Below are 552,079 nucleotides of genomic sequence, written 5' to 3' on the forward strand. Positions count from 1 at the left end.
TTCAGCTTCATCGGCGGTGCAAACCACTGCAGTTCCTTCATCCACAGCAAAGCACGAATCGCTTTAATTCACAGCAGAAGTGAACCTAAGAAGAGGATCAGTGTTACCTGCTGCTGCCAACGCAGCACAGACACCGACGTTCCCTAATGACAGCCCCAGTGCGTTGACTGCGACGCGATGCACGACCCCGCGAGGATGAAACGGGCTGCGTACTGCGGAGCTTAACGCAAAAGGCAAACGTGAGGCTGGAGACTTTTCAACAGAAGCCAGGATCAGGAGAGCGTTTGTACCTCAGCATGGCCAACACGTTGTAGGCATGCTCACAGGTAGACAAACAGGTTGCTTCAAGACCACCAGGCTAAAAGTAAAGAGCCTTCTTGGGCTAACTGGTTCTTCCATTGGGAAGTTGCACACTCCTGAGACTGAGCAGGACCTCGGTCCCCTCCTCACCCTTCCTCTCATCACCCGCACAGTCACTCGGTACTTCTATTTTATTTCGGTTTTCTCTCCGCAGAGTCATTAATCTTCCCCTAGATGCACAGCTCTGACAGCTAGGGTCCCGACTCCTCCAGCACCAGTGAAGGACATTCTCATCCTCTTTCTTTTTCTTTCTTTCTTTCTCTCTTTAAAGAAACTCTTCATAGCTCACCAGCCACAGGGGTTTCATTGGAAGGCCCCGGAGACAGAGGTCGTGTGAACTGGAGAAGAGGAGGGTGTGGGGGAGGAAGGGACGGGAAGAGGATGCAACTCCAACAAGGAACTCCCCGAATCCCACTGAAAAGGTCAATGTGCTTTTGAGTCATCTGCACTGCTCCCCTGCACAAAAAAATTGACTCAGCCCAGTGCAGAGATACTTGATAAAGAGACTAATGAAGTGGAAAGAGTGTGCTGTAGGAAAAGAATAGGCCTCTCATCCTGACGTCCCATGATGCTCCATCTTGTTGCTATGGAGACTTTAAAAAGAAGGGGGTTTTGTTGTCTTGGAGGGCCTTCTCCCTTCCCACCAACCTTGACCTTTTCCAGGTTTGTGTGCACGTGGATGTGTTTAGAAATGAAGAGATAAGGAATTCCATTTCTTCTTATCTGGTCACAGCTCAGTGGCCAGAGCTGATGCACATGGGGGGCCGTCAGCTCGTCTCGCTGGGTAGATGCAGAGAAGATAAGAGCAAGACAAGACGGGGGGACAGTTAATTAAAGCTGATATTGCAGAGGACATTGTTGCCAAATAATGAATTGCACATGCTTCAGAAATACAAGTGCAATGAAAGGTGTGAGAGATGAAGGCCAGGAAAAAGGTGATGCCTCACATGCTACCACACAAAGGGGACCACTGGCTCTCCAAAGCTAAGGTTTTGAGCGGGGAGAGGGGGAATCAGCACACTGTGTATTACAACCACAGATTATTTCTCCTGAAGAAGGCAGAGGTGATGCCACAGGTGAGGAAGGATCGCTGGTGATCAGCAGCCATTACAGAGTGAAGCGAGAGTCATTTAGGCAGGTTGAAAGTCATTCACTTTAGGCAACGTCCAAAGCAAGGTGAATATGGAGTTCTCAGACAGGCTAATGCTGAATAATGCCACACTCTAGGAGTTCACATTCATTCCCTACGTTTTCTGAACATGCTACCTACTTTGCACATCAATTCATCCAGACTTAGAGCCAAAAGAGAGACGCCTGGAGATGGGGCTGCCTCCAGGAGCTCATTTGCCTCATGTCTCGATATCTGTGGCCTCATCCACAACCCACAGCACAGCTGCCACCAGGGACACCCTCCACCCTCGTCTCCCTTTCCTTCTCAAAGGGAGATTGGGGACTTGCTACTGGAGTTCATGCTTTCTGCCTGGATCCCCTCCTGGCTCAGAGATCCACAAGAGATCCCAGACGTATCTGAGGGCAAAAGCTTCTGTGCCCTAGAGCATTACAGGCTATGGGGGCAAGCAAGAAGATGACAGGGAAACATACGAGAAGGATAAAAGCCCTCTGTTTGGCTTAGGGAACTTCTATATGCAGATGAGAACGAAGACACAGTGCGCCCTACCGTGAGCTCTCCAGCAGGAGAGAACACCAGTGAGCAGACCCTATCCACACACATAACCGCCCCCAGGATGAGACCTAGCCCTGGACACAGAGCTGCAGAGCTCCTTCTTTAACAAGCAAGACCAAGCCAGGTCAGAGAAGGATGTCAGAATTTGACACCATTTTGCACCTAGTTCACTGAAATTGTAGAGTGACGAGAATCTGATCTCTAGGCCATCTCAGCAGCAGTAATGGAAGTGTCCTAGGGCCAGATTTCTGTCCTTGTGGATTTGGCTGCTCCATCACTAAGGAAATCTGGGATATGGTTTGTGCTTACTAGCCCCCAACTTAGGCACACTAGGTATTAACACAGCACTGACCCAGGCTCCCACAAGATAACAAGTTAACCTAAATAAACCCCCCAAGTAAGTGATTGGGTTGCTGCCTGTTCGCCAGCTTCCAATCCTGGGCTAGGCTTTCACAGTGTTGGATTTCCCTGATGAAAATCAGCTCCCCTTGCTGGTCCCAATAGCTCGCTACAGCTCTGCACAGAAGAGCACAGGAGAGCACAGAAGAAAAATCATAAAAAGAAATTATTGGAAAAGAATGCTCTCTGAGCCGAGTGGTGCTGAGGCCTTTTCATTTGCTGCAAGTTTATGTGCGTGTGTATGTGTGTCTCTCCCCACTACATCTCTCAAGGTTATGAGCTGAACCGTCACCTGGGCCTGTTTGGCCATTCCCAGCCTGCCAAACCACCCTCAATAATAAGATCTATCTCCTTCTGCTCAAGGCTGCGTTGTCTTCATATCCTTGAAGATCAGATGTCTGTTCTCCCTTTTATCACTCGAGCTGCACGTGTTTTGATTGTAAACACCCTGATAACACTCTTGTTAGCCCCTCGCAAGTGAAATAATAAAGGATAGATAACATTTCTAGCAGTGATACTTATACTGTCATCCTACACTGAGATAACAAGGAGCAGACAGCCTGCGAGTCTGTCTTATGCTGGTGAGGATCTTGTCACCATAGATACTAAAGAGATAAACTTACTAAAATAATATCCTTGTTCGTGTCACTTTGCTCAAGTTGGATAATAAATAGTGTGATTCCTCTTCCTCACCCCTCACTAAGTGTATTTATGGTTTCTTCCATGCATATCGCTAGTGAAATAGTGAGGCAAAGATGACAACAGTGTCCTGCCCCTTTCGCAGAGTTCTCTCCTTTCGCCTTTATTTGACACGAGGAAGGCATCATCCTGCCCAGGGAATGGGGTGTTGAAGCAGGTGCCAACGTTCAGAGCCTGCCTTTATCCAGAGGAACTACAAGAGATGCTTGACATTTCTGTGTTGAAGCGTTTAAATGAAAAATGGCTTTGCAATCAAAATGAATACGTGTGCAGAAAATCTCCGCTTTGGTTTAAAGTTGCCAGACTTATGAATTGGAAGCTGAATGCCTCTCTAATAGAGCAAAATCAAATAAAACACAATAAATTTATAACAGTGATTCAGGAAACGTGTCTAGCAATTCAAAACCATGGTAAGACTCAGATTTTGGAGTTTAGCTCCCCCTATGCACACCTTTTTTTTTCCCCCCTAAGAAAAGTACTCTTAAACATTTAAGAAAGTATTTAAGAAAAATGTCAAAAAAAGTTTTTTAATCGACATTTTCCATGGAAATATGAGGTGAAGTTCCCAGCAGTAGACTACCATATTTAACTGTCTCGTTGCAAATGGCAAGGGCCATCACCAAAGCAGCTGACATTTTAGTGGTGACTGTTCATTATAGTCTCCCCACTGCAGAAAATACAAGAATTTATTCTCCTCGTGGTAAGTATTGACCTTGGTTTTGCTTCACTGAATATTTACCTCTTGGGTCAATAAATCATCATGTTCATCTCAATAGAAGTCAGTATCTGCTTATTATTATATTAACCTTTACGAGGCAGAAAACAGTTGTTTTTCCTTATAATAAGACATTGCATAAATTGGATAACTAAGAAAGATTTCTTGGCCATAGTACTTTTTTGATGACCAACATTCTTGCTCAATGTAGGGCTCATGAAAACACATTTTATAGAATACTTTGAGCTACCTTTTCTCTAACAAATGTCCTAGGATATCAGACATGTATCTGCAGTGTGTCCCTTTGGTCAGGGCTGTAAAACTGCTATATCATTTGATTCATGTCATTGGCAATATGTGGTCAAGCTTCTGTGGAAGATGGAAGGAAGTCTGATGCGTTATTATTATTACTATTGTGATCTTATTATGGAGAGAAGAGGCCATTGGACTATGCTGAGAGTCTTGCTTGGCCTAAGTTCACCAATGCTCATGAACAGCACGACTTGCAAGGACACATGTGGGGTACAGCTGCACGTATGGGCTGCCTCCTTCTACCCAGGGCCTGAATCACCACGACCTACCTCCGTGCTCTGTAAAGCACTTCAAGATACAGCTCCTCAACTATTCAAGCTGCAATATAAAATACAATCCTCCTTTGTAGTGTAAGCTCAAAAACTCCTTTAAATATGATATACATACCTCCCGGAGAATCTAGATTTCAACTGTCTCTCTTTCACATGAAAGTGCTGCCTGCGGATACTATCCAGACTTCTAAATACTACCCATATGTTTGCCATAAGTTTCATTCATCTGGTACTCGGAGTATGGCTGCCTGCAAAGGGCTGCCTGGCCTTGGGTAGCTGCTGTGAGCTGGACAGGAGAGAGCTGGAGGAGACCAGGACAGTTGCTGTGATAAAAAAGACTGGAGCAGAACAATGTTGAGATAGAGGGCAGAAGAAAGAGTACAAATTCAGATCCATAACTGGCACAAAACATCACTGCATTTTGCTGATTTATGATGGAGCAAAATCTGCTCCCCTCTGTTTATAAACACACATTTCCAAAGGCTTCTGGGCTCCAGAACAAAACCAAACCAAGTCACACTATGTGATGCACAGGAGGCATGCCAGAGTAAGCGCTGCAGGGGGAACAAGCCTGAGAGAGCATGCATGGAGCTACGAGGAGCGAGAGCATGAGCCACGAGGAAAGCGGGCTCTTGTGCAGGGGATGGGCTCTGCTGGGAAGCAAAGGGGGAAGACGCCCTCGGTGACAGCCCCGAGGCCGGAGCTACCCAGTTTTCTGCCAGCTTGGAGAACCAAGCCAAGCTTTACAGCAACCTCCTTAACGGCCTCTTCAAGATTGGTCTTCCCACAGGAGGCTGCCACCTTTCAAAGACACAAGAAGGTCAACACAAGCACTTGGGTTAAAGGGCTGCTGCCTGCCAAAAAGTCCAGGTCAACCTTGGCTACCCCAGAGAAAAGCCAGCCAAGAGGTAACTGTTCCTCTCCTGTGCCAGGCAAAAAGCTGGGTTTCAAGAAACCCCTCTGTACCTGAGGAACTTGACTTTTTTTTTTAGTCAGGAATAGCAGAAAACCTCTCCCCCAGACAGGAGGCTTCCTTTCACAACGTGAAGGCCACAGTCCTGCAGCACATGCTCCAGGGTGCAAACACTGCATGCAATGCGCTTACATCCAGACCAAAAACTTTTGGCCTTTCTTCTCGGTCTTATTTTTAAGATGATGGAATTGAAGGCTTTCCTGCCGTGCTTTAGAGAGGGCAGGAACAATAACCTTTGCAATTAGCACTTGGCAGAACAAGCTCCTGTCCACAATAAATTAACAGAATCAATTAGGGAGGAGGGAAAAATAACGAGATGCCATAAGGTAAATCCAGGCCAGCGTGAGAGCAAAGGACCTTTCGGGGCCCAGGCACTTTGGGATATCCTGCTGGGTCTGAGGAGGGCCATGCAAAGACTTCCTTGCAGTGCCCAGGCCTAGACCCCACCAAGGCAGGGAAGGAAAGTCAAAGGACACTTTTTGGAACACTTCCAACTTGCCAGATATTTATTGCCTTTCTCTACCCACTTCAGCAGCAACCACACCCTGAAGGTGCCTGTCAAGGAATGTGGTGTCACAGAGCGGGTCCCTCAACAAACGAAGCTCTTAGTTGGGATAGGATGGGTGGACAGCTCTGTCTTACGGCCTTTTCTCTTAGCTTTGTTTTCTCAGAAGCCCTCAAATACTCCACACTGCTTCTCGTGTCCAGAGGTCATGGAAGGTCCACTGTGCCCTCACTCAACATTACATTTAGAGCCTGTTCCCCATGGTCAGAGATATCGGGGAGAAGTACCGCTCCGCCCGTCAAGCCTTACCTGCTGGTTACTGCAGGTCTACCTCAAAGCTCATCACCTGTTCAGGGGACACAGCTGTAGTCAACTCCACAGAGACCACCAGAATGGGGACAGATACCACAAAAGTTCCCCAAGCTTCAGCTATTTACTGCAGGTTACGCAAAAGCAAAGGCAGCCTGAAAAGAATAAGGATGTGGATTCTCTAGCCCTTTCCCAGCCAACATCCTCCAGCCAGCTCAGCCCAGCACCAGCTGGAGCAGAAAAGGATATTTCAGGTTTAGGAGGAGATGTGACCCAGCGTCCCATGAAAGCTCCCTCTGAGCCTCCATTCAAATTGGTCCGGACATGAAAGATGCCGGGTGCTTCAGAAAGTAACTGAGGAACCATAAACCAAGCAAAATGAGAAACAGCACCTTGTCAGAGGGGAGATGTGCCTGGTGGAGCTCTGCAGAGATCGCTGTTGGACCTATCTTTCATCACCTCTTCATTAACGACCTGGAAAAAGACGTAAAGAGCAAATAATGGAATTGGCAGACCACACTATATTAGGAGGTGTTGCCATCACCAGGCAAGGACAGGAACATAAAATAAATTAGGAGACAGGTTAGAAATCAGAGTGTAAATTAAAGAACAGCAGAGAGGAACGTCTATCCAGACATATTTACAGATGGACTGAAAAGCACCCTTGCAGCTGGAAATTTGGCTCTGCAAAGGATTCTGACCCATCTGCTGTGTGCGCCCAGTAGCTCACCCAGGTATCTCCTGCAATTCATGCAGACTCAGATGCAACAGAGAGAACAAGGTTTAAACAAGACAGACAGACATACACGGCCAGTGTGGTTAGGATGGCTGAAGAAATGTAAAACTCCAGGATTTTAGCATTTTTAGATTTTTTTAAGCATGCAGAGACTCTCAGATGGAGATGCTGTTATATCTTTGAAGGTGGCATGATGAGCTCTCAGTGTGACAGAGTACTCAGCTCAGAAGTTTTCCCCATCCTGCTTGCTTTCTCCTAGTGAATTAAGGAGACAGCACTTCGAACCACGCACAAGTACCCAGACAGTGCTGGCCTTCTCCCAAGCCTTAAATTGTTTATAGACCATTCAATCTCCACTTGCAGCCTTGGTTCTGCTAATCGAATTGCATCTTCTTCCAATAGTCAGATATTTTTTCTCCCCGCTTTAAATACCATCTTATCTAATCTGCACAATTTGCACTCTGCGAGGTCTGCGTGTGCTACAAGAACACAGTAAATCAGATTGAGCAAAGAGCCCTTATCTAAGCTCAGCAATTTTAATTGCACATGAGCGCAAAGTAGAGATTTGCGAAAACACTTTGGCACTATGTTCTTCTCAAGATCCGAGGGAAAACGTGATGATATTCCCAGCAGGTCACGTTCTCCTCTTGTTGAAACCAGACTAACAGCAAGCGGCAGGACACGACTCTTAGGAGCAGGAAGCTACTCCTACCTTCTCTAAGGCTCCGGGTGAATTCAGATGCTTGGATTTCCTAAAAGACTAAGGACTGAAACACTGGCCATGTCATCGAAAAAGATGAACTTTCGCAAGCTACTGCAGCTCTTTGTTTTCCACTTCAGAATTGTCCTTCTCCTAATGTTTATTCACACACATCAGAGAACTCCTTTTTTACCCATCTATGCGACTACAGAGCACAGACGTTGGCTGATTTTTCTTTGCAAAATCATACCAAAAAAAAAAAAAAAAACCCAGATTTTTGCTCCCTGTATTATCTCTTGGAGGATCATCTTGGAGAGGACCTCAGCCTACAGGGCATATGAGCTTATGAGCTGTAGCACCACAACTTGTGTCTCACAGGCCTACACCGAACAGAGACACTCAACCACTCTTTGCCATCTCTCTCTGCAGTTGGCAAATTAGAGTCAGGATGAGGCCAAACTCCAGCTGTGCCCTCAAACACACACAAAAAGAAAGGAAAAGCGTCAAACATGGAATACGCCGATGACTTACACGTGGACTAATTAACTCCTCTCAAATCACTGCTAAAATTATCACACCCAAGGGAAGCCATGCCCCTCTCCTGCTAAACCAGCTGAGTCTCATGATGGCAGCTGACAGGTGGAAAGATGATTCTGTCCTTCAATTAAAACACATTTCAATAGACATGAGGCCACCAGACTTCACAGTTGCGCCCTTTCTATTCCTTTGTGTTTGGTCACAGAAGAGAAGCCCTTGTCCCTCGCTGCTCAATAAACCTGCTTGCTTATTTAAAACTCAGCCTCCACCCGCTCCCATTTGGCCACCTGAGACCCAAAACCCGGAGTCCTTGAGTCATTAAAAGGAAGATGCAATTAGTGCCCACACTGCTGTCTCCCTCCCTGCTATTCAGTGCCCGTGTCTGAAGCTCCTGCCTTCGGGAGCTCTAATGCGTGTTTAATGCGCAACTTAATTATTTGATTACAATGGCGTAATTATGTAATTGTAACGTATTGTGCAAGTTGGCTGCAAGGAGACAGGAGACGTTTGCCGAGTGACGAGGAATAAACAGAACAACAACATCAAGGAAAGAGAATAAATCTAACGAGATGAAAATTTGGAGGAACAGTTAAGAAAATGGGCACTTTGGAAAATGGAAAGTAGCTACACTTTTTTTTTTTTTATCTCTGTAATTAATTTATTCTTCCCTTTCTGCCCCTTGGTGATCAGCAACAAGATTCCTTCTTGTTGCTGCAGCGCAAGAGGGAAGTTCATTCCAAGGAAACTCCAAAGCCACATCTCGGAGCCTGGCTTTGCAAAAGCTTTCTGAGCGCTGTGGTTTCTCATATTCTCCTTCAAAGGAGAGCCAAAAGCTCGTATGTGCTCTTGGCTTAGGGGAAGAAAAAAAAAAAAAAGAATAATCAGATCTGGCATATGGTACCCCTTCTATCACGTTATTTTTAAAATAAAATCAACAAGAGAAGTTTCTATACCAAAGACTTCTCCACTGCTTGGCTGATTACGAGGCAAGAGAATCTGCCTGGCAGATGAGCTTGTATCAAAGGCCTCCAAACCATCTCTCTCCAAAGCCACCAGCACTACCTAAGCTCTCTAAGAACCTACCTCTGATGTCTCGGCCCTTTTGGAAAACGGCCCAAAGTTAACCCCACGGTGCTTCAGCCAAGGCTTGGCTGGGGATCCTGATCTTCCCTTTCAGCAGGATTAGTAGAGCTGCCTTCTGGTCCCCGTCTCTGCTCCCTTCCCAGGGCTGCAGGAGCTGCTGCTTGGCCTCCTCTGCCCAACCCACAGGCGAATGACAATAATGATAATAATAACAATACAGTCTATATTTTTTATTATTAATAGCACTGTGTTTTTTATAGACAGCTTTCCACAAAAGCCCTGAGTATCAATTATATGAGAAGCCATGCAGTGTTTTAATTACAGACAGGAAAAATCATCCTATTCATCAAGTTTCTAACCAGTTCATTTTTTGTAATAAGGTGGTGACTGGTCTTGTATTGATTAACCCTTAATGAACCACTACAGGAAATCAATTCTATTTTTATATATATTTTTTATATATATATTTTTACATATCATATTTTGCAACAGGAAAACTCTCCCTGGATGGGGCCTGTCAGGATTGCAAAGCCAGGACTTAGGAGGCTACATCTGTTTCAGACCAGAAAGACTTGCAAAAAAAGGGCGACAGGAGAGAGAGGCTGCATTCCATTTTGCGAGTTAGCTACCGCATATCCCTAAATGACATTTGGATGGCTGCGACCTCCCCACCTGTAACGCAGGGTTAAACTAGCAAGGGCAGCCCTGCAGAGAAAGAACAACCGAGAAGCCCAAGGACACAAAGAGCAATTAGATAAAACAGCTCACCGCCACAGAGATCAATCCCATCGAATGATCCCTTTTCAGGCCAGGCCCTTTAGATCTTGGCCTGAAAAAGCCAGGGAGAATTTGGGCAGGCTTTGGGTATTGATGAACCCAAGCGTTGAGCACTGCGGCCTCCCAGCCCGCAAGGCCTCGCTACCGAGCTGAGGCAGGAAGCTCTGGGGAGAGGGCATTTGCCTGCTGGCTTTTTCAGTGCAGAGACCGTATTTTTCAGCCTGTCAACAGGGCCAGGAGGACTAGAAATGTTTATTTGCTTGCGGTGACAGCTGAGCTACACAAAACCTGGCTCTGTGGCTCTAGGAGAACTCAGCAAATACCTTAAGACTTGTAATAAAACCCGTTCTCTTGGCACCTGAAGGCTTTACCTTACGCACTCTCTCCCTTGGGCTCCTTCACCTCTTTTCACTCATGCCTGGCAGCTCTACCTCGGCTACCATGAGCCAGGACTGTGCCCACGCTTTGCCCCAAGCATCAGCTATGCGGGAAAACCACCTTCTTTCCCTGGGATACAGGTTCAAATAGTCCCAGGAGCCTGGCAGGAGCTCTCAAGCACAGCATGGGCCAGACAAGCTCCTTTGCAAGGTCCCTCAGACCTGCTGGAGCTGCACAAACCAGGGCAGCCAGAAGGACACTTCATCTCAAAGCAAAATGAACCCCCTTCTGCATTAGCCTGGTTCCACAGTGCTGTACAAATGTGTCAGTCAGGAATAAATCCATTCTGCCTTCCCAGAAGGAGTAAGAAATGAAAAGGTGGGAGAGAGCACCTGGGCCAGCCACCTCAAGCCCAAGGCCCTCAACACTTCTAGGGCTTTGCTGGAACAAAGCCCACATAACAGCGAGCAGCACAGACTCTTGCACATCGCAGCAGCAAGGAAGAGGTCAATGCACCCCAGAAGCTACGCAGGGCAGTTAAACCCATCTCCCAACTTGCTCTCACACACCCTTCTAGCCATGTTGGTGTTTTCTCTACGTTGTCTTTTCCTGGCTTTCCTAGTTCCTGTCGTTACCAGCTCTGCGATTTGAAGATTGAGCACACATAAATATTTAAAAGGGTGGAATAAATAATAAATAAATTGAAAAATATTATTTATCGCTAAGTGGAGGCATCACTCACAGGAAGAAAAGTGGTGAAGGAAGCCTGTCCTCGGGGCTGTATGAAGCCACAGCAAAGTAGACACCGGCCTCTCCTTTGCTCCTCAGAGCACATGCAGATACCACTGCTGGGAGATGCTGGTGGCAGCGGGTTAGACACAGCCTCACATCTGGATGGGGAGCAGCAGTCACTGCTTGCAGGAACCAGAACAGTTTTGACTGCACTCCCTTGTTTGTCTCCTTCAGTGGAATCACAGAGCTGGCAGAGAGGTAAAGACATTACTGAGCACTGGTGAGCCACCACGGGCACTGCCCTCAGCCTCCCCACTCCAGAGCGGCAGCACTGCAGGCCTCGGGCCTTCTGCCCCTCGGGACCCACTGCTCAGAGTGCCCCACCAAACCCCTCAGCGACTCGAAACAAGCAACGTTCCCAAGGCGCCATCGGCAACCTTCAGGTCACAGAGTTCGTGACTTCTAGGAGACCTAGGAACATTCCTGAAGGATGACCCAGGCAGCATCAAGAGCAGCGGCTCTTCTGGAACCATTCCTGTGTCTCCACACAGTCACTATTCCCAGCCCATTCGGAAGCACAGGCGAGAGGAGGAGATGGGAGGGTGCAGCCGCTCAGTGCCTAGAAGGATCTCTCTCAAAAGCTTCTGTAAATGGTTCCACAAACTTCAGTGACAGCGTAATTGCACATTATCTCCTACAGCTTCACTTTGACAACTTAGAGGACAATACCAAGAGCAAAGAGGCTGTTATATTCGTATTGACATTTCCCCAAAATGCCTACTTGCCTGGTAATGCCGTCGCCTTATGAATATGGATAGTCTGCCTGAAGGCTTTGCTTAAATGCTGTGTATTAGTATTTAATCAGAAGAGATGGAGCAGTTGCAACCTCTCTACAACACCGACCCAGAGCTTTTCAGGATGTGTGAGACATATTCCATTTTCACGGGCAGTTCTGTATACAATCCCTCCGCTAAAGGGGGTTATAAAAGATTCTCTTTGCCTGGATACTTGAAGAAAGAGTTAGTCAGACAACAGGATTTGCCACCTCTTCTTTTCCCAAGAGAATTTCTAACAAAAAAGAATTATTTTTTGTCTAAACGTCTCCATGAGGGAAGGTGGAAGAGAGGGGGTGGGAGAGGAGAAAGATTTGTTTCTTCTTCAGTAAAAAAGGTGAAAACAAATATTTCAGCTGCAACACGGCACACCTTGCTTTCAAATGACTGACAGTGCCCGAGAACCGCAATGGAGGAGGAAGAGGAGGGAAGCACCCCCTTCCCTGGATAAGGACGCAGCGCTACCAAGAGCTCTGCCGATCAAAGAGGCCGCCTGGGAAACCAGTTCCTGGGGGTTCCTTCAAGGTCAGTGATTTCAAAAGCTCTCAGGGCCTTTGGGTGCCCATCTCCTAGGGCCAAGAAGCTGAATTTTCAAGAGGTGAGTACAAGGCATCATCTGAAGATCAGGGCTGTGCCGTCTACCAACTGCAGCTGGAAGAGTAAAATGAGTAAGTGCTTGCTACAATCCTGAGGCCCAATTCTGAGAAGAAGAACGTCTCCTTTTTTCTTTTCTGGGGGAAAGCCATGAAAACTTGTCAAAGTCCTGCCACATATTCTTGCAGAGCCAGGAACTTCATTTGTGCAGTTCTTATTTGCAGTACATTGACCTGGCTTCATGACAGATACCGGGCATCACTGCTGCCAGGTCCAGCATCGACCAACCCAAGGAGGATATTCCCCCGGCTCCCTTGCTCAGCTCATGGACACGGATACCAGCAATCAATTGGTTTCCTTTAACGTTGCTGCAGAGAAGATCGGATTTTGACAGATTTATATTTAGCCTTACCTTTTTTTTTTCTCTCTCTTTTTTTAAAAAAAAGTATTTCTGTTTACTTTTTGGGCAGAGTTCCAGGTTCACCTACAGAGGCAACCACTGAACCATATACAACAACAAGAGTAAAGGATTTGCTAAAAATAATCCCTAGTAGCTGTAATACCTCAATTAAGGAGGAATAAATATCGAAGCCTGAAATATCTGGAGAATCTCAATTCTGACAGCAGAAGGTGGCACCGGTAGAGCTTGGAGAAAAATACTTGCTCTTCAGCTCCCAGCTGGGGAATACTGACTCCCTAAAAAAACCCAAAAACATAGCAGGGCAGGGGAAGGCACAAAGCACCAGCAGTGCTATTTTAAGGTCTGTGGAAATCCACAATTTTGTTTTTCCCTCCTGCCCTTCAGAGTGATAGGTTCTCATGGCAAAGCCAATTTTCATTGATCCCAGAAATATTCTGGAATAGAAAGGTTTTTTTTAAAAAAAAAAAAAAAAAAAAAAAGTTGGCCAGCTGCTCGACAGGGATTCAAGCCTCTTGACTCTAGATGGGATAAGCAAAACTTCTGGTTATGGTCCAAATTTCAGAAAGCAGGGCAAGGAAACCTGCTCAAGGATGACACCAGTGAACGAGAAAATGCCTATCTTTAGAGCTGGTCAACCCCTCACTCGAGCAGCCTGGGAATGGGATTGGGTGAAATAGCTGCAGTTCAGGGAACATTTTGCTGTTACAGGGTTTTTCAGTCCACTTTCCTTCTCTGAGAGGCGGCAGAAAAGCTGGCATTCAAACGAAGCTCCGCTTCTCCACGCGAGGTGCTTGCTCAGCAGCCAGATTCCTGCCCTGGCCACGCGCATCCCCGGGAAGCTGCCGGTCTGGACAGAGGGGCAGAGCACAGGGAGAGGCCAGTGTTGCCCCAGGGAAGCCTCCCCCACCACCCTCCCTCAACAGCCGGTGTCCCGGCCTGGGGGGATGAGCTCACCTGGATCCTGAGGATGACTAACACATCCCTCGGCCAAGAGACCTCCCGCTGCCTGAGTGCGGCAGGGAGATCCTGGCCCCCAGCCACACAGGTTGGCACTCCGTGATGGAGGATGAACTCTGGAGCCCTCAGCGCAGCTTCATTTTATTGCAATAAAACAGAACTGAGCACTGACTAACCGAGGGGTGAGCGATGGGGTAATGAGCTAAAGCTCATTACTGCCGCAGAGCCAAGGGAAAGAAGCCCCTCTCCTCCTGCTTCTTATCTTCTCCCTCTCCCCAGCACTTTGCAATTGCAGGCTCAGCTCTGGCGACATCCCAGGTGAGCCCAATTGATCATTAATCCTAAATCAGAGCCACCTGCTTCCCCTCCCCAGGGCAGGGCCCTTTCCAAGGCTACGGACACCGTGACCCCCTCCAAGTTAGGTAGCTTAGCACAACCACAGGAGCATTAGGAGAACACAGGTAAACACACAATTCCGCTCCGATGGTGGCTGCTTTCACTGTAACGCTCCATCCTGAAACCACAGAAATAATTTGCCGGTGAAAATGTCAGATGTTAAGAGTGTCCCTCCTAGCCCCATTTTCGTAGAAAAGCAAAGTATTTCTAGACAGTCAGAAAAGCAAGATGCAGACACCACTGGACACCTTGCAACACGTCCAGCTCCAGAGCGACAAATGAATGGAACCTCCTAAATCAACTGAGCTTTTGGCAGAGGAAGCTATAGGCCCTCTCAACAATACAGAGATTAATAAATTCCCAAACTGCTCCCAGAGCAGCACATTAAATATAAAAGCGAAGTCACCATGCACACTAATATATAGCATCAGGATTTTTCTCCCCCCATCCTGTTCTCAGTATCATGTGATGACATTAATTAAATGTGTTTCTGACCCTGCTGGGCTTCTTTAAATATTTGCCGTTCTCCACAAGTACTGTTTGGTTAATGAAATGAAATTAATGAGCTCATTAGATTGTGCCGTAATCTCTGAGACGCGAGCCTGGCACTCTGAATCGCTGCTCCCTCTCTCTGCTCGTGCGGTTTAACTCAACACATTCAGCTCCAGAAGCGATGGCAGGAGTAATGAATTAACAGGCAGCCAGACAAGGAGGAGAATGAGCAAGGATCAAGAGCAACAAGATGCAGCTTGCTAACTTTCCCACGGGAGCTGATCTTTGGGAGACTCAAATGCAGGCTCCGGCACATGGCTCTGTTCTGAAAAAGCTCCACCGAGGTGAGGATAAGCTTGAGACTAACATAACAGGACCTGAATCCGTGATTAGATCCATCCTCGCGTGCATGGGGAAAGCCAAGAGCCCTTCAGCGTCATCGTGAACTGTGTCCTTGCACACAGAACTCAGAGCTGCCAGACATGCCTCTAAATAGTAACCCCGGGGACAGGCTGAAAGAGCAGGGGGCTCTCTCAAAAGCAGCAGAGACCACAGGGTTGTCCACTCACCTCGGACTGCTGGGATCGCCCCAAGAATTCCTCGAGCATCTTGGAAGGGAAGCACACGAGGCTCCTCTTCCTCACCCCAGAAGGCTCCATCCACTGCCCCGCTGCTGCTCACCGAATCACAAAACAGTTGAGGTTGGACAGGACCTCTGCATGTCACCTAGTCCAACCACCTTGCTCAAACAGGGCCACCCGCAGCGTGTTCCCAGGACTGTGTCCAGACAGCTTTGGAATCTTTCCAAGGATAATCATTTCCCCCCACGCTGATACGGGCACCCAGCCTTTCCCACATCTTCTGTCCCCCCCAAGACAGTGCTCACAACGCGGTGCCCGCCAGGGAAGCAGCACCACGCACGGGCAGCGACGGCAGGAAGGCTCTTTGCCTTCAGGCTCCACCACGCTGCCATCTCCCTGCTGTGATTTCCACTTCTCAGGAGATGGATACGTTCTCCCAAGAGCTGCTCCATTGTAATGCTGTCTTGTGAAGCCTCATCCAAGAATTAAGTCAGATCAATGAGACTCTCCAGCAGCGCAGAGATCTCATGAGGAAGAAGAGGGGCAGGACACTAGCATGAGAATCTTTTCAGTAAAGCTCATCCCAGAAAGCAAGCCAGTGTCCTTGTGCACGCAGCCGAGCCCACAGCCCGGCGATGCTGTGAGCTACGGGGACACCAAGAGGACTCCAGGACGCAGCAGCGGACCAGGGCTGCTGGGGAAAAACACAGAAAAGCCCACTGGAATGCAGAGGAAGCTTAAGCCTGTGTCCCCTCTGTGTCCTAGAGAACCACTACACATCAGCTTGAAAAAAATGCACCGCTTTATCCGCTTCCCTCAGCGCTGGAAGCTCGTATCAGAACAGTCAAAATACCAGCGCTGAATTCAAATATTTCAGGGTTTTCAGGGCTATCTAAGCCTTCCACATCCCTGCCATGTATGTGACTTCCACACCTAACAACCAATTCTTCTCATTTATAGGATTGCAATGTCATTCCGTTTGGTGACCAGTGACTAAAGACGATGGGAAAAGTGGGGCTCTTGTTTACCCACGACCCCCAAGGGTCTTGGAAAAACATTGCTAATATTGGTCATTGATGGCAGAGCTCTGTATGCGAGCAGATGCTTAGCGCACATCCCAGCAGCAGGAATTCACCCGGATCACGGTGTCCTTGGGGCTGTTAAACTGCCAGGGCACCAGCTCACACCATACATGTCCCTGGGCATTTCTCCTGGCCCTGCCAGGCCATCCCTCGGTCTCTCCTGCTGCAGATGGGCACGTGTCTAAGTGCAGGGAGAGCAGCCGCGGGGCAGCCCATGCACAAGACGTCTTTTTGCAGCGGCGAACGCCGCGGGCCGAGCTAGCATCCAGCCTTACAAATGCAGCCGCGCTTCGGAGGCGTATTTACACCTTATCTATGCTGTTTACCCCTATGTTCAATAAATCATTATTCATTATCTGATAAGGTGCTGCACTGGATTTCTAAGGCAGCCTTACAGTGAGCAGAGCGCAGGACATGCTGGGAATACAAATGGAACAAGGAAGAGAGCAGCTCTCTCCAGCAAGGCTGCTGCTACTGAGGCACTGTGGTGACAGCCAAGGGAGCAGAGCTGGGGTCACCGAGCCTGCTGAACCACCTGCAAGAGCCCTGGCTTATGGAGAGCAGCCTCCTTTCCAGCTGAGGAGGAGCACTGAGAGCAGGGGACAACCCCCAGGGCTGCTGGAGATTCTTCAGTCTCCGTCGCCTGTGTCAAAGCCAAGATCTGCAGAAGCCACAGGACCTGCATCTGGAGCCCCTGCACTCCCATCACCAGCCAGCACTGAAGTCAGATGCAAGTGTAGACCATGGCAGGCAGCAATCCCATCTCCTTCCACTAGCCAGGGCACAACCGGGCCCAACCTGAGAGGTCTCAGGCTAAGGCATGTGGAGCATCAACAGCTACACACCCAACTTCACCTCACCACAAAAGACGAAGGTCACGCAGGGACGAGGGCCCACAGTGCGAGAAAACCTAACCCATCTTCTCTCACCTTCAACAGTCATTACAACGCCAAGGATGAAGCTCTGGCTCTATTTAGTCCTGGTGGAGTTTTACCTTCAGCCAGTTCATGGTCTCCCTCTTGTCCCAGTTACGAGTAATGCTGGATGGATATTTCCCTGGGGAACAGAGGGAGAAGGGTGGAGGGAAAGGGAAAAGGCCGATCCGAGTCATGTGAAAACCACCCCTAGCACTTCTTAAAAACAGGCGACAAGGAAGTGTGACATCCAATTTCTTGGGAAGGGGCGGCAGAACAGTAATTAAATTTTCTGATCTTGTTAGCCAATTTCTCCAATCACTGCCCCTGAACCAGAGAACGGGAAGGGAGAGGGGAGACGCTTGCGTCAGTGACGCTTGTGAGGGAAATTAGGTTTTCACGGATTATTGGGTTAGTTCCACTTCTCCCACTTTTTAATTTATTTGTCTGCATGTGCTGCCGAGCTGAAAGGCCGAGAATATTTCCCCCCGTTTTTTTTTTTTTTTAATTAAAATCTGTAGTTTTGAAGATGAAAACTTAAGAAGGGGGGAAAAACTGCAACAATTCAACAGTGTCAGCCAAAATCTGCTTCCCACCCATACTCCTTTGTTAATTACTCTCCCAAACAAGAGGCCGATACACCCGCTCATTACAACTCTAAATAGCCTTTGGATACTTTTATAGGGAAAAAATGTTCTGTACTAAAAAAGGAATAAAGTTTTCTTATTTATTACTGTCTTACAGAGTTTGGGGTTTTTTCCTCTCGTGCTACAAAAGAAATTTAAGAACTGATGTCTGTCTGCCTCTTTCTCCAAGAGAGTAACAGTGCCCCTCTTTCCCGTTTCTTTTGACATAAAAAGACTAAAATGTGCATATCAGCAGTGTTCAAGTAAATTATCGGTGTGATTATTTCCGACTGCCTGGTGAGTGGTTTCCTAGGAACAATGTCAAGGGGCTCTTTTGTATAAGCTCTCTGAACCTGGGGGAGAAGAGAAACCGAGTTTAGTTCTCACAGTCCCTGGACTTCCCCTTCCATGAAAGCTATAACTGACTTCATGTTTCTTCGTTAGCTTCCCCATTACCTGTAACTGCTTCCTTAGAGATATTCCTTGGAGAATGGGGTCCTGGGCAACCTGCGCCAGGTCGAGCTGTTTGAGCAGGTTGTGATGTCCAGAGGTCCTTTCCAGTTTGAACCATTCTGCAGGTTGCTTGCAAAGGTGCCTGGGAAGCTAATGAAAAACTGGAAACATGAGTTTATGGGGAAAAAAAAAATAGCCTGGAGCTTGAAGATGGTTTCTGCAGGGGAAAGTGCAGGTCATTGCATCCAAAGGCATCTTGAAATAGGATTTCCTATTCCAGAGCTCCGTATTAACAACACTGGCTTGGGATGATCCTCAATGATCAGACATGAGGGCATTTGGACCAATGACCAAGTTCTCTGACCTGCTCAGTCTTGCAGCCAGATGCTCAGTTGGGGCTGATGCATTTTCCAGGTGCATTTTCCAGCTTCTGGTGAACTCCCAAGTCTAGGCCAGACATCTTTCTTAAAGCTCTGCTCTGGCTCCCCGCAAAGCTGCTGGGAGCAGCGCAGGAAGCCTTGTGATGAGCAGAGCTGCCTGGGTTGGCCACATGGGGTTTATCAACATCCGTAGGGCCTATCAAAGCTCCGTACGGGAAGACCCACACCTCGTCTCCGAGGCCACGGAGCCGAGGGCCCCGTGCACCAGGCACTCGGGCTCAGCAGACGGGAGCAGCTTCACGGCACCGCAGCGTCCGCTCTTGCGCCAAGCGCATGGAGAGGACAAACCCATACGGGAACAACGTGGGGAAGCGACAGGGACCATGGCCAAGTTCACCTTGGCAGGAGCTTTGCCAACGTTTAACACGACGAGTCACTTCTCTCAGGCGGTCTGTGATCTATAACTAACAGCAGGTTGTTGCACACCCTGACCCTGCCACCTCGCCTGCCTCTCTAGAGAGGGACCTTGCCCAAGGCATGTGGAAGGCAGAGCCTTCCAGATGATTCCTCTCCCCTGCACTCAACTCAGAGAGCCCCAGGCACCACGTCCATCCATCACACTGTCCCTGCAGGACCCCAACACTCGCCTCCCATTTACTGCTTTACAGGCAAATCACATTCACACCTGTGACCTTTTATAGGGAGCGCACATGGCTGACAGGCCCGACTGGGGCTAATAAAGGAGACCTGGCCAAGATCACACAAAGCTGCTAACCACCTCTCCAAGCACAGAGGCCCCAGTTTATCCCACGGATAACGTGGTCCATTTTCCATAGTGCCCTCCCTCACTGGAACACCCAGTGGCTGGAGGGACGCTTCTCCAGCACATGTCCTCGGACACAGGACGTGCTCCTTGGACGCACCAGGTCACACAGCAGCATGACCGCGGAACGGAGCAGGGCTTCATGAGGAGGTCCAGCAAGCAGAACCTCTGGCAAGGACCCACCAGAGCAGGGAAAGGTTTTGCTCATGGGACTTGGTGCTGGCTCCAGGGGAGCACGAGCAGGTCGTGGGTGTGTATGCAGGGACGGCACTCGGCCACCTCTGCGCAGTGCCACAGGAGCATTCAACCCGCGGAAGCAGCCCCACGTCATGCCTTGGGAATGTCCAACCAAACCAGAACAGTGTCAAACCATCCCCTTCCTCCTTCTCAAGCAGGGCTGCAACAACTGCCCGAGCCCTGAGCTCCTCCAGTCGGAATTGCCCGGGCGGCGCTTTGCAGGGCCAGTCCTGCCGCAGCGAGGAGCAGGGAGGCTGCTCCGGCGCGCGACGCCCCGGCCGTCACGGCCGCTCCGCAGCAGCAGCAACGGCCGTTAACAACTCCCCTTGCCGTGCCGGGGAGGCGCATAAAGAGAGCGGGAATTCACAGAGCGCGGGCTCACAAAACCTACTCCCTGCGTGTCCTGCAGAGCGCTAGTGCCTGAGCTACGGAATAAAAGGGGGATTCATTTTACTTCACACTTACTTCGCTCTTCCTTGTTTTCTCTGTGGACTAACTAAAGAGGAAATGATTTATAAGGGGAAAACAAGGGGAAGCAGCTCTAATTAATTGGCCGTAACCATTACAGCTGTACTGGCATCCAACAAAACATAGGGCAACAATTCTTAGACAGAGATGCAGCGTCACTGAAAATTTCTCTAACAATCCTGGTTGAAATCAGGATAAAGAGAACTTCTTGCCCCTGCAATACTTAGAGATGCACAAGCACATCCATTCCCGTGCTTACTGGTTCCTAAAGACTTACTGTTTCCTAAAGAAAGGCCTCTGCTGACTCCCACTACTTTAATTTTTTCGGTTGTGGGGTGCTTTCAAGAGAGTGTGATGAGGAAAATGTCCTGCAGTTGAACCAATAAATGAATCCATAGGAAACCAGTGTCATTAACTCATAAAGTACATTTTAAAGGGAAAAAATAAAAAAAAAAAAAGAAAGAGAGAGAGAGAGAAATGCATGAGACACAGTATGGCCGCTGGCCGAGAGGCACTTGGCTGCTCCCATTGCTGCTACGTGGTCAGTCAACACCACAAGCCACGGCGTCCTCAGGACGCTCCAGAGATTTCCTTCCATCTGCACCTTCTTTCCGTACTTTGCCAGCCCTTGGCTTTAACTCCCCATGGAGAGGTGGGGAGGTGACACTGGTCACACTCCCCCAGGTGGTCACCGGCCTGGTGACCATCTTGTCACCTTCAGGAGCTGCCAGCCTCCTGCTGGGAGAACAACGCTGCTCCCCAGCCCAAGCCCCGGGAGAGCTCAGAGAACATTCCCAAGGCCAGGAGCAGCAAGAGCTTGAGCTAACTCCAGGCTGAGGTCTCCTGCTTCAGAAAACCCTGCAATCCCACAGCTGCGAGGAGAACATGGAGCTCCTGGTGGGCTGCACAGCCAGGGAAAAAAAGAAAAGCTCTTTCGTGACCAGAAATAAATGTGTTTGTTCTGCTTTCAGCAACATTAGAGCCAGGAGAACGGGCCTCCAGGGAGCAATAGATCATGCAGTGCAGGTGTCTCGTTTTAGGAGGGGAAAACTCTCAGTTTTCCTAACCATATGTGCCAGCAGTTCCGTAACTCAAGTTCATCTTGACCTCTGAGGGCCGGCTTGCTCCATGGGAGGAAACAGAAAGCCTGGGCATAATCGGAACAAGCTCATAATTAAAAGCGCTTTAGCATTTATGAGCTCCCAGCTCGCTTAGCTGCAGCAAGAGAAGTTGTTTTCATCGTCACTCGTTACGTACGGAGCAGAGCAGTGGTAAGAACAGCCTGGCACTTGTAGGGAGAGGGCAGGTGAGGCCAGACTAGATACACCAGCCTTGCACCCGTGGCACCGAGCTGCTCCGGGGGCTCCTGCTTCCTCCTCACTGGGGACCCTGGCAAGTCTCGCCCTTCCCAAGGGAGCCTGTCTGAGCAGCTGCTCAGCTTTGGCCCGCGATGGCCTCAGAGCTTTTTGTTTCAAGCTCCCAGCACAGCTTGAAATACCGGGGAGGTGGAGGACTATCCCGCAAGGTACCTGACCTGCTGCCAGCCGAGATGCTCCTGAGACGAGGCAGTGCCAGAGGTCACTGGTTCCCAGCTACAGCGAAGGCAAGGCCATCAGGGGCCTTCTTGGCAGAGCCTATCGTGCAGTAGGAAAATAAAGAGTCATCCAAAGGAAACAAGGACACTGAATCCAAGTGATGGGGAGGCAGGGGGAAAGAGAGGGACGCTCAAATGCAGGGCCTCGCTGACCACTCTGGGGAAGAGCAGCTGGACTGTGGGCAAGCCCAGGGCATCCAAGTCACACAGCAAGTCCCCCAAAGCCACCCGGAACGATGAGGCCGCAGTGGAAGTCAAGCACAGCGCGCGTGGCCGCTCCTCGCCCCGCCGTGGCCACGAGGAACAGCCCAAGGGCCGGCTGCGCTCCGCGCTGTTTACACAGCTGCTTCCAACGTGCCGCTGCACCGCGGCAGCGCGGGAAGGAGGGACTTGTTCTTCGCATGGGATATTCATTCCTTGTCTGTCTAGTTTCAAGCGGAGGTTTCGAGCACTAAGTGCCCACTTGAGACGGCACCTGGGGAGCCCTCATCCCATTCGCAAAGGAAGGAAGGAAGGAATTCTGCCAAGATCTGACTCTCGCTCCTCATAAAGAACAATGCAATCAAGTCACATCGTGACAACTGCTAGTAAAGAGGGATCAGTGGGCTCTGACCGGCAGCCGAGCCAAGGGCAACAAGCTACGTTCCCCCACACTGACTAGGCTTTGGAGCGAACACCATCATAGTGACTTTCACCCCAAAAGCTCCCACCCTTCAGGGGCTTAAGCCTGCAGTGATGCTAGAGCTTGACACTAGATCTCTACTAGTGTCGCTGATACTAGGCTCTGAATTTCAACGCCCACATTCAAGGCACCACCACGATCCGCTCCAAGGTGCTCCCCTCGCATGCGCCGGCGCAGGGATGCGCACGCCGCCTCCTTCCCAAAGCCGTTCTGCAGGGACTGCGAAACCTGCTGTCCTGCTGGACAACAGCCTCAAGCTGTGAGATGTGAGGGATGATGTTTCAAGGAGCAAAGAAACGGTGGCTTTCTGCTCCAAAGCCACCGCCTGAGGTCACGCCATGGCCTGTCTGACCCTCCAGCTCCGTGCCCACAACAGGCTGCTCTCACCGAGCCCTGCACCTCAGGAAGCCACACGGCCTTGGTCACACGTGCACACACTCTTAGAAGTCACACAGGGCTCATTCAGTCCAAAAATAAGTTCTTGTGGCTCAGATTCCCACCAAGGGCCCAAGCACATGCCCTCAGGAGCTAAGCCCTTGAAATGCATGGTAGGTGGCAGCCCCTTGAAATGCAGAGTCACCACTGAATGTCATGAGAACATCTCTGATTACTTACATGGTCCAAGCACCCACCAAAAACTGCACCCTCTTTGTGTGGGAAGAGCTGGCTCCTGTGACAGAAGCAAGGGAAAAGTGGCACCAAGCTCTGAAAGCACAAGAGGCACCATCAACTGCTCACCTGCCGCACCCCAAACCCAGAGGCCTTGTGTCCTTTTGAGCTCTCTGTCCTAGGCTCTTTTCCACTCTGGGCGCTTCAAGAGGACATGAGGTAGGCGAAAGAGCTCCAGGACTTAGTGGCGAAAGGAAAGACCCTTCGCAGCTCTTCGTTAGCTACCGCTTACTGCCCCTGCTGATTGGGCTGCCCAGAGAGCCCTGCAAGGGTCGCACAATCAAATCTCACCCAAAATCACTTCTTGTAGAGAACAGTTTGGACGTATAATCATTTTTTGAGCATTTCCCCGGATTCCTGGAGGCTTTCACTTCAGAGTAGCTACTTTAGCAGGAGGGTGAATTCTCAGCTCCCCCACCCCAATCACAGCCCCGAGTGGTCCTTCATATGGCATTTCATACGTGGCAAGCATGAGGAGGAGGGGAGGGGAATCGCCACATCTGATGCACATTTATAACTTCCTAAAAGGCTTTTCAAGAGCTACTTGTATCAGTTCAACTGTGGATATCAAATATACGAAGCACAGGGCCATACCAAGGAGAAAAGCAACTACGCAGCTAGGAAACCAACAGAGGCACGACAGGCTCACACACTGCAGCCTGGTTAGCTGAATCACATTATACGCTATAGACATGAGATACTCAAAGCACGAGTGCCAGATCCAATTTATTCCAAGCCTATAAAGGTCCAACATGAACGTTGATCTTTGGGAAAACTCGCTGGGCTTCAGTGGTCCCAGTACAGCCAGAGGTGGCAGACCCCATCTGCCTGCTGTGGAAGGCCAGGCCTCAACTCCACAAGGTGTCCTTGGAGCCCTATTATCGGTGATTAATAAGGCACGATGCAAACACTTAGTTAAATCTGATTAGATCGATAGCACTCCATGAATCACATCTAGAGGTTTTCCGTAATATTTATATACACCACAGTTACCAGCAACGTTCTACGTTCTGCCCTGAGATTCTGAGAAAATGTATTTCTACTCTATGAAAAAGAAAGAAAAATTTTATTCCCTCCTAAATCTCACCTGATGGTGCAAAATCTCGGGGAACAGCATGCGGTTTGGCCACATAAGCACCTCGTCTCCCATTACTGCAATGTCACCTCGGTCTCTGTCCCCGCCAGCCTCCCAGCCACGCGCACAGGGCAGAAGCGTCGCCGCTCCCTGAGGCTGTTGGTGGGACAGGAATGCGACAGCGTGGCTGCATTGTAAGGGGTGGCAAAGCCATCACACGTGTACGCTGATACCACAGGGACAAAAAGAACATCACAGCAAAGATTTGCATGGGGTTTCAGTAACTCCTCCTGCACTAAATCAAGGCAGAGAATTTACAGTAAATTAATGAAACTAATTTTCTGACGGGAATCATCATCTGTGAATTATCATGTCTTTACTCATTAAATAAATTATCTGTGTCTTCCAAGACATTACGAACGCATCATAAATTACAGCCCTTCATAAATAATTTGTTTCTGCCTGTGTTTAAGCAGAGAGAGAGAAGTAGAGAGAGAAAATAAAGGAAATGGGAGGAAATAAGAAAGATACAAGAGAGGAGGAAAGCAGAGAGGTAAGAAAGTACAAAGGGACACAAAGAGTGCAATGGAGAAAGAAATAAGGACAGAAAGAAAAAAAAAAGACTGAGAAAAAAATGGAGACACATGATATGGCCAGTTCAGTGGGGAAGGAAATGAGGAAGGAGGAAGGAAGGGATGAAAGAGGAGAGATGGGACCAGCAGCACCGTGTCATCTCTCAGGCCAGTGTTAATTACAGCTGGGTAAATGCAGCAGGAAATGAACCACTAACATCCAAATCCTTTCATGACTTTTACAAGTGATTTCATTTCACTTCAGTTTGTTCCATGTCAATGAGCAGAGGCTGTCCAACGGCCATCCCAAAGGGATGCCAATGAGGGAACTAACCGCGCTTTGCTAGGGAACAGCGACCGGATTTGCTGAAAGGGGGCCTGGAATTTGCAAAGAGCAACAGCAAGTTAACAGCAGAGAGCGAAGGGCAAGAGAGCCGGCTCCCCCGGGGCTTACCTGTCAGCAGGGAGCACCCGCGGCCTCTCTGATCTCTGCTGGGAAATCTCTGCATGGGAAGGGCCCCTGAGCCCATGCAGAAGCAGCCGGGGAACAGAGCGTCCTGCAAGGAGAACCAGCAACCAGCATCAGCGTTTCCATTCACAGGAGCAACGTGAAAGCACGTTGGCTTCCTGTGACCCACGCTCTGCTTCGTCTCTAGTGCATCTCTGCAAAGACACATTGCAGAGAAACTGAGCACCGTTTGCATGGAAATGAGCCAAACTGTTGTAGGAAGAAGGTGCTGTGTCTGTGGGCCCAGACGCAGCGGGAGCCCCTCTGCACGGAGGGCCTTCTCCTTGAGCAGGACCACGCTGCACGGTGATGCTGAGGCGAGCCCTGTCTTTTGCCAGGGCACAGGAGAGCCACATGGCTTTTTACAGGCAGACAGGAGCCCACTTGGGGACAGCCAGAAGCCTCGCGGTCAGATAGAGCAGTGCTGATCCCAGCTGAGGTCTCTCGCCACGCGGGCACTCGTCAGCTCCGGCTGAGCAGCACGGAACTGCAGCGCCAGGGTTTGTCTGCTCCAACACCGGCCTCCCTCTTCCTTCTAAATCTTAGTGGCCATTCCCACTGCAAACCGCCTCAACCCAGACGTGGCATATGCCCTTGTCCCCAGCCTTGGGATCTGGTCCTTGGCACTGCCGCCATCCCAGGATTTACTGTTTCAGTGCCTACATCCAGGCTCCAAGAGACACGGCAGCCTCGCAGCTCCCGGCTGGTGGATGGGCTTCTCTGAGGGAGCTGGACGATGGCCAGCCCTGGAAGCTCGTGGGGAAAAGTGCATCATGGCAGCTGTTTCCTATTTGGATGCAGAAGGGCTCTGATCTCAACCTGTGGGAGTCACCAGGCAGAGGAGGGAAGGAATGTTCTCCCTGTTCTTCCAAGTCAAAACCCAACCTAGGGGTGTGACTGGCAGAACACGCAGGCCTAGAAAGTCTGCGCTGTTGCAATCAAAACCATTGCTTAACAGGCAACAAGACATACAAAGCCACAGCAGGGTAGATCCTAGAAAATATACCGCTAATCCAAGCAAAATGCATAGACTTTGCAAGAAACCCCAGGCCAGCTGGTAGCATGCACGCTTTTATCACCGGACTCATCTAACGAATGTATCTGAGAGATTTTGAGAGCTCGGCAGTTGTATTTGAGACTGGCTGTGAAGGGAAATGGCAGGTCTTTGGTCCATCCGTTCGTCTCAAATTTGCTATGGAAGAGGGAGAGAGGAGAGCTGCAAGCAGGCCCCGCTGTTCAGCAGCGAGACAGACTAACGTCCCAGCACAAAACGCCACCCTCGCTGCAAGCACGGGAGCCCATCTCCCTTCCTACAACCTCTGTGGCTCTAACAAGCCGCCTGCTGACTCCAGCGTGCTTTTGTGCTAGTCCTGCAGGCTCCGAAACCTGCTCGTCACACACAGCACATGCCATGAGCCCGAAGCGCTCGAGCCCTGCTCTTCCTGCGCCCCGTTCAGCAGCTCGAGGCTGAGCAGGCTCCCCAGCCCCTTTCCCCGCAAGCACCCCGGCCTGCCGACGCTCAAGCTGCAGCCGCAGGGCTTGGAGCCAGGTTCCCCGCCTCGAGTCCCTGTTCGGAGGCCTCAGAACATTAAATCAAACTGTCTGGATGTTCAGCTATTCCTCAAGTCCCAGCAATGCATCCAGCAAGCCAGAGGCAGGAAAGGGGAAAAAAGGAATAACAGAAACATCCTCTAGCAGGAAAAAAGGAGAAAACTGGGCTTCACCTCATCTCGGGGAGAGCTTAGCTGGGCAAAGGGACTTCCACTGCAGTTATGTCTCTCCAGCTTTTCACACCTCTTTGAAACCACACAATCACCTCCTGCTTCCGCCTTGGCCGCTTCCAAGAGGAACATCCCCAAAGCCCCGGCAAGCTGCAGCGTAACCCGGGCCTGCCCTTTGCTCCCTTCCATGCAGCGCTCTCGCCCGATGCCACCGCAAAGGGCTGCTCTTCCCCTGGGGGTCCAGCTCCATCCCCAGGCTGTCCTGAAGCTCCTGCAGCCCTCTCGGATGCTCAGGCTCCGCGAGGACGAGGCCAGCAGGGATGAGTCTCTCCCAGAAGAGGCTCCAGCTCAGCACAGAACAGGGCAGAGCAGCCACTTGGGATGCTTCCACCTCCATACAGACGGCATCACCCCTGGGAAGAGCCACCGCCCTTTTCCTTAGATGAACAGCTCCAAGGATTCTGCCGACGCCTCCGCTTCCACCACCATCCCAGGCCTTTTCGCTGCTGCCTCCAGAAAGGGAATTTCCAGCAGTCCCCAGGCACTGTGGAGCAGGTGGCTCTTTCTCTGGCCACGTGTTTCGCGTCAGGGCCGGCCGAGACGCGGCCTCGGGGCCGGCACTCGGAGGCGGCCTCGCCGCGCACATCTGCCCCGCAGCAGGCGCCCGCTGCCGCCCGCACGAGCCACGAGATTGATGTACTCCGGCGTCCTTACGTGCTCCCACGAAGGCTGCCGAGGGAAAACGTCGCCGCTCACAAAAGCCTCCATCTGCGAGTTTATTTATCCATGCTGGGAAGGCTGTTTATTCTGTTGCGGGGTGGAAGCTACACTGGGATCGCGGCTTAGGTGCGTTGTTTGGCGAATTAATTGCGCTGTTTGATCAGCCTCTTTCCCACAACGCTTAGGGAATGAGGCGCTTTGGCTGAAAGGTGGGGAGGGAGATGGTTTAAGCCGTTTTCTCTTGGAAAGCGGCAGGGTTTTTGCAAAAAAAGAAAAAAAGAAAAAAAAAAAAAAGGAGGGTTATGGGAGCAGCACATGAGCTGCCCACTGCAAACATTGTCGCGTTGGGCGAGACTGAGCATCCTGGGCATGGGCCAAGGAGAGAAAAGCAAAGGAATCAGCAGGATCCTGGCCTGGGTTTTGGTGTATTTTTCCAGTTGATAAACACATTTGAGAAGTCCCCTGGGCGCTCCGGTGGCCTCTGGGTGGCCTGTAACCCGTGCTTCAGCGCCGCCAACGGCAAACAGGGATTTTCCAGGTCACCTGACGATCATGGGATCCAGCACAGATGAGAGCTCAGCAGTATTTTTGTACTAGAACATTTTTCCCCTTTTCCCCTTGTGTTCATTCCCAGCCTTTTTTTTTCCTGCTTTTTACATTTTGACAGCAAATACCCAGCTCAAATGAACTCCTGCTGCGTTTCACTTTTTTCTTTTTTTTTTTTCCCCTCCACTTTCACAGTCACGACATTCAACGTTTCAGGCTTTGTTCCTGCCTCTCCCACTTCCCATACACGCTTCCTTCTGCCCGGTGGCCTTTGGACGCAACACAATAACTGGTGGCCGCGTCTGACATGGCATTTCCCCCACACACACGTTGTCATTTCCCCTCTTCCTCTCCATAAAAATGTAACCGCCATTGAGGCTCCTGCTGCTCTGGGGTCACTGCCCTTCAGCAGCGCTCTCCCCGGGGACAGGACGTGTCTCCACCAGCCACTGCGGGCAGCAGAGCCCAATGCAAGACACCGTGGGCAATGGTGTGGCCAAACGTGGGACATGCCACCCCTGCCAGGGCCAGGCCAGAGCACAGCCTGACTCCCCCTGCTAACCGCACATGGTTGGGCACAGCTCAGCTAAGAAGGGGAGATTCTCCACAGCTGATCCTGCCCCTTCCCATCCGCTCTACGGATGGGGAGTCTCCCTTCCGGGGGCGAGCGTGAGCTGCTGGAGACGGCAAGATGTTTCCCTCGGCAGATCTCCCGTGCCTGCGTCAGGCCCGTTCCTCGCTGATAAGGAACAAATACTGTCTGTGTCTGTCCGGGCGCACGGCGCGCTCGCAATTTCTCTTTTCTCCCTCATAAAGCTGTCAGGCCAAAAATAACATATTAGTGGAAGCAAGGAATGTCAGGTGTAATATAATAACGTGATCAGGAGGCAGGGGGAGTGCGCGTGCCGGCCTGGCTGCCACGCCGGAGCACCGCTGCGATGCTGATGAATAGTTTTGCCTCCGAAATGCCTTTCACTCCTTCGTCACACCCTTTTCTGCCTGCTCCTTGTGTCGCCCTCAGACACAGAAAACCAGATGACAAATAGGAGGGAGGGTTTGTTCAGCACCTTGCTGCTCCCAGATGCTGCCTGGGTTTGGTGGCGCAGCCAATGCAGCCGCTCTCCAAGCCAGCGAGGGCAGACACGGGGCCCTGGGAACAGCCCGGCCCCAGCGGCCTGCAGGGCGGGCTACCCCGGGCCCCGTTTCTCTCAGCAGATGACAAAGCACGTGGATGAGGCAAGTACAAACGACCCTTCCCGCGGCGCATGCTCCAATGGGCCACGTTTTAGGGATTTGCAAGGATGGAAGAGCCTCGCGCAGCCCCTTAAGCGAGGGAGTGTTAGCTGAGTTTCGCTGGCATCGCGGCAGGGCACCAGGGACCGAGGAACTGCACAAGGGGGAGTCCAGCACAGCCAGGCCAGAGAGGTGGTTGAGCTGCTGCGACCCCTCTGCACACACACACTGCCCAGGTGGCGGCTTGGCCGGGCCACAGACACATGCCCCTGGTCCTTGCATGTCCCCAAACAACTAGAGGGGAGCGCACACAACAGAGACGTCCCCCCCACTGGAAGGCATGAAATGGCCACAGCTTTGCCCCCCACAACTCGCCCCTGAAGCTCCTTCCTGATGGGCTGAGCAGCGTCACTGCAGCCAGCCACAGCCACCACGGTGCCCCGACCCAGCCCAAGGGCCCTGTGAGGTCCACAGGGCTGCGGCCGTCGGGCCCAGCCACGGCACAGGGCTCCCTGCCACTGCAGTCCCTCCTCCTGAACGGCTGCCAGCACGTACAAGGGCAGAGGGAGCGGTTAGTGCCCTGCAGCAGGATCCTTCCTTCCTCCCATGGCTTCACCAACCATTTTCTTACCTTCACTATTTTATTCTCCAGCCCAAAGAAACAGCTCCTCTTTTCTAAGCCTTCAGCTGCTTTGAAGGCCAGGAGGGCCTGGTGTTACTCTTTGACCGAAGCCACCTGCACAATGTCCTCCATGAAAACCCATGTTCTGCATTGGAGCTACAGCCTCTCTTTCAGGTAGGTATCCACCACTGCCTCAATGGAGTCCCATGAAGGATAAACCAATCCCTGCCCTTGGAAACCTGTTCCAGCATTTAAGCACTTTTCTGCAAAGGGGAAGAAAAAGAAAGAGATGAAGAAAAGCAACATCCTGCTCCCCCAGAGGCACCTGCTCTCTTCAGCTTCAACCAGTGAGTCGCATTTAGGCACCACCTACCAAAGAGCCCTCAGGTACCAGGTGCCTCCCACACACCTGCCAGACTTCAGGAAACGGCACTGCCTATTTCAGCATTTTCCAAGGAAGAACCCCAGGGCACAACGCTATCGCATTGCACAGGAGCGCAGGTTTTTCCATCCCCAAGCCCTGCCTGGAGCGTTGACATTAACTGTGAGCGCTGCAGGAGCGCCAGGGCTGAGATCCAGCTCCGCGAGCCGCTCGGAGCGCAGACCTGGGCATGGCTGGTGCAGACCCGCTGGCTCTCAGCCTGCTGCCGAGATGCTCCTCTTTGCTACTGAATATTCTCTCTGCTGCCCATTCCCTTCCACTTCCTCCATCCCATCACCACCAATCCAGGACCAGGGGACCAGACAGGCAGCAGACCTAGGGCCCCCTTGTCCGGCATCCAATTTGGCCGAGTGCCAGTCTGATAGAGAAGATTCCTACAGACAGCACATATGCAAATCACATCTCCTCCTGCAGCCTCTAATAGCCCAAAACTGACTTAACTCTTCAAACACATATTAAAAAAACCCTTTCAAAACGTGTGTTACTGCTCCAAAAATTCCGGCTACTTCTGGTGTGCAAATATAGACCCAGCCTCCTTAAAAACTTGCTAAGTTGGGATTTTAATAGACCCCAGTAACACTGCATGGCACAGCCTACATGGAAAGATGCAAAGCACTTCCTTTAGCGATTGCTAATGAATCCAACGAGCAGTCCCTTCCGCTCCTTGTTTCCTATACTGCTCGTTTTCAGGCTGGTCAGTTGTTGCAGGTGCCTACGGTACCCACCAAGAGTACTGGAGCAATGAAGTCGCTGTGATGACTCTAATTAGCGCTACGAGGCTGCGCAGCGCTGCCGGAAAACGTTTCATTGCCTAATGAGAACTAATGATCCCGTACCTGGGGAACTCGGCTTCCTGATCAAAAGGATCCAATCAAAACCTCTGCAAATTTCGGATTAAGCCAGACAAAGGAGGGGAGGAAGGGACCAAGCTGGATGCTGAACAGATAATAAAATGCGCTTCCACTTTTCTGTCCTAGGAAATGGTGAACGTAATAGGCATGACTGAGCAGCTGCGAGGGAAGGCATGGGCAAATTTGTAAAGCAAAGGGGAGTTTAAAGTTCATCTCATTTTCCCCCTCTGCAACATCAGCCGCAATCACAGGATGATTTAAAGGCCACCTTTTTCCCCGTGCGAAGGGGAGCGAGTCAGTTTTGCATAGCAAACACATCAGGAGGAGATGAAAGGCCAGGGGGGACTGGCTGAACTGCCGCAGCCTTTGGTGCTCTTCAATCTGTATTGCATTTCCCGGGTCTTCGGGGTACTGGAAAAAAATAACGGCACGGTGGAACTTTCCCTCTAAGCTTATATAGAGCAAGTCTGCACCTTGCCCTCCTGGGGGCCCAGCCAAAATAAATCCAGCTTCAGCATGAGATCCTGCTGTGCAGCAAACCCCCCATGGTAACAAAAAGACAGCCCTGTGGTTTGCCAGAAGCTGCCACTCATTCCTGCGGCATGTCCAGTTCACTGGGAAATGGCCATGCTGCTCTTGGCTCGCGCCTTTCCCAAAGGATTAACCCCATCCCTGTGCTACAGCATTCCGAGGTGGTATCTGGACTACGCTGTCCCCTTCCCCTGCCCTTTCCATTCCTCAACAGGCAACTCCATCCAACGCCCACAACTCCAAAACATCACCTCAGAGAGCAGCCGTGGGGGGAGTCACCCACAAGCAGGGAGCTGCGTAAAGAAGACGGGGATGGAGAGTTGCCTGCAGCAGCAGGAAGGTCTGGAGAGCTGTTTTCCAGACAGGTATGGGGACAAAAGTGCAAATGAAAGCACTTGGCTCCACTTCATCCCCTTACATGACGGTAGGCACCACCGCAGGCAGGGCACCGCTCGTCACTGAGCGCAGCCCTGCGTCCTGCTGGGACCTTCCAGCCCTGGTTGCGCAGCGCGGCCGGGGCCACCCGAGTCCCCCGGCCGGCTGCCCTTTGTGCCACGCAGGACGCCCCGGGGAGGCGCTGCGGCCCCCGGGCAGGGCCAGGGGCACGGTGTGGGACCAACAACCCGCGCGCCCCGGCACTCTCCGGTTCAATAAAATGTCATAAACACCAAGCCATTTCACGATAAACACAAATAGATCAATAGCATTAGAGCTCCTCTTAATAGCTGCCTCAGGCTTTTCATACTACACCTTCGAAAATGTCCAGTAGTGAGTAATTAATGACCGAACCAAGTAATTACTTTCTTGATTTTTTCTCAAAACTAGAATTCACCAGAAGAACTTGGCGCTTTACTGGTGCTACACAGCAAATTAATTCAGTAAATGCTGATATTACAAGTCTGGGCTGCCCATTAAAAAACAGCCCTGCTGTAGCCTGTCTTTCCCTGCTGTCTTGTGTAACCCTTTCCCTGCTCTCCCCTGCGGGGAAGCCAATGAACCCTCCATCGCTCTGCACCACAAGCCTGAAGGATTCTCCTCGCGGCGATTTTGGGCCAGGCACGAGCAGGCTCGTTTGTCTTAGAGGAGAGCCCGGGAGTTCAGCCCTCCCGCGCACAGGCGGCGAGTGAGGGGAGTCGTCACCCATGCACTTACCACACAAGAGGTAGGAGAGGAAACAGGAGCGTGGGGACCTCTCTGAGACGCTCCTGGTGGAGTCACAGTGGGTAAAGCAGCTCGGGCTCAGTCTGCTGGAGACAAGCAGGGGATGTGCTGGGAGAGCAGCCCTCGCAGGAGGTACCTCCCGAGGAGCTCCGTGCAGAACTAACGGCAGGACTTCGGCTGTACCCAGACATCTCCATCGACTCTCCCCACCATGAGACCTGCGAGTGAAAGTGGAGAAACAGCCTAGCACACCCGAACTCCTCCACCACCTTCCTCTCCGGTGAGCACGGCACACTTGCAATGCAACCATAGACCTAGCTTCACCAGGGGCTTTAGCCTTTCAGGGGGCGTAGGAAAGAAACCAAAGATGATAACCAAGCAAAGAGCAGTGAATCCACAAGGGCAAAGTAGAAAGAGAAAATAGAGGTTAGAGAGAGATCCTGCCTGTGAAGGCAAGGCCCTCCCGACTCCCTCTCTCCTGGACCAGGAGGATGGATGCACCTCATTTCTTTACCCTGCTCTTTCCCCTGGGCTTATTTTTTGCTACAAGTGACATCTCTGAAAGCAGCCCAAGCTCTCGTGTCAGTTCATGTCACCAACACCACAGGAGGAGTTGCTAGTAGGGCCCTTCCAAGGACAGAAACCAAGGCAGCCACGGCAGGGCTGCCAGACCTGCGTCCTTTCTCATAACCTGCACAGAAACATGTGCACAAGCAAAGGAACTCCCTGAGGTCATCCAAATTTGGCCAAAAGGATCACATCTCCCCCAAAACCTTACATGGGAGGAGGCATGTGAATTCAGTCTTTGAAGATCTTTGTCCTTCACCATTTGGCCCTTTATTAATAAATATTGATCATTATTATTATTATTCACCCTGAACACTGTATCTGAGGCCAAGCTGTTTAAATTACCCTAGATTTCAATCACCTGCAGTGCGAGCTGCTAATAAAACACGCGCTGTAACCGTGAGTGCTTGTGCATACATGTGTATGTGTCGGCATGAGCAGGCGCACAAGTCAAGCAAATTACTCAAGTAATCCTTCCATCCCTACCAGTAATGAATTATTGTTTCCCTGCTCCCGAGAGCACAGGCTCTAGCTTGGGAGCTTAACATTCAATCTGACACGGACCTCCACTACGCTCTTTTAATCCCTTTAGCACAGTGACAACTCACAACAACCCCTCCGGCAGAGGAAGCGCTGCATTTCTTCCCCATCTTTCCATTATCATATTTTTAATTGGCTGCGAATATCTTTCCCTCTTGTCAAAACAAATTCTGCTAAATCACCGCTGTAGCTCAGGCTGCAAGAGCTGGGAGAGAGAGAAGCCGAGAAAATCCCCCTACAAAGGAAGATTCCTTGGGGTGGCCGTGGAGCACGGACGGGTGGGAGCAATGCCAGCTCGCGCCCGGTCTGCAGTGCTCTCCAGAAGAGCTGCCTTGAGGACGGCAACGGTGTCTCGGGCTTTAGTGCAGAGCAGCTGATTAAAACGTGCAAACGGAGATGGATCTGCTGGCTGGATCGGAGGGACTGCAAGAGGGAAACAGAAATGATTACAGTAAGAGGGGCATAAAAGGAAAATACGACGGCAAGAGTCCACGGAGAAGCGCAGAGGCCAATGGTGGAGGGAGATAGCGCATGGAGGATGAAGATCAAATAACCAGCACTATAGAGAAATCAATTTTAAGAGCGTGAGAAGCAGCAGCTCTGCAACGGAGCCCCTGTCAGAGGGAAATACCGTGCGCGCTCTGCTAATGCTTGCAAGCACCTGCACGCGCTACGTGCTTGCTTCTGGCCTTGTCCCCTCTCTCCTCCCAGAGGAAAACAGCATTCTGACAAAGCCTAAACTTTATGCAAATAAGCCCAGCTCTCCGTCATTTGCTTTTCGTATGCAAGAAAATGTTTTCCTTTTTGACCATGAGGAAAGAGAAGGCAAAGCGCTCCCTTCCTAAATAAAACATTTCTCAGAAAAACGTGCTTGAAAACGAACCGAGCTGATGCCGCTGGAGGGGGGCGGGCAGCAGGTTTCGAGCCAGCGCTCCCTTCCCCACATCATCTCAAGGTAAATGCTCAGCACGAGCAGCAGAAAATGCAATACAGCCCTCAGCCATTTCTTTTCATCCATCTTCACAGCTGAGGTCAAGATGGAAAACCCTACTCGCTTTTGCAAGCTGGGAAGCTAGGCCAGGGGGAAAAACGATTTAAATATATTCCAACCTTTAAGCACACAGGGAATCGCACTGCAGTCAACGAGACAAGTGACATATGGAAATCTATCCCGTGCCGAAGCGGTCTGCTGAGCAGAGCCGAGATGGGGTGACAAGGAAGAGATGACACCAATCTAAATAGGACTCTCTGAGTGCTGGGAAGAGCCGAGATGGAGACCTCTGGGCTCCCTGTGCGCGTCGCAGCTTCGAGGGACAGTGTCGGGCCACCTCCTGCCTTGGTTTCTTCCTTCAACACGTCAAGCGAGGCAGAGAGGAGGTCATTTTTTTCGCAATGAAAGGCCTAGCTTTGTCCCCACGGAATAAGAAGGGTTGCGGAGGGTCAAGATGTGGCAGTTACTTGTCTGCTCTGCTAGGCCTCCTTGCAGTCGAGGCTTTCCTGCTAGACCAGGGCACAGTCACCACTTCTTAGCGAGCTGCAAAGGAAAAGCAAAATCCTGATTTCATTCTCACAGTTAAATAGGGAAAAGCAAATACAGAGAGAACCTGGCAGCACAGCCAGGAGGATTATCTTTAAGCACCGAGGCTCCGGCATTTTGGGCACTTAAAGTCCAGAGAGGGTTGGGTTGGAGGTGCCTTCCTTCATGCCAGGGTTGTTTAGTATAAAATGAGATCTAAATAAATCAACCACGCACAGGATTGCTGTGAAAGCAGGTGACAAACCCCGCTCTGTAAAGCCCCTGAATGGCTCCGTCTCCCAGGGGAGACTGTGTGCACGTTGCTGCCACCAGCCTTTTCCATCAAGTTAATTTCTCTGCCCTTTTATTATGCCGGGCAGCCCAAATGCTCGTTTGCAGCCTCGTACAACATGGGCTCCACACAATAACTCGGGCCAGGGGAATACTCGGGATCCCTCCTCTGGAGCGAGGTAACATTAGGCAGCAATACGGGAAGGAATTCAGGATGGGACCCCTGGTGAAGCAGAGTGTCCCCACTCCATGAGCCACGTCTGCCCTGGAGCATCTGCGCCGCACTCCAACATTCACGTGAGAGCTATAAAATATAGATAATTCTCCTAGTGTCCCCAGCATTTAGAGGCTGCTTAGCGCTGTGCTGTGCAGGGACTCGGCCAGCACAAAGCAGCTGGCCCAGCAGCTAAAGCTCGTTTGTCAGAGGAGCTGCTGCTATACCCAGGGCAGGGGACAGAGCGCCTTCCCGGGCAGGATTCAGGCTCTCATGTTTGCTGCTACTCACCTCTAAATGCAGCGAGTAGTCACAATCAGAGCTGCTTTAGAGCCTAGAAAGCCAGAGAGATGCCCCAGAGATGCAACACGAGCAGGCTCAGCCATGCAAAGCGCTGCAGAGCCACACAGCTCACCTCCAGCCAAACAAGAAAACGCCCTGATGCAGCACAGAGAATATTTGCCACCAGCTGACACATAACCTAGACATGCTCCTCATGCGGGTTGCCAAACCCCAGAGTGAACACGGCCCAAAAAAAGAAAAAAATGCCAGATCTGCTTCTTTGCCGAATTTCCTGGAATAAGGACATGACTTCATCAACAGCTGCATCCCGAAGTGGCCAGTGCGTGCTCTGCAGCAACAAAGTCGCTAGGGCAGCCCTGGGACTGCAGACCTACCTCTGGAGGGTCTCCCCAGCATCCTTCATCGCTTCAGGGGCAAAGAAACCTGGGGGCCAAGTCCCGAGATGGTGTCTGAGCACCGCTCCGGACTTTGCAAGGGAGGCCAGAGATGGAAGAGATGGTCCTTTTTTCCCCCATAAAAGCTCCAGTGAACTTGGAGGTTTCTGCTGGCTCAAAATGGCAGGAGAGCAGCTGGTGCTGCACTATTTCATATGCCTGGCTCCTTGACCCAGGCCAAATTGGATATGTAATAGTGTGCAGGCTTTCTTAATATGCATTTTTATTCTTTCCTTAACCTTTTCTTATACTCCCCAAGGATTCACGTTCAGTTCCATGTTTCAGGCAAAAGTTTGGGTTTCTTATCACTGCTAGTGCCAGCCCCGGGTTTTATAACCAGAAGACGTCCTGTCTCAGCACTCCTCCTGCACAAGAGCCAAGGAGCAGCTGCGGGAATGGGAGCAAACGGTAAAAACGAAGCTAAGGACACTGAGATGAAGCCCATCACGAAGGTAATGGAGATGAAGAGCCAGGGAGACCAGCGACTAGAAGGAAACCCAGCCCTCTGATGGCACTGCTCCTCTCTAGCTCTAGATAATGGGAACATGCACCTGACTCCTCTAGGTACAACAACATCAAAAACACACCAAAAGGCCCCAAGACAGAAAGGTCCAAAAGAGAGGGCAGACTCATTTTCTAACCCCCAAGTTTTCTCTTTGGATTTCACTCAGTATTTCTATGCCTTTCTACTTTCTACTCTGAGATATGATTCCTACTGAGAGCCTTCAGAAAGGGATTTTTTCCTTGCGTTTTACAAAACCGCAGGCTGCCAGCCCTGCAGAGAGGGCCTCTGCGGAGGGAAGAGCTGCCAGCCCAACACACAGGTACCGGCTCCCGCACAGCGCTGCTGGGCTCAGGACACGGCAGCTGAGGATCACGGCTAAGCACAGCTGCTCTGCACCTCACCTCTTCCCTTCCCTCGACTCTGCTGCGGGCAAAGCAGGTGAGCTCTGCCCAGCCTCGCTGGCACTTGCTCTTCCAGGACTTCTCCATCTCCCTTTTGCTCTCTAAGCTACAGTTTCTGCTTTCGGCAGTTCTGATGTTTGACTCCTGCCCTCACAACTCGCATTTCCAAACAACAGCCATCTCCTGCCTTGATCCCAGCTTCCCAAGCCGTGTGGGAGCTAGTCCGTGCTCTGCCTGCAGTAACGGTGCTGTGACCAGCTTTCCTCCCCACTAAAGAGGCAGGGCAGGCTAAGGCGCCGGGGTGCACTCCCGGCCTGTCTACAAACCGAGCGGACGCGGTGCCCCTGCTCAACCCCCAGGGACCCGGCCCTCCTCCACAAAGCCAACCTTCTATCCAAGCCGCAGTGCTTCCTACCTTGAGCCCAAGGTCAGCGTGGTGCGGATCAAACCAAGGTGGCACCTGTCACCAGCGGCTGCAGCCACCTACAATGAAATATTCCTTCTGATGGGGATGTGAGGCTAAAATTCCTAACTCTGGAGCCCGAGAGAGCTCCCCTCCTTTCCCAACCTGCTCCATGCTCCATATCTGCCATGCCCATCACTCAGGCTGCAAGCTCCAGCTGCTAGAGATCTGCTTCCTATAAATTTTTTTGCACGGTGCCTACACAGCGTGTAGGCCCTCAAAAATAATGACTGGAGGTTGGATAGAGGAGAACAAACTGTTCAGATGAATAGTTTATCTGATGAATTTAGCCTCTTTTCCTGTTCCTGCAATATCAGGTGGACAAATCCAATTTCCTCAAATGCATTTGTTGTTTGAGTTTATTTGACAAATACTTCCCCAAACAATCCTCCTACATTCACTTAGCAAATATTTAAAATATGAACTGCACTGTTTAGTAAATCCCCTGGCACTGCACTATTCCCCACTCAAGTGGAAAAGTTAGGGGGTTTTTTCTCCAATATAATTATTTCTGCATTTCAAATGCAATTTTTGCCAGATTCCCTCTTTTATTGGTAGCACTAAGTGATTTGGTGGTACTTATTAGGACAGGAGCCAGTCGGTTGTCTTCCGATGAAATCGAGTTTTGCTGGAAAGCAATAACCTACCGAAGCAGACACATTTCATCAGAAACACCTCACAGCCAAATGACTTTCAGCAGCTCAAAGAGGATGCCTGGAAGGTCCTGCCTGGATTTGTGCTCTGGGAATTCCCTGCCTGCCGTTTTCTGGGCACACGTTAGCATCGGCTGGCTGTCGGCTCCGCACCTTCGGCAGGAAGCAGGGATGGTTCTGTAGAGCCAACCTTCCTTGAGCTGGGCATGTCCTACCACACGCACAGGGTCACCAGAGCCATGGAAGGGCACAGGAAAGCATAGGGAATCAAGAACAGGGGTGTTTTGGGTATTTTTCTGGCTATTTATCCCCATCCTGCTCAGGAAGGTGTATCCAGAAAGAAGAGGCTGCAACATCCACATGAAGGACATGAGTTATCCAGGCTGGTGATTTTTCCCCGTAGGGCTTTACTGCAGAGCTCGACGCAGAGTCTAGGCTCACACATATGGGCATCCTTTGGCCCTGCATCAAGGGACCTTCCCAATTGCCCTGAGCACTTGGCCAACCAAAGCACCTTGTGTGATGGAACGACTGGATTCGTGGGAGCAGAAAGAGGACTAGATGCTCTTCACCATGGGCTTAGCAAGGTTTTCAGCACTGTCTCCCCACGCTATTCTTGTCCTTGGGGCCCTGCTCTGATCTCACAGCCAGCCTGCTGTGAGCAAAGTCACACCAGATGCTTCTCTGAGCCCTTTCCACGATCCTAGGAAGCCCCTTATCAGTACAAGCGGAGCTAAGAACGATGGTTACACGGAGCAGCAACAGAGCTCCAGTGTGTCTTTTAAAGTCTTCCTTCTAGAGTTTCCTGTTTGTAATGAACTTCGGGGAGGAAAAAAAAAAAAACACATTCCAAACTGGCCCAAAATCAACTTTAAAAAAGTGAAATGCAAAATCCTACATTTCAGCCAGCTCAGCTACTAAGACACATCATTTCTGACTGAGAGTAAATCAACTTCTAGGCCCCATGACTACAAAGTAAAACTCAAGAGGAGGGTCCTAAAGAGTTCAACCAGATGGAAAAAAAAAAAATCACAATTCATTATTCATCAAAATCTTATCCAATGTGTTTTAAGGTTATCTCAGGATATTTTAGTGCCACAGGTATCAAGAGGAAGAAAAATTCTGCAAATATGACTTTTAAATTTACTTTTCATTACTCTGTTCTGCCAGTAAAGGTCTCAAGGCTTGAATGTTCTTGGGAAGGCACCAGAGAAAGGTTTTGCCCACGCGAATTCACTTCAGAATTCAAACAAATGGCAACAGGACCCAATTTTGCTTTTGTCACCCAGTTTTGAAAAACAGCTGAGCAGTTACAAAGAGGGCAGTAAAAGAACGAATGCTTCATTAAACCTGTTTTTCAGATGTAAGAACAACAGCCATTATAAACCTATCACTGGAAAGAGAGTCTTTTCCGCTCTTTACTCACACGAGAGCCCTTGAACGCAACACTGTGCTGGGCAGCAGCTCCTCACACCCGTTATTTATTTGTGCCGCAGTGCGACTCCGAGGGATGCGAGGAGGACAGGCCATTGCTCTAAGGTGGGGACCAGCACAGGAGGGGGAGGCTCCGTGCCCTCGCTCCAATCGCCCGTCCGCTGCAAGAGAGACAGGAAGGCACCAGGCAGGCGTCACACAACAAACACGCGGGTTTTTCTCCGAGTCAGTGAATTCCTTCCCCACAGAATAGATTTTATTCAGGAAAAGATAAAAAGGCCGGGACCTAGGGCTCAGTCCAGATGCAAGTCCGCATCCCTGTCTCGCCTTAACGGGAAGTAAAAGCAGCCCTGCTCCTGGGCGCTGGATTGCCGGCCCCGCAAGCACCAGCTCTTCAGCTCCAAGCTGCTGCCGACATACCCGAACTTCCAGGGAGACGTTTACTGGAAAAGAGCTCCCCACAGCTCTTCTCCGGGGCTCAGAGATGAAAGCAACAGGACTCAGGAGCTCCGAGGAGGGTCCTTTCCTGCCCGCTCTCCCCAGGCAAGGCAGGTTTTGAGAGATGCCTTGGAGAAGCCGGGCTTTGTTCAAAGACGGCGATTGCTCCTGCGCATCCTTTAATCCGCGGCTCCCGCTCACGCTCAGCCTGCTTTGCGGAACGCTCCTTAATGGACTGACTCACTCCAGCTACATGCTTTATATCTCTTTAGTGCCACGAGCAGACGGAGTCCAGGGACAGCAGGATTTATATTTCTTGCTTGATCTGCAGCTTGCCTAGGTGGAAATAAAAAACAAGAGCGAGCTAGGAAATGGCATCGTAAGAGCAGCTCTCTCACGGGCTTCAGAGGTGCTGCGTGCTACCCGGGTAGCATTCACCAGGGTTAATCCTGTGCCTTCCTCCCCGCACGAGCAGGAGGCCCAGAGGGATGGTCCTCCTCCCTGCACTGCCTCATGGATAGAAGGAGTTTCCAGAAGTGCAGGGAGATACTGAGCTAGTGAACTTTGTACACGAGGGCTGATTTATCCCAGACCATTTCCTTCAGGGGACACAAAAGGAAATCAGGAAATGCTTCTGACCTCCGAGGGCTTTAAAGAGAAAACGACACAGAGGTACGAAAGGAAGCAGCAGGGCTGACACGGGCTGAGGAAGGAGGAGCACAAGAGGCTCCTAAGCTCCCTGCTCTGTGTTTAATGGAAGCAAAGGGGAAAAGGAAAAGCGGGAGCGGAAAGGAATTATGACAAATGCAAAGCCCTTCCCTCTTAATTAATTACACCTTCCATTTTGCCTCCAAAGCAGTTCACAAGCTCCGTCTGCTGAGCTCAGAGTGCAGCCCTGGCACTTGCTGCCGCCGCTCGGGCCCCTCCTCGCCTGCGCGCGTGGATAATTAATCCATTATGGGGTGGAACATTTGCCGCTCGGCCGTAAAAATATAAAAAAAGAGAGAGATCTATTTCTCCTCTGCTTTTCCCCTCCTCCCCAAAGAGACATCTGAAACATATCATGTAATAAATGGTTCTTGGATGGAAGGAGCGGTATTGTTCTCTTGCCGTGGAAACAATTCCATCGGTGGGGCCAGCCAGCGCCGAGCACGGCCGGATACTTCACTCAGCAGCTCTTACGATATCCTGTATGACAGGGTGGCCTCCAAAGGCCACATTTGAGGCTGTTCCCTTTGAAAAGCAGCACTCGGAAGAGGGCAGGACGGAGGGGCTCAGCAGCAGGAGAGGAGCTCACACTGCTCTCCCAGCTCAGAGCTGCCCTTGCTGCAAGGGCTGTTCCCAGGGCTCAGCCGCCAACGTGGCTGGCCCAAGGCGGTGACTCCAAGTGCATCTCTTGTCCGTGCATAGTGCCAGTCCCAGGTTGTTCCAACACATCTCGGCAGCAGGTCGGGAGCAGCTGCTTTGCACAATCCAGGGCAAGGATCACACCTTTTCACAGGCGCTTCCCTTCCAGCTCAACACTCTCCCCTTGGAGCCTCTGATCCAGAGCACCCAGCGAGGCCCTGCAGTGCATCTGCAGCTTCCAGCTATAATTGGCCTGACCTCCCTCCAGCGAGTGCTGTGATTTTTACACTGCTTGCCAGCCCACCACTGACTGTGGATAAGATATTTCACCTTTAACGTACCTTTTTCACCTTTCTTGCAAGCCTGCTGCCCTGTCAGAGGAGCTGGAGCTCTCTGCTGGGCTCAAATCACAGCGGCTCAGCTTCGTTGCGCTGTGGATTTCTGAGCTCTTTAACTTAAAAGAAACAAGTATAACGTGCTCTTGTGCCCCTTTGTGATGCATACAGGGAACAAAACAAGCTATCGCATTAGAAGCTTCTCCAGAAGGATAAGGTGGGTTGTTACCTGCATAAATCCCTTTTTCCCTGTGGTACCTTGGCACATTCCAAGCCCAGTAAGTCCAGGAGGGTGATGAAAAGCACCCAGTGCCACCCTCACCCACTCCCCAGAATCCCCTCGTCAGAGAGGGCTCGGATCCCGCTGACATCCGACCGCTCTCGGCGCAAAGCGGAGACTGACGCTTAATCTGGAGCTGCCGGGCTTAGGGCGCGCTGGCCACGCTGCCACTCCGCAGGGAGAGCCGAGGGGCCGCCTGCTGCGCTCAGGGCACTTCCTCTCTTCCCATCCCCAGCCGATTTTTGGGGGCTCACTTGAGCTCAGCTCAGGACAGTGCTCTTGATTGCAATCAGGACTGGCTGAAAAACAGTGAACAGATTGGGAAAAATTTTTCTGCTTCATTCTCAAAACATTTCCAGGGTTTTGGGTCAGGACTTGTGACTTGGAAAAACCCTGAGGCTCCGCTGCATAAGGGCAAAAGCTTTTTCCACCAAGTCAGCAGCATTTCAGAGGTTTGCAAGTCGTGCTTTTGGCCGCAGAACAGCTTTTGTGTCCAACACAGGGAGCTCTGCTCTGTTCTCACCAAGACATCCCTCACACCAGTGCTCTCGCCTCGGAGAGCAGCCTGTCTCTGTCTTACCATGTCCCACGAGTGGGGCCCAAAGCTCTTCACAAGCGCAGCCAGTAATGTGAAGCCTATTTTCCCCATGGGGAAACCGAGGCACCGGGTGGCACCGACTACTGCCGGGTCCCTCGCAGAAGAGCGGAGAAGGCAGGTGGGGACCCACCAGCAAGGCCAGCCAGGTCCAGCTCTGCGCTCCATACCCGTCTCCGAGCACCGGACACGCCGGAGAAGCAGCGTCTCCCGTGCTGCGGAGCTCGCCCATCTTCCCTCCACCACATCACCTGCGTGTGAGGATCTCACTGGCCTATTTCCGCTTGTGAGTGCCTTATTCTCCCAGGAAAACTGCCTATTCCATTTGAAAACAACAAGCCGAATAAGCACCCACCCAAAACGCCCCGTCTGGTTGGCAGGGGGAAAGGTTTTCACATTGCTCCTTTTCGTCCGTGTCGAATTAACACCAGCTAAACAATTTCCTTTCCTGCCCTGTACACTTCTCCTGCAGGCTTTTCTCTCCTCCCCTCCCTTTTCCATTTCAGCTACCTCCAGCAGAAGGGCCCTCCGAGGCACGAGCGACTTCAAAGACACCAGGTCCAATGTGCAGCAAGTGATAAAAACCTGCACAGCTTGTGTTGGGCAAATTAATATCCCCTCCAGAGCCGCGGGCTGCTCGGTCCCAGCAGCACCGTAATGAGATGTTGGAGCGCAGGGGAGGGGGCGCAGTGCAGAAAGGGAGATGTATTTAATGTATGCAAATTGACTAGCATGCAAATTGCCACCAAATTAAAAATAACACGTGGCACAAGAAGCCCATTTTTTTTAAGCATTTGTTTATTCATTAGGATAATATCTATTATCAGCCTCCTCGATTCTTCCTGCACTAAGGGCTCACTTTTGGGAAGTTAGCTTTTTGCCGACTTTGTGTGTAACGGAGATTTCCCACTGATCTCGGTCACCGCACAACGGCGCCGGGTCCCTGTTCTTTCCTTTCCTTCCTCTGTGCTCATATGTTGTAGGAATTAAAGTCACCTTTGCTCATACCAGAGAGATGCTCGGAGAAAAACTGACGAACTTCAAGGACAAAAGCTAACTTGGCCATCCAGAAGCAGCAGAGCCAGGTTCCCTGATCAAAAGGCAACATTCGATGTCCATTGCCCACTGGGAACAGGTTGCTGATTCTCTTCCCTGCCCAGAAACTGGGCACAACCATGTGGAGACAGGGAAGGAAACCCAGTTGGTGTTGGGAGCAAGCAAGGTGTAAAGTGATTGGGTTAAGCTGCGTTAACCTCTATGTAGACACGGTCACTCCGGATTTGAGCAGCCATTGCTCAGTGGAACACAAGTCACTTCACTTCAACCTAATTCACTACCCAAGTACGTAAGCTGAACCAAATAAAGGTTAATGACTGCAAACGAGTGCCTCCCCAGAGGACAGTGATCCATTCTGAGCTTATATTTGAACTCAACACAGATTAGCACCCCGCTGGCAGACACACCACCTCTCATCCCTCCACCTGCACCCAGCACCAGCAGAGCCCAGCTAAATGCACACTGCCAAGGGTCAGGCGGTGACCCTGACCTACAGCAGCAAAGACGGCAAGTTGGGCCACCCAAAACACGTACCTTCCAGGCCCCCCATCTCGGGTCAGCCAAAACACGTAGCCCCTGTCCTCCAGAATCTCCTCGGTAAGCCAGGGAGTTCAGGCACGCCGTTCCACAGCACCCATCTCCTCCACTGAGGACGTCCAGGAAAGATGGGCTCCTCACCCACCGTGCAGACTCGATGCTAGAGCAGCGAGATGTGCAAGCTCTGCGGGGACCTGGATGATGGTAAACCAGAGACAAAACATGGGGCTTGCACAAATCCATAGGTGTCAGCTTAATTAATAAAGGGACAAGGCTGATATGCACCTTCTAATACCCCTCTTGCAATGACCATCCTGCCCACTACTCCCACTTCTGCCAATCAGACATATGCTTATACATTTCCCAGGCAATTCCTCTCCTCCATCCCCAGTTCGTCACTGCCGGTGACCTGGCCCCAGAGGTGACCGAGTGCTGGTGGCTGCCTCTTTCTGGCACTGGGTGCCATGCTGCACTTTCCCAAGGATGAACAGCGACCGGGCACAGTGAGGACCACATCTCAGTGGGCTGCCACTGGGCCACAACTGTTCACTGATGTTTTCCCAGCGTTGGCTGCTCCCGGGTAAGGGTTTTGGTTTGTCCAGCAGTGCCAGGGACTGCAGCAGGCACTGCAGCCTGGAGACTTGCAGTTTATAGAGGAAGGTCTGCTGCACACGAGCTCATCTCGCATAATCCAGCAGTACTAGGAATTCTGACAGCCTCTGCAAGGTTTCAGCGAGTTCACTGGAGGGGCCTGGAAATGTTGCTCCAGACAGCACAAATGGGAAGGGGGTTGTAATTAACTATATGGGAGAAGACAAATTCCCTGCAAATAACATCAAGAAAAGGGCAGTGCATAAGCATGAGAGCAGAGGAGATGGAGCAGTTGCCATGAAACACGTGCTGAGCAGTGCTTTGAGTTCACCTTCGGCATCCAGGGGCTCTCCGGCCGCTCTTTTCCTATGGAGGAGCACGCCCAGAGGACCAAGTAGCAGGGCCTGAAAATTAAGAGCCTTCACAGCTCAAAGCACAGGAATACACTCTATGAACCTCTCCTTTTCCTCCGCAGCAGCAGCAGCAGGCAGGGCTGTCAAACAGCTGGCAGAGCAAATCCAGGCACCTCCGGGCCTGTTGTTACCTGACCCGGGCATTTTAACTACGGCAGGCGTGTCCAGATGCAGCAATTCCTGCCAAACGCAGCAGCTCGGAAAAAGGGCTGGGAGGAAAGGACACAGTTTGCCGATGCCCGTCACATACCGCAGCCCACACCGTCCTCTCTGCAGGCCTTGAGCCCAAATCCCAGCTCCTGGATTCGAAGATGATCTTTTTTCTTTTTTGAGAGGATCTGCTCAGCCTGCAGCCTCTTGCTCTGGATTATTAAGGTCACAGCTAAAAGGAGAACCCAGAAACATCCCAGGTGTCATTTTTGCAGCTATCGAAGCTGTTTCATTGCCGCTGCTCCGGTTCAGGAGTCGCTGCTCAGCCCGAATCCAGTCCTCCCACAAGGACAGGGAAGTGGAGGTACCGCAGCAGCAGTGACTTATTCCTCACAAGAAGCGAGTTGTGCCCTGAAGACCTAGGGAAAGAGAGCTCCACAAAGATGTTACCCACCCTTCCTTGGAGGGTGCTGCCTCTAAGCACCAGGGTTACACAGTAAACCAGATTATAATGCAGAGCAGGCCAGAATACTAAGCAGAACAGTGGCTACCTTGTCACATCATCCACCTCTTTTCCATGCATTTTAGGAAGAGCTCCTTTCCCAGTCTCAGCTTCCAAGTCCGACTGTTCAAACACAGGGGTGTTGAGGGCTTATATTGGGAACTACCTTCACCACCCTTTGCAAAAGACAACTAGCATTCCTGGAGAATCAAGTGCCAGGCAGAGTTTCCAGAGAGCCCAACTCCTTCCCTCATTCTGTTGGAGCAGGTCTGGCCAGGCAGAGTCACCTGGGAATCCCTTCCCAGGCTCCAGCTGCTGGAGAAGTGGATACCTGTGAATCCCTGTTCTCTGCAGCTCCGGCTGTGCAACATATGGCGGCAATACTTCAACTCCCTGGAGCTTTGGCTCCTAGGATTGTTCTTTCCCAGGCAGGTCGGAGCTAGAAGCCCTTGGAACAGACACCGAATTCCTGTAATGGTGCTCATTTTCCTCTGAAATCCCTGGGCTTAACTCGGATGTCAACCCCACTAAAAAACCTGCTCCCCCGGAGCTGTGCTGGGGCCCAAAGCCAAGCCTTAACACCCACCCTTTCCAGCAGGAGTGCAGCAGCCACGTCTACCAGCACCAGTAGCTCAGCAAACTAGTCCATGCTCTGACCCCACACAGGCATCAGGGAGGGCAGCTGGGGTTTGGAAACACTGTCCCATCCTCCTTGAAGACACAACTTCAGCACGAGATGCAGAGCCACGAGAAAGGAACCAGCATTGCTTCAGGGGGTTTTGCATTCTGTCTTAGCAGAAGGCAATTTATATAAGCCCTTCTCAGCATATCATCCTCAGCACTCCACTCTGGTCTTCAAAGTGTTTTCTAAGCAAAGGCAGATGCTAGAGAATATTGTTCTCCTTTCAGAGCATTTCCAAGGTCTCCCCATTGCACCCCCACAGCAGAGAAGCATCTCCCAGAAACTCCTAGTAGGTATTCACATTTTTCCCCCCAAAATAGGGGAAAAAAGGCACAAGCAACACTGGATACAATGTGGAAAAGAGAAGATCAACAGAATTGTCTCCCAGGTATGGGCAAGAAGGTTCCATGAGTAGGTGACACTCACTGCAGGGGAGCAGCAGGAGGATTTTTGACTGGCAGAAAGGTTTGGGACAGCAGTTGGCTAGAACGCAGGTTAAGCAGCTAGGCAATAAGCCAGGAATAAGGCAAAAAACATGAATGTCCTTGTATTTTTTTTTTTTTTAATAGCAACAGGTAGAAAGTACTCTTATGAATTTTGATCTCAAAGGAGCTTGTATTTGTGGTGGCTGCTTCTGACCTGCTGACATTTCAGCACATCCATGATTTGTATGTGGGGGCTGTCACTTTAAATTTGAATTTCCTGATTTTTTTTTTCCTATCTCAGCAGCGCGATTCTTTTTGTTCATGCCTTATAATATTTACAAACCTTAACTCTAGCCAACAAAGGCAGTCTGTTCCAGAACCTTCTTTGTTTGTTTGTTTAAAAACAGTTTTACAAATCGTTGCCTAACGCTCTAATTTCTGCTATTAAAAAGCAACACAGTAAAAAGATACAGGAAGTGGAGAACAGACCACAGTGTTGACAATTAGCATTGAAGAGGTTTTCAGCAATATGTTGGGAGACAGCTGATAACAGCTAGAGGAAAAACAAAGGATAATAGCAGAAACTTCACACAAGGACAGGTCGCCAATGCGTAGGAAATCCGTTTTCTCCGTGAAAGGATGCTCAATGCTTCCACACAAGTGAATGCGAGATTGTAAATAGACAATAAGGATTCAAGCCTAACGCCCACTTAGGGCCCTGGCACCTCTTCTGCAGCCAGAGGAGCTGATTCTGCCCTCCCCAAGCATCTAGGGAGCTGCAAGGGAAACGCGAACGCTCCCCCTGAACGCGCATCCGCCGTGCTCGGTACCTGGAGCCCACGCGCGCAGCGCTGGCTCCGAGCGCACGGCACTGCCAGGGCTTCTCTGCCTGGTGAGGACGCAGGGAGATCTATTTTACATCGCTGGCCGGGGCTGCCAAGGCTGTTACTTTGAAGCGAGAACACAAAACCAGGGCACAAAGAAGTGTCAAAATTGAAAGTTCAAACAATAGCTCTAGTAGTAATTTAGGGTGTGAAAATCCAGCCTTAATGGGAGCTCCTTAAGGAGTTCAGTCAATTTAGTTTGCTAACAAGAAGGCAATTTGGTTCACATACACACACATTCCTATACAAAATGGGTTCTGATATTAGTAGCTCTTTAACCTTGCTAACTGCAGTACAGCAGCTGCAGGCTGCAGTCTGAACCACCCCAAAAGTGCCTATCTTCGGTGGAAATGGCCATAAGGGTCTACGACATTTACCTGTCCTGCCAGGGGACATTATATTGAGTATAGATGACTTCCAAGAGGTGATGTTTCCATTCAATTCCAAGTGGTGAGCCTTGTGCCCAGAATTCAGCAAGAGCATCCTGCAGACTGAAACATGCTGGAGTCAAAGTGGTACCAGACCAAACTGGACCTCTTACATTCATCCCAAATAGGAACCCACAGCCTCAGAAACCTCAGAAAGCAGGAACCGAGGGACATGGACACCTGTCCCCTCGTTCCAGCAGAGGTAAAGGGCCACACCTTACAAAGGTCTTACAAACCAAAGAGGGTTCCCTAGAGCACACAGGGGCACAAGTATTTGCTTTGCGCTCTGGTTGCTTGTTCAAGGAACCCAAATACCCAGCAGGGACAGGGCAAGAGCTACACTGGCGTGGGACAGCCAAGAGGAATGCAGGAAGAGGAGGAAACTCCCACACATGGCACTCCTGGCACCCCAAAAAGGGAGAACCTGGCAGAATGGGCAACCTGGCAGCTCCAGTGGGCAGAGAGATGGAGAGACAGGGCTCCGAGCAGAGAGATAAATACTGCAACAGATGATGCATCGCATACACCCCACACAATATATAGCTGCTTGACTCTATTAAGTAGATGGATGGCAGAGAATTTAAGAAGAGAAATAGATTTTTTTGCTAAGCTAATTAGCTAAAAAGGCTTGTCTGGAAACACGGGCCCCATTGTGTCTGAAGTCTGCTGACACACGGTTCAGAGAAACATTTTTCTTCTCTGTTATTATTCTGCCGCCCAGAGCATCCTTCACAGGCACGGAAGGGAGGGCAATAAGGTGCTGGTCCCCAAGCCACCCAGCTAGATGCTTAACGATGATACTCCACCTGTACATAAACGTATTTGAGCATCTATACATACACAGATAAATTGATACAGATCAGTCTTCCAAAGATATGCAAACCCTCTCTGTCAGGTTATGGTCTGGATCTGAGGGGGGAAAAAAAAAAAAAAAAAAGGGTTTGATTTGAGCATGACAGAGCAAAGTTTGCACCAATTTAACAGAAACAAAACAAAGGGTACTTGGCAAAACGGAAAGGCTGCACTTCTGAGACCAATGAAAGAAACAGGCCTTTGCCATGCACAGTCACTTCTGGAATCCAGGAAATCGGGGAGACATGCACCACTGGAATGGACATTTTAAGGAACTGGATAATTTTATGAGCATTAATAACATTTGCAGCTATGCAAGCTAATAAAATGTTACAAGGGTAATCAAACTTCATGCTTCGACGTGTAAGGCGATCACCTGCAAGCGCTGGGAAGGCATTTCCTCTGTGGTGCTGCCGAGCTGAGCCCAGCCAGCTGCACCGGGGGGTTAGGCAGGGTCACTGCTGCTGCTAGGACTTTGATTTGTTTCTTCCTCCTGCAGCAGCATGTGCTGGCACCCACCAAACACACCAAGCCCACAACACCGGTGAGAATTTGGCTGTCAGCTTTAGTTTCCTATGAGGTCGTGAGACAACGTGTCTGCTGCAATCTGGAAGTGCGTCGGCTTCAGCTGGCACCGCAGCTCCTAGGCAGGCCTGTCCCCGCAAGCAGGCTTACCCCGAGACTAACCTGGAGCTTCCAGGACTACAGATCCCATATTTACTTCTTCCTAGATGCATGGGTTACAGTGAAGCACTGGCTCTTCAGTTAACATTGCTCCATATTACAAAAGAGCCCCAAGGAACTAACTGCAAGATACGTTGGGCAGCCTTGGACAGAACTATCTGAACGGTTATTTATAACATACAAGAAGCAACCTCGCTATTTCCAGTGTTTGCTAGTCCTAAAGTTAATGCACTGGTAATTAATGAACTGACAGAAAACGCAGCAATCTGCTTCCTCAAGCTTTGTAGAAATGACAGACTTTGCTCCTGTGTCTACCCTTATGTTAAAGGGAATCCAGATACAATTCAACCAGCTGGAGAAGAGGCTGAGAGGATGATGGAACAGAGCAGAAGTGTCAAAATAATCCTACATTTAAAAATAACCAGTACACAGGTTTGCAGACAGAAGTCCAAAGGGCTGGAAAGGGGCTGCTGGGTGCTGACAGGCACTTGGCGGGTGAACAAAAAGGCACCAAGAGGCTGGAAATCAAGGAGACGACACCTGTTCCAGAGCCTTCGCTGTCCAAAAGGGAAGAGAGGGGCTGGATGAGCGGAATGTCTGCTCCAGGCCGGCTGGTGGGTTCTCGTGCAAAGCACCAGTTTGGGGAACCCAGCACTGCAGCCCCCTGCACGGTTACAAACTGCTTGTCTCCATGGAAACCAGATACCAAAGCCAATAGGCCACTAAATAGTCCACACTGGCCAGCGCGACACCCGGCATGGCTGCTGTGCTTCAGCTCCAGAATCCCCGGTCTGCCCTTTCTTCAGCCCTCCTTCGAGAAGCAAGATCTGCTTCTTCGGGACAGCAGAGCTCTGGAATAAAGCAGCACATTGCTTGTGCTCTTTCGTATTCCCAGATTTCCCACATGAGCTAGCATGCTCCAATGGCATCTCGGGAATCGGACCATTAGTGTGGCTACGCATCCATCCTGAAGCATCAACTCAGTTCCCAGGGGATCCTCAGTCTCGTTCCTACTTGTTCTTAGGGAACAGCAGTATTTTTCTTTCAGGAAAGGACCCAGGGATTAAATGTGCAGCGTGCTTCCCACGGCAGCCCTCTGAAAAACAGCTGTGTATTAAGCAGTGTCAGTTGCTACTTCATCCCCTGACAACCATCCGAGCCCAAAGGGTACCTGCAGGCCACCAAAGTCTTGTTTTTTTGAGTAAACTGCACCTGAGAACAACACACATTGCCCTCCAAAGACCTACCAAATTCCACTCCCTCCTCACACGTACCGGCAGACGGCCTGGAATACGATACGTGCCGAGGTCCCACCTCGGAGAGGAGCGCACTTTAAATCACAGCCGTACGGGAAGAGGGATGAGGCAAAATGCGCCCCCAAGGACTAAGCGCTGCCACCAGACAAGCGCTGACAGTACAGCGTGCGACGTCCAGCACGGGACCCTCGGCACGGTGACAACACCTATGGGCCCAGAGAGATTTTAAATTATAGCCAATAAGGTATGACATCATAGTGACATCATGGAGAAATTTAATTTCTAGCTCAGAGCTATCAGTTACTGTTTTATTTTAGTATCCATCATTTCTTGCAGGAACGTTGAGCAGAATCAATCATTTCCACAGATCTTTATACCCGCTATAAATTTTGAACGCTTATGTCTCATAACCATTTCCTCGTAGCCATACGAGTCCATCTGTCGGCTCCTATGATTTTTCCCTCAATGTCCCGATTCTACAAAACCCATAAGCACAATTCAGGCATAATCACAGCAAATAAATGAAATTCACGGCCATTCGGAGTTCACAGGCACTGGGCTTTGGGGCTTTCAGATCCCCATCAGCTCGGCATTTAGTTTCGCTCACCGTCACGCTGACAGAGCCCTACACTACGGACCAGCCTTCTGACACTCACCTCGCCTCTTAAAGTCATTTCACAATCGGTTTTGAGAAGCACTCCGAGACAGCTGCTTCGAGAAGATCGCCCATCGCAGGCTGCCCATCTTCACCCCTCTCCCTCCTACATGGGCAGCAGACTATGTAGGAATATTTTACATCTGTGTAAAACACCAAGCAGAGCAGGTTACCTCTGAAGTTGAAGTGAACATGCTTTGCCAGGGAAGTTCAAGCAGATGGAGCATTTTGAGGATGCTCCATTTTTATGAGTAGATGATAATAACGCAGCTACTCTCACAAATAAGATAACAGCTTATGTGGTCTCGGATAAGGACAGTTAACTATCTTCATAAGGCCTCCAGCAGCGATAAGGGATGGATTTTTCATTAGATTTTCTGATAGACCAAAGATATTCTTTGTCTCTGTCTCCTTTTTTGATTATACCTGTTCCTGCAAAAAACAAAACACTGACACAACCTCATAGATAACTCACAGAATTATCAGAATATATCAGACCTCTTGACTGTGTCATTTCCAGTCATAAGGTAGGAAACTTCTCCATCATGCTGAACTGCTCTTTCCAATTTCCTGCCTGCCATAATATTAGACTAGTCTTCACAAACGATCAGGTCTTCACCTGTCCGTACCTTGGAAGTACAGACACATCCTTGAATTTGCGCCCAACTCAGCTGCAGAATGAGATTCCCCACACGTATTAGGATAGCAGAACTGGCTCATTTTCATCAATTCCAGCTACACTTGTCTTGCTAATAGCTTATGGTTCCCGTATAGAAAATTCATTATATACCAAAGTGATCATTCTATCTTATCAGTCTGATGGAGAAATGATTGCCAGTCACTTGGGACCTTCTAGATATCCTTGACTCATTTTGAAAATCCCTGGCCAAGATTCTTACGGCAGGGACTTTAGGGGAGTTCTACTGATAGCATCAAACACTGTACCAGGTTTTGTCACATCTCTGTTTGCTGATGTACGGAATAACCTTGTTGATGCTTAACTCCTGATAATCACATCAACATTTTGTCAGAAAGCAGTGGAATTTCTGCTAGGGGAAAACACACTAACAACATCCACTGGATCACAACTCAGCATGGAGTTCACTTCGTTTTCAAGATATTTCATAAGATTGTGGTGTAAAGACTACCTCAATTCATTACTTCTGCAGAAAGATCAAGGATAACACCGGGTGTTGGAGATGGAAGAACTTTGCAAGTCACCTTCTCCATTCTGACAGACATTGTATAACCCTGAGAATAAAGCAAACACGTTGTTTAAGAAGGGTTGTTGGACAAGTCCCTTTTGATAGAGTTTTGGCGAGGCTGTTGGTATTCAGAGAGGGCAAAGAGCTGCTAAAACTTGCCAGATAATAGCCCAATTCAATTCTCAAGTCCTGCAGTCACAAAAATCACTGTATCATTTCAGATCTGCACCTTTGATTACTTGCAGGTTTTCTGGAAGTGTGACTTCGCACTAATATCCAGTGTTGAGAAGGATAAAAAGAAGAACAAGTGAAATTAACCCAGCTGCTACATTCTTCAGCAATATGGGTAACAATTTTAGGCCGCTTCTGAGACAGCAACACTGCTTGCAACACTGCTCACACTCAAATTGTGACTATCCCTCTGAAACACTGCTTCCCAAGGGCAGCTGCATTGAACACTACCTGTTGTCAACATAAATTACACTGCACATGCTATAGCTGTACACGTGCCAAGCAGGAGATTCCCACTCCAGACAGAATGGCAGGCAATGCATTGCCTGTATTATAGATGAATATTGCTGTAGCTAGATATATAAACCTAACTTTGAGACCAAAGTGTTCAGAGCTTACACGGCCATAGGATTAGCAATTATTGTTGCTTCAACTATCATGACAGGCATGAAAATAAGCTTCATTTACATGGCACGCACTCATCTAAAAATCTATTTTTTTTATAGAAACTCCTCTAGAATGTTATTGTGCCATACGTGGCTTTGCTTAGAGACCTCTCCAGAGAGCAGTCAGGCAAAACATGCAAGTGCCCCAGCTTGCCAAGTTTCCCACTTGTTACTATTTAGCCTGAATTGTGAACATTTTCTATATGGTAACTCTGTGAATGGGACGGAGGCTCCTTGCAGCTAAACGCTGTCCAAGCATCAGCTCCGTTGCTGCCACAACCTTTGAAAGCGAGGCCAGCGGCTCTCTGCTTTGTGCAGAAACCAAGTGAGCCGCCCCGTGCTGGAAGCAGTCAGACAAGTTCAGTTTCCTCGCCTGGCTGCAGGGATCCAAAATTACTTCTTACGTTACCCTATAGCATTCCCTAAACACTGAAATTCTCATTGCTCCAGACACTATATCCTTATTTACCTCTGCACCTTTGATTCAGCTTCTTCCTTTGAACCCAGGAATCTCCCCCTTGCTCCTGCTCTCCCAATATCCCAGTCATTATGCACTGACTGGCACCCCCCAGTACCTAAGGGGACCCGGAATCCCTATCCTCTTAGCTCAGCAGCAAAGCCACACCAGAAAATGAGCTGAAGAGTCATTCACTTACTCTAGTCCAGTGACCCAAGACCCCCATCAACAGGTTTCACTGCTCCAACATCAAAAACCACAGGCATCTCCCACAAGAGCTCCTGAGTCCAAGCTCAGACCGGTTGCATTCCCCAAAGACAGGCTCCCAAGAGAGCAGCCTCACCTCATCACACCCAATATCTAACGAGGGGATGCTGTAGCAGACTTTTTAATTGGGAGTCATCACGTCTAGCCATAGAGCAGTGAGGAAAACAACTTAGGATGTCGCTCCATTTCAGTGTTGGGCTGCTGCAAATTACAGCTTGATTAATCTTTCCTGGAATCCATCACACATTTCCATAAGAATGTGATCGTAGCTACTGTGCTATCCAGGCAACTGGAGCCCATAAATAAAAAACCTAATTGGGGAAGGGGGGTATTGCTATTTCTTCATGTTAAAACTATCTGACATTTCCAGGAAATAATGGTATAAATAGAAAATGAAACCAGTCTTCCTCCAAAAATATTTCATAATTACATGTCATAAAAATAATTAGGTTATGGTGAATTAGTACAAATGTTTACAACAAAATTGCCATGCAAAACATTATGGGTAATAACATGCTAATTGCTGTAGAAGCAAAAGCTGATTATGTTTTAGCAATATTAAAAAGTTGCCAACTCGGCGCTTTCACCCAAGCCTCGGTATCTCCCCGTAGCATCAAGGAGGTAGCGATGAGCAAAGGAGGCGGTAGGTAGACAGACCTGAGCCCTGCCCTGCCTTGTTGGGTGGCCATTCCTAGAAAGCTTAAGGCAGGGAGCACTCACACAGTGTGGAAGGAGGCTGTCTGAATCGGTGTGTGCTCCCTGCATGGAGCTCATGGAGGGCTCTGCAAAAGCTGCAGCGCAGCCACCTCTCCATGAGCTACAAGAAAATTAACCATTCCGGGGGCTCATTTGGCAGGCACAAAGGTGCATGGCTTGTTTGGGAGCAGAGCCCTGGCCTCACATACGTGCCCTGCTTTTCTTTCTCAGAGAAGGTCACCGCACAAGTCTCACTCTGCATGAAAACAACCTCCTAACCTGCACCCATGCAGGAAGAGCAGCTCCTTGCTGGCCAAGGAAGTTTCTGCATTCAGGCATCAGACGCCAGGGAACACGCCAATATTGGAAGCAAATTAGCAGTCTGGGTAACCCTCAGTCACTCCGATTTATACCAGAGGCCAATGTATATCCCAAAGCCCTCTGACTCCAGGCTTAGGAATGGAGTCATTGACAAGCAAGCCACATATAGGTGGTCTATAAGCATTATAATCCTCCCACGTCACCTAGGCATTCCACTAAGCTAATGAGTTAAATCCCAGCTGGCATAAATCAGCCAAGCCCCACAGAAACCAAAAAGGAGAAGTGTATAGCCTGGTGAATAGCCAATTTGCTGAACAAGGTTATTTTGCAGAGCTTGAAGCCCCTTGCAGATTTAGGCTGAATTTAATGAACAGTTCCCTCCCACTCCATCATGACCCACAAAGAAGTGGGAAGGCAAATCATTTATTCAAAAAAAATGCTCCTGCTTACTCGCCCTCTTTAATTTAGCTTTCCTCCACTATCTTCACAGCAGCCAGACCCTGCAAGGGACACCAAACACCTATGGAAAGTGAAAACCAGGCACAGCTTGTCTCTAGCTGCATGAAGGACTTGAGATGGAATAGCGCCCCAAGGTGTCCAAACGCTCTAGTCACCTGCTCACTCATCGGGATTCTTAACAAGCAGCCACAACGAACACAGAGGTGACTAGAATGGGGCCTCCCACAAAGTCCAAGCAGAGTCTCCCCTTCTCATAGGATAGTTTTTTTTTTTTTTGCCACCATGGGGACAGATCAGTCCCTCAGTTTGGAGACCAGAGGACCTCAAGAGGCAACAGACATTCCTGGTACAAGCAACCAAGGGAGAGCACAAAATAAAGATGAAAATGCAGTATTTGCTTAACACCTTGACAAGTCATGAATCAAAATGAATAAAATCAGGCCAGGGCTGCCAGCTGATCCTGCTCACGTAGTGACTGCGCAGCCAGGGCAGCACAGCGCTCCACAACGTGCTGCACAAGGCAATGTGCCCCCAACCAGCACGGCTTCATTCACTCACGTGGCGGTTGAGCTATTCCCCTTGCTCCTGGCACCAGCACAGAGCTCTCCCCAGCATCTCTGCTCTCCATGGAGCTGTCATGATTGTGTTGCCTCCATCCCATTTACTACCACGCACTCCCCATACAAACACTCCCTTCCCAAGAAAAGATCAATTCTCCTCCTCGGAGATGCAATTCATTCTCATTAAGGAAGCAGCAACACTGACATAACCTAGCTCAGGCCACCCTTCACACCAGCTTTTTCCCAGAAGAGCAGCTCTGGGTCCTCTTTTACTTTGTTTTCAGAATCACAGCTGCTTGGTATTGGGCAAGCTGTTGGAGATCCAGTATTGACACTGAGCATGCGAGGACACAACCTAGAAGCAGGTCTTGGGACCTACTTTGGCTCCATGGCATCAGAGCTCCACATGCCACCAAGCACTGGGGACACGATGGGCTTATCCAGGTTCTAGCCCTGAAGACTGGGCAGGCGGGATCTGCATGAAGCTCTGTAGACAGGCCCAACGCCTGCCCAACACCACAGTTGTTTCCATGGACTTCAGCAGCACCTTCTGCCTATCCACTGCCGAGCCTCCTCATCAGGGCCTCCCGAGTTTGCAAATATTGGATGAAAGCAGCTGGGGAAGTTAATTTTTTTAAACAAAGCACCGCTCCTGACGTTAATTCTAATGCTAGCTGCTCCACGGCTAATGAGGCGCTTTGCTGGGAAAAGGAAGCAGTTCAAAGCCAGCCTCTCCCGTTAGAAGTTGTGCAGCGTAGTGCCGGAGCATTCCCATCTGCTGTGCCCGCTCCTCACGCGCCGAGCCGCAGCGGTCAGCTCCCGGCAGAAAGCTGAGACGGGGTAAACTACTACTGGAAAACAAAAGAGCGCTCTCTCCATCCTAATTAGCGGCAGGTTGCCGAGCGCGGCGGCGGAAGGCGAAGGTCACTTCCCACAAGGCTCCGCTCAGGATTCCAAAACACCCACTTAATTCAAGCAGCTCAGCGGGCACAGTCAGCCTAGAGCAATTACGCTCCCCGGATTTCCCCAAGGAGGGCTTTAACAATGCGGCGCCTGGAGAAAGGATTCCTGCAGGAGCTCTTTATTCTGCCACCTTGGAGCAGGAGGAAGCGCAGGCCGCCCCACTACTGCCTCTCTTTGTGCCTCTGCACTGGGAGGCAAGCTGGGTGATTTTTTAAAAAGAAATGAAGAGCAGCAAATTTTAACATTTAAAAAACAAAGCCAAAAACTGCAAACGTTAAGACCCTTTGTACTGAGTCTAATTCCCTCTCAACACCCCAGGTTCCCTTGCAGATGTGACCAGAGAGAATTAACCTTTAAAGGAAGCATCTAAGCATGAACTCGAAGCATTCCTGGGAGAGGCAGCTCTTCCACTGCACTACTGCTCGCCTGGCTCAGCCCGAACTCAGCTTGCTCTGCATGCTGCTGTACTGCACCCCAGTCACCTCAGCCAGGCAGCTCCTCCAAAAGCTCCAATGTCATTTTTAACCTCGACTGAAATTCCCTATGTTTTTCTTGAAGGGTGCCCAAGATTTCTGGGTGGTGTCTGCATAGATTCCCCTTTCTACTCCCACAGCTCTGAGAGGTAACGACCGTCTCTTCAACAGGAGCCCCTCAGCTGCTGATGCCTCCTGCCAACAGCAAGAGGATTTTCCACGGCCTCTTCACTGGCCCAGCCAGTGGTCACCATCATTAACTACATCAAGTTCACCCAAATCTGCTCTTGGAGAGGGAAACAGGTTACCAGAGAATTGGTTACAAATTGGCACAGAGATAAGGGCCACAGATTAACATGCACAAAACACGGGGCTCAACTGTGCGCCGCTCCTTTCTGGTCACACACTCCAAAACCTTCATCTACCTTGGCACAACTCTCAGCCTCATATTGAATTTGCAGTCTGGGTGACTGGAGCTGAAAAGAGATTTTCCTCTTGCTCAGGACACATTTGCTGGGTCCCTTCTGGCAGAGACGTAGTTTGAAAGGCAGGTTCAGCCAGGCCTGTCAGAAACAAAGGAGTTATTCTCTACGTTTGTTTTTTACAGCTACTAACAGAGGCCACCAGCTCTGCTCTTGTTAATACCCAGCAAAAATGCCAATCTCGAGTAGATTTGATTACAGAGTGGGGAGAAAAAAAAAAAAACACACACACACACACACACAGCATCGCCACATCCCTGGAAAAGTCCAGGGACAGCTCAGATACATCCACCCAGGAATCAAAGCCAAGATGCAAATGCACTAGCTGCTTGCACGGAGGCTCCCAACACAACTGCCTGTAAATCCCTCTCTACTACTATGCTTCCCACTGCGTCCGTTGCAGCAGCACAGTTTCAGCAGGGGTACTTCATCCTGAGAAGCTTTGAACTCCACCCCTCCTTTCTGAGCTGATGTTACAGGCTACATCTGAACTGTAGTCTGAAAGCAGCGGAGCCTCAGCTGCCTGCAAGGCACTGGGGATGTGCAGCTCTTTACCTAAGTGGAAACCTCTTCATGTCTCCACCATCTGTATCAAAGTGATGAAGCCTCCCACTTGCTCTCAGGCTGCACTTCCAGTCTCTGACACAGTCCCAGAGTTGGTGCAATGTCCAACCTCCAGAAGCTTCGGCCTGGGGTACACTTCTTTGCCCCAGCACTCACTGCTAGCAGAGGCAGAGTGAAGAGCTGCCTACCTTCTTGCTACTCCTCCACCTTTCTAGAGCCTCAGAGGTGAACAAGTTGCAAGTGCTTCTACGTGGGACAGGTTTCTTCACCCGTTGTACTCCTGGTCCTGCACGCTGTTCAGCAATCACTCATGAGCCTGGAAACTGCTCTGATACAGCTCTGTCCATCACATGGCATCACCTGCCTTACACAACAGGCGGGGTCAATGCCGCTCACACTTGTGTTAAGAACAGCCCCTCACACCTACCAGGCTTAGGAGAGTGGGAAAAAGGGAATAATGAAGTTCACCTCCTTCCCATCCCACATGGCTAGGGCTGTGGAAGCTCTCCAGGGAACCTCAAGGATAGTGCGGGGTTGGAATAGATGAGACAGCTGCTCTGAACACCAGCAAGGAGAAGGGGGCACGTGGGGCATCCCCGCACTGCATCATTCAGGCACAGAGCCAACCAAGCCATTCCAAGGGATGCCTCGGCCACTCCCGGCAGGCGCTCCACAAGCTCTCCGCAATCATAAACAGGCGCTCAAATAGCTCAGAAAGCAACACGGGAGCCTGCAGGACGCTCCGCCTGCCTCCTCCCGAGCCACACGTGGGAGGGGATCCCCTACGCCTGCTGCTCGCATGGCCGAGGGACCGGACCCTGCGCAATCGTCCACTCTTGTGGGCTTTCCTGCAATAGCCCTTCCCACTCCCGCCATGCAGCAATTAAACCTGCATTGCTGCAGCTGGGCAAGATAAGTGGAGCTTATTGGGATCACTCCCCTGCACATCAGGCATAAAACAAAATACCAGTCGATACAGCTGCCTCTCCTGATGATTTTAGTTCTTTTATTTCCCCCCCTCCCTGCTTGTAATTTTCTTTGGAGCTAGAGCTATGGTGGGGCTTGCACTGTGGTGAAAAACCAACAGATTCCCCTTAACCTGAAGCCCACGGACAGGAGCAAGAATTTGCCTTTTTGCATTTTTTTTTCCTTCCCTCCCTCCCCTTTATTTTTAAATTCTCCCTCTATCAATATTTGATGAGGGTAATTTCAAAGACTTGTTTAGTATGATCTCCACATAAGGAGTCCTTCAGAGTGTTTATCACGTTTGAGGTATAATTACATTCAAATCCTGAGACACTGTTGCTAGGGTTACAGCTGCTTGTGGTTGCTCCAGCTTTTGTGTATCTGGAGTTTCTCGCCACCCCCTGTACACACACACACCCCCACGCTCTCTGCTCCTTTTGCTGGCAGGGGACTAAAGAGAAGGTGACTTGAAGGGTTGGGCAGGTTACACACAGCAGTGGCCAGGGGGAATCACATCCAAGCAGGAGAAATAGTGGCAAATACAGGGGGTGAAATTCTGCCAGTGTCCTGTCAGAGACAGGCAGAGGCTGCGTATTTCTGACAAAATTAACAAGAACCTCAATGGCTACGAAAGCCCCTCTTTCCCTTTAAATCTCAAGTCATGATGAAGCCTGAACAGCACAGATGCAGACACCAAGCATAGCACAGGTGAAGTTCTCCAAAGGATAGGGGCAACAGAGGCCTGTTGGGCCACTGTGTCACCCCATCATCCCACATGCACCTTCTGCTTCCCTTCTGTGAAGCAAGGGCCAACCGCAGCAGCACCTCCTGCCACAAGCTGAGCCAGCCTAAAGAACACAGAGGCAGAGCTGAGGAGCACGTGAAGCTCAGGGACACCAGCTCCACAGGCACCACAAGGCAAGAAGACAGCTTTGTCTAACACGCTTTGGCACTGCTTCTGGTACTGAAGCAGAGATGCATTAGGAAGAGATGAAGCTGGGTTAGCAGCTGAAGACCTGGGCTTGCACTGCTGGCAACACAGCCGGGCAGACAGGCTGCCAGTCCAGGCACCCTCCCTGTCGTGGGCGAGGGGCTCGGAAGCCCAGATCCCACAGGAGCCTGTGTAAGATGCCACCGCTGCAGCCAGAAGCAGAGCTGGCCCTGCTCTTAGCCGGCGGGACAGTCCCGAGGGTCGACCTCAGTGCCGGTCCTCCCGTTTGAACGCCCCCAGGCCCCATTGTACTTGAAGTTTTTAACAAGCCAAAGAGACACAAATCAGATTATTCCCACTGCAGGACCATGCCTTCTTCCTGCTGTGCCAGCTGCTAGGAGATCTGCAGGTCAAACGGCACTCCTTAAGGGGACATTAATAACTACCACCATGGAAGTGGCAATCAAAAAAAAGTGTCAAGCTCCTCTAGTGCCCAGGTTACACTGCTCTAACGCTGGACAAAGGCTGCCCTGCCTCATTTAGCTCCTTTCCTCAGGCTCCATAAAGGCAGAACAGGCAGAAACACACTTCTGTCTTTGCATTTCCTGGACAGTGGCAGTAAATGCCATTTTTTCCACATACAGCAAGGGATTGGAATTGAATTGCCTTTGTTCTATTTCCCATTTTAAATAATATGAACCTCCATACAATAGGCAGTGTTATCACTAATCCCCACAGTTGAGCCTGAAATAAGCTTACAAACCATGCAGCAGTCACTGTAGCAAGAACAATTATTATAACAAAAGGGGGGGAAAACCAACCATGAGCTCCTTGGGTTATACAGAGGGCGAACACGGCTGTTGTTTCCTTTTATTTTTCTCCCCCTTTATTGTGAATTGACAACCGCAGTGCGAAGGCCTGGTAAAATATTTACAAATATTTCAATAATAGAAAAAGCTACCTGCCTACAGTCAATGTGCTGTAAAACAAACCGAGATGGAAGCTACTGTTTACTGCTAAATCAGTCCTAATGCACGAGCAAATGTGATTATCAGCATTCGGCAGGGAACCAAAGCATCAGCATTCATTACAGGTGTGTTCAGTAAAGACTCTTTTGGCCACAGGTTTGGATGTAATTATTAAAATGCACCTCGTTAGCCTGCACAGCACATGCAGCCAGTTCCAAATGTCTGAGCCCCAGCATGCTGTATTTGCTTTAATTTATCATATGCATGTTATTTATTAGTTTGCTGTGTGTCGGTGCCACCGTGCAGATGAGAAATCCCATCTCAAAGGCACCACACATAATAGTGTAGCATTTTGTGCCACTGGTGCACTTGAAGCTGGTGCACACCTTTTTCCTTGGGGAAAGCCAGACATCATGGGCGAGCAACGAGGAACTGAGCTGCACTGGGGGCTATTCCATGTAGTGTGGAAAGGGACGAAGGGGGAGACACAACAGCCTAGGAAAGGGGACACCGCGGTACCTCCCTAAGGGCACAAACCAGCCCATTGCTGGATCAGCCAGGGCAGCTGTGGCAAAGTAACAGCACAGACAAAATACATAAAGAATTACATTAGGAAAAAAAAAAAAAAGAAAGAAAGAAAGAAAAGCTGTGCTTTAGAGCAGAGAATCAATGGGAAAAAAAAAACAAAGTAGAGAGTGGAATCTAAATCTAGTGGGATCTAAATGCCTCACCAAAGTGCATGTCCCAATTTCCAAGGAAGGGAACCAGCCAGAGGTCTGATCCTGGGAGTTCTCAAGTATCTGGGATGGAGGATGGAGACATGAGGGTGAACATCAGCAGCACAGAGCACTGCTCTGTAGACCTGCCTCAAAACGCAGTGCTGCAAAGGACACGGCTTATCAGAGGAAGGAAATGGGAACGCAATGACCACAGAGCATGTCTGAGCACCGAGAGTACAAGGAGGGCTTGCAGGGACAGGCGCTGACATTTAATGCCTCTGTTTGTAAAGTGCTTGACATTCATGATAACAGAAGCACAGATAGGCAGTGAGGCCTGCTGTCTCTCTGGGAAAGCATGTGCACACTGCTAAAAACAGCCTTGTTTTGCCAATTTGCTCCCTGCATCCTTGGGAGCCACAAACACAGGGAACTGCACGTGTCTGACCAGCACCTGAGGCATCTCTGGCACAGATTGAATTCAGACTCCGAGGAAAGACAGTATTTCCTCATGCCTCAGCTTTCCTTCTTGGAGGCTGAATTATTTATGCAACTTGCAGGTATTACCTACAAATAACAAGTGGCATTGCGTGCAACACTCGTGCAGCACCCAGACCAAAAGAGCCACGTCTTGAGCTTGTTTGGGGCTCCGAGCCAAACATTGTAAGAAAATAAGAAAAAATAAGAAAAATCCAGTGCAGTGTTCATCCCTCTCTTTGAAAGCTGTGCATTAGAGAAGACTTGATTAAAAAAAGGTATCTCACCCAAGTCTACCTCAGGAATTTAATAGGAGGGAAAAACAGCATCTTAGGCAGCCCTATGCCAGGCAGAAGCTAAAGCCCAAGAACAAGGTTTAACAGAGGCCTCAGCTAAGAGCACATGGAGAAGCACATAGAGTTGGCTATTTCCTTATGCTCAGGCCAGCCTTCCAAAGCCTGCCTGCTCTCTGCTACTGCCTTAACACATCCTTGGAGCACCCTGTGCTATTGCTTTGGAAGCCCCAAATATTTCCTAACTTTTTGACTGCATCCTGCTAAGCACAGTCTAGCTCTTGGGAGACGCCCTGCCAGGGGACACAGGCTACCAGTAGCCTGAAGTGTCTTCCTAGAAAGGTCCCAACAGCAAATCTGGCTGCTCACCCATTGCCCAGGCCAGGACAACACTGCTCTGGTCTGCAAGGACTCACACTCCCCATTAGCAAGTCTTGTGATTCCAGCTGCCGCAGATTCCAAGCCACTTTCTCCAGGCTCTTCTCTCCCACTCTGCTGGATAAGGGACATACCCTGCAGCTGCAGTCCCACTCTCCCGCATCCATTGCACCTCACAGATGCTCCTCAGAGGCCTGATACCTATTTGATTTCAGTGGGCATCTGTCACTTGGATCCATCTTCCAGGTCTGATCCTCAAGCTCTTTTCGTACCAGAGGGCTCAGGTACAGCACAGATCCTTGCCCTCTAGCCCAACCACCCACCTACATCTTCCCTAAATTGCATTAAAATTGTATTCTCCCATCTCATTTATTATTAGAAATAAAAAAAATTAAAACTTTTCCCCTCAAATTATGGTTCACCTGAGTAGATAATTAAAAGACTATAAAGGAGGTACATTTTTATGTGCAATTACGCCTACTTCTACCGCTGTAATAGGGTTTCAAAAATATTTGCAAAACAACTCAAAACTTTTATTTTGTCAGTGCTGTAATTGCCACTTGTCACGGCTACCCGTACGGGCGCCTCTTACCTAATGAGCGCGCTGCCTCCTGCACAGCTCGGCAAGAGCGGGAGCTACAAGGCAGCAGCAGCCAGTTTGACACGAAAGCCACATGCTACACACAGACAGAACAGCCACAAGCTGCCCCAGAGCTTGCCAGGTGCCTGCAGGACCTCTCCGAAATATCAGGGAGGAGGATGAAAAGGGGCCCATGAGGCTCCCCACATGGAACAGCAGGGTCCAGTCTCCACCCGTCTCGGCAACACCTGGCTGGATTTCTTTTGGACAAAGCGGGATTTGTCTGCTTTTGTCTGGTGCGTTGCAGACTTGCCTGAGAGGAGCCGGAGCAGGTGCAGGACACAGCTGCCACCTCCCTGCACAGGCTCCCTTCCCGGGGCATGAGGCCAAGAGGGTAGAGTCACCTGCCACCTTCTGCCACATCAAGGGTTGCAGCAGGAGGCTCCTGCAGTGGGGCTGGAGGGCAAGAACTCGATCCCACAGGAGCAAGCACCATCCCCTACCCCAACCCCAGCCTGGGAAGAAGCTGCTGGGGAACTCAGCATGGAAAAGGGCTGAACAGTACTCTGGTGCTAAACACCTCAGCTTTTCCAGGGGGTCAGAGTCACCAGGAAATTCAGCCTCCACCAATTCTCCTTAAGGAGAACCCATCTCTGCCTCCTGTACACAAAGTTTAGGCCAAAGCTGAGGAGTTTTAGGGTCCTGCACCTGGCTACTGAAATTGCAAAGTAGGTACCATGCCACTACTATCACCAAGATGATGACATTCCAGGGTTTCTACTGATCCACAGGAAGCTATTCCAAGGAGACTTTACAAATATCCCGCTTTTCCTCCCAACCCTCTAGCAGTGCCAGCCACCCCCTCCTGTTTTTAATGTCAGTTGAAGCATTCCAGCATTTTCCCATTTTAACTGGGCCCAAAATAGCATGAGAACAAGCTCTCTCGTGTCATTCCTACACTCCCAGTGATAGAACAAGGATACAACAGAAAAGGAGTTCAAGAGAAAGCTCCCAGACCATCCCAAAGCTCTCACTCCACCACACCTGGCTTGGGGGAAGCCTCACAACTCCAATGAGGAGCCATACAGCGCCTGCAAAGCTTCCTCAGCCCAACGCACAGGCTGTGCTTCGGTGCCCCGTGGGGCATCCTTTGATACTGCTCCACATCCATAGGGCTCTCCCAGGGAGAGGGAAGCTGGAATTACATGCCCTCCAGCAGCAGGAGCACACAGCACCTGCAGCACACCATCCAGTTTCTTATGTCACCATAAGCAGGCCTGTCCATCGCAAACCACAGCTGGAAACACACCACACCAGCCTTCCCTTTAGCAATCTCTACCATCCTCAGTAGCTCATATTAGAGCTTTGGAGAACACCCTGAGGCTGTCAAGTTTCTCAGTTTCTCCTAAGGGGGTGTTATAGCAAGATGAAGCATCTGGAGAGCCATGAGTAGCTACATGCTACTCCACACACCTTCTCCAGCCTCCTGCACACCCCACTCCTCCCCACAATCCCATGCAAGCCAGCAGAGACTCAGCAGGAGACAAAGACTAAAAGGGGCTCAGTATAAACAGGAATGTCAGGGCACACACAACAACACAAACAACATCTGAGCAAAAGCAACTCACCAGCGCGCAGGGCCACCAGGAACCGAGCAGATGGAGGAGCCAAGAGGTGCGAGGGCAGGATGAAGGCAGCTGCACAGGGCGCCGCGGGAGCCCATTGCAAAGGGCAGAGCAGAGAGAAACGCACCGAAAAGCGCCGCGACCGCCGCCGCGACCGCCACGTGCCGCGCCACGACCCCTACCGCCTCGGGCGCCTCACTGATCACGTGGCCCGGCCGTTACTGCCACGGGCCGTTACTGATCACGTGGCCTGGCCGTTACCGCCACGCGAACGACCGTTACTGATCACGTGGTCCAACTGTTACCCGCCACCAGGGGCGCCCTGGGTCCCCGCGCACTCCTCGCACACGGAGGGGCTGGAAACGGGAGCCGGGAGGGTCGGGGGTGGAGCGAATTCCTCCCGTTGTCCCCGTTTTGTCCCAAGAGCATCCAGGAGTGAGTGCGGTGCAGCGGGCAGGGCTGGGAACGCGCCTGCAGGCAGCGGGCTGGGTAGCCACAGAACTGCCGAGAACCCGCCCGGAGAAGCCTGTGCTCAGGGAAAAAGAATACTTGTATTTGCCAAATCAAGCATTCAAAAGCTAGGGAGCCTTAGGGGTGCTAAATACTGGAAGGAAAACGGGCCCCGGATGAGGAGAACCGTCTTGTCCTAGGATCCTGGGACAAGATCTGGGATAGGGGGGATCCCTGGGATCTTGTCCCCTGGCCCTGCTGCTCCGGGAAGGCCAACCTGGGACCCACATGGCCACCTGGTGAAGCCTGGGGCTTTGAAGGCCCCTCATCTGTGCCTGAGCTTGGGGTGTATAAAGGGGGATCGAATACCCCACCTCCCTCACTAGGGCGCCGGGAAATAAATTCCCTAGTGTTCATAAAGAGCTAAGAAACTCTGATGAGAGCATTAGGGGAAAAAGTCCATGAGGGCTGTGAATAATTCGGCATTTCAGCACAGCGTGGGGAGGGTGCTGGATAAATAATGCACAGGCTACGCGTGGAGCAAGGAGATAAAAGGAAGCAGCCGGGAGTTGTTCCACTCCACAGGCGGTGGGAGGGCGTAAAGTCCCCTCGGACAGGGAAAAATACCAGGCAGGACCATGGAAAACCACAAGGCAGGCGGGTGCTGTTGCCCTGGAGCTGGGCGCAGTGTGTGGGGGTAAACAAGCGGGGCTGGAGCTCGGCCTCGCTGGGGGCAGCGGGCGGCTCTCCTGGCAGTGCGGCCCTTGGAAGCACACAGAGATTTGCGGGATGTTTTGGACGCAGCAGCCAAGCCCTCCTGGCTCTCGAGAACCGCTGCGGTCTGTTGGGCTTGTGCTCAAGGAAATAACAAAAAGCGCTTTTAATAGGTGATGAGGCACCTCCAACAATTCCAGCAGATGATGCCATTTAATGCGGGTTGGCACATCGTGTTCTAATTCGGACCATATTGTCCTGGTTCCGATTTCGAGGATTGTCCTTCTGCACTTGTCACGTTCCCAAGCATGGAAGGGAGGGCAGGAGGGAGAAGAGGAGATTGCACCTGCCCCCAGCCTCTGCAAAACAGGAATCATGAGTAAACTATAGATTGTTACTAGCAAAACACCTTCCTCCCTGCAAGAAGATGAAAATTAAGCCAAGCAGCGGCTCCACCTGAGGCAGGCACCAAACCTAAGCAGGTGCCGGGGGCGAATCCCCCTCGGCAGAAATCTCCGTGTGTCCCCAGGGACGGGAGCCGCGCGGCGCCTCCTCCCCGCGGTGTCTGCGGGAGCCCCGGCGCAGTTTCCTGCTCGCATTGGGGTAACGCAGGAGCCGGCCTGCTGATGGCAGCCCCGTTAGGCTGGCATCAAACTAGCGCGGCGGCTATATTGAAATTTCTCTGAGCTGCTGCGGAGTAATTGGAACCAACATGCTGCTTCTATTTCTCAAACCCAAGAGCCATGAAGGAAGGATTTTTCATTTTGAGAGTTGGTCTCTGTTCAGGCGGTGACAGCTGCCTATATCTATATTCAAAGCTCAGGAAAAGTTTTTTTTGGACGCTGCATGGCCTTCAGAAATGACATTTCCTTCGAGGCGAGGAGCAGAAGTTAATGACCGGCCATCTCACAGGAAAGCAGAAATCAGGGAGCTGGAGCCCGCAGCTGCATAAGCCCCTAACCAAACGCTGATGTCCCTGGAGGCAAGGACCGGCCCGGGGAGCACGAGGACCAGCCCGGGCAGCGTGAGGACCAGCCCAGGGAACGCAGGGACCAGCCCGGGCAGCGCGAGGACTGGACAGAGGCCGCCCAGAGAGCCCGAGGACTGGCTTGAATCCATGGCCCAGGCGCTGTGCCGAGCGGCCCTGCTCCCACTGCTGTGCAGATGCCCGGCCTTCCACCCCCATCCCTGGCAATCCCATTAAGCCGTCAGCCTGTCAGCCGCACACCCCGTTGAAGGGATATTCCCGGACAAGCCGCTTTGTGAACTTTAAGCACTGGCTGTAATGTCTGTTGGTTACTTGCGGGGAAAACCTCCAGTGACCCGAGTAAGGGATAGGCCCTCTCTGTGCCCCAAACCCCAGGGGACACAGGAAACACAAAGGTCCCTTCGAACCGCAGCGGCAGTCCATTAACTCCAGCGGCTGGGCAATCAAGGCCGCGCAAACGACGTTAACTCTGCCCTCACTCACCCTCCGCTCCTTCACTCCTGTGCATTTGCATCTTGTACAGCCACAGGCGCCCCGGCTTCGCCCATTATTGCTCGAAACATCCCACAGCAATACCAAAATCCACTCTAAACGATCCAGAAATGCAGCAGGAGCCTGGATATGCTGACACCAGGTGTGCAACCCTTGCCGTGGGAGCTCAGCTCGTGTCCTTGCTGGTGGCACCACGCACAGCATTTCAGGGAAGCAGAGCTCTGTGGCACACAAGCCCAACGCACAGCACAGAAGCAACGTGACCTGGAGAACAATTCCTGATGAGGAGCACCCACCTTCATTTTTAGAATCCACAGGGATGCAAAGTCCTTACCTGCAGCCTCAGAAGGCATTCCAAGGGCAAATGCTCCTGAATCCCGAATACTTTTGCTGATTGCTCCCTCGCTTCAAGCCTCAGCCCGGGCTGGAGCGTGGTCCACCGTGGAGCGTGCATGCTCGCTGCTGGCAGCTCCAACCACTGCTGGACATCACCAGGTGGGTGCTTTGTGCAGTTCCCCCTCTGGATTCGCCCTGGATAAGTGCCCCAGCCCATGCAAAAGCAGCGAAGACTTTCCCTGCTCCCATCCATATTAATCACTGCAGCAAGTGGGTCCCAGCTGAGCACAGCTCCAGCGCCTGGGACTTCCATCCACGGCAGCGCTCACAGCGCGATTTCCCTTAGTGATTGCACACGAGTGTTTTGAAAGCACTTGGTGTAAAAAAAAACAGGCCAAAAATAGCCCTTCTTGCGGCTTTTTTGCAGCAAGCAACCTCTGATAGGATCACCGAGAATAAAGTCGGTTCACTTGCAAACCCGAGAGCCAAATCTGATAGACAGGAACCAAATCTGAGGTAAGTCAGGGAGTGATGGAGTGCTGCCAGATCCCTAAATGAATATTCATGGCAAATATTCACCCAGCACGAAGCTGAAGATAAAACAGGAGCAGAGAAACCGCCTCCGGGAAGGGGAAGAAAAGCAAACGGGCTTATTTCATCCTTTTTATTGAGTGCAATTTCTCTCTGTAGTACAATGTTCTCTGAAAGTTACTGTTACAAACTCCGACAATTTCAACACAATCAACAAATTGGCCAGGGTGGGGATGGGGCGAGGGGCAAAAAATAATAATAATAATAAAAAAAAATATTACAATGGGCGGAATCTTTTACAGACACCTCACTGGTTATGTACAGGACAGGGTTCGGCGGCCGCACGGCGCATGCTGCAGCGGCGGAGGCTCCTCGGCGCGGGATCCCGGCAGGACGTGGCCGCAGGGAACAGGGTGCCCCATCGCTGCCGGGCTGGATCGCTGGGCTCGTACCCTGCAAGGCAAGAAGGGGGAGAGAAGAGGCTGAGGATGAGCCAAGGGACACGCGGAGCTCCCCTGCCCCACGTTCCAAGAGGCTCCTGAAATCAGCAGCCCTGCGGCCGGTCAGGAACATCGCACACCAAACCCGAGGATTTGCTACAGCAAACTCAGTGACTTGAAAAAGAGGTTATTAATTACCGTGCTGTAGGGGAGGTGACAATTTGAAAAGCTTCAGGTTTTCCACTGGAGGGAAAAAATTAAACGAAACCTAAGTGACGTGTTTCACAAAGAAGTCGAGCTGATGAGGAGCCAAAGGTTCCCAGCTGGAGAGTAGAGCCTGGTGCTGGCTTTCTGTGACCAGTGACCTGGAGGGGGTCACTGCAGTACCCCGGTGTCCCCAAGGAGTGAAAAGACAGGGAGGAGGCGCAGCAGGAGCCACGCCACCACTGGAGGGGACACTGGAAGAAGACGCCACATCCAAACCGCCAAAACTGGCTGCTCCCTCTGCTGCCGGCCGAGAGGGAGCCAGGAGGTTTCCAAACAGACAGAGCCGCCCAGGAGCATCCCCTTCCCCTGGGTAGCCAAGCAGTGTGGCAGCAAAATCCCATCATGTTGCCACTCCAGAGGGGCAAAGATGCTTTTAATACCCAAGTGCACCTTGGCAACATAAAGCCACTGCGTTAAATAACAAAGCACTTGACCACTGCGTAGCCTTGCTCGGCTCCCAGCAGCTGTGGAGCGCAGACATAGTGTTTCCAGGGTGTCTCTGCGGCTCTCCCAACATACTGATGCTTTAAGGAAAACCTCCAGCTGCGCCTGACATTTTGCTCCTATTAAAATTCATCATTGCGCTGAATGAAAATCATTTTTAGCAAACCTGGGTGGTAATGAAACTTTTATTTAGTAATTTAGCAGGAGGGGGAAAAAAAAAAAAAAGAAAAAAGTGTATGGAAGAAAGGGTGTGAGAAATGGAGATTATCTTGGAAAGAGAGCTTTGGATGTGGGAAAAGAGAGAGCTGGGTGTTTCTTATGCGCCAGGGTCCCCTCGCTCGGAGCCGAGGCCTCACGGCTCACATTAACATTAATGTGAGCAGAACAGCTCAACAGCAGGAAAAGAAGGAAAATAGGAAAACGCTCTGTGATGGGAACACGTCCGTGTTCTGTTTCACAAAACACAACTCCCGCAGGACGGAGCAGCTGATGTTTCACGCGCTGTTGACGCGGCCGGGGCCCCGCAGCAGCTGCTCAGGCAGTGGAGCCCCCAGAGATGAAGCTGCTGGGACACGGGCTCGGGTCCCGCTCGGCAGCCACCGGCGCCGCCCACGCGAGGACCTGCGACACGTCCTGCCCTCGCCCACGGCGTGGACGTGCGGGCGTCAGCCCCGGCTAAGGAGTCTGAAGAGCAGAGCCCGGATGAGGGCCCAACGGCCGTGCTCGGGCTGCCGCGAGGCAAAGGGAAGCGCCGGAGGCAGCGAGTGCCTGGTGATCAAGTCTTGTCCTAGCTGCACGGGGCATCTGCCCATTACAGCAGCGCTTGACGCCCTTCCAGCAGGCTGGGCCATCACATAGACACCCAAAGTGTAACAGGCAGACATTTCTCTACAATATTTAAGCTGGAATCTATAAGGCCTATGAAAGCAGCTTAGCAAAAGCACAGAGAAAACCGAGTCGCACGCGCGCTCCGAGCTGCTTCCCCGCGGAGGTCCCCACAGGCACTAGGCTGCATCTCCAAGGCGAGACTCCCGGGCAACTTGCTCCTTCCACATATGAATCCTTGGCATGGCCTGTGTTTCATGCTGTCAGTCCCGCTCAGTACTAATTAGCATTGATAATTGCGCTGATGTTGACCGTAATTTTCCTGCCCTCCTTCCCCACCTTCAAACCAGGGTTCAATTGCCTAATGAGACCCCTGAGGATAATCAAGACAAAGGAGCAAATTCTCCCCCGGGGTAACCGCAGGTTTCGGCGAAGCAGCTCCCGAGCAGAAAGTGCCCCGAAAAAGTCAGATCAGGAGCAGCACAGACGCAAGACAGAACAGGATGAGACAGAGAAGATGGAAACATACAGTCTGGGGTAGGCAATGAGAGACTTATTTACATGGGGCACCAGGGTAAGTTAAATTGAAGACTCAAATTAATCTTCAAGTGACAGCATGACCCGCATTAATCCCCTTAGGACCCACCTTGAAGGAACGCAGCCTTCAGCAGGTTTTGCCTAATGCACTTTCACGTTGGCCCTGAAAGGGTGCGTGCATTTGGGGAAGGGGAGCAGTCCAGCTAGCCCACGTACAACCCACATCACCGGTGCCTTCCCAGTGCCAGTTCGTTCAGCCTGACCTCACACACCTCAGATTGACCATCTCTGTGCAAAGAGGATGCCGGACACCTCGGGCCCCGCGTGCACCCTGTCCCAATGGGGACCCCCTCAGCGCTCAGCACCCCGGTGCTGCCCAAGCACTGCATGTCCACAAACAGGCACCGGCCTCGCTCCTGAGCTGTGGCCTGAGAAAGAGGAGCCCCTCAGAGATGGAACAAGCAGGAAGAAGATGAAAATAAGGAAGAGAAATCTATGCGGAATACGAAGGCATCCTTGGTGGAGGGTTTCTGGACTAGGCTCTGCAGTGAGCTCTCCTGGGATGCAAGCAGACACTCTAACCACAACAGGCAGACTGTGCTCAAAGCTGCGCTCCCTCCGCAGCGGCCAGCCCTGCTCGCGGCCCTGCGCGTGCCCAGCCTGGCTCCGAGCAGGCAGCGGGATGGGAACGGAGCCCGAACCCAGGCGGGTCCAACAGAGGAGGCAGGACTCTCTGTGCAGACACGAACGGGCAGACATCTGCCAAGACACAGATGCAGAGCCAAAACCCGAGGGCATTAAAAATGGGAAAGTGCAACAAGACATAAAATTAAAAGCCCCATCACGCTCTCCAAACCCACAGATCACTTTCCAGGCCCTCTTCCAGGTCGGTTTTGCCACTGAAATAACGTCTTTCCCAACACTGTTTTGGCCCAACGCTCACAAATGCTCCAGGCTAACAGCAGTCACTGCACCAAAACTCAGACGACCGGGAGGCAGCAGTAGGAGCACAAGGAGAGACACGCGGCCTCAGCCACCTCCTCACACCCTCCCCAGACCCCAACCATGAACCTTCACGTCTGCTCCTCAGCGGCAGATCTCAAAGCACTTGGCTGAGCGGGACCATCGCTGCGGAGACGATGCCAGCGAGGAAAGCAAAGTGGAGGGGCAGGAAGGGCTCACATCACCTCCCACCACCGACCCAGCGGCAGCAGAAACCAGCCCGGCGCAGCCCGGGCAGCTCCCAGGTCCATGTCCCACGGCAGAGCCGGCCCCGCACACAGACAGGTTGTGACAGGCCTGGAACGCGGCCCTGGGCAGCGGGCGCAGACAGTGCCTGTTCCCTGCGGAGCCTCGGGAATTTTCTAGCGTTGGTCTCCCTCAAAATCGCAAGGAGCTTCACGGCGAGGTGCCTGACAAGGTCTCCTTCAGTCTCTTTGAAAATAATTTGGAAGGCAACCAAGTTATAATTAGATCAGCATCCATCTTGGCAGGATCTTTCATAAAAGAAGCACCAAATCAGATTATGACATGTACATTAAATAACCTCCCATGGTCTCCTGCCACGGCGAGGACTTCAGAGGAGAACCGGATACGTAAGTCCTGGATGAAGGCAGGAGTCAGGCTGAATTCCAGGCTTTCTCTTTGCCATTTAACTGGATGCAACGTCAACAACAGAGACAGGGTAGGGAGAGGATGGGTGGTCTTGGAGCCGAGATGCATTTGAGAGAGCTTGAAAATCCACCGCAGGGCCCACGGATCCATTCCCCTGTTGGAAACCAATTGATTTCCTTTTAAAGGTAAATTCGATGTTTGGGAATAATGACTTCCAAATGAACAGAGTGGCTCAGATAGACTGGTGGGTTTGATGGACTGGAGATAAAAGGCCTAAACGCAGACCCTAGGAAACACAAATGCGCGTGTCCTCGGCCGGAGCCAACGTCGCTACCCAAAAACACGACTCGTCTCCCTGGCCCCGAGAGGGCAGCGAAGGAGGGGAGGGCAACGGGCCCGGCGAAGGGGAGCGCGGGGAGCGGAGCCTCCTTCCCCGGGGGAAGAGCGGGGACGCCAAGCGCACCGCGCGCTGCAGGCTCGCCACGAGCCGGCCGAGTTTGCTTTTATTTAAAAACTGGCTGCCTGCTGGTTTCATTGCAACTCTGCCACTCTGACTTGCAGCAACATTTAAAATTAAATATACATAAGTGCTTTCAAAGAACCGTTAATTTGAAGGTCATTAAATGGCACAGAGTATATACATATATATATATTTTATAAGAAGGCACATAATAATGCTGTTAAAACGTGCTCTTCTTCCACATTGAACAGCTCGCTCATGCCTCAGCCGTGCGTGGCTGCTTCACCTCCGCTTCCAGCGGCACCACAGCTCATTTTAATTACTGCTATTGAGAAAGCTGCCTCCTCCCTGCAGCGGGTATATAAAAAGGCAAATTCCAGAGTGGGGGGAAAAACACCCAAATTGCCCCGGGATTTTTGGAGAGGGGCAGGGGGGCTCCAGCTCCCCCCACGCCTGCCTCCCTTTAGCAGATAAATGACGGGGAGTACGGGCAGCCTCCAAGCAAATCTGCTGCGTGCAAGAAAAGAGGAAAAAGCAAACACATGCACACAAAAAAGACCCCACACCCTAAACAAGATGCCAGAAGACTGAGGTTTTGCAGTTGCCATAGAAATGTAGGAAAGAAGCTGACAACTGGAGAGCCTTTTGTGGCAGAAGAGGCCGTGATGGGCGGCGGGCGGGCGCAAGATGCACCCAAAAGCTTGGCTTGAAGAGCAGCAAGCGCCACATGGCAGCTTCTGGTTTTAATCCACATTTAACTGTTTCATTTTCATTCCTCTTTTTCCAAGGACCTGCATTTGTCCTCGGCCCAAAAAAACACACAGCTCTAACCCAAGATGCTCACCCAAGGTCCCAAGCTCACAGCTCCTGCCCCATCTCCATGGAAGGCAGAAGTTGGAGCTCCTCAATGCTCTGTTGCATTTTCATGAAAAAAATCTTCTGGAGCAATTTATCCAACTGGAAGGACCCTCCATCCTTGCACCGGGAAGATAAACACGCAGGCAAGAATCAAGTGAACCTGCTGGGAAAATAGCCGGGAAGGAGCCGCGTTGCCAGATGTGAGGTTTCCTCCTCGCTGCTCCACAAAGGAGGAAAAGGGCCAGCCCGAGGAAGGAGAAATAACCCATCGCGCACCGTGAAAGCTGCGAGGCAGAGCTAACGCTTCAGCACTTCAGTCCCTGCCGCACGGAAACGCCTCCTGCGCTGGAAAATATATTTTCATGGAAAGAAAGAGTCCTAAAAGGAGAAGATGCTCCAGTGGAAAGTCTCCTGAATTTTGCAAGCTCTTTTTTCAATGAAAGCAAAGACCAACTGAGATCATTTTGCATTTTTCTCTTTGTTCTCCCTTATCAAATCAGAAAAAAAGTAAATCAAAGAGGCCTAAACAAAAACAAATAAATAAATGAGACTCTGCTTGTTTTCTGTAAAAAAAAAAAAAATCTTTGGGGAAAAAGAAAGCTCCTATCCCAGACTAAGTGCAGTTTCAGAGCTGTTGCCCATGGGCTGTCCCGCCACACCCCAGGTTGTGCTGCCGGTTGTGATTTTGCTTTCCCAGGCTCCGGGAACACCGAGGAGCCGGTGGCAGCAGGCTGAGGAGGGCAGAGCTGGAGCGTGAGGGACGTCCAGCCAAGGGTCCCTGCGCGCCGCCGGTGCTGACGGGGCTGCCGCAGGCACCATCGAGGGCGAGAGATCGTCACAACCCGCGCGCAGTGGCCCAAGGGAGATCCATATTAAGGGTTCATTCGTTTTATAAACCCTGTGTGCAGGTCCGTGGAGGGAAGTTAGACTGCCCAGTCTTACAATACTCTGTGCAAACATGGACATGCTTCTGGTAACTTTAACTAGATCCATTTGCAAGGGGACCAGCAGTGGAATAAAAAAAAAAATCAAATCAAATCAAATGCAGGGAAACATGCACTGGAGGAGGCTATCGAGAAGTGAGCGGAAAATACAGACGGGAAGGATGGGTGGACAGAGAGGTATGTGAAACAAATGGACCTACCTCTGAAGCCGTGAAACCTAAGTCTGTAATTTAATATCAAAATCCTTGGGTCCACAAGACGGGAAAAGTTCGCCATCTCCTGTGGGTCCCCGAGGCTCTGGAGGGCTTCTCAGTCTGCTTCCCAGAGCATCTCTCCTTCCTCCCCGCGGCCTCCGCAGTCAGCAGCCCAGCGCCAGCCGCCTGCGCCTGCTCGAGTCCCAGCCCGCGCGCGGCCGCGCCGAGCCGTCCTCTGCTTCTCCTCCCGTCTGCAAATGCTGAGCGCTCGCTTTGCTTGCTTGCTTGGCTTCGCCCTGTTATTTCCCACTAGCTCCGGTGCAGTGGATCCGGACAGAAATCCAAGCCATCCACTTCTCCCTCCCCACCACCCCAGATCCCCCCGAGGGTTTGGAACTGACTGTTCAGTCACGTCAGGGTCGGTTGTGATTTTCTGTTATGGACAAGCAGCGAGTCCACAGGAAGTCGACAACGTACACACGCGCACAAGCGCACACACACACACGGGAACACCTCTTTCTGTTTTCCATGATGGATTTTTTTTTCCTTTTTGCAAAAAAATGCAAGCAAAAGAAAAACAAGGTTTTCTATTGAAGGTACATCTCTTCTTCAATATGAAGACATTAACTGGATTGATTCGGATCCCCCATGCAGTGGTCAGTGAAGTCCTTTGGTAGTTGACAGAACGACATCAGGATATGACGGCAGTAGCTGTGGAGACTTCTGAAGACACTTCCACACAGTTCATGAGCAGAGAAAAGGACCAGGGGGAGGCAGGAAGGGCCGGGGCGGGGGGAAGGAGAGCAAAAGAAGAAAAGAAAAGGAACATCGTTGCTGAAGGCGCTTGCTCTGGACCCGAAACTCAATTCTTGTGCCTCTCCCTTCCCCAACAGCCCCTTCTTCCATATCGGCTTTGACTACTGCTCACTGGCGGTGGGATTGGAGTCTGGTTTCTAGGGACTGGGGTTTTCTCCCCAACACATAGTGGTTTGTCTTCATTGCATGTTTGTTTTTTTAAATATATGATTTGTACATATTTATATGTATTTATATGCTGCTCCCCATGACATCGGTAAGTGTGCTTCTGTGGGTGAGACATGGAAGTCACCAGTTAGCCACGAGTCCCAGGCATCTCCTCTGTCTGCAGTTCCAGTTCTCAGGCGACGCTTCAACCTCTCCAAACGCTTCCCTGCTGCTTCCGTCAGTTCCTGCCCTCCCACCTCCGCCCTCCGGTGCTGCCCTCCCCGTGCCCTCCCCGTCGCAGCGGAGGCGGCAGTCATGCCATCGAGGTCGGAGACTGGCTCATCTGCACTCTCATAGACTGCACGCTGTTCAGAATCTTCTTCTGGTGGCCAGCTAAAGTTACCCCTATTCTCAGGAGATCTCTGGAGGGAAATAAAGAAAGAAGCAAACAGAAAGTCAAGGGACAGTTTGGTTTGGGGGTGTTTATCTTGCTGTCTCTAAGAAATGCACATGATGCAAACTCTGCAGTGCTGGCTTCTTCCTCTCAGCAGCCTGAGCAACTCCCATCCGAGAGCAAGGAGCCCAAAGCAGAGTCTCCAGGAAGAGCCCGTGAGTACTGGGGTGTGTGAGGAGGGCGCAGAGAACAACCTGACCGTCCACCCCAGGCCACAAGGACCCCTACACCCAGCCCGCCGTGCTCCCACTACCCTGGGCTCTCTGCAGCCTTCCTGTCCCCTTCTTGCCCTTGAAGCAGGAGGGACATTTGCCTTCCCCCATCCCGCCTCAGCCCCAAGGCACTGAACCATCTCATGGCAGAAGGTGGCTTTTGGTGGCCTGTCCCATCCCCGAGTACAGCCAGCAGTGCTAGGGACGTCGGGGGGATCCGCGTGAGCACGTCAAACTTACTCTGATGTCATCTGGGCAACAAGCTGCAGGGAGGTGAAACCGGCCGTCAAGAAGTTATCTCTGTACTGGCTCATTTTAACGGCGCTTAGCCAATCTTCGACTGAGGTAAAGGCAGTGAAATCGGGGATGGAGCGGTCCAAGAGTGGCTGAGAAGGCCTGAAAGGCAACACAGAGGCAGTGGCGTTAGGCTGCCGAGACAGGGACCGCACATAACACCAGCCCCGGCCCCGAGCACCCGCTGCTGCGAGAGGCGGCTCCGTGGGGCGGCCGCACGGGACAGCGGCCCCGAGCACGGCGGGAGCTGTACAGCATGTGTGGGGTGCAGGGTACCTGCACCCAGAGCGTCTCCACCTCCAACGCTCCTGGAATTCACCCTCTTCTGACCTCTCTCTCGGTCCTCGCACCCAGACCCCAGGCAGACAGCGAGACGAGCGCCCCAAGGGGCATCTACGCTAGAGGGCAGCTGCCTCCTGCAGAGGGAGGCACTGGGGATGACCAACCAGCAGGACAGCCAGCAGGACAGGTCCTTGGAAAAGGCACGGCAGCACCGCCGCGGTCCAAGACGCTTCCTAGACACGCACTGGGCAATGCCATGACGGCAAGAGACTTCCTAAGGAATTGAAATTGGCCACGGAGATGCTCACGCGTGACATAGACGGGTTTATTTACACTTCTATCCATTTGCCAAAGTTAGAAGGAAATGGCGGCTCTCTAGCCCCAAGGAGGGCCATCCCGTTGGGAATACCGCATTCCTGCATTTCGCAACCCCAAATATCACAGCTCGTCACCTCTGACATTTGTGCAGCGCCCGCATTGCGCCCCGCTGACACAAAAAGGGTGGCGCTTCTGCTCGGGAGCGTCCGCACGGACAGCCCTCGCAGCAGAGAGCGGCAGCAGCGGCGCTCGGGGCCGCTCACACGGCTCTGGGGACGGCGATGCCAGCAGAGCAGACACTGCGCCATGTGCCTCTCCGGTCACACGCCGTAAAGAATCAATAGCAAAGAATTATTGCTGTTGCTAGACTGCAAACTACATGTTCTTTGTCTGCCTGTCAGGTAGAGCAAAGACAGAAATCCCACGCGACGGGGAGCAATTTATGAATTTATGCTCTTCCCACCAGCGACACGAGCAGCTCAGTGAGCCTGAGCCGCGGCGCAGGAGCCCATGGGAGCTCCCAGATCCCTCGGGACAGGGGCCTTAGCCACGCGGCTGCCAGGGGGGACTCACACAGCGGTGATGGTGGCCACAGTTTTGAGGCTCGCCGGGTTGCGGATCATCTTGTCGAGGGTGTTGACGATCTCGGCGAAGCGAGGCCGGGTGTTGCGGTCTTTCTGCCAGCAGTCCAGCATGAGCTGGTGCAGGGCGGCCGGGCAGTCCATGGGGGGCGGTAGCCGGTAGTCCTGCTCGATGGCGTTGATGACCTGCGGCGGGGCCGGCAGAGCGTGGCTGAGCGGCACGGTGTGACACCGTCCCACCGCCTCGCCGCCACCGCCCTGAGGCGGCTGCGCACTGCCGGGCCCCCGTGTCCCGCTTGGCGCAGGGGAACGGGCTCTCCGCGGAGCGGCCGCGGTAGCGGCGCGCGGGGAGGCACGAGGGAGGAGCGGCGGCGGCACCGGGTGAGCGGCGGCTCTGATGCTCGCGCGCAGCACGGCCCCGCGCTCGTTAGCCCAGCCGAGCTCCGCCGAGCGCGGCAGTGCCGCGACCAAAGCTCCTTCCCTGCTCCGAAACCCTCTGAACGTTTTCAAAGGCTTTCGAGGCTCCTGGAGTCCAATTACCAACCCACCAGCTTTTCTTTCCCCTCTGCCTGTGTCTCTCCTTTCACTCGACAGCCTTTTTCATCTCAGAAACTGCCGAGCGCCGCGGCAGGGAGTAGCCTGGAGAACTGACACCCGCGGTGCCGCAAGCCCGTCTGAAACCGCCCGCGCCAGGAGGCCTCCGGCTTTGCCCCCCATCAGCGACTCACGTCTTGGTTGGACATGTCCCAGTAGGGCCTCTCGCCGAAGGACATCACCTCCCACATGACGATGCCGTAGCTCCAGACGTCGCTGGCCGAGGTGAACTTGCGGTACGCGATGGCCTCCGGCGCTGTCCACCTCACGGGGATCTTGCCGCCCTGCAGAAGGAGGACACGCAGGTCAGGCCCCGGTGTCCAAGCCCCGCCGGGAGCCGTTGGGATTTTCCTCCCTTTGCTCGGCCCACCAGCCCCACTGCCCGCCCCTCTCCGTGATGTGGCTGCATGGAGCCAAGCAAGCAATCAGTTTGAGGAGGAACAAGTGAATAAATGGTTCCTTTGGCAGAGCATCCCCAGCCAAGCCAGGGCCACCAGGAGCCACCCCATTTTCCTTCAGCTCCTATGGGTGCCTCTGTCTCCCCTCCCATCACACTGCTCAGGGAGGTCCTTTCAGCACCGGTTCCACAACCCTCCACGCACGTGGCGAGCTCAGCGTGTTGGTGCCTCCACAGAGCAGCATCAAGAGCAGCCCAGCTCCTCCTCAGCAAAGCCCAGTCCCGTCCCCTTGGTGCCATCGAGGTGACAGCAAAATCAGCAAGGGATGAAGGAGGGAAACAACGAAACGGGCAAGATGGACTCAGGGCAGAATTGCACTGTGACTCGTAGAGCACCATGGCTCTCCACAGCCTTCCCAATGACGCGTCAGCTGCTCTTTAAGGATGAATGGCAAAAATCTGATTTGAATAACTACAAATGGAGAAATTAACTGCTAGGTTGTTTTTCCTGCCTTTCCCCTAGAGCTAAAAACCTGCTGTGGGAGGCAGAGTGATGTAATCGCAGGCAGAGCATCATTTCCCAGCTGCTGAGAAGATCTATTATGGCCTACATTAAATATAAACACAGATGAGATAATCTCTTTTATATCTAAAGGTGGGGAAAAGCCTTTTCGTGCCTTTTCCCAGCTGGGCACTTTGAACAGAAGTGTTGTTCTTCTCGAGGAGGAGCTGCTGCCGGCGGGACGGGCTTGGGCACGGAGCGCTGCCGGCCCCACGGAGCAGGAGAGGACCCGACCGGGCCAGGAGCCCACGCGCTGGGGCTGCACCAGCTCCAGCCTGCACAGCTCTCCCTGGCTCTGGGACTTACCTTGCTGAAAGCCAAGGGAAGGAGGGCAGGAGAAACTGCTTTGGCAGGAGCTGGTCCAGGAGGCCTCTCCTTGCCCCCTCATCCAACTTGCACCTTTCCCCACCATCCCCAGGTGCCCAGTAACAAGAAACCAGCCCCTATGGCCACTGCTTGGGACACACCATCTCGCTTCGTTCATCGCCAAGAAACCCCAGATCCAGAACGTCCAGATTTTGCACCGCTCTCCTCCACCAGGAAGCTGTGACCTGCTCAGCTGGAACCAGCCACCCTCTTTCTTTAGCACTGCCAATAAAAAACGTGGTCCCTTCACCGTCCTTCTCCAAAGCATGGCCCAGCCATGCTATTCACCGCCATGTTATGAATTGTTTCTAAAGAGTTAAGAAGGTTATTAACTCTTTTAATAAATGATTAATCAATTACGGAGCCCACCAGGTCGACAGCTTCCCTATGAACCGCTCCTGTGCTCAAGCATAACGCCAGCTGCAGCCTCTGGGACCTGCGTGCACGGGCTGCAAGGTGCTCACGCTGCCTGCCAATCAACTCGTGACCCCCAAGCTACTCATGCAGGAAGAGTTTGGAAAAACTGGGATGCATCTGTGGGAGCGCTACCGAGGAGCACAGCTGCCCCAAGGCGTTTCACTGCCTCCGTGCGGAAGCGAGCGGCTCCCCGTGCTCGGCTCTGGAGGGATCCCGCCGGAGCGGGAGCAGGTCGCGCCCTCCCCGAGGGCTGCATGGAAGGCTCCAACTGCCCGGGGCTGCGGAAGAGGAAGCAGGGAGGGGCCGGGAGTATCGGGAAGGAGTTAATTAAAGAGCGGCTGGGGAGTAGCAGCACTTCCATTAGACTCGTCTCTTTAATTAATGCCTGGAACAAATTTCCAGTAAGGAAAAGTAGCCCAGAACAGGAGTGCTGCAGCACTGGCAGTCAAAGCAGCCTAGCTCTGTGGTCAAGCAAGTTGCTTACTGCCCCCTCCTCCAGGTGAGCCCCTGTGTCAGCCCTTCCCTCTGGGGAGCAGAGAGGAGAGGCGCCCTCGGAAACTCGCCAAGGGCACAAGGGAGCTGTGGGCAGGAGGGAGACGGAAAGCTCGGGAAGAGAGGAGGGGAAAGGAAAGGGAAGAGGATGATGGCAAGGAAAAGGGGAGCACCAGCCTTCGCAAGCAGAGCGTGGCGCAGGCCTGCGAGACCCTGCACAGGTCGAATCTCTGTCTTTTTTAGAGACCTCTCAGATTTTGTGCCCGGGGGCACGGCCAGTACATACCAACGAGCTGGTGTAGGTGGGGTCGGACGTGTCGTCTTGCAGGTAGCGCGAGAGGCCGAAGTCTGACACTTTGCACACCAGGTTGCTGTTAACCAGGATGTTCCTGGCCGCCAGGTCACGGTGAACGTAGTTCATCTCCGCCAGGTACTTCATCCCAGCAGCAATTCCCCTGAGCATCCCCACCAGCTGGATCACCGTGAACTGCCCATCGTTTTGCTGGGAGCAGAAAGAACAGGCGTGGGGTCAGCAAGAGTCGTCTGAAACCAGCAAGGACCGTCTGGCGGGTACCTGGGAGCCTCTTATATTTTTCTGGCCAAATTTACTCTTTTTCCAAATCCCTCCCTGCCTTTTCCATTCGCTTGAGGGAAAATGAGCACCCTGAGACCCCACATTCCCCCCGGACGGAGGGATCCCTACCCCGAGGAGCCTCCACACAGCAGAACTGATGACCTACTTTTCTACCTTGCTGAGCAGCCCATGTGCTAATTAATGCTGCTATTTTTACATCAAGGCTGAAATTAGGCTTATAAATTACCCGGCTTCTGAGCTAAGGAAACTGAGCGGATTTACAGGACTGGATACCACATTCTTAACTGCTTTGCAGTTTCCTTTGAAGTTCCCAACCTACGTGGTTTACTCCATTTTTTTCCCTCTGTATCTCCTCTCCCCACCCCTCCTTCTCTCTTCCTCTCCCTTCTTTTCCCTTGCCACTTTTTTCACACGTTTCTACCTTCTTTGCAGGCAGGTGCTGGCAACTTGGCTCTCCTTTCTGGAGATGCCCCAAACCCCGCTGTCACAGCGGGCTGGCTTCAGGCACTGCCCCGCTCCTTGCCCGGGAATCAGTTCCCATCCGTGCTGGGAATGCTGCTGAACAGCAACAGAGACCACATCCCACTGACAGAGACCACCCAACAGGTACCAAACCCCTCCTCACCCGCAGGAAGGAGTCCAGGGCCCCGTTTTCCATGAACTCCGTGATGATCATGACGGGCCGGCTCTTGGTCACCACCCCCTCCAGCCGAATGATGTTCGGGTGGTCGAACTGCCCCATGATGCTGGCCTCGCTCAGGAAATCCCTCCGCTGCTTCTCCGAGTAACCTGCCTTCAACGTCTTGATGGCCACGTAGATCTCCCGCTTGCCGGGCAGCTTCAGCCGCCCTTTATAGACTTCTCCGAACTCCCCTGCAAGTGCAAGACCACCAGCTACCACCTCCTCCTCCACATAAAACACCGCAACAAACAGCAATATACGGAGCTACCTGCTCTGCAAATCAACCGGCTAATAGGCATGAGCCAATTAACGGGGAATTAGTGCTCTCCTGAGGGACAACGTTGCTGTTGAGGACATATTTGGGGCCAGTGCTTAGTCTTCTTTCAGTTGACAGAAGTCATCCACCAACAGAGGTGGGCTTGGGTGCAGCTCTTGCAGATCCCTGCAGAAAGGTTGGCAGAGCTAGAGCTGGAGGGAGAGCTACTGCTTAGGACCTGCCTCAAATATCAAGAGGTTGTGTTGCTAATCTTTCTTTCTTTCTTTTTGCACATCGCTTATTCTGGAAGGGAAAATAACTGGGTTATTTTCATTTCAGCACTCTGATTTAAAATACAGAGAAAGCCTCCTGTCATGTCACTCGGAGAGCTTTTCCATTGCCGAGTCAAAGCCTGCCCGTGGCCGGATTATGTTTGTGCCAGGTTTTGCCTTGATGAGCAGCAAAAGGCAACCGCTACGCAGCTGAACTTGATCCCCACTGAAACAGCTTGGGTTTTCTCTGGAGCTTCCCTGCTGCTTTTCTTCTACTATTTGAAAAACTGAAATAAAAGCAGCCCACATGATGGACATGTATGTGTAAACGTGTACGTATCCCTACAGATGTCAGTGTGGCACCGGGTTGTGACAGATCGAGGGGTGAGGCAGGGGATGGGCCAAACCAACCCATGCCTCCCCAGGCATCGCAAACCCGGGTCTCTCTGGGGGTTGGCTTGGAGCACACGCCATGCGCACGCGCAGGGAAGCCCTGCGGGCCGGGAGGGGAGGGCAGGATGGCAGAGCGACCCCCACCTGCTCCAATGACTTCCTCGATCTTCACGAAGGACACGTCAATCTCCTTGGCAAACTCGCGGACGGCCTCGTTGGGGTCCTCGTAAGTGAAGGGGTCAATGTAGATCTTCATCCCCGGGGAGCCTGGTCACGGGAAGGAGAGATGACAAGGGGAACACAGCAGCGATTCCCCCCGCTGCAGCTCTGCAGACCCCTGCGTCCTTAGGCCTCCTCTCCCCACGCCAGTTAATGCACCACTACTCCCCATGCTCTCCTACGTCACAGCTGATCATCTCCCTCTCCCACCCTACCCTCCATTATATCTTCTCCTCTTACTGCTGCGACCTCTGCCTCCCCTCCATCATCTTTCCTCCTGCTCCTCTTATGGAAAATATGGAGCATATTACTTAGAAGCTGACAGATTGAGACCCGTCCACCGAGTGCACGAGGGAAGCTGGAATGGGCCATTACTTATGGATGGCAGCCAAGCAGGGAGAGCTGCAGGTGGGTATCAATATTTATCACCGTGACACCTTCGGGAGCAGAGGCTGCTGCTAAGGGCAGGGAAGGCAGCTGGGGCTCAGCACTTCAAAGGGATGAGAAAAGAGATGAGAGAAGAGGGGTGGAATACCTAAGTGGGGAAGGGACGGCTGAAGGAAAGGAGCGAGACTTTGCATCAGACCTGCTGGGTTAAAAAATCATTGTGAGGAAAACAGGATCGTAACCAGGGGGGACAAATCACCAGGTGCATGGGAAGAGGGTGGGCAAATGCATCTCACCCGTCCCAGCTCTCCCTGCTCCTCCTCTGCACTGAGCTGGGTGAAACGGGGCCCTGCTCCGGCCCGGCAAACAGGAGCAGGAGGCAGCTCTAGGGCGAGAGCCGGCCAGGGCGCAGGCAGGACCTCGACAAGGAAGGAGCACCAGGAAGGAGAGCTGAGACCGTCACCGCCACTGCAAGGCACGAGGCTTCCACACCAGCACGAGCTGAGCCTCCAGCCCAGTGTAAACAACCCAGAGCTTAAAAGCCCTCCTAAAAAATGACTTTTGGGGGAATCCTCTGCTCAGTTTTGAGCTTCTCGGGTACAGATCATGTACCCAAGTTTCTTCTCTCCACAGGCATGGAAGTTGGACTTTTACTTCCAGCAGAAGCTTCAAGCATCCCAAAACACCATGACTCCAGACGTGGGGCTTTAAAGGAAGACGGAAGAGCCAAGCCATAAAACCAGGAGGGCTGAGAGCCGGGCACAGAGGGAGAGCGCTCTGGCCCCAGGACTCGGCAGGGATGAAGCAAGAGCCTCCTCATCCCTCAAAGGGGCGTTTTGGGCAAAGGCCTCTCAGCCTCCAAGTCCAGTGATGAAGAGCGTGATGAAGCCATCTGGGCATCTCCCACTTCGTAAATCCCTTTACGGCTCTGTCTCATACGCCTTAACTGCCCCATAAATTTTTTTACAAGAGCAGCTGATGCTCCGGCCAGGATTACAAAGGGATTTACAGGACCGTAACCGCGACTGACTTGCTGATCCCAAAACGGAATAAATAAAGGAGGAAATGGCGCAGAAGTTTCCTGCCCCCTGCCAACGCCAGCTGGTTTTTAGACACCCTCTGGTACTTCTTGCAAGGTGCCCGTGGGCTTTCCTGCTCTACGGAAGGAAATCACCCTGTATCCGCATGGAGAATCCCTCCAGCAGCTATCTGGAGGTGACAAAAACATCCAGATTCACGTTCAGCCGGCCTTCCTCCTCAAAGACACTGCCGGCAGTGGCACCCAAGGCATCGGAATTTCTGATTCCCGTCGGCGCAGAGGGCACCTGCCTAAAGCTATTTTGATACGTCTGGAAATTTCAGCCACTCGCTGGCCATCTCCAGGCAGACAAAACCTGGGATGCTCAGAGGGGAACACACGGGAATTTGAGCATAGCAGCGAAAGAAACCAGTGCTGAGCTTTCCTGCAAAGAGATCCTTAAAATAGCCTGGATGCTGTTATGGCATCGGGCCGTTTACTGCTGCCTTGGACAAGAGCAAGTTATTTATCACTTTTAGAAAGTCGACGTGCTCGCTGCGGTGACCCCGACTTGTTGGGGTGTTAGATCCCACCTGACATATTTTTTTTTCTTTTTCTTTCCTTTCAGTGAGTAAAGGAGGCCAGAGGAGAGACCGCCAGGAGCCTTTACAGCATCCTCCTCCTCCTCCCCTACATCCCTGTCCTTCCTGTATGCACCTCCTAGGCTCCCTGCTTCGCCTTTGGTGGCTGCGGAGGGACAAGAAGGTCCCCGCGGGCGGCACGAGGGACACGCACAGACCCACGGCACCCGCCACTCACCTCGGCCCGTGCTGTAGTGCTGCAGCTTGTCGCTGTAAACCGCCTCCTTGCTGTACGCACGTTTCCTGGGGGGCAACGGGGAGAAAGGGCCTCGTCTGAGTGTCGCGGCAGCTCGTCCCAGCCCAGGGCCGCTCAGCCCAGCTCGACACCCCTCGGGGACTGAGCGCGTCCCCGAGCGCATCCCGGGGAGCCCCTTCCCTTCCCTCCCTGCCTCCTGCCCACAGCGCAGAGCTCGGCCACGCAGACCTGCTGCACACGATGGAAATGGCCACCAAGGAGACGACGAAGACGACGCCGGCGGCTGCGGAGCCCGCGATCAGGGGCAGCTGCTCCCGCAGCTCCGACTTGTAGTCATCTGCAAGGCAAAAAACGCAGAGTAATAAGTTCCCTTGTCCACCCCACCTGGTTCCTCAGCTAACTTACACCTATTGGACCTCTTGGCTATTTCAACAGTATTCAGCTACATGAAATTCCCACAAGTTCCATTAAAACAGGCAGAGGAGAGATTCTGTTGACGACCAACAGAGCTGGGACAGGCTGCACAACACACTTGCTCATATTAGACACTGGAGAACCCACACAGCGCAGACACTGGAGAACCCACACAGCGCTCAAAAGCGAGCCCCAGACCCTGAAGAAGCAGGAACTGCACCAACCTCTTGAGCCCTGTTCCTGCCTCGGCACCCACCACATCCCTGGGAAGCCCACAGCAGAAAAAAAGCCATTTTATTTTCATCGTGCATCTAACTCAGGGCTCAGATTTGATGAGATTCGCATCACATTTTGCTGTAGACTGCATCTAATGAAAGATGCTGCTATCTATCTTAAGGCCATTTGAAAGCTAAGGTATAAAAGGGTAGCAGAGTAAACAAGAACTGGGCTTCTCCATCCCCTGCAGAAGCCACAAGCAAGAGTTAAACCAAAATTAATTCCCCCCCAAAAAACCCACATTTAGCACCCTTTCATCAGCATTTTCCCATTCTGCAGTTAATTACTAGCAACCAGATTTATCTCCTGCACGCCGCCTAAGTCCTGAGAAACCCTCATCTAAGAATCAATTATTATTTAATAATCCGCGATATCCATTCTTATTAAATTTCAATTAATTGCTCATTCGAGGCAGGATTTCCCGGTCGCTTCGCTCGCGGGGCGCGCTCACCGTCGCTCAGCGTCTGGAAGCACATCTTGCCGCTGTACTTGCCGTAGCCGGCCACGGTGCGCGCGCGCACCTGCACCACGTAGACCATGCCGGGCCGCAGGCCCTCGATGCGCGCCGTGTTGGTCTGGCTCCGCGCCACGGACGAGTTGTACTCGTTGTGCTCCTGCGGGACACAGCGAGAGGCGTCAGCGGCTCCGGACACGGACGAGGCTCCCTACGGCCGCCCCGGCGCAGGGCCACCCTCCCCACGGGAAACGAGGGCCCAAAGTTTGTACCCAGATGGGTTTTGCAGAGGCTTTTGGGTGTGCAGGGATATTGGACAGCATCTTTCCTTAGGGAAAAGGGGACCAGGCTCTCCAAGGAGGCTCCTTCAGGAAGATCTGGAGTGGCTGGGCTGCCAAATGCGCCTCCCAGGGCCACCTGGAAGGAGCCAGAGGAGTTTTCCTTCTGGAGGTTCCGTGCGTGGCGCACATGAGGAGGAGGCGGAGCAGCGGCGTAGGCCGGCCCGCGGGGAATAACTCGGAGCAACGGGAGAAGCAATGCACTAAAAGAGCATTCGGAGGCAGCAGGAAGAGACGCTGCGGAGGAGAGTGACCCCACGGGCCAAGCCCAGGGGGATCCCTCGCTGCGCAGCCGTCTCCGCTCTGGCACGGCTCAGGAAGAGCAGGCAACCGCGGAGGTGCCATGAGCCACCCCACAGGACCGTGCTTGAATCACGTCAAGGGGAACCGGCTGCTGCCGAGCGCCACCAGTCCTTATGCTAAAGATATGGGGAAGTTTCATGCGTCTCCAGTCTCATTTTTGCCCATCCCTGGTGATTATTGTAATTATTCACGTGCAAGTCAAGCCCTTCGCGGCGGTAGGAGGCAGGAGAGGCCGCGGCGCTCACCGTAGCGGGTCGGGAGCCCACGGCGCCGCCGAGGTCGGGCGTGCAGATGCGGCTCACCTTCTCGTAGTAGCGCAGCTCGTAGTCCAGGATGATGCCGTTGGGCTGCTCGGGCTGGGGCCACGACAGCGTGATGCTCCGCATGGTGGCACTCACCTGGTGCACGATGGGCACAGTGGAAGGCGCTGCGGGGACATGCAAGGCACAGAATTAATGGCGGGGGGAAAGGGAAGTAAAGCACCCAGAGACAGAGCGGGAGAAATCGCTGGAGAACTTGCGTGGGAGAGGAGAAGGGTGGGAAGGGGGATGTCTGAGAGGAAGGACAAGATGGGACATGGGGTGATCCGAGTCCTGCAGCAAACGCTCCCCAAAACAGCCTTTGTGAAAGCGTTTGGGACTGACAAGGGCACGAAGATGACAGGGGATACCACGGCATCCTTACAGGGACATCCCCCACGCACCCCGGAGACACCACCTGCCCGGAGGAGCATCTCGAGGAGCGCTGGCCACCAGGACCCGGCCTCGGCAGGGCTCGAGGCTCCGCGTTTCCCCTGCAGCATCACCGCTCGCTGCCATCCCACCAGCCCGCTGCACAGCGAGGTCGCGTGGCGAGGTGCGCGCCAGGCTCCGGAAGCCACGCGGACCGCGCTGCCGGCACCTCCTCTCCCAAGACAGGGAGCCCGAACGCCCCCAGCTCCACCTCGCGTGGGGAGTTGACACCGTGCAACACTGCCTCTGCCGCCTGGCCTCTTTAACGCTCCGTTTCCTACCTCACTAAGACGCCCATCTTTGGGAATTAAACCCGCAGCTTGATTGCTGCTTTGCTAATTGCTACATCGGCTGTTCCCTCCCATCCCACTGCACAGAGCGCGCGGCGTGGGCGCCAGGCACCTCCAGCCCTGCCGGGCGCTGCACGACACCCAGAGGAGGCACCTCCTGGGCACGGAGCCGCCTCGCCCGGCACTCACCGGCCTGGTTGGTGGTGATGTTCACGGAGACGTGCTGCGGCGGGAAGGGGCTCTTGCTGGAGACGCCGTTCACGGCCTGGATCTCGAAGGTGTACGGCGTGTGCGCCCAGAGGCTGCTAATGGACACGCGCGTCTCCGTGAGGCCCAGCTGCCGCGGCACGAAGTCCACGTTGTCGTCGCAGCGGGAGCAGGCGCGCCGGTCGGAGCGGCACTTCTTGCACACGATGTTGTAGGTGACGTCGTCCCTGCCGCCCGTCTCGCGCGGCGGGTGCCACTCCAGGGTGATGGACGTCTCGTTGACGATGGAGATGACGTTGCGGGGCCCCGACGGGACGCCTGGCGGGAAGCAGAACGGGCCATGCGGGCCCTCGCGTCACGCTCGGAGGCAGTCCCAGGCTGCACGGTGGCCACGCCAATACAGAGCCCTGCTCTACCAAAAACCCTCCCAACGTCCCCATTTCTCAGTCTGAAACCGCGCTGCGATGCTGGATCCACCTTCACGCCTGGGAGATACCGGATTGCAGAGCGTGGGCAGTCTGCATGGGAGGACCCCAAACGGGCGAGCACAGCAGGGGGACCGTCCCCAGGCCAGAGCCGCATGAAAGCAGCATGGGAGGTGGCGGGCAAGAAGCTCCTCAGAGATGGCAGCGAGGGCTCGATGTCCCCAGCTGAGGGCGAGGGTGGTTAGTGGCACTGGGGACGGCTCTCCTTCACTGCTTTATTAGAGGCTCGGATGCTGAACTGGAGAGCCCATTGATCAAACCCGTGAGTAACGCGAAGCTGGGAGCGATCCCGCTAAACGGAAATTAACTACAGCCCCAATGCCGACTGCTGGCAAAACAGCCCTCGAGGCGATAGAGAGATTCTGGAGGAGCGACCCGGCAGGAACGGGCCAAGGAGCCCGCTGAAACCCGAGGGGCGCCAGGGCAGAGCCGGGATCCCGCCCTGCTCTGAATGCCCTTCCCATCTCCCTTCCTCCCGTCGAGACCGGCGCCTCGGGAGCCTTGTTGCCACGGTTACCGCAGAGGAAAGCGGTGCGTCAAAACGGCTGGAAAAACGGCAAAAACGAAAAAAAAAAATCGCATTCCTGCAGTTCTGCAGCGGCAAAGCCGTCGCCGGCAAAGGCGACCTGGCCGGAGCTGCAGTGTGTCCCTTCCAGCAGCCCACGCGGAACCGCTCCCGCGTCCGGACGTGGGGCCCGGCCACGCATCCGCACGAAGAGCCGCTCCGGCAACGCGCGGCCGCGTGTGCGTTGCGCCTGTAAGGAGACGCGCCTGCAGCTACCTGCGATTATTCGACTCTGCAAGCGAACAGCTGGCCCCTTGGACTAGAGTGTTTTAAAATTAAGTTTTAAGGAGAAGAAATAAAAATCGTAGAAGAAATAAAAGACGGACTCATTTTGGACAGCATCCCGTGAGTGCTACGTACTGTAAACCGGCTACGTAACAAGAAACAGCGCAGATGTGGGTTTGTTTCCAACTCTTCCCGCCTGCCTGTCCCTCCCTTCTGTCTGCAACAGCTCCAGCAGAATAAACCAATTAATTTCCTATTCCAGGTGCTCCCTGGTATCTTGTGCATCTCTACAGATCCGAGCACAAATGCCTAAATCCACAATTCCCTCATTTTTAAGCTCCTCGATGGACTGCTTCAATGGCCCGGAACACCGTACGCTTCCTTGATGTGGTTTGGCCAGAGGTCAAGCCTGGGACTCCCCATCCTGCCAGCAGCCCAGAGCTTCCAGCCGCTTCCCAAGCTCCTTCCCAGTGGGAAGCCGGGCTCAGGACGGCTGCACCACCCGTGGCCCGAGGCTTAATGCCCCCTCCACGCTATAAAACCCCCTCCCTCCGCAAGGCAGCGGAGGCGCCAGTGGATAACCGTCAACCCCAGTGTATCCCTCGGGACCGCCCCGTGCTGTTAGCATGGATCCAAGCGGCGCTCGGGGACGCGGGCCAGGCCCGTTTCTCACGGGAGGCAGACGAGCAGCTCCGTGAAGGCTGACCCAGCATCGCCCCGCGCTGCGTTCCCGTGCTGCCGCCCCATACTCACTGGTGCAGGCGGCCGCCGGCGCGTCGAGGTCGCCGCGGTAGTAGCCGTTGCGGCAGGCGCAGAGCGGCGCCGCCTCGGCCGGGGAGCGGCTGTTGGCGGGGCAGGGCGCGCACGTCCCCGCGCCCTGGCTGGCCTTGAACGTCCCCGGCGCGCAGGCTGCAAGAGAGCACAGGAGAAGGGCGCGAGGGTGAGCGCGGCCGCCCCACGCGGGGGACCAGCCGCCCGGCATGACGCATGTCCAGCCCCGCGGCTCGGGGGCTCCTCCGGTGCCGAAAGGGCCCCACGCCGCCATCGCCTCGTCAACACGGCCGCGATGGAGATAGGGGAAAGTGCCTCTTGGCCCCTGCCTGCCGCGCCAGGAGACAAGGCGGCCCCGAAGAGGAAATTAATAGGAGCAGGCAGGAGTAACCACTTGGATGCAATTTCCTCGGCAGATAGTGGACCATCTAATCTTTATTGGAGCCCTTTAACCTGTCATTCAAAGCTCATGAAGGCCCCTTGCTCACACAGTATTTCCAGATATTAAAAGCTGATAAAAAAACATGAATCAAAACATTATTTTACAATTTTATTATTCAGTTTTTTTTTTTTTCTCCCCACACCCGCCTCATGCAGCCAGTGCTCCCCGAAGGGCTGACACGAGCGGGCTCCTGGCAGTGCCACAAGTGCCGCAGAGGGGCCAGCGGCTGCCCCAGCTCATCCTGGGCAACTCACACCGAGAGCTGGGGCTGCCTTCCAGCTGATCCACGGATTTATCACCCAGTCTCAGCCAAGCCCGCCCTCCCTGCCCCACGCTCTCGTGTTCTCAGTAAAATTCAGAAAAATGCAGGACGCCCAGGATCCACCTGCATCCACGGGTCCATCTTCGACTTTTGACCCGACTCCTGCTTTGAATGCAAAATTATCAAATCTAGCAGCCCCGAGAGGCGAGGCATCGAGCAAAGCCACTTGCCAAACAAATAGCAAATTCCGCAAAGCGCTTCCCCCTCGCAGGCCGTTCCCCACGGCTACCGGCCCTCTCCTCACCAGTGCAGCTGCAAGGACCTCAGGCCGCTCTTCCTCCCACGCAAGCCCTGCACGAGGACCGTCGTGGCATGCAAGGGCCACCACGCGGCACTGGGGAGGCTGGGCCGAAGACCTCCCCCCACACGGACCTGAAGCCTTCCAAGGCGGAACCGCATTTATCCCCAGTCCTCCCAACGATGCACGGGGCGACCTCCCCTTCCAGGCCTCAGCACCAGGGCCCTCAAGCACGCGGGTGCTCGCGGTCACAGACACGTTCTGCAGCTCCCCAGACACTCGTGTTTCAGTGCTGCCACCACGTAGAAGCTGCGGAGCCGGGAGAACCTCTGCAAACCACGTGGAGCTCCTGCGAGAAACCCAACGAGAGGGCTCCCGCGCCGGCTCCCGCGCCCCCTCGTTCGGGTGGGAGGGCGCGCGGGAGGCGGACGGGCGCGCAGGGTCACGCCAACACGAGCGCGCGGCGCCTTGCAGCATATGGGCCTGTTGGCGGCGCGGCGAAAGGGCTTTGTTTATCTCTAATTACAATTAAACTAAACGGCACTTGTCAAAATAAAGCACCAAAGCACATTCTGCAGCACGGCGGCCGCGGGCTTCTTTTATCACTTCGCTGCAAATTCCTGTAATCGGCACGCGCGCCTCTCTTAATTGTTATTATTACAAATTAGCATTTCGCTCCCGTAATTATATTACGGCTGCCTCAGTTCGCCCGCGGCTCCAGCCGGGGCTGATGCCGTCTTCGTCCTGCCGCGATCGCTCCCTCTGCAATCTCGATCGCTCCTCGTTCCGAGGGGCTGAACGCGACACTCGTCATCCATCAGCTTTAGCCCTTGTCCCCCCAGCCCCGCGGGCTTCTCGCCACCCGGTGAGCTCCAATTTTGCCTGCTTTGCACCCAAGGGCCTTTCTGAAAGCCCCAGCTCTGCTCCGGGCTGCCAAGCGAGCGCGGCGCTCTCCAGCAAGAGCACGGGGGCAGCCAGGCGCCACGCATTCCACACCAAACCCACTCACCTAACGCCCGGAACTTTCACTTTTTAATTACTCTCTTTAGTCAAAAGCTTCAGTCAAAAAAGAAAGGGAAAAAAAGCAAGGAAGGAGACACCTCCGCTACGTTAACGGCTCCGAGGCTCTTTGGGGACACCGAGCAGCGTTTTCCTGAGGAGCTTTTCGAAGAGGAGCCTCGGCGAGGAGTTACAGACCTCGCTTCAGAGGTGGCTGCCCGGGAGGCCCCCTTAGCTCCTTCAGGATGCAAAGGCCGGGAAAGGAGAACGACCACCCCGCAAAAGAAGGAAGGGGAGGATATCCAGCACCAGCATCCCTGGCCTGACCGAGACAAAGAGCGTGGTGACCAGCGCGGTGACAGCACCTGCCCGCGGCCTGGCCATGTGCCGAGCTCTTCTTCTGGGCCGCGCCGAGGTGTCGGTGGCCTCCTCCACAATCCGGGAGGACGGGGAGCCCCCGGGGTCGCTCCTGCTGCCTGCACTCGCTGGCTGCCTTTGAGACCAGCCCCTGCAACGCGCCATGGGGACCGTGACCAGCTCCGATTTTCCAGAATAAATTGACATCTTTACTGCTACTGTACGTCTTGCCATGCCTCGTTAGCTCAACGAGGCCTCGGGTTGGAAGAAAAAGCCACCAAATCTCCTCACGTGTTTCTAATGCTGCAGCTGTACCAGCTGGAGCATGAGAGGGAAAGGCCACCTGAGGAAGGGGAGCTTCTGCATTCAGAGCATCCCGGCCTCCTAGGTCAGGAATCCTGCTAGAATGGGGCTCAGAACGGACCTCTGGAGATCATCCAGTGCAACCCCCTGCCCAAGCAGGGTCACCTACAGCACACTGCCCAGACAGCTCCTGAGTATCAGCATGAACGGAGACTCCACAGTCTCCAGAGTAGGCGGGAGACAAGAGAGAACTGGGCTCGACACAACGTGGTCATGGCCAACTGGCAGGAACCAGCATGTTAGTGTCCAACGACACCCAAAAAGCACAACCACCAAGGGACATCTCGGCTCTCCTTGAGACACTGGAGGCCCTTACAGCACCTATAGCAGCAAGCTGGTCCCACCAAGCGTGCAGCTTCACCCCGCAGCCATGTACTAGATGCTTCTCACTCCCATTGCTTTGATTGCCCCCAATGACTCGGGGCCGAGAGCTATTCCAACTTAACTACCAACGCTGCTGGTCTCACCACGTTCTGCTGCCATCTTCCAGCGCTGCACACACAGGAGCCTCATAAGACAAACAGGAGCTTCCAAGCATCTGGGCCAGCATGGTGCAGGCAACCGTTTCTGTCCCTTGCAGAGGCAGGAAGAGGGGAGGCCCCCACTTCTTGTGATGAAGGGACTTAATTAAACCAGCCCTTCACCTCGAGGGGGAACAAATCACTTCAGATCTGCCCCAGGACACACGTAAATTAAGATCAGTGGCTTCTGAGCCTGGTCCACGGTGCTTTATTCACATAGAATAAAGCAACATTCCACGTGGCTTCCCTGCTTATTTCTGCTCTTATTCTAAGGGGTGGGGGGAAGAGCTTTGGGCAAGAGGGACGTGGGGCAGGACTTCAAAAGCACTTCCAGGGCAGTAGCTGAGGCCACGGGGCTTGGCCTGTCCTGGGAAGGAGCAGAAATGGGAAAGAGCCAGAGAAAAACCTGACCTTGGCAGGTGGCCGACCGCCTCCCCACACAAGGGGCCGGCGTGAGGCCCATTCTGCACGGACAGTTGTGCCGACCTTCCCGACGGGTCCGATTCCACCCATGTAAACCCCGCTCAGGGCTTGGCTTTCTCTGTTTTCTTACGCTTGGGAGGATTTTGGAGTAGCAGCTGTGAAATCTGCCCCAGGCGGGTTGGTTAGATGAGGAAGAGGGTGAGAACGTGGGGAAGAGGATTTAACCTGGGCTCCCAGCTCGGACAGCGAGGGGCTGCTCCTGTGTCTGCCCACCTTGCTGGAAAGGGGGAATGACATTCCCAAGGCACCAGAAAACAAAACAAAAGAAAAGCAAATGAAAACCAAACCCTGAGGGCTGAGGAGCAGTGGCAGGAGGTCAAGCAGCCAACGCTGCACCTGGGATTTAATCCCAGGAGGCAGGTGGCAGGGGCAAGACGGCCCGGTGTGCCGCTGGGAAGCACCTGGACGGGACGGACGTGGGGAGCGGAGGTCCTAGGAGAAGCTTTGGGACCCCAACTAGGGGTCTTCAACCTCCCCAGACCCCTTTTTTGAGCAGTAAGTGGCCAGTCTAGGACAGCGCAGCAGCACACGGAGGTGGTGACCGCTCTCACCCTCCAGGAGCAACTCCAGGAATGACGGGGGGAAATTTCTGATGCTCCACGAGCCGCAGGGAGCCTCGAGCCCAGCTCCTGCAGGGATGCAGCTGCTCCAGCAAAATCCCAAGCTGTGCTCACCTGTGGGATCCACAGGACCCCTCATATCCCCGCCTGCTCGCACAGCCCAGCCTCGCTGTGACTAAAGATGCGGCTGTGAACTGGATTTTGCTAAACCGTTGCAAATTTGGGCGCGCTTTGTCTTAATAAGGGCAGTTTACCCAAGGCTTAGCTTAAGCCGCTTTGCACCGCTAACGTAAGCTCTGCTGATGTGCCTATTAACCGGGGGCTATAAAGCACCCACTAAATCAGCTCTGCTGAAATGAGCATAGAAACAGCTCCTGTACAAGGTTACTCGTGGTCCTCGCTTTCTCTCTGCCTGCTCATGTCCTTCTCCACCAGCCTGCCACTCGTGGGACACCCCCATTGCCCTTTCTCCCCTACCTGGGACTCTCTCCTTGGACCTGGAGGTCCCTTGCTGTCCCTTCCTGCTGGATGCACAGAGGTCCTAACACAGGACCCCAGGGTATTTGCTAATGACCACCACAGCAAGGTAGAGCCAAACCAGGGGGGCTCCATGCTGTGATGCCTTCACACCAGGACTAGACACAGACGTAGAAGACACTCTACTCAACTCTTAGCTATTGGCTTCAATACGAGAGTCACTGGAGTGAAATATTTTCCCCACACTGTAAAAATGTGAGACTTCTATAGCCTTTTCGTGTCTCCAGAAGTCAATAGATAAGGACTGCAGTCTGCACAGAAGAGCTGATACTTTAATGTCCCACTTAACTCGGCACATCATGTTCACCCCTCAACACCTCCACGAGCTATTGAGCCATTTAATGAGCAGAAAAGTGAGTTGATACACAAAAATAAACCAAGGTAGAGCTTGGAGAGCAGCTCTTCCCCTGGCTAAAAACATTATGAGGTGCTACTAGGGAATGGGGGATTATATCAGACATGGCCACATGGCGCTGGGGAGGGCAAGAAAAGGGTGCAGAAGCTCTGCGGCCAGGGAGAAGGCAACCAGAGCAGCTGGAAACCCCTCAGAAGGACACACTCGCTCTTCACTTTGCATCTGGAACAACTCCCCTGAGGCTTTCGGACACCACAAGCCCAACTTCTATGTTTTTTAGCCTGTTTTTTTAATCTCCAGCCCTCTCTTGAGGCAGGAAACCACGAGTGGGTGAAGGATGCTCCCCATTCCCAGCACCGCAAAGCTCAACCCCAGCACCCTGACCCGCTTTGGGGGAAGCACACACAGCCCCCTGCTAATAGGGATTAATTGAGCACCTCCTTTGCGAGCTCACGCCAGGCAGTATCCCCTCCGCCCAGGAAACATCAAGTGCTTATTAATTAGTCTGAAGTGGCTCCTCGTTAGCGCTGATGCCAGGGAGGATGAGTCACTCCGGGGCGCTGCTGCGGGAACAGACCCGTTCACGGGCGGGTTCGCGCGCTCGTGGTGACCACGCTGCCGCACGGGATCGGGATCGGAGCAAATCCCTTCTCGCCGAGACGCAGGCGCCAGCGCAACGCTGCGATTCTGGGAAGCACCTAGGAACGACCAAGGAGGAGAAAAACCCAGCAGCTCCTGGGCGCTGGGCTGCCCACAAGCATTGGCACCAAACAGAGCGGCGCCTCACACGAGCAATTTGCTCTCTCATATTTCTATAGATGGACATCACTTATATGCATTTTGTATAAGTTGCCTCTTTTAATAACACTTCCTGGCCCACCCTAAGCAGCGCGAGTGCACTGCCCACCTCTTTCCATGCTGCTCGTTCCCACAGAGAAACTATTATCAGCCCTAATCTTGTGAGCTAGCGGGAGCCAGAAACAATTTCTCAAAGTTTTGCCCGTCTTCGCTTTTTGCTTTTTTCTTTTCCTTCCTATCTGCGCTCTCCCTCTCTGCCTTTTTTTTTTTTTTTTTTTTTTCCAGAAATACAATTTCATTTCCACGCCAGGGCTGTTTTATTGCACTCTGGAGAAATTTTCTCCTCCTGCTGCTTTCTTACCAGGGCAGACGGTGCTTTTTGCCCACCCGTAACACCTTATTAGTACAAAGGAGCATCCAGGAGAACTTCCCAGCTCCCCATCACCCCTCAGCAAGCAGAGCTGGGCCTAGAGGTGCTTTCTGGGGCAGTTTTAGAGGTGTCCACATTGCAGGGCAATTGCTAGATGCTTGACCAAACCAAGGCTTAGGAGACATTTCTGCCAAAATGGTGCCCAAACAACCTGCTAAGCTCTGTCAGATGTCACCACCATGTTCGCCACCCCGGCTGCAGAAGCAGAACTGCCTCCATCCCAGGAAACTGCTCTAGGTTGAGTATCTTGCTTTTTATGGGAATAACTCATCTCCTCAGCCTTTTTGCCTCCTCTCCCCATCCTTCAAAGGTTGCAGTTTGATGGCCCTGATGGAGAACCAAGCTATTGCACCAGGATTTCCAGCCAGTTGGGAGAAAAACCCCTGTCAAAATTACTCACTTTTGGGCACCTTTCCCCAGTGAGCTGTTGGCCAAGCCTCCGCCTTGCTGAGTTCATTTTATAAAGAGGAAAATGCAGAAGTTGCACAAAGCCACCAGGAAGCTCTTCCATTAGCTCTCAGAGAATCTTTGGAAGGAGGCAGCTGGATCCAGCCAACTCCCCTTCCTCCTACTAACGTGTCTAGCCCATTCCAGCCAGGAACAGTCGCGCTGGGCTACATCTCCTCCCGCCAGCCTTGCCTCCTCCTCCTCTTGGACAGCACTGAGCGCACAAGGGCCGCTTTGATTCAATCGTTGTGTTCGTGCTCTTGGTGCCTCATCCTCCAAGAAACAAAAAACACCGGGAGTGAAAAATGGCCACTTTAAGTGGCTCTTTTCACCATGTGAATCCAGGGACCTGGATCATTGTGGCGCCAAATACAGCTCTGTGCAAAGGAATCCGAGCTTCAAAAATTGCTGAGCCTTAATAGCACCACGCTGCTAATTAGAGAAGCTGCACATACTGAAAAAATGTATTAAGATACCACTATTGAAATACCAAGTCCGAGTACAAGCAACACCCACATACACAAGTCGCAGAAGGACATTTTACTCGCAGGACAGATCCCTCCTGGTCACCAGCAACAGAAATTACCCATTTGCCCAAACACTTAAGCTACTGCACAAAGTTTCTTAGATTGACCATTAACAGGGTAGAACAAAGTCAACAGTTTTGAAGAGATTTATTCCCCCATTTGTAAATAAGCTCATAAAAAAAAAAAAAAAAGAAAAAGAAAAACTTGGAAAAAAAAATCAATGTGGGCTTTTTCTTCTTCTTTTAAGGCTAGAATCAATAAAACATTCAAGAGCTCTCATTATAAAGGGGGGATAAATAAATGGCCCATGGTGCTCTTGGAAGAGATAAAACACGGGCAGGAAAACAAAGCCGTATCTCACGGCTCGACGGCCGCCTCGCAATCCCTCTGACGGCATCAAAATGGCACTCTGGCATGGGTAGTTGCTATTCCATGGAGCTGGCCCTGCGAGGAGATGGACCAGGGCAGCAAGCAGTCCTTGGGTAAGGCACCCAAGGCGTCCATTTGCCAGATCTCGGCTTCTCCAAGTCGTGCAGCAGCTCTGATGAACACTGGTTTCTTCCTTTCTCAGCCAGCCCCACCCTGAAGAGGTCCCAAGTGCTTCTTCACAAGCAGGAGGTCCCAACCCTCCTCACCACCTTCCCTGCGTCTCCTGTGGGCACCTCGAAGGCTTGCCCAGGCTTTTAAGTGCAACGGTCAAGACCATAGTAACTCAGGTTGGGTTTTCCAGCCGGAGAACCCGTCACCCCCACATCTCTGCCTGACTTGACTTGTTTTTTCTTCCCTTCTCCTTCAAAGGGGGCTCAAACACGATGGTGCCGCTCTGCTTCGTCACCCAATTGGCCTCGTGAAGGCCACCAGGGACCTCAGCGGGGCAGAGCCTGGGCAGGAGGTGCTGCAAGGAGGTGACCCTCGCCAGGAGGTGATCACAGCCAGGAGCGACCCTCGCCAGCAAGGGGCGTGCAGAGTTTCCGAGGTTTGAGTATGGACAGAAAGGGCTCGAATCCGCTAGAGGAACATTTTAGCTAATAATGTCTAATTAAGACTTCCATTAAAACCCATCACACTCACTAAAAAAAATATTTAACAAGGTTTTCCTGGACATTTTCCCTGTGAAATTACTATGGGTGTTAATGGACGTCTTCATTAAGGCATAATTTAAGAAAAATTACACCTTTTTAAAAAAAAAAAAAAAAAAGTGCAGGGATTCAAATGCACCGCCACCACAGTGGCACGGAAACAAGGCCGCCGGGAAAACTGGGCTGCCTGTTCCACCCAGTGGCGGGAATAGGAAGGATCACGAGAAGCCGCTCCGAGCCCCAGCACAAAGGCGAGCGCAGCGACAGGGACGGACGCAATCCGCTCCAGAGCGGCGCGGAGGAGGTCGTGTGGAGAGCCGCCATCTTCCAGCGCCAACAAGTGACCCGCCGGCAGTCACACTGGCGCCACAAGAGGCCTGGAAGCGTGTGGAGAACCACAGTGACAAGGACTCCTCCTTCCCCACCCAGGGTCACAAGGGTATCCGGCCTGTCCGCGTGGCCCTGGCACAATATTCCCCACACGGCACCGCCAAACCACCACAGCGCCATTTTGGGGGCGCAAGGGTTGGCTCCAACATCACGGCACGTGGTGAAGGGGCAGCAACGCGGCTCCGATCGGCCCCTGCACCTCACAGAGCCCCATTTCAGGCCAGGATCAATTCCTGCTTTCAAGGGGCTGCTTTGGCCCCAGGAAAAAGCACGAGGCAGCGGCCAGGCTGCCCCAAAGGGCTCCTGGGAGACACCACTACGCCCAGGAGCGTACGGGACCACATTGGGAATGCCCCGGGATGCACGGAGCAGCTGGGAAGGCCGACGCAGCAAAGCGCTCATCATCGGCCACGGTTTGGGGGGAAACCACAATGTTTCCCTCTTTTTCAAAAAAAAAAAAAAAAAAGTCAGCAAATTAGGCAACTGATAATTACAGAACGTTCCTAATTATTTAAAACAAGAAGAAGGAAAAAGGCGCTTTATAAATCTTCCGCTATTGTTTTCTATTGTTTTCAGCCCTCGGGGGTTTATAAATAGAGGAAATCAATAATTAGCAGCAGGGCTGCGGTGCGGAAGGGGAAGGACAACTCACAGGCGTAGGCAGGAAAGCGCCGTCCCTCTGTCCCCTCACACCAATGCGGCCCACGGTGCTGGGCAGAGCGGGGAACATGGACGGAGAAAAATCACCACGAAACCCGTCCCAAACCTGGAAATCTCTGCAGGATTTACATGCTCGCCTCAAAGCCTGTCGTCACTGCCCTGTCCTCACGCTGAGCCTGCCTCCCGCGAGCTCCTGGGCCTGGAATCTGCCCCCTGCCCCAAGACGTGCACATTCCTACGTGGCTTTACCTCTTCAGGAGGCAATAAAAGAGTTTGCAAGCTGCTCAGAGTCAGAAAGGACAGAGCTCAGAGCCCTGCACACTGCCTTTTTGTTCCAGTGAGGCACTAGCTTGTCATCAGTAGGTTTCAGAGTCGAACGCCAGGAGAATCACAGAAGGCTTAGCCTGGAAGGGACCTCTAGAGATCATCTAGTCCACACAGCATTCAATTGTTTTGCTCAAGGGGGAAGGAGGATCCAGCCCGCCCATCGCCCCCAGGTGCCTGGCCGTTCACCCTGCCTGTCCCCACATCTCCTCCCGTCGGCTCAGTGCCCTGCTGCACCTTGCACACACCAAAAGCCGTAACGCCAGGCCCCGAGGCAGGGCACAAGATGAATGGATTTAATATCAACCTGAACGCAGCGCAGGCTGTTGCACCCCATGAATTATTCATTTCGCCTGCAATAACAACTGCCGGCACAAACTGACCCCCAAGCCCCTTTGCTCAGGGTCACAGCGCCAGCATCTCCACCTCTCCTGCCTGGGCATACGACTGAGGAGCCCCAGCAGCGCCCTCCTCTCCCAGGGCATCAGCCCAGACCCTCCCGGGGCTCTCCGAGCTCTCAAGGCGGCTTTGCTGTCTTCTCAGCTCTGCTCTGGCAAGGTTGGACCCAAGTCCACGGTCAGTGGATGCACTCAAGCTACAGAGATGCCCGAGCCCAACCCAACGTCCAGCTTTCACTCATAGTTAATTCCCCACCCATCCAAATACAAATCCCGACACTTGCTCTCCTGCAAAGAACACAGATGCTCAAAACACCTTCCACAACCCCAGAGGATGATAGAAGGCAGCTTTACCTTGTTATTGTTATTATTACAAACTTCTTGGCACAACAGGATTATTTTTTCAATTCTAATTTCTAGCGAAAATTAGTATTTATTTTTGCACAAAGGAGAAAAAAATAAAAACATGTGGGTTTCCTGTTGAGTCAATAGAGGGAAAATGCCGTGCAGAAACGTTCTGGTTTGTTAAAGAATCTTCCTCAAAAAGGAGCACTTCAATTCCTCACAAAGGGATAACACATTCTGAGCAAGATTTTGGTTTGGGCCAAATGTGCAGCTTGAAGAGAAAAAAAAAAAAAAAAAAAAAAAGAGGAGGAAAAATTCAAGGGTTCTGGAAAATTCTGCTATACAGCATCCGTAAGGAGTTACAACCACGGGTCCCATCCTCAGATTTATCCTCCCATTTCACGGTGCAGGAGAAGGTGAGGCACAAATCCACATCCCCTGCAGTATCCCATCGTTATTTCCAATGGCAGGACACTACCCTTTTTCCAAGCACGTAGGTGGCAGCTAGTGGAACTCTCCTCCTCCCCAGCCCTTCCTTGGCTCTGCCCTGCATGCCCAGTATTTACACCGCCCAAAACAGCTTGGAGAAGAGCCAGAGGTGCCCAGTTTCCAAGGCTCTGCTCAGGAACGACCAACAGGATACAAGCGGCTCGGCCAGCGAACACCTCCCAGACAAATCCCTCACAGCCCCGTCCATTTAGCAAGAGACCGCGCTGGACTGTCCCAGGCCACGGATCGCAGCATGGGGACAAGCACCTCCACGCACCCCAGCGCCCACAGAGCAACGCTAGTCCATGCCCTTCCACGAGGAGAAAGGCACGGACTGTCTGCACTCATCAGCCACTTAACACCCCCGAAGAAGCACCGAGCATTGGCTTCAGCCCTTTAGGGCTTGTGTTCACGACAGCTCTATTTACACACACATACAAGCTCCTTTTACTGAATGTCCCTACACGCCGCTTCCCGTCAATGCCTTCCCTCCAAGGCCTCCTTGCTCACCGAGGTCTTCCAGGCAAGCATTCCCAATGCCAACACGTAGCCTACACACACGTGCTCCATAAAGACCTCCCAAAGCTCCATGGTTCCTTAGACGCCAGCGGAAGCGACCACCTTACCTTTGCAAGCCACGTTGTTCTCCGGCTCGTAACCAGCCTTACAAGTGCAGCGGCCGATGGGAACCATCCATTCCCCATCACCATTACAGTACAGTTTAATGGGCACATCCACTTCCTCGGCATTGGGGATGCAGGTGCCCCGGGCAGTCACCAGCGAGGTGCTTTCTGCGCCCGTCATAGTCTCTGGGAAGATGGCAAAGTTCTGCACCACGCTAGGGCACTTCTTGAAGAAGACCCTGACTGACAAGAGAGACATACAAGCCCCGTAGTCCTGGAAAGCCAGGTAAAAGCCATTGCGGGTCAAGGGCCCAAAACTTCTCACTTCTGTGTTCACCTTCATCAACCGGCCCCCAAAGTCCACCTGGGAGAAGCTCTCGTCGGCAGCAATAGTGTCCACTTTGAGGTAGGGTGCCTCCGTCCAGAAGGCCGACTTCTTGGTGGCAATGACCGAGTCCGTCTCGTAGTAGTAGAGGTTGAAGGTCTCCTTGCAGGAGCCGGGGACGTTGGGGAGGCTGCTGCAGTCCCGCACGGTGAAGCGCATCTCCGTGTAGATGCGGTGCGCGCCGCGCCGGTTGATGAACGTGGTGAGGAGCCAGTTGTTCTGGTTCGGCTCGAAGACATTGCACACCTGGTACGTGCGGATGGTGTTCAGGTTCTCGTCGTAGCCACTGACTTCTTCCCACTGCAGAAAGGAGCAGAAAGAGGCTGTGAGCGGGAGGCAGAGGGAACGCGCGTGGCCCACGAGCCCACGGAGGCCCGAGATGCTGTGAGGTTGCGACAGGAGACCGTGTCTCTATGAAGACCAAGCCAACACCAGGGCTGCAGGGCCTGAGGGACCCCAGGTGCGAGGAGGGGCAGTCTCACTTCCATGAGCAAAAAAATAAAATAAAATAAAATCAACCAAAACTAAAGCCACACTGCAGCTGCAAGCTAGAGAATATAGATTTGCAATTCGATTTATAGAAGGGCATTAATATAATCTTGGCTACAATTTCAATTAAGGGACAGCAGCAAACTGTGAATAGCCTACGATGACATTAGAGTCCCACCGACAGATTTACAACCTCATAATCCATTCATTTCGACTAATCCATGTTTACAGTCTCCTCATAACAGCATTATTCATATGGCAAGTCTTTAAGCAGCGCTGTGAATATCCTGCATAATTCTAGGCGTGACACTACAGAAACGCTGGCGCGCGTCGGCACCCCGGCGCTGGGGGCACAGCCGGCCCCGGTTGCGCGGCCTACGCTGCAACCTCAGTCCTCCTCCTTCCCCTCCAAAAACCGCCTGCTCCCCAAGCTTTCGTCTTGTGAACTGCAGCACTGGTGTAAATAAAACCAAAACCGTTTTTTTTTTTTTCCCCCCTCCAAAAGGCGACGCTCTCGCAGTACACGCTGCCAGCAAATGAGTCACAATATTTGCTTCTGGGTCTAGCTGTTGAGCTCTCGTAAGCTTAAGCAAAGATCACAGCTCAAGGTTGGCCTTGCTGTTACGCGATGTTTACCAAAGCAGCGATGAGGACGGGCGAGCTTGTCCCCACGGCCAAGCTCGCCCTCTCGCCATCCTGGGCCGCGAGGGACTAATTCAGCATCCTCGCACAATCAGGTAGTCGTGATCCCCTTTGCCCACGCACTAGCTGCTCTTCTCCCTCCTTTCTTTGACTCTGTTTCCCCTTTTTACGCGTTTCTTATCGCTAAGGCATCTAGCAGCGCACCCATCCGCTGGCTCCTTATCTGCTGTCTCCTGCCTCTGCGGCCTCCCTGGCCTCACCTCCCACCTCCCCGTGGCTGGGGGCCGCACAGCATCTCGCGGTGGCCAGCCAGGTCTTCCCCTCGTCACCCGCTGATGGCGGCAAGGCCGTATCAGTCATTACCCGTCACTATCTGCCCTTCTCTGAAGCATCCTGGGCCAGGCCTGGCCTGGCGACCTCGGCAGCCCCTGCTCCCTGTAACACCACTCGTGAGAGCTTCCTAAAGATACATTTTTGTTTTGATAAAACAGAAGTTTGTCTCGGTGCAGGGACGGAGGAAGCAATACGTATTTTATTTTAATTCCGTATATACACACATATCACCAATAAACACAAACCAGCAAGCTCCAAGCTGGAGCAGGAGCTTCTCCTAAGTGCTAGACTATCCCATGACTATCCCAGCTTGGGTAACTCCCTGGAAGCTGTTAACTCAAGAAAACCTGCCAAGCCAACCGAGCCCCAAGGAGGGCTCTGTCTCCTACCCTTTCACAGCTGGTACCACGTACTTCAGGCCACGGGGCTGAACCCTCCGCGCTGAAAGAGCCTACCAAGATAATACACCTAACTAAATAAACTAGACTAGATTTTCCTCCGCGGCATTTATCCACCTCTTTATTTCTGCTGATTTAACAGAGCCATCCATCTCTGGAACCCACCGCTGGCCCACCTGAGCGTCACCCCTACTGCTGCATCCATCGCTACCCAACCCACTACCCATCAAGCTGTTAGGCCCATCTATTAAGCTCACACCCGCCTTTCCAACTGATCTTCTCCCCCGTCTGCTACTGTCTTTGTCTATCACTTTCTCTGTCAGGGGAATGTGAGTCAGGTTATTTTATGCTTCCATTCCTCAAAGACTCGTATTATATAAAAAAGATGTTTTAAGTGCCTCAGGGTGTTTTGTTCCTCATTACTTCATAAAAGTGACATTAATAGCCAGGGAAGAGCACTGCTGAGTGCAATTATGGATGATGTTCCAGGTATGAAAGCTGTTTTGAGCCTGCTAATGTCTCCTAATTACAAGCCTTTTGGTACAGAAAGGGAGCGAACGCACGAGCGGGAGGATGGAGAACAGTGACTTAGCTGAACGTCTACCTGGAAGGCAAAGCGCGAGGGGAGGAGCGCGTGCAGGGACCCGGCTGCGCAGAAGGAAGCTCCGTCTTCCCCAGGCACCGGGGCCAGATCACAGGAGTCTGAAGATGCACAGTCCTGCGCGGTGCGTCGCACAGAGCAGAGACCGCAGCGCCCAAGAGCCCGGGGACGGAGCGCGCAGGCAGCTGCCACGAGGGTGTCCCTGCCTGCACAGGATAACTGTCACCACCCAAGAAGCAGGACGCGAGGAGCAGCTAGCACCACATCTGGCCTCATCAACATTTGGCCTGAGAGGGGTTGGTCAAGAGTTTCCCAAGCGGTTTTGGTGCCTCCAGCTTCAAGCCCCAAGGTGTTGGAAGGCTTCACTGCCTCACGCCTTTGGAAGCACCAAATCAAGGGTTCAGAGCAGGAGGTGATTCCTAACTGGCCCTGGCCTGGACTTCTTCCACGCGCTCTCAGGAAGCGGTGGCTTTCCACGTCTCTGCTCTAATGATCTACACAGCATCAAAAAAAACCATGCAGATGTGCCTTAGGAGAAGGGCTTCCTTGGCATTTTTTCCTGTCATGCTGCGCTGTAGGCTGGGATTGGACCCCTGGGGAGGTGGGCAGGGAGCAGCTACGCTTCATATTCCCCGTTTGGATCTCATTCATTGACTCTTCAAAGGTTCCTTGTGAGGCAAGGGAAAACGGAAGGGACAACCTTGCTCTCCCCTGTCCCCATTAAGAACCTTTTTTCTCTGCTACCATATGCGACTTGTTAAACTACATCCCTTGAAGGACAGAGATATCCCAAAAGACCTGAACAGCCTAGGAGGAAACAGCATCATCTTTGCTCTTTCTCCTCCCAGAATAAGTCAAAGTTGCTCCCATTAGCGTCATTGCTGGGCACCAAAGGGGCAACCGATTAAGGTTTTCCTGGGGCCGAGGACTCCCGGAACAGTATCCGCACCGTTATTCCAGAGGGAGGGCTGCTTGGGGCAGCACCTCCTTCCTGCGCCGGCTGGCCCTGCCTGCATGGAGGAGGCTACCAGCATTGCCCACCGCTTTGCTTCCAACAAGCCCCCTGAATCAACCCTTCAAGGAGCACAACCTGTCATGGTCTTGCAAATGTCAAGGCAGGCTGCAGCTTCGCAGGCCCCACTTACCCCCGAAGGCGGGTTCGCTGTCCAGCCCAGCTCCGCCGTCGCCGTCCGGGTATCCATCAAGGTTTCTGGGGACACACAAGAGAGCAGAAACACATGAGCGACGCCAGGGGCTGTCAACGAAGTTCCAAGCGTGCGAGCATGGCAGGAACAAACTAACGCCACAGCAAGAAGAACCGTGAGGGTGATGACACAGAACAGCAGATGAGAAAAACCTTCCCAGTTCATTTGTCTGCAGCAGATTCATCCGCCCCCTGCGTCCAGCCCAGACGCGGGAGCAAAGCGGGCATGAGGATGGGCAGCAGCTCCTCCTTTTCCCAGGAACATTTCCAGCAAGCGGGAAACAAGCGACTCCCATGGATGTCACCGCCCGGGACGGGAAGCGCGCGTGACCGGGGGAGCCTCCACCCTGCCTCTCCTGCCAAACGCTTCCACGGAGCCGCCCCCAAGCCTGCAAGCACCAAGGGGCTCCAGCACTCGGGAATAAAACCCTTGTGAGGAGGATGCACTCAGCATCAGCTCTGCCGAATACTGGCCAAGGCAGCACAGGAACGGCAGCCTTTTCGCAGCCCTCCGGCTCGGTTCCGTGAACACAAGGCCGAGGAACAATAGTTTGCACCTGGAGCCCCGTGAGCCAGAGCGGCTGGGGCAGCCCGCAGAAAGCAGGGCCAGCTGGGCAGCTCCTCCCCTCTCGCAGCCCAAAACATGCCCTTTTCCTCCCATTCTCTCCCTCCTGCGGCCCCAGAGCTTTCTTTGCAGATGGGGGAAGCGACGCAGCAAGGAGCGATGGCGCAGCCCATGTGGCTCGCACCCGTAGGGGCTTGACGGACATGAAGCCACGACCCCAAACCGCCAGGAACAGGGTCTAGGAGAGCTGCCCGCACTCTGCTCCCCGGTGTGAAGCCATCGACCCCACTTGAGCGCCCCTGCTGCAGTGCGGAGGCCGCTGTGGGTCCCGGTCGGCTCATCCCGCTCCCTGGAGGCGCGAGCACGGGCTGGAGGTCCGTGGAAAGGTGAGCCTTGTCAGTCGGAATTGCCCGAGGCCGAAGAGCTGCCGGGCACGCAGGCCCAACCTGACAATTCCACGTCCTGTTCTGCCCACAGCTCAACTCCAGTGGCCCTCAGGAAGCCAGGAAAGAGAAGGAGAAACAGAGGCGCTCACGCCCCCTCAGAGGAAGCCCTGATGTAGGACACCATGGGTTACACCTAGGACCTCCATGGATTGTGTCACTGATACCAGAACAGAGCTGAACACCCAGGCCCCTGCACCCCAGCCCTGCTCTACCAGCCAGCTCTTCCCTACCACAATATCCCAACATGCCCTCAGGAGGAGCCATCTGCCCCAGCCTCAGCAGTGGTGGCTTCCAGGTCATGGGGAGACACCATTGCATGGCTGGGCCACGGGACACGTCGCCTCCCTCCATCTAACACATCAACGATCAGGTCCCATGAAACTCCCGTCCCGCAGCTGCTCTCTATCAACAGGACAACCCTCTTGGGTGGGGCTGGGCCCTTCAATGCCATCCCTGTGTTTCTGCGGTAATCAAGAGCCTCCTTCCACCCACATCCGTATAATAGGATTTTCCAGGCGAGGCGAGATGTGCCTCGCGGTGAGCGCGCCAAGCTGCTGGACTCGGCACCACCGCCGGCATGTGAGGTCGTCCTGAGCCTCACGCTCACCAAGAGGGGTGCCAGCAGGCACGGACGCTCTCCAGAGCCTCTATCTATGCATCTGGCTCCCTTCCCTCTTCATCCTGTGCTGGCGCCTTCAAGGCACGGGTGGATCTGCCCAGCCAGCTGCCGGGGATGCCACCTCGCCTCCCCAAGCAGACACGCGGCCTCCTTCTGCCAGGACCTGCCTCTCCCTGCGTCCTTGGAGCCGAGGTGCCCATCGAGGGGGACGCGTAGCACAGGCCCTGCTGGGAGCTCCAAGCCGGCCACCCAAGGGACCTCCTGCAGGTTATAGACACACAGCACCCAAGGGAACAGGGCAGGCCCTGGTGCCCCAGAGGCGAGGGCTGCCCTTCCATCACCGGGGCAAGCAGGGGAAGAGGCAGGAAGAGCGCGGAGAGCCCCCAAATCGGCCCCGTCTCGTTCAGCCGCCGTAGGTCGCTCAGCAGCACCGAGCTGGTCCCACGGCCCCGGCTGCTCGAGAAGAGGGCACCTCCCGCCGCGATGGCCGCGCGCCCGGCTGCTCCGCAGGCAGCAAGGCGCTCATCTGGCAGCGGCCACGGCCCTGCCTGGAGGCGCGTGCGGGCACGCGCGGCGGCCGGAGGCCTCGCTGCAGGGCGCCGAGATAGCGTGGGCGAGCTGAGCTCTGCTCCAGCGAGGAATCTTCAGCCGTATACAGTAGATTTTCTTTAATGGACACATTACTTTAAACTAAGCCTCCACCATCTGTTCCACTGCCTAATTATCAATACAAAAACAAACGTCTACTCACAATTACACCAGTAACAAGTAAAGATGCCAGCAATTAGGATGCACGAACATACTCTCTGCGGCGCAGAGTACCCATCTGCGGCGCGATTCTCCTGCTCCAGACACGAGCCGGGCAGGGAGGACGCGCTGCCTGGTCGGGCTCGTGGGGCTGCCCGCACCTTCCTCTGCGGAGGACGCGGGATGTGCCCAGGGCCGACATGGAGGCGACATCCCTGGTGGGTAAGTGGCATCTCGCAGGAGCAGGCAGCGAGCCTCCAACTACAGGGGAAAAGGACGATCTGGGAGCACAAATATTGAGGGGCCAGGGCTGAACAGAGCAGCATGAGACAAAACAGCGCTGAGCTTTTTGTTTCCTGTCATCTGATGCCATCTTCTTGACAGCTCTTCCCAACAAAGATTCGCAAGAGTCTTCCAAGGAAAACCCTCATGCAGCACCGGGAAGCGGAGCTAAGCTCGTCTCTCAAAAGCCCCTCTCCGAGGTGCAGATCGAGGCAGGTCTGCCGCGTGCACAGACCCACCGTCGGCCTGCAAGCAGCGGGCAGGGAGAGCGAGGACGTCTTCCAAGTCTGGCAAGGGGCAAATGGCCCCTAATCTTGTGTCCACATTCTAGAGGGGAGAGAGGTAACAGCAAATTTTCTGCTCAGGGAGGCTGGGGGAAAGCGTCCATCACTGCTGCCTTTCCCAAGAGGCGGCTCAGGGACACAGCCCCTCGTCCAAAGCAGCAGCAGCCCTCGTTGCTACGAGGCCACAATGGCAGGAACGCGCCTCAGGCCCATGCCAAGAGACACACGGAAGCCCCTGAGCAGTCCCTGCCCGTTCTAAAGGCAGACGGCTCCAGGACACAAGCAAAGTACCACATTTCCCCCTGCGTTTCGTGTTCAGAAACAGCTAATTTCTTCCCCCCACCACCCTGTTTCTCCCCTGAGAGTTGCAGCAAAAACAGCCTACAGCAGCTACACAGCTCGGGAAACTTCACTCCAACTTTGGCAGCACTATAAGGAAGAGGGAACAATGCAAAAATAAACGCCAAGAGGCTCTATTATTTAGCACCAGCCCTTGCAGCAGCAACCGAAATCACGTCTCAGCTCTGCCGTCCCACGGCTGTCGCGACCGCAAGAGTTTGCGCCACGGCCTCCGTCACCAGGACCGACACGCTCCCTCCCTGCATCCTCCAAAGCGCAAGGATGCAGAACCTCTTAACGCAGCTGCAAAAAGCCCCAGGAGCGCCCACGGATGCAGCTCCGTAAGGTTTCGCTCCATGCCGGGCTCTGCACCGCTCGGGAATGAGCAAAGCAGGACTAAAGCACACGGCAGCTCCGCGGCAGGCACGGAGACAGGCAGCACGGCAGCGCGCAGCCGCCTCCAAAAAAGCCTTTGATTCCGGACAACTCTCCGCCGGGTTTTCCTTCCTAATTGGAAAGGAGGGCAGGCCGGCCCGAGCGCCGCGGCCCAGCACTTTGCTCACCGTGACATCCCTCAAAGGCCTCCCGCGAGCGCCAGACATTTTAATTACGGCGCTGGAGAGGCGGGCGGGTTAGGAGGGCAGGATCGCCCTCTCCCACTCGATAAGCACCGCTCGTCTTGATAGTTTCCGAGAGCGCCGGCTTTCGAAAGAGCCGCTTACAGTATCGAGACACTTTCAATCAAAAATATTACAGCAACAACTAATTACGTCCCATCATTCCCATGGCTCTTTGCCTTTAATGGTGCATTTTGCCGCTACAGAATTACAGGGAAACTGCTCGGGAAGTGCATAACGAGCTATCCCCATCAATCTCCCGCGGATTCGTTAGGAAGGATTATCCGCAGAATAACAAACCAAGCCGGGAGCGCGGGGGACGCATCAGAAAACAAAACGCCGCTCGGGCTGGGGTGTGTTTGCTCAGCAGCCCTGTAACAACGTGGCCAATCTGTCATTGCCCGCTGCGGGACCAGGCGTTCCAAGGAGGCAGAGACACCACTATCAGGCAAAAAAATGCCCCATTTTTCACCCTGCTTAGGCAAAAAATGCCCAAAATATGGGCATGGGGTGTCCAAAATACCTGTCCGGGTTTCTGCGCGCACACATGTACATGCACACCCACTGAATCAGGAAAATAAAGACAAAAAAACCCACCCTGCACCAAGCCCTGTGCCTGACACAGCCTTTCAAATAACAGGAAACTGCGGAAGCCAAGTTGCCGGTGCGGAGCATTGTGAGCAAGCGGCGCGTTCCCGGCCGCGGGGAGCGGGGCACTCCCACGGGGGCCGGGTATTTTTAACAAAAACCTCGCAAAAAAGCGCCGGCGGCTGCGTGCACGAGCGAGCGCCGGCCGCCTCACAACAGTGCTGCTTTTCTAGCGATCGTTTTCCCAACTGTGACTTTGTATTTATTTATTTATTTATTTTTCCTCCCTTGGCGGGGGTGAGGAGCTCTTTTTAATGCCTTTTTTTTTTTTTTTTTTCCTAAAAGTGTAGGAGCTGGGCAAGGCAAACTGAGCAGCTCTCTGGATGCACTTGCACCATTTATTGAATACACGCACAAAAAGCGACGGGCTGCCAAGGTCCGGCGGGTGCCGCGGTGCTGAGGGTGACGAGGGCGCGCAGGGTGCAGCTGGCACAGGGGACAGGGCCGCCCGGGCAGGTGGGCACAGGCGCACCGGGACTTGCTTGCCACGCTCCGAAGGGAGATGAGCAGCTCAGCCAGAGCAATGGCTCCCGTTTATCCTAACCCTACCAGGATGAGGTGCAGGGAATCACAGGGACAAGCTGCTTGCAAATGAACTATGGGAAGCAGGGAAGAAGGCAGCAGGAAGGAGAGGAATAGAGAAAAGAAGCAAGAGAACTGCAGAGACAGAAGGAAACTGATAGAAAATTGCCAAAAAATAGCATGCATCACAAGGAAAAAAGAGATAAAAAGAACCAAATCAACTGCAGAGGGAAGGGAGGGAAGATAGGACTCCTAATTCCTTGGTTTCCAATTTAAAAGCCTACTTTCAACTCCCAGGAACGAGCTCTAGCCTGAGCTCGAGGGAGACGCACGTACAGGGAGCAGTGTCAGGACGACACGTGGCCCCGGCACGTCACCCCTGCGCAACAGGGGCCCGGTGGCTCCTGCGCCGGCGGGACATGAGTGCGGGCACCGCGCTGGGGTAACGCCCCAAACACCCACGCGCCACAGAGCGGCCTCTGGGCCAGCCCGCGGGGGTGCCCGGACCACGTCCCATCCCAGCAACACCTTCCACCACCGCCAAAACGGCGGGAGCCACGCCGGGCTCCAGCGAGACCGGCCGCCTGGCAGGAGAGCGTTTTGGAGAACAACGTCGCGTGCAGCTAAATCCTCCTCTCCGCTTGCTCAAGCCCAGGTTGCCAACAGACGTCACTCAACTCCGCAGCCTGCCCCAAAACTCGCCATATGTCCCGCTTGGCAGCTCCTCGGCGCATCCTCCAGAAGGCTCCGAGCAGGAGCTCAGGCACCCGGCGACGGGCACCAGCCTGCCAGTAAACCGCGCTGCTCCGGCTTCGAGCAGAGCTGCGGGGCACGCGTGCCCTCGCCGCAGCAGGGCCCTCTACCCGTGCCACCGCCTAGGAGACTCCTCGAGCTCGAGTTGAGGGCCAAATCTCTTCACCAGCTGCACTGTGTCCAGCAAGAACCAACTCCAAGGTGGGTCCAGCCGAGGGCTGGTAGCCCAAGGACACTCCGTTCGCTACCATGTGGTTGAGGCCTTGGCATGAGCTGGTTCAGCCGCCTCGGCCCCTATCACTAGATGTCACAGGTGGAGACTAGTGTCCCACCAGCAAAGTGGGCAACAGAGACCAGCTACCCCAACTCACCACACACCCAAGTCAGACCCCAATGTCTTAAGGGACACAAGGACAAACCAAGTGTTTGGGAGAACTTGCTCCAGCTCCCACGAAGCGGATTTGCCGGTCTCCCAGACGGAACGGGTCAAGCTGTTGCTTTTCTCTGGTATTAGATGACAAATTGCCAACCGCTGCAGCCTGACTGACAGCACCGTGCAGCTACGGACCAAAAAGGGGCATTCAGAAAACGGAGCCTTTCGCTTCCCATCTTCTCCCTGGTCCGGATTGATTGAATGTTTTCCAAAACCTTGGACATGAATCATGAAGTGTGACATCAAACGCGACGGGTTTGTATTTTTGCTGCCCAAACACCGCGTAGCAGCTTCGGATGCGCACGATGCACTTCAGGCAATCTGTACGGAGGCAAGGAAGCTCATTCCAGAACTCTGCTCCTGGGGAAACGGGGATCACTCCGTACCCACATCATGATGGCCCTTCAAGGCCACGACCACATCCTGTCTCGTTACTGACAGGTCCTCCATGAGAAAACAAGCGAGATCGAAGTCTGAGATGTCAGAGACAGGGGTTGCCAAAGTCGAGTGAGTTCTGCGGAACCGAGCTCTTAATCACGTTGGATTTGTTGGGATACGATAGCCTACAAACAGGGAGTTAGTTAGCGAATCGAGAGGACGGAGCAGCCAGAGCATCCTCGATTACCCTTGTTAGGATAAATTAAGGGGACGAGCCACCGTCACACCTCAGCGCGCAGCACTGCCGAGGGGTTTCCCTGGAAGCTGCTCGGCCGGAGCACAGCAGCTCCTATACCTGTTCCTACACGTTCCGGCCGCGACGCGCCTGGCTACGGAGACGACCTTCGCGGCCACGCGCAGAGACGCGACGCTGCAAGAGGAGCAGTAAATTCCGCTGAGCAAACACCCCGGAGCTGTCCTCCCTTTTCCTGCAGCTCTCCTTCCTGCGGATTTATTTTGCCTCCTTCCAGGATAGCACCGCCTATGAGGAAAGCTCTAAAAATCAAAACATTTATCCTGCATTTCCCTACAAGCAGTTATTTCTTTAGAGCATCAAGATGAGTCACCGCCTTGGACTGTATCCTCCAGAAAAGCGTCGCGCTCGCTACAAAATCATGCCTCTCATGCAGCCCTAAATCTAAAATGCCAGCCGTGCTGTCAGAGACTCCTTACGACAAGAGATGCACCTGGGATAGTCCAGCTCCTATTTACTAGATCTTATTTTCAAATGTCAAAGGGATTCTGCGTGAGCTCCCAACACGACAGGCTGCTCAGACAGCAGCCAAGCGCCGTTTATTGACTCGGGGGGTTAAAAACTGAGCCCTTTCCACCCACGTACACCTCGTCCGAGATCACCGACGCAATGAAGTCCTTGGCAGGCATCAAAACCTCGGAAAATCCACCCGACACTGCCCGCGCCAGCTGCGCTGCTCCTGCTTGCGGGGCCCTCGGGTTCCCGCTCCTCTCGCCCGCTTGGGGCAGGTGCTTGGGCTTTGCTTTCCCGGCAGCACCGGGAACGGCGCCGGCCTCACGCTGCCTTTTTCCCAAGGCAGCCTCTGCTGCACACCCGATGTACTCGAGCCTCCAGAAAAGCTGGCCAGCTATTTCCATGCATAAACAAGCACCGAACAGGAGGAGGGAAATCCAAGCCCTGGACCGGAGCTGTGCCCCGACAACCCCCGGCTCCCGCACATGCAGCCTCATGAGAGCCGAGGGGAATCTGGGAAGACCAGAGCGGAGGCGGGCAGCGACGGGCTGCTTGCAGCAGGTGAGCAACATCCAAGCTGCAAGGCAAGGAAACCGCCACGAGCTTCTACATGGACAGCCCGGCTGCACAGCTCCTTGCTTTATTTCGTGTATTTTATTTAATGCCACTCGAAGGAGCAGCCACGTTGCCGCGCAAGGCCAGGGCAGGATACGTCTCCTCCCGCAGCGGCACCTCCCAAACCAAAGCCGTGCAGTTTGGTTATTCGCTGAGGCTGCTGGCGTCAATGGATATCCACAGTCCCACCTCGTCCTGCCCCCGAGTGCTCGGCACCTCGCACGAGCTCCTGGCTCCATCCAGCACCCACTCCAGCTTGGTTTCAGAGCGGCGAAGCAGCCCAGGGCGGACACCCCGCGCGCTGCGGGCGCCTCGGCAAAGCGGGAGGGCTGGCAGGAGACGTGCCCGGCGCCCGGCCCGCCACGCGCCCCAAGCTGGGAAAAGTCTCTCCGGAGGGAGGCCCCAGGAGAGCCACCTGGGCCAGCCCGCGCATGGGGACGTCCCCGTGCCGCACTAGCTCCGCTTCCTTCCCACCCACCCGGGATAAGCGGCGGCCAAGAACCCTCCGAGAACGTCAGGGAGGAGGAGAAAGAAGGTGCAAGGCGCTGCCGTGCTCCGTGATGAACTTCCCTGCGAGCTCATCTCCCCAGCACCTCTTCTCCTGATGGCGCTGACCCATCCTCCCTGATTGTTGTTGCTTCACCGAAATAAATCACTTCAAGTGCACATTGTGCTCGGGGTCTCATTACCGTTCATCATCGTCTGCACAATGGAGCTGTCACATCCTTACGGATGCTGTCACCTGGCAACATGGAAGAGGCTGGAGGACAGGCAGGGAGGGGGAAAAGCGGTGACAGCAGCTCCCCAGGGCAGGTAGGGCAGCCCCCAGCCCCTACCTCTGGGCACTGTTTGGGCCCTGGGATATGATGGGCTCATCAGACCCCTCGCAACTTCACAGCTCATGTCAGATGCTCACGGGAGAACAAGGCAAGTGTCAGGAAGCCACTGAGAAACACGTGTAAGTTGGCAGAAGGATGGAACTGTTGGACACTGGCACCCAAAAGATGCAAACACCGAGCAAGGAGTACTTGGCATGACAGCAGAAAGCAGGAGCGCCTCAACAGCCACGCTGGGCTCCTCTTGATGAGATCCCTCACCTCGAGGGGTCCCCTCCAAGAGGGGTGACCAAAACCCTCCCGTCTCCCTCTATCTGAAGGACACTGGCACCCCCAGGACTGAAGCAGGGACGGCTATGCAGGAGCACAGGGAGAGCGTGCCGGTTACCAAGCCCTTTCCAGCTCTGCATCCACCACGCTGGACTCAACCCTTCACTACCGAAATGCCTTTTAAAAGCCATTAGGTTGCTCCAGACTAATCTGAACCAGAATGCCACCATTATACTTCAAAGAGTAAATTAAAACCTCGGTGCCAAAGCTGCGCGGCGGCTGCCGCGGGGATAACGACGCCGTCGCATTGTTCGCCTGTCAAGCCGCTATCAAAAGCCATACGCCTAAAAGCGAGACAGGGAACAATTAAACTCGCTGCTAATCTCGGGGCGTTCGCATCAAGCGCCAGCCCGTGGCTCCTGTAAGCGCGAGCAGCAGTGTCTTCCAGATGGGCAGCGAGCGCGCGGGGGACGGTCACTGAGCGGCACGTGCGAGCCAGCGCAGGAAGCACGAGGTGGTCACGGGCTGCCGGCCAGGAGCCTCTCTGCTGCCCTGCGGACACGGCTGGCACGTGCTGAGCCCTGGCTCGGGTGGACACAAGAGCTACTCGCACCCTCGAGTCGAAGGCTGAGGCTCTGTGCGTGCCTTCACAAGGCCCGCCAACACAGGGGTCCCTCCACCTCTGCCATCCCTAGGGAGGGGAAGGGGAAGGAGGAACCATGACAACTCACTGCACCAAAGCCACTGGAAGGAGACGCCGTGAGACATGGTACAGATGCAGATCGAGAGGGCGCTACTCCAGATGGACCTCAGGAACCAACAATTTTCCATTCCTGCCTTGCTCGTAAACAGACATCATCAGCATTAGGACCCGCGAGGAACCTCAGGGACCCTGGAGTCCACACGTCACCAGCCGCTCACAAGTGACCCAGGCTGAGCCAAGCGGGGGGGCACAAAGCCACCCCCCAAACCAAGCCTACCGTGAGGAGGGCCCATGCTCACAAGCAGTGGCTAAGACTGACCATCAAGGCCTGCAGAGCCACAGTCTCCCAGCTACAGGCCAAACGGGAGCACTCGGGACTCCACGAGGCCTTTCCTGTGCAGGCCCCCTGAACCCAGCAAGCAGGTGACTGCAGAAAGAGGAATCAGTACAAGCCAAGCACAGGTGAAAGCCTGAGCTTGCCCACAGCGAGAGGAGCGTTCTGCAAAGCTCAGCAGAAACAGCATTTTGGATCCATCAGGACCTTTTGTAGGGCTACCATCACTTGCCAGGGGACAGGGAAATCAAGTGACTTGTCACCACTTACCCAGAAAACAACATAATTATCTAACGTGAAAGAATGGAGGATCCTGGTGAGTTTTAAAAGTGAAGCTCTCATGTCACAGAGGTTAAGCAGTGGAGTCAGCTCGGTGCCTGTGATGGAGCACTCAACACCGAGAGCATGGGGGCTGCGACACCAAGGGGGCGTCACGAGGACTCCCGGCTCCTCAGAGCCTCCTGCCCTCTGTGCCACAGCGCTCCGAGGGCAGGGCAGCACCCGCTCCTCCTGTCTCCTACTCCACAGGCTCCAGGAGGGCTCGGGACTCCAGGACACCACCCTCCACAGCCCCCCTGCCTCCTGCGCCACCTCCACGGTCCCCGGGCCAGCCCACCAAGGGCCCCTGCAGCCGGCTGCAGCTCCATGAGGGTTACGGTCCCATAGGCTCCATGGGGGAGCCGGGAGAGGCGCGCGAGGACACAGGGGCTCGGGCTCCCCCTCCGTTCTCCTCGGAGACACGGAGCGGATTCACGGAGCGGCCCCAGCGCCCCCCTCGCAGGGGTTCCAGCCCTGCCCGGGGGAGCTGCAGCGGGACGAGCCCCCAGGGACCGAGCCCGTCCACCACGGACGGGAGGGAGCCGCGGGGAAACACGATCCCTGGAAACCCCGGGCGCCAGCAGCCCCGCGCAGAGCCCTCGCGCACGTGTTGGCGCGCGGCGGGGGGAAACCGCAGCTCCCAAAGAACACGGGCGCACAAACAAAAGAGCACAAGCTATTAATCTGGGGGAACCAAAGGAAATGAAATCATTATGTCTGCAGCTACAACATCCAGAAGAACAAATTTCCTGCCTGGATAATAAATGGATTCTTTTGTTTCATGTTGGCCCCAAGCACGTGACCGCCTTGGCCTATTCTTCATCCAGCACATCTTGCTGCCTAAGTGCCCCGAACGGCTGGAATTTCAGCTGCTAAAAATATATGCGTAATTATAATAATATATTACAATAATAACAACAAAAAAAATCAGATCTTCAAGCGCTTCAGTGCTTTTCCTCTTAAATAACCCCTGAAGGTTTTCCAGGGCCCAGGCAAGGAAACGGAGACGTCAACGTGGCAACCGTGGCCGAAGTGAAATCTTTGCAGAAAGACTCGGGCATCGGAACGACCGTCCCGGGTTAACACGGATAATAAATAACCCGGCCAGGTGGGGAAACAACTGTGCATACTGCTTTAAATATTGATGGCACAAAAGCACCTCGCAGGTACCTGCCGGGCTTGCAAACAAGCCCTGGGCTCCCCGGGTGTCCCAGGCAGAGCCCGGAGCTGCGTGGCAGGGCCATGACGGTGCCCAGCCCCTCACCATGGCATCAGGCCACATCAGGCCTCTTTTCACCCATCTTCCCAGCTTTGCAGCACTATTTTCGCAGGCGCAGAGAGGAGTTTACAAAACAAACCCACGTTTTGAATCCAAGAGCTGCGGTGCCTCGCTGCAAAACGTCCCAGTTGTTTAGCCAATAAAAAGAAACCTCTGCAAAGGGAAACAATCCCAAACCAGGTGGGGTTTTGGTTTAATTTGTGTTTGTTTTTTAAAAAAACACACTCGAAGACTCGGAAGTTTTGACCGAGTGCAACGCTCTGCTCCAATGGTCCAAGCTCTCCTAGATACCTCCCAGGAGGGCATCAACCCACTTTGAGCTCTAAAGCAGCGCCCGAATATTCAGAACTGCCTCCCTTCTCAAATCCTGGACAAAATGCTCCGGAGGAAACAGCGCGTGAGCCACAAACACCCAAACTTGCTGGAGACACCAAACCTCCAGGCAGATCCTCACTTGGCCAAGTCCACAGAGAGGAGGTTCCCTGTGCAAGGGACAGACCCAGTTGTCACCCCCAAGGCAGAAGAGCCCAGCTGAAACACCAAGATTTCCCTGGGGGCTGGAATTTTGTTTCTCATCCTCCAAAACATTAGTCTAGCAGCAAATTTTGAATGATACCAGCAAAAACAGCTCCAAAACGAACTACACGTTGAAAGCCCACTTATCAGCCCGCTGCCCTGTCACAGCCTTTTGGAGTCAATGTTTTATCCTTTCTCTGTCACTCAGGACATTGCAGCCAAGGCAAAGCCCACCCTTTGAACTTCAAATGCAGAGAGAACAAAACTTTATTTTGAGAGATAGCTTTTAAGCCTTCTTTGTATCTTAACACAAGCAAAAATCCAATTTCTTCTGCCTTTGTAGGTCATCTTTAAATTGGATTATATTTTGGAGAGCGTGCACAGTGTCCAAGCATCACTGTGGCCCGTTGCCATTCCTCAACGTTGCTATTTTTCAAGAGGGGGGCTGGGAGAGTCAATGGAAATTAAATATTTACACACCCACGTACACTAATCCCAGCTAGATCCAAGGGTGGGAAGCTTATTTAAAAAAAAATCCTTAATTACTTAACCAGTTTTCAAAGGAATAATCCAGCGATTAGCCGGAACGCCTTACCTAAGCAAACACGCGTTTGCTAAAGAGGAATAATCTCCTTGGGCGCACGCACTTCAGGCGGGGGCTGGAGGAATCCCTTTGGAGGCTTCGCTTGCCACACAGCGGCTCTGGAGAGCTGGAGCTAAGCCGACACGAAGGAAGAGACTGCACGGAGCAGAAGGAAAACCCGCTTCCCATTCCATGGCAAGCCAACGTGGTGGACACGGAAGCGGGCCTGGGCGCAGGCGCTGCTCCACAAAGCCACTTAGCGGTCACTCGGTGGCAGCCCTTGGAGACCCTCTCAACGGGACGAGGCGGCACCGTTCCCCCATGTCGTTTTGGCAATGTGGGACACGGCCGGAATCGAGTCACCAAGAGGTCCCACCAAGTTAACCCCCGGGCTTCACCGTGCCCTTCTCCACGTATCGTCAAAGGATGTGCCGGGGCAAAGGGAAGGCCACCGGTCAGCTTGCAACGACGCTCTAGGGCGTTGCTCATGGTAAGACCAAGATAATCCAGACCAGGGAAGGGTCTGTGAAGATTTCCAAGACCCTCCCACCCCAGCCAAGCAAGCAGCAACGTGCTAAGCATCAAGTGCTTCTAGGTTACTCAGGGGGAGGGCCGAAAGAAGTCTTCAGGATAGGGGAAAGTTGGCCTATCAAATGCTAAAATCAGATCATTTGGAAAGAGAAAAAGCTCTGCTCCCTCCGCTGAAGTGAACTATTAAAAATGGAAAGCGTTAGTTCAGGTAATGAAGAGCAAGACCCGAGGACCAGGCAGGAAATTCAGATTTACAGCTTGCATCAACTCCGCTGACGGCGAAATTTCACCGATTTCCTAAGTTCTCACCAACTGCATGAAATGTGCTTTATTTCTGCTGCTTTCCGACTCTCCTCCCTTGATAAAACACTTTTTGTCTGCGTGGGCATCGCATTATAAGCGTTTGCACTTTGATTCATCCCAGACGTAAGAGAGCTTTCAAGGTAACATATTAGGCTCACTTACTGTGCCTCAAAGACACCATGGTTTCCACCAAGACATGGCAAAACTGTAAATAAATAGATAAGTAACGTGCCTCATGGCAAACTACCTCCAAAATCCATGAGGTTTGGGATTCGAGGCATCACATGCCTAAGTGGCAAGGTCGCAGGCCAGTTCCATAAGGCAGCTGCCAATATGTTGTCCGCACTGCCAGCGCCCGAGTCTGGGCAAGCGGCCCCAATCACAAGTCTGTTGAGCCCTGTCGGCTCCCAAAGGAGCCCCAAAACCACCTCAACCCTCAGATGGGCTGAAGGACACGGGGGAAGCCCTCAAGAATCACCTGCTTCCTTCACGCCCCGGCCAGGAGAGCCGGTGGGGAGCAGCACCCAACACCAGCACCACGAGCCACCTCCGAATCGCTTGGGTCCCAGCGCCTCCTCACCCAGGTGCCATCCCTGGGGACCTTCCCAGATGGTCCCCATTTCCACCAGCCTGTCCCTGGAGGACCTCTCAGAGGTGCGCAGGGATGGCAAAACCCTGGCGGGAGAGGACAACCCGCAGCGGGATACAGCGGGAGACCATGCCAAGCGAGCGGCACGCTCGCGGCACGCCAGGCGCGCACGCCGCGCGAGGCAGCGGGAGCGAGGAGGTCTTGGACTCCTCGAAAACGTGGTACTAAATACTTCTGGCAATACACCGAGCTATTTCTGTAAGCCTCAAAAAGCTGAATTTTTATCCGCTTCAAGCACATTTGTTTCAAATTAAAAGCACAGCTGACGCCTCACGGAGCTCTCTGAAAATATCCCACTCCGGTCCTGCTCGCATGCCACGTTTCTAGCACATCCTCCACTGCATCTCGTCACTCCCAGCACTTATAAAATTAAAGGCCTGGCCTCCAAGTTGCCTCATCTCTGCTAGCTCCAGGAAGATGCCCTGGGGGATAGATGAGCAAGTGAAGTGCATTTAGGCACCTCCACAGCTTCAGGAGCCCAGCTCTTGTTTTGGAGGGCTCAGGAGGCCACGCTCCCACTGGGCTTCTCCAGGACACAAGAGCCAAAATGGCTTTGGATGAGATTTAATAGAAGGAAGAAAAACGCATGTAAGGCACGTCAGATGCTCACTGCACTAAATCCCAACCATTTGGCGTGGGAACAACATGCCAAGCAGGAGTTGCCCCATGGGACCAGCCCAGGCCTCCCGGCCCCCTTCTCGCTGAGACTCCCAAGCCCAGCGCTCCCTTTACAACCGTTCCTTCGGGTTCCTCATTTTCCACGGGAGAGATGTAATTCACACCCGTTCAGCTCTTCCCCAGTGATTTAACGTCTTTTGAGCAAAAAACCAATTATCCTCGTATCAACAGGGCCCTAGCGAGGATGATAATGAGGCAGTTCAGAGCCCGCGGCTAAGCGCTTGCAGAGAGCGGCTTAAGCAAGCGGAGGCCTCCAGTAATCAAAGGCCTGTCCCCTGCGTCCGATTGCGCAAAAAAAGAAAAAAAAAAAAAAAAAAAAAAAAGAAGACACAGAAAAGCTCCGGAAAACGTCAATCACACCCATTCCCTTCTCCGTGTACTTCCTCGGCCACAGGTCTCTTCCTGGAGGCATCTCAGATGCTTCGCAGCCCTGTATCACGCAGCTGGCAGTGGGGCTTTGGCTAGGTAAAAACCCTGGCTGTCTCCAAAAATCTAACAAAGTAGCCCCAAATTTGTCATAATAATCACAGATACTGCAATTTCCCCTCCCCCCCCCCGCAAAGTCCTTGAGAAGAAGCCACCTGCACCAGGTGGACGAAACAGCAGGGGAGCACAAGCAGGGTCCAAGCGTTCCCAGAGCGGTGCCGGAGCCAGGACACGGGCAGCCAGGGAGCGTCCGGATCGGGTCCCTTCCCGCTCAAAGCGGGGCCTCCGACTCGAAGGCGCCTTCGCTGGGCACGAGCCCTTTCCCCCTTGAACTCCTTCCGCGGCGATTTCGCACCGCGGGCCTCCCAGCGGGGCCTCTATTAAAGGCGTGCGAGCGCACGTATATTTTAATAATAATTAGGCCGCCCCGGGTTGCGGGTTTTCGCAGGCAAAACTATAATTATTTAGAAACAATCAAGTTTAAATGCCAAGGAGTCTTAATGGAGCTGAGCTAATTAACCAATTTCGACTGAATAACTGATTAGGGAAAGCCAAAAGAGGGGAATAAAAAAAAAGAAAAATCAATGATCATAGACAAAACATTTTCTTTGAACAGGTTGTTTTCTCGCAGCAATTCTCTCCTTGTACAAAAGGAGCCCAACGATCCCTGCTAATCAAATATTATTGTAATTAAATATTCAATAGAAAGGCTCTTCAGTTATTCAAAGGATGGCTAACACTTGTTTATAATTGGGGTTGGGATTTTTTTTTGATAGTTGGAGAGAAGCTTTTTCTTCCTTGCCTGGCCGCGAGGCTCCCGCTGCTAAGCTGCACCCCCTGTGCACGGATTCGGCCTCCAGCGCGGGGCAGGGGGACTCGGCCTTCAAAGCCTCCACGGAGGCAGCGGGCACGGCCGGGTCCTCAGCGCGCTCGAGGGCAGCAGGGTGCCGGTGCCAAGGGCTCCTGGGCACAAACCTCGGGACTTCTCGCAGCCGAGAAGAGGCCGCTCCGAACCGTGAGCTCCAGCTTTGCCGGGTGCCGGAGCGAGCTCGGCAGCTCCGGAGCGCGCAAGGTCAACCCGAAACGCCCTCTCCTGCCAGCACCGCTGCCCGCTCGGGCTCAGCGGCTGGTGCCGCCGGTGCTGGACGTGTCGGCAGGCGGGTTCTGGCCGGAGGAACCCGCGGAGAGCCCCGTGTCCCTCCCTCTGCACCGGGAACCGGCTGCTGCCCGAGAGCAGCCTCCCTTCGGGCAAACCCTCCACGTCTCCAGCGCACGGAACCTTTCCCTGCGCGGCGGGCCGGATCCGGAGCCACGTGCGCTCCGGTGCCCAGGGCCTGCAGGAGCAGGGGAGCTTCCCGCATTGGCACCAGTCGCTCCGCAGGGGCAGCTTCCCCACCCAGGCCACGGACACCTGCCCTGCAGCTGCCACCGCAGCGCACGGAGAGCGCGGAGGAGAGCGGGGATGGTGGCGCGAGCCACCTCCTTCCTCCACGCCGGCCACCCCGGAGCTCCCGCTCGCTCAGACGATGTCCTCGGAAAACACCCGTCCCGACAGCGCGCCGCGCGGGCTCCCTTCCCTGCCGCTCTCCCGGCTTCCCTGCCGCTCTCCCGGCTTCCCTGCCGTCACGCCCGCTCCTCAGGAAAACTTATCCCCCACCGCTCTCCCGCTCCGCGCGGCTCGAGGCAGCCGGGGGCTCTTCCGCAAGCGACTCCCGTAGGCGCCGCACAGCACGGGGGAACGTATTTGCCCCCCTCGCCTTTTTCCACCCGTTTTTTTTTTCTTTTTTCTCCCCTCACAAGCTGCTCTCCAAGCGCCTCTTCCCGCCCCACTCGCTCGGGGACGGCGAGGGCGCCTGGGGCGGCCCGGCGCGCCCCCGTTTCCCCGCGTTTCCAGCTCAAATCGTTACCTTCGAGGGCGGCCGCGGCGAGGCAGAGCAGCGGCAGCAGCAGCACCGGGAGCGCAGCCATGGCCGCGCCGCGCCGCCCCCGCGCGCCGCTCCGCAGGCGTGAGGCGCTGCCGGCGGGCGGCCGTGCGCGGGCATGGGGGTGCGTCCGGCGGGCGGGACGGCGGGGAGGGCGGGGAGCCGGGACCCGAAGCGGGACCCGGACCGGGACCGGGCCGCACCGCGAGCGCCGCGACGCGCGGGTCACATCGGCGCCCGGCGCGAGTGGGACGCGCCGCGCGCCGCCCGCCGCCCCCGCCGCCGCGCCACGCCCCCCGCGCCGCCCCGGCCAATCCGCGCGCGGGCCGGCCCCCAGGCCGCGCCCCCCGCGCCCAGGCCACGCCCCCTCCGCTCAGGCCCCGCCCCCGGGGCGCCGTGCGCGGCGCTAGGGCGCCCCCCAGCGGCCGCCGCCGCTTCCCGCCGCCGAGCGCCCGTGGCGGGCGGGAGGGGCTGCCCTGCACCGGGACAGGCAGGAAACGGCGGGAAACAGCCACCATTCTAAAAAAATAATGTATAGCTACATAGATATCCGTATCAATTTATATTTTCAATATATATAAAACAATATGTAGTTCTATATATATATATAATTTCTTCATAAACATATATGTATCTAAAAGATGCTTCTTGTGCTCTGAATGCAGAAGCTCTGTCAAAACGCAGCTCTCCTCCACGGACCATGATCCAGAAGGGGAAAAAAAAATCTGTCTTGTGAAACCCGCCCCTGCCACGGCTGCCCCCGTGGCCAGCAGCCCCGCAGGGGTGGGCAGCGCGTCCCCATGCCAGCGCGCGAGGGGCACTCGCCACGGGGCGCCCTGGCACGGCCGGGTGATGGGGCAGTGCGGGGAGCTGCTGGGCCACGGAGGGCCGGGCCTGTACCCAGCCGTCCGTCCATGTGGCCGTGTTGTGCCCAGGTGGATCCCGGCGCCGCGCCGCAATGCAGGCGCAGCAGGAAAGATCTCCAGATGTTGCTGCTCCTAAGCTGCAAGTCACCCCGAGCTTATGTCTGAAAAACTGAAGCACAACTAACAAAAATAGGCTATTTTTGAGCCTTGTGCTAGCCTGGGTGCCTCCTCGTTTCCTCCTGGCCAGGTGGGAGCGAGATGAGTTTGGTTTCTGCTGCTCCCAGCCCTCTCCAATGGTACGTTTGCTTTCTGGGGTGTTTCCACATCGGTGGGAAGGGAAAATCCCCGCGTGCGGGCGCCACCCCGGCCGGGCAAGCTGGCCAGCCCTCAGCAAGGCGTGGGCACACAGGGCTGGTGCTCGCGGGGACAAAGATCGGGCACCGGGCGCCTGCTGCCGTTTCCTCCTCGGGCCGCACGCGAGCAAGTGGGGCTGCCGCCCGGCCCGGGCACCCCACGGCGTCACCCGCATGGGCAACGTCCGGAGCTGCTGCGTCGCCTTGGCGAGGAGGTAGCAACACACAGACACATTTTATATATTTATGTTTAAATTTATTTATTTACTTGCAGGAGGGAGGGCGAGCTCTTGGGCAAGCGTTGCTCTCTGACAGGCGACGTGCTTGCTGGTGCATTTCTGAGCTCCTGTGTGCGCTTCCCAAAGCTTCTGCTTTGCTGAGCGTGGCTACTGGGAACAGGTCCCCGAGCAGGCCCTTCGCTGCTCCTATAGCCCTCTATACGGGACACGCAGGACTGCAGTGCTGCAACGGGAATGCAACATCTGCTTAATTCTAAGAGTTGTTCCTCAGAGTTGGGCCTAGCCCTGGTGGCAGCTCCAACCATGGAACAGAGCCCAAAAGCCGGAGTCAGCTCCTTGTGGAGCCCCGGGATCCTGTTACCAGCAGATGCCCGGGCCGCCGCGGCACGCTCACTTGCTGCGGAGGCTGGCACGGCTGCGAGCAGGTGGCCCCGCGGCACCGGGAGCCCCGGGCTCCTGGCCACACGTGTTTCCTGATGGGCCACGCGGGTGCCGGAGCTGCAGCTCGGCCCCGGAGCAGGAGCCGCCGTCCCTGTGCCGGCCGGGCCGTGGGCGGCTCCCAGCGCGGGGATGTTCCTGCAGCCGCACGGCGAGCGTGCCCGCTGCGCAGCGGGGCCGGGCGGCCGTGCCAGCAGCAGCTCCAACTTCCTGGCACGCAGGGAATCCTCGGGCATCGCGTTACGGCCATGTGTCCTTGGCTCATCCCTGTACAGTTGGAAAGCGCTGTAACGGGAGACGCTTCATTGACAGCGCCGCCACGCCGGAGCGCAACTCCGTGGAAAGGCTTCCCTCCCGGGGGGCCCCGAACTGCCCATGCGCCGAACCCCATCCCGGGAGCAGGACGAGGGAGAAGGGGAGCAAGGAGGCCATGCTGTTCTGCTCGCGGTGCTGCAGAACCAGCACCACACGAGCGCGTGGCCCCGGCACGTGGTGGGCGATGTTCCTAGGCGCTGCCGCGATACAAATAAATAACGGCGATAATAATACCCCGGGGGTGCTCGCCAGCACGCCCTGTCACCTGAGCCCGCGCCGGGGCAAAGAGCACCACAGCGGCCGCCCGAGCGCTGCGAGCGATCTGAATCCGCTGACATTTGGCCGGCGGGCGCGCGGGAGGGCAGCGCGGGCAGCTCGCGCGCCCTTGCCCCGCTCTCGCCACCACCTTCCTGTCCTGCCCTGCGTGCGGGGAGCTCGAGAGCTGTGGGGAGAGAAGGTCACAGCACTACTAGTAATAGCGTGTCCCTCGTGGGGACATGTGGGACATCTTTCAGTTACAAAACACTTCTGTCAAATAAAGCGGTCTCAGTTGGAGTAAAATGTGTGTTTCCGTGAGCTAAGGGCCGCGCTCTCCCTACAGGTTGTGCTGCTGCTGCAGAAAGGAAGGGGACAAGGGATCCAATGAACTGAGTAAGTCCCCGCCAGGAGCAGCAGCACTGCTCTAACTCAGCGGGGTCTGTTAGCTCCAAGGGCAGTGCGTGGGGTGGGATGAAGCAGGAATGACCAGCGTTGCCTCCCCAGCTCTGAAACCTCCAGGGGGCTCATTAATAGCATGAACGGTGAAAAAATTCATTGGATGCATCTGGTTCGGAAACGGTGCTGGAGCGAGCAGGCAAAGCAGGAGAGCGCTGCTGGGGTAACAGCCCGTGCGCAGCGCTGCCTCCGGTGCTCCGGCTCGGCAGGAGCCCACCAGCATCGAGCCCATCTCGTTTCCGATGGAAACGCCGAACACAAGCACTGTCCTTGCAAACGTCTCAATGACACGAATAATGTGCCGCAGAGCTGAGGGGGACAAATGCTAAATCCCCGGCTAAGAACAATGCTAATGAAAGCACAGAATTGAAAATTCATTACCTGAGCCTGCTCAGGAGCCATCCTGAGGGACCCTCTCCGGCTTTCTGCGCCGCTTGGGCCCGGCTCCGATACCTAGGCCAATATGCTGGCGCTGATCGTGCTTTATTCCCCCTTATTTCTCCACTTCCTTATCAGAACAGTGTTCTCCTTCACGGAATAAAGCGCTGTGCATCTTGCCAGGCCTGCAGCGCTGTGTCGTAACACTAATATTTGCTTGTGTTTCCAACAGCTCACGTGGATGTAGCACCAGCAACGGGAGGAGACGGCGAGCCCAGCTCCACAGGTGAGCCCTCGGCCTCTCCTGCAGAGAAGTCTTTCGTGGCTGCAGCTCGGGATGCCCCGGCATCCTGCCAGGTCGCTGAGAAGTTGGAGACACCCGTTGGGCTTCTCCATGGCAACCCAAGGCCGTGCCCGGGGCGGGTGCCTCGCGGTGCTCCCGCTGCAGGCACCGTCCGGTCTCTTACGGCTTCCAAGGATGGGCGCGTGAGCCGAGAAGGGCTCTTGGTGCATGGACTAGCTGGTGGCTTCTGCCTAGGGAACAGTGCGTGCCAACGCGGCAGCAAAGTGGGCAGGAGCAGGAGCGATGTGATGTCCCGGGAGCGTGGGAAGGCCGAGTTTCTGAGAGGGATGTGTCTCTGTGCGAGAGGGCTGCTCTCACACCTATTCCTGCCCTAAGTAGATGTAGCATGACTTTTTTCCCCCCTTCACTTCTTCACCCATGTCTCTTAAAACATTTGGGACCATATATCCTGCGCCAGGCGGATTTTGCACTGTTCAGGTTGCCCAGCTTGTCTAAGGACAGTGTTATGATAAGTGGTTAAAGACAAGGCACACTGCACGACCGGTGCCTAATTCAGGTTACAGAGCCACCTTCGCCACTGCTCCCTAGACTGACTGCAGGGTATCCAAAGCCTGAGATTGTCCCTGGAAAAGCCGTGGGAGCCATTTAAAGAGCTGCTCTCGGAGTGCTTTGGAGAGGACGCAACCCTTCCAGGGGCCGATGGCAGCTGGGAGAGCTCCCTGCGCAGTCACGGGGAGGGAGGTCCATCACCCTCACCTCTGTCCCCGGCACGGCCTTCAAAGGATGAGCTATTTGGGGATTATAAAAGGATTAATGCTTTAATGACTGCGCTGAGCCTGGCCAGCAGCGCTCTCCCTGCCTCGAAAGGCCAGTGAGGAAAAGCGAGCCAAGCGGCACGCTGAAGGTCAACCGAGCCGTGCCGCGGCGGACGAGAGCGCGCAGCGCTCGGGCAGCGGCACGCCGAAGCCCGGGGCTGGGACACTTGTGACACCGCTCCACTTCCCACCCGCTGCAGCCAGGAGCAGCCTTGGCCCACGATGAGGCCCAGTGTCGCCGCGTGTTTCACCGGCCCCACGAGCCCACTCGGACATGGGGCGCCCCTGTGCGCTCTCCTGAGCGGTCCTCGCAGGACTGTTGCAGCCACCGCCGCGCTTCCCAGGCAGGAGGATCCCGGGAAACCGAATACAAGGGTTTATAGCTCAGTGGAAAGTTCCACCACCCGCTTAAATCACGGCGCGCAGCTGCTGACACAGCAGAAGGGGTGCAGGGGCTACCACGACGGAGCGACCCAGGGCCGGGATGGGAGCGGCGTCAGAGCCCAGCGGCTTGCACGGAAGAGGGAAGGGAGGCCAGAAGAGCAGATTAAAGCTCATTGGGTCATCAGGGCGCAACTGTAAAGCGGGACATGACGCAAGGCTCAAAGCCCCGGGGCTGACTCGTCATCGAGGAAGAGACCGGTAGCTGAAATTCGGTGGTTGTAAATGCAAAGGAACAGATATGGGAGAAAACAAAACACACAGAAAAGGCCAAAAGTCCAAATTTACACACGTGTGCCCACAAGAACAGCTTCTAAACGGGCTCGGTGCTATGACGGGGCTGTGGTTTCGCTGGGTGCTGCAGGGAGAGGTGCCGGCAAGGAAAGGGTGGCAGCGGCGCTGGGGCCGCTGCGTGAGGCGACAGGTGAGGAGGGCAGCGCGAAAGGCCAGCGGGCAGATGGCGAGAGCACCCTGGAGAAAGTCACTGCGGCCGTAAATCTCGGGGCGCTGGGCCGGAGACAGGCACGGCCCAGGTGGCTGCGAGCGGCTGCCCCCGCTGGGCATCTGTCACGGCCCGGGCGGGAAGGCCACGTTGGGCAGCACCCATGAGAAGGGCTCGTGTCCCCCCCGCTAAAAAGCCACCCTGTGCTGGCCCGAGGCGGCCCCCCAGCGCAGCAGCCACTCCGGGACTGCCGCAGAGCCCACAGGTGCCGCTGGTCCCCCGGGACCCCCGCGCTGGCAGCGCTCGCGCAGGCCCAGGGCCAGCGATAAAATTAGCCGAGCGCCTCGTGCTGGCAGCGCCTGCTGCGAGCGGCTCCCACAGCCGTCCCTGGCCCCCAGCGAGGGCTGGGGGAGCCCCGGGCCGGCCCCGCTTGCGCCTTGTCCCGCTGCGGCCCCCTAACAGCGGCTGCTCGGACCCAACGGGCACAGCCCTGCCGTGCGAGGGGTGTTGACGGCCGCGCCGCACGGGCCCTGCTCCCATCGCGCTGCCCCAGCATCTCCGGGCTTTCCGTGCGGGAGAGAAATCCTTTTAAGGGTTGCTGCAAGCCCCGGGACTGTCGCGGCCCCCCCGGCCGTGCCGCCCGGGGGGATTTGAGCGCGGACAAGTGCGCGGAGCCGAAAGGGCAGCGGCCAGGGGAGGAGGGAGGGAGAGGGGGGAGCACGAACATGAAACGGGACCTCGGCCGCTGCCGCGCGGCTCCTTCCTGCGGGCCGGGAAAGGGATCCCGGGGGCGCTTTCCTCCCGTCACCTCTGCATTAGGGTAGGCTTTGGCAGCGCCCCGATGGTGCAGCTGGCGGGCGTGCGCCGCGGCTCGGCGGCAGCCCCCTCGCCTCTCGCAGGGCCGGCAGCGCACGCAGCGGCTCGCGGGCACCGTAGCAGCAGCCCCGTGCGACGCCCATGGGGACCGTGGAGCTGAGGAGCGACCCCGGCGCGCTCACCATCAACCTGCTCCTCATCGTGCACCCCGAGCGCGCGGCGGGCAAGCCGCGAGCGCACCGCGACAGGCTGCCCGAAAGCAGCGCCACGGCCCCCCGCACAGGTAAAGCCCCGGGGGGCCGCGGGAGGGCGGCGATGGGGACGGCAGCGCAAGAGGGTCGGGGCTTCTCCCCCCTCTCCCCTCTTGGTGTCTCTGCTGCGGGCCGCGTGCTGCGGAAGCCTTGGATTTCAGCCTTCCGCGTGCAAACACCGCTCCGAACCCAACTCCTCGCACAGGCGCCCGGCTCAGCAGCGGGTCGGTGCTGTGGGGGACTCGCTTGGCAGCGAGCGCAGCGGCAGAGCCCCGGAGCGGTGCCCGGCGTGGAGCAAAACGGGGATAAACCCGTGCGGTGCGGAGTGAACCTCGCCTGTGCCTCCGCCAAGCCATTTATAGCCGCAGGCAGCCGGGACAGCGTCCCCCGGCCGCACTGCTCTCCCTCTGGGACCTTCCCAAAGGCTCGGAGCTAGAAGGTAACAGGGAATGTTTCTGCCTTGGCTCTAGAAGGATGGGAAAAGCTCACCCACACAGCAGGTGCAGGCGAGACAGGGCTGGTGCAGGCACAATGCTCCTGCCCTCCCGAGCAGGGCATCCCACAGCCTCTAACCCACACACAAGCCCCGGGAAAGCCACGGGGGCTGCAGGGAGTGCCCTGGCTCCTCTCCTGGGACTTCACACTTCACCAGCTGCAGCAGGAAAGGTGGATCCCGAAGTCATCCCGCTGGGATGGAGCAGGGAAGGATTGAGGGGGGCGCCTGGCCTGCAGCCACCACCGTCACAGCGTTGGTGCAGATCGGACCCCAAGGCTGTGAAGGCCTGGGCGCTGGGGAGGCAGGGCCGTGCCCGCTAAAATGCAGCTTTGCAGAGGAGGAGCGCGGGGGGGGTGACCTAACGCGCGCTCCACAGCACTTCCAGGGATGGTTGTTTCGCCCCCCAGTTGCAGCACAATTCCTGCCCCAAGCTGTGTTTCCTCCTCGGGCCCAGGCCCGCACCGCAGGCTGCTCCAGAAGGAGCGGCCACCAGTCCTGTGTGTGTGTGTGTGTGTGTCTGTGTGTTACAGGTTTGCAGGAGGATGGAAATGGAAACAACAGATCTCAGCTGCCGAAGGGGAGAGAGCGCAACGGTACGTGGCCTCAGGGCCCCGCGCACAGAGCCTCCAGAGCTGCCGTGTAGCTTGCGGTGGACCTGCCGCGGGCAGGAAGCGCTTGGCTTTTCCGCCCCTCTGTGCACTGGTCCTGTGCTCATCCCTGCCCCTCAGCCGTGCGGTTCAGGTCGCGCACAAGGAAAGAGGCGGCTGCTGGTGCTGAGCGTCCCCCTCGGCCATCCACGGGGAATGACAACTCCCAGGGAAGGGAGTCGGGCCGGCACGCTCGCCGCTCGCTCTGCTAAGGGCAATGCGACGTCTGGCAGGGCACAGAGAGAAAGCCAGAAGCCGCTGCATTAGGATAAGCACATCAGTTAGGGCTAATAGGCCCAAGCAGCTGATTCCAACTACCCCGCAGTGGCGCTTGGCTTCCCCAGCACCAGCCACACAAGCCGGGCCACGACCCGCGCACTGCTGGGCAGGTCCCTGCTCTGTGGCCCTCTGAGAGCAGTGGCAGCCACAGAAAGCTCCCAAAGCGAGCGAGCGAGCACTGGCAGCAAAATGCAACTTACTCTTAACCAATCTGATGGTGGCAGACAGCAGATAACAATTTCTTAATCCTGCGAAGCAGAGAAATATCCAGCTCTGCAGCCTCCGGCACTCTCAGGAGGGGCTGAGGCTCCACTGCAGAGCCGGAGCTGGAGCATCCATTAGGAGCGTAGGACAGGACCAACTACCTCCTATGCAGGACTAATGGCGGCAGCGCGAGTATTTAGTGCCTGTCTGCATACAGGAGGCTTTTCCTGCAGCTTTGCCTTAGGCACTGCTTAAATCCCCTTGAGGATGGCTAAGCAATCCTGATGTCAAAAACCCAGGCAGCGCTCTCGATCCTCTAGCACCACAGGGGTTAATAAATTCACCTTTAATCAGCCGCGTTAGCATCTTGATGAAGCCCCTGACGCCGCCGAGCAGCTGGTGCTGCTGCAATATTTACAAACTGTATTGCATAAGCGGGCCCTGCGCCGCGCTGCCAGCACCAGGCCGCTGCCCCATGCTGGGCCGCGACACCTCGGCACTCGCGGGCCTCATCCTCCCCACGGCCACGGCCGTATGTGGCCTTCGGGTTGAGCTACCAGGAGGAGGCTCCTTGCACCGGTCCCTTGCAGCTGGCAGCCGCTCCGGGCTCGTCTGTCACCCGCCCCGAGACACTGACGTGTTTTTTTCTCATCCAAGCAGGCCAGCAAGTCCCCCGGGAGGCCTGCAAGCCAACACAAGCCCTTACTTCTCACTCCAATGAAGGTGAGCAGCTTCTCAGGACTTCTCAGGGCCCAGTGGTCCTGGAGCACTCACTTTTCCACTGCCACCATGACCACGAGGACGCAGCAGAGGTGTCACCCGAACAGCAAGCGCTTCCGCGCCTGGTCGTGGCGGCACCTTCACCTCTTGCAGCAGGAGCACCTCCCGTTCCAGCTCCTCCGCCGCTCGCGCTCTGCGGCTTCCCGCCAAGCAGAACTTGATTGGGAAGAGTAAAAAAGCGTTAGGAAAACATCAGCAACCATTTTGTGCCATTAGTTTTTGAAGCAGACAGATGTAGCGCTTAGAAAAATGCCTGCGGGCTTATTTCGTAGGATTTATCAAATGTTTTTTAAGCTTACTAGAAAAAAAATGCATTCCTCACTGTTAAATCTGTGGGGTTTTTTGTTTTTTGTTTTTTTTTGGAAACGAGACATTTTAATTCATGAGCGAAAAAGAGAGAGTGGAAGTCAGCAAGAAACTCCACAAAAACTTAAAAATTAAATTAATCTTGGAAAATGACAACGGGCATGCTTGAGAACAAAAGGGTTGAGAAAATCATCCCAGAGGCCTTCAAGGAACACCTTGCTTTGCCTCAAAACTAACTAGCCAGCTCTAATCCTAACACCATGATGGCTGCAAGCACCCAAAAACTGGAGCCAAGCTCCAGGATATAGAGGGGTTTTACGGTTTGTAGAATTTTTCTTTGATTCTGCTGATGATGCTGATGAAATGGTGTCAAGCTTTTGTACCTAATCATGAGAGACACAAAACTTCTTTTGAAGTAAAATCCTGAGCAATAGTTATTTTTTGGTGAAAGGGCAGATTCCTACCCAGTTAGCTGAGTCCAAGAACTGAGTTTTATGGAAAACCCCAAATGTCACGAGACTCTCAATGAACCTGCAAGCACAAACAAGTGCAGATCGATGGCAGTCCCAGGGTGCAGGAACATCTTGACCTCTGGTCTCCAAACCAATCTGATCCAAAACAAGGAGGCCACAAGCGTACCGGAGTCCTCCAGTGAAACCTGGAGATTTAAAAGAATATTTCTAAAATAAGTGACCAAAGATGCTGTCTCTTTTAAAAAGGTCCAGAAGTTCTTCCAAGGTACCACGTAACTTTTTCTCTCCCCTTCTAACTCTCTCCCATTTTCAGAATGAAACTTTAAATGAGAGACCTCCTCGAGGTTCCTCACGAGATTCTCTGCCTCTGGGCCGTGAACGGTGCAGCTTCCTCGGGGCCCAAATGCTTCTGCCCTCGGATGAGGCCTTGTCTGCTAGATGCAATAGCCCGTCCAGATACTCCAGCATCCCAAGTTAAACCCCCTTGCGTCTTCTCCAAGTCTCCTTAATCTCTTCTTCCTTATCGAGCTTCTCGTTGCTCCTTGCAGGAACACAGGTGACAGTGGAGATCCACCCCAGAGACACCACCCCGCAGCTCATCAAGAAACTCTCCGTTGGAAAAGGTAGAGCCCAGCACTGCATGTGGTTGTAGCCAAGTGATGGCCGAGTGTGTTGTGGGCTCTCAGAACGACCCCATGACAAAGATGGTGCCTGTGGACAGGTCCATAGACACAACGTCCTTCCAAGGACAGGCCAAGCCCTCTTCCCCTTGCAGAAGGGGCAAGGCCGAGCGGCCTCCAGGAGCTTGAGGGGCTGCTCAGGAGGCCACTTCCCCACTGCATGGGTTGCCACAACCTTGCAGTCGTCTAACCCAGCTCTGTTGCAGGTCTCCGGAAGGCCAGCCTGAGAGGCCAGGACAACAGAGGTGAGGTTGCTTCGCCACGGTGCGTCCCTCCTCCTCCTCCTCCTCCTCCTCCTGCTCCCCTGGGGCCTGGCATCTTGAAGCTCTTGGGAAGCTGCCAGCAGCCCCGGTCAGAGGCTGCCCAGAGATGGCCACGTGCCCGCTCTGCCCGTCAGGCAGATGCAGCTGCACCCAGCCAAAGCAGGACCTCGAGGAGCAGCTGGTGGTGACAGCAACCCCCTTCTGAGTCCGGGGCGGGAGGATCTTCTCCAATGGCGCTGGGATCACACGGGTGGTGACAGGCCGGAGGCTGCAGCGTCCCTCAGAAATCCCTCCAGCTGCTGCGGGGCTCTCTGTACAGTTATCGTCTGACCGGAGCTCTGCTCTCTCCGCGCTCTGCTCAGTTCTTCCATGCCATGAGCACTTTGGCCCAGTGCTAAACAGGGGTCTGGTGTCCCTAGCCTGGGGCTAGAACAGGAGAGGTCTGACTGCTTGGGAATGTGGCATCCGCAGGGACCGCGGGACAGCGGGGAGGGGATCCAGGAGCCTTTCTACCCTCTGTGCCCGCTCTCCCCAGCACGACCAATTTGCAGGTCCAAGCACAAGCAAGCGAGCACAGGAAAACCTGAATCCCAACTTCTTCCACCCAACCAAAATCAGTTATTTTTACCTGTCTCCCCTTTGCCAGGTTTCCAAAAGACCGAAGCCCCACGCCCGCCGAGTGGGAAAGACCTGCACGGTAACTATTGCAATGCCACCGGCACGGGTGGGACAACGTGGGGCAGCCCCAGCAGGGAAGCTGTCAGCCCTGCAAGCAGACCTTGCTCTGCTCCAGCCCCAGACCAAAGCGCATCGCAGAGCGATTTAATTTCCATCATCGCAAGCGTGTTCCGCTTCCCGATCCTGTTTGCCTGGGGGGCAAGAGAGGATGGTTTGGGGAACATCACGCCCACTCTAGATGTTCCCCAGGCTCTCCCCATCCGAGGAAGGCTAATCTGCAAGTGGGCATGACGCATGTTTTCTGAGCACCACGGCAATAGCGTAAGAGTGCCCGAGTTATGGTGAACCCACATCTGCAGGGAGCCTTAGCGGCTCTAACCTGACAAAGACTAAAACTGACAACCAATTTTAAAAATCCATCTAGTTCCCAAAAGGCAAAAAGTAATTTTTGGAGCAGGATAGAGTAGGAACCTTTAAACGTGTAAATCTGCTTTATCTCTCCTTAGGTCAGCGCAATATCCCTTTTCTGCGAAAACCGAGCTAAACAAGCGAGCGTGTTACGGAGCCGGATGCCGCGCGCTCACCCCGCGTTTTGGCAGGCGGGCACCTGCCCGGCGCGGGGCAGGACGGGACAGCAGGTGCTGGTCACCTGCGTCCTAAAGGGCAGGCTTCAGCAGCGCCAGGACACGGCCGCACGGAGCCGAGGGCGCTCGCGCCAGCCAGGCTTGCAGCTCCCCTAATCCCTCCCTGGGGCAGGGGTTTCCGAGAAGAGCGAGGCTCGGATTAGCAGCGTGCGCAGGGGCTGCCAAGGCGCAGGGGGAAGGCGCTAGGACGGGGACGTGTCCCCTTCTCCCCGGCACCCATCGCTAAGCAAGCAGCGGCTCTACGAGCACCATCCAGCCACCCTTGTAGCTCTCCGGAGTCACACAGCACCACTTTGGTTTGATGAGCTCTTTTAAATCCTTGTTTCCTGAGAAATAACTGCTCTACAGCTACCTTGAAAAACGTCTTTGGTGCTAAGTGGCTTTGGCAGCGCATAGCAGGGGAGAGAGCTGTAGAGCTCAATTCTTGCTAGCTCGGAAGAAACGGGAGCGCTGTGCAGCGTGCAGGCCGGGGGCACATCCAGCTGATCCATCTGTGCACCAAGCTGCAGCCAGAAGGCACCTACACGATATAGTCTGGGATTTTTAGTCTGGGTCATACGAGCTAGGCAGGATGAGCCCTGCTTTGCACGCACCTGGCAAGGAAATTTTATGGGTGCTCCTGTGTCCCCTGCTTCTTAGCCGCCCCGGGCTGAGGGACAACAGTGCTGGAGGTCAGACACGAGGCAGGACGCTGTGATGTGTCCCCTCGTTGCAGTGCTCAGCCAGGAAAAACTCCCCTCGAGACAATAAATAACTTGTTTCTTCGCAGCATATCCGTGGGACAAATCCTCTCTGAAATCCATGCCCGTAGACCTGCAGCAATTTGAGAAGCTGGATGCCTACGCGCTAAAAGTAAGTGGTGCTTTTGCCTCCGTCCTGCTCGTAGCGCTCGCTCCGCTGGGGCCGTTCCTCAAGACCTTGCTACAAGCACTAACGTCAGCTCCATCTGAGCTACTGGCCAAGTGCCTCAAAGTCCAGGGCAAAAAAAAAAAAAAAAAAAACCACCACAAACATTTCTGTGCGTACATCAGCAAAAGAGGTCCCACATCGGGAGGAAAACTAAGACCCAAAATATTTCTTGCCTGAAGTGTGGAATTACAGCTTTGTATTTCTATTATTAGTGAAGCTCAAGTGCTGGCCGGGGTCCTCCTCGTGGTAGCGGGAGGAGGGCAGATCCGCTGCACTGTTTCCTCATGGCAATCTTGCAACTCTTCCTCCGTGCAAACAGGTAAACGTCAAGAACAGCGTGGAGGACCTCGTTACGGCCCTGCTTAAACAAGCCCGGACAGACCTGGAGAAAGTGCGAGCCATTTGGATGTGGATATGCCACCACATAGGTAGGCTGGGATCTTGGGCTGGCAGATCCTCGCTGTAGATAATGCTATTGCTGTTGCTGTCACTGCTGTTTACTCCATGTCGTGTGCGTAGGTTCACACGAGGACACGCAGTGGGTGGAAGGAGGCTTGTACACACGTACATCCAGAAATACATTCAGGGGTTACTTACCATCACCATTTCCATACTCCTGCTTCTAGCGCTTCCAGGTCCCACCAGGTTTGTCCGGGCAGGATTCCCTTCCGTGCCACAAGCCTGTGACTCCTGCTCGAGTTAGTCAGTAGTGCTACCATATAATTTACTATCATCTAAGCAGCCGGAGCATAAGGCCTGGTGGCCAAGCCCCAGGCTTGGCTGACACATCTGGAGCTCCAGGAGTTTCATTGCCACCACTGTCCTGAACCAACACGTGCCCCACGCGGCATTGCCAGAGCAGCCTGCATGCTGCTGCCTCGCTCCAGGAGGGATTTTCCTGCCTTCTCGGGCTAGGCCTCCCTGGGGTGATTGGCAGTGATGACATTTTTGCTTCACAAATGCCAAAGTGTGTTTTCCCCCATTAATTCCAGGGGAAGAGCACAGCTCTTCTCGCCCCTCGCGCAGTCCCTCCATCCCTGCCCTTGCTCCACACACCGTGCCCGGCCACCTGCCTCTTGGCCCATCACCGTGGCCATCACCATCCACACGCATTTGGGCAAGGATGGACATGGCAGGTGTTTTCCTAGCCCCAGGGCACAGACAGAAGCCGGGCACGGCTCAACACGAGCCAATTTACAACACATATAACCATAAGCCATGCTCGAATCGCTTAAATTACAATAAATACCCCAAGATGTGGCCAATGCTGGGTCTGCTGAGCTGAGAGCAGCTTTGGTGCAGTGCAGATCACTGACTGCATGGGTCAGACATCAGAAAGCAGAAGAGTGATTTTCGGAAGCACTGCCCTAATCTCACTCCCACTGAGATCAGGAGGAGTTTTGCCAGCAACGGCACCATTAGCGCCGTGAGGTCAGGCCCAGGCAGCCTCAGTCCTGCCCTTAAATTTGCACTCTGCTGATTTTACTGCATTTCACAAAACCGAGAATTTGACTCATCCCCGCACCACACACTGTTTGGCTGCTGATCATTCAGACTGGCTTCATGTTAACTCCTTTCTGGCCATGGCTATCCAGGCCAACAAAATTCATACATATATATATGTGTGTGTATGCATATATTACATATATATATATATATATAAATTAAAAGGTGGGAGGTGAAATAGCCCTAAGTCACCAGAGTCATCCTCAATATCATAGAATCATAGAATCATAGAATGCTTAGGGTTGGAAGGGACCTCTAGAGGTCATCTAGTCCAACCCCCCTGCATACACAGGGACACCTAAAGCACGTGGCACAGGACTGCATCCAAGCGGGTTTTGAAGATCTCCAGAGAAGGAGACTCCACAACCTCTCTGGGCAGCCTGTTCCAGTGCTCTGGCACCCTCACTGTTAAGAAATTTTTCCTTAAGTTCCTATGGAATTTTTGATGTTTCAGTTTCCGGCCATTTCCTCTAGTCCTATCAGTGGCCACCACTGAAAAGAGACCATCCCCGTCCTCTGCACTCCCTCCCTTGAGGTATTTATATACACTGATTAGATCCCCTCTCAGCCTTCTCTTCTCCAGGCTGAACAGGCCCAGCTCCCTCAGCCTCTCCTCATAGGGCAGATGTTCCAGGCCCCTGATCATCCTCGTAGCCCTGCGCTGGACTCTCTCCAGCAGCTCCAATATGGAAGACATCTCCTGAGAAAAAGGGATAAATCAGGCATAAAACAAATAATAGAGCCTTGCCTTAGAGCTAAGACTCTTCCATTTAAGAAGCAGGATTAAATGGCCTATGCTGTCTTGGGAGTCACTCTCTGGGATCTAAGGCTCCTCAGAGAACCCCTAGATCTGCACTCAGAGCCCAGGGCCACCCAGGCTGCTGGCCTGATCGGAACAGACCCGGAATCCACCCACCTATTCTGGTTCTCTGGGTGTCCCTGCTACCCTAACAAGTGTGTTTTGATCTCCCCACAATATTTGTTTTTACACCTTCTGAGTTCCTGTTCTCCGTCCTTGCTGAATGGGTTGACCTCTATTTATGCGCATAGGGAACAAATACAGTGCTAGGAGTTTAAATGTGCTTGAAGAAATGAGCTGTGCCTTACAGGGCTCTGAAGTTATAAACTCCCTGCTAGCTTGGACCTCTTTTCAACTGGGACAGCTGCTGGGCATCTTCTGCCATCCCTTTGAGCTCCATCCTGATTCATATCTACCTCGCTGAAGCAACAGCACTAAAAGAAACACATTTTTATCTATTTTATGCCAGCTAGCATTAAAAAAAAAAGGAGCCAGGACTGTGCAAGCACCTAGCTCAAGCGCTGTTAGCGAAAGCTGCAGGTCTCAAAGCTGCCTCTTCCTCTACCCCAGGAGCCAGCCCTGAGGCTCGTGCTTAGCAGAGCCTGGTAGTTAAGACCAGCAGTGGCAGCACGGCCTCAGAGGTCGAGTGCAGCACGTTCCCGGCTTCCTCCCTCTTCCACAACATGAAGGGAAGGGCGAAGGGGCTGAGGCAGCATTCCTTGTCAGGAAAAAATGCGCTCCTATTTTAAGAGAGAGGTTCCCGACGCAACCAAGGTTGCTAAGTATTGAGTTAACCTTCCCAGACCAGTTTCTCAAGCTGTGTTTGAAGGATCCCTGCTGCGCTGCTGCTTTGCATTCATTCAAAGGGAGATTTCCTAACTTGCCCTGTATTAACGCCCTGCCTGTGCTGAGATACGACTCGCCTACAATAAGCCATTTCAGGTACTTGCCAACCAGAGCCTTTCCAGGTGATTTGTCGTATAAATGTCTTGTTTAAAGTGCGAAAGGCTCAAGGCAGTAACATTAGACAGCAGCGTTGTTGCTGCTGCCGCGCGCCGGCCCTGCTGCCTCGCTCTTGGCTGAGCTTTGGCCTGTGCTCCTCCCGCAGAGTACGACGTGGTGGGCTACCACAACAAGAGCCAGCTGTCGTGCAAGGCCATAGACGTGCTGCACGCGGGGAGGAGCATTTGCGAGGGATACGCCGAGCTCTTCGAGCAAATGTGCAGGTAAATTAAGCTCCAAAACATTCAGAGTTAACAGCCATGGCCATCTCTGCGCGTATTCTGTCTGCCTTCATGCTGCCTAGCGTGACTTCAAGCAGGACTTGGAGCTTGAGCTTCCAAGCCAGGCTGCCAATCCGCAGCAAGTCCCACACAGGTCGATGCTGCTTCTCCTCCGCCCCAGCATAATTTACTTGGTGCCATCTGCCGAGCTTCGCGTCGCATTAACGTAACAGCAGACGCAGACGCGGCGCTCGGGCGGTTACAAGAGGCTCGGCTTTTCCCGTCGAGGGTGAAGGTGAAGATGTGCAAGCAACAAGGAATGCAAACAACAGGGAACGCGGCCACGCAAGAGATGCGGGGTGGCCCAGGAGGAGCTTGCCCAGCTCTCCTGCACAGCCCCTGCTCCCTCCTGCTCTCCTCGCTGCCTTCGGGGCTCCCCGTCTCCACGGCCGAGGTCTCAGTACGTTGGCTTGGAAGAGCCGTGCGGAGCAGCAACCAAGTGGCCCGTCAAGCGTGGGACGAGCATTAGAGGGCTGTCCAGAAGGAGAAGCCTGGATCTGATGGCTGATTTGGGGGAGATTTTCCACTACTAAACAAACAAAATTTGCAGGGAAAAGGCTACATATATGTTTTTACAATATGTGCCAGCTGCTGATATGGTTAAGCACTTCCAGCCAGCACCATTTCCTAATATCTGATCTTGCTTTCCAGAGAGAAAAATAAAGAAAGAAATAGGATCATCAAGTCTGAATTTATAACTGCATCTTAGGAAACAGCAATTAGAAAAAGTCGGGGAAATTAGCATCTGTTCATTAAGGAGCATATGCTTAGTTCATGGATAAAACGTGATCTTTTCAAGGATACTTTTTACTGTCTAAAAACTCTGCTCATTTTACTCTCCTTAATTCCTCAGTTCCAGGATGACTCTTCATTTTGTCATTCAGAAAAGCTCCCAGCCTTCCAATCTATTATTTTGGAGGGGGAAAAAAAAAAGAAAAATATTTATGCCATAGATTCCTCTGCTGGAAAGCTATAAGCAAAGACATCTCATTCGTGCGAGAGGACCCCCTCATTATTTCTTGTTGCACACTGTTCAAGTCTTGTGCTGAGGCTAAGCATAAATGCAGGATGCAAAGAGCTGCCTTCCTATTTAAAGGTTTAGGAGTGGGGGGAAAAAGGGTCTTTTATTTTGCCTTTATTTTTTCCTAGCTCCTGTAGGGGTGACTTTAACCAACAGCTCCATTTTCCAATTGCCAGGAGCCTCCCAAAGTTCCTGCTAAAGTCAGTGGTTGACACTGATGGAGCCCTAATCGAGCTGCTGTTGCAAACAGGACACTGTCACCTCCGGCTGCTGCTCCGGCAGCAAAAATTCCTTCTGATTAGTTCAGAGTTCCGGCAGCGAGGAAAGGTGGGCAGTTATAATGGGCAGCTGGTCACAAAACCTCAGTTTCCAAACATCAGCCCTAGCAGAAATGAACGTAAACAAATTTCGGAGCAGTAGTTTGGGAGCATTTGTCAAAATGTGTCCTCTCAAGCGAGAAGCAGGCTCCAGGAGGCAGCCTGACTGAGGGAATCAAGGAGGGGAAATGCATCGCTTGAGCTCGAGGGACCCCTACATGGACACAGGGGGAACTCGTTAACTCGTAGCTCTGAAGGCAAAGCCACGGTTTGCACTTGCAGGGTTTGAGCATCTTTAGCAGCCGAAGTGGCTGCAGGTGGATCTGGCCACAGAGCAGCTCCTTATCTCCAATTACCTGCAAGTCATCCAGCCTCCACCTCTTCCTGCTTGTGGCCCCTCTGGGGGGAGCAAGTGCCCCTTTCCTTGCGGTCACGGGATCATATGAGTACCCAGCACAAGTAAAACCCTTCCGTCTCCCTCTGGACAAGCCAGAGCTTCAGGCAAAATCAAATCCGAAGCTGAAATCAAAAGGAAGAAGGTGCTGTTGAATTTTAAAGAGACCCTTGCAACAGAATCTAGGTTATTTCCCACTCCTCTAAGCCGGAGAGCAGCTTAGCCTTCAACCGTCCCGGTACACCATACGGACCAGTTCTCCTGCAGCACATGCTTAGGTCATCAGCCATCACCAGATCTCCCTCTTCAAGCATTTCTGTAGATCTTCGTCGACTGTTCTTACAAGGACGTTTTTGGGCTGGGTTTTGGTCCAATACCCTTAACGAGCCTGTTATGAAGATGCTCAACCTTTCTCCTGGGAACTTTGAGCCCATCCAAGACCAAACCACTGATTCAGCCTCACTAACATCAAGTAAGAGCGAAGAGCAGGTCTTGATCCTTAATATTCTACTTGATTACGCACCAAGGAGAATGCCTGGAGGAGCCTGGCAGGATTAGGTGCCAATCCCCAGGGAATTAGTGAGAATTTCATGCTTAGCTCCTGCTAGGCCTCTTTCAAACTCCTAGGATCAAACCTGCCTTAAAACCCCTCGCCTGGCTCCTCTCTCAATCACTCTGTGTAAATCCGAGCTCTCCTCAGTCACACCGGGGAGTTGCTCCAGATTAACTGCCCGGTTCCATCCTAGAATTTGGCTCACGAGGAACCGAGGGCAGGCAGAGGCTGCATGAATGACCCCACTAGCAGGTTTCTCCATGGAATTCCTCCCAGTCTTGGCCTATTCACCTTGAATTCCAAGGCTTGAGTTTAGTACATCTGTAGGTTAGGCCTACGTGACAACCTCCCCTTTAAAGCGGCATCTTCTCCATGGAAAATGAGGTATTCCCTAGGAACACGGCCGCCCTGCGCCTTCCTAGCCAGCGTCTCGGTTATCAGCCCTAGACTTCTCAAAAGTGCCTGGCACCAGCCAAGCATCTGCCCGTCGCTTCAGAGCGCGCTACTTGTCTTCCCCATTCGCATCGCCTTTCTTCACACCGCGTCAAACCCACATTTTGCAGATAAACTTGCTCTGCACAGTTTATTACTTGAGAGCTGTTCCATTTAACACACTTCTCAATGAAGCAGGAAAGAAAAAATATCAGTGCCATCCTACATGGAACAATCCTCTAAGCGAAGCAAATTTAGACCAGCGCTGAAATAAGATGCCAACGTTGGAATCAAGCGCTCTCAGCTGCAGAGGGCTTATTAACATGCTGCTTGTTTAAATACTGTTTACACATCAGCAGGCATTCACAACAGAAAATAATGAGACTTTTGTTATGCTCTGGGAAAGCGCAGGCTCACTCTTGAAGGAAGCTAAACCAGCACCTACAGTGCGGTGAGGTCTCGGGTCTTAGTCGCTGGAGTCGAACGTCTGGGCCCACCATTTCAGAGAGCACGAGCGAGCACACACACACCCTCATTTGGGAATTACATGGGCTAATTGTGGACGGCGTTGATGGGATTCCACCGAGCGACAAGATGAAAAGCAGTTCAGCACATGTTGTCATCTTCCTCCAGGAATCTTGGAAGGAGATGGGCCTGGAGTCTTACACCCTGGACAGCCAGCAAAAAGCCAGTGCAGATATTGGTATGAGAAGAAACCCTGCACAAAGTACAGAGATTACCATATCAAGAATGAGTGTCCCACTTAACAGGAAGGTTTCCACAGATTAGAACACGGAATAACCTGGACATCTAGTTTGTCACCAGAGTCAAGGGGTCGAGTTTTCAGAAAGAATTACGCTTGTGTACTTAGACATTTAAAGGCCCTAGCTCCCTTGAAGCTCAGCTTCAAATTATGGACCTGGCCCCAGTTGACTACAGAATTGAAGTTCTACAAAAGTGCTGGTTTTGCTCCTCACGTCCTTCCACAGAAGTACCTTAATGGCTTAAAATAAAAGTCTCCCGCTACATCTTACTGTTTCCTCTCAGCATTGCAGGAATCCAGTGCATGAAGCTGTCGGGCTACTCTAAGGGCTACGGCTACAAGATGGGGCAGACCTTTACCGGGGACTCTGACCATGCCTGGAACGCCGTCTATCTCGAGGGAAGGTGGCACTTACTCGACAGCACCTGGGGAAGTGGTTCCGTGGACGATTCCTTCACCAAGTTCACCTTCAGGTAAAGGACCAATCTCTGTGTTAACACACAAACCTACCACAAACAAAGGGGGAGGGAAGGCTGGTGGGTGAAGAACAGGCAGTGCCAAATTTTAGGCCCCACAGCAAGACCCAAAGCCCTGAGCAAGGCATCCCGGCTGCCTCCTCGGGGGATGGAGGGTGTTCCTAAAGCTACCTAAGGGGTTGCCCCACACTTAAACAACAAGCCCAGCCTTTCTGCAGGAGCACATGGTAGCAGGGGGTAGCAGAAACACCCTGGTTTTATCCAAAAAGTCATCTTTTCCTCAGATATGGAAGACCAGAACTGAGGTTCCTCCTCTGCCTGGAGGGATTTTAAACTCTCGGACTCTGAGCAGACAAAAAACACTCCAGTTTCCTCCCCTTGAAACCACCACTACTTGCCAGCAGCACTGGCTATTTATAGTCCCTCCGTTTCCTTTAATCTCTTCCTCTTGTTGCAGGTACAATGAGTTTTATTTTCTGACCCACCCGGCTCTATTCATTAACAACCACTTCCCGGACAACAGTAACTGGCAGCTTCTTAAACCAACTCTGGCGCTGAAAGATTTCGAGCGCAACATGCTGCACAACAGCAACTTCTACACGCTGGGCCTGCTCACCGCACACCCAGCAACGGGGATCATCCACACAGGTAACGGAGGGGAGGCTGCACGTGCCCTCGGGGTAGCGCTGAGCCTGACACGGACCAGCATCGTGTTAGTGGGTTGCCAGCACCACACCTGGGCTCTTGGGTAGAGGAGGGTCAAAGGTTTTGCTTGGTCACTTGCTTTTAAGCTGAAAAAAACCTGCTGTGGCCCCCGGGCCAAAGAAAGACTCAACCATAACATCAGTATCATTATGGGGAAATTAGACACGTCTGTATTTTGCAATTTGAGATGGCCTGGGTTGAGCAAAAGCCGCTCTTCACCTTGCAGTTGCTGAAGGATGCTCACTGAAGGGGACAGTTGACAAGCTGTGGCCATTTTCCAATGAGGGAAGTGGCAATTCACTGTGACACGTTAGTCTTCTAGAGGAAAACTCCCACGGATTTTCTTTCTCTCTTGTATTTCACAGAGAACGGAAAAGCAGCCATCTCGGTGGATTCCCGTTCCTCCATGCTGTTTTCCTTTAAGCTGAGGGGAATACAGGAGCACGGTTTAATGACTTTGAAAAAACACGGAATGAGCCTGGAAATCTACCCCCAGAAGACAGGCAGTCACAAGCTGCAGATCTTTGCCAAGCCCTCCAAGGCCCCTGACGATGTCTACAACTGCGTGTTAGAGTATGTCATAGAGTGCAAGTCCGTGGACAAGAGCGCGCGCTTCCCGAAGGACCTCCACCAGCCCGTTGGACCAAGCTGGTTCTCGGAGCGGCAAGGGTTCCTGCGGCCGTCGCACCCGGACCCCATCATCCACACCAACGACGGGCGCTGTTCCCTCACCTTCACCCTGGGCAAGGACATAAGCGTCTTGGCCTCGCTGCACTCCGATAACAGCAGCCTCACGGAGGACGCGAGGCGGCGGCACATCATGCAGATCCGCCGGGGGAACCAGATCGAGCTCAAGATCCACCTCCCCCACGCAGGGGACTTCGTTCTGGAAATCTACGCCAAGAAGAAGTCGGATCCTGGCAACTACGACTACGTCTTCAACTACCTCATCTCGTGCCTGAACACGGAAGTCAAGTGGCCGGCCTTCCCACAGAGCTACAGCAAGTGGGCGGAAGACTACGAGGTGGTGGAGCCGCTCTCGGGCCTGCTGCCGGCCGGGCGCAACGTGCAGTTTAAGCTCAAGATGCACGGGATCGCCAAGGTGCTCGTGCAAGCCGAGAGCACCTACCCGCTGACGCCGAGCAGAGACGGCTACTGGCAGGGCACCTGCAACACGTCTGGCTGCGCAGAGGTGTTCGTGATGGTGCACGAGAACGCCAACCACAGCTTCTATTCACACGTGCTCAAATACGAGGTGGAGTCCCAGTAACGCTCTCCCTCATCTATCACCCACCTGCACGAACCGACGTCTTCAACGTGCCTGGAACCCACACGGCTTCGTGGCATTCTTAGCTGTCTCCATCGGATTTGTTCGTTCAACAAATGCAGAGCGATTCTTGCATGGTCTTCGCGAGACCGACGGCTCCGAGAAGTTCAAACAAGCAAAATTCTAACTGTTATGGAAGGACTGTCAGCAGAAGTTCACTAAAACACCACCTATTTTTCATAATACTGTTCAAATGAGGTTGCTGAGGAAAACAACCTGTCTGTAGGCCATTAATTATCAGCAGTTGTTACTAGTTCCAAATTATGGACCATAAGAAAAGTCTTATTATGGCTACTACAAGAAGAATCCAACTAGTTAGGCAGCAGAATGAAAAAAACACCCTATATTTTTGGGCAGCAATGTAGGACATGAGGAATTTAAGAATATTTAAATTGTGTTTCTGTTTATCTTTAGTCTAGTTGCAAAATACATCCTAGAAGAGAGAAACACTAGGAAGAAGACACACGATGCAAAGTTTTCTTGTGCACTTAATTGTCTTACAAATTTAAGTGATATTGCAAAATGACTTTTTATGCTGAATCTTAAATCCAATAAACAAAATTTTTACCTTTTTATATTAGTGTATTTGAATTGTAAACACTATTCCTGCAATATCAATACTATGATCGTATCTCGAGCATAGAGGTGCTTCCAAAACGAAAACTACAAATGGAGAGTAAAGTTCTCAAAAAAAAAAAAAAAAAAAAAAAAGTCCTTAATCCAATTCATCTGTGCAAGACTGGAATTAATGAACCCAAGGGGTTACAGAATAGCAGGCTGAGTGACATCATTTTCATGGAGAAAGTTCTTTTTGGTGCCCTAGCCTTGGAAGAATACACCTGAGACAGGGGTGGGCTTCTAGTGTGAACCTCACCTGTGTTACAAGCCATAAAATCAAGCAACGGTTTCATACGAGATCCAGATGTCCGTAAGCGCTACCCCAAGGGATATTCTGTTTGCACTTGAATATAAAATAAATCTGTTATGCTTCTGCATGATGTTTCATTGATCAAATGATACAACGGCCTCTTCATGACATGTTTTCCTTGCACCAGTAAGGGCACTGCCTGTAGTCACTGCCTCCCAAGTTGCTCGCCCTACCCCAGAATCCAGTTCTTAAGGAAGTTGGTAATTGTGCGAGGAAGCCAGAGCCATACCGAAGGGGCAGAGCTTGCAGAATGGATAAAGATGACAGGTAAAGAACAGAACAGGTAAAGGCAAAAAAAAAAAAAAAAAAAAAGAGTTTTAAGTAAAACTACCCCAGCACGCTCCATCCCCTGGACAGCAGCACGTGCTGGGCAGCACAGATACGGATACCAGAAGCAGCTCGGGGTATTTTGCTTGCCCGGGACCATGATGGTGAGAGCAAATCTCCTCCGCGAGCACAGCCAGCCTTCATTTATTTTGAGGAATTATTTTTTCTCTCTGGATCTCCTGTTCGGATCAAGGAGGACAGAGATCCGGGCCAGTTCCCTGCTTACAGGCCAAGCCGCCCCAGCCACACACTTCACTCCACGCAACAGGGAGGGAGAGGGGGGCAGTCCCATGCGAGGGCTGCACAACCAAAGGGAAGCTCCTCCACGGAACAGGGGTACGGCTACAAGTCACCCGCTCACTCACGGGCACACGGAGGTGACTGGACGAGCAGATGGATCTCCAGCTCTCCCTTGCACTGGTTCTCCAACGTTGGATGCTTGTTTGGCCACGTTGGCGTCCCGTGTCCTCAGAGCTGCAACCACAGCGACGGGCACCTCTGACAGCGAGCCCAGACCTCCACGGTGCCATCGTCACCGGCCCCGTTCTGGCGGCAGCCACGGCAAAGCCTCTCTGCGCCAGAATGCGAGACCAGAATGACGCATCCCGCAGGAGCAGGGAGCACCTGGCAGGGCCTTGGGAGCGACCCTGCTCCCCATGCGGATTCCTGTGACCACACACCCCTGGACGTGCCCACGTCCTCAACACAGAGCGTGACCCCAGGCATGAGCCCACAGCTGGCAGAGCCCACGGGCGCTTCCCCCTTGGAAGCGCTGCGCAGATTCCCAGATCTTTGTTTCCAACAGAAAGCAAACATCTGGCTCAGCCCTGCAAGAGTGTCAGAAATCCTTTGGTGTTATTGAAAGGATGAGTTCAAAGACACAAAAAAACCCTCTCCAGCTTCATTAATTATAGAACTGCCAGGACCAGGCGATTATTCCGAGGGATGCCTGACACTGCAAAGGCAGAGGAGAAACCCTGCAGCCCCAGATAAAAGCACCTCAGAAGCGCGTGCGTGCCGTGACATCCCCCTCGGGGATAAACAAGCCTCTCTCCTCCCCCTCATGGCAAACGCGCGTTCCCCACGGGAGCCCAAGGCCAGCAGAGCAGCTCGGGCGCCGCCGCTGCCTGCACGCGGCTGCTCCTCCCCTGCCCAGGCGGCTCTCCCGGTGCACCCCGGAGCTCCGCGGCTCCCACCACCGCGAGCGGCCGCGACGGAGCGCGCGGATCCGCAGCCACCGCCCTCGCGCGATGAGGGTGACCCGACCCTCTCCATCCCTGGCAAGTGTCCCTCAGCCTCCGCCTAAAAGACCTTCTGCAATTGCTTCCATGGGGGCGCAGGTTGCTGGAGAGGCAGATGTGGTCTCCAGCCCATTTCTACTTGCTAGGAACCCTGTAACCTTCCAGCCCTCTTCCTGGGAATACATAAGCAGGCAACGCTAGGACAGCTTAAAAAAATCAGCCTTTGGCCACGTGTGCGCCCCAGGAGCGCTGTCCCCCCATCTCCACGCCCGAGACAAGGCCGTTCTGCCTCCTGCATGCAGGACTTACCACAGAGACTGCAGCCTCCTGGTTCCAGCCCGGTACCCGCTCAGCCCCAGTTTACCTTCTGCTCCGCCTTTTCTGCAAAGCAGTGACTGCCCAAGGCAAGAGCCCGCGTTTCCAGCTCTTCCTGAGGGACCGCAGCTGCCCCCTCCGCCATGCCTGAAAGGCAGCTGTGTAACACGCTCACCCACAGGGAAATGTGTGTGTTTTTAGAAAGAAAAACCTTAGTTCACCATTTAAAATGTATGTGTATTCCTGGCCCTTCACCTAAATATTCTACCTGACCTTTAAGAAAATGGAAGAGGCTGCATCAGAGCAAGAGAGACAGAACATTGCCACGGGGAGGACAGGAAGAGACCATCACTGCAATCTGGACACACAGCTCCCCTGCTGCAAATTTTACTCTTCAGTTGCTTTAGATCCAATTCCTACTTTCTTCCCCGAATGGAGCTGTTTATTACCTGTATTAGAGTTCAACAAATACTGTAGGATTACGGCAGCTAATTGAACAAATGGATCATCTCGTTTCACGCCTCGCTTCTGACAAGATGAACTGTCAAATATCGCTAAAAAGAGGGATTAGGGAAGCAAACCTTACTAATGAGTCAAAGTGTCATTTAAATGTCTGAAAACAGGGCATGATGCAACTCTCAGTAACTTCTAAGTCTTCAAGAAATGTAAAACAGCTCTCACACATTCTAAAGGTATCATTAAAAAAAAACATATTGCTGTCACAGCTGAGGAACACAAGCGCACTCAGTGAATCTACAGATTCACATGGGAAGGGGAAACAGCAGTTTGTTCTATTTTGCCACTGAACCTTGTCAAAAGGCCTCAGGGCAAACAGGTCCGTACTTGAGCACAGGAGATTTCAGGTGTATGTTCCAAAAAGACACTTACTGGTGGGCAGCTCTGCGCAGAAGCCGCGGCCAATGCTGAGTGCCTGCAAGATCCACCCCCGTGTTTTACGGCTCCAGGAGGCAGCATTCCTGGGCAAAGTGCAGCCGTGCGCGCGGTGTGACACGGATTGCAGACAGGCATCGCCACCTCTGCTCCATGAAGCAGCCCAACCTAATGGTTGCTTTTTTTTTTACGCCTATCTTGCTTTCGAAGTCCTGCTTCTCATCAGCATGAAGCTGCTCTAGGGCAAGGGGAAGGTGAGGGAAAAGAACAGGAAAATTAAACTCAGGACAAGGAATGTCTCTATGCCTCATTTTGCCTGCATGGAGGTTGCAAGGTAGAGCCATGGGAAGAGCTGCAGAATCCCACTTGGAGAAAGGCAAATCCATTGGAAATGGGTTCAGTTCACTCATTACCGACTTATTTTTGTTAAGAGAAGGCTGCATATATCCCCAAACAGGTCACAGAACGTATGCTCAGGCAGCAGTTCACCCCACGGCACGATGCCTGAGACACTAGATCCGTATCAGGCCGATACCGGCTTAGGCAGCAGCTGCAATTACAGCTGGCGTGGGGGCGCATCGCGCGCGTGCGGTTCCCCACCCGCTCCCTTTCATTTTCAGTTCCACCTACTCCTCTTTTCCAAGAGCTGTGACCACAGAACGCAGCCATTCATCCCTCCGGAATTCACTGTACTTCATGCAACAGGAAAGCGAGATGAAGAAGCTAGAGAGTGTGAAAACAGTAAATGGCAGAAGTTGTGAGATGAACCAGGAAATACTATGAAATTCTACTACAGGAACAAATGAACTGGGGAAAATACAGCTGGCCAAAGGAAGAGGAATCACGTACGTCTTCCTCTCAAGAGTACAGCTACTCTTGGAGGGTTGGAAAAAGAGCCAATGGTGAGAAGGCAGCACAGGCCGCAAGAGATGTCCCTCTGTAGGAAAGAACAAAGGGTTCCTTTCTCATTTTGTTTTATTTCAATGCTTTTACATGTATAAAATATACCTTAAATACTTTACATTAAAATGTACACAGAGTGCACACAGGCCCCTCTCCGGAGCCTCCCAACCCGCTCCAAGGCGCAGGGGCAGCTCTGTAGAGCAGACGTGAGCGGGGAGCTCCCGCCACCCGCCCGGCCCCGCTCCACGGGGCAGGGCAGCCCTCCCACTCAAGCTCCAAGGGCAGCTGGTTCATGGGCACCTTCCCCTTCGCACTTTTAAGTCATTTAAGTAAAAAAAAAAAAAAAAAAAAAGTTTGAATTCAATGACTATGGGAAAAAAACCACCGTTACTCCTGGTGTCCAAACTGTTTCACTGTCTTTTCGCTCTCTCGCTTTAGTTCCTCAATGTGGGTGTCCAGGCGTTTCAGGATGTGCTGGGATCTCAGCTCCTCCTCTTCCAGGTATCTTGCAGCTATTGATCCAACTGAAGTTGTAGGCAGGGGGCACTAAAGAGAAGTAGATATTAATAGGGCTGATGAGCAGAGAAAACTCCAGCAAGAAGCTTCAAAACACATCCTGCCATTAGAACATCAAGGAAAAGACAGCAGATTTAACTGTAACTAGAGAGACCATAAGCCATTACACACCAAAATACTCAAGGAGCAATGAAAGCATCAACAACACAGAACTTTTAGGTTCATAATCTACTACATTCATAGGGGTTAGCTGAAACCACTAACATTTTCAAAGGGCAACAATAATGGCATGCTGACTCTGGAAGGTAAATCCTGCCAGCACCAGACAACGTTTTCAAAAGCACCTAGACTGGAAGATATCAAGGAAAACCATCCTTAAAAGTCGTGCTCCAGAGTCGCACTCAGGATTACACCAGGCAGCTACTTTGCAGAATGGCAGACAACAACGAGAAGATAGTAAGGCTGCCTGGCTGTCTCCAGAAAATGGTATAGAAGTCTATAAAGTTCTATGCAGAAGTGGATATCTGGTATTCTCGCATTCCAAGTTTCACAGCCAAGTACAGCAGGGATGAGCGAAACTGGCAAGTACACATGCTAGCCAGGGGATGCTGTGTCATTTCTGTCCTACATGCACAGACCAGGCACTCGACCAGCCCTCTCGGTAGCCTCCTACAAACCCAGAAAACCTCCCCTGCCTTCCCAAAACTGCGGAGGGTAAAACCAAACCATTGCCCCCTATGCAAGTCTTCCGCCTCAGCGAAAGGAGGGAAAGCCCTGCCAAGCTGGACTAGCACCGAGGAGCTCTCGGCTTTCTTGTAAATGCTTCCTCTCTTGAAATAACAGGTTTATGCCACACTCGCATGTGTGAAGTACAAGCTGAACTCCCATCACAGCCCACTGAACGCCACTCCAATCCCGCTCGTAATGATCGATAAATTACCCTAGAATCTTCCCCGTGCAGACAAAAGCTATTCCTGCCACTCGCCTCTTCTGAACACCCACAGGTTCTGAACTTACAAGAACAATATCACAATTAAATCTAATTTAGGAGCAGAAGAAGAGGAGCTTCCTGCACAGGCGCTGGCAGGTGAATTACGAAGTTACTGAGGAGCTGCTTTCTCATACAGAAAACTTGCCTCAGCATCTTGGCAAGGGAACCAAACTGGTTGTTTTCCAACTCTGGAGATTCATGGCTTTCTGGATTTCTACCAAGTCACAGGAACAAAGGGAACTGGAAACAAGGCTGGGGAAAAGGAGCAATTCTCCCCCATCCCCTTATTACCCTGCCTGTCCTCAGAAAGCTCATTTCTACCACTCAGACCATACAGAAGACAAAGCAACACCTTCTTTTCTATTAAATATCAAGTCCTTGAGCTTCTTGGGCCTTGAAGCAGAACTGTTAAAACCATCTGAAGAGCTTCCATTGGTCCCTTCTAACCTCAAACATTCTGTGATAACACATACAGGCTCCTAAAATTCATTTTCTGGACACATCCCAAATGACTTTAGCCTTGAAAGGATAAACATCTACTTTTGGTAATAAATCTCATCAAGATCTGCTAACCTGCCAAGCCTCTGCTTATCAGCTTTGGAGGCTTCTCTGGGCTCCCCACAAAATGAAAAACAGCTCTTTTCCCCAGAAACTGTACGTTCAAATAGTCAGCACTCTACACCATTTTGCTATCTAAGCCTGTGCTGCAGACTCAACCCAAATGCCCAAGCAGCATTTTGAAGTGACAGAACCAGATCGCAGCAGACCTGGAGATACAGTTGCAGTATGGAGAGAAATATGACAGCCCGAAGCATCTAAGGCTGCACCTCTGGACTTCGCTTAGCAGTTACACCAAACAGAAAGGCTTTACCCTCAGAGTTTTGAAGAAGAATCACATGATTCCCGCCATTCAAGGTTTAACCACCCACGAGTGGCTTTTCTCCCTGGTTTGGGTTCCAGCTGTAGGCACACACGTCACAGCACCAGACCGCAATTTCAAAAACCTGGTTCTTTTTGCCAGATGAGAACTTAACTGACCCATCAGCCACTGAGGAGCATCCATGAGTTTCCCTACCAGCACTTACCAAAGGCACGGATTCTCTCTGAAGACTTAGCACAGATTGCCTAGACGCTTCATCAGTGAAACCCGCGTTTCCGTCCAGCACAAGGAGCAAAGAATCTCCTCCCAGCAGGGCATCAGAAGGAGGAGATTCCACACCGTCCCTGCGGCTCATCTGGGCAGGGGGCTCCCCGCTCTCGGAGGTCGCAGGGAAAGGCTGGGTTTGCTGTCTCTGTGACTGCCCCGGATGATGCTGGACACTCCTGTCAGGTCCATGACGCAGTTTCTCTGTTTGCTCCTCGTGCTGTGCTTCCCGAGGTGTCCTGGAAGGCAGGTTTGGAAGCACAACTGCTTGACAGTTTGACACTTGGCAGCTGAACTTCAGCAAGACCTTGCACAGAGAGAACAATTAACACAGCTCACTGCTAGCCCCAGCAACCCAAACCAGCTCTCTAGGTTCTCCCATAAGCACTGGGTGCTGGGGACAGATGCTCGACACATGGCACGTGGCATGGGAAACCCACACAGCTACCTGTCCTCTCCTGTCTTCCCTAAGGAGGAGGCAGGACTCCTGGGTCACCCAACACTCACCTGCACTGGACAGCCCTGGTCTCGGGCTCTTCACTCTGTATCTGCTGAGCAGTGACCTGAGGTTCATCCGGGCAGACCTGAGCTGAGGGCTGCAGTTTTGCTCTAGCCTCTGCTAGATCCTTCTGCAATTGCAGGTTCTCAGATTTTAATTTACTCAGTTCAGCAGCATAGCCTTCTCTGAGAGCTCTCAGGGTGACTTCTTTTCCCTGAAAGAGAGAGAGCAAAGGGCTAAAGTCAAAACTTCTGTTTTATGAGACACCATAGGGAAATTCAGAGCAGAGTTGGTAAGTGATTTCTTAAAGTGTATCCTATATTAACTGGCAATTTTGTCAAGGCTTTTCTAAGAGCAAATCAATTATACATGTCTTACTATGTCTATACCCATACAGGCTGTGTTAATTTGCCTAGAAAGTCTCCTTATTAGATGTTTTTAAAAACACTCAGAAAAATACAGACCAAGAATAACTCAGATGTCCCTGTCTCTGGCACTGGGATAATGAGATGGAATAGATGACCTCAAATTCTGCTCCAGGATTTTCTCATATCACTAGGGGGAAGCCTCACAGCCAAAGCTGGGAATACTCAGGTGGCATCCAAACAAAAGGTGCAAGTGTGAACAACTCTTCAGACACACGTGTTCGCTGGAGTGCCCCAAAGCCACACGTTCCACCAGATACCTCCCAGGGATGCAGAGAAGCACTTGCTCCAGTGGCTTAGCTGCTCATGGGATGTAACCACCCTCAGTGAGAAACCACCTTTCACCTGATCTAGCAACAAAGCTGCTTGCTAGAATACTTCCAGATGCCCTTACCCAAACTGGGAAAGGCCCGGAGTAATAACTACCAAAGGCTGCACATTCATCTCCCCAGTTGGGATGAGCCATAACCCTTCGGAAATATCCTGTCATAGCAAACAGAACTGACACAGGAAACGGTGGGTCCTCTACATTCAGGGTAAAGATTTTTTGAGACAAACTTGCCCTAAAATTACTCACGTGAACAACATACACCACTGCCCCATTACTGATGATGAAGAGAATGGCTGTCCGGCTTCACAGCCCCAGCTGCTCTCAGAAGAGCACGCGTTCACGGTCGGACCCACATGATGAAAAAAATCCATCTGCAACTTGGAATCACCAGTCCCAAGCCTTTCCAGAACTTCATGAGCTATTTTAGACATTCCGCAATTTCACAAGTCTGCCTCAAGCAACTTTCACTGGTAGAAATGTGATTTTTTTCCCTCTCTTTTTGGAAACTGTGAGCAACTTGCTTCTCTTCTCCCCATCTCTTCTCCTTACCAGGCCAGGTAGGTACAATTTTCCACTGTTTCTACTCTTGTGACTTCCCACTCACTTTTTTTTTTTTTTTGCACATTCTGTTATATCCAAATGCTTAATTCATGCTCATCCCAGCTGTATGTAAGGACTTTTTAAATGTGCATTTGAAAAACCTAGCCAGAATCTGCAGCACGAACTGTTCCACATCCTACCAAGGCAGCCTCACAGGGGCCTTGGGGCTGTGTGTGGGGAGGAATTGTTCTTGTTTTAAGCAGTTTGCTCGGTTTCCATCTCATTATCAAACTTTTTTAAGCCAGGCAGTGACTTACAAGACTTCAAGCAGGAGGCAATGATCTTTAGGTCACCTCAATCTCAAATGGGCCCTCCAGAAAGTTTTGCTTTTCCTCCCGCTCACTGGCCACAGACCTCCACACAGCAGCTCCCCGAAAACTTGGCACATTTCACTACCACTCCAAACTCAGTATTTTTGAGCCTTATTTTCCTTACAAACCGGCCTTTTTACCTAGCGTTAAGAGGTCTAGAGAAGGGTGCTAGCCCCTTCCCATCTCTATGCCCTCATCCATACCTCCACCATCCCGAACTCCATTTTCTCCAGCATCTCCGAGAGGTGACGGTTTTCGAGCCTCAGGGTTTCCAGCTGAACCAGAATTACCTGAAGAAACAGAGGCAAAGAGAAGCTCAAAAAAAAAAAAAAAAAAAAAAAAAAAAAGGCAAAACAACCCCCCCAAACAGCCACAAACACAACACACCCTGCCCACCCACTACAACCATTTTCCACCCTCTGTTCAAGCTTCAAGCCTAACTACACCTTACAGACAAGTTTGGGGCTGTTATTCCTGCAAGCCTATAGAGAGACCATAGAAGTAACTGTGCAAAGTCATTTGCTTTCAGCTTTCAAAGATGCCATCATCTGACCTAGTTATCACAAGCTGTGTCAAAGAAACCTGCAAGACTGCCAAACAGTTACAGGTTTGGGAAGAAGAGGCGAGACAGCCGTAACAAACATCTTAAATAGGAGGATTTCACTAGGAGGCTCTTTAAAGTCTTTGTTCTAAGACTGAAGACAGAGGGAAACCATTAGCATAGCTAAAAGGCACGATGTTTTGCAAGCCCTCAGACTCTTAAAGAGGCAGTGCAAGTCTCCTGCATTTTTTACCCTGTGCTCCACTGCCTTCCTCTCTGCTCTTTCGATCTCTGTTCTCAGCCGGTGCTCCAGGTCCGACGTGGAGCCGCTTTTTGATGCAATCGCGATGTCCCGCTGGTGCAGCTCCTGTGTTAACTTGGAGATTTCCTTTTTCATGCCTTCCAGTTCACTGCTGTGAGTTTGCTCAGTTTGACAGAGTTGCTCTTTCAGCTGGGGAAAGATACACACACAGCACCCAAGAGACTTTAAAAGATGCTTCAGCAAGCAAGCAATCGCACTGGACATGGTCCCGCGAAATCCAAGCACTGGAAAACAAAAAGCTCTATGTAACAATCCTCCTGTGCACGCTTGTCCTTCCTGATTGATAACCACCTCATCCCGTCCCTTTTCCACACCATAAACTGCCGTTGGATGCAGGATGCAAGTTACACACTGTGGAGAACTTGAGACAACACGTAATGGATCAAACCACGTTCCCTTTAGTCCGCATTCTGTCTCATCTGTCAGCAACAGAAAACTGAGGCAAGATGTAAACACTGGGCAAGCGCAGTGCTACTTCCACTACATCCCCTTGCAATTTGCCCCTCTGCCTTCCTGAGCCAGAGATGGTATCTTTAAATAGCCCTGAGTGGACTTCTCTTCCATAAAATTTACCCAACCTTTTGAACCAATATTAACTTGCAGCATTCAAAGTTACCCATGGCAAATTTCCACAGATTAGCTATGCACACAGTAAAAATGTACCTCTGTTTTCATAACTTCATTTGATGATAACTAATCTCTGTATCACACAAGGGAATAATCATTCCCTATTTACCTTCACGACACAAATGATTTCTCTTTCTGAATATTCAGTTATCTCTTCCCCAGTGTGTTAAGTCCTACACTATCCAGCTATTCCTGGTGCACGTACAACTCCAACTTTTGGGTCATCTTTTTCCGTACCCTCCCTTGTGTTCCTTTTCAGATGAACAGGCAGCATTCTGGCAGGCACTCCACACACTTACTCAGCATTGTAACAGACCAACATACAGAAAATACCTTCCACTCCTTTAGCCAGAAGCACCAACCACCCAAACCCATTTTTTGCTAAGGATTTAAAGTATTTCGAAAAACTGAACCAAGGGATCTCTGCCTCACTGACTCCACGGGTGCCTTTCCCACTCTCCAGGAACAAAGACGCGTTACCTTTTTAATCTCTGCCTTTGAGTCACTATGATGCTCTTCCATCGACTGCAGCTCTTTGATATTCTCAGCCAGCTCTTCACTCAGCTGCACACACCTCGCATTTGAAGACACCAGGCTGGATGCCAAACACAGAGCTAGAGATTAGAATTCCTCAAGAAGAGAATATGGTCAGAAGAAACTTTGATCATCCAAGCAGGTTCCAGGGTCTGTCATAACAGAAATTGGACTCTTACATAGAAGTTCCTTACTGATTCTTTGGGTTCATGCACCAAAATCATCTTCAAAAAGCAGAATCAGATCTAGCAGATATCGTTGTTTCTTGCTCCTTCACCATTGTTTTGTTTTGTTAATAAAATTAACAAACTCCTTGGCAAATATTAATCAGGACCACAAACTCAGCAAAAAGAATTTCTAATAATTCTCATTTCAAGAGGAAGGCCTAGACCTGGTGTCTATAAGCTAACAGAGACTCCTTAATCTATTAAGGATGAAGGTGCTAAGAGCCTAAGTAAGCAAAAATAAAATAAAACCACCCACAGTACACAATGAAAAGCAACCAATTAGCAAAAGTCTCACTATTAAACTTCAAAATGAAAAGCATTTCATTTCTTTAGGCCTTTGATATTTAAAATAAGCTTACAGAAATCAGTGGGCCTGGTGAACTTGCATAACGTAATACATAATAAACTGTATTCATCAAGTTTCACTGTGCATCCCCGGGAAGTAAACAGTCAGCTACCTGTTCTCCAGCTGAGTCACCTCTGACTGTAAGTGCTGCTCCTTCTTCTGGGCAACATCCAGCTGCAGCAGGACATGCTCCAGCCCCGGAGAAGATGCTTGTCTCTCCTGCAAGTGCTCTTCTAAGGCCCTGTGCAGAGACACAGGCTTCAATCTCAACACAAAACACCTCACTCATACACAGAAGATAACTGTTTTCTCATAATTCTCTGGAAATTCCTGAAGTCTGAGACTAGATGACACCTGTGCACACTCTGAACACACAGACATGTCAGCTCAGGGACAGCTCCCTGTTGGAACTCAGGCTGACGCAGGGCTACAGTCTGTCTTCGTGTTGGCCTCTCTGAAACAGAGGGTTTCGCTGCCATTATCAGACACCCAGTAACCACGTGAAAGAAGTGTCGTGGCTGCTGGCCAAGGCACACCTGCACTCCTGGCACGGTCACCAGAACGCTCTAGCGTCCGCACGTTGCCACTGCACAACGGGAAGGCTGGGACAACCCTGCCACCCGCATGACTACGTCACCAACGCCCTGACCTGACATCACCAAACTGCCGAGAATTCTCCCTGGCATCACTAGGTACACACTCAAGCCCGGAAAAGCCTCCGCCACTTGACTGAAGATGCCTGGGTGACACGAGAGGGGAAGCACTGGGGCGGCACGAGTGCTACCTGATGACAAGCTCTTTTGTGCGAAGAGTTTCACTGAGCCGGGCCAGCTCGCTCTGCAACTGCTCCTGATGCAGCTTGGAGCTATCAATGAAATCCTCTTGGGACTGCAAGGTGGCTCTCAGCTCCATCTTCTCATCCTGTAACACCTGCACAGGGAGGAGAGGCAATGAGTGCTGCAAGGCGGGAAAAAATCCGTTTACTCTAACGAGATGAGAAGTTGATCACATTTCTAAGAAGCATTTGGAAATGCTGCGGAGCACCACACAGGTACCACAGAGTCAGCTTTGAGGGCATCCTGCAACTTTACAAAGGCTCTAGAGAGAGACAGGAGTTCTGGGATGACAACCCTTCCTGCTGCTTCTCAGAGGCCCTGCTTTACATTCAGGTCCCTAACAATTCCTCCACTGACCTCTAACATTTTCTTGGATTGCCTTAATTCTTCTTGAACTCTCTGCTGATCTTCCAGAATCATCCGATTGTTTTCAGTGAGATCGTCCACTCTCATGTTAAGTCTCTCCACCTCCAGCTCATTGGCACAGATGGCATCATTGGCCCTCTCCAGCTTGCTGGTTAAGTGCTGGATTTCCGATCGGCTTGCCAGTTCCACCGACTCCAGCATCTGCTTCCGACTGGCAAGCTGAGTCTGCTAACAGCAATTGGTTGGGATTAAGGCTAAACTACACAAAGCACAGCGCATCAAAACCGCGTGGATTTTACACCGATTTCTTTGTTCTGCAAATCCCGCTCAGAACAAGCAGATCTATCTTTCAGGGATCCAGGGGAAGATTGTTTCAGGGTTCTGAGACGAGTAAAGCTTTCCCAAATTGATAGAATTAAAAAAAAATAGTAAAATGGAGGGGTCCCTCTAGCTCCAAAAGGGTTCAAGCAGGATTTGGGAAAAGAGGGCCTCACTGAAATAGCTCAAGTTGCCAAGGTATGAACTGGAAACAGAGCTGCTTGGTTTTTTGGGTTTTTTTGACCATTAACCCAAGACTGGAGAGACAACAGCAAGTTAGAAGGTTTGCACTCATCGTATACAGGCTGGAGATAATCCAACCATTAATTCCACACAGGACAGCGAGCAGTTCTTAGGGCACAAGGGGAGAGGGAGGGCATCTAACAAATTGGAAGCCGAACTGAGTGCAGCAGTCAACTATGCTTTGCTTTATGCAGCAAATATCTGCTTCTAATAGCCTGCTGCCTTTCAATACTTTATCCTTTTAATGGAAGATTTTTTTTAAAAAAAGAGTAATACTTATAAGGAACGTGTGACTAGCAAACAATATAGCACTATTATTTATAGGCACAATGCTTTATTTCATAGCATTTCTCTCCGCTTTACTACCTGATAAAGTTTCACAAGCCAGCTCTCAAAGCTTTCTAAGAAAATTTACTTTGTACCTACTCTTTTTGTGTAGCTGCCTGTGTTTTTTTAAAGGCTGAAACAAAATATTTGAGTACTCCTTTGTTATCAATTGCTAAGAGTAGCAATTCCTGTCAGCCTCAGAATCAGCACTCGCTTATTTATCGCTCAGCATATAATGCCTCCTAACAGAGAAAACTATAGGAACTGCATGTTTGGAAGACTATGGTATAATTTTGATTACAGCCTTTTCATTATCTGAATAGTTGAGTCAGAAGATGTAATCAGGCAGGGCAAGAATTTAAAATATAAGGGTTTTTTTCAGCCTAAGAAACTGGACTACCTGAATATTTGTTTCTGCACTAAGACAACATCCACGCTATCTTAATGCACCCCAGGATCAGACATCTCAACTTGACCTTGTGCCAAAAGGCATTATGAATCAAGCAGATAAAAAGCATGGAAACATGCGAGAGAGATTTAGTTCCTGCATGCTTGGCTTTACAGAGAAATTGAGGATTCAGACAGGCTGCTCAGGGCGACCATGCACCAGCCCGCCTGCGCTGCCTGGGAAAAGTCTCCTCGACTCCTGTTCTTCTGCTCCACAGCGAGGAGAGAGTCTCCGCGTGAGCGGGCGCCGCAGCCAGCGCTCCAAGGACACATCTGTTCCCAGACAATTGAGCTATCAGTGACACAAAGACAGCAAAGCAGCAAGACCTTCTGTTCAAAGGCTCCCTCTGCATTTGCGGATTTACTCGCGTCAGCCGCTTGCGCAGCCCCTGTCAGAGGCTGCTTCAATCCTGTCATCACCAGCCTCCTCCTCGCAGGAGCCCTGACTCGAGAGCAACCCGGGAGCCTATTAAGTGTGAAGGCCCCAGCAAGAGCTTCTCATCAGCGGCTGCTGTGATGGTGTCAGTGGGGCTACACGGCTGTGCTCTTGGTCAATTCACTCGGCTCTGCCAACTCACTGAACCCCAAGCTGTGCAGGAACAGCAAGAGAGGGGGAAAAATGTGGTGGGGGGCTCAAAATTGCTGTTGCTTTGGTGCTTTGTGGATATCTGTTGGGAGGGAAAAGCATTTTCCAGCACCATCGCCTGAGCTGAAGCTCAAAGCCGTATTTAGCTGCCACCAGGTACAACGTGGCACGAGGTAGCAGCTATGTTGGAGGGTCAGGATCACTGCTGTGGCCTGTGGCTCTTGCACCAAGCTCCATGCCACGGCTGCCTGCACCAGTGGGACAAGTTAACAGGGGCAGCGGGAGGGCAGAGCCGGGGACGTTCGGCCAACCTCTGTGACAGACTCTGGATCTTCTCAGCGTTTATGAGCAGAGCTTACTCCGCCACTTCAGTAGCAACCTAAGCTGGATTCAAGCCCCAGAGATTTCACGTCTCTCCACCTTCCCCACCAACGAAACAAGTACCTGAATGAGGTCAGACTGCTCGGCCAGGGCCTTCCGCTGCGCCTCCAGGGATGCCACCTGCTGCTGGTAGAGCAGGCGCTGCTTCTCCCAGGCAAGGGATTTCTGACGGAATTCCTGCAAAGACAGCAGGGGTGGCTGGGAGCACCCGCCCAGGAGGGCAACCCCCTTCCAGGTGGCACCCGTGTTTGCCTCCTCCCGCTGCCGTAACCGCACGCGTCCCCGCATGGCGGGGACATCCTTAGCCAGGCATTGGATGCAGCAGCTCAGCAGCACCAAGCCCCTCTTGCACGGCGTTGCCTCGGGTTCTCCTCCCCCCGGGTTAACACCTCAGTGTCAGTTATGGCTGTTTACAACCATTCGGTGCCAGCAGACTCCCGGCCGGCTTCCTCAGGCTGCTGTCAGCCGTTTAGCAGCTCAGCCTGGCTCCAGCTTCTGCACGGGCTGTTATGGAAATCACTAAGATGGCAAGCATGAAACACAGAATTTTAATGCTGATCTTTGATCCAGGAATTGGACTCTACATCAGTCAGATGTGTTTGTTAGCCCCTACTAAAGGGTAGCGCTGAAGAAAATTGGGTGCAGTTGAGCTCAGCATGGCAGGAAGATTAAAAGATGAGATGGAGTTGAAAAGGAGTTGGATATGTGGTTTCCTCCCCCTCAGAGCAGTGAGATGACAACCTCTTCACACTGCAATTCATTTTGTTCACATAATTAATTATTCTTCCAGCGCCTTCTTCCTTTTATTTAGTCTGAGATCAAGAACAGCAGCATGAATTCTCCTGTGCACTTACAGGCCCCAATGCAAAAACCAGTCTCTATTACACAAGCTGCTGAGAAAATCTAACCTTGAATAGCCAAAGATTTTTTTTGTTTTTAAATGAGGATTCAGTGCCCTCTTGCTGGCTGAGCATTCAGAGTCCTCACTGAAGGCCAAGCAGTTAATACCACGGACCCTGATCAGTGCTTGCTTTCTAACAACATACCTCCAGCTTCCTGGTGAGCCGGCTCATTTCTAACTGTTCCTCCTCTTCTCTCCTGGCACCTTGTTCTCTAGCTTCTTTCAGCTGTTTCTTCTGCAGCTTCTCGTAGCTTCTCCTCAGCCTGGCCAGCTGCAAGGAAGGCAGTGAATAAGACTACACTGTTTGAGTCTGGTGCTGCAAGAATTAAATAGCAGCTTGAAGAAAGGCACACAGAATGGCTCAATGCAAACAATTCCTTCAAATCAAGGCCACGTGCTTTGCAAGTGAAGACTTCTATTTATATAAACTATTATATCCAACATAAAGACAAAATATGCCAAGTTGGACAAACAAGGAGCAAAATGCCACTCTCAGCCATGACATCAGCAGCTACAACTAAACCTCTGCCTTATCAGTATTAAGGCAGACTAAGCAATTGCCAAGAGGGAGGCTTGGGCAGTGGCTGCTGCAGCCAAGGGTGGCACTGCGCTCTCTGCAGACGCCTCCCAGCCATGGCAGGGCCCGCCAGAGAAGGCAGATTTGAGCACTGCCATTACACGTAATAGCCACACTCTCATCTGTCATTTCCTGCTCAGATAAACCACACAGTGACTGCAGGATGCCAACAGGAATTTGAGGAATCAGCATTCCCATTTTATTGATGAAGAAAGCTACGTGCACAGACGAGGAGGATGACTGTGAAAGAGAAGATAACATCTGAGTGAAGGGCCCCACGCACTGGTCACAAAAGCTGACTTCTCTTCCTTAAAGCTGCTCCAGAGCCCTGAGGCAGCAAAGCACTTGGGATGTTCAAGGGGAACGCAGAGGTACGGGCTCACGATTAATATATGACATGTTTTAAACCACCCAGGAAGACTGCAGGTACTGATTTATCCTTGTAACAGCCGAGCTGGGAATTGTACGTGCAATTTACTGGTAACGGTGGTAAACTGAAGCAGGAAGAACCTGCCCACAAAGAGTGCTAAGAACAAGAGATCAAGGGAAATGGGAAACTAACGTCCTCTACATTGATAAAATACCAACATTTTTGGCCCCAAGACATACGTTTTAATTAAATAATAAGCCAAATATTAAATAATAATTCCACTAGAGAAATCTGGGCAGACCTGCCAATGCATCTCAACTTTGCTTTACAGCTAACCCGTTATTCTGGCAGGAACACTTAATGAATGAGGACAGTTAATCATCCTGAGCAGTAAGGTATTTTAAACGAGGACAGATGCCTTCTGCTGTCAAAGCTGAAACTACAAAATTAGTTTAACTTATGCCTTACAGCAAGCAGGAACCAAGCCAGCCCCTCCAGAGAAAGCAGGTCCATGCTCTACTGTTTAACTCCCTGCTCCTGAGAAGCAAGTGGAAACTGGGCAGAGTTAGGGCCCGGGCCTTAATCCCTAGGCCCGGAAGGAATAAACAGGGGCAAAAAGCAGGGCCAGATTGCATATCCATCTCATGTTTTCCTCACATGATCAAGGCCAGCCTCACCATCACTCTTTTTTAATTCTCTGCAATGCTGAGGGAACAAACTGCTGCTTCCTGTACCCATGGCAACTTCAGCATAAGCACTTTGGTGCATAGGGTGGGAGAACGCAGGAGATTTTGGCCGTACATTTGTGCAGATGCAAACTGCAACAATACATTTACTACAGCTTTGCACTCCAGCAGCTGCCTGTTCATCACCAAGGTCCTCCAGCACAAGAGAAACACGGCTACTGAAGCAAAAACCATTATTTTGTCTGCACTCAACTCACCCTTGTAGGAGCATAAAGAATAAAAGAATGGATTAAAAGAATGGAAAGGTTGAAAACCACGGCAGTGACATAAAATACTTCACCTATCAGATCACCTGGAAATGAAAAAACAAATTCATTTTTCTGAAACTCACCTCTTCTTGAAATTTCTTCAGCTGCTGTTCATATTCTCTAACCATGTCCTGTTTGGCTTTTTCCGAGTCTTCTAACTGCTGACGTAGCGTGCCGACCTAAATAGAGCCATTGAAAGGCAAAGAAATAAAACGAGAGCTTTGGCTTTGAACCAGTCACCTCCTGGCTTTCGTTTTGGGTATTTTGATGTGGCATTTCCATCACATTGTTCCTAGATACACACTGTGATTACAAACTATCTACTGACACACAAGACCCACAGCGTTATCTCAATGCTCCCAGGTGAGGCAGAGCGCTCTAGGTAACACCTGGAGCTGAAGGACAAATGGGGGCTTTGAAACTCATGGGGGAGGACTTGACTTACATTGATTCAAATGCTCTTTTGACTCATTTTCATCTGCTTTTCATCCTTCTCCTGCCCACAGGAGAGCCACCTTCCTAACTGCAGGCCCAAAAGATTGCAAAATCCAATAAACAATACACAACAGACTTACAAGAAATAACCACAAAAAAGACCCTATGAATAAACCAAAAGCATGAATATACTCTTGTAGTGATTTTAACCATACTTTACAGGGTTTTTGTTGTTGTTGTTGTTGTTGTTGTTGTTTTTTTTACATAAATGTTTCTGATGGTAAGAAATATTTCAAAAAATGCCTAGAGGAAACACAAATGATAAGTTCTTGTTGCCCTTAACACAGCTATATGCAAAATTTAACACCGTATTTTGACTTTAAACAACAAAAAACAACCCATTCTGATGAAACAACAACCTCTGTGCAAAGTCAACACCAGTCCTTATACTGAATTATAACACGTAAAACCCAAGGGACCCTGCTGACCAGGCACCAGGGAATTGAGGAGTACCTCCTTGTATTTCTCTTCCAAAGCAGCCCTGGCAGAGGCAAGCTCCTGCTCCCGAACATCCAAGCAAGCCTCCAAGGCCTGCGTCTGTCCTTCCCACTCGGATTTCTTGTGAGCCACCATAATGTCGATCTGCTTCATCAGCTCCTGCAGCTCGGCCTCGCACGAAGTCAGGAACCCACTGCGGGGAGGGAAAGAATTTCCTGAAGACCCAAAGCAGGAGCCACCTGACACACTGTCTAAATCCTAGCCAGAACTAACGAGCTACACACTTTACATACAGAGATTTTTTTCCTTTTAATCATAGAGGCATAACAAGCACCTACATACACTTATCCCTTTGTCTTCGTACTATGCATTATCTAAGTAAAAGGAACAGATTTTATCCATATTTTCTAATCATCTTAATTGCTCTCCAGGCAGAGACATTTTATACCAACTTTCAGTCACCAGAGAATTCTTGCAGCCAAGCGATCAGCTCCTGAAAATAGAAGTTTATCACAAATGCAAACAAAATCCTAAGTGGAGGGGGCTGGATGACAGGATGCTAATGAAGAATAAAGCATTCACCAGGGCCAGCGCGCTCCCTCGTGACCGCAGGATTTCTCATTTGGTGCAGCAATTATTGAAGCCAATTCAGCTAACTCCTCTCAAACTTCACAAGCTGCTAAGCCCGGGCCAATATTAAGGCTTGCAAGATACAGCCCCAGAGGGCAGCGAACTCGATGACGATCTTTACCCCTTTAATTTGCCTGTCAAATGGGAAGCACTCAGAAGAAATGGAAATCAATAGGTTAAGGGATCGAAATGTCTCTGTTCTCCCAGGGCATGTGCATGCTTCACAACTTGACAGTTGGTTTAATAGGGAAAGAAATAGTTCTGAAAGGAGCCCAAATAATTCGTACTTGAAGTTCGCCCTGCCCTGCGAGTTAACCGAAAATTAGCAGTTATTATGCAGAGCAAGAACATTCCTTTCTCGGCAACTGCTAAAATAAAGTTCAGCCTAAGCTTGATTTCTGCTACCAGCTATTTGCAGAGGAAATACATGGGATCAGTTAAACTTGGCTCAATTTCTCAAAGACAACTATGAAACAGCCTCAAAGACGGTTGCTTCATGCTTGTTTTACATGTAAAGCCATGTTTTTCTCTCCCATTATTGACAGCGCAGTCTTTTGGGGATCTAAAAATCTAGATTTTTTCACCCATGACAAAGAAAGAAGGATTCATCTGAGATGAACAGTGCTCTACAGCACCAGCATGCTCAAGAAATAATCAGATGTTTCCAATAAAAACAGGCAGCAACGGCACGTCTCATTAACCTAACAGGGCTCTTACAAAGATACTTACTCACTTTTAATTACTACTGCTCCTGGTGTTAGAAGGTAAGAAGGGTTTTAAAAACAAAAGGAGGTAGAGTTTTTATGGAAGATGACACATAAAAATAGTAACAAGGCCACAGGATCAGACAGCAAGGATTACCAGGAAGCCAGCTCACCCAGTGACTTTGTTTCCATTTTAGCTGAAGGCCACTGCACTAAGCAGACAAACAGCAAAGACCTCATTTGAGCAATGCAACTTTTGCCCAGCTGGTATTAGAGGATTTGGTTTTAAATAAAAGGGGAATTAGTGTGAATTAGCCTGAAGGACTGGAGTACAGTGTTGCACACATACCTCCCCTGGCTGTGTCTTTGCATTCCCTCCAGCAAAGCCTCCATCACCAAATCCCAGGGGCGTTAGCAGCTAGAAAGTAAACAGAAAACAGAGGTCACCTAAGGCAACGCAGCAGCAAGTTTATTCCTGCAGCCAATCGCTGAACGTACAACAGAAGGCATCAGAAAGTAAGTTTACAAAATTGTATGATACCTGTGCACAAAATGCTGGTGCACAGATACGGGTGAGAACAGCGGCCACCTTCCCGAATTACAAGTCACACACCTGCTGAATAAAGGTAAATGGATTTTCCTGCGAACACACGTGCTCAGGCCTCCAGCTCCATCAGCGCTGATGATCCAACAGCGTTACCTGCTGAGCAGAAAGGGTGCAGCAAAAGGAACCTGCGCTTCAGCGAGCTGCTCTGCTCAACGCACGGGGACTTCTGGGTGTCCTGAAGAACCCCAGGCCCAAGAGCCATCTCCAGCGGGGGTACTTGTTTTAGAGAAAACTTAAACACCTTGCAAGCAAACAGCAGTGAAAAAACCCTACCCATGAATTTGGTTTCTACTACAAACCAGCTCAAATAGCACACAAAGCTCATGACTGCTTTCGGGACCCGGTGCTGCTTAATACATATATTTTTTCAATATAGCACTGCCTTCTCAAAGATGCCTCTGGCCTCTAAAGCTACGAAACAAACCCGCATGGGTCCAGAGCAGCAGTACGCGCCCGTGACGCCACGAGCTCTGCCAAGAGGCGGCTCCTCGGCGCTTGCGGCGGCAAACGGGGCTCTTTGGCACTGAAACAGCGCTTCGGGGGCGCGGGAGCGGGCGCGACGCGAGGGGCGCGGCGGCAGCGGGGGCCGGTAGCGGCGGTTGGTGCCGGTGGCGGCGGTTGGTGCCGGCCCTACCTCGGCGGCTCCCGGCGGCGGCGCGCGCGCAGCGACGCGGCGGGGCGGGGAGGGCGCGCAGGGCGGCTGCGCGTGCGCGCTGCGCGCGCCGAGGCCGCCCGGCGGGCGCCATTAAGGGCGGCGCGCGGGCGGCATGGACAGCGAGGTGCAGCGGGACGGCAGGATCCTGGACCTCATCGACGACGCGTGGCGGGAGGACAAGCTGCCCTACGAGGACGTGGCCATCCCCCTGGTAGGCGAAGGGAGGGGTCCCGGGAGGGCGCGCCCCCTCCAGCCCGGCCGCTGGAGGAGCTCTCGGCCGTCAGCGTGCACAGGGGCTGTTACCGAGGTGCCCCCGCCCGGCTCGCGGGGCATGTGGGTGTTTATCGGTGTGCAGGCTCGGTAACTACGAACGCCTCTTCCCAGGAAGTTTATGGCGCACTAAGTGCGCTGTACCCTTTTTTCCATTCTCAGAATGAGCTTCCCGAACCAGAACAGGACAACGGTGGCACAACCGAGTCTGTGAAAGAGCAAGAAATGAAGTGGACGGATCTGGCTCTCCAGTACCTGCATGAAAACGTTCCCCCCACAGGAAACTAGCGAATCACTGAGACTGGGTGCAATGAGTGCATGAAGGCAACACAGAAATTGTTCTCAGCTAAGCAGGGCTGTCAGTAGTTTCTCTAAGGAGGAACAAGGCTTCTGAAACAGCCTTGTACTCAGTTAACTGTTCTACTCACAGTGATGGAAGACAGTTTAAAGTGCATCTATAATCAATGTGAAATAATTATGGATACCTGAAACTTCAGAGCTGGTATCAGAATGTTTTGCCTTCTTACACACAATTATTTCATATCTTCTGTTAACTTGTTTTTAAGTTGGTGCTGATTCTGATCTTGTTTTCTACATGCAATCAAAGAAATAATTTCTATTGTTTGGAGTTGTCCATTCATTGCAAAGCTCATGGCAAAAGCATTGGTGGCTGCAAAGGCCTATGGCCCAAGAAAGATTCCTGTGTAACTGTGGGGGCTCGTTTAAGAGTTCACTGTGCAAAAAAAAAAAAAAAAGAAAAAAAAAAAGCCCCTAAAATGGGGTGGTTACCATCTTTAATTAGCATTGACTGAGGGATGTTGTATAGGACTGGTTAATAGCAGGAAAGGAACCGAAACTGCATGTAATGGAGGGGAGCTCGCTTTGACCTCCCTCGGGAGGTGAGGGTGCCAGAAGGGACGGCGTTTCTGGGGGAACATCCTCAGTGTGCCTGCCAGCCTGCATGCTGTAATCAGACAGTCTAATTTGCACTAAAATAGTTACTTAAAGGCAGCGTATTTGTCCTATTTCAGAGACACGTGAATGAGCTGTCTCACATGGGAAGCCATGAAACTGTCACCTCCTCTTACAGACAGGCCTACGACACCTATTTTATTAATTTGCATGATACCAACCACAGCAGGGGCACAGGTAATGGAGCCAGAGGTGCCTTTCCCGGGGCCTTATACACCAAGAAGGGGTTTGCCTTGCATCCCACTGCCTGGAAAACATGTTCAGCCTCTGCACAGGCCAAGAATCAGAAAGCTGGTGGGAGCAAGGCAGGGAGGAAGCAAGTGGGGCTGAGCTTAGGCCATAAGATATTACCTCGTTTTATACAGAGAAGATAGGCAAGGGCCTCCGCCTGCCTTCTCCCATTTCCTCTCCGATTCTCAAATGTCTTTTGCAATTAGCAAAATCCTTCTGCTCATCTTGTGTGTTTCACTGTTGTTGGACTGATTCCTTCACGTCATTGGCAGGATTTGCTAAGGAGAAAATATTTTGACAGTTTAGGATTAGTAGTAGAGAAATTGAGAAAGGATTTGGAAGAAAAACAAGATTTCAAATAGTTTTGCTTTGCCAGTGCATCAGGAAAAGTTAAAAAAAAAAAATCCTTGAACTTACAGCTTCCAGACTCTACAGGAGTTTTTCTGGTGTCCTTTCTCAAGTGTTTATCCTCTTGAATATTATCAGAGCCCAACTTTAGCCTTTGTGAGTATGCAGTGGAATTGCAGTTTAGTGCAGGGCTTGCCGAGCTGCACAAGGACGAGGCAGACAGACCCTTGCTGGCCGCGCCCCTGTGCCCGTGGCACAGGCAGCCTAAGCATCAGACAAGCAGCACCAATGCAAAGCAGCTGGAAATGGAGATTAACCCAGGAATCAGCAATGGGAGGTGTCACCTGTGCTCAATGAGATGGTTCTGGTCCTCCCCCTCTTCCCTGGCACAGGTTAGAAGAATTTACATTGAAAACATTAAGCAAAGCAGCCACAACCAGTCATAAAACACGTGGAACAGCTTCTGTCCATCTCTACTCTCTGCCTTCTTTCTCCCCTTCCTCACTCCCTGCCCTTCTTTTTCCCAGTTTTGTCATTAGCTCTTCCAGCTCTGACTCAGATGCCCTTTTCTACCTTTTCATCCACCATCCTGGATCTCCCACCCAGGAAGGAAAACAGCACTTCTTAATCGGACTGTATTCATGAGGTTCCAGCAGGGATGCCAGATGTATGAATGTCACCCTGCTGGCAGCAGCTGGCCACCAACAGGGACACAGGCTGAATTGACACTCGTACCTTCACTTTGTCACAGCGCAGCGCAGTCACATCTGCCTTCCACCTCCGATCACGGACTTGGAAGAGGGGAAGATGTCAGGCCAGGAGAGCCAGAGTGCAGGAGAGCCAGGGGCTGTGGGAATGTGGGGAACATCCTGATTGCTCCCAACTGGGGAGCTGAGAAACAAGTGCTGGCCCTGCCCAGATGGGTATCAGGTGAGCGGTAACAACTACCTTCTCTGCTGCCCTTGGCATTGTTTGCAAGAGACAGACGTGCAATAATTTCCTTAATTTCAACACATCTATTCAAAGTGCTGCTTACAGTATGTTACCAAACCACTTGTGTCTTTGATAAGCCACTGCCCAGGGCAAACCATATTTAAAATGAGGAATCCTGTCAGGATAGATGGTGCCTCACCCTTTTTGAAGTAGTAGCTGTGGGTGTATAACTAAAAACTGGCCTCCAGTTCTTGGCTGGTGACTTCCTCCTTTCACCACACCTACCATTGCAGGGAAGAGAGAGGAGAGAAAAAAAAAAAAAGAGCAAGTTGTTGCCGGAGACAACTATTCATCCTAAAGAAACAGTGGGAGCTTTAAAACTTTTTGCCCTCAGAAGTTCCACGTGGAAGTCCATATGCTGAGGCTGCGCATCACATTCATCTACCTTTTGTGGGGGGTGAAAACAGGTAGGAAACCAACCATTTGCTTTGAATATTTTTGTCAGATAAAACGTTTTCTGTGCTTTGCATTAACATACCTATCCTCTAAAACTTCTGTGCAGGGCTTTTCCACTATTACTATTTACTTTGGAAAAGCAAACTATACTGGTCACATGAGTGCTATCCAATTATAAAACTAGAAGTCTTTTTTATTCTCTTTTCCTCACTTTGCAAACATTTCTTATATAAGTATTATATAATTACACTGAAAATGTGCTTTGAAATATTCAGAGAAGAACCATTTCTTGCCAGCAGTGTCTTCTATGACCAACACAAAGGGCTTCAGAGTGAGTTTTGCAAAGGATAAATCAGCATTCATAAACACATAACTTCATTTGATATCCTCCTAGCCCCATCAAGAATAATTCTGTATAGTAATAAACAAACATACTGCCTTCTGTTAGCAGCCACATGGGAGCAAGTTGCTTGGTTAGTCATGTTACAGCTCTCTGCTTTGTAAGGAAAACACACAGGATTGAAAACAAAACAGAAAACATACAGTATTCTTAGAAGTACAGACTAGCATTTCAACAGGTCCCTGGAAAAATTGTGAGGTTTCATTTTTGCATAGATTGATGAATATGCAGTAGGAACTGTGGAAAGAGGAAATAATTTAAAAAAAAAAAAAAGTGTGAAAAGGCACCAAAAGAAACCCAGTCAAATAATGAAGACCATACAAGAGGTGGGAGAAGAGGGCTAAGATATCAGAGCACCTTGCACAGGAAATTAGCATTTACCATCCTACATTATACGTAAGAAAACTGAGCAGAGGGAGAAAAATAAATTGCCTGGGGCTGTCCAGCAAGCAGATGGTCAAGGCAGGGCTAGGAGGAGATTGAAGGGTCACTGGTTGGTTTCCACCTCACTTGTTTGGTTGTAGAGCTGATCACAGTACGTTGCCTCATCAGAGCTCCCGGTGGAGCTAGACTCCGCCAACCATTCGGGTAACATTCGCTGTTGCTATCAGGACGAGGAGCAGAGCCAGCATAACCAGCTGTCCCCATGTGCCAGTTTTCCTACCTCGTGCTGGAGGAGCCTAGGATCTGCACCAACCTGCCAGAGAGAGGTTGGCAGGTTCCCCCACAATTAGCACTGACCTCATTTGGTTAATCAAAATAAATCTCATACACTTGGTGCAGATGCCACAAGGCTTTTTAAACGCTTCCTGTGGTAGGAATGAGCAAATGCTCACGAGCTCCTCAAAAGCTCTTCTTTACCCAAAGGTTTGGGCTGCTCTGGTGACTAACTATTCCCCTGAGCGAGTCTCCACACAGTGCAGGAGCTATAGGAACAAATTAAGCAATGAGTACAATCTTGTACCATGTAGGAATAATTCTTGCCTGGCATTTCTGCCTGCTTAGGTGGCAGTAAAGATGATTAACAATACTCTACAATAACATTATGCAATAACTAAACCAATATCTAGTTATTAATCAAAAATATAATAGTTTTTTTTTTCATGTTACAGTAGTGCCTAGAGGCGCGTCGCTGAGAGCACTATGCATATTGACGTATGTCTGCAGAAATGATCGCCTCTTTCTGCTAGTTACTTCCAGACGTGCGGATAAGCAGCCTAATAGGAGAACTGAGTCTCTCCGGAGCGTCTGGGCACTCAGACCGGGGGCAGAGCTGGCAGAGCAGGGGACAGGCGCCTCGGTCACCCGTACTCGTGCAGTCACGTTGTCCCCAGGAACTCTGCTCAAAGTACTACAGGAGCAGAGCCTGCTGATCGAAAGGCACTGGTTTCAATGAGGGCCTGGCTGCGAATGCAGTTTCCTCTGCTCTCATCTCGCTTTTCAGATTTTACCATAGGCTTATGCAGGAAGGGCTCCATGGATTTCAATTATTAAAATGTATTCCTGAATTTATGATAGCAATTTAAAATATCCAGTTGGACTTAACTGCAACATCCTCTTTGCCTATCCACATTTATTCGGGAGTTCCATATCACTTCCATGTCCCCGATTTCCATAGGAGGAGAGAAGTTCCTTGTAAAATTGTGACAGATGTATCATTTAGGGTACAGCTACGCACAGCTTACACTCGTAGGTTTTTCTAAGCCTCTTCCACCTACTGCGCTGCCCTTGTAGCATCAAAGGTCTGGCAGATCTCTAGCAATCCAGGCTGAACAATTTTTGCTGCCCAAGTTCAAAAAGGGCGGGTGAGGAGGACTGTGAGGCTACAAAACCTGGAAGGGCCTCCAGAAGCGGCGCCTGTCAGGAGATGGGCTCTGATTCACGGCCGTTGCCCTGTTGGAGGCTATTGGACTCTGAAGGCTCAGCTGGTGGCCTGCAGAAAAAGCCACCAACGAAGGCCAAGACCACCACGTGAAGCAGCAGTTAGAAAAGTTCAGGAGGTCTCCAGCTCCGTATAAAGCAGCACCAGTAACATTTCCCATGCAGTCAAGGGGCTCCTATTCATGGCTAGCAATGGCACCCGGCGTCTGCAAGTGCAAATGAAGCATTGAGCTGTCCCTCACAACAGCAGGGCCCCGCAGAGCGTGTCAGCTCCGGGCTGCGGTGCCTGAGAAACAAAACACAGCCACCTCTCCTCCCTAGAGCGTGTCCACAGCATCTGGGCCTACTCTCAAAGCCATACAGCAACTGCTAACGCCCCTCCTCAAAAGGGTTCTCAGAAATTTCCCCTGGATGATGTTCAGCTTCCCAACTTGAGACACCATGACAGCAGCACAGCCATTAAATCTCAAGAGAGCCCTTTCTGGGAGGGATGGATGTTACGTGTAAATAATGCACAGGCGAACACCAAGGCACCCTGGCAGGGCACACGTGTTGCAAGGCAGTTATGGAAAATTGAGGATAAAGCCCAAGTGCCAGAGCCTAGTCCCTTCCACATGAAACTTCCACAAGAAATGTTAATGATACAGGGTTGAGTCAAGCGAGCAGCCACATGGTCACTCTTCGGCAGCAGGTGCTGGTTTGCAGTGTGGGGCCTTGTCGCAATGTGGCAAAACTCCCTAATTTTCAGGGTAACTCTAGCCACAACACGGTGGAGAGCAGGAGAGCAGTCCAGCTCAGGGAGCCTGCAAAGCTCGCACTGCAGCCTGGGCAGGGCTGGCAGGCAGGAAGGTGCCCGGCCGAGGTCTCCTGGCGCTGGCGCCAGGCTCACCACTCTGTGCTCTTTGCAGGTGCCGAGGAGCCATGTCCTGCATTCACCAGCCTCAGCCTGGGCAGCGCTTTCATAGGGACAGACCTGCACGTGAAGCTAATGCTCTACACCAGGCAGAACCCACACTGTGCCGAACTGCTCAACTCAACAGCCTCCAAGTATCTGGATGTAACCAAGAAAACCACCTTCATTATCCATGGATTCCGCCTCACGGGCTCTCCCCCGCTCTGGATCCCCGACTTGGTCCATCTCCTGCTGTCTGCGGAAGACATGAACATCGTCCTTGTGGACTGGAACCGAGGGGCAACAACTCTCATATACAGCAATGCTTCCAGAAACTGCAGGAAAGTTGCTGAGATTCTGAAGAGACTTATCGATGAAATGTTGGTAAGTTAGAGATTCAGAATATGACATAAAGTACAGTATGCAAAAGGCCACAAGGAAGTGTTTAAAGACAGCTGAAGGCTGCTGAATTTCCACCTCTATGCATTTTTTAGTTCTATTTATTTCATCTTGACATTTTTACACCTTCATCTATGATCCTGGGTATTCTCAAATCGCAGATTGCGGGAGCATCCCTGGACTCCTTCCACCTGCTAGGGGTAAGCCTGGGAGCGCACATATCTGGCTTCGTGGGCCAGCTGTATGAGGGCAAACTCGGCCGAATCACCGGTAAGTCCTTCCTTCCACTCGGGATGCGGCTGCCCGGCATTGAGCTGGGCCACACACACGGGTCCGTATTGCAGGCCTCGACCCAGCAGGCCCTTTGTACAGAGGGAAGCTGCCCAGCGAGAGGTTAGACCCTGGGGACGCGCAGTTTGTTGATGTCATTCATTCGGACACCGATGGTGAGTGCCACCTTGCTTCCTTGCCTAGAGCCGGATGGGGAGCGCAGGGGCGGCGGGGCTGTGCTGTCCTGGGGGTTCCTTGCTCGCTCCGTGGCCAGGATTCCCGCCGGCACCGCCGCTGCGCTTGCATTGCAAACACGCTGTCCTGCAGCCCAGCAGCTCCGTGTGGCCAGCGCAGCTAGAGGACAGAACCCCCAGTGCTGTGGAAACAAGCCGAAGACTCCAGGAATATATGGGCAAACGGCATTACAATTCCCACCCGGGCACCCGAGAGCTAAATAACTGTTGTTTTATTCCACTTGGTTTCTTATGTTTCTTTTTTCCTGTGTTTTATGGTTTAATAAACCCTTCCCTCCGTATTTCTTTCGCCAGGACTAGGTTACGGAGAAGTCCTAGGCCATGTAGACTTCTACCCCAACGGCGGCACTGACCAGCCAGGCTGTCCGCAGACAATATTTTCTGGTAATTAATTCAGCCCTGAATTGCAAAAACACTGACAAAATATTTCCGGTCAGGAAAAGGAGGAGAAGGCCACAGAAATATCATCACTCCTAGAAAATATATAAGAAGAGTTTTCTGGAAAGGCACAAAAGCAATCCCTTCCCAGCAGTGATGCGGCACCCTGACACAAGAGGCACTGAGGTGATGAGTATAAATAGAAACCTGCCCTGGAACAAAAATGCATAGGGAAAGGGGCTTCGCTTATTTTGCTGCTCTTGGAACATGGAAATTGCAACATTCTGTGCCAAAGATACGCAGTATCCCACTGTCATGCCTGGGCTTAGAGAGAAGACAAAATCTGAGGTGGAGCAGGATCTATGGCAGAAGCCTAGGGAGCTGTAGGAACAGCAGGAGCGAGAACACTTTTAAAAAATAAAGTAGACAGGAGGAAGGCTAAAGTAGATGTTGGTAGGGCTGAGTGCACTAGAGGAGGAGGCTGGTGCCTATTTACTGTTCCACCACAGCCCAGCGCTTCCCATTTTCATCTGCTCTGTGGCTGCCCACTGGTGTGTCCTTTTTGGTCAGTAAATTAATGTGTTCTCCTGAAGCATGAGGGTTGCTTATGAAATATTTCTCCTCTCTCTGCCATTAAGGATTGCAGTATTTCAAATGTGACCACCAGAGGTCTGTTTTCTTGTTCATATCATCCCTGAAAAAGAGCTGCAATATCACTGCGTACCCATGCGACTCGTACGGGAATTACCGGAAGGGCGAATGCACCAGCTGCAAAACTTACTGGCCTTTGCCGTGCCCCATCCTCGGTAAGGAAGATGCCAAGTGTGAATCCAGGGAACGGGAATACTCGTGTCTCAGGCAGCTGCCTGCTCTAACTTTTAATCCCTCTATGTGACTGCGACAAATATTCTGCTAAGGGACTAAACTAACATTGTGCTTTGCCAAAGCATCTACATTATTACCACTGTGGTTTGGGGGATGATTTCTCCTTGATTTTGCAAGGTACAAGCCTCTCTGCAGGCAAAAGAGAGGCCCGAGAGGTTCCCCTGCTCTTTGTATGGTCACATCACACGATAACCGAGAGAGAAATCCACACACAAAGGATCTAGAGCTAGACACGCCACAGCGAGACTTGGTATCGTTGGGCAGAAGCCACAGCAGCAGTGAACTGAAGTCCATTAGCTGCAGATTTTGAGGGATAAGGGCACGTTCCTGCTAAAATATAATCTTTTCTAAGAAATTTTCAGCACCACCCACCCAATTCTGACTATGAGAGGAATGGCAGAGAGGCAAGTCTCAGAAAAGCAAAATGCGGAGTCCCTGGCTGGGTGGACAGTACAGCTTCAGACTCTCATGTCAAAAATTTCGATGCCTGGCACTTCTAGAAATGAGCTTTTAAAGCTCAGCAGATTATTTTCATTCTGGACCACAAAAGACTTCTTGACCAGAGCTAGGAGAGGTGAGGAAAGATGAATCTTAAAATAAGTGATAAGCAACCAGATATATTTAGATACAGAGTTGGCTCTAGTTACACAAATAGAATTAAAATTGCATAAGTGTACGGTGCACAGGAGTATTTTTCCAGTACTACCTTGCAGCTGAAAAGCAACAGAGTATTCCTGAACACCTGCTTTACATTTTCACTTATTTAACTGCTTTTATACCCACACAGTAACCTCCTGCTTCCTGTCTGTGCTGTCATCTCTAGGTTATTACGCCGATAGATGGAAGAGCTATTTCACACAACCGAGTCCCTTGGGGACTAGCCTGTTTTTTGACACGGCAGACAAAGAGCCATTTTGCAGTGAGTACATTTGGGAAGTGATTTTTGTGTCCTGCCTCCTTCAGCAACAGTGGAGGAGAGACAGGTAGTCGCTATTGGCACCATCCCCAGGCAATATTTTAGAAATATGGCTGGTGGCTGCTGCCTGCCCATCTGGAATGGAGATGGGCCAGGACAGGCGCATCTTCCTTACTGTATTATCTCCCTCACCTCACAGTTTATCACTACTTCTTGGATATTGTTACGTGGAACAAAGATACCAGGAGAGGCACCTTCAGCGTTCTGCTGGCTGATGAAACAGGGAAGAAAGCAGAATCTAAAGTCATTCCGTAAGTCTTAGCGAGCCCAAATGACGGCAAAACCCAGCCCTGTGAGCCGTGACCATACCCAGGCCACCTGGACAGCTGTGTTTGGTGTCGGTTGGCTCTAGCCCCCCCGGGTCAAGGCAGAATTGCAATGAAGATTCCGCTTAGGGACCAGAGTAAACGGCACCAGAGTGCTGTGCCCTGTGAATAACTGAGTCCTCCTTCCCCAGCACTTTCTAATTCCCCAGTGAATTTCTGTCACCTTGTGTGTTTTATCTTTAGAGCAACTGCAGCCTTTCAGCAGTACAACCAAATCCCTCTGCTAATTGGTTTTGACCAAGATCTCGAAAACATACAGAGAATTTCCTTGACGTTTTCCACTGGATCCGTCATTGGCCCGAAGTTCAAGCTCCGGGTCCTCCGAATGAGGTTACGATCGATTACCAATCCCGAAAGGTAAGCAGAGAACAGCAAGTCAAACTAGACAGAAGTAAGTGAGTGTCCTCGGGTCCTGGCCTAGCTGAGTCCAGAAGAATTACATTTATTTCACACTTAGTAATTCATGCACTCCTTGAGTACCTTCTGCCTTTCACAGGTGCACACAAACCCCACATTTGAACACCTATTGCAAAGCAAAATTTGCTTTCAGAAGTTGCAGAATGTGGTCTGGCCTTTTAACCTTTGGTCAAGAAACTAAGTTCTGACCTTAGATAAATACTAAGAGTTAAGTTTCTCTGCAGTGAATTGAGGGCTGTACCCTTGCCCTAACCTTGCTCCTCCCAGCGCTCCCTTTTCCTGCACATGGAGCAGAATGGAAATGCACTTGAAGCACCTCCATCCTGCTGGGATTTCATTCCTCAGAAGCCTGCCACGTGCTCTGCAAACCTTCCTTATTCCATAGAAACCTGGAAAGCTTAACTAGGAGAGGAAAAACAAACAAACAAACAAAAGGCAAATCTTTCATTATGGTTTTTGATGCAGAGCTCAGCTATGCAGATACGACCTGGTGCTGCTGGAGAACACCAGGACAACCTTCCAGCCCATTCCCTGTGAGGGAGAGCGTTGACGCCCGGCCGGGCTCTCCCGCCGTGGCAGGATCACGGCACTCACCTTCATGCTCCGGAGCATCTTCCATGCAGACCCAACACCAGAAATGAGGACAGCTTGGATGTTTTCCCACTGCGCTTCCCCTGCAGAGCCGGAAGGCCGATGGGCTCCAGGGCTAGTCACACAGGGCTGTGACCACCCGCTGGGGAGCCACGAGGCACTGCTGGGAAGCGCTGGGCGCAAATAAAACCTCGTGTTCCCAGGGGACTCGGTGTAACGAGGAACAGGCACGACGGACTAGGGGTTTAACGCCGTTTGAGGGGGGAGGCATCACGTCTGTGGGGACGTCGGTCACCGCGAGCGGTGTCCCCGCTAACCGGCGCTTACGTGCAGGGTCGCGGCTCCCGACAGGCACGGGCAGCAACGCAGCCGACATGCCACCACCTCAGCGCGAACGGCCGCGCCCCGCCCCTAACGGCCGCGAGCTCCACCCCTGACGGCCGCGAGCCCCGCCCCTAATAGCCGCGACCCGCCCTTAACGACCGCGCCCCGCCCTTAACGGCCGCGCCCCGCCCCTAACGGCCGCGAGCCCCGCCCCTAATAGCCGCGACCCGCCCTTAACGGCCGCGCCCCGCCCCTAGCGGCCGCGCCCCGCCCCTAACGGCCTCGAGCCCCGCCCCGCGCGTGCGCGGCGCCCCGGTGCCGCTGTGGGCGCCATGGGGCTGCGGGCGGCGCGCGGGCCGTGGCTGCGGCTCGCGGCGCTGCTGCTCGTGTTCGCGGCGGCCACGGCGGCTCTGTGGCTGCTGTCGGCGCGGCTGAGCGCGGGGCCGGCGGACAGGTGAGTGCAGCGGGAGCGGCGCGGGGGGCGCGCGCTGCTCGCGGTACTCCCGGTACTCCCGGCGCGGCTCCCCCGCAGGCCGCTGCGCTTCCCGTCGGACGTGCAGGAGCTGCGCGAGGCGGCCGAGGCGCTGCGGCGCTACGAGCGGGAGCACCGCGGCGCCGCGCTGCTGCTGTTCTGCGCCGCCTACCTCTACAAGCAGAGCTTCGCCATCCCCGGTTCCAGCCTCCTGGTACGGCCCGGGCAGGGGGGCGGCCCGGGGCGGCGGCAGCGCGCGCGGAGCTCAGCCCGCCGTGTCTCCGCAGAACGTGCTGGCCGGAGCCCTCTTCGGGCCCTGGGTGGGCCTGGCGCTCTGCTCGGCGCTCGCCGCCGCGGGAGCCACGCTGTGCTACCTGCTCTCCGGAGCCTTCGGGAAGGGGCTGCTGGAGCACTACTTCCCGCGGCAAGTGGCCGCGCTGCAGGGAAAGGTGAGTGCAGCCACTGGCGAGGCCTCCGGTGATGCGGCCTGTGCTGCCGTAGCCCTAACGCGGGTCGCTTCCCTCGGCAGGTGGAGGAGAACAGGAGCTGCTTGTTTTTCTTCCTGCTTTTCCTCAGGCTCTTCCCCATGACGCCAAACTGGTTCCTGAACCTCTCAGCCCCCATTGTAAACATCCCCGTGGTGCAGTTCTTCTTCTCTGTCCTCATTGGTAAGGGTCCAGGGTGGCTCTTGGCATTGCTGAGACGGGGAGGCAGAGCAGGGCTTTGACCCACCTCCTGCCATCTCAGACCTGTGTCTGACCTAGGAGAAGGGGTAGGGAGGGTTGAACTAATCCTGACTTCTCGCAGGGAGGTAAGGGGGATGCTGACCGGCCTTCTCGCTCCACTTCTTCCAGGTCTTACGCCGTATAACTTCATCTGTGTGCAGACAGGTGCCATTCTCTCGCAGATCAGCTCTCTGGATGCCATTTTCTCCTGGGACACGCTGCTCAAGCTGCTGGCCATGGCACTGGTGGCACTCGTACCTGGGGCCCTCATCAAACGATATGGCAAGAAGCACCTGAAACTGGAGACGGACCAGCCTGCTCTGTTGGTCAATGGCAAAAAGAGCACGTGAAGGCTGCGGGGGGCCGGCTGCCAGGAGCTGCAGCTCTCCCCTCGTAGGGGCTCCGCTTGGGCTGCTCTGCGCCGCCTCGGACTCGGGCCACGCACCGTGTTTACACCTCTTGTTCTGAGAGGAGGTGCAAGGAGGTTGCTTTTAAATTGTAACTATGTCTGTATGCACCCTGTGAGTTATACAGGGGCTTTATGAACATTTTAGCTACAGTGCCTGTGTCTTATGTAAGCCTGCGTCTTCCATGTGCTCAGCAGTGCTGCCGCCCCGCTTACAACGTTGTTAATGAGGGGGGGAAGAAAGCCTGATCCCTTCAGGAAGGGGGATCAGCAGCCTTAGTCCCTGCCCCTCACCTCCCTCTTGCAGGCCGGGTCCCTCTGCCTCCCCCTGTGCAGCTGCCCTGGGCACAGTGGCCCTGTGGGGAGGAAGAGCCCAAGCAGCCTCCGGGGCTCTTCCTCTGCCCCCTGCTCCTGCGGGCGCCTGGGAGCTGCAGCACCAGGGAGTCCTGTTGGGCAGTGCAGCAGGAGCCGGGGCTGTTTGTCCATCCCCGTCATCCTCATGGCAGCAGTTCCCACCTCCTGTCTGCCCTTATTAGCTCCCTCAGCCCTCTCGCACCCAAAAGTATTCAGCTTTTTTAGCCTAAAATGCAAAAAAAAAAAAAAAAAAAAAAAAACCCACATATAATCACCCAATTGGGAAAAAAAATAGCAAGATTTCAGGTCCTGTTGTTTGTCTGTCTCCAGGAGAGCTATTGCAAGCTCTGGCAGAGACACTTCCCATGACTCAGCTGTGTGTAAGCGCTTGCAGCAAGATGATGTTCTCCACCTACTCTCGTGTTGGGGGCCTGCTGCAGAGCGCCTCTATCTTTCATTCTGGTATCTGCTTGCACAGCGGTATTGCTCCTTGGACAAGAGCAAAGGTCCAGGGACACCCAGGTGCTCCCTAGGCTACGTGTGCCCCACTCAGCCTTTGCGCCGAGGAGATAGAGCTCAGCTGAGCTCAGCACCAGGCAACTCAAAACATGCTGTCTGCTGCCACCCATGGGCATTAGGTATCAGGCAGGTTGGTGGCTTTATCCCCAAGCAGACCACAGACCGTCCCCCCAGCATCAAACCAGCAAGAGAAGCATTGAAGTTACACTGGCTTTTTATTCCATGCATTGTTTGCTTTGATAGTCATTCTTGTTTCCATCACTGTACACTGTTCAATACAAAAAAATCAAGTTTGTATCAGGAATCCGTAGAGCAGGGAAGAGATGAACACTACTGGACTGGGCCGAGATGAAATGGTTACTTAACACGACAGTGGGGAAGGCAACATTCAGCTCTGGGAGAAAATCTAGGCTAGTGTTCAGGAGCTGGCAGCAGCCACGAGAACCGGAGCAGGGGAGCCAGGATGCCAGAAAGGGAACCCACAGTTTGCCTCTGCCCTGCGCGTGAGCGGTTACAGGAGGAGGATGCGGCTGCATGGGGCACCTGGGCCCCGTCCCGCCAGGAACGGCGGCGGCAGCGCCCGGGCAGCACCGCGGACAGAGATCCCGGCCGGCTGCGATTCGGGCTAAGCTGCGTGGCAGCAGCTGCCATGGGGAGCAAGGCAGGAAGCTGCAGCACGAGGAGCTGGGCATGGGAAGCGCCAAGACGGAGCGTGGCTGGGCCTGACGCGAGCGGCAGCGCGTGTGGCGCAGGGCCCGGCGGGCGCTCATGGGGGCTCAGCCCTCTCCTCCAGCGCTCCGTGGCCAGCTCCTGCACCCTCACCTCCAGCTTCCCGAGCAGAGCCCCTGCCACCTCCGTCCACCCCAGCGCAACCGCGAAGCTGCACCGGCCGCCAAGAGCCCTGGGGGAGGAAGGACGAGGAGGGAATGTGAAACGGGCTCGGAGCAGCCTCATTACCCACCGCCTTCCTACTCCAGGCTGCCCTCCGTCCCCCAGCACCTCGGGGGCCAGCAACTCTGACAGCAACCGCGAGCAAAGGGCAGCGTCCTGGCCCCGGCGCCCGCCCCGCGGGGCTCTCCACATCCCTGGGGAGCGCGAGAGGCGGCGGCTGGTGGCGGCCCTGGGCCCCGCTCCCGTCCCCCGGGCACCGCAGGCGCGTGCCACCGGCTTACAGCCGCGCTAGCAGTGAAGCCAACCTTCTGATCTACAGAAACGATAATAAATAATAAAATAACATCATAACTTAAGATCTGTGTGTAGGCCAGCTACAAAAATTTAAAAATATGGGATAATTTAACTCATACAATACTGCTCTCTGTATAAGACATTTTCCTTCATTGCGCCGTGAGGCTATAAATTACCACAGTTAAATTCAAACCAATATTTTAACATAAAATGTAAACAAATAAAGCAACAGAAGTACCTGCCCGTGGTCCACGCGCGAGCAAGGGCAGAGCGAAAGCTCCTTGCAGGGTGGGGGTGTCAGCTAAGGAGGGGGAGACGCTCTAGGGTTTGTTCTCTTTGCAGGTTGATTTAGACGAGTAGTGTTTGAAGGGAAGGCACTATGAGTTCTACCAGAAAACAAATCTGTCTCCGCTGCCCACGGCGCACACCAGGGCCATGCTAGCGTTGACCTGCTGAGGTGGGAAACAGAGCCCCTGGGGCACCCGTGAGTGCCACCCCGGCCACCATCGAGACTCCCCGCGCACCTCGTTTTCCACACGGAGCCCAACACGAAGGGCAGGCGGCTGCCAACGCTTCCGAGAACACACGGGAATGAGGAGACGGAGCGGGGCCGCTGCTCGTGTCCGGGCCGGCCATTCCCCGTCTTCCCCCTCACCGCACTCTCCGTTGGTTTCTGATGCTGTCACGGGTGACACTGACTGTCCTGTCCTGCTGCCCTCACTTCACCAACACCCAGTTGATTGATTTTTCTCCAACCGACTGAAAGAGGCAGGTGGGAAGAGGAGGAATAAACTCGGAAATGGCAGCGCTGCAGCTTGAAGGGGTCGCCGCACTCGACTGGGGAGCGACGCTGCCGGGGGGAAGCAAGGGTGATGTTAAGAAGTGCTCTTAGACCAATTCTCGAGAGGACGAGGTTAGAATACACCTGCAGGATCTCACAACGTAACGCTGATTTAAAAAAAAAGGAAAAAAAAGAAAAAAAAAGAAACAAAATAAAACCCACTATTACATTCCTGGAGATGTAGTGACTCAGAAGACCCTGGATGTTAGCACCTCAGTACCAGTTTTCTCCAGGAACACATCCACCTTCTGATAAAAAAATGACCCAGCTGGTTACACTGAACACGCTTTGTTCACAGGTTACCTTGTGGTAAGGTCTCTTTATGCTTCCTCATTTGCTAAGACTGCGTGGTTTTGTTTTCTTGATCTGTTTGCCAATCTTCAGGGCCACAAGGCCTGGTCCCCTGTGAAAGCAGCAAGAGAATCCCCCGCACTCGTACACGATGCCGTCCCGGCAGGACTCCTGGGATGTTCTCCGTAGTGTGCTTGCTTTCTGATCTTTTTTTGTTTTTGTTTTTGTTTTTTTTTGCAACAAGTCTGTGTGTCTATAAATACAATCCACTCTTTACAGTAAAAAGTGTTAAAATGTCAAAAAAATAAATATCCATGTTACAGTAACTAGATTATTCAATAAAATACATCCCTGCCATTCTTGATTGAAATGCTCAAAGAGAATTAATTTCATTTGGACATTTTTTCCAGAGATTCGGGTTATTGCAAATCACTCCTGGGGTGGGAAGGAGAAGCATCTTCTCTTCCTGTAAAGTGTGGTGAAGGGGAATGAAGTGGAATCTCGGGGAAATCAAAATGCCAGTATCAGGAAGCTTTGGGGGAGATCTGTATTACCAAGTAGCAGAGCTGCAGGGCTTATTGGTCCTGACCGTGGCATCAGAGCACTCCCCTTCGGAAGAGTCACAGTCTGATTCTCCAAACTGTGCCGGGTTCTGCAAAGCAAAAGGAATAAAGAGACATTCTGAGCAACTTTCCTGCAGTGTAGATGCACCACAGTGTCCCCGCCCATAACAGGAAACCGGGAAAGGCCACCACCAGCACGAGGACGAGAGGTCACCGGCACACAGGAGATGCTGGCAACACACAGGAACCCTAAAACAGGCCCCTTCCCTCCTCTGGAGGAGGGTCTGGTTGAAAGCGTGACAGTCACCACATGTCAGGCCTTCTAAGGCAGTGTTTGGTTACCAAAATGCTCCACAGGACACTTCTAGGGCCAAAAAATATCTGCGCCATCAATGCACAGATGGAAGTACCAAAAGATGGTGCAGGAGCCTTCCTCCCTCCTCACTTCCAAAAGCTTGAAAGACAGTAAAAGGAAAGAAATTTCAGGTCTGTCAGCAAGGCTGATAGCAGAACACTGAGGCAGGACACTTGTGTGTCTCCCATTTCATTATCTATTTCATCTGCTACTTCTCAATCTCCTTTAATGCAACTGCAGATCCAATGGCCTCCCAGTATTTCACTCAGATGAACAGCAAAGCATGTCCAGCTTAGCTGGTGCTTATTTTGTCCATTCGTGTGGCCAAGCACAAGACAGACCAGCTATTTAAGCAGTCCCCTCACTGCGGCCCATCTGCCATACCACTTCCTAGGTGGAATTCCAGCTTTCTGGCTTTTTCATTTCTTTCCGTATGCTTTTCTTTTTTAATTATTGAATAGAAAGGAGCAGAAATTGTAAAGCCCACCACTCACCTCGCAGCTGTGCTCGTCTGCACAAAGTTTGCCCAGAGACATCTGAGTCTTGACTCTCCGCACGGCGCACTCTTTGTCGGAAAGCCCGTCGGACTGCGTGGAGATTTCGATGGGGATCTCTGGCGTCTGGGATAACATGTCCTCCAGCTTCTCGGCCAGCTCGTCTTCCAGCTTGGCGGCCACCTCGTCTGGGCTGTTTGAATGATCGCTTGTGTTGCCCTCCTCTCCGTCCGACACAGAAAAGTTCTCGGAGCTGAAGGTCGAGTACGACTGGCAGCTGCTAATGCAGCGGTGAGGTCTGCAAGGAGGACAGCGGGTCAGCGGGTACCACGGTGCCCCTGCCTGCAAACCTAAAGCAGTTTCCTGTGTGCTCTGTTAGGCTCCCCTGCCTGCGACACCCAGAGGTTGCTGGCCTCGACTGTCCCCATTCATGGTGCCTACTCAACCCTGGATGAACCTCTGCCCATGGCCAGCTTCTCGGTGCAGGGGTCTCCCGCTGCTGCCCGCGCGCAGAGCTCACAGTGCTGCTGTTCGAGCACAAGGAACGCTGTTTCTGGTGGCAGCAAGGGGGAAAGGAGCTTTCTTCCAAGCCCTCGTGAAGCACATCAAAACCCACACGACACTGGCAGTGCCCTAAGCGCGTGCTAGATACCGAGTGGCTCTGTCCCATTGTCCCTACTTCTTGGGCATGGAATGCTCCGGCTGCTGCTTTGCTCCAGCTCAAGGGCAGGGTCCTTCCAAGTGTCTCCAGTGGAGAACACCTCCTATCCCTAGGAAAGGTTCTCCAGCCCTCCAAGTGCCTCTTCCTGCCAGATGGACCCGTTCCCAACTGCCAAGTCCCAACCCATGGGCAAGGCAGGGAAGCAAAAGCACCGCCAAGCGCAAGGCTGCCCCTCATGTTTTGGAGCTAAGGGAATCTATCACCCTTTGAATGACTTAATTTAAGACATGCATTTTTATTTTCATCCATCTTGCTCAGTATTCTCTGGTGCATGTTCATACCAGCTGATCTTCCCTGATGCACATTCCTCTTTTTCAGCTCTTTTTCCCAAGATAATCAGGGAGATTACGAGAACAGGGTGCGCAGACAGAGCCTGCTTTCTCCTGGCACATTTTCCTGCTTTGTAGCAATCAGCAGAACCGACTTCCTCAGCTGAAGACTGAACTGGCACCACGGCGCTCAACAGCCATCGGCTGATCCATAAATTTAATACTCCATAAATTTAACACTTTTAACCTGTTTATATTTCAGTTTCCACAGCATCCCTTGACAACAAGCCCTGCATTTGACAGAGTCCTGGATAGAGAAAACACTTCCTTTTTTTTTTTTTTTTTTTTTTTTCTTCAGTTTTGAACCGACTGCTTTATTCGCTACATGGCTCTAGTTAGAACAGGAGGAAGTTGACTTCCTCCACATAATTCACAATTTCATTACCCCTTCCCCTGCTCCTAGACAAAGATTTCTAATCCATTTAGCTTCTTCTCTAGAAGCCATCTCTAACCATCCTTATCACCCTTCTCAGTATCCTTCCAAACTGCCTATGGGCTTTGAGCAAGCAAGGTGACGGTCAGGATTCAAGCTGCAGGTGGGCCACGGATGTTTACAACCAAAGATGAGGCTTTGTTCTGTTCTCCGCTCCTTTCCTAACAAGCCCTCACCCGTCTGCCCACAACATTGTTTCTGCCTGTTGAGTGGCAGTTTTCATAAAGCTGCTGCAACAAAGCCACAACCTCTGAGCACAGGACTGCTGAAGCCGTTATTACAGATGCTGAGGCAGGAGCTCTTCCTCGAGTCTATTTTTCTATAGGAAAGATCACCAAATTTAATCTTTTGTGTTGTTGCCTTGCTCTTGAATCCGACTCGAATCCCACTACAGAGGTACTGTAATCAGCCCCTTGCAGCAACAGCTAATAAACAACATCTGAAAGAGCCTACAAAGGCTACCAGCATCCAGGAAGGCTGAATCTGGGGACAAAACAGCTTATTTTTATCCACTCAGTAATATCAACCCTCGCTAACCCAATGTGGCCAAGCTGACAGCAAGTCAATAGGCAGGATCACCGACGACGACGGATGGGACCCACTGAATGTGACTGCTCCTGTGCCGGCACCTTCCACCTCTCAACGCTGCTGTGGCAGTTCTGAGTTTTGTCCCACCAAAGAAAGACTAGAGTGAATTCACTGCTCACCTTTGTCTACGAGGAAACTCCACTTCACTGTCGACTTCTCCCTCTTCTTCTGAGGAGTCATCACCGCTCTGGCAGGGAACAAGGACAAGAAGGTTGATTGTGTAAAAGAACAAACATGCAACTACAGGGCTGCCCCTTGCTTCCCCAGCACAGGTCACTGCACTGACAGACTGAAAGTCCAGATGAGAGAAGAACTTTCTTCACAGTAAGAACTTACAGGGACTTCTTACATGGGGATTGTTGCAGGTGGTTTCAATGCTGCCATTCCTAAATTTGGAGCGCTTCGCTTCGAAATACGCTGGAGTGCTTTAGGAAGGCACTGTGCACATAATTGTCTGTATTTTTACAGAAGCAAAGCAAGTAATCAGGACCACATTGAAATCCACATGAACTGAGCTGATTTAGCACTCCTAGCTTTACCACTTCAGCCCCTCCTACGTGAAGCCATCACAAAGCAGGACAGGGGGTGGCACATCTTCTGGTGGATATTAACTAGAAAACCTGAGTTTTGTGCCATTTGCTGCTTCAGTCAGTATGGCCTTTTATTCTCCTCCTTCCATCCAAGCCCAGATTCAACATCTTGTTTTTCCTCCATCTAATCCTGTCCTAAGCTGCCAACTCCTGGTTCCCGCTTCAGAATCAGCCTGTATCTCACCCCATGCCCTTCTCCATTCTGCATCCAAAACATTCTCTTGCTCTGACATTCACCTTTTCCCTGCACTGTGACACATGGCTCTGTCGCTATCCCACAGCCACATACCAGCCTACACCACACGGGGAGGACACTTCGCTTTCCAAGATCTCTGCTCCATCCTCACCTTTTGGAGGGGTCTCGTTTTGCAGGCGAGCACCGCAGAGGCCATGTGCTGGGGAGTGCCTAGGGCCGCCGCCTCATCCTCCAGCTTCTCCACAAACTGCGCGTTTTCATACCGGGAAACACAAGCTGGAGACTGCGAGCGCTCGATGCCCGTCTCGAGAGACGTCTGCACCTCCCCATCGTCGTCTTGCCTGCACTGAAGGCAGGAATCGTACGGCTCTGCCTGGCAGCACTCCCAGTGCTCGGCTTGGCCGTCGTTGCCCTCCAGATTCCTCCGGCAATCCGCTTCCATGGCGGCAGAGATGAGGTCGGGACTGGAGCCGGACATCCGCCTCTGCGCGTGGTTACTGAGAGGGCTCCGCAGCGCCGCCGCGGGGCCAAAGTACCTCAAGTTGTTTGCGCAGTTGGCGATATCCTGTCCGTGGGCATGAAGCCGCGAGTGATGGCCATGGGGATGGCTTTGACCGTGTTGCTGCTGTAGACCGGAGTGATGAGAGTGATTCTGAGGAGGAGGAGGGGGTGCATCATCTTGCACTGGCTGGTTTTTCAAGATCCCTGCAAAATCGTTGTAGCTGCCTTTGCTGTTCCCTCGGCGGTGACGGGGCTTGCTGCGGTAGCGGCTTTTGCTGCCCGGCGTTGACATTTTGGGGCTTCCTGAGACTGGGGAACCATTGGATGCTGCTTCTGTGCTGGGTATGCCCTCTGACTTCAGCAGATCTGGCCTGAGAGAGGCAGCAAAAGCTCTGCGTTAACCCACGAACTAAGAGGTAACATCAGCTGGAAGCAGGATGAAGAGGCAGCTGCAGTCACTTTGCCTTCTCTAATCTATTTCTGCTTTCAGTTTCTTTTGATCTCTCCACTCGCTGTCCTTTCTGTCCAGCCCATCATGTCTCACACCACTTTGCTGCTGCCCTTCTCAGTACCCGACCCACACGCTCCTCCTCTACTTCATCCTTACTTTGATGATCTGCTCCCAAAATAACTTCCTCCTATGCCTAAGACCTTGGTGTAGGACGCATCTCTTACCATATACATATATCACCCTCAAGGCCCCAACCCGCTGTGTCAGCCTGCTCATTTCAGATGCATATATGAATATTAATTCAAAAGTAATTATTCACTGTTAACCAGCAACTCCTAGAAATCCCATAAAAAGGGAGGAGAAGGATCCTCAGCTCCCCTGAAAAATCCCACAGTATCTCGCTTTCTGAAAGTCATGCAGAGAGAAACAAGCTGAAAGGACAATGAATTCACACATCTTGAATCCCAATTTAATTCCTGGGCAACAAATCCATCCTCCCCAAGGAGTGGCTGATTTCCAGAGTCCCTTGTTCTGCTGACTAATACCCAGGTCAAGGACAAGCTAACTGCTCTTTGCTAGTACCGTAAGAAATTCAGGAGACATCAGATACCTCCTGCCAGAACATCAGCACCCTGGAAAAATTTCTCTTGACCAAGTGGTTCCAGAAAACTCTCCATCTAAAAGGAAAGGTGGGATTTGTACCTTTTCCCTTAAGAAAATGAACCAATTGTGGTTTTGAGGATCAGATCAGGCTCAAGAGAGAACAGTACTTTGGCCTGTCCCGAGTTGACACCAGTCTCAAAGGGATGCAAGTCGCCTGCTTGACTCAGTGGGGATCTACAGAAGTGACTGACTTGTCACTTCTTACCGTTTAGTCTGGCTGCCTGGTTTATGGGAGACCCCTTTCCTCTTCATCAGCTTCTCCACTGTATTGGGATGGATTATTGGTCTGACTGGATGGCGTTTGTAAGTCCCAGGATACTTCTTTTCCACTGCTTGCTCCCTCCTGAAATATTGAGGAAGAAAACAAAACAAATGAACAAATCAGATCAGCTTTCTCTTCTCTATGTAATTGCAGCTCCTGCTGGAAGAAGCAGAGCTCCATGTGAGCCTGCATCGTGCCTGTTTCACAGCTACAGCTGGGTGCTCAGCTAGGTCCTTTCCTCTGAAAATAACTTAGAACATTCTGAATATTCTGTGTTTCTCTCTACCAAGGGGCCAAAGGATACCAACACCAAATGGAAAGGTGCATTTCTCTCAGTTGGTAAACACTGGGTGTGCACAAGGTGGTCTGCAGTAGTCTAATCTTACCAGGTCTCTCTGCACCTCCCAACCCTTTCTTTAGCCCTGGAAGCTTGTCCATGTGGATGCTAAATCTGCAAGCATGAGCACACAGAAATGAAGCTCCAGTTTATTCCCCTCTGTGCCCCTGCCAAGCCTGCAGGGTCGGTTCTGCGCGGAGATACGCACTTTATGAGCTCCTTCTCGCGGACCTCCAGCTGCAGCATAATTGCACTGAGCTCCATGTATAAGTTATTGGCTCGCTCCAGCTTCCGCTCGTAGTGTTCACGGATATCCAACGCGTGCCTACAAAAGAGAAAAGAAAAAAAGAAAATCAATATTTCACACTTCGCTATGCCTGGACCAAGAGAGGAGAACAAGGAAAGAGTCAGGAAAAGGCCTTCTCAATGCCAAGTTTGCCACCTACATTACAGGAAGAGCAAGGAAAGTTTCATCCATTTATACTTCATAAAAAACAGTATGTCTCTGAAACTACAGTGTGGTGGTATAAGACATCTTGAACCAACATGGAAAGCTGTGGCCTTCAGAAGCTTTCCAGGCCTAAGCACCACTGATCAACAACTGGCTGAAAAAGGTTTCCTTTAGTTTCTCAAGTCTGACACAGAGCTGCTACTTGGTATTTTATCTTTCTCTTTTCACAACTCTACTTGCAAATTCATAGCAAGGAAGACAACACTTAGATAACCTTTATGCTCTCATTTTTAATTTGGTTTAATATTCAAAATCAATTTAGATGGACTGATAAATTTGGAGCAGGTTCACTTCTCTGGAAATAACTAATCCAAAGAAAGTAGGCAGTTCTTGAACAATGCCAACAGGAACTTCAGCATGGAGCCAGGAGGAAGAGGAGACTGGATGGGAAAAAACAAGTAGGAGGCATAAAAGACTGTCCACAAACCTGAGCTCTTCTCTTCGACGACGAATCAATTCTTCATCTAGCCGGTGGATACAGGTTCCTTCACTTTTAATTTTCTCAAAGTGTTTCTTCACTTCTTCTCGCCATTCAGCCTAGGAAAATAATTTACCCTCAGGTATTTACAAAGCACTTAGCACTCTGGTTGCTCCAAAGGAAAATTCTTGGGTAATATTCTTTGCAGGAATTGCAGATTCATGTGGAAAACGTGCCACTAGCTGAGTTATTTGGGTGAAAGTGCTGCAACACATTTAATTCCAGCATTTTCAACTAGTCTTTCCAATTAGTTGACTAAAAAAAGATACTTGCATTTTTTCTTAATACATAAAAAACCCTCAAACGCCAAAAGATCTTTTAAGAGATTTTCTTCCCTTTTTTGGTACTTAAAATTCCACATCTCTATTCATTACCAGGATGACTGTTGTTAGGGTGATACTAACTCTATTTGTCCTTTGAAGCCCTTGCTCTTGCAGCTTTAAAGGCACCCATTCACACACCCTGAACACTGCAGATCCTCGATACTCAAGGCAAGGTTCGCTCTTCATTCATCTTCGTTCCCAACTTGGGAGAAGCCAACTGGGAAGGACTCAAAGGAATATCTAAGAACATCCTTTTAGATCTTTCCCAAGTGTCCCCATGTCCCTTCACTGCTCTGTGACAGCTCTTTGTCCTTCTGCTGCCCTACTCATCCTCACTAATAAATGCAGCTCTTCCTCTCTCAGCAGATCCTTCTGGTTTCCTGTTCAAGGAGGAACAGCTGGGGCCAGAACATCTGAAGTCAGCAGTCTCCAGAGACACGAGGAGGAGACAACGCTGAGTTTCTGATAAAAGCTGGCAGATGTCTCAGCCTATGAAAGCCTGGGTAAAAGACTTTACCCATCAGCTTTCTTCCCCTCAAGAAGGGAACTAAAATCATGGGTTATTGCTTTGCTGCACAAGTGCAATTCCTGGAATGAGACCCTTGGAGCCAACACCAGTGCTCTCGGGCTACAGCCATTCTCCAGTTACCTGTGATTTGAAGTAGGTTTCCTGAGGAGTGGCCAGCACATCAGCAGAGGCAATATCCAGGTGCATCAGTGTCTGTCGGAATGAGGGGCGATTCCGGGGCTTGCTCTGCCTGGAACAAAACAGACCAGTAATTAACATGACATAGGGTTAATAACACTGTCTAATCCTGACCTTCTACAGTGCAAATCACCAGAAATCAGTCCTCTGAATCCTTTTGCTGACAAACTAGAGCCAAAACTATGAAATAAAACATCCATATGGCGGTGCAGTACAAGCTTGAGCCTCCAGTACTGCCTCATACTGAACATCTGCATAAAATGCCACTTCAGCACAAATCCATTAGTACCTTGGAGGAAGGGGCCTGCGACCTAGCTTTGGGACTCGACCCACCAGACCTGCTGCACGGGCACAGCCTTAGAAAACCCGAAGAAACAGTTTCTTGGGCCACCTCTCCAAGCAGCCCAGCTCCACTAGCTGGGGATACAAGTGTGCACAGGCAGCAGGGAGAGCTGCAGCATCTGCATTTGACAGCCCTGTGCAGGAGCCCTTACTGCTCTTGTGCAGAGTGGCAGAGTGTCTTGTGCTCTGGGCTCAACACTCCCACCCTGACCAAACGAGGGTTCTCTGGTTCTCTGGTTCACTGGGTTCTCTACAGGTCTGGTGAGAGCTGGTGCCAGCTCTCAGGATGCTGGGGAGCAAGGCTCTTACCAGGTTTGCTTCATGAGGATTTTGAAGCCATCTGGACAGGTGGATGGGACAGGAAGGTGCAGGCTGTTGCTGCCCACGCCCCAGATGATGGCAGAGGAGTCCACATCCTTGTAGGGAATCTCTCCTGTTAGCAGCTCCCACAAAACTACCCCAAATGACCTGGTGAACAAAAAAGCAAGACAAGGGTAAAACTTCCACACGAATGAGATTTAACAGAAGTACCTGGAACTTGGAACTAAGTATGTCCAATCTGGAGCTGCAAGTAGAGAAAACGATGTTTAAATGCTGGCATTGAATCAAGAGTAGCTATCACATATTGGTAAGAACAGGTTATCCACCACAGGATAGCCAGAATTCACATGTGCAAAGTTGTGGTTTTATGTCGTTTAGCTTTTCTTTTCCTCCTAACGCTCTCCATGCTGCTGTGCGTACTCAGCCACCCATAATACACCTAGGTTGGTGCTTCACATGCTTGAGACTCTCACTGTTGACTGCTGCAAGGTGGAAATGAAGAAGCAAATGCAACATGTGCAAGCATCACTATCAAAAGCAGGTGCAGCTTCATCTGGAATGGCTTTTCAACAATAACCTGAAGAGAGACGACAAATGCTCACAATTAAAGAGAAGAGGAGCTCTTTGCCCAGCTCTTTGCCTCCTACTTTAAAGAAAGGAAAGAAAAAAACTCACTTGCTTCCCTTCCATAGGGAAACAACCAAGCAGGGACCAAAGTCACGAACCAACACCCCTCGCAGCATTGAGACCAGGCTGAGGTAAGAGGAGGTGCAGCCACCTCGATTTCACACCCACAGGTACCTCCTCACCTGCGTCCCCTGCAGCCCCGGGGCACCAGCCCTGCTGTCGAGCTGAGCCAGGTGAAAAGTGACACGACTTTACCTGGCTTGGACTACACTGAATTATTTTTATTAAGTAGGGAAGACCACCCCAGAGACAAACCACCTGGATGCGAACAGCAGCCAGGATGCAGAACTTCATATAAACACAGTCAGAATCCAATTTTCTTTTCCCTTGGAAACATTTTTCTGTGGGCTGCAAGAAAGGAGAGAGCCCAGGTGTTTGAACAAGCTACCAGGAAACCCCATCTGGTTTCAGCTTTGTTCTGATTAAGACCCAACATAGGATTTTCAAGACTCCTGATAAGATTATAGATTTTTTTTCTTAAGTATGCTGTTAAAGTTGAGAGAGAGCAGACATGTAAGCAGCTTAGGAGCTGTTCTCATTTGTTGTCAGCATGGAGGAATGGGACTTTTACTTATCCTGAGGGAAGGACGGATGTCAAGGAAGAGCTTGAGCAACTGTTGCCCCTCTGATGGAACAGAACTTACCACCGCCTCCACGCAGGCCTGTCCCCCCATTGCCGCGGAGGAGGGAGCTGCCTCTCTCTTGTGCAAACAGCAAAAGCCAGACACACCTATACTGCCTATATTGCCCCACTGCAAGCAACCCAAGAGAGGCCACGGTGCTTGGGAGGGGTGAGTATTTGGGAAGGAAGGGGTGATGCAGGAACCACGGTGGTGATATGTGCTGGAGCTGGGGCAGGGTCAATCTAGGGCACCCCTAGATTCATACCAAGAGCAGCAACACCTGCAAGTCTTTTGGAAAGGAGTCAAGGAGCAATCAGAGTCCTCAGCGGGGCTAATGGCTCTTTCTTCCTGAACATGACGCTCCACGCAATGCTCTCAAGTTGAAGCCGCTCTAAAGGAGCGACCAAGGGTGGAAATCCAACAACATCTCTCCTAAGGAACTTGTGATTCCAAGGGGAGAGCTCAGGAGACAAATGGCAACTGTAATTTCTTCCTAAAACAATCCCCAAATTCAAGAACTTCTCCCAGAAGAGCTGATTATGTTGGAGCCTGCCTTAAAAGGAAGGCCCAAACTCCTGCCCAAGGCCCAGATGCCAAATTACGCAGCAAAGACAGAAAACATCTTCCGAAAGTAAGATTGCTTTAGGCCGAGGAAAGATCATTCCCAGAAACGATCATCCTAGTCTCTTCCATGGCCTTGGCCACCTGAAAAACCTTGACCACGCTTCTCGTTGCTCATCCAGTCTTCCGAGACGGATCCCTGTGTGCTGAAAACAGCCACGATGCTCAGCTGGGGAAAGCTCTCTGTAAGAAACAAGACACGAGTGTGGGGTTTCTTGGATGTCTTATAGGACTGAGTCCTGGGCATATGAGCCAATTTCAGGGAAAAAGTGTTCTGGATAACTAGTTCTTTCTGCTCTTGCTGACCAGTTCTGGAAGAAGGAGGCTCTCGGGAGAAGGTGCAAGAACACACGTCCACCCCAGTGCACCACGTGTTACAAGATCTTCCTTACAGGAAATCCCAACTTAAAAGCACAATCTGACTCCGAGGCAGCAGAGAGCAGGGCGCTGAGCAGAGCCAGACGCAGCAGCTTTTTGGCTCCCCTCCTGCTCCAAACCACCTGCAGCATCAACCTGGGCCTTCACACTGTGTAGGAGAGGCTGACAGCGCTCCAAGCCACAAGTTCATTTGTCCTGGTTACTGTCATTTGATAACCAGAAACAACAAGGCAGAAACAGAGATGGGATTCTCTCAAAGACCCTGAGACCTGTGGAGAAGCATCCCGAGGGGGCTCCAAAGCCAAGCTCTCTCCCAAGCACTTCTAGTATCAGAGACTTTTCCTTGTGACCCTTGGACACAGAATATGTTTCACCTGGGGATGGAAACAGGAATTTCTATTATACAAATTCAGAATTCCTATCATGTTTCCTGCTTTCCTCTCTGGTGGATCCAGGGTTAGTTCCAGCAGACTATATTCCCGTGGCTGTACATGTAACAGCCAGCGTGCAGAAAGGAAAAGATGGTTGGACCCTTCAAGCCAGCAGAAGTTTTTCAAGCTTTCGCACGTGTCATTTGTCTTGTCATTTTAGCCCACGGTTCAGTAACAGGGTTCAGGACATATCTTTTGAGAATGAAATACTCCAGAGAACAAGCTATCCCCACCCATAAGGTAATAAAAATAATAATAAAAAAAAGTACTGAATACATGACCACTGAAAAAGCAAGTGGCTAAACAAAGTGAAAACATTTAATAAAACAAACAACAACACTACTCACCAGATATCCACCTTTTCAGAGACAGGCTCGTTGCGTATCACCTCCGGGGCCATCCAAGCCACAGTACCCGCAAAAGACATTTTTGTACTTTTATCACTAAGTTCTTTAGATGTACCGAAATCAGAGATTTTTACTGCATCTGTGTGTGTAACTAAAACACTGGAAAGAAAAAAAAAAAAAAAAAAAAAAAAAGAAAGAAATCAGCACTCTGAAAGTTTTCTACTTCTACAAGAGACTTTCAGGAACACATCTCCAAATCCTGCAAGGACGCAGAGAGCTGCACGTAGCACTTACTCTTGGCAATAACCAAGGCACTCTGAAGCCAGTTGGCCAGCGTGGTCCTTGAACACTAAAGCTAAGCCTCAAATTCACAAATCCAGGGATCCAACCCAGCAGCTCCACACTTGCAAATCAGCAAGTCACGGTGAGGTAACCCAAGTTAAAACATCAGGGGGTGATTAGAGGAGCCAGAGACTCACTTGGGCGACTTGAGGTCTCGATGGATGATTTTGTGCAGGTGCAGGTAGTTCATGCCGCTGGCAATCCCCGTGGACCAGTCCACCAGCAGCCGCGGCGTGACCTTCCGCCCCGCGCGCAGCACCTCGTAGAGCTGCCCGTGCGCGCAGTACTCCATGATGATGCAGTAGCACGGGGCTTGGGTGCACACTCCCCTGTCAAAGAACCAGCACGGAGCGAGGATCAGCACGGGGCAACCCCCCGAGCAGCTCTTAAACGTGGCAGTCAGGGGCCAGGAGAGCAGCCTCCTTGCTCTGCCTGGGCAAGCTTTGGCTACCAGCTCTCCTTAGCGAGTAGGAAAGAGGAAGGTTTTGGTGTGCTTGGCACACGAGGAACCTCAGCCTGGGCAAGCTTTGGCTACCAGCTCTCCTTAGTGAGTAGGAAAGAGGAAGGTTTTTGGTGTGCTTGGCACACGAGGAACCTCACTGGAGGCTGCAGGTGGTTTCCTTGGATCATCTGCACGTGGGCAGGCTTCACAGCATGCATTTTGTTAGCATGCCCAAAGGGCAGCATTGGGCAGGAGTGGGGCCCACAGCTTCCCTTTCACAGCAACGGCCAATTTGAAGGAGGAAGCAAAGGGCATCTGCCCACTCTGTCCTGCAGACAACTTGATCCCAGAATTAAAAATCTGGCCAGAGCATAAGAGCTACCACTCCCTCCCTCGATAGGGGTGGTGTTAACACGGTTCTAGCAGACCCCACAACCTACTTGAAGGCAATGATGTTCGGATGTTTGAGCTTCCGCAAGTGCTTGATATCCGTCTCGTTCTGGTCTCTCACTTTCTTGATGGCCACCTCCTCTGCTCGGAATTTGCCCAGGAAAACCGCTCCCTGCGCGCCGCTGCCCAGCCACTGCAGCTCCGAGATCTCCTCAAACGGCACCTCCCACGTGTCTACAACAGCCAGGCAAGGGAACAGCTTCAGACAACAGGTTCACAAAGCTCCTCCGCCGGGAGGTCACCCCGGGGCAGCACCTTGGGTAGCTCTGGAGATGGATTTTGCTGGGGGAGAGAAGCAGAATCTCCCCAAGATACCGCAGGGAGCGTCAGCACCCCCTTCTCCCATGACACCTGCCTTCAGCCTCCTCCTCCTCCCCCTCTCTGCTGCTCTTCCACAGAGCCACCACCTCTTTCCAACAGCAGCAGGAGCTGCTTTGACTTGGCAGACAACAGCTTAACGTGCCTGAGACACCATGTTTGCAACTTAGACAGCGTTCCCCTGCTCCCAGCCTACCAGGAATGGTACTATCTGCTCTCGAGCACATATCCGCCTTGAAAAGCACAGATGAGAACAAAAAACACAATAATAATAATAATAATCACAGCAGCAGAATAACAGGCACCGCTGCTGGTCAGTCTTCCCCACGCCAACGCTGTGTATTGCCACATGGGCAAAGGGGCACTAAGGGAAAGGCTCTTGGGTGCCTGCACACACCTTGCTGGGGGCTGCTAGAGCAGTCCGGTAACATGGTTTGAACCACTTCAAGACAGTTGTGCCCATCCAAACAGAAAGCTTCAGTGCCTGTTATCTTTAAGTTACCTTAACATTACACAAACTCCGTCTTCTGCTCACGTTCCTTCAGGCACGCAAGCACTTTGCATGCAGACACGTGCTGGCAGCCTCGCGTTACGTGAGGATACGGAAAGGAGAAGGGAGCCCGCAGCGCTCGGCAGGACGCGCGTGGGGACGGGCCGCGTCCCCCAGCCCCTGGGGACAGGCGGGGGTCAATCCCCATCCTCCCTTTTCCAGAACACAAGGACACTGAGAGGGTTATAGTGCCCACCTAATAGGAATGGTAACTCTTCTTCTGCATCTCATCCTAAGCCATCCCCACAAACCAAGCCACGGAATATGCTTTCCACATGCTACAACCACCATCCCAACCAAAAGTCATTCAAGTATTTTAGAATAAGCATCGTTCTTTGTGCAACTCAAACATGTCTTGTCACTTAAGACAGTCCTTAAATTAAACAATACATTCATAGAGAAATCGAGAGAGGATCTGCATTTATTTTCACATCACAAATACTTTGCTCCTGAAAGATGGTGGCCTGTGTGGCTGCTGCTTTGTGTTCCTCGATGAACTGTGTTTTCTGCCAGGCAGTACTGAAACTATTCCACTGTAATGAAATCGTACTTCCTTTGCATAGGAGAAGATGTATTTCCCTCCAAAAGCCCCACAATTTTGCCATTTATTTCCCTGAAGCACCCGGAGTCTGTGCCTAGTAATGGCTGATATCACTTAGGAGCCTTAACTGGCTCTTAATATTCCTTATAGCCTTTTGTGAAGGTAAAAAAGACTGCAGACAAAGTCAGCAGACATTCATAGCTGCTCCTGCAGAGTCACACAGGGTATATTTGGTAAGAAAGCTCCTTTCCTGATGGGGCAGGGTCTGAATATCCCACCTGCTCCCTCACAAGCAGGGCCAGAGCTCAGGGAAGAGCATTAGGGGCAACAGCAATCACACACTCCCCAGGGAAGCATCCTGCAGCTGCTGGAAATGCAAGGAGAACAAAGAACCAGCCCATACAGCACCGTGATAAGACAAAAACCACCTAAACCCCCTTTTATTGTACAGGAACGTGTCGCTGCATTTCCGGACAGCCAGCCTCAGAGATGAGTTTGGCTCACAAAACACAAGGAGCACTGAAAACTTCCCTGAAAAACTGAGGCTGGGTGAGAAAAGCAGTGAACTATGTTCAGCTGGAAACCAGAGTCTGTCAGTATCAGCGGGGCAGGCCACGGTCGTCTGCTGCAACAAACTCACCTGTTAAACACATATAAACTCCCCAGGCAAACGCTCTCTACGGCTCTCAGAACTACCCTCAAGGACCTTGACAAGGTTTGGCGTTGAAAAATCGAGTTCGTGGTTCCACTGAGGGGCAAGGCTGGAAAGAAGGGGGCTTGGGATACACCACCGGAGAGGCACCCCAGTCCTGCCGGGAGCCAAGAGCACAGCCCTTCCCTGGAGAGCAGCGCAGGGAGCTCCACCATGGCCTCCACATTCGGCCCGAGAGCAAAACACCGCGCACAGCCCGGCCCCAGCAGCGAGGCCTGCCTGGAGGGACGACGCTTCGGCGCGGAGACGCGGCGGGACATCCCAAGCGAGGCCGGGCTGTCCTGCCAGCCCCGCTTCGGAAGGCTGCGACGCTGCTTGGCGCGACGGCTTCCGAGACCCCACAGGTTCAGGGCTGGGGTGGCCCTCCTGGTGCCCCGGAGGGGTAGTCTGTATTCTAGGTTCGCCCTGAACAGACCCATGAGAAATTTCCGCTAAATAAGTGAAAGTTCAGCAGCAAAAGGACAGCAGAGCAACACCCTGCGTTTGTATGGGGACTAGGAGCCACGTGAGCAGAACGGCGGGAGCGCCTTTGCCACGGCGAGGAAGCCACATGGCAGGCCGAGCCATGGAGCCGACCTGTTTGGAAGGAATTTTCGTTGTTTGCCAGCCCTGGCCGCTCACCAGCACTGGCATCACAACAAAAATCAGCCCCCATTCCCAAAAAGCCACGACCAAAAACACTTGAAACAGCACCTTGCTCGCCAGGTTTATGCACAAATGAACGCAGGGATGGTAAATCCACCCCTGGACCAACAGGATCCCCTAAAATACAACATTCCCAGCAGTTCATTTGCATGAGTTAGCGCTTAAACCTTCTCTGGGATCAGCTTTCACCTAACAGAAGGGATCCCCTAGAGACCATCAAAGCACATGTTAGACTGAGGTCTCCAGCACAGCCGAGGGAGACCTGTCCCAATGATGCCCAAAATGCAACCGCTCTGCCTCAGAGGGCACTTCCTTGAAACTCTTGCTCTGAAACACCACCTAAAAACAGGGGCTGAAGCCCCCAAACTATGAATATTCATTTGAAAACACCACACACACACACACACTGTGTTCTCTTCATCATATCAGGTTATAGCAAAAAAATGTTATTTGTTGCTAGACAGCAAGCAAGCATGTGCGTGTCCTTTCCATGGAAAAGGTCAGCTTCACATAAAGAAACTGGGCATACAAGCCAAAGAGGCATCACACTGATATATGGAAACCTCCATATACAACCTGCCTTCAAAGGAAGCCTCCCCTGAATGACGTTGACTGTTCAGCAGCTCCTTTGCCTTTACAAGGGGCTCCCCACCAGACTCCTCCTCTTCCAGGACTAACCATGTCCAGCTCCATGGTGCACAGCCCTCCCAGACATGCTAATTTCCCAAGGAATCTGCAGTCATGTTTTTTATTTGGAGTCTTAACCACACATGACGGAGTCCAACACAGGCCTACAAGCTTAGGACCAATTTTGACAGAAACTGCACGCTCTGGAGGAGCTGCAACACAAGCGAGCTCTTGCTCAGCAGGTAAGTCCTGTGCACAAGAGGCTGCCCCTGCTCAGGATGGTCCCTGCCCTTCTGCAATCCCTGCAGAGAGGGATTTCTCTGCCCCAAGCTGAGAACCAGAAAGAGCTCCAAGCCTGCCTCAACCCAGACCTCTGTTTAACAGCTTCGTTTTGCCCCAAACAAACCCTTGCCAGGTGTAACTCTGTTGCTTTGGGTTCAAGGATGCTTTGGTGTGGCTGTTTGCAGATGCGGTGCAGCCTTTGGTGAGTCCACTCTGTCAGATGGCTGATCAAGAAGCCCTCATGATCCCACTTACATCTATATATTTAACTAGGAGATTTTATGTTTATTTCATAATTTCTGCAGGAAACTTGTCCACACAAATCGCGTTTTCACCATTTTCCCCACTAAAACGGTGCGTTTCAGATACAGACCATCTCAAATGGTAACAACCAGTTTTCCAAGAGCTTGTCCGTGTTGGAAAAGCGCGTTACTAATCCTGAGCCATGACGATGGCCACGCAGGAGAGCGCTGCCCCACGGCAGGGCCTGGGGCCCAGGCTGCTCCCACTCGTGGTACGACGATGCCTCAAGCAGTTCAGCTCCTTAATTCAAGCAACAGCTTGTGCTATTTCCATCTGCCTGTTCCCTCCCCCTGTGCTAGGGGAGGAATTAGACACCACAGTCATTAGACACTCTGCTCCTCAGCATCCAGTAGCCACTTAAAATGTAAGTATGTGATTATTTGTGACATTATTCAGTCCCAAACTACATACCTTTTCATGGAAATACATAAAAAAAAAAAAAAAAGTGTGATCTACTCTGGACCAAAAGGCATAGAAGCAACATGCTCCGAGACAAGCAGTACTTCTGCTCCCTGGCACAGAGCCTTCACAAATACATGTAGGAGAAACACCCGGGTCAAGCTCACATGATACGGGAAGAGGGCAAAAGCAAACACGCTGGTAGGACCCCAGTGTTTGCCAGTCATTTCTAATCCTCACTTCCGCCAACGCTTGGTTCAACTTCAGACTGCCACAAGGGTCCAAGGCATGGCCTGGAACACGCAGGTTTTTCCTCTGTCACTAGCTGCCATTGCTGCAGGCGATGGTTGTTGGATGTCTACGCAGGATTTCTCTTTGCAAACTCATAAGAGGGCAATATCAGACAAAAATGGTCACACAAGGAGCTGGGAAAAGGCCTGCGGTTGATCTCCTCCTCTTCACATATTCCCCCCAGGAGAAACGAAGCCCGGCTCCCTTGCTTACCTTGCTGTTGCAGTTTGTAGTCCGTGGAATACGCCTTGCCTATGATGTTCCACACCGGTCTGAGGCAGCCAAAAAGCCCCTCGAGAAACCCACCGCTGCCGCTGCCCGACCTGTTGAACTGGACCTTAACGTCATCCGCCCCGCTGTTGCCTTCTCCGTCCACAGTGCTCCTGTTGCCCTGAGGAATGGGTGTTTCGGGTTCCTCCTGCTCCCGCAGCTGCAGCACGCTGTTCTCAAAGTGCTCCCTGGAGTCCTCGCTGATGCTGGTGAGCACGGCGGCGGTGCCGGGGCTGCTCACGCTCTCCAGCAGCTCCGCGGGCAGCAAGCCCTTCTCGCGCGCGTCCTCCACGAGCTCGGGCGACGCGCGGGGGCCCGCAGGCGGGCGCTCATCGTGCAGCCTGCTCAAGTCCTTCTCTTCACAGAGAGCTTTGCAGATCGAGTTGGGAGAGGAAGACAAGCTCAGGCGCTCCTGAGTGCTGGCCATGATGCTGTGAGGGTGCATCAAGAAGACGGGCTGATTTGGTACTTAGAGAATTAGCACAATGCCATTCAGATGCGACACGGGGACCCAGTACCTGGAATGAGAGGAATAAAAGAACAATATTCCAATTAAAGTATCTTCACAAAGCACTTCTGCAAAGATGGGCTGATAATTAACTAGCAATACCAGAGGACTGCTGTTACTTAGTAAGTTATTATATAGACAAAGGAAACAAATGATTCCTACAGAAACTCCACTCACATAAAGCACAATCGTTACTGAGAAAAATGTTCCCAGGGCAATCTACAGCAAAAACGGCCTGGGAAAGAGACAACACAATTTTTACTGAAAAGCCTGAGGGTCAAAACTTGTCAAGACTTCTTACAGCAAAGAACCATCTCCTCGTGGTTACGATATAGCCTTCAACAGGCTGCAGCTGACCCTCAGGAGCTCCCCAGCTCTGCTGTGCGTTGAGTCCAGGCACAGTTTTGGGGTCTGGCACAGTCCCCAAGATCAGGATTGCCCTGCCAACCCCCAAGAACCAAAGCACAGTGGTACCCACATCCCAAAGCCACCCAGGGATAGTCTGTACCTGCTCTCCAGAGCTCCCCCTAGTCAGGATGATTCCAGCCCTTCGCTTTTCTCCTCTCCAAGGAGGATGTAGTAAAATGTTACATGCTTAAAACTGTTTGTTAGCCTTAAAATGATTACTCAAGAGCAGCGCATCTGATAGCCCTTCCTCTGCAAGCCTGAGGATCATCTCCTGCTGCTCCAAAGTCAGAGGCAGCCTGTATATAAACTGAGAGCAGGTGTCCCTTTGGACAAGTCTCTCCATCTCTCTCTCCTTGCAACTTATTCCTACAAGCCAGATCCACTTATGGGAAAAAAAAACCCTCCGACTTGGTGCCAGAAGTGGTTAAGTGCATTCAGCCTGGAGCAGAACAAAGGCTGATCTTAAATTCCACCTGAAGTTGAGAGAGGAAAGGAAAAAAAAATGGCAAAGAGAAACTATCTTGCTCAATAGCAAGATAATCGCGTGGGGTACAAAGTCCTGGGCTCTGCAAACAACCACCGAAAGGAAGAACGAGGAGGCCAGGTCACCTGCAGCCAATCGTCAGGGAACAGCTCACGGCCCGGGGCTTCTCGGGGTGAAACCATGTCCGAGACGCGAGGTAAGAACTTGGAGTGGGTGTCCGGAAAGCTCCTCCTTGTCACGGCAGCGTCTGTGGGAGACGAGCTCCAACAGGAACATCCAGGAACCTGCTCCATCTTCACCTATTTCTGCCTGCTCACACGGGGGCTACACAGAAGCATCATTAAGGGAATGTCACTGAGGCTGTAAAGTCAGTGAATTCAACCCAGCAGTGGGAAGCGAGGCTGGTTCCTCCCCAGCCTTGCAGTGTGGGCTCCCTGGCATCAGAAACTGCACAAACACCCAAACGACCCCAGCTCGGGGCTCCTGGCTGCCCCCCTGCTCACATCCACGAGCCACAGAGAGGCAAATGGGTCCTCACAGGAAAGAAAGCTGTGGCCAACACCGCTGCTTTTACACTGTGGAATATTAGGCAGGCTGGATAAAAACTCAGCCTCATTTTCCCCTGCAAGAAACCCTAAAATAAGAGCCAAAGCAAGAAGGTGAGCAAAAAGCACCCCAAGCAAAGCCTTCCAAATTTAAATAACGAGAAGAGCACAAGCGTTAAAGAGGATTTAGAAGATAAAATGGTTTTACTGCTCCACGGGTCTCCAAACACCCCGCTCAACGCGGGCTGGGATTTGGCTCTCGCCTTCCTATGCCGTTTCCTGCCTCCTGATGCGACGGGGAGAGCAGCCCTCGCACCGAAACGCACGCGTTTCCCGTCTTCCTAGTTCCGGATGGATTATGAGGGTACATCACCCTCCCCAACACACTTCTCAGCACTGCTTGGGAAGTTAAGCTCCCCTTTCACCTTCTGCTGGTGCACGAAGCCCCACGATGTGGATACGTTACCCTGATCGGCACAGGCGTTTCAGGTGGATACAGCTACCAGATCCTCCTGTGCCAGCTTCATGGAGAGCAGGAGGAGACAGGGGCCATAAAAGAGGTGAACACCCATGTTCAAATTGGCTCCATGTGGCCCTACGTAGGTACTTACTACTGATTTTGAGGAGGTCGCAGGGAGCTCCCTACTTTGAGGGCACAAGGAGGCAGCTGGTATTCCAAAAGGACCATGGATCCGTCCAGAAGGAAGGGAACAGTTCTGATCTGCTGGAGAAGGCAGCTGCTGCCACAGCACATTGACACGGGCTTGCCAGGGAAGTGATTTTTTTTTTTTTTTTTAAGATAGTCTCACATTACAATAGATCCTGCAATGAACACCGTCTCCCCTTTGCAAAATTTGATTTCCACAGACAAATCAGGTTTTCTTTGACCTCGCCATCTCATTATACAGGGGGTAAAGGCAGTTTTTCAAGCTTCATTATCCTGCCTCCCCTGCTTCTTCGATCAGAGCACCCGCAGTATTGCTGAGCTTCGTAATACTGAGCTCTATATGCACAGGTACGGGTGCATATACATACGTACGTGAGTGTGTGTGTGTGTATACACATATATGTGTGTGTGTGTGTACACATCAGTTTCTTTCAAGGCAAAAACCCTTTTCCTGACAGTTTGAAGCCTCAGTCCATGCAGATCATTTGCCCTGTGGGCTTTCTCCGAGGCTCCATGGTGGGAAGTACCGCGGAGCAGGGCTCCCTTCTCACGTGGGTGACACCTGCGCTGCAGCGGCCTCGGGGCAGTGAGAGGTGGAGGCCGCGCGCGCGGGCAGGAGGCTCGGGCGCCCGTCTGAGACGCCCCGACTTCACCGGGCGCCTCTGCGGCGGCGGACGCCCAGGCAGAGCCTCCCGTTTGAGCTGTTCCGATGAGTTTGTGCACTCTGCGGCTAAAAAAAGTTATTTTAGGCCTATAAAGAGCTGCAAGGCTCCCTGTCCTTTTGTACAATCCCACGTTCCTGTGAAGAGCTCCCTTTGCAGCCAGGCGATTTCCCAAGCCAAGATCTGCCGTGCCCAGACAGTAGGGAACACGTCAGACAGAGGGGTCGCAGCGAAAGTGTCTCCTTCAAGGAGCCCTGCTAAAAACAGGGCAGCGAAGCAGAACTCCAGCCCACAGCCCAGCAGCTCCGCGTGCCATGGAGGCTGCCCGCGCACAATGCGCTCCCCCCAGCTTCCCAACAGCACGAGTGTCTGGTAACACCAGGGGAATCTCCCTGAAACGGTTTCTCTCATGATGGAGTCAAACGCGACCTGCGCTCGCGCATCCCAGGAAAGTGAGGTGCTCACGTACTCCTGTGATCCCCGTTCATGGCATGCAGAGCAGCGGCTGGCAGGAGGCAGCGGGCTGATCCGTGGCGCATCCCGGACAGCGGGGGCTCCTGCCCGCGTTGCGCTCACGCTCGGACCTGCGGCTGCCGCGGGTTTTCCTGCTCCGCCGGCTTTGTCCCCTGCATCCCGATGGCTACGGGTCTGCAGCGAGACCTCTCTGCACTGATACCTACTGCAGGCGATAAACGTCCCAGTGCTCCGGGCTTGGGACACCCCTCAACGCCCACTCGAAGCTGCAGCTGGCACAAAACCACCAAAAAGCTGTTTATAAAGTCCCGTTACCTTCTGAGCTACGTGGTAGCTATTGCTCAGGCTTCACAACTATCAGATACTAAAATGTTTGCAGAATCTAATGCAGCTGCAGGGATCAAGTATGTGAAATGCCAGGTGTGTAACTGCATGTTGCAGGAAGCTACATGCAAACTACGACAACGAAATGAGGATTCATGTGTCTGTTGAGTTAAATGAGCCTTACAGCCTCTACACACTGAACGAACTGAGTATCCCCAAACAAATAGGGATCTGTCATTTTCGGTAAAAATGCCTTTACAGAGAGAGAGAGACAAAGTATATCACAATGGTATGCATGAGAACAACCAGCCTTCCTACGTTTCTGGTCTGAACCTTTGCTGACAGAAATAGTGCAGTGCAGCAGCCAAGAAACATAGCTGAAAGAGCTGAATAGCTGAAATCAAGTACTGTGCACCTCATATATTCCAAAGAAGCCTTAAGAAATAAGTAGCACCCAGACCATAGCATAGGGAGAATCTATGCCACACAGGAACCAAGGGCTCATCTAGCCCCATCACCTGCTTCCATGGAGCAAGGATCTGCAGACAGGGAGGCCTCCCAGGACAGTCCCATCCAAGTCCCAAGGATCTGCAGCTCACCAACTTTCTGCAGCAACCATATCCACATTATTTTTTCTGTTTTATAGCCCACTCTGTATAGTTTCCTGCACAAATACATCAAAGAGCTTTTTAGTCCAGAAAAATTTAGCAATTACTACCCTTGGGCAAGAAATTCTGTAGCTTAACCACATGTTACATAACATAACATCAACTACTGCTTGCTTTGAAGCCCTTACCTGCTAATTCCCTTTGTCAAACAGACACTTCATCACTGTGTCAACAACATTTGTCTTCTGGATGTCGTGTGATCTTAGAGAGCACCTGCCACAACCCCCCCTCCGACAGCCCCTTTCCCCCTCATCCATCCCATAAGAGTTGTACAGTGCCCCGCACCACCCTTCTCTGCACTTTTTCCATTTCTTTAGACTAACGCCTCAAAAATATAAACAAAAATATAAATGTGGGTCACAACAGGGACACACAAAGGCATAAGGAAGATGTTTTGTTTTTCAATTTTTACCTAATGATGACTTATAATTACTAATAAATCCTGTGAGATTTCAAAGCACACTTCAGTACACTAATTTTTCCATAGGTCTGCTAGAACCTTAAAATCTCATTCCTGAGTGAGAAAAGATCATTCAGAGGCTAATTGCTGTATACACAATGTTAATATTAAATGGTATCTAATCAACGTTGAATTTGACTGTTATCTTATCACCCACTTCCATGACAGCTTTCTAGTACTCTCCACAATTTGTTTACATTTTTCCTCTCCCGAAGAGCTTGCTTTCCAGAGAGAAATGCCCTGGCTTCGGAGTATTCCCATGCTAGGCACAGGGGAAAAAAAGGTGCAAAGAAAACGAGCAGAGCAATCTCCAGAACAGCCCTATGACAACTCCTCCTTCAGTGAAAAATTGTTCAATGTTATCGTCTATTTATCCCTGCTCTTATTCCATATCATTTAACCAACATTATTGTCCTGTTAGGCTCTGTGATGTTTCCTTAAGAATATCTGGTAAAGAGAGGGTTGCTTGTCAAAATCAGCTCAGTGTGCCTCAGTTGGATCCGTTTTTACACACTTTTCACTCCTTCAGGGAGTCAGAGTAGGTTCCCAGGGCATTCCTGCCCTTCCCAGAACTGTGCCGGCTCTTCCTGCTCCATGAAACTCATGCATCTGCCCCAGGTCTCAGCAGAGGAAGGGATTTCCACCTCCACAACCACAGGATAAACATCCAACCACGACCCCCTTCACCATATGATCACTAACTGGTGAGAGGTGCTGGGGAACGACCAGGCGATTTGGAGAGAGCCAAGCACCCCGTTTCTTGTGGCGAAAAGGCGGCCAAGGAAGCGGTGCTGCGCGGGGAGACCTCCTGGCCTCGTTTCCGCGCAGCCGGCTTGACTCCCGTTTCACCCGCGGCTCGGCGGCTCCGCGTGTGGAATAAGCCGCTTATATAAGGGGGGATTTTGGGCGCCCCGCTCGGGCGCGCTCCCCCTCTGCGGCACACGGTGTTTCTGGGCGCGCTGAGGCGCTGCGCGAGCGGCAGGGCCGCGCTCCCGGGCTCGGCCGTTGCGTAAGCAGCCGCCGGCGCGGAGCGGAGCAGGGACGTTGCGTAACGAGCCCCGCGCTCCTGCGCCGCGCTCCTGCGCCGCGCTCCGACAGAAACGAGGACGCCCGCCCCGCTCGGGGCCGCGGGGAGGGGGCGGCACGCCGAGGACGGCCCGGGCCTGCGCAGCGCCGCCGCGAGGACTCTGCAGCACCAAACTCGGCTCCCGGCGCCCGGCTGCGGCTTCTGCTTCTCCCTGCGTGCAGGTGGTGGGCAGGCTCCGTCCAAGGCTTGGCGACGCCTCACGGCCCCGGGACCGCCTGCACCCTGGGCTGATGGACGCTATTTCTAAACCATTAGCTGGCATAAAGGTAAGACTAAACCCTGCTGAGTCTCTCAAACTCCTGAATTACTACGAGAAGCTACGGTAGAACAAAACCAGGAAACAATCTGCAGCGACGCTCTGCTCTTTCATCTTTCCAGCGGCCTTCATGGCACAAAGCAGCATTTAAAACCCAGTCGCAGCTTTGCGCTTTGCTCTAGTCCTTCCTGCTCTTCACTCTGCAAAATTCTGCAATTTTTTCCTCATTAAAGAGTCACGTTACATTGCTAAATAACAATAGCCAATTACAGTGTTTAAACTCCAAGACTTTGCAACTACTAAAGCCAAATTCAAAGCTAAGCTCACAGACACCTAAGAGCTTCCTTAGCAATGCCCCATTCAGCCATTAAAACACACTACGGCCACCACCAAACCCTACCTCGCTGTCTCCTCCACTTTTAAAACCAAATACTGTAATTTCCCCCAAGGAGTGGTGCAAAGTTCAATTAACAGCTGAGAGATCTTTGAGGTTGAAGATCAACCTCAAGGAGGTTTTTTCAGCAATGCAAAGAATGACTCAATCCCACGTGAAGGCACGCGAGGCACCGCACTGGTCCCGGGTGCCATTCACTCCTTTTCCCTGTTCCCTGCCTCCGAACCCACTCCCACCTCCGGCCTTGCAGCAGAGCTCGGCCGCAGGCGGGGAGGATGGAGGTGCAAGCGCTGCAGAGCGTTCGTCGGGGCAGGAGCAAACCCGCGTGGCGCTCCTGCCTCCAGCCCGCAGAGGACATCTCCCTCGACGCAAATTCGGGGGCATTTTGGGTCAGCTTGGGCCTGGGACACCGATGGGAAGTCTTAAAACCCGTCAAGTGCAACGCATCTTCCTCCAAGCAAGGCTTGGCCAGAGTGCTCTGTGCATCACCAGGGTCACGCACTTTCCCTCCTGCTCTTACATCTGTTTCCAGGACTGACAAACACCCTTTCATAAAGCAGCTTTATTTAAACTTCTGCTGTTTTGAGCAGCTGCAAACCTGTTTCACACCTAACCTGGCAAAAGCCTGTGATGGGGACAGCTCTCTCCAGTCCAACCATGGTTCCTTTCCTGCAGGAATCCAGAAAAGACAGGAAATTCTGCAAAACCTTTCTTATGCCATCACTACCTCGAGCACAATCGTATTTTCACAAACACTAATTGTGCAACAGCTTACCTAGGGAAAGATTCCCAAATCAACCACTACCCAATTTTCTGATCCACTGGAGACAAGCCACTTAACGGCTCTTGTCAGCGGGAGACAAAAGAGAAAGGTTAAAAATGCAAGCAGAAAAAACAAAAATATAAAAGAAAAAACCAAACCCCCATGTTTTTAAAACACATTTAGGGAAGCTCATGCATCTAAGACATGATCCAAGGGCCTCCAAGATATTCTGTGCTGCAAGTTATCTGCTAACCCTAAAATCAATCCAGCTCCAAATCCAAGCGTTGGGCTTTTCCAGGGTTTCTTCTCCCAAACCAGGACTGCTAACATTCCCAAACACAGGAGCCCCAGGTCCTCGTTCTACAGATGAACTTAACACACACAACTTTATTTTATTAAGACATGTATTGCTCGGTTTGATGAAGCTGTTGCAGTGCTTAGTACCCCCCCCCTTCCTTCAGTCTCCCCCAAAAAAAGAACATTTCCCCTCATTTCACTCAATAAAATAAAATGTCACCGTGCTCTACGTTTGGGTAAGCAAGAATAGGACCAGAGTTGCCCCAGGGGGCATTGGTAGCACTGGGCAAAATGCTCCTGCTCCCTCCTCTCGTAGGGGCTCCGGGGGTTAAAAATCAGCTGTTCAGCACAGCAGCCAGAGCGGCCGCTTGCAGGAATAAAAGAGCAAATTCCTACTAGGCTGTACAACGAGAAGCGCATCCCCCTCCCATCCTCTCAAGATGAAATTTAAATTATTCATTATTGGAACACGACAGAAGAATTGATTCATTAGCTCATGAGATAAAAAAAATTACAATTGCCTAGAAGGCAAAAAAAAAAAAAAAAGGAAGAAAAAAAGAACAGTTCGGCTTCCTTATACCATCTCTGGTAATTCTGGTGTCCTTCCCTGCCTGCTCCATAAATATCCATTCTCCATTGCCGTTCCCTCCCCCTTTAAGGGGGGGCCGCAGGGAAGATAACGTGCAAAACCGTAACCGAAAAATGTCTCTGGTGCAGGCGAGGGGCAGGCGAGGGCGGCTGCTCCGTCTCCCTGCCGCGACGGAGGAACCCGAGGCGCGCGGATCCCTCCTGCCTTTCCTGCCGTGCCTTCCCATGGCGAACGCCGCATCCCTCCGTCCTTCCCGAGCCCATGGCGAGGGCAGCGGCGGGCGCGGGGCGCACGCAGAGCCGCGCGCACACGGCGCCGGCGCCGCTTCCCCGGCTACTCACCAGCATCCCGGCTCCCGGCGCCACGCTCCATTTTCTGGTTTTAGCAAGACGGGAGGCAAATAGAAGGGTAGGGGGGAAAAGGGAAAGGAAAAGGGGGAAAGAGGGGGGGGGGGGAAAGGAAGTGTTGCAAAATAAAAGGAAATTCCACCCCCACACCCCTGCAGCCTGCTGCAAAGAAGCAGCGACGCGTCCTGACGTCACGGATTCATGAATGGATGGAAACGGGGCCGGGCGCTGCCGGGGGGGTCGCCGCCGCCGGCCCTGGCGCCGTGACGGTGGCGGGGGGACAGGACGCCCGGGGACGTTGCTGTGGCCAGGGCTGGTCCCCCGGCGAGGCCCGGCCATCTGTCCCAGCGCTCCAGGGAATTTGCTGCACATGACAGGGGTGGTTTAAATCACCTCTCCCCCCTTCTGCCAGGATCCCTGACCGGGAGATTATTATTAAATAATTCTGGATTTGCAGACACTGGGAGGGAGCTGCAGGGTGGACAACAGCGGGGGGGCTAAGGAAAACACCCCCCAAAAACCAACGTGAACAGGAGCACCCACAAGAACCAGGCGTTCAGCTCTCCATATTCACTGCTCCTTTGCCCGTGAAATATCCCATTCAGCGACCGATATCCCACTAAGAGCGGCTCGTGCCGAGGGCAGAGAAGGAAAGGCAGCACCAGCCTTCCCAAAGTCCAGGAAATCCACCCCTACGGAGACTACACTTAGGGAAAAATACAGTTATGAGGGGGAGAGTTTGGTGCTGTGTGCGAGGACACAGCTGAGTTGGGACCCGTCTTTGAGATGGGACTTAAGCATCTCAAAGGACAGCCCAGAGCTGCCAACCCTTCTCTTTCACCAAAACACATCATTTGGCAACTACGGGGCTTCTAGGGCTCCCTAGACATTTTTTCAGCATCATCTCCTCATCTCTTAGTGGTACCCTGGTGTATTGGACAACGACTGCAAAGAAGTGATGTTACATAAACACATTGGCGTGCTCCGAATTCAACAGCAGCCAAGAGAACTTGAGCTTTGATTTTGGACTTGGGTTTTTGACTCAAGCTCTATAGGCCCAGCCTGGCAAAATGCAAACAAACACAAATTCCTTTTTACCTATTTTTGGGTTCACCCTGTGGTGAGGAAGTTTGATGAAGAAATATCTACTCTTTAAAGCCAAAAGCCACAAAAATGGAAGAACACCACAATGCAAGCAAGAAGTGGAAGGAAAGGAGATATTGCTGAAGAGTTAGTAGAGACAGGGAAAATTAGAAAGGAAAATTATTTTCAGAAGGTCAAGGGTTAACATTTTCAAACACAAAAGATCCTGAATTGAATGCAAATAACCACCTGAACTCACTATGAAAACAAAAAGTAACCATTCACTTAAAAAAATGATGGCAGCTTCTGAGAGGATGCAAGAGTAACACACACTCTAACCAAGGAACTAGACCATTCAAGGACACAGCAGGCAAAATAATGGCACAAAAGCAAAAATAGGAGTGGTCAACAAATATCTTTTCTCCATATTTGAAAAACAAGAGGATAATTAAGTACTTCGAAGCCAATTAGCAACTAATAAGAATGTTATCCAGGATCTGTTGGGCATGGCGTTTCAAGTTGGCATGTACTATTAACTTAAGCCCAGTCCTAAAATAATCATTTAACAAGTTCTTGGACCCAGTGACCTTCAATTTTAATAAACTGGAAAACTACTGAAACTGCAGAAGATTAAGGATAACAGCACTATGCCAATATTCAGGAATCAGTATAGGCTTGCTGTTTATAGGCCTGGCACTTTGACACTCATCTTGGGCCAAAATCCTAATACAAACTTTGACTGAAAAGAGGGGGATTTTGGTCTGCTGCAGAGGGACCACTCATTCCAGCACCTTGGCCAGCAGCGTACATGAGAACAAAGCAAACCCGTAACACTTCTGTGGTGTATTCTGTCCTAAAAAGTTGGAAAATTGATGAGAATTAAAACGTCTGAAATGGTAATTTTACAACTGTGTGTCCATGAGGCTGTTTATCAAATCATGGCACACACTTTCAGAGGTGCAAGAGGGATTTTACAGTGAAAACTGTCTACAAGGACTAACATATAGGAAAGTGAACAAATTCTTCCCTAAGAGAAGAAAGTCCGGGCAAGTATTTGCATAGTTAGGATGGCTAAAGAGACACTTTCAAGTTCTAGAATTTGTAGTCCTTGGTTCAATTCCCAAGCCCACAGACATACAGACCAGTTTCAAATGCCCTTCCTGGTGGGTGACAGGAAGGAAGAAGGTCCTACTTAGAGCACCAGATCTCAGTGATCTCCAGCTTTTCAACTAGACTCTTTCCAGCTAAGAGATTTTTAACCTGCAGATGGGAGAACAAGCAGGAGAATGAGAATAACCCCTTGGTCTGCTGAGTCACACTAAGGCTTTAACTGGACTTGCAAGCCCAGGGTTTGGAGCGTAGTATGACAAGAAAGAGAAGCCACGGCAGAACTGCAGAAAAAGCCAAAGGGTTAAAAAGAGCCACAACCAAAGAGAGAACAAAGAGAGGTTGATGCTTCTTATTCTGAGAAAGTAGAGATAGACATTAGAAAAAGAAAGTAAAAAGAAAAGATAATATTGAGGAGACATGATAAGGGTCCTTAAATGTACAAAGGGCTTCTGCAAAGAATAAACGTCCTCCACATCCATGGTAGACACAAGTAACAGACTGAAACTGCAAAAAGAGAAACTTAAGGAAAAGTCTTCTAAAAGATAAATACTGCAAAGCACTAGCTGAGAAACAAGTTATGTTGCCTCATATATCAGAGGGCAAAGAGGAAACAACTCTCCCCAAAATCTTCTAGCAATAGCAAGGGTGCTTTGAGGCAGAGGGTCAAGATGATCTTTTGGAATGTTTCAGCTTTTTTTCCTATGAAAATATTGAAAAACTGAAAACTCAGAGTAAGACCAGTTTTAAAAAAAAATAAATAAAAATCTTTTGCAGTATAAGGTCTCTCTTGATCAGATCTTTCTACTCATGCTGCCGCTGTACAACTTCTTTGAGGAATATAAACCAGATTTCTAGCCATAGCTACATGAAGAGCCCACTGGCAAGTCAAGTATTTAGTAATCAGAAACTGTTGGAATAAGGCACTATTCTTAATATTTTAAGAGTTCTCTACAGCACTGTGATAGTTTCTTCAAGAACGATGGGTCAGCCCCATGTAAATATTCTTAAGAGAAACAAACCCAACTCAGTATTTTCATCTCAGGCTCTGAGAAGTCTAACGCCACTCATGAAGGTATCATTGCCTCTGTGGAGCTCAGTGCTTCTATCTGATTCTCCTTCTCCGCCAGACATTTCTGCTTTTCCTCTGCTGCTAAATGCAGGTCCGAGGGCTCAATACTCCCAAGTTCTCTAAGGAACCACAACAGAGCTACTCACATAACCAGGAGTAATGACAACACTTTAAACAGTTACAGTCATGATGCTTAATGGAATTTTAGTTCAAAATATTCAGATTAAGAGTGCTAAGCTCATTAGCAGCAGTGATCCTGCTTCTTGCTCAAGCACTACCCTGGACAACTGCAATATCGTACAGCCATCCTCAAAGAGCAGCTAGAAATTAAATAACATTCACCAAAGAGGTGGCCAACGTGCTAATACTCCATCTAAACCCAACCACCTGGTTTGCACTGCACAGGATTTTGCCCATCCTGAGGGAATAAGCACCATGTTGGTAAATACGAGTCCTCATTAAGAGAGGAGGAATGAGACACTGTGCAAACGGAGGTGCCTGCACTCCGAGCATACTCCAGCTCCAACTTCCCACTTAGTTTTCATGTTAGGCTTGCAGAAAATACATGTATCCTCTTCATAAAAAGATAATACAATACAGGCAGGAAAAATTAAAAAAAAAAAAAAAAAAAAAGGACAAGGACAGACTAGGCAGTTGGAAAGTGATTCGCCTGATCTCCAAGTGACACATGATCTGCAGAAGATCATAAGGCCCCTTACAAGCAGGGCCTCTGTGGCCTTAAGCCACCCCTACTACCAGAGTCACCATGTAGGGAGCATCCCAGAGAGCCCTGTCTGCAAACAGAGAAGATGAGGTAAATAAAAAGGAGAAGCAAAGCTGATGAAGCAGCTGATGAACTGTCAGCAAGGAAGCAAGCACAGGGTAGCTCATGCAACTAATTGCTTTCATGGAGATGATACCAGCTTCAAATCAAAGGAGAATTTAATTCTTCAGCAAAATACTGCACCTTAATTACCATCCATAATGTGGGAGCTAGCTAGACTTTCAACACACTACTGCTCTGCTGCTAAGACACCCAGGTGCTCCTCACTGTGGGTATTAAGAAACCAGCCCCCAGATTCATCTCCATTCCTTGTCTTCCTGCAATCCCCAAAACAGGGAGCTCAGTTTCCTCCCAGCTATCCTCTCTGCAGCTTCTCTGCATGAAAGATCATACAAACCTAAAGAAAAAGGACCAAATCATTTTCAGTCTCCTTGCAACCGAGTGTTTTCTCACGTTCTACAAGGAACCCATTTAGTACCTGAAGAAAACTGTATAGGTAATTTTACAAATAAAGAGACGTAGGTGAGTGATTTTTTTAGTTGGCTTCACCACATAAAACAGAAAAGAGAGGAGTCTTTCAGGAAAATATTTCTTTGAACTTAATGCCTAGAAAATCACAGAATGATAAACTATGCTCCTTTTCCCAGTGCTTTGCACAGATATATACATGCAATGAAGAATATCAAATAGATAACCCTTCCTTCTATAAATACATAGAGAAAATATTTCAGTAATGCAACTTCTCAGAAATTAGCTGTACATGCTTTCAAAAATTTTTCTGAAGATGACTAGATGTCAAAGGAAAAAAAGTATATTCTTGACACTAATTACAAAAGCAAAAGATAAAGCAGTCTGAAAACCATACACACAAATATCAAGCATTTCTCACTTCAGAAGTAAATATTGAGTCAATCTGACTCAATCTGAGTGTTTACACACCAGCAAAGTGTTGTTTTGTGATACACAATTTTTACCATTTTATTTTTCAAAACAGGAAACAAATATGGTTAAACTAAGATATCTGCTAGGGTGATACATTCACTTCACAACCTATCCTCAGGAAGAGCAATACCCACACACATCAGGTTGACATGCCACCAAAGGCAATATATATTACAAAGAGCATCACAAGCACGCACACACGTTGTGGGATCATAGGAGACAAGAGGCAAAGAAAAACTCCCTGCCATTTATTTCAGAAGCGAAAGCAGCTCATAAAGATTCTCTTTGCAGACACAGAGCAAGAAAAATACAGTAGTTTGAAGACTAAAGGAGCTATCTGACCACTTAGCCTAACCCCTCACACAATACAGGAGAAAAAATTATCCTGGAATCTGCCGCATCAACGTAACTTGTGCTAGAAATGAACCTTTTTAATAGGAAGACCAGCAGGCTGAATTTCAAAGCTCAAAGTAACGATAATGTGTGAAATGAAGAGGCGTCACCGCTGTCACCACAAAGCTCCCAGCACTGCGTCCCAAGGGATCTCTGTGGCACCCCAGGTGCTCTGGCACGGTCAGTCACTCCTCAGAGGATGAACCTGCAAGGAGTGAGCGGCCTGGGGCACCCGAGGCAGGACTCCTGGGAGCTGAAGGCAAGAGCTCTGCCTTACGGCGAGCTGCCGAAGACACACGGAGGGCCTTCGGAAAATACACATTTTCCTAGGATTAGGCCACTTCATGTCGAGCAAACCCAAGGAGACCAGCGCAGGGTCGACACGCAGCCTCCCCTGCCTGCTGTGCCTTGCTCCCAGGCTCCTACTTAGGCCCTTGGCGCTGGGATCGCAGTGAGCTCCACCACGGAGCCTTCTCGTCGCCTCGGAGCGCCGTCCGTGTCGTCGCGCCTCCTGAGGCGGGAGGCCAGGGACGCGGCAGCTCTGCACCACCTACAGCACCTCGCACCACTGCCAGCACCAGCAGCGGGAGAGGTGGCAAATCCAAATCCTGGGGCACAGGAGTTACCACCAGCGGTTAAGTTTGACGCTATTTGGGATTTTATAAAAGATCAACGGATGCTTAAGAACAAACATGGGACTAAAGACAGACAGCTCATGTTGTTTACCCTACAATGTGCTCAGATTTCAAAAGGCACTGCTAGTCTCCGTGTTGGTCAGAGCTTCACTGCTAGCTCCACTCACTTCAAAATAGCCTTGAGTCCTGCAACGAAACCTGCATTCTCCAAAAAGCAGCCTGTTACCAGAGTTAAGTACAACACAACAGTATTTATAGGGATGGAAAACTAATATGTCAAAGTTGTCCCGTCAGAGCAGCAAGAAATCTCAATCTATAAACTCAAGTGCTTTCAGACTTCAAGTTAAAATCTGAAAAATCTGAACACTTAAATTCAACTCATACCCTGTGCAAACATCTCTTTAGCACTTGTAGTTTGGCTACTGTGAAGCAGCAAGTTTAGCCATGAAACAGCTACAATCTAGATCAGCAGGTAAACTTACCTCAACCCTACCTTGTGAAGGGAAAACACCTCTAAAATTTTAGGATGACGGCAGGAGTGAGGGCTTTATGGTTTCGCTGACAGCTCAGCTAAAATTCAAAGTTAAAAGGGAAAGAGCTGCTGATACCTGATCATTTTTCCAGGTGCACTGAAAGCCCATGTCCTCGTGGCTCGCTGCACATCCGCCTCCTCTTCACGTGAGGTAAGTCAAGCTGCTCCCCGAAGCGGCACCACGAGCAACGTTTAGGCCAGCCCAGCACTGACGACTTCTCTCTAGAAACAGCAGCAGGGAGAAAACTCAGAATCCTCTTAAACAAAAACGTATTTTAATAAAGGTCTCTGAGATCCACCTGAAGCATAAGAGCAGAAAACCCAATGTCAGAAGGACCAGGGGTGAACTGTACAGACAAGTGATTAGCAGGGCATTCCACCAGCACATCCCGATGGCACCTGCACATTTAGAAGCAGCACAAAAATTAAAATGCTTTAGAAAACAAAAGGTAGGTGGCTACGGGCTTGCAACAACACAGGCACCATCGCACAGCGCGGCCAACACCGAGACCTCTCCCAACACCAAGTTCAGCACGTTCCTGATCTTTTGCAGAAGTAGGAGGAAGCATCAGGTATTCCCCTCCAAGTCAAAACTGACCTCAAAGTTAAGCATTCTGTTAATGGTAAAAGTTATGGAAAATGAATAGTTTCTGCAGAATACGCCTTCAAAAACCACCCATCTAACGTCGCACAAACGTGGTGTATCTGTTCATGCGCTTGCGCTCCTCCAGCATCGGCAGTGGGAGACACATTTCACTAGTTACCACCTGGTGATACCCAAAAATGTAAGTGTTGGCCACCGTTCACTACTTCTGGGGTTAAGTTAGCAAAGAAAATCCAGAAAGAACGATTACAATTTTTATGTCTGTTTTAAGACAGAAAGGGTGTGCATATAAATACATAATTACAGATATATATATATATATATGTATACACATGCACACAGTCACGAGGTATATTTTCTTTGACAAAAAAAAATCCTTCCTAAGATAAAATAAATGAAAACACAGACTTGAGAGATTCAAAAGAAAGCTTAAAAAGGAGAGCGCTTGTCTTGCAGTAGTTTTAAACACAAATAACTCCCATACATGGAAAAGAGCCCACTAAAAGGGGAAAGATGCTGTTAACAGCCATCAGCTTGTAGATGCCCGAAGCCGGCCGCATGCCACCAAAATAAATTCCTGAATTTCACATGAAAAATACTGCCTTCTAGGACAGAGTTTAAAGCATCTGCTGCTCCCTGGTAAGCAAGGCAAGAACTGCTGCTGCCCAGGACGAGAAGAGCCTTGGGGGGCCAACTGCTTTTACCAGCAGATCAGTTTAGACACTTGCATTTACTGGTGTCTTTTAAAGCCTCCCATCGGCTTTTAAAATGCTGCCTCCCAGGTTCAACCTGAGAGTTGATGTGCACCTAAGGCAGCAAATAACCAGCACTCTGCTGCATGGATTCGAACTCTTAAAAAGGCACAAACCCACTTACCCTCTTGCTAAAGGCTGTTGGTGTGAATTGAACAGAAACAGAACTACAAAACCAGAAGTGGGTAATACAAAAGAAATCACCTGGACAGGGAGTCACAAAATGACTCCTGAATAATATTTCCCTTCCTTTATTTTATTTAATTTAGCTATCATGGACGCAAGGAATTCCTTCAGCCTAGTGTTTCTCCTCCTAACAAAATACCAGCAGCAGTGGGAGTGTCTAGATTCAAACCTTTCCCCCCGCAGATGTATTTGTTTGAAGAACTGAGCACACAGAGCATTATTTGCTTTGAAATTCCCCTGCTGGCGGGAAAGGCCCAGCTGCAGGGGAGGCAATGGGCGCCGCTCGCGCAGAGCTCGGATTCCATTCCCCACATCCAGCCTGACGTTGCGGCGACGCTGCGAAACGCTGCAACGGGGCTCTGCCTTCGTGCAATCCCGCCTAAGTCCAAGTGTTTTAGTGTTTTTGTGCAAAATAAATACTTACAGGGAAGAGGGCACCACCACCAACACCAGCAGCTGTAGCTGATTCCTTCGGAGAGGAACCTTTGTCCCCGGGATGGGCGCAGCATTCCTGCACATTGCCCGGCTGCGGAGCCTCCTCTCCCAGCGGGGCAAAGTGGGAGGGTTTGTTATTGTAGCAGGGGCCGATAACAGCTTATCAGTAAAGGTTGAACTCCACGGATTTGCATAGCAAAAGCACCAAGGAAGTTTTCCAACTGGTTTTCTCCCTTCTGCTAGGCTGGGGCCCGCTGGAGCAAGTCTCGTCCTCAAACACCTGCAGGACCACAAAGGTAACCCAAAACTCTGGGAACAGAAGAAGCCAGAGCTGAAAACAGCTTCAGGAGCCAGTGCAAGCGACAAAAATGTCCCCCAGGGCAGGAAGGAGCTTTGCAGCTTTGTGCAGGTTTTAGGGCAGTTTCAACATGGCAGCCAACGCACTGAACACAAGTTGGTGCAACAAATCCACCATCGTTGGGTGGGAAAAACCTTTGATTTCTGCCCCAGACTCCTGAACTACCAAGGGCTGATGCAACTTTAAAACAGGGGAAACGAAAGGAGCACCCTGAGTTATGGCCTCATTACTAATTTATCCTGGCTGAAGCTGCAGACCAGCAGCTGCGGCCTCGCTCAATTAACAGCAAATATTGAGCAGTATTGGCATTTAATGGTGTTTACTGCCTGCTGCCCTGGCCGCTGCCACGTTCTCAAAGTGTCCTGGCTCCATTTAAGGATCAACGTTAATAAAGGAAGCCCTGATGCATTCGCAGGGTCCACAGTGGCGCAAGGGGTTTACTCGCTCGCTCACATTTGCTGCCTGCTAGGGGAAAGCTAAAAGTCAAGGACAGGAGGTGCCATCGACACGGTGCTTGTCGCTCAGGGACCTGCACAGTGTTGGCTTTTGCAGAGATCCAGGCTAGGACAAGTGACAGGAATACAAAAAAAAGCAGTGTCCTTCATAAACAAATGCCCCAAAACGTGAAGCAAAAGCATCAGGAGGCAGCACTTCTAACCTCAGAAAACTACTCAAGATCAGACAGACTGGGGCTGTGATTTCCGGCTGCTCATCCCCACGCTGGTGGTGAACAGCTCCGTCTATTCCCCATTTCATTTACAAGATGTGCTCCCAGCTAGTCAGCAGCATCTCAGAGGCCTACCAGGTCCAAAGCCAAGGTCCACCTACATACAGGTGACCTCAGGCACCGAGGGGACGAGCTGAACGACACTGCAAGGTGCCCACTGGCAGCTGAGCTGTGATGGGAATAGGTCAAGCAGCAGATGAAGTTCACCTGGATTCAGCTCATTCAGCTACAAGACTTCGTGCTCTCATGTCTGCTCTAACATCCAGGCTGGTTCACCAGGAGGACACATCTCTCCTAAATTCCTTCAGCACCTTTGCACTCCTAGCATTCGAGTTCTTGGGATATATTAAGTGATATGACTAATACCTGCCATCTGTTCATGGTCACCTTCTCTCCCCTCTCCTGAAGGAGAGTCACCAGCCCAGCACGATCTATTTTAGGAGTGTGGGTTTTTCAATACCCATACAGCACTGTTTGGAGCTAAAAAAAATAAATAAAATAAAATAAAAAATGGAAGCACAGAAGTAGACCATGCTTTTGCATGGAAGATTAAGCATTTGCAACATCCCTCAGTTACTGCAGAAGTCCCTGGCACAGTCAGTGCCCATTTCTCACTCCAAGCTGCAGGCCAGTGTGATCCTACCCAATTACACCGTCTTGTTAGAGTAGAGAAAGACACAAATAACCAGCCAGGCCACTTAGGTCGAGGTGAAACCTTCCAACTTGCATGACAGCTTCTCCCCATCAGCTCTGGCTACGGGAAAAACACACTGGACACCCAAAGAACAGAAGGGCTGGAGGGGAGAGGAGCCCAAGGGCAATTTCACCACCTTTTTTGCAGGAGCTGTGTCAATGTGCAAAGGTGAAACGTGGCCCTGCAGGAGGCAGAAAGACCCGCGACCCAGCGCCAACACTTCACTGGTGCAGAACAGGGACTCAGAACGAGCGCCGTTCTCGCACTGCTGAACTGCATTTTGCTGTCTGTCTCGACTTCTAGACAGCACAAAATGAAAACACAGGTATAAAAATAAAACAGGAGGAGGACTGAGAGCCCTCCTGCGAAGCGCTACAGATACAGTAGGCACAAACCAGCAAAATCCTACTTGATTCCCTTCGCCAAGGCACAACACAGGAGCACGAGCACTAGCAAGACATCAATGGAGCTCTAAAGAAGTGGCCTCGATTTCAGAACTCGGGCAGTCCCACAAGCTACTGGGAACAGCATCACCCGAGAACAGCAGTTATCGAATGGCATCCGGGAGGACAGCGAGTGCTGCAAAGCTCTGGAGGGCAGCAGGGGCCAGAGAAGAAAACGGTGATTCCATGGAGCCAGAGACAAACTCACGCAGCAGTGACAAACAAAATGAAACCACGGAGCCCTGGGGAGGGCAGAGAGGCTCCTTTCCCTGCTGTTTCCTTGAGTTACGCCGACCCCATTCCAAAGAGGCTCAGGTTGATTAAATAATTATGTGCGAGGAAAAAGTTCCCGAATTAAGTTCTTCTTACTCCCTAAAATGAAAACTTTTCTTAAAAATAAACAAACAACCACTCGCCCCCTGCCCCCAGTGCATCCCATGACCTTTTTGGAAATCTCCACTTCCCCTTTTCATCTCTCTCCTGTTCTTCACCTGCCCTGAACCATTAATCTGCTTCTTTCCCCTCCGCCTTCAGGGGGCCCGTAAAGGCCCGGACGTGCTGCCGGGTTCCTCGCGTGGCAGAGGGAACAACCAGCCCTTAGCCAGGGGCCCGTTTCTTCTAACGGGCAGTTGGTCAACCCAACTTCTGGGACTTGAAGGCCACCAGGAGGGAAGCCCACGGGTCACAGAGCTCTCGCCCTTCCCATGTGCAGCCCTATCCCAGGCTGTTTCAACTAATACCTGACCTTCTAGAATACACTACTTCATGCCTTCTGGGCATTATTTTCATTGCGAAAAGCCAAGAGAGCCTGGAAACTTTTTTTTTTTTTTTTTTGAAAACCTCCCAGTAATTGACCCTAGGATGTTGCAGTGAGGAGGTCACATTCACCTTGCACACAACAAGCCACCTCCTAGGCTCCTGCTCACAAGTGCTGCCTCTGCTGCTTTCCTCCTTTCACTCGAATTCTCGCTAGCAAGAGTGAGGGCTGACACTGCCCTCACCCTCTTTCCCCCTCTTGCTGAAACCTTCCTACTGCCGCTCTAATAACTCTTGACTTAACTGGGACAAGGAAAATTATTCTGGGCTCTTCTGCCCTAGCAGTGAGGGGATTCTGTATTAACCATCCAGAGCACTGAAAAGTCATACAGAAGCCCCAGGCATCCGTTCTAATACTCCCTTATACTCGTGTTTTAACAAACTTGCCCATTTTCACCAGATGTGTCCACACCAATTGTGTTTACTGCTGCAGACATATGCTTCCTTTTCACATAGAAATACTTCAGTGTTCAAAAAAAGCACAGAAATCCATCTCCTCACCTAGAGCACAACCCTGCGAGACTGAGTTCACGGCCCCTGCTGCGAGAAGGGCAAGGGCAGCCCCGCTCCGAGGCAGAGGCCCCGCAGCTGCAGCTCTGCCCCGCTCTCCTCACCGTTATGGAGCGCGCAGTAAAACGCTGGCGCGTCCACGGGAGCTGCAGGCGGTTCCTCCTCCTCCGCTCCGCACAACCACGTCTAGTAGCGCTTACACAAGAGCTCGTTTTGGGGGCACAGGAAGATCCCAGGCGAAGGGCAGCACAAGCCCTGCTGTGAGATGCCCGGCAGTCTTTGGGAGGCACTGCTCAAAACGAGCCTTGCAAAGATCATTATAAAAATTCAAACCCAAGTATCTCACGTTGCTAGAGGGACTAGCAGCTGAGACTGACTGCATTTTCCTCCAAAGGGCAAGACTCCAACTGGAGCAATAGAGTAGCATATTAATAACGATTCTAGTCTGATATCTTCATTTCTTTTGATTACTTCTTTCTCTGCCCTCAGCTCCACTGACAGCAGGCGTCAGAAAAAGGTCAATACAGCTTCATTTCTTTCTTACTGAACTAAAAGGCATGAAGAACAGCCAGAAAGTTTAGCTTATTCCACGCTTGCTATGGCTTAAGCGCTAACGGCAGGTGGACAAACTGACTCTAGGAGCATCCAATGCTTTGCCATAACCTGGCTGCTTTCATCAGGGGTGTTTAAATTTAAAGATTAAATCAGAACTCTGCTTTGGCTAAGAGGAAAAAGATACATCAATGCACAGCAGTGTTTAGATTGCAAGGATGAATAAATCGCAGTAACACACCTGCACCAAGGAACTGCACCTATTTTGTACTCATGTATCTAACCTTAATACATGATCAAACATAAGCAGACTTCATTTATGTAATGTAAAAATATATAAGATTTAGGAAAAGTACACCAGAAGAATAAAATTGTTACGCTCAGAAAGTTGGAAACAAAGTATCCAAAGCAATATCTCCCTTTTTTCCCTTTCATGTGCCATAAGGTTTTACAGTTTATTACCTAAACTAAATGGCAACTCAGCCTGCTTTGCGTACCAAAGTGATTTTTCTTCGTAGTTCTTAACAAAAGAAAATCACGCTGCAGCCTTTAGTGCAGACACTCATTCCCTACTTGAGTCGGGCTGCAGATTCCCCTCGGCACAGGAAGGGACCAGCTCAGGGATTCCCAAAGGCTTGTTCATGGAAAGCCATTTAAGGTGAAGCAGCTGCACAAAACATCTGTAAGGACAGCAAGTCTTGGACTGATACTGAGAGATTTCATTTAATGTCCTATCAGTCCACAGTGATAATATTTCACTGGACACAACAAAACAAATAGTTTTCAACACAGCAAATGAAATATGCAAAAAAGTTTGTATTTATATATTGACATATATATACATACATATATACCAAGCATTGTGAGATTCACTGCTTTTATTTACTTTAAAAGTAGCTTTGACAAAAGCTACAAGCTCAATGCAGGGCCGACTTTCCAGGAAACTTGCTGCCATGCCCTAGACTGCTTCCACTACTTGTGCAACAGCTCAGTTACTGCTATTGCATTTCCAGTTTCTAACATGACACCCTGCACGTCTCAGCACCACAGGTGCCACTCACTTTACCTTGAAAACAGCAAGCCTTTGGAGGAAGAAAAAAACTGCAGCAGGGCTCAGCTTCCCATCCCTTTCTTCAGAACTACGCGGACGGGAGCGGGCACCAAACACGGCGCTGATGTAAACAGTCTTCTCACCAGCTACAAAGAGTCTTTTCTTTCTTGCCTAGTAATGCCCCCCCGACACCGCATCCTCTCCCCGCTCTGGCGAGTGTCACACGCAGGAGATGCTCCCCAGCACTACCCTGCAAACAGGGACTTAAACTCACAAGGGTAACGACATACAGAGCTTGCAGTCTGCAAAAAAAAAAATGGAAAAACTGAATTTGCTGTAGGTGAACTTTCTACTGGGCTTGCTTTTCACACAGAAGAGTATTTGTGCACCAGAAGCCTCTGGCTCCAGCACTGGACAGGCTGAAATAATTTCTGTGCAGACAGAATGATACTTGGTAATCACCGAGACACGTTGTCCACGAGGTACACTCCACTATCGGCTTTGAATTAATAGGCATTATATATATATATATATATATAAAATAAATATAAAGTGATATATATCAGTATATTATATACTGATGCACTATATATATAAATATATAATCTCTCTCTCTCTATATATATATATATATATCAGTAAAGTAACTAATAGAAATGCAAAATTTCCAGTCAAGAATATTATAAAGCAGGAAACAGTCTAATTAATCAGAATTAATGTTCTTAATCAAGCAAATGTAGGTTTACATGGGCTAATAGCATTACTGTACATGTTACTTATTAAAGTACCATTTTTAGACTTTAAGTCTAAAATAGGATATTTCACATGTTAAGTGTTTGTGGCAAAAATCCTTTACTTTTATTTCCATATTGAAGCAGAACTTACATAACATTCCCCATTTTGATCTCTGCTATTAAAGGATGTTACAGAAGAATAGTGTATGGTTACCATCTACAGCCCTAAGGGCCCGAGTACAAAAATAACACAAAGGATAACACAAACTCTACAAAACATTATTTTGTTTAAGTTTCGCTCAAGCATGTTCTGTACTTTGGGGGAATTGATTTGTCCTCTTTGACAGCAGACACTCTTCCTTGGCTTCTCTGAGCAGTGATAATACCACTTGAGATACTGCTGGAACAGCACTCAAAAAGGGCTTGCTTAATTAAATATATTCACCAAACTGAAAAGAATGCATCTTAAAAAAAAAATCTAAAATAATTCTTAAAAAGTCAAATAAATCATCTCTTAGCCTAGGTTCTCAAGCTTTTTCAAGCACTTCCAAATTAAACATAATTAATTGATATGATGTAAAAAATACCCGCTTGCTAGACATTTCCTCCAATGACAAAATGCCCAGATTCACAAGCCCAGGCCATCCCAGAAAGGCAGATGGACACTAAGCTGAAATGAGGGCAGGCTGATCTTTGGGAAGATTTATGGTCAGGCCAAAGACACTGAAAAGCTCCTTAGCCACAGGCAAACAAAACGTACTCACCTTCAAGACATTCCAGTTTCCAGAAGAAAGGCGTCAGTTGGCTCATTTTGGGGAGATGTAATGGTCCATCAGTGTTTGGAGTTAGACCTCTTTGCTGTTCCTCTTGTAAACTGGTATTCTGGACATCTAAAAAGAAAACTTAAATGTAAAACATAGCTCAAAGAAAGATGCTATGTTACATAAACCTCGCATTTTCCTTCTTTTTAAAATGGCATGCTGAAGGGTTATCCAAAACTCAACTATCAGATGGGTACAGTTACCAAATAACGATGTTGCCAGAAGAATCAAAAGTTTCTTTCTTGACCCTCACAGCACACATTTATTAAGTTCATTACAGTAACGTATTGAGAGTTTAACCTAAAGCTTGGGTGAGGGGAGCAGCAACTTACTTAGACTCCAGACAGTGACAAAACTGAGGATCACATCATATTATCAAAGGGGCCCTTTCAGTTCATCTCCTGCATTTTACTTATTGACATGCATTTGCTACACTTTGGTTTATCTCAAAAGTAGTAACTCTGCTTAATTTTGTTAAGGTGAAAGATGAGCTTCTTCAGCCCCACTAGAGACATCCCACTCCCAGCCCATCTGTACAACCCACCAGGGCACATTGAGATTGCAGGGAGCTGGCTATAGGCTTGAAGAGCAGGACTGAAAAAGCTAAGGAAAACTATTTGGATTGTCAGTGAGCAAACACTACAGAAACAAATGGAAAGAAACGCCCCAACAGGCGCCTTTTGCAGCCAAAATAATTACATCCCTAGCAAGAACCAGACCAAATATACAAATAGATTGCTATGAGAGTCATGTTTTTTCCATATCCAGCTTTTTAGGAGATTCCTCCTCCTTCAAGGCTTAACACTAGGGTTCCACCCAAACGCAGCAGCTCATGGCTTGCCCACACCAGCACAAACTGAAACACGTGTCCTTGTCCCACACAGTAACCTGCCCTTTTAGCAGGGTCTGTGAAAGAGGCATAAAACCACCCGAGCAACAAAACCCTCCGTCTATTTCAGTGTGTTCAGGTCACACCCTCGATGCTGCCAGCAGCCAGGAAGTCTAGGAAAAGCAGCCACTTCCCAATAATTACAGTCCAATACATACTAGCCATTTTTGCTTTTGTGATGGACTGCTCGGGAAGCAGAGTCTCCAGACTTTTGTTCTTCAGTTTGTTGCAACTTGATGCTGCAACTTAGGACAGCTACAGAAAGAGGAGTGGAAGAGTTTCACGCAGTCTAGATTAAAGGACGTGCTCCACTGGGAAAGTCAGGAGGAGCAGGTGACATTGAGGAGAACTCCGAAAACACCTCAGCACTGACTCAAAGGAGCCCAAGTATGAAGACAGCACGGACAGGGCTTCAGCGCAGCTCACTGCACCGCAGTGGATCCGAGAGGGACCTTCAGAGAGCTCACCAGACTCGCGTTCAGCCCATTCAAACAGCCCGCAAGTGCCGGGGAGCATCTCAACGTGAGCCCAAAACACACTTCACATGGTTAGCCAGGTACCCTTTTCACCAAGTTATCCGATGAATCATTACTAAATTGATATATAAACATCATTGTGATGTAACTACTTAATTAGACTGAGACTTACACAAAGCATGTTCCTAATTAGCTCTCTCAGTAATCCCCTGACCACCATCTGGAGCTCAGCCGAGATCTTGATCTCAGACACTCTAAACGATCATGTGTGCTTGAAACCAGGATTTTCATATAAACATACCCCTGGAGGAGCCACAGGATGCCTTCAAATTCCTACAGCTAAAGAAGCTGAGGGGAGGACTAAAAAAACCTGTACCACTTGTTCCATGGGTTCCTCACAAATAGAACAGTAGGATTTACCAAACAAATCTTACATTTAAAACAAAACATACCTCCGAGCAAACAAAACACAGCTAATGAAGTTGATGCATGACACAACCGACCACCTTCCAACAAACACAGGAAAAAATCTCCCTAGAACTAGACCGTGACAGTGAACTCACTCACTCCAGACATAGCTTATTTCCCTTATTTCCTCCCTACTCGCATACAAATAACGCAACATATTTTTGCTGTTAAAACACACAAAAATTCCTTCACCAAAAGCACCATCCAGGACCGGCTGTATTTTTGCTAGCAACTTCACAACCTATTTAAAAAATCCTATTTCCCACGGTCAAGTCAGAGCTGTCTAGGACACCTCCTGTGTACAAAGCCTCTTAACTAGAGAAAAACGAGTTTTATTTAATATACTCCTCTTGGACTTGTATGTCAAGCTCCCCATAGCAAAGCATTCAAGAGGGAAACACTCTGTATCACATGGAAATGCACCTAATCTTGTCAGTTCCAGAAGAATTCTTCTATTCTCCAGGAGTTTTATCAATCAGGCTTTAGACTCTGCAAGAAAGCCCAAAGCAGCAAGGAAAAGAGGCATGGAGCAGGCAGAAACCAGCTGTATTTGAAAGTAATCATTGCAAGAATGAAAGGGTTTCTCTCTTTGTTTTCTTTTTCTTCAAATTATAGTGTGTGTAAAACCCCAGACCTGCGCTGGGAAGAACAGTCCCAGAGGCAGGACTTAATGGATAAACTGGCCTATCTGCACACAAAATTTATTCCAGTTCAAGGTAACCAGCACAAGCAAGATTAGAAACGAGTACCAGACTTCGTCCGGACCTGGCCCCAGTTCGGAGAGCCCAAAGGCTCATCATTTCCCTTCGGAGACCCCAAAGGCTCATCATTTCCCTTCGGAGACCCCCAAAGGCTCATCATTTCCCTTCGGAGACCCCCAAAGGCTCATCATTTCCCTTCGGAGACCCCAAAGGCTCATCATTTCCCTTCGGAGACCCCAAAGGCTCATCATTTCCCTTCGGAGACCCCCAAAGGCTCATCATTTCCCTTCGGAGACCCCCAAAGGCTCATCATTTCCCTGTGCATAAGGTGAACAGTGAAGGGAGGTGAAGAGTCACCTCCTCCAGGTACAAACGTAACCACCTACCCGCGTCCCGCTGCAGACAACGACACCATTGCCACGGGGCTTGCTAAACGATGGCCTATGTACATGCAACACTGCACAAAAGCCCCAACATTTTCCACATTCCAACTCCCACTTCCCTTGAAATGGCATTTTAATTCATTTTTTATCTTCTGCTGAAGCACGAGAGAGGAGCGAGCTGTTAAAATGTCACATTCAAACAGCTACGAGCACCTTTGCCACAGTATTGCCCTGCCAGTGCAGCAGGTGACACTCGGCAGGGTTACACAAAACCAAAGTCCTAGGCAGCAGGTCAATGTTTAACTTCAGCACTGGACTACTGAGATCTGCCTGGAGGATCCCTACACTCGTTTAATAAATCTTACCTTCCTAACCGAGCACAGCAAACCACAATTTACCTGCTTTATTAGCCACTGTATGGATAAATTCTACAAAGACAGTGGTTGAGATTAAGTTTCAGTAAATGTAATAAAGGAGCTGAAAGAAAATGCTTCCTTAAAAGGGGATCTAAGGAATGTGATCTGCACCTTGCAGAACAGGTTCAGAGAGGGGCAGAAGCCACTGTGCAAAAGTCATTTAAACCTCGATCACACCAAGTTCCGGCAATCCTGTATTTTCCAAGAGAAAGCATTTTGAACACTGCAATTAGCCCACTACGCTTTATTCCAAAGGCAACTTCTTGTTGACTACATCTGGTTCCATCCTTTATCTACCTGTTCCCTCTGCTTAAATGTGATTTTTTTTCTGATACTCCCATGTTTAAATTTAGCAAATTGCTTTTATTCTCTGAAACCAAACATCTGTTTTGGAATCTGTTAATGATTCCACAACAGGTACTAGCAACACGCATTACAGGCAAACTTTTAGGATTTCCACAACTCTACTTTCATAATCCTGTGCTTTCTAACACTAATATTTACCAGCATGGTCATCATCTAACCATAAATTTGCAGGAAACCGAACAAAAATATTTGTTTTGCAAAAAGACTGCACAGGGGAGAGGGCAGAACCTTTTAAACTGGTTTTATCCCCCGGAGAGATGGGCTCTGGCAACACTTTTAAGGGACACTTAGACCATGATTAAACGAATTAACAAACCTGCATCCCTGAGCGTTTCGCCACTGAATCTGTGTCGCTCTTGGCGCTTCTCAGACCCCCCCATAAGCTGATTTAACCTTCTAAATCGGTAGAAAATTCGCCCCGTGACAGAACAAGAGACACGGAGGGCTTTGCCCAGGTTTCTGCTGGCTAGAGGCAGCGGCCGGGAGCAGGAAGGGACCAAGAGCTCCTGGATTTGGGGGTAGGGGAGGGGGAAAGAAAGGGCTCGTAGGGAGAAAACCGCGCAGGGAAGCGCAGCCTCCGGGCGCGGGGGGCCTGGCCGGGCTTGCCCGAGCCGGAGGCGCTGCGTCGCCCTGCCGTTACCGCCGGCTTGTCCGGGCCGGGCCAGCCGCCCCCTCCCCTCCCAGCCCGTGCCGCGCGGCCCCGCTCCCGGCCCCGCTCCCGGCCGTTACCTGGGCACCGCATCCGCGCAGCTGCTGCGCCTCCCGCCGCCCCGCCCGCCGCGTCACTTCCGCCGTCCGCGGGGGCGGTGCTTAGCGCGCGTGCGCAGCGGCGCCGGGCGGGGGCGGAGGGGGGGGCGCGGCCGTTACGGCCAGGGGGCGCCGGGCGCCATTTAGCGGCCCCCAACGGCCCCCCGGGCTCCCTCCTCGTGAGCGTTCGGGGCACCCGCGGGGCCGCCTGCGGTGTAGCCCAGTGTGCCCGAGAGAGAGCAGTGTAAACAAACACAGGGCGATCCTGCCGGAGAGGTGGCCTGGATTTGCTTAAATGTGCAAAGAAATGGGAAATGTGCCCCCCGATTTTTGATCCTTTCCCCAGTGGGGGTTGTAACGTTGCGTGCTACAAGTGCTCAGCCGGCTCCGCGCTTTTTTGTCCTCCACAGACCCCGGGGGAAGCAGCCTCTGCCTGCACAGCAGTACCGCAGCTTTCCAGGAGGTGTTGCCTTAAAACCGTGCAAACGTGCGACTCAGAGCCATGCCAGGGGATGGACGTGGCCTGTCAAAAGAAGGGACGGGGACGGGTCACTTGTTCAGGCAGGGACAGTTTGTCACTGTTCCCCCTCGACATCTGTTTGCGTTGCCCAGATGCCAACACAGGAGAGCCCCCGTGTCTGTAGCGGTGTCACGTTCTCCTTGGGCACAAGGGCCTTGGCAGCCCCGCATCGCTCCTGCTTGGGCTGGTTCATCTAGCCACAGCCTTTGGTGAATGTCCCTCACTGCGGTTTCTAGTCTTGGAGTGTGGATTTGATACTCTCCCCTCGAGCAGCATTTCGTTTGTGCAGGATTGGAAGGGGCACCCGATATATTTTCTGAGCATTATCCTCTAGTACCTAACCCAAAGACTAGTAATCAAAGGCATGATGAGAGTTAACAACACTCAGAGGAACATGCACAAACTATCTCACTCCATCTTGCAGACAAGCCATTGGTTCCTCACACTTTTACCCAGGCTTCTTCCATAATCATAATTCTTCCATAACCATAGTTTACTTCTGTTATGGCATGCAGTGCCCCAGGGACACACAAGCAGGACTGTCCTCTAGCACAAGCAGAGGCGGTTTTAGACGGGCAGTTTGCGCTGCATTTCGCCTCCCGCAGCAAGGAGCCCTTTCTGCTGGCGGGCTGGAGCTGGGCAGGCTGCCGTCGCGTCCGCTGGTTTTACACGCAGCAGGTTTCTCTGCCGACGGCCAGCGACGAGGGCAGAGCCCTGTTCCCGGTCGCAGAAGAGCCCTGGAGGCAGAAGCGCTCGATACCTGCGCGAGCCGTTGCTGTCCCGTGTGCGTAACCCTTAGTTGTGAGCTTAGCTTAAACGCACTTCCCCCTCTCATTACCAGGCTCTACTCATCTTTGAGAAGAAAAACAGACAAAGTGTGCACAAGATGCCTTATTCACTGAAACCTTTTCATCAGTCTGTAAAATCAGCTTTTTTTACTATTATTTTTTTCATAAGAAATAATTCTTTTGCGTGGATTTATGCTCAATACGATCTCCTGGTTCATCCTATCTCCAGAGAGAGATTAATAAAAAACAACTAAAGTAGAGCTGTAAAGTATAATCAGAAAGTACAAGTCCCCAAAGTGATCTTTGGTTTACTTCTGGTTAATGAAAAGGCAGCAGATCAGTTAGTGCCCACAGCTCCACGGGATCATTTTGTGCCCTCCCCGAGCACACCGCTTAACATGCAGATGGCAAAGTATTATCCCTCCTATAAAAAAAACAAAGCCAGATTTTTAAATTTACGTGGTTTAACAAATTACAGAAGAGTTCTGGTGCTCCGCCACGATGGCAGTGAGGCAAGGAAGGCAGCAGCTGCTGTGCGTGAAGACTGTAGCTATATATATGTGTGTATATTAGCCATATATTAGAGCTTCCCATACCCCTAACTCTCCATGGAGCCCACTTTGTGGCCCGCGCTGCCTGTGACGTGTCTCTGCAGGGGGACGTTTCTGCGGCCTCTCTACGTCCTTCGTGCTGTTTGCAGGTGGCTGCTGAGCGCCCGCGCCGGGGATGGTCCTGCCGCAGGAGCAGCAGCCCCGATAGCTGCACACAAAATGTAGCTGGTTCTTCAACCCCTGTGAATCGTTACTCGGGAGAACCTCTTCTTTCCCCCTGCCACTGCATTTCAGTCCAACGGATGTGTTATCTTCTCGGCGTTACGTGAGAACGTGCACTCGTGTGCCTCTCGCTGCGAGCTGGGGGCTTCCTCTGGGCTGTGGTGGAGGGGGAGGAATGTCCCTGGGGTGTGCGCGGTGCTGCCCTGGGGTGACGTGGCCTGGGTCCCGGGTCCCTGTGCCTGGGCCGTGTCACACACCGTGCCCTGCGCCACGGGGCTCCTGAGGGTTTCTGGAGGTACTTGGACAGTGAAAGGAGGAGCAGGGAGTGCCTGGACCTGCTGCTGAGCAGCTGGACCCCGCGGCCACCACGGCCGGGACGAGACGGGCCCTGTGCGCCGTCTTCGCCGCGGTGTGTGCAGCGCCGTGCGGGAGGCAGCAGGACGGTGCCGCCCACGGCCGCCCCTGCCCCGCAGCCAGTGCGCGGTGCCGCGGCCTTGGCCGGCTGCCCGGGGCCGCCCCGGGGGCCGGGCCAGGCCTAGACGTGGCTCGGGCGCGCGGCGGGCCGGGCAGAACGCTCCCCGCTCGCCATGGCGCAGTACGTGCGCGGCCCCTCCGCCGTGGCCATCATCCGCCTGCGCAACCCGCCCGTCAACGCGCTGAGGTAACGATGGCCGCCCGCGCGGCCCTGCCTTTAGCCCCTGCTTTCCCCCTCCTCGGCGCCAGGCCCTCTCTGCGAGCGCCGCGGCCTCCTCTGAAACCTGCCTGCTGCTTTTAGCTTCAACTCCTGCTCGCAAGGAACGTGCGCGTTCTTCCGAGGCTTCTCTTTGCTATCCCTTCGTGCAGGAGAGGTGTCGGGCTTCCCACTTGCTACTTTCTCAGACATTCCCCCTGGAATCCTTTTTAAAACTTAGCACGCTTCTCATCTCCTACATCTTTAAGCACATAGGGGATGCTTCCAGCAAGGAGTTACACTCCGTCCTTAGCACTTCAGCTGTTTCCTCCTGGAGGGGCTTCAGGGATCCTGGGTGGAAAGTGCTTTAGCACTTGCAGTTGTTCATTTCCCCCCTGCGCATGCTTGGCACGGCCTGGAGGTCGGTGTCTGTGCCAAGTGTGTGCAAAGGTTAAGGCAAAGGGCTTGGTAAACACGAGACGTGGCTGAGCAAGAGGAGCTGGCGCAGCGCAGGAGCCCCCAGCCAACGGGGCAGGGGTTCAGGGGGTCCAGAATGTACCAGGTGAGAGGTGAGGCCCATCAGCCCACCGACCTCTCCGTGCTGCGCCTGCTCAGGAAGGGCCTTGAGCAAGCTCAAACACAAGCCTCATAGTGGCCTATGAAATAGCTCATAGTGGCCTATGAAATTGTAGTCTCTGGTGTGCTTGAAGAAGACATGTATGTTCTTCTGTAAATCATTTGGTCTAAGGCTTGTGTATTTTTCAGTTAGCTGAGCACAGAGACCTTCGTAAGCAGCTGCAGCTGAGCCGTGCTGGAAGAGTGACCGTAGCTTTGATGCTCTTGCAGGAGGCAAAAAAAAATCCACTGAGGTTAGGCTCAACTTCGAGACCAGCAAGGTGGTTAAAAAGAAGCTGAGGGAGACAAGTAAGAGCACAAAGAGGAGACAGCAGCTGCTACCACAAGTTGTAGCACGCTGCAGTTTTGCAGGAGCTGACAGTGCTTGCTCTTCTTGTGCAATGCATTTGAAAGAGGAGTAGGATGATTTTTCACGCCCCCTGATAACATCGTGAGCAAACAGACCTGGAGTAGCCTAGTGAGATAAGGCAAGGCAGACTCGTGAGCCTCCCCAAAGTCCAGGTGCAAAATGTCCCTTGGACCCGCTTTTGCCTAAGAGCTGGAAAACTACTTTGGCCAGCCTGGGAAAGCATCCAAGCTGTTCACCCAGTGAACTTGCCATCCTTATCGTGCAAAGTACAAGATAGAGAGGTAAACATCGGTGCCCAGGCACCCCAGGTGCTCCACTCGAGCACCTTGGAGCACCAGTATCTGTGTAGCAGTGTCTGTAATGCACCTCCTACCGCTGTTGTCATGTGCCAAGCTCTGCATCCTTCCTCCTTCCTCCCTCAAAGCTCTGTGGTGCTGGAAGCCAAGGTTGATGTGGTCACAGTCCTGCTTTTTCCCCCAACACAGGAAGGAGAAGCCACCTTGGGTCCACTAAAAAGGCAGTTGCCATCAATTGCTGCATTGTCACGGTCCCCACAGCTGTTTTGTGTTGCCCACACTCCTCCTCTGTCACCTGATAGAGTAGGAACATGTGGTCCAGACAAGAAGCTGCGGAGCGTGAATTTAGGTGTGAGCCCTGAGCCCGAGACCTGGCTCTGCGCTTTGGCTGCACCTCAGGGGATGGGACAGAGGGACCCGGCCTGTCCTGGTCATCTCTGCCAAGCAGCTCCATCCAACAGCTCCACAGCTGGGGACAGGCAGTGCTGGCTGGAGCGCGCTGGAGAGGTTTCTGTCTGGCAGTGAGTAGCTCCAGAAGGAAAGCCCAGTTTGCAAGGCCTCACCTGTGAGCCCTGCAGCAAATCACCCCTGTTTTTCTTCCATCCTCCCTGCTCCTCTCCAGCTCTGCCCATCCCAGGGATTCCCCTCCACAGCATGTGCCCAAACTTGTCATTATTTTTTTCCTGATTTCATATTCAGAGACCTGCCGTCCTAGAGCATCTGTGAGGCCGTGCAGCAGAGGGAAGGGATAAGACATGCCAGCAACCGGGAACCCTTGAGGCTGGCAGGAGGCTGTAAAAGGCAGGCAAGACTTCCAAGGGAGAGCACCAGCTGCACCTCAATCTTTGCAGAGCCAGGCTGCTGGCAGGGCAAATTAAGAAGGATGTAAAGCAGGGTTTAGGCAGGAGCAGAAAAGCTCCTAGTTTGGAGTGATGCAGCCCATGAGCTGGAGGTGTCAAAAACTGAATGTGTTCCCCTAAAAAAGAAATTCTTTCAGTATATCAAAACTAGGAAGCTGCCTAGGGAATTAGTGGGATCATTCGAAGGTAAATATGTAAAGACAGTGTCATTTTTCTGCTCACTAAAACACCTCAAGTCCTGGGTGCATTTCTGGACTTTGCATCTGAAGAAGGACGTAGAGTTAGAGACCATCTAGAAAGGATCACGACCAGAATAATTTGGGGGATAGAGCAACCAGGGACAGCTGATTAACCTAGTAGGAGACTGGTTTAAAGCAGTTTAACTGTATTTCTGTCCAGAGCAGCGCAGAGCTCGATGCCGCAGGAGTCTGCGGAGGCAGATGGGATCAGCAGGATCAGAAAGAGATTAGGCAAACTCATGGACAGCAGGTCCATAAACGGATGCTGAAAAGGCTGGGTATGAGGTAGCCGGTAACATTCCTAACACAGGGATTGGGGATCCTGGGCGAGTACAAGGAGAAAGGACCGGAGTTGCGTGTTCTCCATAAAGGGCTTTTTCTGCCCAGAAACACAGAGTCTTTCTGACTTCTTTCAAGGCGGCTAAGCTTATTTTCAGGTGTCCTTAAACTGCTGTTTTAAAAAGCAAACGTCGTTCACATTCACAAATCCCCGCTTAAATCCGAAATTGTTGCAGTAAATAATAAAACAAAATCCAGCACACTGCCGCCGGAGCAAGCAGAGTTTTATGTGAAATGGAAATAACCTGGCATGGTCACGTGCAAGAATATTCCTGTATCCTGGGGTGCACATGTGCTTTAACAGCACCTGCCCTGCATTTCTGGAAGACTTTGCATTGAATCACACTGGCAGAATCACTTTTCTGGCAGCCAGAATAATATACGTGTTGTAGAGCTGACTGTATAGCAAGGGATTAAGTGACTGAAATGCTTATAGTGAATTTTTGTGTTGTTACAGTTAAATGAATAATACCATGAAGGTAATGAAATCCTTGTGCAAATGGCGGTGACTTTTTTGTTTCTTTTACAGTCTAGCTATTTAAAGCTGTGATACTCCTGAGTATTTTTATAATTTTACTATCACACATTTTACTATGGTGCTTTCACTGAAGATTGCATCTTTTAGGACCAGTTATAGTGTGTGAGCTACAAAGCAACCCAGCCTCTGCATTGGACTGTAACGCGTAACCTGAGCAAAATGTATCCCTTTATCTCCTGAGAACAAGAACACGCAAAAAATCTGGGCTCACTCCCTTTCTGTCCCACAAAAAAAGGTCCTGCAGGTATTAAGCTTCTTCCGAGGCAGCCCAAGTGACTGTCTTTTCTTCTGGCAGAAGGAATATATTGATGTCCACGCTACGGGCCACAAAGTAATTTCCTACATAAGATCCTGAGCCTTTCCCTCTGCTGCAGACAAACCTTTTCCTTGGGAATTTCGCACCTGCTCATGGTGCACCCGCTGCAGACACGGACACGTCTGTGTCCTTCTCGTCTGCTCCCCAGGGCTGTGTGCGCCCTATGCAGTATTTTCGCATCAACAATTTCACTTTTTGGGGGATTCCCATACGTGCTTTGGTGCCCTCCTTGCACCGCGGTTTGTTAAGCGTAGTGACATTTCATAGTGTTTTTCCCCTTAATCTCCCTGCTGCTGCGTGAAGCTGCTGCTTCTGTGGCCTGGAGGCCCTCCAGCCAGGCAGAGAACAGGCGCCGAGGAGCACGGGTGCACATTATACACACCCATAAACACCTGCATGTGCTATATGTGTCTGTGAGCGTATGTTGAGTTCTGCTTTGTCACCTCCTTCTGGACAGGAATCTGGGCTAAGGCAGACCCTGGATTGGATTCATAGCTCCTTGTTCCAGAAATCCTGCTGAACTTCACAGGGGCAAAAGCTGTGTTTATTTGTTCCTCTTTTATCAACCTCAGCTGTACATGATTAAATAAGGTGTATTTTGTAAAGTGTGATAAAGGTGCCTAATCTGATTCCCTTTTCTATGCTCACTTCCTATTTTCAAAGACCTTTCTCTCATTTTTATTAGCTGCTTCCTATCCCTCACTCTTCTGGAACTTGTGTGTCATCCTGACCAGATGTTTGCTACAGATAACTGAAATTTAACTTTTTTTTTTTCCCCCTCTCAATTTTTGTGGTGAAAATACAAAATCAGGAGACCACCGCAGTTGATCCTTAGTCACTGAATCTTGAATTTATTTCAGTTTCACAGTTATCGAGGCGTTGGAGGATGGACTCAAGAGAGCAACTGCAGATCCTTCAGTCAAAGCTGTTGTGATCTGTGGTGAAAATGGGAAATTCAGTGCAGGTAAGATAGATATTTTTCTTCAAACGCACACAGATGTTCTCTAGTTTTTGATACCTGTGATGGGCCTGTAGAGCTCATCATTGCTTGCTCCTAATAACTTAAGCTTAGTTCCTCCAGACTCAGCGTTGTTGGGGTTTTTTGTTTGTTTTGCTTATTTTAGCAAGCATCTCTCTGAGAACTGCTGCAGAAACAACATGATATGGACAGGTGTAACATTTTCCTACTTATCCTTCCCCTGGACTGTCTGAAAAGGCTCAAGGAGCCAGGGTTTCCTGCAGCAGCTCCCAGAAAAGTTGATTCCTGTTAACCCCGCTCTTCAGGGACTCACCATCTGTGAGCACTGATGTTTAATGGCAGAGAACAACGGATCCTCCTGCTCTCCGCCTCCCCCAGCTCCTCCTCATCCCCGTGTTTCTTTGTGCTTCCTCAGGAGTTGACATCCACACGTTTTCCTCTGCGGAGGAGACGCGGCGTGCGGGCCTGCCTGCCTTCATCTCCGTCATAGAAAGCACCGAGAAGCCCGTGGTGGCTGCCATCGAAGGCATTGCCTTGGGTGGAGGCCTGGAAGTGACACTTGGCTGCCACTACCGCGTGGCACACGTGCAGGTAACGCGTGTGGGGAGCCCAGGGCTGTGGACAGGGGGGGAGGCTCCGGCAGGGCCGCGGGGCAGGGAGCCCTGGGGACTCCGGCACAAGAGCGTTCATTTTCTTACAGAGCTCGTTGCAGTTCCTTTCTAAATACGAATTGATTTGTAACGAGTAGGGTGAAATGGCTGCACTGGCGACTCAGTAAGCCAGTCAAAGCATTAATTTGCCCCAGTCTACAGTAAACTAGCCAATATCTCAATTTAGAGATAGACAGTAGCATCCAGAGCTGTGCCCATCTCACTGCCTCACGCAGTCTGCCCTGCTCTTGTGCACTTTGCTTCCCAGCCTTGGGAATTTTGTATTCCGTTCAGCTAGTGGCCTAGTTTCAGCAGGTGGTTGAAGCTCAGTTTGCTTTTTGACCACTTGCTTTTTGATTCCTCTTGGGCTCAGGGCCCTCAGGGAACACTCTGACCAACAGACAGCTTGTAAAGAAGTGTTCAGAAGAATGATCCAGTGTTTCTTGAGCTCCCTCCCTTGGGATTCAGGAACGATGAACTGCCTGTCAGCAGCACCCGGTCTCCTTACAGAGCCTCATCGCTGACAGGGGCATCCCCACAGCTTTGCTGCCTCCCCCTCCATGCCCGCGCGGTTGCCAGAACCCTGCAGAGAGGCAGCGCACGTCACCCTCTGAGCCACCTCCGGGGGATGCCTGACATGGCAGTCTTGAAATGACTCCAGATCTCTTAAGAACTCCATGAAAAATGTGCAAATTGTATTTTTCAAGCAGCAACAAAATCTAGATCTTTAAGAGAATGCAAGATACAGCTTTGCCCCTTTCTTGCTGCACTGGCTTCTCTACCGAAGGTGAAAAGTACCAAAGCATTTGAGTGCTTTCAAAGGAAAGAAAGTGGAAAGTTCAGTAGGGAAGTAGTACCAATCTTCCCTTCACTAAATTTCCAAGAATTAGGGTAGGGAGATAACACGTAGGTCACACAGTGCCCTAGAGCAACTGGTGACAACCGCCTGACTTGTCAAGCTGGGCGACTGGAAGCGTGAGCTCGCGCACGGGGTCATTGCCCAGAGGGTGCTGCGGGCCCTGGAGTCCCGCCAGCGCTGAGCCAGCAACGGTGACGTTGCCTCCTCTGCCCTCGTAGACGAGTTCCTGAGAAGGCTGAGGGGCCTTTTGGATGGGTTACAGAAAGCAAGGATGGGCTTTCTGCACAGACCAAGGCTTTAGAAGCTTCCTAGAGGAGCAGCATGTGAACGAGGCCAGCTTTGCTTTCCTCTGCTGAGTTCATAATTATCCTTCTTGCTAATCAGACCTATTGCTGAATTTGGCTTCACTTTAGGCACGGCTGGGTCTACCAGAGGTCACCCTGGGGCTCCTTCCAGCTGCTCAAGGCAGTCAGCGCCTGCCCCGACTGATTGGCTTACCAGCAGCTCTGGATATGATCACAACAGGTAAGTACTGCACCTCAGCCTGGCTCTGAATACAAGGATCTGGCACGGAGCCATTCCACAAGTTTGGGCTAATGAAGAAAGAGGGGATTTTGTTTTTTTGTTTTTTTTTTTTTTTTTTTAAACAAGCAAACAAACACGTGAAGCTGCTCAAGTTGAATTTCAGCTTGTCTTCTCTCCTGATGGGCTTGGAAAGGGGCATGCTCGTGTACTTCTGAAGCACAGAGTTAGTGATGCATTTCGTGTGTGCGATGAGCACCACGCGCATTTGAAGCCCATTACGCAGCCATTTGATCAAATGGAAAAGAGTGAAGTTACCTGCTGTGCCTCTCCAAAGTCACTTTATTTTTTTGTCACAGGGAAACACATTCCAGCAGCAGAGGCACTGAAGCTGGGCCTGGTTGATGAAGTTGTGGAAGGAGACACAGTGGAGGCAGCAATTCGCTTGGCAAACAAAGTGATCGGTGAGGAACAAGTTGTAGCAATGTGAAGAAACCATCAGGGAGGTTTCAGGGCAGAAGCAGAGCCAGAACAAAGCACCCTAGTTTGTTCTATTCCCTATGCTCCCTTCTCCATCTAGGGCAATTGCCCCAACAAAGATGTTCCCTTTGATAGACCCTCTGGACTCCTGAATGATGTCTGTTGCAATATACCAATATCAATGGCAGAAACAGTGCATCATAAAGTGATTAGCAGATGCACTGCTAGAACTGGGAAGCATTTGGGCTTCTAGCAAATGCTATGCAACACTGGGCAAAATTTATAGACATTTGTGGACTTATTTCTTCTGAGACAGGCATTGTATGAAGGTTGAGAGCTGTGAAAAGCAGCTTAACCTTTGAGGAGAAGCTCGAGGGGAATGAAATGCTCAGGACACCTCAAAGTACACGTCCACTGCTATATACCTGCTGTTTAGCTTCATCCTGACTGAAAATTTTCACTACCAGGAAAAAAAATTAGTTCTTTCAAGAACAGGATCAAGAGTCTGCTGGACATCCAGCCAAGACCCTTGTTTGCTTGTCTCTTCTGGGCTTGCTCATTATTTTTTATAGCCTATTAGTTTATTGCTGTTTTACGCTATTGCAGTGACAAATTCCAGTGTGACTGAGGGTGTTACCTATCACACTAGACACTGGTTTGGTCAGAACCTTAAAAAGCTGCTTCCAGACCCTTTCAAACAACTTCACTGACATGCTTTGACAGCAAAATCCCTGGAAAAGAGTCAGCTAAGCTGATTTCCCTCCTTCTTTGAAAATGTATCATTGAACCTCAGTGAAGAACATGTGAAGGTTTGATGCACTATTTAGGTGCAGATTACCTGATCGATTTGAAAGAATGAAGTGGGGATGACCTGGCACTTGGATTATCTCTGTCTTTGGCTCTTACCCAAACTTAAGACAATTCTCCTGCCATAGACAACTGAAAGTGCTGCTTTTATATCTAAAGCACAAATATACAGGACCACAGAAAAGATGCAACAAACCCATGTAACTGCTCTCTTGTTCTTGTGCAAGCTCAGATTTCAGTGAACATTTTTCAGATGATCTTAGAAATAGATAGTTGCACAAAAAACAACCAAACAATACACCTGCCATCTCAGAAGTTCCCTCTCTTTGTAAGGCATCCAGTATTTGGTTTCCAGTAAGATTTTTACATGAGTCTTGCAACTGTTGGCTTCTTGCAGACCAGTTTGGCTAACTAACTAGTTTTACCACCAATTAAATTTGTATCTTGGGTTAGGAAAAGGTTGTGCTGGCAGAGCAGTCTCTGATCAGAATCAATTCAGAAATCATCTTCTACAGCTTTCTCAGCACTAGAGCTGCAGTGTCTTAAGACAAGAGCCCAGTCTGAGAGGATTGGCCTTACAGAAGGCTTCCTTCATTGAGTCAACGTGCAGTTAACAGAGCTACCTGCAGGGCAGCTAGGTTGGGAAAGCATCTCCATCCACACAAATTCCTTCTGAAGGACACCTCCCCCAGACAGCTGAGTACCCAGAGGGAAGCATTGAGTCCAAGGGCATTTTTTTGCAGTAAAAATAAGAACTATATAGTGCAGATTAGCCAGTGAGCATATTTTCTTCAGACAAATTTGTCTCTTCTGGGAAGGAAACAAAACAAAAAAACCCTGCACTTTTCAGAAGGGAGGAACAGGCAGGAGCTAAATCTGTGGAGACAAGGAGGATGTTCTTCCATTAACTGTTACTGATAATCACTGCACTAACTCAAAGCTGCGTTTCATAATTTGTCCACCCGATGGCATCACTAAATTGCAAAATTGCTGTGATTGCTCCCGGCAGGCTGGAGAGCAGCAGGGGAGCGGATGCTCCTTGCAGCAGGGTCGCCCCTTCCGTAACCCTCCCTTGCTTTCTCACCACACCTGGTGGTTGATCTTTGACAATCAGTCTGTTCTCAGCATGAAAGCAGTGATGGGCTGCACCAAAGAGCCAAGCAAAATCAGTCTGATTGGGGTTAGTTTGGACCCTGTCAGTATTGAGTTCTGTATGGGAGGATGTTTATGAGCTTCTGGCTGTCGTTCACTAGCAGTAACTGTGGAGAAAGAATGCGCTTCTTCCATGTGGGAAACCCACAGGAATTGCAGATACTGCTGCTAACAGCACGTGCTGGCTTTAAGTAGAGGATGCTGGAGGAGCAGACGCAAGTAAAACAACGCAGATGCCTCTGCCAGCTCCTGGGGATGCACGATGCTCTTGCCCTGCAGCACCAACAACTGATGCTGTTCATCTGCTGGCCTGTGATTGCACACATCAAGCTCTAGGAAGTCTGCACTGACCCCTTCAGGTCTGGATTATTTTTCCTCCAACTTATAAATACACTCCTGGCTCTTCGTGCTGTCGCAGCAGCAAAGGAGCCATGATTTAAGGTGCTACAGAAATACTTGCAAAGGCTAACAGATGAATAAGAGTTTCATAGTAGGACTTGGAGAATTAGTTCCTCACAAAATGATAAATAAAAGTAGCTCCCCCTCAGTATTTGCACTTATAAGTGCTATTTGCTATCTGAAGACTATGCTTAAAGGCTCCCAGTAGCATTCCCCTCTACAGACCCTTTCCGCATCATTAGAAATGTCACATGAAGTCTCCTGATCTGCCCCAACAGTCTTGCACAGCCTTCAGATCTGCTTTACGGGACAAACCTCAAGTTCTCTTTTTTGATGAAAGAAACCCACTGCACAAGGCCAAAACTAAGGACAGCAGAGAAAGAGCATTTTCAGATAGAAAACATACATTTGGCAGAGGAAGGAAGGACTCAAGAAAATAAAGGGCATTATCCCAACTAAAATCCTACAGTAATAGTAGCTTTAGAAACCATGTTCACCATCACTGTGAAACTATTGCTGTGATATACTCAGTTTAGAAGGAAAGCTGTCTACAGAACGAGTGCTTATCTTTTTTGGCATGTGTGTGCCATGTTCTCCAAGAGGCCAGAGTAAACAGCTCGAACTCCCAAGACCATTGCTGCAGGAGATCTGTATCTTTCCTCATCCTGGAAGCTCCCGTTTGTGTTACCTTGCTCTGTCTGAGGGGCAGACACGGAGTCAGCACAGGGTCCTCGTGCAGCTTGACGGGGGTGCTGGCCGCTTCCCTGCTCTCCAGCACCCCACGTACGCCAGGGCACCACACGTCCTGCTCCTGAGCTGCTTTCCACCTGGCGCTGGCCATTTCCGAGCTCAGATGATAGCAAGGGAAGGGAGAACTAGGCGCAAGATGCCACCTCTGAATAAAACATGGTCATAAGGCAGAGCTGACCATGGAAGTTGGCTAACGAGGCTACATTCCCAGGCACTTCTCGGAGCAGCAGACAGGGAGGCCCCCTTGGAGCAGGGTTGTGGCACCACTCGGCTGTGCTGAAGGAGTCACTGCAGTGGCTTCTGGTGCCGCTCCTGGTTAATTAGTGCTCTGGATGTTGCTTCAACCAGAGAGGGTTCTGTGGGAAAAATCTTTAGGAAAATATCTTGAATTCCTCATCTTGTTCCTCAGTGGCCTTTACCAAAGCAAGCTGCCTTTAGGAGCTGTCTGCATATAGACAGGTCACAGATCTCCCGGGGGCACCAAGGTTTGTACCGCTGAAGGGCAGGGGAAGTTCTGGGATGTCTGAGATGTAACCAACTTCTCTCAATTAAAATCCTTTTTAGGTATCACCATAGCAACCCAGGGCTGTAATGAGCCTCATGTATTGGTGCGGTGGCTTGATGCACCTCTTGCTGACACAAAAGCTTGAACTCTTCCTTGTTATTCGCTTGCTCCCTAGCCCATGCTGCGTGAGCTGTCCCCACGGGCGCTCCCAGGGGGACTAGAGGACTCCTGCTGGCAGGGAGGGACTGAAGCCACGCTGCATTTCCCAGGCTTTCTCATAAACACCTGGCTCGGGCCTCGGCTACAGCATTTCTGGCTAGCAAAGGGGATTAGGCACCAGGTAGGAGCGAGGCTTGCAGGAGGAGCATTCCTGTAGCAAGGCATGAAAATCTGTGGTGCTCTGGGAAACGAGGTCGTTGGGCTGTTCAGTAACTCTCCTGTCTCCCCCAGGCCAGCCGCTGGCGCCGCGCCGGCTCAGCCTGAGGACGGTGCCGAGTCTGCCCAACGCGGACGCCGTTTTCAGCCAGGCTCTCGCGAGGGTGAAGAAGCAGGCCCCCGGCTACATGGCTCCCGAGTTCTGCATCCGGGCCGTCCGAGCGGCAATGGAGCTGCCCTTCGCAGAGGGGCTCCTCAAGGAGCGGGAGCTCTTCACCGTGCTGCTGACGTCGGGCCAGGCCCGCGCGCTGCAGTACGCGTTCTTCGCCGAGAGAGCTGTGGACAAGTGGACGACGCCCTGGGGCACCTCCTGGAAGAGCGCGTCGCCTCAGCCCATCCGGCGGGCAGCCGTGCTAGGTAAGGGAACGGGGGCTCCCGAGCGGGCACAGCCAATGGCACCCTGACCATCACGGGCAAAGACACTCCAGGCACATAAGTGACGCTGGAAAAAGTCGTCAGCACTAATGGCCATCACCTATAGGTGATCTCATCAGGTAAGTCACATCCTGCTAGATCATGATCCCACCTACCTTCCTCTCACTTCAGGGACCACTTCAGCTGCCTGATCCATTTTGGATAGGGCTGCCAGGAATCCTGGCGTTGTTCCACACCGTAGGCAGGTTTGCAGGGAGTTCTCCTCCGCCTGGTCTAACTCTGCACTGCAAGCGCTTGTGCAAAGAAGCGCTCGGGGATGTATTAATACGAAAATGTTTTGACAGCTGTATTTTAAGGAGACTTCATCTCGCTGGGATCCACTCTTGCCATTTTGTAGCCCAGCAAGATAATGCCTTCATTAATTTTTTATAAGAACAATTTAAATAAAATCCTTTGATGCACTGCTGAGATTAAAAAAAAAATCTCTCTCTCAGCTCTGTCTGTTGATAGTAGCACTCAAAAATGGTTAGACAAGTAATGGAGCATTTAAACATCCATCCTGTTTCAGGGGAAACTCGCTAGATCGATACTGCTCTTTCCAGCTACTTCTCAGGTCTCAGTCTTGTGCTCTGCCGTGTGAGCTCCCCACGAGCTCATTACAGCCACAGAAACACTTGAAGTGTCCTTTTCATTAGCTTCAGCAGGTTAACCTATGTCATATTTTTAATGAAAATGTTTCTTTGAACGTTGGTCCACCAACCCTGTAAAGAAGGTGTGGATGCTGCAGCATTCTGGTTAAAAAAACAAGGATTCTTGTTATTTTTTTCCTGCAACTTGCAGGGCACAGGATTTTGGACATGTGCAAGCACACACAGTTCAGCTCTGCAGTAGAGTTGTTGTCACTGAAGATTTGTGGGACTAACTGGATGGCAAGAAACAGTGGTCAAAAGGGCCATTCTTTGCTATTTGATGATTCATCATTCTAGAATAACACACTTGTAAAACTGCAACCGGATAGAAAAAGAGAAAAAAAAAAAAAAAACAGCTAGAAGAGCTGGTTTGAGGTGGCTTGCTTATTTTGGTGCCGTGGCTGAACTAAGGCAGGTAGTAAGGACAAATCCAGGCTGCTTGGAGAGTTCCAGTAGAGTTACATTTCAGGCCTTGTTTCTGGCCTGAGCTAGTTGGGTGTCAGGCAGCTTCCTGAGCTCTGCTCACAAGTTATGCCCTAACTGACAGCCCACAGTTCCCAATCCTCGTGTAGCTGGTTACACACACAGTTCAGAATAACCCACAGCCTTTTGCAGAATAAAGGAGGCTTTAAGTGCTTTGATACTCACACTGTCAAGCAGAATCTGTAGCAAGGATCTTTTTTCACAGTTCTCTGAACCTCCGGTAGGTTTTCCATACTTCATAAGGCCTGCAAACCAGGAACAGCAGCAATATGCTAGAAGGAGCTACACAGGAAGAGGCACCCAGAGTTTCTTTCTTGCCCCTGCTCAGTACCCCCCAGTAACATCACATTTGCCCCATTTGCTGCACCCTGATGCTTACCCAGTATCAGGGAGCAGCACAGGCAGCTGCTCTCCAAGGGACAGAAAGCCAGAACACAAGGGTAACACCAACCTACTGTGATGAGGAGGCAGGTTAGACATCAAGCTGGGCCATCAGTCCCTGTGTTAGGATCAACAGGAGGGCAGGAACAGGCGTAAAGACCAGCCCTCCTCCCATCCACGCTGAGCTTAAAGGGGCGTTTGGGCCCACGAGCAGGGTGTGGGTGGAGGCCCCAGCTTGGGCTGGTTAGGGCCATCAAGGCTTATCAGGGCACAGGGGTCCTGATGTCTTAATTTCTTTTCTGCTTCTAGCAACACAGTAAAATATCCGTCCGTCCCCCTGGGGGTGTCTTCAGCTATGCACACAGTCACCGAGTCCATTTCCTTCTGCTTGTTCTTCCTGTCTTTTTTTCCCCCTTTCCCTGCTTCCTGGTCACCCAGAGAGTTCCTCTCTCCTGCTGCTGCTGCAGTCTTTCCACGGTGCCCTGCCTGCCTTCAATATGGCATTATTTCTGAGGGAAATTAATCCCCTGAAATAGAGAGAGAAGCAGCTGCAATTTGCAGCAGTCTACTACCTTGTCATTTTTAACAGGGAACTGGAATAGTCTTTGCATATCTTTACCAAGCTATAAAGTATTATTTCCATTACTGGCTTTTTAAAGTCCAAATATTCACTACAGTTCAGTACATTTTCTGCAGATTGGTGTTCCTCTAGTACGTGTGACCGTAGATGAGCTGTTCAATACATATTTTGAACCTTGTATTTTAAAAATCTTAAATTAATTTTGCATGTTTTTTTCATATTCTAAATACTTCATGTGACAGATCAATAATTAACAATTGTTATTCACTCAGCTTGCCCAGCAAAAGGGTTTGTCATATGCATGTTTGGCCTGAAATTAATTGGGTTCAAGAGTAATTTTATTTATATGCCGAGTTACATTTCCCAAAAAGGCCAGAAGGAGGATGGGCTGCTGCTCTGTTCTTGTGGCTGAGCAGACTTCAGGCTTCTGTTGCAAGCTCTGCCTTCGGCGTGAAAGCTGCTCACGCGGCTCTGAAAGCCCCGAACGGAAGGCAGGAACGTAGAGGGGTGATTTCAGTGTGGTGATTTGGGGGAATGGAGAGAACAGGCCTGAATTCCTTAGCGGGACGGCACTGAGGAAGAAAACTGAGCGCACAGGAGAAATCAGAGCAACAGGAATAGTTCCTGGCCGGGTTTTAGTCTGGACTCCTCGTCTCCTTCCTCTCCAGCCTTTGGCGTTTGCGAGGCCCCAAGATTCCCTACCGTTTTTTCTACTCCGGCGCGTTCCTCCCCGAGATCACTAGCTCTGTAAAGCCGAAGGGGCAGGTCCTCAGAAATGCTTCTTTCCCTGCTAAAGAACTCCCGGCTCTTTATACTCCTGGCTTTTTATAGGCCAATTTTAGAAAATATTTCCGGGGGTGTTGTGCTGTGCAAGCTCTAATGCAATAAAGCCCTTGGGGCTTTCATTACTCTCTCTGCCAGCTTCATTAAACATCATTCCATACAGGCCACTGAAGAGTTATGTAGTAAGTTGAGAGACAGATTTTCTAGGTCAAAAGCAAGCTTGGCAAGCTCATATCTTATCTATAAGCCCATTCCTGTGGCCTAAAAGATGAAATATTGCAAGTATGGAGGCCTGTCTGCTATGGAGTGGCCAAAAGCCTAGCTGAGAGACTCATCCTACATGTCGGGGAAAGCAAAGAGTTGATTGGGCCAAAGCCACAGATCCTCCTTGACAGGAAAGTCGGAAAGTCTCAGCTCATGGCAGGGCTTTTGCTGCAGGAGGAAGCAGCTTGTTTGCAGTGAGAGGGAACTGCAAAAGTTTCACTCACGAGACCAAAGCTGAAAGGAACCGGAGTGATTAAAGCCCATGGCACAGGAGCTATTTCTGTAGCAGCTCTTGGAAACTCCAGGGAGAAAGCCCAGGTCTCTGTGCTGGAAACAGAGGATACAAGAGGGAGCCACAAAGACGCGGGCTGCGGTGCCGCAAAGGCACCGATCCCGCACCGCGGCCTCTGGAGGGAGCCTCAACGCTGGGCTGAGCGTGCCGGGCTCCGCGCGGTGCCGCTACCGGGAAGACGGCAGCCCTTGGAGCCCTCCAAACCGGGGCGAGACCCGGCACCTGCCTCCCAGCCAGGCCGCCGAGCGTGTGCAGAGGGACAGGAGCTGCTTGTGTCTGTGGCAGGAGGTTTCTTTTATAGTTAACGAACTGTGGGCAACAAAATACTAAGAACAGATTGATTTTTTTTCAGCTTTATTTTCAAATTAATTGTTTGTAGTATTTGATTACAAAATATCAGATCTAATTTCCTAGAGAGGAACTTTAGCGTTTGCTTGAGAGGGAAATGTTGCTTCTGAGCAACTGGCCAGCTAGTGATGTCCCCAGAAGCGATGTCCTTGCAGCCAAGCAGGGCATGGTGGTTGGACTAGATGATCTCCAGAGGTCCCTTCCAACCTTAACGATTCTATGATTCTATGTTTTAAATGCCTCGTGTGTACACAAGCTGTAGGGGCACAACTGAAGCAAGAGCGTGTTGCTTGCAGGAAAAATGTACTACCTTGGTTGACCTGGGTTGTTGGGACTTGTTTAACTGATGATATAATTTCAGCCCTCCCTCATAAAGCTGCTTTCAGCAAATGTTTTAATCCCCTTGTTTCTGTTTATTTAGCTATTGACCTTTGTAAACCTGGGATTAAAAAAAAATCAGAATCATTTTTATAGAATTATAACAAACCTGAGCTTTGTCTAGCTGTTGCCTTATTCGGGATATTCATAATCCTGACGTTCAGATGCAGCATCAGCCTCTTGGGAAGGCCCTGCACTCTTGAACTGGTGCTGAAATTGGGCTGGTTTTGGGCTCTTACTGGTTTGTAATTGCTTAGCCCAAAAACCCTCAGTCAGGGGTGAGCAGGATCGTGTGGCAGGATAGACTTTTTTTTTTTTTCCTGTGTACCTCTCATTTTGCGTAAACATCAGCCTTTTATCCTGGAGATGCCAAGAGAAGTGCTCTTACTGAGCGATTAATGGTAACAACTTGTGTCCACAGCCTCTGATTCTGTCTCTCTTCCCCCTAGGGCTGGGAACGATGGGCCAAGGCATCGTCATTTCTCTGGCCAGGGCCAACATTCCGGTGGTGGCGCTGGAGCAGGATCAGGAGCATCTGGACAAGGGCAGAAAAGCGGTGGTGGCCGTTTTGGAACGCGAGGCTTCAAAAATGAAGAAGGGCACCCGCGCCCCGGACTTCCATGACCCTGCACGTCTCCAGTTCACTCTGGATTTCAAGGCATTGCGGGATGTAGATCTCGTTATTGAGGCTGTGTTTGAGAACATGGCTCTGAAGAAGGAAATATTCCGCAAGCTCTCTGAGATCTGCAAGCCGAGCGCCTTCCTGTGCTCCAACACGTCAGCCCTGAGCATTGATGAGATAGCTTCCGCCACGCGCCGCCCCGAGCAGGTCATCGGCACGCACTTCTTCGCCCCTGCTCACATCATGAGGCTGCTAGAAATCATCTATGGGCGCCAGACGTCCCCCACCACCATTGCCACCGCTGTGCGGCTCGCGAAAACGCTGAAGAAAGTTGGAGTGGTGGTAGGGAATTGCCACGGGTTTGTTGGGAACCGAATGATGTTTCCTTACGGGGAACAGGCAGTGTTCCTTTTAGAGGAAGGAAGTACACCAGAAGCCGTAGATAAGGTTATTGAAGATTTTGGGTTTAAGGTAGGACCTTTCCGAATGTCTGACCTCTCAGGGCTGGATGTGGGCTGGAGCTCCCGCAAGGAGCAGGGTCTCACTGGAGCCTCGGTGCCTCCAGGAACGCCTGCCCGCCAGCGGGGCGGCCGTCGCTACAGCCCCCTGCCCGACATCCTGTGCGAGAAGGGCAGGTTCGGCCAGAAGACCGGCCAGGGCTGGTATCAGTATGAGAAGGCGGGGGGCAGGACACCTAAGCCTGACCCGTGGTTTCACAACTTCCTGGCTGAGTACAGGGCCACCCACCACATCAAGACCCGCTTCATAGACCAGGAGGAAATCCTGGAGCGTTGTCTGTTTCCCCTCATCAATGAGGGCTTTAAAATCCTGGGGGAGGGAATAGCTTCGGGCCCGGAGCACATTGATGTGATTTATCTCAATGGCTACGGGTGGCCAAGGCACGTGGGTGGCCCCATGTTGTACGCCTCTACCGTTGGGCTGCCTCGCCTCCTGGAAAAGCTCCAGAAATACTCGGAGGCTCACCCGGATGTTCCCAGCCTGCAGCCCAGCGCCTTCCTGAGGAAGCTGGTCGCTGTGGGGAACCCTCCCCTCAAGGAGTGGATGTCTTACGCGGGCCAGCAGAGAAACAAGCTGTGATTTCGAGGACGGCCCTGCTATAAATTCAATGGCCGCTGATCTCATGAAGCAGGTGCTGTAATTGCACTGTCTTTTCCAATCAACGCCAAAGGGCTGCAGGCTCCTGAGCAATATTCCTGGGCCTTTGGGGAGAAGAATAGCTGTAGTCAGTGATTGCTCTCACCCTCCGTAACCACAGCCATCGCCGTTCTTCCTCCTCACCCCCAGCCGTTGCCGACCCGCTCCGCACGCTGCTGGGCGCAGGCCCAGCTCCCCCTGCTCGGCCTTTGGGTCTCCGCAGCTGGGCGTCTGTCCCAGCCCTTCCCTTTGCCAGGGAAGGGAGCAGCACCCAGCGCCCGCAGAACAAATCACGATGTGAGGCAGGAGAGACAGGCGGTCACCGCTCTCCTCGGATGGGCTGGATCCAACGGAGCCTGGCCTGGGTCTGCTTGTGAGGGATTTGACACCTCCCCAGCAGGGATTCCCCGGCTCTCCGAACGCAGTGAAGCCGGGTGAGGAGAGCGCTGCTGCGGACAGGCAGCAAAGGGGCAGGGCACAAATAGGGGCACAAACGCAGTTAAGGGCAGAGGAGCACACGGAGGCGCGGGCGGCTGCGCGGGCGGCCGGGGAGGCAGGGAGCGGGGCCTGCAGGCCGGCCTGGGGGAATCGATGGCTCTGCGCGCCCTTCTCGGAGATAAACGCTGGATGACTAACGTGCTTTTTACTTTAATAAAACTCTTCTGATTATCTAATGCCAGATTATGTGGTATCATTGGAGAGGGTGGAAAATGAGAATGTCCTTGTTCTTCCTTCAGAGATATCTCTATCGCTTTGCCGCCTGACAGAAGAGATAATTCCCCTCTTTGGGGAGGTGCCCGTATTTGAAGTGGCTGCGTGTTTGGTGTTGTTCTAAATGTAGCTTCTTTCGACCTTTATCTGCCCCTTTTTCTGTCCCCTTCAAGGGCCTCGAGCACAGAATCACCTTGCAGAAGACAGGAGGCAACCGCAAGGGGCAGGTCCCAGCAAGGTGGTTCTGCAGGAGGTGGTTCTGGCTCTGGCACCCCGGGTTCCCGCGAGCCCCACGGCCCAGGGCAGCGTCGGTGCTGCATGATGCGTCACTCAGGAGCGCAGGCTCTGCCGCTGCTCCCACTGTGCAGGACGCTCCAGGCTGGCTGCCTCGCCGGGGCCGGTGCCTCGCGCGGCCGCGTTCGCCCTCCCTGGTGGAGATTTGGGAAGGGGTGGCCGAGGAGAAGCCATCTCCTTCCTTCAGAGGAGCGGTGGCGGCCCCGCGACCCCGAGCACCGCAGACTCCTCACCTGCGGCTCCTCCACACTGCCCCCTTTGCCGTGGCCGCTCCCCTCTGCCCTGGGTAACGTGGCCGCGCAGAGGCCGCTCGCACTAACAATGTCCCGTGTGTAAATCCGTATCGAGCAAAGCAGCGTGGTATTGATTTTGGGGGTGCTTTGCATCCCGCAGTGACATTGCCGGCGCGCTCTGCCAGGCCGTGCGCGTGGCTCGGCGAGGGCCCGCGCGCTGGCCCGGCAGCCGGGCACCCTGCTTCAAAGCCGCGGCTGCGGATCTGCGCTTTGCGCTTGCTTGGAGCATGGAGGAGATGCGAGTTTGGCCCCGCGAGTGCCAGCGGTGCCGCGCACGCAGCTGCACGCTCGTTAGAGGTCTTTAATTAAGCCAGTGAACTCTGGCAGTGCAGCAGATGCCTCCATTGACTCTGGTCCACGGGCGCTCTGCAGAGCAGTGAGTGGGAGCTGGGCCCGGGCAGGTGGAGCAGGAGCGGGCAGGGGGGCAGCAGGAACCCTGTGGCGCCGGCGGGAGCAGCGTTTCGCCTGGGCCCGCGTCCCACGCGAGGCAGCTACGTGAGCCGAGCCGCCTCTCCCGTGGGCTCCTGGGGGCTCCAGGGATTTAGGTCCTCGCATGGCAGCAGGACAGCGGCCAAGTGGCACCTGACTCCGACAGCGCCTCTCTCCCTTGCGAAGAGCCGCGCAAGGCCCTGACTCTTTGCTAGCGTTGCAGGATCTTGGCAGGGACAAGCGAGCCCCAGGAAGCGAGGCAGAAAAGTCACTTCCAGCGTCACTAACATCCCCTCTGCGCGGGGCCAACGGCCAGCGCCCGGGCCGCTCACGGCCAGCGCGAGGCTGCGGCCGGCGGCAGAGCCGCCCCAGGGGAGCAGCGGGTGCCGCGAGCTGCCCGCGAGCCCAAGCGCCCTCCTCCCTGGCGCCCCGCTCGCCTCCCCGGCCAAGCACCCCGCGCGGTCCACGCGGGACGGCAGCCGCCCCAGGGAGGCAGCGCGTGGGGCCGATCCCGAGGACGCGCGCGGGGCGCTTTGGCGAGAGCGGGCGGCGCCGGGGCTGCCCCACGGAGCGGCGGCTCCGGGACGGGGCCGGGCCCCGGGCGGAGCGCGGGGCGGGCTCGGCCGGGCCCTGCCCGCGGCGCTGCCCCCCGCGGCGCGGGGCGGGCGGGCGCTCCCCGCTGCGGCTGCGGCGCCGTCCCCTCCTCCCGCTCCTCCCGCTCGCGCTGCCGCTGCCGGCCGCTGCAGAGCGGGCGCTGCGGGCGGAGCGGCGGCGCCATGAGCGGGGCGGCGGCGAAGAGCGAGAAGCTGGACGAGGCTCAGGCGCTGGCCCGCAGCTGCGCGGGCAGACCCGACTTCCAGCCGTGCGACGGGCTCTCGCTCTGCGCCACGCACAGCCACGGCCGCTGCTTCCGCCTGCACTGGTGCTGCCACCTGGGCTGGTGCCACTGTGAGTGAGCGGGCGCTAACGGCCCTAACGGCCGCGTGGGGCGGGAGGGGAGCGGGGCGCCGCCGCGGGGACCCTGTGGCGGGCGCCGCGCGACTTGTCCGCCCGCCCGGGGCCGGGACGTGGGGCCGGGGTTCGGCGGCGCCGCAGGGCGCCGCCGAACCCCGGCCCCACGCCCCGGCCCCGGGGGTAACGGGATGGCGGCGCCGCGGCCCTGCGGACCCCGTCGTGCGGGTTTCCCTCTGCCCTCCTCTCCCCCGTCCGAGCGGGGACGAGGGCCTGCTGGAGCAGCTCCCTTTTATGTGGACGGCAGCTTTGGCTCCAGGGAAATGGGGGTTTAGGAGCCGCGTTCTGATGCGGGGGGTCGCCCGCGGTCAGCCCGTGGTCACCGTTGTGCGGGGAGCTGCCGTCATGGCTGCCCGCTGCAAGGGGACCGCGGTGCCCCGCTTGGGGGGTCTCATCACTCACCCCGCGGCCCCCGCGTTACGGGCTGGTGAGACTCTTCTCTTCCAGAGTTTCTCTGCTCTTAGTTACTCATTTCTGGCCTCAAGATCCATGGGTGTACACGCACCGCGGCAGGCAGGATAGGGACTCCAGCCAGAGGTATCCACCACGAGCGCGCGACGGTGCTGGGAAGTCCGATGTGAAGTCGGGAACACCTGGAGTGGCCGCATTGTGGAGCAGGATCTAGGGATTAAGATGGATCATGGACTGAATATGCGTCATCGGCCGGAGGCCGTGTTGGTAGCAAATCCAAAAGCGAAACCCAAGCCTTCACTTGGGGAAGCAGTAAGAGGAGCATTGCAAGGCACGCGATTTAATTAGTTTGCTCAGCTCGGTAACGAGTAAACCAGAATAGCGGTTTAGTTCTGAGCGTTGCACTTGGAGAAACAACAGGGAGGTCCCGCGGGGATCACAAGTTCCCAAACTGCCATCTACGGGGAGGCGCGAAAGCCGAGGGGCTGCGGGAAGATGAGGTGGCCGCCGCGGGACACGAAGGCGGCCTTGAGGAGCCGGCTGCGTCCTGGTCCTTCTCTGCACGGGCTCGGAGGACAACCACGCAGCACTTGGCAAGGAAACTTCAGGTCTGGATATTAGAAAACTTTCTTGAACTAGTGCGAGAAGTGAAGCTTGGGAATAGGCTGCTTAGGAAGGCAAGGCATGGCTTTCATTGGAGGCCTCCGAGGCCAGCTTTGAGGTACATTTGCCTCATGAAACTATACATGTAGATGAAAGGAGGCCACGGGCCTCATTTCCTTGTCTAATCTCTTGAAAGCTTGGAGGAAGCGCTCTCTTCTTCCCCGCTATTGCCTAATACAAATTTCAGCGCTGCACATCTCCCTGTCTCCGGCTCTCGCAGAATAATGGAATTGGACTTAAAAGGGGTAAGAGCGAGGCCTATAATGGAAAAATTATATATGGGTCGGAGCTGTAATTAAACAGTATTGGAAGTAATCCTTCGTAAACATGGTGCTGTAATACTGTTGGAGGAATCTTCGGGGTGTCCTTGAAAGGGCTTTTCCATGACTCCTAAGAGCCGCGTTGGGGTGCGGGCAGCTCCATGGCAATCAGAAGGGTCTGTGAAGGATAATTCTCCATCCTCGTGCAAGGTCCTGGAGAAGGTCAGCTCATAGCGCGCTGAGGAAGGACAACCCCCGGGCTTGGCTTCTCGTGTGTGTTCAGCCTCACCTCTGCTTGTTTCCGTGACAGAAGTAATTTAGCATCACGGAGCTGCTTGGATGTAGAAGTAATAATTGAGAAGAAGCTGGAGCGAATTCCCCGTGGCCGTCTCTGTTGGCGTGCGAGCAGCTCTTCCAGCTCGCTCTGCCTCCCTGGCTTGCTGTCCGTAAAAAGGCAATAACTGCTGGCAGGTGAGATGGCAGAGACTTTTTAGTGTATCCAAAGAGCTCCAAGAACCTCGAGTGCTCAGCTCGTGCCGCCTGCGTGACAGCAAAGCCCGGCTCGGTGCATGAGGAGCCCCAGGGCAGCAGTGCAGAAGTGCGGGGGACCAGCACAGAGCTGTTCCCCTTGCAGCCAGCGGCCTGCTGGCGTTTAGGTGCAGGCTGGGGACTTTACATTGCTCAGATCACCTTCTTCCAGAGTAAGAGGACAGCTTGGACAGCAGGACGTTGGTAGCGTGGTGGTGCCCTGCTCATGCCAGAACGGGTCCGTACTGAGGTGCATGTCAGCTCTGGTGCACGGTTTCTAATTTTACTTCCTAAGAAATAGCTCACTGGAGAAAGTTGGGTGTGCGTGGAGCAAAGAGCTGCTCTTCGTGTTGTTCCTCTCCCTTTCAAACACCTACATTTTCATAACATCTTTACACAAAACCATTCATTTCCCGTGCCACAAGGAGCGTCTGCCTGCGAGGCTGCTTCTGCCTTCCCTCCACATTAGAAAAATGGTTGTGGCCACCGTCTACAGGATCCCCAAAGAAGCCCAGTGTGGATAAACATGTTTTTTTCTTTTGCACTTCCACTGAAAAGGATTCAGACGTCCATCCAGTTTAAGCCAATGTGTCTGCAAGAAATGTTTGTGCACAGGCAAGGCGTTATGCTGAGCGCTGGGCCAAACTCGCAGAAAGGTAGATTTTCCAGCTTGTAATACAGAACCATAAATCCTCCTTTTAATGAGGATTTGCTGCCTGTGGCTGTGCAGGATCTTCTCTTCACCTGTGTTTTGAAGGCCTCTGACATTCACTTCATGTCACTAAGCTGCATGCGAGGGAACTAAGAGTGTCACCTTACTGTTTTCTGGAGTGTGACACTGAGGGCAAACAGTCATCCGCTGCTTCTGTGGGGGATACACCATTCCAGAACTGGAGCGGGTTTTGTTGCTCTGGTTCTAGCTGTAATCCCTGAATCACAGTAGGAACAGACTTAATTCTGTGCCTCTTGGAGGCACAGCACAAATACAGAGATTGTGCCTAACTTGGTGGGAAGCTCGGTGCCTTTGTGAGAACCTGCAGTTGTTCGTTAGGAAATCCTCAGGGTAACACGGAGTTGCTCTGGTTACAATCCCCAGTGCCACACAGCAGCCATACACCAAAGGAAAAGCTTGGAATTCCACTTGTGAGCACGCCTGGTAGTGCTGAATCTTCATGTACAGGTCTGAAGAGGAATCACTGCACGTCTTCCTCCGAAAGTCCACAGAAAGGGGACCTCGGATGCCAAAACGCTTCCCGGCAGCCAAAACCCATTCCTTTTTGTGCCCGACAATGAAGCTGTGTTTCATAATCACTCCGGCCATCCCAGGAGCTGGATTCACAGAAACATTCCCTAACGTTCCCTCTCCTCTGCTGCTGTGGCTGCCCGTGTCCCAGCATTCGGGACGTTCGGGAGGCTCAGTGCTGGAGGCTGAGCCTCACTCCGACCCGGAGCTCTTGATTCCGCTAAAATCCTCCAGGCTTTTTTCCTCAGGCACTTCGGCCCCACACAAAGCTCTTGCAGCAGCTGCAGCGCACGGGGCGAACGCGCCGCTTCCTTCCTGGGGTCTGCAGGGAGGAAAGCGGCTCCGAGTTTGATTCTCTGCAGAAGCCCGCGGCCGCGCTGCCTCCCTGCGCACCTTGGCTCTCCTTGTTGCTGCTGGCTGCTCTGTGCTCTTAGCCCGCACCTCCCGCCGCGTCCCGGCCGTGCCCGGCAGGACAGCCGGCGCACCGAGCCCGTCGCCGCCGTGGTTGCCGTCCGGCGGGCCTGCGGAGCAGACTGTCTCCTCGGATTTGCTGCAAGCGCCCGGGAGGGCGCTCAGGTACCCAGCCCAGGACCTCACGTTTCCCGGCAGCGGCTGGGCCTCGTGAGCCGCTTCCAGCTGCGCCACCGGAGCGAGGTCTGCGCCTTGGTGAGGTTACGCTGGGACTCGGCGTCTCTGCGAGACACCGACAGAACCCAAAGTGCTTCGCCAGCGACAGCCCGAGATGCTCCCGGACGGCGTCTGCGGCAGCGTGGGGTTGGCTGAGGGGCAGCACGAGCTTGTGTTAAAGAAAGAAGCTGCTGAGAGCACATTCGGCTCCAGGTAGTATGTGGCCATACGTATATCCATAAAGTGACCGTGTTTTTCTGCCTAGTCATTTTTATCCCAGTGCCTTCATGAATTTATTTCCCTAAGATGCAGCGTATGTTTCGTTTTGGTTCTCATCTTAAAGAATCATCTTTACGTAGCAACAGACCGCAGAATTCAGGAAGTGCAGTTGGTGCAATTTAATGATATTTTTGTCAATAGTTCAGTATATTCATCTAGATGGAAGTCAAAAACCCACTAGGAAAGTAAAACATGATTGCTTGGCAACTGGGCCTGTTTTTTTATCATACCTTAATTTAGGCAACATAACAGTTGGAATTTATATATTACCAATGTCGTAAAGCCGTTTTAATGTGAGCCATACATTTATATTCTCTTTTCCACTGGAGCTCGAGAGCCCACCTGTCTGTTCTCACAACTGCTGTTTGGTTGTGCTCACACCTGGCCCTGAAGCCTTTTCCTTGCCCTGCCCAGCGAGGGGCTTCCTGGGGCCTTTTCTGCCTTAAATTCTCCACAAAGGTGCTTTTGCAGTAGAGGCTTGGAGCAGAATCACGAACGAAGGAGGAGTGCCCATATGTGCAGATAAGCCCCTGCAAAACAACGGAACACGGGTGGCAGGGCGCCCCGAGCCGACGCGGCAGGATGGCGGTGCCAGCGCCGCGGCGCAGACGTCGCAGCAGCGGGAGACCCGTGCTCGGGCAGCGGGAGGGTGGTGACGCAGGTGCAGCGCGGAGCACGGGCCGCCGCTCCTCCCAGAGCGCGCCAGGAAGATGGACTGCGGCCATAAGGATGAGTGAGCGCCAAAGCAGGATGAGCGCACCCGGCCTCCCGCCCCGGCTGCGCGCCCGGACCGGAGCAAGCCGCAGCGCGGACGGTTGGCAGAGAACTGTCTCTTCGAGGACGCGGGAGCTGTTCTCCTCGCGGAGCAAGTCCCAGGACGACAGCGGCGTCCCGTGGAGGAGCTCACGGGGCAGCGCGTCTGCCGGCAGGCCGTGACTCCTGTGTTCTAGCGCCTGGCATTTCTCCATGCCAGGAAACGACTTTGTTCCTTACAGGCAGCTTTTGACACTGCTCCATGGTTGCTCTTCTCTGTTACCGTACCGGTGTCAGGACCCTCCGCTCTGGGTGAATACGATGGGACGTTGAATCCTGAGTAGAGGTTGCAGGAGCTGGTTTTGTAAAATCAACATTGAACACAGATCCATTTTTTGCTATTTTCCTTAATGATTTTAAAAAAATGCCCAGCACAAGCCGGGGGATAAATTCCTTCAGAAGAAGGTGCAGAGAGCAGCAGCTCCCCTCTGCAGAGGGACGGTGGCGACCACCCGTGGGTTCAGGGCGCAGCCGTGACCCGCCGCGCCTGCCTGCGCTCGCGGAGGGCACGGAAGCGGCTCTGTCACGCGGGGCCGCAGCGTTGCTCTTCCCCTAATACCCGCAGTCCACGTAGCAGTTGTTGAGCTCCTTACAGAAGCAGCCAGGGCCGTGCGGTGCCATTTGGGATGTCAATCTTATGTTCCCTTTTAACGGTTACTAAACAAATCTGGTCCCTCTAAGGGAGTTTATGGCTGCATGAAGCATTTCTAGGCCCTCTGGGGCTGCTTTTTGTTTCAATCTGGTGCATCAGTGTAAGAAAGGAGGGGAAAGAGCAGGGCTGATACAGGGAAGAGCTGGAGTTTGTTTGCATTTAATAGCTGCCTGCTGTAAGTGGAAGTGCAGAGTGCCTTGAGAAGCGAGACAGCTCGCAGCATGCAGAAGCATGATCCTTTTTGTATTTAGAACAACTCAGGATAGAAGGGCATTAAACTACAAATTACGATGAAGAAAAACTTTCTTTCTTCTCCCCTCTTTCTTGGTTTCCCATGAAAAGCTCATGGCTTGTCAAGTCACAGGCTGTCACAGCTGTCTCTGCCACTATACAGCAGTGACAGGGAACATCTCTACTTCACGTGGGAAAGGAGTTGGCAACGGTACAAAATCCCGGTGAACCTGCTGGAGGAGCTGCTGTAGAAAGGTAGCCAGAGCAGTTCTCCCCAGAGCCTCAATGAGCAGCACAGATTTGTGCTCTGATTTGGCACTTCTGTGAAAACGTGCGATTTATTTTGCTTTTTGTAACGAGCTACCTCTGAAGGCGGCTGAGGTTTCTCGGTGTAGTTACGTGCTCTTGCATGACTTCGCCTTCCGTTGTGGTGAAGCCGGAGTTACTACAGTTCACCTGTGGTGTCTGGCCTGTCTTTGGAGCACGTGTTACCTGTCTGGTTGTGCTCGCAGCACTAGAAATGCCTCTGAACGATCTCTGGGTACTTTCTGTTTGGAAGAAGCCAGGGCAAAGATACCACTTGGGTCAAGGTGTCCCATATCTCTATCTAGGAGGATCCTTCAAAGCTGGCGGGCATTGCAGTCACAATTCATTGAAGGCAGCGATGGTGCCATTCAGCTCCACCAAACATCTTCCAGTTACTGCACCATAAAGCTAACAGTACCTCAGAGGGTCCTGAAATACTCTTCTTTTCCCTCAGCAGCTCCATGGCTCCCGTTCCCTGCACATCCCATGGTGTTTTGTTAGATGTGACGTCCTGGCTGTTCCATGTGATGCAAAAAAAGGGAAATGGGGCTAGCAGGGGATTGTAATTTGGTTTCTTTTTTGTTTTACATGTGGCTTCTGTAAATATCCTCCTAGTTTCTGCTACCGTTTGTCCTCATCCCTCTGCCGAAGCTGTTACCATGCTCCAAGCAGAGCGTAATTTGGAGCTCCTGCGGTACCTGGTGAAGTCTGGTGGTTGTTGTTGTTGTTCCAAGCCAGGCATCTCACCGTGGGAAGAAAGGAGGAAGGAGCGAAGCCATCGTCTGCCTCCCCGCAGCCGGTGGGGCCGACGAACATCGTCCCCGTTTCGGCTGCGCCACCCGCGGCCCTCGCAGGATCCTGGGAACCCACCGTGGTGCCCCACAATGCGGACGCTGTCCATGGGCTGCCGGGCAATCCAGGCACCGGCAACCTGGCACCACACGCAAGACAAATTCGTTAAGGCTTTGCAGGGCGGCGCATCCGGGCAGCTCTCCCCAAAGAGAAGCCTTGGGTCTCTTCTGTCCCACCAGTGGGATACAAAACAAGGCCCCTTCATAGACACTTTGGTAGTTCTGCATCGTTTGCTATGAAGCAAGGTGCTGTTTGAGAGACAGATTGCCAAGGTTTTACTGCGTACATGGATTTGGAAGAGCCCTTGTGTTGCAAACTCTCCTCGGCTTCGCATTGAACGCCTCTGGTTTAATCTGCCCCGTGCTAAATCCACATCTCGGATCGAGCTGGCCTGGGAGCGGAAGGTTCACGGGCTGCTCGCGTTGCCGTCGCGCTCTGGAGGCCGCAAGGTGCCCAGGTAGAGCTCGCCGGGTGGGTGATGCTGCTCTTTGCACTGGGACTGACCTCCCTCCCGCGTAAGCCGCTTCTCTGTGTGCTGCTGGGTTTACTCGGAGCTTTGGAGCACATTTTTGCTATTTGCCTGTTGAGAAACTTGGCAAGTGGCACCGTGGTGACGTGTAGTGCAAACACTGTTGAGGAAAAAAAGGCTAGCTGAACTTCTAAGCATTGCAAAGAGCACGCCTGCGTTTTCATGCATTTCTTTTCACAAAGCTGCCAAGGAACTTTGCCGATGCACATCCCTATTTTAGTGGTTTGTGACACAAAGCTCTGGTGCTTTCATCTACAGGTGCCTGTAGATCACATCTGCCAGTGGAGCCAGGGAAAGTCCCTGTCCTGGCACGGGAGTGTTGCGAGAGGGTGAGAAGCCAGGGTTAGTCGCGAGAAAGCTCGCAGCCAAAAGATGGATTTCTTCTTATTTTAATATGCTGAGCATGTTAACGAATGTCAGAGGTAACCTCGAATGCTGGGACGAGGGGAAGCGGAGAATAAAATGTTTAAACAGCACCTCTGCTTATTTCATGGTTAAGTTATTTTGTATTAGCCCCGGAAATTGCTGCTGCGTCTCTCTGGTGAGGATGCATACGGAGTGCTCAATTAGCAAAAAATCAGGCAGACGTGACCGCGTGGCTTTCTCCGAAAGGCTTCACCTATGTGTTTTTGGGTGCCGGAGGAGACACTTTAATTCAGCTTCCAGCCAATCAACCACTTCGTGTGGTAATCATAGCCTCGAACAGACCATATACATGCACGTGTAAATCTATGTATGAGCGCGTGTACTTTGGGGGATAAAATATTTTCCGAGTTGCACGAGCGTGCAGGCAGGTAGCACCAGAGGAGCAGAGCCAAGGCTTCAGTGAACAGCGTCCGTCGGTTTTTGGCAATAAAATGGTATTTCTGTGAAGAGAGAGGCAGGGCAAAGAGCTACCTCCTTGCCCGTGCTTCGAGTGGCTGCTTTGCAGTTAGGTAGGGGCTCGCGTGCAGTAATTCACTACAAGTCTCATTCTTCAGACTGTCATGAGAGCGAACTGAGTAACGAAGAAGTGGAAACACAAGCTCTGGTTTTAGCTGAGCACAAACCAGTTTTGTTGGTGCGAGAGCAGAGCTTTGCGCGTGCAGCAGCAGACGGTGCAGGTCCTGGTACACGCTTTCAGCTGGGGCAAACGGTTACGTGTATCCAACATACCTACTGCTGAATCTCTCAGTTGTCTTGCCTCTGATCATATAGTCTGTCAACATATGGCTGTCGTGCAGACTTACCACGAAATAATTTTGGCAGAGGCTCCTTTCACACATTTCCCATTAAGCACCAAGGAGACGAACCGTAACTTGCTTCCACTTCTTAGCCTCTTACAGTGTTGGCAGGACTGCAAAGCTCGAACTGTGAAGCTTCTCTATAGCAACTATTACCGTGTTTATGATCTTCCCAAACGTCTGCGAATGCAGCAAACTGAGTCTGATTTTTGGCCAAAACCCCCTGCGTTCAGCTTTTGCGGTATTTTTCCATCGTCAAATTGCTGCCTTCCGCCCAGGCAGAAGTGGCGAGTGAGGCAGGGAATGAGCTGCCCTGCGGAGCCTGGTCTAGCACCTGGGTCTGCACGGAGCGCGGCCGCGGCCCTCGCCAGCTGACTTGGCTTTATTGTTCAACTTCTGAAACTCATCGTGCCCGATGTGCTTACGCTCCGTAGGTAGGGTAAGGAGCTGCAAACAACATTATGGAGCCCCCAGTTCGGTGCCTTTCTGACGGGCAGTTTCCACCTTGTCCTGGCTGCGCTTGTCCTTGGAACGTGAGCGAACGTTGTCGGCCGCTCGAAAGCCTCTGTTAGCGAAGTAGTCGCTGTTTGCTTCTACCCTGAAATTAGTGCCAGCGTGGCAGCTTTGAAACCCAGGGGAGAACTGCCACATGCGCTGGGCTTCATCTCCCCTGCCGCTGCTCTCGGACCTTTCCCTCCACGGGAGTCGGTTTAAGCCTTTGCGTTTCAGCAGCTGCGGCGAGAAGGGGGCTTCAAGCAGAGCCGAAGCCGAAGCAAGACCTTGCCCGTCCGTGAGCACCTGGGGTCCTAAAGCCGAGGCAGAGACTGCAAACACCAACCTGGAGTTTCAACTGCTGCATTCGCTGATCCCCGGTTTGTGAGGGAAAGCAGATTTCTGCTTCTGTGAGAAGCTGAGAGGAAGCCCATGAAATGTATCTGTTTCCTCCAGTTAAAGGTTTGTCAGTGATTTTCTTCCCTGCCTGCTTTGCCTTAAAAAGGCAAATTAGATGAATCCTTCATTCCTTTTAATGCCTGTGCTGCAAGCTACCTCGGCTTAAATCCCCTACTTTTCCTTTCCCACGGTTCCTTGGCCAGCACATGTGGCAGTTACTTTCAGTGGAGAAAATCCGAGTCCTCTCGGACAGGTTCTGCTCAAGACGGTGGCGCGTTCAGCCAGCTGGAAAGCAGCTGCTTCGGCTGCTCCCTGCCGTGGAACAAGGACGTGCTTTGCTTTCCAGCCTTTGCCACGGCCTCTTCCCAGAGCTGTTTGTCTTGTCTGGAAGGGCTCACGTGTGAAGGGTGGGATTGCCCATCAAAAAGAGGCTGAGAGGGAGAAGAGAGCCCTTCCCTCCCCGCTCTGCTCCACCGTCGCGGAGTGGAAGCGCTGCCTTCCAGCAGGTGAGCGCTGCTCTGGTTTCCCAAAGGAGTCAGGAATTCACCCACCCCCGAGCAGAGGGACATGCGGTAGTTGCATCTCCTGAGGGCAGCAGAGCCTGAGTCACGCAGGCACCAGGAACCTGGGTGGCTGCCTGCTCTTCACCTGGAAGAGCTTCGGACATCCAAACGCTCCGTTGCTTTGATCCCTTCTCCTTGCGAAGCGGCATTTGTAGTATTTATAGCTGCTGCATCGTAACTCTTCTGAGAGTCCCACTACTTGCAAGTCTTCTGGAAATTTGTGCTTTCATAGTTTATGAACCCCTGGGGAGATGTGAATCTTTCAGAGACTTCGTGCAAGTAAAATGCAGCATTTTAGAGTCTTTGGCATAGCCTCAGGTTGCTCAGTTTTTCCTAACAAAGTACTGATTTCCTGCTCTTTCTTTGCTCTTTTTTTTAGTCCAGACTAGCAGTTGTGCTTTTCTATTCGCACTTGGTATTCCCTCTATAGCCAGCATAATCCTATTTTCTTATTACTTAACCACATTATCAAAATGTCAAAGGCATTTCTATGCCTTGGGAATTCCCTTATTTTTCGCCTTAAAATTCCACTTGCAAACACGTCTGAAGCCCCTAGTTTACAATACAGAACAAAACCCTATTCAGTGTCTAGAAAAAAGACCATGGAAGCATTTTGCATTACAGTGAGTACCCTGCATATAATAACTAAATCATTTTAGCAATGTAGAACTGGTAGAACTGGTCTGCATTCAGGGAGGAAAAGGAGGAAAAAATGGCACTTCTTTGCATGTTTTTAGACCACTGCAAACAAAGTGGCTGCTGACATGAAGGCTCTACTAGCTGGTATTAACCACTTAGGGTGAACATTACATGTTTGTGGTATCTTTTTGCCCCAGATATAATCTTTTAATACTGCTGTTCTGTTTTCCCCACAGGCAAATATGTCTATCAGCCCATGACGCCTGTAGAGCAGCTTCCCAGCACCGAAATTCCCGTTCGCCCTCGGGAATCCACCAACACGATCCAGATCTCCGTGTCCCTCACCGAACACTTCCTGAAGTTTGCGCCCGTCTTCCAGCCGCCTCTGCCGCCGGATTCCCCGCAGTTCTGCACCATCGCGGACCTCTTCATCGACAACTACCGGGTGAAATGCATCAATGGGAAGATGTGCTACGTGCAGCGGCAGCCCCCGCCGGCGCCGCACAAGGCCAAGGCCGAGGAGGTGCCCGTTCGCAATGCCTTAATCACACACGAGAGCAATACGCCAAAACCGGAGCACTGCTCGTCGCCCTCCAGCTCCGAGGACTCCGGCATCAACGCGGTGGGGGTTCACTACGTGGAGTCGTGCGATGAGGACACGGAGGGGGGCGCGGAGCTGAGCTCGGAGGAAGACTACAGCCCCGACAGCAGCTGGGAGCCCGATGAGTGCCCGCTCCTGTCACCCTCGCAGTGCGAAATGGAAGTGATCGAGACTATAGAAACCACCGTGTGATCCAGCAAGGTGGAAGCAGATCAGTCCAATTCCCACTCAGTAATGTTGCTTTTGTAGTATTTATATTTTCTGTTTTTCTGACAATCCCTTTTTTCCAGTGCACTCAATTTTTCAGATTCCGCACGGGAGTGCGGTCGCGGGACTCGCGCGCAGGCGAGCAAGCGGCGAGCTGAGCAATTTTTACGTGTTCTCAGCCCTACTGACTCTCCCGTGTCTGCACGTAAGATAGTGATAAATCCTAAGACGTTTATAGCCGAACCAGGCCCTTTTCGTTGCGTGGGCCACGCCGTGTCCCACCGCTCGCGTGGAGATGTGCCACCCGGGGGTTTCCTCTGCCAGGCTGCTTGCAGGGGCTGCGGAGGCAGGAGGTGCTCTCCTGGCGCCCGGGCATCCTTGCGCGCTGGCCCTCCCTGCCCCTGGGGCCGGGCGCTACGGCCGGCTAGAGAACGCACAAAGTGCCTCCCCCGTTTCTCCAGGCTATGCACCGGGCATCCGCGGAGGTGGGTCAGGCTCTGAAATCTCCCGAAAAGGCAACTCGTGCTCCGGAGGTCAGTCATTGCCTGCAGCCAGGTAGTCGCTTCCCGGCGTGGGTCTTGGGGAAGGGGTTTGGGCTTTTGCAGCTCAGCAGGAGGGAGAGGAGGGAGCGAGGAAGGAGCACGGCCCAAGCCGCTGCCCTTCTGGACGGAGGTGCAGAAGGGCAGGTGAAAGGCACTGACTACCTCCAAAAACGCAAAATGCCCTCAGGAGCAGCGCGCGCTCAGCACCAAATGGCCTCAGGGCCCCTGTCTGCCTGAAGGATAACACATTAAAAAAAAAAAAAGAAATAAGAGAAAAGAAATTGCTCCCCAGCCGCACCGCTGTGTTGGCAGAGCTTGGCACAGCGTGGCGGTGGCGCTCAGCAAAACACAGCCCACGGTCACGGTACCTGGGAGAGGCAGCTTTGGCTTTGCTCTCCTTTTCATCCAGTTCAACAGCGGCGTCTAAACGAGATTTTCCTTAAATAGCTGCAAACACAAGAGCTGTTTTGCTGGTAGCTTTGTTTCAGCTACGCTCGGCAAAACAAAACCGTCTTTCTCGGAAGATTTCAGTCAGCTTGAAGCAGTTGGAGTCAGTAATAACTGTGTTTTCAACAGCATTACTGAATTTCTTTGTGTATTTACTGTTTACGTTTCAAAAGTCAGTAGTGAATATAAGGCTGTATAAACGTGTACAGTTTAGTGACTGATACTAGATCGTAGTCTGTGTTCTAGAATGGCTCATCGCTCTCACTGTATCCTGACAATGTATTACTAATTTTATACACTTTGTAATCAGTACCTTTAGCAAATGTTTAGGTAACAGTGCGTGTGTGCACGTGCACCTGCGCGTGTGCTAGGAACTTAACATAAATGGTTATAAAGTAATCCTGTACTTTTTAGACTTAACACTTTCAGACAAAAATAATAGGTTTTATAGTTTTGATGACTTCTATAAAAAGTGCAATGCTTGTTAAATGAGGAATTTGGGCCATTGCATGAGCAGATACATTCTCACGAGGCACTTAAAAGTATTCCGGTGTTCTGAGGGCATTTAAATGAAGGCCGTAGTAAACACTAAATAGGATTTATTTATTTTTTAAGGGTGGGGTTGTCTTTCTTGGTTAACCAAGGTTTCTAACAACGTTTTGCTGTCTTTTGACCAGACACATTTCATAGGTAGAAGAAAGCATTATGTATGAACCTACAGCATTTACTCACATTTAATCTTTCACGTGTAACCCGAGTGGAGAGCTGCAGCCCTCGCGCGTGTGCCTGGCGGGTGCGACCCCCAGGTACTAATGGCAGCAGGACCTGCCACCCACTGTCACGTGTGGGGTGCCAGGCACAGGAAGGGGCACTAGGACCCCACTACGTGCAAGAGGGAGCACACGGGGGCCTGCTCTTGGGGTAGTGACAAATCAGTTAGGCTTTTTCGCCCAAGACTTACCCTTAAGATCCTGTGGTCTTGCAGCTTCATATCACTGTCGTCAAGATACCTTCTTTCTTAACTGTAAGTAATTAGCAATATTCACAAGCTGTGAGTATCTCCTATACCAGGATTTGTTCAGATGTCTTAAGCACAATAAAGCTGCCTCTCCCTTCTCTTGTACCAGTAAAAGTCAGTGGAGCAGCCTGGTGTGGGACAGGGCTGGTTCTGGGAAGTGTTTTAGCCGCCAGCACTGTGGCCCCTTTCTCGCCGAGCTCACATCACTCACCCTAGGTCAGAAACACCATCCTCACACCAAGGGGATTTCTTTCCTTTGCACAACACGGGCAAAGCTCTGCTGTACAAGACTTGCCCTGAGCTTGTTGCTCCACTCTGCCAGGGAGAGGTGTGTATGTTACTTCTTTAATAAAATACTAAACAACTGGAGCTCTTCTGTTTGTCCTAAGTAACTGTGCGCTCTCCATACTGCAGCGAAGCATTTTGAGGTTTCCAGCAAAGGAACGGTCACTTGTGGTTTCAACCATAAGTGCCACGATGGCACCTGGAAGCATCCGCTCTGTGCTATGGGCAGAAGTGCAGCAGAGCCCAATGGAGCGCAGCAGCTCCTGTCCGGGCTCATGGATGTCCCGGGTACTGGACTTGGGGGGAAAACCCAACGCTCAGGTCCAACGTGGCTGTGCTGGGACAAGCTGCCCACAGCGGGACAGGGACCAGACACAGCCCTTTGCTACTGGAACCCAGTGGCAGAGGTACTCGACAGCAGCAGCCAGTGGCACTGCCAGCCCCGCAGCCCGTTACCGCTCCCCTTGCGCACGACTCGCACAACCAAATTCCACCAAGGGCCTTTTTTTAATGGGAGGTCGGAGGAACAGCCGGCACCCGGGTGAGTTTCCTCACACACGCAGCGTTTCCTGGCAGGCTCCAGCCTTCCCAGGCCACCGGTTTGTGCCATCAAACCATCCCGGGCTCTTTCCGGGGGGCCGCGGGCCAGGCCTTGGCGAAACAACAGTTTTGCACGCGCTAAAATTAACACCCAGATGCAGCACCCGTGAGCAACCTCAGCGCAGCCCTGCAAGACACAGGGGTGCTGGGCACACGCCGGCTGCACGTCCTTTGCCCATGGGCACATGGCCCAGGGCTGGTGCAGGCCCCAGGGCCACACGCTGGGGAAGGGGGCAGAAGTCCAGTGTCAAGGCAGAGAGGTTTCCCTGCACCGAGGCCCCAGACCAACCGTGGTTCCTGCGGCTGGAGGGCGGAGGCGCTAGTCTTCGGCGAGCGGAGGGGGAGCCAGGTGCAGCTGGAAAGTCTCGTCCTGGAAGACGCTGCTGGCCGCAGGGTCCCCGTGGGAAACGCTGAGCAGCCCGTGCTTCTCACCGCCGTGACTGCGGGACAGCTCGGTCAGGAGAGCCAACTGCAAGGCAGAAAACACGCAGCCTGAGCAGACTGCCTGGGCACACGCAGTGTGAGGTGTGGAAGGACCTGGAGAGCTCACGTGGAGCTCACCTTCTGCCACAGCAGCCAGAAACCCCTAGCCATCTGCTAAGGGCAGGAAACAGCGGGTCCATGGCACCCACTTAAACTGTCTTTACCAATTTAAAGCCAAAAGGAAAAGCAGCAGAACGTACTCTGGAGGTTCCTCGGTTGAGTCGGCAGAGTTGGTCAAAAGCTTGGATTTGCTGAGCATCCAACGGAAACTCTGAAGCCACCTGATAAAAGAGTAAGAAGGTGACAAAAACAACGAACAAGATTCAAGTTGATCTACCTAGAAATTCATCCCTGCTCCCAGCCTTGCGCCTGGCGCAGCCAAGGTGCAGCCTGGTAAGAGGGGACAAAAAAGACCATCTTTCCTCTGGCTGAAGTTGCTCGTCTGCTCACGCTGTAGAGGACCGACCAGCTGGGGAGAGAAGCGCTGAGGCTCCCCAGGTGAGCCGCTCTCCTGGGCTCCAGCTTCCCCCTTGCTTTCCCCCAGGATTTCTTGATCATTTCCCCAGGCCCCACTCCATCTCTCTGCTGGCTTACGACATACAGCAGCGGGCTGCGATCAGGCACAGATGGTTCAGGGCTATTACTGGGGAACACTTACTATTTAAATTACTACCAGCTAATGTTGTATCCCAAGGTCTATTTTCTCCCACTGGCATGAACCAAAAACTAGGAAAGGAGGGTGAAAAGGCTGGGGGGAAAAAGTGTGATTCACTCATGGGTGGCAGTCACATCCCACGAGAAACTGGGCAGGGCAGACACGGTGCCACTGCCCAGCAGTGCTGGCCTTGCAGGTGTGAGACTGGGGCACAAGGGCAGGCTGGATACAAGGGCAAAGGCAGCAGCCAGCAGCTCTGGGCGAAAGGCAAGAGAATCGCAGAGACCCTCCGTAGCGCTGCAAGGTTAAGGCACCGCGCAACAACAGCGCTACTACAACAAAGGTGGGATGCAAACCGCTTTAAAAGGCATCACTTAACTAGGCCAGGGAGGGAGGGTGAAGTTTCGCATTCTGGGAGGCTTGATCCATTTGATCAAATCACAATATTTCTATTTTGAACGTTTCTGCTCGTGTTCCAAAACAAAAGCATCACGAAGGAACTGCAATAGGTGCCAGGGAGAACAGCCGTGCTCACGAGCTGCAATCTGGCAGCTGTCATCCCTGGGGATCTATTTTTAAGGGAACACTCAATATTCCTGCTTAAATATTTTCTCAAAAAAAAAAAAAAGCCATTTCCCAGGGGCTGTTAACCCACAATGCTACAGCCCTACAACAAGTGGCTGCTTATTGGATTTGAATTTACCTTGACTCTCTTTGGCAGTGGATCAAGCCCAGTTAGAAGAACTACTATTGCTGCCTTCAAGACCCAAGTCCTGGCCTGGGAAGCTGCGGAGCTAGGGATGAGGGAGGGACTGAGGATGGAGACAGCAGAGAGGGCCGTTTTACCACAGATCACCTCAGCTTGGTCTGTAGCTCAATTTTCAGTAACTACCCAAGGAAAGACGGAAACAGCGCTGGCACCTGGGCAACGAAAACCACTTTTGAGACACTCGAGCAGTGTGAGAAGAGCGGAATGACCAGACTGCAGATCCCTCACCCTAGGAGTTCATGCTGATGTTTATTCCTCCCCTCAAGATATTCGCTGCACAGCCTCTGAACCAGGAAAGCCCAAGGGCACCAGAGTCCTGTTCTCACTGCTGACAGGTAGCAACGCATCCCCAAGGGACGCGTAGCTCACACCCGCTAGGAAAAACCGAACAAACACGGGAAAACTGCCCTCTGCCCCCGCTGCTATGGCCACAGGCAACGCGAACGCGGCCACCGCAGCGTAACGGGGCTGCCCGCCATCCCAGCCCCTCTGCAGCTGGAGGGTCGGCAAGTCCCGGCATCCCTGCTGCTCCAGGCAGGTGGGAACATTGCTGCACCTCTATAAAGTGTTAATGGGTGTTTTCAAAGTTATAAAACCTTTGCAGAGTTCTGGTACTGCTGGCGGTCAAGATGAGAGCTCCTGGTCGCACTGGGGCAGAAGGTTCCAAGCGCACCCCACGTACGGGCCCTTCAAGGAAGGATTCGGTAACGGATCGGCCGTTGTTTGGGGCATCTCTCTGCCGCCTGCCCTCCAATTTCAAGGCAATTGCGATGGGAGTCATGCATGCAAAGCAGGAACAGGAAAAAAGAAACCCTGTCTGTTGGGCTGTCGCTCTGCATATAAATCTCGGCAGCGCTGCGAAATCCAAAGCGACAGCCTTTGTTTCAGCGGAGCAGAACCGGTACTGCGAAACGCACTCCAGATGCTCAGTGGCATTTGTCAGGATGAGGCAGCCTTTATTGCAGAGCTTGCGAAAAAAATAAATAACAAAACTGAAGATCTCACTGAGGAGGGTAGAGAGGGAGGGGAAAAAAAGAAAAAAAGCACCAGCCTATACCAAGAGACAGAGTATTGGGGGTCTTTCAAAGCACCTGGAGCAGCTCCCCACAGATCTATGGAAAACGTCCCTGAAGGCAGGAGCTGGCACTGCAGGGTGTAGAAAAGGCAGGGAGTGAGGCAGCACTTGTATCACTGAGCTTCTCCTTGGGTTTCCTGTTCATTATCCGCCCCAACGCCAGATAGGGAGAAGCAGGAACAGCAGGAAGAACAGCTTGGCCAGCATGAGGCTCCTGAGCTGACCGGTGCCAGCTGAGCCGAGAGGAAACGTGGAGGAGAGCTGCAGTGCCAAAAAGCTAGGAGACCTTGGGACAACGGTCTCGAGGCCAGAGGCCACGGAGTTGGGCTGAGAACAACCCCTGACAAGGGCTGCCAGGAAGGGGAGGCTGGCAGGGCCCCCAGCAGCCCCGTGCCCGGCCTCACCTCCTCTCTCCAAGGCGCACAAGGCCAGCCAGGCTCCAGACTGTGGGCCCTGGCAAGACGCGAGTGAAACAGCCCGCGGAGGCACCAGGCGGCTGGGCTCGTCCTTCGTAACAAAACAGGAGTAACAGGAGGAGCCCCAGGCGCGGGGGGCTCCAGGCAGGGCTGGGCGAGCAGAGGAAGCGCCGCGGCTCCGCGCCGGAGCGGCGAGGGGGAGCAGCCGGCACGCGGCTGACCCGGCGCCGGCGCTTTCCAGCTGCCGCTACGGAGTCCCGCTGGGAGCCCTTTCCTTCCCCATTTCCTCCGCTGAGGAGTGACGCCCGCAGAGCCAGCCTTGGAGCCCGGTCTGCACCATTTCTTACTTCTTTCTGCCAGGGTGGATGCCCAGAGCAGCATTAAAGGGAAGAAATAGTGATGCCCCAGCTGACTAGCTGCTTGCTGGGAAGCTCAGCAATAATCAGATCAGGGGCCCTGCTATGAAGTAGCAGCACTTTAGTGACTAATATCATTTTAGTCCCGAATTTTGCTGGTGGCTTTTAAAGTTAAACCTGCCCTTTCCCCCTCAGCTAAGCACATTCCTTCAGATCAGGTTTAGAGACTAAAAATACTGGGCTGCCAATACTGCCTGTTCCTAGAGCCAGTATCAGGATGTCACTGCAACAGGATGGTGCACGAAACCTGTGAGCGGGCAGGATGGACCATCGCTGATCCTCCACGGGAAGCTTTCCTGTCCGTCACACATCCCAGCACAGACTGAGTGCGAGGATTGCGCTGCACTCCAGGGAGTCCTCAGAGATTACTTTGCTCCGAAGCCTCCCTTCAAGCAGGAAGCTTCTTTTTTGGTTAATGCAGAGGCTGATTGAAGTTGACTAACGCTGTTAGCGATCTCTGCATCAGAACTGATTTGATAGAAATGGAAATAATTTGCTAGAAGAACACTGAGGCAATACTATAAAAACATACTCCAAGATTGAATTACTTTGCTTTCACAAGTGGAAATACTTCACACCGTATACGCGTGGCTGGTGACAAAGGCACAAAGTATCTTGGGGTACCAAGGAACAGACCCTCCTCGCTGACAACCTCCTCAGCTGCCCCAGGAGCCAGGTCCTGGAAGACATCCCATGCCATATTCCTGGAAGCCACCCCAACGAGATGCCCGTGGCTTGGCTTGCAACCCCCAGGACCAGGCCAGGGACAAGTCAGACTCACGCTATTGAGTTTGCACTTGTGCTTGAATTGAGAATGGACAAACATCTGCCAGTGCCAATAAAACCCAAACCGGTGAGCGGAGCTTCCCCCTGCTCCAGCTGCAGTCGCCTTGTTTCCGTGTAAGCGCCTTCAAGCATTTTAGGAGCATTTATAGCAAGTCAAATCCTTTTCGCATCTTCTACTCAGAGCCAGGCTATCTGTTCAGAAGACAGGATGGAGGCTCTATGATCCAGCCACGAGAACACACTACAGTTTTTGAATAAACACAGCTACATATAATTTGAAAGGAATTGCCCCAGAGGCTCGTCCCAGGCTCTCACAAACAAGACAGAGAGGTGGATGCATTCAGCTCCTTTCGCATCAGTTAGCAGTCCAAAGACTTTTGGGATGGAAACATTTCCATTTCTCACACAACTCTTTATACCCACACCCAAACAAAACAACATTCAGAAGTTCAACCAGTTAACAGCAGCTACTGTCTGACAGCTACTGATCACAGCTCTACCTGGAAGCAAAACAGGACACGAGAATAAGATGAGGGAACTCATGAGCGCTTGTCTAAGATAACATGAAGAGAAACCATGGCACAAACCCTACCTGTGCCAAGGATGTTCCGCTTCCTTTTTTCAACTCTGAGAAGTTCTCACTCAGTTTTGCTCCCTTGTTGCTTGAGTTGCACTTGTAGCACATCCATCTCATCACGCCTGTGGTTATTAACCCACACTCTTTACTCAGCAGACACAGGGAATGGTACAAGTGGCCACAGCTCCAGAGACAAGAGAAAAACTCTGTTTAGGTGCTTGAGAGCAGGGTAATACAGCCAACAGCATGACATTTCAGAAGGAAAAACTCTAGCTAGTGGAAAATCAGGCTGCTTATCTGTAACCATAAATCAGCAACACGCATATTCCTTCACACTCCCAAGGAGCATTTCTAGACTTCCAAAAATAACAGCAGATTCCCCATTGCTGATACAGCTATAGATCATAATGCAAGGTAATAACGATCCTGCCCTCTGATTTTATGTTTGCCTGCTTGCACACAGGAGTAGGGGAGATATTGAAGTATAAGCCAGGGCTGCAATAGACTTAAGAGGTACAAGTAAAGTTTAAAAAAAAAAAAGATGCTGCAATTGCTTCGTGAGGCCTTGATGAATACTGGTACGCCAAGCTTCACCAACACAAAGCACTGTATTTGGGACAGAGCAAGCAGTGTCAGCTGGCAGCAAGACAGCCTGTCCCTAGTTGTACTTGCTGCATCCAATTTCCAGCTTCATGAACATCCACAAAGAGTTTCTGCAGCTCCAGACCTGCTGTGTCATTCAGCAAGGGCACCTCAGTGGCTGAGGCTTTCAGTTAGGACCATGCTATCCAATTCCACCAGGGAATCACCTTCTGCTAACACAAGCATTCCTGGCATAGACAACAGATACTGAGAGCTAGCTACACTGCTCTCACAAAAGTGCAAGGCAATACTTTTCAGCTGAGACAGAACTGGCTTCACACAAAGAATTATCTGTGACTTTACCTGAAAACAATGATTTCATCAGCAGTTTCTTGCCTTCTCTTGTACTGCTGGAGACAAATGCAGCAGTAATCCTGCTTTGGGGTAAGCCCTCTAGTGACAGAAGCTCTTAGGTTACACAGGGACCAGTGGAGATCGTGGTTTAAAAGATTCGTAGTTGTCTCTAAAAGGGTCTGTGGGAAAGGCAATATACAGAATAACCAGGTCGTTTTGTCATCTCTGCAGAAATGCCATCCTGATCAATTCATCATACCAAGGAGCTTAGCAGACTGCTAAAAGCACAAGCAAAATTGATTCTCTTTATACCTCATTATATGTTTTATAGCCACTATCTCTAAATACTTATCCTTTTATCATACATTAATGGAGACAGTATCTTTTCACTTCTGTAATAGTGCTTTATTGATTTTTGTCCAAGAGTACTGAGAGATGTGGTTGGCTCAATCTGTGATCTGCCACACTTCCGCTCGCCTTCTTGTCTCTCCTTGGCAAGAAACTGCTTACACCCCTCATTTTACTAGATAGGGGCAGACAAAAATCAGAGCTCAAATGCCCTATCACAATTAAAATATGAAAAAATATGAATCTCTCATTTGCTAGTTCCCTCCATGTAAGGTTGCTATTTCTGAAGAAGCAGAAGTGGAATATCCTTCATTTTTAGAGGTTACTGCTTCCTCCAGCAGCCACAGGGATAAGATGCTTCTGGTCCATGACCGCTCACAGAAGTTTTCAGATCACCTGGGGATCCTTAGGAGGGCACAGGCTGGTCCAGATGGGACACGCACCTGTATCAGACGACCTCTAGGCACAGGAGAAGAGAGGGCCCATGTGGCTACGAGCAAACCTTCCCCAAGAGCTCAAAGGAGAGAGAACTGCTCTGTCTACACTCAGCACGCTACAGTAATGCTATTTCCCATTTTATTTTTAAATTAGATGATGCCACATTGAGGTCTGAACAGCAGCTAAGATGCTAGTGCCATATGGCTGGAAGAATTGAGGGAGGGTTTGGAGGAAGCGTATGTATTCTGTTTTGGGAATGAGGGGCTTTATTAGAAAGGTGAAGTGTGGAGGCTCCTTGGAATTTCAGACTGGACAGAGGAAGGCAGGAATTAAATATAGGTAAAATCTCATCAGGTGGCAAAGCACAGCATTACTATGGGGAAGCAGGAAAACATCCTGATTTAAAAAACACATTGAAAACCATGTAAAAAGACCAGCTATATTGTTCTTGTGCCTGTGAACCCCCGCCTGAAAGATGAGTTGGAGAAAAAACAGGTACATTTTAGCGTAAAATTCAACTACGAAAGTGTCCGCATGATGATGCAACCGTCACCCCCTTCATCTGCAATCTGTTTGTGAGTAACAATGAACTCATCCTCCCTTTTCCCCATGTCTCTCTAATTGCACAAATAGACTTTAACTACACGCCCAGGTAGTCTGCTGTGCACATAAGAGAAAGCAGAACTCTAGACAGCTAGAAAGAACCTCCTTATGCAGCCGTGGACAGCACAGAAATGCATGAACTTACTTGTTCGTAGTTAAAGGTGTCCAGCATGCCCAGAACAAGTCCTTGAATTTCTCCAAGTTTCCCTTTTCCATAAACAGGATCCTGTGCAAAGAAATGAAAAACCAAAGCTGACTTGAGCATGTCATGAAAAGCCTTTTGGCTTTTTAATTTTCAGATTTGCGTCACAAGCGCAAGTTATGATTCCACATTATAAGTTTATACGTTTCACTAGGAGATGGAAGAGCTGAACGGGAAGCACGTTTGAGGAATACCAAAGAAAAGCAACATGTGCAGCACAGGGAAGATGTTAAGCAGCAGCATGTCCAGGGTCAAGACCAAGTGCCAAGGGTGTCTGCCGGTCAGAGGACTCCAGGGCACCCTGCAGGGCTCCAGCTCCACGCTGAGGTTCTGCTCAATCACAAAGTACTCCCAAACTCGTTCAACACCTGCTCTGGCATTCCCTGGTATTCAGAGCTTTTGGGACTCATACCATAAAAGAGAGAAGAACATCTAGAGATCTGCTGTCCATGGCAGGTGCAGCCTCTCAAGCAGGAGAGGGACAAAGCACTGGAGTAAAGGAGAGCTTTGGCAAGACTCTCCTTCCAGGGCATGGGGGACTGGCAAAAAAAAAAAAAAAAAAAAAAAAAAAAAGGAATATGGCAAGATGTGAGCGGGAAACTACCTTAGACACTAGAAAAGTGAGGGATGCTCAATGGACACCGGAATAGAAGGAACTAGATAAGCAAATTCAGACTAAGATAAAGGAAAAAGGAAAAGGATCAAGGGTGATTCAATGCTGGCACTGAGAGTGAAGGAAATAAAGCAGAATCAACAGTAAAAAAGAGTCAGCAAAGACAGAAGTTGCCAAGAAGCTGCACTGTGACATGACTGGAGAGCTCCCCAAAGCAGCTACACAAAGTAGGTTGGGCAAGTGTGAACAGCAACCTCCTCACAAAATGTGACAGGCAGAAATACCAATGCTCAAGCCTAAATAAAACCAGCACTGAGTAACACTACTTGAGTCAGAAGCAGCTGCAGGTCTGAAGACACAGAAGAGCTCAACATGCTGCCAAAGCTACTTCTGTGCTAGGTGAGCAGTGCAGACTCAACAGACACCGAGTTTTCTCTCTGCGTGCATAATTTAAAGACAACAGCATGGAAAGCCCACAACATTGAGTCACCTTATGAATTATGGAGAATAAGAGGGAAGTCAGGACTTGCAGCATGACTTAAACGTGAACCACAACATACAGCAAGTCCTTTTGTAGGCATCAGCTATTTGCTTTTCTAAAGCATTTACATAGGTAGCCAAGCAAAGCCCAACTCGCAACCTATGGGTGCAAGCATTTATATAGAGCAAGTTGGTCTTTCAAAAGTGCAGGTGGAGATGTTCAGTGCAACTTGTTTCTTCTGCTGGTAGAGGGAGAGGAGGAAGAGAAGACAGGAAGAAGAGAAAAGAATAAAGAGCCACCTATAAGTTTGCAGATGAGGAACGTGAGCCCTGGGGCCAACTTTCAGCTCCTCAGTTTTTCTCAGGCCGGGGGGTAGGTAAGTAGAGAACTGCCCTATCTCCATGGGAGAGCTTCAGCCAAAGGAGGGGTGAAGGTCACCCACGCTTCTTGTGGACAGGGCTGCCTGGGCCTCGGTTGCAGTTCTGTACCTGCCTTGAGCATGAAATCCAGAGCTACAACCTCAGCCAACCATCATCCTTTCTGGCAGGTTGCTGGTTTCAAGCCCCGCGAAAATCTATAGTCACAAGAGCTTCGTGGGATCAGTTGTTTCTAAAGGAGGGATATGTTTCATTAATTCTGCCTTATAAAACATGTTTTGCTTTGGGATTTATGCAAGCTCCAAACACCATATTGGATAGCCCATTAATAGAGGAAGTTGTGCCTGCTTGCAAAACATTCATGAAAGATTTCAGCTTTGGAAGGGAATTAATGCTCAGCCTTTCCATCTTCTTCTGACAGCATTCATATACTTAACAGCACAATATTTCTCCTTATGCTCGGGGGGGATTCTTCTAGCATTTCTCCCAACACTGCTATTTCACACTTCCCTATTTAACAAATAATGTTATAGCATTATAAAGGACAAATAAAAACCTAAATATATTAATAATAATTTCATAAGATTTCCGTTATATAAAGCTGAGCCAATTTGCAATGAGATAGATGCCCAGAACCTACCTCTGTACTGGGAAAGCAGCAGCGTGTGCTTGCAGCCCTTTGCAAGGTGCCCTTTAGCTCAGCATTTCGGCTGCAAAGTTAACATTTGCATAAGGTATAATCTCTAAGCAGCTAAGCCCAGCAGAGGAAGAAAAACAGCCCACTAAAATTGGAATACTCTAATTCCTCCTCAGAAAAAGGAAGATAATCTACCTCAGTTTATTGATGTCATTCACCTTAAAAAGAAAAAATCCCCCAGTTAATTCCTGGGCAGCTGTTCTACTTTGCAGACCTGCAGCTCCAGGGCATCCACGCTCCACCACAAGGACCTGACCTCTGCTGGAAGAGGCCCTGAGGACATTTCCAGGAACTCCCAAGCCCCCGCCCTGGTAATTTGGGGTTTTTACAGAATTACCTTCAGGGCTTGGGAAAGGCTGGATGCTCCCTGGAGCCCAGAAGGGCTTGTTAAAGAATTTCTGCACGGGCAGCAGTAGGAGTGGCCATCAATAACATTTTGACCCTACGCATTGCTCAGAGCCAAGATAGCAATTTTCCATGGCTTCAAAAAGCAAGGACACGACTTGGCAGAAGGGGCATCTGCCCCGGGTTGACAAAGCAGAGATGTAACCTCCAGCTGAGGAGGCTGCTGGGCCACTCAGTGCCACGGGCTGGCAGAGCATCCACAGGCCATGTCTCTTCCCCCAAAATAACCCAGCGTTGCCTCTCAGTCACATGCAACCCCATTTGGAGATTTGCAACAAAACAAAAATTGCTATAAATGCAGCAAGAGTAGAAATATATATATATTTTTAAGGAATAGGAGGAAAAAGATTTGATAGAATATTGTGTACTGATAAGAAAGGACACTGTTGCCAGCAGCAAAGCTGAGGAAGGTGTTATGTCAAGCACAGAAGCTGCAGGCTGATAAGACCTCAGCACAGACAAGGTATCAGTGGAAGAACCTGGATCCCAACGTGAGGTGAATGGCAAAGCTGCAACATATCACACAGACCATTTCCTCTTCTCTTAGCCCAGCAGGAGCACTGACTACAGATATGCATTTCAAACCTATATTCCAAAAAAATGAAAAACAGGCAGCGATCTGGCCTGCGATTTATGGCAGCTGATGCAAGCAAGATTTGGAGGCAAAAAACACACCTTTTAGAAGCCAATAGCTTCTAAAGGAGGCAACTAATCTGTTCAAAACTAATCTGCCATTGGGAATCAGAGAAATCCCAGAGATGCAGCGAGGAGTTGGTAGCTGACACCCCTTGTCCCCTGCTACACACAAGTGATCCTGGGCAGATCCGTTGCTCACATCCATCTTGGTGCTTGCAAACATGTGAGTGAGGGAACGAGGGAACAAAACCTACAGAGAGTAAGCATTAGGAGACAAAAATCATCTTAAAAAAAAATTGTCAATTAATATCACCTTCCCTTTCCACAAGAACTTGCCCTGAGATTTATTACTCTTGTTTCTCTAAAATTGTTACTGAATGATAAGGTACCAATTGCTACTTCTGTTCTGTGAAGTTCTGGTACTAGTGTTCTTCACTTTCAAATTACTCCTTCCCCAATGCATTTAGAAGAAGACATCTTCTCTCCCCATCTCTTGCACTAGTTGCAAAAAAAGAAGTTTGCTTTAATTAATCTCTATTTTGTCAGACTAAATTTGTTAGGCAAATGGATCAAGGAAGGGCAATTTCTTCTCCCCAACACAGGTAACCAGAGCCACATACATCAGTTTTACTAAGGACAGACACATGAAAGACATGATGCAAAGGCCTTTAGCTGGTGCACCTCAGGCATCCATTCTCCTCTGCCTCGGTGGCATCACCTATCAGTTCACCGTACAAGTGACAAATGTTTCACTCCTCTGTTGCCTCCAGCACACAAATGTCAGCCTCTCAGGAAGGTTTTTTGTATTACTACCCGAGCGAATGACTTTGTAATAGCAGAAAGGGGAAGATATATTTGGGGAAGGCTGCAAACAATAATTTTTAAGTCTTCCCAGGAGACAACGAGATCTTCTTCCTCCACACCGTAATACCTCTCAGCTAGGTTGTCTTCACTGTAGTCACTAGTTTGCCTCCCTTCTCATCCTGATAATTCTCAGTGTAACTCAGGAAAGCCCCTCTCTCAGCCCCCTCTTCCCCAGTTACCCCTTCACAACATCTGTAGAATCTCCTACCTGGGTTAAACTCCAAAGCTAGACAGGCTACTGGATCTAATGCTACAGTTAAAACTAGATGAAATTTGGTTATTCAAGAGGCTCAACACTTTAGACCTTTGATAAAAGCATATTTCATTTCATCTCATTTCCTACTCCCTTACTTACAACACCTTTCAACATCTTTAATTTTCCAAAATCCAAGAGCATGTGAAATAATAAGATCAAACCAGAAGGCTGTTAGAGATGTCTGCTCACTCAGAAAGTTCTCCTCTCAGGAACAGAAACTCTAAAGAGCAATTTAGTTCATACGTAGCAGCATGGCTTCCAACAAATTTAGTTCATACGTGTGAGAAGTTTGGCATTTTACCCCAGATTTTACCCCTGCAGCAGTCCCCAGATCAGTTCCATTGCGGTGCAAAGTAACTGCATCCTTTGAAATAGTATTTTATTTGGCTTGCAGAAATTACCTCAATTTTACTCACTGTACTCACTCAATTGCCTTGAATTACTCACAAGTCTACCCACCTGCCTGCTCACAGGGACAGATCTTCCAGGTCATTCTACTGGTTTTTCAAACTACATCTCAACAACTCAATGCTTATTGAAATATTTCAAACTAGACGGTTACTTTTAGTGACATGGAAATTGCTATTAAATCAAGAATGTGTTCAGCTCTACCAAGTAGCTCAAAGATGCAGTTTGGTAACAGTTTGTTTGTAATATTTTTCTTCTCTGCTGCAACTCACCTGTAGGATTCTCTGCAGGATTGAAGGAAGGGCTATAAATGCAGCCATGTTGTTCAGCACTTGCATTGTCAGACTCTTCAAAGCTGAAACATCAAGTGTAAAAAGCACCAGCAGCTTGTTAGGATTTCAGTAAAGATAGGCTTATCTTTCAAATTAAAACTGTTTCATTTTACTTCATGTTTTCTAAACCATTTTCTCTAAACCATTTTTAGATTTTTTTTCTTCTGTGCATGTTTGACACCAAGAACGCACATACAGCTTTTTGGTAGCAGGAAGCATATTTAAAAGATTTCAGTATCAGGATGCTTCTCCCCACTCCTCCCACTCCCCGCCTGCATTAAACTTTCTCACATTTTGCAACTCTTGGTAGCATCGTCATTCTCTTCTCTTATTGCTACCAAAAGCCAATCTGCAACCCTTGTTCATGTCAGTCATGACTAAAGTGCCTAGAATTAACCTTTGCATTATATATATTTTTTTTTTCCTTCCCCCACCTCCAAGTAAGAGCCTATTTTCAGCTATGTGCAGACCCCAGCAATTCGGCTTCTTCATACAGGCAACGAGCTAGAGTGGTTTGGGAAGTATCTGTCTCAAAGGGAATCAAAATGGTTATGCAGGGATCCAAGTGTGTTATACCCTGTTATATCATCACTGCTGGTTCCACTTAAATAACCTCTGCAGAAATCAGCTCTCAGAACAGAACATCTAGGGGACATTTTGAATTTAAAGGAAAAGATCCGTTGTAGAAAGAGGGCTAATGTTTAGTTTTGGGTGACTGATCTTTGCAGGGCTATCTCCCAGAGCCCAGGTACAGCTACCAGTTATAGGAAGGACAGAGGCAGAGGAAGGCCAGGCGGGATGCAAACCATAGCTCTTTCTTGTAACACAGTGAGGTCCTTGACCAGGCAAGACCACAGTCACTGTGGAAAACAGGGCTGCAAGATGCCAGGACACATTATTCTGGCCCAAGAGCAGAGTATCTAAGCCTCTCTAACTGCTCTCAAGTCTCCCCTAATATGAGGCTTTCCAAAATTCCAGATGTGCTGCAGACAGCTGCAACAGATTCAGCGGGATGAATCTAGAACAGATCTAGAGTGTATTCCAGTTTCACCAGCTCGATACATGACAGACAGATGGAGGCACAGGAGTAGGAAAGCGAGGCAGAGGATAGTGCATTATGTCAGAAGTTCCAAGGCTTCTTACAGCCTGGAAAGCTTTTGTACGTGCTGGGCAAGTTGGCTTTTCAACCAAGCCCATCCTCAAAGGGACTGGGTGAGCAGAGGAGCCTGTGGGACAGCCTCTCCCACTGAGGATCACAAGCAGTATCTGGCTGCCAGCTGCAGTCTACCAAACGCCCAGCTTGAGCTCTCAGTCCTGCAACCAGCACAGCTCAGAGCTACTGCGGGGAATTTAGGGCTTCAGCAACAAAACTGCTTTCTGTACATGTGATCTGTAGAGCAGGAGAGACACCACACAGATTTTTATCAGCATTTGAGGCTGCAAAATGTCAAAATACTTACACTCAGAGTATCGATTCTGTGAAGAACCAGCCAATTTCTGTGGAGACATCATTGCCTCCAGCAAGGGAAACCAGAGGGCCTAAAGTAACAGAATAAAAGGCAAAACTAGTAAGAAAACAGCAAAACTACAAATCAGATGCGACTAATACCACAATTCTACTTCCAAAGAAGTTTTTCAACTCCTTCCATAGGCTAAAAAACAGAATTACTCTTCCTCATGTTACGACTGCAGTAGAAAACACCTGAAGCATGTTAAAAGTCTCAAAGCATTCCTGGACGTGCCTTCAGTCTAACTCGATCATATTTTACATCAACATACCACTTGACCTCCTCTCTAAAACACAGCAGCTGTCTGCAGCACAGCACAACCCTCAGAGGAGAACCTGAGCTGGTCAACGTGCACACTGGACAGTACTCAGAAGAAGTTACAGGTTTTTTTGACTTCCAGGCATGCTGCATCTTCAGCAGCACACAGGAAGGGTAGGAGGCAGAGCAACACAAAGACTGCTTGAGATGCATCAGGATCTGAGAGGCAGGGAAAGGAAGGGGCCTGAGAGGACACATTTCTAGGGATGAAGTTCTTCACCAGTTCTAGCGATGAGCTTGTTAATTCCTCACCTCTCGCTGCTGCTGGTCTAAACTGTGTGAATTCCTCTGGCAAAGAGCAATTGTTTTCATTAAAGTATCTTCAATATTTTCTAGTAGCTCAGTGGAACCTATTTTTTTGGGGAAAAACACATTATAAGTATAAATATAATTAGATATGTTAGCTATGCTTACTCCCAACTGACCTGCAAAATAAACTCATGCTTTTCATTTAACATCTGTTCTGTATAACATGAAACTACACTACAAAGACAGGTCCTGATTTTTGTCATTTTTCCTGAATAGCAGAATAAATTTGGCCAATAAAGCATTTCATAGAATCTAACATGGAAGATTTTAGTTGTGGTTTAGGAAATAACGAAGCAACAAATACGAGCTCTGCTTTTCATTAGATGCCCTTCAGTGCTGGGGCTAGCTAATGGTGCAGGCATGCATACATTCATTTTCTGTATGTGAAAAAGCCTAATTTTTCTGAGAAATTTTGCTTCAGAAAAGCTACTTTCAGATGCCTATCATCACTGTCCACACATAATGATTAATGCAGTTCTGTAATGAGTCTGAATGGATTTTTAACAAGGAAAACATTTCTTGTAAACCAGGGACATTCACAACCAAAAGAGCTAACAAAGCAGGTGACCAAACACAGAAAATCCACCACAAAAGTTGTTTGCAAGTTCTTCTAGGGATCTGAATAGCAGAGTTAGGAAATCCCATCACAATAACTACCACTGCCACGCGAATACAGAAAAGTCACCGTAACACCTGGAAACCTGAACATGAAAGAGGATCTCATTATGCCAGGTGTCAAGCATGCACATTTTACATTCTTGCATTTGTCTGCCTCTCTTTGATAGAAAATGATTCTAAATTGATAACTCTTACTTTCATCGGCTTTCGTAAGCATCAGCAACTTGCTCTGCAATTGCTAAAACAAAAGAGAGAATCCACATCAAACTCAAAGAATTCTGCTGTGTTGTTAAAAGACACGCTCGCAAAGGCCCACCCTCATGCTCTCTCCCACTATGACTAACATAATACAAATTCCTTTCCCAATATGGAAAACAAAAGCTCAAAAATGACTTTGTTTGAAGAATAATAAGTTTCAGTATTTATCTGTTATGCTCAGGAAGGCAATCTTCAAGACTTGCCAGATGAGATATATGAGATGCTGAGCTTGCAGCCAAGCGAAGCGCTGCTCTCTGACAGAAGGGGAATGCTTCCATGCATTCCAGTGGGGAACAAACTGAGCAGCAGTGACAATATCAAACCTTAACACAAGCTGATGAGGAGCCCAGCAAAAATGCCACAGTCAGGATCTGTGCACCATACCTCAAGCATAACCAGAAAGGCACCATGGATATCCCCCTTCTTCTCCAGTAGATATGAGGATGCTTCATGGAGCTGATGTTTCTGTGTTATCTGGGTTAAAATAAAAAGGGAATTTCTATTACCTGATAAGACAACAACAACTGGATGGTCAGAGAGGATTTGGTCTCCATGTGTCAGCAGGCATATTGCCCAGCTTGAGCATTCCCACTTTTCCCCACACAGGCTATATTGCACTTGTTTCTAAAATCACACTATTGCTACTACCAAAATCAAAATCTTAAAAATACATATACAAATTGAGATCCAGGACAGACTATTAATCAAAAATTTTGCAGACGTGATGCAAAGGTTTTCCCCAGCCTCTGTCCTCATCCATCTCTCTCCTACCTGGATGGCTTCTTCCAGCCTGCAGTATTCCAGAACTTTCAGTGTCTCCAAAACCTGCTCTGGCCTGTAGCGACACAGCAGCTCAATGAACTGCTCAGTGACGTAGGGTGGTAAACGTATCAGGTCCTGATTGATGCCTTCTCTGGAATACAAAAGGCACAGGAGACCCATGTCAAACTCTAGTCCAGAAGGCTGGCTGAAAACTGGAGTTTCTAACAGAGTTCTGCATTGCCTTTTGTGCTTAATATAGGGGGAAAAAAAAAGAAGGGGGGCAAAGAGAGAGAGATACTCAATTATTTAGTTGCTGTCCTCAAACTGAACAAAACTGGGGTGCAGTAGTTTCAGCTCTTGCAGAGACCGTGACTCTGGGCACGTCACGGTCACCAGAAGAGCAGATCTGCAGTTGTAAGGGTTTGAGGCAAGGGCTGCAGATTGCTCAGCACCAAGCCCGAGGCTGCATCCTCTCTCCAGGGCTCGTAACCAGCTGTGCCATGGAACCCTCTATTTCCAGCTGGAATTAAACACATCTGTTCCTCTCCCATCACGTCAGCTGCTCATTCAAGTATGGGGAGGGAAGCCTCTGGTCTCGGCTGCGTTTCCAGCCCTTGCCGTCTCCTTGACCTGCTCTGGTTTGACACAAGCGATGCTGCCACCGCGGTCGGGCCCTCCGCGCGCGGGCACGGCAGGACGCTCTTCTCTTTAGGGCCATGGGTGATGCTACCTGGCACGAGCTGTTCAGAAGGCCAGACTGGGAGCTCCTGTCTGATTTTGGGCTACAAATAATAATCACTTTTAATAAAGACGCCCTTCTAAAAAGGATTCTTCCAATTCTTTTCCACTGCAGATCATAGAATTATAGAATCGTTATGGTTGGAAAAGGCCTTCAAGATCATCGAGTCCAACCATAAACTAAACTCTGTCCCTATGCGCCTCATCCACACGTTTCTTGAACACCGCCAGGGACAGCGACTCCACCACTTTCCTGGGCAGCCTGTTCCAATGTTTGACCACTCTTTCCATGTAGAAATTCTTCCTAATGTAGAAATTCTTCTAACCTGAACCTCCCCTGGCACAACTTGAGGCCATTTCCTCTTGTCGATCTCTTCTCCAGAATAGATAGAACATCTGCCTCTCTACAACCTCCTTTCAGATTGTGCAGAGAAACAGCAAAACTTTATCTTCTGTAAGAAACACGGAAGTGTTTATATAGTTCTGTTACCTTTCCGGACAGAAATTCCTAATTGGGAGGGGATGTGGTGACGGGAAAACCCTACAGCCTTGGGATTCAAGAGGTCTGACACACAACCTGACCCGATCGTCTTCTGGGAGCTACCGAAGCTACCAGGATTATTACCCACTGAAGGCCAGCGGAGCACTGAGTCCCTGGCACACTCCATAAGCAGCTTATCGTGAGTACAGTGTGAATTGGCTGATTATAAATGATATTTGCCTAGAAATGAAAGCCTCACAAGAACCAACCACAGCATCTAAAGGATGGACACAACTGCACAGAAAAAATAGTATTCAAACTGCTGTGTTCTGACATCAAGTAAAGAACCCAAATGTCTAAAGAAATCAGAATTTGATAATGTCAGAAACTAGCAGCCTTAAGACTTGCAGATCCTGCTCAGTTCAGTGTGATCAAGATCTCTTCAACACAGCCACGCCAAATCTTCCCCACCATCATCTGCACACTGTGTTCAGGCAGGAAGAAATCACTACTGACTTCTCATTATATATGTTAATATTGTGGGTATGATGCATGTTTCGAGGCATTTATTTACAGAGGAAAAAAATCTTAGAATGAGATTAAAAAAAGAAAGCAAATCAAAAGCTACGATAAATAGTTCATTTACATAGTATGTTACACATGCCTAGGCATACACTACAGTCTGTTTTCAATGGCTGTTTATAAGATATGGATGTAGGGACATTTGGTTTTAATTTCCCCAGGCAGTTTCTATTAACCCCGCTCCCTTCTCTTCCTTCCCCCCTCTCCGCCTTCACCTCTTGCTGACTCCTTTAAAATAAATCTCCAGCTAAATTAAATAGGCCAAATAAATCCCTAATACCATTCCACCAACTCGGCGCAGTTACACGAGCGCGATGAGTCACAGTCATATGACCAAGCAATCCCTCGTATCTGAGACAGTAAAAGCTCATTTGCTCTACCAAGGGTCTCTCTTTTAATAAGAATTTTGCTCAGAAAAAAAAAATACTATAAACATTTCAATTGATGAGACAGATGCATTCAGAAAAACCTCATCAATTCTATGTATGGATGTACTCCAAAGCACAGGCACGTCTGCAGATTAGGTCTTGCACAGTAAGAATTTTCCCTCCTTCCCTCAGGATATTGCTCAGCTCATTTTGATGAATCTTAGAAGGCGACAACCTTATTGCACTGATAACAGCCCATAGGACCTTGAATGTCACACACACACAAAATCACTCCAGTGATCTAGCACCTCTACAGAGCATTTCTTCCCAGCAACTGCTTAATTCTGATAGGATAAACCTTGGCACTTCGCTTTAAGGTCAATCACTGCACGAATGAATCTGAACTATTCAGTGCTATTTTGTTCATTTTTCTGCATAAAATCCCGCTTATCTTCTATTTATTGAGTAGTCTGGTATCTGCAGTCCAGTCAGTTACCTGCCCTGCTTGGGATGCTGAAAAATCCTACTGCAGTGCCAAGAATTATTGGACTTTGGAACTGTCTTGCTGTAAATGAAGTGATATCATGGCATAAACACAGCACCAAACTTGCAGCTTGATGCAATTTCCGCTTAACTAAATCTTTACCTTTAAAACCCAACCAATGTATTTTCTTGTCAAAGTTTGGATTTAGTATTTTGACTTGTAAGAAACATGATAGGTGTGGGAGCTAACCTCTAAAACGTAGCATGATTTTAAAACTTCTGAAAGAGCAAGGTAAGTCTTTTCTTATTTTGTTACTATTATTTATAGCCTAACAATATCAAAAAGAGTTAAAAAATAATTATTTCCAAGTTCTAGCTTCCAAAACATGCTTTTTCATTCCATTCAAGTAAGAACCAAAACACTGGCACTGGAATTCAGATAACATTATCTTTTCTTAATTCTCCCCCTGACAAGCACAGTAATTAATTTGTAGCTAATTGATAAAACAAGATCTCTCCCAAAAATGTTGAAGTGCATCGCATTAGCACTTGCTAGAAGGCAACTGGAGCTGCGCAAATACAAGTGTCTTAAGAAATAAATAAGTAAAATCAAGAGCTTGTAGCATCTGAAATGGATTCAACGGAAAGAGAACACTCGGTGCTAAAATGCTGAAAGAACAGGAGCAGATGGAGAAAAAAAAAAGTTTGCAATGAAATACGGCAGCAAAGCTGAAATTAGATCTAAATGAAAAATGCCAATAGACCAAAGCATCTTTACTATTTATGTTAAATTATGGGCACCGTGTCGAAGTAATTAAAGCCGTGGGTGCCTGAGAACAGACACAGCAGTTCAGTCCCAGGGTAACCACTTGTCAGCCTTCCCAAAAGGGCTGCTGAGCAGCGCCCAAACTCCCACGGCGTGGGGGAAGCGTCACGCTGCCCTTCCTGGAACCCACTCCACTTCCCAGCTGGGAAACCAGACGTGGGCTCTGCTGCAGAACACCCCACGGAACAACGGTATTTTTTCCTTTTTGTGGGCACGGTGAAGGGCAAGGCTCCTTTTCGAGGCCCTAAAACTGCAGGTAGAGCACATACTGATTCACTGTTTCAGAGGAATATATTTAACTGGGGTTTTAAAGCAATAGGTTGTAAATGTTCCAATCTTCTTACGTACCTTGGGTCAAGGAGACTCCTCAGAAACTGGAAGAGTAAGAACTGGTCCTACATAAGAGGAGGAGATGAAGTATTAGTATTTCATGTGCTATAAACCAGAGTGACTTATACTGGGGTGGGTCTATTGTAGGAAATACAGTTCATGGCTGGCAACTCACGAGGCTGGTTTAGGCATTTTTCTTGACTAAACCCTTCTACACCACTTCCTTTGAGAATACATTTGCTGACCTCAGGTCCCCCTGGGCGTGAGCCACGCTGGACTCCAAACTGAAAGCTGTGCTGGCAAGTGGTGCAATTAGCATCTCAGTGCTTGCAAATTTTTATGGCCAGAGAGTTGCAAAGAGGCCAAATAATTTAATGCAGTAATTCCTGAGGTTGAAGAGCTACAAAGCTATTTTATGACTGAGTGAAAAAAAAAAAAGACTCTTAGCAATCCAGAATGAGAATGACTGTCCCAAAGGGCATCACATGTTTCTTACAGGCATAGCAACCCCATTGCAAAGCAGCCCTGGCAAAAACCTGTGGTGTTTTACCTGAAGGTTGGCAATGATTTGCTCAATCTGCTCGCTGAAGTGAATGGCCACCAGGTCGGCTGCTTTACAGGGGCTCAGCAACAGCAGCTCCTTTGGAGAGGGAATCACAACAGAAAGAGTCATCTTTGGTTTTATAGGCAATGTAATTATGCAGCAACACTGAGTCCATTCATATTGTAACTGCAGCTGCACCTAGATGAAAGCTTTAAGATAATGAATACCACTGCCCAAAAAGGAGTTTGAAAATAATAAGGAAAGTTATTCAGAAAAACACTTTCAAAAGTCAGTGATTGAAGTCTGCAATAGAAAGGATGCAAAACTTCACACCAGTCAGGCAGCAGCTCTGTTCTAAGGCCAGCAAATGATTTCATGAGCTTTTCTGACAACAGTCCTTTGCTCTGTGCTGACAAGACCAGCTAGTGCCAGCTGGAAGAGTTCCAGCACTAAAGAGGAAGCAAAGCCACCAGCTGACTCTACAGGGCATTTCTCAGGCAAACAGAAACAGTTTTTAAATAGCACTAGCCTGAACTAGACTGTAACCAGAGGCTCAGAAGCAAGTTTCCTGCAATTGTGAATTCCCCTCTTATCTGTCCAGAACAGAAAAAAAGCCCTGGAATAATCTATCTGCTATAGTAAAAGGACACGAAAAAAAAAAAAAAAAAAAAAAAAACCTTTAAGATGCCTGTTGTTTGTCTCCTGCCAAGCTTGATCTGAAAGATCTTACAAGATTATACAAGTTCACAGGACTGAGAATATGAGTTTTAGCCTCCTAATGCTTTCAGATTTTCAATTGAGAAGCCATAATTGAGAAGCAACTGCTTCAAAGAGATTTTTGGTAAATGATAACCCTTCCCAGTCCCCCTGCTAGGCCTACAAAGGAGAAAGCCTTGCAAAGAGGTGAGACACAAAGAAAAGTTTCATAAACACACCTGGGGAAAAAAAAAAAAAAAAAAAAAAAAGAAACTCTGGAATAGTTACTTAGCAGTAACTTGGGTCTCCTAACAGATGCAGCAGCCACCAATTCAGCAGATACCAGCACAGACCAGGGAAGCCAAGAAGCAACAAGGCAGAAAGTTACTGCTCTTTTCCAAGCTGGAGGGCTTAGCCAAAAGTCTTTAATTTATCATCTGGATAGTGGTTGGAGTTAGATGGGTCAGTCTCCCTGCAACTGCCACACTCCTGGATCTGTGGTGACCTTGACAATATTATGAAATTTTGAGAGCAGGATTAATATACTGGAAAAGAGCAAAAGCCCAGGGCAGTCAGGTAGCTGCTAAGCCACGCAATGTTGCACACACTGTTCATTCTGGAAAAGGGATAATTCCAAAAGGAAAGAGGAAGTTCATCTCAGTGACTGCATCTGAGAAAGGCAACCTGCAGAACTGGTCATCTTCCCAGAGTTTTTCAGGGAAGCTGCAAAAAGTAGTGCAGATAAAAGCAGCAGGCCCCTGTCAGCAGACAGGTTGAAACAGTGTAAGAAATCCTACATGTAGGGATAACCATGGACAACATGGTCGATTCCTCTCAACATGGTTGAGAGGAAGATTTTTCCATTGCTTGCCAAAGTCAGAAATATATGTAGCTCTGAGAAGGTGGATGCTGGGCACTTGTGACAATCCACAATATTCAAGAAATGGCTCCACCAGCCTGAGGAAACAAAAACAGTCAACACAATATGCAAAGTTGTCAGTCTCAGCCTATGACAACCTTATCAAAATCTGTACAACGCAACGAGAGACATCGGGAAGGGCAACCCAGGGCATTTCTGATCTGCAGACACCAAAGCTCAGAACAGGAACTGTCAAAAGCCTCAGGCTGAAGATACCCAGCAAGGAGACATACCTGTGACTCAATAAAGACACAAGGTAAAGGACACATGAAATGAGACTTGCCCATCCATTAGGCCAACCAATGTGAGCTGCATATTTCAATACAAGCAGAGGCAAATGTATTCAGCAGGAGAGAAGAACCAGAGACACCCCGTGCCACCCGAATGCAGCAAAGAGGAGAACACAATTTGCTGCACTCGGAAAGGCCAGCATGTGACCACAATTGCTCTGAAGACGGTAATGAGCTAGGTTTATTTGGACAAAGCACAACCATCATCTTCAGCAAAGCTTTTTGTAGGCTCCCCTACAAAGCAGATCCTGAAACACACATGTGTTTTGTAGCTATTTTCAACTTTGACACAGTACCAAAATCTCCTCCTCTTCAGGCTTACCAAACAGCTGCCATTCAACACAATGACACTGCTGCTTACAGAGCAGCACAAGGCAGACCCAGGAAGAGTTAACAGGAGCTCAGATGTGGTGGGCTTATTCCACACTGTACCTCCATATGGTCCAAAGCCTTCTGCCACACGGACTGCTTCTCTTCAGTGCTGTACCCAGGCATGGAGAGGATGTTGTGGATGTAGTTGAAAACCTCTTCCTGTAAAGCATAAAAACATCAACGGTATCATATGCTCTGCACCCCAGTTAACATCATTAGATTTTATAATGGCATTTCACACGCACTCACAAAAGTCCTGACTATAGCTAAGAAAGGGCATCTGAAGTAGAGGACTGTTTTAAGAGAGAAAACTAAGACAGAGGCTGCTGTGCCTGTTCACACTGTTACCAGCAGGACAGGCTGCACTGCTGTGAAGAAAGAAGGTCAGAAGCACCAAATGTACTCACCTTTCTCACTGGATCACGCAGGTAACAGTCAATGATTTTGTCATAGCGAAGCTCTCGTTCGTACATGAACTCACAAATCTGATAGCTGAAATAAAAAACATACTTTTGACATTAGGGAAAACACACTTGGGCAAGTCAGCTCAGCAGAATGCAAGCACACAGGTTGGCAGGACAGCTGCCTGCAATGCCCCAGGAGATGTACACAAACCCCAAAGGACCATTCCTCCACGGTAGCTCTTCTAGAACCAATTTCACAGCTTCTGGGCACCTTCTAGTTCTCTCATCCCTAATCACCATCTTTACAATGCTTCCCCCACCATCCATTAGTTTCAGAAAGGATCAGAAGATTTAACTCAGTAATTGCTGCTGAAAGACCAGCACCTGAGACAAAATACAGTATGTTTCGCAAAAACATTCACAAGTGTCTTATGTTAAGGCTTTTACTTTTGTAAAAATCACACACGTTAATACAGGAGTTTCCCTCCCCACATGAGCATCTCTCTGAGGGCTCCAATTTACACGCGCCAGTTAATAGCAGCCACAGGCCAACCACAGACCTTCCTCCTTCTGGTGACTTGTCGTGCAGAACAAAAAGACTTCGGTGTTATTAAGGAGAGAGGCAAGGGACAGATGACAGAAATCTCTAAAGAAATCGGCTTCCACTGGTTCACAGATCATTGTGCTTATTTCCATAACACAGTTCGCTCGGAGCTAGGCCAACGTACATTACTTGCTCCAAAAATACACCAAATGCATCTCAGTAGTGTACTATGACACAGTAAGTTAGCTTCAATTTTTAATAAACATCTATAACATTCTGAGACAGGAAGATATCAGATTAAAACAGTGTGCAACTGAAGCAAAACAAGCCCAAAATCTGCTAAAACTTCACACCACCAATCTTCTCGCTTTGACAAGGATGACTGAACTGGTGGCACTGTCCGTGATACACTCTCAAGCAAGGAGAAAAAAAATCCACATGGATACACACAGGATCAGCTTGCTTGTGACTGCTTCTCAGGTGCATGTGCTACCGTTCTAAGGCACATTGGGGCTGAAAAACTTGGTCGAGTAATTCCTTCCAGGGGAGACGAAACCAGGCAGGGCACATCCCACCTTCTCACTTCTATCCCTCTGGTCCTCTGTAACACGGTGGACTCACAACATCCAAATTCAAGATTTGGATAAAAATACCCTCAATCCAGGCACACCAGACACTGCAGAAAGGTAAAGCAGCTAAAAGAGATGGTGGAAATTTTCAGCCTTTCCAGACACTGCGTTTGTCTCTCCTACTTAATTCTAAAACAAGTTGCACGGGGGTGGCTCCAGACCCTAGCGTGCTTACAAATCCACCTGCTGGCCTCACCCCAGCCAGTCCTCTCCATCTGTCAGTAGCAGAGCATTCAAAAATACAACTACACCTTGGAGCAAAGCCTTGGCTCTAGGATGGGAAGTGCCAAAGCTCATCAAGCTCCACCAAGATCCACGCTGAATGGATGCCACGTCGCTACACAAGTATTGTTAAGGTAAGAGGAGGTGTGAATACCCAGGGAGACAGGAGAGAGAGCCTGATTAACGTGAACTGTGCGATTAAGTGTGAACTGATAAATCAGAAGCACATGAATGCATGGGGAAAATAATGCAAATCAGAGCTGCAAAATTGAAACAGAGTATCTGGGGGAGAAAGCTTTGGAAGAGCTTTTAAAGGTAATGTTTGTGTGCTGTGCACACACACAACTTACAATTCAGCCTTCTCTGCCATTTGGATAAGGCGGTTCTCTTCGAACTGCACGATCCCTCCTGCCTGAAGCAATTCTAAAAGGACCTGTAGATGTTGAAAAACAGTTAATTATACTGAGACCTGGACTGCAGCCAATGTTGTTGCTGAGCACGGTGCTCCAGCTCCAAAGAACTCTGTATCAACATGGGGATTATTTTACTTAGTCCTTTGTCCACTATGAAGGCCGGCAGGATCCTTGTGCCCAAGTTTTCCATGCTGACCAACACTTCTGTACCAGGTGACTGCTTTGGCACCCAGCCTTCACTGAACCTTCCAGCCAGCACCCATTCCCCACCAAGGCTGAACTCAGCTCTGGAGTCTGTTCATTCCTCATGCTTAAAGAAACCTTCCCTCCTAGGCCCTTACCTGTTGCCTCTCGGAATGGCGGGAGTCATCATCAGGACTGCACAAGAACTCAAGGACCTGGCCAAGAAAGGAGAAGTTTGCATGAGTTAGGCCTGCTTAGCATAGCCATTATTCTAAACCCATGAGCTTTAATTAACCCTTTGTTGTAGTATAAGTAGAAAATCCCAAATAGAAGAGTTTCAGTGCGCTCAAATAAAATAGACAGGCAAACTATGCAAACCACCTCTTCATCATCAAGTACAAAAGCACCCAGAGGTGTCTGGAGCAAGTGGGTTGCGAGCACCAACCACAACAGGAGGAAATCAGAACATGAGTGCACAGTTTGAACAAACTACTCAACAAAGTGTTCTCTATCAAATTCTGTAACTAAGGATATCTAATAATGAGATAAACAAGAGGTCCTGAAAGATTCTGGAAAGGGAAACGGGTCAACCTGCTGACAGGAGTGACTAGGAGAACCTGTCTTTCCAAGGAGAAGTGTTTTAATGGACATTTGCCCCATTTCTCACGCAGTTCTAACAGGCCTAGCAGGATGCTACCTGTTGTATAATGCAACGGTTCTTTCAGAATTCCTTCACTTTATGGCACCAGCCATGTTTTCTGTGGCACAGCACTTATTAGATCTTTCTCTGTTCCTAAAAACAGAGTACTTGCCTGGTCAAAAAGGGTCCTGTTCACAAACAACGTGTTGTTGGGCTTGGCGAGCTGACGGGCAAGGAAGGTAAAGAGACACCCAACCTGCGATGGGGTGAAGTCAGAATTCTCTACCATGACCTGTGAAGCATTAGGAAAAAGAGGAGAGAAATAATAATAATAAAAAAAACAAGAAGCGAATCATTCTGCAGCTGCCTTTGGGATATCCATCAGGAGGCTGCAATAAGAAATCCCCTGTATAGCCACCATGCCTCCTCCCACCGCAGACACCCACACAATCTCCAGCAAGTCCATTCTGGAGGTCAAAATAAGAGCCACTCTCTCTGGGATTCGTCTCTGTTTGGCCTGAAGACACGGAGGAAGAAGAGAAGAGTTTCTCTGCCCTGAAATAAAGGTGTTCTCACGAGTACCTGATTTGGGGGAGTAAAAAGGGGTCCAAAGAGCAGTGAGAAAACCTCTGTTTATCTCCATCTCTGTAATCTGTGTTGACACCTGGACATGCAACAGGGCTCCTGAGCAGAGAAACTCCATCACATGAGGAAAAAAGTCAAAATGAACGACTGTGGGAGGAAAAAACGCCCCTGGCCTCGAGCACCGGGCACTCGTCACTTCAACTGTGGCATGCGAGAAATGCTGATCAAATGACTAAGTAAAAACTGTGGGTCGGGGAAAACATTTTTTCTCACATTAAATTAGCTGCAAGTCTATGAATAGTTTGAGAAACCTGTAGCTATGCTGACTTGACTTCAAATTACAGAAAACCTGAATACCTAAGAGTTACAACAAAAGAAGTCTGAAACCCAAAGAGGTGTGATGTGTTCTGACTCGGTGTCTTAAGCCTCTAAATAAAATAAAAAAATCAACAAATTACTCCCAAACACTCAGAGAATGTGAAATCCCCCTGGAAGGTCTACATCACCCAAGTGCATGGCTATTTTCGAAGCACTTTTCTTGCTGATGATGGTTTCTTTTATTTTAAAAGCTGCAAGATTTTTATTTTTTATTCAAAAAGAAGCAGACTCTAGGCCAACGGGTGAGAATTCTCACAGCACTGAATGCTTTGCCTGCAGCTACCTCTAAGCCTGCAGCATTTCTCACCGTCGCTATCCTTTCTGCCCTCCGAATTCGTTGCGGGTGGACACAACTTGCTTGCTGTGCACAAAGCAGCTCTGCAAACAGGTCCAAGCTCAGCGTGGCACAGGAAAGCAGCCTGCAGAACAGCGGGGTGGCCGCTGCCCTTATGGATGCAGCAAGCACGGGCTAACCCAGCGCAGGGTTAAGCAGCATCATGCAGCAACGCCCGACTCAGCCACCCTCGCTGAAGTCCCCCCACAGTGGCATTTTCTCAGCCCTCCACCGCAGCGGCTCTGTCACCAAGTTTGCTCACTCGTGCCCTTGCTCTCATCTATCAGTGATGACAGTGACAGGGGAACACTGCTTATGATATGTTTATACACAAACAGCTTCCAAGTGGAGTTACTCATCATTAATGCTGACAGCTTTGAAGAGGAAGGCAAACGGCACTTGGCAGCAAGAACTTTTAATGAGAACACTGTTCAGGAACATGGTCTGCAAATGACAAGTGATTTCTAGAGCACCGGGCTGACAGCTCTGACACTCTTCTTCTCTCCCACCGACTAAAGATAGCCCTGTCATTGTGGGTATGGTACATCCCAAACACAGCATTTACAGAAGAGGGAGCAGGGTTTTAGCAGAAGAGCTCTGGCACCCTGCCAAGTACTAGACTCCCAGGAGGATTTTGTGCTAAGATGGAAGGAGAAGAATGGATGAGGAGCAGGAAAAAAACAGACTTAATAGTGCAGAAAGAAGGAGTTTGACATCCAAGCACAAAGCAGGTGAAACTGCAAAAATGGAGACCTTGCTATCTCTGTGCATGAAGCACCACTTCTAGATATGCACCTGGGCTGAGGTGACTCCCAGCTCCAGGATGTCTTCTCAGAGGTGTCATCCAGCGCAGGGCTGGAAACACCTCACCTAAAGCACAGGCTTTACTGCACAGCGTCATACTGAATCACAGGCAGACATGTACACAGAGGTCAACTTTTCAGCACACTCACTTTCAGAAGTATGTCCACAATTCTCTGTTGATACTCCACAGCTTGCTTGTCATTCTTGAAATCTTCAAAAGTCTGCAGAAGGCAAAACACGGGCACTTGGAGGAGAATGCCAACCACTCCCAGCTCCAGAAACAAAGCAAACGTGTATGAGCAGCCATATCACAAGACATATTATCCAAGCACCAGGTTCCAAGATAACAATCTGCTCTTTTGTAACTACCAGTTCTTACACATCCAGGTAAAGGTAACAGATCCCAAATAGATAGGAAATCCAAAGAAACTTGGAAGGAAAGAAAGGAACATGACTCTTTAGGCAGGGGAGATATGTAGGTTTTAAAGCACTTTTTTGTTTTGTCTGTGCTTTTAAAGACGGCCTCTGTTAAAAGTGCATTCTACTGCAAAAGCTCACATGTTCATCAATTTATATCACTGATCTTATAAGGTCACAAAGTCAATTTTAAAGGCATCTTTAAAGGTACCTTTAAAGGCATCCTGGGGGTCATACAACCCTACCATACTGGTGGAGCAACTAGTGTTGCATTTTTCTCTTGGAGGAGTTTCATAGCCTCTTACCAGAGCAAGAACATTAAGGAATTCCCGAGTGTCAAAGTGCAGCAAGGTGCGAACGTAAGGATAGACCTCTTCATCCACAGACCCCTCCGCGGAATGCAGCCGGATGAGAAATTCAAAGACCTACCATGAACAATCACAGAAACACTGCAGATTTTCTACAGATTTCAGGTAACCAAGAGCACAGCCACATGGAAAAGCACATCATGACCTGTTTTGTACTAAGCTTTAAAACACCTCCAGAGTTCATCAACGTTCTAACTTCAGTGATCCTTACTCATAGCCAAAAAATCTTCCCCTTAAAATTCACCAATGAATTTCAGACCAGTGAATGATCCGTGAAGGCTGATGAGTCCCCTTGGATGGAAGGAGGAGAGCTAATCCAGCCTCAAAAATGCTTAAGGGCCCTCAGATCGATGGAAAGCAAGAAGGATCCCAGTGGTGAGATGTCTCAACACAGTCCAGGCTATTTCCACATCAAAGATACAGTCACAGAAAAAGTGATCAAACCCAAATAACAGATATCTCTAGGAAAGAAATGACTGTGTAAATCACCTGGCACCCAGTGCTCGAGTCTGAGGGATCGAAAGCAACCACAGTCACACGCAGTGTGTGATGAGGCACAAGGTGTCGACGAGCAGAGACGAGCACAAATGCACACTAATACAATTATAACCAAGAAATCAAAAACCTCAGAGAAACCTGCTACCAAGAGGTTTGCAGCAGAGATCTGGGGAGTATCTGATATTACTTATCTGTCCAACACAAACTGATATTATAGCAACAGTCAAGCAGTAGAAAGAATATTTAAACGCTGGGTTTTTGGATGTTGTTTCAGATTTTACTCTGTTAACCTTGCCTAAAACATTTGAGAATACAGAATACACTCCCACATTTGATGCACTGTATGTAATCAAGTTTCAAAAGAGTAGACAGCAATGCATTTCTAGCAATTTTGTGGTAAAGTTGCCAAAAAGAAAAAAATCAAAATCTGTGCCCTCCCACTCCCCAATTTACACACGAAGGAAAAATATTAAGCTAAAATGTACACATGGCAACAACCACTTGATTTCATTTTCAAAATATTTCTTTGATATTTGCAGAGGCAGATATTCATATTGCAAGGATATAGCTATGAGATTGTTAAGTCTTCTACAAGAAACCATGAAATAAAACACACAGGGTTTTCTTGCAAAAGCCTCCGATGTGACAGCGTCCTTCCAAAGGTTTGCTCACCTGATTTTTAACCAAAGGTACCAGATCTTCAGGAATATCCCCCAGAGGGTACGCACGGCCTGCGAGGCAGCAGCTGTGAACAAGCCAACGAGAGGCATTTTTTACAATCATCTGACATTGAATGGATTGAAACAAACAGTTTCTTTAGCTAGTGTTTAGGATGGTTTTAAAACAAGTTGAATGAATTGTAAAAAGTACAGCTTTTCACATGACTAAGTTCCTAGACAAGGAGCTCTGTGTTGCAGATTAGGAGAGAGAACACACTCTAATCAAATTCCAAAGAGAAAAACATGGTCTTGGGAAATCAGCTGCAACCACTGCTACGAGTACCCAAGTTTCTTATCACAGCTACGAGTACCCAAGTTTTTTTTGCCTATGCACTCACACGATGTATAACAACAAACCACTGCCTCATTCAGTCGGTTGTACAAGTAGCCATTGTATTTTACATACTCTCTGATTCCTTAAAACATGCTGTAAGCTTTTGCAACTAGCGCGTATTAAAATCTGATGCCACCCCTGGGCAACTACACAAACACACGCACAGACACACGGACAGACACACGCACAGACTTGCTGAAGTACCCTACCTTATATACACAAGCAGCTTGTTGCCCATGACCACCTGCTCATCTACAAAACAAAAATCCTTTATCACATTTTCTTCACAAGACAACAGACAGAGATACAATCCTTTTCCACAACTGTTAGCAAAACATCTTATGCAACTTGTTTTACACACAATGAAAGTGCTCCAGCACTTGTAAGACCTTTATATTTGGGATACACATTTCCCTTTCACCTCCCTTTGTTGGAAGGGACCAGGGATGTCTGAAACATCAAAATTAAAAGGAAAGAAACTCGTACCTGAGAGAGACTTGCCAGCATTCAGCGGAGGAGCAATGACTTTGAACAGTTTCTGTAACAACAAGGAGAATAAAGTTGTTTCTGCTTGTGAACCCACTTCAGCCCCGTGCGCGGAGGAGGCAGCGCTGCGCACATCGGCCGAGGGAATTCCTCTTCTCCTTCCACTTGTGACCTCTATAGCGCAGGGCTCAAGCACTTGTGAAAACTCTGCTTGGTTTTAAAACAGAGATCACTGGAGTGGATCCCCACAGAAACTCTGTGGTTGCCCCACCAGCTTGCCAGAAGTCTTTTTAAAATCAACTGAGATTATAACTGCTACAAATTGGATTATAATAATACTATAGTAATATTATTATAATAAGATTCACATTCAAAAGGATACAGCTCTCAATTTAGCATGGCTATGAAAACACAAGCAGTTCCTCCAGAGAGAAACATTTTTACATTATAGCTTTAAGCTTCAAGAGAATTTGGTGCAATCTTCAGGTTTAGCAGCAGCACCAGGACCTCCAGTCACAACCCAGCAGGCAGCCTTGCACTCACACTGCTGATGTAACTTGGACAAGTGCTAAGAACGGAGCTTGCCTCCATGTGGGAACAGCCTCTCCCTGCTTTTTTCCCCAAGTTCTGTAAGCAGGTAGGTTCATCCTTTGGTCCTTTTATTCTGCAGTATGTATTAATGCACTCACGTGCCAGCAGGTGATGGACTCCATGAATGAAAAAATGCATGACATGTTCATGGAACATCTCACTCCTACACTGGTGTTAACCCCTTTGTGCAGAAAGCTCAGCCCATCTCGGCACATCAGGCACCACAGGCCTCACTCACCATCAGCAACACACTCTAACACGCTTGGCCATGCAGCGTCCTCAACCCATCACCTGTTATTCTCTTATGCTGCTTTTATTTTACATTTTCTGTTAAAAGGACTTAGAATTTCTTACTCTAACTTTGCAGAGCATTTTTAGGCAGGTTGTCAAAAGGAAGCTCATGTTGTAAAGAGCAGAGCAATTACAGATCACTTTTGTCCTCTTCTTCATCTAGGCAAATAAACTTCACACGTCACACATGATTTTCCCCTCAGAATCAAAAGAACAAACATTTAAACAGTGATTGAGAAGGCAACGCGTAATTAAGGCTCAGAAAAGCCATTGGCTGAACACACATGCAGCATCTCAAGGCATTCAGCAATAGCCCCAAGTTCCACAGAAATTGTGGCAACTCCTAGGGAAAGAAAGGTTTAAGATTGACTTGGTACCACAACATGAGCATCTCTCCTACCTCCATGGGACTAATGAAGTCGTTCATCCCACTGTTGTACACGTAGATCATGGCATCGTAGAGATGGTTTTCCCAGCACAGAAGAACTACCTGCAGGGAAACAGCACAGTATAGATCTACAGCTCTTCTTAGCCCACTGCTTTGTTCCTGTTCTCTCAAATAAAATCTTTATTCTTGCACTTGCATCATTCAACAGGATAATTTAAAGCAAACTGAGAATTTCCATTAGCAGAACTATACTCCCTACACAACCCGTAAATTCCTAGAGGGAATATCTGGCTCATTACTCACGCAGCACACCTGAAATCTAAATGTCTAGATTTTGGCTTCATAGCCTGCAGGAATTTACAAAATAAAAAGAACTCTCTCCAAAACCCTTGACTTGGACTAGTGAATCATTTAGGCAAGTTTGCAAGCAGTTTCTTCCTCGGGGTGGAAAGCCAGGCTGCAGGATAACGGCTGGCCAAGGAACACAGGACTGCCCGGGGAAAACATTTACCTGCTCCACTGCTTTTGTCCTGCTAGAGCAAGCACCTGCACAGAGCAGGTGGGCAGGTACTGCACTGGAAATGACAACTCTATTTCTTTGTGTCCTGCAGCTTTAGATGCTAAGTAAGGTATGGAAAACAGGAAAAACTTTAAGCTAACTCTGGCTGGTATTTTCTAGCATATCTGGCTGTTGATGCAAAAATGTATTTTGGGACACAAACTGGCAGCGTGGCTCACGTTTACAGGAGCATGTGCATAACAGTTTGGACACAGGCACTCAAAATAATGTGAAAACAAATCCAAACAACTCAAAACTCAAGAAGATCCAGAGAGGAATCGACATGCTATGCTGTGCTTAAAAGCACAAGAGGTTTGCATCAGTGGCTAGGTTGCCACCTGTTCAGAGGAACTCAACATGGTATTTAGCGGAGCAGCTCACCTGCTGTATGTCTAAGCTGGTGATGTCCATATGCACAATGCAGGCTTCCATATTTTCCAGTCTATTCTTGTCTTGGAAATGAAGGAGCAAGTCTTTCATCACTTGAGCTGTGATTCCCATCAGCTTATCACTTAAGATGTAGGGCTCCAAGCACTCCAGAAAGATGCCTTTTGCTACAGAATTCTCACTCATCTTATCATATATCTGGTTAAATAATAGATCCCTGGGAAGGAAAGCAGTGTTTAGTTATCAAATAATCTTCATAATGAAATCTTTACTTATCTGCTTTTTTAAGAGCTTCAAATTAAACTTATCTTCTAAGCTCAGTAGCCACATGTCCTGATCAGCTCCCACACTGACGCAGGTTAAATGCAGCTTCACAGGATTTGTTGTAGCAAATAAATACATAAATAAATAAATTGCTGTTAGAGAAGAAATGATGAGGACAACATCTATCAAAATACATTCTTTTTTGAGAGGAATGCCAAGAGGAAGAGTTTGATGTAAACTTTAATTCCTCAATACATCAGTGAAAATTTAGGAGACACTTTGGAACACCAAATACCCCGAATTCAGGGGTATTTGTTGCCCATGACACATTTTTTTAAGCCTTCCTCTACCCTAATGGCCTGTGATAGCAAAGGAGCCAGCACTCAGGACTACATGAATTAGTGGCCTGCTTGGGAGACAGGTTTGCAAACTCAGACTTACGTGCGCTGGAGTAAGAGACAGTAATCAACTATGACAGGCACCATGTCCTGTGGAAAAACCATTAAAAAAAAAAAAAAAAAAAAAAAACACAGCATTAGGATCGGGCAAAGGTCCTGCCAAATGGCACATCATCCTCCACAGCAGGAAAGGAATCTGCGTGAACGAGCACAGAAAAGGTGGTAACAGCAGCTCATCCACATTTACCTCCTTTACTGCCATTCACCACCTGCAGTAGCACGAGGAGGTATGGGGAGAAGTCTCCCAGCTCTGTGTAAAGGCTTTGGGGCATCCCATTTTTTGTTCCTTAGAAAGATTCTCCCCATTTTTCACTTACAGCTAACAGAGTAACACTTTGCCAGGCCTGCCAGGCAAAAGCACCAGCAGAACTTTCACCCCTCAAGCTGCTGCAGCACCCAACAGTCCAGGTAAAGCAACAGTGTGAGGGAAAACAACATCTAGTCCCACCCAATTCTGTGAACAAACTTGACCTCTGCTGAAGGCATTGAAACTTTCAAGACCAGTTGGTTTCAAGATCAATTTTTCAGCATCATGTCTAAAGAAACAGGTTGGGTGCAATGACAAAAGGCAGCTTACTCTGATTTTCTTTCCACTCAATTTAAGCTTCCAAAGGGTTGTTGTAGCCAATGGCAATTTAAACCTCCAAGGCTCATGAGCATCCTGAAACATGTGCAAAGTCATCACTGGCTACATCACCCCCCACCTTGTCTAGCTAGAACAGGGGGAAGAAAAAATTACATCACTGCTCAAAAGCTTTTGACAATCTTTAAGAATTTAGGAGCTCTAAAGGCAAACTTGAGCAGAAGTTACAAAGGCAACGACAGCTCATGACACGCAAGCAGGCACATGGTGAAGTACTTTCAAAAACACACAAGTAACTTGCACAACAAAGCAAAAGTTTGATTCCAAACTTCAGAAGATCTTACATCAGAGTCGTCTGAAGCATCGTACCTGAAAATGTTGCTCCATAACCTGGATTTTTCCTTGGTCAGGACATTTCTTCAAAGTCCGATCAGCATAATGGAGAAGGATTTCAACCATCTGAATGACAAGGAACAAGAAAATACACTCATGCTACACTGCAGACTCTACTAGCACATTTTGTAGTCTGACTTTGGAACTGGCAATGCTGCAAACCCTGCTGCTCCGGTCTGGGCATGAGCTGTCACGGTAGGAGGGAGAAGAGGAGGGAAGAGGGTACAAACAGCACTCAGAACAGAGCTGCCAAGGGACAAGTGAGTGACATGGCACTGAGGCGATTAATCTTAATCACCACAGAGGATATGGCAGATCTACACTAATTTTAACCAATGTGAACATTGGGCAGCCAGTCTGACAGCAAATTTTTAGGCAGCTGGACACATCCCAAAGCACAAGCCATATCTGGACTATGTTTTCACCCAGTGCTTAAGCTGTAGTGTAAAAATTTAACAAAACTTATTTACCTGCAAATAAAACATGCATGAAGAAAAAAGTATGGCCAAACAATTATAGCAGTAATTACATATTTTAAACATACCTTTCCAGGGGAAAAGAAAAAAGCTTCTGGTGGCGACTAAACAGCCCAAGAGGTTATTTTTCATGTAAAACAGTCAGAATGCTGTGTACTGATGGGTATTTATCACCCAAAGGACAGAAAATTCCAAAGTTGGTTACCAAAGAGGTTTCTATCCTCTATACAGGACTGTGAGATCTCAAGTGTTGGGGGTTAATGTCACATGTTTTCTTAATGCTGCAGATTTCATCCCCACCTCTATCTGAAAGGTATTTCCAAGTCTCTGCTAAAATGTTGCTCACAATATTAACGAGTGAGGCAGTGCATACACTTTCTGGAGTCAGCTGGACTAAGTTCTGAAAGACGGGAGCTACTTGTTTTTAAAACACTGTTAACACAGGATAAATGAAAACTCAATGAGGAAGAAATCAGTGACTCACTCTGTCTGCAATGACTGCTTTCCGCTTGCTTGTGTCCCCAGTCAAACCTCAAAAGAACAAAGGGAAAAAAGTATTTTGTCATTTAAGCTTCAAGTCATATCATAAATCCCACATCATAAATCCCACCATTTAGAAGCTACTACCATCATCGCCCTGGAGATGCAGAGGTCAGGATAACTAAATACATGACATTATTAATTATTTTCAGCCCACTCTTTATTGTGAAGTTAGCGCACTATAAGGGAGAAGAGTTCTTAAATGCCAAGTCAAAAATAAAGTTATTCTTTCGCATGCTGAAAACTACCTAAAGAATATTATATCCATATGCTAAAAAAAAAAAAAAAAGACAACTTCATATACTAATGATTTCACAGCAAGAGGATCTTATCCTGAGAATGCTGAGAATGTGAGTTATTTGTCAAAACCACCAAAAGTTACTTGCTGCCAGGTGTCATGTATGGCCCACCAGAATATTCTAGCATCCTAGTTATTTGACACCATCTCTTTTGTGGTCAAGTGACAGCAGGTAGATGTCAAAACACAGAGCAGGTCTGATTTTTCCCCTTAAAAATATCTGGTGTCTAAAAGTGCCACAAGTGTAAAAAAGTTAAATCAACCTATCTAAAGGGCCTTGTTTCTGGCAAACCCAAAGCAGCACACCCTACTTTCTCTTCTTCACAATTGCCTTCCATTTTTCCTAGAGCAGTGATTTCAGCACATATACAGGTTTAAAAGCTTTCCTTGTGGTTTCGATAAAAAAGAAAACTTACCTACTACAGCCTTTGCTTTACCTTCATAAAAAGACCAAGCTAGGGCCAAGGCATCCGTGAGACGCTCTTGTTTCAGAAGGTGGTCAACTCTCTATAACAACAATACTGGACGTCAGCGTTCCAGAAAACATGATGTCTCACTTACAGACCAGAGTTTCTCAGCTAGTTGATTGTGATTCCTAGCAGCCAGGGGACAGAGGAACTGCAAAAGCTCTCATCACTAAAGGACAGTATCTCACGAAGATCCCTCCATATGCAAATTTACTGCTGGAGAAGTTAAAAGGGAGAAGAAATGTCAGGCCCCAATGCATCGTGTCTCTGGGGATTATGTTGTAGGTTAGATGCTTGATGAATGGAGACTCACGGCATCACAGAGTCTCTGTAAACACAAAGAATCAAAATCTTCCATTCCCTGTCCTTGCCTCATCATTTAAAACACAATGAAACTCGTCTGGGTTTTCAACATACAGACAAGCTCATTTCTAACTTTTATTTTCCTCACGTTCAAAAATCAATAAAGACTGAAGTAGGGTGCAAGTATTTTCTACTTGAAGGAATCATCAACACAAATGGTTGAGCAACATTAATCTGGATACGTTAGGTCAAGCATTTTAATAATTATTGTATGAGAGAAGAGAAATTCTGCACCTCAGACCAAGAACAAGCTCTCAGTTTCACATCTTAATACCTCACCTCCCTGGTAACTCTCAAGTAAGTCCTGCAGTGGAGAGGCCTCTAGCAGGATAAGAGCTACACAGAAACTTGGGAGGAGCTTGGCTCAGAGCGTGCAAGTTGTGACTGAATTCTGAATTCTAAGAAAACTAGTACACAAAATCAATAGATCAATGCAAGACTTTTCATTAACAGTTAAACAAATCCTAAGAATTTTAGGATGGAAACCGATAGGATTTCAGCCATCGGAGAAACAACATTCTGAAACAGCTTCCAACAACAGAGGGGGAAAAAAAAATAAAAAAAGTTCAACGAGCTTTCCAAGAAAACAGGATTTGATAAATTCTACCATGTAGCTGTCTGCAGTAATTGAAGGTGAAATAAAGTGAAACAGGTTTCCTTCCATTCCTGTGTGATTATCTGGCTGGTAGAAGACTTACATTTATCTAGTCCTCAGAAGCTGTTTGGGGCAGTAACTGCCTTGTTAGCAGCAGCTGAAACACTGCAGGGCTCTGTCTTGGGCAGATAAGGCAGAGAACAAGGTCCCTTCAGGTTTATGCAAGCAGGAGTCCGACAGCATCTCGCTGTGGGGAGCAGTGTGCCTGCAGCGCTGCCGTGCGCAGTAATTACAGATCCTGAACGCAGTGCTCAGAATATGCTGTACCTGTGTTCCCTCCCCACTATCAAACTGTATTTGAAAAATTAAAGTTTACTAAAAGCTGTACCTGTTTCCTCTCAACCCACCTCTCTCCAGCTCCTCAATGTCATGACGTGAACAGACTAGAAAAAAAATACAAATAAAAAGGCTATTTATTTACTGGCAATTGCTCATGCAACCCATGGAATCCTACAGAGCCACCAGAATATGCTGATACAGATGAAGCTAAATAAAATAACCCTCAAATTCGTCAGGGCGAAAGGAATGTCAATATTTTCTGTAGCCTCACCACCCACCTGCTCCAAGATACAATCTACACTTCATACTCTAAATCCTACCAACAACAGTGGATGCCCTGTACTTCCATTAAAAACTCCCCACATTTACCTTAGTTCCCAGGTAAAAGATCTGGCCCCCACAACTGCTGATGGACTGGTAACAAGCCTTCTCTCCAACCAATGCCTACAGGGAGCAAGAGACATGTAAATCAAACTGCTTTTTGTTTTTTGCGAAATATCCCAGGAAAAATACCTATACTCAAACTTTAGAGATACATTTTAATTTCTTTATTACAAAGTAAGTAACAATGTGCTGCCTTCATGCCTGTCTGATTATGGAATGCCACTTCGGGTGCCACTGAACTCCAGCAGCCCAGGAAACATGAAGGAGTTGGGAGAATTCACAAGCAGTGCTCGGCATCTGCCCTTGGAAGCAAACAAGCTGCAGCGACTCTGTTCTTTCCTTCTGCTCCTTCCCAGATCTTTTTCAAGAAGAAATGCACAGAAGGGACAGATGGAAGCAATTTTGTTGAGGGGAGAGTTGCTACAACAGAAACACAACTGCCAGTTCCTGCTGTTCCAAAGGATGCCTATAGGCACGTTCGCAGTGTGGGAGATGGAGCAGCACACTCTGAATTAGAGATTTTAGCCCTACCACGATGCACACGCAGTGCTTGCCTGCCCCTCTGCTGCCCAGGCAGCACATGAGCTAACTCCTTAGGCTAAGGAGTTCCTTCCCACTCTTTCTTGCTGCAGCAGAAAGGGTAACAGCAACACTAGCAGCACAAAGTAGATCCAGTAAAGTTCGTTCAGCAGCAGCTGCGTGGATCCAAATGCAGCAAAGATTTTCACAGTATCAGGCTGGAAGAAGCACTCTGCTCTTTGGTGCCCAAAGGGAATTAGGACATGCAGGTTTCTGTCATCCTGCATGGCCTTAAAAGAAGCTCCCAATAAAAGAAGCTCCCAATAAGAGCAAAGCACAAAAGGAAACACGAATCATCTGTTATGTGGGTAAATCAACATCATGTATGATATCTGAAATATTTCAGAAAGCCATTTTTCCCTCAATTCCGGCATGTCTGAAACAGAGCTGGCCAAGTCAAGCAACCAAATCAAGTCTTTGTGCTCACCAGTGCTTCGCTGACGTTGCCCCCCGTTGCCAGAGACTTGAAGTGGCTGCTGTTGTAGACGAGCTGAACTTCTGAGATCTCTATAGTCTCCAGCTCCTCTTGTGTCTGGCGATCTATCACGTGGAGCTTCTCCACACTGTCCAGAAGAATGGCTGTCCGGGAGTTTATCCACTGAAAAGGCAACAAATGGCAGATTTCAGCCACACACGCACAATTAGAAGCCGTCAGAACAGGAGAACAGGCTCTGCACATGTTCCCAAGTATCAAAGTCTTAAGTTGTAGGATGGCTAGTAGCTTTGTTACATGAACACTTCACAGTAGCATCGCTGCTCAGCTGCCAAGGTAAAGATGGATTCCTTTTGGAATCAGCTTAACGCTGAGAAATACCATAAGGATCCTTCTATATCAATATATTGATATTAATACATTGATATGTCACTTATACTACTGTTCTCATGCCAAATTTGCAAAGCTTGTAGTGTAGAAATGAGGGCTAATAAGAATCATTTACCTGAAAGTTAGTGCAAAAAAAAAAAAAAAAAAACCAATAATAGCCATTCAATAGTATTGAGACTTACAGTAAAATTGATGAGGTCATAGTGTAGGTGAAGCTGCTTCTGCTTGGTGACGTGTATCGCGCCACTGTCATCTCTCTTCACCTAAAAGAGAAATCAGACAAGACTGACTCAAGTTCAAAGACGCTTTTTAACTCAAACTCTGTTCCAAGAGGACATCACACCAACTCCAAGATTCTGGAGGAAAAAAAAAAAATACATGTCCTCTATTGGATTCATTTTTAGTCACTCATTTGCACTACAACAGTGGTGGGTCATAGACAGCCCAATCAGGCATCATGTGTTTAAGGAAGTTCCTTTTTTCCCCTTTGTGTTTTATATAAGACAATTCATTTTGTAGGAGAGATGCAAACTTCCAGCACTGAGAGCCATGAAGGAGGACCGATTGCTCTCCAGAGGCTCAGCCCCAGTGGACTACTGGACTGAAGGAGGATGCTGCAAGACAACTCTCAGTCGAGAGGCCTCTTTCTTTCTATGCAGGAACTACTGTACTGTCTGCTCATAAGTCAGCACTACAAAATGCTAGTGCTAAATTAGCTTTCACAGCTGGTTTCTGCATGTGTAACTGCTGTATCCACGCATATAGCTTCTGTAGAGCTAAACAGTAACAGCCTAAAGTCACAAGCCAACAGGACTTCCCAAAGCAGTTGCCTTTCAGTGGCTTTAAAGATAAAATAACATCTCAAATTCAGGTACTCACTTGGAAACAGTTCTAATTCTTCTAGTTCCAGTGGAAATCAGAGGAACCCCAGCTCATGGACATGCAAAGTCCAGCTCTACAGATTCTCAGAAAAGAGCACTGTTTGCTACAGTGATCAGCAATTTTCTTTTCCCAAGGCAGCTGCAGAGAGCCCTAGCATTCACAGGTACGCTTCCACTGAGCCAGAGGCTCCACAAACTGAGTATCTGAACAACACGTGATTGTGCGAAAAGCAGCAGATAACATCCAAACTTACCAGAAGAAAATGAACAACGTCTCCTCGACAAAAGGCAAGCATGGGGTTCACAGAGTTCTGCACGGCCACAAAGTGCCACGCCAGGAGAGGGACACTAGAAGGGTCCATCTGAGAGACAAAAAGCACAGCCTGTATTTAAAACATGCAGGGCAGAGCCTCATTCCCACGACTAGTTGCTCTTCAGCTTCTGCTCATCAACTGTGCCCTGTACACACAAGCCATACAGTAATTTCTTGGCCTGCTGGCAGATGAGCAGTAGCTTGTGCTGTTGGTCCCACCACTTGGCTTAGAGGCAAGATGTGTCTATGGGCAAAGTGGGCAGAACGACATCTGCATCCTGGCTACTTAAAGCAGATGCAGCCTCACGTGGACAGAGGAACCCTTCCTGAGCTTGCTAACAGAGCCTTCTCCTCCCTTCTCCCTCCCTACCACAGTCCATGCTTCCCTCTGCTGCTTTTTTCCCTTGGGAATCACAGCAGTGAACAGACAGAGTTCAGAAGAGAGGTCTGTCTGCAATCCAAAAGCAAGCAGTCAGCTTCACTACTCACACGACCATAGGGGAAAGTCATCCACACTTTCAGAGATGGCTTCAAGCCAATGACAAGTATCTTCAAGAAAAATAGAGAGACAAAATAAAACATTTCAGTATAAGCCTGAAAACTTCTCCTTTATAATTCCTCAGAAGTTCCTGCAAGCAACCAAATACCTTTGTTAGGGAGGCCATGGCCAACAGCGAGTACTGGGTAATAGGATGGTCTCTCAGCTCAACTTTTGCATGTAAAGGTTCAATACAGCAAACTTCTCCCTTTGAGCCACTGAAGAGACATCGAGATTCACATGTCCTCACTCCCATGACCCTCCTGGAAAGGAGAAAGGCATCTTGGTGACCAGTTATCAAGGGGAGATCAGCGTGACAACTTCAAGAAACCTCAGGCATGATCCTTCATGAACATTATTTGGAAAAAGCCCTTTCCACAGTTCCAGAGATGACTTTAGAGTGTCATTAGACACAGTCCTAAACAGCTTCTCAGGTGCAAATCAGAAATCCTTAGGATTTTATTTAACAGAAAACTCTTAATCATTCCTGGACATGATTTGTTTCCCTAGACTGTTAGGTCCAATACTTCCTCCTTAACCCGCATCCTCCTTCTCCTGTATAGCCCCAAGAGCACAAGCAGTTACTGCAGGGTAGTTTTCATCAATGAAAAGGCATGGAAAACCAAGAGGCAGCACTTTTATGACAGCTACCTAGAGCCAACAAAGAAAGTTAAGACTCTGGACCTATATATATGTATATATATATATATATATCTTAATAACTTAGACTATTCTCTGACTATTACACAGCCAGACAGCATCTTGCTTCAGCTGTGAAGGTACACGACAGCCCTAAACTATATTTTCAGCTGTTCAGACAGTAGCTTAATTGGTTCAAATGCTTTTTTATTGTGGTTTTAGAACCTATGAGCCAGCATTAGCTGCTTGTACTGCCATCTCTTACGAGTTAAGTGTAATTGTCTTACTTAAATGACAGTTCAAACACAGAGCCCCCGCTGTCATTGCAAATCGCAAGTGTCGGGTCATCTGTAAACTGAGCACATAATTAGATTAAAATTTGCACTAAAACATAAACTATCAGAAAAAAAATCTAGAGGAATATATGCTATTGTACTAATAACAGAACACAAACACACATTGCTTTATCTAGCAAAAAGATTCCTTTGAACATGTAGTGTGCAGACAGTTACTGGCTTTTTTTTATGATGTGTAAGACATACAAGAGCTTGTGCTGCACCCTCAACTCTCTAACAAGGTTTATTGATAGATTTTATTACCAAAATCCCATTACTTTAAACCCTGGCTTAAAACTAGAGCCTGCTTTACCACTAGAACAGCTCAGATCTCTGATAGTAGGGGCTCTCACAAAGCAAAGCCACACACAAAATCAGAAATGAGTTTCTGTGTGCGAGGACAATACTATGTCCACAACAAAAAGCCATCCACAGAAGATGAGTGTTGACTAACACCAAGATACTCAGCACTCATTTTTTAGCTTATCTTGAGCTGGTGAGAAAGAATGCATCAGTCTTGTGTTGTTAAATAGAGTCTTAAATTTCAACAATTGCCTTCTATCAACCCATAGATTAATTTTCTTTCAGCCCAAATCCTCCCCAAAAGCTTATCTGAAAAATAAGCAGAAAGAAGCTACTTCATACATTTTAGAACTCAGACAAGCCTAAGGTGGTCAAGCCAAGTACCTAGTTCAAACCACTGCAAGTTTGAAGAAATTATATTTTTAAATAACCAATTATTCACAGGTTTGGGCATGAGAGAGGGGAGTTGAAACCAATTCAATTGTCCCCCACAACTCACATCCAATACTGTGATTTCAGCTCTCAAGACAGACTTCTGGTTTATTTTCTTAAATAGAATTTCTGTTCATTTTTCCTACCTCTGGATATTACTGCTAATGTGGGTCCTAGGCAGCTGTTCTTATCTGTAAATCTAGAAGTACTACACAAAGAAGGACAATGAATGTGACTGACCACCAGCCTTTGAAAGAGGTGGTATTCAAGGAGTACACAGTGCTTGTTACCTTGATGTGCAAAATAGCTGTTCCAGGGGGATGAGCATCTGTTATAGATCGTAGCAGCTTCCCACTGGCCAGATCCCACATTGTGATCTGCAAACAGATTTTTCTCAGTGCAAGTGTTTGCTGCCAGGAATTCTCCCCATCACCTTGTGTGCTAGTATATTGATAAGTTGCTATACTCCCCACATCACCCCGGGTTAGCAGGTCTTCACCTTATAGAAAAGTGAATGGTGGCTTGTTCTTAACTTAGGCTTACAAGCAGGTTTGCCTGCCTGTGCTCTCACTGACAAGTCTTCTTCACAGCTCAGAATTATCTCCTTCAACTAAAGAGCATAGGATGACTTTGCCACAACATGTAACTGTTCAAAGATATTCCATAAATTTCTCTCTCACAGAAGCATTGAACAATTAAACACTCTCGGCTAATAACCATTAGTGAAATTCAAGCTTATCTCCAAGGCTACTATGAGCCTGTGAAGCCTCTGCTCCTGCATTTGTCAACCTTAGCAGGTTACTAGGAATATAAAAGTTGGTTTTCTTGGCTTGCTCTTGGAAATTAAATTCAAGCAGTTTCTCAACTAAGAAGGAATATCTGGTCCACAAAAATTGAAATTACAATTTGAATTAGGTTTTTTGTTGTTGTTTGTTTTTTTTAACTCTGGAATTACCATTTAATACGGTTCTACAAATTCTCTGTTGAAGTGTCACAGACCAGCTCAGTTCAGAACTGCTGTTCTAAAATACTTTGTTTGAGAACCCTTTAAAAATGGCCACTGCCCTGCATGGAAAGAAGTCTGTAGCTGGAGCAGTCTGTCATTTAGCCCCATCACAGGCACCAGAGTGCGTTTTATCCAGTAAAAGGGTGAGAACTGTAGAGACAAAGGAAATGAAACTAAAAATAAACACAAAGAAGCCTTCTTTCTATTTCATGATTCTAATTTTTAACCACATTAACTTCTATCCATTTGATTTTAGACCAATGACTTTGTTCAGGTATCACCTATCTTTGAGTTCAGAGAAGGGGCATAAAATGACAATGCAAGATTTGAGCCCTTTTCCCCCAAAGTTCAGGTAACTATGTTACTTCAGTAATACAAAATAATTAAGGTCTCAGTAGCCATAAACTTGGAGACTGGATCTGAATTTGAATAAACATCTTTCAAGTCATCAGTAGTAAAAAAAAAAAATACCTCTAATTGCAAAGCACCGATCTTATAAACTGACCCAGAAAGACTGTAGTGGTTGTTACTGATGAGTATATTTTATCAGGAGTGGAACTTTCTTATATTATGAACTGCAATGATGCATTAATTCCTTTAGCACATTCTGTATCACCCATTTCCTTCATAAAAAACCTACCCCAACCCGTATGTCTGGCCAGCTCGCAGTGCACGGGACTCAGGGACTGTATAAAGATAATTCCTCAGAGACCAGAGCACTAGACAAGTCCCATCCTTTAGGAATTACCTGTCCTTTTGCAAAGCCACACAGGAGCCTCGAGCAGTCATTGTTGATGCTGAGAGCAGAGATAGCTCCGTACTGAGCCCCAATGGCAGTGCTGCCCAGGCAGAGCCGGAGAGCCTGGTTTTGATCTAGAATGAAACAATTGGGAGAAGTTAACCACAAAGAAAGAGAAATGATTCAAATCAGTATCACCTTTACATATCATTTACACACACAATTCATTTGGCATACTACAGGCTTATCGTTAAGCTCCTGAAGAGTTTACAGGGTCAGGGCACAAGTTAGTACAGAAACAGTATGACACTGCTTCAACTGGAAGTAGTTTGTATTTTTTTAAATATTTTTGTACAAAAGACATAGGGAAATGAAAGGAATTATATGCCGAATGAGAAAATAATATTAAAAAATTAAAGTAATATCAATCTTTCCTTTTATTTTTCCACAGTGATGTTTATTCAACTGGGATCAAGGAAGATGACCAAAAATCAGTTCCACTTTCAATGTCCTGTACTTCTTTATGCTGCAGGGTTCTGTCCGAAAGGCAGGCAGATCTGACCAAGCTGGGATGAACACAGGTAAATACAGCTTTATATAACTTTCATTCCTTAGATTTGTTGAAAAAGCTGGATCAAAATGAACTAATGTCCTCAAAGCAATGAGGCAGTCAAAACACTATAGGTTCTGGTGCATATGCTTCTTGCTTTAAAGCAAACTGTTTACTGGGTGATGAACACAGTAAAAAAATACTCCTTTCACAAGCCACAGGCTACTGCTAACCAGGTGGCAATGCCCCCAGACCCTTCGATGAGACAAGACTGCTGCATGGACATATCCTGTCTGCTGCTCTGCACAACAGACACCTCTGTTCTGAGCTGCTAACACTTCTCCCCATGTGGTAAAAATGGCTTCGTACAAATGTTACACTTAAGACATTACAGATGATAATATCTGCCTTTGGCACGCTGCTCATGAACAGCTCAGAAAACACATGTTCTAAAGCTGCTTTTCATTCCTCTCTTCAACTTTTTTGCTACTTTTGAAATGAGGAGAAAAGCTGCTCTGTGAGGATTCTTTAAATATAGACTAGAAATTAATTCTAGACCAGAATTTGTGTGGATGCATTGCACCTTGGGCATGGAAGAGGAATCACAGAGCCAAGGGGGAAGAGAGTGCAGAACAGCAGAAACCCCCTGGAAGAAGAGCCCAAGGCAGAGAACCCTTCTCCATGAAAGTTGCAGCTTGGTTAGCTAAGTGCTAGGTGTGAAACACAGCATGTAGGTATCTCTCATTTAATGAATCAACAACCTGCTTCTTGTAAGATGCAAGAAAGGAGCATCTTTCATATCTTTCTCTGTGAAAGGGCAGGAGCCCCAGAAGCACAAGTTCTTTCAGCCCAGTTTTCTTTCTCTGCCTGCACACCACATGAACTTTCAAATCCACTTTCTCCTTTCCTCCTCCTCAAAGGAAACAAGACAGACACACAAATCAAATGCTTTGTGCATCTCTGGTTAAATTTTCCCAAGAAGGATGTGCCCCTTGTGTGCCTGAGATGCATTTTCGGAGTTGATAAACTGTAACTTGAGAAGCTAATCTCAGAGAAACGTGTCAGTACTTGTTCATGTTTACAGGCAGTGAAAAAATTGATACTCAGGAGCAGTTTGATTTTTTTATGTAAACATAAACAAGAGCAGATGAAATTGCTTCCAAAGACAAAGCAAGATGCCTGAATCATTCAGCTCCTGTTAATGTGACAGCAGTGATAAAAATAGATTAAAGCAAAAGGTTATGGATGCTGAGTTGAGGATTTTCAAGACGGGTATCATCTATTTTGAACTAAGGCACATTTACAATTAAGCATAAAAAGCTTAGTGCACATATTTGAAACATGGGCAGCTATCAGTTATCAGAAAATATTTTTGAATTTGCATCTTAAAGAAAACAGTTCCTCAATGTCAAAGTTTCCAGCTGTAATTATTGACATTACCCTCAACAGACTGAAGTGAAAACTAGATGGCACTTTGAAATACCTCTACAGAAAGAAAAAATAACAAAAGTACACCAGTAAGTCACCTCTGCAGAAGAGCAGAACACCAGAACAACCCTCACAACCCACAAGTGTTTATTTCTTGCAAACCTGTCATCGCACATTAAGTTGCAAGAACCACTACACATAGTTTGAATAAGCTCTAGAACATCAACTTTTAAGTCTTTCAGACAAAGCAGGGCAGGGCTAAGGCATGCATGTCAGTGCTGAAGTTTTCTTCAAGATTACTTTCCTAAACAAAGGTTTTCCTGAATTTAAAAGACTTACTTTGCTTCCTGCAGAATTGCTCAAATATTACAATTTTTGCCTGAAACACCTGTCTTGAAACACCACCTTTGCAAACAGCCACGCAGGTGTCCTACCTTAAAGCATTATGAACAGCACGTTTACCTGTTCCCCTGCTGCTCCTGCAGGAGAACTTTGGGAGTGTAAAATACACATTTCTTCAACAATTGTGAACAAATTCGAGATTTGGAGATGGGCCAGCAGTGCTATCCATGCCCTGGTTACAGCACTGCCTCACATCCTGCCCGCCTGGCATCGTGAGCCCTGCCAGAGGAACCGAGCACAGCAACATGCAGAGACAAGAGCTGTTCATGCAGGGTACGTGCACAGGACGGTATTACTGTACCTTTTCCTTTTCAGTCCACACAGACAGGGTCAAAAGAGGAAAGAAAAAGCCAGAAATCAATGTAAAGGAAAGGAGTGAAAAGCAACACATGTGATAATGTTCAAAGCCCAAGAGAACCTTCAGATTTTGCTGATTGTGTTTGCTTTTGTTAAGGCTTCATCTTTTTATTTATTCAAGTAACGGAGAATGCTGTGAGAGTAAGCATTTTAAATACAAGTTGCTTAAAAAGCATACTGAGTCACTGCAGAAAAATGAGTTCTTACATTTTGACCTCATTGAGCCAAAGGAAAAAAGATGGAACAGACTAAAACAAAAGGAAATAATATTGGGAGTTTACAGTAACATACCTGATACAAGTATTTTCCACAGTTGTCACCAGCCACATTAAAACTCTATTTTGGGGAACACTGTCCCGGTGTTTTTTAAAATTAATGATAATGTTAGATACCCACAATAGCATTTACTCAAGATATCATGCTATCTCTCCACCCCAACAAATTTGACACTAACCCTAACTTTTACAGCCAACAGAGAAAATAAATCATTCACACCACTCAAAACAAGTTTAGCCTGGCAGAAATTTTCTATCCAGAAGGTAAAATATCCATGTGAAATGGTACACTTCAGTGAGCTCAGTCTAAGGCCTAGATTTTAAGTAGGGTAACAATCCTTACGTCTTCTATAAGAGATGGAGGAAAGAAAACTGCTTTACAAATTCTAAACCTTATTTGTTCACTATTACACATTTACCATGAAGTAACTTCTGCCATGTTAGCTGTTAATGCTCAAAGAAAGTCGCAACATGGGTTATTTGTTCAGTGACAAAATTATCAACTTCCAAACAGGATTCCTTCCCTTTACCTAAATAATCCTCCAAATGACTACAGTAATGAGAAAGGTAAGAGCACCAAGCTCTTTCCAGCAATGCCAACTGACAAAGGGCAAATAGCACAAATTGCAAACTGGGATGATTAGATGGACTTTGGGGAAAATCTCCTCCCCCTAAAGGCTGGGTGTCCTGCAGCAGGTTACCAGCAGGGCAGGCATGGGCCCGTCTGTGCGTTGGAGGATGTTTTCCATCCTGATGAGCTTTTCAAGAGCCGTCAGAGAAAGCCAGGACTGCTCTGCCACAAACATAGTGATAGCCCTGCTCTGAACAGGAGACCTCCACACATCCCTTCTCATCAACTGCAGTACTTATAGGCACCACATGGGATGTCAGTTGGCATAAGGATTCTAACTCAACAAAAACACCGCTTGCCAAACATGAGATGTGCAATCTCAGAGCAGTCCCCAGTCAAAAGATTGTGATAATTTTCAAGAGTCAATGGAAGTGTTCCAAGAAAAGCAGAATGAAAGTCACCCAAGCCTTTCTTTACCCAAATCGTCCTTAAAAGAGATGAAGTGGTGCAGATGAGCTTAGTTGCATTAAATGCACAAAATGCATTAATGATTCAAAACCACACAGGAGAAATTAAAAAAAAAAAAAAGACAGACTCTCCCAGATTCAACCAGAATAAGGTCCTACATGTTGCAGGCCAAAAGCATTTCCATTACTGTATAAGCCATATACACAGCTTTTAAAACTTCAGGGAGTAACTCTCATCCTATCTGTATTCACAGTTAGCACATCCTGTAAATAACTCAAAACGAGGTTGAGCAAATGCCATGAAGTAGTTTAATATCTAGATTCCCTGGGAAGGGAGGCTTACACTGTCAGTCTTTCTCATTCTTCTGCTGTACCCTCTCCCCCCGTAACTTTTGGTTTGTTGAGTAACTTCAGCCAACTTTGAGAGGAAAAAGAAGATGATAATGAGGTTTATAAAATTGCTGCAACAAGTTCTTAACATTGACAAAAGGGACATAAACTAGATGCCCATGGGAGCGCTTCAAGTGTAGTTCTTGCTTAGGGGGTTAGCCACATAATCAGACAGAGATACAGCTCAAAATATTTAAGGCAGGTTGATGATACAAGAAAAAGAAGAATAAGGTGAAAGGAAAGAGAGGTGACTGGGACAATGGAAGACCAGGGTAGAAGTAACCTGTGATGAAAGGCTTCAGACATTCTACTTTCCAAAAAAGCACAATTTACTTCATCTAATGCTTGCACCTATTGCAGCAGAAAGGAGAAGAGCATCTTTAGGGCACAAGATGAATGTCAACTGAACTCTAGTTTCTGCTACAGGAAAACAGGGTAACTTGCGTTCAAACACAGAAAAGCCTCTCTTTTTAAGTTTAGCTTTTTTTTAAAAAAAAGCTTTGTTTTTACTTACCAAAAATCAGTGCTAATCCATGGGAAGTCCCCACTGCTATCAGATTTGATGCTGCCTTAAAAAGTCATGAAGATTCAAAGTTTAGAAACAGCTGTCATTAATCAACCATTTAAACTCTCTCAGTACTTCACCCAAAGTTTGCCAGAAGTGAAAGATTTAGAAGGTTACAGATGTAATCAACTGCACCCAGAAGCTAGATATTTCATGCTGTTTCTCCCACCTTCCATAAGTGAGAATTTTTAGCACGAACAAGAAGGAAGATACATTAATCAGTTGTATCAAATTACTGTTTAAATACGTTTAAACATACTTATATGAAGACTAACTATAAAATATTTGGAAATAGCCTGAATACTCACTATTGCAGTAGGCAAGCCAGCATCCACTTTGTCCTAGAAAGAAAAGACAAGCTATGAGTAAGAGAAGCAAAGCCAGCTAATACTCGATTCACTGCAGGTTAGAGACTACTAGTGGTAAGTTTATGCACTGAATATGCTAGTATTAACCAGAACTAGTAGCAGGAGAAGGAGATCACACACACACACACCTCTGCACCACAGTGCGTTACCTTTTTATTTTTTTATTTAATGATATTTATTTAATGAACCTGGAGAAAGAGACTTACTGCTGCAGACACTATCTGGGCAGAAATTCCTTTCAGCAGTGAGAGCCGAATAACTGATCCATGGAGAGAGAGAGAATCTGGGAGTTTTTTCTTTCTAAGAAAAGAAGGAAAAACAGACATTTTATGGTGGAATACAAGTTTAGAACATTGTTTAAACCACAGCTAAACCAGAAAGTAAATTTTCCATGAACCCACAGTACCCACACAGCTTCCACCAGAGACCCACAGGCATAGGGGTCAAGGGGACAGGAAATTATTAGCAAAGTCTGAGATGCATCACAATGCCTGCATAAATGTTGTTTTAAACTCAACATTTGGAGGGGAATAAAAAAAAAATCCTTCAAACAAATTTTCAGTTTCAACATGTATCTGCAAAGCTTAGTTTACTAATAAAGTCTGAAAGCAATTAGTCTGAAAAGCTGAAATATAAAAAGCTAAGAGCTCGTTAATTCATCCTCCAGCAATTCAGGAAGCTTCAGTTTTTATAGTTGGAAGTTAAGGAAAACATGCAATTGAACATGGCTCATTAGCAGAATACAGCCCACTGGGAAAACTACAGGCATTTGCTTAAGAATAACATTAAATTAAAACACAAAAGGTAAATGCTGATTTGATACAAAAGGTAAATGCTGCTGTTTAGGAGGAAAATGCATTTGAAAAAGCAACTAGTGTCCAGGGGACAGTTACCTTTTGAAGGAGTATTTGCTCCCTTATAGCAGAGATGCAAATAGACAGAAATTTCAAAAAGCAAAACTGCAATTTTGTAGCCAAGTACAGAGCACCAGAAAGCCGAATTTGCAAAACTAACAGAGAGAATCATTTGGTTCCTGTCTCAAGAGGCACATAAATGCATACTTCACATACAGACCGCAAAAATATGTTGTTTGCTGCTGGCACTATGGCTGAGGACCCATAAAACCCGCAGTTTCACCCAAACATGACAGTAATACTTCCTCGTTTCTCTCCGTATGAAAGCCTGGAAAACACTCCAGTGACTCCAGGTTACATTTCATTCAACAGAAACCACCTTATTTGTAGAAGAAAGGGCAGTGGGTCAGCACACCACCATATGCCAACGTGCACTGTCACAGTTACACCCTGTGCAATTACTAACGACAGAACAGTCACAGCTTGGGAGATGCCAAAGCCACCTGGCACTTGTGGAGCACCGGAAGGCCGTGGGAGTGCTCGGAGGGTAGGATCAGGCTGTGATTTGAATAACTAGTGAGACGAGTCAGCAGCATTACGGCCAACTATCACGTTCCAGGCTGTTTTCAGATGACAAGATTCAAATTCCATTTACAGGAGTGACAACAATTACACATACCCTTTAAAACCACTATAAACTGTTTGCAGCATCTAGAAGCCACCACATACATTTTTAAAAGATTTTCTTAAAGTCAGCCTGGGTTGGTTCCTTCAGAAATCACGCAGCCTCCTAAGGCCCAGCAGTACCTTTTCAGGTGTGTGCGGTCCCCGCTGTCAGAGCTCGCTACAGAAGATGTGTCGTAGGAGTGTGTATCCGTGTTGTCAATGTTCAAGAGAAAGGGATCCTCCAGAATGAAAGACTCTTCTTCATCATCAGTCTGAAGGAAGAGAAGCACCACAGCTAAGCACTGGCATTGCACAGCGCCCTAACTGAAATATTAGCAAAAGTCTATCAATAACACAGAGGGGGAGGAAAATGAGATCTTAAATGCAAGGACAGAACTATTTCTTATTTTACTGAACTAGTAGTACAGAAAATCTAGAATTCACAATAATCACAGGAGTGCATTACAGGAGGAAGTAAAGTTATTCAGTTTTCCTTCAGCAGGTATGATCTACGCTTATCACACCTTTTTGGAAGAAGTCAGTCACTCCCTGTCTGCTTCACCAAGGTGAATAGCACAAGAGTAAGACTAAAGTTTTTGTCTTCATTCCACTGAATTTTCTTTGGATTGCCTCTCCAGTTTTAAGACTTCCAGCATTCTACACCTGTCCTCTGATGTGGAGGTGGCTGCATTTTCTCCCAGTGTGATAACATCCAAATTTATAAATTCACTCTACTTTATGCAAGACATCAGAAGGAGAGCATAGCCCTCAGTGGAGGGGGTATTTCAGTAGTTGCTAGACTACATCTAACTGTTCCGGACACTTATATCTGTACCTTCAATACAGCTTTTTTAAAGAACCACCATGTCTCCCAAGCTCCTCTTTAATACTGGCTTCTCCACAGGTCCCAATTCCCTCGGCTTGTGAAAGTCTGGGTTTTTTTTGGAGCTTGTCTCTATTTTGCTGTCCTCTCTCTTTTCCTTCCTAAGATCATGAACACCCCTAGCTATTTTAAGGTGAGCTATTGTAAAGCAGGCACCAAACTGGGTGAAATTCAGACTGAAATTCAGTTCTCCGCTACAAGACAGTTCCAGCAACACCAAACATCAGGGCAGGAAGCTACTCTATGTATGTGAAACAGATGAGAGCACTGACCTTTGACAAAATGCAGTCTTGAGATGACTTCCCAAACCCACAGCTGCACTTGCTTAAATTTGATAGAAACCCCTCATGTTCCAGTCATGGGTATTTTGATTCAGTATTACACACTGTACAGCAACTATTCCACTAAACACACACTTTACCACCCATTAGGTTAGGAAATGGTGAAGTTACACAGCTTCCCTTTCCAGAATAACCTCCGGGAAGACCCCTGCGAGGGAGCCGCTGCGTGTGCGGGAGCACGCACCTCGTTCAGGATGCTCTCCAGCGTCGGGGGGGTGTCCACCTGAGGGATGTCAAACTCCTTGTCGTCAATCTGGATGACAGAAAGCGCAGAGTGAGCTCAGGCTGCCCGCTTTGCCCTCCAGCCTTCTTCAAAAAAGCAACTGCGTGCCCACTCCTTCCAGCCTGCCCTCTTACCAAAAAGTCACTGCTGTACGCTAAAGATTGCCTTATACAAAGTGTTTTCAATGCAATAAGATATTAGGAGATAGAAAAAGAGGTCTAATATTCAAGAACTGGCGTCAGGAATTACACGTAGCTGCACGGGGAAGGTCCCTCCCGCCACAGCCGCGGGGCGGGCGGGGGGCGCGAGGACCAACGGTCACCAACGGTCGCCAACGGCGGCCGCGCGCGCCCGGCCCCGAGCGCGGCCGAGGGGAGCCGCTCGCCAGCCGGGCTGCGCGGGCACTGGGGCGGCCTCCGCGGCTTCCTGCGGCGCCGGGGACGTTCACCGCCTCCCCGCGCAGTGCGCGGGTCCCCGCGGAGGGAGCGCGGGGCTCGGCACGCACCAGCTCGCTGCGGGAATCCAGCTCGCGCTCGAGCTCGGCCGCCGCGCTCAGCCGGGCCGCGGGCGGCTCCGGGCCCAGCGGCCGGCCCGGCTCGGCCTGCTCCGCCGCCGCCGCCTCCATGGCGGGGGAAGCGGCAGCGCCGGGACTCGAACCTGCGGCCCCGCCCGGCCCCGCGCAGGCGCAGCCGCGCGCACCGGCACCGCCCGGAGGCGGGAAGCGGGCGGCGCCGTGAGGCAGAGGGCGGCTAAAGGCGGCGGCGGGCCCGGGCAGGGCGGCCCGGTAGGGCACGAGAACCAGGCGTTTTCACGGGTAGTATTACAGGCGGGTTCACAGGGAAACAGTATTTCAGAAACATGCTGGCAGCAGGTCCCTGGAGCTGCGGGTAAGACAGACACGCGTTGCTCCAGCCGTGTTGATCCTCATCCAGCAGAGCAAGATACCACATGCTTCTCTTCCTCTTTCCCAGGGGACAGAGGGGTTTTGGAGAACACAAACATCTCCTTTTATTTTTTTTCAGTAGGACTGGGGGCTCTGTGGAGACTTAGCTGGTTCGTGAGAGTCCCCCAGGTGGAAGGACAGAATTCCTGCAGGGAATTAACCTGCTCTAGATATGTGCTGGCACGGGGCACCGAGCCTCTCCTCGGGCACGCGCCCCTACGGCAGCGGGAGCTCAGTGCCTGGCTGCCACCCCACGCTCTCCTCCGTGCTCCAAAACCTTCTTTTCTGCCGCCAGCTGCTCCAGGATGGTTTTCTGCAGCAAGGGTGCGTTTGCTCCTCGTACAACAGCAACTAACTGGCCTCCCTGAAAGTTAAGAAACACAATCAGTCACTGCGTTCTCGGATGGGACATTCCAAATTGCCAGAGGAGCACGCAGTGCCACTGCATGTGGCATTATGCCTACTGTGTAAAGAGCAAAAGACCCAAGGTCTTGCCCACGTGGTGTGAACACTCCTCGCACAGACCCACTGCTCACAAGAGCCTGTGGGCACCTCTGTGTTCCACTATATCACAGGGATCCCTGCGTGGAAGTCATGGATTTTCACAACTAGGACATTTTCTCAGGGAAAAAGGCCCAAGAAACAGCCCTCCATCACAGGATGCACAAACCTCCCCACAGACAAAAAACCATCCATCCAACCAACCAAAAAAAGACCCAGATCAATTTGCCAGCCTCTAGCTAGAGAAAGTCTTCCTGTAACTTTGTGCCTTCTGCTGCTTTTAATCCTCCTGTGCAGTTGCCTTAAATTGTTTTACTTCATCCCTATGGTACATCTTCAGTCTCTCTTGAACGTATATTTATTAATAAAGAGAAGGTATATGAGTATATAATAAAGCTCTGCGACTACTGCAAAAATATTTCCACTCACTGTGTAAAACAGGAAGACTGGCTCACATTTTCCTCTGTACTCTTCCAGAGCATCAATGGAATCCACCTCAGCCTAAAAGGAATGGAAGATTTCCAAGTAAAAAAGATTTCCAGAAAACCATTTCTGCTCCAGAGGAGCATATATACATAGGAAATAGCATTAAGAACTATCAGGTGTGGTTGGCTTCATTCACCTGATGGTTTGGCAATTGAAAGTCTGATTTGTTACCATTTTGGCTCCGTATAGCAAGCATAGATGCCTTCAACCCTAAGTAACCTGCTAGTATGAGGGGACTAGCTATTTAGCACATTTTATCTTACCACTGCGAAATGCAGGAAGTCTCTGCCAACTTCATTCCTTATTTTTCGGAAAAGATCCACTACTGTTTTGCATGGACCACACCAGGCTTGAAATGCATCAACAACTGCAAAAATGAACAATCTTAAAATCAGTTTACACGCTATACGCCAAGGAGTTGGTTTGTGCGCTTTTCCGCTTTGCAACGTACTCATTTGGAAGGGGGCTGCAAAGGGCTGTCAGTGCGGGAAGGGGAGTTGGACTAGATGGTCTCTAGAGGTCCCCTCCAGCCTCAAAGGGTCCGTGATTCTGTAAAAGTTTGTGAAAAGGATCCTGAAGACTTTTCAGGATGGAGATCCCTCTCCCTGGAGACCTGTGTTTTATAGAGCCAGGGCCGTAGAACCCTTCTGTGAAGGAGGTTTCCTAATGTCCAACTTGAACCCCTTGAGGCTCTGTCCCTGCAGGTGTGTTTAGAGCATGGCAAGGAAATAGAATCAACCTCCGTATCGGCAGTGACCAATTCCTGACTGTGCTGCAGTCCCCTTAACGTTGGTCAAAAGCAATCTGTGTGGGCCCAGCCCTTACCAATGAGTCCTCTGAGACACAGCATTTCTTCCCAGAGCTCCTGAGTGTTGATGTTCATCTGCATGAAAATTTAAAAACACAGTAAGAGCAACAGTGAGTCATCAGGTTATGTGACTGCTGCAAAGAAACGCGCGTAGAGCTGGGCTCGGGGAGCTGAACCTGCGAAGGCCCATCCAGCCTCGGGTTCCTCCTGGAGCCCTCCTGCAGCAACAGGACTCCTTCTGGTGGCAGGCAGAAGCTATAGGAGCTGCTGGCAGGCAACAGGTTCTCCCCAGGCTGCTGGATCATGGCATTGTGGACTTGGAGGACACACGGGCAGCCGCAGCATGGCTGTTCCCAAGGGCTTCCTCCCACCACATGCTCAGCAGCAGCAGCGAGGAGGACGTCATTCACCCTCAGCATGCACTTAGAAAACCCAGATTAACAAAAGGCTCCCCCCAAAATTAAGATCCATTTGTTTCCTCCCGAAGAGTGAAGATATCATTAACTAGAGCTAGACAGAGCGTCCCTGGAGGACTGGCTCCAGCAAGGCTCGAGCCTACAGCTCCTCTTTCAGAAATGTCCTGCAGATCGTACAGGAGCCCTCCTCCAGGCTCCTGCCTCATTCAGAGAGCAGGGATTGACTCAAACACCCCCATCTGTTTTGTTGTTCGGCATGTGACCCCAAACCTCTTATTTATTTATTTATTTATTTATTTATTTATTTTAGAGAACACCTGCACAAGTAGAAGTTCAGTTATTTCAGGTAATCCTAGTGCCAGGACCACCCAAGGAGTGTTTCACAGAAGGTTAATGAGTTCAAGTGATTTATGATGATCTTTCGTGATAACGGGTTCAGCTGTGCGCCCAACCCATGGGCTCGAAGTAACGCCAACACTCTTCAAAGTGCTTTGCTAACGTGGATGCCCAGAGGCAGCTGAGAGACCTGGCTTGACTCTGGCATTCCCAGAAATTTTCTAGGAAGTCACTTTGCCTCCCACATGAGGCGCCGCTTTCATCTGCGCCTGGAAACGTCACCTTTTTGCAGTTCTCAAACACCGGGTGCACACTGAGCTGCAAGTGCAAATTCTGCTCCAAGTGACCTTTCCATCAAACAGGGGCACAGTGGGACGTGCAGCAGCGGAGCAGCATTTCTACCTTCACAAAGGGACGGTCTTTCTCATCCTGCACAAACTTTCCCCTTTTTCACCCCGTGCTTTACAAATTTCGCAGGGTTATAGGCTCAAGAATTGTCTTCAGTATTTTTCTCTCTTGAAAAGACGGAACTTTCTTCAAAATTGGGTGCAAACCTTCATGACCTAATTTGGCTTTTTTTCCTTCTGCTTATTGACACTGCCAGCTTAATGCTTGCATCTCATTTTCAATGTGTTTAACCTCTTTTTTTTTTTTTTTTTTTTTTTTTTTTGCTTACTGAACTGCCCTCACAAACCCTTCCCTGATGCGGGTAGTTATCAAGTCACCTCAGTGAGGTAAACAGAGGAAAATCCCTCTGCATCTCCCTGTGAAATAAGACTTTCAGCCTTTGAATCGCTCTCATATCTCAAGCTTTCTCCAGCTGCCCAGTGATCTTTAAGCATTTGACCTTGCCAGGTATGTCCCATAACAGTCACCCAATACTCAGGGGCGAGCACCCAGTCTGCTGTATCTAAACGTCGTCTGAACGCATCTCTTGTGAAACACGGGTGCATTTTGATTGCGGAAAGCAGGAATCTGACCCTAGGATGTGGCATCCTCGAGATCAAACCGCAGCCAAGCAGCAAACTGCTGCCCCTGTTCTGAGCTGGAGCAAACCTTGCTCTGGGAAGTTTGACTTGCCAGCTCCTCGCACCTGCCCTCAGAAATGTTTTTCCAGCAGCGGGACCTCCCAGCAGAGCTTGGCCAGCCGAGACACCCCAGGACTGAGTTTCCTTGTGCTTGCCGTAAGCTTGCAAGATGTTTTAAAAGACGCTTCTACCACGGCCGGTCGCTACTGACCTGCAGCACCAGCTCCTTCCTCCTGGCAGCCATTCGGCAGCAGCAGCAGCCGCCGGGTCCCTGGCGCTGCCCGAGAGCCCCGGGCGCTCCGAGGAGGCAGCGATCGCCGGGGACGAGCGGCTCCGCAGCCCAGGCAACGCGGGGCGGAGCGGCCGCCTGCCCGGAGCCTCCGGCGGGGCCTTTGGGCAGCGCTGCCAGCCCGGGGGCCGGCGGGGCCTGTGCCCGGTGCCGACGCGGGGGCTGCTCCTTGCCCGGGGTGCCAAGGACCTGCCTGGGCTGCCCGGCACTCCCAGGAGCAGCAGAGCCGCCGCTGGGAGCAGGGAAGCTCCACCTTGGGAAACCTCGAAATCCTTTTCCCGACAGCACCGCTCGGCGCTCACCAGCATTTACCTTCCTGCCCCCATCCCTCTCCTCGGCTCGCGGATCGGCTCCCTGGCGCCGGCCCCGCTTGCTTTCGGCTGCTGCAGGGAGGCCTCAGCTACGGCTCCCTGTCCGTCCTCTCCACGGCGTACTCAGGATTTCAACTTCCCTGTCTCTACCTGCTTGCTGTGCAACGGAGGGAGCATTGCTAAAACCCCTGCACATGCACAGAAATTAAATCAAAAGCTACAACAGCTGGAGGGGCCTTCAGGGAAGCTCTGGTGCTTTTGACTGTAACTCACCTTGTGTGTGTTCACACCCACCATGTGCTCCCATGTTTCAGGATTGCTGAGGAATCCCATTCGTGTTTCTTCCAGCACTACCTCTGCCCCCTGCTTATTCGTCCGCTTCACCCCTTCGGCAGCATTTCTGAGCCGCAGCAGGGCTCAAGCTTTAGCCTCAGGACTAGAGCTTCAACAGGCTGCGAAGCACCATAAGCAGCTATGAAATAAGTGGCTACAGAATCTAAATATTGACACAAGATGCTTTTGGGCAGCTCAGAGTTTCTTTCGCTATGTGATGTGGATCCATGGTCAGAAAAACAGCCAAATCCAAATCATGGTTGAGGGGGAGAAATGACACTAGATGCAGACAGGGGTGAGCAACCAGTGCACCAGCTCTCTGCAGCCAAACTGATCTCGTCTGCACATGTGTAACCTGTGATAGAAAGACTCATTACTGACCCCTCTAATTAGAGATAAAGGGAGGAGCCAATTACCAAAACCGATTATCATTGGTTTGCAAAAAGAGAAATGGTGCAAGAACAGGAGAAATCCTGATGGATCTTGTATCCTGGTCCAGACAAGTCATATTTGCTTTTGTTCTGAAGTCCCAAGATGCCTCTACCCAAGTAAAGCTCAAAGATTTGATCACACAGCAAAGACGACTGCTCCCACCGCAGATCTCAGACGAGAAACTCAGTCTCCACAGATGGTGACACAAAAAATGTCTCCATGAAGTTCAGTAAAACCTAGATGTTCTGGTAAAGTTCTTTTTATTTACAGTATTCGCTTTCTTCTTTTTTGCACATACCTATAGCAACATCAAAAATTATTCACAAAGCTTCACTGAATGTAAAAATGCTCTCATCCAGGCTGTCCGTGGAGAACGTCAGCTATTCCCATGCAGCAAACAGATTGTCTGAGCATTGTTTTTATTTTTTTTCCCCATAGATTTTGGAGAAACAACCTCAAAACAAGTATATAGGAATTTACTCACCTTTCTCTGAGTACTTTAGGCACAAAAGTTTTATACGATCAAATTGTGACTCATTTCAGAAATGTGAATCGGGAAGGAGGCGGCAGAAGAGACACGTAAGAACTGGAACTCCCGAGTCCATCGCCGGAGCGCGAGTTTAGAAGCCAGGCGCAGGCTGTAAGGCAGCTTTACTCCTCTGCTACCTGCCCCAGAAGCCTTTCCTCAGGCCAAGTAAAAGTTGAGTTGATCGAATTTTACAAGACTTCACTTCTGAGGTACTGATATTTATCAAGTCCTCACTCGTTTTCACTTCCCTTTTTGCTCAGCCCCTAAAAATCCATCATGAAAAAAACTTGCAGAAGGGCATTAAAAAATGGCCAGTCACTTACTGCAGTGCCTGGGGGGAAAAAAGTGTCAGGTGCTCACCTTTATTTGTCTTTCAAGATTGGAAGAAGTTACATTAAATGTATATATTCTCCTTTGCAACCAAGTGATAACAGTTATCTGATACATAGAACATTCAAATTCCAGGCCAAACTGTGGTCACATTTTCTGACACAAGTAGTTACCTTTGAAATAAAGTAAGGCTATCACACTTTGACCCTCTGAATTAGCAAGAAACGGTTAAGATACTTATCAAAATTGGTTAGCAAAGTAACAGACCTCTCTTCTTGCTGCAGCCTTTCTTCTGCTGCAGAAGAAAGATTTGGGTTTAAGACATTGGCTGCAACCCTTAGTGTGCCCGTTAGTGCTAGGTAAATAGAGTGTCTGAAGATTCTGACTATGAAAACTAGGCTTTAAACTGAAATCCAAAAGACGACACGGGAAGAAAGCAAGAATTCTGCGCTGTGTGGAACAGCTCCCCGCTGCTCTCCCTTGTTTCTAGGCATATTTGACTCCCTGGCACCTTAGTCGAACCTTGCACAGTCTTCCCCATTTGTAGCCACAATTTTTCCTCCATGATTACAGGCACAATTTCAGGAACGTGAGCTAGGAACAAGGTTTGGACACCCTAAGCTTCTGAATCCAGTAAAACCCCATCTCTATTATCCACCTGTCCAAATCCATGCAAGTGCATGTGTGTGCATACACCAGTCCCTACCAGTTGTAGGGACGTTACTGAGCAAAACTCTAGCGATTTTTCATCCCCTCCCCAAGCTAATTGCACCCAGCTCAAATATTTCTTCTATGGAAATATTCTGCGAGTTACTTAACCTGGCCATAAACGATGCAAAACCAGAACGGCCCCTTCATCACCACTTGTCAGGTCCTTCTGGTCTCTTGCAAGCATAAATTTTGCAACATACTGTTTGCTCTATCAATATTAGCAATTAACAGATAGAAATGAAGCTAGTCCTCCAGCAATGACCCGAGCAGGCTCTTGCCCTGCTGATCCTGCAGCTCCTTTGCAGAAAGGCCGGTCACGCTAACTCGATACGGCCCTCAGCTCCGCACAGCACAGACACCCCACACAGCCCGGCCGGGCCGGGCTCGTCCTCGGGCCCTGCCGACCCTGCGTTCGATGCTCACCCTCACATCCCTCACGGTACAGGATTTGCTGCTCATAACCTGGGTCTACTGCCTCCCTCTGTTTTCCTCTTTAAAAACGAAGTGTAATGTAAATTAAGCTGAAATTCAGAAATGCATATATTTTACTTAAAAACATTCATCTGTTCAAAATTCAAAATAAACTTTATGGGTTACAACAGTTTGTTTTTTTCTTTTTTTTTAAATAACATTTCATTCAAACTGTATATAATTCATTGAAGTATTCGTACAGCAAACAATGGTTAACCCTTGAAAACCTGTAGAAAAAGATTTTCACACTCAAAAAAAAAAGGAAAAACAAAATTGAGGTCTCACACGCACACACGTCCACCCGCGCACGCACCCGAACACACGCACACCCACACACACAGGCTGCAGCAAAAGCAGAAAATTGTAGGCCCAAAGGAAAACGACGACTGATTGTTCTATTCAAAAGTCCAGGTAGCTCAGGAAAAAAAAAAAATCCAAAAAACCAAAACAACCCCCCAGGAGTCCTCTGAGTAAAGAAACTACCTCAAGAAAGTTCTCAAGTGCGCTGGAGACCTGATCATTTAAACTGTTTCTGCAAAGCAGCTCCCTGCACCTGAGAAAAATGCAGCCCAAGGTGACTTGTGCAAATATAAGGAGTCAGGAATATTTCCTGCTCTTCCTTAAGTAGACAGGAGGGGTGTCCATAGATTCAGTTAGCCTTTGATCATGCAAGATACTGCTGGAGTGCTGTCTTCGCCCTGCAAGGAAGGAAAAACAGGGCGAATTGTTGGGGTTGGTTCCCGCTCCTGCACGGGAGCGATTCCAAACAGTGACCGAACAGGGTCTCTCCACTGTCAGGAATTACCGTATTGAGAACTGAAGCCTGATTTTTTATTCCTAAGCAAAAAGAAAGGAATTCCTAGGTAATTCCCAAGTAATACAGGACCTGATACTCAAATAAGCATTCATCACGATTTCTCAGCACACACAGTAGTACTCGGTGCAACAGCAAAGAGATTTTTGGGGGATGCAGATATTTAATAACCAAAAGGTTACTAAAAAGATGCTTTGTTATGAGCAAAAAAAAAAAAAAAAATCCTTCTAATCCTGCTTTTGGATTTTTTTTAAAATACTCACTTGTCACACAGATTTGGATCTGATGACTGACTTAATTTATGTAGAATATCTACTATTCCCATGTCTCGTAGTTTATCTTGTCGCTCTTGTGAGCCTACAGAGAGAAATTACATATTGGAGATATCATTAAAAATAAAACATTGCTCCTGCCCTCCCACTGCTCCTGCCCTCCCCTTCCCCAATGTCCTCCCTGTTCCTGCTAACGTCCACCCCACTCAAGCCCTCCACGTTGGGCAGCCCGTCCTCCACGTCTCTCCTCCTCAACACACTCGCTGCATCCATATTCTGCCCACACTGAAGTCTCCCTTTATGCTTTGGATCCCACTGTGTTGTCCCAGGCAAATACTGATAGCTACAGAACATTGACCTTTAGATGGGTAATAACTTATCTGTACATTTATATTTTCTTACCTTCTTCTTCATTCCATATGAGATTAGATATGCAGAACATGGCAGCAAGCTGAAGTTTAGCATTTGAATGACTCTAAATATAGAAAAATAGTACTCAGATTTAGAAGAGAAGGTTGGGAATTTCTCAGACTTACAATTTGGCATTCATCCTGTAATAAGTGAGGTAGTGAAGTCAGGAGCAGTTCTTATCTACAGCTTCTCTCAAAGACAATGTAATACTTGTGTACAACTTCAATTTCTTCCAAACATTTACTGAAAGGTCTACAAAAATGCACCTTTTCTAAGGGCATGAGATGCTTTCCAAATAGGATTTTCACAAGTATTGTTTAATTGACAATACAACTGTGGGTTTTCTTTTTTAAGCAGATCCTCAACCTCAGCACACCAGTGCCATATGGAACCGCAGTGCCGCTTTCTTAACCCTAGTGTAGCCAGTTATGTTTAAGTGCACGATTTTGAATCATGATTTACATGAGAGAAGTCTCTCTAGCATATTTCATTGCTACAAATGACTAAAATAAGAGAAATTCCCCATACCATGTAATATTTGATTTTCTGCAGGATGTCATCATTGGTCATAATTAGTTCTTTTGCTGTAGTTCCATCTGCTATATTGGCAAGTATACATAATGTCTGAAAGACAGAAACAGTGTTAGCTATTTGGCTACAGATCATATCCCACGAATTATGCACTTTCCCTGACAGCTTGCACAATTTCTTTAATTAGTTTTAATAACTGGAGTTTATAGCTTTCTTATAACTCAGGCCAATGCCAAGGAGTTCACAACTGGGGCTGGACAGTTGTTAACTGGGAAAAAAAGTCATTGCTGTTACAAAATAAGAATAACTGAGCATAGATGTAGACTAGTCTAGATTCAGCTACACCATTACAGCCATTTTTTCATGCTGTTTTGTCACCAGTATCCTACCCTGCTCCAAGGCAATATCAAACTTGTCCTGTACAGCATCATCTTTATCACACATCCATTGAAAACATTCCTAATTCGGTTTCTAGGCCTATGCAACACTCCATAGGCACAGAAAAAGAAGCATTCTTGGAGAATTAGAGCTGTTATCCACAGGTCTCTTGGTAAAATATTCCCAGCACAATGTAATCCTACGCAAAGTAGGCATGCTGAGAAGAGTAAGCTTTCTCAGATATTCCTCAAGTTTTATTCTGCCATGACAACAAGGAACAAAACACGTACCTGCTCTTTGACTTCTATATTGTGCTCCCCTTCCAGAATGAGGGTCACTGCTTGCATGATTTGCTTCCCGTGAGTGCTCATTATATGGTCTATGTGCTGCAAGGCAATGATGAAATAGTCAGTGTAATTTTCCAGAAAAAGAACTGGATTTCCAAATTGGATTATTCTAGGTAAAGAGCAGCGATGCTGCACAAAGACTGCAGCCTCTGCAGAAATCTCCCCAAAACACAAATCCACCAGGGCAGAAACTCTTTGCACTACCCCTCTTCATCTGAAGCCTGGTCTTGTTTGAGAGAGCATCATAAGATAAGAAATCAGGTGATTATTTAAGATGTTATACATTATGAGAAACGTCTTTTTAAAACAAATTGCTAGCAATGAGATTTCATTCAAGCGCTGCTGGATGGGTTATTCTGGAGTAAGTTTAGTGCACAGAATTAAAATGGGTGGTTCTGGCTATAAAATGTACTAAAAGCAGATGAAGCTGGGGCAAAGCTTCAGCACCGTATGTGAATATCTCACTTGGCTGTGGGAACGCCTGGTGAGTTGATATGACTGGTTATTAAATGTATTTTCACATTAAGACCAAGCTAATCTTCTGTGAGTCTTACTGAGCTTTGCGAGCACAAAAATGAAAAGATTTTTTGCAGGGACCTTTTTAGGGTAAAACCCCAATATGTTATTACATATCCATTGTAGAGGCTTTGTGCAAATCTTAAAGAGGAAAATAAGCAGCGTTCTTGGCCAAAATCTTTGTCCTTGTTGGTCCTAACAACCAGTTCCTCTTTCCAGGGTACTCTCTGTGCGTTTGCAGCTCTACTTACCGGGCGAGTTGACAGAAGATTCCTGAGCAGCCCCAAAGTTTTCATCAGAACATTTACATCTGAATCAGAAAGCAACTGGAATAACTGCTCTGTACTCAGACCTCGCAAGATATCGGATTTGATCTTCTGTTCTGCTTGAAATGCCATATTCTGAAAGACACAGCAAACCTTTGCTCAGTTCTTGACCCTAAACTTCTGTTCTCTTCACAGACTTCTGCTGCCTACAAGCACACATCCTTGATGATTAAGGAGCAAAAACAGAATTTCAGCAGTGTGTTTTACTTACCATTAAAGCCCAAATGCCATTCACTCGCAAGGCAAGGTTTTCACTCTGTGTTAAACTACATAGAAGTTCTATGGCTCCTGATTCTAATATAGGCTACAATGAACAGGGAAAAAAAAAATTAAACACTGCATAATTAGACATATATGCAAGTATAAGGATAACACGCTAAAACGCATTAAAAGTGTTACTTATTCAGCCCGTTCAGATGCATCATCCAAGCTTTACCCTACCTTTCTGAGCCCTTAAGGGTGGGTTCTTATGGAGAAAAGCTCAATTCAACGTGGCATGGTTGTGTGCCTCGGTGTCCACGTGCACGTGCACACACGTGCTGCTGTGACCCTGCACTCGTCTGCCACAGACACAGCACACGCTCTCCCCAGCGCCCTGCAGGCTGGGACTCCTCTCTGCAAACACCACCTTCCCCTGAGCAATCATTTTGCTTGGGATCTAGTGGGATGTATGTGAATACAGTAACAGGCTATGGACAGCAAAGCCTGTTTAATGTTGTTCTTTACATGCAACTGTATTTGCTAATGAGACCAAGTATAAATGCACCAGAGCACAGAAGCACATGAGAAAAGCTTCTGAAGTATCCACAGCAGTATATGAGAGTATATGTATTTCTCATACATAGCAGTATATGAGAAAAGCTTCTGCGCAGGGCCAGGGGAAGGAGCCCGTCCAAAACTGCTTTTAACTCAGCTCCAGGAGGGCCTTTTTAAGGGCCCTATGGGGTCACTAAAAAGGGCTTGCTGTGCAGACAGGGCTAAGAGCAGTAAGGGCAGCTGGTCAAACAGAGTCATGCAAACTGCCCCACAGGAAACCACACACACCACAACCTTGCAAATGGGTTCTGTAGCTGCAGAATACTTAATACATAGGAAATGTTTCTATTTCTATAGAGTATTGATATATATGATTGACATAAAGCAGAGACATCCTGAAGGACATCCCAGAACAGACAGCCTACATCATTCATCCAAGAATGATAAATCCAGGAAAAGGCTGAACCCTGCCAGCATTTTCCAGATTACAGCAGTAATTCTGTAAGGCACCAGACTCTATTGCCAAGAAAATCACTAGTCTGCTTTCTTATTGTTCAAGTCTTTTAGACATAATAATCATGTTAAACAAGAATAAACACAATCTGCATTTCCTTTGGCAGAAATTTTGAGAGGCTACATTTAATTATGTGACTACATTTTACTCTCATAGCACTGTAAACACTTTTTTTTTTTTTTAAATATATATTCTACCAAGCATTCCAGCTATAAAGCTTCCCAAATACTGGCTACCAATTAAGCTACCTCTGTGCTTAATGCAGCTTTTATCCAAAAGTCAGAAGAGACAGCAGGCAAATACTGACCTCTTTGCTTGGAGAGAATTCGAGAAGAAGATTGCATAGTGTGGAAGATGCTACTACTAGGATTTCATTTGGAGCATTCTGTAAAACCTGCAAGGGAAGAGCAGGGAATCCATCAGCCAGCAGGATAAGGGAGGGATCATTCTGAAATAAAAACGAGCCAGGCTCATTTCAGGTGATTCTTTTGCTGACGTCTTTTGCAATATGTCTATATTGCCCAGGTTTCTTTTTGCTGTCAGACTCAGCCTGCTCCCCATTTTCAAGGCCTCAAACACATTCAAACTGCGACACTGGTTTATTTATCTGCACTTAGTGACAGTCACATCACAAGACATGACATGCTATATACTTCCACGTTTTGATCCGATTTAATCTCGCTGTGAATAACTGCATTCTATAAAAAGCGTTTTTTTAAAAGTCTTGCTAAGGTCCAAGGTGAGAACCTCCCTTGCTAAGGTGAGATTTAGAAGGTAGACAATTATGGAAAGAAATGTACATCTGAAATCCCTCAGACGGCTGATAGCTGAGGACTGAACCATGCCACCTAATCTGAGCTAAAAACCAAAGAAAAGGACATAGTCCCCCTAGTGTCCAGCAAGACGAGACCACAGCATTCCTCACCACTGCTTCATCTTGATTTATGACCCCTAGAAAAGAGCCAGGAACTTGGATTTCTAGGTAATTTCTATTACGCTTCTACAGGAAGATATTCAGACTGCACAGACCTCGTATCCTTTGTGTTGCTATTTTAACTGACCAGACAACTTCAGGACCAGAGACTTGATTTTTTTTTTTCTTTTCTCCCTTACCTTCATTAAAGGTTTCCATACAGCGTGATCCTGAAAACTTGTCCTGAGCTGCTGTACAGAACGGGACAAACTGTGCAAACATCTATAATGGAAAAGAAACTTTCACCGTAAACACACACTTACATGCTTCTATAATATACACACTGCTTCTACATATAGAGAAACCGTTTAGAATTTGATAATTAATAGACTGTAAATACCAAGGGGAGACTATTCTACCAGTCCAAGATATTTTTACCCTAGTGAGTCTCCCAAAGGGGAAAAGGCTCCAAATCTGTTTTAGCTTTGAGAGGATGAGCAGATGCTCCAGCACGTGCAGCACCAGCCCTTGGCATGACACGATTATTTGTACGAGCAGAAAAGCCTCCTACCTGACTGCAGCTAATCGCACCTTGATACTAGATTCAGATAAGCCATTAACAATACGGTCCATCATATTCTCAGTCTCAATGATCTGGAACAAAAAAGGGAATTAATGCTATATGAATAAAACTGTAGAGGCGCTTATGGGATATGGTTTTTGTCCCCTTGTGCATTTTAAACATTGCATAGAAAGCCCAACGAGTAAAACACTACCAAGCCACATTATCTTCAGATTAAGTGCAGAAAGTGTGCAACCACAAATCATTTAGAAAACAACATGGACATGCTGTGCTCTACTACTGCTTTTAAAATGGTTTTATCAACCAAGGAAGACGACAGTTACAAATGTTTTACCCTTAATGCCATGGCAAAACAAAAGGCAGCTGGTACAAGTCCACACTGTACATGCAAGCTACAGATTGGAGGCCTGCTGTGAAACCATCTGCAAAGTACATAGCACTTCATCTCCCATATTTAGACATGGCCAGGCCCAGCAATTAGGACTAGGAGAAAAGACACTTAATATCAGCGTGAAAGATAATGTAACCACCTGCCCCGTGTTGGGCAGAATTTGGTCTCCTCCAGATCGGTCGTTGTTTGTCCCTCAAACACAGCACAGCCAAGGCCAGCAGTGCTGCACGGCCACAGAGCAAACCAGCATTCTGTTTGCCAGGATGACTTCCCTTTCCAGGGTTTATTTCCAAGCCAATGTTTGGTTTATGGAAGGATACAGGACAACGTGGGTATTTTCTGTGCCTCACAAGAAAGGCTTCAGAAACGTTAAGACTCGTGTTCCATAACAATATCCCACACACTTCTGTGCAGAAAGAACACGTTAAGATACAAGTCACTGAGAGACTCCAGCTCAGTCATCACAGCGTGTACTTACATGTAAGTCAGCTTTACTCTTATGTATTGTTACATTAACCTCTGTTTGGATTTCAGCTGTGTCTTGGGAGGAGTGTGAACACTTCTCCCAGACTCACCTTTTTTCGGATATCTTCATCATTTGCCCCAAGAGAAGCGTAGAGCTTGAAAGCGGCCTGGCGCAGCTCGTGAGCGTGCTTCAAGTCATGGTCGAGCTGTTTAAACGAAGCAGAAATATCAAATTTAGACACTTGGGGGGAAAAAAAAAAAAAAGAAAAAAGCTACAAGGGCTGTTTTCTCAATAGCTGTAGGCTAGCACACGTTCACTGGGAGGTGAACAGGAGTGCAGCCAGCACAGCACAAGAAGAAATTGCTCTCCTTGACCTGACATGCATTAGAGCAAACCTGGAAACCTGTGTCCTGTTCCCCCCACCCCAGACTCCACAAAGGTGCTGATGAACTTGCTCAAGTCCAGCCAAGGGTCACCAAGACAGGCAGAGGGCTGCAGCACTCGGCCTGGGAGGAGCTGGGCTTGTTCAGCCAACAGAGAAGGCTGAGGGGGGACCCTGAGAGCAGAATTCCAGTACCTACGGATGAGACTATGGAGAACACGAAGCCCAGCTCCGTATGGAGATGCGCAGCTAGGAGACAGACAGACAGCAGGCAGATCAAAGAGAGGTTATTATTGGATATAAGGAAAAAATTCACCTGGAGGAGAGTCAAATATTGGAACAGATTACTCAGATCGGTTGAAATCTCCATTTCTAGCAGTTTTCAAGAGCTAGCTGGACAAAGCAGCCTTGAGTGACCTCATCTCAGGCCAGCACTGACCCTGCTTTGAACAGAAGATTAGGACTTCAGACCTCCTAATATCCCTTCCGACCACAATTATTCTAACTGCTCTCAAAACTCTGTACCAAAGGGTGCCATAAACTGAAGTGTTACTTAAATTGCACACAAAATGTTTGCCAGAAAAGTGAGAGTATTATGCAGCAAAGTGCTGAAATAAAAAGAACTGTCAAAAATTAAGCTGCCTGAGTAACTCTCTTTGGTGCAGCTATATTAAAGCAAAATGTGTTATGTCATCCTTGAGAGTATTTGAAATGGAAGTCTATAATCTGTTCTGCAGAGCCCTCTCTCATCTAGTTTTTACCTTATAGGGTGCAATTCAATGCATTTCTTCCAAGGTAAGCACCCTGGCTTCGCAACTGGCTATTTTTAGAGACTTTCTGAACACTCAAACCAATGTCATAATGTTTATGGTGGTTGGAACCCAATGATATTTTGCTGTAGCCAATGCCCATTACTTCCCTGCCAGCTCCTAGACTTTCTGCTGCTTATTTAGCTTTACGCTGTGGCTAACTATTTTATATTTCAGTTGCACTTTTACACAGAATTTCAAGCATCTGCAAGGGCAGTATCAATCCCACTCTACAGGAGACTGAGGACCAAGTCCGCTCCTTGGGCAACCTCAGGGAAAAAACAAAATAAAACAAAATCCCTAAGGCAAGTGTTTTGGATACTTCTGAAAAATCAGCAGACTGTAGCAGGGAAAGGGAATAGGCAATGGCTGTTTCCCTAGGTGGAATATCCAAAGCAATCTTGCTTCTGAGGTTGACTGATCCAAGGGTGCTTTGGAAACTGTATGCAAACCTGGAAACAAAACAGGTTTGCAAAGGAAAGCTCTGCGTCAGAGACACCTACAGAAGTAACAGTCTCTGAGGTGTGTTTGCTTTCTGTGCACCCAGCCTCCTTGCGAGTGCAGATAACTCATGTTGTGAAACACTACACACCATCCAGATGTTTTTTCTGATTAACCAAACAGAACGGTCTCTGAACTTAATATTTTTTCACAAACCTGACCTAAGAATTGAAATCAGTCTCTCATCACATGGGCTATTACCTCCTATGAAGCTGAAATGCACTGGTTCCTGAAGATAAGCCTTCTAAACTCTGCAAAGGAGAAACACGGCAGATGTCTCAGTCTAGTGCTTTCTTGCCATCTCTGGAAAACGTCTGAAATTCCTACAGTAAAAGCTCTGTTCAAGTACCCGTGGCTCATGTCTGTTCCATAGAGAACAGCAGCAGCATCCTGCTTACAGGATGGGGAGAGCACATATACATGAAGATCTTGGCTTGGATATCACAAGCTCCAGAAAGAGCAGTGAGTGCATGAAGACCTGGGAGTTACGTGCATCAGCAACCCAATCCTGCTGGATCTTTGCCTCCTTTCTGACGAGCAACTTGGATTCAAGGTTTAAACAGAGTAGGAAACACATCCTGGGTGTTTAAGTCGCCACGTGTTAGTGTCATTGCCTGTACAGAGTCGTGAAGGTTTCGAGGCAGGTGGAGAAACGTACCCTTTTGATATCAGTGATTGCACTCACAGAGCTGGGGTACTTGAAGTAGTCGGCGAGCATGGCGATGAGGTGGTCGGTGATGCTGGCGATGCGCTGCAGCTCCACGTCCGTCTCGATCAGGTAGGCCAGCGTCTCTGCGCCCTCCACGCGCTCCTCCAGCAGCCTCTCCTTGCTGCACATCCGAACCAGGCACGGCAGAGTCTGCAAAGCCAAAACAGTGACTGGGCTCAGAAGCTTAGCAAAACCTAAACCACACGCGCGGTATTTCATATTTGAATTAAACGAAGAAAAAATATAAAACACCCAAGCTGCCATCAAGAAGCACCTGCAATTTTATGATCCAAGACTGACTGGGGCCTCTGTAGCTAAGAACAATGTCAGGATTTCCTTGACCCACATAGGCTGCCAAGAGCCCTAAGAAGTAGCTCGGAACAACTACAAGTGAGTTCCACTTGGGACCCAGGTCTATTATTCTGCCTTGGCCCTGACATACCCCCTACCTTGGTCACAGTCACACAGCAACATTTTTGTCATTCCTTCTCTACTGTAAACACTAAAACCAATAAAATACTGCTTTGCTTGAAGCTCAGCAAAAGGCAGTTAACTCTGTAAAGACCAACTTGCCAATGGTTGGACTCAGCTCTGCTCACCAGACCTTACTAGACAGAAGTATTAACAATTTTCACAAAAATCCATCTGGAATAACAGAGGCAAGGCTTTTGCTTGTGTAACTCCACTATATAACCTGTATAACTTCATTGCACGGATAAAGAAGTTAGGTGAACTGTCTACATGCATTTTAAAAAGTGTTGTCACAGGGATGACGATACCCATTGGAATCTTCTGGCTGATCTCACGAAGCAAAGCACCTCTTTGCATATCTTTCACTTAAATCTTGCTTATCACCAGACAACCAAAATGATGAAGAGGTTAAGTCTGAAGAGTTGAAAATCAATTCTAACAACACAGATGCACCTAAACACCTTCCATTCCCTCAGCAAATTAGTCAGATCTCTTTAAAACAGAGCAGACACTCTGTGAGGGCTGGGAAATTTAACTACCCCTCAGAAAATACCTCATTTCTAAAACTGAGATTTCTAGGACACCTGCAAGTTTGTTTCAGCCCTGCTTGAAACTCTTCAGGCATTGCATTGGCATGAGACTTTTTCGGCTGTGTAACTCAGAACTGCACCATAACGATTAAATACTGTTGGTTTCAACTACTGAGCTGGCATAAGGGACATTAAATCAGTCTGCAATAAGCACAATTAGAAGAGCCGAGCATAAGTGACATTCAGGTTGGTTAAAATAAGTGAAATGTCATTAAATGCCATTACAATTGAACCACAAAGGAACTGCATTTCCCAATTTCCCCACTATCAAATAATCTGAAAGGAACAATTTTAATGCCTTAAAAACCACTAAGGTCCAAGAGATGAAGAGGAAAGTATTTAAGTGCAGACACTAAAGCACCCTTTTGAACTATGCCATATGTATGTGAGAAGTGAAGGAAGATAAGGATGGCAGCAACAGAAGCTAAACCATTGAAAGCAAAATTTGGATTTCAAAACCCAAAGGCTAGATACTGCTAAGTCACTGGCTGCAAGTACCTGAGAAACATGAATTTCAGTATCTTTCAACTTCGCACAATGTCATCAGTCTAGAATTGAGAAAAAACGAGCAATTCCAAAGAACACGGTAACTGTTGCACTAGACCCAAGGGGCTGTACAATGTAATGTAGAGGACTAGGAAACGGTGTTAGAAGCGGTAAGGGGAAGGTCTGCAAATCCACCCGACCTTTCCTGGCCACCAGCTGAAGCCTGGAATGCTCTCTGAAAACAGACTGCAACGACAGAGATTTAATGCACAGAGCCCATCACCAGGATGAGTCACGCTGCCCGGACAGATGGTCACCTCCATTATCAGGATTTCAGAGAAATAACTTCTATTCCAGGCAAATCCCCATCAACCACCTTCCTGCTCTCCTCTCTTCCCCAACAAACTTGTTTTTCACATTACAGGTGCAACCTGTGCACTACTCCAACTGAGCCACAAAAAATACACCCAGTTTGGAAATGCACACGCCAGACCTCTCTGCATTTGGAGACATTTTAACACAGTGCAGTGCAAATTTTGACCCTTTGTAGGGTCAGAACTCCTCAACTATTTCTGAAAACTAAAGGAGACATTTTATGTTGCAGTTCACAGGAGGTCAAACAATTTGCAACTGGATTTACCAGACTGAGATAAAGCGACAGTCGACAAGTATGAGTTCCTGGAATGACCATCAGGAGGAAAGAGGGAATTAAAAGAGTAATTTGAACAATGAGAATAAGATGCCAGGAAACGGTGCCCTCCTCCTTTCTCCACTCTTCTGCCAGCCCTCAGTTTCTTCAGTGATTCTTAGTCCAAAGTTTAAACTGTTTATGGAGGCACAGAAGAAGCCTCCATAAAAACACAGAAGACTTGGCTATTGCTGTAGAGCAGAAGTCCCCTCCAGCAGCCCAAGGCAGCACTAAGTGCCGGCCGGAGCTCCCTGCTTAGGAAGGCTGCAGGGACAGGGGCCTTTGCCTCTGTCAACACCTGCACGTCGTCATGTGGAATGACCAACACCAAAATGCCCCTAATGAAGGCTGCAGTCCTGCCAGACTCCATTGCTACAGCACGTGAAAGGGAAAAATACAGTTTCCTACTGCAGTATCTTCCCTACAACCTACTCCAATTCTGAGTGTCCAGTTCTGGGCTCCACAGGACAAGAGGGATGTGGAGCTGCTGGAGAGAGTCCAGCGCAGGGCCACAAGGATGATCAGGGGCCTGGAACATCTGCCCTATGAGGAGAGGCTGAGGGAGCTGGGCCTGTTCAGCTGGAGAAGAGAAGGCTGAGAGGGGACCTGAGCAGTGTCTAGAAGTACCTCAAGGGAGGCAGTGAGGAGGATGGGGCTGGCCTCTTTTCAGTGGTGGCCACCGACAGAACTAGAGGAAATGGCCCCAAACTGAAGCACCAAAAGTTCCACAGGAACTTAAGGAAAAATTTCTTAACAGTGAGGGTGGCAGAGCACTGGAACAGGCTGCCCAGAGAGGTTGTGGAGTCTCCTTCTCTGCAGATCTTCCAAACCCGCTTGGACGCAGCCCTGTGCCACGTGCTCTAGGTGATCCTGCGTGTGCAGGGGGGTTGGACTAGATGACCTCTAGAGGTCCCTTCCAACCTTGAGCATTCTGTGATTCTATGATACTCCTCCTCTGACATGCCCCAAGGTAGGCCTTAGGGACACTACTGGACAGAGACTCTGCTGACAGCTCTCCAATTTAAAATATAAATTTGCAGGAGCCCTCAGGCCACAGTCAGAGGACACTCCCTGGTCCCTTCTGTAGCCTTTAGCAGTGAGGGTATTTGTTGCTCCAAGCAGCGAGCGCAGCTCTCCGCGGTGCCAGGGGCTCGGGGCACTGTGCTCACACTGCCTCATCAGTTGCCTGTTCACGAGAGAGGAGCCCAGCACCACGGAGAGGCCTCACAACCAGAGACAAGTGACTACTGCCAAAAACCAGCGGGTTTTAGGTCTAAGCCCAGTGAATACTGACAGTAACTGCTTTGATGATTGCTGGTCAGACCCAGCTGCTAGATTCACTACAGGAACACAGGCCTTACAAATTTCAGACCTTTGCACTGAGGGATTCTAAAAAATAAAAAACACCAAAGAAAGCTTCGAGCCTGCAAGACTCCTCTTCTGTAACTATTAAAGGAAGAAAACATCTTGTCTTCCTTCAGTACCACAGTAATCTTCAATACAACAAGGAGAAAGAAGCAGTGCAAGTGTTCCCGGTCTCTGGCTGATGGGCCTCTTCATCAGCAGCTTTCACTGACTACGTAGAGAAGTGTGACTATGAAGGAGAATCACACTCCTGTGGCGCCCTGGGGAGCCAGTTTCATTAGGAGTTAGCGGGATATAAAGATCAAACCCAGCCTTTCAGCATGAGCCTGATCATTTTTTGTTTATATGAAAACTCCCCAGCCTGAGTATGAAGCAACGATGCCCTGACAAATCTACAAGTGTTGTGAAACCCAGGACATGGTCTGCCCATACAACAGGCTCCACTTGCAGGTTGTGCAAGTGTGACGACTAGTCTTGTGAAATAAAGTGATGAAAGAGAAATTGGTGCTCCAGCTGCACACAGAGACCAAGCCAAGACTGTTGTTTCCAGGTTACTTACATATGATGACTGAACTACAAACACCAAAGGCAGGTATGTGCCAAACTCGGGGATACTTATACCTGGGATACAGATTTCCGGGTAGGATTCTTTACTTAAAGTTTCTTAAAAGAGCCATATTGATGTAAAAGCTTTAAGACACAAATGGAAATAAGGAAAATGACTTTTGAGTAAACATCTGAAGAACCTCGTGCTTTTGAAATCTTCAGGATAACAAACTTTTTGAAGTTTTTTATATGGGATATAAAGAAAGGGCTATGTGGGGTATAAAAGAAGGGACAGATCCTCACGAGCACTTTCTGTGCTACCCAGAAAACCATCTCAGCTGCTCACCTTGAGAACGATGCAGGAATCGTCTGTTCGTATCGCTCCAGCTCTGCACATGGAAGTAAGGCTGCAACGGGACAACAAAACACACATTCACCCATCGCTGCTTTCTGTGCACATTGGTAAGACACTGAAAAATCTCTATCAGTGAAACACACCTCACGCAAATATACTGTTCACTTCAGTACATTTATGCATGTAAAATTCATGATACAAAACTCCCCTATAACTGGCAGAAAATAAAATGAACAAGAACCTTCCTAAGATACAGGTGCAGTGTTCACCAGTGTACACACTGGATGGGCCAGCACTTAAACAGTAAGTAGTTTTATTTCACTGAATGCAGGGAACACTCACGACATCAACCGACTCATATTTTGAAACCACCAGAAAAGATGCATCTCTAATAGCTTTATTTTTATTTGTAATTCTCCATCTCTTCCCTGCATTGTCAAAGAAACACAGAATCAATCACAGCAGAGAACCCAGAACCTCAAGGCTGGGCTGGCAAGAGCTTTCGGTGAGTGAACTGCAGCAGAGAACTGCTCCAGGCCAAAAATAAGGACAGCAACATCTTGGGGAGAGACTTCAATACAGAGAATTAAAGGAGTCTAAACCAATTAATATATTAGTGATTGACATCTGGAGTTATGCTTGATGATAGAAGTTCACAGTGAGAGATTATCTTTTTCTTCTTCAACCATCTGAAATCATTTGTCCCATCATTATCAACACAATAGATGGAAAAGGGCCTTAAAATGCATCAATTCCCAGTTATGAAATTAGTAACCCTGGTGATACAGCTCCGAAACACGGTCAACTGTGTCACATGTTATTTATTTGACCCTGCCAAAGTGTATCCACGCTGAAGGGGAAAGTTAAGCGCTATATAGTATTATTTAGTAGCACCGATTCTGCTGCACCAGCACAAGAAGCTTAAATCTATTTTAATGGAAACCTTGGGTCTAGCTCTTCAATTTGTTCTCATCTTGCTGCATATAATTCTCGACACAACCCAGCCCTAGTCCATGATGTGAGTCCTTAGGACACTATTTTAACAATTACATTACCTTGTATTACATGATAATGTTTTATTAGTTGACTCTGTAAGAACATAAGATTAACTGTGAAAAGGTTATGGCCAATCTTGCCATAAAAATCCAAGCTATTATTAAAAGCTGCAGTTCAGCTTATGAAAAAAAAACATGCTCAAGCACACATTCCTGATAAAATTGCTGCCCAGTAACATTTTTTTCCTGTTTACATATAGAAAAGAGTGAATATTATGCTATAAAAACTATTAGGCAAGAAACATGTCTTCAAAAATTAGAAAATGTATATATCATTATTCTTAAGGTTTTAGATATCATTTATATTAATTTACAAGCAAAAGGGGAACAGTTAAAAGTTAGTGATAAACTGTGAACTATTTCACGCTAATTCCTGATGAACATTACCATTTGGCTGATGTGAGCTGCATTTCAATAGGCTTGTCCCTTTGTAACATCTTGACGAAAATTTGTGGTAACAATTCTCCATCAACCAACACTGCAAACAATGAGAGAGAGCTCAGAAAATGATTCCAGTTCAATGGGGCAATGAAACAAATGTCCAATTAGCAACCAGTGCTTCATGCTTACCATTTACAAGAGTCATTGACACCTGGGGGTTTTCAAAGGCTAGAACTGAGAAGCATTTCAATGCTTGCATTCGAACCTGTGCGAAAACATAATTTTTGAAGCGTAAGTGTAACCACTAAGTTAAAAGCAAGGAGACCATAACACTGCATAGGCTTACAGGAAATAACTCTGCATAACCAGTAAAATCTAGAGGATAGTTAAAAGGCAGATGGAAGTATTTGAGATGCAGCTTGACTCTTCTGATGTCCCTGGCAGGTGGAACCAGAGGGTCAGAGATACCCGTCACAGCCGTGATGCTCGGCAGATTCCCAACAGCAACCACTATTATTCAAGGACTGTTTTGAGGTACCCAAGGGAGTCAGAAACTCACAGCACTGGGACTTGCACTTCCAAACCTTCTTTAAAGTTTAGTTTAATAAAACATCTAAGAGGAACAGCCTAGTTGAACCGACTCTAAGGTGATCTTGCAAGGGATGTGTACCATAAACATTATTATGTACCATAAACATTATTGCCATTATGCAACCTCAGCCATCACCTACACACAAATGACTCAATGCTCTTCATGGTGGATCTCCCTGCTCCAAGGCAAAACTAAGCCCTGGTTTGTGAGACAAACCTTCCTGGTTGCCCAGCCACCTTAGTGTCTGAAGTTGATATAACCTCCTTTTTTGCTGCTGCTGTTGCTTCCCAGCTACAGAATCTAATCCATACCTGCCACTGAAGAAAGCGTGTGAGGTAACTGCAAGCCAGGTTCAGCTCCCCGGCCTATCCCCAACAAAAACTCCCAGAAATACCAAAGTCCTGGGGTAGACAATGACTGTAGAGATCAAACTTCTGCTTATTAATTCTATGACATGACTGGGATCAGATATTAAGTTCTCTCTCATGAGTGGCAATGAAGTCTTAGATGGGGGAAAGGCTAGCAGACCATCTGGCTTCAGAACAAAAGCCTCATTTGACAACTCCTCCATTTACTTTTCACACAAAATCTAATGAATTTAGTGGATTTTTCAAAGCAGCAGGAAGTAGAGATTCTGTATTGAAAAGCCCTAAAGAGAGTCGAACCACAGCTGAGGAGCTGTATTCCTGCCAGAGGGAAGCAAGCTGGGAGGAGAGCGGGAAAGTTTTCCAGGGTGAACAGCAACAGCCTAGCTAGAAGCTAAGTGTTTTAAAAGATATTGTTCTATTAACGACATTTATGAAAATTAGTATGGAAATTTCTTTCTTTGAGGGTACAGCACTGGCACCGGAACTTTACTGAGCTCTGAGCTCCTGATTTTAAAATAGCTGTTCAAAAAATCAGGAAAAGTTCAAGCTGACAATAAACATAACTCAGAATAAGTTAAATAGTACCAGCATTGAGTGTTGCTTCTCATTCAGATCAAAAATACCAACTCTGTTTTAATTTACAGAGTTTTAATTCCGCAGAACACTCCAAACTATACATCTCACTTTGATAAAAATCCATATGCACACAAAAGCAACCTGTATTCTACTATATACACAGTACACAGATTTACAGTTTTAGTTCATGTGCTTAGGTTTTACCTCCTTCACTGAGACAATTTTCACCAACTGATACAAAACATGTATAAATGTTAATGCCTTACTTTGTAGGAGGTGGAGACTAACAGATGGGCGATGTTCTGCACCGCTCCGTGGTTAAATAGGATGGTTTGGTGATCTGGACCCTGCGAAGGAAAATACAACAGGTCATTTTTGTTTTCCAGTAGGAAAAAAACAAACAAAAAAGGCTGTTAATTGCAACTTAACAAATATTAAAGGTAGATTTACTAACAACTACTTTTGCAATCAGAGTCATCATACTTAGTTTTATTTTATTTTATTTTTTATTTAAATAGGTACATTATTTTATAGCATTTTTTGTAACCATTTTCACTCTTTTTCTCAGAAGAAAGTTCTAGGCTAGAAATAGGTAGATGAGAGGCAGAATGAGTGAAATTTTTTTCACAAATGAAAGAATGCTGTTAGCGTGCTTAGCTTCCTATTCTTCATACTGGAAATAATTACTGGAAAAATCCTGATTTTCTCTGCAAAATCATATAAAGGATCCCCAGTGAATTAAATGTCTTTCTCACTGGTAGTGTTAAGCATTTCCAACACTTCTAGCTCCAGAAGACAGACAATTAGTTCTAAAACGGTTTCCAGACAGAATGTGACAGTGTCTTGAGAACAGACTCACATTTTCCTCCCACAGAGTATTATAGTTGCAAACATATTTAACCACAAATCTAGTCAGCCATCACCCATTTATTGACTTCAAGATTTAATAAAACAATGAAACACCAATATTTAAATAAATAAAAGCATTTGGAATTAACACAAGTACTGAATTTTGCAGAAGAAAGCTCTCAGAACTCCTGTAGTACGACAAGGCTCCATGAGGTCAGAGAACAACATGAAATCCTAACTGGCCCTGTAACCTGCAATAGTTTTTTGATGATATCTGAGCTGATTTATTTACAAATCTCTTTCACATTCTCACGTCTCACTGGCATTAAAACAGGGGCCACCTGCTATGGTGTAAAGGACAACTCTATATGCCCTTATATACAATTCCCATTTGATGCACAATTGAAATTAGATTTCTTTTAAATTCCAAAGAACATTCACAGACCAACCTTTACTGCCACAGGAAAAAGAAAAAAGGCATGAAAATTAGTTTTAGATGTAACATATCTGGTGCTTTAAGAGATGCTTCAGCTGCTACTGCCACCAAGAGCTTTCTATCCAAAAAAAGGCAATTAAAATAGCATGGTTGAAGGAGGAAAACAACTTACATTGGCACACAGAAGTGGCTGAGGCAATGATTTAAAGCCGCAGCTATGCCAGTGTTGGAGCTGAAGAACAGATATTAGAATACGTGAAAAAGATGAATAAAATCAAAGTAAAAAAAAACCCATATAGACCTAGATTGCTCTAGCTACTCACAAGTATTATTCGTGTAGACACTTGGGGCCAGATCTTTAACGGGCTGCAAATGTAACTCTGTGCAAAGAGCACCGTGGATGCACACGAGGGATGGAGCATCACCCCACGCACGGGGCGAGCTGCAAACACCAACACCAAGACTTGGGAACGTAACGTTCCCTTCCCACCCCAAACACCTCCAGTACACTGTAACAGCAGGGCATTTTGGTTCTGTTTTGCTTCAGGTTAAACCCAGTCAAACACTGACAGGCCTGGCAGCCAGTTCCATTAGAAGGGTATTTTCCTCCAGACATAACTGAGAGCTGTGTTACTTCAGAAAGGAATCACAGTTCTTGTAGGATTTTCTCCATAAAGAATCAATTTTCAAGAAAGCAGCAGGATAGAAAAAAACGTAACAATTCATTCAATAATCAGATTTTCAAAACAGATTTCTAAATACAAATGTACCTTTCTTCAGGGATCCAGCACCAAGCCTAGGATCACACAGGAAAACGGGACTTAGGAAGAAGCTGCCGTGATTACGGGCAGCATCCTGGAGTTTCCCTGGAAGGGAGGGCTTCACTTCCAGTTTGTGGTGAATGATAATTACGCAGAGACATCACTACATTCAAATATAGTATCCAGCACTAGCTCTTCAAATTATTCATACAGCCCTGTGCTTCCTACAACCTCATATTTTTCATTTTGTTATTAAATTGTAAGGCTTACCAACTCACATCACTTCCTCTGAAAACAAATCAACTGCGACACCGAGAATCTTAAATAGCAAATTTGGACTTTATTTTCAACCACACTCCACATTCACCTGCTTTTGGTTTACTCAGCTTTGCTATGTGGCAGCAGAGTCCTGTCTGGGTATGTAAAGAATTCTCTGTACCCACTTTCCTGTAAATCAATACTTTTCCCTTGCTTAAGCATGATTTTCCTTCATGGTCAACGTTCTTCACTGACCATTTCCATTTTTACTCTAAAAAGGTAGGGAAGAGCAGCCAAAAGATGCAGCACAAGCAGAAAACAGCAGCAATATGCTAAAAACTTGAGTAAAGGATATCCCAACTATGGGAAACAGGCTGAGTTTTCCAGTGAAATTTGAACAGGAGAGAGAAAAAGGGAACTGGAGAAGCCCAACCCAACTGAAAGTCAGGCCAGGAAAAGGAAAAACACAGGCAAGAGAAGCAAGGGGACAGCAATTTGCAGGAACAAGGAAAGCAAAAGCTGTGGTTCGTCACCATTGGTTTAATCAAAAATCTATTAAAACGAGGGAAAAGAAAATAAAAGCTTCTGCATCTCCTATATGTTAAGGCTTAACTACTAGAGACTAACTACTAGTAGTTAAGGCTAACTACTAAAACTTAACCTATTTTTTCAGGAAAAGAGTTAAAGGTTCTCTCGACCAGTCTTTGGAAGACCAGGTCTTCACCAGAAGTGCTGCAAACACTGAGGCCTTCTGGAGTACGTGCATGATAAGAACATACATGGAAATCAGAACATCCCAGGCACCCTCTGCTTCACTCTTAGAAGTATTTTGTTATATCTGAAGGAACGGCACCTCATCTTTGGTCTTGGTTACCAGATTTGAAACCCAAAATTAAGTAAAAAAGAGGAGGGAGAGTTTTAGGGTTTCTCTCAACAGCTGCATTGGAGAAGACAGAAATGAGTTCTTGTTCAATTTGGGATTTTTAATGATGTCCACTCAACTTCAAATGTTTTTCTTTGCTCTCAACCTTAAATATTCGTCTTTATTTTGGTGCTAACGGCTATTCCAGAAATATAATTATTGCCCATTATTCATTCCCATGCAGTTTCCTCTTCCCGGGCATTCGTGTTTCTACCTGTCCATAGCACTAACATTTCTCCCCGCACAGCACCTTGCATTTCTCCAAGCAATCACTAAACATTTTGCTTGGTGATGGACGTGCTGAAGATGGTATCATGTGTTCTGAGGACCTTTCTTGTTCTGCTCTCCTCAAGTTAGCAGCCTCTTGCTTTGTTAACTATGCACTTCATACCCAAGTCTGCAGGAGTTAATGCAGCTACAGGAGGAATAAAACGAACGGATGAGCTCCCTTTGCAGGCGGGGTGGGTTCCCCGGGGCAGCTCTGCAGTTTCCCTGCAGCCCCCCTGGTTTACACCTCCGCTCAGCTCGCCTCGGGCTCTATAAACACATTTCTAAACCTCTTTCAACTCAGGCCTGGCTTAGTTTTTTGTCAATATGCCAACATAGGCCATTTTTTTTTTTAACAGTTCAACCTACCCAGCCTATTATGGAGACTTGCAAGGCCCATATAAACATGAGCAAATGCTTCTCTTCAAGTGATAGATGCTTATTTTACGCGTGCTGTGCAAGCCCTGTGTTTGTCATAAGGCAGGTGCCACGAGGGAACAACCGGCCCAAATCCCAAATCCCACACTTGACTGTTTTCCCACTGCCTCATCCACATGTTTTCACCACCTCTCCTTGCCCCACGGACACGCAGGGTGACTTCTTGCTCCAAAGGAAATTAATGGATTTTTTCCTTTTTCAATTACAACAGGTAATGAAACACTGCTTCAGTGTCTTTCTTGCTTTAATTTTCAACTTAAAGAGGGGTCCTAAAGAAGCAGACAATGTTTTAACTCAAATGTTTTAATTCAAATGTTTTGACATTTTAATTCATTTTTTTCAATGTTTAATTCAAATGGGCTTTTTTAATTCAATGTTTTAATTCAAATCCCATTAGTGTTCACTCTTCTTTATGACAACGTTGCTGGCATAAGACTTTGCATAAAGATGGGGAGTTGCTGTTTTTAAATTAGCAGAAGTTTTACCACATCAGGAAATTGGGCTATGTAGCAGGAATTAACAGGTATCTGCATTAACCTGTAGCTGGTGGGGTTGGACTGAGAAACACATTTTTGTCTTTCCCAACCTACAACACCTCTTAGAAAACATCCTCTGGGCTTAAAATAGCTGGTTTGGAAGCAGATATAAGACATCTGCAAAGACATGCTCAAACCATTCTGAGACTTCCAAAGGGAATAAAAGGATTTTTCTAAAATTACACTGGCAACAGTGAGGATTCATCTTTGCCTAGATTGTTGATTTGGTTTGGGAGTCCAAGACATACACCCTATACAAAAGCAGGCTTCTGCATATGTTGCTTAACTGTAGAGAAACATGTCTTATCCCCAATAAAGCCATCAGCAAGACCAGCACAAGAGCAATGCAATCACTGCCCTAACGATCCAGATGCAAAAGGCAACCTCGTCTTATACAGTTTCCTATATGCTGGAAAAGGCAAGAAGTCTCACGGAGAACATGCATTCTCTTTCTTACTTTGCAGCAATGTGAGAAGATCTGACATATGTATTCTTGTGTGTATCGAGACCTACTGAGCAGTGCCATGAGGTGGGAGATAACTGTAGCATCCTGGAAACAAGGCAGAAAAGAAAGCAGCATTAACACTTTGTTTCACACAGTCTCTGTTCTTAGCAGATAAAGTGTTTCGGAACAGAACGCGGTGGTTCTCCCTCCCCCGGAGACTTGCGCGGATACAGGATAAAACCATGGAAGTAGAAGGAGGAACTCCAATGAAAAAAAAAATGACAGGTTGGACCAACTCTCATGAATAAAAGTTTAGAACTTGCAGGTTTTGCCCTGAAAGGCTGGCGTTAGAAAACAAAAACAAAGGAAAAACTTGTAACTGCAAAAGCGGTCACTGAAAGCAACTCCCTTAGCACTTGCTTGCTCCAGCTGGGATTTCCTTACCTCTCCCTTCGTCTCGGAGCAGAAGGGCCCAGGCAGGGCAGGAAGGTGCTGGCTGGCCCAAGGCACAGTCTGCTTCGGGCCATTTGTCACTAACTTTGTGGCTCGCAAGCGGAGGGCAAGACTCTCCTGTGCCTTTAAGTCACAGACTCAAACTAAAGCAGTGCATGATACAAACCACACAGAACCCAGTGCAGGCACTGGCAGGAGAAAGTCATCGCCCCGTAGTTCTCTCATTAAAACATTCCCAGGTACTACCTAAGCTCTGCACCACGTCAGCAAATGACAAGATTTTAAAGCTTTTGGTTACTTTTAAGTGTAGTGAAGGCAGCAATAGACAGGTAGAAGGTGGCAATGACTACAGCCTCACTAGTACAAAGGTTTTAACACAAAATTTTAATTTCCCCAATTAAAACATCATATCTTTTCCCCAAGAGCTGGAAGGGATCAATGTGGAACAGGCTAATTTGCCATTTCACAATCTTATGGAGAGAAAGTTACCACACACCGGAGTTTTTCCAGCTACACTGGCCATGTGTACATGCTCATTGCACACTTATGTGCTTGGGAAAAGTGAGGCTCAGTGCCTGGATGTCCAGCAGTTTCCCTAGCATCTGCTCTGCAGCAGCTCCATCTGATTTTGCACATTTATACATAGAATTAAGTCCGTCAATAACTTCTCAGCTCCAAAGACCAGCTGCCCACAAGGAATTGATTAGGGCAATAGCAGATACCATCTGAATAAATATACCTATCAGAGGCAATTACTAACCTGCAGACAGGCTGGTCCGATCCCTGCTCAGGACTCACAACTGCCCCGTAAATTGGAGTTTTATCTCCCTCCTGCAGCAAGCAGAGATGATGCCCAGAGCAGTGTCCAGCCTGGCACCCACCACAGCAGAAGAGGAAGTGAGGAGCAAACCAGAAAGGATATTGCACTTGCACAGTAATCCTCGGATGGGAGGAAACCCCTGTTTGCCCAGGTTCTGCAGCAATAAATTAGGATTTTTAACTTGATAACTGTCTGAACTGCTTATGGAAACTAGATTTCAATAAAAATACACAAAAATAATCTTCACTAGTGAAGAAAGTGTTGAAGTTTGTAAAAAGTGCAAGAAGGCAAGCTTTCTATCAAAATTAACCTGAAAGCTTGAGAAGCAAGCAAGTTTTCTGACACAAATTTGAAAAGATATTCTACCCAAGGGAATATGCTAAGACCCAGCTCATCTGTAAAGGGTACCCGGACATTTAGAAAGGTTCCTGCCAACCCTGTGCCACCCTTCTGTTGCCAAGCCCCTACGGGCTGATATTCCAGCTAGCGCACCGAGGAAAACTGGGAGGAAGCTGGAATTAATTTCACATGCCTACCTGCTGCATTTTTCAAAGAACTCAAGTTACTTGGAGGCAGCTCTGTTTTTGCCAACCCACTCGTGTATATTCAGCAGTAGATTGAAGTGGCAGCTTCACTAATTGTCCTGTACTTGGAGGCAGGTCTGGCACTGCACACAGCAGCGGTGGGTGTGAAGACAGTGGGTTTAAACCTGCAGAGCAGCCGGGTCAAGCTCGTTCCCTGCCGCTGAGCGCTTCCGCTCCGTGCGCGGTTCCATCCCACGCGGATCCGCGTCTCGGCTACGGAGCGGGCACTCGCTCCAGGCCAGCCCCGGGGGCAGTGGCCACCGTCTGCCTCTCGGGGCTGAAGGTTGCTCCCTTCCAGGGAAAACTTACTTGTTTATTCTCAAGGTCCTTCACACAGCTCTCCTTAAAGCACTCGTGTATCTTAAACATCTGGAAAGAGGCCCTCTGAAATTATAGGCCCTCCAGAGCTACTGTAATGTCTCCGGAGACAATAAATAGCATCTTCTCCTTGGAATAGCCAATGGCAAAGTTTTAGAGGTAGCATTCCCTGTATGAAAGACTAAAGGCAAAGGGAAAACTCCAGGATAAAAGCTTCCCTCCAAGATGCAACTTGGGAACCCGTTTTCCAGAAGTCTTCCCCAGAACCACTAGGCAAAACTGAAAAGCCACTGGTGCTCTGATGGACTCCCCGTTCAGGCAGAGGCAGACAGGCTATCGAGTAAGCTCTTCACACAGCCAAAGAGTGCCTGAAGATGCTGACAAGCCAAAAAATAAGGAATAACACGGCTAAAGTAGAACTCAAGTTCTGCCTATTGCTCTCAAAGCTGGACGAGCAGCGGGTTATGAAGTGCTGGTTAGGGCCATAATGATTTCACCGATTGCAAATAACTTTTTCATTGCTGCATTAGGAAACATATTGCAGTAGTGAAGCTTCTGACTGCGCTTCCCAAGGAGTATCAAGAAAGCTTTTTCAAAGGATTTGTGTTTATTACTCTCCAAAGCATGGGCTTGGGTATTCCCACAAGGGAAGCCTTCCCAGAAAAATGTCCTTGGGCACAGCCACAAAGTCCTTGTTTGGAGGAGGTGTCTCATATCCTGAAGGGAAAGGGAAAACTCACAAGTATGTACAGAGGTGTCAAAGAATCCCATTCCTTATGCAGGGAAATGTTAGAGCCCTCAGTGAACCATAGCTAGAAGAAACTCTCACCTGGTGAGAATGTGCCCTTGTTCACTAATTCCAACTCCAGTTGGACACCTGCAAGTTAAGGACTTTGTAGCTGTGCCCACAAGGAACATTTAATAGTCTCTGTTGAGAAAGGATTGTTAATGGAGATGATCATCTTAAACCCAGCTCTGGGTGCTGGGATCAGGAAAGAGATGTTCTTACAGTTAGGAGCTCTCACAGGCCTATACGGGGCATCAGATGTGGTCAGGATTCACACTGCATATAAATAATATCAGTCTGGGAGCTGAAAGTAGAGTCAAAGGAATAGCCAGACCAAGAAGAAATTCCCAAATCACTCAGCAAAAGAGGCGCCTTATTTTCGCCCTCTCTTCCCCCGATCTACATTACACCCGGAAATTGCCTGGAAAAAGTCAGTGACCAGTGACAACACAAAACTTGCTGATAAATTATATGTACTAAAAAATATGGTCCAACGTGAATACCTGCAGAAGAACTTCAAAAATAGACCAACTAGTAGGTGAAAATCACAATAGATGTATGTTAAAAATCAAGTCGATGGAGAATAACTTTGGCTACTCAGCTCTAACAGCTATTGCTGCTCAGGAAAGAAGTGTAAGGAGCCAAAGGGGAAGATCAGAGAACAAAACAGTCATCACCACAGCATGAGTAAGGACTGGACAGACCTGAGCGTTTGTTGAGGGTTGTTAATGCCAAGCTGTAATGGTGGGTAACAACATTCCTGGATTAGGCAATGATGCTCCTCAACTGTAGAGAAACTATGAAGTCAAAGTACCCACAAGACCACCTCATATCAAAAAAATACTACAAACATTTGCAACTCAGATGCCTTGAGCTTAGGTGAAAATGCTGACGTTGTTGGTGAAACAAGTCCTGCCTATTACTACTAACTGCAGCAGGACCTGTCACTGCCACCCACCCCTTGCTGCATACACAGCAGTCTAAAGGAAAGGTCAGAACGAGCTGCTTACAACTTACTGTGTACAGCAGATCCTCTGGAGTCACAGGACTGATAAAAATAGTACGGAGACATCGGAGGCAAGCTTCGATGAACTTCAAATCTGGCGACAATAATCCTACAAATACACACAGAAATCCTGCTCAGTTTTGTTATCTTTGCTTACTTGCATATTTTAGAAACCTTCACTGAAACAGACTGCAGCAGGTGAGAAGTACCTTGCAGTAAGGCAGGGATAATATGGCAGTCCAGCAGGGATTTGACGTTGTTCTCCGTGCCCATGGCGAGGCTCCCGAGCACCACGGCACACTCGGTCCTCAGCTCCGTGCTGGAGCTCTCCTGCTGCAGCAAATACAGCAACCTGGAAACAAAACTATTTTTAGAGGAAAATTCAAATGGAAGAAAATCGGAAAGTCAGGTAAAGTAGCCTTAATCCTGCTGTGCAAAGCCCTTAACAGAAGGACAGGGCAAGATGAGCATTAATGAACATTATATTCATAAGCACATGGCTACCCAGGTTTTGCTGACCATTAAAATAAGGAAGACCAGGCTTTGCTTTTTGCATACACCTTTTACCACGATGCTGGTGGCTGGGAAGATGCCTTTCAGGATGCTGGGAAGACCCCAGATTTCAATCCCAGGAATGAATCCCCAGCTTGACGTCAAAGGGAAAGGCAACTCGTGCATCCCCCCTAACTCCTAGGGATGCGGTCACCACCGCTGCTGCGACGGCTCTTGTCTTTGGCAGTGACTCTGCCACGCCAGGGTAGTCAAATAACTCCGTCATCAAGCACAGAACAAGACTGGAGTGACCTGAGCTTTGAACACTAAGAAATAATCATACACTGATGTTAAAACTTATCTGGACTTTTTTTTTTTTTTAAGTTATAGTTCAGTTGCCTTTCCACACATAACAGGATCATTTCAAAACAAAAAAGGAAAAGCCTTGTCAAACATGTCCTGGCCTCAAAACTGTTGCTTTATACAATACCAAGATACACAGGAACCCTTTTTGAAAATACCTTAGCTTATGACTTAGCCCCTGAATTGCAGATATGACCAAACACTTTCAATCTACATTTGGGTCACCTGGTCAGAGCCCAGAGAGGAAGAAAAGCCCAGAAGGCAACTGCTTGAAATCTAATATATTAGTGTTTTATATATATATAAATATAACAATACATTTGTTTATATATATATATATATATATATATAGTTAAATTAAATGGTTATCTTTATGCTGACATATATATATATATTCTATACATCATATATATATATATATATACACACACACATCTGCATAAAGATAACCACCATTTAACTAAGGGTTCCCTAGCTACGAATCTCAGCAAAGCCAGCCCAGGATGCTGAGATACAATTCTCATGCATCTATGCAACATACACATTTTTTTAGATTTTACTCAGCTGAGGTGGAAATACTCTCAATTTAGATCTGCATTATCCTAGTTTAAACAGGCCTCTCTGAAATCCAGCCAATATATTCAAGTCTTCTTTAGGAAGAAGAGCCAAAACACATTATCTCTCCTACAGGAGATAGGAGAAGACCTCTTAAGTGCGGATGGAATGAGGCAATGCAGATGGAACAAGACAAGGCTCGTGTTATCAACTGCTCCATAAAAGCAGAGCTCACATCACGTGTGCAGAACCAACCTAACTGCACCTATGCGATCCACTTCTGGAAAAGGAAGTAGAAACATTCTTGGGGCAATGAAATTCCATGTTTCTAAAGCCACAAATTCCGGCAGTGCCTCCTCTGAAGCAGCAGCTGCACCGCGTTCAAGGCAAAGATCAGTGCAGTGCCTGAAAGACCGCAAAGGAAGCAAAACTTGTTATCAGTGCTGTGCAAAATGTGCAAGGTTATCAACAAGGAGGAATCCCCCTCCAGCCCTGCTGGGACACAACCACCTCCCACCTCGGTTACTTATTTAGAGAGGGGCTTTGTCCTCTGCCTTCTAGATCAGGCAGGAAGGGTCACAGAGCAGAAGCTTCCTCAGTAAAGAACAAGTGGCTAAAGTTCATCTCTGCAAAGATGCTGAGCTGCTGCATGGGAAGCACCATCTCTTCTCTCATACTAACCAATATTCGCAGCTAGTCTGTAAGAAAACTCCTTACTGTAAAAAATAATTCAACAGACATTATCAGGAGCGTATCAGAAGATAATCATTAATGGCTATATCGTATATATCTATTTTTGTCTCAACTTCACTCAGTCTTCCTAATTCACATTGCCCATTTATGTTTGCAAAGTAACACATTCCAAAGCAATTTCCAACACATATCCTAACTGTACTGCCAGAAGTCAGATCCAAAAAAATATGTACTTATTTCTCAAAAAGGAAGCTTCTAGAAAAATCTAAAGGCACCCTAAATTTTAAAGTTTATTCTCTGCCAAAGAAAATAATTGCTATTTTCTTTCCCATTAGCATTCCACATTTGGAACAGATGTTACTGCTAAATTAATGCAAAAGAGTGAAAATGAAACACAATGACTATAATCTACATTTTTTCTGTGCGTTTAAAATAGAAGTACTTAGATAAGCTTAATAATTAGTAAAGATGAAAACTCTAAGTTCAGTCCTACACAGGGTAAGTTTTTGAACATTCCTACCTTTTCTATATCTTTGGAATGTGCTTGTGCATCAGCACCAGCTTTGCACACAACCAGACATCCACTTTGTAACCCTTTCTGTTGCTTCCTTTAAAGTGTGGACAGACATCAGATTTCATAGAAAATGCAGAAGTTAAATCACAGACTGTATGAAAAGCTAGAAGCAAGAAGAATCCATACGCTTTTGGTGGACACAAACTGTGCGTTGCTATTGCCAAACACAGAACAAGGGCCGGGTTCATTAACCAAGAAACCCGGGGACAGAGGACGACCCAACCAATTGGACTGGCTACTGGTTCTAGAATCTGGCATATGCAAACTCAACTCTGGGATTTATTAAAAGACAGAAAAATAGCATGTACATGCAGAGGGAGAAAAGGAATGGTGTTAACTTGGAAATTTAGGAAAAAAATATATATATTTGCCCAAAAGCCACCAGCGAGGGCAGCAGGAGGTGCGACACACACGGAGCAACCAGAGTCCCAGGGAGCATCAGTCCCACATTGTCAATTAGTTCACAAGAATAGATGAAACAAGGGACAACCTACAACATATCAAAGAAGAAAGAAAATACAACAACGAGCCACAAAAGCCCCGTTTCCTCAGCAAAAGCACACCATGGGGCACTGGCAGGATGCACACACAGGTGCTTCTCTTTACTCCAAGAGGCCAGAAAGCAGCAGACATTGACACAGCTCATCCTGAGGCCAACACCAGGTCCCACGACCTCCCCTAGACAGAACATCCAGGTCCCCACACTCTCATGGCTATAACATGCCCTCTTTACTGCCTAGACAGCAGCTGTATCTACCTGAATGCAAAGTCCGACTGACAAGTCCGAGTACTATGTTGGAATATGAGTTTTCTGGTGCCTTGTGAAACACTATTATGGGCCTAAGAATTTCACATTAATTTTGTAATCGCTCACCAGCAATGCTTTTCAAACCATAATAGGAAGATTTTCTTTTCCAAGGAGAGAACTAAGTATCAATTCTAAAAGCACACAAAATAATTTCGGTGAGAGCCTGAAGTGTCAAATGCAATCAAATATTTTTAGATTCTTACGCATACTGACTCAAAACCACGAGCAGTTTCCATGATTTTAGTCAAAGAAATTAAGTAGTGAAGGCACCTCCAAAAAGCCTCAGCCAGGCAAGAACCTGCCAGCTCAGCCACCTTCCAGGTCAGGGCAAGTCAGAGGGACCCGGGACATGTCCAAGGACTGGGACCTCTCCGGGGACCATTCCCAGGACTGCACCATTCCCACGGGGAGGAGTTTTTCCCTCCTCCAGTGACCCAGTCTTATGGTTAACAAACTAGTTACCTTGCTCAGGTCACCCCAGTGCAGATGATGTTTGTCTGAGGATGCAAAGCCCCATCACGATGGGTGAAGCACGTTCAGTACCTCACTGTTTTCCACATGAGAGATGCTGGTGAGAGTATGTTCCTGGACACTTGTTACTGCTTTTGACTCTTACTGCTACTTTGAAATATCATAAAGTTATCTTTTGCATGACTTTCTTTTTTAATTGGAGATTAAGCTTTTAATTGACACCTGATCCTCACCATGCTGCTCACAGAAAGGTGGAATTATTTAGACAGGTCCTTATTCCCAAACTGCTGTGAGGAAGAAAGCGAAGGACATGGACGGGAGCCCTACCAGGGTCTCTGCTCTCCGGCCCCACGAGCAGAGGGTGACAGAGGCCAGAGCTGCAGCTCCCTCACCCACGTGCACAAACCCCCTCGAGTCCTTTGTACACAGCCCGTAACGGGCACAACTTCCCCGCACAGCCAGGAACACGGGAGCAAGGGCCGCTCTGGGGCTGCTCTCCTTGGGATCAGCCAGCTGCAAACAGCAGGGCAAGGAAGGAGACGGGAGCCCCGGGCCGCAGCCGAGCGCTGGGGCACGAGGGACGGGGCTGCTCCGGGAGCAGCGATCCGGGGAAGAAAAACACCGGCGAAAAGGAAGGGAAGCCCCACGGCCGGCAGGAAAACACCCAGGCCCATGTGCAAGGAAAAATGCGGTCGTGCAGCCACGTCTCTCTCTGACTACGTTTTCTGGGTCTTTTAGCTTTTTTAGGGTACAACTCATGACACCCTGATGCCGCAGCTCCACAGTAAGCAGCACTGCAGGCAGTCCTAAATCCGTAAGAACAAAGGGGAGAGAAAAACACTTCTCCTTGCGGTACCCCAGGTCAAGATGTGGGAGCAGAAGGGCAAATGCCACCTGCTGAGGAGGAGACACCTCCTGCAGCCCTATGCAGGGAGCCTTCTCCAAGATCCAAACCGACAGAAACAACAAAACGTCACCTCTGAGCAGCCTTCCCAGCACAAATCACATTCACGTCGGGTATTCGAATGGTTTCCCTTTAAAAGGGAGCAAATTTAGGAGCTATCACTGGCTGGCAAACTGGAGATCAGAATGTGAGCAGATGCTAATGCTTCCCTGCTTTTGGATGTGGTCTTGCCAAAAATTACTTTATAAATGACGTAACAAGATAAAGGATCATAAATATTTTGTGCTGCACTAAGCCACAGAAAATATACACGTTACGCTTATTCCTGCGGCTACGCAGCAGCTCTTGCCCAAAGCAATTCCTATACAAAAGCAGCAAGCCTATGGACTTGCCAGAGCAATAATCAAACCAAGATTGCTTCAGGAGTATTAGTTTCCAGATTCAAAATATTTTTGTTCCCTAGAAAAATCAAGGCAAGGGCAACTTCAAAGATTCCTATCCTGCTAAAAGCAACTTCATTCCTGTAAAAAATACAGTGATTTTTGAGCTGTTTTATCTGTAAGCATTTAAAGTCTAAGGGAGAGAGGGGAGTTAAAGCATCCAAATCTGATGGTCAAAAGTGGTCTCCCTTTGAGCTTAAATTATTAAGTTCAGGATCTAAGTTTCAGAGCTTAAAATTAATTAAATTTTAAATCCCATCTTTTCTTCCCAGCTTGATTTTTCAACTCTGTTCATTCCTATTAGAAGCAAGGTTCTTATTAGACATATTAAGACTGTTAATCCGGAGTTTGAAAGTCTAATTTATCATTCAAAAACACTGAATTAATAACAGTATTAAACTGTTCACATTACCGGTTTCCACCGTGTTGTTTCACTACCGTTTGTGAGGGGTGAAGGGTCTGCACGTGGTGACCCTCCTTCCTGGGCCTGCAGCAGGGCCTGGCGGGACACGGCATGTCCTCGTGTCCCAAGAGCAGCTCAGGTTTTTCCCTTTGTACACAAATGGAGTTGCATAAAAGAAATATGTGAAGGAGGGGAAAGCCTAGCTATTCCCTATAGCAGTTTCCACCATTCATTGATCTCTGCACTTTATAATACCAAATTTTTTCCAATGAAAGAACTTTTGTGGTGAATAATTTAAGAACAGAAACTAGAAAAAAAATTAAACCTGCTTGCCTAAAACAAAACTCTAAAATGCCTCTGGCCACCGAGCCTTAGACTATGTTGAAAACTGAAGGCTGAGTTTGTTCTCTGAAGTAATTCAAGGGTTTTACTGCCCTAGCTATGCAGGAGAAAAGTCATGTGAGAACTACCCAGGTTAATTCCTAGGTCACTGCTGTGTAACAAGGATGTGATTTCCCTTCCTTGCTGACATTTAGCAGCATCAGGTCCCATGTGGGCAGAGGATGCTCCTGTCGAGCAGACACTGGCGTTCCTGCAGTTAAGGGATGGCCAATCCTTCGGGATCTCGTCATCAGAAACACTGTGGAAGTGTTTCCTCTAATCAGCTTAGAGGAACTCCCGAGGGAGCCCCTGAGCGCAAGGATAATCCCAAGGAAAACCCAAAGGTGTAGCTCGTCATAAACATCATATTGCAGAAGCACAAGTGAGGTTGGGAGGACCTTCTGGAGATGGCTTGGTCCAACTCCCTGCTCAGGGGGGTCCGTGAGCGCAGGACGCTCGATATTCCGGCCAGGAGGCCGAGCTTTCAAGGACACGGACGAATGGATCTACCTTCATGATGCCCATCTAACATAACAGCTGCTGCCTGCACAAACCTTATCCCCACACAGCTGAGCCTGCAGGGCTGGCTGCTCATCTTTCGGCAGCAAACGCACGGACGTGGGACGTTATCTGCTGTTTTCCTCAGAAAAGCCGGAGCCGTAGCGGGCAGCCACGGCCGAGCGCGGGGAGAGGGCCGGCGCGACGCTCCGGTGCAACGCTCCGACACGACGCTCCGTGCGCGACGCTCCGGCACGTCCCGGCGGGAGCTGCTCTTCCGCGCAGCGCCGCAAGAAGCGTCCGCGTCCTGGGACGCCCTCAAACCTGGAGAAACGGCCTTGGCTGAAGGGACTGCTGAGGACGCCGCGTGAGCCGCGCGGCAGCATCCCGCCTCATCTTTACCTCGAAATGCTGAAACAGGAAAAAACTTGAAGGCATCAAAGGCTACCACAGATTTGTCGTTTCTTGTACTTCAGTTTATCAGCTCAATTTTAAAGTATTTGCCAGTCAATGTCACATCCAAAACCATCTTTTGGATACTCTACTTATTTTGAAGGTCTATATACAAAATCCTTTCTCTTTGCTGAAAGACTTTGGGATGTAATAGAAATTTCCAGTTATTAGATGTATCTTTGCTGGTTTTGTTAACCGTATAACAATAAGATGTCTTATTTTTTTGCAAATCCCAGAAGAACACTGCCCAAATAACCCTGCGTTTAGCAACATTGAACAAAATGTCCTGTGCACCCGTGTCCGTGTGCTCCCAGCCCGAGAAAAGGGCTAAAAACCCAGTGAGCTGTTACCAATTCCACAGACAAGCTCAGAACATCCCTCACAGAGCTCACATGGTGGGGAGGATTAACCACCACGCGCTGCCCATGGGTCACAAATGGCCCCCAGAGAAGTTTTTAACAGAAGAAGTTAACCAGAATCCTGAATAAATGAGTTAGAAAAAGGTTGGAACAACTGTACGAAGTTCCTGAAGGTGGACCTACATCACCTCTCCAAGTAAGTGTTTTCTACCATAAGGTTCTGGAGAGCAACAGTTAGCTGGAAATTAGAAGATATTTCTGGGATGCGAAGAGAGTGATTTAGTGCTTTTGTTATCAGTCCTGCATGACTAGGTTTATGATTTGACTTTAAATTAAATTCTATCCTCTGTAAGGGAATGACTGAACTTAGAGAGGAACTAGCTCTGAAATTTAATAATTTTAAGCATTAAGTTTTCAGGAATGATTAGATAAACAACAATTTGATTCACTTTTGACAACATCAGTATAGGGCAGAGCTCTCCTGTGTAGCTACAGGATACAAAGCCACACTCATGGCCCAAACGAACCACCACCTTCTTTACCCGCCACTGCCCAGCAGAAGAAAGAGAAAATACCTCACGACCTGGAAGGCCCAATTATTAACTGGATTACAAATCACCAAATATCTTTCAGGGTATCATAAAGTTTTACTGCCCACTTCCTAGCAATAACAACAACAAAAAAATCCACAGGCTCTTCTGCAAAGCAGCGATTTGCAAAACCCAATTATCAAAGCAAACTTTCATGATCATTTCTTTGACTGTTTTATATACATCCATCTCTGCATGCCACGGAGCTCACAACCTGCAGTGTTCAATCCAGACACATGTTAAGAGTGAAATCTTCCACCTACGACAGTACCTTAAGCTATTAACTCATTGGGTGGCCTTAAACGCAGCTTCTACCCAGCCTGTGGGCAAGCAGCAGCCTTTGGGGATAACTCTAGGAACTTGAGCAAGACCATTTACCTGTCCAGATCTTCCCCCTTGTCAATTCCCCACATTATTTACTCAGCCAGAAGGTATTAACAGCGGGGGGAAAAATGGATTCTGGGCAGAGAACAAGCACAGCAAAAAGCAGGAAGGATGTAGGACGTGGAGTCCTGCAAAAGTTCAGGAAAAACGTGGCATGAAGGTCGTGAAGCTAGAGACCCTCTGGCATTTCCCAATTGGAATCACAAGGATCAAAGGGAGTCAAGGGAAACCCCCGCGACCTGCTGCGCAAAAGAGATCTGTGAATTTTGCATAAAATTCGCTCCAGTCTTCCCGTCTGAACAGGTCTTCCTGCCCTGCTTACATTTGCTCAGAACAGAAGATACTCCAACAGAGTTAGAGGGTTCCCCTGTTCCCTGCTAATCCGAGAGAATTTAGGAGATTGGAGAGCTCTCAACAGAGAGCTCATTCTGCCAATGAAAAGAAGATCCAGCCCAGGAAAAAATGCATTTCTTGACAAGGCTGCGCTCAGGCAGGACAATCTGGGGCCAAGTTGCCATTTAAGCAAAAGCATCAGAGGGGACTCCCGTGCTGCTAAAACCAGCAATGGTCAAGGGTTTCCTTTCTCCCTTGCTGCAAATTGTGGCTGAAAAAAACAGAGAAGAGGGGTGAGATGAAAGCTTTAGTGAGCAAATCCAGCGGCTACAGTTACCTGTTAAATTTGCACTAGTGGAACCAGAATCCAGGAAATATTAACATCTGCTGAAGCAGTAACTCAGCAATAAAGTATGATCCATGATTTTTGCCTTCTGAAGCAGGTGGAGAAGCCAAATTACCTCAGGTGTTTATTAATATTTTCAAATGAAACTTTTAACATAACCTTACACATTTGCACTTGTGAACTCACCAGGCAATTGGCTGGAGAACAGGACTGAGATACAACCACTTTTCATCCATCGTTAACATTGACAATGTTGGAAAATAGATTTCATTCCCGGGTTCATAAAGCTTAATAAAAATCACCAAAGCTACTTTAGAGAATTTCATGAAAATCCAAATTAAAAGCATTACTCAACAGCCTGTTCTGCAATACATGTGTTTAACAGATATTTCAAGGCTCTCAGTTACATTAATAAAGTTTGCAGTAAGCAAAGATAAAACAGAAAAGTGCCAGTGATTGACAGATGGTTATTCCAGACCTGTAGCGCATCGGTGAAAAGGAGAGTAGCAAAGGACGTACCTTGGAACTGCTCCCAAAACAATCAAGTTGGCTTTTTGTTTGTTGTTTCCAATTACAGCATTTTTCATATCTCTGTAAATCCAGAAAGAAAAACAAACCCTGGTAAATTATGCTGAGGTACTGAGGGCTTCATCTACAGCATTTGCTATTTCCATGAAGGTTTATCACGGGGCCTGTCACCCTGCACCGACACCAGTGGTTATTGCCTGGGGGTTTCCACGGAGCACCTTTAATATCCCAGGGCTTCTGGGAGGCAGTTGGACCCCAGCTTGTGCAAGGAAGCAAAACCCCAAGGGCTCTCGCGTGCAGCTACACACGAGGAGGTCTCGCTGCGGAGGAAACCAGGCGGTCTGGTCCGTTATGCCCATATATTCACTAGATTTCTAAAAGAAATAATAATACAAAAAATCGCATTGGTTTGGAAATCAAGCACACACAAGAAAGTATTGACTCAATATTCTAGTGGGTGCAGGAAAAGACGAGTTGTTAGATACAGAAGGAGGAATTAGGAACTTTCTCCAGTGTCAGGAGACCACAGGTTCATTCTCCACTTCACCCCAGGTTCCTTCGTGCTTTCAGTGTCCTGCCTCAATCTCAAACACCCAGGAATGGAGGGGAAACGAATCCTATCTCAGAGTTACTGTAAGGGTAAACAAAAAGGGAGCGAGCCCAGAGCCATCGCTGTCTTTCCTTGGAAAGCAGTGGTTCTGCACGCCACCAAGCCCTAAAGAAGTGCACAGCTGCCAGGCTTGGGGCTCCTAAAACTGCTGCTGCGTGCTAAAAAGCACACCTCGTTTCCTTAATTTATTTTTTATTCCCATTGTATTAAACACATATGAATAACCAGGTAATCCGGAAGAAAACTAACATTTTGGACCAGTTTCAGGAAGTCAAGACGACACTTTTCGGAAATGGTCCAAGCAAGAACCTTTATAAATCCAAGGAACAAGACCATTCTGAGGGCAGATCGTTTTTACCAACAACAACAAAAAAAAAAAACACACGGCCTGATGAATTTATTAATTGCACAAGTATCAACAGGAGGATTTTTGGCAGAGTCCCTGATTTCTTCATATCATTTGAGAACTAGAGCAGTGCTTGCTTTAGTTGGTGTATTTTCTGATAACCATGTGCAGCTCGCCATTACCTCTTTCACGTGCTGTCTGCTTTTCAAGGGTTCCCTTCATCCCTAAATTAACTCCTAAAAAGGTACAAATGCTGAAGTAACATTAAAAATATGCTTCCTTCTACACTGAAGAAAATGCTTTGAAAGCTCAAACTTGGGATAAGATCCAGTTGCCCTGAAGCATCCAAGGGAAATACGACACAGGACCTGCAGGGGCTCCAAGCTTTTTTGGAGCAGCTGCTGGAGATCAGCTGCAGTATCACAGGGAACTCAAAAAATTCCCAAATACTCATTTTAGACAACTGAATCCCACCCTAATAATTTATTTCTAACGAAAGACTAGTTGCAACATAAAACATCTACTCGGGAGTGGTTTTAAAGCAGTTTTTTTCTAATCAGAAAGCTTGTAGGGCCACAAGAAGGGCCACACGCTAAGGCTACCAGGAACTGTAGCTGTATGTATACTGGTGAACTGTATACATGGAAATAACTCCCTTGTTTGGAAATATCCCTTCCCACAAGGAGCTTGTGCTGGAGACACTTCAGATCCAGGAGGACAAGAGAGTTGCCAAGGAGGAAAATGAGTCAGGATCCCTATTTTGAACCACAGGTAGAAGCATCACTGATTTCTTAGCTGAGCCCGTAGTTCCTGCTATGTCTGTGTACCATTCTCTATAGTGAAGAGGAATCCTTGAATGAGCAGTTTCCTCTCCAGCCAGGAGACGAACCATGAAGCTCTCACGCAGCAAGTGCTCTTAAAACGCTCGTGTGCTCTTCCTGCAGATAAGTAACAGCCCATATATTGAGGCGTGATAAAGCAGATTCAAATTAAATTCAGAGGAGTTTAATGAAATCACTCGAATTACTATTCTTAAGGCACTGATTCAAAATCTGCTAACTGATATTTATGCCTACATTTGCAGTAATGCAATAAAATAATTTACAGACGCTCCAGCAGGATGTGTAGGCTGCCAACAATGAAAAATGGAGAAAATATCCTAACTGAGCACTTGGAAATACAGTTTCCTGCAGTGCTAAGTCAGCTCTTTTCCCCACTGCTTATTGCTTTCTGAAGAAATTGTAAGAATACAGTCTTATTTACTCAACCCCGTGACTGTTCAGCTTACAGTTATGAAGCTTACTAGAAACAAGCAATGCACAAAGATTTATTTTCTTCTTCCAAACCCTAAATAGAGGGGAGAGAAAGGTTACAAGCAGGCAGGCTTGCCATCTCTAATAAGCTTTTGGAATACAGTAACATGGAAGCAATCAGCTATATTGCTGAGATAAATATAAATACAAAAGCATAAATAATGCTTTTTAAGGGCAAGACATAACGATTTTGTTTGGTATTAGCACCATAGGGATGCTTAAGTAAAAAAAATAAATAAATAATTTTTGAAGTACGCTAACAAACAAATGTAAATGGACAAAAGTTTAAAGACCATCTAATCCACCAATTTTTTTTTACGAAGTTGATGTGTTTTTTTTCTGATTCTCTGCGTATATTTTTTCTAGAAGCACCAGAAATAGCTCTCTAGATAAGCAAGAAACAACAGGAAAAACAACAATTTGCAAACAAGAGACAGCAAGTTGTGATGATTCCCAGCCGATGAGGATGAGCTCTGAAAGGACAAGCCCCGAGCAAACGAACGTGGCCACGTCCCCGACTGCTGCAGAAGCAGCTCGAGTCGCCACGAGCAGAAACTGAAGTTGGCCAAGTGCACGAAGCTGCTTTGGAGCTTGGGGCTCCCTGTGCAAAGGGGCCGGCGGCGCCGGCCGCAGGCGCCGGGCACGTCCCGGCACCTCCGGCACTTGAGGAGCAACGCGGACTCAGGAGCCCCTCGGTGCACCCCTGTTTGCACCCACGGCTCTGAGCACTGCGAGCTGAGCACCCGTACAAGGAACCTCAGAAATCCGACACGAAGCACAGGAGCTTTCTGAAGTCTCGTTCCAGCACCGGAGTGAGATGGAGACTGGATGAGGAAGCAGTAGGAATTACGCAGAAGAGGGACGAACGGCCCACGTGGCGTTTGCTGATTTTGTGTCTTTTGAAAATAGGCAACATATTTAAGAGGCTGCTCCCCACAAAAGAGCATCAAACATGGATGAACATGAGGAAAAGTAGCCTCAGATGCCTAAAGTCAGTTCGTTGACTCCCTAAGCCATAGCCACAAAAGGGTATGAGAGGCTTAAATACACAGAAGCAGCATCCCAAAAACGAGTTGTCAGACTGGAGTTTATCTGCTCTATCTGTCAGAGGCCGATAAAAATACAAGCAAGAGACCAAGGCAGAGCATGACTCCAGAAAGGTTCCTAAAAGCCCAGTGCAAACCCCTCAGGTAGTGACAACTGGGGCAGAGGCACCGCCAAAGCCAGAGCCGGGCCGAGGGCGGTTCCGGAGAGCCGCTCCGGGTCAGCAGCGCCGGACAAGCGAGCGGCACCGGAGCGGCGGCGGCAGCGGAAGCTGATGCACGGCTGGGGGGTTTGCAGCCCTGATTCCCACAGCTCCCGTCTCCTCTTCCTTCCCTCCTACTCTGCTGTTCTAATGTGCAGATGAAAACCAAAGCACAGCAGGAAACAACTGAAAATTCTACATGTTAAAGTATCTCCACTGTTACTGACAGTGTCTTATGTGGATTCCTGCACAGCCCGAGTGCTCAATACGGGAGTTGGTTTTTATCCCTTTAACAGGAATTATTTGTATTAATAAAATTACTAATGATGTTCTAATATTATTCGCCAAGTGAAGGAAATGTTTAAAAGATGCTCCAAACTCAGGTAGACCACAGAAATAATAAATCAGTTTATTTTTCAAGTTAATCATTGGGTGTAGAAGAAAAGTTTCGAGGCTTCTAATCAGCCCGTTCAAGAAATGAGTGGAAAGACCATTCTAGGGATAAAAGAAAAACAAAGTAGCAGCCAGGGATACTGTGCTGTTGCGGAGCTTGAGCAACTTTCACACAGCAGGAGCCAGCAGGAGTGGGTGCGTTGGACAAGCAGCGCATGCCCCATGACAGGAGCAGAACGAACGCAGGGAACACCAGGAGTCAGCCCTAACCCGACCCTCCTCGCTCCGTGGATCGCGGTGCCTCTGCACGCAGCAGGACGAAGAGCCCTCTCCCCTCAAACCTCTTCTTCTCTCTGGGTGTTTAAACCAGCCAGTTCACACGCTGCTCTTCTACGTTACGCCTCTGTCGACAGATGAAGCTCTCGGGGTCTTTGGCTTTTGGATTCCTTTTCTCACTTTTTTTTTTTTCCTGGGATGCAGCTATTCCAAGGCACCCAGGCTACAGAACAGACTATCACGGCTGTTTCAGACAAATGACCCACACACAAGTATTTATGTCACCCTTTTTGGTCATCATCCTTCCGTCCCCTCTGTAAGTATTTTTCCCAGCACCTCCAGTTTTCAGTAGCATCTCCCATAAACTTTCCATGATATGGCAGTATTTCCACACTGTCCCTAGAAGATCCCCAAAAGCTGTTTATTTGGCACTACACATTAGGCTATGAATTTCTGAGGAGAGCCTCAGATCCTTAGCTCCAAATAACCATCAAGCAAGAGGATGCACCAGCCTCCAGCCCCCATAGCTGAGCCTGAACTTCCTTCTTCAGTGCGGCCAGTCGGACAAACTCCGGAATTTATCAAAGCCAAATCAACCCTCCCACTCTCTACATGGGAGAGTTATTGAAAGTTTTGCATCGTGTGTATTTGAAGCATGTTTTAGAGAGTGTTTTAAGCAGCTAGTCCCCCTGTTACCTTCCCATTTCCAAAGGTTAAAAGAAAAAAGGATTTAAATGATCAGATCAGCACTAGCAATTCAGTACACCTACTGAAACTGCTTTAAGGGTGGAGTAGAGAAACACACATAAAGGGAATCAGAGCCCTGAATGTTACTGGAAACATTAAGGAGGTCACCTAGAAGAACATAGCTCCATGCTGCAAGCTGAAAAGGATCTGGTTTTGAAAAGAAAGTGATCAAACTTTTTTCTTTTTTTAATGCTGATTCTGATCCATTTGCAGCTTTGAAAAAAAATCAGACTCTGAATATTGAGAATCACAGACTTGGTGGCATTACTGATTTTAGGAAGCACTTTTGTATCAGGCCCAATCTCAGCAATTCTCCTAACAACTATTTCTCACTCCTCTGCCTGATCCCTTTCACAGAGGATCAACTTAAACTAATGCATTAAATTCTGAATTACACCCAAACAGGGTTTTCAAAGTAAAGTAGCTTCAGACCCCCCTGCAAAGAAGCGCTGAAAAACAATTCTGTTAATTAACCCACCTCTGACTGCCACGTGCTCAGAGGGGCAACTGCAAGGCTGGAAGCAGCAAACACTTGGGCACCCAAAGCTGCTCCAATCCCTCTGGCAGAATTGCCACCCTAAGGAAAAGGTTTTCGCTCGGCAAGCCGCGGCACAGCGATGCTGCACAGGAACAGCACTTATTACACTGCACCACTGCTTGGCCAACTGCAACTGGAAACTCCCTACTGCACCTGAAAGATTTTGTATTTACTAAAAGGTACCAACCCTAGGAGGCTGCAGAAGAGACCAAAACTATACAGAGCACTACAATCCTCTAAAAGCTCTTCCGTTTCCACAGGGTCCTTCTGCTGGAAGCTCAGACAAGGGAATATTCCATGAACAAGGAAAGGCTCCTACAGCAAACACAGCTCTCAAAGTGTCCGTTTCGACACTATGTGATTGCACAGATTTTGGATGCATAATGTGAAAACAAGTGTTGTCATTATTTAGTCAAAGCAGTTTGACAGGGCACAAAGAACAGGAGGTGGAAGCAGTCCCTGCATAACTATCCGGAGGAGGTACCTGTTGCTCCTTCAGAATTGAGATGGGAATTTCTTCTCTTCCCACTGCATGAAGCTGCCTCTTACACTTCACACAACTTTCCCTGCAGGCACTGACACTCTCATCCCCACTGCCACAGCTGGGAAACACAAGATCCTGTGAGACAATCAGCTAAACAAGTGTCTGGAACAGTTTTCTCAAACCCAAGAATACACTAAACGAAAAAACTACACGTAACAAATGCCCCCAGTATGGGGCATTCCCAATGAATTTCAAAGCAGCCGACTACAAGAGAGATACGGGACAAATTCTGGGAAAGTAGTTTACTATTTGAACATGAAAACTTTTTTTTTTCTGTTTTGTTACTACCCTTCTTGTATCTTCCATCTGAAGACAGAAACCAAAAGGCAGCACAGAGCATGCTCAGTCAAGTACAGATCCCTCAGCCCTATAGAGAACTTTTAGCACATACATAACTTGATGTGCAAAGCCTGGGATGGCCCAGTTCTATCCTGGCTGTACCAAGATATCGTGTTCATTTTAAAAGATCTCCAGAGGCTTGGGTGCTACCACTGCAGAGCTGTCAAGCTGCGCCTGCAGGGACCCTAAAGCAGGGGCTGCCAGATGCAAAATGGTCCACGTGTTCCAACTATTGCACTTTTCATATCAACATTAACTCTCAAACACTCACAATCACAGAAAGCACATACAAAGTGAATTAAATGCACCGTATAGATCCATAGCTGTATCCCCACTACAGCCAGTGGGCACACTCAAAGGGGAGATGGAAGTATGTGCTTTAAAACGGGCTCTTCCGTGAGGAGCAGCATTTCTACAGGATGTCTTTGGTGTTCCTAAAAAGAAAGCAGCCAGCCCAAGTTTGGAAAACGCTGATCTGGCAGCTCCAGCTGCCTGGATTAAGCTGATCTAGAACAGACAGAAGCAACAGGAGCAGAGGGATCCCCGGTGCAGCGAGATGCTGACTAACTGCAAGCCTTGGAAGCTGGCACCCTCTGACTGTGAGGATCAGCACCGTGAGGAGCAGTTGGGACCCCGAGGAAGCAGGATTTGCCTGGAATGCTCCTTGCAGAAACAGCCCTCGAGATGGAATTACACACTGAAATGATGGATCACCTCCTCAAAGACACCAGGCTACCAGTGAACATGACAAACAGTCCCTTAAAAAAGCTTTTGACACACAAGGAGATGGGCAGACAAAAATAGGTATCAGCCTTGCACGTAAACAAAGTGGCCTCGAGCCTCGAAAAGCATGGAAAGCAAATGACAGCCTAAAGATCAGCACCTGGAATTAACAAAAAACACTGTATGCTGCAAAGCACTGGGTGGCTCTGAAGCTTTTACACTATAGGAGAAACCCACCAAGTTCTCCCCGTTCTGCCGATAACGGACAAACTTCTCGGAGGGCAGAGTGTTTGATCCCCTACAACACTCATGTGAAATAACCCATGCACTGGCAGCACTGAATATATCCACTAGCCACACACCTGATATGATTGCTGGCCTTGGGGAATGCAGCTTTAAAAGTCTATTTTGAGAAAACGTGAACTGTGGAACAGTGAATGGAAGCTGAACAGCACGTGGAAGCTGGGTTAGAAACACACCTAAGTGGACACAGAGCAAACTTCTCCAGCACATGCAAAAGGCTCGTTTAGGTTTACAGGAGGAAACTGTGTCTATCAAGCTGGCTCGGTGATGGGGAGACTCACACTTCCACACAGATGTGGATATGCAGAAATGGCCTAGTGCATTTCAATCAGGAACAGCAAAAGCCTGTAGGCATCCTTGTAAGACTCTCAAAATTCCAAAACTTGAACCAAAACTAATGATTTACTGGTGGGTACAAACCCTTGCTTCTTTGCAGGGTTGCAGGGTATTAAAGCTCAAATGAATAAGATAGTAGAAAGAAGTTCTGCAGGGAACTGAGTTCCTCAGGGAACTGAGGGTGCCAGAGCCCTGGAACAGGCTGCCCAGAGAGGTTGTGGAGTCTCCTTCTCTGGAGATCTTCAAACCCGCTTGGACGCAGTCCTGTGCCACGTGCTCTAGGTGACCCTGCGTGTGCAGGGGGGTTGGACTAGATGATCTCTAGAGGTCCCTTCCAACCTTCAGCATTCTATGATTCTATGATAACTTGGGATTTTGAAATAGCATCAATGGAGCTACGTACAGCAAAAACAGTTAAATGAAACAGTTGCTCAGTTTTCCCATGAAGAGAAAAGGAAAAGGCTCCTATGCAGGAACAAATCATTTCTGGAGAAAGAAGAAGACAAGGAAAAGAAAAACAAGAGATTTGGTAATTCAGATCCTTTCAGCCTTCTCAAGTCGCAACAGGATTGACATGATTTTCAAGTTCAAGTTTTACCTTTACAGAACCTAATTGAGAAGTTGGATTTCCTTAAAACATACAAGAAGGCAATAAAATAAAAGCCCTAAACTCAATTTACCCTTCCAAGTTTCCTTAGCACTAGGTAAAGAACAGAATTACTGCACCTGAAGACCATCTGCAGGAACAAACCCTCTCAAGGCAGCCTATTTTCTGGCCCTCAATATTCATACAGTTCCAGCCATCAAAATAAAAATCTAGGTCATCAGTATTTTCAGCCAGGATGCAGGGAAAACAGCACATCTAAAGAAGCAAAAATTTTCAGTGAATTTTGCAGAGCACTTGGCAAAGCTTCTGACAGACACTTCAGATGGGACTTTAAACTCCCTCTCCCCTCCTCACATAGGATGGGTTCATTCCAGGTTCAAAACGTTTTTCAGATACCCTAAAGTCAAAGGAAGACCTTTTCTGCCTGAATCTTGGACTGGTAGATTTTTATTTTATTTTATTAAACAGATGTTATACTCTAAACTGGACTACACAACATCCATCCACCCATATTAAGGAAAAAAACAAACCCATCATGGGATTTCCTTAATGCCACAAAAGATACAGTCTCAGCATTTCTCACTTCACCAGGGTGTCACCAAAACAGCCAAATCTGCTCTCTAATTTGTTCCTCCTTTTCCCCTGTACTCTGCAGAGGCACTAATCCTATCAGATCCCTAGAAAGGCCAAGTTTAAGGGAAGGCCTCTTTTGTGCAACTCTTCTATAGGTTTCCAAGTAGCAGCATCTGCTACGATAGCAAGAACAGAACCCAGAAAAAGGTGGATCTGAAGTGGAGGATATGTCTGTAAATGAAATGGATGATCTGAAAAAGTTGCATGATAAAAATGACCATAACAAGGAGCTTCAAAATTATACGAGACAAAGCAGAATAAAATCTCTTACAATGGAAAGCAGGAACCAAGCTGGAAAAGTTATCGAACAAAAGAAAAAAAGTGGAGGATGAGGAGGAAGAATTTCAGATGTTAACCGAGACAAAGAGACTTCCTAAGATTTTTGTTTCTGGGAAAATTCTTCACTTCAGCTTCAGAAGATGCGAGTTACTCAAGAGACAGGGAAAGCATTCCCAAGGGTTGGGATTCCTCGGCTCTCCGAGAGCTGGAAGGAGAGAGCAACACTTGGAGCTCAAAGACCTGCCAAGGAGAAAAGAGGGGGCTCGACCAGCCCCTCACACATGGGATGAGACACGTCCTTGTCCCTGGGGACACGGGGGGCTCCCACCCCAGCAGCTTCTCGCTGTCCAAGGACAGCAGGGAAACGACTAGGTCTTTGCACCGGCTTTACTCTGTGTTCACTACCAGTTTTCTTTGGAGTCGCTCAGTCGTTGCCTCCTATCACTGGCAGGCAACAGATGCACAGAAACAGAAGTTACGTCTAAAAAAATCTCTGTGGAAGCGTTTTCTTTCAGCTCACAATTCCCTTTGATGAGATAGAAGCCATACATCAAAATAATAATAAAAAAAACTCAACACTCCAGGCATGGCAGCAGAGAAATAGCTGAAGAGGCAGGTATGCTGACTTGGCAGGGAAATAAGAGATTCTCATTAGACCTGGAAAAAGAGCAAAAGGAAGATGCCAGAAGGAAAAAAAAGTATCAAAAATAATTGTGAGCACTCACAGGATGCTTTACCTCGCCTCTGGCAGCTGGGAGGTTGGTTACCAACCGTACGTACCACAGAGTGACAGGAGGCTAAAGCAACACGGTTGTGTTTGCCTGAAAATCCAGGTAACCAGTTTTCTAACAGGATTTATCTAAAAAGATGCACAAGGGTCCTTTTCCACTGACATATCACGCTACTCGGATTAAAGCAACCTGGCCTGGGCGCAACAACAGCTCAAATGAGTTTCAGGTGACTTACATGACGCCTTGAAGGACTTTCTGGGGATCGAGGTCAAATAATCGATCAACATAGTGGCGGCTACTGGCCGTTACTTCCTGCGGGAAAACAAGAAGAAACGTTATTTACCACATAACTCACATCAACTCGTATAACAGCAGATACAAACGAAGCGAGCCCGCGAAACCCACCGAGCGGGGCAGCAGCAGAGCCCCCGCACCGCGCCGAACCGCGCGGCCCGCACAAAGAACCGACCCGCGTGCGGGGCGATGCGGGGCCCGCGAGCCCGGGGAGCCGCGGGGCGTTCCGGGGTCTACGGGCAGGGCGCGCGGGGCGGGGGCTGCTTCAGGCAGCGCTGCCTTTGCCTCAGCCTGGTTAAAAGCAATTTTTTTAAAAAAAATGAATTTCTACGTGGGAAGGGCCCTAAGCGCGAGGCGCGGGGAGGACTCCCTGGCGCCCGCCCCGCCGCGGGGCACGGGGGGGCCGGGCCGGGCCGGGCCGGGCACCCGGGGCGGGGAGGCCCCGGCGCGGCCTGCGCCGCCCGCCGGGGAGCGGCGGGGCCGGGGCCGCGCGCACGTGCGGGGCGGCCGCCCGCCCTGCCCGCGTCCCGGCCGTGCAGACCGCGAGCTGCTCCCGGCGCGCGGGCGCGGCCCTGCCCGGGCCCTCGGGGCGGCGGGGGCGGCGGGCCGGGCACTCACCGAGAGGACGCTCACGCGGAGCGGCGCCTCCAGCACGCACGCCATCTTGGCGGCGCGGCCGCCCCGTCACGCGCGCGCAGCCGCCGCCGCCGCCGCCGGGCTCGGCCGCATGGCGGGCGCCGCGGGGGGGGCGGGGGGAGCGGGGCCGGGAGGGGCGGGGCGCCGCCGCCGCCGCCGCCGCCGCGCGAATCGGCCGCCGCCGAAACCGCCGCTGCGCCGCGCGCCGCCGCACTGCGCCTGCGCGGGCACCGCCCTCCGCCCCGCCCGCGCGCGCGGGGGGCCCCGGGCGCTCCCGGGAGGGTCACGGGGCCCCGCGGCGCCTGCGCGGGGCGTGGCGGGGGGGGGGGGAGGACCCGCTACGGGTCCCGCTGCGGGCCCGGCCGCGCCGCCCGCGCTCGCGGGGCTCCGGCCGCCCCGGTCCCCGTCGCAGCCGGTCGCTCCCCGCACCGCTGCTCTGCTCCCCTGGCGAGCGGGGACCGCGCGGGGCTTTGCCTGGCGCTCCTGACACTTCTGTGTAAGGAAATCTCCTCCTCCCCGGTTCCAGGGGCTGTGTCCCTGCGTGCGGGGCAGGAGGCGCTCGGCCTCGCGCTGTCCCCGCGGCGAGGGGGACGCCCGCGGGTTCGGCCCATGGCCACGGGGGTCGGTCTGTGCCCGTCTCTAGTACAGGAACGGGCATGTGCGGGGCTGGTCATCAGAGCGGGCCCCGCTTCGTGAAGGGCGCGAAGGACGGCGGAAGGAAGGGAACGTCCTCGTGTTTCCCAGTCCTTGGTTTGGGATGTGCGGGCTGCGCTGGAGCAGCCGCGGGCTGTGTCACCCCAGGGGTGTCGTTCCCCTTCCAGGACACCCGCATTCCCCATTGCCAAACCCGGCTGCGGGCAGCCTCCGCACGCACCGGGACGGGGTGCGGGAGCCCCGGGGGCACCGGGGGCTGCTCCGGCAGCTCCTGCTCTGCCTCCTGTGCGGGACCAGCGCAGGGTGAGTCCATTGCAGAAGGCAGAGGTGAGACCAGGACGGGAGCATGTGAAGAACCCGTGTGCACACAGCAGCCAACACTTGTACCAGTGCAGCTTTGCTTTTTTTTTTTTTTTTTTTTCCCACGGATGATGAGTGTTTATATGAATAAATCCATTCCATTTGAGGAGTAGGTCTTTCTGTGGGTAGTTTCTGCACAAGGGCACACAATGCTTTCTCACAGGATACTCCTTGGTTTAGGGCATTAAAGCCCGTGTGTCCCACGCGAGCTGCAGCTGGTCTATCAACAGGAGCTGGCTTCAGCAGGCGGTTTGCCACTTTTCCCTTGCTTTGAGAAATACAACTTGGTAATAGATCACATTTTAAGAAAAAGACAAAAGAAGTGCAAGCTCGGTCTGTTTCAAACGGTGCACCATGGACTTCTCACCTCCATCACCTCAGGGCAATGGGGGAGCAGAAAGGTGGATTGCTAAAACAGCAGCTACACAAGAGGGAATCTTTGGACACATCTAAATGGGCATCATCTCGTTTGGGGGAAGGATCATGTCCCAACAGGTTTTAGGTATCTCTGCAGAAGGGCTCCACGACCTCTCCGGGCGGCTGCTCCAGCGCTCTGCGGCCCTCACAAGCAGGAGGTTTTCCCTCATTTCCGATGAAACCTCCTCTCTTTCAGGTTTAGGCTGTCGCCTCTTGTCCTGTTTCTGGACACCAGTGAAAATTTCTGGCCCATCCTCTTGACACCTTCCCTGAGGGTATTTGTAGAGGTTGGTGACATCTCCTCAGCCTCTTTTTCCCCAGGCTGAGCAGGCCCAGCCCTGGCAGGTTTTCCTCACAGCAGGGATACCCCAGGCCCCCGTCATCCTCACAGCCCTTCGCTGCTCTCCGTTCCATAGTCCCACGTCCAGACCCTGTGCTCCGGGCTCGGCCCCATCACCTCCCTCACAACGCTCCGTCTCTGAGAGCGCGAGAGGTTAATCCTGCACCTGGCAGTGTTTATAATGTGACACAGTGTTTGAATCGAGTAACCAACCAGGACCTTTCCAGGGATGGCGGTGACACTGACTGGAGCTGCCTGCGCTTCCTTCTCGCCCTTTTAGGAAGGCCGGCGTGACACTGGCTTCTCTCAGCCCTCGGGTGCCTCTCCTGTTCTCCATGCCCTTTCCAAGCTGATGGAGAGTGGCCCAGCAATAACATCCACGAGCTGCCTCGGCCCTCGGGTGCTGCCCATCGAGGATCCGTGGATCTGGGAGCCACAGAGCCGTTTTTTGCTGTCTTTCCTAACCAGCCCTCTCTGGCTTTGCCCCACGTGGAAGAGCACTGCGTTACCCGCTCAGCCTCTGCTCCCACCTCAGCACTCCCCGCACTCCCTGCTCCGTGCTCCCTGGCCATCCTTCCTGCTCCGCAGTGCCGATTCCAGCAGCATTCACCGGAGCAGCCCCAATGAGCTCATCCGTATCTCCATGAACGACGCCTTAAGGACAGCCCAGGCCGTGACACCGCATGGGTGCCGGGACAAGGGCAGCCCTGGATGGAGGCAGCTCTGGCAGCTCCTCTCACCCACCGACCCTGCCGTGAGCGCCGTGCGCTGCGCTCGGACACAGAGATCCAAGGAGCCAAGGGCCTGCGCCAGCCTGGCCCAACACGTCCTTTACTCAGTTCAGCCGAGGCCCTGCAGGGCGCTTGGGGCTCTTGCTGACATTGTCACGCTCTATAGCGAGCTCATCCTTCCTTCGTTTGCCTCCTGCTTTTGCTCTGCTCTCTGCTCTGGGCTCTTCCTCCTTGGAGGCAGCCGCAGGCTCGGGCGCCGCTCCTCCTCCTCTGCAAAAACGGGAATGGCTTCAGGAAAGAGCCCTCACTGGAAGGAAGAGGCCGCCTAGGAGAGCTCAGAGCAGACCCCTCAGCAGCCCACAGCACACCAGGCACTCCACAGGGCTGTCACTGCACGTGCTTGGTTGTAAAAGACAGAAAATGTAAAGAATATTGCAGAGAAATGAACTTACTCCTTCCTCTTCCTCCTGCGGGAAATGCATATACAAGTCATCACTATCCCAAAGAGCATGGAGCCCGAGACTGCACCAGGCAGGATCAAATAGTGTGTTTGAAGAGCTTTGTGCTCTGCAGCCTCCTCTTTATTGGCACCACCAAGACCTGGAGGAAAGGAGAAGACCCCATTCACCACTGGGTAATGCAGTACTGATAATCCCGTGTTTGGGAATCACAGACTATTTGACATTCCCAGGTGTTTCAATCACTGATTTTAGCATCTTGGCACCAGAGGACAATTAATTTCATAGCCTGACCCATCACCACTCCTAACTGTACCTCAATGCTGGAGGGAGGGCATATGTACCGGGCACTGTGGAATCACCAAGGGAGCAAGGAAATGGGAAAACAGAAAACAAACAAATGAAAAAACAGAAATAATACTAGAGAAAGAGAAGAAAAGAGAGGAGAGGAGAGGAGAGGAGAGGAGAGGAGAGGAGAGGAGAGGAGAGGAGAGGAGAGGAGAGGAGAGGAGAGGAGAGGAGAGGAGAGGAGAGGAGAGGAGAGGAGAGGAGAGGAGAGGAGAGGAGAGGAGAGGAGAGGAGAGGAGGAAAAAAAGAAAGGAAAAGAAAAAAGAAAAAAGGGCAAGGAAAATAGAACACCTACTCTTGGAATCTCCTCGAGCCCCAGTGAAAGGCTCCAGCCCCCGAGCCGCTGGAGTAGCGCTGCCTCCGGGGACACCTGTAATTGCACATAGAGGGTGAGAAGGGGAATTTACCTGTTGGAATATCCCTGTTTGTGAGGGAGGTGTCCTGGACCCCTGGGTTCTCACAGCTGCGGAGAAGCCCTTTGCCCTTGGGGTCAGGACATGGTCCCCGCAAGATAAACCAACAGTGAGGACTCACCTGCAGGATTGACCAGAGAAACAAAACCCGAGTCCGGGTGGGGAGGTAGAACTCCATATCCTATGGGAACATCTGTAACCAGACACATGGAAACGGCTCCTGTTGTGCATTTCCCTTGGCTTCTCCAGATTCCAGTGGCAGTGAGCGCAGTGGGGAATCACACCGGGCTCTCACTGGATCCTCCTCTCCCAAGCACCTTGCAGCTCCCAGGTGTGTGAGCAGCCCCATGTGGGTACAGATGTCCCCGGGGCACTGCGGGGGGCACACGAGCTGCAGCCTCCAGCCCAGCCAGCCTGGGGCTTTGCTGTCCACGCGGGGAGAAGGACAAGCCTGGAGGAGCCAGGAGCCCTGCTCCGGTCTCAGACGCCCTCCCAAGGTCCGGGCTGCTCTTTGGCACTCGTGAGCCTTGTGAAAGGTCTTTAGCTACACGGCGTGTGTGAAACACTGGGACAAAAGGCTCCTTCCTGGAAGGGAACCCATCCCCAGCACTTACTCCGGGCCGGCCCCTCAGGCTCAAACACGGGATCCCCCCGGGCAGACGGAAGGGCAGGAAGGCCCCTGCCCGCAGCAACACCTGTAGGCAGACACAGACAGGGCTTCACCACACGGCGTCACAGACCTCCACAGCAGGGACGTGTCCCGAGGGAAGGTGCATGGGGACACCCGTGCAGCTGGCGAGTCTCCTGGTTGCGGGAGGGCCCGGCTGGCACCTCTCTTGGTCCTGCTATGAGGTGCCACCCATCGCCACCACTGCAAACACGCGGCCCCGCACGGCTGGTCCCCGGGACCTCTCCAACCGGGAGCCCACAAGCCGCCCAACAGCCAAGCTGCAGGACCGGAGGATCCCGTTGCTCCCGCGCAGGGTCCTGCTGCCCAGCGGAGGCCAAAGCGGCGCCGCGCCGGCTGTTCCGCAGCGCCGTGCTCGGGACACGGGTGCCGCAGCCCTCGGCGCCCTCGGGAGCGCGCTGCCAGCGGGAAACGCTCCGTGAGGACTGCTCACCTCCGGGTCCAAACGCGGGCTGCAGACGGAAGGGCCCATGTCCAGCACCCCCGGCCGGATCTGTAACCAAACGCATGAGAACGGCTCCCATCACACGGGTTTCCACATGCTTCATGAATAACAGCATAGAAACATAACCTAGAAAATGGCAGAGGGGCCCTTGTCCCACCCTTCCACCTGTGACTGCCTTGCAAACACGCATTGGGCACAAGCACCGAAACGGTTCAAAACCGGCAGTCACGGAAGTGACACCCTGGAGTCCACACGAGCTGGGAACTCCTACCCAGGAAGCCTGATGGCTTTGCAGCATGCTTGAAAGCAGCAAAAAATATCCCTTACAAAATGGTACCGGACTGGCTTTTTCACAAAGCAGTTTATAACGAACAGAAGGGGTGGTCACGTCATGGTGTGGGACACGTATGAAGGTCAAAGCTGTGGAGGGGCAGGGAGGATCCAAGGAGCAAAGCCAAGAACTGCCCCATAACTCACAACTGGGCTCTCCCTGCGGCCACGAAGCCCTTGGACCACCTGAAGAGAACGTATGAACTACATGTGAACAAAACAGCACCGAGAAAGTTCTCCTTCCTTGCAAGCAGTAAAGATCGAGCACGTACCCTTGGGAAGACCTGGAGGCTCCGCTTCGTGATCCGGCTGAGCAGCTGGATAATCCACGAAAACAAAGTCTGGAACGAGGCCGAGGTGCAAACAGGGTCTCACGTCAGCAGCTCACCCGGCAAAGACGCAGCAGCGCGAGCGGATCCCGGCTCCGGGGCGGAGCGGGGAGGGCCCGCGACACTCACCTCCGGGATGCAGGGACGGCTCCGTGCTGCCGTCTGGACCGGCAGCGCCGGCAGCGCCGGGCCGTGCCGGAACCGCCTCTGTGTCGGTGCTGGCATCCGGACCGGCACCGCCAGCAGCACCGGGATGTGCTGGAACCGCCTCTGGGGACACGAGGCCCCGTCTCGCAGCGCCCGGCGCTGCTCCAGGTCCCAACCCCGTCCCGCACATCCCGCATCCCCTCCGTGTCTCCCTCCCCACGGTGGGACCCTGTCCCGGCCCTGGCCCCGCCGCCGTCCCCCCTGCCCTACCTGGGCCTGGCGCTGCCCACGGGGTGGCCCCGCTGTCCCGGGCACGCAGGGCCGCCAGGAGGCCGAGGAGCAGCAGCAGCGGGCGGCCCACGCGCCGCGCTCCCGCCATGGCGCCCCGCGCTCCCGCCATGGCACCCTGCGCTCCCGCCATGGCGCTGGCCGCCCCAACACGATGCCCCGCGCGGCGCCGCGGCGCCACAGGGCAGCGCGGGGCGTCACGGGGCCTCTGTGAGCTCACGGCACCCGCGGCCCCCGTGGCGGCCGTGGGGACGCGGGGAGCCCCCGCGGGTCGGGAAGCGCCCGGGCGAGGGCAGGAACCGCGCGCGCGAGCGAGGGCTGGCGCGAGGAGCCCAAACGGGCCCGCGCGGGCCGGCTGCGTCCGTGTCCCAACCCCACGTGCCAGGAAGGACCCGCGTCCTTCCCCCCGGGATGGGGATGGCTGCGCCTTGGTTCAAGTCACTTGGCAGGGGGGAGAAACGCAGCCCGCGAGGAGAGATGGACCGTCCATCTTGTCCTCTCCACTATCCTGTGACAGACGATGGCAAAGGTGACGTGGCCTGGCTGGGAATGGGGTTTTCCCGTTGATTTGGTCCCTGATTTTGTAGCCGTGAGCAAAGGGAACCTCCCTGGTCTGCGGAAAGAAGGAACGAAGCCGTGAGGTGGCTCTTCCCAAGGGAGGCATTTCCATGGAAGCCCCACGCACCAGGAATGCCAGGATAACACAGAGAACTCTATTTAACTACCTCAACCGATTTATCCAACCAATGCAGCCAACCGTATTTAACTAACATTACCTATATAGATTGCTTTTTTGTAATGTATATTTTGCAAATGAGTGACATTTCGGCATTAGGAATACGTTAGGTAAAAATTAAATATATATATATATATATATATATATAAGAGAGAGAAAAAGGTAAAAAAACGGGCAATAGAAGCAGCTTCCAAGGAGGGTTTCAGGTTCCCCCTCCTCTTGGCGCCGGGAGAGGCCAGCCCTGTGACGGGGACCGTGGGGACACGTGTGACGCTCCCGCGTTGTCACCCGCTCAGCTGCCTCTTGTCCTCCTGGCACAGGCTCCATCACAGAGCTGCACTCATAGAGCACACGCTCTGCGTGTGGCTAAGGAACTAAGAGGATTCTTCTTGCTTTGGTAAAATCAGAAATTTGAAGAAATAATTCACCCAAAAGGGAAACTTAGACAATAACGCTTTTTACATGCACCTGTAGTTCTTTTCCTGGGTAAAAGAAAAAGAAAAATGAAGCCGACTTGATTCCTTTCCAGGGTATTTTCTTTGAAGCCATTGGAAGGTTCCGGTAGCCCAAGTGCAGGTTCCAGCGTCGGGTGCGGGTTTCCTTTCCGTTTCGGTGCTCGGAGCTCGGCGTTCACGGCCGTCACCCGAGCCCTGTCCCCGCGTTCAGGGCCGTGGCCCGCGTCCCGTCCCCGCGCTCCCCGTTCCCGTCACGTCCCGTCCCCGCGCTCCCCGTTCCCCGTTCCCCGTTCCCTGTTCCCGTTCCTTTCCCATCCCGTCGGAACGCCCCGCGCTCGCGCCCGCCTCTCCCCGCTCCGCACCTTCCCGCCTCCTCGCTGCGCCCAGGGCGCTTCCCGCGGCGGCTCCGCGTTCCGGCGCGTCCTGCGGCCAGTCCCCGTGCCGGGCTGTGCAAGGGGCGCCCCGGGGCGCTTCTGGCACCGCTGGTATCCGGATGCCAGGGGAAGGCTCTGGCTCTCCCCGCTCGGGCCTTGCTGCAGCCGCCGGCGCCCGCGCGTTCCCTGCTGCCGGAGCAGCTACTCCTCGCCCCGGCGCGGATCCGTGTTCCCGGGGCGGAGGTTCCCTATGGAAGGGCCCCGGGTTCCCTATGGAAGGGCTCCAGGTTCCCTATGGAAGGGCCCCGGGTTCCCTATGGAAGGGCTCTGGGTTCCCTATGGAAGGGCTCCGGGTTCCCAGGGAAGGGCTCCGGCTGCCCCACGGGTCCCGTGCTCAGGGAGGCCCCGGGGGCAGCAGGACGGCCCACAGGGCCCGAATGCCCAGTTGGAGGGGTCCATGGGGCGCTATGGGGCACGCTGGACCGGGGGGGCTACTGGCATTTGGGGGGGGTCCTCAGGGTGCCCCGGGCAGCCAGGGTGTCTGTGGGGCCGGGATGGGGTCCGGAGAGGGGGACCATGTGTAGCAGGGGCACCGCAGGGCGCTATGGGGCGGAATGGGGGGGCGCAGGGCGCTATGGGGCAGAGCAGGGGGGGCCGCAGGGCGCTATGGGGCGGAGCGGGGAGGGCGCAGGGCGCTATGGGGCGGAATGGGGGGGCGCAGGGTGCTATGGGGCAGAGCGGGGAGGGTGCTATGGGGCAGAGCAGGGGGGCCGCAGGGCGCTATGGGGCGGAGCGGGAGGCACCGCAGGGCGCTATGGGGCGGAATGGGGGGGCCGCAGGGCGCTATGGGGCGGAGCGGGAGGCACCGCAGGGCGCTATGGGGCAGAGCAGGGGGGGCCGCAGGGCGCTATGGGGCGGAGCGGGGGGGCTCGGGGCTCCACGTGTCCCGGCGGGGGGGCAGCCCCTCCCCCCGCACAGGGACCTCTTTGTCCCCGCGTGTCCCCGGTGCCAGGCGCGGGGGGGCGGGGCCAGGAGGAGCGGGGGGCGGGGCCAGACGGAGAGGGGGGCGGGGCCAGCGCGGAGAGGGCGGGGCCAAGCCCTGAGGGGGCGGGGCGATAAGGGGAGGAAGCTGCTTTGAGGGCGGGGCCGGAGTGGAGGGGGAGGGCTTGGCGGCGCGGGGGGCGGGGCCAGGTGGGATTTGGGGGCGTGGTCGGAAGGTGGCCCCGCCCCCATGGAGCAGCCCGAGCCCTCGCGCGGCTGCGACCCGAGTGCTCTGGGCAGCGGCCGGGGGCGGCTCCTGGCGGCCGAGCTGGTGCGGGGGCGCTGTGGGGCGGCTATGGGGCGGGGGCGGCTATGGGGCGGCTATGGATGGGGGCTATGGGGCGGCTATGGGGCGGGGGCGGCTATGGGGCGGCTATGGGGCGGGGGCTATGGGGCGGCTATGGATGGGGGCTATGGGGCGGCTATGGGGCTGGGAGGGTGCTACGGGGGGTGCTATGGGGCAGCCATGGGGCACTATAGGGCTGGGAGGAGGCTGTAGGGGGGCGCTATAGGGCTGGGGTGTTATCGGGCTGCTAAGGGGGGCACTATGGGGCAGCTATGAGGGGCCTCTATAGAGGGAGTGCACTATGGGGGGCTATAGGGCAGCCGTGGAGCACTATAGGGGGCTTTATGGGGCAGCTACGGATTGGGGGAGGCGGCTATGAGGTTCAGTGGGGCACCTATGGGAGCACTATAGGGCTGGGGGGGCTTAGGGTGCTGGAACACCCATGGGGCTGGTGGGTGGGCCCTATGGGTTGCTCTGGTCTCTCTATTAGTCCCTATGTGTCTCTCTTTGGGTCCCTATGCAGCTTTCTAGTCACTCTATGGGTCCTTGTGGTCTCTATGGGTCTGTCTGATCTCCCTCTGATCTCTGCGCTCTCTATGGGTCTATGGGTATCTGTGGGCTCTCTGTGGGTCTCCATGGGTCCCTGTGGTCTCTCTATGGGTCTGTATGGTCTCCATGGGTCCCTGTGGTCTCTCTATGGGTCTGTGTGGTCTCTCTGGGTCGCTGTGGTCTCTCTATGGTCTCTCTATGGGTCTCGCCGTGGGTCAGGCTCTCTCCGTGGGGCTCCTGGGGCTCCTGGTGCCCCCCGGCGCCCCCACCCTGGGCCCGGTCCTGCTGCAGGTGCTGGCGGGGGGGGCGGCGCTGGGGGGGCACCTGCTGCGCCCGCCCCTGCACGTGCCCCACGGCGCCTGCCTGGTACGCGCTGATGTCACTGCTGACGTCATTGCTGACGTCATCGCGGAGGGGCGTCGCGACACCCCTTCCCTCTCCCAGTCCCCCCGTGACGTCCCTGACCCCTAAGTGGCCCCTCCTGCCCCATAGCACCCCCCCCTACACCCCATGTGCCCCATGTCCTCCCTGGTCCCGTATGGCAGCCTGACCCCCAGGTCCCGCCCACAGGTCCCCCCCAGTGCCCCACAGCACCTGCCCCTACATCCCATGTCCCCCCACGTCAGCCCTGACCCCCAAGTGCCCCCCCAGCGCTCCTATTGCCCCACATCCCCTAGTGACCCGTACTGCCCCGCCATGTCCATAGTGACCCATCCTGCCTCCCCACGTGCCCCTCTGGCAGCCCTGACCCCCAAGCACCTCCTCATGCCCCTGTGCCCCACAGCACCCCCCATGTCCCTCCTGGAGCCCTAGGGCAGCCTTAAACCCCACGTCCCCCAGTGTCCCACGTCCCCCCTGCCCCACACGTGTCCCCTCGCCCCACACGTGTCCCCGCTGCCCCCAGGACGTGCTGCGCGCGGCCGGGGGGGCCCTCGTGTCGCTGGCGGCGGCGCTGGCGGCTCTGGCGGCCTCTCGGGACGCGCTGGCGGCCACGACCCTGGTGAGTGACACCCCCCGCCCCACACTTGGGGGGCAGGACCGGCCCCCCAGGTGATGCAGCTCCCCCCGCCCCATAGACCCTGGGCCTGGTCCTGGCCGCCCTGTTCGCCTTCGACGCCGTCGTCGCCGTCCGCGGCGCCATGGGGATGGGCCAGGGTGAGCGCCCGGATGCCAGGGCCCCTCCCCGCCGGACGCCGGGGCCCTTCTGATGGGGGCTCCTTCTCTTGCAGAGGACGCGGAGGCGACGTAGCTGGAGCAACCCCCCCGCCGCCCTTAAAATGGGCTCTGATTGGCCGGATTTGGCCTTGTTTATTTCAGTGGGGGGCGGGGTCTGGAGGGGACATGGGGACACTTTGGGGACATGTTGGTGACACATGGGGACATGTTGGTGGCGCCTAGGGGATATGGGGACACGCTGGGGGCACGGTGGCACCTAGGGACATGGGGACATGTTGGGGACACGCCGGCACATGGCGTGCCATGGGGACACGGTGGTAGCACACAGGGGGCGCAGTGGGGAGGGAGGGCTGCGGCCGTGGCGGCTCCGCGCCCCCTCAGTGCACACAGAGGGCCTTGTCTGGGGGCCCGGAGGCGTGAGGGGTCCGTCCTCTGAGTAATGAGATGCTAACGAGATGCTAATGATATGTTAATGAGATGCAAACATGGCCAGCGCTCATTGGGTGTTGCGAGGGAGCGGGGGCGTGGCCAGAATAAAACAGAGGGGCCTGAAGCCGGAGTCTCGCGTGGCTAACGCCGGATCCCCGTCCGCGGCGCTCGGCTGCGGATCCGCCCGGCACGCGGGCGCTCCCGGCGCCACGGCCTTCCCGGCGGGGCGATTCCCGCGTCCCTCGGCGAGGAACCTCCGCGCTATTGGGTGGGGAAACCCATTCCCGCTCCTTGGGGCTGCAGCCGCTCCAGCGGGCGCTTCCTTGGAGAGGTTTGCATGGAAGTCCCTGCTCTCCAGCTCCCACTTTGAGCCATCCCAACGCGGGACGCACGGGGCCCAAATCCAGCGCTATCCTGGGAGCCAGAACTCCCCGTCGCCTTCCGTCCTCACGAGGGAGGGCAGCAGGAACCCGCGCCAGCGCGGCGGGCAGGGATTCCCCGCGCCCTTGGGAACGTCCTTCCGAGCTTTGCCGCTGTCCCGGATCCCCGCCGGGGCAGCGGGGGACGCAGCCCGCGGCAGGGCGCTCCGTCCCGGCGCTCCGGGCGCTCCCGGGATCCGCTCCCGCCCGGCAGGACCCGGCGTTCCCGTCACGGCTCCCGCCCGGCAGGACCCGCTGCTGCTCCCGGGGCCTTGGTGGCCTCACTGGGGCTACGGAGGGGCCTGGAAGCCCCACGGCCTCTGGAATCCCCTCCACGGCTGCAGCCGGAGCAGCGGGACGCACCGACCGCCCTCAAACGCAGCCGTAAAAATAAAAGCTTTTTATTTTACTGTTTTTTTTTTTTTTCTCTCGACGTGGCATCCCCGGGGGACGCTCCGTGCAGCGGGGGCGGCTCCGGGCGCTCCGCGCCGCGATGCCGCCCTACGGCGTCACCTTCTTGTAGGTGATGTGGAGGTGCTGGGTCATGGGCTGCGTCGGGGTGGCCATGGAGACCGTCTGCTCCAGCTTCCCGTCCGAATTGAGCCGGAATTTTCTGGTGATCTAAAGGGATCAAAAAAAAAAAAGATAAATATATAAATATACATTCCAGCAGACAGCCTCTGAGTTTGGAACGCTGGACACGCAGAGAATTAGACCATGGAGAGGTTTTCTTGTGCTTTTAAACCATCTCCTGCCCCTTCAAAGTTACTCCCGTCACAGTTGCAGCAGGAAACGCTCCTTCCAGCCGGGATTCGCGCTGTGAGGCCGAGGATTGCAGGTCCCATGGGTTATCCAAAGCCAGGAGGGTTTCCTGGTGGAGCGGGGTCGTCACGCACGGGCCCCGCTCGGGCACAGCCGTTTCCGTGGAAAAGCCCCCGGGCCCATGGAGCAAGGCCAAGGACACGATGTGCACGGGAAGCACCGACCCCCTGGGATGGCCCCAGGGCTCCACCATCCGGGAGGTCTTTTCCAACCATCCGGGAGGTCTTTTCCGACCCCGATGGTTCCGCGGCGGCTCCAGCCCCGGGGACGCTCCCTGCTGGGGAACGTTCCCAAGTGGCCCAAGGGGGTCCCCCCGGGCGCAGGACACGGCTCCGGCTGCCCCGAGCGGCGGGGACGGATCCCGCCGTGTCCCTGCTCCGTGTCCCGGCGCCCGCTCCGGAGGGACACGGGGCTCGGGAAGCAGCCGCCTCCTGCCCCCCGGCCGGGCGTGAAACCCCCGGGAAACTGGAGCGCGGCCGCACGGCTGGAAAACCGGGAGCTCTGCAAGGGGACGGCGGGGCCCGGGCTGGAACAGCGCCCGGAGCAGACCCCAGCTAACGAAACAACCAAACCGAACCGAACCAAACTGAACCGAACCGAAACGAAACAAACCGAACTGAACCAAACTGAACCTGCTCTCGGTGAGGTTCCCTCAGGGACGGTGCCCGTCCGTTGCACACACACGCACACACACACGCACACACACACACACACAAGGGGCACGGGCAGCAGCGCTGGCCGCACACTCGGGTCCCGGCGCTCTCCGCTCGTCCCGTCCCCGTCTCCAGCCCTGCCCGGACGGCCCCGCTCCGGCTCCGGAGCTCGGCCAGGCATGGCCCACAGGGCCGCAGCAGCCAACGCCGCCGCCGCGCGCGGGGACGCGGACACGCGGGTTTCCCCTTGTCCCTGCTGGTCTGGCTGCGGCCCCAGGTCTCCTGCCCGCAGGGGCCGTGTCACTTTGCAGTCTCTGCGGGTAAACGATGCCGGGAGGAGCGCACGGGATTCGCGCTGCGATGAGACCTGCAGGGAGCCGGTCCGCGGGGGGACACAGAGGCTGCCCTGGAGCAGCGGGGAAGGCGACGGCCGGGCTGCTCTGTCACTGTCACTGGATCTCTGGGAAAGAAGAGGGCGACTCCCCTCTGCAAGGAGGGGCAGGCACCTCGGGACGGGTACAGGGACATCCCCAGGGTAATGCAGGGAGGAATCACAACGGTGAGAGCTCCCATGGAGCCCAGCGTGGCTGCTGCTGCAAGAGACAACAAAAATGTTCCTGCAGGAGCAGTAACAAGAGGAGGGCCAAGGAGCATCTCCATCCTTTATTGGAGGTGGCAGGAACATTCACCATGGACAAGGCTGAGGTGCTTAACGCTTTCTTTGCCTCAGTCTTTCACACCCAGATCAGTTATCCTCAAGGTCCCCTGTGCTAGAAGACACCTACAGTGAACAGAAACCCTCCTAACCCCCCATGGTGACCTGCTAGTCCAGCTGAGCACCCACCCACACGGCCATGGGGCCGGACGGGACCCAGGCCAGGGCTCAGGGCAAGCGCTGGCCAAGCCGCTCTCCATCTCATCCATCAGCACAGGAGGCCCCAGCCCTGCCAACGTGTCCACAAGAAGGGCCAGAGGGAGGATCCGGAACCACAGGCCTGTGGGGCTGACCTCAGTGCATGGAGAGCTATGGAGCAGATCATCCCGAGGCAGGTCCCGCCTCACCAGCCTCATCTCTCCTACGACCGGGCGACCCACCGGGTGGAGGAGGGCAAGGCCGTGGACATGGTCTACCTAGAGTTGAGCAAGGCCTTCGACACAGCCTCCCCTGCCTCCCCTGGGGAAGGTGGCACCCACGGCTCTCACAGAGGTGTTTTAACATGGTGACAAACTGCTGGATGGCCGGGCGCAGGGAGCGGTGGGGAACGGAGCTCATCCCACCGGTGACCGCTCACGAGTCGTGTTCCCCAGGGCCCGTCCCCACCATCTCATGGTGATGATCTCATTGATGATCTCATCGTACTGATGGTCTGGGTGAGGGGATTGAGGGCACCCTCAGGAGGTGACACCGCGCTGGGAGGAGGAGCTGATCCATGTGAGGGCAGGGAAGCCCCACAGAGGGATCCGGACACGCGGGATCGCTGCGCTGAGGGCAACTCTGGGAGGCTCAACAGGACCAAGGGCCGGGTCCTGCACCTGGGTCACAGCAGACAGGAGGGTTTAACGGGTTTGGTGCTGAAGGGTTTGCAGTTGGACTCACTGATCTTTAAGGCCTTTTCCAAACATAATGATGTTATGAATGTGGTAACTTTGAAGGAGGAGAGAGTGGCCGGTGTTCTCAAATATCAGCAGATATTCCTTAAAATGTAACCGTTTTGTCCTCAAAATAATCTCATACAAGAGCAGAAAAAAAAAGGGGTGGGGGGAGACCCTCAAATAAGCCCTATCTATAAATGCACTTTTAGACCTCCGTTTAGCATGTCCAAAGGTACCTGCCTTCCATCTCCTTGTCTGCCCAGAAGGGCTTTAGAAGCTTTGGGGAGCTGCTTCTTCCCTTCATCAAACATCCACAACGCAGAGGTGGCACCGATTCCAGGAGAACGTGGATCATGATGCAGGGAGATGGCTTCATCAAAACCACAGCAAGGTTTGGTTTTCCTCTGTGACAGCACTGAAACTCTGAATCTTTCACAAGAATGCCTGCTTTGGCAGCTTCCTCTCATTCCAGGAGCACCAAGGATCCTCTAATGGACAACTTAGTACTTTGGATACAGTCACCTCTGCTATGGAACCAACCAAGTCATACCAAAACTTTGGTGTCTGCCCCGTTTTGCATGCCCTAGCACCTTGTAAAAGAATGCTAGAATAGATGCAGGTATAAAACAAATAGAGATGCCATTTAAAATCCTTAGAAAGGTAAATTGATGCTTCTAACTGAATGCAGGATGTGACCAGGAGAACATCTGCTACAGCAACATGCACAGAACCACCCAGGCCCTGCGCTGCCTGCTAGGATGCAGCTTTACAGATTCCATGGGCTACAAATGAACGGACTCACTCCTTAGGGAGTCATTAAGGAAAGCCACAGTGGGCAAGGATGAGATGGGGCAAATCCTCACACTGCTCAGGGTCCACGCCTCAGCATGGAGCAACAGGAGCTGCCCGTGCCCCAGGACCACTCACCACAGCAGCTCCTGGTGTGACAGGTCCTGCGCTCCCAGCCAAAGCCCTCAGCTTGCTGCTCAAACTGCTCCAGGCACCATTTACTGCAGCAAGTCCCCAGCCCGGGGCAACGCGGTGCCCGTCGGGTAACAACATCTGAAAGATGGAGTCAATATCGTCATCGCTACCAAACGGAGAAATATAAAGAGGATGGTTCTCCGAAAAGTGAGCTTGATTCCAAGATGGTTCCTCAGAGAGGCGAGCACCATCAACACCCGAGACATGTAGAGACTGTTGCTGCTTACAGAGGAATGAGGAAATATGGAGCACTAGGAACAGCAGAGCGAGGAGGAAGCACCTCTGGTGCTACTGCTGAGGGACAGGTACTGGTTAGCTCCTGCACAAGAGAAGTGCTGCTCTGGTGGCAGCGGGCTACATGCAACAACAAAAATTATTCTGTGGTGTCTTCTTCACAGAACATTGAATATTAGAACAGTTTGCTCAGAGTCTCCATCCTTAGAGACATTCCAAACCCATTATGCACATGGTTCTGGGCAACCTGCTCAAGCTGACCCTGGCTCAGCAAGGTGGCTGGACCAGGTCCTCAGATGTTCCTTCCAACCCAAACTGTTCTGCAATACAGAACAGTTTCCACCGATGACAGAAACAGCAGCAGCCCCTCTGGGGACACCCTGGGTCAAGAAGCCTCTGCTTCCCACAGTCTGGTATCTGAGGAACAGCAGAACCCCCAGGGGCAGTGTCCCCTACAAACCTGGGCTTCACAAGCTCCATTCCATAGGGTAATTCAGGCTGGAAGAGACCACAGGAAGCCTCTTGTTCAAACCCTACTCAAAGCAGGGTCGGCTCTGAGGTCAAACCAGGCTGTTCGAGGTTCCTCCATCCCTTGAAAAGCTCCAGGGATGGAAATGGCACAAGCCACTCTATTAACTGACAGTCCTCATGGGGGAAATTTCTCCTAACACCCAGCTGGCATAAATCGAAGTGAGAAGTTACTGTTTCTCATCTTCCTGCCACACACACTGTAAACAGCCTGGTTCTGTCTTGCTCACAACCTTTATAGGTACACTTAGAAGCATCAGTATGCCCGGTCTCATGGGGATCCACACTGCAGCAAAATGCCTCAACAGACAAGGTCTGGTCAGACCTAACACTGCTCCTACACTCCCTGCCCTGCTTATCTTCAGCATCTGCAGGCATGAGACAAGATCTGAGAACTACTCATTCCTCAGGGAAGTGAGAACAGCCTCCCGTGCTGCGACCGTGCCGTATGTGCTACCATCCACGGCCTGGGCAGGAAGGTGCTTCCCCTGGGAGCTGCTCCTTGTGGCTGGTGAGCGTCCCCACAGCTCAGCAGGGCCGACTACTTGACATCCCCTCTCATTTAACACCCTTGTTCACCAGCAGGAGCCTCCTAGCTGATCATCACCTGCAGGATGGGGCCTGAACTGCCCTCAGGTACAAGGTGAGCACTGGTCCTCAGCTGTGGAGATCCTCTCCCTCAGCCTTCAGCCACAAGCAGCCTTGGTGCTTTTAATGAAGGACGACATTCATTGGCTTCTAGCCACCTCCTCCTCCTGTCAATCCATCTTCTACCATTTCAGATTCGGAGTAGATCTATATACAATGAGCTGGTTCATTATATTTTAAAGTGGCTCTAATTAAGGGTTCTGATGACTTGGTGATACCCACAGTGTCTAATGACTTTGTTTCATGACAGGTAAAGGAGGCACTATGGGTGCTCCTTGGAGGATACAAACCCAGGAACATAGACCATACACCCCAAGGAAGCCAAATCAGGTGTGCCTTTCCAGACTGGGGACATTCTGCTGAAACAAGCAGCTATGGGAACAGTTTTGTGAAGCAGATCCCATGTGGGAGCACACTGATGACCCTGGCTGCACCTGCACAAACTTTGCCCCCAGTAATCTTAAGGAACATAAAATCTAGGCTGCAAATTTCAGCTCTGAAAGACAGACTGAAACAATGCTGTACTTGCTGTTATCAGTAGAGAGCCTTCTCTCTAAGGGCCACGTGCCACCCTTGAAAAGTTACACTGGAGACATTATGAGAACACACAGAGGCAGCAGCACACGAGTGCCCGTCCTACGTGACGGCTCACGAAGCTTCCCTGACCCAGCAGCTTCTCGGCCGCTAACGTGACAGCCAGGATCCAGCTGTGGCCTCCACACACCATCTCACAGCTGGCTCTGCCACATCCAGCTGTGCCAACACAAGGGGACGTGGTGGATGAGGAAAGGAGCAGTGAATCACACACTCCTCTCTCCTCTAAACTTGACATTACAAGAAGCAGCTGAGAAACGTCAAGAGAAGTTGGGGAGAGAGGCAGAGAGTTATTTGTTTGCTTGCTCTTAGGTAGTTGCCCTTCAGTTGTTGGTGTGATTGTCTTTGAAAGTCTTGCTCAAATTCCAGTGAATAATAAAAAATATATATACTAAACACACACACTAACAGCAAAAATAAAACACCCACTAATTAAAAAAAATATGCCCATCTTCTACCAGCTACGAGATCAGATCAGCAGTTTAAAGTGAAGGAACCAGGGTTCATTCTCTGGCTTATGGAGCTCCTATATGTCCTACAGGAAACTACTGAGCTTTTAAAAATGTGACCAGTGACATTTTATTCAAAACCAAACCAAACCAAACAAAAAAAAAACAAAAAACAAAAAAACACTTTTTTTGTTAAACAGGGGAAAAATAACTTTCTTGGACAGCAACAATGGGAGGCCTTGAGAGCGCTGAAACTCAAGTGAAAGGGAAAAAAAGAAAAGACTGGAAATGTCTGGGTCTCCCACCTTGAATTTCAGGCAAGTGTTACTAAACATCCTAAGGAGAGGTGGTGCTGTACACACTTCATGGGCATGCCCTGTTACTGTAATCAATGCAGAAGCCCAGCATCAAAAACAAGACACCACTGCCACACCACAGTGTTCAGAAATTTCCCTTCCGTTGCTCCCTGCTCCTGCGTTCTGCTGCAGTCAGGATCCTGGGTTAGGTGGCTCTTTGGTCTGAGTCAGTAGGGCAGCTTTTTGTTTTAACGAGGGATAAGTCTGGTCCCTTCTATACTTTTAATCTATGAAGTATTTTCTGAAGCTTGGTGGAGAGACCATAAGGAAGGATGCTGCGCAATATTTTCACGAGCACCTGGGGGCAATGCACACTTAGAGCATGTTAATCAACCCACCTTGTCAACCAGACACCTTCTGGGGCCAGTACAACTATGTGAATTGCTGTCTGAGTGTGTACTCACTTGCTCCACATGAGGCTTCTTGGCAAAGGAGATCCTGGCTATGGAGTGAGAAGCTATAGACAACTCCTGTCCATTCACCTCCCCTTCTTCCACCTCCACAAGACCTAATAAGAAGCAAGATCATAAGCATTAGGCTACCAAGGTTAACTCACAGTGTCATAAGTATCAAGCTATGTAATCCTAGTGTAAGCTATAAAGATAGCTGACCACCACTCTCCTTGAAAAACAGTTTTATTTGACCTACTATAAAACAACTGTAAATCCAGCTTCAGAAAAGTAATGCTTTCTGGAAAAATCATGCTAGACAGACTTACTCATACAGAGTGGGATAATTACCACAGTTAAATTGGCAGTGTTCCCTTCAGCATCTACTCTGTAGCCTTAGATACCAATTTGTTTAGCATCAGCTGGGGTTCAAAATTCTTTTGCTTCTGATAATGAAATTCCCTCTTACTCAGTCCCTGTGAGCTGTATAACAAACACACCAAGATGTTACTTCCAGACAGTGGGAGATTCTCCTAGTTCAGCAGCCACGAAGGATCACCACACTCTTTGTCCATGGCAAGGCATGAGGGAGGCCACCACTCGCAGTGCTGCTTTGGGCAGTGCCGCAGTGTGGGCTGAGCAGGGGACTGTACCATGCTGAACACTACGGGATGGAGAGGCTGCCAGGAGGATTTAATGCCACCACTGTGACACCCTGTGAGGGCCACAATCTCTACGCTGAACCACTGAATCAAATAAAATTATGATGTTAAAGCTCATTGCAAGTGGGAAGTTAAATCTGACCGTGCTTAGAAGGACCTGAAAGTGGGCCAAACATGAGAATAGCAATAGAAGAAGACATGACAGATGAGCTCATGAACCAACATATTTACCTCTCTACTTCTACCACAGGGTCTATCGTGGTCAATTCATGGGAACAGGCCATCCTATCTGTGCTTGTTCCTCTCCCCAAAAGCCTAGGGTACCATGAAGGCAATGAGAACATCACCGACCCCTTTCCATCTGCCACCATCAGGACTCCTGCCTCAAACTGCAATTCTTGTTGCAAATTGTGGCTTTTCTGGTTTACAAAGTTAAATCTGCAATACCAATGTAACATTTTAGAAGAGAATACCCTCCCCACACACAGATCTCCCAAGACGGCAGCGTAAGCTTTACTGTGATGTTTTGGTCCTTTCGTGTCACAGAAAGCTAGCAGGTCAAATCCCCTGGGCAAAGGCCTGTAACCAGCCTTGGAACCCAGCACTCCTGACATGACCTCATTAATACCAAGATGGGGAGGCTGTTCCTTGATGCTGAACGCACAATTAAGATAAATGGAATGAAACTCTTAGTGAAGACCGGTAATTTTCTGGAAGTTCATGAAACGACACAGCAGGATAAGGACCTCTGCCTTTTCCCAGAGATCCCAAGCTTAGGCTATGAGGATCTGTAGGATACTGGGTTACTACCTGTGTTCTGGGCACTGATGAAGGCCACCTTATTAGTGTCAGGTTTGAGGCGGATGAATCCACATTCCCGGTGCATTGGCTTCCTGGTGTCTGGATGGAAGGCATTGAACCTGAGGAGAAGTCACGACACGAGAACTGCTGTAGGGGTTCACTGAAAACAAGTGTCCAGCCTGGTTTCACCTCAGAGAACATGCTGGCTTACTCAACCACACCATCACCCCCAGCACCTAAATGAAGAGTGAGAGACTGAGCAGACTGCAAGGCTGGAAGACGTAAACACGCAAGAGAGCAGCTCCCTTACACACACAACTAGTTTTTATAGCTGGAATTAGTTATTTAAGAGCTGGCTTGAGGTTTTCTACAGCTCCTTAGTCTTTCTAACAGTTATATGGGAAATTACCCTTGGCAGTTTGACCTTCCCCCAGTGCTTCAGGCATGCTCTGGGCAAAATATACCCTTCCTCGAGGAAATATCTGGCATTACAGTATCATCTTTATTCACTTTCTAAACCTGGCAGCTTGCTTTCCTGGATATAGCTTCCTGCAGGCAGTAACAGAGCAGACTTATATCTGTCCCCTTATGAAAGAAAAGAATCCATCTCCTATGCTTACTTATTCTTTGCCAGGCCTAACTCTACACAAGTGTCTGCAATCAAGCAATGTCTTAGATACACTACTGGCAGGTCAAATACCCATATACTTTAGCAGATTATTCTATTGGCAATTTATTTATTCTAAAATAATCCCTCTTTTCATACTACTTTTCACGAAATTGCCCACTCCACATCCTTTGGCAAGAAAGGAGACAGTCAACCTCAGTGCTGCTGCTAATTCCATACGTGGGAGTTCCTAATGCAACAGCAGTTCCTACATGCTGTTGTCCCCCTCTACAATCATGCATCCCTGTGTAATCCTCAAAATTGGCAGGCCACGAGAAGACTACCCGGTGCAGTAAGGTCACAGCCCTGATCCTGGACACTTGCATCTGCAGCAAAGCTGTGAACTCATTTTTGGAAAGCTCAAGCATGTGGAAGTGTCACCCACTGCAGGTGCACAGCTCAGAACACAAAACAGAAACTCAGGCCACCCAGACAGATCTCATTGCATCTTCACACCTGGTAGAGGAAAACTGGTGTACTTTGCAATTTGAAGTGCAAAAAGCAGCCAGTCTCTCTGGATCCATACCTACTGCAGGCCAAAGGCTGCTGCCAGCACTGGCAAGGCCCTAGACTTACGAGAAGTTCAGCATGGGCTGCCCCACGTGGGAGATGTGCACTTCTTCCAGGTACTGAAAGGGCTTCATGGTGGGGAAGGTGCCATCTCCGGGGGGATCCGAGAGCCAGGTGCCCAGCATCCAGGAGAGGGGCTCCATCACAGGGTTCAGCTGCGGCGTCTCTGTGGAGAGAAAGGGAAGGATGAGGAAACACACGGACCTGCTCTCCCCAGCGCGCTGCGAGCTGCTCTCACGTGGGTGCAGAAAGAGCAGGGAGCACCTCGGGATTGCTCCGGAGCATCAGCAATGGTTTTACCCAGAGCAATCTCATACACGAGGTCAAACAAGCAGGCAGGGAAAGCAGATACTTCCTCAAACTTGCTCGTGGTCTCACTAACACCAACACGGGGAACTCTTACCTTTCGCTCCTATCTGGAGTGCCAGTTTGGAGGGGTATCTGCCTCCCATGCACATGCAAGGCAAGAGAGAAAAGCTGAGCACCAGCTGATAGCTAAACCTCCAATGCTGTGGTCCAGGATTGCTCCAACACGGAGCAGGCACCGTTTCTGGTTGTTTTGGAGGCCAAGGGAATGAGTCCTCACCTCATTCTCAAAAGAAAAGCATATTGTGCATATATATATGTGCACATTCATATTCAGCATGAATGTAATGTTTTTAGTAAGTTATGCTATGCAGATGACTACAACTTAAAGGACGTCCTCCCCTCTATAACGTGAAAAGACTTGCGTGTTTTTCCTCACCTAACAATACAGAATCATGGAATCATTACGGTTGGAAAAGACCTTCGAGATCATTGAGTACAACCATAAGCCCCTCAACACCTCCCTGCCTGCTAAACCATGTCCCCGTGTTCCTCACCCACGCGTTTCTTGAACACTGCGAGGGACGGTGGCTCCACCACTTCCCTGGGCAGCCTGTTCCAACGCTTGACTGCTCTTTCCATGTAGAAATTCTTCCTAATGCCTGGCCTGAACCTCCCCTGGTGCAACTGGAGGCCGTTTCCTCTTGTTCTACCCGTAGTTATTCTGGAGAAGAGATCAACCCCCGCCTCACTACAGCCTCCTTTCAGGTGGTTGTAGAGAGTCATAAGGTCTCCCCCCAGGGCCTCCCCTTCTCCAGAATACATAACTCAGCTCCCCTGGCTGATCCTCACAAGGTCTGTGCTGCAGCCCCTTCACCAGATCGTTGCCCTCCTGTGGACACACTCCAGCTCCTCCACGTCCTCGTAGTGAGGGCCTGGAACCGAACACGGTGTCCAGACCCCTCCGTAGAGCCCTCCTACTCTCGAGCAGACCAGCTCTTCCTCCCAGCACGGTGCCGTCTCCTGAGGGTGCCCTCAACCCTCTCGCTCAGACCATCAATAAGGATGTCAAGGAGCAGCAGCCCCAACACTCACACTGCTTGCGGCCGGGCGCCAGGGGGTTTCTCTCCATCCACCAGCACTCTGGGCACGGCCATCCAGCTGGCTCTTCACCCATGGAAGAAGATGCCTGTCTAGATATCACCTAGTAAAAGAATAAGCTACCTGTCCGACTGGTCCAGGCATGGACACAGCTGGGTGGAAAAATCAGGACCCGAAATGGTGATGCAGTGAGTAAGAATTTGCTTCATCAGTCTGAGATCCGGCCTGCGCAATCCCAAATCTTGGGCTGAAAAGACTGAGCAAGGAAGGCAAATAGGGAGCCCATATTTGGGATAACGGAGTAGGGAAGCCCCAGCAAAGGAGAATTCCCATTTCTGTTGTACACTGTCACAACAGAAAGCAAGTTTAAGTCCAAAATTCTGCCCACGTCAGAGAAATGTTGCTAATAACCCTTCATTAGCCTGAAGTTTTCTGCAAGGGAAGCGACAAGGGAAAAGTGTGAAAGCTCACAGCAAAACTGGCAGAAAACTTCCAGCACCAGAGCAACCCTCGTCAAGAAACACCCTTCCCATCCTGTGTTTCCTTCCATTTTCCCCGCAGTTAGGGGAGGCTCTCACAATGTGCTCAACAAGACCCTGTGTTTCACCGTTGCCTCCCTCCCAGCCGCGTCGCGGCCAACGTGGACAGCAGCCCGTTACCTCCCGGGGCTGCAGGGACCTTCCTGCACGGATCACAACATCCGAACCCAGGGATTGCTGCGAGAAACCCCGTTCTCCGCAGGCCACAGAGCCTCCCGAGGCAGGGAACCAGCCTGTGGAAAAGCTCATGGAAGCTGCAGCACGGGCTGCTGCCCTCTCCTGGCTGGCCTGGCTCCTTTCCCCTTCAACAGACGATGGCAAACTCGATTTTGTTTTGCTTGCCAATTTGGAGGCGTTTCAGGAAGCGTCAAAACAGGCAAGAGAAACGTCAGTGACCAGTGGATAGCTAAGGCTTGGTTTGGGTTGTCCCTTGGAAGGGCCGTGGGCTGCAGAGCACTTCTTAAGTCACGGTGGCTCGGGGGTGCTTGAGAAGGCAAAAAAATAAGAACCAAATCCAGCAATTTGCAGAGCAAGAGAACCTGCCTGCCCTTCTGATGTCTGGAGCTTCACACCGACATGGAGTCCCGCAGCGTTGCTGCTCCTGCACCCAAAGCCACGCGGTTTCCCTGCTGCCTAACGAAAAGGCCACCACACTGACTCCATGGACACCCTGCCTAAGGAAGAGGCTTTCCCCCCTGCCAGATTCTACTTTTTTGAAGCCAGCAGGAATGCTCGAGACTGCCAACCCTTTTACAAAAGCCACCTACGGTTGGCCCAGAAGCCCAAAAGTTATGACAACAGGAGGAGGAAGGAAAAAGCCACAACCACCCAGCCCCTCTGCCCTCACAGGTGCCGAAGCACCGCAGCTGCCCTCTTTGCTTCAGGAAAGCAGGGGCTGAACACGCTCCTGGCAAGGTGCACAGGCCATCCACTGCCACCCCAGCAGCAGGGCCCAGCCACGTACCTGCTGCCATGCACAGAAACTCCTTTTGCTTCCACGTGAAACAAGAGTAAAAAAGGGAGAAAAGAGACCCCATACTGTGCCAGGAACAGGAAGCAAACACGCAGGGAGCTGCAGTGCTGCCTCTGCATTCTCGCTGTTCACGAAGCGCCTTCCCAACACACAGGGTCTGCAGCCAGCGGCCAGGCATTTCCCTGCTCAGGGGGGTCCCGATAACCAGCACGCCCCTGGGAAGGACAAACTGCCTTGTCCTGGGTGCTCCTGCCACGTTTAAAGCACAGGAGGTGGCCACTGCCCTTCTGCAGTAACGTCACCTTTTCCACTCTGCCAGGGCTCTCCCACTTCCAACACCTTCCCGTATTAATGTAACCACGAGCTGGGACATTCTGCATCTTTGTTTCTATCTATCTTCTGTGGGAAAATGTATCTGCAAACACTTCCAGAGCTCTCCTGCAATACAAAACATGGGAAGAAAAGAGCAAAAAAAACAAAAGTTTTCAAAATCCTGCACTACTATGGAAAAGCAAAGCGTCCCAAGGCAACTTTACCTCAATATCTCGTTTGCAAACTATCGTGTTCGGGGTTTTTCCTTTGCTACAGGTGACTTTCTGCTCGCTGCAGAGTTGAACGTGGCAGGAGGAGCCCCCCGGAGCAGAGGCTGGCGGGATCCGCGGGCTGCCGATCCAACGAGGGCTCCCAGTGCCCGTGTCCAGGCAGGGACCGCGGCAACTCCCACCCGGGAAACCCTCCCGCGCTGCATCCGCGCGAAGCGGCTCCGCTCCGCGCGTCCCGCCACCCAACCAAGGCCCCTCTCCATCCCGACGGGAACCGCGAGCCCGGATCGCCGCAGAGGCACCGGGGCCCTGACCCTGCAAAAACCCCACGTTCCACAACCCTTACAGCTACCAAACTCTGCCCTCGCTCAGCTGCAGGAGCATTAAACACAACCAGACTTCTGCAAGAGGTTGTACGACTAGCAAAAAACAAACCTAAAAAGGAAATATTTTCCACAGATCCTTAGCAAAACCCTAACAACTTTCCAAACAAACCCACTTTAAAAACACCACTGCCTTTAAGATGACCTTCAAGAAAACAAACATGGAGATTGGAAAAGGCTCCCAATAGGTGCAAGCTACCACATTTTAAGAGCTTTACCTCTCTAAAACACATATAAATGCACATATTTGTATCGCATGGACTCGTACCTGTGTTGGCTGCACTGCTGGCCATAGTTTGCAGTTATTTTAGCTCGGTCCAGCTCCCTAAGCACCTTTGCTGCCAGAAAGTGTTTTTCACTGCCTGCGAAGGGCCATTAAGGAAGTGATCTCAGGATCGGGCAGGAAAGTTATCCAAATGCCTGCTGGGAGTTGTAGTTTTAAAAGAAATAACTAAAAATCCAGTGTGTGACAGCAATTCTGGAAAAAAGGCAGCATTTCTCCTCAGCTGCAGCACGGGGGGAACGGGACCCCAGCAGAACCAGACGGTCGTTCCTGCCTCGGTATCCTGGTCTTGGGAGGACCCATTTCTCCTTGTCCTGCCGCGTACTTCAAGCCCAACCACAGTGTTTCTCCACCTTTGATCTGCGGACATCAAAGGTGGCCCCTGAAAGGAGCAGGAATGGTTTCCCAGGCAAGCAGGAGTTGGGCACAGGAGGAGCCACGGTGGAAGCAGCACGGGAAACATCCCGGGGATATTCCCAACACCCTGATCTCCTCCAGAAACGCCGTATCACTGGCTAAAAGACTTTTATCCGTGCAAATTTTCCCAGGACAACAAGTCATAACCGTGGAAATGATGGATTTCTACATGTCTGTCTCCAGTTTTGCTGACAGAAGACAGCAGAAGCAAAATGTTGATAAAAATTAATTGATTTTTGACCTTAGAAAAAAGTGTAATTCTTATGTTCTCACAGATCATACTGTTACAATTCTTATGCTCTCATACATGTAGGTATAAGAACATGCACCTTCTAAGGGAGGAAAAAGACCCCATGATGTCTACTCGAATAAAGAAAAATATCCTTCAGCGCACTCTTTTTCTGGCCAGTATTTCCCTGTAGGTATTCCCACAAAGCTACACACACACATTATATTATATAAAACAATTTTAGGTCACCATAATTAGCATATATACCTATGCTAATTATATATGTGTGTGTTAGCATATTATATGTGTGCATATATATTAGCATGTTAGCATATATATACATATGTACACATACACACACACACAAATATATGTAGGCAAAGTATGGCAACCTAAAATTGTTGTTAGGGATTTCCTTGGCACCAAAACAGTATGAAAATGCAGACCAGGAGGTAGATGTAAAAAGACTATGCCAGTTCCACACAGAACTGACATACATAAGTAAAGCCAAATCTTTTCCCTTCTTCCCAAACCAAACTGCACGTTTCCTGTGCCTTCCTGAAAGACATGGGAACATTAAAACCCATGGAAAAAACATTGCAGGGGGGGGAATCGAGCTGAAAGAACATCAAGTCCATTTTGAATCCGACTGAGCTCTTCCCCAGGATGAAATTCCGTGCCTGGAGTCACTGCGTAAGTTTTATTACTTGTGAGCCAGGTACAATCAATGACTCCTTGAAAGAGGAAGGGCTAAGGCCCCGTTCAACTTTGTCATAATAACAATTTCTATGCTATCTTAACCCTCTGCTTTAGAGGATCTCTGCTCTTTCCCCACCAAGGGAGAAGCCATGGCCCATCTCTTCCCCCTTTCTTACTCATTTCCTGACTTCTTCCACCTTTCTGGGAAGGAAACGATCAAACCGCATGGAACTATTTCAATCAGGAAAAATATCCTCAACAGGTACGACACGCCTGTGGTATTTTACTCCTACTACACCGCTTAGTTTTCCTATATCCCGCATGGCAGATGCGACAGAAGAAAAGACTGGAATTTTTCTTAGATCAATATGGAAAACCACGACGGGTTTCCCACATACCTTCCGGTCCGGTCATTAAGACATTGGTGACTTTCACAGACGTTCTCCAAAGATAATCAAATTATAACAAGTGCCATCGAGTCACAAAATGAACAAATCAAAGTAACAAGCAAGGGAAAAATGAAGCATCATCAGAAAACTTGTCCTTAACACTGCGACCTGACTTCTTGCTCCCCATCAAGAGCTGCCCAGAGAAAGCTTATGAAAATGATGCACGTTATATCTTCAGCTCCAAGGAGGCAGAGTGTGGAGAGAGAAAGAGAGAGAAAGAAGTAGCAGCTTTTAATAGACTATGCTGGGGAAATACATAATGCTGGGGAAAAAAAAAAAAAAAAAGGCTTTGGGGATATGAGAAGTGCCAGGTGTGCCCAAAAACAATTTCACCTGCGCCCGTTGGTCAAATAAAAGCTGCTACTTCTTCCTCAAAAAGGCATATCCACCACCTCGTTATTGCTTCTAACTTAAATGACCTCTATTTTTTAAACAAAAAGAAATCTGCATTCTGCCTCCATGCAAAGATACTGGAGATACTGACCACAGTCCTGTGACAGCAGACTGTTCAAGTAAGGGAAGCTGATCCTCTTCAGTTCATCTAGCTTCTCTTTCAGCTTCCTGACCTGGCTGTCCGAGCGGCTGATCCTCTGCCTCAGCAGTTTCAGCTCCCCGTTCTTCTTCTCCACCTGCTCCCGCAGGCAGCACACCTGGCTCTTGCTTTGCCTGGAGGAGAAACAGTACGAGTGCAGCGAGTCGATGAGCTTGCACGCTCCCGACGCCGACATGATCACCTCGTTGATGGACATGGGGTTGGCGTCCGTGTCGCCCTGGTGCCCCACGGCGGCCTCCGCGGCGGGCTGCGGGGTGAGGTCCGCCGGGGACGCCGACAAGCTCTGCGCGGGTTTCTGAGGGGTCGCGGTCAGTGACGAAGTAGGGGAGCCTTCTGCCAAGGTCTTGTCGTGTCCCCCGAGGTTGCTGCTGCAGCTTGGTTCCATGTCCCGCTTTGGCCTTTTCCTTTCCAGCTGCTCCTTTGGGAACGACGGCCTCTCCCTGGCGTGCTTGGAAGAAAAGCTGTAAGAGTGGAGGGAGCCGATGAACTTGCAGGCGCCGGGCGCGGGAGGCGTGAAGTCGTCAGCCAAAATGCCGCTCCTGTCCGCCAGCCAGCTCCCTGTCCGCGTGCCTCTGGGACAGTCCTCCATGGAAGCTCTCTCGGGCTTTTTCTGAGGACCCGTCTTTGCAATTAAATTATCCCCTAAAGTCCTTCTCCGAGGCCCTTCCAGCTGGCTGTAGATGCTCTCTTCTTTCTTAGCCATCGGCCCCATTTCAGCTTGCAAAGTCGCCTCCTCCATCTCTTTAGTCCCTTGCATCACCATCAGGTCCTGGCCAGGAGAGGACGTTCTCTGAACTACCTCACAGGCTCCTTCCCTCGACCGGTCTCCATCCTGCAGCGCTACCTGGCTCGCTACTTTCCTTCTGCTTCGGACATAATCCAGATTGTCGTCTTTCTTCTCCGCAAGCTGGAAGATGGTAGGGACGGCGGTGGGCTTGAGCAGGCGGTGCTGGTCCTCCAGGCGCTTGGAAAAACTGTCTTTGGTGAAATGCTCGCTGCAAAGAAACGAATACTTAGTGGGAGTCCAGTTGTCCCTCTGAACCGCTTTCAGCCACTGAATCAGGCGCTTCGAGTCCTTTAGCGGGAACCTGAGGGGCAAAACGAAGAAAACGAAATCCTCAGAAGATGAGCAGCGTCCCCGGAACCGTAAAGGTTTGTGCCACTGGCTTGTACGGTTAGGAAGTGCAAACCCTTCCACGTGCTAACAGGTTAGGCCCGTTTGGGGGTTATTTCACTAAAGTGTTGCTGCCCGTTCCCTCTGCACGGGGCTCTGCGAGAGGGAAGGGGCCGGCGGCTTCGTCTCCCGCATCCCCTGCCCGGGATGAGCTCCTGCGCTCATCCCCGCGGCCAAGGGCGCGCGCCCGAACCGGGAACACCCTGACCCGCCGAACACCATTCGGTTTAAAAAAAAGGATTAAAGGATTTTTGACACATTCCATTACGTGAGGTGAAAACTCCCGGAGTGGCGCTTTGGTGCCCACGAGCCACCCGTCCACACCCGCAGCAACGCGAGGACCACTCACCTCGGCCACCGCGATTGAAATTTAACTAGAACTCTTTAAAAAAAGGGGGGGAGCACGTAGGGATTGCCGCTTCGCGGGGCAGCGGGCTGCAGGCCGGGCCGCGCCGGGGCCTCGGCGGCGGCTCCCGGGGCCCGGGCAGACAAAGGGCGGCCGCGCTCACCTGTGGAAGGAGACGGCGCCGCGGTGCGCCTTGCCCTGCCGGTTGGAGCAGTTGGCGGCGGCGCAGCAGATCACCATGGCCGGCCGCGCCGCCGGGCCCGGCGCCCTCCTCCCCGCCCGGCCCGCCCGCCCCCTCCGCGGCCCTGCCCGCCCGCCGGCGCGGGCGCCCGCGCAGCCGTACAACAAGATGGCGGCGCCGGGTCACCTCGGCGGCCCCGCTTTCCCTTGGGGAAGGGGGTTTCTGTACGGCGCCGCCGTCAGCAAAAGATGGCGGCCGCCGCTAGGGCGCCGCCATTTTGGCCGAGGCTCCGCCGTGCCGGCGCCCCCGGCGGGAGGTGTCGCCCGGAGGCCCCACGCGCGCTCATCTCCTCGGCGCCCCCGGTCCCGCGGGCAGCTCGGCGCGGCCCGGCCGCGCGATACGCAACAGCTCGCACAGGAGCCGTGCATGGAGCCGAGGGGGAGGGAGGAGAGGAGCTGCCCCGGGGGGCGGGGCCCAGCAGAGTCCGTACAACACCATGGTCGCTCCCACGCTCCGGGACCTGCCCCGGCGCGCGTGCGGCCGGCCGCCCCCGCGGGCTCGCTGCGGGGCCGAGGAAAGCGCTTACGGGTCGCCGCGCCGCCTCGCTCGCCTTCAGACTCGGCCACGGAGCCGAGACGCCCGGCGGCCCTTTTCCGTACGACAAGATGGCAGCGCCCAGGCCCGCCCGGCGGGGCGGCGCGCGGCACGAGCGCTCCTCCCCCCAGCCGCCGTAGCCTATCGCAGCGCGGGCCGGGGCCCGGCGGCGCTCTCATTGGGCGCGCGCCGCGCTCCCGGCAGGCCGTGGTGCGGCCGCGCCGCCGGGGCGGATGCGCGTGAGGAGGAGGAGGCGGCGGCCGCGGGCCTCGGCGGCGCCGCTCGGCCGCTGTCATGGACGCAGGTGCGCGGGAGCGGCGGGGCCGCCTGGCGCCCGCGGGGCGGGCGGGGCTCACGCGCCGCGGCCCGAGGCCCGGCCGGGCCCGGCGGAGGCGGCGGCCCCTGCCGGGCCCGTCCCAGCCGCGCGGGCCCTGCTCGCCGGAGCCCGCGTTGTGCCGCGCCGCGGCTCGGCGGGGAGCGCGCGGGGGCGCCAGGGCGGCCGGCGGCAGCGGGAGCGCGCGGGGAGCCGGGCCCTGCCCGGGCCGTCGCCCCTCTCGCGGAGCCGGCGCTCCCGCGGCAGCGAGGGGAGGCCTCGTCCTTGCCGGCCGTTGGGCGCTGCCCCCGCTCGCCCTCCGCGCGGCGCTGGGGGCGGCATCGAGAGCTCCGCGGAGCCCCGCGCGCTGCGCGGCCGCCTCCCCGCGCGGGAGCGGAGCGGAGCGAGCGGCTCCGCGGGCCGGTCCCGCCGTGGGGCCGCCCCGTGCGCGCGGACCGGGCAGGACCGGGCGGATGGGCCCGCGGGGGGGCCCTCGGTGCAGCCCCTTCCTCGTTCCCCTTGGGACTCTCCCAGCCGAGCGCGATTCGTGGCAGGCCTGAGAACCTGCAGGATAACCCATGTTCTCGGTCTGTGTTTTATTATTAAGGTTGTATCTAGTGACACGCTGAAGTTCCAAAAAGAAAAAAAAAACGTCTATTTTGGAGCTGTCAGGGTTGACCTACGATGTTTCATCTCATAGGGAGGCATCAGGAAACTAAGGGGGGAAGTAGAAAGTGACTCGTGCTTGAAAAGGCCTGTGAAAATCCTAGCACTGTCTGTGCCTCTTGGTAAGAACGTCGCCAGACTGAGTGAGAAAGCGACAAAACGAGACAAACTGTTCAGTAAAAAGAGTAGGCGTGGACCCTTAGGGGTACTTACAGGTTGGCTGTGCAGTAAAGACAATAGTCATTGAGTTAGCACAAAGCACAAAGGGTCAAGGCCACAATCTAATTAAACATGAGGTTTGTAGCCTGCTGTGTTGGTCTTGCTCGGGCTCCCTTGGTTGGTCTCTAGCAGCCGTAAGTCACATTTAGGCAGCGTGGAAGGTGGCCCCTCTTGCAGCAAGTGGGACCAAGAGGCTCATCCAGCTGGAAATTGCTGTGTTCTCCTGCGGAGTGCCCAGCTTGGAGCCCTGGATTTATCAGCTTTCCCTCGTCATCTTCATGGCTGTGTCACGAGTGACGTGGTTTCTCCCTGCTCCTTGTCACGTCCTGTGTGTAAAGTAGCAAGTCACTGACTATAAGCTCTCCTGTGTTGCACTCTGTGTGTATTTATTATGATTTTTAAGCTTCAAGGAAAAACTATGAAGGATACGTAACGCTGTTGTTCTCTTTCTAGCTACTCTTACCTATGACACCCTCAGGTTCGAGTATGAAGACTTCCCCGAGACCAAAGAACCCGTTTGGATACTAGGCCGAAAATACAGTGTTTTTACAGGTACTTTAAATGTGACATTCCCCCTGCCCCAGAGGGTTTTGCTAAGACTGAGTATTGTTTTCTGAGGAGCAGGGTGACTATAGATCTAGCAAGTGCAAAGCAGAGCCTGCTGGCAGAGCATGCAGACTCTAATGGCTGTGCTGCTTCTTGCCTGGCTGTCTCAGACTCAAGGTGATATTTTCCTGCAGAAAGTCACCATATATTAGCTATTGGGACTGGCAGCGTGAGGCCTGGATGGTTGAAGAAAGGGAAAATCTTGAAGGAGGGGCAAGGAAAGAGCTCGTCGGTTCAAAACCTGCCCTGTGGCTGTGGTCTCTTTTGGTTAGTTCTGGCCTTGTGGAGAAAAGAGAAAGTTTCTCTTGCACTCGATGCTCTCCTGGTTCCTCAAACAGATTTTTGCCTCTTTAGGCAAATGGTCTCAGTGAGAAGCCAAACATTGGCAACGTGGGTGAAGGTGGTAGGAGAGATGGTTAGTCTGGCTATCCTTATATGTGTGTCCTTTGGTTTTTTGGAAAAAATCTAGAGAAAGAAGAGATCCTTTTGGATGTGACCTCTCGGCTTTGGTTCACCTACAGAAAGAACTTCCCTGCCATCGGTAAGTGCTGTAGACAGGTCCCGAAAGCTCAACAAGGCTCCCCTGCCTTCTGGGCTTGGCTGGGAATAAAGATGTTCAGCCCTGCAAGATGATCAGGTTTTAATGGGAAAGGTGTTACAGATGTGACAGGTGAGTGAACACTCTGCTCTCAGCTCCTGCCTTCAATGCGAAGGCAGGGTATATGCAGATATCTCCCCTTTCATATTGTGTGTACTCCTTTTTGAAGAGAAAGCAATAGATAGAAAATACTTCTTCATGATCTTCAAAACCTGGGCAACTCCCTTTGTTTTCATGTCAGGAGTAGATAAAGTGATAGCCCTTCAGGTTCTTGGCCACGATGTACATTTTGAAAGCCATCTCTCCTGGAATGCCTTGTTTTGTTGCCCCGGGCTGCATTTCTGAGCTGTTGTTTTTATCAGGGGAAAGACAGAGAGGAAGGGACTCTTTAAGGACTATTGAGTATTTGAATTTGACAGTAATGCTAGAAAGGACACGAGAATGAGTGGAGGAACCCTACTGGAAACCTCCTTTCTTTCAGCAGCATGGGAGTACTAAAAGCAGTACTTTTAGTGCTAGTGAAGTCCCACATAAGTTTGAAGAAGACTAATTATGCTCTTTCTTGGTTTTGATGTGGCTTGAGGAGGTAAGCTAGAGAGATGATACAGAAATTGCTGCCTTAGAGCATCTGCTCTAAACTATGTTATTTATTTATTAATACCCAATATGGATGTTACACCCCGGGACTATAGCAACAGGAGGAGCATCTCCTGGTGAACATAAAGACAAACTTCTTGTCCCTGTTCTTACAGATACTGCTGCCAATTAAAAAATTAATAATAAAAGATCAACATTCCTGCACATACACTACAGGATCCTGCAGGACTGTGTGCTTTTGTGTACTGGGTGGAAGGAAGGGGAAGGGATCTGGGATGGGGTTGTGAGCGCCTTCAGCATCCCCCTGCCAGTGCCATCCCATTCCGCCTGTGCGGAGGCAGCTCAGACCTGGAAAAGACACTTCTTGATGCTTGTTCTGGTTTGTTCTGTTCTTTCAGTCCCTGGAAAACCCTTAACCTAATAAACTTTGAAACAACTCTTTGATGCATTTTAAAGCTGTGTCTGTGAACCATAGTTAAGTGCATGTGTTTGATATTAAAGGGTTAGCTTGCATCCACAGGTTGAGGTTTCTTTTAGATGTCTTTCCTTAGAAGCTATCCAGTATTTTCAGAACTTTCCACATTGCAGATTAAAAAAAAAAAATTCCTATATGTTATGCAGCAAAGGAAGATTCTTAAGCTTCTGCAAATCAAGACAGATTGGTCAGTGGTCCTATGCTAATTTACCAAAGCAATCTTAATTTTCAGTAGCGTAACTTGGCTTTCCCTTTTCTGCTAGACCCTCTGAGCAGGCCAGGCTCTATCCTTAAATCTTACACTCTAAGATTAAGGAATTTTATTGACTCTTGTGGATCGTTTCATACATGTAAGTGATGGTCCATCAAAGAAACTGTTTTTTTGCCTCCAGAAGTTGTCAGTGTTGTAATGAGCAGCTCATTTGAGTTTGAGAGGCACCAGCTTCACGAAATCCGTGTGTCCTTTCATTTCTTGAACCTGTGTCTGTCCCTCTCATGTATTTGAGTGGAAGCAGAACTTTGCAAGTGGAGTCCATCTCTTCTTAGCACCTTCTGCAGCTGCCCACAAGGAGTGAGTTATTAAAGGGAAAAATCTCCCTTATTTCCCTGTTAAGGTGTAGGCAAGGTTTGCTCATGGTAAACCACAGAAGGCAGCTGCTGATACAGAAGTTGGTGCAATAGTTCTTTGGGGGTGTTTTCTGTCCCGGTGCTCTTTGTCCAGAATGGCTGGCAGGAATTAAAAGGAGGAAAAAGCAGCTTTACAAGGAAACTCCCTCCCCGAGCCGTACTCAGCTGTGACTGTCCCTGCAGGACAGCTGTGCTCATCTCTGTGAAGCTTTTAATAACAGCCAGGCTGCCGTGGAGAAGCAGCCGCTTCCCTTTGAAGCTGTCACGGGAACGCTTTCTGCCTTGAGGCCTATGCCTCAGATTGCCAAACGTGCATTAATGCCAGCCTACATGCTAACACTGTTTGGGTGTGGATTTTTTTTCCTTTGTAACTCTGTGTTGTTCACTTTGACATCTCGTCTTGTTGGCAGCTGCTTGTGGTGTGGGAATTCCTTGTGACTGATGTCATTTTTCAGGGGAGCTGCCTACGTGGGATGAGCATTAGAAATGGTCTGTGCTGGACACCTCTGTTTTAAAACGTGTCCCTTATTGGAAATCTGAAACTATTCCTGAGGGCTGCTGGGCTTGCGAGGAATTCATCTCTCTAGCTGAGTTTGGATTTCCTTTCAAAGTTGTTGTCCCCCCCCTACCTTGGAGTTAATTTAAGGTTTGGGGTTTTCTTTGGACGAATGTCACTATTAGTCACTGTCAACTGTATTTTTATTCCTTAGTTTAGCTATCATAGTCCTAATTTAGGATTTCAGATTTTCCTTCTCATCGTTTTTTGCTGCAGGAGGGACCGGTCCCACGTCGGACACCGGCTGGGGCTGCATGTTGCGCTGCGGCCAGATGATCTTCGCCCAGGCCTTGGTCTGCAGGCATCTGGGCAGAGGTAAAGCAGTGCACAGTCCATAGTGCCTCCCAAAGCCAGGTGCTCCAAGAGGCACCATACTCACAAGGAAGATGGATAACAAGGGCACAATTAGGCATTGCCAAGGGCACGGCTGGGAATTGCTGGAGGCTCTCTCTGTTTTTTTCATTTTTATTTTTCCTGAATCTTCTTGGGTTCAAGGCTATTGAGAGGTCTACTGGAAACTCTCCAACATTTCTCCCTGCTATTTCTTAATCTACGCAGATAAATATAGTTTTACAGGGGAGATGAGGAGAGGAAGCAATGTGTATGCTGTAGCTCTTCTTAAGTTCCTCTCTGCCTGAGGAACTACCAGTTTCCTTTCAATTATATGAGATATTCAAATATGTGTCACATCACAATAAGGGGAAAACACCTTCATATTGCAACTTCTGGCTGCAGCAGTCTGACATACCTGCTGCAGAGTGTCAAGTATTTTCAGAATGAGTCTATATTTTGGCAAATCCTTGTCTAAGCCTTAAGATATATGGAGCCCTATGACATGCTAGCTAAATCCATTGAAGATTTAGCTAACCAAGTAACAAATTTTCATACACACATATATATATATATATATATATATATATATATGCGTGTGTGTGTATATATATAATGTATGAAGTTTAAAAAACATTCTCAAAAGAACATGGGAATTAACCCTTGCTTACAGTTCAGTTTTTAACTTCTTCTGTGAAGAAGTCCTCATTTGCTGAGCATAGTGTCTTCTACCTGGATACTTCTTTTCTGAAACTTGTTAATGACCTTTGAATGAGTGCAAGATGATTTGGGGGATGAAGTCACCTGTTTTTCCACAGAATATGTAAGTTCATGTCAGTCCTGGAGAAATTCTAATCCTATTTTCTGTCTGTGGGATAACAAGGTGGAACTTTTATGTGATGACTTTCTAGGGGTGATATTCCTTTACTTTGATTGTGAAAATATTTACTTTTCTACTGAAATTAATTCTGCAGTGTTGGGAATGCCTCAGATGCCTACTGGTAAGAGAGTGACAGGAAAATTTTGTCAAGGGTTGATGCACAGGGAAGAGAGCTTGTTGTCTCTGGCAGTCTGTGGTTGCTAATAAATAACCTATTTTCTTTCTCCTTCCCACCTTAGAGTGGAGGTGGATAAAAGGGAAGAGGCAGGTGGACAATTACTTCAACGTACTTAATGCCTTCGTCGACAAAAAAGACAGCTACTATTCCATTCACCAGATAGGTAAGATGCTGAAGAGCTTGTGGGGTATTCTGTCTGTATTTCCTGTGACTGTAGAACATGACTTCATGCTTATTTTAACAGCTTAGCCAGAAAATAAGAGCAGGGCAACTAGTATGTGAGATCATACTGCTTTTACTGATATCATACTGTTTTTTGACGTGATCTAGACTACTTTGTATTACAGGTTAGGATAGATTTCTGTGTGGACTCCATGAGACCTTTATGTTTATCTAATGCTTTAGGCTGCGTTCAGCATCACATTCCTTGCCTTGGTTAACTAAGATAAGGTAAAAGGATCTAGGTGATGTTTTCTGCAGGATTTGGTAATGTGAAAAATTGCTGCATGAAGAAGTTCTCACAAGTGGTGAGTGAACTAAGAAAGGATCTAATTTTCATACCAACTTTCCTGGTAAATAAGAGAGTTTTTCCTATAGGAAAAGGTACCTATAGGTAAAGGTTTCCTATAGGAAAATGTACCTACAATTTTTAGGAGTGATTATGGAGGTGTTCCTGGAGATCCAGCACTCTAAATAAAACTTCTGAGGTAATACTGCTTGTTGGACTTCTGCATCATAGATTTTTGGGGGAAGGTTTGCTTTATCCCTGAGAATCCCTGAGAATTTGTTTTTCTTCTTTCATTTTTTGAGTAGATAAAGGAAATCATCCTTTTTGAAGGTCGTAATCATAGCATAATTTAGGCCTCCAGAGCACCACCCTCTCAAAGCAGAGAACTCAGCTTCAAAGCTCTGTTGCTCAAGTGCTTGTCCAGTCTTGCAGGTTTTACTTCAATAGCTTTTTGGCTGACTGTTTTTATAAGTTTTATGAACTTCCACACTAAGCCACCTTGTGAAAGGGTAGCTTCTACTGACCCCAGAATGTTTCCAAATGATATTTTGTCCCTATTGAATACAAATACTCAATAACACATTGAGAAGAGTCAAAGTGAATATGATAACTTCCTAAATTAATCACTTTTTAATTTTTTCTTTACAATGCAGCCCAGATGGGAGTTGGAGAGGGGAAATCCATAGGCCAGTGGTATGGACCAAACACAGTTGCACAAGTGCTCAAGTAAGTGCTGGGCTTTTCTTTTTCTTTTGAGCAATGAAGTTGGAGTCATTTGGTCTGTAATACTTCCTGGCCTAAAGGCTCCTGCCTGTTGGATGAAGCACAGGAACTTTAAAACAGCCCTTCTGTCACTCACATATGGGCAGGAGGTGAGAGAAAACTGAGTTCAAGGTTAGGACAACCCCTGAAAAATCTCTCTGTGCCCCACAAATTGCATGTTTGCTTCTGGAGCTGAGTGCAACGCTGCTTGTGACAGACCAAGCAACTGTCAAAGTAGATAGTCACTGTCATTTGGATCTGTGCTGGCTTCTCTGGTGGCAGGCAGAGGATCAGGACTGCCCTTAATAAGTGGTACATGGTAAAACCAGTCATTTTGGGCCATTTTGGTCACTATGCTTTCCTTGCTTTTTCCTCATTAGATGAGACACAATGTGAGATGTGTCTTCAGTATCCCCCTGCCACTGCTGTGATTGCCAAAAAGCATTTCACCCAGAATCTGCTGTAGGCCATCAGAGTGTATTTGGAAAGGCCTAATATTTCTGGCAACCACCAGTTAAGGGATTTCAGGATTTTAATCTGGGCTGTTTTATTTAAGAACTGCCCAGAGACACATTCACAGGTGTGATCTGTTTGCTACCTCTTTACATTTCTGGCCCCCATAACTGGTGACAATGGACTCTACAACTCCAGCACACATATGAAAACATGCTTAAAGCACAACTGATGAAAGCCAGTCTCTCCTAACTCATTTTCTCTGGTACAACACCATTTTTGTCTTGTATATTGTAACAAATCCTTACTTTTTCTTTTTAAAAAACCTTTTTCTCTAGAAAACTTGCTACTTTCGATACGTGGAGCTCACTGGCAGTGCACATAGCCATGGATAACACTGTAGTGATGGAAGAAATCAGTAAGTATCACACGGAGGTAGAACTGCCTTGTTGTAGTAAGAGGCCAGGGAAGAACAGGAAAGTATAAAGTAAAAGAGCACAGCAACCTTGAAACCCTGCCCTAAAGCTGTGACAAAGGGTGCTAAGAAAGTGCAGGGCCCGGTGCAAAGTTAAGGGTGAGATCACAGCAGACAGCAGCTGGATTTGTGTCGGCTGTAACGGGCAAGGACAGCTTGTCCTGGCAGTGCAGGGTGGTTGTTTTTCAAAGCTGTGTCTATCTGTTGCCAGTCTCAGCTGAGAGGCCAAGAAATAGAAGAAGGGACTGAGCATAAGTGTTGTCTAACCTTAAGTACCAATCGTTCTGTGGAGCCATGTGCTGATGTCCTTGGCTTAAACAAGGGCCGGCAGAGAGAGGAATTTGATTTATTTTTTTGCTTTAGCCCAAAAAGGCTACTTTGAGGCAAGGCTTGGGTATGCTGCAGGCTGTTGTCTGTGTGGCTCACACTGACTGTGCTGGTACCACAGTGAAGCATTTGGAATTTAACACTGTTTTCTACACCAAGTAAACTCATTTGCTGACGCTGTAATGGGCAGCTGCTCATCTCGAGGTGAATAGGAAGTGCCTTTTGCTACTGCAGGGAAAAATCATCCATATATTTATCCCCTCAGAGTCAGTCCACTGTATCCAAAAGGAGATTTCAGTGCAGGTTTGGGGGGATCCAGTGCATCAGAGAAGTGGGGAGAAACCAAGGTAGGTTCCCCTGTGCCCTGGGAAGATGGCACTGTGAAACCTAGTGAAGGAGCAGGATGAATTTAATCTGTGCCAAGCTATGTACTGCTTAAACTAGGCTTGAACATGTTCAGGTCATCAGAACAGGCAGCTACAATGAATAAACCATGATCTTTACTGTTTCAGTGAGGTAATTCACTACAGATTGTGGCTGTTTTTTGAAGATCCTGGCAACTACAGCATTTGTGTGTATGTGTGTATATATAAATACATATTTGATGCACACATGCACATGTGGCTTCACGTTATGGGTTCTTTGGTTTTCTTTTTCTTGACTTCTACGTGCATGGCCTCACCTAGCTAGCAAGTTGTGAAGGTGGCCAGTGACACAGGTAGCTTAGAGGTGTTTTAGTACCAGAACTGACCAAACCTGGTTCTGTCACTTCCCGCCTGTGTGTTTGTCAAGCTGGAAAACTGGGATGCATTTTTTTTTCCTATATATATATATTTTTCCCCGCTCCCGTTCCTTTTCCGCAGGGCGGCTGTGCCAGCCCAGCCTGCCGTGCGCCGGAGCCGCGGCGTTCCCGGCCGCGGAGCCGGAGCCGCTCTACAACGGGCACCCCGAGGAGGCCGGGGCCGGAGCGGGGCTCGCGCCGTGGAAGCCGTTGGTGCTGCTGATCCCGCTCCGCCTGGGGCTCACGGACATCAACGAAGCCTACATCGAAACACTAAAGGTGGGCGGCGTGAGGCTCAATTCCTGATGTCTTCATGCTTAAAGACCCCACTGCGAGCAAAGGCCTTTCTGGAATCTAGTTTCAGGGCAGAAATGCTCAGAAGCAACTGTCCTGTTTTTCCAAAGAAAGGTGTTTAGAGACTATTCTTGCCGGAGGTCCAGATGTGCAGTTCTTACAGGGTTTAAACACAAAAATAATGATTTTTTTAAGGCTTTAATCCAAGGCCCTGTCTGCATAGATGTGGTATCAGCCTGCTGAGGTATTTGTTGCGTGCAGCCGCTGTGCTGTGCTTGGTGGCAGCCTGAACCTTCATGGAAGCTGGACTGCCAGAGTGGGGCTCCAGAGGTGGAAAGTGCCCTGCAGGCTGAGGGTGCAAGCTGGCAAGTGGGAATGACAGGAGGCTACGGAGTTCGGGGTGTATAGAGTCCGTGGCCAATTTGGGATGCGTGTTGTCCTGCTATCAATCTCCCAGCTGTTTGGGTAAGACAGATCAGATAATTTGCCCTTTATTTGGTGCGTGGATAACACAACAAGACACAGCTTGATACGAACTGTTTCCGAAACAGTCGTGCCTTTGTGAGAGGTTGTGCGACTTGGCCGCAAGTCCCAGCCCTGCTCAGATAGAGGGTATTTGGCCACTGACTGCAGCACTGAGGACCTTGCCCACACAGCACAGTGGCTGGAATAGTGCTGCCTTTGGTCTACCTGTGTGCTCCAGTCACTGTTTTCAAGGTGTTTCTTAGCTGCTTCTTTACCCTTTGAAGGCCCTGTGTTGCCACCTTCAGCCTTTCTGGCAGAGCTTCTGTCCAGAAATGGCTGGTTTTGCTGCTAGAGGGTTTTTTTTTCTTTTCTCTCCAGTGTCCCAGTCTTTCCTTCCCACTGTATTTTTGGATGTTTGCTCTCGTTGCCCCTTGCTGTCTCGTTGTCTGTCAGCTGTGTGTTTTCTGCCTTGCCTTTGCAGCACTGCTTCATGATGCCCCAGTCGCTGGGAGTGATCGGAGGGAAGCCCAACAGCGCTCACTACTTCATTGGCTATGTAGGTGAGTGCTTTAAACCCTTCGGAGAGAGCCACAAAGAGTTTCCAAGCATCTCCCCCCAAATCCCCATGTGGAAATGCTCGTGGGCCACTACAGCTTTCCTGCTTCCACTGCTGGGCTCTCCCTTCCTGCAGGATCCTGGACCGTGCAGCATGGAGCAAATGCCATAGTGCAAGCCGTAAAACTTGCACCGTACAACCCTAAATCCTATCTGCACAGGGACCTCTTTCTAGATTGAGAGCTGACCTCCCTTCACAGGACCTTGGAGCTGTCCCTTAGGGGTTACCTTTCTGAAAACCTACCAGCTGTCACCCCCTTTTTCTCTCTGAGACCCCGAGCTGGTTTGGCTTCTGATTTCTGGGACTGAGATTAGTATTTACAGGACCCTGGAAAGACTTGTGCAAGAATAGTATCCAAATGGCGCATGTGCCTTTAGCCCAGACTGCCCCTGCAGAATGGGCACGGTGCTTTTGCTGACAGCTGGCCTATGCCTAGATAAGAAGCTTTTGAGGAAGCACCTGAAAGCAAGATGTCTCCAGAACGTGGATTTCTGAGCAGGGACTCTAGAGCTGTCCCAGTCATCAGTCTTCCTCCTCCTTGTATCTCAGCATTTGCTCCTTGGAGGAACAGCTTCTGGCATGGTTCTTCCGTTCATGTCTCCTTGCCTGTGTGTGCAGGGGAGGAGCTCATTTATCTGGATCCCCACACGACGCAGCCTGCAGTGGAGCCCAACGAGAGAGGCTGCCTCCCCGACGAGAGCTTCCACTGCCAGCACCCTCCGTGCAGGATGAGCATCGCCGAGCTCGACCCTTCCGTGGCGGTGGTGCGTCCCGCTGCGCGTTTCCACCTGCCACCTGCAGCAGGGTGGGCCCTTGGGGTCACAGCCCCTGCCTTGCCCGTGGCAGAGGACGGGGTGGCAGGTCGGGTGCTCCATAGGTGTCCTGCGTTCCAGGCAATGCATTGCAGTAAGTTTGGTAAAGGAGCTCCTCTTGTAGGAAGCAGTTTGGTGCAGCGAAATTCCCTTTGCTTGGCCACTAAGTAACATTCTCCATAGATCTCCTCCTCCCAGGCCTCTTTAGTCTGGGCTTTGGTTGCTTCTGAAGACCTGAATCCAGTTGTGCCATTGGATTCAATTCAGTGCTTCCTGTGGAATCCAAGATGATTGTCCTGGGCTTATAACAGACTGTTTCCATCCAAGGTTCCTTCTGCCAGAGAGCTGTTATATTTATGCTTGCTTGGAGTAAGCCTAAGTATGTGTTTGGAGTCTGGTTACAGTGGGTCTATGGGGAGGATTCTGGTTTTAGCAGGGCAGTCTGTGGTTTAAGGAAGGCAGTTAGAAGTGATGCAAGTGCTTACAGCTCAGGCCATGTTGCTTGGTGTTAACATAAGGCATTATGAACAAAATGATCAGTCTGTAATTGTACAAAGATAAGGATTTTTTTCTGCATTTTTTTTAGGGCTTTTTCTGCAACACAGAAGAGGACTTCAATGATTGGTGCCAGCAAATTAGAAAGGTTTGTGTTCAAACATACCACTGTGGGGGAAAAAAAAACATAGGTTTTGTGCTGCATGTGTAGTATTTTAAAAATAAAACATTTTCTGTATCTTGATTCCTTTTTAAGAGTACAGCAATAATATCTTAAAGCGTGAGGGGAAAAAAAATATAGCTCTGACATTCTGCTGCTGATAGAAATCAAAGGTTTTAAAAATGTTTTTTTTTGAGGTGCACTGAAGTCCAGCAGATTGGTATCTCCTTTTAGGCTCTGGGCACCTTGAGAGAGGTGTCTGTTCTCACAGCTCTGCTCTTGCCCTGCAGCTGTCCCTGGTGAGGGGAGCGCTGCCCATGTTCGAGCTGGTGGAGCGCCAGCCATCCCACTTCTCCAACCCTGATGTTCTGAACCTCACACCAGGTAGGGCAACCAGGCAGGCAAAGGGGGGAGCCTGTCCGTTCATTTTTTGAAAATGGGTGGAATTGCAGACTTCTGGCCTGTTCCCGTTTGGCCTAGAGTTTGATCTGGAGCATCTTAGGTCAGTTGACTTAGTTCTTTGGCTTTGAACAGATTTCAGTTTCTCAGGATTATTTTCAGGTTGAGCTGGCAAATGGTGACTGTGAAAAGCAAGTTCAAAAGCTGTTACAGTAATAGGAATCTACAGTTTCTGAAGGAATCCTTGGAGAAATTGTGAGAGTCCATTGGAAAGGCTGAGAACCACTGAGCTTCTGGGTACTGGAAACAGAGACAGCGCTGGTCAAATTTAGCTTCCTCTTGCATGTGCTACAACCAATACTTAGCCCTGATGATGCGACAAGGAGCAAGTGCTGGGCAGTAACTCTGTTGTCAGGCCCAGTTTATCATGTTAATAATGGGCAGGAACATTGCAGGAGATAGAGCCCCTCTCAGCTTTTGCTGAGAGGAGTGTGGATAAACTTCCCTCAGAGTGGCAAGTGCCTTCTGAGAAGGAACAAGGGCTCATTCAATAGTTGGCTTCAGCTGAGTGACAGCCTCAGGCAAGTCATGAAACTACTTCTGCTCCCTTCCCCAACAATTTGGATCACAAGCAGCTCTAGCAGAAGCAGCCAGTACATCCCAGGGAGGTGATGCTGTCTTTTTTTCCTTCTCCTGCAGACTCCTCTGACGCTGACAGACTGGAAAGGTTCTTTGACTCGGAAGATGAAGATTTTGAAATCTTATCCCTTTGAAAGCAAACAGGACCCTGACTCTGCAAATTTGTGTGACTGGTGGGGGAAGATGGGGGTGGGGGGTGGGAAGGGGAGCTCCTTGGAGAGCTTGGGGCTACCGGTTTCCATAGGCGCCTGCTGCCATCCCTGCCTCTTGCCCATCCTGGCATGCTGTGCAGCCTCTGGATGGAGCGCGCGCTCTCCGCGTTGGGATGAAGAACCCGGCCGTGTTGGAGCCTTACTGGCTTGGAGTCGGGGTTTCCCAGTGCTTGCTGGAAGTGGATGCAGTGGTGCCTAGGAGTTCAAAGCCTACATGTTACAGCAGCAGGTCAGTTGGGCTTCTGGAGGGGCAGCAGAAACCCTTAGCTAAATCCTTCAGTGGGGACTCCCCTGTGAAGCTTAAATAGAGCTACCCCTCATTTAGCAGGTGAAATGTACAGTTACCTCCTGCAGCAGCTTCTCTCCTTAGCAGCCAGCTCGGACTGTGCCTAACGATGCAAATTAACAGCAGACACACGTCACAGGCAGCCAGCTCTGGAGCCCTCCGAGCAGGGATGGCCGGGTCTCCTACATTATTTCCTTGTTGTGCTTTGCATAACAGCAGTTCCTTGCAGGTGTGATACTCCTTTCCTGCTCCCATCCTATCAAAAGGCAGGGGGTTAATTCAGGAGGTAAGTGGCAATTCAGTAAGTGAAAGGCTATCTGGGAAAGTGTGGAGCAGACTTATCCAACTGGAGAGGAGCATCATAAGCCCTATTTAAATAACAGCAGGAAAAAAAATGGGGAGAAAGTGGGGAAAGGGTATGTTCTTGCTCAGAGAGTCAATAAATGTTACAGTTCTGTGACACATTGACATCTAAGAAAGCATCTTCATGGAAGTTGCTTTAAGCAAAGAACTGTATTCCATGGCCATGGAAAAAAAAAAGCAGAAAGCAGAGGACAGAACAGGACAGCTAAGAATCTACCAGTCATGGAGCTGCCTGTGTCCCAGTGTGGAGTCTAACAAATTCATCCTGCTGGTTGCAAAAATGGAGGTTAATAAATGTCACCAAGTATCCTCTGTGGTAGGCTCAGCACTTCCTCCAACTCTTCCTTTTAAGTTACCCCCTTTCCCAAAGAGAAAAGGGCCTGAAGGTTGAATGGGCCTCCAAGCTGTGTTCGTACATTTAAATTTGCTCTTCTGGAGACTTGATATCTGCACAGTCTGTGCACAAATGTCCTCGAGGAACAAACCTGGAGGAATTCCTGTAAAGAGAACAGCCCTGTGATGTCAGCAAAGGCAGAAGGCCATGAAAAGGTCCAACATGCTTATACTGGAAACTTGAGTTACTTTTAATAGGTCAGGTCTGCCTGTAGTCCTTATCTGCATAAACAGAATTCAGGTAAAGATTAATTGTGGAGACAAGTCATCTTAATGTGAACTGAACAGAGTGGCTGGAGTATTTTCCTTAGTGCGTGCTGCAGCCTGTGTTCTGTTTACAAAGCTTTGGTTTGTACGTCTGGGATCAGAACTTGATGCTTTTGTGCCCAAAGATGCTGGCGACGGGCTAGAAATGACTTATTTCTCTGTGACTGACCTGCTGATGCTCTTAACTGTCCCCACGCTGTCCAACTAGCAAAGGTTTGAACTTGAAACTGCAACGCTTCTGTCACTAAATTATTACTTGCTGCTTGGACTGCTTCCCCTCTCTAGTAGCGAGGGGAGGAGGTAGCAGAGGAGGTGGGGCTGTGCTCCATTCATCCGCTTTCACTTTGTATCTGAATAAACAAATCTAAAACCTTTTGTCTTTCCCCCTCTTCTTGCACACTGAGCGAAGGTGGTGGAGGGGGCTTACCTAGTAGCCCTGCAGCTCAGTGCTTTTTACCTTTTTATAGCAAAGGTAGATAGAAGTTGAATTACATGCAGTAATTTTAATCTTTCCTTTGGTGCATTAGATGGAATCCAGGCTCGTTGCTTCGGATTGCAGCTGGTGATAGCAAAGTGGCTATTTCTCACCCAGGAGGGTGAATGTTCTCAGGTTTGTCCTTGGCATGACAACATGTCCTCTGCATGCAGTGCCTGTGTTCACCAAGATTGCCACAGGAGGAACAGAAGAGTATATGGGCTGGACCATGAGGATTTGCTTGGCAGCACTTCCCAGCACTGCTGCAAAATCTTGGGCTGACAGGGAGGAAATGCCACTTCTGTGGTGCTTTTCACCTCAAAGCTAGGTGAAATCTTAAAAGAATAAACCTGGAGCACTGTAACAACATAGTCCTCTGTGAGCAGCTCAGCATCAGCCTGCTTCTGAGCATAGCTTTAGTTTCTCAGAGGCAGGACAGGCATGTTGGGGAGTCTGTTATGCATCTATCAAAGGGTATCAGGAAGAAAAAAAAAAAAGCCCAGAAGCAGCAGAGATGTTCAGAGTAGGTTTTCACAGGCAAAACTTCTGTTTCCTTCAAGACTGTAGAGCTCCTGTTTAGGTGTTCAACAGGCACCTTTTCCCAGGGTCTGCTTCTTTGATTTCTAGTAGCCTTTTAAGCACACAGCTGAAGCAGAAAATGTTGCAGATGTATTTTTGCAGTCAGCTCAGCATCTGCCTTTTCCTCTTTTGCCACATGACACCAACAAAGAGCACTTCAAGCAAAGGACTCCACTTATTTCGTGTCTGTACATTTCATGTCTGTACTTTCCTTGTCAAGCCTTCAGTGTAAGGACAGCTCAACTGTACAGGCCTTCCTGCAGCATGTTAACATGTTGCTGATAAAGGTTAGCTCCACTAACAGGTATTACTCTCTTTTTAGAATCAGGAACCTGAAGGGAAAGATGAAGTGACTTCTCTAAAGCTTGTAGAACTTCTGGAACTGAAACTGAGGGCCCCCTTCAGCCTGTTAAAGGGGTTCCCCTCCTTCAGAAGGGTTTCTGCCACCACACAAACGCGGAGCAGAGGCAGGAATCGACACCCCTGCAGCTGCTGTTTGCACTGACCGTTCTGGATGAGGCATTTACCTTCCTCACGCTCTGGTGCATCAGTCCAGTCAAACTCTCTACATTAGAGCAAGCTCTAGTTTCTGTCTGGGCATATCACTATGCCTCATAATTGTTTAATTTATGCCTATTTATTGCATTTTTATTGAGGGAGACTAAATATAATCAAGTATCAAACTTGTATCACCATTTTAATTTTATAAATCAGGGTTTTATAATGGAAGCTATCCAAGAAATATCGCTTTCATGTAATAAACAGAATGGTACAGCCCCATGAAGGCCAGCAAGGTCAGACTGGGTAGATGCTCTGGTTTGGCAGCCTGTTTTGAGCTGTTTACAGTGCACATTCAGTCCTTATAGGTGTCACTGCTGACTGTTTCCCTGATCTTGGCCACATTAGTGACTTCACCAGTGTAAACAAGTCAGGTGGAACTCACCTGTTGAACCGGTCTGACTACAACCTAATGTATCTACTTTGGACTCTGATTTAGTATTTTGTGCTTGCTAACAGCAGTCTCATTCTCCTTGAGCTGGGGAGCAGACTGGGAGATGAATTAATCTCTCTTCTGTTCACTCTGCAGTTTTAGTGACCATAGCTCTCCCTGGATTTAGGGCCTGAAACACTGCACCTTCACCTCCCATAAATCTTCCTAGAAGGAGGATCATGTTCAAAAATGCACTTTTACTTCTGTTAAAAAAATTTATTGCTCCATTTTAAAAAAATAATGTATTAGCAAGTCCTCTATAAACTGGTTTTGACACAATTGTTACATTACAGCAAAGAGGCAGAAGAATAAACAGGGCTGTTCTCTGGAATTTCACATGCAAGAAAGCTGCTCCCCATCTGTTGCTGCTTCCCACTTCCCCAAAGAGCTTTGGGCTCAGTAACCCTTATCTGCACTAGAGCACTGCAGAAAACAGAACAAGAGATCCAAGGTGAAGATTTCACGAGGAAAAAGAATGTACTGCTTTACAAATACAAAGGGGGCAATGCAGAATGGAGAGCCTGATAAAATACAAGCACTGTATAGGACACGGAAGAGGACAGGTGACCTGTGCTGTAGTTTCTGGGAGGTGTTGCAGGGGACATCCTACCATGCAGGATCCAGGAGGTGTTTTCCCTTCCGCACCCGCAGTAAGAGCCTCCATCGCACTTTATTTCCAGAGTTCTCCCAGGGGTTTATTCTGAACATCCTGTATGATTTTCTCTGCAACAGACTTAATTTCTTTGTGCAAGTTGTCTATGCTCTTTGAAGCATCTACTGTCTGTTTCCAAAACAAAATCAACATTTTAGAAACACAATCCTCATTTCCAGCACTAAATGAAAAAGAGAAGGGAAAAAAAAAAATCTACTTCCCTCAACTTCACTTATTTCTGCTCCATGCTTTATTTAGTGCCATTACTCTCCATGAGTTATGGCAGGAGCTAATTATACCTCTTATGCCATGTTTGTGCTGTAAAACTGGAAAACCTTTTCTTATTTAGCCATAGGCATTTAACAAGTCAACCCAGGACCAAATGAAGGGAAACAGAAGAAACTGCTGCTGCTGCAGGCAGTTTTCTGGCATTCTTTGAGTTCTGTAACCTAAACACAGATAAATGCTGAAACTAGCACTGGAGTCCCACTGAAAAATTACACATCTGCCTTCTGTGATGTGATCATTTGGCAAATTTTTGTCCATTTCTAGTCTTCCCTGACTAGTAATTTAGTATTATTAGGCAGGACTCCCACTTTTATGTCTGCATGAAACTATAGAGCGTGGAAGAAAACTTAACATATTTAGAGAGGGTTTTTTTTTTTTTTGTATTTAGCCAGCAAATGCTGATGGAAGTTGGCCATGCGAGTGATTGTCACTAAAGGGGCACCAAATTGCAGGCAGCCCTCAAAAAATTTCAAGTTTCTAGAGTCCATGGCAGATGCTCTAGGATCCCAAGGAAACAGAGGCAGGGAAGAGCTCATGCATTGCTCACTGCTTTCTATCTTGATTTGTTCTCCCCAGAACAGGGCCCACCTAACACCTCCTCACCTTCCAGTTTAATGTCTTGTCCTTCATCAGATGGTGGAAGGACCGCAGAACTTCCTTTTGGAAGGAGCTGTTCTCATAACGTTCATTCCCAAAATTCCCTCGCACTGCTGCTTCCTCCGGACTCAACTCAAGAAACAGAATCAAATCTGGCTTTGGGAGTCCAACATCGGGTTGTCTGCACCAGTCCAGGCAGAAATTCTGTTCCAGGCAAACAGAACCAAGTTCAAGGTTAAAGAAATAAAGGAGAATGAAGAAAAGAAGCAGGATAGTAAAAATGCAAGGTCTGGGGAAGAACAACCTGAAAAGACACAGACAAAATAACTAAGTCAGCAGAGACTTGCAAAGTCACAAACTTGGACATCTCCTTTTCATCAGGGAATTTAGTCCTAAAAAAATTTGGAGGGATAGTTTTTTTCTAGGTGCTCTGAAATGCTTTTCTTCACTGAGGTCAAGGAGCACTAATGATATTAACACTTCTGCTAAGTAAACCCTTAAATATTTAGAAACATTTTCAGGTCTCCATGAAGCCAAAACTAAATCGGTCCAAAAGAAAGCTGCTGCCATACAGAAATACCCTGCAGTTTTAACGTGGATTATGGATCTCCCGGGGCCCTCCTTTATAAATAACCTCGCCTGCACTTTCAGAGCCTGCCTACGTTTTTCAGCCCAGATGCTAAGGACAAAGCCTTACCATCTTTCAACAAGATCCAAAAGTTAAAACTTCCCCTGAAACATGCAGATCCAGAACACTGCAGTCTCTTCAGGCTCATCTGACCCTGTGACACCCACTGCTGCTTATCCATGCAAGCAGAAAGCCAAAATCACACATCTTCCAGCAGGAGGATCCAGGGAATAACAAACTGCTCAGCCTGACATCAGCTCCTGGGAAGGTTTTAGAGCAAATTCTTCTACAAAGCTGTGTGCAAGCACATGAGGTCCAAGCAGACAAGGGACAAGGTGATTGGGAGTAACAGCAGGGATTTATCATGGGCAACTTCTGACAGCAAAATGACTGTATACTTTGACTTGAGCAGGAAAGGAACTGGATAAGCGGACAATATATATATTTTTTTTAAAAAAAGCAAGACTGCTGGACTCAGAGCACAGTGGTCAGCAGTACCAAATCTGACTGGTAGCTTGTTACTACTGGTGTCCACCAAGGAGCAGTACTGGGACTAACAAGGCTCAGCATCTTTATTAACGACCTGAACGCTGAACTCTGGAGTAAGCCCAGATTGGCCACCGAGGTGCTCGGGGTACAGACCCCAGGGAGAGGCTGAGGGAGCTGCATTTGTTCAGCACGGAGAAGAGGAAGCTCATGGGGATCTTGCTGCTGTGTGCATGACCCAAAAGGAGGCTGCAGGGAGCATCTGCCTTCTGCCTTGTCTCGGGCATGAGCAGGAACAGGATGAGAAGCAACAGACCCGTAGGAGCACATGAGACATTCGGACTCAACAAGGAATTTTTGATTGATTGGTTGTTTTTTCCTTCACAACGAAGGCAAGCAAAAACTGGACAAAGGGCCCAAAGAGGTTGTGCACTTCCATCTTTGGAGATATTACAGCCTTGGCTACACGTGCCCCTGAGCAGCTTGCTCCAAGCTGGACTTCCTAAGGGCAGAAGGTTGGACTGGATGACCTCTCAAAATCCCTTCTGGCAGGTGTCATTCGATGACCCTGTATCCTATTTGCCAGAGCAAGTGAGGCTGGAGAACCTCAACTAAGTCTGCCTCTGCTGAGTCTTGCCCCAGAGCCCAAACAACCCCACTTCTGAACAGTCAAGGGCCTATCCCAGTTTGCAAGACATCATTTAGCTTCGTGTTTCCTCTACTCTTTCTTGGGAAGGGCATGGGCACAGGCAAACAGGCTGAACCTCCCACCTCTCCGTTCCAGTGCACAGGAAGAGCCTGGGTCACCTCTCATATGAGGCCTCAACCCAGAGCTCTGTCTCCCTGAAGGGATTTCCCTGCTGGATTTCTCACTCACCTGCTTGGCACTTGTGAAGGCCACTCCGGAAAAGGCGTATCTGTCCACAACAAGTGTGATCCCTTGGTGTAATTTTTCTTTCATTAGTGGCCTGGAAACCACAAGTGAGGAAAAAAAAAAAGTGTTAAAACTCCTTTGTAGATAAATGGAGTTAATCATTTTTAACTTCATCAGAAGCAGTGCTCATTAACCTTGTTAGGTTACACAATAATCAGCAAACAGCTGCTAAGATGGGATCGCAAGCTAAATATCCAGAAACAGCCGGGGCCTCCTCTCTACGCGGTGACGCTGCTTCCATCCGACAGGCATCCGCTACCACCCACGAGGGAATTTACCACAGCTCACTTGCCTGCCTGGTATGTTCCCAGCTTGCTTAGCACGGGCACTACAGGGAGATCAGCAAAGCTTTTTCAGAAACCAGAGGAAGAGGAAAAAACCCCTTTGGCAGTGTAACCTTCTAGGTACACGCAATGGCGAGGCGACAGCCGAAGCGACGCTGACGCCTTCCCTCTCTTCGTGGACACCCAGCGGGCGCTGCTCGCCCCACGCGCCCTTAAAGGTGTCGTGTTCTCTAGGCAGCAGTATTTAGGGAACTTGGGTGGCCAGGGTATATCTAATGAAAACGAGGAGTTGATTCATGGCTCCGGCTGCTCAACTCTCCACTGCAACAACCAGAGCACTTTCCAGACAGGACTGCAGGATTGGCTGGAGAGGAACATCGGGGAGCCCTCGAGGCAGGAGGGCAATAAAACAATCAGGAAACACCCGCGGCTCCAGCCCGCCCCCGCGCCCCTCCGCCTTTACACGTGTTCCCAGCGGTTGGCCGAGAAGAGCAGGTGCACGGCGTGGTCCTCCAGGCTCTTCTCCCGCCCCAGGTAGGCGCCGAGCAGCCGCCCGATCTCGGTGCTCCTCTCTGCAAGGGAACGGGGCAGGAAGGAGCTGGCAACGGCCGCCATCACGCGGCGGGCGGGGGGAGCCGCCGGGGCCGCGCCGCGGGCGCCGTACCCGGGAAGCAGAGGAGGTCGGCGCGGTGGCCGGCGGCCCGCAGCGCCTCCACGAGCCGGCGGCCCTGCGTGCTCTTCCCGGCGCGGTCCGCGCCCTCCAGCACGATGAGCGCCCCGCGCCGCGCCGCCATTGCGCCTTCCCGCCCGGCGCCGCCGCCACGCCCCTTCCGGGCGCGCCGGGCCAATCAGCGGGCGCGCCCGCCCGAGGCGGTGGGAGGAGGCCGAGGCGGTGCCGCGCTCCGCCGGGGACGGCCGCGCCCCGCCCACCCGCCTCATGCATATGCACGAGGCGCGGCGCGGGCGGCCAATCGGCGGCGGGCGGCTCATGAATACGGAACGAGGCGGCGCGGGCCCGCGAGACGGGCGGGCGCGGCGGCGGGGCGCAAGATGGCGACCGCCATGTACCTGGAGCACTACCTAGACAGTGAGCGCGGCGGCGGGAGGGAGGGAAGGAGGGAGGGAGGGAGGGAGGAGGAGAAGGAGGAGGAGAAGGAGGAGACGGCGGGAAGCGGGAAGGACGGAGGGAGGGAGGGAAAGGGCCGCCCGTGGTGGCGGCGGCGCGGCGGGAATTGCAGCTGCGCCACGGGCGGGGCGGTGCCGCCGCCGCCGCCGCCGTCCCGGCGTGCCCAGCGCGGGCCCGGCCGCATCATCGGCGCGCGCCGAGGGGCGGGCCGCGATGGCGGCGCCTCACGGGGCCCCGCGCTCCCCGCAGGCATCGAGAACCTCCCGTGCGAGCTGCAGCGGAACTTCCAGCTCATGCGCGAGCTCGACCAGAGGACCGAAGGTGCGTGCCGGGATCCGGGGGGGCTCCGGGGCTGGGGGCCGCCTCCGCCGAAACGTCCATAAAACACTGCGGATCAGCGTCACGTGCGGATATTGCGGCGCAAATATCCCCATTTCCCTTTTTTAAAAAAGAGAGGAAAACCACAGCCTTAAAGCCCCCCTAGCTATGTTGGGGCTACCTCCTAAACGCTCGGGGAGGTGGAAGGAAAGCGCGTTCGCTGGAGGCAGCTCTCACGCGTGTGCCCGTGCGCCTGCAGACAAGAAGGCCGAGATCGACAGCCTGGCGGCGCAGTACGTGGAGGCGGTGAGGGGCATGCAGCCCCAGGAGCGCGTGGAGCACCTGCGGAAGATCCAGAGCGCCTACGGCAAGTGCAGGGAGTACAGCGACGACAAGGTGCAGCTGGCCATGCAGACCTACGAGATGGTGAGCGCCCGCGCGACCGGCAGCTTTCTATCGTTACTGTCGCCCTCTCAAAAACCAAAGCCCCAGGTCTTCCTCTTTTGCTACTTTAATTTATTTTGACAAGTCAGTTTTTGTTATGGTGAAGGGTTAAACTAGCGCTTCTAGTTTGCTCAGTCCTTTTTGGGGTGGTTACTCATCTTCAGTATAATAGTGCTAAGGTCTGTACCCAACCTCACCTTTCTTTTAACAAGCAAGCTGTCCTCTCATCCAGGGTGTTATGTAGGACTGGTTGCATTTTTGATGATTTTTGGTCAGGTTGCGGCCCAAACTTTTGAAGTCAACTTCAAAACTACCTTGCAGAGGACTTTTGGCCTTTTTTTTTTATCCCTTCTCCAATTACTTTGGTTTGCAGGTGACTAGAGTATGGAGAACTGCCAGTTCCACCCTTCTGTTGAGCATTGGCTGCCAAAGTTCCCTCTGTGGAGGAAAGTTTCCTCTAGTGGGAGAAACTTTTCTCATTTCTAAAGCTGCAACTTTCCACATCTGCTCCTGTGCCTGCGTTGATGCCTGTCGAGTGTCTTTCTCAGTGTATTCTATTCCATGGACACAAGGAGAGTGTAGAATCCTTTTGACTGACACTTAGTGTGTTTTATCCAGCTATCAGAGATGATTTGGTTTGTGAGTAAAGGCATCACATAAGGAGTTGCAATAATTTTTCTTGCTGTCAGAATACTGCAGAAAAACAAATTATGTTGCAGGATCGAGTAGCATTTCTTATTTTGTTCTTTAAATATGTAAAAATTACATCTGTATTCTGTAAGCCATACTGCAGCGTTGCAAGGTATTTGCTCACAGAGAAAGCAGAATTTCTTGTTAATATCTGTTTTCTGCATGTTTTGCTCTGCAAACTGTCAGAGTTGCTCTAACTCTTCTTTTTGCTACCCCCATCTCTTCCTGCATTTCTCTTTGCTTTGTTGGCAATGGGTCCTTTGCTGCCATTCCCCTTTTCCTCCCCCGTTTCTTTTCTCTTTCCCTTTCTCCAGCGTAATTCCCTCTGTGTTCACCCTTTTCCAGTGTGGTACCTCTTTTTGTACATGGCCCTGAGGTGTTTTGTTCCCATTCACGCAGATAAGAGTTTTTAGGCCTTCCTGTTTGTTTTGTTCTGGTTTTGATTCCCTGTGTGGTGTCCTCTCCTGTGCAGGTAGATAAGCACATTCGGCGGCTGGACGCGGACCTGGCGCGCTTTGAAGCCGATCTCAAAGATAAGCTGGAAGTCAGTGATTTCGAGAGCCCTGGAGCACGAAGCCTGAAAAGTGTGTAAATTTGATTAGTTTGGTAGCCTTTTCCAGCACTGAGCACCTCTAAGCAGAGAGGCTAAGATATAAAGTACCTTTTGTTTTTGCAGGCGAGATACGTCCTGCTTTTTAAGACTTCTTCACATGTTGGCAGTGTTGCCCTGGACACCCTGGTTGTTTTTATTAGACTTAGATATCTCTATATATAAAATACCTATTTAAAAAGTGTTTCTTACAATGTGGGTGTACTGAGTTGATTTATTTGTCAAAGGTGCAGACATAAAATGATACAGCACTCTGTCATACTGCTTGTAAGCTCACTGTGTTAACAGCACATACGTGAGCATATCAGAATCGGTGTTTGTATTCAATTCCATACGAAAGAGGAATTGTAGAGCAATTAAGAGTATTAATCAAGAGGAAAGCATTTTGGGGGTGTTCTTGGCATTTGCATAAGCTGAAGTGATGCTCCTTTTGCCCTCTGCAGAAGGACGAAGTCAGAAAGACAAAAGAGGCTCTCGGGGTCGGGGCAGACGAGCGTCGGAAGAAGATACACCAAAGAAAAAGAAACTTAAAGGAGGGTAAGAAACGAACGGTCTCAACTCTGATGGCTCTGTGGAAAATGTCTTCAATGATTGCCCATGATCTTGAGTGGAAGGAAAAACAAATAGTTGGGAGGAGCCCCGTGCAGAAATATTGGTGTTGTATTGTTATCCCTGAAATTTTGGAAAATTTCGCGGGTTACTTTTAAATAATTGTGTCCTGAATAGTCTTAAATAATCTAATGAAGTTTTCCTAAGCAACCGAGAAAGTGTGTCCCCTCTCTGTTACATGTTTTATGTTAGGATGACAATTTTTTTTTTCAGTTGGCTAAATGCAGAGGAAAGAAAGCTAAATTCAGCATTACCAGTATGCTAATTTCATACTCCCATGTCAGAGCAAGAGAGTTCACTCATACCTGAGTAAAAAAAAGTATAGGAAGAAAAAAAAAAGTTAAAACAGATTTGAAAATAAATCAGATTTGTCTGTCCACAAACAGAAAGGATGAGCATGTTAACTTTGTTACTGTTTAATATTATCTACGAATCCTTCTGTTCATCCTTTACCAGTAAAGATCAGATTTTATGTTTTGTTTTAATTGCAATCCCAGTAGGTCTGGATAATATGTGATAAGTAACCTCAGTTCTAAAATGAGTTCAGTTCTAGTGAGGATACTGTTTCAATAATTTTCTAAATGGGATTTAAATCATGGAAACTCTTGTCTGTAACTGAAAGGTGCTTTATCCTCAACCTGTCCTTGCCTACAGATCTGAGTTTTCTGAAACCATCCTGTCGGTGCATCCCTCGGATGTCTTGGACATGCCAGTGGATCCCAATGAACCTACCTACTGCTTGTGTCACCAGGTGTCATATGGAGAAATGATTGGCTGTGACAACCCAGATGTAAGTGCTTGAGGCAATTGATTTTTCAAAGCACACACTGCCTCTTTTGAAAAGATTGCAGCCTCAGAGCTGTGAGATCAGAGGGAGATGCTTGCTCAGTGAAATTATCCAAAACAAGTGTAAATTTTGCAGAATGCTAAGCCATCTCTTCTGTTTTTCTTTTGTTTCCCTTCTGTTTCACAGTGCCCAATTGAATGGTTCCACTTTGCTTGTGTGGACCTCACAACCAAACCAAAGGGGAAATGGTAAGTAGGACCTTCCAACAGGAGGAAAAGGAAACCCGAGGCATACCTAAGTTTTCATGTTTAACAGAGCAGTTTTTGAGCTGATGATGAGCACAGATATGTACTTGCTGCTGTATTGTCACATAGTTGCAGCTGTGGTTAAAATGGAAAAGATCCAGCTTTTCCCCTCCCTCCCCCTTCATCTTGGAAAAATCACAGGCTTGCTCTGTACTTTCTTTTTTATTTTTAAGGGCACAAGTGCTGTGTAAATGTGCCTTGCACTTAAAATGCCACAGACTTCAATTTGAGCGCAAGCATCTGAGTTGCTGATCGCCACAGTCCAGTTCCTATTTGCCTAGTCTTCTTGCACATTGTTAAAACTGTTGCAATGAGTTATTTGGCCACTCTTATTCCATGCCCCCACCCCATTCCCAAATAAGAAAAAGAGCTTTTGGGCTAAGGGTTGTTTTTAACTCTGGAATTAATTACTGCTGTATTCTTTCCGTAGGTTTTGTCCACGTTGTGTTCAGGAGAGAAAGAAAAAGAAGTAAGGAATATAGGGAATATGTGGTCTGAGGCAAGAAGAGTTTAACATATTTTTTCCTTCATGTTGCAATATTATCTTTGATTTTTCTTTAACCTACTTTCCTCCTTGTTCTGACCTGATATTTAATTGTCCTGTGGCAAGTTGTAATTCCTGTTCTTTCAGAAGGACTTTGAGAAGGGAAGGGAATTGCAACCATCATTTTATTTATGTTACACTTGCACAGCACCGAAATCGGTGTTACTCTGAAGTGCTAGGGCAGCCCATAGCTGTAATTTTTGCCAGTTTTATAGGAGTCTGTGAAAGAAGAACGAGACAGCTGTATGGTCAGTGTGGTCTGTCACTGTCACCAGAAGAGTGGAGGCCTGGAGCTTGGCGTGCTGGGATAGGAGGACTCTGCTCTAGCCATTTCCTGCGTGCAGGAAGCGTGCTCTGTTTTTCAGGCATGATGTGCCTTTGCAGCTCAGCTGTGGTAGTATTGAAAGGAATCAGAGAGCTGGTTTGCTCTTTCCAGGGTCTACTTCCTCGAAGCCAAATAAAATATTTAGTTTTAGGAAGGCATGGGGGAGGGATGTGTGTGTACATACGTGTGTGCATGCACACTAGAGAGAATCCTCTTTTGAGGAGTCACGTCCATCTACCTTTGCCTGCTCTTGGTTGACTCGATCATGCCCAAACACATTAAATGAAGAGCAGCAAGTCATTTCAGGTTTTTTTACCTCTTTCCAGAAAAGCTTTTTCTCTTCTGGAGGGGAAACGTTACAAATATTGAAGGAATTGTCCTGTTGAGATTCTTAGTGGCAGAAGGGGAGAGAAGGAGAAAGGGAGAGAGTGACTGACTGATCTGTCCTCGCTGTTTGTTTGTTCTCTGGAAATCTTTTTAAGTTAATTACTGTGAAGATGAAACCAAGAGTATTGCTATAGAGACAGAGGGTCTGACTAATTCATAAGTCTTCATATAAAATGAAGGCCTGTTTTTGTTTTGTTTTTGATACCTGCACCTCCTTAAATCAGGAAACAAAGTTTAGCAGAAGACTATTAAAGGAAGATGCATAGAGTTTTGTGATGGTGTGGCAAGGCTGGAAGGAGGTAATGTGGTAGTTGTGATTTTTGTTTTGTTTTTTTTCTAATAGCATATGAATCACTGCTGTTAAACAAAGTCATTGAGCAGGAATGTGTTTAAATGACTTGTTTTTGGTGGAGGCACGCTTGCCTCTTTTTGACTTCTTTAAGCTGCTTTTCAGTTTATAAATGTGAATCCTTGCTATTGTCGCAGTGTCAGCTGCAGAGAGAGGGGAATCATGAATACAGAATTAAGTCTTTTTTTTTTTTTTCCCTCCTTCTGAGTTATAGCAGATGCAGGAGTTGAGGGAAGACCAAAGATGGCTTGCCTTGATATATCCTGTATTTTGGAGCTTTGCTGCCCATAGTAGAAGCTGTTGTGAGGAGAGATGATCCTGCCAGAGGAGGGGAAAAGAAAAAACAACAGAAAACCCGAGTCTGTGGCAGTATGGACCAGGGTTCGTGAACTTTAACGGCTGTGACCCGTGATAAGTGTTCATGGCAGCTCTATGCCAGGCTTTGCACTAGTTTGCTTACCATTGTGCAGGAATAGACAGAGACTATTGGAAAGGCACTAGGAGGTTTCCAGATCAGCTTTTGTTCTGCTTTAAAAACAATCTGAGTGAACAATATAGAAGAAAAGAAAAACACTTCTAGTTGTTGGGTTTGGGGACCCATTTCCAAAAACAAAGCTGGTTTTTGTGCATTTTTTTAGTTTTTTTTTTTTGTGTGTGTGTTTGTGTTTTTCTTCTTGATGACCCTCATAGGAAAGGAAGTAGAACGCAGCTCTTCCGAGTTTTCCTCTCTTGCTTTTGGTCTGTTATGCTTTGTATGTGCCACAGGTTATGTCAGGGCTGTCATAAAAGAAACCTTTGGCTGCTGATACAGGTTTTCTGCTATATCTGCTCTAGGAAAAAAAGTACTCTGCAGGTCCTGTCATTTAACACGTGATGCTGTACAGGTCCTGATGATGTTGCCTCGCTCCACATGTTGTACATGAAGTTTCCGTAGTTGTGTTTACAACTTATGTCTGTTTGTCCTTGTGGAAGAGTGCAGCAAAAGCAAAAATAACCCACAGAGTAGAAGACGATTGCTGTGGTGCAAGGCGGGGGGGAAAGGAGAAGCACAGTCACACAAACCTGAACTTGGAAACGCAGTCAGCCCTCTCCCTGCAGCCCTAAGAAGGGACTCGCGATACCTCACGGATCAGCCTTTAATTCAGTAATACCAGTGAGTAAGACCTGTACCTCGTTAACCTGCTACACTGGATTAGTGCAGGAGCATCAGCATCACTGTGTCCTGAGTGCTGTTTTGGATTTTATTTTCGCCATTCCATCCAATGACAGTCTATACATCTCCCTCTTTTTTTTTTTTTTTTCTTTAAGGCCTTCAGCAGTAGTGGTTAAGTGTTTATTTTTAAATAGAATGCTTTAAATCCATCTCCAAATTACCTTGTACCTCTCTGAAGGGGGCTGGAAACACAGTGCTGTGGAAATTCACAGCTACAGATGAGCGAGTGCAAAACGGGCTGCCCGAAGCTCAGAAAAGTTGGGCAGTTAGGACCGTAAAATATGTTTTTATTGTTTTTTGTGTTTCTCTGGTTAAAAATTAATACTCCGACAAAAGCCTCACAGTTTTTTACAGTGAAACGTCTCAAGTGCATCAGGTTGAACTGATTTGAGCAATAAACTTCTATGCAGAACTTACTGGCCCGTAGGCTCTGCTGGTTGGCATGGGCTCGGCAACGCTTGGTGGCCTTTTACAACCAGCTTGAGAGGGAGATTTTGGGCCCTATTTTAAACAGAAACACCGCTAGCCTTCACTTCCTTGCTCGCTAAAGGGTTGAACTCTTTCTCCTGCATTTTTGAATGTATGGCCTTTAAATATATTTTTCTGATGGAGAAGGGGGACCCAGACTGTGATGTGCGCGGAAAGGAGCCGCCAAGGATTGTCCCGGTGCCCCTGTGTGATCCTGGGCACGTTCAGCTTTATGGGGATCCTCCAAAACTTCCCGCCTGCTGCGTCCTCATTGTAAATGGAAAAAGATATAAATCTTTTTTATTAAAAAAGAATGTAAAGCTTGTTTTTTTTTTTAAGGAAAAAAGTATATCTGTATTTTTGGATGGCGCTCGCGGTTGTTGTTGACAATAAAGTATTTTCGCAAGCGGCCTGGTTGGTGTCTGCGCCTGCGCCGCGCGGCCTCCCGCCGCCAGGGGGCGCCGCGCGGCGGGCGGCGCATGCGCGGGGGTCGCCATGGCGGTCGTTGGGCGCCGCTGGCCCGGGCTGAGGCGCGCGGGGGCCGCGTGGGCGCCGCGGGGCTCGTGGGCGCCGCGGGGCTCGTGGGCGCCGGCCCCACGGGCGCTGCACGCGGCCGCCGCCGCCCTGCGGGAGGTCGCGCTGACCAGCGAGCGCTACGGCGTGCGGCGCCTGCCCTTCTCGCGCGTGTCCCGCGGCGACGTCGCCTTCTTCGAGCGCCTCCTGCCCGGCCGCGTCGTCACGAACGCGGGCGAGCTGGAGCCCTTCAACGTGGACTGGCTCCGGTCGGCCCGCGGTAAGGGAGCGCGGCCCCCCGGTTAGCAGGGCCTCTGCTAACAGGCGGATCACGCGCCTTGAGGAGTCGCTCGCTTTCCTTGCAGGCTCCAGTACGCTGTTGTTGAAGCCGCAGACGGCAGCAGAAGTATCCCAGATCCTCAGGTAACACGCACCTTCCTTTCCAATCCTCCCATTGGGGTGAACAATCGTCCATCTAACTTGTAACCACAGAAATCAAATCTCTCCGAGTTGGCGTCCAGGGTGCCGCGATCGTGGTTGACATTGGCTGGTAGATTTATCCCCTGTTTGATAGGAGGATGTTGGCTAAGAAGCAAAACGAGCGCCTGCCCAGTTTTCATGAGAAACTGCTAAAGCTGCTGACGCTTTTCAATGCAAAGGGGACTTGAACCTGCACCTTGTATCTCCGAGGCAGGGTGTGAGGCAGGAGCAAAGGCTGAACTGTCACTTGCTTTACCAAAGGCTGCGTGGACGGCAGTAGAGTTGCCAAGCTCACATTAGTGGCTTTGATCAGAAGACTTAAAAGTCCTCAAGAATACTTAGAGTGGGGGAAAGACGTGAGGCAGAGGGAGAAATGAGAGAGCAGTTTTAGCACTGAAGACTGTTCTGCTGTACTAAGCTGTAACTATTAGGTGCTGTACCAGTGCTCAGTGGGAGTGATTGAGTTGAAGGACTCGCGAGTGCTGGAATTGGACAGCTTGATGGCACCTTACACTGATGCAGCAAGGTGACAGCCGGAGCAGTCAGGGCATAGATGCACATACTTTGTCAGTGTGGGGCAGTAATGTCTTGAAGAGGGACCGGGGAGGAGCCTAACATCTCAAATGACTGCAAACCTGCCAGTCCCCATGGAAGAAGTCAAGCTGTGCTTCTTTATAAATGGAGTAAGCTGTGATTTTTTTCAGACATAAATCACATGGTAGAGCTGCAATATGCAAGAGTGGTGAAACTCTTCTGATAGACTGGAGAGCGATCCCGAGAACTATCATACTTTGGGAAACCTTTTCCCGTCCAGGTACTGCTACGAGAGGAACTTGGCTGTAAACCCACAAGGGGGTAACACAGGCCTTGTTGGGGGCAGCGTGCCCGTCTTCGACGAGATCATCCTCTCCACGGTTCTCATGAGCCAGGTCATCAGCTTTGACGAGGTGTCTGGTAAGTGCCACAGATGTGCTGTTCACTCGGAGAAGGCTCTCGCCGCGACGCTCCCCGTCTGGGAGCCAGCAGCTGTGTCACGAGTGAGGTTCGGCCCTAAATCCACGTTTCTATTGCCGGTGTGGGCTGCAACAGCACCGGCTCTTGCAGTCTGTTTGGTGGCAGCAAGAGGAAGAAAGAAGAAAAGAAAAATGCCTCTTGTACATTCTCTTCTTTTACAAATCCAAAAGAGAAACCAACACCTTGAATGACAGTGTTGAAGGAGGCACATGATAACTGTGCTGACGGAGGAAGAGAGGGATGGGGAAAGTTTATAGATTGTTTGAATTTGGAAAGGGAGAAGCCACGAGGTTTGAGTATTTTGGTCCTTAAAACATTGAGAGAGGAAGCAATACAGGCTGAAATCTGCTTAGTCAGTGTTTTACATGTCCAGGGCTCTACATGACCAGATGTTAAGTCAGTGGCCAACCTCCCATAGACTTGAGGAAGAACCAAACAAATCCCTAGGGCATGCACAGAGTTCTTCGGGGTTTAAATTGAACCCTGGAAAGTTCTGGAGGAAGAGCAGGTGGTTGCAAATGCTTGTACTATCCCGATTCTTCAGGAGGCACCTTCTTTTGGAGCTTCAAGTTACATCATAAGTTTATGTTTCAGGAATCCTCGTGTGCCAAGCTGGCTGCGTCTTGGAGAACCTCAACCAGTACGTGGAGGAGAAGGGCTTTGTCATGCCGCTCGACCTGGGAGCAAAAGGCAGCTGCCACATTGGTGGCAATGTGGCCACCAACGCCGGAGGCTTGCGGCTCTTGAGATATGGCTCTCTGCGAGGGACAGTGCTGGGGCTGGAAGTGGTAAGGCAATACCTCACAGGTCCAGTTTGTGTCTAAACATCTCCCTGTTACCTGTTTTCCCTGTTCTAGCCTTCAGCTCTCCGTTATGCAGGCAAGACCCTCTGCAGGGTCCCGCTTTAAATTGTTTATTGCTTAGCTCTTTTGAGGTGTGTCAGCAAGTGTCTTCATAAATATGGCCTCTTTTAGTTATATCACAGTTTCCATACGGTATTCCTTACGGATATAAATGATATTAGGTGGTTCTCTTACTCAGACAAACGAGAAGAATGGGGGGAGAGTTGGTAATCACACATGGCCTGGGTGATGTTGCTTCCCCCGTGGAGCAGGGGACCTCTGCAATGCTCGACTAAGCAAAATCCAGCCTACAGTCCTCTCAGTGGCTTCTCAGTCAGAATTTCAGAGCTGTCCAGATGCATTTGGTAAATACTCAGCATTTAACAGCTAAGCCTGTTTCAGTTTTGCTTGCCTATTGGCTTTGTCTTAGAATGGTGTAGGCTCCAAAGGGGAATTTAGTCCCTTTAGCTTATAAGTGGTCTCTAATAACAACACGTTAGAGAGGTTCGCTCTTGATTTTTAAGGGCTCAGGTGGTGGAGGACTGGCTTCACCGCAGTTAACTACGTTCACTCTTTCAAACATGCTCTTTGTTTCCTCTGAATGATGACAGGGCTTCAAAGACCAGTTGATCTTGTCCGGAGTGATGGGTGAGGACAGCTGGGTGAACTCTGTGTCCTTGTTTTCCTGCAGGTGCTGGCTGATGGCTCGGTCCTGGACTGCTTGGCCTCTCTGCGCAAGGACAACACGGGCTATGATTTGAAGCAGCTTTTTATTGGATCTGAGGGCACCTTGGGAGTTATCACTGCTGTCTCCATACTTTGTCCTCAGAAACCCAGGGCTGTGAATCTGGCGTTCCTAGGTGGGCGCCTTGGCCGTGTGCTGGTACCCAGTAGCAAGTATGTTGGCACTGTCAGGAAAACAGGAGCCAATATGGGGTCTATAGCAAGAGAAGAGGCCACCATGTGAGCTGCTATTAATAATTTCATTCCTGAAATTGGAGATTGCCAAGTGAGTAGATCCAGTGACCGCCAGGCAAGACCACAATGACCAGGCAGGGCTGGAAAGTCAAGTCTACAGGTCGGAGTCTGGATCAAGGAGGTACCTGGCTAGGAATGGCTGCAGTGCAACTGCTTAAGAGATGTCAAAGAAGCCCTACTAAGGCTTTTTAGTAAAGATTTTATTTTATTTTATTTTATTTTATTTTATTTTATTTTATTTTATTTTATTTTATTTTATTTTATTTTATTTTATTTTATTTTATTTTTTGAGGAACCTCCAGTGAGACTTCTCCAGCTTTTTCCTAATTTCTAGACCTAGTCTAGACCCTTACTATGCCATCCAAGCTCCTTTGGGTTGTTTTCTTGCCTGTGCTGGGAACTGGGCATGGGACAGACTTTTTGGGACAAACTTAGAGATTTTGCCACAACAAAAAATTATTGCTGTGTGCTCCTGCCGTTCTGCTCGGATACATTCAAAACCAACTGAAGCCAAACCATCACAGGAAATGTTGATTTAAACCCATATAGGCTAATCATTTGCATCTGTTAGAGAGGAGAAGGGTGGTGGTTTTTTGTCCCTGAGTCTTTTTTGTGGTCTGTCTCAAGGGTGCCAGAGTTTCACTCAAGTTCTGAACACGTTTACAACCTGCAGAGCCATGCTGGGAGAGGTCCTATCTGCATTTGAGTTTATGGATGATAAGTGCATGGAACTGGTGGAGCAACACCTTAAACTTTCCAAGCCAGTGACAGGTACCAAAACTGATACATTCTGTCTGGGTGAAAGGCACAGAAAACATATTTTCTGCTGTAGAAAGAGGCACTGTGTTTCAGGAGGGGTTTTAACCTAGATTTATACAAATAAGTCATGAGTATTTGTGCATGCCTCCTGATTTTTGTACCCAGCGTTCTGTCCCAAAGGCATCTGATAGAAGCTTTCAATGACATGTTTTCTTTACTTCTACGAGTTCCCGTCCACAAAAATAATGTATTTTTAAAGAGCAATGGTTAAGTAGAGGAGAGAATTTGTACGTGACCTACACAGAAAAGATTTTGACTCGAGCTCGGCACTTTTTCAGCACCAGAAATCTGGACAGCAGAGCCCCCCACTTAATTGTGCCAAGCTTGGGAAAAGCTCCCAAGCCTGTACTAAATTCCTGTGCTTTTACCACCGAGTTCCTGCTCATTTTGTTGTCCTTCGGTTTCAGGGAGCCCTTTTTATGTTTTAATCGAAACCTCAGGCTCCAATTCCACCCACGATGAGGAAAAACTGAACAACTTCCTAGAACGAGCTATGACTTCTGGTTTGGTCACTGATGGAACTGTGGCAACAGATGAAAAGAAAATAAAGGCAAGTCACCCTTTCCCCCTACTCAAATCCATTTGGAATGATTTTCTGTTCGGATCTGTAGTTTTAATTAGGAAATTGGTATTTGTTTGATATTTGGTGTCAAAGCCAGAAGACTGCAGTCTCAGGGAATTAAATAGTTCATTTTAAGCACTCACGTTGTTTGATAGAGGAGGCTTCTTAGGAAACTCAAATCTGTTTTGGAGACAGCATCTGCCCACGTGCAGGACGCGAGCTCTTTCTCTCTCGGATACTGTCAAGCTTAGAGAGGTGGTGTAGCGTTTCCCCGTAGCTCAACAAATGTTATTACAATCTTTCAGGAGGCCAAGGGGTGTCAGCACTGATGTAACATGCCAAGAATCACGACTCTTTTGCTGAGAACTACTTGTTTCATTTGTATTTCTTTTGTGTTCAATCGCTCAGAAGCTCTGGAGCCTGCGGGAGAGGATCACGGAGGCCCTCACTCACGACGGTTACGTTTACAAATACGACATCTCGCTGCCCGTGGGGAAGCTCTACGACCTCGTGACTGACACCAGGGCTCGGCTGGGCCGGTGTGCCAAAAACGTGGTGGGCTACGGCCATCTGGGTAAGTGCAGGTGCTTGCAAAGGAGCTAATTTCTTCTTCCTTGCAGTCCAGCCGTATTTACCATACAACTCCCAGTTGCTTTGGAGGTTTTTTGAGATTTCTGAGGGACATACACTAAATTGCATTTGTTATCTGGCAACTAACAAATTAGTTAAAAGAGGAGAATGCTTAAGGATCTTTATGTTTTGGATTTCATTGCTTTCTGACAGTATTTCATATATGTGAGACAAGTGTGATTATCCGGCCTAACTACTAGTCAGTCAGTAATTGAAATGGTCATTAGTATCTTTTTGCTCTTTATTTCCCAGTCAAGTCTGTAGGTTGCTTAATTGTCCATAAATTTGATTAATGTATATAGACAGGTTTGGTTAAGCACTTTGTTGTCTAAAGTGAGTAGTTGTCTTTGGAATCAATTATGTCTGAGCCATTAACCTAAAAGAAAGTGATACAAATAATTCAGTGAAAGACTTGCACATCTTGCCAGTGTGCTTTGAAGCTAATTTGATTTTACATGCTTCAGGTAAATTGGACAGGTAAATTGGTTGTTTAGCAGCACTTTTCTGCTAATAAAAATCTAACACTCTTCAGCTTAATCTTTGTGTGTTTTGTCTTCCAAATGCCCAATAACTATGTGGTTAATCAAAGACTGTTGTGTGCACAAGCAGCAAAAGGAGGAAAATAAAGCTCTGCTTTGTTTCTGTTGTCCCGGTGCTGAAGTGCATGTAGAACATTGCACCAGTATAAAGAAGTAATGCAGAGCTCTGTTAAAATTTAATGATCATTATGAAATACTGTTGGGGGATTCTTAGCATGCCATGTCAGTGCAGAAAAAAAAAAAAAAGGCAACACAGTTGTTTGAGTTTAAAATCACAAAAGGAATTTGAATGTTACTTAATTTCAAGAACTTCCTCAAAGGATATACCAAACAAATGCAGAAGCAAAGATACTTTTTGATTTTTATGTGCACAGGAGAAGTCTGGTGTTTGTGGGACAGTTTATGATCCTTCCACACGCAGCCTGAAGCCTAACAAAGGCCCCTTTGTTTGAGGGCATGGCTGGGCCAGTAATGAATCTCGACTGCAGAGACAAGTCAGTGAGAGAAACTCTGTGTGTTTTCTTCCAGGAGATGGAAACTTGCACTTGAACATCACAGCGGATTCCTACAGCCATTCCCTGCTGGATGCCATTGAGCCATTTGTGTACGAATGGACTGCACGATGCAATGGCAGCATCAGTGCAGAGCACGGCTTGGGTTTCAAGAAAAAGTGCTTCATTCAGTATAGCAAACCCAAGGAAGCAATCCTGCTAATGCAGCGTTTCAAAGCCATGCTAGACCCCAAAGGGATTCTCAATCCGTATAAGACGCTGCCTTCCAGTTCCTGAGATGGGAGGAGATGCCAGCACGTGATGACTGCACCTCTCGCTCACTGCCCTGCAACCTGCAGCACTTGGGCCACAGTCAAAGTGATCCAAAGATGGATCAAACAGGCACATGAAATGCTCCTTGGCTTATTTCCTTAGGGTAAGGAAACAAGCAAAGGAACATGGTTCCTATTTTCAGGGATGTCTGTTCTTTCAGAAAACAAGCACATTCATGTTTTTGCCTATGCGGGTTTTCTATTTCATCTGAGCACTAAAACTAAGTGTACAGACTTCTTTTAAAGTCTTAAGTGCTCAACCTGATAATTAGAGTTGGTTTAGAGTATTTCCATTTGGAGTATCTTCCATTTAGAGTAGTGGAAGAGCCCTTGAAGAGTCTTCACACCTCTCAAGCTCTGCTGATTATTGTTTCTCTTTCTTTCTGGTTTCATTGCTACATATACTCTGCATCCAAGAGGGCAAAAAGAGAGCAGGCTATAGCATGCTTGTGACCTGACAATGACATGTTAGTGACACGCTCTGTAGTCCTACACTATGTATACATTATGTAGTGTTTAGGCAGAAGAGCCAGTGTAAAGCCTCACAGCTCAGAATTGATACCCAGCAGACTTGGGTATTAGATTTGGGATTGTAGCTGAGTTTGAAAAATAGAAGAGTAAATTCAGGGGACTCTCCTTCCTTTTCTCTTACATACTCACCCTTCCTGTCTGCATAATGCAAAAGAGACAGTATCAAGCATTATTTTGGAGGGGACAAGGGACTTTGAGGGTTTTATGTTGTCTTTTTCAGTTATTAACAGGAGAATTACAACAGGAAGTCCCTGATCACAAACCTAGAGCTACTTGCCTCTCTCCTGCTCACTGCTGTCTTTGGGAGAGTTAGGTAAGGCAATATGGAGCCTTATGGCACATGACTGGAGCCAGAGCTGGCTAATAGCAGCAGTACCCTGCCTACTGTGCAGTGTTTGGGGCTTCTTTACAGCATTTGGCTTCACTAACGCCAAGGCAGGCCTTCTGTTTGTGTTAGCATTTGAAATGCCATGGTGTCTACTATTGCCCTATTACTATAAATGCATAACAGGGCTGTTCTTTTATGACTGTGAATGTTACCTACCAGCAAAAAAAAAGTTATACAAATCTGAGTCCACAGAGATCTGAAGAGGATTTTATCAGTGTTGTTTTGGGAGCAGAGCAGGTCAGGTCTATCCAGCCTGATGCATATGTCCTTGCAGCAGGATTCTCCCCCAGTTTAACATATTCGTTTCAGGGACAGATCTTTCCAGCTCCTGCATTCTTGTCTTAACTTTCTTTTAAATTTCGATGACAAAGGTTGTGTTGTAGCACTATTCCCTCGCGTGGGAGTAGGCAGGCAATAAGAATTGAGCTTGATAACATACAGCAGTAATGGGCCTTGAGGGGTAATTGAGAGAACTCTCACACCTGGCAGGTGCCGTTCACATCATTACACCAACGGGCAGAATCCAAAGCCAGTGTGATGTATGAACTGGCAGTGCAAGGCAAGGGCTGCCCAGGCTCTGCTGGGTATATATTTGGCCATGGTAATGTATTCTGCTCCTTAACCTAAAGTGGTTAAGCACCCAAATCTTCTCTGTTTTAGGACAAACATGTTTAAACCCAACAGAGTCAGAAGTGAGGTAGAAACTTTTTGCAGCAGGAGTTTTGATCTTGATTGTTCAAGTTACTGTGGATATCTTTGAACTTTTAAGTTATAAGACCATGTTAATGCACCCTTTCAGCCGTCTCTTTCTAGAAATAACGATCTCTTCACATTTTGAAGCCTCATAACGTTGCTTTGTGGACCTGTAAAGAAGGTGAGTTTTGGTCCCAAGTTTAAAAAGTAATAATGACACACAAGACTTAAAGCCAGGCGTTCGTTTTCAGTGGTCTATAACAATTCATTTTCATTTGTTGTATCCTGATCATAAGGAATTACATGCTAATCAATGCTATAAAGCAGAAATCTCATTTTGCTGAAATTCTTTGGCCATTTGGGTTTCTTTTCCCTTGGAGATGTGAGTGAAATCCTGCAATGCTCTGGCTAACAGATTATTCAGTGCCCTATACTGAGAAGCAAAGATCTTGGGCAGGACAGTGTGATTTCTGCACAGTCCAGGTTTATGCTCCCCCCGACTCTGCTTTGTAGGATTGTGCCTGGCTGATACAAGTAGCAGTCTATTCTCCCTGGCTATCCAAGGTTTCCTTTCACATAGTGATGTGTCTTGCTTCACTTGGGAAATCTCCAGCCCTCTCAAGAGCTGTTTATGTGTGAATTTGTCACTAGTGAACTGCACACATGATCTTGGAGGAAGGCTGAAACTCGGGTCTCCCATGCCAGGTGACAGCCCAGTCATCGTGGCTGTTGATCTTACATTTGTCCTTCCACTGCACCAGGCTCAGCAGACCTGGTGGACAGTGTTTCTGTCACACTGTGCAGTGTGGTCCCTTATGAATTTATGAGAGATGGAGGTTGAATCTATCCTCAGCTGAGGAAGGATTTAACAGAACATCTCAAGCCACATGCTAACATTTGCCCCGTTGTACAGAGTGGCATCTCCTCTTCCCATTCTCTCCTGAAACAGTTTCCTGCGCTTTCCTTGTCTCTGATGGGCTTTGAGGGTGACCAAGTAGGATTCTTTTCAGATCCGGGATTAGTCATGCTGAGTTCAAGAGAAATACTTCATCATGTATGGGAGTTTATTAGAGATAGCAGATGTTACACAACACCGAACAGGCTGCAACTACAACTATAACAAGGCTAAAACTGTAACACAAAACATATTGAAGTCTTGTGGTCAAGTCACGAGTGTGCAGTATAATGACTGTTCCTCCCCTTTCCTTGTGCTTTTGTGGTCTCACCAGACGTGCTCAGGGCCAATTCCTGCTCTCCCTGGCAGCTGGCACCAGGGACGTCCCTGCTGATGTGCTTAGGACATTCTCCAAATCAAACACTGCAAACAGCAGTTGCAATAGCAGCTTTATGACCTCAGTCAACAACAGTTTGCCAACCAACAGATAATCCGGTGCTCGGCGGACCGGGCACCTGTTGGCTGTGGGTCTGAGGGGTCTTGGTCGGTCCAGCAATCACGGGGTGGTTGGAGGGGGCACCACCAGGCCACAACAACCCCGCAGCGTGTTGCCCCTGCCCGTGGTACCCTCTGGTTCTTCACAACCCGCCCGGATGCCACGTGTGCCCCGTGCTCTGGGTGTCCCTGCTGGACCAGGGGGTTGCACTGGATGATCTCCAGAGGTCCCTGCCAGCCTCGGCCATTCTGGGGCTCTGTAACTCTTGGGGAGCACCCAGAGCCAAAGCCTCTTCTACAGGCAGCACCATCCTGTCTCGCAGCTGCCTAGCAGGTACCGCTAATGGCCAGGCCAGCACAAATCTAGTGCTCAGGGCCACTTTTTTTTTTTTTTTTTTCCCCTAGAGCATCAGCTAAAGAAACACAGTTTAGACATGTAGTATGTCCTGTTGGTGTTCATGGTAATTGTGTGGATATTCCCCTTCTCTTTCCCCTTGATGGTTGGCTCTGATTTACTGGTAAAGCAATGCCAATCAGAGGAGGCATTTCCTCACTCAGCGCCTGCAAATGAAGCATCGGGGACTGAAGAGAAGAACCTGACCGATGCTTAATGAGAAGAGCAGTAGCACTGATGAGCTGCCCTGCCACTTGCAGCCACCAGCTCCAGTAAAGAGGTTGCTCTTCCTCATCGGTTGTGCTGCCGAGCACAAACACCTCGTCTCTCCTGCTACTGTGGGAGGTAATAAAGCCTCATTTCCTTTTGATGACATGAGAGCCACCAGCACTATAAACCACTTGGAGCAAGTGACAGAGTGTAGAGGAACAAAATGCTACTGTTGTGACATGCCAGTCCTCTACTTTCTCCTATTTTAGAAAGGCATATCCAATCGTGAATGGTAGTGCTGTGCATGCTGACAATATGTTCCCAATAATGTGATGGACTCTTTTGAAAAAATAGCAAAACTGCCATTTAGAAAACAATAATTCTAGGACTTTTGGAGGAACCTAGAGAGCTAGGAGTTCAGCCACGTCTGCGTGCCCAGTGTCCTTCACTCTGAGGGACGGATAGCCTAGCCCAAGCTAGCTAGCAGGTTGTGTCCCCTTAGGGATGTCCCCTCCAGGCTGTGCGCATCAGCCCTACCCCACATCCAGCACCCAAGTGCAGGCATGCAGGTTGGGAAAGACCCTTCCCTACAGCACTGCCTTGCAGCTCCCTCTTAGCTATGCATGTGGGAATTCAGGAATGGAAGAACGGCTTGTCCAGTGTTCCGCAGATTCCTCACTTGCAGAACATGAATGGAGAGAAGTGACTCACTCTGGCAGGACTGCGAGAGGGAAGACAAGGAGGCTCATGTTGTAGGAAAGCGTTGTATCCCAAGTCACTGCAAGGTGTAACGGAAGGGGTGGGGTTGATTTTATTTATAAAGAAAACTCGTTTTGTTTCTGCTCGTTCTTTCATAGGATTTTTTTCACGCCCTCTCACACACACACGCTCACAATCACGTGTGTCACATGGCATGTGTGGTCACGTAGTCTGGCCAAGGTCAGCCATAAGCAACATGTAGGACAAGAGTTATTTGGGCAGGTCTTTTATACCCCTTAAAGTATCAGGTTCATTATTGCCACGATCCTTTTGACACAACATCTTGTTTTCTTCTTCCTCCCAAATTCTCAGCACTTAGCTCCTCAGCGGAAGTATCTATTCTTTTTTTGGCTACAACCATCTCCTTTTCAGGATGCCAGGGAGGAGGCTTGCACAGTTAGGTGTAGCCTTGTTGCCTCCCTGCATGCCCATCTTCTGCTAATGAATCATCTTTGCTGTGGCCCTATAAAACCTTAGGTCTTTGGGTCATGATGTAAACCTTTCATTCTCCAATGTTTACCGGTGTTATTACTGTCAATCACATCCCTGGTTACCAAGTCAGGCCATTGTTTAACCCAGGCTCTCTTGTTTCGCCTAGTGCTTTCACACACACACACACACACATCCATTCAGACCTCATTCAGTCTTAACTAGTTTGACGTGAAGTCACCAACCCTTTGGGTTTGTGTTATGAAACCCTGCGGCCCAGGAGGAGGCTGCGTGAGGCCCTCCTCATCGGCCTCTTCTCCAAACAGCTGAAACATGTGGCCAAATCCTCTTTTCACTGCAGAGGACGCTCAGGATAGCCGACTGCCATCCTCCTGGAGCCGTGCCCTGTGCTCAGTCCAGCTGCCCTTGGAGCTCATCGCACCCACCAGTTGCCTTAACCAGTATCTCTCTCCTCTGGTAGCAGCTTCTCCTCAGTTATTTCTCCTGGGCCTGCTCTTCGGTCTCTCCACCTCAGGTCCCCGCCTCTTCCTCTCTGACTGGGGCTCCTTAACCTTCTTAATCAGGCACCATCTTTGCGTTTTCCTGTAACTAAGGGCTAGATTGGTCTGTGCCGCTCCTCAGAGTAACCCTCGAGATGGCTCCCGAAGCAGGGTGTTTATGGCACAGCGAGGAAGCACTTGAATTCCCATTCCCCAGGTAGGCCTGGGCCGTGGAGCCATCCCAGCCCAGCTACCTGGGCCAGCTCTTCCCCACACGCGGCCTCGGCGGAAGCAAGCTTGGAAGGCAGCCGAGTATCGCACACAGCGCCGCATTTTTCTGGATAGCCAGGCCCGAGTGCGTCAGCTCTTGCCCGGCACCCCAGGGAAGAACAATGAATCACCTTTAAAAGTGTAAAACACCTCTTTTTTGTGTTCACCGACTGCCAGCTTCCGAACAAAGAAATCGCATGGCTGACGTGTGTAATTTATTGGGAGCAACAACCCTATTAAACATGATACCCTTCTGCTACACTGGGAGCAACCCTGGAAATTCTTCTCAAAGCAACACTTCGGGTCACCTTGCATGAAGAGATTTCGGGAAAGCAGCATTGTGCCTTGCTAAATGCTGCACCTGGGGCAAAGAAACTGTTGGTTGAAGATGAGGGAAACGCCGTATACCTGGGCACTCTCCGTCCTGGGCGTTCCTGTAGCTTCCCTAGGTTATTATGTTGGCCGTTGGTGCAGCAGGCTGGCACGCTGCCAGGACTGGTGAGGTCGCGGCAGGAGCGAGGGAACGGGACCATATCTGATGGGGCTGCATGACAGCGGGGTAGCTGTAAAACACTGAAAAATAGCCATTTAACGTCATATGCCAGCCTGTGAGACATGAGTAAGCTTTATATTGCCCCAATTACACACATTTTGACCGTATCTGACATGACTACATATTACCCTGCTGTATTTAGGGCCTGGGCGGTTGCAGCCCCGTGTGTGTGTACATGGAGGGAGCTGGAGCCACACGTCATGCCGAGTCCTCGTTGGTGATGAACGATGAAGGACAGCAAAACTGCTCGCTGCCCCCAGGCCCCTCTCAGCCCCTGTTCAGCTTCCTTCCTGCCTCCCCTCTTTGGCATCTTGCAGGGATCCCTCTGTGCCAGGAGATGGGGCCAGGATAAAGCAGCAGGTGGGCAGAACTGCAGGAGCCCAAGACGTGTTCCTGGCAGGATGTGTCCTGGAACTGCTCCCCAGCTGGAGGCTGCTCAGCTCCTGTGGGTTCTGCCTTCTCCTGCTGGGATTCCTACCTCGAGACCCAGTTTGTGAAGTGCTGGTGTACTGGAGCCTTGGTGGAAGCTCAGACTCCTGTGTAAGGCACTTTATAATGATCATTAATAACACCAGAGATGTGATATGGTCATTTGAGCATAGACATAAAAAACATAAACCATAAAATGGAGTGATAAACCATAAGATGACACTCACCTGGCTTGAGGGCAGGAGTTTTCCTATCAACACAGCAAAGTTTCTGAGTTCCTCGCTTCCCATTACAAGAATTAGGCTTTGACTGGGAGATTAAACATTTGAAGCCTAAATGCCTTGTGACTCGGCATTTCTGAGGCAGTGGCGCTTCTTAAACTGAAGAGGAATTCCAGCGGATGAATTCCTGTCTTGCCACCACGTTGTCTGGTCAAGAGCTGGTCCTAAATCATCAAGCAAGAATTGGAGGTCCAGTGCAGCAGGCACTGGCTGCAGCACCGAGCAGAGCGAGAGGACAACCGAGAACACTCCTTGTTCGTGTGCTTGGGTGTCCTCTCCCACAGCTTAATGATGCACGCGTGCTCCAAGAGAAGGAGCCTTTCCTGCCAAGGGTCCTGCTGTCCCCCAGGTTCCCTGAAAACCCCTTGTAAAACCTGCCCCCTAAGAAAGACCTTTTTATGGCTTCCTGCCTTCCACCCAGCACCCGGGAACACGTGGCCACTCCCTTTGTCCTCACCTGGACATTTATAGAGGAGATGGGGTGGGAGATGCAGGCTCAGCTCCACACCGAGAGCCCAAGAAGCCCATAAAAGGGAAGAAGCATCGGAGCTGCTCTGCAGAGGGGACATTTTTCCAGCCCACAGCAGCAGAACAGCATGAAAAGCTTTGGGTGCACTTCAAGGTAAGGACACAGGGCGAAAAATATCACAGGGGCAGGGTTTAAAATGCGATTGTAGAAAAATCACATTTCGATAGCTCAGGTAATGTGTGTGTGATTAATAACCTATGGAATTAGATGCAGTTTGCTCCAGTGTAGAGATTAAATTCACCACGAGTGTTTCTTGCTGCATTCCAGGTCTTTTAATTCCAAAGAACCATATTATGTCCATGCAGATCTCTTCAGAGGTCTCTTGTTTTTCTGTTTAATCTAAATAAGCAAAAATCTTGTGCTAAACCTTAAAGCAGCATATCCAAACGGGTACTGTCTTGTCAAAAGGACATTTATCACCACTTTTTAGTGCCATCCAGTGTTAGGTTGCCTCAGAGGCTTCCTTCCTGGAAGATGCTGCAGTTTTGCCCAGAGGGAAGAGTTGAACCCCTGGTGACAGCTGTGGCAAGAGGAGCAGTGACAGCTGTGGCAAGAGGAGCCGTGGCAGCTTTTAGGCTTCTGGGAAGAAATTGTCTTTACGGGGTCAGGTCAGAGGGGATCTCAAAGGAGCAATTTCACTCTGTGCAGTTAAATCATTTTGTTGATCCCATTCTCATTGTGCCTCTTGAGCCTTCTCTGAAGAAAACTGCATGGAGCAAAAATCTAAAGCAAATAAAAGCAGACAAGGATACAAAGCAGCTAGTGGCTCCCCAGCAAACGGTGCTCTGAAGGGTGCTCCTGCTCTCAGTTACAGCAGGAGTCCATATTCCAAATGAAAAACTTCCTTTCTGCTGTGCTACGAAGGAAGAACATATTGCAGCAGGAATTCTGCCTCTCTGCATTCCCATTGACATACCTGCCAGCTATAGAAACACTCCACCTTTTGAGGCTTTAGCTGTTCATAGCGTTTAACCAGGCAGCGTATGGAGGATCAGCCGCATCTTCTGTAACGCTTGATGTTGGCATCTGCAGCATTATGTGTCAGGACAAGAGGCAACAGGCAAAAACTGAAGCACAGGATGTTCCAGCTGAATATGAGGAAAAGCTTCTTGACTGTGAGGGTGACAGAGCCCTGGAAGAGGCTGCCCAGGGCGGTTGTGGAGTCTCCTCTTCTGCAGATAGTCAAAAACCTGCCCGCACATGATCCTGAGCGCTGTGCTGTAGCTGACCATGCTTGTGCAGAGGGGTTGGACTACATGATTTGCAGAGGTCTCTTCCAACCTCAAGTGTTCTGTGACTCTGTGCTCAAAAATCTAGAGCAAATAGAGCAAATGAGCTCTTAGGTAGTTGAGATGTGCCCTTCTGTACTAAAGGCATAGTATGTCTTTTCTGGACTAAAGGATGGAATTATTTTAGCCCAAAAGGATGTCTATTGACCCAACACATTTACTCCTTTTTAGAAATGACTTGGTTGGAGATTTGCAGGCCTGTGCCATCAGTATGTGTGTTGCGAAAGGAACGGTCTTGTAGATAAATACTGGCTTTTGCAGGAATGTGCCAAGACAGCAACTGCAGACTGGAGGGTGAAACCCCATGTGCAGGTTGGGAAGGCATGTTGAAGGCTTGTACGTTTGCATATATTCATATATTTGATTGAAGAGTCTGACAAAAGTCTCAAAATTGACATTTATTAAAAAAATCCAGTAGTCAAATGCCTCCATATTCCACACTGTCCCGGCAGCGGGAGGATGTGTCTTGTCTGGGGAAAAGTGTTATCTTCTATTAAATAAGATTTGCTGAAACTCTACTTTCTTTTCAGGCATATCAAATACCTCCTTTTTCTCAAACTTTGTCTGGGATTTGTCCTCCTATCCGGATTCTTCCGCACGAAAAAAAACGTTCTGCCGTAAGTTGAGCAGTGCACCTTGTTACATTGCTTTAGGTGTACAGGGAAACAAGGATCTCATCGGTGACACTTCATTTCTCTCTCCTGAGATTTCAGCTAGCATTAAAAGGGCAGTGGCACAAGATTAGGTCCTAGATCCATATATCAGCATGCAAGTAAAGGAATTTGCTCTACTGAGCAAAATCTATCCTGCATAAATGGAAAAAGTTGCCACTTTTGAGCCATTCCTCCTCTTCCTAGTAAGTGAGGACCAGCAGAAGCAGAAGACTGTTATTTGGAGCTAAGGGAAGGGGCTTGTTTGGTTTGGTGATTTGCACCATCTCCAAGTGTAGTATCAGAAGAAAAAACACTGATATTGGCTCCTGAAACCTTACTGTAGTGAGGAAGAAAAAAATAAGTGGTTTGGTTAATTGAGCTAGGATCAAAACAGCCTTGCCAGATGTGAGAGATGGGTTATAGGACTGCTGAGATGGTTTTCCCCGTGTGTTATGTTCACGCAGACTCCGGAGGAGCTCGGTCGAGTTGGTTACCCCCAATCTGTCCTGTCGTGCTAAGACTAACGTCATGTTCCTCAAGACACACAAGACTGCCAGCAGCACCATCTTGAACATCCTGTTCCGCTTCACAGAGAAGAACAACCTCACCATAGCCCTCCCAGCTAACCAGCTCGTCCACCTGGGCTATCCAGAGACCTTCACAACTAGCTTTGTAGAGGAATTTCGAACCATAGGACAAAACTACAATATCATGTGCAACCACCTACGGTTTAACCGTTTAGAGGTAAGACCTATAACTCCTGAGTTCTCATGTTGAGAAACCTTGTTGAATAAGAAGTGTCCCAAACTAACAACTCCTTCCCCACTGTAAACAGGTGCAAAAAGTGATGGCAGAGAACACCTTCTACTTTTCCATTGTGAGGAACCCAGTTTCTCAGCTGGAATCTTCCTACGTCTATTACAAGAATGTTGCTCCTGCCTTCAGAACATCCAAGGATGTGAATGAGTATTTGGCATCACCAATGAGCTATTACCGTAAGGGTAATTACAAACAAAACATTTATGCCAAGAATAACATGTGGTTTGACTTTGGCTATGACAACAATGCAGAAGATGATGAAAGCTACATCCAGGCAGTCTTGCAGGAGATTGAACAAAACTTCCACCTGGTCCTGATAGCAGACTACTTTGATGAGTCCATGATCCTCTTGAAGCACACATTATGCTGGGACCTAGATGATGTGATCTACTTTAAGCTCAATTCCAGAAAAGAGGACACTGTCCAGACATTGACTCCTGAGAGCAAGGAGAGGGTTAAAGCATGGTGCTCGCTTGACTGGAAACTCTACCTGCATTTCAACCAGACCTTCTGGAAGAGAATTCAGGAGGCCATAGGACTAGAGGAACTGGAAAAGGAGGTGAATAGTTTGCGAGCAAGACAGAAGGAACTCATGGAGATCTGTCTCTCAGACTGGAGGCCAGTAGAGAAGACTCGTATCAAGGATAAAATTCTCATGCCTTTCCAGTCTGGGGCTGCAAGTATCCTGAGTTATAACCTCAATCAAGACTTAGACAAAAAGTCTCTGAGAGCCTGCCAGAAAATAGTTATGCCAGAGCTTCAATATATGTCCTACCTTTATGCTCTTCGGCATCCACACAAGAAGAGGAAGCAACTAGGCTTTCCCTTGTTTTGGAATAGTTTTTGAGGAAACAAAACATCACCAAGCCATAACTAAGGCACTTGGCAGTATCGCATCAGCTTGCAGTTGTTTGCACTTCCAATGTTTGTCTAGCATGTGGCTGCCCAGCAGGACACGTGAGAGTGATGGTAAGGGTGTGCCAGTCTTCCTTAGCCAAAGGAAACCAAGTTGATGGGAACCTCATTTCTGCAGTGGCAGAGTAGCACAGCAAGACTGTGTGGCAAGCAGGACTCAGAGGGGTGGTGTGATGATGGGGTGATTTGGTCTCTGTGAGTTCAATCTGTGAATCTTTGTGCAATGTCTTAGATTTAAGATAGTGTTATATAGCCCTAATTCGATCATTGTTATGGTTTGGGGTTAATGATATCTGAAACCCATGCCCTTTCTCAACATGCTGAGGAGTGTGTCCTTCAGCAATGATCTCCCTGGACTGGGAACATGCCCATCTCCTCTCCTCCGTGGCAAAGATTTAAAGGACAAAATCCTTTTGCAGTTCCTTTCTGGTGCCTCTGGGATCGTCTAGCTCATCACCTCCAGATGTGATCTCTTCTTGGTGTGTGGGAGTAAGGAAACGATGAGATGGTTTTCACAGCAGTGCCATTTATTGATGGGAAGCACTGAAAAGCCAGCACATATCTAACCTCTTTCTTCTGCTAAAATATCTTGGTAGGTAGAAGCACAAGGTCATTGCTTCGTTAGTACTGACTGTGCATCCCCAGATGGGTCTGTCTCCTCGTACTTACTACCACAGTTTTATGCAGGTTTCCAGGCCTGAGGAAGCCGATCGTGTCCCCTCAGACAAAGGCTCTTTGGGCTGGTTCTCCTTCCTGCTGTGTTGCATTTTGTCCTTGCTCATGCCCACCCGAGCAGCAGTGATGCCACTTATGGAGCAGGCAGAAGCCCAGCAGTTGCCATGCTGGGCTAGATGAAGCCCCCTCCAACACATTACTGTGCCTGTGAGAGCAGCAAGTGATGAGGAAAAATAAATAAATAACAGGGAAAATGGCTAGCGATACCTCTAGATTCCTCCTTCCCTTCCCCAGGGTGAAACCGCTGTCACAGGCAGAGGAGCAGTCCTGCTGAACACTGACAGTTCTTTAAAACTGGTTGAAGTTTCCTGCCTCTTAATCATTAATCACTGTGCTTTGCATTTGACCCTATTTAACAGTTTGCATTACCTCCAAGCTAAATACAGCTCACTAGAGCAAGCCCATTCTTTTTTTTCCATTTTTTTTTTTTAACAAGACTAAAGTGAGGGAGAGAGGAGGAAACAAGAGCACAGGAAAATGAAGAGGCAATACAGCCTGGAAGGGCGAATCACTTGCAAGAGAAATTATGGTCCCACTCCACCTCCATCAGAATTCCCAGGTCGCTTTGTGCTCCAGCTGCAGTGTCTAAGCAGTAATCGATACGGCCCCAAGGCGTTCCGCTCTCCGGCTGGATACCAGAACTTTCCACCACTGGCCTTGCTGTGACCACCCTAAGCAACACCCCGCGGTGTGGAGGAGCCAGCAGCCTCTGGGCAGGCTCAGGGGCTGCAGGAATGTGCCTGCATGTTGGGGCGCAGCTTTGCAGATCGTCAAGAGGACTTGTCCAAAGCAGAAGTCTGGCCTGGGAGCCCCTTGGAGCACATTCCTGAGGAGGATGTGAGAATTCCCTGTTACTTATTTTCTCTTGTGTGTGTTACGAGGTGGTAGGGGGGACCTTCATGATGTTGGGGTGGCTCTGTGCTCTCCTTTGCTCAGGAGGGCCTGTGTTGTTGTTTCTCCTTGCGCTGAGGAGGTGAGGGTCCTCCGGCCATCACATGTGCCTTTTTCCTGCTTCCCACTGCCAATAGTAGAGGACCATGGAGCAAAGTAATATGGTTTTTATCCTGGCCCACCCATGCTCTGGACATTGCTGTTACTGCTTTGGTCTTATGTCAGGACAGAATATTATCCACCCAGTCACACTGTATAATCCCATGTGCCTTCTCTTTGTGGGTGGTCAACTAGTACAAGAACAAGAAGTTCTTGCACAACAAGAACAAGTAGTAACCTTCTTTCAAGGTCTGGATACCTCCAGGTTGGCGGATGCTGAAAGTGGATTAAGAATAAAGTGATTCAGAGTGTGAGACAGAACGAATTGTGTGATTAATTATAACAAGCCAGATGATACCTGTATTTTCATCCATATCAGCCTGCTCTATTGCTGCTTCAGAAACATTGGCCTAGGAAACGACTTATTTGTGCATGCAGAGACCCTGGCCAAGAGTTACAGGCCATAACCAAGACTTGGCCATGCTCGGAGGCTGTCACAGCTTCACATTCACCCCTTCCATCCCCCAGACCAACCTTCTTCCCCCAGATCCAAGTTCTGGCTCCATGTGCCAGGGTAGCAAGAGCTTCACCAGATCTTCACTGGTCCTGTGGCCAAAATCTCAAGCACTGATTAGGCCAGAGGGTTGATGGAGGTAGGGATGCTGCTCACTTAGGGTATTTCCTCATCATTGAAAGGGCTAACTAAACCCTCCTGGAACATTTGTGCTCATACATAAACAACCCACGGGCATAGCAAACACAGGAAGGCCCATCAGAAGAACAGCAAGGCCACCAAGGAACAGGCAAACCATCTCCACCGGTGACCTCGTTTGGAGGCTGCTCATTAATTACTGCCCCGGCGGCAGGTGTCCTTTTGGACAAAGCGGTGAGCAGCCTTGGTGAGCAGCATGGCTTTCCCGAGTAGAAATGCCCATCACCATTTTTATTTTATTTTTTTTTTCATAGCAATGGTACAGTATTTTTCAGTTTAACAAATAATCTCTCCTTCATTGATGGGTGCAGCAGCGGCAAGGTTGAGAGAACAGGAGAATGGCTTCTTTTAGTCCACCCCAGAGGCCTCATGCACTCACCCAAGTGCTCAGCTGTTGCAAACTGCACAGTTTTCCATTCTCAGTATGTTTTTGTGCAGGAACAGCATACCCTGCTTCTTGCCAACACGTGCAACGTTACCTTACAGGAATTTGCAAACCAATGGGTGACTTGTGTACTTTGATTAAACCTGCCTCGATGCCACCCTGTGCCCCTGCTCTGGGTGTCCCAGCTGGAGTAGGGGTTGGACTAGATGATCTCTAGAGGTCCCTTCCAACCTCAACCTTTCTGTGATTTGGCTTCTTTTATAGCCGAAATGCAGCCACCTCTGGGGCAAAACAGCCTTTCAGCAGGTCAGTCTGGAAAACGAGAGTCATGCAGTAGAAACTAAAGAGCACTGTTAGAAAGCCTAAAATGCCCTTCCTAGTACTTGGCAGAGAGTAGAAGGATAAACACATTCTGAGGGATCAGACACACGTCTGGAGTTTTGTTTGGCTCCATTTGAATCAAGAAGAGGTTCAGGCAGGACCCTCACTGATGTCAGCGAGGCCGTCATGACCAGGCGTGTAGCCCTGGTGGGACCAAACAAACCAGCTGAGGTTGCTACCAGAGTCCGACCTGCCCACGACAGAGAGCAGCACCAAGTTAGGTAGGGGCAGGGGAGCATTGGTGGCTGGGCATGTCTTACTGGGACCCTGAGAGCCCTTTTTCCAGTCCAGCTGAGGCCAGGATTGGCCTCACTCAGTGCAAAGTTACCTGCTCTCCAACTGTGCTCCAACCTGCACAGCAGCAGGGCTGTCTGAGGTGAAACAGTAACCCTGAGAGATGGCTGATAACGTAATAGGTTTCTATCCCAACAGCCGTAGCTAAAATTTAACAGGCTGAAGAGAATTTTTTAACTAGCTAGGGCAAATAAGAGGTTGTAAATCTGCGGTCCCTTGTGAGACCTCCTGTGCTTCAGTCCCCGTAGGTGCAATCCAGAGGCGCTTTGCGTGCTGCGATCCTGGGAGCCTTCGCACCCCGCTTGCGGCCGTGCCCGTCCCGGGGCTGCCGGGGTTCTGCTTTGCCAAACAGCAGCACCGGCAGCGCCTGGGCTGGGACGGGGTGGGCTCTTCCGCATAAGGTCGCCACGACCGTCAGGATAGAGTCAGTGCTAAGGCAGATGCCGTGATGGGATGGGCAGCCCCGAGGTTGGACACAGGCACCTTCAGCAGAACTCAGGCCAGGTGTGAGCTTCAGTGGGGCTCTGGGGCCACAGGCAGAGGGTGCGTGGGTGGAGGGCCCCAGGGGAGACGTTGGGCTCAGCAATTAAAGCCTTTAGTGTCCTCAGGGACGGACAAGCTGCATCTCCCTGTGATCGCCTTTGCGCTGACAAGCAAAGAGGGTCTCCTGCAGCAACACGGAGCAGAGCGGGTGTTGCATTATCCACTAGTGTGTTTTGGTGAGCTTTAAAAGCCGTGGATACAACCACAGCGGGTCTTGCTAGCCCCAGATACTCTCTTGCCTGAAGGTATCTCAAGTTAGCACCTACCCAAGGCATCCCTTTCCACCCAGTGTTTGCATTGGGTCTCTCCCAGTCAGCGTTAGGTTGCTGGTGGCTTGTCACAAACATCCCCTTGGCTCATATAAGCCCAAACCCTCTCCTTATCCCCATTTTTAACCCTGGCCCCTTTGATTCTCATCTGTTACCCTGGTTTCCAGCGCTGCCCTCCATGAAGACAGGTTTCCCGAATGCAGGGTCGGGATTGCTGCAGCGAGAGCTGGGAAGCTCGGAGCGAGCCTTGGCAGGAGGAGCACAGCCCGCACGGGCGCTCGTCCTGGCATCCCCGGGTGCTTGTCCTTGCATCCCCTCCCGGCGCCCTGAGCGAGACGAATCCGCGGAGGGGAGGCCCCGGGGGCAGCCTGCCCCGATAATGGGGCCTTTGTCGCCCCGTGCGCTGCTCTGGCTGCTGACTCAGGGCTTTTTCCCCGCCGCTGCCCGTCTGTGGCTGCTGTGGGAGAGCCCCGTGACCCGGGGCGCGCTGTGGGGGGAGCGGGGCCACGCAAGGAGGGCGCCGCGGCGCGAGGGCAACGCGCTCCGGCGGCCGGGACGGAGCCGCGGCGGCCCCGGCGGCAGCAGCGCGCGAGGAGCGCGACGGCGTTCACAGCCCCGGTGCGGGACACCGCCAGCGCGGGCGGCCTCGGTGAGTGCCTTTACGTTTATTCCGCGACTCCTTTAGCTTTCGGCAGCGCTCCTGATAAATGTGCCAGCCTACGTCCTGCTCCAGCCCTTCTTTTTCTCCGGAGCAGGCACTAGTGAGCTGGGAGGCATCCCAGAGGCTGCGCTGTGCCCGTGCAGTAGTAGAAAGGAGGGATATCTGCTGCTCCCAACTGCTGCTGCTCTTACAGCACGTTGACACTCTGTGGAAATGAGCAGGAGGAAGGAGAGCAGCAGAAGGGACCATCAGAAAAAAGCTTTGCCCAGTGAGTGCTGACCCAAGGAAACCCTCATCGTGTCTCCCCATGCCCGAGCTGGATTGGCCTTGCTCCTAGATGGCTTCGTTATTTCCCAGCCCTTCCTTGCTGCACTTTAAGGTCAGTCATAGAACCCACTGCTTCATGCAGAGGAAGATAAGAGCAGGAGAGCAAAGTACACAACATGTATTTACCAGATACATCGCCACACACAAGAACATTGAGTTGGAATCCACCCGCAGCATGTCTAAATAGCCAAGATGAATAGCTGGTGGTAACCCAAGGCCTCCTTGGCCCTGATCCCTTTGGGATTGCTGGGGTCCCTAAAAAAAAAAAAAAACCATGCATGTTTTGAGTATTTATACCCTAATGCAAGAACTGGGTGTCGCAGGGACACACGTAACTCCTGCTCTGCTGTCACAGAGCCTGGCTAGGGAGCAAGCATCTGTCCTTCCCCAGGAACGGTGCTCTGCAGTGTCCTCTGCAGGACAGCGCTTCCCGGGGGCATCTCCAGAGCACTTCTAGATCAACAGTAGGGAGAAACAAGGCGTGAGTGTTGGTGTCTACATGCTGGTGTTGGGAAGACCTCCCTAGGCCAGACTTGCACATGTGCGGGCTGAGGGCAGTGTTATCTTTTGGTATCTCCAGAGCCACCTCTGGAAGCCACCTTTTCTTCTTCAGCTGCTTAAAATCTCATCTCCTGAGTCTATTATTGCAACCAGGCATTCTCTCTTGGACAAGTAAATAAAAAAGCAGAAGGAAATAATACAGATGTCCTTTAGAGGTGGACTGTCCATTTAGCAGGGCTAAGCAGACCACCAACCCATGTCGTGGTAGTGGGGAGGGATGCCCCACACAGCCCCCTGCAACCCTCTCCAGGGCTGGGCTCAGCTGCAGAGCTGAAGTGAAGGAAAACCCGGGAACAAAGTGTGTCCTGAAGATCTGTGCAAGGGTCCTGGGCTGGTCCTGGTGTCCTGGCCACACTGAGCTGGCGGCAATTTGCCCTCACTACGAAACAGTGGCTAGTGGGAGTGAGGAACTGCAGGTCACATCTCACTCTTTGCTGACCAGCCTGAACTTACTGGACATCCCTTCCAAAGGGCAGCTTGAAGATCACATTTATTTTATCTGGGGGCCAGCCCCCGCTCCTGGTTTGCTCTCACTGGAAGCCAAGAAGAGGGTCTGCCCAGTTCTGCTCCATCCGCGTTACCCACGACTCATCTGGTGTCTCTGGGTGGGGATGGTTTACCAGGACGCTCTCAGCACCGAGTCAGCTGTTTAGTCATTTGTCCTGTGTACTAAAGCGATGACCTTTTGTTAGCCTAGCTACCTGTTTTTCAGACTTTTATTTGGTTTTGGGTGGCATTCGTCATGTATGATGATAAATCCGATTGCGTTTTCCCTTGCTCGCAATTGCTGTGTGCCCTAAGCTTGCCACAGCTAATGTGCAGACTCCTCGGAAAACAGGGCCGTTGCATAAAGGAAAAAGGGGTATTGCCTCTTTGGCAAAAATAATGTGGAAGCTTTTTTAAAGTAAGGTTAAAAACAGCTAATCGACCCAGCCTAACTGCCGGGCTATCATATCAGAAACAGTCATTCTAGGAAATACTGGGAATGTGCACGTAGCCCATGTAGCGTCTCCTTGCCAGCAGTGCCCTCAAAACCAAGTCCTTCTTGCTATCTTCTCCAAGAGCCAATGTGATCACGCAAACAGCACGTCTCATGTCTCAGCCAACCCCTTCAGGGCTGGCCTCAACGCTGGGAAAGGCAGGATCATTCCCCAGATTTGGTGCTCCCGCTTGCCTCGACCCTTCCTGCTCCACAACCGCTTCCTTAGGTGGTTTTGGGCACGTTTCTTTGCTGCAGCCACCATGGGCTCCCGGCATTTCCCAGCCCGGACGGTGCTGTTTGAGAAGGAGTCCAACGGGGTGACGTACCGCGTGCCAGCCCTGCTTTACCTGCCCTGCGTGGCCAAGCTGCTGGCCTTCGCTGAGGAGCGCCTGAGCGCCGATGACGCCCACGCCAACCTGCTGGTGCTGCGGCGAGGGACCATCTACAGGAACTACGTGGAGGTGAGTGAGGGACAACCAACACCAGCAGCAAATCAACGGGAAGGGGGGCGTCACCTAGAGAAACATCCCAGCAGCACAGGAAGCTCTCCAGGCACATTGTTGGGTGAGGGACACGCTGGGATCCCATCAAAGTCAGAGCTCTGGGTGCACCGGTTGCCCCTTTGCTACCAGCATATGGCAGGACTGAATGCCAGGAGCTGTTTGAAGCCCGTTGTTGGGATGTCCTGGGATACAGGGATGCATGGGCTGAGCTGCAGAGCGCGGGAGAGGCAAGGCAGAAGGCCAAGTCCCTCAGCTGGGCTGTCCCTCCTGCTCCTCTTTCTACCTGTGCAGTGGGAAGACATGAGAGTGCTGGAGACTGCCACCCTGAAGCACCACCGATCCATGAACCCCTGCCCCATCTACGACGAGTTCACAGGCACCCTCTTCCTCTTCTTCATCACGGTGCTGGGGAAGACACCAGAAGCCTACCAGATCATCACTGGCCAGAATGTCACCCGGCTCTGCTACGTCACCAGCGCTGACCAAGGCCTGAGCTGGAGTAAGGTCACCGACCTGACACAGCAGGTCATCGGCAGAGCCATCAAAGGTAGCAATCCTGTGCGAAGGGGGAGAGGAAGGGCGAGAAAAGCCAGGAGGATGTGCATGATCTAGGGCTTCCAGGGACAACCCTTGCCCCAGCTGGAGTCAGGCTCTGGCTGTGACCACATGCCCCAGGGAAGGGAAACCAGTGACAGGATCTGGAATAAAGGGAAGAAGGTCTCGAGCACAGGGGGAGGAGGTGGGGAGAATATCTCTATCTCCTTTTCCCCCCCTTCACCCTGAGTCCTAGGCTGCTCCTAATGCTCATCCCTCCTTTCCTACCCAGACTGGGCCACATTTGCCCTGGGCCCCGGGCATGGGATCCAGCTCCGCTCCGGCAGGCTGCTGATACCTGCCTACAGCTACCACATTGACTGCAAGGAGTGCTTTGGGAAGCTCTGCAAGACCACACCGCACTCCTTCACCTTCTACAGCGACGACCATGGCCAGAGCTGGCGCTTTGGGGAGTTCATCCCCAATCTGCAGACAGGAGAGTGCCAGCTGGTCTCTGTGGACGAGGAGGACGGCTCCAACGTCCTTTACTGCAACGCCCGGAGCCCCTTGGGTTTCCGAGTGCAGGCGCTGAGCACCGATGATGGGGCTGTCTTCCACGTCGGGCAGCTGGTGCAGCGGCTGGTTGAACCCCCGCATGGCTGTCACGGCAGCATCGTTGGCTTCCCTGCACCTTTTGTATATGTCCCCACTGCTCCGAAGACCCCGTCAGCATCCCGCCGAGGCCTAGGTCACTTACTGCTCTCTAGGAAGTTCTCCAGATTTCCTAACCCTCCTGCTTGGGATGCACCTGATGGAAACATGCCCACCACTGCTTCCAGCAGCCAAGTAAGAGGTGGGTCCAAAGAGATCTGTCCTTCTGGAGGGCATCACAGTGATATCAATGATGTCACCTTCTCAGGCCCTATTGCAGGACAACATGGCCCCCAAACTACCTCCGAACGCTCCCTCTTCTTTCAAACACCAACATGGGTGCTCTATTCCCACCCCACCAGCTCCATGTCACGGGTCAACATGGGGATTCACCTTAGTACCTTCCCCAGGGATGCCGAGAGCTGGACCGAGCCATGGGTTATATATGAAGGCCCAAGTGCTTATTCAGATCTGGCCTACATCGAGCTGCCCTACTCGGAGTACTCAGCTTCTGGCACACCAGCCATTGCCTTTGCCTGCCTGTACGAGAACGGAACACGCTCTCCCTACGAGCAGATCTCCTTCAGCATGTTCACACTGCACGACGTGCTCCAGAACATCCCCTTGCTGTCTGCAGCTTTGGAGCAGAAGGATGGCCCACCAAGTCACAGCAAGATGAAGGGAAGGAGCTGCCTTGTCTCCTAGAGCCCCACCGCCCCCAAATCCCATCTCCAAAACCAGACCGGCTGAGGGAAGCTGCGAGGTGGAACAGTGAGACCGCCAAGGCTCTTCCTTCAACGCGGGTCTGACGGTGCCAAGGCCTGGACCCCCAACTGGTGCAAGTGGGACAAGTGCCACAAAACTGCTAATTGTGCAGGCATTACTATCCCAAAACAGGGTTTTCTCTGATTATTTGTTTTTTTAATTAAGTGCTGTGTTGGGCTTGGAGCCTCTGGTGCCGCAGAGCTGGATGTCCCTGGGGAACACCTGCCTGCCAGTACAGGTCTGGTGAGCATTTTCCCCACCTAAAGAAGAGCGGTGGCAGCAGGAGGCTCTTCCTTTTCCCATGTCATGGCCATCCTTCTCTTTGCCCTTGACCTCTCTTTTTCCCATCCAGCCTTCCACCAAATAAACAGCATGTCCCTAATTACATTTTCTCTATTGCTTACCATTTGAAGTCCATATCCAAAGTTGCCATTTCTGATACCATTACTGACATTTCATCTTTACTTGGTCTTACAGATACTGTTCCCATGCTGCTGATGGCCTTGCAAGATGGTGCTACCTCAAAGGTTTTGCCCAATGCTTCCATCCATCCATGCTGCTTAGCTGCCTCTCACATCCCTTCCCTTTCGTTCACTGCCTGTGAGATCCAGCCATCCATCCCAGCACTATCTTTAACTTTTATTACTTGTTGTCACATCTGTTTTTGTTTTTGTTTGTTTTTCATGTTGTGCCCTATAGATTTCCATGTCCTATTGTTTTATCTCTATCCCAAAGCCTGCTCAGTGCCTTAGTGATTTGCCTGTGGCATGGGCCGGGTCCTGCCCTGCTTGTGAATTTGCTGGGTATAAAGAGAGAGGCAGTAGCTAGACACAAGCAGAGAGGAAAAACGGCAGCTCCATGGATGGCCTGAGCTGCTGGAGCATCAGGTTTGCGCTGGGTAGACTGATGGTGGCCTGAAGTCCCACCTGCAAACCCAGCTGGTCCTGCTGTGGTGCCATGGGTCAGCTTCTCCAACAGGAAGCTCCTCTTCTGAAGGCACAGGCCGAGCAGAGCCGCACGTCGCTGGGGTCCCTGCTTCGACGGCACCTTGAGCTCCTCGGTGAAGGGCCTTCGTGGAGGGGGTTGAGCTGCAACGACGCGAAGCGGCGTCGCCTCGGGCGCGCGTGAGGAGAGGCGCTGCGGCCCCGCGAGCGGCTGCAGTGAAAAGGATGTCGCTAAAACCAGTGTCATCGCTTTGTCCCCAAGGCAATCCTGCAGCCTCGTGGACCGGCCTTAGATTCAGGGACAGCGGGTTTTTTAGGAGAAGGAAGGTCTTAGGGCAAGACCTGGTTTGTGGCTCCAGGAACGCCAAGCCTCAGATGGACCCTCTAAGAACGAAGCTTTGCAAACCCAGCAGCAGGACAACTGTGTGATTGTTTTTTTCCTTCGTAACAAAATTCATAACCTTGAGTTATAAACTGCTACCCAAAATCACTGGGCCGTTTCTGGCTGTACCACACCTGGCTCAACAGCTGCTCTGTTCCCACCTTCACCACTGTGGGCTCTCCTACAGAAATAAATATTTATGCTGGGTTTTTTAATCCTTCAAGCTGACTCCTCCTTGTCCCTATTTTTTCTCTTGCTTCGTGCTTAATCTGGCCGATGGCTGTTCTAGACTAGTTCCATCATTGTCACTTTCTTCTTAACTTCACCCATTTCTAGGGAAAGAGAAGAAGTCGTCCTGCCTGCAGGGCTGGTTTTGGGCCGTCCGTTCGCGCGTTGTGCTGAACGCAGCTCCCCGTCCCCCCTGCTGCTCTCACCCAGGCCGCAGCCTCCAGAAGAGGCGGGAGACCCCCCAGTCAGTGCTGGATGGAAAGCGTTGGGGTTTGGGCGGCACCGGGGGCCGGAGCATCCCTGGCCCTTGGGAAGCAGAGGAGGAATACGGGCGGGATCGTGCCTCCTGCTGCACTGGGGAATGCTGGGATCCCCCTTCTCCTGGAGAGACACCAAACTCCTGGAGCCAGACAAGTCCCTTCAAGGGTCTCTGGCATCTCATCTCACCTGGATCCCAGACCTTTGTCCTCAAAAATTTCCGACCCTCGGTCTCACCGGTCACTGGCTCCCAGACCATCCATCTCTCCAGGACCCTTGGTCTCTCCCAGACCCTGTTCCCAGTCTTCTCAGCCTCCCTGCTGGCCAGTCCAGCCTAACACTTGCTACCAGCTCTCACATGCACAGAAAACTGAGCACACACTTGCACAGAAAAGAGAGAGAAGATTTGAGGAGAGAGCAGCAGCAGGCGCAGGGCTGCCCATACAGTGCACTGTCCTCCAGTTTCCCACGCTTGTTCCTCTCCACCTCAAGCCCTTGGCCCTTTCCCAAGCACACTTGGCTAGCCTTGGCCAATCCCCCAGTTCCCTCTACACCTCCTGCCCATCCGTAAATCCCGTATCCCCCTGTGCCGTCGTACCCCATAGCTTGCACCATGCCCTGTGCAGCCCCGGGTTCCCCTGCCAGGCTAGTGGGTGTTTTTTTTCCAAGAGGGCTTCAGGGTTAATCATTCACCTTCGATGGCCTGAAGAGCTGTTGGTTCAGAGGGGTGACGCTGGCTGAGTTGCCTCCCCATCCTCCTTCCCACTGTCTATTTATCCAAACAGCCACTGGCCAGGCATTTTCACAGTCTCCGCTGCAGTTACACATGTAGGAAGGGTGTCCCTGAGTGTACCTGCCTTTTGTGGGGGATACACCAGAAAACCAGCACCATCTCAGCCAACATGACTTTATCCAAGTCACCCAGCACCGTGCGCTTCAGCAACAGGAGGCCACATTGGAACCTCCAGTTTCCTTCATGTCCCCCCATCCGTGCTGCAGGCCCTGGCCTGAGCTGTTCCACAGTGAACATGGAAATGCCAAAGCAAATTTCCTAAATGTAGGTTTATTGATGAAAATAAGTTAAGCTTCCATATATTTTATCTATAAATACTATGGTATCACATGTTACAGTCAGATTTTACCCGTGTTGTGCAAGTGGAAAACGTAGGAAGATGAATAACAGAGATTGCTGCTTCCCAAGCTGTGTCATTTCCTCCCCACTCAAAGTCAAGCTTGGAGTTGCACATCCCTTCCACATCCACTTCTCTTTCCATGACTCATGAGCCCACGAGACTGATTTCCAAGGTCAGTTTGCTGCCAATACCTGAATTCATTCGCTCCAAGTAGCGAAAAGAGGCAAAACGCAGAGAGGATGCACTGGAAGACCCCTTTGCACACAAAAGAAGCACCACAACGTGCTGCACACACTGCTGCAATGTTTTAGTTCCTTTCCAGGCTTAGGTAGTTGTCCTCTGTAGAGGGGGAGCCTGTGCTCCTGGCACTTGGCTCTAGAAACAGGAATTCCTCCAGACTGATGTCTAAGAAGGCTGTGCAAATTGTGCCCAAAGGCCTTCAGCAGAGATCTGCACCAAGAGAGAACCCCACCGTGCCCCCTGTTTTGGGCTCTCCGCAAAGTGCCTTGGTGACAGCGGCTCCACTGAAACAGTGTCACCAGCTCCCTGACTCCTTCCTTTGCAGGGATCAGCTATAGCCTCTGTAGCCTCCAGTACTCGTAGGGCTGTGCAAGAGTTGGTGCTCCTCGAAGAAAAGACAAAACGTGAGGTGTGGGGAGCATCACCGCTGGTGAGCAACGAGTCACAAGTGATTTAGGACCTTAAAACCTTATTTCCTAGAGAAAAAGGTTGCAAAGGGCAAAGCCCACTGCAAAGTTAGCAAGGTGCTACCAGCCACGGGGGCTCTGCGGGCTGAGTTCCTTTTGGATGCTCACAGACTCGCACAGACCTAAACTCTCCCCGTGTTCACACCGTGGTTCAGACAAAGCCCAGGTTCTTCATACAGGAAACTCTGCACTGTGGCACTTGCCACATTTTTGGGTCCCTGCTCTAGCACTCGCCGCTGGTCCAGGAGCTCAGAAAGGAAACGGGGGAAGAAATTCCCCAGTATGGGGTGTTCATGCTGGGTAATGAGGCAGTGGGGAACATATGTGAGAGCATCAGCCAAGGCTGTAATAAACAGGGAGATACGAGTTACCTTGCAAGTGCTGTGTTCAAACCCAGGATGCAGCTCATACTGACAGGGAGTGACAGAAGGTCCATGTCCAGGTTCATATTCCATAAGCAAGGATCGTCTGCTTGCTCCTTCTGTCCTTCACCTACTTCTGTAACTTCAAATGAGGTAGTTTCGTCGCACCATCCTGACCCTTCAGTGCAGGGAAAAGCAGCACATGGGAAATGATAGGCGGTAAAATGACCTATTTCCCGTCACAAAAGCCACACAGGCTCCCAAAGCAGCCATTGATGATCTGAAGAGAGGCCAGCACCATCTCAGAAGCGCTGACGAGCAGCAGGATGGAGAAGAAGCAGACGTTCCAGGTTACGATGCCCACAGGCTCTAGGCAGGTGCTCCAGAGACTCCAATTATGCAAATAATTTTCAGTTTGTATGGAGATCCTGCACAAGATAGTTGGACAAGGTCATGTGCAATATTACCTTAAACCTAAGCTCTAGCTTTTTTCACTCTCTTTGGCAACAGTAGATCCTGAAACTAGTCCCCCTTCAAAAGTCAGGAATCTCATCTAATCTGCCTGGTCATTTTGGAAGGACATTTTCAGAGTCTCGAAGGTATAATTGCAAACTCCAGTCCTTCCCTGAAGAACTTTGTGTTTAACAAGGACTATTTTCTCCCCAGAGGTCATCATCCATTTCTGTTGAATAGGTGACCAAAGATGTCAGGACATTGCCCGCTGACGTTCTCACAGGCTTTGCTCAGGTTGTGATTTCACTAAGGCGGCAGCTTCCGCTCACATTTCTGCCAGTCTCAGACCTGCCTCGGGCATCTCCCATGCCCTCTTTCTCCATCAGCCTCTCCACTATGCTGATACCACTCACTGGTCCTAGACAGAGTCACCAGAACGACTGGATGAAAAGGCATCATTAAAAATACCTAGAAGTTGAGGACCTCTTATGCTATGTCTGCCACTGAAACAAAACAAGACTCACAGAATGCTTTAGGTTGGCAGGGACCTCTAGAAATTGTCTAGTCCAACCCCCTGCTCCAGCAGGGACACCCAGAGCAGGGGCACAGGGTGGCATCCAGGCGGGATCCAGGTTTTGAAGATCTCCAGAGAAGGAGACTCCACAGCCTCTCTGGGCAGCCTGTGCCAGGGCTCTGTCATGCTAACAATGAAGAAGTTCTTCCTCACATGGAGATGAAACTTCCTGTGTTTCAATTTGTACTCATTGCCCCTTGTTCTGTCACTGGCCACCACTGAGAAGAGTTCACATTATCTAAGTTAGAGAAATATTTCTGTCTATGGAAACAAAACAAAACAAACAAACAGATAGAAACTAGTCTTTCTGTGGGGAAAAGGACACCTGGCTCAGCGGACAAGAGAGAAAAGAGAACGGGTGACTTTCATCTCAAATGGACATTCATCCCAAGCAGCAAGCCCTGACACAAGCCCACCGTTCCCTCTTGCTGTAACCCTGCTTTACTAAACAACAGCATCATTGGGTTTGCCCTGGACAAGGTGGAGATGCTGAGGTCACCGCATCAGGGCGGACTTTATTGCGACAGCAAAATCCCATCTGCGTTACCTGGAGTCAAAAGTCTGGCTGTTGGGGTCCACGAAGGGGTAACCCCAGCGGGGGCCTTGGTTGAGCTCGTGGCCTGAGGTGTTGTACAAGCAGAGGGGCCCGTTGGTCAGGCCAACCCCAGACATGATGAAGGAGGCAGCAGAGCCAAGCAGAGCCAGCATGGACAGCACAATGGAGAGGAACGCCTGCAGGGGAAACACTCGGTAGCACAAGCGGGGCCCAGAGCCAAAGGCATTTCTCAAGGCTACCCAAGAAAGCGAGCGTGCCTGGTGGTGAGCTAGGCAGGTGTGGGTGGACAGAAACCCTAAAAATGAAAACACTTGGCTGAATACTGCTCTATGCCCTTGAGGCAGGAGGCTTTGAAAGCACAGTTGAGGAAAGGGTAAGGCTGTGCATTACCTGTGAAGTCTGCATGAGACCTAAGGATGGAAAATGACCTTTTCTGCCAAACTTCCACCCAAAGGGGCACAAGTAAGCGCTGCACCTGGACAGCTGGGCAGGAGCAGGCACAGGGAGCACGTGGGTCGCCCCATCCCCGCTGCTCTGCCACACTCCAGGCAAACAGACAGTTTAAACAGACAGTCTAAAGCTGCCTGTGGGCATCCGAGGCACAGAGCTGCTCTTCCATCTGCCTTGGACACCTGCTTGCAGCCCTGCCATGCCGGGGCAGGGCACTCCCGTCCTCTCAGCCTCCCATCGCCGTGCCAACGGGCGGCCTCCCTTCCCTTCCCGCCCGGCACGTCCCGGCGGCAGGGCCTTACGTTGCGGCGGGTGCCGCAGTCGGAGCAGCAGGCGCATCGCCATCCCACCGCCGTGATGTGGGTTGCTGCCAGCAGCACCTGCAGACAAGGAAGGAGTGACTGAAAAGAGACAGGACAACCTGGCTCCGGCCTTTCCTCCGCCGTTTTGAAGTTCGAGCCTTGCACCAGCCTCACGCATGGGAGCCGGGGAGTTACTCTTCTCCTTTCACATCTAACTGAAACAACTCAGTGCTGGGGTGTATCTTACTTTGTGCAGAAGGTTTTGGGGGTTAGTGGGGCAAATGAAGCAAAGGCAACCTCATAGCATGCCAGCAGGGCCCACCACCTCCACAAAACCAGGTGTTTCTCTGTGTGGATGTAGAACGGGAGCCCCATCAGCAGGGCTTGGGCAGGAGGCTGTGCAAGGCATTTTGGCTTGAGCCACCAAGAGCTGGTGAGCCCCTAGTTCCGTGGCGCTGGGGCAGCTCGCTAGTGCCGACAGCAGCCAGACGCCTGGGAAGCCACGAGGAAATGGGGCTCCTAACACCTTCCAAGGGGCTGCGTCCGCACCAGCCATCACGGAGAGCACCGGCCTCCAGAGCAGCTGAAGGGCCTCCCCCCAGTAAAACAAGGAGCAAGTGAAAAAGGAACTTGCAAATAGGTGAACACAAGCGCTCAAGAAAGACCAGTTACAGCAACACAATTGCTGTAAATCCGAAGGTAGAAATTTTCCCTTTTTTTCCTGGAGGCTGGATAACCCCAGCCAGTACTTTTTGGGCTTGGGGTGAGATCTCCTCCTCATTTTTGAGGGTCAGGAAATTGAGGCCCAGAATTTTTTTTTTTTTTTTGGTTTTGTTTTGTTTTTTTTTGACCTACCCAGGCAAGGAAACTGGAGGAAAAGGAAGCCAGGTCACAGCACATAAAACGGTAACTGGATTGCAAGCCCTTGGGCTAAAAGCTCTGGAATACACACGCACTCACACAAGGAACGTGTAAACCACTCTACTTACAGTTATTCCTCCTCCCCAGATGCCTGGCATCGCCTTCGCTTCCTTGGTGATGTGCCCATCTGCCAGATACTTCCATGCCCAGCCAGGAAAGAGCAGAAGGACGTTGGCTGCGATGGAGAGCACGCTCAGTGTCAGGAGGCAGGGGCCCACAATTCGAGTGCACTTCCCGACACACATGGTGCCCTGCATGGGGGCAGCGGGGAGAGGAAGAGAGAGGAACCATCACCTGCGCAGCCGTCGCCAGCCGTGCCCCCTCTGCTCGCACGCCTAGCACGCCACCAAGGAGCCCTTTCAACGCATGGTGGTTCTTGGCTGTTTGATCCAAGCCCGCCCCGCTGCAAATGCCGGGAGTTTTTAGTTCCTTGTGGATCCTGAGGATTGCCTCAGGAGGCACCAGTATTGACATCGAAGTCCAGACAGTGCAAAAACGCAGATTCAACTCAATGCATTTCCTTTCGGCTTCTCACCTTTTTCACTCACATCTGCTCCAACACTGAGGAGCTGCTTATTTCCCCTTGGCCCCACATGGTTCATGAGCCTTTTATGAGCACCTTGGGGGCAATAAGCTTCCTAGAAGAGCAAAGAAAAGCAAGGGGAGAGGGAAATTACCTTCTAACACCATCCCCAGGGAAGCTGAGCTAGCAGGAGCCAATCCCCAATATAAACCTATAGACCTTATATGAGAGTCATTTCAAATGGAAATGTCCTTTTCGCATACTGAAATTGCAATGTGTTTGATACAGGACACAATCTCTCATGGTATCAATTAAGTGCAAGGAAGATGTCATCTACACGACTTATGAAGATACCAATGCTCTGCAAGGCACTGTGGTTACCATCAACTCCTATTGAACAGAGTTTTAAGGCTGAGTGATTTCATTGTAGAAGCCTACACTTAGACAAGAAGCACATGCTAACATTTTGATAGAGGAGTGACTTGTTTTAGGACAAAGGTGGACACTGACATCTAACTCTCCCTCTTGAAACCCACACACACAGTCAAACTGAGATGAGGTTAGTGGTTTCTTTGAGTGTTTATGATGGAAAGGAGGAAGGCAGAAAAGGAACTACTCAGATGAAGATCCCAGACCAGACTGTCTCTTGGCTGTCTGTTGAAACTAGTTCAAGTTAATAAAGGTCACTGTGTATCACTGGGCAAGACATTCAGCTCCTCTGCTATTCTATTTTTATTAATTATAATAAGTTATCCATTCACCTAGGTGGTCTTTAGCCAGCTCCACATGATAGATATCTTCATTCCTCTGCAAAATTAGCTAATACACTAAGAGGGTCCATACATAACTTCGGACCACTTTAAACCACCGGCGCTGTCACCTTGATACTGCGTTGAATCCACCTAGCCCCATGCCACTTCATGGAAATGCCAAGGGAAAGGCACAGGGTTAAACTAAAAAGTAAATTCATATGCCACAAGATACCACTTAAAGCAAGGTTGTGTGGAGGGTTTTTCACATTTCTTCTGCCGTGTGCAGGTGACATTTGGTTTTGCCTCAGATTTTGTTGCTTTTATGCCATTCTCTCCTTCTTTGGTGGCTCCTAACGTACTTTGCACAAACTCCAAGAATCTGAGCTTACCCCACAAGTTGGCTAATTTATTTCGGAGTTCCTCTGGATTTAGAGGAACAGGAACTTCATGCTGTTTTCCGCTGTAGGAGCCATCTCAGAAATACTCATGCATGGCTCAAGCAGGATTACTAATGGGGAGGAGATCTTGGGCCACGCACCCAGGCCACACACAGCAGTACTGACCCCGCGGCGCCTGGTATCGCTACCTGCTTCTGTTTGGAGGTTTGGCGTGGGGAGCAGCGGTTCCCTTGGCTGACCTCCTCCATGGGGACGGCAGCAGTGCTCACTGCAGTGGTACACGTCGGTCTGAGGGCACCCTTGCAGGCAGGCCACATTGTTAACAAGTGGGATTCAGCATCTCACCCCAGGCACAGTCTAGAGGTCGCCATTTTAGAGGACCTTCCAGAATAGCTCTTGCTTCTCTAGGGCTCATGGAGCTTCTCCTGTCCTCTGCCAGGACTCTCAACCTCTCTGATACTGCGTCCTTCCCAGGGAACCTTCTCCCTTGCTCCATGGACACAGGTAGCATTGAAATAACCATAGAAATAACCGCTCAGCCCCTCACAGGAACAGTGATGCAGCACAACCGCACGGCTATCTGTACAGCAGGATGTCCACAGGACCTGTCCACAGGCAGCAGGTACCTTTCTGTCTCTTTGACTTGCTGCCCCTCCAGCACTCCCCTTGAACAAGGAGCCCGTTCTGTGTTAGATGATTTCTTCTAGCTGGTCCATCAGAGACAGACAAGGGAGGAGAACTCAAAAGAAAAAGACTCCTTTCCTACCAGCATGCCTCCACAGCTAGTCAAAAACAGAAGGATTTAACCAAACCCAAGAAAATCCACCTTCTGCTTTCCTGGCTTACCTGGGAGGAGGAAGAGGAAGCAGTGCAGGAGGCAGTTGGCTCTGCAGGGCTGGCAGTGTCTCCCCACGGATGGGCTCTGATTGTCCTTGGATAATGTGCAGAGGCATCACCAAGGGGTGGCTATTTATAATGTCCTAGCGTGTGCTCCATGTCTTCCCCTTCCGCTGAGGTCATATGCCTCACATCTCCCACACAGCAGAGACTGGGCAAGGGAGAATGACTGTTCTTTCTGAATAAGGCAGCCTCTGCTATCCGTGTTGCGCCCAATTTCCTTCCCTCAGCAAAAAGGCTCTGAGGGGAAGTGAGTGAGAAAGCAAATGAATGTAGAAGTGCAGCCAGAATGAGCAGAACGTGCTCCCTAATCACAGCATGCCCTGACGGGGGGGAAGTATCAACCAAGTGACTTACAAGAAAACAGGAGCGTTCTCCACTCCTCAATGCCCTGTTCTCACAGCCAGGAGGCTGAACCCTGTTCTCACAGCATGGAGAATGAACCCTAGGTGTCAAAGCACAAACCTCTGACTCCAGAGGAGTCTAGTTGCCCTTGAACAGTGGACCATGAGGTCAATGAGCTGGTGAGGCCAAGCAGAAGAACCAGGTGGGCACTGCTAAGACTCTACTTCCTCACGACAGTTGTGAGTATCCCGTGAAGATCAAGCAGATCGCTTTCCTTTAAGAACTTCCTCCTTGGATGAAGATTGCTCTTCAGTTGGCAAAGAAATTCAGCTAAGGTTTTCCTCAGAGCAGATGTGGTGTTGTCTGAGGGCTCAGCTGCATAACTTCAACCCACTTTCCATGGTTATGGGTTGGTGTGCAGTACAGCAATGTATCGCCACTTGCAGGGACTAATTTTTAAGGAAGATAGTGGTGGATGATACTTCAACACGCTGACACTGGGTGACAGAAGCTGCAGAACACACAGCTATGTTTCATGAAGGACCTCAATCCAAAAGATGACTCTTGTGATTTCAGTTTGCTGGTGCCGTTATCTAAACACCAGCATGTCACCAAGGTCCCAGACACATGACATTTCCTAGGTTCTTTCCATAACTCTTGCTCTTAGGCTGCCCCTCCATCCCAACTGCCTCCTAAAGAGCACAAGATATTGAGTAACATTGGTGTCACAGTCTGGCCTACGGCTTCTTCTCATCTGGAGCAGGGCATGAAGGTCGTCATGTGCCAGCCAAGGGGATGGCTCATGAACTGTTTGCATTGCCAGTTTTGGTATTGGATCCGCGATGATGGAGAGTGGCACCACTCTCAGAAGGTGTAAGCAGGCCAGCATGAGACACACGAGCTAGGAGTGACTGCCACTGCCTGGGAAAACGAGCTAGAGCAAGATTCAGGGGAAAAAAGAGGCTCCAAAAGTCTCCCTACTTGCCCAGCTACACATTAAGTCAGCATTTTCCTAAAACAGAAGAAATAAAATGATCACAGATCACTTACAACTGATACATGTATTTGACTGAGTTCAGTTTTGCAAAATATTATATTTAAGAAAAATCATATATGAAACCCTGTATAAAAACTTAAAACATCCTGTTCCTTACTAGCCAAACCAGACTCTCTAGCGATTCCTACTTTCTCAGATTAAAAGGAGGTACATGATGACACATAAATACTATGAATTTCACTCACCGAACGGCAGCAGGAGGCAGGGCTCTCCTGGTTAACAAGCTGTGTCCACAGAACACCTCTCTCCACACGAGCAGCAAATCTCCACCCGTCCCTTTGCAGATCCTCTCATCTTCTTCTCTTTGGGACTGGTCCCATCGGCTGGTTCCAGCTCTTGCCCTTCATCTTCTTGCAGAGATCCCTGCTTTCCCTGCAGGTGTTCAGACGGGCCCTGTCACACGTATCTCACACATTGCTGGTAACATTTAGAAAGAAGGGTTCTTTCCGCATATTTGTGTTATTGCAAATTAGCTTTCTGACTGCCAAACAGTTGCAGGCAGGTAGGAGGGTTAGGAGCAATGAACCAGGCACACCAGCTTGCTCATGAGGCTTTAAGGAGGACCCAAGAGGCTACTTCCACCAATTATTGCTGTGTTAATCGTTTCTCAACTGTGGGACAGGAAAAGGGACTGGGAGAATGTAACCTCCATGTCCAAGACAGGAGACTAAGACTGGGAAGCCTTTCTCAGAGAAGAGTTTGGAGAAGCTCTGTATTCCTTATGGATTTATCACGAGAACCTCCATCAATCCTGCTCCACTACAGTAGCCGAGCAGGAACTAAAGAGCCACCCCCAATCCTACCTGATGACTTACAACCCAATTTGCTCGCTCAAGTAACACACGAGCAGCATTTACCAATGAATTTCAAAATGGCCTTTATGGTTTTTGAACCAGTTGGGATGGGAATCTCAAGAATATAAAATCGGCTTTGAGTGCACTGTACTGCTCTCTGACAGGAGAAACCGTTGAGTTGCACACATGGGCACACAGCGAACAAGTGATGCTGGAAAAATACCATGGAAGGAGCATTAGGCAGACAGTATGATAGTTCCTCTGACAGAAAAGATTACCAGCATGTAAATCCCCCTTCCGTTCTTAAATGAGGTGGACTGCTAAAAAAGTAGACAATAGTAAAAGCAAAACATTTTCCCAGTGTTGGACAGCTGACAATGGAGAATAATATAATTTCTCTATTCTCTTTCTTTTTTTTTTTTAATATAGAAAAGAGCGGAAGCATTTTTCATTCCACTAGAAACAAGTGTGTTGCAATTTTGTCTTGTGCCTTTCTACGTCACAATTCTCTGAGCTTCTTACATTGCCAACATATGATCTGTCAATCATTTCCCACAGAAAAACACCCTATTTAGCATGAAGCATTGGAATGAACTTTTTCCCCAGGACTGCTGACCTTACACTTACGCCTACTCTAGCCCAGCTCCGTAATGATAGAAAAGGGCTAATTTTAGCCCAGCATTGGAGGGCAGCATAACTTTCTGAGTCATGCTAGCAGTTGCATGTCCTCCTTTGGCAAGAGGACTTCATTATGGACCTGTCAGTGGGGCAGTTACAGTCAAAACAGCTTGTGAACGAATCACTGGGCCAGGGTTGACCGATGTGTTGCCGCATGGAGTGACTGACTTGGCCAAACACTCCTCCTAATTCTCTGCCAGCAGATCGACGTTCACCCAGCAAGGGAAAAGATGCTGACTCCCTGCGCATACGGTAACAGTTTCTGTTGCTTCATCCCAACGCACCGTGCTTCTCCAACCCACGTTTTGTACCTCAGAATGGACCTTTCTTAAGGTCAGTGAATCTTTTCTGTCTGCTTTCTCTTAGCCCCTTTCTTTGGCACTCTGCGTCTACAAATTCCTCTGGGGTTCTGGGGGATTAGTTTTTGGGGGCTGTTAAATAAACAAAATATGGGGTGGCTTTCTTGGCTAGAAACATACTCTTCAAGGCAAGTGCCACCTTCCTGCCATCCAGAAGATGCTCAGCATGATTGAAAGGTCTGTCACACTGGTCTTGGATAGCATTGGCAAGGCCATCTCTACCACAATCCACTAGCTAGGATGTTTCCAGGCACAGGGGAGGACACATTCCCTAGAGGTTGTCCTTGTAGACAAACACCGTGCAGAGTTCGTGGCTAGAAGTCATATTTAGGAAATACCAACATTGCACTGCTAAGGAATTTGGCATTTGCTTTTACTTTTTTTTACAAATTTCCTCTAAAAAAAGCCTTACTTCAGATGAGATAAACCAACCCAGTCAGAAGCTGGAATCTCCATGGGGGGAGGAAAGGGAAGAGAGGCAGCTATGTTATTTTGCAGTAGTTCCTTGGCCTACAGATTGTGATGAAATGGCCAGTATTTCTGACTCAGCCAGAATGAGAAATCCCTTTTTTCTAAGCCGTATTGGAAACAATTTGAAATCCGGTTGAAATCAGACATGAGAGGTGGGCAAATGAGTCTCCCTTCCTCAGGGAGACTGGAGGGGCACAAAGGTGGAAACGAAGGACACATGGAGAAACTCACTTGCAAGACACCACTGCAAAGCTGGCTGCAGAACCAGCTATTTTTTCCAAGGTGCAACTGGAAAGACCTCTCCTTTAAAACCATCGGCTTTAGATCCACCACACAATGCCAAGCATCAAAGCCCAAAGCACTTCTCACAGCTACAGCTTGGAAGCAAGTTATGAGCACTGCTTGACAGTTTCATTTAGCTGCCCTAGTCTACACTTTGCAGATGTCAGACAGGAAAGAATGAGGCAATATAACTTCCACAGTGAGCTACTTGCTGCCCTCGTTCAGGTCAAGAACACAAGGACAACTCGAGATCACAGTCTGAAGCTTTTTCCTCCCCAGTAGTTAATAACTTCACTGTACCTGTTGGATGCTTGTCCGGAAGGGAGGACGTCCCCAGCATAGGGATGAGGTAGAGTGTTTGGTAACCACCAGATAAGGAAACGCTGGAAGATTTGGATCCCTCCTGTCTTCTCCAGTAAGTTTTATTTTAGATAAAACCAAAATAAAGAAATAAATAAAACAAAACAAAAAAGCAAAAAATAACCAAACGAAAAGGAGGAAGCCATAATCATGACTTCCAAGAAGGCTGGTGTCACTTCTTGTGAGGCAGTTATAAGATGTCTCACGGAACCCAAAAGAGAATTACAAAGGCTCAAGGCACCACCTTAACCGTAAGGAGCCCATGAGGACGTTGAGGCTTCGGAATAGAACACGTGCTGTATTCTCTGTTCTTCCCTGAGGAGGGAAAGGCAACAGGAACAGCCCGACTCCTATTCAGTTTCCTCAATATAATAGTACTTACTATTCCAGAGGCTCAGTAGAAGGTACCACACCAAGAGCTATTCTGTCAAGGGAAGACTTAGAGCACTAGCAAAGGAAAAATAGACACACCTAATTGGTAATTTCACTAAAAATTCAGATTCACAAAAACAGGCAACTCAGTATTGATTTTCCTTCCTTCTGCCCCATAAACTTGAGCGAAAACTTAAAAACCCTCCACCTAATACAGGGACACAGACTCCCATTAGAAACAAATAAACAAAAACCCCAAAATGCAAAAGGAAAACAAGAGAGGAAGAAAACTACTGAAAACAGTTTGCTTTATTTCCAGGATCAAATATTACAATAGGACATTTACATATATTTATAAAAAAAAACAAAAACAAACAAACAAACAAACAGAAAAACCCAAAAACCGCAGCAGTTGTGTATATAGATCAGAGGTTTCCTTGAGTTTGGTCCCTCCCAGCACAGGGAGCTGAAAGTTAATTCTCTCCCTCCTCCCACATGTTGCATCTTTGAAGGAAAAAAAAAAGCCACTACTGTAAAAATTGATGGGCAAAGTCATAATTCAGAATCTGTAAATTCACTAAACAGAGAAAATGGATTCATTTAAAAATATATATATATATTCTATAATCTGGTGTCTCCAATTAGGCACCATACTGTGAGTTGAGTTTTCCCCCATTTTGTTCGCATAAAGCTGTTCTATAAAATAGCACCTCACCCCTTTCTCCATGTATTTTTACTATCCATCCTTCTATAGCTTAAAGTTTCAGCACCATTGAACAAGCCGTTACAGAACTGCAGACACTCACAGTAGCTCCTGACAGTGACCAAATCCAAACTTCCGCAAACACTGGTCATCTAGTGACGTAAAAAAACAGGTTTACTGAGGCAACTCGAGGCACTGATGTTAAGTGCCACATTGCCTGATTAAAAATATATATGTTTATAGTTTTTTATATATATATGGCTATGTTTATTGGGGGTGGACAGACATGGATCATCTCAGGGCCGGGAAGAGGCTGGAATACAGCTCATCCCGTACAACACCATAGAGCACGTGCCCATTGAGCTCAGGTGCAGGAGCGAAGAGCAGACTCCAACCAAACTACAGCAGGACCTTGAACTCGGAGAAAGGCTTTACAGGATGATCCACACGGAGCAGGAAGGAGGAGCATGCAGAGGCCTCAAAGCCAGGGAACGAGAAATGCTCAGTCAACCCAAACTACGGGGAATTCCTGACAATATAAATGGCTGATACAAGGTTTGAAACATGCCTTGGTATTTCTCTCTATTTTACCTTTTTAAAAGGTAAGAGGTAAAAAATTATTTCCGTTTAGCAGAAATAATTTCTGCAAAACATGAGGAGGAGAGGGGGGTGCATCCCATCTCCACGTCACTTAGATTCTGCATGTCACCTACCAAAATTGCATCCCTCCATACAGGGCTACCTATGTATTACCAACTTGATTGGGATTAAACCAGAATTTATTACTCACTTGAATGGAATTAAATCAGAATAAATCAGTGAAAGGTTTCTAAAAGTTATTTAAAGTGGAAAAAAAAGAAAAGCTCATTATTTAAGATGAAGGGGCAAAATAATGACCCTATCCCTTAGAATTTCTTCTTTAATGAAAACGAGGATTTACAACGCTGTCATGCAATCATAAACACACCCCTTTGGCATTTCAACGGCACCTTATCTGATTTATGAAGACAACATAGTTCAGTATATTAGGGTCTGAAGGGTAAAAACTGCAAACCTACGTTCAAAGCCCACAGAAAATAATGCAATTACCCTCAGAAACCCAACCTGCTGTAAGGTTAAAGTTGGTCAACCAGCTTGACCTAGAGCATGTTATTTACCAGGAGAGCTGAGACCCTTCCCTGGGTCTATGAGGGAGGAATCCAGCAACAGAGGCGTCAGCAGCTCCACTGAATCTCCGGCAGCTCTCGTGACACAGCATGCAAAGCAAGGTGGAAAAACACTCCCAAGAAGGTGCAAAACCCAGACTTTGAGGGGCTACTTGATTTATACTTCGAACAACACCTACGTTTGCAATGAGGAGCTCAATGTGTTTTCTTCTCCCAACGTTTTCCATCTAGCCTTTACTTCATCTTTAATATTTGGAAGCAATGTCGACAAAGCCTCTTTTTAAAGAGACTTTTCAAATAACCTGAATGAGCTTATTTATGCTGTTAGTATTGAAAAGAGCTGCACACCCAACCCGCTTGATGTTCTCTGCCACATCCTTAGGGAAGGGGCTTCAACACGGATGAAAATCTGAAGAGGTCAGTGATGTTTCTTAATAGTCTTCAGCCTCCACAAGGGAGCTGACCAATGCATGTGCTGTGGCACTGGTTTTACTGCGGCTATGGGAAGAGGGGAGAGGAACCAAGGGGGAGAAGAGTCCACATGCAGGGTCACTTCCCCCTTTACAACTTCTCCCTGCCTCCCAGTCACAAAGCAAAGCAAGGAAACGGGAAAAAAGTACATTGGTGAGGCAGAACAAAATCCAAGATCAGCATATCCTAGGCAAAGAAATACCCCAAATTGCTGGGAAATGACAAAAATAGTTTCCATTTTATCCCCAGACACACACACACAAAAAAATCATCTTCAGGTTAGATCTTGCATTTCACATCCTTATTTCCCTCTGTCTGTAAAAAGATACGTTCTCCACATAAAACCTCAAGAAATGAGGTTTTTCCTCAAAACAAAAATGAGAGCGCAAGTTCTCCTCGCTCCACTATACTAGTGGCCAAACACACTTGCCATGTTGAGGCATATTTTGGTGGATTAATAAACAACTGGCTGCAGTGCTTCAACATCCAATGATTACCTGCTTCTGCAAGAGGTGAACGAGCTGCTCTCACATAAAATAGCACTGAAAAGCTACCCCCAAGGCTCCCAGTTTTGCATCTGATCACAAGGTGGCCTGTGTGAGATGACAGCTTTTGGCAGCTGCCTCGCAGCTTTAGTATTTTTAGCTCTTGGGAAAAATAAAAAAGGGTTTCAGAAACTCTTTCAGGGATGCATTTGGGCTATCTCTGAAATGGCCACCACAGAAGGATCTCTTTGTAGCCCAAAAGCAGTGTTGGATTTCACAATCCTAGCCGAGCAGGAAGCTGCTGTCATGTTTTGCTTTTGCAACCCCGTATCTTGCAGCGGAACAGATTTCACGTTGAAGGGAAATGAATTGATACAATTTTCTGATTCCATGTAAAAGGAGCAGAGGACATTTGTGAGCAAACACCACCATCTGGACCGTCACGTGTACTCCATCATTTCTTACATTTCAAGACTTCAAAACATGCAGGCAAGTATGAAATTTAAGGCAAAATATTCAGAAAAACATTACCCTATAATAAGTTTCCGATCACTAAGTCTTTTCCTTTAGCCAATACTATTACCTGACAATGTCATGTCCCGAAGTGAGGGCTCTCCAACGCTCTGCATGGAGCTCCCTAGCAGGGAGAGTCCACTGCTTCTTGATGTAACATACACCTTCTCCCTGTTTGTCTAGGGAAAAGTTACCTTTACACTGCTTTTTTCTTCACTAGTGAAGGGCATGCCTGCCGAGCTCTCAATTGCAAATAAACGCTCTGCTTCAACATTAGTCTTGAGGATGGCTGTGTCAAAAATGGAATAAGAAGCACGTGAGAGTTCGCCCTGACTACAAAACCTTTCATAACACCCTGCTTCCTTCTGCAGTCCAACAAGGCTCCATGTATGATTTTAAATACCCAAGGGAACCTTCCTGCCCTAGCGCCGAGCTCCAAAGCCCCTGCAAGGCTCGTTGACTCTGGGGGAAAAAAAAAAATGTACAAACAAAAAAGCCAACTAACCGTCAGCTTTATGATGGGTGTTTCCTGGAGACTCTCTGGCCTTTAAGCATCCTGCCACCTTCCATGCGTAAAACCCTGAAAGTCAACATGAGGAGTCTTGTAGGGTGTGGGGGAGAGAAACCTTCACCTACTCTTATAAAACGAGGTAATTCTCCTAAAATAGCAGAGAAGCTGCTATCCCTCTGGGCCAAGCAGTTAATCCTCTTTTGAGTATGCCTGTTTTTTTTTTTTTTTTTTTTTGAACACGTTCACCAGCAGTATTTAAAACAGGAAGAAAATAGGCAGGGGTTACAGAAGCCTTTAAACAAGATGGGAGCAGAGCAGCTGAACACAGCTCAGCACCCCAGGCCCTGCCCCAACCAGGTTTTCCGCAGGTGCTGGACAAGCGATTCCGTGAGGAGGCCGGAAGGTTAATGGAGACCTTCTGCGTAGAGGGTAAAAATGAAGGTCGGGCCCTACTTGAGATTACGCTCTCCCCTTGCAGAGAGATGACTCTGTGCCTCATCATGCGGCATTTCTTTTTGTTTTTTTTTTAATAAATTAAACAGAATAGATTTCAGAACAGCAGCGAGAAGGGTTTGTATGTTACGGCTGCTCCAAGCCCCAGCATACTGGCTGCACAGATTACCCTTTTATTTTCTTCCATTAAAAACAAAACAAAACAAAGGAAAGATGTTTTTCCCCACAGAGATGTTCTTCCCAATGCTCTTCCCCAGGGCCCAAGCTGGGGAAAAACCAAACCAAACGTTCTCATTTGGTCACTAGATTAGGGAGAAGGAAAGGAGAGAGAGAAGGGCCAGCCAGCTGCCTGCCTGATTTCAGCGCTGCGATCCTGTGACCCTCAACTGCGTATTGAATGAGTCAGTGCCCCAGGCGGAGAGGAGGGAGGGTTGGGAGAGCTCAGGCCACAGTGCTAATTCCTTTCTTGCACAAAGACAGTCTCTTGAGGGCACAGGCCTGCCTCCTGCAACGTGATCTCATAGTCCAGGTGGGAGAGTTTCCTCCGAGGGAAGTTGGTGAGGAGTTCGAAGCGTTCGTTGGGGTAGCCTTTCGACTGCACGTGCTTCACAAGAGCCTGCAGAGGAGAAGAGGCAAAGAGGGGTTAGTTAGCTGAAAAATCGGAAGGTCACAAAAATATCCCCATACCTTAAAAAAAAAAAAAAAAAAAAAAAAAAAAAAAAGGTCTGCAATCACACAGAATGAAAATCTGGACATTTTGTATATAATAGAGATTCTAATTTGGCCCTCACGTGGCATGCCTCATCAGAGAGGCTAATTATCAAGCGAGCCCCTCACCTAACCAAGTCTTCTCGCGTAATAAGGGATGGGGATGAAGAGATACCGACCTCAAACCAAATGCTACACCAGTGAATTACGTGTAAGGAGGGAAATCAGCAGCAGGAAACTCCTCCTCATCATTCACCCCACTTCCACTTGCTCTTTAACTGTCACTTCGGCTCTCCCACAGCAATCCAGAGAGGGAAATTGCCCTAAAGCATTCTTGCTTTACAAGCTAAGGGGAGTCAGAACATGAACCCCAGTCCTAAGCAGAATCGGACAGACATGTGGGAGGTGGGATTTTTTGCCCTTGTTTTCTCTCACCACTCTGATTTCTGGGATACCTGGGAGAAAAGGGTAACAGTAATATTGGAAATATAAGCATGTCCTGGAGATAACAGTGTAAAAAAGCCATTCTTGATCAGTACGAAAGTAATGGTGGTAAGCCTGTTCTCAAAAACATTCAATAGTGCTGGGAGAACAACTTATAAGTTAAAACTTCAAGGTACAAAGACCTATTTAGATAATTGTTTGCTATATTTCAGGACAGCTTTAAAATTGAAGTGACTATGGGCTGAAAAAAATCAGCATGAATATGATGCTTGGTAAGAAATATCTGAGGCTCAACCTTTATCTGTCTGAAATGGCTTTAAAAAATTAAAATGTTTTTTTTTAATCATCTGATTAAAAAAATTAAATAAGGCTCATGTCTTATGAGAGCACAAAAGCTCTACAAGTAAAATCCATTGTCACATGCAAAGTGTTACAGTCTAGGCTATAGTCTCATGTTCTTCAGAGATATAACCAAACCTTTTTGCTTAGGTTCCTTCTTAGTCCATGCAAGGTCCTTTGAAAAGGCACAGTCTTGTTTTTAGGTACCTAAGACTTTGCAGCACAAAGATGAATTTTCCTGGGCAGTGTCTCATGAAAACTTACAGCTAAGAGGACTACGACGACCTCTTCAAACACTGCAGAGATTCTAAGTGTGAAAGAACACGGCAAAAAAAGGAAACACAACAGGATGACAGTGCAAGCACTCCTTGGACACACCCCTTTCACTGGATAAAACTTTGATAGTGCCAGCACAGGATAAATGGTTCAGTTTCAGCTGTCCTGTAGTTAAACAAGGGTTTATGAACTCCAATGAACTCCACTCACCAGAAGTTTAGCTTGTTCAGGCAGTGAAATCTGTTCCCTCTTTCCATCTGGATACCGTAGCATCAGCTGTGCCTTTGGTCCTGGCATAAAGGAAGTTACTACAAGTGAACAAACAGCAAGGCAGCCTAGTTGAGCTCTTCTGCAGGCTTTGGGCAGCACATTTTACTGCATACAGCAATGGGGTTAGGGACTTGAGACAAATACAACATCTTGAGTCCCTAACCTAACAATGTTGTGGGTTTTTTTTTGGTGCACAACATTTCAGTCTGCACACAATTCAAATGCATACATCAAACTTGGGACTTCTGGAAGAGTTAGTGACTGATACATATCAGCATTCCCAGAGAAACTGTGCTATCCTTTGCCTTTCAGATCACCGTAACTCGCTACACTCTGGCTCAGAATTGCTGGGAGGAACAGAGACTCCAAATGCTTGCTAATAATAGATAGATAGATTAGATTTTTTATAAATATATACATATGTATATCAGAAAAAGACTAAAACACTTGCAAGTTACTATCAAAACTAAATGTGGTAACTCACCATTCACATCTAAGCCTTGCAAGGTACTTTCAGGCTTGTCAGTTGACTCCTCCAGGATCCCTGCATCGATGCAGGGCAGGACTCGATGATTTGACGTTGTACCTGGCTCTGTCCTTGCAGGGGGCTCAGGCTGCAGCCTCCGACTCTCTTCTTTTTTATACCCCAAGTCCTTGTGTGGAGATTTCCTCAACTTGGCAGGATTCTCCAATTCCTCCTCCTCCTCCGATCCGCACACCGAAATGAACTCTTCACTCCCGGAAAAAAGCTCTGATTCAGACTCCTCGTCTGACCGAGCTTCCTGCTTGGCCTGTGAGGAATCAAAATGGGTCTCCTGTAACGAGGCTCTGATGGCAGCTTCCAGCTGGCTGTCCTCACTGGCGTCGATGAGGCTCTCCTGTTGAACACAGGCATAACACAAAAAAGCATCAGAAAAAAGGCATACATTTGTACCAAAGTGTTCCAAAGGGAAGCTACCAAAGCTGCCATGTGGAAGGCCACTCATGCAGTCGGTGCTTCAGGATCTCTCCTCGCAGTCACTTGACGTGTTATTTTTCAGCAGTATTTTTCCCATTCTACACACGCACATTCTGTGACCACTAAATTCAAAACAAACGCTGAAAGCACAACTCGCATAACAAAAATAATTCTCAGAGGAGAAGGTGCTTTCTGATGCACCATCTTCTTATTTTTGCATGCTCGTGCTCTAATTCATTCTATCTTTTTATACTAAACATGAGAAAACACTATGACTGCATACAGGCACACCAGCTTTCCCTCAAGTTTCTCATACTTACAGAACGACAACATTTTTGGGGAGGGTTAGTCGAATGTCCATCCAGTTGTCCATGCTCACTCAGGAACCCAGTCACTTGGTCCAAGAACGAAGTTACATCGAGCTGGTGCCACTCCACTAGCTTCTGGCCTAGGGAAAAGAAGGCATCACGGAATAGAACTTCAGCAACAGCCCTCCAAACATTGTAGCTTAGCTGCCAAACAAACATTGTAGCTTAGCTGCCAAACAAACATTCTCTGCTTTGCACACACTGTGTATATGTCTGCATTTGGGGAACATCAGCTTCCTGCAGGCCACCTCCTGATAGTTACATCTCCTCCCTATAGCACCTTGAAATGGTTTCACTCCTGTATTGCCATAAGGAGAAACCTACTTTAATGAGCTTGTTAACAACTTCCTATACCTGTGGGAATGCGTGTGAAGAGTGGTGAATTATGTGCCATAACTAAAAAAACAAACAAAGAAAACCAACTAAACTGATAAGGATTTCTACATTCTTGCCTGCTTTGATTCTGCATGTTGGCAAATAGAATTTGTTTCCATAATGTAAAGTGCTAAGAAGAATACTCTAACTTTGGTTGCAGAGAACTATTTTTGGGGTGGTTTGCATCAAACAGCATGAATGCAATTATTTTAGTTCTGAGCAGCAGTACCTGCTGATACTGTAGATTACATGAACACAAGAGACAAAGCTTTGGGGACACAGAAAATTAAGCTATAATTTAAAAAGACCTGGAGGTGAACAAAGAAGTCTGACTGTTCAGTTAAAAAAAAATGCTGCCAAAGACAGTATTTGAGCCTACAAATACTATATATATATTATATGTATCCCCTTACAGGATATATACACTGCAGATGACGGTCCCTTGTCTTACCTGTTCTGGGATCCAGGATGGAGACATAAGGGAAGTCTGCCAATTTATAAAACTGTATGTACCTCTGTCCTTCCTCACTGTCATGGTATACCTACGGAATACCACATCAGAAGCAAGTTATTGCAGGGGACAGGTTGGGAGGGGACACAAACCATCCTGCAAACATACAGAGTAGGTACAAATACACCCATCTAAGAAGGCATCAGGTTGACTACTACAGCCCCCATGGCATTTCTCACCTGCCAGAAAATGAAGTGTTCCCGGATTATGTTCTTCACAGCCTCATTGCTCCACACATCGCGGTTGAGACACTGACATGCAAAATCTTGCACGTTCTGAATGTTTATCATGAGCCATTTGTTCTGCATCTGACCGCACTCCTTGGCCTGCAAGCAGAGAGAAAAGCTTCATGAGCCCACACAGAGGAGCTGGATGCAAACACTGCCAGCAATGATCAGCGATGGCTTCTAACGCGGTTGGATTTTTCCCTAAAACCCTTTTGCAGTGAAAAAGATGGACAGAGCTAGCAAAAAAAAAAAAGGCATCCACAAAAACAGAAGGCAGGGCTGAAAAGACCTGCTTGAATGAGACCGGTTGAATTACAGGACCACATCGATGAGCAGAGCCGCTGGGTTTCAACAAGCCAAGCGCGGAGTGCGAAAAGCGACTTGAGGAGCAGGGCAGGGGGGATAAATAAACAAACAAAACAACTGCAAATTCCGTATTTGCTCTGGGAAGAGTGTAGTCAATCGCACCGATTTGACAACAGAGGAAAGACCTGCTCACTCTTAAGATAAACCTGTGGATCATTTTCTGTTCAAACAGGACAGCACAACTGATGGCCAACTTGCATAAATAGGCCAGGTCGCCCTCTCTGCACGCTCTTTCTTTCTTTTTTTCCTCTCTACTTCTTGGGCACCTGGCAAGTTAAGACGGTTTTCGCTGCTGGAGATCCGGGCTGTTAAGTGGGGAGGAAGATGGGAAGGTGCAGGAGAAAAATCTTACTGGTTTGAGTCACAAAGCTGGCATTGTCTGATAGGTTGGTTAATGGTAGGAGTTTGATCAAGAATGTAATTCTGATCGCTGAATTGCCAATACCTGTTGAAAAAAAGAGGGCTATATCAACAGAAGGAATGCTCTTACCACCTGGAGAGACTGGAACTAGCATACGAACGTATTCTAAGTGTGTTCACCGTCTCGCTTGTATTGCCCTTAACAGCAAATAATTTGAGGAATTTGGATTTTGCGCGAAATTTTTCTGGGTTTGACAGTATTTTGCTCCCCAAACCAAAGCTCTATTGTTATAGTGAATGCTGGCCTGTGTACTTTTGAACAGTCAGTCTATGTGACACAAATACTGGGATGTGTGAAGCCCATATATTCAGCTTGGTAAAATGCAACACTCAATACTGTTAAAATTGTAGCTATTAAAGTATATAAAGGTCGTTCTTTGATCACAGGATCTCAGTCTACAAAAATTACTCTGCACGGCCCAATGACCTGCAGGGCTGATTTTTCTTTTACTCACAGAAAAGAACATTACAGGAAAAGGAAAAAAAAAAAAAAAAAAAAAAAAAAACACAACAAGTATGGAAGAGCCATACTGATCCCCTGAGTGACTTCACATTAACTTCTCACTACTATCACTCCAGTCTCAAAATCCAGTATTTCGTCAGAACGCATAAGTAGGGTGGGAGACCTAAAAAAAAATTCAGGTTTTTTTTTTTTTTTTTAAACTCAGGGTTTACTAGGCTTTTAATTCCAGAGTGTTTTGAGCTAATGAGGGATTTTGAAAGGTAATTTCAGGCAAACCATTTACAGAGAGGTCTAGAGGTACTGCCCCGGGTTAAAGCGAACACAGATCAAGATATATCTTAAGTCTATCAGCCCGCTTTAGTCTTGTACCCTAACCTAATCTGTGCTGGATTAAAAGAACAAACTCAAAAGGAATAATAAAAAAAAGGATTATACCTCTAATCCCATTTTCTAGCATAACTATATGCCCCTAGCAAAGCCAGAAAGTGCGACTTATTCTTCTACTTTGTATATTCCTCAACACGGGTGAAAATCTGACCCTACCTCTCCTCTGTCCAGTTAACATCCTCTTTAAGGGATGCAGACACAGAAAATCCACATGGAACATTTATGAAGACGGGTTTGGGCACCGAAAGCAAGCAGAGCTCTTGAAACCACTCTTACCTTCCTTCTAAAAACAGCAGGACATTTGAAAGGACACTGTTAAACTGCTGCCATCTAGTGAACGGACACAGCCGTGCTCTTAGCCAGCCACTGGCTCTGTTTCTGAGGGGGGAAGCAGGGAGGGGAAAAGGGAGGAATATTGTGGGTTTCTAAATATGTTGTGGGTCAGGCAACTTGCAAAAAAACCATGTTTTACGCTTGCTACTTGCTTTTAATGGGTAACACCAAGCTCTTGTACTCCCATCAGTGACACAATTTATTCCCTCACCTGACTTTTCTGCAATGTGCACGACTTAAAAATTTCTAATCCTGCTCTCCTTCAGCAGGGTCTTTCCTTTGCCAAGGAGTCCTGCAGGAAAAGTACCCTAGGACAAAACTTTTAGCCGTTGTCTAGAGGTTCTCCTCCTTAAACAAGGAGGAATCATTGTGGTGCTTCTTCCTTTTCAGCTTGGTTGAAACACACTGCTCTTCACAGTACAGAGAGGAACAAGGGAGCAGAGCCAGCACCTCATGACCATCTAGACCATTGCTAGTCAAGCAGAGGCCATTTAGGAAGAGAGTGATTACGGCAAGCCAGGACATGAGATCTGCTTGTGAACAGGAGCTATTCTGTCCATGCCAGACTTACACTTCTTGCCTGGACCAGCAGGAAGGACCACACAAGCGTCCACGTCAACCGGCTGTCCCAGTGGTTCATCTGGAGGTTATACATGCACTGATGGCCAGCAAAGAGCCTTACACAAGCAGGAGATTCACTTCCAAACTCTATCTGCTTGCTACACACAAAGGAAATATTCACTGTGAGCTGAAAGCAGGGAGGAGCTACAGGCAGCACATTAGCTGATCTCCAGAGGTCATTTCCAACCTCAATCCTTCTGACTATCTGCTCCCCATATGGAAAGGCACTAAATTGTGCGAACCCACTGCGACCCCTCCAGGAATTCAATCGCATCACAGAATGTGTGATTTATGAAAAGACACATTTCTATTTTCAAATTAAATTATTGAAATCAAGTTTTTGACGCTAGAACATAACCACATGCTTCAGTAGCAAGAGGGTTTGGTGCTTGATGCATTCCTAGGAAATGCTATGTTAAAGAGATAACAACCATGAAGCTTAACACTACATTGAAGCTCACTATCACAGTCAGGAAATGCCAGTTAAATTTCCTTGTACAAACTTAACCAACTCTTCAGAGTCTTGGCAGAGAGTAAGAGCCTCATTATATAGATACAACACTTGTCAAATACAGACTTCTTGGTGACACCAAATATTTAAGCCCTGAAAGTCTCTCTGGGGTTTCCAATAGGAGAAAGACTCATTTGCCTCTGGTTTATGTGGCCTCATTCCCACTGGCTACTAACTAACTAACATCCAGGGACTCAGCTGTCATGTGCAAAAGACCTGCAGGATTAAAATAAAATCTTTTACAGATTTGCAGCCTCTAAACTTTTCCACATCTCACTTTCCATGGTGTAATTCAGTTAAACATATACTTCGCTTTACAAGTACAATGCTCCTAAGTTGTACTATACGTGAAGCACACTACTCATTGCCGGATTATAAGTTTTTAAAAAATCAGTGCTCATTCAACACTTGAAAATGTCTCTTCAAAGAAAAACGATTCTCAACTCTTCTTAAAAGCTGGAATTACAGACCCGAAAGGAAACCACAGCTTTATGCATTTTCCTGCTAAGAAAGTTTCTTTGCATTTGAAAGTAATTGAGTTTTTCTGTCAATAAATAAATAAAATTAAATAACTGAAGGTATTTAATATCAAAGTTAGATAACCTGGGCAGGAGTAAAAGAAAGATGAGCAACAGAGATACAGGAAACTTAATATGAACAGAGACTTTCTACATTGGATTGAAGTTTGAATAAAGCCATAAATGTGCATGGCAATGTTCAGAGAGCTTTTTGCACACCCCTTCCAGGGAGTTTCAACTAAACCACACACCACAACTCCCCCTCCCCAAAATGCTTAAGTTAATCCTAACACACGAGAGCACTGAAATGCCTTTGAAAAGCAATAAAGACCTCTGTTTATTATTTAATTTATGTAGGTTTATTGAGGGCACAGTGAAGGAAGAAGCAGAGTAAGTCACAAAGCTGAGACAAGCTTGCCAGAGGTGAATTCTGAGCAAGACTCACTCCAACCAGGAGGTCCACAGGAGGCCAGGCACCATCCTGAGCTGTAGAGTAGTTCTGCAGCACCAAGCCATTAATGTAAAAATGGAAGTGGTTTTGATCAACAAATTGAGAAGATTTTTATTGCAAGGAGGTTGAGGAGCATCCCTTTGCAATCAAGGTTAGTCCATGAGATGAAGGATTGTACAAGAGCATAAAAAGGTGAATGTCAATGCCAGAAAGCAGAGTCTCTCTGCATTTGAGTTACTACAAAGAGCAGGACAAAGTGTGTATGTACAAAAGGATTCTTTTCTGAATTAATGAGGCTAAATAAGAAGGCAGAGCCTTACAGAGAGTCAAATCCATCAACTGGCTATTTCACAGGCTGAAACTATTTTGACTATGGCAGAAAGGACCTACTGAGGTCTCAATATTTTCAGCAAGACATAAAGGAAGACGCGTACACATTTCGAGTTCCGCAGCAGAGACAGGAGAGTGATTGCTCGTTGGGGATACAGTTTCATCTGTTTTTAAGTGGACTCCCCTTACTGCTTCCTCTTAACCTCACATTTGTTTGGTTCACAGAACAGGTCTGGCGGGGATGTTCCACCAGGGGACCAAGCAAGCTCTGAACCACATATCGTCACACAGATGCCTCAGCACTTGGTCAATCTACTGATCCGCTTCTATTGCACTGAACTAGTCACTTAAATTAGCTGTTGAGATAGACATCACTGTTCTCCATTAGCATTCTTTCAAACCCACAATTTGTTAGGAAATTAAACATAAGGAAGGAGTTTAGAGTCAACTTTACTAGACTCTGCACACAAAAGGAAAGAAGTCTTTCCCAGTACCAAAGAAGGTTTTGGTTCAGCTCACGGGCTCAGATCTCCAGCATCGTTTGCAGCACCTGTGGTGCACCATTTAAGTGCCAGTTTGCGTTCTCATAGAGATCTTCTCTAATACTTAACTACTTGAAGTGGAAAGTTCAGTACTTGTTTCAAGTTCTGAAGTAAGAATATCTGGCAGTTAGAAAATAAAAACTGAAAAGATACATTGATTTGTGTAGTCTCTAACCGTGATTTAGGTCACTGGATCCAAATCCTAGCTTATGACTAGGCCCACAGAGAGAAAAGGTGACACCTAAAATTACTGAAAGGTACCAGCATCTTTGTCAGAATCTCTTGAGCATTTTATCCTACCAGGTGCAAAAGACAACCATCATGATCTTGTTTTTGTACAAGACCTCTACTGCAAATGAACTTCAGGTGCAGAAACAAAGTCGTGTACAGACAGATTATCTGTACCAGGTTGGGTATCAGAAGCTGTTTTAGCCACAGGATTTAACTAAAGATTTAACACAGAATTTGCATTTAGTGCTACATTTAAACGTCAGCAGTCCATCGTCTTTGTTAAATCCTTCCCCAAGTCATCACCAGCAACATGCAGTGCAGCAGACAAGCATTGCTCATTACACGGTTCCTGGTAACTTACTATACAAAAGGATGGATCCAAATAGACCTACAAAAGGATCTATGGATAGATCCGTCAGCCAACGGCCTAATCCAGGGCTTTTTCTTGGTACAAAGCCATCAGGTAAGTAACTGCAGCCAAAGTTCCAGGCTTACCGTTTCAAAACTGCCTTTGTGCATCAGATCAATGGGAGGCCTGAAGAGGTCGGCCAGAGTCGTGAGCTTCTTATCTACTGCCCCTCCATTCCGTAGCTCCTGCTCCTGTCGAACTGCACAGCCCCAAGAGGAAAGGAGGAAGAATTAGACAAAACACTCAAAGTTGGTTTTCTAAGTGGCTCTCTCATGCACAAAACTTCAGCACTACAGTCATAAGGTACCGACCACAGGGAACAAACGAACTATTAGATTCCTTTGGGCTCCCTTGTACAGGTTCCAGTTTGTCTTATTTCTTTCATGTGCTGGACATTTATTTCACTTAAAAAAATATTTTCTTATGAAATGTGAGGATGGGTGGAGTTGGCCATAGCCCAGTACAGGAAAACAAATAAACACAGAAAATAATTTATTTTTCCTCAGTGACACTTTCGAAGGGGTTAGATAGTATCATAAGCTTTACTCAGAATATTTCTATACTGGTCTTTCTATCTCCTGATCTTAAGGCAGTTCCCTAAAAGAACCATAAGGCTTACTTTAAGTGAAGAAATATCTTTAGAAGTGCATATTTAATACCTAGTCTCCCCACAGGTGACTCAGGATATCACCGTCTCTCACAAACCAGCAGATTTTCAGACTTGTTTATTTAAGTACCATTATTTTGAGGAAGTTTCTGGTAGTGGTGTCCCTTCCATTCAACATGACAGAATACATTTCCTACCTACACATGAGCATATGAAACAGGGGTAAATCACAGCAGTAGCTTACCTACAAAAGCAGTGATTAAATGCATTTTATGGTCCAAGTCAGTTAGAATGAGGAATTACAATTACATGACCCTAAAGCTTTCTGACGGTGTAATAGCTGCCTATGGCCACAGCATACAAATAATTTTTGATTAGAAACTGGATGCCACGGGAAAAAAAGTACCCCCATGTGCCAGAAGCAATCTGGACTTTCATGGCCACGGACACCCTTTCAGAGATAGTCAAGCAGTAATATTCACCTGTGAAGTCTCATCATACAGTATTATAAAGTTCTATTATGAAGCTTCACAGTGGCTTTACGTTTTGTGCATCTCAAAATGTCCTAAAACAGAGTTGCAGCTCATGAAAAAAGGTTATGGGCATGATGACCATGTAAATTGTGTATTTTAATTTACACATCAGCCTGTAGCACTTAACTACTTCATTATTGGAAAACCCTGACAAAACCCGTTAGCTACCTGTAGTTAGGTAACAACTGCATGAGCGCTCTAACTCAGCTACCATGAACTTGGTCTTCACCTGTCACAGAATCATCTTCTACGAGACTTAATGGTTTAAATAACAGCCAAAGCTTTGTCATTTAGAGATTCTGCATGTGAATGAATAGATAGTGGTTAAAAAAAATAAAAAAGGGGTTCAATTCATGAGAACCTTGTGTGCTGCCAAGGAAAAGCCCCAAGGGTACCCAAAACTAACCCAAGTGCCAGAAGTACCACTGGCCGCCCAAGAAAAAGTCAGTGAATTAACTTAATTCCTACACAGGCTTTAGTTTCTTCTCCCTTTTCAAATCCCTTCAGAGCAGGAAAAAAAAAAAAGTGTTTTTTGAGAACAAGATTTACCACACCAGACCAGACAGAACATGTATATGGTTTCACTCCTGCTAACCTAGGCAAGTGGTCGGACCAGCACCTTCAATATCAGCTTCGTATATCCACTACTTATCACTTTCTCTTTAGTTATCCCGGAAAAAAATCTAAGATTTCCCCTCAGAAATAAACAGCAAACCTTAACTGAACCACAAACATGTGGAAAAGAAATGCCAGTGAGCAGTTACCAGCCTAATAATGTTATTCCAAACTAACTTTTGCTGTATAGCAGGCAGTTTAAAACCATTTGGTGACTGAAGACCATCAAGTCAAAAGGAGAAACTATTTCACAACTACAGTTGAACTAAAAAACAGAACTTCCAACGTACCCGTCTGCACATACTTACTGGTTTCTGTTTGAAAATCCCGAAAACCGTCAAATATTGAACGGGCAGGTCTGCGCCTTTTGGGAGCTTAAAAAAAAAAAAAGGATGTCAAGGATCATTTCTAAGGCATGCTATCAAAAGTATTATGTATTAGCACTTCACTTTACCAGTTTGGGACAACAGAATAGGAATCCAAGGCATAAACGAGGGAGGGATGAAGACCTGAAGACTCATGGAAATTGGCTGTTTGTAAGTCCCCGTCTTTTCTATCATATCCTCCCCCCAGAAAAACCTCACCCTAGAAGTAAAACATAAATCACTGATACATTAAAGTCAGATCTCTCTGCCGGGCTCATCGTGCACCCCAAAATTTCCCTTGCTAACAGAGACACGTTTCTCCCTGCAAGGCACTTCTATTCCTATCTCATCTTTCCTCTGGATCCTATCCCAAATTCTTGGCTGGGCTGGCAAGAGAAAAGCTCCTCCAATAGATCCAGGTATTGTTATCTGCAAGAAGATCTTCAGAACAGATTATTTGCAGCTGGGTAGAGACAGACAGGGATCCAGGCAGGCCTAAAAGGCCTCTGAAAACACCAGCTAATGACTTTGATTGAAGTCCTGTCATACAACAGCTGTTCTTGGGGCCCAAAACAAAACTACCCATCAAAACTTATTCCAGATGCTCTTAATTTCCACTAATTGAAAGAAAAATAATTTTAAAATAGTAGCTTCAAGCCTTAATTGTTACAAGGCTTGGTAAATATCAAATAAGTTAAACAGAGCAAGAGAAATACAACATAGGCACACCGAAAACTCGTAAAGAAAAATATATATATATTTACTAGGAGAAAGAAGGACCTATGCTCTGTTCAGAAAGCAAGTTCCTCCAAACCCTGTTTTTAGAGATCTTCCTGGTTTTGCATGCAGCATCTTTCACCTTGCTCCACACGAGCGGTATAAAGAACAGAACACAAGTCTTGTTCTCAATTCATTCTTCTCAAGTCAAGACAACTGAAAGCAAATACGTAAGAGGAACACACCTGTGTGAAACACCTCTAACTCATGTGAGTATCATCCCTTTCTCCTCTTAATACTTAGCTACAAGCACAACCCATGAGAGCCAACGTTCAAGCAACTCAAACTGCAGCTTGGAAAAGGACGTGAACTTTCTTCTGTGATGCTGTGAAACCCAGAAACTGGAACGTCCTCCACCTGAAGCCCGAGCTGAAGGGACCTTCTGTTTTCAGTGGAGTCATCAGGGTGCTTCATGCTATGAACAGAGGTAGCCTTAATGAGGATATTACCACTGGTAGATGAGAAAGTCCAGGAAGCCACCCCTGAGGGAGAGTGTGCCTGCGATCAGTGTGTGACAGCTGGGTAGAGAGGAACAAGTAAAAGGGTGCAAAGATCTTATTCCGGTGCTCCAGGATTCTGGAGACCTTTGTCAAAAACTGTCGAGCCACAAAGAAAGCAAGAGAAACAAGACAATGTGGTATCTTCAAAGAGACCTTCCTCCAGAACCACCTCTAAGCTTGTTTATACTGAAGAAAAAAACACTCTTGTGTTGGCAAAAGGACCAAATCCAATTCTGGGTTAAATGTGAAGTTTCACATCCTGCTCCTCTCTAGCACAGGAATTAAACAACAGAAAACAAAAAAGCTGGATGTATGAGGCTGCCTTAAAGATAAGCACTTGCAAGCAACAAAGGGCAGTCCTTGGAATCTGGGAATGGGAAAAGCCATGCAGATGGCTAGAAACTGCCTGGGTACCATAAAGATGGAGCCTCATAAGGCTAGAGGAACATCCTAAAGAGAGGGAACACCAAATAAAATTCCCAAAGGAGAAATGGAGGAAGCTCTGAGCAATCACAGGTGTTCTTTCTAACTCTCCCACTTGCCTGAGAAGCAAGCACACGTCCTCTTCACACTGCCCATTTTCACTTGTCAGTGAAACCTCAAACTTTTACCCTACCATCTTGACTACTTTTACAGCAGTACCACACAGCTCTGCACCTCAAGAGTGCAGGGGAAAAATAAGAACAAAAATACATGCAAGGCTTTCTTCATTTTCAGAGAGTTGCATCTTTCTTATCTCACTTGGCTCATCTCACATTATTTAAAGAAAATACAGAAACAGAAGAACACAGGCTTACCTCCAAACAAGGGCTCAGGCTCAACTAAAATTTCTTGTTTTTGAGGAATGGGAGCTCGTACTTCATCCCTAACATAGAGGGGGAAAAAAAAATTAGAGAGATGATAATGTTCCAAGGCAATATAAACCAAAAGGCCAAAAGGGACCTCAAAAGACCATCTATTCCCACTCATGGCACTGAGGCAGGACTCTGTACAATTTGCATTAAGATCTGGCATGGATGATCTTTAAAAGCCTTGAAAGAAAATGATTACACACATGCCTCGATGAATTGATCCCAGGCTTTATGATTTTAATAATGAAACAAGATTTTTTTTTTCCTGTAGCAACTTTCTTAAATGTCTATACTGCTAATTAATCCTCTGACAACCCTCCTCCCCTGATTATTTAGATAGGGGGAAAACTATATACATTTTTTATCCCTCTTATTACAAGCTTTCTCCTGTTGGAAGACTTCTTCCTTCCACTTCTCACTCATAACCCTCTGTTTTCCAGAGGAAGGAAAACCATGTCCTCTGAGAAAAAAAAAAAAAAAAAAAAAAAAGTTAATTTTCCTAAATTTCCTTCTCCTGTGGATTCTCAAATTTGCCAGTAATTTTGTTTTTTTCCCTGAAGGAAGGTGAACTATTCAGCTTCAGCTGAAGCCTGACCCTATGAAGGAAAGCAAAATAACTTTATATATAATATATAATGTATTTTACAGTTAAGATAGCCCACCTTGCAGGTTACCACCACATGGGTGATGAACAAACGAGTAAGCTAGAGCAATGATGGACATTTCCCCCCCAATGTTATCCTCTGCTTTCATAGCTGGGCTGCTTGACGTAATCAACAGTTCAGCTATGTCCACAGAGACTGCTGGATCATCTGACATCAGGACTACAAGAAACAAAAAAGGGCTATGAAATAGTATCATGTATTTAGTGCAGTCACCTCACCCATGGATCTTAAAAAGTGGAGGTCATGGGCTCACCCAGGAAAATCCACCGTTATATCTTACCTAGGAACTACTCCTAAAATGCCCCCTTCCCTAAGCTCTCTAAAGTCTAAAGTGTGTGGCCTCTGGCTCTTGGTCACACAGGTGTCAAGTAACTCATTAAGTAACTCGTAACGTCAGCAAGATGCACTAACCTTGCTATTAACCTCCACATCTTTGATTGCTGTTGTGAGGCTAGTTATTCTCCATTTTGCATTTGCATATTTATGTCTCTGTCTTCCTAGAAGTAACACTAAGCTGACCAGCACCTGGAGGGTGTCAAGTATAAAAAAAGAGGATTCCAATAAAAACTTGAATCTTAAGTCACTGACGTGCCAGCAGTTGTAGAATTAAGAACACTGATACCTATAGACACAGAGTTTGAACGTCATTATGGGCCGAAGGGTCAAGCAGGAAGGCACTTAATGTTGATTTTAAAGGTTAGTATCCAAACAGCTGCTAAAACTCATATATGTGCTTCAGAAGTACGAGTGGCAAGGCATTTCCTTAAAAGTAAGTTCCCTTTTCCTCAAAAGGAGAGGTTTCCATAAAGAAGAAAGAACACTTGAGGAATGCGACTGATCCTGATCAGCTTCCATCCCAAAATACTCTATGTACCCCAAGCAGGCAGGCTAAGAAGCAGCACTGAAAGATTGTCTGCCAGGCTCAAGTAGAGCAACTCTGTCCTTCATTGGAGACACTAATGCAGATTTTGTAGTTGCTTATTTCTCTATAGTAGTTGGAATTATCTAACCCTTTCAGGGCCAAATCTAGCTGCAGTTATGACTATATATACACAAATACATAGACAGGACTGAGGTCACTATGTTTACGAGGACCAAAGCAATTCAATTCTTTCTGGCTAATAAACCATCATGGGTCTGGATTGCTGAGGCAATTTAAAAGCAAGAAACTCTTGGCACTGTCTCCACATTAATGTCTTGATCTCCGCCTGCCAACGCAGTATGTATGAGCTGCGTGGCACTTCTGAAGCACATGTGAGAGAGATCTGTAATAAATAATAAAAATGCAGAAAGTACTACTCATAAAAAGGCTGACAGAAGACAAGCACATGTGTTTTATACGTAAAACAGCAGGATGCTGAGGCCAAAGCATCACTGAAACATAATGAACTGACAGTTAAAGTTAAGATCTGTCCCAGTCAAAGCGAGGTTCAAGCTGCCCAGATTCCTCCTCCTGTTCTTCAGCTACCAGAACAGCTTCTTTAATAAGAACAATACCGGAGCGAGCAAATAAACCAGATCCTCAAAGCAGTAGCTAGGAGAAGTGACGACTGCTGTGTTTGTTCTACTTGTTTGTAGACAAGAGCTTGTTTGTGAGCTCTTCACACAGCCCGCTCGTCCCCAGAGGGCCCCTCGGGTACGTACTCTGTGTGCGGCCGAACAGCGGCCACCGCTGCGGAGCTGGTGCTGGGCTCCTCGGCTATGCCCCCTCCATCCAGGAACATGGTGACAGCCATCTCCAGGTTGTTGTTGCACGCCTCGAGCATGTGCTTCCCCACGCTTTCACTGGCACCTGCAATGCCACAGCAAAATTAGAGCGTTCTAAGCAAAGCTGAGGCTCTCACAGCCTTTTTGGACTTAGAAAGAGCAGCTTGCAAATTGTATCTGAATTTCAGCATCAAACTGAGACAAGCGTGTTCCTCACGGGTACAAGACTTTGGACTTCTTGCCTGCATAAAGAGAAGATGTAACAGAAGCCACTCGAGACTGTTTAGCATGGTTTTTCTTTCTCCTTGTTAGACTTCAGACCTTTTTCTGATAAAAATTTCCCAGCACTTAATAGGCACGAGCAACTTGACTTCTGTTGCGGTTTACAAAACCCCTGAAACTTCAACACTTTAACAGGCAAAAGGCGATACCAGCAGTTTTAAATTGATGAGGTGCCTTTGCTACCGGTATCGTAACAAATATTCAAAGACAAAATAAAAGTTTTCCTGCTTTGCCTATACCACCCCTGTAACTAAAAGAGATCTCAATGGAGACCTTCCAAGATCTTCTCAAAATCGTACAACCACCAAAGGCACCTCAACTGCGGACTGTTGTGAGGTTTAACAAGTGATAATAAATACACTTTGAAACTGTGCAGAGAAATCAGTTCTCAGTGACCTACTCAACTACATTAAATCAGAAAGACAGATGTTGAGGGAACTAAGTTTCCTATATCAGCTTGTCAGGAGAAGCATCATTTGAAGGCAGTCAGTTGTATTTCAAGATCTTAATCCAGATGGATCAAGACCTTAAATTATCTACAAAAATAAATGAAAAGAAAGTCTGACTTCTCCACACTTTTCTTTGGTATTGCGAGGAGCTCATTTCAATACTACCTTAACTAGTATTATTCTGCTAGTGTGTTATATTTCGGGAGCACCATGACCCTGCAGCTTCACAGCCATGTGGAATCTTGAGTTGCAAAGAGCTACAAAGAAAACCTCATTAAACCCTCTGCTATTTAAAGGGTTATCAATACTCAAAGTGTTTGCATCTTTTGCCATTGCAAGAAACTGGAATTTGTTTTGAGGCTTTCTAAATCTTACTCAAAGTCGGAAAAAGAAGAACTCCCAGAGTCTACGTTCACAATGGACGTGTGAAATCCATGGGACTTTCATTTTATTTTCCGTTTATTCCAACTGGAAAAAACAAATATGTTTCCCTGTATTTTTATTTAATAACGTCTTCAGCATCCGAGAGGTGCCTCCTAAGCGAGGAGGGGATTATAGCAAGACGGATCACACGCAAAGTGCATCAAGTGCTCAAAGTAGGAGTTATCCTTCACCGTAAACTTAAGGCTTGTGACAGCATTGCTGGGCCGCAAAGTGAAAGTCTCCGTAGGGTGACCGGGCTTGAAGATAGATATATATTTTTTATTTTTTAAATTTGAAAATGAACTCAATTCTCGAGGCTCCATCTCTACAGTGGCGTTTTATTTCTGCCGTGCTCGCGGGGGAACACGACCGGCTCTACCGGCAGCGCCAAGGAGAAGCCGCTGACAGGCCCCGCTGCCGCTGGCCCCCTCGGGCCCCGCCGCTCCGCTCCGCGCAGGCCTCCCGCCGCCGGGGCTGCCCGCGAGGACGAGCCAGGGCGGCGCCGTTAACCGCGAGGCGGCCCGGGCCTCCGCCGGGCCGCGGCTTCCGCGTGCCTCACCCGTGATGGCGGTGAACTGCTGGATTAACCCCTTGAGCGCCGAGGAGGCCGCCGAGCCCCCGGGCGCCGCCATCTTGTCGCCGCCGCGCAACGCCGCCCGCCCGCTCTGCGCAGGCGCAGCGCCCGCCCCCACGCGCGCCCGTGCCCTCCCCCGCCGCGGGGGCGGGGCCTCCCGCAGTGCCCTCGAGCGCCATTGGGAGCCGCCCGCGGGAGGTGGCGCGCGCGGGGGGCGGGGCCTAGCAGGAGGGGGCGGGGCGTTGCCCAGGCGACGCGAGCCGCGCCGAGGCAGAGCCGGAGCCGACTCGACCCGAAGCGGAGCCGAGCGCGGGCCCGACTCGCCCCGAGGCGGAGCCGACTCGCCCCGAGGCGGAGCCGAGCGCGGGCCCGACTCGCCCCGAGGCGGAGCCGAGCGCGGGCCGAATCGCCCCGAGGCGGAGCCGAGCGCGGGCCCGACTCGCCCCGAGGCGGAGCCGCCTCACAGCAGGCAGGCAGGAGCCCGAGGGAAAGGGAACGTTCTCCCCCCACCCCAACCCCGTTCTTTTGTATACATTTCACCAAACGGAGCTCCAAAATTATTTCACTTACTTCACGGAGTTCCCCCTCAGCTCCCCGCCTTGTGTTTGTCACTTGCAGTGACCATCACACAATGCCTCTGGGAGTACTTTGTTACACATTGTTACACCCTTTCATACTACCAGCAGCAAAGAAACACAAGAGCCTGCTGCCTGGAAGCAAGCTCCCCTCCACAGGCCAAAACTTTTATAACGTCACCTTTCTTGCACGGTGTCCAAAACGTTATTTATTTGAACAACATTACATTTTTAAGCCACGCGGAAGACAGTATTTGTTCCCCTAAAAGGGAAAAAAAGAAAAAAAAAACAGTCATACACAGACCCAGGCGCTAAGGTTAAGCTGAATATTAAATCAATTCTTAATTGTACTTGTTACTTCACTATCAACAATTCACGTTTTCAGCTTTTCTGCTCCCCTTCGCCCCTGCCCGGATTTATTTTCTCCACTGGAGGAGGTCTGTGCTTTTTTTTATTATTATTATTATTTTTCAGTTTTTAATACATACTATATGCTTTTAATCCAACTCAAACCAGGATCAGAAGAAAGTTAGATAGCAGTAAATATCGGTAATATTATCACAGCACGAAGAAGTTGGAGAACATAAGCACAACAAGAGCATATCTCCCCAGCTCCAATGAACGTCCAATTTGCAGAAGAAGCCCTTGCGACCTGAAGCAGATAAAAGCCCACAGCCCCTTACAGGGGGAGGATGAGCTAGTTTTCCTTCTTTGTCTAAAAATGAGGCTAGTAGTGTGTTACAGTGAGCGGGAGAGAGCAGATCCGCAAGGCCAGTTGTCTGGTAATACTCAATAATGGCCAGGCCAGCAACACCCTTCAGCAACAACCTAAATTGCAGCAGTTTGCTTCAGTTCAACATGGTTGTGCCCAGCTGGGGAGGTTTTTTTGTTGTTGTTTTTGTTTTTTTTTTTTTTAATGAGAAAGGTGCCTTTCACTGGAAAAGTTCTCATTTCTTATTCTAAAGATAACCAAAAAGAAACTTTTTCTTAAATAGCATTTACATTCAAAACTATGTACATAAAAACGGTGCTAGAAAATAAGTGGCAGTTGAAAACAGAGCAATTAAAACTGTTAACGTCTGGGGGCTTCTGCAAAGAACACAATTCTGGTTGCACTTGAGGCCCTAAGTGATCCCCCATTCAAAACCATCAGCTTTAAAACTTGACAGAAAGTTTTGCCTAACAGAAGAAAAAGCATTATGATGGCTTTAATCTCTCAATCATTTCACCATGCTTCCATAGTTTTGTTGAGCTACTCTGCAACAGATCCTTTGAACATCTGAAGGATGGTCTTTTGCTTATTTTTTGCTAACGAACAAATATCATTCGAGTCACTGGTATTAACGACACAATTCAAAACTTTTCCCCCTTTGATGCTGGGCGATTTCATCCGGAGTCTGGTAGGGGACTGCCAGTTTTCATTGCAAGAACCTTTCCGAGCCTTGCGGTGATTTGTTTCAGCTTGTTTTTTTGGTAGCTTCGAGTCCTTTGCCCCCTTTAAACTTCCCTTTCTAGCAAGAGAGTCTTTCAAAGACGGTGGTGTTTTGGTGCGAAGATGGTACTCGTCTGGAGAGCCCTTCCGTCGATTCAGCGTCCCCTCCTCCTTGTTGATCTGCCTTTGCAGCTGCAGAGCCAGAAGCCTATCCTGCTCCTCTTGCATACGCCTTTCATAGAGCTCCTGCTCAAAAGCTTTCTGCATTTGCATGTTAAAATCATTTAACTGTGCCCCTTGGTCCTCCAAAGCTTCCGGAAGAGTTCTCCTCCTCTTGTCAAGCAAACCCAAGTCAACCACAGATTCAGCTGGTGCTTCTCCCAGCTTTCTTTTTGGAGGCTCCTTAGGGTTCTCTTCTCTATCTTGTTGCTCCTCATCTGGTTTTCCAGCCTCCTTAAGGAAACCACCAATCCCATTTCTGCTGTCAGACACCCTGGAAACATCTGAAGTCAAGTTTTCAAGGTTCAGAATTTCCACATGCTCTAGTGGTGCACATGCACCATCTGACTCAAGCCCATTTGTTTCTCCTTTCCTTGCTCCAGACCCTTTCTCTTTCGTGGCTTCACAAAGTGCATCTGGAACTTCACCTTCTGCAGGGTTTGGTCCTGATGTTTTTTCCTGCTCATCAGCAGCCAGCTCTGCTGCTGCCGAGGCACTTAAGTAGCTCATGCAGGATTCTAAAAATGAATCAGTCCCACTGCGATCTTTGGTCACGCCGGGGAGCTGGGGGGACAGTGTTGGCATTTCCTCTTGCTCATCTCGCCATGCGGAGGCACCGCTTTCGCTGCTATTGCTTTCCTGAAGAGACACCCCCCAGTGAAATTAATTCAGCAAAAAACAGGGAGTATGAATAAAATGCAAACTCTATGTCTAAGTGCGCTGCTCATTACTACTTTGAGATATTAACTTGGATTCTTAAAAATACAGTTATTATAAATATTTTAAACAATCTACAAAAAAAGCCCAGCTTAAGAACTGGAGGAATTGCAACATTCTCCTCTCTTATCCCTCACTCCAACCAACTGTAGCAGGTATTAGCATTTTCTTGAAGGACCAAAATAAGGGAGAACAAGGCATATAAAACCAGCCAAAAGCTGCAGAGGAAAAACTCAAAGCCAAATTGTCTTTGAACCTGTGATTACCCATGAAATGAGAAAACCCAGATATCCCACCAGGATAAAATGTAATTAACTGGAATCTCTGCTTAGGTATATGAGCTAACCATCTAAATAACCAGCGGGTTCGTGGCTGCTGCCTGTCAAACACGGCTTCTTCCCTTTCCACTTTTGGCCATCATGAATACTGAACAGTTCAAAAAGGGAAAGATATTCCCCAGTGCTGATACACATCGTTGCAAGGAAAGTGGGAAAATCAAGTTACCAACACTGAAACTTACAAAAATAAAATTAAAAAATTCTAGTTACCAGAGAGCAAGAGTCAGCCCTGCCTCTTTCTGTTACTCTAGAGCACGATGCTGATCCCAACACAGGATGAGACTTTGAAGACAGATACCTTAAAGGAAAAAAAGTATACCCATTAAAAACGCATTTTTTCTTGAAATACAACTCCCCTTTCATTAGGCAAGATATTTGTGCTGACATACAAAAGCAGGGGGATCAAGGCAGTCTCCCTTGCCCGACATACTGTCCTCCAAGGAAATATTTTAATATTTTAACGCTAATTGTTTCAACGGCCCACATTTGCCCCAGATGATCTAGGGAAGCAGGACTGCAAGATCCCAAGGAAGCGAATGGAGCACAGCTGCAGTCCACCAAGAAAGAGATAATTATATCTCTATTCTATAATTATTGAATTAAGCGATATAATTATTGAATATAAGAAACTTTGACCACTTACTTCTGAATGTCCCCAGAGCTGTTTGATTTGTTCTTCACCTTGCACATATTAACTGGAGATCCTTCAGATGAGAAAGTACCCGCTGGTGAGGGACTGCTGAGCCCACTTCCCCTAGGGTCTTCATTCTTCAAAAGTAAAAATAATTTTTTATATTAAAAAGAAAGCAAAACACCAACTAGAAAATTTCTGTCATAAAATTGGTTACTATTGTCCAAGGAATTCACAAAACAGGAATTATTAGATAGTTGAAGTGTTACATGCTGCATACACTTTCCTATATCTGGCATTAAGAGACAAAGGATTTTGTTTGAGAAGTACAGCTTCAAGTTTTATCATTACAAGTATTGTCAGGTAGCAAAAATAAAATACCACAAATTAAGCCTTCTCAAATATAATTGCATTTGCCTTTTCTCGGTATAGATTACAGATGTTTTTCTCCCTTTCTCCCTTGATTTTAAAAATACTCGTTTGGAAAAAAAATATCACTGTTGAAAACATTTCCACTCTGAAAGTTTCCAGAAGGATTTTCAAGTATGTATGAAACATCAGGATGTTTAGGATAGTCCCCCCGGCAACTTTCCTTCAAAAAACTAATGGTTATTCAAGGATTCAGAGTACTGAGGGCCAACAACAGCTTCTTACTACAACTCAAAATCAGTTTAAATTACTCAGAATTTTGACTTTGGCTCTGACGACTCCAAGCTGTTTGCACTAAATGAACATTTTCTAGTATGACCCTTGATCTTAACTCACCAGACTGTTACTCAGCTGCCAGGCCAGCTCTTCATCTTGCTTTAGCTGCTTTTCCAACTCCTTCCTCCTCTCTTCTGCTAACTTCTGCTCCTCCTCCTCTTCCGCTAGCAGCTTTTGAATATATTCCTCACTTGCTTTATTTTCCTCTTGTTCGTGTGCTCGCCTTTCTGCTTCCACCTTTAAATATATATATATATATAGTTACTTCTGTAGGACCAAACTTCATAGCAGAACCTCACGTGTGACACGCTTCAAATGTGAACAAACGATCCACTACTCACCAAGCCACACTGTGCACTTCCTTCAAGGCCAATATTTAATTACTGAACACTCCAAACATGCAAGACCCTCTGCAGAGCATCAATTTCATAACCTTTTTTTTTGATCTTACAATCTTATACTGTTAACCTTGTTAATAAGCAAGATGAAATGCATTTTTAGAATGAGAGTAAATGAGTGTTACTAACCACAGTCAGCAACATGCAAATACATGGATGAAATTCAAATTAAGCCTCTTTAAGGATAGAAGAGAGCTAGACTGCAATGGCTGTTCAACCTGTTTCTATATTCCTAACTCCAGATATTCACAAAGAAGCCTGGAGGACAGCGCAGATCTCTTCTGTGCCCTTATATTTTCTTGGAACGTGCAAAATTCAAAGCAGCAGGGCAAGAACCTACCTGCCTTCCTTCTGTCAGATATCCACTTCAGAAATCACTTATGTTAGTCCAAAACTCAAAGAATTAAACAAAGCTTTCTTGAACCACATAGTGAATCTGGAAGCTCTCTTGGCAGAAGAGCATCAACAGTCACAGCACTTTATACACTTTATTATGTTTGACCTTGTGTAAAATTATATCCTCATCATAGCTACCTACTGGTAACTATTGATAATAATTGATACAAGTAATTGATACAAAACCCCTCAACTTTCAGAAAACATTCTTTAGACTCACCTTGCTAATCTCTGCTTCATATTCTTGTCTCAGTTCCCCGGGCTTGCTCAGCTGGTGCTGTGGCTGGGACACGCAGACTTATTCAGAGAGGAAGAAAAGGAAAACAAAGCCAAAATTATACATACATATATATATATATATATACACACACACATACATACAGAGATTAAATCACATAACACTGCAAGTATACCAAGTTTAGAAACAGTCTACTAAAGACCAAAGAGAGACTAAGACTTCCCCTTCCCCAAGGCATTGATCAGATTTCCTTCCTATCATCTCACATCTCCATTTTAGGTATCTCTGGAGATTCATGGATAGACTAGATTTGCAATCAGATAATAAATGGGAGCATCTAAGACTTTGAATAGTTTTCAATGCTTCACTTTGTTTTCTATCACTAAAGCATATTAGATAAAACTCTTGACCTTCATACAACTTCAGCTGCAAAATCTGTAAATTAATAGTGAACTACTGTCTTTGCATGGACCACGAGCCATGTGCCAACATTTTGTGTAAAGAAACAACAAACATCCACTTACAAAGACATAAGACAACATAACCTACCCTCTCTGTAATAGGAAAGGAAAAAAAGACATGAACATTTCTGTACCTTTAAGTACCCTTTAAAAGAGCTCTGACACCCTCCAGAATTTTCTATCAATCACACAGCTGTCCAAGCATACTTTATTTCAAAACATCCAAAGTCCACTAATACTAATAACGCAAAGACATCCTGGAGGAAGTGACATTTTCACTTACTTTCATCTTCCAAATCCTGCCCGTTAATCCTGCGCTCGCACTCCTGGGGGTATTTCTTCTGAATGCTCTCCCAGAGGTCCCAGTTGATGAGGGTGTTTCTGCGGGCGTTGTATCGCGCCCAGGAAGACACTCGACGGCGACAGAAGGGGCAACACAGGCTGGCCTTTTCCACCGTCAGCTGGAAGCAGGAATTGCAGAGGCTGTGATTGCACGGCAGCGTCACGGGCTCCACAAAGATCTCCATGCAGATTTGGCAGAGACAGTCAGTTAAGGAAAGAGGAGCCTCCGATTTCTTTGCCATGTTGAGTAGAGGGACGAGGTTAATATGTCAGTACCTGAAAATAAAAAGAAATGGCTACTCCTTCCTGTAATAAATATAATAGAAAATGTTCTCTTGGATAGCTACTTTAGAAAAAAAATTATATTTGAGAAGGCTGCTTAAGTTGTTATTTTTGTGTAGAAATCCAAAAATTCTGTTTTCCTCTACAACTCCAGAAGTCCTTCCAGAATTCACCATGAAACTAATGTCCCTGTTTTCCACGGTGGTTTCCTGTGAAGCGTACAAGGAATTTCTAGTAGATAGCAACAAAATACAGAGAAGACGAGTAAGAGGCATCCATTCTTCCAACATTTATTTTCTAGCAGTTAAAATCTATGATTGTATTTGGCAAATATTCTTGGTTATTGCTTTAAGCCTTCCATGCAGGCAATTATTTAGTAAATGCCAGTCCATCAAAAGCTGCTTTTAACACAGACTTGATATCATCATTTTCTAAAGGTGAAATACAGTATCGTCCTACGAATTAACAGAGATTCTTCTTTAGGTAGCTCCTTTCTTCATTCATTTCCTTGATTAAACTGGAACTAAAGTTTTTTTTTTTTTTTAAATCTTGTTAATATAAGCAGAGAACTAGTCCATACATTCAATGTTTGAGGTTCTTCCACTGTGACTTGTACGACTCAAAGCAGTGAGTTCTAATATCTCTGCTACCAGTTCCCCTCACCGGACTTTTCACTTGGCCCAGAAATAGTGTGAATGAGAAAAATATAAAAGCGGACGCCAATAAGTCAGAAAAAACACCCAACAACAACAACAGATTTTATTCTTAAGTGCAGAAACAATGAAGTTCTTAGAAAGACCTTAAAAATAAATGGTTATTCTCAAAGAAAGGCAGTAATTTGAAATCACAACTGCCTAGAAAATCTGCATAGCAACTCACCACTGAGACAAGTGACACCAAATCAAGTTTTATTGGGTTCTGTTGCTCTTTTGTTGATACAGCAAATTGTTTGCTTTAGAGATGTTAGACAACACTGAAACATCCATTTTTACAGGCAGTTTGGCTAAAAGGTCCAATATTCTCAGACTAAACCATTTTAATTTATGTACATATACACAGATGTATATAGAAAAAAAAAAAGGAAAAAAAAAAAAGTCCCTGGGCAAGATAGACGTAAGAGAAGAGAATCCAAGAAATGCGAGGTATCAATCCAGGGCCCAGTACATAGGAGACAGAAAAACAAAGAAAAATAATGAAGAACAAGAGAATTAAGAGAGCAGAAAAAGGAATAAGAACATAAGATAGAGGAAACCACTGCAGCAGCACAGTCAAAAAAGTTAAATCCCGTATTATACATTCTATATTATTCTATATTTCAAGACCGGCGGGCGTTACCTGCGCAGCAGCTGCTGCTTTTTTCCTCCTCCCCCCGCCTCCTCCTCGGACGCGAGGCTGAGGTAAAAGGGACCCCAGGTCCGGGCTGCGCGGCACCGGGAGCCTCTCGCCGCCCTCCGGGCCGCCCTGCCCGCGGGCCCGGCCGCCTCAGGGACGGGGGGAGACGGCGGGGCCCGGACCTGCGGCCACCGTCACCGCCACCGCGCGGCGCGGCCCGCCAAACCGCCGCCGCGGCCCCGCCCCGCGCCCGCCGCGCAGCCAATCAGCGGCGTCCTCTCGGGGAGGAGGTGAGGCCGCTTCCTGGAGAGGGCCACGCCCCCCGGCCGTCAGGCGGGAAGGGAGGGGGCGGGCCTCTCGGGTGCGGTCTGCGCATGCGCGGAGCGGCGGTTGCGGCCGTTACGGCAGTTATGGCGGCGGCGCGGGCCTCCCTCCCGCCCGCTCACAGCGGCAGGGCTCGGCCGTGGCGGCCGCGCTCTCGGCTCGCCTCCGCGCCCTCTCCTCGTCCGCCGCCTTGACGGCGCGCAGCAGCCCGGCGCGCAGCCGCTCGTCCCGCACGGCCCTGTTGAGCGCAGCGGCCGCCGCCTCGCCGGGCCGCCGCCAGCGCCCCGCGGCAGCCGCGCAGTGCCGGGCCTCGTGGCCGTGCGCGGCGAGGAAAGCGCCGAGGGCCGCCACGTCGCCTTCGCGCAGCTCCAGGCGCTGCAGGGCCGCATCCCACGCGGCCTGGATGCGGCCGTGGCGGGCCTTGCGCCTCAGGATGTGGGCCGTGGTGGCGAGGCCTTGGGCCAGGTCGGGCACCGCGGCTGTCACCAGGCAGCGCAGGGCCACCAGGGTTTCGCAGGCGTAGCTGAGCAGGAGGCTGGTCTCTGCGGAGGTCAGGCCGCTGAAGAAACACAAGGAGACCCTAATAAGCTTTTCCTCAAGCAGGGAAATTCTGTTTTAAAACACTCACTTCTCCCATGTTCAGGTTACACACAGCACTGCAACTTTAAGCCATCTCGGGCATCGCTCGCCTGCCAGTTCAGCTGCGTTTGGAAAAGGCTACTGGACAAGTGCTGTTGTTAAGGAGAGTCCCAACTGCATGTACAAGTTTGAGCCGGCTCTCCATTCCCTGCCTGTCCAGCTGTTCATCTCATTTATTCTTGATTTTTTTTTCATCTTTTGCAGCTTGATTTGGTTGATAGCTGCCCAAAAGGGAAAAGAATAGATAATGCAAATTGTCATGCTTAGTTACTCAGTTCCTCATAGGTGCCAGGGCAATTTAGGATGCCGGCACAGGGTAAGCCTGTAGCAGAGCTGTGTGCTAGATAAAGACATTGAAGTGAGTGGGGTGACATGAACAAAAAGCCCTCCTAAAGAGCAAGCACATTCAGAAACAATATAGACTCTAATGCTAGCTTGGTTATTTTCTCATTTTGCTCTATTTTGCTTTGTTTCGAATCTTTATTGGTTTAGCAATTAACTGGTTTTATTCTACTTGTTGATAGCAAATGCCTCTCTGTGGTGCCTGCAACTTGAATTCACTTTCGAATACAAGTTTTTTTGATTATTTTGACTACTTTCTGCAGTAGTTTAGATGACTTATTTCAAGAATCTGGAGCCTGTAGTTGGCACCTGGAATTCATGTTTAGATCACGGTTGTATAATTTTTTTCTAAATAATCAAGCATTTCAGAGAAAAGTAATTATATTTACAGAGTGCTCAGAAGCACCTAGCAGTCTTATTCTTCAGAGGTACTTAGAAAGCGATAGTGGCTCCAAATACTTTAATTTCAGAACTTTTGATGCCAAGATAGACTAGGAAGCGGGACAGGACTGCATGTGTTGATCCTCACCTTGCTGCTCACCTGTCTTCTAGTGCTGATGTCCACATTGCATCCTGGTTCATCTGATTCTCCAGGTTCTCGGCGTGCTGTTCAAACTTGTGTGTGAGGTTGTCCAAGCTTGACTTCAGGTCCTTGAACTGAGTTTCCAAGGTCTGTACCTTATTTTCTACTCTGAGGAACAGAAAACAGGCTTGATTTTTAGATACTTGGGTGTGACTGTGAGGCACGCTCTGCCCTACAAGCGGGTGATGCTTCACATTGCCTTGTAAGCAGCTCTAGATCCAATTCTGAAATTCTCTACAGGGTGTGTGACACTCCTTTTACAGGTGGACACCACTAGAAATTCAGTTTCTTGATAATACTGATGCACTTAAGTGTGTGTACGAAAAAGATCTCGAAGATCTCAAAGTTTTCCAAATATTTACCATCCAAATTTCCTTCCTGGATACTGGGCAAATAACTTGCAACCATGTATTTTAGAAGTGATTAAGGCAGCAACTATTCCTACTGATTCAGAATTTGCGTTGGATTGTACTGCTCTAAGGATTAGAGAATCAGATTCTGAATTGGGATCCTCTTGTGTTAAACACTGTATTAAAACAAAATTAATAAATATAGTAGGAAGCCTTGCTCTAAACAGTTTCAAAGCAGTTGTGTGTGTTGACTTCAGAATACTCCTCTTTGCCTTGATAGAATGGTGCATTACAGTCCTATTTTTATATGTATCTTTGTCTGAAAATACACAGTAGCTTTTGGGTATTGGCATAATCTATACTTGCTCCCCATCGCTTTTTTCTTTTAGATAGTATAAATAGAAAATTAATACAAACTTTACAATATATTTTAAAAGGTAAATTCTTGCTTGGCACCAACAAGCCACAGTGGTGCTGTTCTGCAAATGTGATATATTCCAAGGTGGTCCAAGTGCTAATTTGAGTTTACTGCTGTATTTCAGTATCTTCTAGATTTGACTTCCAGCTGTCAGACAAGACAAGCTATCCATGTTTTAAGAGAAGCTTTTTCTAAATTCTTGTTCTCTATGGGATCGGTGCTGCTGTCTCATGATCAAAATTATTATTAAAATTGTTATTATCAAAATTCAGGAAAGATTGACTAAACCTCCAACTTCTCTTTCGGTAATAGCTTCTAAATGCTTTTTCCTGTAAGACCAGTGAAATTACCACTGCTCTGATAACCGATAATGTCCATCGTGTGTGTATAGTGAGTGGGCCAAACAAACAACAAATCTTTATTAGAAAGCTTTTAAACCTCTTTCTCTGCTTATTAATGTGAAGAACCAGACTTGAAGATCTGTGCTCTTGGCATTCCTGCTTTTCTGAAAGCCTCTGACCATGGTATACTCGTGTGCATAGTCTTACCTCCTCTACTCAGGCCATTGCAGGAAATCAGATTTTTCTACCCGAAACCCGTTCACGAATAACATTCGTGTCTCAACTGGAGGAGCAGTTTCCTACAAATCTACAAGCTGGTGTGAGCCTTTATACCTCTCTGCTTCAAAGCGTACCCATGTGCAGCTAAGCTATTTTAAACCTTGTAAAAATCTAGTCATTTAGCCAGTCAATGCACAACAGTATCTGTTCAGGTGTTCACAGGTTCCCTCTGCTGTCTGCTCATGATTTCTCTGCTCGTTACTGAGTGCTCCTCACAACTTGCTTTCTAGGGAGCATATTCCCCTGAGTCACTTCCCGTCAGTGAAAGGACAGTCTAGCCATCTGATGACTGCAATGTCATGCCACAGCTGAACGTGGGCATCCCTACCAGGGGGGGCAGTGTGTGCCACAATATTTTGACACAAAGCCAATGAACCTGTTGGTCAAGTATTTTTGCAAGCCTCTTCTTAGGACAAATTTGAAAATGGAAGCTGAATCAGTGTCCCCTGTCCCAGTTTCTCTGTGACAGCCATTTTGTTTCTTGGAACCTTTTAAAAAAATAATAAGTAGACCATTTTTCTTAACTATAGTTGATTGCTTTCTATTTTTGAACCGTCCAGCTTTCAAGCTGCCTATCCAAATTCAGAAATTCACCATAATTCTCCCCTTTGGAGGTGGACCATAGGAGAGAGTGAATTTCCTGGTCCCCCTGGCGGAAGGCAGTGCTTAAAGAAGCCATCAGCCTTCGCTGGTCAAGCAATTACACAGGATCTTGCAACGAAACACACAGAACTCACAGGCTGGCCAGAATGGCATTCATGTGTTGCTTTGTCCCCCTCCCCTTTAAATAAATAAAAGAGAAACAGAAGATCACTCACGAACTGTTCCTTTTCCCATATATAATTACCCCTATATTATCACTTCTTTCCCATGAAAACGTCCAATGGAAAAAGTTCAGCTCGTTCCAGCCCCATACTGTACACCCCCTTTTTTTTTTTTTTTTCCCTCCTGCAAAGGATTGCCCTTTCTTGCCCCTTAATGTCTCACTAACACAACCCTTTAACAACCTGTTTAATGTCTTGTTCAGGGAGCGTAGAGAGACACCGTCCTTAGTCATCTTCATGGAGCAGAAGCGAAGCTGGAACAGCCTTGCGCTCTCCGAAGCAACAGCGGGCAGGGGATCCGACTCCTGCTGGTTGTTTTGCACCGAGGCTTTTTATAGCCCATGTATCCAAATATAGTTCATAGATGTACGGACACATGTTCATGAACATGTTACATAGTGAATTATGGCTTTGGATACTTCCTCCAACCATGTAATCCCATCTGCCTTTATATATGAATTTTAAGGTGATATGAAAAGGGTCATCTACATTCTGTTTTTTTTTTTTTTTTTTTCTCCTCTGTGTTTAGGCTTTATTTTGCCATAGTGCTTATCAGTTGTCATCTTGGGCCACAGCTTCCAATGCTACTGGCTAATTATTTGCAGGAGCTGGGTGCACAAAGGCCTGGATTTTTTTTTCCATTAAAAGGGAAAAAAAAAAAAAAAGGCAGATAATGTGTGACTGGGAGTACCCTAAATCCTGAAGGCAGCGCACACACAAAAAAAAGACAGTTAAACAGGTCTTTAGCCAGTACAATGCACTGGCTCCTTGCCTGTGAAAAGTTCAGGAAAGCCTAACAAAATAAACTTGTATTCTTTGAATTATCTGTCCACTGCATGGGAAATTTAGCATGAACTGAGCACAGCAGGATCCCAGGCATTCCCACTTAGTTATTGGCCTCCCAGCCTTTCACACACAAATGAAGGAACATTTCTAGCAATCCCCACAGGCCAAAATCTGCTTGTTGTATTCAGAACAGCTTTGTGAAACTATGCAAGTATTTGGGTAAGCAAGAGCATTTGGCCCTTTCCATTTACTTCCTAAAATGCGCAGGCTGATAGTGCTAGAGTGTGAATGCAAGGGTGCAGTGAGAGATAAAGCATTTATTGAGACCAATGCAATAGTTGTTTTTCTCTCCTGGGGAAATATAGCACTTTTGAAAGCAAACTAAATGTGTAAGATGCCTGACCAAGTAAGCAGTTGTTAACATTTTTCTGTGGTTCCTTTGCTTACAGTGTGAAGAAATTACAGTTAACAGTGACTGTTATGGGAATGTGACTGCTCGTTAGAGAAGTTAATTGGCAAATGCTTTTCTAGTCTTCAATCCAGCCACTAATTAACGAAAAATATACGGTGTTCAATTTAAGCTAACTGTGACATGGTTCATCAGGGAAGGTAAAGCACTGAAATAGTTCAGACTCCCTGTAAAAACACAAGGAGCTCAGCCAGTCACCTCTTTATTACTGCTCAGCATCCAAAATTAGTATTGTGGGTTTCTGTTAGCGTGAAAGTCTTCCCTCCAGCCTTAACTACATCATGTCAGCTTTGAAATAATATTTCCTCAAATCTCTTGAAGCAAGTTTCACTTAAATTTAGGCAGTCAATTACCAATCCTACACAAAACAGTTGCAGTGAATATTAACAGTCACTGAAAAACAAACAAATAAATCAGTGCGAGGTCAGCTGCATCATGAGTATTTGCATGAAACTTCACAGCAAATCCTTTGCTGCGCCTGAGGTTGCAGGAGGTTTTGCTGTTCAGTTCCCCATCAGCAAATTTAACTGGGCTCATTTCAAACACCCTGAGAAATGATTCCTCACCACAAATTTCTCTAAACATTTCAGCATCTAAGCATCTGGTAAGGGGTATACAGATATAGAACTGCTCTGATCAGCAACTAATACTCTCTTGGAGCCTTTGAGCTCTGCACACGAGAGCCAGTTCACCTTCTCTCCGTGTTCAATGGTTAGCTTTGGTAAAATCTCAGCATCTTCACTCAAAGTTGCTTTGTTCAGCTTTCCCTCTTTTTTGGTGGATGCCTGGGCCTTTCTTCTCTGGAGAGATCTAGCTGGGCTTTTCTGTTGTTTCCCAACACCGCTGCTGACATCCCAGAGCAAGACTTTGCCATCGTTTCCCCCAGTCAGCAGCCAATATGCAGCTGGCAAAAAAAGCACCTGTGAGACTCCCAAACTGTGGCCTTGAAACGCCAGCTCCTGCTCAAACTTCACGCCGGTGACCCGGAAGATCCTGACTTTACCATCTTGAGCTCCGCAGCCAAAAACGTTGCCACACGATGCCACGGACAGGGAATGTGCGAGCGGAGGGTTAAAGAACTGGCCAGCTGCCTGTGCACCAGCTTCCTCCATTTCACTGTCCTGCAAGTTGGTTGTCCACAGCGGGCGAGCTTTCTGCAGGTTCCACAGCATAACCTTAAAAAAAAAAAAAAAAGAATAGTCGATTTTATTTCAATTTTATTTCAAAATTATTTACCTAAGGCCTCTGAGCCTTAGGTAAAATCAGATCCTTTCCCTGATGTTGAAAGATGTTGTGTTCATCTCGGCAGTAGAAACTGCACCACTTAAAAAAATGCAATTATTTACCAAAGAAAAAATAATGTTATTTACAATAATATGATTAGATTAGAATTTTTAGAACCAACAGATATAGAGGCATAAGTCAGTCTTTAATGCACTATTTATGTGTTCTTTGTGTTTTTCATGAGAGTTTTGATCTGTTGTTACTAAACATATTCTACTGCTCAACATCTGCACTAGAACTTTAGTACCAAAGACTTTAAATTTGGGGCCACAGAAAAAGTCATACTGACTCTGAATTTACAGCAGCCAAATCCCATAGAGACATCCAAATATTATCAATTATTTGTTTGTACATTTCCATTTGAGCACTCGCTGTTGCAGCTCCATTAAAACTGCTCTGAAAACCTTCCATGATGACGGAGCAGAACAGAGGGAATCGGAGAGGCTGGGTCAAATGCTTAAATCAAATAGTCCAGTTATCTTTGACAGCACTGCAACAGCTTAGGAGAATTCGTCGGAATAAAGTGGTAAAGCACCTAATTGGTAACAAGCTTTCTGAAAACTAGGCATCTTCTGTTTTCATGGCACTTTTTCTGCTTCCGTGGCCCTTTTTCTGACAGTGACCCAAGTTTCTATCCTCTTGAACTAGCTGCTTCATCAAGAGCTCGATGTGCAAGCCCAGAAAAGGTTCTCATACTTATGAAGCTCATGACTTGTCTAAAGACATGCTGCAGCACAGCACTTAAGGTCTTACAGCTCAGCTTCTCCATGAAATGGTATATCCCAAAGACAGCCTTGATGTTTGTAAAAATGCTCTTTTCATTGTACAAAAACACTCATAAATATCTACTATTTTGGGGTATTGACTTTCACCTAAAAAATATTTTGCTCAACTATGGCAAAACATGCTAAAAGTGTCAAAGAAAATCTTTTTTTTTCCCCTCACAGAGAAATATTATAGAAATGGTTTAAATTCTGATCAAGTCTCTTGACATAGTCTTGCAAATTTACACTCAGACACACGAAAATACATAACCATTTTAAGGGGCCAAGCATTTACTGCTCTCAAACTGGTATTCGGGTGTCTCTAAAAAGTTTCACACAGTGCTTCATTTACAATTCTGTATTGATATTTTTGCCAACTGTGCTTGGAGATCTGTCAAAGTCAAAACTGGAGAAACTTGTATTAATCGGCCTCTACTTTACTCTTATCTACTTACTGAATTTATATAAACCCTGGTCTTAGTAGGGAAATTATCAGAATGTACTCCCCCTGATTGCTTTTAGCTTAGTCAAAGAAAAAAAAAATCCATCTTTAACCCCACTAAAGTCCTGGGAACCTTTGGAGAAGGGATCCTTCTAATCTCAGCTATTTTCCTTCTGTTGGACACCTAAAGAGGGATCTTTAAAACTGTTCTCAAGCAGAGGAGCTTGTTTACATCTTTGCTCTTTTCGTGGGACAGAAGGTGTTTTTTTTTGCAGCCATTAGTGGTCTCCAACGTACAAGGAGGGGAAAAGCAGCACTCAAACACTTCCTCGCTCTAAAGCAGGCCCATGGTCCCATTTCAACATCTGCTTTGGGTGATACTGGGTGCCACCTTTGGCAGTGTAACTCGGCCTTCCACTAACACCAGGACAATTCAGTGTTTCTGCTAAAAATGCTTCTGTTAGGGGCACACAAAAGGCAAAATTGCCACCTGAAGGAGGGAAGGAGAGGCACACGCAACGCTTTCAAGACGGTACTGTGAACAAAGGATAAAAAAATGAATTAAAAATAACTAATCCTTGCAGTGGTACATACCACTTGGATTTCTATTTATTTATCTAAAAGTATTCTTGCTAGTGCCTTGTCAAGCTTCAAGTTTTTTGTGTTTTCCTAACTCGTATCAAGATTTTTTTTGTAGCCATAATTTAGACACGCTCATAGAGGCATCTACACCTGGGGTTTCTGCTTTGTGAAACAGGGCTGGTGCAGCCACCGTGTGCTCTGCGCTGCTCCCTGTCACATCTGTAACTATTAATGAAAACAAAGCCAGCGAGAATAACTGCTGAGCAAAAAGCAGCGTTACCAGGCTTAATTCTGTGCTAGCTTCTCTGCCAAAACTGCTTTAGGAAAGGTAAAGAGCTTTCCAGCAAATCACCTGCATGTCCAGCCCGCAGGAAAGAAGGCTCTGCGGCCTTTGCGGCCGGAAGGCAACAGAGGAGCAGATGTTTGAGTGCCTCAAGGTCCGGCTCACTTTCTTGTTTCCCAAGTCTATAATCCTTATCGCCCCCGCGTCGTCCGCCGCGGCCAGGGCGCTCTCAGGCTCATTGACGGCGAGGCAGTTGATCTCCTCCTCGTTCACCTGGAAGCGGTGGGCAGGCTCCTTCAGCGCGCGCGCGTCCAGCAGGCTGACGCTTGCTCCGTGGGAGGCGAACAGCCTGGCGGGGCAGGCTGGGGAGAACGCCACGGCGGCCACGTCCCCGGCCCCGGGGAGCTGCAGCCGCCCGGCCAGCTCGCCTCTCGCGTCCCACACGGCCAGCTCGCCGCCTTCCGCCCCGGAGGCCACCAGCCCCTCCGCGCTGACGTCCAGGCACAGGATAGAGGAGGAGTGTCCACCCGTCCAGCTGACCGCCATGTTCCCGGCACGCCTGCGAACCAAACCAAACGGCTGTCCGGAGCTGAAGGCACCTTCCTGGTGGCATAAACCTTACCTGGGAAGGGGCAGGGTGGCAGAACCAGGCTCATGCAAAGGACACGCGCCAGCCCTGCCACACCGAAGCGGCTACCTGAGCGGGAATCGCCTTTTCCGGGGCTTCTTAGCGGCGAACGTGGACACAGCGCATCCGGCAGCACAGAGGCACCGCTCCAAGCAGGGCCCACTGGAAAGGAGAAAGGGGAAAGATTCCCAGTGAGGGAAACACAACCTTTTACACCGTGGTGCTTTCTTTTCTCCTGTGTATGATTTTCAGTTGGCCAGATTTGGGGCAGAGTTAAAACAGATTATCCAAAACTACTCAGCGGTGAGCACGGAGCTCCCTGCTCCCCGGCACTGCTCTTCATTACTTTATGCCGCCTCCACAGGCTCAAAGGCAACATAAACCCCACGTGTTTCAACTCTTCTTTAAATTTTAACCACTTTAAATTTGCTTGGGAGCCCACGTGCTTCCCCCGCCGCCAGGCTGGCGCCCCGACGCTGCCACAGGGAGGAGAAAGACAGGGGGAAGAATAAAATAAAGAAAACGAAGGAAAATAACGAAACGATTTAAAATAGTGCCGTAAGCATCGGACGGAAGCAGCCCGCGCGGGAGGGTGACGGGAGCTGCCGCGCGAAGCGAGGCGGGCTCGGCCCGTAACGGGGACGAGCAGCCACCGCCGGGCGCGGGGCCCAGCGGCCGCCGCCGCCATCTCCTCACCTCGGCGCCCCGCCCCGCGCATGCGCGCGCGCCGCGTCCGGCGCCGCTGCCCGCAGCCGTCATGGCGGCGCGGCGCGCGCGCGCCCCCTCGCCGTGAGGCCCGCGGCGGCGGCGGCGGCGGAGCGGGGCGGGCGCTGGCGGCCGGCGCCCCTGCGGCCCGGGCCGGGCCCCGCCGCGCTCGCGGGCCGGCGCAGCGGCACGCGGAGGGGAGGGCGGGCGGGGAGCGGGCGGCGATGGCGGCGGGCGGCGGCGGGGGCGCGGCGGCGGCGGCGGCGGGCGGCGCGGGCTGGCGGCTGCCCGGTCGGGTGCTGGAGCTCGTCTTCTCCTACCTGGAGCTGCGCGAGCTGCGGAGCTGCGCGCTCGTCTGCAAGCTCTGGCACCGCGTCCTGCACGGCGACGAGAACAGCGAGGTGTGGCGCAGCCTGGCCGCCCGCTGCCTGGCCGAGGAGGCGCTGCGCACCGACATCCTCTGCAACGTGCCCACCTACAAGGGCAAGGTGAGCCGGGCCCCCCGCGCGCCCCGCGCGGCCCCCGCGCGCCCCGACACCTCGTGCCGTCCTCCCCCGTGCAGGTGCGAGCCTTCCACCACGCCTTCAGCACCAACGACTGCTCCCGCAACGTCTACATCAAGAAGAACGGCTTCACGCTGCACCGCAACCCCATCGCGCAGAGCACCGACGGCGCCCGCGCCAAGATCGGCTTCAGCGAGGGCCGCCACGCCTGGGAGGTGTGGTGGGAAGGGCCCCTCGGCACCGTGGCCGTCATCGGCATCGCCACCAAGCGCGCCGCCATGCAGTGCCAGGGCTACGTGGCGCTGCTGGGCAGCGACGACCAGAGCTGGGGCTGGAACTTGGTGGACAATAACTTGCTGCACAACGGCGAGGTCAACGGCAGCTTCCCGCAGTGCAACAACGCGCCCAAGTACCAGGTGGGTGAGCGGGCGCCCACGCTGAGCGCCTGGGTCAGTCTGGAGCAAAGCGCTCCCCGCCGAAGGCGAGTTGTTGCCCTGTGCGCTGGGAGCTCCCCTCTTCATTTAACATACCCACCACGTACCTTTGCACGTGGCGTTGGGCACGACTCCCACTCCAGCGTCCTTGGGCCAGGCTGGGAAGTTGTTGAGACAGGTAGACGTTACCAAAGAGGAAGCGCTGTGCTGCCCCTCGGCCTGTGTCAAAGTGGTTTTACGTTTGCTCTTTGGGCCGCCTTCACAGCGACAGTTTGTCCGCTAGTCCCAACTGGACCATTTGTGGCCGTTTTTTTTTTTTTTATCGGCTTTTATGTAGCAATAAGACCAGAACAGTTTTTAAAACGAGGGAGACTCTTGTGGCCTCAAGGGTGAGGGGTTTTCTCATTTGCTTTTTCTGCAGTTGCTTTTTTAACTCCTTGGGGCTTGTATTGGTGATCTTTTAAGGTGGTTTATCTTTAGTGAAATGTGCATAACGAGCTGCTTTTATATAATATACTAAGAGCAACTCCACATTAAAAAATGCATTGATGAGAAGAAAACTCCAACCCGGAGCTGGCATGTGGAGCATCGGAAGTTTGTCCTGGATCGTGCTCTGTTTGCTGCTGGTTTCCCTGGCTTGCCTTGAGGTTTGAAAGATGTGCTAAGTGAATGCAGGGAGCATCATGTGCGTGGTTATCCTGCTGCATCCAGTGGTCATTCCACTCATGCATATGTGTATTATATATATATATATATAATAGAATCATAGAATCACAGAATGCTGAAGGTTGGAAGGGACCTCTAGGGATCATCTAGTCCAACCCCCTGCACACTCAGGGTCACCTAGAGCACGTGGCACAGGACTGCGTCCAAGCGGGTTTGAAGATCTCCAGAGAAGGAGACTCCACAACCTCTCTGGGCAGCCTGTTCCAGTGCTCTGGCACCCTCACTGTCAATAGATTTTTCCTTAAGTTCCTGTGGAACTTCTGATGCTTCAGTTTTCAGCCGTTTCCTCTAGTTCTGTCGGTGGCCACCAGTGAAAAGAGGCCGGCCCCATCCTCCTCACTGCCTCCCTTGAGGTACTTATAGACACTGATTAGATCCCCTCTCAGCCTTCTCTTCTCCAGCTGAACAGGCCCAGCTCCCTCAGCCTCTCCTCATAGGGCAGATGTTCCAGGCCCCTGACCATCCTCGTAGCCCTGCGCTGGACTCTCTCCAGCAGCTCCACATCCCTCTTGTAATTAGGTTTTCCTTTTTTTTTCGTGCTCCCTTTGCCTACGCTTTATACTGTATTTTTTTTCCCGCCTCCATAAAGGAATCACTCTGATGGTGACAGTACTTATCCGGATGGTACAATATTCTGCTCTATTTTATATGCTGCGCTTATCTTTTCTCTAAGCAGGTCCGTTGCCTTTAGAAATGCTCCTCACAGACGTTGCTGCTCAGTGATAACAGCTGAAGAGAGGGTCTGGGTGAGGTGGCCGGAGGCTGTTGTGAAGCTCGCCCAGGCTGCGGCGCTCGAAGGGAGTGCAATGTGTTGTGCTGGTTCTCAGCGCTGTCGCGGTGCTCTGAGCTGAAGGGCTGTGTTTGCTGCTGCGCTGCTGGTTAGACAGAGGTTGCCCATGGCAAGCTGCCAGCGCGGGTACTCAGAATCCTAAATTTATCAGTAAAACGGAGCACTTCGATGGCAAAGGAGTGCAGGAAAGCCTCGCTTTGAGGTGATCTGCTGGACTGCACCCGGGCTTTGCGTTAATTTCCTGCAATTGAATAAGTTGACTTTTTCCTTTTTTTTTGTCTTGGTTTCTTCCTTTTCGTATTTCCCTCTGCAGATAGGCGAGCGGATTCGCGTGATCCTGGACATGGAAGACAAGACGTTAGCGTTCGAGAGGGGCTATGAATTCCTGGGAGTTGCCTTCAGAGGACTGCCAAAAGTTTGCCTGTATCCCGCGGTGTCGGCCGTGTATGGTAACACGGAAGTGACTTTGGTCTACCTGGGAAAACCTCTGGATGGATGATGCGGATTGCACCGTTGGGACCTCAAGGTGTGGATGTGGAGGAGAAATCTGCTTGTGGGTTAGAGGGAAGAAAGAACTAAAGGGGGAAAAAAAGCAAAGTGTGGGTGTGCGTCCGAGAACCATCAAGGAAACTATACAGGATTTCGCAATGGAGGACCAGCCATACTTCAGGAATTGTGTTACATTTCCTCTTTCTACCAGGCCAGACATATCCTCAGGGTTGCAGTTGGTTTAGTGGGAAGCTGACACATGCATGTTGCAACAGATGTCGTTGCTAAGATGGCAGCGCGCGACCTCAAATATTTAAGGAAGAATTTGATATAAAACTGCTTGAGGAATTTAACCTGAGATGTGTAAGTAGCGTGTTTTGTGAAAGACTCCCATTTTAAAACTGCTTGTTCCTTCCCTTCCCTCCTTTGGACCGGCCTAGGTACCAGAGGAGCATAAGTCTGGTTGGGTTTTATTTACACTTTTTAATACACTGAGAAGCATGGTCTGTCTGGACTGCCCTTCTCTAGTAGAACGATATAAAACGTGTGCAGCTATTTTTAAGTGTATTTTAAAGGTTGTATATATATATAAGACGTTGAAAAGGACAGCTGAAACAAAAGAAAGAATTTGTTTTATTGTCATCGGGACTTAACTTCTCAAAAGAAAAAAATAAAACCCACTACGTGGCATCAGAAAAACCTCAGACAGGTGCATAATGTTCATGTAAGGGTACTTCTGTTGTATTGTAAAGCGTTTTGGGATGCTCTTGTGGAGTAAGGTGCTACATTGGCTCGTTTTTGCGTAGCTGAAAGTTTCCGTAGCTTTAGCAGTATATTTGTTCTCTCAAGAAACATGAGGAATTTCCACAATGGCTTTCTTTTTGCCCAGATTTGTGGTCCCCTTTTACAAAAAAAAAAAAAAAAAAGAAAACAAAATCAAGGTGCAGCACTGTAGCGAGCTTATCTTCCTTTTGATTCCAAGAAATACAGATTTCTTCTAAAAGAAGTCTTGTATGCTCTAATCGTTCTTGTAAAATGAGGCTTTCGAAATAATGAAGAACCAAGTCTTCTGAGTCAAGATCTTATTTTCAATGTAAGCTTTCATGAGGATTTAAGACTTGACTTAACGTGGCTTAAACAGGTGTCTTTAAGTCAAAATCCCAAGTATTCACCTGCCCATTTTCAGTCAGGACTAGTAAAATTCTCACTTCCTTCTGGAGGTTCTGGATCAGGTTCAGCGTTTGGGCTTTTCACTGGTACTCTTTCTCTTTTTATTTTTTTTTGTGCAAAAACAACAGCGTAATGGCATTGACGTATAGGCTGAAAAGGCTGTGAAGCTTAAGGGTGTAGCAAAGAAAAAATCTCTGTGGTTGAAGGTCTGTAGAGGTCTAGGTGTCTATCAGCCTTCACCCAAATAGAGTTGATTTAGCCTCTAGAATGGGTTCCTTTTTAATAGGAATTGAATTTGCTAAGCCCTGTGGCTAGCTCTTGCCTGTCGTGTCTTGTTGGCGGTGTTTCCCCAGGTTTAGTAACTGCTTCAAAATTGCTGATGGCATGTTTTGGTTTGTTTGTTTTGTTATATTTCTTGTTTTATTTTTTGGAGGGAGGGAGAAGGAAATGTTTATAAAACCTCATTTTATTTTTATTTGTTCTAGAGAATGTGAATTGCTTAATATCAGACACTGATAAATCTCTGATTGTGGAAGAGAAGGGAATTTCCCTCTACCTTGTTGGGTTTTTTCCCCACTACTCAAGTAATGTAAGGAAAATAGTACAAGCAGATGACTGGGATTCTTCATCTGTGGCTGATGAACTGTACTTGGAGGGCTTTATACCTAACAGGCCATGAAGTTCTGCACTGGAACAGAGTATGTACATTATTATCATTCAGAAGGATTTTGAAGTATTTATTTGTTTTTCATGTAGTTCATTCCTTAAAGGCAATGTCTGTTGAGGTCACTTTCTCCTGTCTGCATTCAAACAACCAAATGCACAGTAAGAAATGAATATGTTTTAAACGGTACTGCAAACAGCCGAATAAATGAAGCAAGACCTGTATGCGAGCACCTCTGGAAAGATCTGTTGCAAATGGTGACTGTGTGTAGACTGTAAAGGATGTATCGACGTAGCAGAGCCTTGTGGCGTGGAGTAGGAGAACAGGAAACAAAAGCCTGTCCCATTGCAGAGAAGAAAATTGTTTCTTAGGTGAATGTATTCTTCCTGCAGCCTTGAAAGACATGACCTCTGCACTTATTCAGAATCCAAGTAGATGTAAGTAAACCATGAGACCTTCCGAGGGATTTTATTCACAAATTTAGATCTTTCTTCCCTTTCTTCAAATTGTGTCTTATGCCAGAAATAATTTCCCTCTAAATCAGAAATTGTGAAAGTTGAACATTCCTTCCTCCCGGGTGGGTTTTGGGGAGGGATTCACTTATGTAAGATTACACTTATTATTGGAGACCAATGCTAGCTGTACAAAATATTGAAATAAACTGCTATAATTGAGAAGGAAAAAAATGTGTGCATTGTTGTGATGAAATTCATGACGTCCTGATTGGAAAAACAAAGTCGTGGTTTGGTGTGTCAAAACAGATTCTTATTGTCAAGAAGATGAAAGCATTACTGGGTGATTTGCTGCGTAAGTATTTAAAATGCGAGAATCTGGCTAACGGTTACGAGGGCTTGAAAAATCAGTCATCTCGTAACACTGCCTTGGAAATTACATTTTCTGCAACGGGCATTATTCAGAGCACTGAGCACCGAGGAAGCGTTCCCAGTCTTGTTCTCCCGGGGAGGGATGTGTTCTCTCGCGCTGTCAGCGCTCTCTTAACCTCGGGCCATCGCAAGCGCCTTGGTGAGAATATTACAGTGACACGTCCACTTGGTTGGTTGAGTATTTTATTATTCAGCATTAACTATTGAAACTTGTCTTTTGATTTTTTTTTTCCTCGCCATCCTTGAAAACTACCGTGAGAGAGGCAGCAGGCCCGAGTATAAGCAATTCAAGGTAGTCATGCTACTAGATCCAATCTCAATGTTCTCTGTCAATATTTCTTCTTAAACAGCCTTCACTGAGCTCGTTATGCCTTCCCCGTGTGTGGACATATTCAATTGTATGAAGTTAAGAACCTTGTCAAGCCAAGCACCCTTCTGCTTGCATATTTTTCCCCTTGGTGGGTCATTTTGAGGCCATCTTTGTTCATCTTCTGTACCTTGGGAGATCGGATTACTTAGCAGAAGACAGATGGATTTCCACTGAAAGAACGTTGTCTCTGTCCACAGCCACCTTCAGAAGAATTCACCCTGTTCTTGTGGCTGGAAGAGGATGTTCACATGTATCACAAATGACTCATTAGTGATTTTGAGTCTAGGTCTCATGCTGAAAGTTGTGCGTCTGGTACAGGGATTTCTGAGTTCCTGGATATGGATTTTTCCAAGTTGCTGGATGTGGCAGTTGGCGAGGCAGTGAGGTCTTGTAGAGCGCCTGGTGCCCGTTCCGCAACTGAGAGCTGGGATTTCAGACGTCCTCCTCCTCTCTCGCCTGTGACCTCGGCCAGCACGTTTCCTCCAAACAACTCTCCGAGGCTTTTCTCTTTTCGCTGTTATACAAATATTTTCATGTAATGAAGATTTTTGCGTGCTTAAGATTCAGTCTGTGAAGAGTTGAGAAGAATGCCTGCCCCCTCCCAGGCTAAGGTATTGCTGGTCAGTTCTGTTTTGTCATTTATTTTTCCTTCTTCTGCAGACTTCTCTCTTTCACCTTAAGAATGTGAAAAAGCTTTGAAGAGCAGAAAATATTTTCCTGCTCATCTGCATTCACGTGATGCCTACACAAATGTTACATGAGCTTTTGCTAGGCCGCGTTGACTTCAGGCTGCTCACTTTGCTCTGGATCAGTTCTTAGACTTTTCCCATCCAGTGTATCCCTTTTCGGTTCTGGGTATTGATTGTAAGGTTTGTGCTGCTCCCGAATTGAGGGAGAGATTTGGGCCAGTCTGTGATGAGTCTCAAATGCTGTTTTCTCTACGAGTGAATTTTACCCTTGCGATACCAAGTTCTGTTTAGCCAGAGGATCTCAGTTGCCAAATGCAACCTGAATTCCAGGGCTTGTGCAATTTGTGGGCATAGTTCAGATAAAGATGGTAACTTGGTTTGGCCAAAAATTAGGTTGGATCCTGTAGAGACATCTGGGAGAAAGTAGATGTGCCCTTGGTAGCTTGAGTGGGTGAGAAATGGTTTTGCAGCCTTCTATAGCTTTTGGAGCCTTCAAAGTGATAAATTCTTGGCTTGGCTGAAGTCCAAATAACTGAAGAGCAGTTGAAGCTTAGGTTCAGCTTCTGCCAATAGCTCTTCAACTGTTAGCTGAGCTGTATTACAACACTGCGGTCTTCGAGAAGGACAGACAGCTCTATCTGACATCTGTCTGTTGAAGTAAGGGGTCAGTGTGTGGTGAATGTGGTGGTCTTGAGTGAGGGAGAGAAATAAAGGAATGTGGAATAAATATTTGCCGTATAAGATGAGAGCATATGTGAATTCCACTGACACGGTTTCAACTCTCAATCCTGGTACACTTCCAAACTCTTTGCATCAAGAATTTGCTTTTAGGAGATCAAAGTTTGGCTAAGATCTCTGCAAGCTTGTCCAGGAGTGAAGAGTTGCCTTCTGGGTGAAAGGCTGGAATCATTTTTTCTAGCACACAGTATTTCATAGCTGGTTAAAAAACTGTATGTGAAGGACCTCTGTTCTTGGGAAGGATGCAACATCTTGATGCAGCAGCTCATCCTAGAGACCATGTCTAGGCATGTCAAGGAAAAGAAGGTGATCAGGAGTAGTTAGCATGGCTTCACCAAGAGGAAGTCCTGTTTAGCCAACCTGATAGCTTTTTACAATGAATTGACTGACAGGATGGATGAGGGAAGAGCCGTGGATGTTGTCTACCTTGACTTCAGCAAGGCTTTCGACACTGTCTCCCATAACATCCTCACAGATGCTCAGGAGCTGTGGGTTAGATGAGTGGATGGTGGAGTGGGTTGAGGGCAGAGCTCAGACGGTTGTGGTAAATGCTGCCAGGTCCAGTTGGAGGCAGGTGGCCAGTGGGGTCCCCCAGGGTCAGTACTGGGCCCGGTGCTGTTCAACTTGTTCCTCAGTGACTTGGATGGGGGGCCAGAGTGCACCCTCAGCAAGTTTGTGGATGATACCAAACTGTGTGGAGTGGCCGACACTCCAGAGGCCTGTGCTGCCATTCAGAGGGACATGGACGGGTTGGAGTGTTGGGCAGAGAGGAATGTCATGTGGTTCACCCAAGGTGAGCACAGGGTCCTGCACCTGGCGGGGAATAACCCCAGGCACCAGTACAGATTAGGGGCTGACCTGCTGGAAAGCGCCTCCATGGAGAGGGATTTGGGAGTTCCGGTTGACAAATTAACCGTTAGGCAGCAATGTGCCCTCGTGGCCAAGAAGGCCAGGGGGATTGTGGCCTGCATGAGGAGGAGTCGAGGGAGGGGATCCTGCCACTCTGCTCAGCTCTGGTGAGGCCGCACCCGGAGTATTAGGTGCAGTTGTGGTCTCCCCAGGACAAGAGGGACGTGGGACTTCTAAGGAGTGTCCAGCGTAGAGCGACAAAGATTAAGGGACTCAAACATCTATGTAAGCGAGCGGGACCTGTTTAGCCTGGGGAAGAGAAGATTGAGAGGGGATCTGATCAACATGTACAAATACCTGAGGGGAGAATGTAAAGGGGATGGGGTCAAACTCTTCTTGGTGGTGGCCAGTGACAGGACGTGGGGTAATGAGTGCAAATTGAAACACAAAAAGTTCCATCTCCATGTGAGGAAGAACTTTACTGTGAGGGTGGTAGAGCACTGAGATAGGCTGCCCAGAGAGGTTGTGGAGTCTCCTTCTCTGGAGATCTTCCAAACCCACCTGGATGGAACCCTGTGCCATGTGCTCTAGGTGAGCACAGTTGGTTGGATTAGACGATCTCTAAAGCTCCCTTGCAACCTCAACCATTCTGTGTGATGATTCTGTGACTTCCCTTCTCTGACTTAATAATTTGACTACCTTGGTCATGAGCAACATCAACTCTTCAGAGTTCACACAGAGAGCTCAATCCACACCACAGGTCTTGGCTCCACGATGTGTCAGCATATCCAGCATGATTTGTTTGTTTGTTTGTTTTTTGGTGAGTGATGCAATTTTTTCTTTAGAGTAAAAATTTTACTTAGAGTAAACTCTAAATTTCTTGTTGCAAATGTGCCATGACATCTGTTGGGAGGTGAGCAGCATGACCTGGAAGATCACCTGACTCTGTATGACAAAGCTAAGAACTCCGTATGCTCCTTCGTGGAGCATATCCTATGGGATATACAGGAGTCTCTTGGCTTCAGCACTGGCTCACAGTGCTGCTGGCCTTAAGTCAACTGTGTGCCTTTTTCTTTTTCTTTTTTTTTTTTTTTTTCCTTCCATAAGATGAGGAAAGGGATGTCACAAAAAATAATAACTCAAAATGGTTTTGGAAAAGTAGCCGTGCTAGGCAGAAGATTTTTTTACTTTTTTTCCCCCCCGATTCAAAAATGCATAGGGCAATATGTGTTTTGGGATGCCCTACATATGACTTCATCGCACCATTTGGTTTTGTTAATTTTGGCTGTGTTTCAGGTGTCAAAACCAGCCAGGAGCAGATGGCCTTGATCCTGTGGGCTGTGTCCATGTGTCTCATGCTGAGGCTGAATTTCTGTTGGCCGTGATCTGTCTGTACTCTTCTCTTGTTTGCCTTTGGAGCCTATAGCAACCTGGTACAAATTAGCTTTTCTCTCTGTTTCCTGATGATATATATTTTTAAATTTTATTTCCTTAATGTGGACATGTCTTCCAGATGGCCACCTCTTTTTTTTTTTTTTTTTTGCTATCCCATTTTCACTGGGATGCTGATAGCAGCAATGAATTAAAATCAAACTCGGTATCATCCTAGTTCGGTCATGCAACTGCTGATAAAAGTCATTTTCTCCAAGTCCTTGAGGTGTAGCTAAGACAGACACCTGTATGTTTCAATATTGATATTTGAGATCTAGCCAAATCTTTGCATTTCCGCTACCTAGGAAGGAATCTCCCACTGATTGATATTGCCTCCAAGTAGACGAAGAGTGGCTTCACCTTCTCTAAATGGCTCTGGCTGCTGTCAAGAGCACGAATATCCATGTTGCGTGTGGCTCCGGCCTCTGGACCTTGCTGCTTCTCACACCACAGGGACCATCAGATTTGTGGCAAAAAGCGCAATCAAAGGGCACTTTGGGATCCTTTTTGGCTTTTCAAAGCTGAGTTTTGAAGCGGTGAGGAGTAGGACGTGTTTGATATCTGTCAGACTAGCCAACTACCTTGAACTTTGGTATAATTCAAGGGAAGGAAAATGAGCGAAACCTTCAATATTTGTTTTTTTGGTTTTCCTGCAATGCTGTTGAATCCGCTCATTCATACGACCTGCAGCATGTTCTTCATGCTGTTGTACGATTCGTGCAACTTGACGATGAGTTCTTCCTCCTCCCCACAAGAGGGCAAAATTAGCAGTGCTATGGGAGTCTTTGCTTCACATTTCCCAAGTTTTGAACTGAATGACTGTTTCACGTGGGCCCTTCTTTATTAATATTATTTATGTCCGCTTGGAGAAAAAATAAAAAAAAAAAAAAAAAGAGAGAGAGAGAGAGAGAGAGAGAAATTCCCTTGGAGCAATGGATAACAGAGGTACAATGGTACAATTTTTGAAATATATTTCTTCATTGAACCCCAAACTGGGCTGAGCAAATCTTGTTCAGTTGAGAAGCTTCTGATCTTAACAGCTAATAGACAGAGCGGTGATTTCAAGATTAGAGGCAGAATAGGATTTGAGAGGCTCCAATAAAATGTCACTGCTGTTCCAGGGTAGGATGAGCCTTTAGTCTGACACATATTCATCTAATTTTTCACTGACCTGCTTTCCTGCTTTTTTTTTTTCAAGGATTTCACTGCAGGGAATGCTTTATGAAAGCATCACAAGAAGAAAAAAAAAAAAGGGTTGAACATCACAATGAGCTCTAGTTGACCCTGCTTGAGCAGGTGGGTTGGACTAGATGATCTCCAGAGGTCCTTTCCAACCTCAATCATTTTGTGATGCTGTGAAAAATGCCTTGAAAAGTGATTTTAAAATAAAACCCTTTGTTGTGGATTGTACGTTGTTTATACTTCTGCAGTTTTGCGAGCTAGAAACGAGCAGTGGCATCTTGTCCTTTTCAAGTCTGCACTTGCCAATCTCTTGTGGAGCAGCAGGGCTTGTTTTCCTGTTTGTTCCATTTCAACTCTTCAGCCCATATTGTCACACTTGTGTCACGCATCTACCAGCAGACCAGAATCGTGCTCGAATGGGAAAAAGTGTGAAACCACCATAAGAGCTTGTACCTTGACGGTGTTAAGCCTCCCATCTTCTTGTGGGCTCCCTGGACCTGCAGCTGAGGCTTCTGTATTTTTGTTGTTGTTGTTGTTGTATCTTATCCCTGTGAGAAGCACCAGCAGGGTTACTTTGCTCATCAAAGCTCGCTAGGAACAGCCAGCCACAAGCTGTAGTTAGCATAATAATGCTGTCAAGATCTCCATGTGCCAAAAAAGCTGAAACACATCAAAAAAGATGATTTACATACGTGCTTTTGAATAACTCATCTTGTACTTTTATCTGCCCTAGGGATTTTTTCAAGCTCTTCCCCAGCTGTGCTGCACACAGTGAAAACTGTATTAAGCTCTAAAAGGAGAAAAAACCACCTGGAGATACTGTGCTACCTTACGGCTTCCATCTTTGCTGTTCCATCTGGTCCTACCTGAGCCTCTCTGGACTCTCTTCCTCATGGGACAATGTCCGATATCTTGGTTGCTCTTCTTTTATGAGCTGCTAGAACCGGGCGGAAGAGGAGAAGAGGGAGGCAAGAGAGAACAGGTGATGGAAAGGTGAATGACTGTCTTGGGGCACACAACCTTCATGCATACACAGAGTTTTAATCACTCATTACTCATATTCCTAAAATGGGTGTGATTGTGTGTTCTGCAAAGTGTTCCTTTTCTTTCCCCGTTCTTGAACTTCTGATTTCAGTGCTGAACCTCCTTTTATTTGCCCAGCACGATCTTTGCGTCTTCAGGAAGCGGATGACAGATGTGAAGAGAGCTGTTTTACAAGCAGCATGTGCGAAATGCCATCCCCTTGCACACACACATGCTGAGTTACATGCCTGCAGGAGGACGCACCAGCACCCTCAAGTCCTGATGTTTTCACTTTAAGCGATCCATGTCAAGTTTGCTTTGTAGCAGTTGAGGATCTTTTGCAAGAGCAGAGCTCAAGGCCGCCGTCTCATCCTTTGTAGTCTACTAAGATATTTTATCCCACCTTAAGCATACAATTTGGTCTTAATTCCTGGGAAAATAATTAATGAATAGGATTCAGGTGAGTGTGAAATATGGCAGTAGGGAGGAATGGCCCAAAGGCTGCAGACCAAGATAAGGAAGGCTTTGGAGTGTGAACCTGTCAGCTTGCTTCAGGTGATGATTGAAATCCACCCTGAGAAATGTTATGAGGTTGCTGCATCATAGGAAGCTTGGTTTTCCTGGCCAGAAGGGAAAGCTGGATGGGTATATGCTTATCTCTGCAAGGAGATTAGCTACTTTCGCTTCCCTCTACACTAATGACACCATTTCTCACTTGTCTTAAGCAGAACAGCAGCAGGAAGGGAGCATGTGTGCGAGTAATTTTTCCTGTCACAATTTGCATTACTGAACGCAGAGTAATTTTTCCCGTTGCACTTTGCATTACTGAATGCTGCCAGGGCAGTGACTTCTCAATAACCTTCTGGTGAGTTAAAAGCCTCTGATATCCTGACAGATAGCTCAGTCTGGTAAATATGCTGGAGTCATGGGTCAGATGTTTTTCTTGCTGCCTTGAAAAATCACCTGTCAGCAGGTTTTGATCACAGTGCGGTAAAAAAATTACGTGTAATTTACCCGCATCTTGCAATCCTGAAGAAAATCTTGGGCAATGCTTTTGGGACTAGATGCAACCAAAGACCAAGATATAGATTTAAGCAACTTTATCATAAGGTTTTTCAGCTCTTGAAGAGTTCTGGTACGAAAAAATAGCCCTCTCTGTTCCCTGCCTTCAGGCACTTGCTGCTTCTGCAGATGCATTGCAAGCAGTTCTTGAGCACATCTACGCTTCCAGTATTCCTCGCCTTAGATCATGAGTCATGAGCAAGTGGATGTATTTAGCTTCCAGTTGCTATAGAAATGCAAGGTGTTTCAGAATAGGCTGCCTGGGCCAGGCAGGGCCCTTGCAGGCCCCAGTGCAAAGGTGCTGCTCGTTGGTGCTCTGCGCTCCAGCCTGCTTCACCACTTGCCAAGAAGGCCATTTGCTTTGTGGTGGTGGTGGATCCGTTGTGACCACGGGTGTGATGGCCACTGCTCCGCTGTAGCCCGTGGCCAGCAGATCTCAGATCCTCAGTCTAGGAACAATGATAGCTGCATGTCGCAAGAGAAAGCGGGGCCGTAGCCACCAGGCTGGGCCGGCTCTGCGTGCGGGTACGTGGCAGGGAAATGAGATCACTTCTGTGGCTACCTCCTCCCTGACTCGCTTCCTCCCTGTTCACGCCTCACCTACTGCCCCGTTTGGAGAGGAAAGCGCGGGGGCTGTGGACAGGGCGCTGGCTCTGCTGTGTGGCCCCTGCAGAAGCGCTGCGCGCGGCTCTGCCCTTCGGAACGGGAACGGCGGACGCGCGGCGCGGCCGTTTCCACAGGAGCGCTCGGGAAGTGGATGTGGCCGGGCGGCTGACCAGCTCGCCTCTTCCTCTCCCTCACGAGGCTGCGCTCTCTGTAGCTTGCTTTTGCTTTCTACTAACGTCTTCTTTCTGAGCCTCTCGGAGAACACTTGCTGCTCGCTGAGGCTCTTTGGGGTTCGAGGATGGCTCCTCGCTGAGGACTAGTGCCACAGTGCCAGAGTTCCTGGCTGTGGTCCAGATCCTCAGGTGTCTTTGATCTCCAAGCCCACAGGCATAACTCTCCCAAACGCTAGTGCTAGAAGCTCACCTAAGTCCCTTTGGGCTTCTTCCACAGTGCTGAGGTGATGGTACCACCTCCCAGCTCATGGAGCATCTGTAGGTGTCCACGTGGGATTGAGCTCGTTGCTGCAAAGGCCGGCTTTGCTGGCTCCGTGGGTCTAATGCACAGAAGAAACAAGCAGTTCCACTAATAACTGAGATTGGGGAGCTTCTACTGTATTGCCGGGCTTGCTATTAGCTGGATACATCAGGATGAAGCTTGAAGTTTCAGTCATTAATGCTGGTACAAGTGTGTCCTTGCAAGAAGAAAGCAGCATTTCTGGCTAAACAAGCAAGCAGGTCTTTCCAGCTACAGCTGAGGAAGGGAGAAAAAAAAAAAAAACACAGATTTTGAAGCTGATCATAAATTGCTGACATCTATCTCTTAGTTCCTACTGCAAGAAATGCACCAGGCAGAAGCTGTGCTTCTTGCAAAGCTCCAGTTAAAATGCAGCAACAATGCTGTGGTGTTTACCTCAATGTACCTCAGCCATCCAAGGACCAGGGATATAATTCCTTATTCTGTGGGAATAAATGAGCTGGATTCCCCATTTAGGAAGTGGCCAGGATATCACAGCGCCAAGCAGCAAAGGGCTTGAGCTTGCTTCTTTCCCCTTAGGATCTAGCACTGCCGCTAGACCTTTGCAGCACCCAGCAAAGCAAGGAGAGAACCAAGAGAGGTGCTGATCTTCACAAGTGTGACAGCTCTTCCCTTTCTGCCAAGGTTCAGCAAGCGAGATGTTGGTTAGCAAGAGAGCCCTGAAGTGGTCACTGCGAGGGTTTGGTGTGAACTTCTCCGGAAAAGGTCAGCACGCTGGTTTCAGGTGCTAGCTGGAGGGCCTGGGTCATGTTCATGTGTCTGTGCAAAGGCATCAAATAGAAGTTGCTTTTTAGACAGGAAGTAATTTTGGCCAACCAAAATTTATGGGCACATCAAATGAAACAGCAGGGGCAGGCAGAATGGGGCAGAAGCCAAGCACAAGCTGGAGGTATCCCCGTAATGCTTTATATGATCCTGAAGGCTCCTGTCCTCCTCTGTTGGATTAGTGTTTGGTTGCATCCAGTTCTCCATCGCTGTGGGAGCAGGTGACGCCTACCAAGAACCATTTCTGTTTCATTTTGCCCTGACTTAGCTGAGGTTGTGGCCACTGCGCTCTGGCCAACTTCCAGATTGACCCTTTCTCTTGGTGGTTCCACTTTAGAAGAAACCGTATTTCCTGCAGGACAGGAGGAGCGCGTTGAGGTCTCCTCAGCCGCAGTGAATTGCTTTCCGCTTTCTGTTGCAGTTTCTCCATTCCCACGGTGTCTTCTGTTGGGTACCACATTGCAGTGTGGAAACCAACGGGCAGGGTCAAACCCGGCGCCTGCACGTCAGTACATGGGTACCACCCGAGCAGGCAAAGAAGAGCATGCCAGAAGGAAACAAGGACTTGCCATCTCCCCTCCTTCCCTGACGCCGCCTGTGCCTTCATTTTGCCCTGATACCTCTGTCTCTCTTCTCGCAGCTGCCCCACATCCCCTCCTTACCCGCTTGGCTCCAGGTGTGCCAGCTTTGCAAGCTCACGCAGCTCATCTTGCCCCACGCAGAGCTAGGAGCAGGTCAGAAACCTCTGGCCTGCCAAGGTGAAAAGCAGAGGGCAGCAGGGCGCCCTCCTCAGCACTTCCAGCCATAGGATGTACATCTATCTTCTTCCTGCATAAGTTTTGAATCTTCCCTTTCCCACCCGAAAGTGACTCTGCTCTGGGTGTTTCTGCAGTGTAGCAAGCTCTTGGATGCTCTGCAATGCCGTGTTTCTCCAGGCTCCCTTTTTTTAGCTTTTCTCTTGGTTTATACCTGAAAACAGGTATAGAGAAAAGAGATGAAGGGGGAAAGAAAATGAGAAATAGAGGAAGTGTAAAACCACATGGAGAATGACAGTCCTTTCAAACAGCACCAGGAGCACAGCTGCCCTTGTGGGACCTGCTCCAAGCAGCAGAACCTCTTGGACTTTAATCCTCCCCTACCATTGACTTGGATTGAAGCTTGATGACGAACTGATCAGATCAGCAGTTCCTGCTGGCTCTGTCCTACACCTTTACTGTGCTGACAGGAGAAAAACCAACCAACCACAAAACTCTCCTCACGGGAGAGCTGGCCAAATAGGGGTAAAAGTGCTCAAGAGGGATGGGCGAAAGGAAAAGGGAGGGGGGTAAGTGTCAGCGTCAGGCCGTTTTTGAAACCATCTGGCTGCAGGATGTGGGGAAAGCGTGAAATAAATCATGCTGCCAGGTGCGTCGCCGCGGGCCGGGCGGGCGCGCAGGGCCGCCCGCCTGCAGGGCAGAGCCGTGGTGAAAGGCGGGCAGAGGAGCGGGCCGGGGAGCTCCCTGAGGCGCTCCCGGCCTCTGCCGCCTCACCCGGCTCCTCCTGGGCCGAGGGGAGGACCACGGCATGGGGGAACCACCTCGCTCGGTGGCAGGGCGTGAAGAGCTAAGCAGGGGGTCATCCGGAAGATTCCATAGGAGCCTCTGGGTCGACCAAGGCACTGGTGTTACCTCAGGTAGGGATGCCCGTGTGTTACATCTCTGGGCTTTCTTGTCCTCTTCCAAATCTCTGGCTGCTCCTTCCTGCCCTAACACGAGTGGTCTTGGTGTGGGATCAGCCCCTTTCAGCTGTTTCATGAGAAGGAACGGGATTATAAACACAGGGCTCAGCTCTCTGCGTGACCTAAAGCAACACTGGGAATTTTGCTCAGCGTCAAAGCTGCTGTAATCTGTTGCAGTTTGCTTGGACGATTAATGCTTCTCTATTTTCCTTCTTGATTTTTATTCTTCAAACTTCCTTGAAAATGAAGGAAATGAAACCACAGGGTTTTTTTGTCAGTTATATGAGAGAGCTCAGTCTCCTTCCAGAGAAGAAATGAAATTTAGGGTGAAGACACACAAAAAAATCTCAAGGTGTGCGTGCTGTATACAGGATGTTGAAGACCACTTGAAACCCTAATAGTGACGGGTGGATGGTGACCCAGGCCATGTTGTCCCTTGGGCTTCTGCAGCCTGGCGTACTTCAGTAAAAAGGGTTCATCTCCCAGCTATTGCAAACCATTGCAGAAGGTCCTGTTGGTGCAAGGGCCTGGGAAGCAGAGGACTGAGCATTACCTGGTGGCATGTGCTGCTCTCACTAGGTGCTTCCCAAGACGAAGGTGGATCAGCTGCCTTTTTGGTGCAGATCAGCTTCCATTTTCTTGTGAGAGAGAGGAGGCTGCAGGTTTGGCTGCCTTCTTGCTGCAGTGAGCTATCAGTCTTGAGTCCTTTCTGTGCTGGTTTTGGACAAATCCAGCTGAGCTGACTTAGCATGGGAGGCTGGAAGGGGAGAGCGATGGATGAGAGGAGCTCAGGGGTGTGTGCGGATGTGAGAAGAGGGGCTGAGTGGGGCAGGAGAAGAGATGGGGAGCCAGGGAGTGGACTGCAGTGAGAAAGAACCCCACAGAAGGGCTCCTCCACCCTTCCTTAGCGTCCGGCCTTGTGACTGATGCCTGTGGGGACATGCCATGGGCTGGGAGAGGGCTTAGCTCCGGGAGCAGAGGGCAGGACCATCCCAGGTGCATGGTCTAACCCAAGGCTGGGATGGAGCACGGGTACGCAGAGACTTGCCAGACCCCACAGGCAACAAGAGCAACTCGCTCTGTTGTTGTGGGGTGCCGCTAGGCGAGGGGGTAGTGTGGGGGTTATATGGGCAGCTTTCAAAGGTCTGACAGCGTGAGGGTGTCGCGTGCGGCTCCGGCGGTGTCCTCAAGGCTCTCCCCATGCAGTGGGGCTTGCACATTGCCATGGGTCAAAATCAAGGTGCAACACTGCAGGGCTTTTCGGAACCCGTGCAGAGAAGCTCCGGTGCAAACATTGCTCCCAGCCCTAGCTTGTCTTCAGGAGGAGCTGGAGAGCCCTGACGGGAACCAGTTCCTCCCTCCTGCTCCCCTTCCTCTCCCACCTCGGCCCCCGCTGCCTGCCTCGGTTCCTCCTTGCTCGCGAGCGCTTTACGAGTGCATGACCCTGGGTGTAAATGCTGAGATCAGTAAGCAAAGCGACTCGCCGCACTCTCTGCCTCCATGTGACTGCAGTTTCCGTTAGCTCCTTCCGCAAAGGCTATATTAGTGCTAAGCAAGAAAACGGCCGGGAGAGAAAGCCAGCGGGCTGCAGCTCCCTTGGCCCCGAGACATCGCTGAGCGCTGACCAGAGCGGGCCGCAAGCTGCAAGATGAGTGGTCGCGAACCCTGCGCGTCGCCCCACACAGTGAGTATTTGTCCCCTGAGACTTGCCCCCCACCCAGGCGTTGGTGAACTGGAGTGAAAAGCCAGGCAGGAGCGTGGGGAACCCTCTTGGCAGGTTAAAGCTGCTCATCATTGATGCCCATGGTTGAAGAAGGATCCTGGTCAATGCTGCGGGCCAGTCCTGTGGCCTGGCTTGTGCCCACTGGAGGGTTGAGATGGGAAGAAACTTGTGGTGTTGGGGGAGAGCCCAGCTGGGTGCTGAAGAGACTGTGGGAGGGAGAGCCTGAGCCAAACGAGAGCAAGCAGGAGCTTCTGCAAGGGAGAGAGATCCGGGCCCCAAAGACAAGCTGGAAGCAAAGTCCCTGGTTTGGTGGGCACAGTGCCGCAATCAGGACACATCAGCTCCATCCGCCCGAGCCTGCTGCCAGCCACGTCCTGGCATAAGGTCCTGAAGGGATAAGTAAAGGACATAAACTCCTTTACATCAGCTTTATCCTGGAGATATCGGAGGAATTTCTTTTCACCCCCATAGGATTAATAAGCACTGATGTGATAAGGCATCAGCTTCAGATTTTTTGGTATTCAATATAGTGTCAGTTTGGCTGTTCCCAGGGAGAAGGGAACTCGGCATGCATCCCCCACTCCATCTGGGGTGCTAGATTTGAGCTCCAGCTACTCAGGCTACCAAAAATAACCTCTAATTTCTTCTTCAAGTGCCAGCAGTTGTGAAACTGCTGAACCCTTGTCAAGACCTTGCTGCTCATTTGCCTAAAGTTCAGCTTTTGCCCAGATGCAAATGTCAGCAACTCCCATTCCACAAAATTAGTAACTTGGTACCTTGCATTGAAAGACAGCAACTTTCACTGGGCAGCAGCAAGGGGCCTGGGGAAGATTATTATGGGATGGGTGCTGGACGGGGACCAGCCTTGGCAAACCCGGTGATTTTGGGTTGGTGTCAGCCAAAGGGAGCCTTCTGCGGGGGGTGTTGCCAGCTCGAGGAGAGGCGGAAATGTCCATCTGAAGCGTTGCGGTTCTGTGGCGTTTGCGAGCAGCTGTGCCCTGCCCACGTGTGTGCTCCGCGCCGCGCTCGCGGCCCCGCCGTCCGGCACGGCGGATCCTTCCCGCTTCGGCACCCGCCGCCCCGTCCCTCTCCTTGTGCAGCCCTCCGGCTCCCAGCCAGGAGGGAGCAAACCCGAAAAGCCTTCTTAGCTCTCACCTTCTAGTGCCCACTGGGGAACGAATGGAAGCCGTGGGCCTGGCCTCAGGCAGAGCAGGCAGGAACTGAAGGAGGATGGAAGCCCTGAGCCTTGTGCTGCCAACCCAGTCATAAGACAGCAGCCAGCCAGGGTAACTGCTGGGGAGGAGGTGTGAGGGCCTGAGGGCATGTCTGAAGGCCCTCCAAGTGGGGATGGTGTTGTGACAGGTTTCCTGGGAGAAGCCCAGGTCTTTCAGGATGAGCAGGTGGCAAGTTTTGATCCTCTCACCTCTGTTTGTCTTCACAGGAGTGCTGTTGTTGAAATGGAGGTACCATTCCTGGGTCTTCCCCTGGTTCTTGTTCTTCTAGCAACAGGATGGGCAAATGGGGCTGGCGCAGCCTGGGCGTCATCTCCTGGGGGCTGCAGACTAGTGAGTTACCTCTTGCAAACCCTCACTTTTCTCATGTCTCGCTCCTACCCTACAGATACGAGGCTTATCAGCATCTCCAGACTCTCCCTATCCCAGTTACTGGGCTAGCATCAGAACTCGGAGATGAACGTGGGGTGCTGCGGCTTTAACTGCGGAGCCATCCACGCTTTGCTCCCTGAACTCCTTCACATCATCTCACTTTCTCTCTGTGCCTCGTTGTTGTCCCCTCTCTTCCTGCTGCTGAAGGATAAGCTCTTTTCCATATGAGCCCTTGTCCACCTCCATGGCATCATGCAGGTTCCTGGCTGCAAAGCAAGACTGGAGGGATGTGGGAGCTCTCCTCATCCAGACACGGGTTGGGCAGTGTCTGTGAGTGTGCTGGTGCTCTGGGCATACCCCTGTTATAGACTTAGTCCTTGGTCCCTCAAGATGCCCTTCCTCTGAGATGTTTCATATTTACTTGCTTCAGGTGCAGAGTATCGCCACCTGCAATGGAAGATGGTTGAAATCAGTCCCAGGAAATCTGCAAGATGAGATAGAGGAGTTGTTGCTCGATGACAACACTATTCGGGTCCTAGGGAATACCTCTGTGCTTGCATACCAAAAACTGAGGTATCTCAGTTTGTCAAGGAATCGTCTGGAGCTCATTGAACCTGGTGCATTCCTGGGCAGCCAAGGCCTCCACGTGCTCTCCTTGGCAGACAACCTCCTCTTCACAAACTACTCAGTGACAGCAGCTGCTTTTTCTGCTTTACCAGCTCTGAGGAAACTGGATCTAGCTGGAAATGACCTCAATGAGAACATGGTGTCAGTTTTGCTCTGGAACCTGACCTCCTTGGAGTCCTTGTCTGTGGCTAGGAACATCATCATGAGGCTGGACTCATCCACCTTTGCAAACTTGACTCAGCTGCTGGAGCTGAACCTGGAGAGGAATTACATCTTTGAGATTGACCAAGCTTTTGAAGGGCTGCAGAGGCTGCAGAGGCTGAACATGGCTTACAACTATATCCCATGCATAGCTGAGTTTGACCTGACACAGCTCAGGGTGCTCAATATGAGCAACAACGCCATTGAGTGGTTTCTGACTGCTGAAAGCAATGACCTCTTTGAGCTGGAGGTGCTGGACCTGTCCCACAACCAGCTCCTGTTCTTCCCTGTGCTGCCTCGGCAGAGTAAGCTGCGCTCCTTGCTGCTGAAGGACAACGAGATGAGCTTTTACCAGCATCTCGCCAATGCCATGTCCCTGGCAAACGTCACAGTGCAGTTCCTGATCACTGATGGCAATTCCACCAACATCACTACAGTCAGCCTCTGGGATGAGATTTGCTACAGCAATCTCTCCTCCTTACGCCTCCTAGACATGAGCCAGAACCAGGTCTGGTACCTACCGGAGGATTTCCTGGTAAAAATGCCTTCCCTGACCCACCTGAAACTGAACCAGAACTGCATGGAGACGTTTCACCTGCCCGAGGGGAACCCCCTGTCAATGCTGACAGACCTGGACCTAAGCGAGAACCACATCTCAGAGCTGCGGCTGGACCAGCGCGCTGAGGGCGTGCTGCCCAACCTGCAGCTGTTCAACCTGAGCACCAACAGGCTAACGGTGCTTCCTACTAGATTTTTCACCCACACCAGGAAGATCACTACAGTTGACCTCAGTCACAACCGGGTGGACCTGTGTCCCCTGCAAGCTGTTCCAGGCAAGGTGGAGAATCCGCCTTGTGTAGACATCAGGGGTATCACAACCTTAACTCATCTCTCCTTGGCTGGCTGTGGCCTGCGAGGCTTGGGCAGTCACCCCTTCCAGGGGACACCACTTAAACACTTGGACCTCTCTGACAACCAGGAGGTATTATCTGGGGGCTTGGGATGCCTGCAAGATCTTAATCTAACTTTGCAGGTTTTGTCTCTTAGAAACACCAACCTCTCTTCCACTGTGGTGGACATTGATTTCTCTGGCTTTCAGAGCCTGATATGCTTGGACTTGTCAGGAAACTCGCTGACAACCTTCCCTGCATCTCTAGGCATCCTCAAACTGCGTACACTTGACCTCCGGGACAACTGCCTCCCAGCTCTTCCACGGGATGTGATATGGACACCTCTGGGGAAGAGTCTCCACGAGGTCTACCTCAGTCGAAACCCTTTCAACTGCTGCCTGCTGGGGTGGTGGGACTCCTTGCAGCAGGCTGAAAGGCTGCATGTCCGCGATGGGCAGGAGGTCACTTGCAGGTATGACTCCAGGACAGTGAGTGCCAGGGCCCTGCCGGAGCACATCATCCAGGATTGCCAGTGGAGGACAGCTGACCTGGCTCTACTGTACCTGGTGCTTGCTCTGCCAACTTGCTTGACTCTCCTGGTTGCCTTTGCTATTATTTTCCTCACGTTTAAGAAAAAGCTGCTTAAAATGGTGAAAAGTCGGTGTGGGCTGTCCAGCCCTTATTGATAGTTGTGAAGAAAGAGGCAGGGCTGGTGGCACTTGGAAGTGGTAAATCTGTGCTGGCCATCGGGGGCCTGAGACCTCAGCTGAAAGACAGAGCAGCCGAGAAATGTCTCCTTGCTGAATTCCAGCTTTCTCTAGGTCATGTGCTGCTGCTTTGCACTGGGTGAGGACTTACGGCCAGGCTCCCCTGTGGGTCTGGAGAGGAAGCAGTGAGTGAGGATAATCCCAGCAGGACTGCTTTTCTTTAAGACACTGTGAATATGAGAGAAATTCAGATGGAGAGAGAGGATCACAGGCAGGCAGGACTAAATGAAAACAGTGGGAAATACAGGTGTTAAACTCCCCTATGGTGAGTGAGAAGGAGACCTGGGGGATGACCTGGGGTGCTGTGAGAGTTGCTAATCCTGCTAGCAAGGATGCTTCAAGAGGGCTAAGTGGATTGGGCCCAAGTCTTGTGATAGAGCCTGGAGCCACACTAGAAACACTCCCTTGTGCAGGGGGATCCTTGACAAACGTATCTTCTGCAGAAACATTTGGATAATGTGGGAGAAAGCTCAGTAGCTGCAATGCCAAGTCCTTCTCCATTGAAGGGTCATGACACTCACTCCTCAGCCCCATTTCCCCCGTCAATTGGTTCCCTCTTATTTATTCATCCCTGTAACACACTCTCGGGGTACCAAGTGTCCCACAGTGCTATAGGCAGTCGGGGCTGGCTGCTTACCGAGGAGATGCCCAACGTTCACACAGGCTAACCAGTTGCCCCGGGAGGAAATGAGCACCTCATCTGTGTGCTCTGCAGAAGGGACGTGCTGGTAATGTGAGAGTGAAAACTTCTGAGCGAGAACCGCACTTTAGTGACAGTTTCTCAAGATCCATTGGCGAGCAGCGGGATTGCTCTGGCACATGGTTGTGGGGTGGTGACTCACTTGCTAAAGTTTTTAGTAAGCTCCTGAATTGAGTTGTGAGTTGCAAAAATGTCCCTCTCATTTCAGCAAATAAACTTTCATGTTAATGTTTTGCATCCTTGTTTTTATTTTATTTTATTTTATTTTTTGAGGAGTAAGGATTTAAGTATATCTAAAGGTAAAACAAATAAAAGCCAGCATGTGCATCTTGCAGGTTTTATCAATGACATTTCAGACTATGCTTTTTCGGGGGGCATTTCCTGAAGGCAAACCACTAAGAAAAAGAGGACCAACGAAAGGTTTGAAGCAGAGATAGACATTGAGAGCAGCCGCAACGGCAGGTGCTTTTCAGGTTCCCAGGGAGCCTAGCTCAAAGCACACTCAGCATCTTGCCAGCAACGGGAGCCCTGGCAAACATTTGCTAACAGCTCAGAGGCGATTTCTTGGGTGTGCACATGTGTGTTTGCACACTGATAAGATAGGGTTTGTTGGCATGGCTGAATAACTGTGTTTTGGGGTGTCATAACTTGTCGAAGTAACAATCTTGGCTAGAAGAACCCATTAAAAATAGCTCAAGGAGGATTGAAGGAAAATGCTGACTAAAAGATACAAGAATAAATTATATTGTGGTTAATACGCTGTCATTTCTTTGGCTTGTCCTTTCTTTTCGTCAGTCGAAGGATTGCTTATGAGCACCAGCTCATCAGTATTTGTACAAAGCAGTTTGCTGCTTGGGGAAGTACTCGAGCTTCTTTGCTTAATCGAGGATTACTGTGGGTGGAAATGAGAACCGATGGTGGTTACTGTTAACTGTGAGACTCTGGGCGCCTGCTCCTCCGAGAGTCGTGTCATCTTTGCTTCCATGGTTTGACGCCGGATTTCTCCAGTGAAACATGTCCGAGTTTAATCAGCAAATGGGGCTGCATGAAAGCCACGCGCCAGCACGAGCATCGTAGGGACCTGAGGTCCTTGCCTTGACTCACACGAGCCTCAGCCCAATGTGGGGCTGTGGTGTGCGCCGGCGGTGGCTTGAATCCTCCTCAGGGGCTGTGGAGCTGGACTCGAGCCACCACAGCCTCCTCAGCCAGCCCACACGTTATTCTCCACTTTTCAAGTTGCGGTGTCCTTGGAGGTGCTGAAAGGAGGTGCAATAGCTAAAGGAGCATGAGCGAACCTGCAAAATAAGCTGAGAACAAGGGCAAGGCCCCCAGCTTAAAAGCAGCTCCCGACCAAAGCAGGGGCAAAGCAGGCTCTGCTGCCCAAACCGACCCTGGGGCTGGGCAGCCAAAGCCTGGAAGCAGAGGGAGGCACACGAGGTGCTACCAAGCAGAAGAGGGAGAAATGAGGGGGACTGATATCCTGTGACAAATCAGGCAAGCAAAGTCTCTGGGTGTAGCAACATCTGAGCATGGAGGCAACACTCAGGGACACTGCTGAGAAAGAAAGCAGGCCTGGATAGGGCGAGGTGCTTCCTGGTACCTACTATTGCAGCTCATGCTGCTATCAGCAGCCTCGGTATGAGGGACAGACATCAAGCAAACGTGGGGGGAGCCCAGAGAGAAAAACAGAGCCACACACAGCAAGAGCGGGCTGTGCCTGGTGTGACACTGCTCAGGTCAGCGTCATGCTTTGCATGCCTTGTAGCAAGCCGGAAAGCCAGCAGAGAGCAAAGCAGATGCTGTGGGGACCAGCATCTCTCAGGGTACCTGGGAGGGCACGTGGGAGAGGGAATGAGGAGTGCCCATGTCCTTCTGTGCAGCAAGGGTGTCCTCTGGGCTGTGAGGCCCATCTCCTGCTTTGCTTTCATAGATGGGTAAGGCAAGACGTTTTTCTTGAATCACTTCCATTGCGGTATGATCTGGTGGCACTGGTAGGACTGAGTACTGGGAACACTGTTGCCAACAGGGAAACCCAAATATCAAATCTGGCTTAGAAAACAGCTTGTTTCTGGTCACATTTTAGACAGAAATAGCCAGAACCAAATCAGGCCCCAGCCTGGGGAATCCCTCAACCTATTTGAGCTCTTCTTTTACCCGTAAGCTGTATGGCTCGAGGGACAACAGGGAGCTATAAATACGTGTGTGATGGTGGAGCTGTATCAGCTACCATGGCCATGCTGCTACCTGCTCGGTGGCCCTAGGGAGACCGCGCCTGCTGGGGCACCTGGTTTTTGCACTGCTGATGCTGCAGAGGCAGCTGCGATCCGTCTGGGATCTGCCAGGGCACAGAGTCCTCAGCACTCAGCTGAGCTGAGACACAACGGGCCACATCAGTGCCTGTGGGGAGTCCCAGTGCATTATTTGATGCTAGCATTGACTGGAGTCCTCCTGTCTCTGGGTGCAGCTCTTGAGGTGCACATCTGGGTGTCTGATAGCAGTAGCGGCCTAGGAAAGAGCCGTGAAGAGCAGGGTGCACTGTCCTACCCCCACCCTGGGCTGAAGACAACCTGCCGTCCTGGGGGTCTGTGGAGGGCTTGTCCTACTTTGCTCTTGGCTGGTGCCTGCACTGGGCCCACACTCCCCTTGACCACAGGGCAGTGGACGCTCTGCTCGGGCAGCGGTGGGTGGGAGCCCTCAGGGCCAGCGCTCGCAGAGCTCTGCTTGCAGCCGGCGGCCTCCCTGCGGCGAAGGTTCGCAGGCAGGAAAACCACACGCCGAAGGGCTGGGCGCAGCTCTCGCTTGGGGCTCTCCGGCGCTTGCATCCTGCATCCCCTCCACCTCAGCGTGAGGCGGCTGGACAAGGCCGCGCTGGTAGGCCGCGGCGCCTCCCCTGCTTGGAGGCTTTTCAGGTGGAGCCTGGCCTACACGCTTCTCGTGGGGGAAAAACACACACGGGGCAGCCCTGGGAGGCATTGCGCCTCTCCCAGCTGTTGCCTCCACGTTGTCCTCTCAGCCCCTTTCCTGAAGACTCGACCAGAGGAGATGTTCCTCTGCCCGCCTGCCTCCAGCACAGATTTTCAGAGCTCTTTCCATATGCCCAGAGCTTTGCTTTTCTCTCAGGCGGGGAGCTACAAGAAAGGAGGCACGAGTGCTCGGGTCCTGCCTTATCAGGCAGATACATTTTCTTCCTCTGCCGTGTCCAAGAGCTGCGGGGTGGCTGCTGCTTCTCCTTTCAGCATGGGGGTGGTGGTGGAGCAGCCTCGGGCGCACGAGTCTGTGGGAAGCAAGGCATCTTGCACTGTCCAGATTATCTAGATAAAATCTGTGTTTTGCTGCTCATGTAAAGCCAACAGGCGGGAAAGTCTTTTGAGTGAAAAATACTGAAGAAGGCTGGGAGCTTTCTGAAGCTCCTTGCACTGCAGCTTGCTCTGAATCTCACAGAAAGTGTTGCCATTCTCCTTGGTGATGCACGGGACTGTGAGGAAGCCCATGAGATGGCTTGGGTTGGAGATGTGCGTGGGCTGAAGCTGGTCCTGGAGCAGCTCTGCCCTTCTCTGCTTCTCTCCTCTTGCCAGCACTGTGAAGGGGGCATTTTGGTCTGCACCAGCTCCTGGTATGTCCGGACAGCCCTGCGAGGCCACGGTTTGGAGGCGGGCATCCTGGTAGGCAGCGAAGGGGCTTTCCACGCTGCTCCAGGGAACGGGGCTGTGTGTGACTCGCTTCCGAAGAGGAAGTCAGCTGGTTTCCCTCCACGGAGAGCAATGGCATGGCGCGTCTGCTGCCATGGGGGTGCAGGGCTATGACGCCTTGCAAGGCTGGCGGTGCTGGGTTTTGTGTCTTCGGGCGCACAGCTCTCCTGCAGCTCATGAACAAAGTATATCCTGGTGGACAGGGCTCTTCTTGTAGACATTCTCCATCTTGCAGTGCATCCATGGGGCTGCCCAAGGCTGGTACAAACCACTGGAGGGTTTGATGCTAGAGCTGCTGAGACCACGATGATATTGCACATGAAGAGGTGCTGCAGGAGTGTGGGGTTAGTGAATTACTGTCCTCGGGCAATGAAAGGTGCCAGCTTTCGACATGGGTTGAGATGCAAAGCTCCAGGTATGAGCACATCCTTAAGCAAAGCAAGGCCTCTCTTCTACACGCTGGGCTGCAGGATGGTGGCTCATAGCTAAGCAGGCAAGGGGGCAAGGAAGACCACGTGTCTTTCCCTGTCTCCCAAGGGATAGATGGGATTGTCGCTGCCTGAGCTGGACATTCAAGGAGGAGGCACTGCAAGACATGACGCTGGGCCTCCAGGAAGGTGCTGGGGAGCAAAGCTCATCCCACATGACTCCGTAGCCCAGCTCAGGCTTCCTCACCGCTCTTCTTGGGACTGAGCTGCTATCCAGGGATGGCCAGCACCCTAGGGACAGGCTGGTCGCACGCAAAACGCCTGCTCCTGGCTTACCTTCCACCATGCTGCCTCCCACCCACACAGGTCACGCATGCCTCTTGCTGCTGCTTGATTCACTCCTGATGAAGCCCTGGGCTACTTGCTCTTGGCTCCCCACCTCAGTTTTGGGCAGGAAACCTATATTGCCAAAGAGGGGAATCCTTGAGACAAAGCCCAGAGGGCTGCACAAGATGGGGACATGTCAGCTGAACTCATGTTTTGCCTCCATGGTCTCCCTGCAGCAGCTGTGGTTGGAAGAGGTCATGCAAGAGGCCTGCTGGTTAACATGCAGGGCAGTACATTGTGGTAGAAAGCTCTTGGGGGGGGTTATTTTTCTTCCAGCAAAGGATGTGACGAGCAGAAAAAACACCTCATTATACGTGGGAGGATGCCCGGCAAGCTAAATTCAGTACAGGGATAACACTGAGATGCATGCCATGGCATGATATTGTGTCCTTTGAAGTTTTCAGAGTAAGGCTATTGCAAAGACCAGGTTTGGTGTGAACATTGGTGAGAGCTTATACGTATAGGTCGCTGTGTGATTCTAACAGCTTCCATTTATTTAAGACTTTCTTTCCACAGCTCCTTTGCACAAGTCTCCTGTGCAATCCTGTTCTAACCTACCATCCTGTGCTCACCTTACCTGGAAGTTGCTGCTCATCCATTTATACCTAGGGAACGAGCACCAGGATTTTTTTCCCCCATTACAAGGCAGCAAACCCAATCATTTCCAGGTGCAACAGCAGTGGCCGCTCTAGGGAAATGGATTGGCCCGTGGGACGGCAGCAGCACTTGGACTGTGTGCTCATGTTGCTGGAATGGAAAAGATTGTTGTCTCTCAGTGACAAATGGCATAAAGTCATAGAGAGCTAAGTTGAAAAACACGGAAAAAAACAAAAACAAAACAACAAGAAAGCACACTCATCCTTATCTGATATCTAACGGAGGCTGGGTGTTTCTGGCAGAGCTATCATCAAGATGTGTTCAGTTGGCACACAGCTACTGTATATGACACTGCATGGACTATGTCATGCTGAATGTCATTGTTTTCTATAAATCCATATATTCTGGAGAGAAAGGAGCTGGAGGAAGCAGTATTATTTTACCTTCCTGTTCTAAGTTTCTGCAGGCACTGGGCATTCTCAGTGAAGTGAGAGAACAGCCTGGCCTAAGCATCTCTAGAGCACCAGAGATTTTGGTCTGGTTCTGGCTGAGAGCAAATGCCTGAAAATGAAGCTGAGGACTGTAGCAGGCCCGATAAACACATTCTTGGAGCCCAGCTAAAGACACACCACCTGTGTGGTCCAGAAAGGTTTGCTGCATGGGCTGGAAGGAGAGCAGAGCCAGCTGCAATCGCTTATAACCTTCTCTCCAGTCGTCATCCTCTTGGGCTGCTTGCAGTGAGGAAGGCCCCTGCGTGCTGGCGCGGTGGCTTTCAGCAGTCCAAAGCCCCGGGCTCCAAACGCGACGGCAGAGTGCCCTCCCGCGGCCGAGGCACCGCGTGGGCTGCCTGCCACCCCGAGCGCTGCGCGGCCTCCCTCCCCTCCTTCCTTAGTGACAAGCTACTCTTGTCACTTGATAACAGGTTACTCCGGTTGAAGAGATTTGCAGGCTGCTCCCTTCATTAGGAGGGACATGCCTGCTGTATTCCTTATTTCCTTCTTTTACTTCTGGCCCGTACTTCTATGTCCATATTAAAATTGATTCCAAATCGTGTAAAACCTTTTCTTGAAGAATAGGGCAAAACAAAACAGAACAGAACAAACCCTTCCTATGTAAATTCTTGCATCATATTGCACAAAACTGGCAAAACCCAGGTATTTGAGTGCAGGTATCTCCCATATTTGGGAGAAGGCCTCATTTCTCTTGTTCCTGCCCTTCCTCTGACCCTACTGTGATTTCTCCTTCACCACAAAGGCATCACCTTCTGGTAGAGTTCACGTCTCTTTCCTCCCTTTCATCTGGTACCTTGGTGATCCTTTCTGCCTTACTTGCAGCCTTTCGGGGTAGGTTGGAGTTGCAGTGGCTTTGGATGCTCTTCCTCTGCTTGTTACATGAACACTGTTTCTTCCATCAACTTCTCATCAACTCGTGGTTGAGGAGGTTTAAGCTCTCCTATGATGCTGGCCTGACCCCACTACTCTTGAAATAAACTTAGAAGTGCTGCAATGCAGGTGAAAATCCAAGCGAGTCCCCAGTTGAAGCTTTTGTTTGATCTCCTGCGATATGCTCATAACTTGAACAAGGACAGACTCGTGCTGCCTTCTCCAGACCCAGGAAACTCATGTCCCTTCAGCTTGCATTGGGCATGTTGGTCCACAATCTGAGGGAGACAATGCAATCATAAGCAAAGAAAATCAGGGTAGTTATTCTTGATGCCTGCACTACACCATATTCCCCTTGCCATACACGCACTAAGCTGCTTTCTCTTGAAATGATAACAAAAAAATCACCCAGAGGAAACTTGACACTGTTGTTTCAGGTGCACAATGTTCCCCTTTTAGGCTGTCTGCCTAAGAAAACAGCCTTGTGTGACCCTGTGCAGTGTATCCCTACGTCTGTTGCTTTATTGGTCTCATCACCCCTTTTGACCAGTTCCAGGTTGATCAGCCAAAGGGACAGAGCATGGAGGAACGTAACGCATGTGACTAGTGGGTCTACAAATGGCACAGCAGGTTATCTACGAAGATGCTTCCTGGGAAATGTCAATGGGAAAGGTGAGTGCTTGCTCCAGAGGCGAGAAAGGAAAAGCAAGATGATTTCTCCTAGACTACTTCACATCTCTACCACTTGAGATAGATCTCTAGCCATTGACCTTCTTCTCCCATTCAAAATATTTTATGCATAAGTTCCTAATATTAATTCCTTACTGAGATGAGTCATTGCCTAATGCTCAGCTTAGGCAAAATTTATCCATGCTGTGTTCTGGGAAAGGTTTAGCTCCAGATGTCCAGCCCAGGAAAGGCATGGGGGAAGGAAAGGAGCAAGACGCTTTCTACCAAGCATAGCCTCCTCTCTCTGTTTTTTAGTCACTAGCGCTAATGTTCCTTTGTCCAAAACATCTGCAAATCTTAATAAATCTTAGTAATCTTAGCCATAATATAGTATTAACAACAAGCAACACGTCCAAGCACATTGGAGAGCAAAAGCAAGCAGCACCAGTGTTCTTGCCCCAGGGTGCAATAAATAATCTTCAGAAACTCTACCCTCTCCAAAAGGAAGGAAATGTGTGTGTCCTCCCATTTTGCACACTTTATTCTGGAGAAAAATAAAGCTCTAGGGCTCCTGCCTGTGAACAACTTGCAGACCTGCCTTTCTTAGCTGGCAAGCGAAACATGGATTCTTCTGTGAACTCAGCTTGAGGTAAGCTTTTTCTTGCATCATCAACAGTTAAAAAAAAAAAAAGCTTTGCAAGCCAAACTACTTAATCATTACCATAATCACTGACTGCAGCAGCTTCACACAAATGTGGTTTATTTGAATCTCTCGGGTTGATTTTGCTGATGTAGGAGAGCAGCAGGCTCCAGATGCTTTAGCTGGCTTGGTATTGGTCTTCCAGAGCTAACAGGAAACATGTTAAAGCATCTTAGCTTTATCATTGAAATCTTATCTAGGGGTAATTATATCGAAAGAGGTATGCTTTTCTGTTTGTTTGTTTTGTTTTTCACGGCGAAAGCACTTCTAGGAGCCACGAGCCTGGCTGGTGTGGTGCCAGCCAGCTAACGGGGAAGCAGTTCCTCATCTCTGTGATGGAGAAGCCCAGGGCAGAGGACTTGCAGATGCCCCCAGAAGTCCATCTGGGTGCACGCAGCTGCCGTGGCAAAGCCTGGCTGTGTCCCCCCTGGGTAGAAATACTCTTGGGAGAAGAATACTCTTTCCCGGAAAGAACTCCCTTCCTCTTCTGGAAGTTTCTCCCCACTAATGTAGCAGTGCTGCAGCAAGGAAACTCTCTCCAAGTCCCTCGGAGCCTTAGAGGAGCTGGGGGAGGAAACAGCCACCGCAAGCTCTGTGTGCATAGTTCGGGGATCAAAGCCTCCTCGGACGTTCCCTAAGGCCTTGTCCAAATGAGCTCCTGGAATGTAAAACAGAGCTATTTTCATAAGTCCCGCATTGCACCACGAAGCTTTTCCTAATATGGTGCTTTTTCTTTTTTTCTTTCTTCCTTACATTTTTCTCCACGCAATTGCTGTTACCTCTCTACCCAGCCTCATGCTCTTTGCCTTTATGCTGTGTTTCGATTCGTGGTCTCCCAAGTTTTGGGCACATAAATCTGCTGAGGTGTCAGCTCCGGACGATGCATGTGTTCCCTCTGCCATTGAGGAGCAGTGCAGTGTAGCTGGTTTAGATGACTTGCAGCTAGAATGGAGCCAGTGTTTGGCACAAAGGATGGACATAATAATGTATATTTTGGTGAAACTGTAATTCTGTAAAGTTCCAGGTAGAAAGTAAAAGGTTAGCCTGAAATGAGAAACTCCACTTAGATCATCCATTACAGACATCCCTTATGAAGGAGTTTTCAGTGTCTCTACAGCAACTGATAAACATGAAG

At 49.5% G+C, this 552,079-nt stretch overlaps 27 protein-coding genes and 1 long non-coding RNA gene across 35 annotated transcripts; 15 read left to right on the plus strand and 13 right to left on the minus strand.

The window, feature by feature from the left end:
- Positions 1–77,357: 77,357 nt before the first annotated feature.
- On the minus strand, positions 77,358–125,746 carry EPHB1 (EPH receptor B1). The gene is made up of 16 exons (XM_088530260.1): positions 125,675–125,746; positions 108,269–108,333; positions 104,279–104,960; positions 92,571–92,726; positions 90,525–90,860; positions 89,560–89,741; positions 88,671–88,833; positions 87,758–87,866; positions 87,512–87,576; positions 85,213–85,335; positions 84,091–84,338; positions 83,157–83,372; positions 80,771–80,920; positions 80,035–80,228; positions 78,808–78,963; positions 77,358–78,323 (listed from the first exon to the last, which is right to left on the minus strand). Exons 1-16 carry the CDS (start codon positions 125,733–125,735, stop codon positions 78,215–78,217), a joined length of 3,015 nt encoding a protein of 1,004 aa, XP_088386386.1. The 5' UTR covers positions 125,736–125,746; the 3' UTR covers positions 77,358–78,214.
- Positions 125,747–127,082: 1,336 nt separating this feature from the next.
- On the plus strand, positions 127,083–147,939 carry KY (kyphoscoliosis peptidase). Its single transcript, XM_088530193.1, has 14 exons — positions 127,083–127,123; positions 128,502–128,551; positions 129,225–129,278; positions 133,088–133,150; positions 134,348–134,410; positions 135,795–135,869; positions 136,133–136,171; positions 136,836–136,886; positions 138,281–138,363; positions 138,740–138,848; positions 141,834–141,951; positions 145,773–145,961; positions 146,422–146,612; positions 147,035–147,939. Exons 1-14 carry the CDS (start codon positions 127,083–127,085, stop codon positions 147,937–147,939), a joined length of 2,031 nt encoding a protein of 676 aa, XP_088386319.1.
- A 4,992-nt stretch (positions 147,940–152,931) lies between these two features.
- On the minus strand, positions 152,932–169,061 carry CEP63 (centrosomal protein 63). Of its 3 annotated transcripts, none has more exons than XM_010221011.2 (14): positions 168,978–169,061; positions 167,310–167,487; positions 166,445–166,540; positions 164,566–164,691; positions 163,583–163,696; positions 161,209–161,442; positions 160,800–160,945; positions 160,128–160,256; positions 159,389–159,503; positions 158,213–158,410; positions 157,622–157,708; positions 155,760–155,965; positions 155,194–155,491; positions 152,932–153,147 (listed from the first exon to the last, which is right to left on the minus strand). In XM_010221011.2, the coding sequence occupies exons 1-14, from the start codon at positions 169,019–169,021 to the stop codon at positions 152,989–152,991; spliced, it is 2,130 nt and encodes a 709-aa protein (XP_010219313.2). In that variant the 5' UTR covers positions 169,022–169,061; the 3' UTR covers positions 152,932–152,988. The 3 variants fall into 3 exon arrangements, with proteins under 3 accessions (XP_010219313.2, XP_088386387.1, XP_088386388.1); XM_088530261.1 differs by having other exon boundaries at positions 161,209–161,445; XM_088530262.1 differs by lacking the exon at positions 161,209–161,442.
- A 934-nt stretch (positions 169,062–169,995) lies between these two features.
- ANAPC13 (anaphase promoting complex subunit 13) lies at positions 169,996–170,495 on the plus strand. The gene is made up of 2 exons (XM_088530194.1): positions 169,996–170,101; positions 170,323–170,495. The coding sequence occupies exons 1-2, from the start codon at positions 170,003–170,005 to the stop codon at positions 170,446–170,448; spliced, it is 225 nt and encodes a 74-aa protein (XP_088386320.1). The 5' UTR covers positions 169,996–170,002; the 3' UTR covers positions 170,449–170,495.
- A 2,072-nt stretch (positions 170,496–172,567) lies between these two features.
- LIPH (lipase H) lies at positions 172,568–180,728 on the plus strand. The gene is made up of 10 exons (XM_010221012.2): positions 172,568–173,111; positions 176,290–176,657; positions 176,834–176,942; positions 177,017–177,118; positions 177,491–177,580; positions 178,213–178,380; positions 179,283–179,378; positions 179,575–179,686; positions 179,945–180,118; positions 180,644–180,728. The coding sequence occupies exons 1-10, from the start codon at positions 173,060–173,062 to the stop codon at positions 180,726–180,728; spliced, it is 1,356 nt and encodes a 451-aa protein (XP_010219314.2). The 5' UTR covers positions 172,568–173,059.
- A 696-nt stretch (positions 180,729–181,424) lies between these two features.
- Positions 181,425–182,676, plus strand: TMEM41A (transmembrane protein 41A). The gene is made up of 5 exons (XM_088530195.1): positions 181,425–181,547; positions 181,626–181,779; positions 181,853–182,014; positions 182,095–182,233; positions 182,420–182,676. Exons 1-5 carry the CDS (start codon positions 181,426–181,428, stop codon positions 182,638–182,640), a joined length of 798 nt encoding a protein of 265 aa, XP_088386321.1. The 5' UTR covers position 181,425; the 3' UTR covers positions 182,641–182,676.
- Positions 182,677–186,182: 3,506 nt separating this feature from the next.
- On the minus strand, positions 186,183–232,921 carry MAP3K13 (mitogen-activated protein kinase kinase kinase 13). Of its 2 annotated transcripts, XM_088530273.1 has the most exons (16): positions 232,902–232,921; positions 228,417–228,542; positions 219,867–220,012; positions 204,253–204,827; positions 199,362–199,545; positions 198,617–198,808; positions 198,138–198,296; positions 195,039–195,197; positions 194,331–194,439; positions 193,308–193,417; positions 192,578–192,694; positions 191,976–192,113; positions 190,307–191,027; positions 189,489–189,556; positions 187,299–187,596; positions 186,183–186,538 (listed from the first exon to the last, which is right to left on the minus strand). In XM_088530273.1, the coding sequence occupies exons 4-16, from the start codon at positions 204,752–204,754 to the stop codon at positions 186,437–186,439; spliced, it is 2,859 nt and encodes a 952-aa protein (XP_088386399.1). In that variant the 5' UTR covers positions 204,755–204,827; positions 219,867–220,012; positions 228,417–228,542; positions 232,902–232,921; the 3' UTR covers positions 186,183–186,436. The 2 variants fall into 2 exon arrangements, with proteins under 2 accessions (XP_088386399.1, XP_088386400.1); XM_088530274.1 differs by lacking the exon at positions 219,867–220,012.
- Positions 232,922–235,587: 2,666 nt separating this feature from the next.
- EHHADH (enoyl-CoA hydratase and 3-hydroxyacyl CoA dehydrogenase) lies at positions 235,588–253,213 on the plus strand. Its single transcript, XM_010212201.2, has 7 exons — positions 235,588–235,661; positions 240,104–240,207; positions 240,638–240,813; positions 242,145–242,256; positions 242,613–242,717; positions 246,797–247,138; positions 251,804–253,213. Exons 1-7 carry the CDS (start codon positions 235,588–235,590, stop codon positions 253,072–253,074), a joined length of 2,184 nt encoding a protein of 727 aa, XP_010210503.1. The 3' UTR covers positions 253,075–253,213.
- A 2,366-nt stretch (positions 253,214–255,579) lies between these two features.
- Positions 255,580–267,469, plus strand: CUNH3orf70 (chromosome unknown C3orf70 homolog). Its single transcript, XM_088530196.1, has 2 exons — positions 255,580–255,806; positions 266,816–267,469. Exons 1-2 carry the CDS (start codon positions 255,635–255,637, stop codon positions 267,370–267,372), a joined length of 729 nt encoding a protein of 242 aa, XP_088386322.1. The 5' UTR covers positions 255,580–255,634; the 3' UTR covers positions 267,373–267,469.
- A 3,063-nt stretch (positions 267,470–270,532) lies between these two features.
- VPS8 (VPS8 subunit of CORVET complex) lies at positions 270,533–324,370 on the minus strand. 4 transcript variants are annotated; one of them, XM_088530270.1, is made up of 45 exons: positions 324,222–324,363; positions 323,678–323,746; positions 322,411–322,541; positions 320,956–321,049; positions 320,690–320,722; positions 320,331–320,385; positions 315,386–315,510; positions 313,922–314,008; positions 312,849–312,916; positions 312,032–312,185; positions 311,874–311,933; positions 311,326–311,433; positions 310,373–310,453; positions 309,795–309,965; positions 308,774–308,848; positions 308,473–308,508; positions 307,078–307,147; positions 306,287–306,333; positions 305,303–305,392; positions 304,334–304,380; positions 303,623–303,845; positions 302,695–302,784; positions 301,413–301,464; positions 301,136–301,178; positions 300,546–300,618; positions 299,313–299,432; positions 298,740–298,811; positions 296,662–296,781; positions 296,008–296,064; positions 295,604–295,686; positions 293,862–293,946; positions 293,515–293,613; positions 291,184–291,273; positions 290,652–290,698; positions 286,835–286,976; positions 286,448–286,537; positions 286,001–286,043; positions 285,131–285,228; positions 284,513–284,591; positions 282,993–283,075; positions 277,927–278,007; positions 276,402–276,571; positions 275,472–275,640; positions 270,963–271,043; positions 270,533–270,748 (listed from the first exon to the last, which is right to left on the minus strand). In XM_088530270.1, exons 1-45 carry the CDS (start codon positions 324,339–324,341, stop codon positions 270,599–270,601), a joined length of 4,161 nt encoding a protein of 1,386 aa, XP_088386396.1. In that variant the 5' UTR covers positions 324,342–324,363; the 3' UTR covers positions 270,533–270,598. The 4 variants fall into 4 exon arrangements, 3 of the variants coding, with proteins under 3 accessions (XP_088386396.1, XP_088386395.1, XP_088386398.1); XM_088530269.1 differs by having other exon boundaries at positions 307,057–307,147; XM_088530272.1 differs by lacking the exons at positions 285,131–285,228; positions 286,001–286,043 and having other exon boundaries at positions 270,534–270,748; positions 307,057–307,147; positions 324,222–324,362.
- A 521-nt stretch (positions 324,371–324,891) lies between these two features.
- On the minus strand, positions 324,892–328,478 carry LOC148593606 (thioredoxin domain-containing protein 6-like). Its single transcript, XM_088530197.1, has 5 exons — positions 328,446–328,478; positions 326,472–326,529; positions 325,910–326,013; positions 325,590–325,661; positions 324,892–325,023 (listed from the first exon to the last, which is right to left on the minus strand). The coding sequence occupies exons 1-5, from the start codon at positions 328,476–328,478 to the stop codon at positions 324,892–324,894; spliced, it is 399 nt and encodes a 132-aa protein (XP_088386323.1).
- A 3,218-nt stretch (positions 328,479–331,696) lies between these two features.
- Positions 331,697–378,161, minus strand: ARMC8 (armadillo repeat containing 8). Its single transcript, XM_088530275.1, has 22 exons — positions 378,064–378,161; positions 377,387–377,463; positions 367,179–367,250; positions 357,822–357,964; positions 357,624–357,721; positions 353,657–353,749; positions 348,999–349,079; positions 347,386–347,461; positions 347,203–347,293; positions 345,752–345,812; positions 341,209–341,409; positions 338,968–339,063; positions 337,990–338,072; positions 337,619–337,700; positions 336,813–336,899; positions 335,447–335,539; positions 335,161–335,310; positions 334,337–334,432; positions 333,666–333,761; positions 333,129–333,201; positions 332,718–332,811; positions 331,697–332,338 (listed from the first exon to the last, which is right to left on the minus strand). The coding sequence occupies exons 1-22, from the start codon at positions 378,106–378,108 to the stop codon at positions 332,305–332,307; spliced, it is 2,022 nt and encodes a 673-aa protein (XP_088386401.1). The 5' UTR covers positions 378,109–378,161; the 3' UTR covers positions 331,697–332,304.
- Positions 378,162–386,825: 8,664 nt separating this feature from the next.
- Positions 386,826–388,719, plus strand: LOC148593607 (uncharacterized). Its single transcript, XM_088530163.1, has 5 exons — positions 386,826–386,906; positions 387,690–387,836; positions 388,375–388,470; positions 388,547–388,625; positions 388,700–388,719. Exons 1-5 carry the CDS (start codon positions 386,826–386,828, stop codon positions 388,717–388,719), a joined length of 423 nt encoding a protein of 140 aa, XP_088386289.1.
- Positions 388,720–389,995: 1,276 nt separating this feature from the next.
- Positions 389,996–407,698, minus strand: THAP4 (THAP domain containing 4). Its single transcript, XM_088530263.1, has 6 exons — positions 407,602–407,698; positions 405,850–407,006; positions 399,451–399,610; positions 398,217–398,326; positions 396,760–396,863; positions 389,996–390,115 (listed from the first exon to the last, which is right to left on the minus strand). The coding sequence occupies exons 1-6, from the start codon at positions 407,676–407,678 to the stop codon at positions 389,996–389,998; spliced, it is 1,728 nt and encodes a 575-aa protein (XP_088386389.1). The 5' UTR covers positions 407,679–407,698.
- A 732-nt stretch (positions 407,699–408,430) lies between these two features.
- On the plus strand, positions 408,431–421,594 carry ATG4B (autophagy related 4B cysteine peptidase). The gene is made up of 13 exons (XM_088530264.1): positions 408,431–408,517; positions 409,865–409,963; positions 410,487–410,558; positions 413,087–413,185; positions 414,320–414,421; positions 415,420–415,492; positions 416,320–416,399; positions 417,647–417,843; positions 418,805–418,883; positions 419,558–419,703; positions 420,338–420,394; positions 420,697–420,790; positions 421,505–421,594. Exons 1-13 carry the CDS (start codon positions 408,508–408,510, stop codon positions 421,576–421,578), a joined length of 1,182 nt encoding a protein of 393 aa, XP_088386390.1. The 5' UTR covers positions 408,431–408,507; the 3' UTR covers positions 421,579–421,594.
- A 4,075-nt stretch (positions 421,595–425,669) lies between these two features.
- On the minus strand, positions 425,670–429,704 carry DTYMK (deoxythymidylate kinase). The gene is made up of 5 exons (XM_088530198.1): positions 429,544–429,704; positions 429,343–429,451; positions 428,539–428,629; positions 426,554–426,751; positions 425,670–425,791 (listed from the first exon to the last, which is right to left on the minus strand). The coding sequence occupies exons 1-5, from the start codon at positions 429,671–429,673 to the stop codon at positions 425,681–425,683; spliced, it is 639 nt and encodes a 212-aa protein (XP_088386324.1). The 5' UTR covers positions 429,674–429,704; the 3' UTR covers positions 425,670–425,680.
- Positions 429,705–429,912: 208 nt separating this feature from the next.
- Positions 429,913–434,373, plus strand: ING5 (inhibitor of growth family member 5). The gene is made up of 8 exons (XM_088530199.1): positions 429,913–429,966; positions 430,255–430,326; positions 430,583–430,749; positions 431,930–432,041; positions 432,511–432,604; positions 433,331–433,466; positions 433,650–433,711; positions 434,199–434,373. The coding sequence occupies exons 1-8, from the start codon at positions 429,930–429,932 to the stop codon at positions 434,239–434,241; spliced, it is 723 nt and encodes a 240-aa protein (XP_088386325.1). The 5' UTR covers positions 429,913–429,929; the 3' UTR covers positions 434,242–434,373.
- Positions 434,374–434,813: 440 nt separating this feature from the next.
- On the plus strand, positions 434,814–435,661 carry LOC148593608 (uncharacterized). The gene is made up of 2 exons (XR_015913679.1): positions 434,814–435,323; positions 435,588–435,661. It is a non-coding gene; the product is annotated as an uncharacterized LOC148593608 (long non-coding RNA).
- Positions 435,662–437,549: 1,888 nt separating this feature from the next.
- On the plus strand, positions 437,550–444,265 carry D2HGDH (D-2-hydroxyglutarate dehydrogenase). Its single transcript, XM_010224742.2, has 9 exons — positions 437,550–437,847; positions 437,933–437,990; positions 438,862–439,001; positions 439,656–439,849; positions 440,595–440,763; positions 441,509–441,652; positions 442,108–442,250; positions 442,671–442,836; positions 443,960–444,265. The coding sequence occupies exons 1-9, from the start codon at positions 437,550–437,552 to the stop codon at positions 444,217–444,219; spliced, it is 1,572 nt and encodes a 523-aa protein (XP_010223044.2). The 3' UTR covers positions 444,220–444,265.
- A 5,438-nt stretch (positions 444,266–449,703) lies between these two features.
- Positions 449,704–455,247, plus strand: GAL3ST2 (galactose-3-O-sulfotransferase 2). Its single transcript, XM_088530164.1, has 3 exons — positions 449,704–449,765; positions 454,017–454,296; positions 454,388–455,247. The coding sequence occupies exons 1-3, from the start codon at positions 449,704–449,706 to the stop codon at positions 455,216–455,218; spliced, it is 1,173 nt and encodes a 390-aa protein (XP_088386290.1). The 3' UTR covers positions 455,219–455,247.
- A 7,139-nt stretch (positions 455,248–462,386) lies between these two features.
- NEU4 (neuraminidase 4) lies at positions 462,387–464,519 on the plus strand. The gene is made up of 3 exons (XM_088530200.1): positions 462,387–462,587; positions 462,921–463,176; positions 463,456–464,519. Exons 1-3 carry the CDS (start codon positions 462,387–462,389, stop codon positions 464,517–464,519), a joined length of 1,521 nt encoding a protein of 506 aa, XP_088386326.1.
- A 4,303-nt stretch (positions 464,520–468,822) lies between these two features.
- TM4SF19 (transmembrane 4 L six family member 19) lies at positions 468,823–472,102 on the minus strand. The gene is made up of 4 exons (XM_088530201.1): positions 471,918–472,102; positions 470,929–471,006; positions 470,168–470,352; positions 468,823–469,021 (listed from the first exon to the last, which is right to left on the minus strand). Exons 1-4 carry the CDS (start codon positions 472,092–472,094, stop codon positions 468,823–468,825), a joined length of 639 nt encoding a protein of 212 aa, XP_088386327.1. The 5' UTR covers positions 472,095–472,102.
- Positions 472,103–483,863: 11,761 nt separating this feature from the next.
- Positions 483,864–501,920, minus strand: UBXN7 (UBX domain protein 7). 2 transcript variants are annotated; one of them, XM_088530266.1, is made up of 11 exons: positions 501,831–501,920; positions 500,055–500,202; positions 497,692–497,759; positions 495,561–495,626; positions 493,584–493,696; positions 487,868–488,014; positions 487,629–487,719; positions 486,755–486,882; positions 485,961–486,354; positions 485,417–485,496; positions 483,864–484,055 (listed from the first exon to the last, which is right to left on the minus strand). In XM_088530266.1, the coding sequence occupies exons 1-11, from the start codon at positions 501,901–501,903 to the stop codon at positions 483,894–483,896; spliced, it is 1,470 nt and encodes a 489-aa protein (XP_088386392.1). In that variant the 5' UTR covers positions 501,904–501,920; the 3' UTR covers positions 483,864–483,893. The 2 variants fall into 2 exon arrangements, with proteins under 2 accessions (XP_088386392.1, XP_088386393.1); XM_088530267.1 differs by lacking the exons at positions 500,055–500,202; positions 501,831–501,920 and adding an exon at positions 498,822–498,982.
- Positions 501,921–503,657: 1,737 nt separating this feature from the next.
- On the minus strand, positions 503,658–508,619 carry RNF168 (ring finger protein 168). Its single transcript, XM_010224697.2, has 6 exons — positions 508,239–508,619; positions 507,477–507,553; positions 506,523–506,699; positions 505,770–505,894; positions 505,337–505,424; positions 503,658–504,710 (listed from the first exon to the last, which is right to left on the minus strand). The coding sequence occupies exons 1-6, from the start codon at positions 508,537–508,539 to the stop codon at positions 503,673–503,675; spliced, it is 1,806 nt and encodes a 601-aa protein (XP_010222999.2). The 5' UTR covers positions 508,540–508,619; the 3' UTR covers positions 503,658–503,672.
- A 1,700-nt stretch (positions 508,620–510,319) lies between these two features.
- SMCO1 (single-pass membrane protein with coiled-coil domains 1) lies at positions 510,320–512,945 on the minus strand. Its single transcript, XM_088530166.1, has 3 exons — positions 512,918–512,945; positions 511,758–511,971; positions 510,320–510,794 (listed from the first exon to the last, which is right to left on the minus strand). The coding sequence occupies exons 1-3, from the start codon at positions 512,943–512,945 to the stop codon at positions 510,320–510,322; spliced, it is 717 nt and encodes a 238-aa protein (XP_088386292.1).
- Positions 512,946–515,678: 2,733 nt separating this feature from the next.
- Positions 515,679–519,177, minus strand: WDR53 (WD repeat domain 53). The gene is made up of 2 exons (XM_010223809.2): positions 518,691–519,177; positions 515,679–516,441 (listed from the first exon to the last, which is right to left on the minus strand). Exons 1-2 carry the CDS (start codon positions 519,165–519,167, stop codon positions 515,860–515,862), a joined length of 1,059 nt encoding a protein of 352 aa, XP_010222111.2. The 5' UTR covers positions 519,168–519,177; the 3' UTR covers positions 515,679–515,859.
- Positions 519,178–520,178: 1,001 nt separating this feature from the next.
- On the plus strand, positions 520,179–523,477 carry FBXO45 (F-box protein 45). The gene is made up of 3 exons (XM_010223811.2): positions 520,179–520,442; positions 520,517–520,873; positions 522,721–523,477. The coding sequence occupies exons 1-3, from the start codon at positions 520,179–520,181 to the stop codon at positions 522,904–522,906; spliced, it is 807 nt and encodes a 268-aa protein (XP_010222113.2). The 3' UTR covers positions 522,907–523,477.
- A 16,277-nt stretch (positions 523,478–539,754) lies between these two features.
- On the plus strand, positions 539,755–542,387 carry NRROS (negative regulator of reactive oxygen species). The gene is made up of 2 exons (XM_010223804.2): positions 539,755–539,868; positions 540,338–542,387. The coding sequence occupies exons 1-2, from the start codon at positions 539,761–539,763 to the stop codon at positions 542,309–542,311; spliced, it is 2,082 nt and encodes a 693-aa protein (XP_010222106.2). The 5' UTR covers positions 539,755–539,760; the 3' UTR covers positions 542,312–542,387.
- Positions 542,388–552,079: the final 9,692 nt, after the last annotated feature.

Source organism: Tinamus guttatus, unplaced genomic scaffold (assembly GCF_059628265.1).
Source record: "Tinamus guttatus ecotype Peru unplaced genomic scaffold, ASM5962826v1 Tinamus_guttatus_pri_ptg000364l, whole genome shotgun sequence".
NCBI classification, from domain to species: Eukaryota; Metazoa; Chordata; class Aves; order Tinamiformes; family Tinamidae; genus Tinamus; species Tinamus guttatus.

Coding starts and splice junctions, on each gene's coding strand:
- TM4SF19 (XM_088530201.1), bottom strand. CDS start 472,094: ATGTGTGTCGGGAAGTGCACTCGAATTGTGGGCCCCTGCCTCCTGACA. Junction 471,007..471,917: donor TCTGGGGAGGAGGAATAACT/GTAAGTAGAGTG, acceptor CCTTGTCTGCAG/GTGCTGCTGGCAGCAACCCA. Junction 470,353..470,928: donor ACTGCGGCACCCGCCGCAAC/GTAAGGCCCTGC, acceptor TTTCCCCTGCAG/GCGTTCCTCTCCATTGTGCT.
- THAP4 (XM_088530263.1), bottom strand. CDS start 407,678: ATGGTGATCTGCTGCGCCGCCGCCAACTGCTCCAACCGGCAGGGCAAG. Junction 396,864..398,216: donor CATCAGTGCCCAGAACACAG/GTAGTAACCCAG, acceptor GCTTCTTATTAG/GTCTTGTGGAGGTGGAAGAA. Junction 390,116..396,759: donor AGAAGCCTCATGTGGAGCAA/GTGAGTACACAC, acceptor TGATCCCTTTAG/ATCACCAGAAAATTCCGGCT.
- D2HGDH (XM_010224742.2), top strand. CDS start 437,550: ATGGCGGTCGTTGGGCGCCGCTGGCCCGGGCTGAGGCGCGCGGGGGCC. Junction 437,991..438,861: donor GAAGTATCCCAGATCCTCAG/GTAACACGCACC, acceptor TTTCCCGTCCAG/GTACTGCTACGAGAGGAACT. Junction 442,837..443,959: donor GGTGGGCTACGGCCATCTGG/GTAAGTGCAGGT, acceptor GTTTTCTTCCAG/GAGATGGAAACTTGCACTTG.
- FBXO45 (XM_010223811.2), top strand. CDS start 520,179: ATGGCGGCGGGCGGCGGCGGGGGCGCGGCGGCGGCGGCGGCGGGCGGC. Junction 520,443..520,516: donor TGCCCACCTACAAGGGCAAG/GTGAGCCGGGCC, acceptor TCCCCCGTGCAG/GTGCGAGCCTTCCACCACGC. Junction 520,874..522,720: donor ACAACGCGCCCAAGTACCAG/GTGGGTGAGCGG, acceptor TTCCCTCTGCAG/ATAGGCGAGCGGATTCGCGT.
- UBXN7 (XM_088530266.1), bottom strand. CDS start 501,903: ATGGCGGCGCCCGGGGGCTCGGCGGCCTCCTCGGCGCTCAAGGGGTTA. Junction 497,760..500,054: donor GCTGTTCGGCCGCACACAGA/GTACGTACCCGA, acceptor CCTCTATGTTAG/GGATGAAGTACGAGCTCCCA. Junction 488,015..493,583: donor ACAAAGGCAGTTTTGAAACG/GTAAGCCTGGAA, acceptor CTCTGCTTGCAG/GCCAAGGAGTGCGGTCAGAT.
- EHHADH (XM_010212201.2), top strand. CDS start 235,588: ATGGCGCAGTACGTGCGCGGCCCCTCCGCCGTGGCCATCATCCGCCTG. Junction 240,208..240,637: donor AAATGGGAAATTCAGTGCAG/GTAAGATAGATA, acceptor GTGCTTCCTCAG/GAGTTGACATCCACACGTTT. Junction 242,718..246,796: donor CTTGGCAAACAAAGTGATCG/GTGAGGAACAAG, acceptor TGTCTCCCCCAG/GCCAGCCGCTGGCGCCGCGC.
- GAL3ST2 (XM_088530164.1), top strand. CDS start 449,704: ATGGCTCCCGAAGCAGGGTGTTTATGGCACAGCGAGGAAGCACTTGAA. Junction 449,766..454,016: donor CTTGAATTCCCATTCCCCAG/GTAGGCCTGGGC, acceptor ATGTTCACGCAG/ACTCCGGAGGAGCTCGGTCG. Junction 454,297..454,387: donor TACGGTTTAACCGTTTAGAG/GTAAGACCTATA, acceptor CACTGTAAACAG/GTGCAAAAAGTGATGGCAGA.
- CUNH3orf70 (XM_088530196.1), top strand. CDS start 255,635: ATGAGCGGGGCGGCGGCGAAGAGCGAGAAGCTGGACGAGGCTCAGGCG. Junction 255,807..266,815: donor CCACCTGGGCTGGTGCCACT/GTGAGTGAGCGG, acceptor TTTTCCCCACAG/GCAAATATGTCTATCAGCCC.
- ATG4B (XM_088530264.1), top strand. Junction 410,559..413,086: donor AAAGAACTTCCCTGCCATCG/GTAAGTGCTGTA, acceptor TTTTTGCTGCAG/GAGGGACCGGTCCCACGTCG. Junction 419,704..420,337: donor TCGACCCTTCCGTGGCGGTG/GTGCGTCCCGCT, acceptor CATTTTTTTTAG/GGCTTTTTCTGCAACACAGA.
- LOC148593606 (XM_088530197.1), bottom strand. CDS start 328,478: ATGGCTGCCAGGAGGAAGGAGCTGGTGCTGCAG. Junction 326,530..328,445: donor GGAAGGAGCTGGTGCTGCAG/GTCAGTAGCGAC, acceptor ATTTTCATGCAG/ATGAACATCAACACTCAGGA. Junction 326,014..326,471: donor GTGTCTCAGAGGACTCATTG/GTAAGGGCTGGG, acceptor TCATTTTTGCAG/TTGTTGATGCATTTCAAGCC.
- MAP3K13 (XM_088530274.1), bottom strand. CDS start 204,754: ATGCACCCTCACAGCATCATGGCCAGCACTCAGGAGCGCCTGAGCTTG. Junction 195,198..198,137: donor TCTGAAAAGGTGGATATCTG/GTGAGTAGTGTT, acceptor TTTGTTCACCAG/GTCATTTGGGGTAGTTTTGT. Junction 187,597..189,488: donor GAGTTTCCTCGTAGACAAAG/GTGAGCAGTGAA, acceptor TCCTCCTTGCAG/ACCTCACCGCTGCATTAGCA.
- WDR53 (XM_010223809.2), bottom strand. CDS start 519,167: ATGGCGGTCAGCTGGACGGGTGGACACTCCTCCTCTATCCTGTGCCTG. Junction 516,442..518,690: donor CCTGCGGGCTGGACATGCAG/GTGATTTGCTGG, acceptor TTTTTTTTTAAG/GTTATGCTGTGGAACCTGCA.
- VPS8 (XM_088530269.1), bottom strand. CDS start 324,341: ATGGAGGCGGCGGCGGCGGAGCAGGCCGAGCCGGGCCGGCCGCTGGGC. Junction 323,747..324,221: donor TGGATTCCCGCAGCGAGCTG/GTGCGTGCCGAG, acceptor TCTGTCATCCAG/ATTGACGACAAGGAGTTTGA. Junction 320,386..320,689: donor CTGGCTTGCCTACTGCAATA/GTGAGTATTCAG, acceptor TGACTTTTTAAG/GCAGCATCAAATCTGATAGC.
- KY (XM_088530193.1), top strand. CDS start 127,083: ATGGGCAACGTCCGGAGCTGCTGCGTCGCCTTGGCGAGGAG. Junction 128,552..129,224: donor CAAGGGATCCAATGAACTGA/GTAAGTCCCCGC, acceptor TGTTTCCAACAG/CTCACGTGGATGTAGCACCA. Junction 135,870..136,132: donor GAAACTCTCCGTTGGAAAAG/GTAGAGCCCAGC, acceptor GCTCTGTTGCAG/GTCTCCGGAAGGCCAGCCTG.
- ANAPC13 (XM_088530194.1), top strand. CDS start 170,003: ATGGACAGCGAGGTGCAGCGGGACGGCAGGATCCTGGACCTCATCGAC. Junction 170,102..170,322: donor AGGACGTGGCCATCCCCCTG/GTAGGCGAAGGG, acceptor TTCCATTCTCAG/AATGAGCTTCCCGAACCAGA.
- LOC148593607 (XM_088530163.1), top strand. CDS start 386,826: ATGGAGCAGCCCGAGCCCTCGCGCGGCTGCGACCCGAGTGCTCTGGGC. Junction 387,837..388,374: donor TGCCCCACGGCGCCTGCCTG/GTACGCGCTGAT, acceptor CGCTGCCCCCAG/GACGTGCTGCGCGCGGCCGG. Junction 388,471..388,546: donor CGCTGGCGGCCACGACCCTG/GTGAGTGACACC, acceptor CCCGCCCCATAG/ACCCTGGGCCTGGTCCTGGC.
- ARMC8 (XM_088530275.1), bottom strand. CDS start 378,108: ATGGCGTGCGTGCTGGAGGCGCCGCTCCGCGTGAGCGTCCTCTCG. Junction 353,750..357,623: donor CAGAGGATCTGCTGTACACA/GTAAGTTGTAAG, acceptor CCTTGTTTCCAG/GATGCTACAGTTATCTCCCA. Junction 347,294..347,385: donor GTCAATGACTCTTGTAAATG/GTAAGCATGAAG, acceptor CATTGTTTGCAG/TGTTGGTTGATGGAGAATTG.
- TMEM41A (XM_088530195.1), top strand. CDS start 181,426: ATGGGGCTGCGGGCGGCGCGCGGGCCGTGGCTGCGGCTCGCGGCGCTG. Junction 181,548..181,625: donor AGCGCGGGGCCGGCGGACAG/GTGAGTGCAGCG, acceptor GCTCCCCCGCAG/GCCGCTGCGCTTCCCGTCGG. Junction 182,234..182,419: donor CTTCTTCTCTGTCCTCATTG/GTAAGGGTCCAG, acceptor CACTTCTTCCAG/GTCTTACGCCGTATAACTTC.
- SMCO1 (XM_088530166.1), bottom strand. CDS start 512,945: ATGGACATTATCGGTTATCAGAGCAGTG. Junction 511,972..512,917: donor TATCGGTTATCAGAGCAGTG/GTAATTTCACTG, acceptor ACCCGCTTGTAG/GGCAGAGCGTGCCTCACAGT. Junction 510,795..511,757: donor ACATCAGCACTAGAAGACAG/GTGAGCAGCAAG, acceptor GTGTTTCTTCAG/CGGCCTGACCTCCGCAGAGA.
- ING5 (XM_088530199.1), top strand. CDS start 429,930: ATGGCGACCGCCATGTACCTGGAGCACTACCTAGACA. Junction 429,967..430,254: donor CCTGGAGCACTACCTAGACA/GTGAGCGCGGCG, acceptor CGCTCCCCGCAG/GCATCGAGAACCTCCCGTGC. Junction 430,327..430,582: donor GCTCGACCAGAGGACCGAAG/GTGCGTGCCGGG, acceptor GTGCGCCTGCAG/ACAAGAAGGCCGAGATCGAC.
- LIPH (XM_010221012.2), top strand. CDS start 173,060: ATGCTGAGGCTGCGCATCACATTCATCTACCTTTTGTGGGGGGTGAAA. Junction 177,581..178,212: donor TCCGCAGACAATATTTTCTG/GTAATTAATTCA, acceptor TCTGCCATTAAG/GATTGCAGTATTTCAAATGT. Junction 180,119..180,643: donor TCGATTACCAATCCCGAAAG/GTAAGCAGAGAA, acceptor TTTTTGATGCAG/AGCTCAGCTATGCAGATACG.
- NEU4 (XM_088530200.1), top strand. CDS start 462,387: ATGGGCTCCCGGCATTTCCCAGCCCGGACGGTGCTGTTTGAGAAGGAG. Junction 462,588..462,920: donor TCTACAGGAACTACGTGGAG/GTGAGTGAGGGA, acceptor CTACCTGTGCAG/TGGGAAGACATGAGAGTGCT. Junction 463,177..463,455: donor CATCGGCAGAGCCATCAAAG/GTAGCAATCCTG, acceptor TTTCCTACCCAG/ACTGGGCCACATTTGCCCTG.
- CEP63 (XM_088530261.1), bottom strand. CDS start 169,021: ATGGAGGCTTTGCTGGAGGGAATGCAAAGACACAGCCAGGGGAG. Junction 163,697..164,565: donor GGCTCACCAGGAAGCTGGAG/GTATGTTGTTAG, acceptor CTGTCTTTGCAG/GAATTCCGTCAGAAATCCCT. Junction 155,492..155,759: donor ACCAGGGCTGTCCAGTGCAG/GTGAGTGTTGGG, acceptor CCTGCCTTCCAG/GACACCTCGGGAAGCACAGC.
- EPHB1 (XM_088530260.1), bottom strand. CDS start 125,735: ATGGCTGCGCTCCCGGTGCTGCTGCTGCCGCTGCTCTGCCTCGCCGCG. Junction 108,334..125,674: donor CGCCGCGGCCGCCCTCGAAG/GTAACGATTTGA, acceptor GTGTGTCCCCAG/AAACCTTGATGGATACCCGG. Junction 80,921..83,156: donor CCACCTACACCAGCTCGTTG/GTATGTACTGGC, acceptor CTCCTTCTGCAG/GGCGGCAAGATCCCCGTGAG.
- RNF168 (XM_010224697.2), bottom strand. CDS start 508,539: ATGGCAAAGAAATCGGAGGCTCCTCTTTCCTTAACTGACTGTCTCTGC. Junction 506,700..507,476: donor ATGAAGCAGAGATTAGCAAG/GTGAGTCTAAAG, acceptor ATATATTTAAAG/GTGGAAGCAGAAAGGCGAGC. Junction 504,711..505,336: donor GGGCTGACTCTTGCTCTCTG/GTAACTAGAATT, acceptor GTGTCTCTTCAG/GAAAGCAATAGCAGCGAAAG.
- NRROS (XM_010223804.2), top strand. CDS start 539,761: ATGGAGGTACCATTCCTGGGTCTTCCCCTGGTTCTTGTTCTTCTAGCA. Junction 539,869..540,337: donor CTCCTGGGGGCTGCAGACTA/GTGAGTTACCTC, acceptor TACTTGCTTCAG/GTGCAGAGTATCGCCACCTG.
- DTYMK (XM_088530198.1), bottom strand. CDS start 429,673: ATGGCGGCGCGGCGCGGGGCGCTCATCGTGCTGGAGGGCGCGGACCGC. Junction 428,630..429,342: donor GCCAACCGCTGGGAACACGT/GTAAAGGCGGAG, acceptor TGTGGTTTCCAG/GCCACTAATGAAAGAAAAAT. Junction 425,792..426,553: donor ACAAGACATTAAACTGGAAG/GTGAGGAGGTGT, acceptor TTTTGGAAACAG/ACAGTAGATGCTTCAAAGAG.